The following is a 576,716-nucleotide window of genomic DNA, read 5'->3' on the forward strand; positions in this document are numbered from 1 at the left end:
TGGACAGTAGGAAAAAACACAGAAGGTAAAAAAAAAAGAAGAAGAAGATGGCAAACTGGAGAGAACTAAGAGGAGAGTGATAAGTGACATTTAAACCTAATAAAATTAAGCAATGACAGTAAAAACATTCATAAAGGGGAGTGAGAATGTATTATAAGCTGGTTTGTCCTTTTTAACTTAAATACAATCATTCATCATTCATTCATTTTCTTAACCGCTTATCCAACTACGATCGTGGGGGGGGGCTGTTTCAGGGAGAACATGCAAACTTCGCACAGAAAGGACCCGGACCGTTCCGCCTGGGGATCAAACCCAGAACCATCTTGCTGTGAGGCAACAGTGCTACCCACCTAGCCCCTAATAAATACATATTAATATTTTTATAATACATGCCTGTCCAACTAAAAAAGAGGTTTTATTTAAAAATCAGATCTTTTTACATTGACTACCCTAATAAACGCAGATTCTGTACTATGTTAGGGTCTACATTGTGACTGAGATGTTTCAGGTATACTGTTTCTGTAAAGATGAAGGCTTTTTCTCTGTAGTCCCGGAAACAAGAGCAAAGTTTAATATCAGCCTATGATTAGCCAGCACGTGGATCAACATTAGATCATGGCTTAATCTTACACTGACTTTTATTGTTATTGCAGACAGTAAGAACCCAAGTTATTTCATGTTTTATCTGGTCAACACCATTTCATTTGTTAATATACATAAAATCCTGCATTTCAGGCCTGCACAGCTTCCAAAAAAGTGGGACAGTGCAATTAAGGGCTAGTAATGAGGTAAAAAAAATTTAAATAAATAATGATGTAAAGATTTGCATATTTTCCCTCTATAGTGTATAATATCATTAAAATCATTCAAGGAATCAAGGAATCACCCTTAGACGGCACTGCACCAAGAACCGTCATTTATAAATAGCAGATTTAACCACATGGGTAAAAGATTACTTTGCCAAACCTTTGTGATGCACTGCAATACATTCACAAGTTACATTCACAAATGCAACTTAAAACTTTACTGTGCAAAAAGTAAAGCCTTACGTTAACCATTTTTAGAAGAGGTGTCAAGTTCTCTGGGCTTGGAGGCATATGGGATTAACCATCACACAGGGGAAATGTATAAAGTGGCCAGATGAATTAGTATTCCAGATCTTTTTTATAAGAAATGGACGCAGTGTGCTCCAGAGTAAAGACGAAAAGGACCATCAAGACTGTAATCAGAAACAAGTCCAAAAGCCAGGGTCTGTCATGGTATGGGGCAGTGTCTGTGCCCTTGGAACTATTTTGGAAGGCCTGAAATGCAGGAATGAATGTATATTAACAAATTAAATAAAGTTTACCAGACAAAACTTTTTTTTTGCATTTTCCATACTGTCCCAACTTTTTTTCCGATTTGGGGTTGTAGTATCAATTCACCTTGATAACCACTAAAAAGCTTCTGGCACAATCATGATACCATGATTGAGTTTTGACTACTGTCCTAAAGTTTAAATCAGATTAGTTTGTTTTAATAGGATTGAGGTAGGATTTTGGAAAGCCTCATTTTAGCTTAGCTATTCCAAAATTATTTTTAATGTGTGTTTTGGCTCATCATTATGCTAAGAGCAAGATTTAAGAATTATGTGACCATATATTCATGGACATTGGCACCAACTTTAATTTTTGGCAAATCTGTTTCCTTTCCTGGGTTTAACTTAACCCCAAAGTGTCACTTTTCATCATAAAGTTTAGATTTTTATATTGACCTTAGCAAAGAGATCACAATGACATGTACATTGTACTTTTTGATGATTATTTGTAGAGATTATTTTAGTACACTCATTTGATTAGAAATGGCTAAAGTGGCACGTGCAAAACTATGAGTCACTTTCTAAGAACTACACAAAGCTCTTAAGACAGTCCCATTAAAATCCTTGTGTCTGCATGGACATTATTGGCCAAAATCTAGCCACTGGAAGGTACACTTGTCCCAAGCCCAGATAAAATATGAGGGTTGTGTCAGGGGCATGCGGCGTAAACACTGTGCCAAGTCTGGTATGCAAACCAGATCCGCTGTGATAACCCCTAAAATATTTTGGGAATTAGGGTTTTGTTGTGTAGTGGGTTCTGTGTGAAGTGTCTGTGTGTGAAGGTGGAATTTATCTACAATCTGTGTGTCCTGTATTCAGTTTGGTGGGTACTGTGGGTGCTGTATTGCTTGCATGGGTAAGGTTCAGCCTATAGTAAAATGAATCCTCTACCATCTTCTAATCGGCCCGCATGCTACATTTAAAGCAATACATTGCTAAACATATATAGGTTTTTTATATATACTGTATATATATATATATATATATATATATATATATATATATATATATATATATATATATATATACTGTATATATATATATATATATAGCTGGACTTTTTCATTTGCAATTGAATTTGTGGAAGCATTATTCTTTTTTATTTTTGGTAACAGTAAATGAACATTTGCAAAGAAATTAAGTAATATGGCGTAATATAAGTCCCATAATAATGTATGTGTATGACACTGTCTGACCTCAACTGTAGGCATTCTCTTACTCGCACAGCAAATGAAATGGTATTGGAGATCTAGCGGCTACAAAAAAAACATTCACTTCTCCTTAACTGAAAGGGCAAACTGCCTTAAGTCAGTGCAGAGGCTAGCAGTGCGCACACACCTCTCTTTCCAAGCAAAAGACAGGAGTGAGAAAGCAAAAAGAAAAAGGCTGAGAGAAAAACTGCTATGGACTGAGGTAACTTAATTAGAAACTAAATAATGAAAGCAAGATGGAGAGAGAGGAAGGGAGAGGAAAGCAAAGCTTGAATATTGGTCACTTCAGCACTGAGAGGACTTGCTGTATGAGGAAAATGTTTTTTTTAATAATAGCCTTGTGCCTTGGAGCATAGTAAATTTTAATGACTGATAGAAAACCAATTATCGATGGAGCTATATTGCAACCAGACTGCTGACCTTTCCACAGGCACTGTGAAAAATGGCATTCAAGCAGAAATGTTGATGCATTTCCCCATTTCTCCCTCTTTTTTCCTCTGCCTCACGTTCTTACATTAAAAGAAAACACTTTCTATACACTCTTTGCATTTTTCCTCTCCCTAATGTGGGGATAATCAAATCTCAGCTTAGTTGTTCAATTTGTTCAAGTTGTTCATTTTTCTTTGTACGTTATTCTATAAAAGGCTTTTCAGACACTGGCAGACAATTTGCAAACATGTAAAATGAAAAAAAATGTTTGTAGTTTTTACATTTGATGGCCATTTCCAAGTAAAAACCTGAAATGGTAAATTATTACATCACTTTTATTTTCTTAAAATTGTCAGTACTTGCAGCCAACTGTTTAAGGGACTCAAAGAAATAGGAAGAATAGGAAGATTAGGATAAGTGGTTTTAGGTGTCATTAACATAAGACTAGGCTTTGTATTTAAAGGGTATCAGTTTAAGTATCTGCATGAAGCTGAGGTTGCAGTTAAGAAAGATGTGACTTTAATAAGATGAATTATGTGTACTTAGTAATTAAAATAAAAATATGTTTTTACATTTTTTAAATAAATTCATCTTTGTTGTTCATATTAGCTGGAGAAATGTATGGTGTTTTTATATTCCAAATGATTCCTTAAAATGTACAAAAAAAATGCTGTATATTGATGCATCCACTTTAAGGCAAACATTGTACATGATGTAATTTTTTTTTAAATTAATTATAAATCTTTACATCTAGCTTGGTTATTATCCCTCACCAAGCATTTTTCTTAATTCACAGTCAGCATCAAGGCAATCCAGTTAAGGGTGTTACATATTTACTATCTCACTCAAACCTAGAGGAAATTTTTAAGTGCATAAATACTTTATAAATAACCTGTGTGTATTCCAAGTTTTAAAATATATCAATACTTAACATCATGGTTTTAAATGCTGTTTTGATGTATTTTTAATGATCCAGAAGATTTTACAAAAAAAATTGCCGCTCAGGTGGTGCAGAAGTAAAAAACACAGTAGCACACCATAGCTGACATTTTGAACTTGTTGGTTCAAAACTCAGCTCTGCCATCTGGCTTGGCTGGGCAGCTACATGAACAACGATTGGCTTGTTGTTCATACAAGGCGGGAAGCCGGATAGGGACCTCATAACTAATGCAATTGCTAGATGATTGATGGCGCCTGCACAGAGACGAGGGATAATATGATTAGGGTGTGTCTCACCATACACTAAGCTGATCCGCATATGAACTCGTCTCGTGCAGGTGAAAAGATGCAGTCGGCTACTACACACGAGTCGGAAGGGACGTGTGTTAGTCTCGCTCACTTCAATCAGAGGTGTAATCAGCATCAGTAGAGAAGAATCATAATGCAATCGGGTAATTGGATACAACTAGACTGGGAGAAATATTGGGAAAAATGCAAACAAAAATACATTACTAAATTCAATTTATAGATTTATACATTCAATGAATAAAATAAAGATCAATTTATTTACAGCTAAAATAACTTTACCATCCATCACATTATTTATGAATTATAGTAGTTTTTTAGTAGTTTAGTATTTTATTATACAATTTCACTCAAAGGTCAGCTGCTTTCAGAAACATCAATTAAAATAATTTACTTTACTTTAATTAAGTTAATATTAAACACTGAAAATAATTATATAGACTTATAAATAGTTCTGTTATTTTATGATATAAAATAATGTTAAAAAATTCAGATTTATAAATGGTTTGCTATCAAACTAATGCATGATCATTATGGAAATGAAACAAAATCAGTTAAAAGTTTTAAAATGTTATCACAGACACAGACACTCTTTTTTACATTTCTTCTCCCTTCTACAGATACAGGTAGTAAAATGCTCAAAACTGGTTAAGGATCCAAAAGTTGAATTAAAAGTATATTACAAGTCTCATCAGTAAGGGAACTGAGATAAAACAATTTGGCAGACAGTGATCCAATTTTAGACACAAACGATTTTTCAAATGGAAAAGGTAGGTGTGTGATACAGTAATAGGGAGGGTACTGAATGCATGTTCAGCAGAGCAGAGCACATATTAGTTGGTACACCTTTAGGTCAGGAGACCAGGATCCTTGATTGATTTTGTGGTGTGCTTTGGTTCACTGTCTTGCTGGAAGATCCAAATATGTCTCGGTTTAAGCTTAATCACTGCTGGTACTTGATGGAGTCCAAAAACATGAACCAGAAAAGGTTGTTTAGTGCATCTGGATAAAAAACACCCACACAACAACAGAGATCCACCACCATGCCTCACAGTGGTAATGATGGACTACCTGCAGGACTATCTTTGTGTCTTCACCAAAAGTACCTCTGGTGTAGCCAAAACTCTATTGTTGTCTCATCTGACCAACAAACAAGACCCCACTCAAAGTTCCAGTAATAACTGTAGGAATTTTGTAGCAGTGTGACAGCAGCTTCTGGTTATGCAGGTGGCGTCTGATGTTATTAGAGAGACATTTTGACCCCAATACATTTCTAATACTTTTTGATCTTTTGCTCATGTCTGCGTCATGGTCGGGTGAGAGTACGCTGGCGTCCCTTTGTTGACTGCCGCTTCTCCCCATGTCTGAACTGTGTTTGTTGTGTTGTCTTTGTCTATAGTGTTTATGTTTTAATTTTAAGTTTTTGTTTTGGGTTTGGCGTGTTTGTTGCTGCCACGCGGCTGTTTTACTCTGCTGAACCTGGCTGTTAGCACCGCTGCTATTGTGCTCTGCTGAACCTGGCTGTTAGCACTGAGGCTATTCTACTCTGCCGATCCTGGCTGTTAGCACCGCTGCTGTCGTGCTCTGCTGAACCTGGCTGTTAGCACTGCGGCTATTCTATTCTGCTGATCCTGGCTGTTAGCACTGCGGCTATTCTACTCTGCTGATCTTGGCTGTTAGCACCGCGGCTACTCTACTCTGCTGAACCGGGCTGTTAGCTCCGTGGCTATCGTGCTCTGCTGAACCTGGCTGTTGGCACCGCTGCTATCGTGCTCTGCTGATCCTGGCTGTTAGCACCGCGGCTATTCTACTATGCTGATCCTGGCTGTTAGCACCGCGGCTATTCTACTCTACTCGGCTGTATCGGGCTGTTAGCACCGCTGCTATCGTGCTCTGCTGATCCTGGTTGTTAGCACCGCGACTATTCTACTCTCCTGAACCGGGCTGTTAGCTCCGTGGCTATCATGTTCTGCACAAATATTGTTGTTGTCATTTATCTGTTCTTTGTATTATTAATTGTTAAGCGACCTTGGGTTTTGTGAAAGGCGCTATATAAGTGTAACTTATTATTATTATTATTATTATTATTATTAATAACTGCAATTCCTTCGCTGTGATTCCTGAAGATTTATTATCCACTCAAACCATCTTTCGACACAGTCAATACAGACAATATATGACCTTTTCCAGGCAAATTCTTAATATGTCCAGTTGCTTTTTTATTATTGTCCTGCTAGTGGAAATGCACATTTTAAAATGTTTAGTCATTTCCTGATTTGTGCAGTTTAACAACCTTTTATGTATGGCACACCACTGCTGCATTGTCTGGTCTTTCAGAGAATTAGACCCGTGTGTCACCTCATATTTGTGTTCCTAATTGTTTGGATGAACTTTAAAATATTAAGTATGAATGTGAATTTATTCTAGAGGTGCCCAAGCAAGACTCTAGAAAAAAAGGCATATTACAAGAGCATGAACACTGCCTTTCATGCAACAGGATCACCAGGAAACTCTGGAAATTAAGAGACAGTCTATTTGAAAGTTACAACACAAATTCTTACTATGGAAACAAAATGGAAAACTCAGAAAACCAGCAGCGGCAAAGAACAGGGAAAGCTGCCATGCCACCCATGGACCAAACTCAATCAAGTTCCTGAAAACCAAAGCTGAAGAACACTAGCGAGACAGCTAGCAGGATATGACAAACAGGCAGTCAGGCAACGCGTACACCTTAAAAAGCTTTGTCCCTAGGTGTATTTACTAGCATTCAATGAGGTGCAGAGAATGCTTTAAATTTTATTTTAAAGAAAACTATATTTTCTGTCCACCTGCACCTGGCCAACATAAGCATGGCAAGTCAGAATGTTACAATATCCCCATCAAAATGCCAACAATTCCTTCAAACCAATCCAAAAAGAGTAGAACAGACAGACAGAAGACCTGCCATGCTCATGTAGGCCAGCAGGTAGGAAAAGCAGAAGAGTCTACTTCTCTCTGAATTAACTCTCTTGGGCATCAGCATTACTCACTACACTAGTAGTGACACTTCATAAGCGTACCTGGGACTCAACTCAGGGCTGTGTCTTCTGCCTGACTGCCTGTTTTCTCACACTAACTTTTTTTTAGCATTCTTCAGCTCTCATTTCTAGGAACTCATAAATGATAGTGGCATTCTTGTACTGTGGCTTTCCGTGTTCTTTTGCTACTGCCATTTTGTGCATTCCCCTGTCTGTTTCTCTGATAAACATTTGGGTTGTTGTTCACTGGTACTGAGTAGCTGCCAGAGTTGCACCCAAGCACTCTTTTGTTTTGTCTCATGGCTGTCCCTTTGTTTCCTGGCAATCATGTTAAATGGACTACAGCGTTTCTGCTCCTGTACTGTGGTGGCCTGTCTGTGTATCGTCCGGGTTTAGCCGCACTTTTTGTTTGGTTTTGTTTTATTTTTTTGTTTCATTTATTTATTTCCTTTCTCTTGCTAATGTAATCTATTAGCCACAGTATTTTTTCTGCTCTGGTTAAGTTTTCTTTAATTGTTCATCCTTTATTATCTCTGGCTGGGCGCCTACACAAACAACCATTGGCTTTTTGTACAAGGGAGGGTGCCGGAGGGGATTCCTCATAACTGTTGCAATTATGACCTCTGCTGGCTACTTGATGGTGGCTGAACAGGGACAAGGGAATATAGGGTGAAAAATAGGGTGTGACTCTCCGTACACAGAGCTGATCCACATATAAACCTCATATGAACCTTTTCGTCTCGTGCAGGTGAAAAGATGCAGTCGGCTACTGCACATATGTTGGAAGGTCATGTGTTAGTCACAACTCTCCTCAGTCAGAGTGGAAGTCAACATCAGTAGAAGCGTAATGCAATCGGGTTATTGGATACAAAAATGAGTATGAGCAAAAAATGAACATTTAAATGAAAAGCCATGACTTTATGTTTCATAGGGATATACTGTACTGTACATATGCTGTAAATGGCCTAATTCTCTTACTGAATGACCACTGTGAGAGAGACCAGAGAATACAGAAATCATGTGTGGCAAAAGGTTGTTGAGATACACAAAATCATGCAATGGGTAAAGAAAAAGAGCTCGATTATTGATGCCCATTTAAACTATCAGGCTAAGAATGAGAAATCTAAAGCAAATGAAGATGTAATGAATCAGCCTGAAAGAGGATGTTTGTCTATATTAACACGCACCGTGAGGAGAATGGTTAACGTGCACCGTGAGGAGAACAGTTAACATGCATCATGAGAAGAATGATTTAGGTGAGCATCAAAGCTGTGGAACTGCAGACTTGGGTCAGAAGCATGGACTTCATTAGATACTAAATCAAAAGCTGACTGCATTAGCCTGGAAGCTTAAAGTAGGCCATGGTAGGATCTTCCAGCAGGACAGTGGTCCAAAGCACACGCCAAAGTCAGCACACAAATGGTTTACTGGCGAGATAACCAAGGTTTCGCTTTGGCCATTCCAGCCCCCTGACCTAAATCCAATAGAAAACCTATGATATTATCTGAAAGAAGAGTCCACAAGCATGGACCTCAAAATCTGTTTATGAAGGGATGGTCTCAGATCTCTTGCCCTATGTTCTCCAGTCTATATAAAGGGGTATTAACAATTGTGGCACTATTTTCAGATTTAGTTCTTTAGTTCTATTTTTTCAATGATTGTATTTTTAATAAGACCACTGTTCCTTGTCTTTTATACTTAAGGACAAGTGTACAGTGTATCATGCTCCATGGTATCCCCTCTAGAGTGGCCATGTTATGTGTACTAGGGTTAAAGTTAGACCAAGTGAATGGGTGTAAAGCTAGGAGCATTGGAGGTGGCTTCAACTGTTCTACCATGGTGCAGATCCAGAAGAAAGAGTGCATCAGTGGGGTTAAAGATGGGAAGAGAGATGAGTGTGAAGCTGGAAATGGATGAAGTGCTGATAAAGTTTGCTTCATAATGCTTCATAAGTTTATCCTAGATGAAATGGTGAAGAGGGCATCCAAAAACAAGAAAGTGGTGATTGAAGCAAATTATTGGTGAAAGAATAGAGGTAGGAGGAGAAGAGGGAGGTTTATGGATGTGGTAACCACATACATGTGGTTGGTGTGACAGAGGAGAATATTCAGGACTGGGCAAGATGGAGATGAATGATCTGATGGTGAAACCCCTAATGGGAGCAGCCATATAAACAAGTATCCCAGTTTGTCCTTTGCAATACGAGCAGAGTACTGCTGTTTATGTGCATGTACAAAGTATTTCAAAATTTTGTTCTTGTTTTCTTGTATCCAGTATCATGTTCCTTGATTTCCTGGTTATAATTCTGCTTATAGTTCTTTTTCATGAACTTAATTATGTTATCCTGTTAGTGTTTTGTGTTCTTAATTCATGCTCTGTTCTTTATGTTTCCTGTTGTGTTGATCTCCCAGTCTCAATCCTTGCAGATATTATGGATTATGTTTATGGATTATGTGCAAATAAAATGATAGTCAATATATTGTGCAGTTGTGTCCTGCCTCCCTTGCTCACTCAGCATTACATACACAATGCTTAAAAAAAACTCCTAATGAAATTCCTGAATATTTTTTATTTAATGTAAGGATTTAATAATGAAGGTAAAATGGTTCCAGTCAGTATAGTTTTATAATAGTTTAGCCTACTACAAAAAAATTATACATTAGTTTTTTTCTTCTATTGATGTAGTTTTGGCCTTTAGTTTAAGTAAATTAAATGCTTACCTACTAAGTGCTTCATATGACTGCTATAACTATGTAACATAATAGACTATGTGTCTGATTTTAAAGGAACTTAAAATACACAGCAGGTTTACATCACTCATCTTTCTTTAAAGCTATCTAAATGGTTTGGCATATCCAGTTGGCATTATTTTAAGTATAATTTTAATTTTAATTATCTTTATGTCTTAAGTGATATAGTGAAATAATGAAACCATAGCCAATCTACGTTATTTATCATGTGCAGCTGTAGAGGAATTTTTTAAATATTTTTGTCTTTCAGTCCATCTAAAATGAGCTTGGGTCCAGGGAACTTGCTGCATACCTTCTCTATAGAATCAATGGCTTTCTCATTGGCTTTCTTGTTGCATAACAGGTTCTGAGATTCCATTTCTTGCTGCAGAGGTAGACTGTGTTCAGTGACAATGGTTTTCTAAAATACTTCTGAGCCCATGTGTCTATATTTATCACAGTAGCATGGATTAAGGGTCACTGTCCTTCAACAGTGGCTTTTAGCCTTGCCCTACTTACACCTACACAGTAATTTCTCTAGATTCCCAGAATCTTTTCTTTATATTATGTATGGTAGATGGTGAAAGATCTAAATAATTGCAATCATGCATTGAGAAATTTTGTATTTTAAATTATGCATTGGTTAATGCACTTGTCACCTCTCGGCTTGATTACTGTAATTCACTCCTTTATGGACTACCTGCCAAAGCCCTCCGCCCCCTTCAATGCATCCAAAATGCTGCTGCTCGAGTTCTGACTCTTTCAAAAAAATATGACCATATTACTCCTGTCCTGGCAAAACTACACTGGCTGCCCATCTCTAAACGGATTCAATATAAAATATTGGTACTTACTTTTAAAGCTCTTCATGGCTTGGCCCCGGTATATCTATCCGATCTACTTAAACACCCCACCCCCTCGTGCTGTCTTAGGTCCTCTGGCTCCAATCTCCTGGCGGTGCCCAGATTCAGGCTTTCCACTATGGGTGGCCGGTCTTTCAGCTGTGCTTCCACTTTACCTCTGGAATTCTCTTCCTCCTACTCTCCGCTCTTCTTCTTCCCTCCCTCATTTCAAATCTCTTCTTAAAACTCATCTCTTTTCTGAACATTTTTTATAGTCCCTCAGTGTGTGTGTATATATGTATATGTATGTGTATGTTTGTGTAAGTATGTGTATGTGTGTGTGTACACATATACATATGCTTCTTTTGTTTCTACTCTATTTGCCTGTGTAGAATTCTCTCTGTAAAGCATCCTTGAGCTTGGTTTAAGTGTAACCTATACCTGGCTAATAAAGGTTTAAAAGAATTAACAAATTACTAATTGTTATTTTTATAAAATTTTACAAAATGTCCCAACTTTTCTAGAAATAGGGTTTTTAGGTCAAAAGCATTTAGTTTTACATAGAATGTTTTTAATGTTCTCTCTTTATAAAAGTTATAAATATTAGTTCTAAACTTGGGGTTACTTGCTGTAGCTTTTTCACAGACAGTTCAATAAGCTTGCCTGGGGCATTTGTTGGATTTAAAGACATCCATTGCTTAGCCCAGAGCAGTGTAGAGGCATTCAGAGGCACTCAAATTCCAAAAGCACTTTCTTGTTCAAAACTAAGGAAATATGACAGTTTAAATTAAATAAATATTTTTATGATATTGCATTTTTTTTTAAATGTATATTTGTCATTTCTATCATGTGTCCTGTGTCATTGCCCGTGTTGGTTTTTTTTTCATCCTAATGTTCTCTCTGACATTAGCTAAAGTTATTACTATTGCTAATTACATATATGACCAGAAGTATGTGCACACCTTATGAGATTGTTAAACATTCTATTGCAACACCTTGGGCATTAATGTGAATTTGGCCCCACCTTTGCAGCTAATAAAACACTTATAAACATATACATTTGTAATGATAGTAATGAAAACGACTTTCTGCAGAGCTAATTCTGCTTTAAATTAAGTCTTTATCAGTTGAATGATACTGCAAATAAACCTAAAAATGAATGATGTATTTTACATTACTGCTATGTCACAGTTATTCAACCTCTATGTAATACTGATGTTCTTAAAACCTTCTGCTAGTCTGTGTGACCTAAAGTTACAGAATGATAAAACTGTTGTGACTTAATAACAATCTCAAAGCAATAGCAGTCTCATCTCATCAAAAGCCTATTGTGCTATTGTAAAAGATTTACAGGATGACCTGGTGAAGACTGGGACAAATGTCAATAATAACCATAAGAATGTCACTTAAGAAGAAGAAGAAGAACTTCATGTCACTCTTGACCAAGAAGGACAGAAAGAATCGACTAGAATACACCAGAAGAAATTTGGATAGGCCTACAGATTTCTATGACAGTTCTGTGGCGTGACGAATCAAACTGGAATTGTTTGGCGATATGGACCACTGGTTTGTCTGACAAAAGAAAGGTGAAGCTCATCACCAGCAGTGTTAATTTAGTTGACGAATGATTTTCGTCATAGTTTTCGTCAACGAACCTTTTTTTCATGACGAAAACGAGACGATGACTAAATAAAAACTACAAAAAAAGATAAAAACTATGACGAAATGAATCGACACTTTCGTCAACGAATAAAAACGAGACGAAAATGTTTGGCAGGGACGACATCCAATCAGAACTGATTTAGTTTTTTGGAAGGTAGGGACAAGTTAGAAAGAGATCCAATCATAACTACGTTATTGTATGTGAAGGGGCGGGACAAGCCGGGTAGCCATCCAATCAGTACTAATCTTTTGCAGTACCGCGGCAGAGCCGTAGATAGAGGTAGCTCTGTACCGCGGTAAGAGCACACTCGCACAAGTTTGATCTAAACCCGGGAAGACCAGACTAGCCTGTGAACTTTCTTTACTCATGGAACCAGGTTAACTCCACAATGTCAACAGGGAGAAAGATGAGAGCCGATATATGGACACATTTCTCATTTGACGTCGTGAAAAACAAGACGATGTGTAAACCATGTGGGGCGATCTCGGGTAAAAACACAACAAATCTGAAACATCTGGCACCGCTGGCAGTATAATGGCAACATAATGTCACAGCTGCTTTTATGGTACCCAGTTTTATAAAGAATGTAATATGCAATTTGTTATGAACAATGCATATATTTTTCAGGCAGAGCAGGCCTACTGGTCATTAATATTTTGTTATTGTTATGCTCAATAAGCAAGGTCAGTTAAATAAAGATGTTTGAAATAAGTTAAATCTGTTTTTGTGTGTATTGCACACTCAAACATTAATAATATTCCATAACTGGTTAAAAATGTTTCATTTTGTGTAAGTGTATATAATGACTTAAATAATTTAAGGGAAGTGATAAAAAAGCATTTACATTTTACACCCTTTATATGTATTTTAGGGCGGCACGGTGGCTAAGTGGGTTGCGCTGTCACCTCACAGCAAGAAGGTCCTGGGTTCGAACCCCAGGTGGGGCGGTCCGGGTCCTTTCTGTGTGGAGTTTGCATGTTCTCCCCGTGTCTGCGTGAGTTTCCTCCGGGTGCTCCGGTTTCCTCCCACAGTCCAAAGACGTGCAAGTGAGGTGAATTGAAGATACTAAATTTGTCCATGACTGTGTTCGATAAAAACTTGTGTAATGAATAACTACCGTTCCTGTCATGAATGTAACCAATGTGTAAAAACATGACATTAAAATTCTAATAAACAAACAAATATGTATTTTAGTCGACTGAATCGACTGTAGATTTAGTCAACTATATTCTTATGATAATTAGTCGACTAAAACTACAGTAGACTAAAACTAAAACAATTCAGATGACTAAATTATGACTAAAACTAAATTACATTTTAGTCAAAAGACTATGACTAAAACTAAATCAAAATTTGCTGTAAAAATTAACACTGATCTCCAGATTAATGCTATCCTCATGGTAGCATGATCAGTGATTATAGGGGATGTTTTTTTCTGCTGCAGGAACTGCCATTGTGGATTCACAGAAATACAATGCCTTTTGTGGTGAAATTGAGCCTTGGTGATACAATAATCTTTAGCACACTTCCAAGTCAACCAAAGCTTGGTTAATAAATCAGTCCTAGAATATGTTGGAGTGGCCTTCTCAGTGTCCAGTTCAAATCCTATAGGAAATCTTTGGTGGGATTTACAGATGGAATGAGCTGGAAGATCTTGCATGAGAACAGTGATTAGTAAAGATTCCACAAGAAATCACATATTAGAGGTTATCAGGACAAAAGGATGTTCCACCAAGTACTGAGGGCGGGTCGAAAAATAGTATACATGGAAACATTGCCAATTTTAACCAAATAGATGTTTTTTATTTTAACAATGTGAAATTATGCTAAAATTTGTTTGGGTGCTAAGACTCGTTGTACACTGATCAGCCATAACATTAAAACCACCTCCTTGTTTCTACACTCTCTGTTAATTTTATCAGCTCCACTTACCATATAGAAACACTTTGTAGTTCTACAATTACTTACTGTAGTCCATCTGTTTCTTTACATACCCTTTTAACCTATTTTCACCCTGTTCTTCAATGGTCAGGACCCCCACAGGGCCACCACAGAGCAGGTAATATTTAGGTGGTGGATCATTCTCAGCACTGCAGTGACAATGACATGGTGGTGGTGTGTTAGTGTGTGTTGTGCTGGTATGAGTGGATCAGACACAGCAGCGCTGCTGGAGTTTTTAAATATCGTGTCCACTCACTGTCCACTCTATTAGACACTCCTACCTAGTTGGTCCACCTTGTAGATGTAAAGTCAGAGACAATCACTCATTTATTTGCTGTTTGAGTTGGTCATCTTCTAGACCTTCATCGGTGGTCACAGGACGCTACCCACGGGGCGCTGTTGGCTGGATATTTTTGGTTGCTGGACTATTCTCAGTCTAGCAGTGACAGTGAGGTGTTTAAAAACTCCAGCAGTGCTGCTGTGTCTTATCCACTCATACCAGCACAACACACACTAACACACCACCACCATGTCATTGTCACTGTAGTGCTGAGAATGATCCACCACCCAAATAACAGCTGCTCTGTGGTGGTCCTGTGGGGGTCCTGACCATTGAAGAACAGCATGAAAGGGGGCTAACAACGCATGCAGAGAAACAGATGGACTACAGTCAGTAATTGTAGAACTACAAAGTGCTTCTATATGGTAAGTGGAGCTGATAAAATAGACAGTGAGTGTAGAAACAAGGAGGTGGTTTTAATGTTATGTTTGATCGGTGTAAATCACAGGGTTTAAATCGTGCCTCTGGTCACTGTCTGTGAATTCGGGTGTCACATGGGATTTTTCCAGATAACCTGATACTATCCCAGCTCCCAAATACCTGTAAGTAAGAGAATAGGTTTTACCCATTACCTCAGCTGCAGAGATGTGACCTTAGATTATGCATATACAGTATAATTTTCATTATTGTTAATTGTAGACTCCACTGGAGGGTCTGCTGAGTTTAGGAGGTTTCACTTCTGCTCACCATCTTTTAAATTTAAAGCGAGCACTGTGTTCATGTGACCAACGTTAAAACTGCATTTACACCACAACAGAGAACATTACTGCTCTACAAGCCTGTACTGTTGGATGCTGATGCATACATGCTTTATCCTTGAGCAGACACTTTTGTTCTGCATCAGCACTTTTTCCTGCCATCTCTGCCACTTTAAAAAGCCTTTAAATTCTTAGCAACATATAACTTTCCGCAGGCTACATTTATTGTGGTGGTAAGCTGCATCAGTTTGTCTTTGCTGATAAAAAGCTACCATGTCCACTCTGGAGCTCTGAGCTTTATGACGGCATAAAAAGACCACTTTACTGCAATTTATAAAAGTGCTCAGTAATTTTCAATGTCTCATTGTCCTTGTGTTCTGAATGAACCTTTTTAGGTTTTGGAAAAAATGCACTCAAACTCAAGGAAAAGAGAAATGTATCATGCCTCTTGGTAGAGGAAAAAACCACATTCAGTTAAAATGGTTGGCAGCATTCCAAGGGTCTTGGCATGACCTTTCTCAGCCTATTGTTTCCCTTAGAACTGTGCAGACACACAGTAGCCACTCACACAAAAGCCTTGTAGTTTGACGACTCACTGTACAAAACACTGGATGTTTTTTTGTTTGGATTTGTTAAAGTATTTATACCCAGCTTTTCTAATTAATACACTTCTAATTAATTTTACATGATCAGCTTTTAAATCAGACGTTGATGTTCTCAGCAATCAGTGCACATGTTACAAATGTGACTAATTACAATGCAAGCAACAATGATTTAAGCACATTGCACAGGGGCCCCAACAGTGGCAACTTGGTGGTGCTTGAGCCACCAACCCTCAGATTACTAGTCCATTTGTACCTTTAGATCTTGCATTTTAACCAATAAGCTTCCTCCTTTAGACATACTTCTGATCCATAGACCCACAAAGGTTTGTGTTTGTTTTGGAGCCGACTTTTCTTGTGCTTTTGGGTCAGTAGAGGTATAAATTCTGAAGTTTGGTCATGAAGACCTTCAGCGTTTAGTATGCACCTAATTTCAACTTTATTGTCTATGCCTAACTGTTTTTACATCCTTATTATTTGTTCTGTGGTTAGTCTTTATCATAATAATAGACCTTACATTTACAGCATTTAGCAGATGGGACAGTGGCACAGTGGGGAGCGTTGTGAGGTGACAAGAAGGGCCTGGGTTCAATTCCCTGGCCAGGTTACCCTGGCTAGGGTCATTTCTGTGTGTTCCGGTTTCCTCCAAAGACATACAGTCAGGCCAATTGAAGCTACTAAGTGTTTGTGTGTGTGTGTGCGCTGTGATGGACTGGCGACTTGTCTGGGATGAATCAGACCCACCGCAACCCTAACCAGAATAAAGTGGTGGTAAAAAAGACAATAAATAAATACGCATAAATTTAATATGCTTGACAATGCAATGAAGGGAAATTGAACATATTCAGTCCAAATAAATGTTATTGTCTAAATAATTGTTGGAAAAAGGCTGCTCAGGTGGCACAGCGGTAAAAACACACGCTGGAACCAGAACTGGGATCTCGAATACATCGTATCGAGTCTCAGCTCTGCCTGCCAGCTGGGCTGAGCAGCCACATGAACAACGATTGGCCTGTTGTTCAGATAGAGGTGGGATATTAAAAAGCCGGATAAGGACTCTCTCATAACTATGACCTCTGCTGGCTGATTGATGGTCAGGGTGTGTCTCTCCGTACACAGTGCCGATCCGCATTGCACTCGTCAAAGTGTAGGTGACAAGATGCTTACGGCTGCTGCCCACATGTCGGAGAAGGCGTGGGTTAGCTTCATTCTCCTTAATCAGAGCGGGGATCGGCATTGGTGGAGAGAAAGCATGACGCAATCGGGCAATTGGACGTGCTAAAAAAGGGAGAAAAAGTGGAGAAAATATATATATAAATATATAAAAAGATTATTGTTTAAATAAACTGAAACATTTTATTAATCACAGGGAAAATTAAAAGTGGAACACTTAAAACCTGAAATGCCACAAAGACTGGGCAAAGGCATGGCTCAAACCCTGACTGAGGGCGCTTTGATGCATCAACACTATCTGCTGTACTACAATGCTGGCCAAAACAGGAAACAAAATTAGTTTATAGCCATGGATGTGCAGAGAAAACACACAAGAAAACACACTCTGTCCACTTCTTGCTTTTTAAAAGTCTTTATGTTTGTTTTTTCTGTCCACTAAGTTATTGTGGCATGTCGTGGTGATGAGCGTGGTGATGAGCGTCAAAGTTTGCAGTTGGTCTTTTGAAAGGAATATAGGAAGAAATAAACAACGAAAACAAAGTTAGCATCTGCAGTGTGAGAAAGTCTAATCCTCAAAACTCATTTGCAATCCTACAGTGACTCTGCATAACCTTGTATCCCTGAAAAGTAGAGAAAAGCAAAAACAAAGTTTGAACAAGTTTAAAACAGTTTTAAACAGGCATCATCCACAGGATTTTGTTGTTTTTAACAATAAGCTGGACAAAGTTACCGTAGCTTGGCTTTATGATTGCAAATGTGAAAGCTTATTATTCCATAAGCAAAATTCATACAAATAAATTGTAAGAAAGAAATCTCACCCTAACCCTTACCATAAATACTTTTTTATCAATGTTGGGTAGTACATTTTTACATTCTCCATTTAAATGTGTGGGTGTGTATAGATCCATACTGAATAAACAGAGTAAAAAAAAAAAGCCTCAAAATGTTGTCAGAAAAGCCCTAAAAAACTACCTCTGTTGTTTAATTGTAGCAGGTATTTTGTTGCTCATAAAACATGTATGTGGATAGTAAAAAGGTGGTAATACAATAAGACAGTTGGTGGTGACCATGGGGCCATGATTTATGAAATTTATAAGCTTATGAAGATAAATACACCGATCAGTCATAACATTAAAACCACCTCCTGGTTTCTACACACACAGTCCATTTTATCAGCTCCACTTGTCATACAGAAGCACTTTGTAGTTCTGCAATTACTGACTGTAGTCCATCTGTTTCTCTACATACCTTTTTAGCCTGCTTTCACCCTGTTCTTCAATGGTCAGGACCCCCACAGGACCACCACAGAGCAGGTATTATTTAGGTGGTGGATCATTCTGGTGGTGGTGTGTTAGTGTGTGTTGTGCTGGTATGAGTGGATCAGACACAGCAGCGCTGCTGGAGCTGCCGTGTCCACTCACTGTCCACTCCTATCTAGTTGGTCCACCTAGATGTAAAGTCAGAGACGATCGCTCATCTATTGCTGCTGTTTGAGTTGGTCATCTTCTAGACCTTCATCAGTGGTCACAGGATGCTGCCCGTGGAGCACTGTTGGCTGGATATTTTTGTTGGTGGACTATTCTCAGTCCAGTAGTGACAGTGAGGTGTTTAAAAACTGCAGCAGCGCTGCTGTGTCTGATCCACTCATACCAGCACAACACACACTAACACACCAACACCATGTCAGTGTCACTGCAGTGCTGAGAATGATCCACCACCCAAATAATACCTGCTATGTAGTGGTCCTGTGGGGGTCCTGACCATTGAAAAACAGTGTGAAAGCAGGCTAAAAAGTATGTAGAGAAACAGATGGATGGACTACAGTAATTGTAGAACTACAAAGTGCTTCTATATGATAAGTGGCGCTGATAAAATGAACAGTGAGCATAGAAACAAGGAGGTGGTCATAATGTTATGCCTAATCGTTGTATATTTGCATTTACAATTATTTAACCCCACTGTAAAGTAGTTTAATTAGCAAAATGTACAAACTTTTTAAGCTCTTTGCAATAAACCAAATTAAAACCATTTAAATAGATCAACAGAACTAATATATTAAGTATTGTTTTAAATGTAGATTTGTCTCCAAATTTAACTCAAAATGCCACTTTTAATGACTACTACAGTTTCAGAATTATTCAACATCTTCATGACAAGCATCATTAGTACTTAGAAGAGTAACTTGCTGTTGTGACCTGCTGCAAATATTATTATTAAAAATATTATTATTATTATTATATAAGTATTATTGCAGAGAAAAATATATAAATACAGTGGGGCCAAAAAGTATTTAGTCAGCCACTGATTGTGCAAGTTCTCCTACTTAGAAAGATGAGAGAGGTCTGTAATTTTCATCATAGGTACACTTCAACTATGAGAGACAAAATGAGAAAAAAAAATCCAGGAAATCACATTGTAGGATTTTTAAAGAATTTATTTGTAAATTATGGTGGAAAATAAGTATTTGGTCAATAACAAAAGTTCAACTCAATACTTTGTAACATAACCTTTGTTGGCAATGACAGAGGTCAAACGTTTCCTGTAAGTCTTCACCAGGTTTGCACACACTGTAGCTGGTATTTTGGCCCATTCCTTCATGCAGATCTCCTCTAGAGCAGTGATGTTTTGGGGCTGTCGCTGGGCAACACGGACTCCACAAATTTTCTCTGGGGTTGAGGTCTGGAGACTGGCTAGGCCACTCCAGGACCTTGAAATGCTTTTTACGGAGCCACTCCTTCGTTGCCCGAGCAGTGTGTTTGGGATCATTGTCATGCTGGAAGACCCAGCCACGTTCCATCTTCAATGCTCTCACTGATGGAAGGAGGTTTTGGCTTAAAATCTCACGATACATGGCCCCGTTCATTCTTCCCTTAACACGGATCAGTCGTCCTGTCCTCTTTGCAGAAAAACAGCCCCAAAGCATGATGTTTCCACCACCATGCTTCACAGTAGATATGGTGTAACTCAGCATTCTTCTTCCTCCAAACACGACGAGTTGAGTTTTTACCAAAAAGTTCCATTTTGGTTTCATCTGACCACATGATATTCTCCCAATCCTCTTCTGGATCATCCATAAGCTCTCTGGCAAACTTCAGACGGGCCTGGACATGTACTGGCTTAAGCAGGGGGACACGCCTGGCACTGCAGGATTTGAGTCCCTCTCGGCGTAGTGTGTTACTGATGGTAGCCTTGTTACTTTGGCCCCAGCTCTCTGCAGGTCATTCATCAGGTCCCTCCGTGTAGATCCCCACGGGATCGAGGGAGATTATCAATGGTCTTGTATGTCTTCCATTTTCTTACAATTGCTCCCACAGTTGATTTATTCACACCAACCTGCTTGCCTATTGTAGATTCACTCTTCCCAGCCTGGTGCAGGTCTACAATTTTCTTCCTGGTGTCCTTCGACAGCTCTTTGGTCTTGGCCATGGTTGACTGTTTGAGGCTGTGGACAGGTGTCTTTTATACAGATAACGATGTCAAACCGGTGCCAATAATACAGGTAATGAGTGGAGGACAGAAGAGCTTCTTAAAGAAGAAGTTACAGGTCTGTGAGAGCAAGAAATCTTGCTTGTTTGTTATTGACCAAATACTTATTTTCCACCATAATTTACAAAAAAATTCTTTAAAAATCCTACAATGTGATTTCCTGGATTTTTTTTTTCTCATTTTGTCTCTCATAGTTGAAGTGTACCTATGATGAAAATTACAGACCTCTCTCATTTTTCTAAGTAGGAGAACTTGCACAATCAGTGGCTGACTAAATACTTTTTGGCCCCACTGTATATCATTTTGTAAAATGATATATTTATATATTTTTCTCTTAGTGCAATAATACGTATGCTGCTGTTTTTTGATAATGTCCTGTCTTTTTGTCTATGCCCTGTTATATTTAATTGTGTTGTTTTTTGTCTGTCTTCCCTTGTGTAATTTGTACTGTAATTTGTAAATTGTAACTTGTAACTGTGTAATTTGTAAAGTACTGTGACGCTGCAATTTCCTTCGGGATCAATAAAGTGTTATCTTATCTTATCTTATCTTAAATGTGATGCATAGCCAGACACTAGCTTCTGGCAGCATTCCTGAGAAATCTTAGCCTATTCCTCATGGACAATGAGCTCCAGTTTACTAATATTTTCAGGTTTACATGCTGCATCCTCCTTCTTGCAATCCTTGGTGGACTTTGAGGTATGCTTGGGATCATTGTCCTGTTGGAAGGTCAAATGAAGCCCAAGTTTTGGCTTTTCTTCTAAAATTTATTGATACTTAATTTAATAAACTTGATCCATCTTGCCATTCACACACTGCAGGTATCCAGTGTCAGAGGAAGCAAAGCCATACCAGAGCATCACCGAGTCACTGTCATGCTTTACTGTACATAGTATGCTCTTTCAATGTATGCATACTCCTGATCTATATGCCCAAAAAGATTTGTGGTGGTTTCATCAACACAGAACATAACCCAAAACTTCTGTGGCTTATTTTTATTGTTTGCCAACTTTTCTTGTGCTTTTGGGTTAGTAGAGATGTACATTCCAGAGTTTTGTCATAGAGACTTTCAGCGTTTAGTACAAAACTGTGCAAACTAAAACCTTAGTGCCTGCTGCCACCAAATCTTGCTGTACTTGCAAACTATGCTTTTAACTAAATCTCTAGAAACATTCAGTGCCTTTGCAATTCTCTTAGCCTAGTGGGTAGAGCTTTGGGCTATCAACCAGAAGATTGGGGGTTCAAATCCAGGCTCTGCTATGCAGCCACTGTTGGGTCCTTGAGCAAGGCCCTTAACCCTGTCTGCTCCAGGGGCGCCGTACGATGGCTGACCCTGCGCTCTGACCCCAGCTTCCAAACAAGCTGGGATATGGGAAGAAAGAATTTCATTGTACTGTACACCTGTATATGTATAAATGACAAATAAAGTATATCTTCTTCTTCTTCTCTTCTCTTAAGTTTTTGGATGACTCTTTTGACTTATTTGTAATATGTAATCAAACGTCACAGTCAACAAACCTCAGGCCAGTTAAGGTATCTGTGTTTTATTTTAAGCACACCTGATGCAACTAATGAAGTCCTAGTTGTGTCAGGTGTGTTTGAGACAACCCCTGATTTGCAAATGTGGGATTCTCTTAAGGTGATTAAATCATTCTGAGCTTGTAGTAGTCATTGAAATTGGCAAATTATTGCAAATGGCTAGAAGTTTGTCAATTTTGCTAATAAACCTTATAGTAAAAAGTTACTATGGGGTGGAATATTTTGATTGCAGCTCTATGATTAATCTCCACTTCCACCCATTGAGGGCGTCCAGAGGAAACGCTGTCTGCGTCGAGCTCGCAGCATTCTTAAGGACTCTTTCCACCCTGCACACAGACTGTTTGCCCTTTTGCCCTCTGGCAGGCGCTACAGGAGCCTCCGGACCAAGACCAGCAGATTGAGGAACAGCTTCTTTCCCAGAGCTGTCTTCTTACTGAACCCCCGTTAACCCCCCACATCTCTCCTTCTGGTAAAGGTTGCACTACAAACCTTTTTCTGCGTTACATATGTCTCATTTGTATATACCTCATACCTCATTTGTACATATCTCATTTGTTCATAATTTCCATCTATACTGTATTCATCTGTTTACTATGTTTTATATATACATTCCTCTATTATGTTCATAGCACCTTATCTGTATCACCTTAATCTACATAGCACCTTAATCTTAAACTGCACCTTAATCTGTATATCATGTCTATAGCAATCTATATATTTTGATTATAGTACATTCTATAATATATTCAACTATATATCTTGTTCATACCACTGCCCATATCCTGTATATAATGTATATCATAGATTCCATTTATCCTGCACTTGCTGCTTATTGCACTTCTGGTTAGATGCTAAACTGCATTTCGTTGCCTTGTACTTGTACATGTGTAATGACAATAAAGTTGAATCTAATCTAATCTAATCTACACAGTTTTGCTATTTGGATGATTATGTAGTTCAAATGTTCACTAGCTAATTGATTTAAAAAGGGATGACACCACCATTTCTTGACAGGGTTAAGTTATACCGTCATTTTGTCTGGAATAGGCTCTCCATAAACCTGTAAATGCATCCCAACTAAATGTTAATTTCTAATTGTTATGCATTATATTTTTGGCATTGAGTTTATAGCTCCCACCCTAACCTGTGTTTGAACCCTTACTGTGACAGATCATTGTGGAGGTAGACTGTGAGTTCAAACATTCAGTTTTGAACTTTTAGCATTTAAAAGTGCCTGTCTGTTTATTGGAAGACTGTAGTAGAGGCATTAAACCAAACAATCAAACTAGGCTTTACTGTCCATTTATAACATAGATGTTTCAAAAGTATTTAAGATGTTGGGCCACCACAAACCACTGGAAGAGCTTCAGTGCACATTGTAAAAGATTAAGGTACAAGGTGCTGAAACTGCAGATATAAAATACCATTGTTTTAAAAGATAGTCCCTCAAGTTGAAAATGAACCCAGTTTGCAGGATACTTAACCAAGGTAAAACTATAATATAGCAAGCTACTCAAAACAATTCTTAGAAAAAATAGAAAAGAAAGAAATACACAAGTGTCAGCCCCCTCCTCCTCACCATTAGAGTCATGCTGTCTAAGGCGGTTCCCTTGTGATGCCAGAAAAGTGCTGTATCACAGAAACCACAGAAAACTGGACCAGATCAAAACCAGCACCTGAGTTTTAAGAGAAAACCAGGGTTTCAACAAAGGAGCTGGCAAATCTATGAGGAACAAACCATGCTAAATAGAAACACTTCCACACCTCCATTAATGATCAACACGGCACAGGTGTTAAGAGAAACTGACATGTAAATCATCTATGCATTTATGTTAGCAAGCCCCTCAGCTGAGCTCCATGTCAGGTGGGTTAGTTACTATGCCATTATCATTTTGCGATGGTTGGCTGCACAGATGGGTCAGCTTTCTTCAAAGCCCTTTGTCTTGTGTCACTTGTAGCAGACTAGCTCCTGCTAATGCAATCCACAATGGGATGTTGTCAATACAGCTTATTCCTGGTCTTCTGAGTCCTTTCACAAGTTCTGTCATAACACTGCCATTAGTGTTATCATGTGGCTGCCTCATCACATGCTCAAAGTAACGTACGTGCAGGACTTTATGTGGTTTAGTAGCTATTTTTCTGTTCTGGCCATTTGTTACTCAGTGGTCATCATCTTCCGCCATGAGATTTTCATCAGTTTACTCTTCTTCCCAAATGTAAGCAGTCCACTTGTTCCAGTCTTCTACTTTCCATCATAATCTCCAGTGTCATGATTTTCATTTTTGCTGCATTTATCAGCATGTTATATTCTTTCACTGCCTTCTCAATATGACACACCAGCTCCTGTACTTCTTTTGGTGATGTGAGCAATAATACAATGTCACCAGAGTACCTGAAATTGCTCATGGTCTTTTCACCAATCCTGAATTTTCCAGCAAACCTTTCTAGCACCTTTCTCACCACTTGTTCTCCAAAGATGTTAAACAAACATGTTAAGACGTTACATTCTTGTCAGACACCCTTACTTACCCTGAACCATGCTGATGTGTGATTGGCTGTCCTGACAGCAACATGTTCTTGGCTCTTCTGTAGTTGGACCAGGTGTGAGAGAAACCCCATCTCAAGACTGGTTATATTTAATTTGTCATGCTGTACCATGTCCAATGCCATTGAAACATTGAAACATATACGCTATATTGCCAAAAGTATTCGCTCGTCTGCCTTCACACGCATATTAACTTGAGTGACATCCCATTCTTAATCCATAGGGTTAAATATGATGTTGGCCCACCCTTTGCAGCTATAACAGCTTTAACTCTTCTGAAAAAGCTTTCCACAAGGTTTAGGAGTGTGTTTATGGGCATTTTTAACCATTCTTCCAGAAGCACATTTGTGAGGTCAGACACTGATGTTGGACGAGAAGGCCTGGCTCGCTCTAATTCATCCCAAAGGTGTTCTACCGGGTTGAGGTCAGGACTCTGTGCAGGTCTCAAGTTCTTCCACACCAAACTCGCTCATCCACGTCTTTATGGACCTTGCTTTGTGCACTGGTGCGCAGTCATGTTGGAACAGGAAGGGGCCATCCCCAAACTGTTCCCACAAAGTTGTGAGCATAAAATTGTCCAAAATCTCTTGGTATGCTGAAGCATTAAGAGTTCCTTTCACTGGAACTAAGGGGCCAAGCCCAACTCCTGAAAGTCAACCCCACACCATAATCCACCCCTCCACCAAACTTTACACTTGGCACAATGCAGTCAGACAAGTACCTCCTGCCAACCCCCAAAACCCAGACTCGTCCATCGGATTGCCAGATGGAAAAGCGTGATTCGTCACTCCAAAGAACATGTCTCCACTGCTCTAGAGTCCAGTGGCGGCATGCTTTACACCACTGCATCCAACTCTTTGCATTGTGCTTGGTGATGTAAGGCTTGGATGCAGCTGCTCTGTCATGGAAACTTATTCCATGAAGCTCTCTATGCACAGGCCACATGAAGCTTGGAGGTCTGCAGCGATTGACTCTGCAGAAAGTTGGCGACCTCTGCGCACTATGCTGGAGCCTATCTCAGCTTCTCAATGGGCACAAGGCACACAGTAATTCCCTGGAAGGGGCGCCAGTCCATCACAGGGCAGACACACATACACACACACATACACACACCCATTCACCTATATGGCTATTCAATGTCTCCAATTAATCTGGCTGCATTTTTTTGGACTGTGGGAGGAAACCAGAGCTAGAGGAAACCCATGCAGACACGGGGAGAACATGCAAACTCCACACAAAAAAGGACTCGGACCGCCCCACCTGGGGATCAAACCCAGGACCTTCTTGCCAAACTAAAATTATATTTTATCTAAAATACTATATTACATACTATATATTTAATCTAAAATACTATATGATATACTATATATTATTTTAATATGAAGGTCAGCTGATAAATTAAATTAATTTGAATTTATTATAAATTAATTTGATTGTCTTGTTTAAATTTGAGGTAATAATTACTGCATGTGTACTAAAATAGTAGCAAGTTCAGGTCCATTGAACTGCAGTGATTTGGATGGCTATATCTCAGCTCAGGCATTCTAATTACTCTGTGGGAGTTTATGTTCAGCAGTGTTGGGGAGCTGGACTGAACTCTCATGCTGCAGTCAGGCATGCTCAAGGTACTACATATTTTCTTCTGAATTTATTTCATAAAATAAAGACTGGAGACAATGGCGCTAACACACTGTCTTTGGAATTCTTATTTTGAGGTGTAGTGGCTAAAAATGCTTTTCCGCGATAATAACCAGACCAGTTTGCCTTAGGAATTAAGAATACCCTTTATACTTAAGAACGTAACGCCAGCGGGAAGGCTTCAGAACAGATCTGACAAAACCTTCCCCGAGATGTTAACATTTTTGTCTTTTATACTTTCAACATGAAATGCATGGTTCCTGGTGTAGTCTCATTGGCTAATCACAAATATCCATACAATGAATATGCATTGTTCACAGGAATCACGGGACCCCCCAGGGTGAAACAGATGTAAAACTTTTGAAATGAGCTTGAAACCAGACCCCCTATGGGTGAATCCTGTTCTAGGTGTTATCTTCCAGTCGTATACTGGAATATATCTTTCCACGTTCTACCCGGTTCATCTGAGATAATTCACAATTCACCACTACCCAGTCATCGGTTTCAGGCTATGTAGGTCCCTCAGCTGGTTTGGGTAAAGCATCCTTCACCTTCTTTTTTCTGACACATGGTCCTACACATACAGTGCTGGCCAAAAGTATTGGCACCCCTGCAATTCTGTCAGATAATACTCAATTTCTTCCAGAAAATGATTGCAATTACAAATGCTTTGATATTAAAATGTTCATTTAATTTGTCTTCAATGGAAAACCACAAAAAGAATTGTCAAAAAGCCAAATTGGATATAATTCCACACCAAACATAAAAAAGGGGGTGGACAAAAGTATTGGCACCCTTTGAAAAATCATGTGATGCTTCTCTAATTTGTGTAATTAACAGCACCTGTTACTTACCTGTGGCACATAACAGGTGGTGGCAATAACTAAATCACACTTGCAGCCAGTTAAAATGGATTAAAGTTGACTCAACCTCTGTCCTGTGTCCTTGTGTGTACCACATTGAGCATGGAGAAAAGAAAGAAGACCAAAGAACTGTCTGAGGACTTGAGAAGCAAAATTGTGAGGAAGCATGGGCAATCTCAAGGCTACAAGTCCATCTCCAAAGACCTGAATGTTCCTGTGTCTACCGTGCGCAGTGTCATCAAGAAGTTTAAAGCCCATGGCACTGTGGCTAACCTCCCTAGATGTGGACGGAAAAGAAAAATTGACGAGAGATTTCAACGAAAGATTGTGCGGATGGTGGATAAAGAACCTCGACTAACATCCAAACAAGTTCAAGCTGCCCTGCAGTCCGAGGGTACAACAGTGTCAACCCGTACTATCCATCGGCGTCTGAATGAAAAGGGACTCTATGGTAGGATACCCAGGAAGACCCCACTTCTGACCCAGAGACATAAAAAAGCCAGGCTGGAGTTTGCCAAAACTTACCTGAGAAAGCCAAAAACGTTTTGGAAGAATGTTCTCTGGTCAGATGAGACAAAAGTAGAGCTTTTTGGGAAAAGGCATCAACATAGAGTTTACAGGAAAAAAAACGAGGCCTTCAAAGAAAAGAACACGGTCCCTACAGTCAAACATGGCGGAGGTTCCCTGATGTTTTGGGGTTGCTTTGCTGCCTCTGGCACTGGACTGCTTGACCGTGTGCATGGCATTATGAAGTCTGAAGACTACCAACAAATTTTGCAGCATAATGTAGGGCCCAGTGTGAGAAAGCTGGGTCTCCCTCAGAGGTCATGGGTCTTCCAGCAGGACAATGACCCAAAACACACTTCAAAAAGCACTAGAAAATGGTTTGAGAGAAAGCACTGGAGACTTCTAAAGTGGCCAGCAATGAGTCCAGACCTGAATCCCATAGAACACCTGTGGAGAGATCTCAAAATGGCAGTTTGGAGAAGGCACCCTTCAAATCTCAGGGACCTGGAGCAGTTTGCCAAAGAAGAATGGTCTAAAATTCCAGCAGGGCATTGTAAGACACTCATTGATGGTTACCGGAAGCGGTTGTTCGCAGTTATTTTGTCTAAAGGTTGTGCTACCAAGTATTAGGCTGAGGGTGCCAATACTTTTGTCCGGCCCATTTTTGGAGTTTTGTGTAAAATGATAATTGATTTGACTTTTTTTTCATTCTCTTTTGTGTTTTTTCATTGCAAGCAAAATAAATGAAGATATTAATACCAAAGCATTTGTGATTGCAATCATTTTCTGGAAGAAATTGAGTATTATCTGACAGAATTGCAGGGGTGCCAATACTTTTGGCCAGCACTGTATAGTACAGTAGAGGAATTTAGGAAGGCATGTTTGCCCTCTGTATGTATTTCTCCTGTTGGAAAGCACAAAATTGAATGTTGGTTAAATTGTAGTCCGATGTGATCTGGACCTGTAAACAAATAGTTTGTTAGTAAGCAGTGGCGGTGTGCAGCTGCTTTGTCAGCACTGTCAACTCTGGCATTGTCCTGTGAAATTGGGACAAAAACATTAACATTTACAAACAGTCATTTGTTTGGGCCATAGAACTGCATCCACAAGTTATGCAACAAGGTAATGGTGGGCAATTTTCAAAACTAGTCAAAAATCTCTCTCTCATCAAATACCATTGTGTTCAATTCCATATATGTAACTTTAGTTCATAAACATGTAAGCAGTTTTGCTTTCGCTAGTCTACAAGCTGTCATTAAAGCATGTAGTTCAGCAGCTTGAGCCAATAAATTGAATAGGAGGGACAAATGATATAAAAATATCACGTGTTAAAATTTCAGCTAAGCCCACTTGTTTCTTGTCTGTTGCAGCATCCGTGGAAGCAAATCTATCCACAAACAGCTCCAATCCAGTATTCTAATCAGGCCTAGAAAAAATAAGATTAGAATAATACAGTCATAAGGTTCACCATCTCCTGCAATTAGTGAAAAGAGTGGTGGGATTAAGCACATTAAGGCATATTAAAATAATGTTTATTTTAGGGACTACACTATAGTTTTTTATTCAATCACTGTTAAGTTGGTAAGTGAGAAGTTCTCCTTTTAGTTAAAAACAAAAACATAATTTAGCACCAACAGGGTTTAGATATGCGTAACCCTCATGATCACATGGTATAACTACAGCTCTTTTTGTAGCAGACAAAGACAAAAAGAAAGTTTACACAAAAATAAAACTACTAAGTTATCACCATGAAATTGTACAAGGACAAAAACCATGGTCCACCTTTCTTGAACAACCTTTTCAGCTTCAGGTGTCCTTTGAATATGACTACGGGCTTTTAGGTCCAATGTAACATAACAGAGCCTCAAGAACATAAAAATTAAAATATGGCACCAAAAAGAGCACAATGGCACCAAAAAAAGCACAATGGCACCAAAAAGAGCACATACTCAGAAAAGTATGTCAAGTATGTAAATATCATTTTACCCTGAAAAAAAATCATCATCCAAAAAGAGTTTTTAAAGGTGTCTGAATTTCCCATTAAAACTAAATGCAACTCAAAATTAACTATGCTTGTGCCAAGGAATGTTAAAGAAGGCCTTAGCTAGATCAAAAACCATTTGCTATCATTTGACACCTGGCTGAGAATGGTTCACAGATTTGGGATCCCAGATGCTCCAGAGATAACAAAATTTACTGCCTGTTTATTGCACTTAGGGATAAGTTTCTCTGGGGCAGCATACTTTTTTAAATTTGAAAACAATGTTAGCATTTAGCAACGAATAAAGAATGATCTGTAATCTAATTTTGGTTTGATTTGCACCGGTGCAGCCCCTTTTTCCAAATTTATGTAATATTTATCTTTCCACTGACCTATCTTTGGTGTAGTCAAAGAATGTGGCTAGTGGAATCACAGTCATTAAACACAAAACTGGCCAAACTTATTCCAAACGCGGTCAAAAACAATTATCCATGCATCGCTTCAATTTTACTGAAAAAACAGTACTGACTTCCATTCAGAAAAGGAAAAATAAAAATCTCCATCAAAAATTTGATGTACACTGGTCAATAAACCAGGAGCACTCAAAAACTTAATCTGGTCCTTTATGCAAATAAGCAGTACAATGCAAAACATTTAAGTCTAATCAGACCAGCTAAAATTCTTTCCCTAACCAAAAAAATTTAATGATTGTTTGTTTGTGTCAAAACATCAGCTACCAACTTCCATTCAGAACAATAAAGTGGACAATTTTGGCAAAATTTTACCAGCTTTAGAAGGGATCAGACCCTGTCTTTTACAGAAATAGTGATAACTCCAGGCATTGTTTCCAATTTAATTCCAAAAGGCGCACATAAGATCACACCCCATAAGATTCATAGGACAGATCGCAGAAATTAGGAACTGATGTTTAAAACTTTTTGTTACTAAACATATATGAGTAGAATGTTATGTTTTATGAATACATTAGTAGGTTGCTCCTAAGTTTATTAAAAATCTGAAATCTCTATACGCGCTATTAGCTATCCAGTAGATACCTAGGTGTATGTATCATATTTGTATAATCACAATAAAATATTGGGTGGGTGTATGACTACTCATCTGTTGATCAGGTTGCCTCTTTCTCTGGACTCCAGCCCTCAGTTGTTGTAACAAGGTATAGTTTGTGCACAGTCTTTGGCAAAATGTCCAGTTAATCCACATTTGAAAACAGGCCTTGTTGTCAATAAACTTTTGTATGTCCATCCTGTATTGTTTTACAATGTGACCTGTTCTTCCACAGGTGTAACACACAGCACTTGCGAATGATGATTTTATTTTGCCCCTGTTGTTTGGTTCAGTATCAGTACTATGGACCTTTTCCAGTTGTTCAGGATAATTCTGCACATCTCTTCGTCCTCCTGTGTGCAAGCTGCTATCTTTACTGGAAACACAGTTCTTATTCTTTCCAGTAGTCCTCTGACCACATCTCTGCTCCATAGTCGTCTATGTCACTCATCTTCTTGATTATTCTGGGGATACCTTTCCTCAGGCTGGCTAGATGTGTCATTTTATTCTTGATATAAGCAATAGTCCATAGTCTGTTAATCAAAATCATATTCGCTGGACCAAAACTCCATCTCCAGCAATTGAAGAATCACATTCACCTTTCCCGTTTTGTCTGCCCCCACTGGTGAGTTTGTCATCTGCTTCCAAAACTGCAGGCCAGAACGTGTCGCTTGTGATGATAACAGCCCCTTTGATCTCTGAATGGTAACGGGAAGGTGAAGTTTGGTTCTGTGGCACCTCAGGATAGAATGCTGGGGGTGCTGACTTCATGGCTTCTCCTGTATTTCCTCCCTCTGCTGTTGGTTCCTGGTTCTTTGTTGTTCTCCTTCTGGCAGGGCAGGAGTCCAGATGAGGTTTAACCTGTAATGTTTACTTGACACATAACTTGTCAACACTTTCTCTGTTCCTTATCATATTTTCACTTCTTTTTATACCATCTTCTCTTTTCCCTACTTGCACATTCCTTTTATTTTAATTAAATTTTAACTCTTTTAGTTGTCTTTTACTAAAACCATCTTTTTTCTTAAAACCCACTTTTCTCTACCCACCTTGCAAAATGTAAAACAGCATTTTTGTCATAGTTTTCAACATAAATATAACACTAATGTGTGTACTAGGGATGTCCCAATCCGATCTCAAAGATCGGGATCGGGGCCGATCAAGGCATTTTTTAACTGATCGGAATCGGCCCGATTATAATCCCGATCTTTTGTTTTACATCAGCATGTCCGCTGTGTGGAAATAGTTTGAATTGGAAAGTGAAACAAGTCGAACAGTGAAGTGTAATGTCTGCAATGTGAGCGTTTCACGAGGCGGTAGTAGCAGAGCTGCATTCATTACTGTACAATTTTACTGTTTATATGGTGTGTGAGTCAAGGATCACTCCGGTTTACAAAACAACATAGTGATGCACTCGTTTAATAAAGAAATAAATACACAGTATATTCACATATTGTCGGGAGCAAAACACTTTATTAACTTCTTCTGTTAGGGTACCGAATAGCGGACAGCTAGAGTCAAGCACGCTATTCCATGCACTATAGAAGCCCCAAAGGGTCAAAACACACTCACTTCGCATAGTCCATCAAACCACTGTCACAATACAAGCACTTTAAAAACTGGCTTTCCTTCATAACAAAAGAGCCTTTCCATTTTATTTTGGTATTCAGGTTTTACTGTAATGCTTTTAAGTAACTTTTTTTTCTTATATTCATGTTAAGCTGCTACACAGATTTCTGTTCATTTTTAGTGTATCACTGCATTAAACAGATTTTTTTTCTTCGAATGTAAAGTTTAAAGTAAAACTGTAATTATCTCACTCATTTTGATTGATTTTGTAAAAATACAAAACATTAAGCCAATAGCTTGGATGCAGCATTTTTCCCTACAGCACTGCAGAGCTATTCAGTTGTTAAACATATACATTGGATTAATTTGAATAACTGTAATGTACTTGAAGTGTTCACTGAGTGAACAGTATTATCTAGTTCTTATCTAGACAATATCTAGAAATTACAAGTATCGGTTTGAGACTCTGTATCGGATCGGGATCAAAATTAATAATCGGGATCGGTATCGGGAACAAAAAAACGTGATCGGGACATCCCTAGTGTGTACACATAATCTTAATTTAAACATGTATTTGTTTTTCCACAAACTTTTACCTTACTTTTACTTTTACCCATTGTACTGCTTAAGTTCACCTGGACAGATTATTTAAAAATTTTTTGTAAAATGTTAGTACAAGGACACACAATTACAACACAAACAACAAAGGCAACACTAGTATCTACAGTGTATCACAAAAGTGAGTACACCCCTCACATTTCTGCAGATATTTAAGTATATCTTTTCATGGGACAACACTGACAAAATGACACTTTGACACAATGAAAAGTAGTCTGTGTGCAGCTTATATAACAGTGTAAATTTATTCTTCCCTCAAAATAACTCAATATACAGCCATTAATGTCTAAACCACCGGCAACAAAAGTGAGTACACCCCTAAGAGACTACACCCCTAAATGTCCAAATTGAGCACTGCTTGTCATTTTCCCTCCAAAATGTCATGTGATTTGTTAGTGTTACTAGGTCTCAGGTGTGCATAGGGAGCAGGTGTGTTCCATTTAGTAGTACAGCTCTCACACTCTCTCATACTGGTCACTGAAAGTTCCAACATGGCACCTCATGGCAAAGAACTCTCTGAGGATCTTAAAAGACGAATTGTTGCGCTACATGAAGATGGCCAAGGCTACAAGAAGATTGCCAACACCCTGAAACTGAGCTGCAGCACAGTGGCCAAGATCATCCAGCGTTTTAAAAGAGCAGGGTCCACTCAGAACAGACCTCGCGTTGGTCGTCCAAAGAAGCTGAGTGCACGTGCTCAGCGTCACATCCAACTGCTGTCTTTGAAAGATAGGCGCAGGAGTGCTGTCAGCATTGCTGCAGAGATTGAAAAGGTGGGGGGTCAGCCTGTCAGTGCTCAGACCATACGCCGCACACTACATCAAATTGGTCTGCATGGCTGTCACCCCAGAAGGAAGCCTCTTCTGAAGTCTCTACACAAGAAAGCCCGCAAACAGTTTGCTGAAGACATGTCAACAAAGGACATGGATTACTGGAACCATGTCCTATAATCTGATGAGACCAAGATTAATTTGTTTGGTTCAGATGGTCTCAAGCATGTGTGGCGGCAATCAGGTGAGGAGTACAAAGATAAGTGTGTCATGCCTACAGTCAAGCATGGTGGTGGGAATGCCATGGTCTGGGGCTGCATGAGTGCAGCAGGTGTTGGGGAGTTACATTTCATTGAGGGACACATGAACTCCAATATGTACTGTGAAATACTGAAGCAGAGCATGATCCCCTCCCTCCGGAAACTGGGTCGCAGGGCAGTGTTCCAGCATGATAATGACCCCAAACACACCTCTAAGACGACCACTGCTTTATTGAAGAGGCTGAGGGTAAAGGTGATAGACTGGCCAAGCATGTCTCCAGACCTAAACCCAATAGAACATCTTTGGGGCATCCTCAAGTGGAAGGTGGAGGAGCGCAAAGTCTCGAATATCCGCCAGCTCCGTGATGTCGTCATGGAGGAGTGGAAAAGCATTCCAGTGGCAACCTGTGAAGCTCTGGTAAACTCCATGCCCAGGAGAGTTAAGGCAGTTCTGGGAAATAATGGTGGCCACACAAAATATTGACACTTCAGGAACTTTCACTAAGGGGTGTACTCACTTTTGTTGCCGGTGGTTTAGACATTAATGGCTGTATATTGAGTTATTTTGAGGGAAGAATAAATTTATACTGTTATATAAGCTGCACACAGACTACTTTTCATTGTGTCAAAGTGTCATTTTGTCAGTGTTGTCCCATGAAAAGATATACTTAAATATCTGCAGAAATGTGAGGGGTGTACTCACTTTTGTGATACACTGTAACTCCTCCTACATCTTACTTCATCAAACATACAGTATGTTGCCACATACAACACAGACACACAAACACACCAGTTCAATAAATTGTTCAGTCAAGTCACCAATCCCCTTCTCTTTTATATTTTGATTAATAGTAATAGTAATTAATAATATTAATTATATAATATTAATAATAGAGTAATCATTTAGCACTATGTAAATAATATTAATATCACACCTTTATAATTAGTATCTGGACAGTACTGTAATTTCTATGCATTAAGCTAATACCTATATATATTGATATATTCCAGAATCTTAAGGTTCATATGAACCCGGGAACCTCGTCTTAGAATCTTCGAATTCTTAAGTGAATTCGGAACCCTACACAAATTCTAGTTTGCACAGTCCAGAGAATAAATTATTCCAAAACCTTGTCTTAAAATCTTCAAATTCGAAGTGAATTTGGTACCTAAAAATAAATAAAATATTCTAAAACCTTGTCTTAGAATCTTCAAATTTGTAGTGAATTCGGTATCTGAAATAAAATAAAATAAATAAAATATTCTAAAACCTTGTCTTAGAATCTTCAAATTCGTAGTGAATTTGGTATCTGAAATAAAATAAAATAAATAAAATATTCTAAAACCTTGTCTTAGAATCTTCAAATTCGTAGTGAATTCGGTATCTGAAATAAAATAAAATAAATAAAATATTCTAAGACCTTGTCTTAGAATCTTCAAATTCAAAGTGAATTCGGTATCTGAAAAATATCTTAAGACATTGTTTTGGAATCTTCAAATTCGTAACGAATTCGGTACCTGAAATATCTCTGACTTAAACAAAACTGAGAATCAATTATTCTAAGACCTTCGAGTTAACGTGACTCGGAAACCCTTCGATACGGCGTCCCGTATCCTACCTTAAGATACAGTGTCCTGTATCTTCCTTTATATTCTAAATTCGTAAGGCAACTGTTCTTTAAATTCTCTTACTGGGGTCCAGAGGTCTCGGAGTTTACAGTAGAGCACCTGAATCGACTCAGAATCACTCACACTGAATAACGGCGGCCGCCTGTTGATAATTTAGTCCTGCAGTCTGAGATCTCTGGAAACAAAGGATATGGGCATCTCGGTGGAACCTCCAAATGTAGTGGCTAAAAATGCTTTTCCGCGATAATAACCAGACCAGTTTGCCTTAGGAATTAAGAATACCCTTTATTCTTAAGAACGTAACGCCAGCGGGAAGGCTTCAGAACAGATCTGACAAAACCTTCCCCGAGTTAACATTTTTGTCTTTTATACTTTCAACATGAAATGCATGGTTCCTGGTGTAGTCTCATTGGCTAATCACAAATATCCATACAATGAATATGCATTGTTCACAGGAATCACGGGACCCCCCAGGGTGAAACAGATGTAAAACTTTTGAAATGAGCTTAGTTGTAAATACCAGACCCTTTATGGGTGAATCCTGTTCTAGGTGTTATCTTCCAGTCGTATACTTCAGTTGTAAACCATTTGTTACTAAATGACCCCATATACATCACAAGAATTACAACAATCTAAAATAACACAAGTTAATACAAACATATACTGTATATATATACACAAATTATTATTTACATAAAATCCCACCACAGAGGCATTACTAATATCTCAGCATTAACCGTGGTTTTAATTTTACTCTGTAAATTTCCCTCTAGCGCTTTCTCTAAAATGTACATCTCTCTTTGCCTTCATTACTCGTTTCCCTTGTGTTCTGTCAACTCTCTTCTCTATTCTCATGTAGATTTCCCACTGACGCAAATGCAAATGCAACTCTTTCTGTCTTGTTTCTCCCACTCTTTCTGTCTTTTTGATTTCTCTGTATTGTCCTTTTTCAACTCATGCAGTAAGGTCATAGTGGTGTAATTTGTAGAAAAAAGCACACAGTTACACACAAAAAAGTTGTTATTAAACCCATTCACAAATCATTGTGGAAATACCTGGACTTTTTAGTTTTAAATCTCACACATTCTGCCTTAATGCTTTAATTATTCATTCACAGACAAGGCAGGAAAACATACAATGGATTGAGAAATTATTCACCCATAATGAGTAAGTGAATACATGTTTTAAGGTCTAAATCATAAAAAAATCTCATTCACAAAAGTATTCATTCACTTGATTCAATACTTTGAAGCCCAGTGGCAGCAAATACAACTAGTAGTCTCAATAGATACATCTACAAGCTTTATTCCAAAGTTGTGGAGCTTTGTAAGATAATGCTCTTCCACCAGCCGTGATCTTTTTAATTCTAGGAACTATAAGTAACCCTCCAACTTGTGAGCGAAGTGGACGTGCTGGGTTGTAGTGATCAATAAGTTCACCCAGATACTGTGGAGCCAGACCATGTAGTGCTTTATAAGTTAGTAAAAGTATTTTGTAATCAATGCGGAATTTAGTGCGGCAGCCAGTGTAGAGATGATAGAACAGGAGTAATATCATCAAAGTGCTTGCTGTTCTGCCCTAAGACTTCAATCTATGAGACCCATGAATATTGTTCCTCATGTCATTTATATGCTGTTAAGCAAACTGGCTATCAAGCAGACATCATATGTCTTTTACTGAACAGTTGCTTCCATCTTGCAAGTCTGCCATAAACATGGTTTTATGGAGTGCTGCTATGATGGTTGTCCTTCCAACAGGCTCTCCCATCTCAGCACAAGACTTTTGGAACTTTTGAGTGATGGGTTTTTTTCTTACTTCCTTGACCAAGGCCCTTCTTGTCTGCATGCCCAAATTAGCCAGACAGTCAACTCTAGGTAGGTTAAATGTTATATCAGGTTTGTTCCATTTTAAAATGATTGAGGCCACTGTGGTCCAGGGAACACATTTAAAGCTTGGATATTTTTTCTAACCCTGCCCTGATCTATTTCTTACCATCAGTTGAACACAGAGATTCACTGGCAGTTCCTTTGACTTTGTTTCCTGACAATGCAGTGTAAACTATGGGGCGTTTTAAATGTAGATTAAAACAAACTACCAAACAAACTATGTTCAATCGATTCAAACTAGAACAGGTGGACCCCAGTTACGTTGTAGTCACATTTCAAAAATAATTAGAGTAATAGGATGCATATGACCACAAAAAGTCTTTTTTTGTGTGATTTTCAGTTAATTTATTTTTGAAATACATTGAACATCTTTTCACTTTATCATGATGGGTGATTAAAGGTGATGGTTAAAATGAGAATGATATCCATTTAAAAGTCAAGGGTTTCTGAATCTTGTGTAGGTAAACCCTATGGTCAATGACTTCTGCAAAATAGACAATTAGGTAAGTACCTGTAGGTAGTAAAGATAACCAACCAAAGCAGTTCTAAAGACCTGGGTGTTTATTAGTGCACAGTGAGACAAATGTAGAATGAATAATAATAATAATTTCATTTGAATTTAAAAATTCTGTATTGTTCTAACATTTATATAAGAGTCGGGTAGAGTGGGGTCCTGCTAAGATTACATCTGAGCATCTGGGACAGTGGTAGCCTAGTGGGTAGAGCTTTGGGCTATCAATCCAAAAGTTGAGAGTTTGAATCTCAGCTTTGCCATGCAGCCACTGTTGGGCCCTTGAGCAAGGCCCTTAACTCTCTAGGCTTACAGGAACAGCAACGCCAGCAACCTCAGCTACCCCCAACTGTTGCAACAGTGGTGTGTAGGTGGGGTCTGGAACTGTCAATCAGCTGTCCAAAAAGCTGACTTCATCTCAGCTTTTGCACTTTCTCACAGCCTTGACTTCCTGGCTCTGACTGAGACGTGGATCACCACCGAGAACTCAACAACACCAGCAGCCTTATCCTCTGCCTACACCTTCTCTCATACCAGAGGATCTGGTAGGGGTGGTGGTACAGGTTTGCTTTTGACCAGGAAATGGCACTTCACTCCTGTGAATCTTTCTCACCTTAACATCTCATCCTTTGAATTTCATGCTATTACTGTTACTTTTCCAATTACCCTTCATATCATTGTCATCTACAGACCACCTGGCTCATTGGGAGACTTCATAGAAGAGCTGGATGTTCTGAGTTTTTTCCCTTCAGATGGAACTCCTTTGACTCTTCTTGGTGACTTTAATCTCCCTACAGACAAAATTCAGTCCTCCTGTCTTCTTCCTCTTCTTTCATCTTTCGACCTCCTCTTTAACCACAGCCCTCCGACACACAAAGGAGGCAATCTTCTGGACCTGGTCTTCAGCCGTCCAGCTTCTGTTCTGGACCTCACCATCACCCAACTTCACCTCTCCGACCATCACTTTGTGTCCTTCTCTCTCTATCTCCCAACTCTTTCTACTTACAACCACACTTACACCCTTAAAACATGCCCTAATCTTCACTCTCTTTCTTCCTGCTCGCTGATCTCCAACATCCTAACTTCACTACCTAACCCTGACATGCTTGCTACCCTTCCACTCAACTCCGCAACTAATACTTTACTCTCTTCTCTTTCAACATCCCTCAATCAGCTCTGTCCTCTTACCCTCAAACAAGGAAAACCTTCTCACCCTGCTCCTTGGCTTTCAGATGCATTGCGCAGCAACAGAAGAGAATTAAGGGCAACTGAGAGAAAGTGGAGGAAATCTAAGCTCTGTGTTGATCTCCACTCCTACCACAATCTGCTGTCCAGGTTCTCATCCAACGTGACTGCTGCAAAAACATCTTTTTACAAAGCCAAGCTTGAACAATCTGCTGCTGACCCACGTAAGCTTCATACTATCTTTTCTTCACTTCTGAACCCTCCTCCTCCTCCCCCATCTGCCTCTCTTACTGCTACTCACTTTGCAACATTCTTTCAAGAAAAGATTGACAAAATCAATCAATCCTTCTCTCCGACTGACCCACTTTCAACTGACCCTCAACCCACCAACACACTCACCAGCTTCACCCCACTCACCATGGATGAGGTTGCACAGCTCCTCTCATCCAGCAATCCCACTACATGCACACTCGACCCTATACCATCCACCATCCTCAAGGACATCTCACAGGACCTAATCCCCTTCATCACACCCATCATCAACAAGTCCCTGACATCAGGTGTTGTCCCTACTGCTTTTAAGAAGGCTCAGGTCATTCCCCTTCTTAAGAAACCTACACTAGACACTACAGACATTAACAACTACAGACCTGTCTCACTCCTCTCTTTTCTATCGAAAATTCTTGAACGTTCTGTCTATAACCAACTATCTGCCTTTCTTACTCAGAATGACCTCCATGATCCATACCAGTCTGGCTTCAAGGCAGCGCATTCTATGGAAACAGCACTTGTAGCTGTTACTGAGAAGCTTCATGCAGCCAAAGCAGCCAAACTGTCATCGGTCCTTATTCTTCTTGACCTCTCTGCAGCCTTCGACACAGTGAATCACAGCATTCTCTTGTCCACTCTCTCCAACCTTGGAGTAACTGGTTCGGCATGGCAATGGATGGCCTCCTACCTCGAAGGGCGCTCCTACCAAGTGTCATGGAGGGGATCCATATCTCCTCCATGCACTCTCTCAACCGATGTTCCTCAGGGCTCTGTACTTGGCCCACTTCTTTTCTCTATCTACACCCGCTCTCTGGGTAAGATCATAGCCTCCCATGGCTTCTCCTACCACTGCTATGCAGATGACACTCAGCTCATTCTGTCATTTCCTTCTGTCGCATCTCAGCATGTCTGCAAGATATCTCACAATGGATGTCAGCTCATCATCTAAAACTCAATCCCAGCAAGACAGAGATGTTGCTCATTCCCGGAGATCAGTCTCCAACCCAGGACCTAGTAATTTCTCTTGATGACTCCCAGATCAGACCATCTGATATGGTAAGAAGCCTTGGTGTTGTCCTGGATAACCAGCTGACCTTCTCTCCTTATACAGCCAACATGACAAGATCGTGCCGGTTCCTCCTCTACAACATCAGGAAGATTTGACCATTTCTCTCCAGGGAAGCTACCCAGATTCTGGTCCAATCACTTGTAATCTCACGGTTGGACTACTGCAACTCCCTCCTGGCAGGAGCTCCCATGTCCACTATTAAACCCTTGCAGCTCATTCAAAATGCAGCTGCCCGTCTGGTTTTTAACCAGCCCAAACACTGCCACATCACCTTACTGCTGCGTTCTCTTCACTGGCTTCCTGTAGCTGCACGCATTCAGTTTAAAACACTGATGCTCGCCTACAAAGCCAAAAATGGACCAGCCCCAAGCTACAGTACCTTCGCGGTCTAATCAAACCCTGCTCTGTACCACGCAACCTCCGAGCCACTAGTCTCGCTCGACTTGAGCCTCCACCCAGGACTAAAGGAAGACAAGCATCAAGGCTCTTCTCTGTTCTAGCACCCAAGTGGTGGAATGAACTTCCTCTGCCTGTCCGAACATCTGAGTCTCTTGCTGTCTTTAAAAAACGATTACAAACCCACCTTTTTACCTTTAAGCCTATCGTCACACTGCCACAGTCTTTTTATCAAATTCAACGTCTTTTTTACAGTTTGGTCTAAGCTTCAAGTAAAGCTTATTTAAACACTACTTTTTATTTATTCATTGTCTGTTTTGGCACCACCATCCATTGGGCGAAAGAGAGAAAACATGCCGGACAGGCCGACACACCGCTGTGAGACGACACCACTACCCACTGTGCTGCAACTGGGCACTACTGTACAATGGTTAATTAGATTTGGCTGCCTGCTTCACGAATATACAGTATATACAGTATTGATTGTTTAAAAAAATCCAGAATTATGGGGGAAATTAATATAAGTTTTAAACCATACAGTTCTCTGAGGGACTGAGGGACTTGAGATGCAGACCCACTTTCAGCTTAGGAGAAGACCTGGTGTAACAAACCACAAGTCCAGTCTTGTTCAGCACACTTTATCTGATCACACACAACTGAATCTCATCCCACACCTGATTACTTCCCTTCTTATCGCTCTCCCCTCCATGGAGTTAGTGCACAGCATTGTGCTTATACCATGTGCTTTTGCTTTTTTCTTCATTAATTAGATAGTAGTTTATTTAGTATAGCATATTAGCTTTAAAAAAACATGATTCCCAGGAGATATAGCTCTGCTTCCACTGCCCACTGGGGGCTCTGCTTTTCTATAAGACAGTTGCTCTGCTTGGTGACCCTTCTACCCAACTTTCTGACCTGCATTCTTGACTGATACTCCTGTCCTGAGTAATAAGAATGTTAGAACCAGACAACAGGACTTTCAAGTGGTCATTACCATGCCACTGACTGGGTTTGATGCCCTGCTGACAGTTCCAGATGGTTTCCTGACTTATTTGCTGGTTCCAGCTAGGTCCCCTGGTTCCACTGTTAGCTTAGCTTAGCCTTAGCATTGTTTGTTGTCCCTGTGTTTAGTTTAGCCTTGCTGTTAGTGTAGTTTATGTTCTTCGTTCGTTCTCTAGCTGCCGTGTCCTTTGTGTTGTCACTTGTCTCTGTATTAGCTCCTTGCACCTAAGCCACATTATTCTATAACTGCAGTAGTGGTAATGGCATTCTCTATCATTGTATGGTGGAGGGTTCATTAGCATTAAATGTTTTTGTAAATGAGTTACACCTCTTGTAAATGAGTTACACAAATACCCTACTTAAATTGTATAGTGTAAACTTTAACAGACCTTAAAAGGCAATAGCGTTTGAGGGCTTTGAAAAGCCTAATCCCAGGTGGAACAGAAAAATCTGAAAAAGCTGAAGTCACAAACTTCAAACAAACTAATCAATCATTTATGCAATCAAAATTGCATAAAATTGATTGTGGTTTTGCCAGAGTAAGAAGCTGTGGCATTACATGATGAGGCTGTTATTTCTTTGGTCTTTTATTAGCAGGGAAATGCATTGCTTAAGTACACTGTATGGACAAAAGAGTTGGGACAACTATACATTATACCTACAGGAATTTTATGACATCCCATTCTAAATCTATAGGTTTGTCCCTCCTTATTTATTTATTTATTTATTAGCTTCCACTGCTCTGGAAAGGTCTTCTACAAGATGTTTGCCCATTCATCCTGAAGAGCATTTGTGAGGTCAGACACTGCTGTTGGACAAGAGGCTCTGGCTTACAATTTCCATTCTAGTTCATCACAAAGGTGTTTGATAGGTTTAAGGTCAGGGCTCTGTGCAGGCTAATCAAGTTCTTCTACACCAAACTTACCCAAGCATGCTTTTATGGACCTTGCTTTGTGCACTAGGGCAGAGTTATGCTGGAACAAAAATAGCCTTCCCCGAAATGTCTTGGTATGCTGAAGCATTAGGATTTCCCTTTACTGAAAATGAAGTGCGTAAACCAAACTTTACAGTTGGCACAGTGAAGTCAGGCAAATAAAGTTCTCCTGGCATTCACCCAGACCCATCCATCAGACTGTCAGATACAGAAGCGTGATTCCTCACACCACAGAACACATTTCAATTGCTCCGGAGTTCAGTAGCAGAGTGCTTTACACCAATCCATCTACTGGTGTTAAATTAGACATGCAGTTGGCATTCTTACAATTAATTTGAAGTGTATCTGGTGTTTTTATCATTTACAATATGTGAACTCCCATATAGGCTGTCGGGTGATTAGTTTGCATTTTGTAAGTAATATCAAGTTGTCATATGCTCTTACACATGCAAGCTACAATTAAATTGGGGTATCAAAAGATTGTTGTGTAGAGCAATATTTTCATGTACTTCAATACTGAATGTTTTGCCTAAATTTGTGTTACCATGCATTACATACTAACTGCACCATTTTATCTCTTGGTTGTAAATAGGGAAGAACAAAGAACCAAAGAAAAAAAACTGATTTCCTAATGTTTCCCGCTGGTGTGAGTGATTAGGGTGACCTTTCTTTCATTATCTTTCAATAACTGTCTCTCTATGGAATGTGCTAATAATACACAAAGCAGCCATAAGGGAGCAGATTACAGATGAATATGTATGTCCACACTTACTCTAAATTTCCTATTAGCAAAGACATGTAGGAGCATGCACAGACACATGCAGTTTGGAAGGGACTTGAGCCACGGTAATGTTAACTAAGTAAGTAATTAGGCTGGCAGTAAGGAGAGTTACAGCTGTGTTTTGCTAAGATACGATCAGTCTTTGTTATAACAGACCTGAATTACTACATTTAAACAGAATCTTTAATACAAGTAGAATAAAGTAATAATTAAGTTTTATATATTTTAGCAGATTTGTCAACCTGTTTATGATAATAATTCAAATGTGTCTTATTCAAGAGATTTTTGAGAGAGTTTATATACAAGGACTCCAGAATAGTGGTGTGCGATACTGCAAGTAAATACAGGGCGAATATAGCCAATACTGATACTTTTTAATAATTAAGGTAGTTGCATCTTCAAATTACTAAATGTGAATGAATTTTCATGACATTTAATCATATTATAATACATACATTTTTTGTAAGTAGCTGCTCTCAGTAGGGTTGTAAATAAATTCAGTTGTTTAAAGTGGTCCGATTTCTTGTTTCTGGTGCTTTACTTACTCACAACGTTATCATCATGGCGTATCACCACGAAGCGGCTAACACATAGTTGTGTTTGCTGGGTGAATACATTTGTAAATTATTAATAGTGACCGAATACATGTGTCCTTGTTAATTTAAAATAAAAATCGATGCTATTCTGTTTACATTTATAAGCACAAAGTCAAAAGAAAAGAGCTCTCATTCACCAAAACACAGAATAAGAGCCTCACTATGCATGCTCCGATTCATGTGCGTAAGGTGCATCCGTACTTTACGTACGTATAGTTTACACTATTATTTCCATAAAATTGCCCTAATTTCTGTATCTGCAAAGCAAAGTATTCAAAAACTTACAATCTTCCAGTGCTTACCAAAGTATTGATGTCTGTTAGGATTTTAACAACATAACAACATAATGGTACCACAACAAAACACAGCAGAGCTGGAGGGGAGGAGCAAGGTGTGCATGTAAGATGTGAGAGGAGCGGAATCTGTACAGACATGGTCTCTACTTTCTGACGAAACAGGCTGAATGTAGTGGAGAAAAGGTAAAACTACAGTATCGATCCCATCACACTAGTATCGATCCGATACCAATACCAACGTTGGTATCGATAATATTATATTGATATTGGATCGATCCGCCCACCACTACTCCAGAACACTAAACTCTATCTGATGTTTTTAAAGGCATTAATACAGCTTTTTTAAAGGCAAACCTGTTAGTGTGGTCTAAAATAAGTAACTAATCATAGTTAAAGTACTTATAGTAAATCATTTCATTTTCTTTTTGTTTCTTGTTCCTGATTTTATGAAGCTATTAATGTAAACAACAACAAAAAGCTTTAAAATGAACAGGACTATGCACGCTTTGTTAAAAGCTACTGAGGTCTGTCATAAATTTCTAATTATGAATAATGTCTGACTCAGGCATGAGTCAAGAAAACACATATTTGGTTTTTGTTTGCTGTTCTTATATCCATGATGTCAGTTTAGTTTGACATTATTTCTGGTTTGAATTAGGAATCAACATGTCAGACTGTGAGCAAAAAAGTTTCTTAGGTCTGTTATTACCTCCACTCACTTTACAGTGATTAAAGTGTTTTTGTCATTACTTTACTAAGAGAGTTATTTTTAGAATTAAAAAGCAGACATTATTACTTACACTGATCAGCCATAACATTAAAACCACCTTCTTGTTTCTACACTCACTGAACTACAAAGTGCTTCTATATGGTAAGTGGAGCTGATAAAATGGCTCCACTTACCATATAGAAGCACTTTGTAGTTCTACAATTACTGACTGTAGTCCATCTGTTTCTCTACATACCTTTATGGCCTGCTTTCACCCTGTTCTCAATGGTCAGGACCCCCACAGGACCACCACAGAGTAGGTATTATTGAGGTAGTGGATCATTGTCAGCACTGCAGAGACAATGACATGGTGGTGGTGTGTTAGTGTGTCTTGTGCTGGTATGAGTGGATCAGACACAGCAGCGCTGCTGGAGTTTTTAAATACTGTGTCCACTCACTGTCCACTCTATTAGACACTTTACCTAGTTGGTCCACCCTGTAGATGTAAAGTCAGACACAATCGCTCATCTATTGCTGCTTTTTGAGTTGGTCATCTTCAAGACCACGGGGCGCTGTTGGCTGGATATTTTTGGTTGGTGGACTATTCTCAGTCCAGCAGGGACAGCATGATAGGGGGCTAACAAAGCATGCAGAGAAACACATGGACTACAGTCAGTAATTGTAGAACTACAAAGTGCTTCTATATGGTAAGTGGAGCTGACAGTGAGTGTAGAAACAAGGAGGTGGTTTTAATGTTATGGCTGATCAGTGAGGTGCCTTGACCAAACAATAACCCAGACATAGCAAAACTACAGCAGTTTATTGACATTGAAAGCTTGTTGGTGCTTTATATAATGTAAACTGTCTGATGTCATTAACTTATAACCACTGTTTTTGGTAAAGTGCACACTAGATTATTATAAATGTGAATGCAAAGAATATGGCTTTCTGATTTCTCACAATATACACTATATAGACACCCCTCCTAATAATGAATTCAGATATTTAAGCCATATGTAATGCTAACAAATGTAAAAAAAAAAATCATTTATTTAAAATAATATAAGATAAAAGAACATAAATAAGGCAATGTTTCAAAATGACTGCTGTATACACAGCCTAATGCCTGTAGCTTTACACTACTCTTTTCACAGCGGATCACTTTTACACACAGCATGATGCACACCCAAGCTCACTTACAGCAAACTCCAGAAACCTTTTGTCAGGCAGACCAGAGTAGAGCTTTTCAAATATGCCCAAACATACCAATGTGGGGTCCAAAACAAACCTGTTTAAGTGTAAAAACACCCTAAGATGCAAACCCAATACAAAAGCATTGTGTGCATACTCTACCTGATAATAACTGTTAGTTTATGCCTTGCAGTGGTTAATACACCAAAACAACTAACTAGACTTTTTGTTTTGCTAAAGTATTCTTTATTTGCCTTTTTATTCACAATAACTTTGTTTTAATGTTGGTTGATTGTTTAGGACTATCTAAAAATAAATGTATCGTACGTCTGTGCTGGTGGAAACACCTTCTAGACTCAATAAGACACCCACATCTGAAACAAGAGAAATGATAGGTAGGTCAAATGCATTTCAGCAGGCAAAACAACATAAAATTTGTGTTTTAAAAGATTGTAACCATTCATGTGGCTGGGAAGGCCTTGAAATTTGTTCAATAAAGTATTGTTAAATAACGTTAGCAGCATATATTGCAACATTATTATAAAAAGATTACTGTCAGAACAAAAATAAATCCCCCACAACTGTTAACAAGCAACACACTGTGGATGTAATGCATTAGAAGACAATTAGATTTTTCATTGCCCAGAGGTCAAGGTTTTTTTTATCTTTGTTTACTGGCTCCCAGCTGTAAATGGTCATAGAAGTGCTTATGTGATTCTGTATTTATTCTCATGGCTTTGCGTTTGTGGCATTGAACAGATATCCTGTTCTTTCTAACCCTATCAGTGAGATTTGACTTTGACTCTTCCTGCTCTTCCTCGATACTGATGCAGTTTGTCTATATATTGTGTACAGGGGCGATTTAATGCACGGGCTTACCTGGGCTTACCTGGGCTTCAGCCCAGGGGCCCCGAATAATTGAGGGCCCCGGATTGGCTGTTTTATTTTTTATTTATTTCGTTAGTTATTTTGGTTAATAAGAATGGGGAAGCTTACAAACCAATGATTTTGTAAATCATTTACACGTTATTCATGTTTCTGACTGTTGATTGGCCAGATAAACGAGCTGCTGTAATTCTGATTGGTGGTTTCAGTTAAGCAATGTGAACGTTAGAGCCAGTATGTGAGTGACATTCAGCTCAGCCAATCAGAATGCAGCACCAGGTTTATACATGTGCGTTCGGACGTTCTGCAGTTAGTTTTGTAAATGAGGCTCGCATTATGGTCCCAGCATTGAAGTTCGGGTTCTGGAACTAGGCAGTCTAAAGTGCTGTAATGCTCATTGAAGTCCTGACTAAACAGTTAAAGTGACTCTACCCTGTGGTGTGTCTTTATTTTCACACCTCCACCACCGCACAGCAAAAGACCCATGCATCCCCACCGGACAGCGGCTAGGTGAGCCGACCCTCTACAGCAGCTAGTGGCTAATGCTAGCGGTAAAGTGCCGCAATAGCGAAAGTAAAAACACGACAATATTTTCGTTAAGTAAAATATTTAAAAAAAAACTAAAAGACAATGAAATATCAGAATACATGTAATCACAATACATAGTGAGTGCACAGCAAGGCATTTTGGGAATCTGTGTAACCTGCTTAACATTACTAGACCTATATACAGTGTATCACAAAAGTGAGTACACCCCTCACATTTCTGCAGATATTTAAGTATATCTTTTCATGGGACAACACTGACAAAATGACACTTTGACACAATGAAAAGTAGTCTGTGTGCAGCTTATATAACAGTGTAAATTTATTCTTCCCTCAAAATAACTCAATATACAGCCAATAATGTCCAAACCACCGGCAACAAAAGTGAGTACACCCCTAAGAGACTACACCCCTAAATGTCCAAATTGAACACTGCTTGTCATTTTCCCTCCAAAATGTCATGTGATTTGTTAGTGTTACTAGGTCTCAGGTGTGCATAGGGAGCAGGTGTGTTCAATTTAGTAGTACAGCTCTCACACTCTCTCATACTGGTCACTGAAAGTTCCAACATGGCACCTCATGGCAAAGAACTCTCTGAGGATCTTAAAAGACGAATTGTTGCGCTACATGAAGATGGCCAAGGCTACAAGAAGATTGCCAACACCCTGAAACTGAGCTGCAGCACAGTGGCCAAGATCATCCAGCGTTTTAAAAGAGCAGGGTCCACTCAGAACAGACCTCGCGTTGGTCGTCCAAAGAAGCTGAGTGCACATGCTCAGCGTCACATCCAACTGCTGTCTTTGAAAGATAGGCGCAGGAGTACTGTCAGCATTGCTGCAGAGATTGAAAAGGTGGGGGGTCAGCCTGTCAGTGCTCAGACCATACGCCGCACACTACATCAAATTGGTCTGCATGGCTGTCACCCCAGAAGGAAGCCTCTTCTGAAGTCTCTACACAAGAAAGCCCGCAAACAGTTTGCTGAAGACATATCAACAAAGGACATGGATTACTGGAACCATGTCCTATGGTCTGATGAGACCAAGATTAATTTGTTTGGTTCAGATGGTCTCAAGCATGTGTGGCGGCAATCAGGTGAGGAGTACAAAGATAAGTGTGTCATGCCTACAGTCAAGCATGGTGGTGGGAATGCCATGGTCTGGGGCTGCATGAGTGCAGCAGGTGTTGGGGAGTTACATTTCATTGAGGGACACATAAACTCCAATATGTACTGTGAAATACTGAAGCAGAGCATGATCCCCTCCCTCCGGAAACTGGTCGCAGGGCAGTGTTCCAGCATGATAATGACCCCAAACACACCTCTAAGACGACCACTGCTTTATTGAAGAGGCTGAGGGTAAAGGTGATGGACTGGCCAAGCATGTCTCCAGACCTAAACCCAATAGAACATCTTTGGGGCATCCTCAAGCGGAAGGTGGGGGAGCGCAAAGTCTCGAATATCCGCCAGCTCCGTGATGTCGTCATGGAGGAGTGGAAAAGCATTCCAGTGGCAACCTGTGAAGCTCTGGTAAACTCCATGCTCAGGAGAGTTAAGGCAGTTCTGGGAAATAATGGTGGCCACACAAAATATTGACACTTCAGGAACTTTCACTAAGGGGTGTACTCACTTTTGTTGCCGGTGGTTTAGAGATTAATGGCTGTATATTGAGTTATTTTGAGGGAAGAATAAATTTACACTGTTATATAAGCTGCACACAGACTACTTTTCATTGTGTCAAAGTGTCATTTTGTCAGTGTTGTCCCATGAAAAGATATACTTAAATATCTGCAGAAATGTGAGGGGTGTACTCACTTTTGTGATACACTGTAGATACAGGAGGGCCCAAAATTATTTTTTGCACTGGGGCCCACGAGCTCCTAGTTATGCCACTGAACTCTGTTGTCTTGCGTTTTGTACTGATTTTATGAAAACTATACGTGGGGGCCCACAACCAGCCGTAGCCCCTGGGCCCACAGGCAGGTTAAATCGCCTCTGATTGTGTAGCATCCCATGCTGTCATTCCCACTGTCATTCCCACTGTGACAAGCAGAGAGAGGCACAGGATGACACAGATGTAGTTCCTCGGAAACTACACTTTCTTCCCTGCACTTATCAGCACTCACCGCTGTGGATGACACTTAATAAGCATGCCGTCTTTGTAAGTCTAAGCAGACTAAGCTGGCATGTCAAGGAAATAAAAGGTTGAATAAAAAGGAAACATCTTGCTGGTATGCTGGTGGGTGGCTGATGGACTGACTAGCTGGTATGCCACTCTCAACTGCCATTAATTAACTGATTAATTTGTGCTCTTTGTTTTTACAAGCCATTTTTCAGTTTTTTAAGTACTCCTTACACATCACCAAGGCTGTCTGTATTGATTGCCAGGAGACTAGACATTCATCCAATGTAATTAGTGTAAATAAATAAATAAATAGGTACTTACCTGTTGTCGGGAGATGATCCGGGTGTTGGCAGAGGTCGTGCTGGTCCGGGACTTTGATGTGCAGAGTGTACCTGAAGATAGAAAAGAACAGAATAATGAATTAAGCTAGCTGAATTATTGATTTAAGTTCTGCATATGCATTATGTATTGTGAATGAATGTGTACACTGAATGATCTGGCCATATGAATGTGATTTGTTGTCTGTGTTTAAATACTCCCGCTAATTTCTTCTGCTTCAGGATTGGCCGTCAGGTCCTAGAGGGGAGGGACTTTTTTGTTAAAGCAGGAGGAGGTGAGGAGGGAAGATGGCGAAAATTCTTATGTAGCTTTGCAACTACAGTCTTATAGTGAGACAGCTATGGTCTAAAGCTTATCACATTGGTAACAGCCTTTTAGTTGACTGAGGTCAATGGGGTTACTTATGGCAACCAGCTTTGGTTTTTATCCATCAATGCTTTTGTAAATATTTCTTGTATGTTCAAATAAAACAATAGCACTGGGACCTTGGACTTTTGAGCTTCTGTCCTTCTTGCAAGCCTCCAACACTTGGCCCAACCTACCTCACCTCCTTACACTGTGTTTCCCCTTTATTTGCTTTTGCAATTGATTTTGAAAAGGTCACTCTATCAAGAGTCTTTGTTTAAAGTGTGGTTGTTACAATATCATTTGCACACACCTCTAGTAAGGCTTATAGAGCACTCAGCAGCAATTCTCTTTCAATACACTTTAGATCCTGCATTGGCCAAGTGATGTTGTTTGTTATTTCACCTATTTGTGCGGTTTTGAGCCACAGTTTTGGTTAAATTTTGCACTTGAGTCTATCCTTTCAATTACTGAGCCACAGGGTACAAATCATTTGTGTTACAGAAAGTTCCAGCAGAGCTTGACTAAGTCAGGTTGCTCTTTAAAACCAGGATTTGTCTTTTGGAGCACATTCTGGAATAGAATTAAACAAAAGAATCCCTATCCCTGAGGTCCTTCACATGTTGGACTATGAACGTATCAAAATGTTTTGCCGTGACCACTCGCCTGCCCTATAGTAGAGTTGATATAGCACTTGATACTCTATCGCTCCTGTTTTAATCCCATATTGGGCTAGTGATTTGTTCTCAATTGATCTGTTTATTTAGTTTTGAGCCACAGTTTTGTTTATGTATTACATTTGGGTCCACATGATGTTTGCCTGGCACCTCCTACTTCTAAACAGAGGAGAAGCATCCCTGTTATAATTTGACATTTCATTTTTCATTTATTTTAAATAATACACCTGCAATTCAGACAACTACTGTTTGCTCTTTGATTATTCTAAACTTCTTGATATCACATTTTACAAAAATTTATTGGCTGAGCTTTTTTATCGCTAATATATTATGGCATCAGCTAGAAGGAAGGAAGCATCTTCGCACTTTTATCTGTGGAAGGCAGCCCTTCATTAGGTATTGCTTCTTAGTTACAAAAGCATGAGGAAAAAGACCAAATCTGACGTAGGCATATCCCTCCCACTATGCCTAAACAAGCACAGAATGGGCACACATCATCAAACACAACACACTTAACAAAAACAATAACTTGGCTGCACGGCACCATGGCATACTTGCTGGTCACCACAGTGGGGAACATATTTTTAAGTAAACCAGATATCACAGCTGGTATCCCTAGATTTTTTTAACAAAATGTATCTAAATCATGTTTCAATTGAATTTCAACTTTTTTAAGTGTTAGAAATGATAATAATGAAATCTATGACTTTCTGCTTTACAGTCTAGGTATAAGATGACAGAAAGACCATTTCTTTATTTAAATGGTGAAAATTAGGGTACACAAATAAAACAGAACAAAATTATGGTATACCTTATACATTAGACAATGGTCAGATCCAATTAAACTAGGTACACACCTGAAAATACCCTTATCAGCTAAAACAATAAATAAGACATAACAGGTCAAAATTAATTTTGTTTGTTCCATGTTGCAGTAGAAAGAGTAACATGACCCATTGTATATCTAAAAGGATTACAAAACCCAGGAGCTGTAACACCTGATTTTGGAACTATTTAAGTAAAGGATCAGTGCGGCACAGAGGCATTATCTTTACTCTGTCAGTACAGTCAGTCACTCTGTCAGTACAGTCACAGTACAGTACAGTTTTCCAGTGTGCATTTTCCTGAGATCTCTTTTAAATTTGCCTACTTGCCGATCTGTTTATCTTAGCATCCACTTCCACTTTATTTTAAGCCATCTTCCCTATTTTTGAATCTTCAGTGATTCCAATTCTCCAAACCGACTCAGAGTTATTTTCTACCCTGATGTGCTTTTTCCTATTTATGTTAATTTTTCCATTAGGACAGAGGCCTTGGAACTTCTACAGTCTTGTGTCAGTTGATTGCTGGACCAAGTAGCTGGTTGACAGTTTTAACAGGTGAGAAAATAATATCGGGGAAAAGAGTCAACACATTAGCCCTAAAATTCCCAACTTTTCTTGGAATGTGTTGCAGGCCTGAAATGCAGGAATGGAGGTATATTAACAAACAAAATTAAGTTGATCATACAAAACATGAATTATCTTGGGTTCAAACTGTCTGCAATAAAAATAAACGTAAATGTAAGAAACACAGAGTTTCAACTGTCTCAACTGTTTCTAAAGTGGGGTTGAATTTTTGATGTTGTTTGTTTTTTGTAGTCTTAGAATAAAATTCTAACATACATTTTGCTTATTTTAATCATCTTTAAATATCATTAGTATTGCATTTTGTAAGCAATTGCCTAGTGTTGTCTTGAGCCATGCAGTTATTCGCTGGGAAGTTATACTTAATAGTTCCAACTTAATATAATAAGGAAAAAAAAACTGAGATAGCATTAAGAGAGACTATTTAGACAAGCACACTCTAATTAAGTTATTTATAAATCTCCCTCTGTAACATCTAAATTTATTCAATCATTTAAGTAAAAGTGTGTTCACGCTCCTGCCAGGTTGTCCAAAGACAGCCCACATGCAATTATCCTCAAAGAAGCTGTCCTAATTACCATCATCATCTTATATATGAAAGAGACAAGATGTCTCAATAGCAAGACATCAGCGCACTAACTGCACATTAGGCCTTAGAGTGAGCTTGTATATGTTTCACAAACTAATGGCTGTAATGAAAATTACATTGTATGTATATTTAAATGTAAGGTAATGCAGCATATAACGTGTCATATTAAAACAGTATGGTTAGAAAACAAGTGGATTGAACTGGATGGCAATAAATAATGTTCTTTGTTGATTTCACCACCATACATCTTCATTAGTTGTCTTTATTTTCATGTTTTTCACATTTGTAATGTAGTCTTTCTCTCACTCAGCTGGTCTCTCATGAGAACATGGTAATGCAAGTCCACCATGACAGTAGCATCATCGCATGCTGCTTACCACGACGATCTCTGCTTCACTTTTCTCTTTGAAATGATGTCTATGCAGCCCCATAAACAAATGAGAAAGAAAATAATAAATTAGAATACATTCCAGACCTAAAACCACAAAATCTTTGTCTAATGCAGAGGTTCTTTAACTGAGGGGCGTGAGATGATTTTCTGCCTAAATGTATTTTTTACAGTAATGTTTTAACATTTAAATCTATTGCTTTTATGATTGTTCAGCAGGCTAGAGGTGCACAATAAAGAGCCTTATTCCTCCAAAATAAAAACAAAATGAACCAGATGTTTTATTACGAAGATAAAGCTGAATGCTTGAGTTGCTAGCTAGCTGAGGCAAAAAGTTGGAACTGCAGCTTCAGAAAAAGCCAATAAAAAGTTCAGAGAAGGCATCTACATTTGGATCTGTTTCTACACGAGCATCCTCAGGTGTGGCCCTGCATAAAACCACTGAGAATAAGAAAAAAAACTTACACTAAGCGTTGGCACTATCAGAAAGAATATATAAGATACGGCTTCACCTGTCAAGTCATAAATGAGCCAAAGCCCTGGTAGCTTCATATGAAGTAGCACACCTGATTACAAATCACATGTCCTTACCATTGCAACTGCAATGACAAGCACAATGCATGGTGATAAGACAGTGTGTGTGTGCACGAAATTTCTTTCCCTACACAGATTGGCTGCTTACATGTGGCCCATACACATACATAGACATAGATTTATTTATTTATTTTACAACCCCAAATCAGGAAAAGTTGGGACAGTATGGAAAACGCAAATAATAAAAAACACAGAGTTTCTTACATTTACTTTGACTTTTATTTGATTGCAGACAGTTCCAACTGTCAAACATCCATTCCTGCATTTCAGACCTGCAACACACTCCAAAAAAATTTGGGACAGTAAAGCATTTACCACTTTGTAATGTTTCCATTCCTTTTCACTTTCCTTGTTGAAAAATGCATGGACGTCCCTGGAAAGATGATCTTAGAGCATATGTTGCTCTAAGATCTCAATGTACTTTTCTGCATTAATGCTGCCATCACAGAAGTGTAAATGACCTTTGCCAAGGGCACTGACACAGCCCCATACCATGACAGACCCTGGCTTTTGGACTTGTTGCTGATAACAGTCTAGATGGTCCTTTTTGTCTTTGGTCCAGAGCACATGGCATCCATTTTTTCCAAAAAAGGTCCATCCTAGATGCCTCTGAGCCCAGAGAAATCGACGCCGCTTCTGGATGTGGTTAACATAAGGCTTCTGCCTTGCAAAGTAAAGGTTTAAGTGGTATTTGTGCATGTTACTCTGTAGTGTAGTGCTTGACAAAGGCTTGCCAAAGTAATCCCTCACCCATGTGGTTATATCAGCTATTGTTGAGTGGCGGTTCTTGATGCAGTGTCATCTCAGGGATCGAAGATCATGAGCGTTCAGCTTAAGCTTGCTCCCTTGGCCTTTACGAACTGAAATTCCTCTCGATTCCATGTATCGTTTAATGATATTATGCACTGTAAAGGGAGAAATATGCAAATCTCTTCCAATCTTTCTTTGAGGTTCATTGTTTTTAAACATTTCAATCATTTTATCACACATTTGTTGACAAACTGGAGATCCTCTGATCATCTTTGCTCCTCAAAGACTCAGCCTTTCCTGGATGCTGCTTTTGTACCAAACCATGATTACAATCACCTGTTGACATCACCTATTTAAAATCGCATCATTATTTTGTTTTTTCACCTCATTATTAGCCCTAAATTGCCCCTGTCCCAACTTTTGTGGAATGTGTTGCAGGCCTGAAATGCAGGAATGGAGGTTTATTAACAAATGAAATTAAGCTGAGCAGACAAAACATGAAATACCCTGGGTTCAAACTGTCTGCAATCAAATAAAAGTCAAAGTAAATGTAAGGAACACTGCATTTTTATTTTATTTGCATTTTTTAATTTGGGGTTGTATTATTATTTTTGCATTGCACTTTTTGTTGTTAAAATAATGCCGTATAACTGCCGAATCTTGCGCTTTCTATTATTTTGCATGATTAATGCTTGAGGGATGTTAGCCATGACAGTATGCTGCCAAATCAGCTGTGGGTGGGAAAGAAGGGGGTCACAAGACTTGACCATTCTTTTTAGCCTAAACAAAATTTGTCAGTGTTGCAAGCTGAGATGCATAATCTTGCTTATAAACACGCAGCCCTGCAAAGAAAATAGTTTTGTCATTGATTGGTCAGACACGGAATTGCAGGTTTTTTTTAATGCTACATTTACCAGATTGGCACATGGTTAGTACACATGGTTTACAGTCATGTGTGGATGCTTTAACACGCCTACAGAAAGTGTGTGCAGTCATATCACTGGACTGTTTCCAGAGTGGGGTTGTATGTGCATGCTGGGGTTTTATACAGGTTTCATACAGGGGCGGCTCGTTCATTAGGGCGATCGGGCGACGCACCACCAAAGTGGAAGAAATTTTTCTATCACATTCAACCAGTGTTAAGCTGGCTGGTGACTGTTCTGGAGTCTGTCTTGCCTCTGAATATCGTAGTCCAATCAGCGTGGAGTTGTGTTCCGTACAGTACCGCCCCTTTTGGGGCGACTCCACTCTAACTGAAAATCGCCTCAGATCACTCTCATGGACTCTCATGTTAAAGCTCTTTTTTTCGAACTGCACACACACCGGTAACCTGGTGTAGCGATAATTGGAGCTAGTGATGGGAATTATGGCTCCTTGAAGGGAGTCGGATCTTTTAAAGAGCCATTCAAAAAAATGACTCTTCGTTCTTCGGGTGGCGCTACTGGGTAAACTATAAGACAGCCCCGATGTTAATATCAGTGATGAACAATCATGCACATTTTGCTACAATGAGAGGGTAATTGATCACTTTGCTGCTTTGAAAGAGAGCAAAACTTCAATACAAGTAATGTAATTTTTAAATTGTGTATTTCCCCAATTGTATATCTTGTATTGTATCTCCCCAATTGTTTAATTGTACTTCTTTATTCATTGCACATCAGCCCCAATGCCAATCTTTATTCTGGATCTGCTGCATCTAAAATAAAATGCTATCTGATGAAATTGTTAGTGTAAAGGCTTTACTTAATTTTATGATTAATGGTAAAGCTGGTCAAGATGTTAATTATTTAAGCTTTAATTTACCCATTGACCGGGTCACCTTGGCCATCATCGCAACAATTGCCCTTCCTGAGAGATTTGGCAGGAGCCGCCACTGTATTCATATTAGTGGAAATGTAACATTTTCTTATAAATTACTTGAGCAAAATGTAAAGTAGTCCATGATGAATCCACTCTATAAGTTTGATTATGTTTATTAGGATTTTAATGTCATGTTTTACACTTTGGTTACATTCATGACAGAAACGGTAGTTACTCATTTCACAAGATTCTTCAGTTCACAAGTTTTTTATGTCAAACACAGTCATGGACAATTTAGTGTCTCCAATTCACCTCACTTGCATGTTTTTGGATTGTGGGAGGAAACCGGAGCTGCCAAAGGAAACCCACGCAGACACAGGGAGAACATGCAAACTCCACAAAGAAAGGACCCTCCCACCTGGGGATCAAACCCAGGACCTTCTTGCTGTGAGGCGACAGTGCTACCCACTGAGCCACAGTGCCGCCGCCCCCCCCCCCCCCCCACTCTATAAGTAGTTTAGTATTTAAAATTATGTGTTATAAGTATTATATTTAAATGCTGTAGAACCTGTTGTTACAATCTTATAGAAAAACACATTAAACACATATGGTTTCTAATTAGCATTTAGAATAAAGTAATACAGTAAAATCTTTCCTAATGGTTCCTGTGTGGTCGCTTAGCCTGGGGCAGACCAGTGAACAAAATCTGCTGGGAAATCGCTATTCATTACAAAAGCTTCTCTCCTAAGTGATGCTCCTGAGCGACTAATGAATGTCTAGATGGACTCCTTCATGCGGGGAGCTGGAAGGTCAAGACAATGACGAGGACATCCACAGCTGAGACTTGTAAGCTCTCCCAACACAACAGATACTTGAGCTACCCCTACTTCTGGTGGAGTTCAGGAGAGCTCTCATTGAATATGTGGGTGCAACATCTGCTAGAAAAGTAGATGGTGGTGTGTAAATGGTAACAGTGTCCTGCAAGAATTATTGGCCTGATGAGAAAGACACGAAATGAGATTCTGAAATGTGACAGTAGTTGAAGTTTTGACATCTCCCTGTTGATACATTGACTAAACAGATGGCCCTCTCCAGCTCCACGTGGACATTCTCATACCTTTCTACTGTGTCTGTGCCATTCACTGACTGATGGAACTTCTTTGTGGCCAGGAGTCCTAGGAAACACTGTAAAGGGGTAAGATCAAAAGAAGGGTGCATAAAGGAGTTCTGGGCTTCAATGTTCCATGGTTGCTTTCCACATGATATCCTCTGGGAGACTGTAATGCTAAAAGAGAAAAAGAGGAAAGACCTGGAAAAAATGTTCCTTTGGAAAATCAATCTATCACATCCAGTATGGAGATTTTACTGTCACTGTCTGTGACAAAGTCCAAGGAGAGGTGCGTCCAGGGCCTTTGAAGAACAGGATTTTCTAGGGTACCAGTGGGTAGTACCATCAAAACAAATTTTTGTACATCAAAATGAAATGTAAGCCGATTTTTAGCCTAAGAGAACTTTTTTACCAGCAGCAGATGATCAGGTAAGTCAGCATGGAATGCCGTTGAGGAGCTGTGTTAGAGTTAAAGCATGTTCAGAACCTACTTTTAGACTTTATCACAGGTTGGGCTAAAATATGAGGAATTCTAATCAATTTGTACCTTATATTGTACCAATTTGTTTATATGTATGTATTGTTTAATTCATTTAAATTATCCTCCAAACCACCCATGATGGATGGGTCCCTGCTGAGTCTGGTTCCTCTCAAGGTTTCTTCCTAGTAATTTTAAGGGAGTTTCTTGCCACTGTCTTCATAGGCTTTTGAGTAAACCAGTGCCCCTTCTTTCTTTTCACCATTCCAGTAACACTGATTTCAGTAGTATCCTCATTAAGCTGCAGGAAATTATGACACATCCAGGAATTAATGGCCTCTAGACACATTAGCAGGGTATTAATGAGGATCAGAAGCTTAGCTTTATGAGGATCAGAAGCTAAGGATATATGCAAATGTGTGTCCTTTGCATACTGATGGAAAGAGACAACATATTTATTGATTATTCTGGCCAATGATAGCACATGGAGATTAACCAGTGCTGGTCCCAGAATTAAACCTTGTGGCACTTCACATGACTGAGGGTTTCCGAGTGCAACATAATATTCACAGCAACTTAAATACGATTAAATAATGTCACCTTTTCAGTAAACTAAATGTTTTACTCATATATGAATTTTAATAATTTAGTGACAATAAATCCCCTAGGAGTAAGAAGGGTTTAAAAGGTCACCATGAGTGTAATGAGACTAAATCTGGACTTCTTATTAAAAGAACACTATTTTATTTGGAAGGACAGCATGTATCTGCTACAGAGGTCACATACAATTACTACAACTTGATGAAACAATGTGAAGAATATTTGTGTGTATATATTTTGTGTTTGTGAGTAGGAGAGTAAGACACTGATCAAAATGAAGCAGTTACTGGGGATCAATAGATAAATAAATTAACAATGAGTTTTTATTATTGTTTGTGCCCTTTCTTGTTGATACTGTATCTAGTTTTAAATATAAATCGACTGTAGTCAATTAAAATTAAAGCGTTTCCTGAGAGTGTGAAGTTATCTCAAAGAAAACCAGTTTGTGTATAATTATCCAGTTTAGATGTTTGGTTAAAGAACTACACTAGCCTAATTAAATTATTTTCATTAAGGGATCTGACATAAATCGTCTGATTTTGTATTTTGTATACAGCATAGAAGAACTGGCTTCAGGACTTTTAGTTTGGAGCCTAATAGACTGGGTTTTAATGGCCAAACAGATAACCTCAATCCAGAGAGTACCATGTACAATTTTAAACATTGGCTGAAGTGCTGGATGGTCCTTTTCATCTTTGGTCCAGAGCACATGGCATCCATTGCAAGTCTATCCCAGATTATCCTTTCTGATTTGTGTAAATTTAAACTGTATCTGCTCATCATTTATTCAACATTTTTGATTTTAGACTCTTAGACTTCTGATGAAAAGCAACAATGTGTGCCCAGGTGAACTTCTTGGTTTGAAACTCGGCGTTGTCATCGGTTGGCTGGGTGCCATCTAGCAGGCATAATTGGGAGTGCCTGCAGCAGGTGCCAATTGGCTTCCATGTCTGCTAGGGCAGGATGGCCGGACTATATGGGTGGGGTCTTCTAACGCTGTGCAAGGACCCTGATTAGCAAATAGAGGTGCCTGTGCAGAATGCAAGGGTGAAAAAGAAAGCGTCCGCTAAGGACTGTGCACGGTCGGAGGACACGTGAGCAGGAAATATACCTTCCTCAAATGCAATCAGGGATCCCCAGCAGTGGAAGACAAATTGACTACCCTAAATTGGGAGAAAAATGGGAGAAAAAGTATAAATAAATAGAAAAGCAACAGTGTAAAGGTGGGTGTACTGTTTCACTAATAGCCTCTGGGTTTACTATATGCATTCTACAATCTCCAGTAGCTGATGTGTATCATGAGACAGCACAATAAAAGCTGTAAAATGTAAATGTAGAAAACATTTATCGCCCTTTTTGTTCCCTTCAATAGAAAGCATTGATTTTTCTGGATATGGCGCTTATGTTTGTAATAAGATAGTAAGGCCAGAAAATAACAGCCATGAACTCAATTGCAACAGTTTATAAAAGGCAATGAGAAATGAATGTTTGAGAGTGAGCAGAAAAAAAAAAGTGAGGTTACTGAGAGGTTAACTTGCTTCATGCATAATTAATAAGCCTCAGTGAAGCCTTGAGCAATGAGCAAAAAGTGGTTTTGTCATATTTCACCCAAATATGTTTGACAGGTCTACAAAGAACTACATTTATGTTTCATATTTTTTTTACTGTTGACCTTGTTAATTAAATGATTATGCTTTTAAAATATGTTTTGTAAGTGTACAACATGTCAAATTTATAATAATGACCATTTTTTATATTGCCTCCAACTGTCTGTGCAGGAATTGTGTGAGGGTGGTGAGTGGAATTCCACCCCAGGACAACCCTGGGCACCACTGGGTGCTCCGTGACCATGTAGCATTCTCTTCCATCTCTAGGACAGGGAAACTGTAACTTCTCATTACACTGGAAAACAAATAACATTGAATAACAAACATCTGAGAGTTAAGCATCAGTCAGTCAATCCAGAACCACTGGTCACTGATTTCAGAGACATGTTTTTGACTTATTCAGTGTCTCATTCTCATTTAGTCTCCACCATCACAAGGATAACTTCTGAGAGTTTGGTTTGAGTTTGTACTGGTCTTCCATAACCTAAAACTTCAGCAGCTCAAACTTGGCTGACATTTCAACAATCTCACCCTGTACCACAAAGTGAGTTTATAAGACTGATCTCAAGGAAAGCAGATCTGGGGACGCCTTGGCCATCATAAATTATGACACAGCTAAACTCTAGTGCAATCTCCACTTTAACTTTTACACATAGACTCATAAGACCTTTTTTACAAAGACTGGATAAGCGGTATTATCTAATGCCTAGACCCACCCCAAGTGATGTAAGAGGTGGACAGTCAATGTAATTTCCAGACCAAGTAACACAACTAAATCAACTATCATTGATGATCTTTAATAAACAGCCCACAGATGGTCCACTCAATATACCTCGATCCTGGGTTCGATCCCCAGGTGGGGCGGTCTGGGTCTTTTCTGTGTGGAGTTTGCATGTTCTCCCCGTGTCTGCGTGTTAGTAGCCCTGTCTTGTGATATTAGTTGGCCAACAATGCCTTTTTATGACTCACTTCAAAAGTCTTTAAGCTCTTTACCCTCTAATTGTTTACTGGTCATGTCTGTCTATAGCGAGTGTATGGTTGTATTCTTGTTCGGGTGTTGCAAAAGTGGTTAAGTAGTTACATGCATTAACATGGCAAGGTAGGGAATTTCACATAATCCATAAAATTACTCACACTTGCTAATCTTATAAACAGTGGTGTATAAAGTACCTGAAGGCCATACTTGAGTAAAAGTACAAGTATATTACCAGAAATTTACTCTGATAGAAGTAAAAGTCACCTTTAAAAATATTACTTGAGTAAAAGTCTAAAAGTATCTGATGTGTAATGTACTTAAGTATCAAAAGTAATTTCTGATAATAAATATACTTAAGTATTAAAAGTAGAAGTATAAAGTAAATGCTGTTAGTATAAACTGAAGCGGTTTAGAATTTTGAAAAATATGAAGATTGTTCTTTTAAGCCTGTAAACCACCTTAACAATTAACCTATTTTCTTCCTTCCATCTGAACATGATTTGTGCCAATTCATGATTATAATCAGCTGTTGACCTTACCTATTTAAAATTACGTCATTATTTAGTTGTTGTTTTTTTACCTTATTACTAGCCCTAAATTGCCTTGTTCCAACTTTTTAAGAATGTGTTGTAGGCTTAAAATGCATGTATGTGTATGTTAAGAATTGAAATGAAGTTTATCAGACAAAACATGAAATATTTTGGGTTCATATAAGATGTCAATGTAAATGTAAGAAACGAGCCAGAATCTAAAACAGGGGTAGCAGTCCTTTCCTTCTCTATAATTTTTGCTCTTTATTGTACCTACTTACTAGGATCTCCTGGCTCTGCCTCTTGACACAGAGTCATCCATCACCACTGCAACAGTTCCTGTCAGCACCCTGAAGGTGAGAGACCACCAGGGCAGATGGAAGAGGAACAGGAGGTCTAACAAGTGTATGGTGAGAGAAAAAAAGAACTGTTACCAGAGGTAGTGTGTACATTGTGTCAAAGTCCAGCACTCTCAACCAGTTAACAGATTTACATCAATAACAGAACAGCCATCATCACGAGCTGGCAAAATAGAGTTTGCACAACTTGCCATATTTGTTTTTAATGGTTTTCAATGTTTTCACTGATTAACTTTATCATATTTTGTTTATAAAAACACATTTAGAATGTGATACCTTCAACACACTCCAAAAATTAAAGACTGATCATTTGGTGCATCCTCCTTTTATACCCAGTCATGATTCCATCACCTGTTACAAGTTAATCTGCTTATTGTGGAATGTTGTAACTTGAATATTTTCTAAAATTGTTATTTTGCCTCTGTCCCAACTTTTTTTGAGTGTGTTGCAGGCATCAATGTCTAAATGTGTTTGTATTTACAAATTGATCAGAGAAAACATTGGAAATCTTTTGTTTCTATATCAGTTAAAAAGAGATTTAAAAATATTACAAATAACAGATTAAGTGCCCAGGTGGCGCAGCGGGCTATTCCGCTAGCACACCAGCGCAGAAATTCTGAACTCCTTGGTTCGAAACTTGCCATTGCCACCAGTTGGCTGGGCGCCATCTAGCGGGCATAATTGAAAGTGCGTGCAGCAGATACAGTGTATCACAAAAGTGAGTACACCCCTCACATTTCTGCAAATATTTTATTATATCTTTTCATGGGACAACACTATAGAAATAAAACTTGGATATAACTTAGAGTAGTCAGTGTACAACTTGTATAGCAGTGTAGATTTACTGTCTTCTGAAAATAACTCAACACACAGCCATTAATGTCTAAATAGCTGGCAACATAAGTGAGTACACCCCACAGTGAACATGTCCAAATTGTGCCCAAAGTGTCAATATTTTGTGTGACCACCATTATTATCCAGCACTGCCTTAACCCTCCTGGGCATGGAATTCACCAGAGCTGCACAGGTTGCTACTGGAATCCTCTTCCACTCCTCCATGATGACATCACGGAGCTGGTGGATGTTAGACACCTTGAACTCCTCCACCTTCCACTTGAGGATGCGCCACAGGTGCTCAATTGGGTTTAGTCCATCACCTTTACCTTCAGCTTCCTCAGCAAGGCAGTTGTCATCTTGGAGGTTGTGTTTGGGGTCGTTATCCTGTTGGAAAACTGCCAGTTTTCGAAGGGAGGGGATCATGCTCTGTTTCAGAATGTCACAGTACATGTTGGAATTCATGTTTCCCTCAATGAACTGCAGCTCCCCAGTGCCAGCAACACTCATGCAGCCCAAGACCATGATGCTACCACCACCATGCTTGACTGTAGGCAAGATACAGTTGTCTTGGTACTTCTCACCAGGGCGCCGCCACACATGCTGGACACCATCTGAGCCAAACAAGTTTATCTTGGTCTCGTCAGACCACAGGGCATTCCAGTAATCCATGTTCTTGGACTGCTTGTCTTCAGCAAACTGTTTGCGGGCTTTCTTGTGCGTCAGCTTCCTTCTGGGATGACGACCATGCAGACCGAGTTGATGCAGTGTGCGGCGTATGGTCTGAGCACTGACAGGCTGACCTCCCACGTCTTCAACCTCTGCAGCAATGCTGGCAGCACTCATGTGTCTATTTTTTAAAGCCAACCTCTGGATATGACGCCGAACACGTGGACTCAACTTCTTTGGTCGACCCTGGCGAAGCCTGTTCCGAGTGGAACCTGTCCTGGAAAACCGCTGTATGACCTTGGCCACCATGCTGTAGCTCAGTTTCAGGGTGTTAGCAATCTTCTTATAGCCCAGGCCATCTTTGTGGAGAGCAACAATTCTATTTCTCACATCCTCAGAGAGTTCTTTGCCATGAGGTGCCATGTTGAATATCCAGTGGCCAGTATGAGAGAATTGTACCCAAAACACCAAATTTAACAGCCCTGCTCCCCATTTACACCTGGGACCTTGACACATGACACCAGGGAGGGACAACGACACATTTGGGCACAATTTGGACATGTTCACTGTGGGGTGTACTCACTTATGTTGCCAGCTATTTAGACATTAATGGCTGTGTGTTGAGTTATTTTCAGAAGACAGTAAATCTACACTGTTATACAAGTTGTACACTGACTACTCTAAGTTATATCCAAGTTTCATGTCTATAGTGTTGTCCCATGAAAAGATATAATGAAATATTTGCAGAAATGTGAGGGGTGTACTCACTTTTGTGATACACTGTACATCTCTGCTAGGGCAGGATGACGGTACTATGTGGGTTGGGTCTTCAAAACGCTGTGTAAGGACACTGATTAGCAGATAGAGAGGCACCTGTGCAGAATGCATGGATGAAAAAGGGTTCTGCTAAGGGCTGCACGCAGGTCGAAGGAGGCGTGAAAAGCAATATACCCACCTCGACTGCAATCAGGGATCCCCTAGCAGCAGAAGACAAATTGACTACACTAAATTGGGACAAAATGGGACAAAATGCATAAATAAAATAACTTATTCCAACTTTAAACCATTTAATTAATGTTATGAGTCAACAAAACAATAAAACAGCAAGCACTAAAAGAAGTAAACTACCAACATGCATGCTGTCACTGAGGTGGTTTGTTTTCTTATTATAATTCATTCATTTATTTATTTATTTAATTGTTTTACTAATTTATTCATCCTTATAAGGCTCTTGGTGCAAATTCTTATCTGATACATTCACAGATTTTTCTCAACCACTAACTCACTAATTCACCTACACTTAAAATCAAAGCAATATCAAAGCACTATAACTGTACACTAATTTAACTTACTATTCAGTACAGTAGTGGACTAATCCCCTGCTGGAAACATGCTGGAAACTACGGGAGCCTCAACAATGGAGCAATCACTGGAGAAATTGCATCACTAACCCACATACACTATGTAATGCTTGATGATTCTTTGGATAAGGCTATGTTCCTGGGCTACTTTATTTGTTGCTAAGAAACTACACCTTTACCCCTTGGATATTCTCAATTGCTAGGCAATCTCAAACATGGCTTTTCTATACAAAACTGAAAGTAATATGATGTCCAGCAGTTCTGTTCTTTTATATGCTGGAATTATAGGTACAGTTCTAACCTGGTATAGTGCTTACTTCACAGACAGTTTGTTAGAATTTACACAAAAAAAACAACAAAAGTGAAATATGGTGTATTTCTGGTTTATTGTTTTGTTTTGTTTTTTACTTACAGATATAAATGAGGACAATTTGAGCAATGGAGGGTCAGTAGCATTGCTTAGAAGTCCAACATTAGCAACTTGACAGTGTGTGGGGCTTGAAGCAGCAACCTATGATTACTAGTCCAGTACCTTACCACTGAGCTACCTCTGCCCAGGTAACGTTGACAGTACACAGTCAGGCATAGTTCTTAGTTCAGCCACATTTAGTTACACAAAATATCCATAGACAAAAGTATTGGGACACACTTCATAATCATCAGATTCAGGTGTTTGTCAAGTCAAGTCAATTTTATTTGTATAGTGCTTTTTACAATGAACATTGTCTAAAAGCAACTTTACAGAATCCAGGACCTACAGACCAAAAACCCCTGTTGAGCAAGCCGAGGGCAACAGTGGCAAGGAAAAACTCCCTTAAAATTTCAGGAAGAAACCTTGAGAGGACTAAGCAGGGACCCATCCTCCTTGTGTGGCCTGGAGGATAATTTGAATAAAAAGGATTTGCACAAATCAAACACAAAATTAAATTAAACTAAACGTTATAACTAGCAAAAAATAATTGGAGTTCTTCATTATTTGTCTGTGATAAAGTCTGTAGTGAGTTCTTGACATTTTTGGTGCAAACAAGCCAGGTGTCCGTCACATCTAGCAGGAGCAGCATTGTCGGCGACGTGCAGTCTTTAACCTTGGGGTAAAACAACAGAAGATGTAGTAAAAATGTGAAATCATTAAGAGTAAAATGTCAGTTTTGCAGAGAGTAGCTTTAGACTCCGGCACCTCTAATTATTACAGGGACTAAAAGGGAACTAAAAGGGAGAGCAAGCAGGTAACACAGTCATGAAGGCTTTCACAGGACATCAACGCCCACCTCCCCCACCGTCATCAAACCTGAGTGATCGGACAAGAGAGGCAGAACGACAGCAACCCCTGATCACCACAAGTTTTTATGACCAAGAACCCCCAAGCTCTGCACCTTTGTCTATATTCGGGGTGGGCAGCTCCATTCCTAGAGGTCAGAAATCAGGTGCAGCCAGAAGCCAACACACAGCGCCAGCAAATCTTTCGATTTGTTATATCCTGAAGCCTTAAATGCTTATGTAAATCTGAAATGAACACTAAGGTTATGAACAGTTATATAACAGTGGTTATTTGTGAACCCAAGTCTGCCATCTCTATAATTTTGACATTTGACTGCCTCGAGATTAAGGCTAAATCAGGGACATAAGTATCAGCCACAGGCTTAGGTGAGAGATGTAAACATGGCTGAGATATTTATTATATACTTTATTTTGTTATATGATTATGAAGATGGCAGCCCTGAACGTCACTAGTCAGGTTGTGTTCTCCCATAGGAGCTATTGCAGGGTGATTGTGGGTTAACATTTATAGTTCTACCAACAGAAATAAACAGTGTTGCTGTTATGCTTAGTGAGTTAGTACTACTACTGGTTTGAAATTTATTGCTCATCAGTAGTCCTAGTCTGGCTCTGTCAGATTCAATACTAAAACTATACAGCAAAAATGAAAGATTCTAGGATGAATAAGCTAGGGATAAGCAAACTTCTTTTTTGTATGACTGCATTACAACTGCTTTTGAAGGGAAAAAACCATTATGTTTATATAAATAATATACCTACAGTATATAGTATATATTATACTGTACATACCTTTGCTATTTGTGAATGTGCATGACCCTTGAGCCCTTAAATGGCACTTCATGAGAAACAATCAGGCTACTGCAATTGTCACTTAACAGCAGTACATTGAGAAATGCAACCTGAAGCTCTATTAGGTAAACAAAAAAGGTACATACATCACTTTTTTGCAGAAACTCCACTATTTTTAGGGCCTCAACTCATCTTAGATGGACCAAAAGACAGTAGTGCTATGGTCAGATGAGTCCACCTTTCAGCTTGTTTTGGTAAAAATGAAAATAACCATCCAGACTGTTATCAGTGCAATGTGCAAAAGCTAACATGTCATGGGTGACGTGTGAAGCTACTATTGATGCAGAGGTGTATATTGCAAACGTTTTTTCTTGGGAAGTCAATGGTTATTTCAGTAAGACAAGATCATGTCTTATTCTGCATGCAATACAACAGTGTGTTTGTAGACACAAAGTGTGTGTGCTTGATTGGCCTGCCTGCAGTCCAGATCAGTTTCCTATTGAAAATATATGGCTTAAGGCATTCAGGTGGTGCAGCAGTAAAACACACTTATTGTTTCGAATCTCAGCTCTGCCATCCGGCAGGCTGGGTGCCTACAGAACAACGATTGGCTGTTGTTCATACAGGGTGGGAGCCAGATGAGGATTCCTCATAACTGATTACAACCAATTACAACCTCTGCTGGCTGATTGATTTCGCCTGCACAGAGTCGAGGAATTGAGGAATTGCATTGATTAGGGTGTGGCTCTCCATACACATATTAACTTGCCTCGTGCAGGTAAAAAAATGCAGTCGGCTACTGCACACATGTCGGAGGGGGTGTGTGTCAGTTTCGCTCTCCTTAATCAGGGCGGAGATCGGCATCAGTAGAGAGGAAGCGTAATGTAATTGGGTAATTGGGTACGCTAAAGTCAGGAGAAAATGCATAAACAAAATAATAATAAATAAGAATAAGAATAATAATAAAGAAAAAAGAAAATGTATGGCGCATCATGAAGAGAAAAATCAGCCTTTTGTCAAGACGTGTGTGTGTGTGTGTGTGTGTGTGAGGTGAGTATGTATGTACCTATATAATTTATAATAAGCACAACACAGATTCCTGATGTTTGTTATTTTTAAATACAGTCCTAATGAGAACAAGACTATACTATACTAGACTATATTAGCATACAGCAACTATTACAATACATAATATACAGCAAAACTACAAGAATGCTTAAATAAGAAGTATTAAGAAGCTGCTACTGTTACTAAATAACTGCTTTGGAGGATGGAAGACCACAAAACAAAAGCTACACAAAGCTTCCACAAAAACTGATGAATAATTAATGTGAACATTTCTTTCTTTACACTTTAGTTAGTTTAGTTTTAGGTTTAAATCATCAGTCCTTTAAAACCTAAATAGATTTCTTACCATTTAAAAACAAACTGTATTTGTTGGTATAATTACATTTCTGTTTATTTATCCCAGGCATTATGCAAAGCCCCTTATTGGGAATTAATGGGTCCTTGATTTAAAAAAGGATTATTATTTCACCTACATGTTGTACATGACATTTACGAATTATGGCATTTATTAGCCTTCTTAGTTATTTATTTAAAATACTTAATAGGATTTTTACCCATTATGTTACATAATACCACAGTATAATGTAATCTCTTATATATGTATATCTCAAATATCCATAATGTTAAATGCTTGTGTAATCTAATAGTTTGCTCAAAGACTTATTGGACACCATGCATGAGGTTTATAGATAATCCAATAATTGCATAAGTGACAGCACATTTATGAGGCTGGCAAAATGAAATTTAAATTGGGTTTTTTAATGTACTAATACAGTAATTATCAAATGCCTAACAGGCATGGTGAGATTTCCCTGACAAACTGAATTTTAAAACATTAAAATTAAAACATGAACCATTAACAAAAGAGCTACAGTGTTGTCCACTGTTAAACACTCAAATAGAGCAAAAAAATATTTGGCATGTTTGAAGGACACAATTCTTCTTATACACTGTTAGAAAAAAAGTGGGAATTAAGCACATGTATTACTGGTATATTAAAGCAATAAGCCACGAGAGGCCGTGCATTACTGTGATTTTAGCACGGGGATGACGTTTTTGGCACGACGCGAAGCAGAGTGCCTAAAACTTCTTTCCCCGTGCTAAAATCATAACAGTAATGCACGGTCTCGAGTGGCTTATTGCTTTTTAAAACGGCGGTCAACATAAAATATAATAAATACAACAATGTTTAATTCATAAATGTATTTATTGTGTATAAACTTACAATAAAGCATTCTTCCGCGACGCAAAATAGTTCGATTAACAGTGTTGCTAGGCAACATGAGGGCGAAAATAACATTAACTTTTTCTATTCAGTGGCGTATTAATATGGAATGATGTGAGGTGGTCCTAGGTGTGCGTTTATCGGGGATTTTACAACGGCTTCGAACGCGGCTCAGCCAATCAGATTTTAGGACCGGAACTATCCGTTTTATAACTGCATATTTATGTGTTCGTATGTTTATAAGTATATGTTGTACACACAAACTTTTTTTCAGTCCTTCATAGCTTTACTGTACTGTATTGTTTTAGTTTGGATTGTACACCCAGCTATTTATATAACTTACCAGTGACTCTCTAATAAGAAATCTTCTGTTGGGTTTTTATTATTCCCATAGTCAACAATTCCCTTTTCCCCACTTTCTAATCCTAGTTATTTTTAGTTTTTTGAGGTTTTTTAGCTTCTACTATTTCCTGGCGTATAATGAGCTCTGCTCTCTTAAATTTGAAGTTTGAGCCTCTATCTGCTTTTACCTGTGTGGATGGATTTGAAATTATCCTGTGCAGTTGTGTTTTGGTAAAGCTTAAATAAACTACTGTGCACTTAATTCAACTTCCTTAGGCTTCCATTGTGTTACATTTATAAATCACAACAATTACTCAGCAAAACTCAGTCATTTCTTAGCATATGTTAAATAGAATCACTTCATAAAAAAAACCTTAAATGCAGCATATGGCCATCAGTATTTTTTGTGGCTTTTAATGTTGATTTATTTTAGATATTATAAAGCAAGGCCAATTTAATATTGTGTGGGCGCACTGCAAGCCAGTTTGGAAAGCACAGCTGAGATTTAAACAGTCAAGTTTATTGGGTCAAATAATAAACAATAATGAAGATGAATGTGTTGCACTTAGTGTGTTACACAATATATAGTACTTGTAACACAAATTTCAACAATGGCACCTACCCCACCCTCTTTTCCCACTCCTCAAGCAAGACAGAACTGAAAACCGTTGAGTATATTCTAAATACGTGTGTCCATGAAGGTCTTATGCATTATTGTTAAGGAAGGCACACATAAAAAAATTTATTTATTTATTAATAAAAAAAAAGCAAAAATAAAAAATTTTAAGTACATGATGCTGGTGTTGGTAGCGACAGTCACCCAGTAACAAGTGGCATTTATAGGTCAGTTATAGGCAAGAAAAATGCTTGGGAGTAACTTAGCAGAAGTAGGTGAATAATTGTTTCCGTTAGGATTGTCAAGGGCGTCAAGCTCGGAAAAGCATTTTAAAAAGGCATCCTAGCTGTGGTGAAAAGTTTGCACATCGGGTTTAACTGTGAGCCTTGTCAAGTCAATTTTATTTGTATAGCGCTTTTTACAATGAACATTGTCTCAAAGCATCTTTACATCATCCAGGACCTACAGACCAAAAACCCCTGTTGAGCAAGCCGAGGGCAGCAGTGGCAAGGAAAAACTTCCTTAAAATTACAGGAAGAAACCTTGAGAGGAACCAGACTTCTTGGGTGGCCTGGAGAATAATTTGAATAAATAGGATTGACACAAATCCTACAAACACAAAATTAAATTAAACTAAAAGTTTTAACTAGCACAACATAATGTGAGTTCTTCATTATTTGTCTGTGATAAAGTGAGTTCTTAACATTTTTGGTGCAAACAAGCCAGGTGTCCGTCACATCCAGCAGGAGCAGCATTGTTGGCACAGCAGTATCAACGTGCAGTCTTTAACCTCGGGGTAAAAACAGAAGATGTAGTTAAAATGTGAAATCATTAAATGTAAAATGTCAGTTTTGCAGAGAGTAGCTTTAGACTCCAGCACCCCTAATTATTACAGAATAAAAGGGAGAGCAAGCAGGTAACACAGTCATGAAGGCTTTCACAGGCTTTCATCAGCGCCCACCTCCCCCGCCGTCATCAAACCCGAGTGATTGGAAAAGAGAGGCAGAACGACAGCAACCCAACATCCCTGATCACTACAAGTTTCTATGACCAAGAACCCCCAAGCTCTGCGCCTTTGTCTATATTCGGGGTGTGCAGCTCCGGTCCCAGAGGTGAGAAATTAAGTGCAGCCAGAAGCCATCACGCAGTGCCAGCAAATCTGATGAGCACCAGACCCCAGACATCCAGGAGTAAAGCCACACACCCCTAGTTTGAAAAGACTAATCAAAAGCCTGAGTAAATAAATATGTTTTCAATCTAGACTTAAACATTGAGACTGTGTCTGAGTCCTGAACAGCCTTGTCTTTTTTAGGTAGAGAAAGCAGGTTAAATCGGCCAACCATTGGTCAAGGCGTGAAGGCATGTTTCCATTTAAGCTATATACAATGCCTGGCTAGCAGGGTGCAAAAGGCTGCGACATTGAGTTAAGAGAGTGAGGCAGCCTTAGGGGATAAGCCAAATATAGAGAGTAGGACATGGCTTGAGGGAGTGTCCATGATAATGGAGAAGCAATGAAATATGAATTGCCAAAAACAGAACAACCTAGGGCATGTCCAGGTGACATCATGAGCCAAGTGACATCTAATACATGAGGGGTCTATGTTTGGGTTAATGTTGGCTAGTTTAGGTATAGTCCAGTACATCTGGTAGACTAAAATTAGCTGTATCATGCCGTATCCAGCACATATGGAGAAATAATTGATCCTTAATAGTATGTTGGTCCATTCTTTCTGTGTGACATTTGACTGTAAGTCTGTCTCTCCCTAAGACTTAATGAAGGAGGTCGAGCAGTAGGTTGTATATTCTTCTCTGTATAAATCATGCCCTTTACAGGGATAATGATGTCCATTATGTAGTCTAGTAGGGTTTTGGGGGGCAAACAAGGAATTCTGTGTATGCTTTTTTGACAATTTTTATTTGTAGATATCTCAACATGGACATTTTCAGAAGTGGAAAGAACTGTGAATAGAAGGAAAACGCGTCTTTCATGTATAGGTCGGAAATGCTTTTGATGCCGGCCCTGTGCCAAGAGTGGAAAGCAGAGCCCTATAGAGATAGGGGGTAAAGAGGGTTCCCAATGGTTTGGGCAAGTGTACAGGGAGATAAAAACCAATTTGGACAAGTTTACAACACTACTGACACTAAGAGAGAGGACAACCTGGGAAAGTCATCTAGGTAGGATCCAGTTTTAAGTTAATTTTTTGTTTTAAAAGATCATGATATCTGAGTTTGTGATGGGGTTGGAAGATGCATGGAGTCAGACTGTAGGATATAAAGGGGAAATAATTAGCTTTTGATTATATTCAGTATGAATGATTTGTATTGTAGAGAGTTTGCTGGATTGAAAACGAAAAATGCTACGCTGTTCGCATAGATAGAATTAGATAGAAGTTCTATTCTGTGGATCTTTGCCAATAGCTTTAGCCAGTGGTTCAACTGTTAATACAAAGTGGGCAGCCCTGTCTAGTGCCTCGAATTAGAGGGAAGTACTCTAAATGTAGGTTGTTGGTATGCAGGGCAGCGAGTATAAAGTTATAAAGTCTTTTAATTTATGCAAATCTGGTCAACCTGGTCAAAAGCTTGCTCAAAAAAGCTTTGTCTAGTAAAAGCAGGATTTTGGGAGGACTGGGCACGAGTACATAATGTTTATTACCCTTCTCACAAAGAAAGAGTGTCAGCCTTTAAAGAAGCACAAACTATTAAGGTAAATTATTCTAAGAATCAGTGATTGACTGTCTGTCCAAGACCTTGGCTATTTTTTATGTCTGCACTTAGAATGCTTATCAGTGGGTCCTTGTTCTTCTTCAAGATCAAAGAGAAACTGTCCTGTCTGAGAAACAGGGTAAGAGAGCCCTTATTCAATGACCCATCTAGTAAAGCTAAGTGGGCAGGTATGATTTTGGGGGATATTTTTTGAAACATCCTATTAGAGCTTTATCACTCTGCATTGGGTGTTATTAATGTAAAAAATTTCAATCTGGTTGGTGATAGATTGAAGAAAGTTACTGTTCAAGAGAGAGGGAATTAAATCTCCACTTCTTAGAGTGAGGTGGTTTATTAAGGAAGAAGAAAGACGTTGAGAGTGCAGCATGTTCTAAAATTATAAAGCTTTCTTACAAGCAGGAGTGTATTAACCATCAGGCATTTGGTATTTATTCATTCATTGTCTGTTTTACCACCGCTTTATCTTATTCAAGGTCATGATGGCTACAGTTAACTGGGCGATAGGTAAAAAACACCCTGAAAAACTTCCTTAAAATTACAGGAAGAAACCTTGAGAGGAACCAGACTTCTTGGGTGGCCTGGAGAATAATTTGAATAAATAGGATTGACACAAATCCTACAAACACAAAATTAAATTAAATTAAAATTTTTAACTAGCACAACATAATGTGAGTTCTTCATTATTTGTCTGTGATAAAGTGAGTTCTTGACATTTTTGGTGCAAACAAGCCAGGTGTCCGTCACATCCAGCAGGAGCAGCATTGTTGGCACAGCAGTATCAACGTGCAGTCTTTAACCTCGGGGTAAAAGAACAGAAGATGTAGTTAAAATGTGAAATCATTAAATGTAAAATGTCAGTTTTGCAGAGAATAGCTTTAGACTCCCCTAATTATTACAGAATAAAAGGAAGAGCGAGCAGGTAACACAGTCATGAAGGCTTTCACAGGACATCAGCGCCCACCTCCCCTGAACAGGTCATCGCAGGGCAAACACACTTACACTTATACCAAGGGTAAATTTGTATCTCCAGTTAACCTGCGGCATGTCTTTGGACTGTGGGAGGAAACCAGAGCACCCGGAGAAAACAGGGAGAATATGCAAACTACACACAGAAAGGACCCAAAAGCTCCACCTGGTATTTGAACCCAGGACCTTCTTGCTGTAAGGCGACAGGTCTACCGACCAAGTCACTAATCCTGGCCATAAGTATCCTAAAAAGTATTTCAGGGCCTGGCTAGCGATTAAGCATGGTGGGGTAGGGTGCTGGGGTTGGTAGAGGATTGGTCTAGGTTAGGATGTGTTATCCCAGTCAGGTTTGTAGATGTTGGCTAAAATGACAAGTGTTTTATATAATATGCCTTAAACAATAATGATCTGTCTGAGGGGTCAGGATGGATGAAGTTTGATGAAAATTAGTTTTTTTTTTTATTATGATAGCTACACCCCTGTCCTTGCTGTAACATTTTGAGTGGAAGGTCTGGCCCACCCAGCCTTTGAGATGAAGTCTGTAGTCCAAGGTTTTGAAAGGGGTTTCTTGCAGAAAGATAATGTGAGGTTGTAGATTCTCCAGGTAGGATTTATTCTCTTTACAGTCCAACTTATAATATTGATTAAGCTGCTATTTATGGCAGCCCTAGGAACTGGTCAGATTGCACATTAGATTTTTGTCATTAGCATAGAATCTGATATAGCTAAATGAAAGTAAAGAAAAAAACAATAGTTGTATCTTAACAGTCTCACTTTTTACCAATAACACTTGCATCTCCCACCAATTACTGAACAATTGTTGTGGTGAGTGCTCCGTGAAATTGTTAGTAAGACAGACCACTCAGTACTTACTCAGCTGAGACCCTTCTGAACTGAAGAGTCGGTCAAAATGAAGCACAATGACAGCCGTGAAGAAAGTCTGTTTTTCCAAGTCAGTAGTAGACATTATTGCTCTACTTGGTGGTATAGGATGAGGGTGAATCACATATAAAAAAAGAGGTCGCTTGAGCAGCAGACTCTTATGGACTGTTTGAATATGGGTCAGAATGAGTCATGCTGGGTATTGGACGCAAAATCTGAGTTTAGCTTGTATTCTTCTCTGCGACGTCAGAGGTTGGCAGAGAAGCCTAGGGCAGTGGTAGCTCAGTGGTTAAGATACTAGACTAGTAATCATATGGTTGCCGGTTCAAGCCTCACCACAACCACCACCACCACTGTTGGGCCCCTGAGCAAGGTACTTAACCCTCAATTGCTTAAACTGTATCCAGCCATAATTGTAAGTCGCTTTGAATAAAAGCGTCTGCTAAAATGCTGAAAATATAAATATAAGCCTTGAAGGATAAAAACGTTTCTGTTCTGTTACAAAAGTTGGCCCTTGTCGCAGGATAGTCAAAGGCTTTTTATGTAAAGTGCAGAATTGCACAAGCATGGGTCTTGGAGGACCACCAGAAGGTCCTGGGTTTGATTTCCAGGTGAAGTGGTCCAGGTCCTTTCTCTGTGGAGTTTGTGTGTTCTCATCGAGTCTAGGGTTAGTGTGGGCTTCCTCCTGGTGCTCTGGTTTTCTCCCACAGTCCAAAGACATGCAGTCAGGTGTGTGTGTGCATGCTGTGATAGACTGGCGACCTGTCCAGGGTTTTTTCTACCTTTCACTGCAATCCTGAATAGGACAAAGTGTTGGTAAAACAGACAACGAATGAATGAATAAACCACGAAGTGGCCGTGCTTGATCAGTTGGGTGAAAATATAACAGTATACCCAGTATATAACAAATATAAGAAATGTAATAGCGCTGCACAGTGGCACAGCTGGCAGAGTAATTGACACACAGCAGGTTTCAATTTCAAGTCTCTGTCCTATTACTCCCTGTGAGGACTTTAGCATGTTCTTCAATTTCCTGTGTCGTTTCTTCAAGGTACTCCAGTTTCCTACCAAGTTCCAAAGTTGGTCTTGGACTAATGAAACAGTCATGAGACGAAATATCTGCAGAAAAAAAAGCGAAAAATCTCGCGTGTCAACACGCAGCAGAGAAATGAGCAAGATGGACAGATTTAATTCAGTTTTTGCTTTAAGTAGAATTATATTTACAACCATTTGCCATCTTGTTATGGTTATGTTGTTTGCAGCTAAGATACGTTGGGCAGAACGAGCAATGGCCCATCTAATGTGGGCTCAAATCTCCATGCCACGGTGACATTCACCTCGCATCTGGGAACGTAAACGCACTAAACAATTTTGGGAGCACATTGTGCAGAACCATTTTTCAGACGAGCTTTGGATCAAGAATTTCAGAATGTCAAAATCAGCCTTTGATGAGCTATGCACCATGATCGGGTCATCTGTAGAGCCAAAAGTTTACAGTCACCGGCCACCCGTGCCAACTGAAAAGAGGATTGCTATTGCCTTGTACAAGCTGGCCACTTGTGCGGAGTACAGGGTAGTGGGTGAGACGTTCGGCGTAACAACAGTTCACAGTAGTGTATACGCTGTATGCCAAGCAATAACATCAAAACTAATAAAACATTACGTCGTATTACCAAATGTGCAGGAGGCAGAAGAAAAAGCACAGCGTAATTATGCAGCGCACCACATACCACAGGTGTACGGTGCACTGGATGGTACACACATTCCAATCCTCCCTCCAGCAGTCGGGTACAGGGACTGTGTAAATCGAAGGGGATTGCCATCGATTGTTTTGCAGGCACTTGTGGATGACCAGTTGTTGATTCGTGATGTATGTGTTGGCTCTCCCGGCAGCGCACATGACGCAGCAGTCTTTAAAATATCACACCTTTTCAGATACTGGTGCTGGTCATAAAATTAGAATATCATGAAAAAGTTGATTTATTTCAGTAATTCCATTCAAAAAGTGAAACTTGTATATTATATTCAATCATTACACACAGACTGATATATTTCAATTTTTATTTCTTTTAATGTTGATGATTATAACTGACAACTAATGAAAAGCCCAAATTCAGTATCTCAGAAAATTAGAATATTACTTAAGATTAATACAAAAAAGGATTTTTGTATTTTGTAACTGAAAAGTATGAACATGAAAAGTATGAGCATGTACAGCACTCAATACTTAGTTGGGGCTCCTTTTGCCTGGATTACTGCAGCAATGCGGCGTGGCGTGGAGTCGATCAGTCTGTGGCACTGCTCAGGTGTTATGAGAGCCCAGGTTGCTCTGATAGTGGCCTTCAGCTCTTCTGAATTGTTGGGTCTGGCGTATCGCATCTTCCTCTTCACAATACCCCATAGATTTTCTATAGGGTTAAGGTCAGGCGAGTTTGCTGGCCAATTAAGAACAGGGATACCATGGTCCTTAAACCAGGTACTGGTAGCTTTGGCACTGTGTGCAGGTGCCAAGTCCTGTTGGAAAATGAAATCTGCATTTCCATAAAGTTGGTCAGCAGCAGGAAGCATGAAGTGCTCTAAAACTTCCTGGTAGACGGCTGCGTTGACCTTGGACCTCAGAAAACACAGTGGACCAACACCAGCAGATGACATGGCACTCCAAACCATCACTGACTGTGGAAACTTTACACTGGACCTCAAGCAACGTGGATTCTGTGCCTCTCCTCTCTTCCTCCAGACTCTGGGACCTTGATTTCCAAAGGTAATGCAAAATTTACTTTCATCAGAGAACATAACTTTGGACCACTCAGCAGTCCTTTTTGTCTTTAGCCCAGGCGAGACACTTCTGACGCTGTCTCTTGTTCAAGAGTGGCTTGACACAAGGAATGCGACAGCTGAAACCCATGTCTTGCATATGTCTGTGCGTGGTGGTTCTTGAAGCACTGACTCCAGCTGCAGTCCACTCTTTGTGAATCTCCCCCACATTTTTGAATGGGTTTTGTTTCACAATCCTCTCCAGGGTGCGGTTATCCCTATTGGTTGTACACTTTTTTCTACCACATATTTTCCTTCCCTTCACCTCTCTATTAATGTGCTTGGACACAGAGCTCTGTGAACAACCAGCCTCTTTAGCAATGACCTTTTGTGTCTTGCCCTCCTTGTGCAAGGTGTCAATGGTCGTCTTTTGGACAACTGTCAAGACAGCAGTCTTCCCCATGATTGTGTAGCCTACAGAACTAGACTGAGAGACCATTTAAAGGCCTTTGCAGGTGTTTTGAGTTAATTAGCTGATTAGAGTGTGGCACCAGGTGTCTTCAATATTGTACCTTGTCACAATATTCTAATTTTTTGAGATACTGAATTTGGGGTTTTCATTAGTTGTCAGGTATAATCATCAACATTAAAATAAATAAACATTTGAAATATATCAGTCTGTGTGTAATGAATGAATATAATATACAAGTTTCACATTTGAATGGAATTACTGAAATAAATCAACTTTTTCATGATATTCAAATTTTATGACCAGCACCAGTATATACAGTGTATCACAAAAGTGAGTACACCCCTCACATTTCTGCAGATATTTAAGTATATCTTTTCATGGGACAACACTGACAAAATGACACTTTGACACAATGAAAAGTAGTCTGTGTGCAGCTTATATAACAGTGTAAATTTATTCTTCCCTCAAAATAACTCAATATACAGCCATTAATGTCTAAACCACCGGCAACAACAGTGAGTACACCACTTAGTGAAAGTTCCTAAAGTGTCAATATTTTGTGTGGCCACCATTATTTCCCAGAACTGCCTTAACTCTCCTGGGCATGGAGTTTACCAGAGCTTCACAGGTTGCCACTGGATTGCTTTTCCACTCCTCCATGACGACATCACGGAGCTGGCGGATATTCGAGACTTTGCGCTCCTCCACCTTCCGCTTGAGGATGCCCCAAAGATGTTCTATTGGGTTTAGGTCTGGAGACATGCTTGGCCAGTTCATCACCTTTACCCTCAGCCTCTTCAATAAAGCAGTGGTCGTCTTAGAGGTGTGTTTGGGGTCATTATCATGCTGGAACACTGCCCTGCGACCCAGTTTCCAGAGGGAGGGGATCATGCTCTGCTTCAGTATTTCACAGTACATATTGGAGTTCATGTGTCCCTCAATGAAATGTAACTCCCCAACACCTGCTGCACTCATGCAGCCCCAGACCATGGCATTCCCACCACCATGCTTGACTGTAGGCATGACACACTTATCTTTGTACTCCTCACCTGATTGCCGCCACACATGCTTGAGACCATCTGAACCAAACAAATTAATCTTGGTCTCATCAGACCATAGGACATGGTTTCAGTAATCCATGTCCTTTGTTGACATGTCTTCAGCAAACTGTTTGCGGGCTTTCTTGTGTAGAGACTTCAGAAGAGGCTTCCTTCTGGGGTAACAGCCATGCAGACCAATTTGATGTAGTGTGCGGCGTATGGTCTGAGCACTGACAGGCTGACCCCCCACCTTTTCAATCTCTGCAGCAATGCTGACAGCACTCCTGCGCCTATCTTTCAAAGACAGCAGTTGGATGTGACGCTGAGCACGTGCACTCAGCTTCTTTGTCAGTGCTCAGACCATACGCCGCACACTGCATCAACTCGGTCTGCATGGTCGTCATCCCAGAAGGAATCTGACGCACAAGAAAGCCCGCAAACAGTTTGCTGAAGACAAGCAGTCCAAGAACATGGATTACTGGAATGCCCTGTGGTCTGACGAGACCAAGATAAACTTGTTTGGCTCAGATGGTGTCCAGCATGTGTGGCGGCGCCCTGGTGAGAAGTACCAAGACAACTGTATCTTGCCTACAGTCAAGCATGGTGGTGGTAGCATCATGGTCTTGGGCTGCATGAGTGTTGCTGGCACTGGGGAGCTGCAGTTCATTGAGGGAGACATGAATTCCAACATGTACTGTGACATTCTGAAACAGAGCATGATCCCCTCCCTTCGAAAACTCATGGCAGTTTTCCAACAGGATAACGACCCCAAACACAACCTCCAAGATGACAACTGCCTTGCTGAGGAAGCTGAAGGTAAAGGTGATGGACTAAACCTTGTCTAACATCCACCAGCTCCGTGATGTCATCATGGAGGAGTGGAAGAGGATTCCAGTAGCAACCTGTGCAGCTCTGGTGAATTCCATGCCCAGGAGGGTTAAGGCAGTGCTGGATAATAATGGTGATCACACAAAATATTGACACTTTGGGCACAATTTGGACATGTTCACTGTGGGGTGTACTCACTTATGTTGCCAGCTATTTAGACATTAATGGCTGTGTGTTGAGTTATTTTCAGAAGGCAGTAAATCTACACTGCTATACAAGTTGTACACTGACTACTCTAAGTTATATCCAAGTTTTATTTCTATAGTGTTGTCCCATGAAAAGATATAATAAAATATTTGCAGAAATGTGAGGGGTGTACTCACTTTTGTGATACACTGTATATATATATATGTGTGTGTGTGTGTGTCTGTGTGTGACTTAGAGCTGGAAACGTCATCGTTTATTCACAAAACCCGTTTCCATCCCCTTTTTTCGCATTTCTGCAATGCGATATTCTAACTTTTCCACCTTGTTCAAGCATGAAAACTTTTTTTGCGATATTTGGGTCTTTTTTCGAATTTTGAGCTTTTCCATCCAGGTTCTTTAATGCGCATTTTCAAAATTCGCTGGTTCAAGCCCCACAACTGCCAAGTTGTTTACTGAATGCTGAATATGTAAATATGGTTGCATGTCATTTGAAGTATAATAATGTTTTCTCACACTGTTTGTTCATGACTTGATTATCTGGCTTACCAATGCTTTATCTTGGTCAATGTCATGATGGATCTGATTCATTAGGCGAAAGGCATGAAACACCCCAGACAGGTCAGCGGTCCATCACAGAGCAGACACACACACATTCACACATTCACACTTACTCACTCATTCATTGTGTTATGTGTAAATGCTTTTTTCCAGTGGGTGACGTTTTCTATCAAGCTCACTTCTTTTTTCATGTTTTCATGTTACTGTTTGCTCTGTTGGGCTATGTTGTGCTTTGGAGCAGCAGTAAAACACACTAGCACACCAGAGCCGACATCTCAAACTCATAAGTTTGAATCTCAGCTCTGTTACCAGCAGACCGGGAGCATATATGGACCATGATTGGCTCGTCCTTCGGGTAGAGATTTCAGAAGGGGATTCCACATGACTGCAATTACGACCTTGCAATTACGATCAGTGGTGCCTGCACAGAGACCTGGGATAATGGGGATCAGTGTGTGACTCTTTGTTTTCGATAACAAACTTTATATGTACCCGCCTAGTCGCTACAGGGCACAGTGTCGGAGGTGGTGTTTGTTAATCACGGCTCTCATCGGTCATGAATAGAGGTCAGCAGCAGCAGAGAAAGTAAAATGCAATCAGGTAAGTGGATAGGACTTGATCGGGAGGCAAATTGGAAGGAAATGCATTATAAAAGAGACAAAGAGATGAAATACAAAAGAAGTCATGCAGATATAAGAAAAATGAGAATGAATTTAAAGGAAGAGAAAAATGCATGATTGCAGCTGTAAGTGAGCTAGCAGTCTATTTGCCAGAGAAAGTGCTAATTCTCCACTTTCTGTATACAGATGAATAACTTTCTCCAGTGGCACTACAAGACTGTGAAGAGAAAATGTGTTTTTGTGTTGGTGTGTGAGAGGGTTGTGTGTGTTGGAGGGGGTGTACAAAAACACCACACTGTGTAAATCCTACAGCATTTTACCACACCTTAGTGCAGGGGCAAGCCATAGTCTAGTGATTAAGGCACAGGACTAGTAATCCAAAGGTTGCTGGTTCAAGCCCCACCACTGCTAGGTTGCTGCTGTTGGGCCCTTGAGCAAGGCCCTTAACCCTCAATTGCTCAGACTGTACACTGTAATGTAAGTCGCTTTGGATAAAGGCGTCTGCTAAATGCTAAAAATGTAAATGTAAAGCCAATATTTAGTTGCTTAAGATTCAGACACTGAGGTCTTGATTAAATAAAGCCTGGTGTTGGAGGAGCCTTAGACATTATTAGAGTCAGAAAAGACTGATGTTTCGTGTCTGGGCACCGTGGTGCACTGCCTACTGATCCTATAAAGCAGCCTCTGGAAGTGGCATGTGTCCCGGACTACCGACATCACTTGGCTCTAAGTCACTGTAGCCTTCATCTAAGCTCAGTGTTAGGCTCTGATACCCCTTGTCCATTTAGCTGATTGTATTTTTGAGAGACTGAGTTCAGTCAAGATCGCTTGCCTGGCTAAGATCCATGAGAAGATAATGCTACATCTGTAACAAAGAACTGGAGCTGGGCACATCAGAAAGTGATTTAAAGTTCAAAGCTTGGAGGTTGTGATCTGGTACAGTTGGTAGAATCCTCTTTCTCAGACATAGCATAGTTTCTTACACACACTAGCCTAGTACTAAATCACACATTGTAAACACATGAACTATGTGATACAAGTATTGTGGCAGATAACCTAGCTTTAAATTTGAAGATAAAGTCTTAATATTATCTACAAAGCACCAGAGGAGCTAGGATAAATTTCCCACTATTGTAAAAGTTTTGCTACTATTAAGTAAAAAATTAAAAATAATGTCAGTTAAGACCATGATACTGAAATTCATGGGTTTTTTTTACTGAGAAAAATGTAAGATAGCTTCCTTACTTGCAGGTTTGGAAACCACATGATGTCTTATAACTGTTTTGTCTAATCTTAAATAAATCACTTAAAATAAAATTAACTATAACTTGGACTGAAATCCCACTTGTGTTCATCTGTGAATAATATAAGGTGGCATAGTTTATTAGCTAGTGGCCTGCTATTACAGAATTGCAGAAAAACATACAGGCATGTACCAACATATTATATATTCATAACTATTAATAGAGCCTGGTATTTGTAATTAGGTAACACTACTGAGTAGTCCCCAATAGTTTAGTACCTGTTAAGACCTGAATCTAATTGAAAACCTTTTGGGATGTTGTGTATCCAAGTGCATCCGATAGCACCAAGTAGAGCCCTAGACGATTCATTAGTTCACTGAAGGCCTGATCCAAGTCTGGGAGTAGATCCACCAGGAAACCATTCACTGTCTCATCAGAGGCACGTCCAGACCTTGTCAGAAAATTAGATTTGCCTGTGTTTTCTATTTTTTACTTTGATTTTTGGTGCGATTTTGAATCCAGGCTTAAACAGTTGATGATTTTACATTCCACTGAACGTTATGTCATTTTGTCCTCAACAAATTGCACAGTAAAGATCAGTAAAGATTTTCAACTTGAATTTTTCTTTTAGCGTGTGTTCTCTTAATTATTTTGAGTAGTAAATATATAAGCATACTAAATAAAAACTAATGAAAACAAACCACACAAAAGGTACCAAAACCAAGCTGATTTTTAAAAAGAAATCAGTTTTAAAGTACATCTTATGGGTATATTTTGGCTTTTAGCTACAGTGCAATCCTACTGATTAATTGTTATGGCCATAGATGTGAATTGTTTTACATATACTTAGTTAGACTGTATGGTCTTAATTATGATCAGCAGTTACATAAAACATTTTATTTACTTTGACCTCTTGTATTTATATTCTTGCTCTAATTCTACAGCAAAGTAAACACATGTCTTACAAAGGATCTTACAGCATGTACAACCCAAAATCAGAAAACATTGGGACAGTATGGAAAATGCAAATAAAATAAAAATGCAGTGTTACTTACATTTACTTTAACTTTTATTTGATTGCAGACAGGAGGAACCCAAGATATTTCATGTTTTGTATGCTTAACTTCATTTCATTTATTAATAAACATCCATTCCTGCATTTCAGGCCTGCAACACATTCCAAAAAAAGTTGGGATGGGGGCAATTTAGGGCTAGTAATGAAGTGAAAAAACTAAATGATGATGTGATTCCAAACAGGTGATTGTAATTATGGTTTGGTACAAAAGCAGCATCCGGGAAAGACAGGAAAGTCTTTGATTAGCAAAGATGGTCAGAGGATCTCCAGTTTGTCAACAAATGTGTAAGAAAAAGTACATTGAGATCATGCTGCCTTCAAGACGTCATCTTTTCCAGGGACGTCCATGCATTTTTCAACATGACAATGCAAAACCACATGCTGCACACATTACAAAGGCATGGTGACAAAGACGTGTTTGCAGGAAGAATGGGACAAAATAAAACCTGAAACACTAAATCGCTTGGTATCCTCGGTGCCAAAACATCTTTTAAGTTTAAAATATGTTTAAAAATGCTGCTAATTTCAAAATAAATGTCATAATTTTATGCACTTCAAACCTTTTCGCCCTGTATACCTGATAGCCAAATGTTCCTCCCTGCATTCTAACTTTTTTTTCTCATATAATGCTAAGAAAACAGACTAAAACCCTTTGAGGAGATAAAAACATTTTGGATGATTAAATTAAAAAGCACATAAAGAAAAAAATTATTCGTGATAATGTCACCAGGCACAGGGACCCACACTCCTCCATGATACCATCTGGTTCAGTATGAAGGAGGAACCAGCAGAACCCTAAACTCACACATACACACACAGGTCACTGGTGAGGTGGGTGCAGGTGCTTCCCATCTGTTCTTTCTTGCCTTAACCATATGAGTGTGTGTGTGTGTGTGTGCGTGTGCGTGTGCGTGTGTGTGTGTGTGTGTGTATGTATATATACAGTGTATCACAAAAGTGAGTACACCCCTCACATTTCTGCAGATATTTAAGTATATCTTTTCATGGGACAACACTGACAAAATGACACTTTGACACAATGAAAAGTAGTCTGTGTGCAGCTTATATAACAGTGTAAATTTATTCTTCCCTCAAAATAACTCAATATACAGCCATTAATGTCTAAACCACCGGCAACAAAAGTGAGTACACCCCTTAGTGAAAGTTCCTAAAGTGTCAATATTTTGTGTGGCCACCATTATTTCCCAGAACTGCCTTAACTCTCCTGGGCATGGAGTTTACCAGAGCTTCACAGGTTGCCACTGGAATGCTTTTCCACTCCTCCATGACGACATCACGGAGCTGGCGGATATTCGAGACTTTGCGCTCCTCCACCTTCCGCTTGAGGATGCCCCAAAGATGTTCTATTGGGTTTAGGTCTGGAGACATGCTTGGCCAGTTCATCACCTTTACCCTCAGCCTCTTCAATAAAGCAGTGGTCGTCTTAGAGGTGTGTTTGGGGTCATTATCATGCTGGAACACTGCCCTGCGACCCAGTTTCCAGAGGGAGGGGATCATGCTCTGCTTCAGTATTTCACAGTACATATTGGAGTTCATGTGTCCCTCAATGAAATGTAACTCCCCAACACCTGCTGCACTCATGCAGCCCCAGACCATGGCATTCCCACCACCATGCTTGACTGTAGGCATGACACACTTATCTTTGTACTCCTCACCTGATTGCCGCCACACATGCTTGAGACCATCTGAACCAAACAAATTAATCTTGGTCTCATCAGACCATAGGACATGGTTTCAGTAATCCATGTCCTTTGTTGACATGTCTTCAGCAAACTGTTTGCGGGCTTTCTTGTGTAGAGACTTCAGAAGAGGCTTCCTTCTGGGGTAACAGCCATGCAGACCAATTTGATGTAGTGTGCGGCGTATGGTCTGAGCACTGACAGGCTGACCCCCCACCTTTTCAATCTCTGCAGCAATGCTGACAGCACTCCTGCGCCTATCTTTCAAAGACAGCAGTTGGATGTGACGCTGAGCACGTGCACTCAGCTTCTTTGGACGACCAACACGAGGTCTTTTCTGAGTGGACCCTGCTCTTTTAAAACGCTGGATGATCTTGGCCACTGTGCTGCAGCTCAGTTTCAGGGTGTTGGCAATCTTCTTGTAGCCTTGGCCATCTTCATGTAGTGCAACAATTCGTCTTTTAAGATCCTCAGAGAGTTCTTTGCCATGAGGTACCATGTTGGAACTTTCAGTGACCAGTATGAGAGAGTGTGAGAGCTGTACTACTAAATTGAACACACCTGCTCCCTATGCACACCTGAGACCTAGTAACACTTACAAATCACATGACATTTTGGAGGGAAAATGAGAAGCAGTGCTCAATTTGGACATTTAGGGGTGTAGTCTCTTAGGGGTGTACTCACTTTTGTTGCCGGTGGTTTAGACATTAATGGCTGTATATTGAGTTATTTTGAGGGAAGAATAAATTTACACTGTTATATAAGCTGCACACAGACTACTTTTCATTGTGTCAAAGTGTCATTTTGTCAGTGTTGTCCCAGGAAAAGATATACTTAAATATCTGCAGAAATGTGAGGGGTGTACTCACTTTTGTGATACACTGTATATATATATATATATCTTTTCATGGGACAACACTGACAAAATGACACTTTGACACAATGAAAAGTAGTCTGTGTGCAGCTTATGTAACAGTGTAAATTTATTCTTCCCTCAAAATAACTCAATATACAGCCATTAATGTCTAAACCACCGGCAACAAAAGTGAGTACACCCCTAAGAGACTACACCCCTAAATGTCCAAATTGAGCACTGCTTGTCATTTTCCCTCCAAAATGTCATGTGACTCGTTAGTGTTACTAGGTCTCAGGTGTGCATAGGGAGCAGGTGTGTTCAATTTAGTAGTACAGCTCTCACACTCTCTCATACTGGTCACGGAAAGTTCCAACATGGCACCTCATGGCAAAGAACTCTCTGAGGATCTTAAAAGACGAATTGTTGTGCTACATGAAGATGGCCAAAGCCACAAGAAGATTGCCAACACCCTGAAACTGAGCTGCAGCACAGTGGCCAAGATCATCCAGCGTTTTAAAAGAGCAGGGTCCACTCAGAACAGACCTCACGTTGGTCGTCCAAAGAAGCTGAGTGCACATGCTCAGCGTCACATCCAACTGCTGTCTTTGAAAGATAGGCGCAGGAGTGCTGTCAGCATTGCTGCAGAGATTGAAAAGGTGGGGGGTCAGCCTGTCAGTGCTCAGACCATACGCCGCACACATCAAATTGGTCTGCATGGCTGTCACCCCAGAAGGAAGCCTCTTCTGAAGTCTCTACTCAAGAAAGCCCGCAAACAGTTTGCTGAAGACATGTCAACAAAGGACATGGATTACTGGAACCATGTCCTATGGTCTGATGAGACCAAGATTAATTTGTTTGGTTCAGATGGTCTCAAGCATGTGTGGCGGCAATCAGGTGAGGAGTACAAAGATAAGTGTGTCATGCCTACAGTCAAGCATGGTGGTGGGAATGCCATGGTCTGGGGCTGCATGAGTGCAGCAGGTGTTGGGGAGTTACATTTCATTGAGGGACACATGAACTCCAATATGTACTGTGAAATACTGAAGCAGAGCATGATCCCCTTCCTCCGGAAACTGGGTCGCAGGGCAGTGTTCCAGCATGATAATGACCCCAAACACACCTCTAAGACGACCACTGCTTTATTGAAGAGGCTGAGGGTAAAGGTGATGGACTGGCCAAGCATGTCTCCAGACCTAAACCCAATAGAACATCTTTGGGGCATCCTCAAGCGGAAGGTGGAGGAGCGCAAAGTCTCGAATATCCGCCAGCTCCGTGATGTCGTCATGGAGGAGTGGAAAAGCATTCCAGTGGCAACCTGTGAAGCTCTGGTAAACTCCATGCCCAGGAGAGTTAAGGCAGTTCTGGGAAATAATGGTGGCCACACAAAATATTGACACTTCAGGAACTTTCACTAAGGGGTGTACTCACTTTTGTTGCCGGTGGTTTAGACATTAATGGCTGTATATTGAGTTATTTTGAGGGAAGAATAAATTTACACTGTTATATAAGCTGCACACAGACTACTTTTCATTGTGTCAAAGTGTCATTTTGTCAGTGTTGTCCCATGAAAAGATATACTTAAATATCTGCAGAAATGTGAGGGGTGTACTCACTTTTGTGATACACTGTGTATATATATATATATATATATATATATATATATATATATATATATATATATATATATATATATATACCAGCACAACACACTTTTGGAGACAAATGTCAGACTAATCACTGGTAAATGGGGCCTCACTTTTCAGGCCTCATGTGGCGATCCATGTGGGCTCCACCTGCTCAGGCAGGGGTTATGGTGGTACCTTGGTTTAAAAAGCCTTCATAGTCCCAGCTCAATATCAATATAAGCCCAACATTTCCTAGCCTGATGTGGCAGTGCATGTGTGCTCCACCTGGGCAGGCTGGGGTTATGGTGGTATTCTGGTCAAGATGGCATTAGTTGTCAATGTGAGCCCCTCTGATTAATACCCCTTCATTTTGGTCTTCTTTTCCTTTGCAGATGGCTACAAACCAGCAAAAAATAAGACTTTGGCCCATAGATGAAGCTGTCCTCTACATCAAAGCAGCTGTTCAAGAAATATATGAAACTGAGGTTGCAAATGCAAGCATGCACTCTAGAAATTCCAAAAAATGCTGGGTGCAGTTTGATCTACTCCAAAAGCAAGGAAACTTTACACACAATACAGAAGTGTGGAAGGAAGGTGCCAGCCCAAACAAAGACACCAAAGAAGTTCATAGGGTCTGTCTGAAAACCTGCCTTGCTGCCTACTGCCTGCCAAGGCAGCTGCCTAAATAGAGAGGATTCTAATAAAACATCCAACAGGTTATTTAGATGCACTCCTTAAACAGTGATTAAGGCGATTACGTCAATGCAGATTTCACTTACTAATTCTTTCATGACCTCTGATGAGGTCTGTTTTACTGTAAAGAATTTTGCAGCTGAGGAAACATGTATTTAGGCAAATGGGATTAGATCAGAGTAAACATATATATATCCGGCAAAAATTAGGAGAAGTTGCCAGACTTCTCCAAGAAGTAAGACAGAGGATCCCACTGATAGGGATGGAAGAGATCATTTTTACATGTTATATTAGCTGTAAAGTTGTAAAACCCATTTGATCGCCCATTTGGCACTCAAACTGGCTCATTCACTTTAGAAACAGAAATAAAAAGTCATAATTGGTAGAAATCATGACAGGTGCCTCATGCTAGATGGAAAAAAATGCATCTCTGCATGAGCTATAGGCTCCTTAAAAAAAGTTACATTTAATCAACTATAAATACTGCCCTTTACCCAGGATGTCAATCAACTTCACCTCTGCTGATTGAAACACAAAAAGTGCTCAAGATTAGCCCACTAGTGATGCTTACTTCAGCCTAGCACAAGCAACACTCGCTCAGGATATCCTCTTCAATAGGCAGAGAGAAGGAGAGGCATCCCATATGCCTGCAACTGTATTCGCATCAAGAGACCAGACAACGCTGCATGAGCCTATAGCCATGTATCTCTCAGAGTTTAAAAGAAAGCTGTGCAATCACTTTACACATGTTGAAATTAAAGGCAAACGAGGACAAAGTCTGCCAGTCCTTTGTAAATCAACGATGCTCTCTGCTTTGGAGCTATTCTTGGAAACTGTGGAGTTCCAGCCAACAATCCATTTCTCTTTGCCCATCCAGGGGCGTGGTCTGCTATAAGAGGGAGAGATGACATTCATAAATATTCACTTAAGTCTGGTGCAAAGTTGTGTGTCTTCAAGCTGAACAAAACATAAAAAGCTGTTAAATTCTCTGAGACAAATCTAATAACAGCATTAAAAAGAACAAGCTGTCAGTGCTGATGATGATTTAAATGAATAAATGAAATGTTCTGATACCCATATGTCTTCTTTGTGTGTGTGTAAGTGTGGTGGGTGTTTACCAGCAGGCAGTAAACGCCCAGGCATAGAAACCAAAGCTTCGAGGCAGCTTAATTGCTGTGATCTATTGAAGGACATCGCTCGATCTGACCTTGATCTGAGGCATGCCTTGGACATACCAATGGTCAGCTCCAAAGGGGTCTCCCTGTGGTCCACCTCCCTGTGGTATCCCAGTATTTGCTCCTTCCTAATTTATTTTATTTTTAGATCTTCCAACAAATCACTGCAATCTTCCAGTCTAGAAAGTGTTACAAATCCATTTGTACAGTCAATCACATAATAATAATAACCACATCCACAAATGGAAAAAAAACTGGGAACAGTGGTAAACCCTCCTAGGAGTGGCCAGTTTACCAAGATTTCACCAAGAATACATAAACTGATGGCCGCTCAGGTGGCGCAGCGGTAAAATTTGCTAGCACACCAGAGCTGGGATTTTGAATACATCATATCGAATCTCAGCTCTGCCATGCGACTGGGCTGGACGGCCACATGAACTACGATTGGCTGCTGTTCAGGGTGGAATGAGCCGGACCAGGGTTCCTCATAACAATTACGACCTCTGCTGGCTGATTGATGGCGCCTGCACAGAGTTGGGGAATAATGATGATCAGGGTGTGGCTCTCCGTGCACAAGGCTGATCTGCATATGAACTCGACTCATGCAGGTGAAAAGAGGCAGTCGGTACTACACATGTCAGTTGCGAAGCTCCTCAGTCAGCAGTGGAGGGTTGTATCGGTAGAGGTGAAGCGTAACACAATCAGGGTAATTGGATATGACTAGATTAGGGGAGATCATTGGGGGGGAAATCTGAGAAAAAGAGGGAAAAAAAGACTAAACAAAGTGTAACAAAGAGAGCTAAACACAGGTTTAACTGAACACTAATGCAGGTATTTACTCATACAAGTAACATCAAATAAACACCAGAACCACAGTGATTAGGAAGAGACACATGCTAATAAGAAATATACAAAATAAAGAAGACTACACTATGCTGCACTGAATGATGGGATTGCCTTCACCACTGAGGAAGCATTGGATGCTCTCTTGTCATTCAGTCAGTTTATAGCTTCAAAATAAGGCACCTTAGTAGGCAGCATTTTAAGGTGTATAAGAATTCAGAATTCAGACCGTCTTCTTCTTGGGAGTGCGTGTATGATGACGTAAAATGCTGTCTAGGAGAGCTTACTATGACCTATGCTACTGCTACGCTAATTGCTAATGCTAATTGCTAATGCTAATGCTAATTGCTAATGCTAATTGCTAATGCTAATTGCTAATGCTAATTGCTAATGCTAATTGCTAATGCTAATTGCTAATGCTAACAGAAAGTAAAGGACAAAGCTAAGTTAGAGACTAAACACTAACAAAGAAACACAAGCTAAGCTAGACAAACAAAAAACTACTAGAAAATGATAGGAACAAAGAATCTAGGACCATGGAAAACCAGCAGAGCAAGAGCACATGGGGAAAAACACAATGCTGTACAAAGATTGAGAGATGGAGGGGGGTTTATGACAGTCCTGATGAGGAATGAGCTGCAGGTGTGGGAAATTCGACTCAGAAACTGCGACCAGTATTTCTTTTATGGGGTTCAGACCCCCTACAATGCTGACGAGCAGGATAAATTGGTTACCAAAATGAATGGATGAATGGTAACATTGGATGCCACAATGCACAAAATACAATTACATTAATAAATGTACACTGATCAGCCATAACATTAAAACCACCTCCTTGTTTCTACACTCACTGTCCATTTTATCAGCTCCACTTACCATATAGAAGCACTTTGTAGTTCTACATTTACTGACTGTAGTCCATCTGTTTCTCTAAATACCTTTTTAATCTGCTTTCACCCTGTTCTTCAATGGTCAGGACCCCCACAGGACCACCACAGAGCAGATATTATTTAGGTCTTGGATCATTCTTAGCACTGCAGTGACACTGACATGGTGGTCGTGTGTTAGTGTGTGTTGTGCTGGTATGAGCGGATCAGACACAGCTATGCTGATGGAGTGTCCACTCACTGTCCACTCTATTAGACACTTCTAGTTGGTTCACCTAGTAGATGTAAAGTCAGAGACGATCGCTCATCTATTGCTGCTGTTGGTCATCTTCTAGACCTTCATCAGTGGTCACAGGACGCTGCCTACAGGGCTGTGGCTGTTGGCTGGATATTTTTGGTTGGTGGACTATTCTCAGTCCAGCAGTGACAGTGAGGTGTTTAAAAACTTCAGCAGCATTGCTGTGTCTTATCCACTAATACCAGCACAACACACACTAACACACCACCACCCTGTCAGTGTCACTGCAGTGCTGAGAATGATCCACCACCTAAATAATACCTGCTCTGTGGTGGTCCTGACCATTGAAGAACAGCATGAAAGGGGGCTAACAAAGCATGCAAAGAAACAGATGGACTACAGTCAGTAATTGTAGAACTACGAAGTGCTTTTATATGGTAAGTGGAGCTGATAACATGGACAGTGTGTGTTGAAACAAGATGTTGGTTTTAATATTATGGCTGATCAGTGTATAATGTAATGTGTGAGTGTTGATAAATCTGGAAGTGTAGAAAAAGTAGAGCTGTTATAAATACAAGGAGTATCTATATATGAATACATATTTCTTTGGAATGTGATGTTTAGTTGTCCACATACCTCCAACCATATGGTGGTGTCACGTGGATGCACCCTTTCAGATTCCTTACTAAAACATTTTCTCTTAGTCTTAATTTTGCTTCAGCTGTAATACCTCCATCTCTCTCTCTCTCTCTCTCTCTCTCTCTCTCTCTCTCTCTCTCTCTCTCTCGCACACACATACACACTCTTTCTCTCCTTCTGGCATGCAAAAGGAAGGCAGTGAAGCACAGCACAGCAAGCTCCTGTCTGTCACAGTCACACATTTCCCATTAATGTGACAAACACAGTTGACATGCAATTTCCCCCAGTGCGCGCCTGCTTCACACAAAATAGATGACAAAGCTAGAGACCAGTTCACAGAAATCAATGTTTCTTTCTATCCTCTGGGGACAAATCTACACCCGTAACATCATCATCCACATGACTGACATCCCACCCTATACAAAGTGAGAGACTATGACAGAAAGAAAGAGGGAAGGATGAGGTGACATCTTGTCTTCTAGAGGTTGTTAGCACGCAAGAAAATGCTAACTCTTCATTAAACAAACCCAGATTTGAGTGGCCAGGATGATGTAAGAACTGCTCTGTGATTCATGACACTGTGTTACAGCTTAACAATTGACAAAGAAGCTTGAGAGTGGAAAAAATCGTTTCCAGCTGACGTGTCATAATTTACTCTCATTTACGTTAAACACACCATCATTCAAGCAGTTGTACTTTAAAGTTGTATGTGACAACCAACCTTAATGAAAGCAAAACAAATCTAGGAGTTACATCCACAGGGACAAAAATAAATAATTTTAATGAAGCTGCTTGTTTCCAAGGTTTGCTGCAGATACAGATGTTATTTTGGCACTAACATTAAATGAGCATAAAACATACAGCATAAAACCAGAAGTAAAATAATCAGCTGTTCAACCCTAATAAAACAGACAAACCTAACCTGTTTAGTGTATAGTGTACATACCGATCGAAACAGCTAACCATTCATTCATTTTCTTAACAGCTTATCCAATTAGAGTCGCGGGGGTTGGGGGTGGGGGTGCTGGAGCCTATCCCAGCTTCAAGGGGCACAAGGCACACAGTAACAGCCTGGACGGGGCGCCAGTCCATTGCAGGGCAGACACACATACACATACCCATTAACCTATAAGGCAATTCAGTGTCTTCAATTAACCTGACTGCATGTTTTTGGACTGTGGGAGGAAACCGGCGCTCCCGGAGGAAACCCACGCAGACACGGGGAGAACATGCAAACTCCGAACAGACATGACCCGGACCGCCCCACCTGGGGATCGAACCCAGGACCTGCTTGCTGTGAGGTGACAGTGCTACCCACCTAGCCACCGTGCCGCCCAACAGCTAACCAGTGACCTTTAAAATGTATTCATTGTGGTTTTATATTTGAGTTTTGTTATAAACCAAAATTATTTGGATTTTAATGTTAAAACCTTTGGATTAGTGAATTAGATTAATCATTAAATGGGATCAATCCATTGACAGGTAGTCAATTTAATGACTACTAAAATACTCACTCACTCACTTTCTTAACCGCTTATCCAATTAGGGTCGCGGGGGGTGCTGAAGCCTTTTCCAGCTTTCAATGGGCGCAAGGCACACAGTGACACCCTGGACGGGGTGCCAGTCTATCGCAGGGCAGACACACATACACACACACACATACACCCATTCACCTGTAGGGCAATTCAGTGTCTTCAATTAACCTGACTGCATGTTTTTGGACTGTGGGAGAAAACCGGAGCTCCTGGAGGAAACCCACGCAGACACAGGGAGAAAGGACCCGGACTGCCCCGCCTGGAGATCGAACCCAGGACCTTCTTGCTGTGAGGCGACAGTGCTACCCATCGAGCCACCGTGCCACCCAACAGCTAACCAGTGACCTTTAAAATTTACTCAGTGTGGTTTTATATTTGAGTTTTGTTATTAAACAAAATTATTTGGATTTTAATGTTAAAACCTTTGGATTAGTGAATTAGATTTATCATTAAATGGGATCGATCGATTGACAATCAATTCAATGACTACTAAAATACATTAATTGTAATTTTATATAGACATTTATTTAAACATTTTCTTTATTTGTGAACCTGATACAAAAGTATATCTTAATCCTTAACATCTCTCATTTTAACAACAGGAGATTATTTGCTATCTTTCTATTGCACACCCTTTGGCCATGATATGTTGACTTTATTTTCAAAGTAATTTGACTTTATTCTCATAATATAACAACTTTATTCTGTAAGTCAAGTGGCCCTAAAACTATGTTTCTACAACCCCAAATCGGAAAAAGCTGGAAAATGCAATTAAAATAAAAACGCAGTGTTCCTTACATTTACTTTGACTTTTATTTGATTGCAGACAGGATGAACCTGAGATATTTCATGTTTTATCTGCTCAACTTCATTTAATTTATTAATAAACATCCATTCCTGCATTTCAGGCTTGCAACACATTCCAAAAAAAGTTGGGACGGGGCAATTTATGGCTAGTAATGAGGTGAAAAAACTAAATAATGATGCGATTTTAAACAGGTGATGTCAACAGGTGATTGTAATCATGGTTTGGTACAAAAGCAGCATCCAGGAAAGGCCGAGTCTTTGATGAGCAAAGATGATTAGAGGATCTCCAGTTTGTCAACAAATGTGTAAGAAAATTATTGAAATGTTTAAAAACAATGTACCTCAAAGAAAGATTGGACGGGATTTGCATATTTCTCCCTCTACAGTGCATAATATCATTAAACCATTCAAGGAATCAGGAGGAATTTCAGTGCGTAAAGACCAAAGGCGCAAGCTGAAGCTAAACGCCTGTGATGTTCAATCCCTCAGACGGCACTGCATCATGAACCGCCACTCAACAATAGCTGATATAACCACATGGGCAAGGGATTACTTTGACAAACCTTTGTCAAGCACTACAATACAGAGTTACATGCACAAATGCCACTTAAAACTTTACTGTGCAAAAAAGAAGCCTTATGTTAACCATGTCTAGAAGCAGCGTCGACTTCTCGAGGCTCAGAGGCATCTAGGATGGACCATCACACAGTGGAAACATGTATTATGGTCAGATGAATCAGCATTCCAGGTCTTTTTTGGAAAAAATAGACGCCGTGTGCTCTGGACCAAAGACGAAAAGGACCATCCAGACTGTTATCAGCAACAAGTCCAAAAGCCAGGGTCTGTCATGGTATGGGGTCGTGTCAGTGCCCTTGGCAAAGGTCATTAACACTTCTGTGATGGCAGCATTAATGCAGAAAACTACATTAGACGGTTTTCCATCCACCAACTTTTTGCGAATTTTGAAAATGCGCATTAAAAAACCTGGATGGAAAAGCTCGAAATTCGAAAAAAGACCCAAATATCGCAAAAAAAGTTTTCACGCTTGAACGAGGTGGAAAAGTTAGAATATCGCATCACGGAAATGCGAAAAAAGGGGATGGAAACGGGTTTTGCGCATAAACGATGACGTTTCAAGCTCTAAGTCACACACACACACACACAGCTGTAAGTCACACACACACACACACACACACACACACACACACACACACACACACACACATATATATATATATATATATACAGGGGTTGGACAAAATAACTGAAACACCTGGTTTTAGACCACAATAATTTATTAGTATGGTGTAGGGCCTCCTTTTGCGGCCAATACAGCGTCAATTCGTCTTGGAAATGACATATACAAGTCCTGCACAGTGGTCAGAGGGATTTTAAGCCATTCTTCTTGCAGGATAGTGGCCAGGTCACTACGTGATGCTGGTGGAGGAAAACGTTTCTCCAAAACACCCCAAAGTGGCTCAATAATATTTAGATCTGGTGACTGTGCAGGCCATGGGAGATGTTCAACTTCACTTTCATGTTCATCAAACCAATCTTTCACCAGTCTTGCTGTGTGTATTGGTGCATTGTCATCCTGATACACGGCACCGCCATTGGATGCACATGGTCCTCCAGAATGGTTCGGTAGTCCTTGGCAGTGACGCGCCCATCTAGCACAAGTATTGGGCCAAGGGAATGCCATGATATGGCAGCCCAAACCATCACTGATCCACCCCCATGCTTCACTCTGGGCATGCAACAGTCTGGGTGGTACGCTTCTTTGGGCTTCTCCACACCGTAACTCTCCCGGATGTGGGGAAAACAGTAAAGGTGGACTCATCAGAGAACAATACATGTTTCACATTGTCCACAGCCCAAGATTTGCGCTCCTTGCACCATTGAAACCGACGTTTGGCATTGGCACGAGTGACCAAAGGTTTGGCTATAGCAGCCCGGCCGTGTATATTGACCCTGTGGAGCTCCCGACGGACAGTTCTGGTGGAAACAGGAGAGTTGAGGTGCACATTTAATTCTGCCCAGATTTGGGCAGCCGTGGTTTTATGTTTTTTGGATACAATCCGGGTTAGCACCCGAACATCCCTTTCAGACAGCTTCCTCTTGCGTCCACAGTTAATCCTGTTGGATGTGGTTTGTCCTTCTTGGTGGTATGCTGACATTACCCTGGATACCGTGGCTCTTGATACATCACAAAGACTTGCTGTCTTGGTCACAGATGCGCCAGCAAGACGTGCACCAACTATTTGTCCTCTTTTGAACTCTGTTATGTCACCCATAATGTTGTGTGCATTGCAATATTTTGAGCAAAACTGTGCTCTTACCCTGCTAATTGAACCTTCACACTCTGCTCTTACTGGTGCAATGTGCAATTAATGAAGATTGGCCACCAAACTGGTCCAATTTAGCCATGAAACCTCCCACACTAAAATGACAGGTGTTTCAGTTATTTTGTCCAACCCCTGTATATATATATATATATATATATATATATATATATATATATATATACAGTGTATCACAAAAGTGAGTACACCCCTCACATTTCTGCAAATATTTCATTATATCTTTTCATGGGACAACACTATAGACATGAAACTTGGATATAACTTAGAGTAGTCAGTGTACAGCTTGTATAGCAGTGTAGATTTACTGTCTTCTGAAAATAACTCAACACACAGCCATTAATGTCTAAATGGCTGGCAACATAAGTGAGTACACCCCACAGTGAACATGTCCAAATTGTGCCCAAATGTGTCGTTGTCCCTCCCTGGTGTCATGTGTCAAGGTCCCAGGTGTAAATGGGGAGCAGGGCTGTTAAATTTGGTGTTTTGGGTACAATTCTCTCATACTGGTCACTGGATATTCAACATGGCACCTCATGGCAAAGAACTCTCTGAGGATGTGAGAAATAGAATTGTTGCTCTCCACAAAGATGGCCTGGGCTATAAGAAGATTGCTAACACCCTGAAACTGAGCTACAGCATGGTGGCCAAGGTCATACAGCGGTTTTCCAGGACAGGTTCCACTCGGAACAGGCTTCGCCAGGGTCGACCAAAGAAGTTGAGTCCACGTGTTCGGTGTCATATCCAGAGGTTGGCTTTAAAAAATAGACACATGAGTGCTGCCAGCATTGCTGCAGAGGTTGAAGACGTGGGAGGTCAGCCTGTCAGTGCTCAGACCATACGCCGCACACTGCATCAACTCGGTCTGCATGGTCGTCATCCCAGAAGGAAGCTGACGCACAAGAAAGCCCGCAAACAGTTTGCTGAAGACAGGCAGTCCAAGAACATGGATTACTGGAATGCCCTGTGGTCTGACGAGACCAAGATAAACTTGTTTGGCTCAGATGGTGTCCAGCATGTGTGGCGGCGCCCTGGTGAGAAGTACCAAGACAACTGTATCTTGCCTACAGTCAAGCATGGTGGTGGTAGCATCATGGTCTTGGGCTGCATGAGTGTTGCTGGCACTGGGGAGCTGCAGTTCATTGAGGGAAACATGAATTCCAACATGTACTGTGACATTCTGAAACAGAGCATGATCCCCTCCCTTCGAAAACTGGACCTCATGGCAGTTTTCCAACAGGATAACGACCCCAAACACAACCTCCAAGATGACAACTGCCTTGCTGAGGAAGCTGAAGGTAAAGGTGATGGACTAAACCCAATTGAGCACCTGTGGCGCATCCTCAAGTGGAAGGTGGAGGAGTTCAAGGTGTCTAACATCCACCAGCTCCGTGATGTCATCATGGAGGAGTGGAAGAGGATTCCAGTAGCAACCTGTGCAGCTCTGGTGAATTCCATGCCCAGGAGGGTTAAGGCAGTGCTGGATAATAATGGTGGTCACACAAAATATTGACACTTTGGGCACAATTTGGACATGTTCACTGTGGGGTGTACTCACTTATGTTGCCAGCCATTTAGACATTAATGGCTGTGTGTTGAGTTATTTTCAGAAGACAGTAAATCTACACTGCTATACAAGCTGTACACTGACTACTCTAAGTTATATCCAAGTTTTATTTCTATAGTGTTGTCCCATGAAAAGATATAATAAAATATTTGCAGAAATGTGAGGGGTGTACTCACTTTTGTGATACACTGTATATACTGTTGTTACGTTTACGCTGAACGTCTTGCCCACTACAATAGCAATCCTCTTTTCAGTTGGCACGGGTGGCCGGTGACTGTAAACTTTTGGCTCTACAGATGACCCGATCATGGTGCATAGCTTATCAAACGCTGATTTTGACATTCTGAAATTCTTGATCCAAAGCTCGTCTGAAAAATGGTTCTGCACAATGTGCTCCCAAAATTGTTTAGTGCGTTTACATTCCCAGATGCGGGGTGAACGTTGCCGTGGCATGAAGACTTGAGCCCACATTAGATGGGCCATTGCTCGTTCTGCCCGACGTCTCTTATGTCATGTAAAGGTTTTTTCACATATTTATGGAAACGCAACATTTTCCGCTTTTTTTCTGTCGATATTTCGTAAATGTGCATTACACTTGCGAAATGTTTGGATGGAAACCCGGTTATTGAGATCTTAAAGCAACATATGCTGCCTTCAAGATGTCATCTTTTCCAGGGACGTCCATGCATTTTTCAACAAGACAATGCAAAACCACATGCTTTTTTTGGAATGTGTAGCAGGCCTGAAATGCAGGAGTGGATGTTTATTAATAAATTAAATTAAGTTGAGCAGATAAAACATGAAATATCTCAGGTTCAAACTAATAAAAGTCAAAGTAAAGACATGTCATTACAATTATCTTTTTTAAATTATCATAAATAAGTGGTCATAAATAATTACTCTGGAGTTCACACAAGAGTGAATGAAGTTAATGTGAAAACAACCAAAGATTCATACTTTTAGCAAAGGTAAAAGACAACTGCATTCGCAAGGCACTGATGCTAGAGGCACTCAAGATGGCAAGGGCGATTACACTGGTAATGCCTAGTTCACACTACCTGATTTTGCCCTGATTTTTGCTAGCTGACTGGTCACCACTAGATGTGGCAGCTCGGAGGCAACTCGGCATTCGCTCGTGGATCGAAACTCGTCTCTCAATCGCTATGTGTGAACTGTTCAACGACTTGATCTGAGCGGCTCGCTGAAGAAAAATATCGAGCATGATAAATATCTGGATATCAGTCGGGCGACTGGCAGGGGAGGAGTTGTAAAATGTGGGACAAGGGCATAATATAGTTTCTATTAGAATACATCAGCACACACATGTTTTACAGTATTTCTGACTTTATCGTTCTCTACAAAACATAATACCAACGTTGCATTGCAAAAAAATATTTATTAACCTCCAACTCACTATAGAACAATCCATGCTGTTCGCGTAGCCAAATCAACTCAGATACATTTATCGCTCGCTTATTGTTGACGTGCATTTTTGGACGTAGTATAGTTAAACCCCTCGTCACTTCTTGAGTTTGTATTCGTGACAAAACGTAGTTTGGGAGACCAGAAAGACTGAGATTTTTCCTGATGGTAGATCATGTAGTGTGACCCCCTATCACCGATCAGTCATGTAGTGTAAAATACACAACGACTGAAAAGACTCCCGAGTGCAAGAGATCCAGTCGTGTATTGTGAACTTGGCAAAAATCAGAGCAGCCACATATGCTGTGTCATATATTCTCATATATCCAATATATTGCCAAAATATATGAGACAAATGGCTTGGCAAATGTTAAAAGGGCCACTGCTTCCATTAAGGGGAAAATATCAGCAATAATAACCTGTATAACAGATGTGGAAAAATGACTGGAATTTCACAAACACAAAAACTGCAAGTCAAAGGAACAGGCCACAATGAACCCACCGGTAGCTAAAGCAGAGCTAGATGCTCTTCATGAGGAAATTGAGAACTGCAGCAGAGCCGTATCATGGTTTTTCAAGATATTTTAAGAGATACTTAACTGAAGCGGTGATTAATTTAAAGAGGGTGGAAAGTTGCTTAGAGAGCAAAATACCCAATTAATGTACCCAGCGGTCTTTTAAGTTTCGGGCTAAGTGTGGCTATAAATGTTTTAATCATCCTAAAGATGCTTTAGAATATATTTGCAAGATGAATGAATAAGTATAGATGAGCATGCTAGCAAATGCGAGCCGGACTGGGTGAGTTGTTTGTGTTTTATGTTTGAACTCTGAGTAAAAGATTATTTGGTACTGTCTGGTGAAAGACTGTTGTGTGCAGACTTATCAAATGAGACAGCGTTTATTTCCTCTTGACAGAAACTTTGTGGGTAGTGATGTCAAAGTGGCTCTTGGTGGGGCGATTTGCAGACCTCATATAATACGTATGGTATCTTCTGATCCTACTGGGATTTACTTCACTACATGGAACATTGATGGAATGGGACATCCAGTAAAAACGAAAAAATATTATGTTGCCTAAAAACAAAAAAGCATGATGTGGTATTCTTACATAAGATACATCTATTAATGAAGGAATTAAAAAATTTTCGCAATGATTGGATGGGTCAAGTATATACCAGTGCAGAAACTAGCAAAAGCAAAAAGGTGATTATTCTGGTTAGTAAACACTTGCATTTTAAACATTTGAAGTAAATTAGAAAATAAAATGTGCAAATGGTTATCGTGCTGCCAGAGACACTAGGTCATCAAATTACAGTCAAGCCGGAAAGTCTGCACACCCCTTTCACCTTCTCCACGTTTTATTAAGTTACATTTTTAGCCTCAAACATCTACACACAATCACCAATAATTAGGAAGTAAAAACGGGGTTTAGAAAATATGCAATTTTATTTTACTGACAAAAATGGTTTATTTAGGGGTTACATATCTGTACACACCCTTAGCCTAATACTTGGTTAATGCACCTTTGGCAGCAATTACAGCTTCAAGGCATCTTGGGAAAGAAGCTACTGGCTTGGCACACTTGTTTCTGGACATATTTGCCCATTCCTCTTGGACCTGTAAAGCTGCAGCAATTATTCTGTACCCTGTTTCTGAGGTCTGCAGATAATTCCTTTGACCCCATGGCTTGGAGTTTGCACTGTCAACTGTGGGACCTTATATAGGCAGGTGTTGGCAATCATGTCCAATCAATTGAATTTATCCCAGGTGGACTCCAATTAAATTGTGGAAACATCTCAAGCAGTATCAGTGAAAACAAAATGCACCTCAGCTCACTTTTGGGTGTCATATCAAAGGGTGTGCACACTTTGTACATATGTTATTTTACATTTTAATTTCCAATAAATTAGCACACATGTCTAAAACCTGCTTTCACTTTGTCACTGTGGGCTACTTTGTGCAGAATTTTGTGACAAAAAATGAACCTAATCTATTATAGAATGAGTCTGTAATGTAATAAAATGTGGAGAAGGTGAAAGTGGTGTGCAGACTTTCCGGCTTGACTGTATATTGGCAAATACATATGCCAAATGTGGACGATCCTGGTTTCTTTTCAGATTTGGAACACAAGAGGACTTATTTAGTTATGGACCTAGTCTTAGACCATAGCAAACTAAGAGGACTGAAAACATCTGGAGCACTTCTCTCACTGTGAGAGATATGCGAGCTATGCTGGGCCTGGGTGATGTATGGTGAATGCACAACCCCACAGAGGCAGAGATTACACATTCTTCTCAGCTGTTCATGTAACATACTTCAGAATTAATTTGTTTTTGGTATGAATTTGGTATTAATTTGTTTTTGGTAAGAAAAAACTGACAAAGACAAATTCATACAATTAGAAAAAGAAATAAAAACAACAAACAAAAGCTAAATAAAATATATAATCGTCTGAAAGGAGAACACTAACTCAACTAAAGAATAAATACAATCATATATTGTCTCAAGGCAGAATTTTGTGCTATTTAGAATAAGACAAAAGTATTTTGAAGCTAGAGGGAAAGCAGGGAAGCTACTTGCGAGCTACATAAAACAGTGAGAAGCGTCATCTATTATCCCAACTGTGCGGGTGTCCTCTGGCAGCCTCATGGTGGGGCCATCAGATTTTAACAGGGCTTTTAGAGACTTTTGTGAACGCTGTATACATCAGAACTAAATAGTGAGGTTGAGGAAATCTGTACATAAATGTAGAAACTGAAGTTGACAAAAAACAAAGAGATTCCCCTGTTACATGTGAGGAGACTGCAGGCATAATATGTAACTTCAACTCATTGATAAAGCACAAGGTTCAGACAGACAAACAGCAGAACTGTTTAAATGTAATGTTGACAAATTAACCCACTGCTATATACAGTATATATATATTAGGGCTGTCAAACGATTAAAATTTTTAATCGCGATTAATCTCAGAATTTCATATAGTTAATCGCGATTAATCGCATAAAAAAAATTCTGTGTAAATGTTATAGAAAACAAGGATTTTTAAGTGAAATGTTACAATTAAAATGGTGAACACATTTTATGCTAAATGTACTTCTGTTAAAAACTGCTGGGACAAGAGAAAACTGTAAGGGAGTTTTATTCACTCACATACTAGGTAGTAATACTATCCAATGGTTTGATGGACGTTTCTACACGAAGTGAGTGTGTTTTGACCCTTTGGGGCTTCCATAGTTCATGGACAACGTGCTTGACTCAGCTGTCCGGTATTCTTTACCGTAACAGAATAAGTTAATAAAGTGTTCTGCTCCCGACAACTTGTGAATATAGCGTGTATTTATTTCTTTATTATGCAAGTGCAGATGCTACGACGCTCTTTTACATTTTGTTAACAAACCGCAAATGAAAAACGGTGACATGTCCGACATTAAAACGTTTGTTCTACCAGTCAAGTCTCAACATGAACTAGAATTTGCGTTAATGGCACTATTTATCTTAATCGCGTTAAATTGAGATTGCGTTAATGCGTTATTATCGCGTTAACTTCGACAGCCCTAATATATATATATATATATATATATATATATATATATATATACATACTATATACTATATATATATGTATATATATATATATATATATATATATATATATACAGTATATATATATATATATATATATATATATATATATATATATATATACAGTGTATCACAAAAGTGAGTACACCCCTCACATTTCTGCAAATATTTCATTATATCTTTTCATGGGACAACACTATAGACATAAAACTTGGATATAACTTAGAGTAGTCAGTGTACAACTTGTATAGCAGTGTAGATTTACTGTCTTCTGAAAATAACTCAACACACAACATAAGTGAGTACACCCCACAGTGAACATGTCCAAATTGTGCCCAAAGTGTCAATATTTTGTGTGACCACCATTATTATCCAGCACTGCCTTAACCCTCCTGGGCATGGAATTCACCAGAGCTGCACAGGTTGCTACTGGAATCCTCTTCCACTCCTCCATGATGACATCACGGAGCTGGTGGATGTTAGACACCTTGAACTCCTCCACCTTCCACTTGAGGATGCGCCACAGGTGCTCAATTGGGTTTAGTCCATCACCTTTACCTTCAGTTTTCGAAGGGAGGGGATCATGCTCTGTTTCAGAATGTCACAGTACATGTTGGAATTCATGTTTCCCTCAATGAACTGCAGCTCCCCAGTGCCAGCAACACTCATGCAGCCCAAAGCCATGATGCTACCACCACCATGCTTGACTGTAGGCAAGATACAGTTGTCTTGGTACTTCTCACCAGGGCGCCGCCACACATGCTAGACACCATCTGAGCCAAACAAGTTTATCTTGGTCTCGTCAGACCACAGGGCATTCCAGTAATCCATGTTCTTGGACTGCTTGTCTTCAGCAAACTGTTTGCGGGCTTTCTTGTGCGTCAGCTTCCTTCTGGGATGACGACCATGCAGACCGAGTTGATGCAGTGTGCGGCGTATGGTCTGAGCACTGACAGGCTGACCTCCCACGTCTTCAACCTCTGCAGCAATGCTGGCAGCACTCATGTGTCTATTTTTTAAAGCCAACCTCTGGATTTGACGCCGAACACGTGGACTCAACTTCTTTGGTCGACCCTGGCGAAGCCTGTTCCGAGTGGAACCTGTCCTGGAAAACCGCTGTATGACCTTGGCCACCATGCTGTAGCTCAGTTTCAGGGTGTTAGCAATCTCCTTATAGCCCAGGCCATCTTTGTGGAGAGCAACAATTCTATTTCTCACATCCTCAGAGAGTTCTTTGCCATGAGGTGCCATGTTGAATATCCAGTGGCCAGTATGAGAGAATTGTACCCAAAACACCAAATTTAACAGCCCTGCTCCCCATTTACACCTGGGACCTTGACACATGACACCAGGGAGGGACAACGACACATTTGGGCACAATTTGGACATGTTCACTGTGGGGTGTACTCACTTATGTTGCCAGCCATTTAGACATTAATGGCTGTGTGTTGAGTTATTTTCAGAAGACAGTAAATCTACACTGCTATACAAGCTGTACACTGACTACTCTAAGTTATATCCAAGTTTCATGTCTATAGTGTTGTCCCATGAAAAGATATAATGAAATATTTGCAGAAATGTGAGGGGTGTACTCACTTTTGTGATACACTGTATATATATATATATATATATAGACCGATCAGCCATCACATTAAAACCACCTTCTTGTTTCTACACACACTGTCCATTTTATCAGCTCCACTTACCATATAGAAGCACTTTAAAGTTCTACAATTACTGACTGTAGTCCATCTGTTTCTCTGCATGCTTTGTTAGCCCCCATTCATGCTGTTTTTCAATGGTCAGGACCCCCACAGGACCACCACAGAGTAGGTATTATTTGGGTGGTGGCTCATTCTCAGCACTGCAGTGACACTGACATGGTGGTGGTGTGTTAGTGTGTGTTGTGCTGGTATGAGTGGATAAGACACAGCGGCACTGCTGGAGTTTTTAAACACCTCAATGTCACTGCTGGACTGATAATAGTCCACCAACCAAAAATTTATCCAGCCAACAGTGCCCTGTGGGCAGCCTCCTGTGACCACTGATGAAGGTCTAGAAGATGACCAACTCAAACAGCAGCAATAGATGAGCGATCGTCTCTGACTTTGCATCTACAAGGTGGACCAACTAGGTAGGAGCGTCTAATAGAGTCGACAGTGAGTGGACACGGTATTTAAAAACTCCAGCAGCACTGCTGTGTCTGATCCACTCATACCAGCACAACAAACACTAACACACCATCACCATGTCATTGTCACTGCAGTGCAGAATGAGCCACCACCTAAATAATACCTACTCTGTGGTGGTCTTGTGGGAGTCCTGACCATTAAAGAACAGGGTAAAAGCAGGCTAAAAAGGTATGTAGAGAAACTACTGGACTACAGTCAGTAATTGTAGAAATACAAAGTGCTTTTATATGGTAAGTGGAGCTGATAAAACGGACAGTGAATGTAGAAACAAGGAGGTGGTTTTAATGTTATGGCTGATCAGTGTATATGTACAACATCAAATCAGAAGAAGATTGGACAATATGAAATATGCAAATAAAAATCAAACACTGTTTCTCAAATTAACTTTGATCTTTATTTAATTGCACACAGTAAGAACACAAGATATTTCATGTTTTGTCTGGTCAACTCCATTTCATTTGTTAATATACATTCATTCCTGCATTTTAGGCCTGCAACACATAAAAAAAGGTTGTGACGGGCAATTTAGACCTAGTAATGCAAAAAAAAAAAAAAAAAAAAAAAAAAAAAAATATATATATATATATATATATACACAGTATATATATATATATATATATATATATATATATATATATATATATATATATATATATATATATACCTGTATATATATATTTTTTTTTTTTTTTTATTAATGTAAATAATAATGTATAAATAACATAAATCTAAATAATAACATAATTTGAAACAGGTGATGTCAGGTGATTGTTATCATGATTTGAAACAAGGAAACATGAAAGTCTTTCACCTAATAGCAAAGATGGGCAGAAGATCTTTAGCTTCACAAAAGCGTGAGGAAAAAAGAAGCTTTATGTTAACCATGTCTAGAAATGGTGTCGAGTTCTCTGGGTTCGGAGACATCTAGGATGAACCATTACACAGTAAAAATGTGCTCTGGACCAAAGATGAAAAGCACCATCCAGACTGTTATCAGCAAGACCAAAAGCCAGGGTCTGTCATGGTATGGGGCTGTGTCAGTGCCTTTGCAGCATTAATGCAGAAAACTACATTAAGATTTTAGAGCAACATATGCTGCCTTTAAGACGTCATCTTTTCCAGGGACGTCCATGCATTTTTCAACAAGACAATGCAAAACCACATGCTGCACACATTACAAAGGCATGGCTGCGGAAGAAGAGGGCACAAGTACTGGACTGGCCTGCCTGCAGTCCTAAACGATATAGAATATGTAAAGAATTATAATATTATTTTTTCATTCCAACTTTTTTTAGCCTGAAATACAGGAATTAATTCATGAAATGAAGTTGACCAGACATAACATGAAATATATTGGGTTCATAATGCCCGCAATTAAATAAATGGCAAAGTAAACATAAGAAACACTTCAATTTTTTTTTTTGAGTTTTCCATACTATCCCATTTTTTTCTGATTTTGGATTGTACTGTATAATGAGGCATATGAGGACGGCTGCCTCCCACTCTCTCCCAGGCTCTGATGCTAATTAAAAAAAAGGTAAAGTCCCCTGTGATTGCATAAGCTATTGACCAGTTTTGTTAATGCTAGACACCATGATATTGTATAAAGTGCTTGCAAATAGACTTGATGAGGTCATCTCCGTAATACAAAATGATCACGCAGGATTCATCCATAATTAAAATTCATCGGATAACATCAGGCGCCTTATAAGTATTATGTGGGAGGTTCTGCTATTAACTTTCCCTTTGCAGCTACACTGCTTGATGTAGAAAAATCGTTTAACCAGGTTGAGTGGGTGAGTACCTGTTTATTACTCTTGAGATTTTTTGATTTGGCAAAACATTTATTAATTGGATTAAATGCTATATAATGCAGCAGAGGCTGCAGTTCTGACAAATGGCATTGACTTGGAATATTTCAAACTTACTAGAGAAACTCATCAGCGTTCACCACTGTCACCATTATTGCTTTGTTTAGCACTTGAGATGCTGGCTACAGCAATACTCAGGTACAAAAACTTTCCTAAAGTGATGTTAAGAGATACAGTACATAAGTTAATGCTGTATGCAGATTATATTTTGCTGTTTGTTACTGAATCTGAAAAATCAGTGCCCACAGTATTTAAAAACATTTACTCCTTTTCTAAAGTATTTGGTTTTAAGATAAATTGGATATGTTCCCCACATACTAAAGATATTGTTAAGAGGACCCTGGATCCTCATTTTAAAAGGTACAGCTGACACCAGTTATTGTTCATCATTGAACAACTCGAACTCTGTTCGAATTTCAGTTCTGCTTCCTGCAGGCTGGGCGCCTACACGAACAACAATTGGCTTGTTGTTCAGGGAGAGTGCCGGAAGGGAATCCTCTTAACTGATGCAATTACGATTTCTGCTGGTTGATTGATGCTGCCTGCACAGAGACGAGGGATAATGAGGATCAGGGTGTGACTCTCTATACACAAAGCTGATCCGCATATGAACTCAACTTGTGCAGGTGAAAAGATGCAGTCGGTACTGCACACGTGTCGGAGGGGGTGTGTTTCAGTTGCAAAGCTCCTCAGTCAGCAGTGGAGGGTTGTATCGGTATAGCTGAAGCATAACGCAATTGAGAAATTGTAAACAACTAGATTAGGGGAAAAAATTGTGGGAAAATTTTGGAGAAAAAGAGAAAAAAAAACTTCAGTTTTTGTTCATCATTAAATTTGTCTATAGCAGCTGCTCAGGTGGCGCAGCGGTAAAACACGCTACTGCACACGTGTCGGAGGGGGCGTGTGACAGTCTCGTTCTTCTCGCCCTAAATCAGGAGAAAATGCATAAAAAAATAAAAATAATTTGTCGAAACTGTCATCTCGAACTCGTCAGTTCGAATCTCAGCTCTGCTACCAGCAGGCTGGGCGCCTACACGAACAACAATTGGTTTGTTGTTCAGGGAGGGTGCTAAAGGGGATTCCTCATAAATGATGCAATTACCACCTCTGCTGGCTGCTTTGTGGTCCAAACACAAAGCTGATCCGCATATGAACTTGCCTCATGCAGGTGGCTACTGCACACATGTCGGAGGGGGCGTGTGTTAGTCACGGTTCTCCTCAGTCAGGAGTGGAAGTCAACATAAGTAGAGTGGGAGCAAAATGCAGTCAGGTAATTTGATACAACTAGACTGGGATGGGAAAAGACCCTGTACACATGCTTGGGCTACTAAAACCTCTATATTATTACTATGTTTTCAGTCTGCAACACTGGTCACTACCCCCGAAAGAGCCCCACCATGGTATAACATTGAACAGTAAGTGGTGGCTCCACTCCTCCATTGCCTATCTTTTAAACTCAGGTCATATAGTTTCAGCAATCCAATCCAAATTACAACAAATTGGTTCTGTAGTTTATGGCTAAGCTCAAAGCTGTGTGTTGGTGTTTCTTATGGAAAGAGTGGGTACAAAAAGGAACATTAACATAAGTATTTTTTACACAGGTGTATCACAGGTCAATCAATCAATTGCCATTAAGTTACATGTTGTTTGTGTATTACATAAGATTTTCATAATCATAACAAACAGTAATTACTTGTTAATTCATTTATCCATGAGATGAAATGGCCTACCGTCCTGTCTGGGGTAAATTACTGCAGCATTTCTAAAATACGCTTTTCATTTACTGTAAACCATATTTAAATATTATTGTTATTTTTTGTTTGTGTTTTTGTCTTTTTTATTAATATTATTCATATTGTTGATTGTACTGGAAATCATTTGTATGATTTAATTGCAAATCAAGCATTTTTCATGATAATTTAATCGGCTAATGCATTTTTCAGGATGATTTAATCTGCTAATTAAACTTTACTGGGGTTTTAGCATTTGAATTACTCAGCATTTCTAACACTGTAAATGTGTAAAACATATTTTATGTATTATAGCATGAGCTTTTGTGGTGTAGTGGTAAAAGCCACGCTGCTGGAGTCCCGGGAGTCTAAGCTGGGCTACCAAATACACAAGGTGCACGGCTTTACATGAACCAAGTCATTGGGAAAGGGGGGTACAGTTAGTGCTGGTCCCAAGCCAGGATAAATAGGTGGGTTGCACCTAGAAGGGCATAATGGTGTAAAAAATGTGCCAACTCAAATATGAGGGCGAATAATCTGGTGTGGCAACTCCAAACAGGAGCAGCTAAAAGGAATCAATCATTCATATAAATAACAGTTGGTCTCAAAGCATATTTTCATCAGCTCTGCATATCTGGATTTCAGATGTTCTTCTTGGCAAAGCTGCTTAAGCTCTGTCACACTGGATAATGATCACTGGTGAACAGCAATTTTCTTTAGTTTTTTGTCACAGATTCTTAATTGGATTGAGGTTTGGGCTTTGGATTGGTCATCCTTTGGCAGTATGTTTAAAACTGTTGTGGTGTTGGAAAGTGAACATTTGCTGCAGTAATATTGCAAACAGTAACAGGTTTCTAGGACTGAGCACATTAATAAGTAACTCTACAGTAGTTTATGAGCCAATTATGTTACAGTGGTTCTAGTAAATAAAAAATTCTAAACTGTCGACACATCAGAAGAGCATGGGGGATAGGAAACTATAAAAGTAATAATAATCAAAGATTAATTGGTGTGACGTGTCAAACAGCTTATTTTCCAATAACAGTATGTCTTGGAGTCTTTAATTAAGCTTATACCAATAGCGTGGCACACATCTGTCTTTTTTTAAACATGTTATTTGTACAAGTTGTAGTTATATTTATTAATGTAGAACATCTGTGATACCAAAACACCGTTCTTTTTTATTCATGCAAAAACACAAAGCAAAAGAAGGTGTTCTGAAATAAAAGATTGTGAGAGCAGCACAGCTGGATAAGCAGAGCTGTGGAGATTCCAGTGTGTCTTTCAAACAGATGACCCTTTGGAACGACTGAAATGTTCCATCTCCCCTTATAGCAAGAAGGTCTTGGGTTCAATTCCCAGGTGAATCGGCCTGGGTCCTTTCTGTGTGGTGTTTGCATGTTCTTCCCGTGTCTGTGTGGGTTTCCCCTGAGAGCTCCGGTTTCCTCCCACAGTCCAAAGACATGCAGTCAGGTTAACTGGAGATACTAAAAGTTTCCCTAGGTGTGTGTATGTGTGTTCACCCTTTGATGGACCGGCGACCTGTACAGGGTGTTTCCTGCCTTTCACCTAGTGAAACAGACCCACCGCAACCCTGAATAGGATAAAGCGATGGTAAAACAGACACTGAATAAATAAAACGTAATTATTAAGCAATACTTCCATCTCCTGGTGTGTGACAGACAGTACATGTATTAGTTTCTTGGCGTTCAATACAAGTGAAAGGTCTTGGGTTAGAAGAATCAGACCCAATAAATCAGACCCACTACGACCCTGACCAGGATAAAGCAGTAGTACAACTGACAATGAATGGATGTGTTGTGGATTTGATTTTGAATGGATATAATATCTTTACACATCAGTTTATTTATTCACTTATTTACTTGTATTACCTTTCTGACCAAGGCCCTTCCATTCCAGATTCCCAGTTTGGCAAAGTGCCTCTTTTAAAATTATTGAGGCCACTGTGGTCCTGGAAATGCTTTAGATATTGTTTTAAGCCAAGGGGGTAGAACTTTGGGTCATCAATCGAAAGATAGTGTGTTCAAATCCCAACTCTGCCATGCATCCACCTCTTGGCTCCAGGAGTGCCTAACAATGGTTAAACCTGCGCTCTGACCCCCAGCTTTCAAGCAATTTGGGATAAGCAGAGAAAATTTTTCATTGCACTGTACACATGTAAACGTAAATATGATAAGTAAAAGTATTCCATATGCCCTACATTATATTATATTACTACATACCTGCCCTGATCTTTGCATTTCCACAGTTTCATCCACGTGTAAATATGAGGTTTCAGTTTTTGAATAATTACTGAATTTACAGTAATTACTGAAGGAATCATTTTTCAAAAAAAGTTGTGTCCTCATAATTAAAGTGGAACTGAAAACTGTATTTACTAATAAGAGTGATGTAGGAAGGTAGTCCAGGCAGTCTGCCTGTATGGACAGGAAAAGAAATTCATGTTTTTCTCCATCTTTTGATAGCCTTAAATGTCTTGATTTGGGAGTGACCTCAACGTTACTGTTGTCAGCCTCATTGTCATAACTAATCTGTGTATGGGTCCGATTGAATTTACCCCTTAATATTAATTTGCTACATGAACATGAACTGTAAGGTAGTGAATCAGGCAAGGTTGGGTCTCAGAGTATAGACGCATATTTAATTTAACCACCTCAAAAGTGCAAAGGTCAATGGACAGCGACTATGATTTAGATTCAGTTGTTGATGCAGATTCTGCTGAAGCAGACACAGGTGAGGAAGCTCCACCACTAGATCACCAGAGGTAGACCCACTACATCAACCAAAATCTAAAAAAAAAAAAATAATAATAAAAAATTATAATATGCCTGGTGGTTTCATCTAATTTCCTATGAGCAAAAAGACAATACATTTTGTCATTCTTGCTTAAAGAAGAATAATAATATTATAATCCAGGTCAAGGGGGTCCAAGAAAAAAAGAACCCCTGCTGTAGGGTGTACAATTCCTATACAATTTAAATTTCACGATAAATGCCATAAATGTAAATGAAATAGAAAGTGAATTTTCAAGGATAAAGCCTTCACTTCACTTAACCAATTCCGAAATTCTTTTATGATTACAAAAGTCTAACTGTGAATGCCTGGTACACTGAAACCAGAGCGGTAGAGAGAACAGAGTGGTGACACTCCCATAGGGAACCGTTGTAACGGGGGCGGGACATTTTTTTGCGCAGCTTCCGGGTTGTGGAGCTCAAAGTTCCAAACATCCCATAGAGCCCCATTCATTTCCACTACTTATCAAGCATTTTTAGCTGTACAGTGGGGCCAAAAAGTATTTAGTCAGCCACTGATTGTGCAAGTTCTCCTACTTAGAAAGATGAGAGAGGTCTGTAATTTTCATCATAGGTACACTTCAACTATGAGAGACAAAATGAGAAAAAAAATCCAGGAAATCACATTGTAGGATTTTTATAGAATTTATTTGTCATTTATGGTGGAAAATAAGTATTTGGTCACCCACAAACAAGCAAGATTTCTGGCTCTCACAGACCTGTAACTTCTTCTTTAAGAAGCTCTTCTGTCCTCCACTCGTTATCTGTATTAATGGCACCTGTTTGACCTCGTTATCTGTATAAAAGACATCTGTCCACAGCCTCAAACAGTCAGACTCCAAACTCAACCATGGCCAAGACCAAAGAGCTGTCGAAGGACACCAGGAATAAAATTGTAGACCTGCACCAGGCTGGGAAGAGTGAATCTACAATAGGCAAGCAGGTTGGTGTGAATAAATCAACTGTGGGAGCAATTGTAAGAAAATGAAAGACATACAAGACCATTGATAATCTCCCTCGATCTGGGGCCCCACGCAAGATCTCATCCCGTGGGGTCAAAATGATCATGAGAATGGTGAGCAAAAATCCCAGAACTACACGGAGGGACCTGATGAATGACCTGCAGAGAGCTGGGACCAAAGTAACAAACGCTACCATCAGTAACACACTACGCAGAGAGGGACTCAAATCCTGCAGTGCCAGGCGTGTCCCCCTGCCTAAGCCAGTACATGTCAAGGCCCGTCTGAAGTTTGCCAGAGAGCATATGGATGATCCAGAAGAGGATTGGGAGAATATCATGTGGTCAGATGAAACCAAAATGGAACTTTTTGGTAAAAACTCAACTCGTCGTGTTTGGAGGAAGAAGAATGCTGAGTTGCATCCCAAGAACACCATACCTACTGTGAAGCAAAGGGGACAGGACGACTGATCTGTGTTAAGGGAAGAATGAACGGGGCCATGTATCGTGAGATTTTAAGCCAAAACCTCCTTCCATCAGTGAGAGCATTGAAGATGGAACGTGGCTGGGTCTTCCAGCATGACAATGATCTCAAACACACCGCTCGGGCAATGAAGGAGTGGCTCCGTAAAAAGCATTTCAAGGTCCTGGAGTGGCCTAGCCAGTCTCCAGACCTCAACCCCATAGAAAATTTGTGGAGGGAGTTGAAAGTCCGTGTTGCCCAGCGACAGCCATAAAACATCACTGCTCTAGAGGAGATCTGCATGGAGGAATGGGCCAAAATACCAGCTACAGTGTGTGCAAACCTGGTGAAGACTTACAGGAAACGTTTGACCTCTGTCATTGCCAACAAAGGTTATGTTACAAAGTATTGAGTTGAACTTTTGTTATTGACCAAATACTTATTTTCCACCATAATTTACAAATAAATTCTATAAAAATCCTACAATGTGATTTCCTGGATTTTTTTTTCTCATTTTGTCTCTCATAGTTGAAGTGTACCTATGATGAAAATTACAGACCTCTCTCATCTTTCTAAGTAGGAGAACTTGCACAACCAGTGGCTGACTAAATACTTTTTGGCCCCACTGTATGTTGCTTTGTTTTAACAAAATAATGAATTTGATGTCATTAATATACTTAATACTGTTATTGTTTAGCATTTGCTCAGCACTAAATGTTACATGTTTATCTTAATTAATAGGTATAACCCAATTTAGCTTAGTCAGTGTTGTATCGTCACGAAAATATCGCTTAACAACTCAATAATATGACACGGAGGCAGAGTGGCAGTAAAACACAACTCGCTTCTTTACTTCACATTCATGGACTACAATACAGGTTAACACTGACACAGCATGGTGCGCCAAACAGGTCAAAACGCGTTTCCAATAATACATAACATATTCCTCCCCTTTTACTTTCAATGGCCTCTTAATTATTACAGCTACTGCATTACTGTCAATTTCTATCAATTATGCTAATTTGTTTTAACTTATCTTTTTGTAACAAATATCTGCAACAACAATACAATGACATAACAATATAACAGTAACAACAGTGTTTTTTCCTACACTAAGGAAAGAGGGTAGACTGCCTAATTTCCTGGGCTCAACCCTGGGGTTTATTCTGCCCCAACTCAATGGGTTTGCCTCTAAACTAAACATTCAGTCTGTCTGGAGGTCGTCTTATTTGGGATGAATAACGACGACCGATAGGCTCTGATAAGCGCCCTGCTGGTGAACTAACAGTAGTTTGTAGTTCAGGACTCGGTGTCGACGAATGCAAGTCTGACACATTCTGTTCTTTTGAAAGTTCAGGTGAGGAATCCTCAGGAGTTGATTCCGGGCAGTAGACGTCCGGAATAAAGTCATGAGTTTCCACCTGGACTAAGTCATCACTGGAATTTGTTGAGGACAGTAATTGGTCTACATGTCGTCTCCAAGTCTCATCACTCCTTGTTTGGACAGTACACGAGACTGGACCAGTTTGTGCTATACCAATGGCTGGAACCCATTTTGAACCTTTGTTATAGTTCCTAGCAAGAACATTTTCTCCTGTACAGAAGGTTCTCTGTTTGACTTTTCCTCGCCTCTCAACCTGAGCTCTTTGCTGTAACTGTACAGTTTGCTTGGTTCTAGGAGGTCTTATTAGATCAAGCCTAGTACGTAGATGTCACTTCATCATGGCGAAAGCTGGAGTTACCTTGGTCGTAGCATGAGGTGTATTTCGGTATGTTAGCAGAAATGCATTTAGACGTCGATTTAGGGATCCAGTGCCAAGGGATGAACGTAGAGCTTGTTTCATTGTCTGAACGAATCTCTCAGCTAACCCATTTGTTGCTGGATGATACGGAGCTGATCTTATGTGCTTGATTCCATTGGTATTTAAGAAAGTTTGGAATTCTTCTGATACCAATTGTGGTCCATTATCGCTAACAAGTTGTTCTGGCAACCCGAAACGACTAAAAATGGATCTAAGCTCTTCAATTGTTCTCTCCGACGTCGTACTCTTTATGACTGCAACTTCCGGCCATTTGCTGTGAGCATCTACGACAACAAGAAACATTTGATTTTCAAAAGGACCAGCAAAGTCTATATGGATTCTTTGCCATGGCTCATCTGGAAATTCCCATGGGTGTAGAGGCTCAACTTGTGGCATGTTTCTTTGTTTCTGACAGGATGAACAAGCCTTAGCTTTCTCCTCGATAGCTGCATCTAACCCTGGCCACCAGAAGTAGCTGCGGGCAATCTCCTTCATTCTTACAACACCACAGTGCCCTGAGTGTAACTCTTCTAAAATCTGGCACCTCAGACGTGGTGGTATTACAACTCTATGGCCCCATAGCAAACAACCAGATTGGACACTCAGCTCATTCCGTCTGATCAAGTAAGGCTTCAGACTTTCTGTCATTTCTCCTCTCCTTCCACAAGAGTAAATATCCAACACCTCGGACAAGACTGGATCAGTTCTTGTGAATTTTCTTACTTGTGTGCAGGTCACCGGAGTGTCTGTTACCTCTTTGAAATAGAAAATTTCAGCCTGTTGCTGTTCTGAATGCTTGATGGAAAGGGGAAGCCTTGAAAAGCCGTCTGCGTTACAGTGATGTTCAGACTGTCTATATTTAACGTTGTACTGATAAGCAGACAACAGTAAAGCCCATCGTTGCATGCGGCTGGCTGCAAGTGAAGGAATACCAGCTTGACTACCAAAAACAGCAACTAGTGGTCGATGGTCTGTTAGTAACAAAAACTTTCGTCCAAAAAGAAATTGATGAAATTTCTTTACGCCAAATACAATCGATAGTGCTTCACGCTCAATTTGTGCATAATTATTTTCAGCTTTACTCAATGTCCTTGACGCAAAAGCAATTGGTCGTTCTTCACCAGAAGGTAGGATGTGGGATATTACTGCACCCACTCCGTAAGGCGATGCGTTGCATGCTAATTGAATTGGCAATGAAGGGTTAAAATGTGTCAAAACCTCTGACTGTGTTAAAGCGGCTTTTGCTTCCTTGAAAGCCTTCTCGCCCCTGTCAGTCCATTTCCACGGCCTTGACTTGCCTAACAATTCATGCAATGGTCGCAATGTGTTTGCCAAGTTGGGTATAAACTTTGAGTAATACATCAAAAGTCCTAAAAAATATCTCAGTTGGCTCACATTTTGTGGTGATGGTGCATCCAGTACTGCTTTAACTTTTGACGGTGCTTTGTGAAGTCCAGCACTGTCGATCACATGACCCAGGTACTCTACTGATGTACGGAAGAATTCACATTTATCCTTCTTAACACGAAGGCCATACTCCTCTAGCCTCTGAAGTGTAGCATCAAGGTTTCTGAGATTATCACTGTCATCCACACCTGTGATCAGCAGGTCGTCCAGATAGCATTGTACCCCCGTCAACCCACTCAAAATTTGGTCCATCGCACGCTGAAATAAAGCAGGTGCTGACGTGATCCCAAACGGAAGTCTCTGGTACCTGTATAATCCTTTGTGCGTTACAATGGTTAGCAGTTCTTGTGATTCTGAGTCGACGTGCATTTGTAAATAAGCCTGACACAGATCTATCTTACTGAATTTCTGACCCCCAGAAAGGCCTAAAAACAGATCATCAATCAGTGGTAGTGGGTATCTTTCAGTGGTTAAGACTGGATTTACTGTAACCTTAAAATCCCCACATAGTCTAATTGAACCATCTTTCTTTAAGACTGGAACAATGGGTGTAGCCCAGTCACTCACACTCACTGGTGTTATTACTCCAGTTTCAACAAGACGCTTTAGTTCAGCTTCAACTTTAGGTTTAATAGCATATGGCACTGGTCTAGCCTTTAGAAATTTTGGCCTACAGTCTGGCTTTACTCCAAGTTTCACTGTAATGTCCTTCATACTACCCAGTTCATTTGCAAATACCTTAGCATGTTTCTTTAAAATGCTTGGAAGCGTTGCTCCATCTTTTGCAATCATGTGCAGTTCCTGCCAGTTCAGTTTGATTTTTTCAAGCCATGTGCATCCTAATAAAGCTGGATACTGACCTTCCACAATATATAGTGGCAGCTTTACTGTTTGGTTGTTTAGCTCCACCATTACTTCCACGACTCTAACTGGTACAATTTCACCAGTGTATGTTTTTAAGGCCAGCTTAGTAGCTTTAGGTCTCAGATGCTTAAGCTTCTCTTGGTAAACCACCTCTGAAACAAGTGATAATGCAGCACCTGTGTCCACTTGCATCTGTACTGGTTTTCCATCCAGCAATGGTGTCACCCAGTAGCCTTCTGCCTTTCCTGATACTGACATCACATGCAAGTATTCATCATCAAATGCACCACTTTCTTTGTCAGATGTGTGTTCCACTTGATTTATTTATTTCTTTTCAGGTTTTCTGAAACGTGCTTGTCTGTTCTCTGTGGTTTTGTTTGTGGCTGACTTTTTATTTTTGCAGGCCCATTCAATGTGACCTTTTAACCCACAACTTCTACAGTCCATGTCTTTACACCAGCATTCTTGTGCTTGATGACCACTTCTCCCACAACGGTAGCATGGTTTATTTAGTTTGGGCTTTTGTTTTTCAGTTTGTACTCTGTGTACTTGAAATGATGCACTTAACTGTTGTGCTTCTTTGGCTGCCATTTCCATGGATGTACTCACTTCAATCGCTCTTTCTAATGTTAAGTTGCCCTCAGTTAAGAGACGTTTTTGAATGGTTTCACTACGCAAACCACACACCAGCCTGTCTCTAATGGTGTCACTCAAAGTTCGTCCAAACTCGCAATGTTCGGATAACAGCTACAAACTGTGATATTGACTCCCCCTCCTCCTGATTTCGCTTATGGAATCTGAATCTTTCAGCGATAATAAGGGGTTTTGGAGAAAAATTCGTCTGTAGCGTTGCAACAATTTGTTCATAAGAGCAGTCACCAGGTTTAGCAGGCTGCACCAGGCTACGTAAAAGATTATACGTTTTACCTCCCATAACACTGAGCAAAGTGGGCACCACCACATCAGCTTTTATTCTGTTGGCCAGCACAAAGAATTCAAAACGTTCTATATACGAGCTCCACTGCTCCACAGACTCTTCAAAAGGTCCAATATGCCAAATTACACCAGCCATCCTTAGTGTGGCTCTTTTGTGTCCCAAACTAATCAGTACATGCACGTATTTCTTCTCTGCGTGTTCTCACAGACGGTGTGCTCAAACCGCTACTCACTCACTGACATGCGCAGCAGCTCCCGATGCTGTAACGTGCGTTCAAACAGTTGCACAAAACACGTTCAAAACTCCGTGTTCCGAACCATGTCTCACATAAAAGAGTTTATAAATATTCTCACTTTTATCCTCGTCGCCAGTTTCTGTTGTATCGTCACGAAAATATCGCTTAACAACTCAATAATATGACACGGAGGCAGAGTGGCAGTAAAACACAACTCGCTTCTTTACTTCACATTCATGGACTACAATACAGGTTAACACTGACACAGCATGGTGCGCCAAACAGGTCAAAACGCGTTTCCAATAATACATAACAGTCAGTTAAGCTAAATTAATGACACTAGAGTCTTTTCACCTAAAATGAGTTGATTAATCAAGAGTCTTGTTACAGAAATGATCATAAAACATTAGAGCCATAATAAATCATGCTACTTTTACTTTCATACTTAAGTACATTTGAAGGTGAATTTAGTTGAGTACTTTAGTGGAGGTAAAGAGTATTTTTACTTTTACTACTACTTTTACTGGAGTAATATTTTACCTTGGATATTTCTACTTTAACTCAACTACATGGTTTGTTTACCTTGTCCACCACTTACATTAGACAAAATGAACTAGTGCATATTCATTATGAATTCATTCATGTATTACATGCAGGAATCAATTATTAATCACTCATGAAATAAGACATGAATGAATGCTATTTCATGTACCTGTACTATAATGTCTTTGGTACGGTAGTGTGTTTATGAATCTGTTCATTCAGTGCAGGTAAACCTTATGAATCCAGCCACATGGCTTAGTGTTAAGCCAAAATGATTATTATTATTATGAATCCTCAGGAAAGTGAAAAAACTGTGTAATTTCTGTACTGTATATTGTCTCTACTTAATGATATCGCATTATGTAATGTATGCTAATATAATGTACTGTGTGTTAACAAGAACGACCATCAATCTTCCACTTTATATACCAAATTGACAATAAAGCAGATGCTGTAAATGTAAAGGCAGTTGAAAATACCCAGAAATTGTACAAATGTTTATTATTTACAGTTTAATATTTCTTTCACTTCTGCCTGTCCCATATGAGAACATGACGGCGCCGGGTTTGTTTGGAACTATTGGAGGGGTACATGAACCACGTGACCGCGTGGCGGCGAGATCAAGGAGTGTCGCAACTCTCTCTATCTACGGCTCTGACTGAATCTAGCTATTTTCACAAAGCCTGGGGTAAGTGTTACTTTCTGAGCTCTACTGCCATCATCTGGTGGAATGAAGATTTGCATGACTTGTTCAAGTACGGGCAAGAAATGGCTTGTTTATGCATTAGTGTACCTACTTTTGGTGGAATTGTTGCTAATTCTTGCTTGAGACAAGACTTTACCTGGTCAGCAGTCTGTGGTCATCATCTGATTCTCTTCTTTACGATGTGCAATACATTTTCAATAGGATAAAGATGTGGACTGCAGGCAGGCCAGTCAAGCATATGGATTTTGGGTCTACAAAGCCACTCTGTTGTAGCACAAGCAGAAAAAGTCCTGGCATTGTCTTGCTGTATTAATCATCAACACCCCAGGAAATGTGAGCTTCTAATGCTCCTAATTGCTTGGACTGTATTTGATCATAACTGTAAGTCACTTGCAATTAAACGCATTGGCTGTAAATGTAAAAATTTACCCTTGATGTTCTGTGTCTTTTACCTCATTGTGGAGTTCCACCGTTTTAGTCCCCACAGCTAGAGTTGTAATGACCTTTGAGACTTATGTACTGTTTGTTTGAAATTTAGCTATGTCCCACCATTGTTACAATAACTACATCTTTCAGATGCATTTAGTTTGTGTTAAAAAAAAATGACAACAAAAGCATGTTGATGGTCAGCCAGGGGAAATAGCTACATCAGGCTTATAATGAATGAATGAATTGATGAATTTGCATCGACTGCTTTATCCATCAGAAAACAATGGACACAAGGCAAGAACACCCTGAAAAGGGCACCAATACATTGCTGGACTTCACTCATCCCTCAGACCTAGCCAATTAAGAAAGTGCAGAATCAAGCAGAATGTGGCCTGGCTACTCTAAATGGTCCTTATGTGTATATAAGTAATTAACTGCATCCCAGTTCAGGATACAGTGGTTACTCAATGTAAGTAAATAAATAAATAAAATATTGTTACCTTTTAATTTATACACATTTTAAAGATACAATAAAGGAATACTTTTTTGGTTAGAAATACTATTTACTCAAAGCAGCAGTTTTTTTGTGCCCAGACAGCCACATCATTCAAGTGCAACAATGAAAGTGTATTCTTTTGCAAATACTATTGTGTCTTTGACACTTAAGATGAAACAGTCCTGTAATGTCTTTTATTTAAGTGGTACTAACCACAGTGACACTATATGGCCAAAAGCATTTAGACACCTGACAGTGAGCTTAGCAGGTCCCATTTCAAATACGAGTAGAGTGATCTCTATATGATCCTTTCAGCAATAACAACAATAACAATTTCTCACAAGACTGAAGTATGTCTGTTTATTTTTGTGCAGGCCACTGAAGTTTCTTTAAATCAAGCTTTTCTTAATGTCTTTATAGAGCTTGCTTTAAGCACAGGGTCATGCTGTAGGAAATGGCTTTCCCTAAACTGTTGCTGCAAAGTTGAAAGCATATCATCTCCTTTACATAACTGATTTATTACACCTTTTAGCAACATTTACCAGTTTAGTTTACACAAAAACAAGCACTTTGGTCCTTTAGATCTGAGAAATGAATCACATGAACTCTGTAATTGGTCTGAATGTGCAGTTTATAGGTCAGAACTTTCAGAGGTGAATTTGGGTCTGTGCTGGAATCCAGAATCACTAAGCTCCTCAAACTGGTCAGCTTGGCAAGTTTCAGAAATTCTGCCTCTGGAACATTGTGATGTCTAAAAGAAACATAAAAGACATAAATTATCAGATAAGACACTTATGCCATCACTGTGATTATTGCAGTAACATTTATTAGGTTTATGAACGGTTATGTTTATTTCATAAGTGTATGTTCAAAAGCAAAACAAACAAATGTGTATAGAAATATATATATATATATATATATATACAGTGTAGGGTTGGGCGGTATGACGATATTACCGTATACCGTATTCAAAAATGGTGACGGTATTCAAAAATGGTGACGGTATTTTTTAAATGTGAAGCGCCGAATTTCTGCTTCAGGTTTACCTTGAAAACTGAGACTTTAGGACATGCGCGCATCCACAGTGAGGGAGGGGTGGGAGGGGTAGGCGGTTGGAGCTCGCTGATTGGCTGTGGGGTGCTCACTGGTGATAACACAGAGAGACGAGTGAAGAGCCACACTGGCTAGCGTTAGCTGTGAGCTAACAAGTAGAAACTGAAAAACGGCTCGTCTTTTAATTTTTCAAAATCAACATTTTTTATCAGTTCAACCGGAAATGAACACAAGCGCGTGCATGCGCGGACATGTACTTATTTACTAAATATATCTTCAGTGTAAATCGAAGTGTTGAGAAAAAGGAGCAAACAGTAATAATAACGTTACGCCCAATCCGCTGTTCTGACTCTTGTCTGCCATAGATTTTCCTGCCTATGTAAGAACTATTTTTTCATAAATAAAAGCGCTATATTAAGAAAAAAGAACGTCTCACCTGTCGTGTAATGTGAATTATAAAATATATTGTCTGGCCCTTTAAGAAAGTTAAGCGTAGGGAGCGAGTGTGTAGGGAAAAGATCGGATTTGTACCGTTTCTGTGCTCGTGTTTTGCACCGAGCTTGTGTGACATGTAAAGTAGCGTTCTCGTTAACCACTCAAATGTTTGGACTTTGAATTATTTTAACATTACTTTACATCACCGTCATCGCAACATGAACATTTACATTCATATTTTTTGTTACGGTATAGAACTTAATTCTGGATTACAGGCATAACTAATCGTACACGTTCATACACTTTTAAGAAATATCTGTAACTATAAACTAAGCAGTTAACTTTTGAAATATATTGAAGTGTGTAGCCTGCTATTATTCTGTTTTGTGTGGGCAGAGAGAGATTACAATGCCAAAATGTTGTGTTAATGTTTGTGTTAAAGTGTAATTGATACACATGCATTTATACTTATGCATATTTATTATAGATCAGATAAGATAAGCAATGTTTGACGTTCAGATTGTTAAATCTTTTTATAATGAAACATTGAAATATTGTAATTACACTCAAGTGTGTACACTGTAAAGTTTGTCCGCGACATAACCCCAAGCATCCCCCCCCACCCCCCCCCCCCCCCCCCGCCGCGGTAATACCGTATACCGCGGTATTTCCTGAAGACGGTATGACGGTATGAAAATCGGCAATATCGCCCAACCCTAATACAGTGTATCACAAAAGTGAGTACACCCCTCACATTTCTGCAAATATTTCATTATATCTTTTCATGGGACAACACTATAGACATGAAACTTGGATATAACTTAGAGTAGTCAGTGTACAGCTTGTATAGCAGTGTAGATTTACTGTCTTCTGAAAATAACTCAACACACAGCCATTAATGTCTAAATGGCTGGCAACATAAGTGAGTACACCCCACAGTGAACATGTCCAAATTGTGCCCAAATGTGTCGTTGTCCCTCCCTGGTGTCATGTGTCAAGGTCCCAGGTGTAAATGGGGAGCAGGGCTGTTAAATTTGGTGTTTTGGGTACAATTCTCTCATACTGGCCACTGGATATTCAACATGGCACCTCATGGCAAAGAACTCTCTGAGGATGTGAGAAATAGAATTGTTGCTCTCCACAAAGATGGCCTGGGCTATAAGAAGATTGCTAACACCCTGAAACTGAGCTACAGCATGGTGGCCAAGGTCATACAGCGGTTTTCCAGGACAGGTTCCACTCGGAACAGGCTTCGCCAGGGTCGACCAAAGAAGTTGAGTCCACGTGTTCGGCGTCATATTCAGAGGTTGGCTTTAAAAAATAGACACATGAGTGCTGCCAGCATTGCTGCAGAGGTTGAAGACGTGGGAGGTCAGCCTGTCAGTGCTCAGACCATACGCCGCACACTGCATCAACTCGGTCTGCATGGTCGTCATCCCAGAAGGAAGCTGACGCACAAGAAAGCCCGCAAACAGTTTGCTGAAGACAAGCAGTCCAAGAACATGGATTACTAGAATGCCCTGTGGTCTGACGAGACCAAGATAAACTTGTTTGGCTCAGATGGTGTCCAGCATGTGTGGCGGCGCCCTGGTGAGAAGTACCAAGACAACTGTATCTTGCCTACAGTCAAGCATGGTGGTGGTAGCATCATGGTCTTGGGCTGCATGAGTGTTGCTGGCACTGGGGAGCTGCAGTTCATCGAGGGAAACATGAATTCCAACATGTACTGTGACATTCTGAAACAGAGCATGATCCCCTCCCTTCGAAAACTGGGCCTCATGGCAGTTTTCCAACAGGATAACGACCCCAAACACAACCTCCAAGATGACAACTGCCTTGCTGAGGAAGCTGAAGGTAAAGGTGATGGACTAAACCCAATTGAGCACCTGTGGCGCATCCTCAAGTGGAAGGTGGAGGAGTTCAAGGTGTCTAACATCCACCAGCTCTGTGATGTCATCATGGAGGAGTGGAAGAGGATTCCAGTAGCAACCTGTGCAGCTCTGGTGAATTCCATGCCCAGGAGGGTTAAGGCAGTGCTGGATAATAATGGTGGTCACACAAAATATTGACACTTTGGGCACAATTTGGACATGTTCACTGTGGGGTGTACTCACTCATGTTGCCAGCCATTTAGACATTAATGGCTGTGTGTTGAGTTATTTTCAGAAGACAGTAAATCTACACTGCTATACAAGCTGTACACTGACTACTCTAAGTTATATCCAAGTTTCATGTCTATAGTGTTGTCCCATGAAAAGATATAATGAAATATTTGCAGAAATGTGAAGGGTGTACTCACTTTTGTGATACACTGTATATATATATATTATAATTATTCATGTTATCATGTATTATAATTTATTAATTAATGACACTGACCTAACAGCCAGGCTCTGCAGCTTGGGAAAAAACTTAGGAACATTAGCAATAAGGCTTTGTCTTTCCTGAAAGCACAGGTCCAGGTGAAGGTGCTGGAGATCTGGAACTTGTAGTGCCACGTCCTGTAAAGCTTGGAGCTCTCCCATCACATGTTTGAGGGACAAGCGATGCACTGTTGCAGGCACTGATTTAGCATAGACGCCAAGCTGATATCCCACTGGAACACATACAAAAGCATGTTTTTTAAGATCTAATTTTAGTATAAAGAAAAAGTGTCCAAAAGAGTCCAGCTTTGCAAGCCTTGAATTCCCTGTCTGTATAAGGTCAATGGAATTGATTTTGTACAGTAGTCACTCCTTAACAACTGAACGTTTAATTAGTGTGTTTTTATATTTAACTTTTGTTGACACTGCAGGATCAGATGCTTTATTTAAATTTTCTGCTTAAATCTGATTGCGTTAAGATGATCATTATTTTTGTTGTTAACCGGAGAGAATTAAGCCCCCCTTGCACTTAGTTGTCTATAGGCATGAATGAACAAATTGTACTGATCCAAATCCAGTACTATTTTATATTTTATAATATCAGATAAAAACTTTCCAAGTTCTGCTTTCAGTCAAGTTTAGTCTGCTTGTAAAAATAACCCTTGATGTAGAAAAATGTTTCTCTATACTTACTTGAAATATTGAGTTCGGAGAGGACTGGAAGTGTTGATAACCATGTTTTGAGGTGGCATGGCTTTGGTTCCTGAGCCCAGCCTCTATAGTGCACAGTCAAGCATTTAAGGGAGGTAAGACCTTGCAGGCCTGTAGGAGGGAGGACAGGGTCCATGTAATTCAGCAGTTCCAGGCTGAGTAGTGACCCCATGGTGCACAGTAAATTCTCTGCAATCAAAACAAAAGAAGCACACTGACAGTTTGTTTGAGGTACTCTGGTGTACTTTTGAGCTTCCATAGGTATTGAAGAGAAACATCGACTCTTTTCTTTCTACAACTTACTAACTTAATCACATTTTTACCATAATTAAACAGCAGGACTCACTGATGTGACAATTAAAATGTGGAAAATATGCTGAGCATTCCATTCCAAAACCACAGCATAGCCGCTCAGGTGGTGCAGCGGTAAAACACATGCTAGCACACCAGAGCTGGGATCTCGAATACATCGTATCGAATCTCAGCTCTGCCATCCGGCCGTTGTTCATATAGGGTGGGGAATAAAGCCGGATAGAAACTCCTCGAAACTGATGCAACTACGACCTCTGCTGGCTGATTGATGGCGCCTGCACAGAGGCGGGGAAAGAGTGCGCTTATCAGGATGAGGCTCTCCGTACACAAGGCTGATCCGCATATGCACTTGCCTAATGTAAGTTAAAAAAATGCAGTCGGCTGCTGCCCACGTGTCAGAGGGGGCATGGGTTAGCTTCATTCTCCTTAATCAGAGCGGGTGTCGGCATTAGGGGAGAGGAAGCATGACGCAGTTGGACGCGCTAAAGTCGGAAGGAAAAAAGGGAGAAAATGCATAAACAAAACCACAGCATTTAATAGTGAGTTGTTTATTGCTTTGTGGCTATAACAGTCTCCACTCTGCTAGGCCAACGTTCTGGAGTTTTGCCTGTAAAAATCTGCACCTATTTAAGCAACAAAATCAATAAAAACAACAAGTCTCATCATCAGTTAGTCTGCCTATTGTTTATTGCATACTAACACAGCAAACTATGAAACCACTGAGGAACTGTCTGGGTCAAGCTGATTTGGCATGGCATAGAATGCATGGACCCAGACCGCCCCACCTGGGGATCGAACCCAGGACCTTCCTGCTGTGAGGCAACAGTTCTACCCACTTAGCCAAGTGCTGCCCAAATAATCATTAGTTTGCAGATAATTAAAAAGCCATTAGGGTTTTTTAAAACTAATACTCACCAGATATGTGGTTTGTTTGGGCAGGACAGAAGTAATCACTGGGTACAGGGTACTGATTTGATCCCATTTTTAAAGAGAGGTGTTGTAAATTTGGTAGGCACTGTAGAATATTATGGAGGGCTGCTGTAGAGAGGGGTGTCCTGCTCTCATGGTAGTGAAGTGATGTCAGGTTAGTGAGATGGCACACAGCATTACTGATGTCGGATCTTGGTGCACGAGTCACCTCACAGAGACAGAGATCAGACAGCAGGTGCAGTGATGTTAGTGCTGTTAGACTCGGACAGCAGCACCGACGCAGTACGAGCCGCTTCAGGTGTCTTAAATCACCGAGTGAATGAAGTGCACTACAACACACATTTACTGTGAGGGACTGAAGCCAGGGTAGCCTCGATGCCAGCTGTGCCCACTCCTTCTCATCTGCTTTTTGCACCACAACTGACTTTATCCTCCTATTACCCAGAGTCCTCCAGAAATGATTCTTTATGAAGCGGAGTTTCTCAAGGTGCACGGTGGTATTTTTCCACAAAACTGGACGATCAATAAGTCTTTTAAAAAACGTGCAGCTGGAGCGAATGCTGCATTTCTCAGAATAGGAGAGAAAGTGAAACACGTGCAGCCAGACTTCTTCTGGAAGTTCAGTCACTTCCATGATCTCCTCTTCCAGTCTGATCTTTTAATATACAGCATGTACACACCCAGCTAACACACATATACATCTTATTCTTACAATAACTGATCTTCATTCAGTTAACGCTTTTCATTTTGGCAATAGACTGTAATAAACAAAGCTCGGTATGGTTTTCTTCTCAGTGGATTTACTGACGGATGGTGAAGAACGGAGAGGCACATCGCCATCTACTGTTCTACTGTGATAAATACAAACTAATACAATTCATTTTTGCTAATGGAAATCCTTAAAACAGCCATGTGGACACCCCTCCTAATTGTTGAATTCGGGTGTTTAAGCCACACACATTGCTAAAAGGTCCTAAAAGAACATTCATTCATTAAAGCAATAAGCCACTCGAGACCGTACGTTACTGCGATTTTATCACAGGAAAGGATGTTTTGGCACGACGCAAAGCGGAGTGAATAAAAAGTCTTTCCCCGTGATAAAATCATAGCAGTAACGCACGGTCTCGAGTGGCTTATTGCTTTTATAAAATGGCGGTCAACATAAAATATAATAAAATACAACAATGTTCAATTTATAAATGTTTTTATTCACAAAAACAATTACAAAAAGCATTCTTCCGCAAAATCAGGTAGTCCGTTAACAGTGTTGCTAGGCAACATGAGGGCGAACATAACATCCGCAATAAACATTCCTCCACAAACACTATTACACTATTTCTTAGATGAAACACCCGCTTAATGATTAGGATTACTGTTTATATTAATCTGGACATTTCCATGTATAGTACATGACTTAAAATAGTGTTCAACCAAGTTTGTACTTGTTCTTTTCAGTGGCGTATTAATATGGAATGATGTGAGGTGGCCATAGGTGTGCGTATATCGGGGATTTTACAACGGCTTCAAACGCGGCTCAGCCAATCAGATTTTAGGACCGGAACTATCCTTTTTATAATAAAACAATAAGCCACGAGAGACCGTACATTACTGCAATTTTATCACGGGGAAGGTTGTTTTGGCATGACGCAAAGCGGAGTGCCTAAAATGTCTTTCCCCATGATAAAATCATAGCAGTAACGCACGGTCTCGAGTGGCTTATTGCTTTTATAAAATGGCGGTCAACATAAAATATAATAAAATACAACAATGTTCAATTTATAAATGTTTTTATTTACAAAAACACTTACAAAAAGCATTCTTCCGCGACCCCAGGTAGTTCGTTAATGTGACACCCACAAAGTGTGGTCACATTTGTGTTTATATTTTTCTTTTGATTATTCTTTTTATTTAATCAAATGTGCCATTTTACACTCTTTTTAATGCAGTTCAAGTCAAAGCCTTACTAAGGGAAGTACGCCTGTTGTTCCCTGGTATTGCCAGTAGGTGGCAGTGTAGCGCTGGTTGTGCCGTGACTAGCCATGGTAGCCTCCACTCAGTGTTGCCAACTTAGCGACTTTGTCGCTATATTTAGCGACTTTTCAGACCCCTCTAGCGACTTTTTTTCAAAAAAGCGACTAGCGACAAATCTAGCGACTTTTTCTGGTGTTATTGGAGACTTTTGGAGACTCGAACGTGAAAACACATTGTTCTGCAGTTACTGTCCTCAAGCACGGGCGGTCAGTATCACAGTCAGTGTTGCCAGATTGGGCGGGTTTCCACCAAAATGAGCGGATTTTGTAGGAAATTGGCAGGGAAAAACACACTTTGGCAGGTGGACAAAATTTGGGCTGGTTTGTAATTATTTTGGCAGCTTAAAATATAAATAAAAAAAGCTATTGCTAATGCAGGTGGGATATAAATAGGTCTTCCTTCTACCTACCTTCTCCCACCACATCCAACCCGTTGTCAAATGTTTGATTGACAGGTTATTCTTTCCAGTCCAAGACACTGTTGCCACGCCCATCAATACAGTGATTCATATGTTAGACATGTGATTTGAGTTGAATATGAAGGTAAGCAAGTCTCATATGTACGAGAGGTTGAACTTTCATTGCTTGCAAGTTTATTTTTATTTACATGCAAAGGGTTGTGTGTCCTAACAAATAATGCATTTTACAAACTTGGCAGGCTACTTTAAAGACATGCAAGCAAAAAAAAATTGTCCTTTATAATGTATAATTACTGATCTGTACATTTTAAGATATTAATTTGTAGGTCATGATGGTTTAACTGGTTTATTATTTGTGAAATGCTAAACACCATCTGCTTATCCTGTGTTTTGGGCGTTTTTTCATGCATTTTGGCTGAAAATTACTGTCGCAATCTGGCAACCCTGCCCAGAGTAGCTCAGTATTTTCTTAAAAAACAAAAACAAACCACGAATTAACAGAAGAATGTTCATTTGTAGTTCTAAACATATTTAGGGTGGTTTTTTTACCCACTTTTTGTCTTTCCCACGATGTTATTCCTCTTCTACAGCGTCAATTACATGCAAATGGATCATATGCAAATTAGGCAATGACGTCATTTAGCGACTTCTAGCGACTTTTAGGACAGCCAATAGCTACTTTCCTTACTGAGGAGTTGGCAACACTGCCTCCACTTCCCCTCTCAGACCAGAGAGGCATTCGTGAAAGCAAGCCACGGTTTCTGTCTCATGTTTTTAACCCTGTTTTTCAGGGATATTATCTGTTTATTGGTCTCAAGCTTGGGACCTGTAACAGATTTTTGGAGGCACCGCTGGGATCAGCATCGGGCTGGTGATGCTGGTCCATTAATCAACGAACCCTAAGACGAGTGTGGGTGGAGAGTCCGATCGAGTGGATGCTGACGAATCCCAGGGCTGGTGAAGTTCAAGGCAGCGTGTGAGCAGTGATCGTGGGCACCGGAGTGTGTGCAACATGGCGAGCGAAGACAAGGAGAAAAAGGGACTGGTTTGGCAGATTCGAAAGAGTCTGCACACCTTGACGACTGAGGAACTCTTTCAAATCATCAAGTCCATCACAGAGGTACCCGAATTGAAACACGTGACAGTAGAAAGAGACAACGAGGAAGGGTGCATCAATTACATCTGTACCTATATGCAGTGTAAAACTTTGCTTGACTTAGAGGATAAGGGGTTTTCACATCTGCTAATGTTGAAAGATGCTGTTGATGACCTTATTTAGTGTCGTATATCTACTGTGGTTAGTCCACCAGTGGGCTCTGAGGTTATAATTGATGTTCCAGAGCAGACCCTCATCCCACATAGTTCAAATTAGCCACACACCACCCCATTCACCTGCAAAAATAGAACATGCCACCACTGATTGGTTACCAGTGACAGCCACTAGTCTCAGCACTCACACATCTGAATACCAGCAGTTGTTGATTAGTTATGAAGAATTAGGTAGGAAGCTAGCCACATATAAAATGTCATCTGGCAGTCCTGAACTTAGTAGACAGTCACGCACAGGGCAATCTGGTAGTAGACCTCCTCCACAAACCTGAAGCGGTAGTTTCAGTCAGAGATCTGTCATTTCTACAACGTAGAGAGTTTAAGGTTCATGGGGGTCAGGTAGGCGACACCACAGCGGATATTAGCTACGGCAGTTTGTCCAAACAAATTGATGAAGGCCTTAAAGCAAACCACACTGAAAGTGAGATCATCCAAGGGGTGCTTCGCATCATAAAACCAGGACAGTTCAAGGATATGCTGATTAATAAAGCAGATTTGACTGTGGCAGAGATTAAGAGTTTTCTCCAGTCGCACTTGGGTGAAAAGAGCAGCACTGAGCTTTTCCAAGAACTCATGAGCACCAGGCAATATGAACATGAAACACCGCAGCAGTTCTTATACCGACTGATTGGGTTGAAGCAAAAAGTGATGTTTGTATCCAAGCAGGCTAACACAGACATTGAGTATGAGGCACAGAACATCCAGAATGTGTTCCTCCGTACAATTCATCAAGGCATAGCTCCCAAGTACAGCAATGTAAGAAATGAATTGAAGCCCTTGCTGTCCGATCCTACTGTCTCAGATGAGATATTGTTAAGACATATAATCAAGGCAATGAGCGACGAGAGTGAGAGGCAGCGTAGACTGGGTCAGACCCCACGTCAAAAGGTGACCGTAGCTCGCAGTGCTCAGCTTGAGTCCGTAACAGAGGCCAAAGGAGAGAGAAGTGCCAATACCATGGTTAAAAAACAAACAAAGACACTACAAGAACTGAGTGCTCAAGTTGAAGCCCTGACAAATGTCATAGAGACCATGAAACAGGCCAGATGCCCAGAGACTTTTTGTAGGTGTACAGCGAGCAAGGCCCTTCCACAACATACTGTAAGAGTTTACGGATGCCCCAAATGTACAGAACAGGGTGTCACCTGCTGCAGTCACTGTTTTGTTTGTGGGGAAGAAGGTCACAGGGCTGTAGGGTGTTTAAAGAAGCAGGCAAGAGGAGAAGGCCGTTTCCAGTCCTTGCCACAGAACAAACCACGCTTGCAGCAACAGACAGACTCAAGCCAGCTTGAGCTCAACCATGCCAGTGTCAGCTGTACAACCTCGCCCAATGTTTCCTGTATGCCCGATTCTATAGATGACAAGGTTGCTGAGTTGGTGGGTAGTAAGTGCTTGCTTAAGTGCTACATGAACGGATATGCTGCTAGTGTTCTGCTAGATACAGGAGCACAAGTGAGTATTCTGGATCGCAGTTGGAAGCAGATGTACTTGCCTGATCACACAGTTAGACCACTCAGCGAGCTTATGGGCACCAAACCTCTCAATGTGCTGGCAGTAAATGGAGATACAGTTCCCTTTGATGGCTGGGTTGAGGTCACTGTGAATTTGCCAGGCAATAGTGACCCCAACCTGTCAATACAAGTGCCATTTTTGGTGGGCAGCATGCCATTGGAACGCCCAATACTTGGATTCAATGTTATAGAGCAGCTGATAAAGGGGCAACAGAGTGGGACAAAGATCCTGGCCACGATTGCGAATCTGTTGAGTGGAGCAATGGAAATAGAAGATGACAAGGCCAACGCAATCATCAACTTTATTCAGGCAAAGAGAGCTGACAGGGTAGTCCCTGCCTTGGTGAAGGTGGGCCAGCAGGATGTTGTCATTCGTGCAGGCCAAGTAGCCCATGTCAAATGCAAGATACCAGACACCCTTCAGTCTCCAGTCTCTGTCGTGCTGTTTGAGCCAAGTCAAGGGAGCACACAGCTAGAAAAGCTGGATATGGGAGATTGAGGTCTGTCATGCAAAGAGTTCATTTGTCAATGTTCCTATACGCAATCACAATAAACATGATGTCACATTGCCCCGCCGAAGAGCACTAGGATGTGTCCAGCCCATAACAGGGATAGTGCAAACGAACCACCCAGAGCAAGCCGAACAGTTTCCTATTTCTGAGGTGAGCAGACAAAGATCCGGACTGATCCCTGCAGTTGACCAAAAAGACTTGAATCCACCCGTTGACATTAGCCACCTCACAGAGGAGCAACAAAGTATAGTGAGGGAAATGCTGTACGAGGAGTCCAGTGTTTTTGCCCGTGATGATCAGGATATGGGCTGTATCCCCAGTCTCCAGCTTTCCATTACATTAAAGGATGACATCCCCGTCCAGCGGCCGTACACATCCATCCCAAAGCCACTTCACCAGGAGGTGAAGCAGTACATCCAGGATCTCCTAGCACGTGGCTGGATAGTAAGATCTAAGTCCCCTTATTCTGCACCAGTTGTGTGTGTAAGGAAGAAAGATGGCACGCTTCGCCTGTGCATTGATTACCAGCTCCTTAATCAGAAAACAGTTCCTGATAAGCACCCTCTTCCCCGGATCCAGGATCTCCTTGATACTCTCTGTGGGTACTCATGGTTTTCAATCCTTGACCAGGGAAAAGCATACCATCAGGGATTCATGGCCGAGGGGTCACGTCACTTGACAGCCTTCATTTCACCATGGGGCCTACATGAGTGGGTGAGGATCCCGTTTGGACTTACCAACTTCCAGAGGAGTATGGAAGGAATGCTTGATGAGCTCCGGGATGAATGTTGCATTCCTTATTTAGATGACGTTCTCTGTTATGCTCGGACATTTGACGATCATGTTGGAGTCCTGAGGAAGGTCCTGAGAGCCTTGCAGAGTCATGGTGTGAAGTTGAGACACACCAAGTGCGAGCTATTTAAGCGAGAAGTCAGGTATGTAGGCCGGCTGGTATCGGCTGAAGGTGTTCGCATTGACCCCAAAGACATTGAGGCTGTTACCGCCCTGCAAGATAAGACACCTAGTACAGTTGGTGATGTCCATAGACTCCTTGGGTTCTTGAGCTACTACCGTTCATATGTACAGGACTTCTCCTGGCTCGCTGGTCCACTGTACGAGCTGCTGCATGTGAATGATGGGAAAGTAGCAGCACGACCAAGTAAGTCTAAGAAGGAAATCAAAAGAGATGCCCAGTTGCCTTCACGGACCCCAATCGAATGGACTGATGAGCACCAGCAAATCTTGGAGAGACTAATCAACACATTAGCTAACCCACCTGTGCTTGCCTACCCAGACTTCGGCATGCCATTTACACTCCACACAGATGCGTCAGAGTAAGGGCTTGGGGCGGTCCTCTACCAGCGTCAGGATGGTAGGATGAGAGTTATTGGGTATGGCTCAAGAACCCTCACTCCAGCTGAGAGGAACTACAGGCTTCATTCGGGGAAGCTTGAGTTCCTAGCTCTAAAATGGGCTGTCTGCGATAAGTTCCGGGATTATTTGTTCTATGCCTTGCATTTCACAGTCTACAGTGTATCACAAAAGTGAGTACACCCCTCACATTTCTGCAGATATTTAAGTATATCTTTTCATGGGACAACACTGACAAAATGACACTTTGACACAATGAAAAGTAGTCTGTGTGCAGCTTATATAACAGTGTAAATTTATTCTTCCCTCAAAATAACTCAATATACAGCCATTAATGTCTAAACCACCGGCAACAAAAGTGAGTACACCCCTTAGTGAAAGTTCCTGAAGCGTCAATATTTTGTGTGGCCACCATTATTTCCCAGAACTGCCTTAACTCTCCTGGGCATGGAGTTTACCAGAGCTTCACAGGTTGCCACTGGAATGCTTTTCCACTCCTCCATGACGACATCACGGAGCTGGCAGATATTCAAGACTTTGCGCTCCTCCACCTTCCGCTTGAGGATGCCCCAAAGATGTTCTATTGGGTTTAGGTCTGGAGACATGCTTGGCCAGTCCATCACCTTTACCCTCAGCCTCTTCAATAAAGCAGTGGTCGTCTTAGAGGTGTGTTTGGGGTCATTATCATGCTGGAACACTGCCCTGCGAACCAGTTTCCGGAGGGAGGGGATCATGCTCTGCTTCAGTATTTCACAGTACATATTGGAGTTCATGTGTCCCTCAATGAAATGTAACTCCGCAACACCTGCTGCACTCATGCAGCCCCAGACCATGGCATTCCCACCACCATGCTTGACTGTAGGCATGACACACTTATCTTTGTACTCCTCACCTGATTGCCGCCACACATGTTTGAGACCATCTGAACCAAACAAATTAATCTTGGTCTCATCAGACCATAGGACATGGTTCCAGTAATCCATGTCCTTTGTTGACATGTCTTCAGCAAACTGTTTGCGGGCTTTCTTGTGTAGAGACTTCAGAAGAGGCTTCTTTCTGGGGTGACAGCCATGCAGACCAATTTGATGTAGTGTGCGGCGTATGGTCTGAGCACTGACAGGCTGACCCCCCACCTTTTCAATCTCTGCAGCAATGCTGACAGCACTCCTGCGCCTATCTTTCAAAGACAGCAGTTGGATGTGACGCTGAGCACGTGCACTCAGCTTCTTTGGACGACCAACGCGAGGTCTGTTCTGAGTGGACCCTGCTCTTTTAAAACGCTGGATGATCTTGGCCACTGTGCTGCAGCTCAGTTTCAGGGTGTTGGCAATCTTCTTGTAGCCTTGGCCATCTTCATGTAGTGCAACAATTCGTCTTTTAAGATCCTCAGAGAGTTCTTTGCCATGAGGTGCCATGTTGGAACTTTCAGTGACCAGTATGAGAGAGTGTGAGAGCTGTACTACTAAATTGAACACACCTGCTCCCTATGCACACCTGAGACCTAGTAACACTAACGAGTCACATGACATTTTGGAGGGAAAATGACAAGCAGTGCTCAATTTGGACATTTAGGGGTGTAGTCTCTTAGGGGTGTACTCACTTTTGTTGCCGGTGGTTTAGACATTAATGGCTGTATATTGAGTTATTTTGAGGGAAGAATAAATTTACACTGTTATATAAGCTGCACACAGACTACTTTTCATTGTGTCAAAGTGTCATTTTGTCAGTGTTGTCCCATGAAAAGATATACTTAAATATCTGCAGAAATGTGAGGGGTGTACTCACTTTTGTGATACACTGTATTCTGACAATAATCCCTTAACTTATGTTCTGAGCACTGCTAAGTTGAACGCTGTGGGCCATAGGTGGATCGGTGAGCTGTCTGACTTTAAATTCAACATCAAATATCGACCAGGCAAAGTGAATGTGGATGCTGACACATTGTCGCGATGCCCTCTTGATATGAACAGTTATGTCACTGAGTGCACAGAAGAATTGACAAGAGAAGCTGTCAATGCAATATGGGAAGGTGGCAATGCTGCAGAGAACCAAGATGTTGCATGGATTGCAGTACTTAACCTGTCCACAGGTGACTTATCTGAACAGAGCGGCATGAATTTCCTGTCAGCAATTGACCATGATGATCTTGCAAAAGCCCAACGGTCAGACCCAGTTGTTGGCCCAGTATTAAAGCTCAAAGAAACAAGCAAAGTACTGACTAATGACATGAAGCAAGGCATGGGTGGTGCAGTCAAACGGCTGATGCATGAATGGAGCAAACTGTGCCTTGAGAATAGCCTTTTATATCGCAGAACCAGTCATAGACGGCAGTTTGTACTTCCTGCCCAGTACAAACAGATGGTCCTTAAACATCTGCATGACGACATGGGGCATGTGGGCACAGAGAGAGTCCTTAACCTGGCCAGAGAACGTTTTTATTGGCCTTTTATGAAAAGAGAAGTGGAGGCATATGTGACTAGATTGTGCCCCTGTATAAAACAAAAAAAAACAGTGACACATGTAAGAGCAGCAATGGGTAGCATCACCACCACCTCACCCTTAGCGCTTGTGTCTATTGACTTTCTCCATCTGGAGCCTAGTAAGGGTGGCTTTGAGTATGTGCTTGTCGTTGCTGATCACTTCACAAGGTTTGCGCAGGTGTATGCAACCAAGGACAAGTCCGCAAAAACTGCTGCTGAAAGAATCTTTAATGATTTTATCCCCCGATTTGGATTTCCCACCAGGTTGCACCACGATCAAGGTCGTGAGTTCGAAAATGAACTGTTCCGAACTTTGCAAAAACTAACAGGTGTGGGGCACTCAAGAACAAGTGTTTACCATCCTCAAGGCAATCCGGCTGAAAGATTCAACAGGACACTGCTACAAATGCTGAAAACACTGGAGGAGAAGGAGAAAACCCGATGGAAGGAACATCTGCTGCAAATCGTACATGCCTATAATTGCACGCGGCATGAAGCAACTGGGTATTCCCCATTCTTCCTGTTATATGGACGGCATCCACGTCTCCCAGTTGACTTCCTGTTCCGTCTGTGGGTAGATGAAGAGGCTCGAGCTCCAAAGAGTTATGCTGAGAAATGGAGAGAGAGAATGACGGAGGCTTACCGCATTGCATCTGAAAATAATAGGCGATCTAGTGCACGTGGGAAAAAGTACTATGACCAACATCTAAGGGGAGTGCTCTTACAGCCCGGTGACCGTGTGTTGGTACGAAATCTGAGTGAGAGAGGAGGGCCTGGAAAGTTAAGATCGTACTGGGAAAAGACCATTCACGTGGTAAAAGAACAAATTCATGACAGCCCTGTATACAAAGTAACACCTGAAAATGATGAGTCAAAGTCACGTATTCTACACCGAAACCTGCTGCACTTGGTTAATGACTTACTTGTAGATTTACCTCTAATCCCAGAAACACCATCTCAAAAAGGGAAGCGAAAAAGACAGACAAAGCCTGAGATTCCTAAAGAACCAACCTCAACCAGTGAAACAGATGATGAGAGGCCTACATATTGGTTGAGAATACCAATGAGAAAGGAGCAAGGTGTACCTGACCGAATACCTACCTGTGACAATCAGAGAAGTCATGTACCTACTTGCACTCAGCCAAAAACTCCAGTCCAGGGCACACCTGTGGAAAAAAATAAAAAAAGAACTGTACTTACCTGCATCCCTGATGGAAGCTCCATCTACGACAAACCTGTAAGAGAGAAAGACCTGACCCGGAGGGCGACACCTGCAGAGTAAATTGAGAGAATAGCTCTGCCTGGTGGAGAAAGTGAAGCAGAATACTCCCTGACAGACCCAAGGTTGGCAGATGATGAGAAAGAGCCTGAGCAAGTAGGTGACCCTGCAGGGGTGCAAAGTTGTCCCCCTCCTACTCTGACCCCCACCACTGACATTCAGTCTCCAGAGATTAGGAGATCTACCCGAAATAGGAGGCCAACCCTGAACTTAGGCCTCATGCACCTCCTAACACTATAGAAGCTTTTGGGGCCACACACACACCAGTTTGGGGAATCCCACCCTTTTACATTCCCCACACATACCCAACATTTCACCCCACTTCAGCTTCGCTTTACCCAGTACCTGTGTTAATGTACTAGAAGTGGGATATGTTCTAAAAACTGCATGGTTAATTATGTTTAAAGTTAAGAGCTAGAGATTTATTTGGTAATGTCAGGAGCCATTTTATTTTGTCCGAGAGCGTGTGACACCCACAAAGTGTGGTCACATTTGTGTTTATATTTTTCTTTTGATTATTCTTTTTATTTAATCAAATGTGCCATTTTACACTCTTTTTAATGCACTTCAAGTCAAAGCCTTACTAAGGGAAGTACGCCTGTTGTTCCCTGGTATTGCCAGTAGGTGGCAGTGTAGCGCTGGTTGTGCCGTGACTAGCCATGGTAGCCTCCACTTCCCCTCTCAGACCAGAGAGGCATTCGTGAAAGCAAGCCACGGTTTCTGTCTCATGTTTTTAACCCTGTTTTTCAGGGATATTATCTGTTTATTGGTCTCAAGCTTGGGACCTGTAACATTAACAGTGTTGCTAGGCAACATGAGGGTGAACATAACATTAATTTTTTCTTTTCAGTGGCGTATTAATATGGAATGATGTGAGGTGGTCATAGGTGTGCATTTATCGGGGATTTTACAACGGCTTCGAACGCGGCTCAGCCAATCAGATTTTAGGACCGGAACTATCCTTTTTATAATGTCTGTTTTACCACCGCTTTATCCAATTCAAGGTCACGATGGTCACATTTTAATTACACCTTCTGTTTTTTTAACCCAAGGTGGTTCTGACGGAAACCTGTTTACCCTCTCGAGGTTAAAGACTGAAAGTCGAGACTGCAGTGCCAACAATGCCGCTCCTACTAGATGGGATGGAAACCTGGTGTGTTTCAGAATCAGAATCTTTATTTTCTTTATATTTTAAGTACCAGGTGTACAAGGAATTTCTTTTGATGCTGGTGTCAACATATAAACATCTAATTAAATAATAGAAAGTTGTACTATATATAAACATAGAATTAAAAAAAATATTACAAAATATAACAGCAACAACAACAGTATAGCATCCGATGAAGTGTGCAATGTGTGCAATCCGATGAAGTGTTTGCACCAAAATGTCCAGAACTTACAACGGACTTTATCACAGACTGGACTGAACAATGAAGAACTCTTTTATTCTCAATTATTTTTTGCTAGTTACAACTTTCAGTTCAATTTAATTTTGTGTTTGTATGATTTGTGTAAATCCTATTTATTTAAAGTATCCTCCAGGCCACCCAAGGAGGATGGGTCCCTGCTGAGTCTGGTTTTTAAAGGAGGTTTTCCTTGCCATTGTCGCCCTCGGCTTGCTCAATAGGGATTTTTTGTCTGTTGGTCCTGGATTCTGTAAAGTTGCTTTGAGACAATGTCCATTGTAAAAAGTACTATATAAATAAATTTGACTTGCATTTGACGGGGCAAACACACATGCAGATATATAAAGTATAAAGTACCGGAAGGCCATACTTGAGTAAAAGTACAAGTATCTTACCAGAAATTTGCTTTGATAGAAGTAAAAGTCACCTTTTAGAATATTACTTGAGTAAAAGTCTAAAAGTATCTGATGTATAATGTACTTAAGTATCAAAAGTAATTTGATATTAAATGTACTTAAGTATTAAAAGTAGAAGTAAACGTAAATGCTAGTATAAATGGAAGCGGTCATTTTAAATATAAAGATTGTTTTTTTAAGCCTGTAAACCACCTTAACAATTAACCTGTTTAACCTGTTCCTTTCATCTGAACATGATTTGTGTCAATTCATGATCATAATCAACTGTTGACATCACCTGTTTGAAATCATGACATTATTTGGTTGTTTTTTTAACTTATTACTAGCCCTAAATGTTCCTGTTCCAACGTTTTTAGAATGTGAGTCGATGTAAATGTAAGAAACACTGCATCTATTTTATTTGCATTTTCTATACTGTCCCATTTTGTTATTTGGGTAGTACGTATATTTCAACAACAAAAAATAATTTTGGCATAATTAATTTAAAGCAAAACTCAAGAGAGTTTAACAAAACGTGTGGCACTTTTATTCCTTTAATGATCTGTTCAACCATTAATTTAAATCAAAATATTTGAGTAAAATAAGCTGTATTAAAATAATCTTTTTTGGGCTGTATCTACTCACTGAATGGCATGTGTTAAACTAAAAAAATATTGGTATTCTTACTTTAAGAAAACACCATTTCTAACTTGAAGCCAACAGCTGAAAAATCATTAATAATAAGTTGGATAAGTTGAGTTCTTGTTGAGATGATTAAAGGGTTAAGACGTACATGTTCCTCATGAATGTTTCCTCTGCCGGTCTAATACAGAAGTTATCTGAGGAAATATTTGTCCGTAGGTGAGTTTTTAAAAATAATGGACGTGTCTTCATGAGTTTTGCAGTCAATTAATTCCAAACAAATTTAGTAAAACTTTTTATTTGTGGTTCGAATGTAATCGTAGGTAGGTAGATATCTGAACAATGTTAATGCTAATAATGTTAAAAAACCGCTGATGCTGCAGCTTCACTTTGTTAATCATTGTTAACTTACAGGGGTTGGACAAAATAACTGAAACACCTCTCATTTTAGTGTGGGAGGTTTCATGGCTAAATTGGACCAGTCTGGTGGCCAATCTTCATTAATTGCACATTGCACCAGTAAGAGCAGAGTGTGAAGGTTCAATTAGCAGGGTAAGAGCACAGTTTTGCTCAAAATATTGCAATGCACACAACATTATGGGTGACATACCAGAGTTCAAAAGAGTTGGTGCACGTCTTGCTGGCGCATCTGTGACCAAGACAGCAAGTCTTTGTGATGTATCAAGAGCCACGGTATCCAGGGTAATGTCAGCATACCACCAAGAAGGACAAACCACATCCAACAGGATTAACTGTGGACGCAAGAGGAAGCTGTCTGAAAGGGATGTTCGGGTGCTAACCCGGATTGTATCCAAAAAACATAAAACCACGGCTGCCCAAATCACGGCAGAATTAAATGTGCACCTCAACTCTCCTGTTTCCACCAGAACTGTCCGTCGGGAGCTCCACAGGGTCAATGTACACGGCCGGGCTGCTATAGCCAAACCTTTGGTCACTCGTGCCAATGCCAAACGTCGGTTTCAATGGTGCAAGGAGCGCAAATCTTGGGCTGTGGACAATGTGAAACATGTATTGTTCTCTGATGAGTCCACCTTTACTGTTTTCCCCACATCCGGGAGAGTTACGGTGTGAAGAAGCCCCAAAGAAGCGTACCACCCAGATTGTTGCATGCCCAGAGTGAAGCATGGGGGTGGATCAGTGATGGTTTGGGCTGCCATATCATAGCATTCCCTTGGCCCAATACTTGTGCTAGATGGGCGCGTCACTGCCAAGGACTACCGAACCATTCTACAGGACCATGTGCATCCAATGGCGGTGCCATGTATCAGGATGACAATGCACCAATACACACAGCAAGACTGGTGAAAGATTGGTTTGATGAACATGAAAGTGAAGTTGAACATCTCCCATGGCCTGCACAGTCACCAGATCTAAATATTATTGAGCCACTTTGGGGTGTTTTGGAGAAGCGAGTCAGGAAACGTTTTCCTCCACCAGCATCACGTAGTGACCTGGCCACTATCCTGCCAGAAGAATGGCTTAAAATCCCTCTGACCACTGTGCAGGACTTGTATATGTCATTTCCAAGACGAATTGACGCTGTATTGGCCGCAAAAGGAGGCCCTACACCATACTAATAAATTATTGTGGTCTAAAACCAGGTGTTTCAGTTATTTTGTCCAACCCCTGTACATCAGTGTGTTGGACGGGGAGCTTCTGAAATGTCCATATTTGCGTGTCTTTGGGTGAACGACGCACTTTTAGAAAACTCCAATAGCGTTAAGAGAACGTTTGCACATGCGCATTAATGTGTTTAACCTCCGTCTAACTCACAAGCGCAGAGTCACCAAACCAGCGTGCGGTCCGTCACACATCTCACATCATTTAACTTTCATTTTGTAGTAACGAGTAACGAATTTACATACAGCGAATGTAACGGAGTAAAAGTACACAATTTCTTTAGAAAATGTAGTGGAGTAAAAGTGAAAGTTGCCGAAATTTCAAAAAACTACTTAAGTATTGTAACGAAGTATTATTACTTCGTTACTATTGTTAGGTTTTTCGGAACATAAAAAACGTAAATTCAATATGGGAAGTTTTACAGCATTTTCCCACGTGGCCCTTTGTTCAAAATGGCGCCTACCATGATCTCTTGGTAGGGTCCCTCCGAGGGGGGGAGGCGGAGCCTGGGCTTTTTAGCACATTTCATTGGCTCCACCAGCAGTGAAGGAGGAGGAGCCTAGATTAGTTTAAAAAACCGCGCGCTCAGACGCACGGGGTCTTTTTGGCTGGCGATCATCTTGATTGCAGGAGAAAAGGAACGCCGATCGGCTTAGCTCTGACATATATTCACAGATCATTTCTTTCACTTAATAAAGTGTTTTTGAAGAGTACTTTCTGGATTCTCCGACTGCTTCTTCAGAGCCTCTCGACAAAAAGATTCGTCGTAACAGATGGTAGCAGAGGACGGTTCGAAGAGGCCTGAAATAGCATCAAATTGATTTAGCTGACTGAGCTAAGACCTGGATTCTGGAAATCTTTTGTACTCACTACAAGGCGCGCCTACACAAGGTAAACAGACAATCTCTGTATAGATTAGCTGCACTTATTATTTAGCGTAGTGAGTGTGAAACTGAATCTCAGAATCCGTAAGTGTCTGATTAAATTACTAAAGTATCATTAGATAGTTTAAAACTGTGAATATATGCTGGAGCTAAAAATGTATGTTTCCTGATTGCTGAGTTTGAACCAGACCGGTCTAAATAAACTGTACAGGGCGCCATTGTGTTCGGCTGGGTCGGAGCCCGGGGCACTATCGGAGTGGAAGGAGAGTCTGTCTGTTTTGGTAGCGGGACTCACCTAATTCGATCGTTCTAAATTCTAACGAATCTGTCTGTTTTGGTAGCGGGATTCGATTAATTCGATTGTTACAAATCTTAAAAGAATCTGTCTGTTTTGGTAGCGGGATTCGATTAATAAGATTGTTCTAAATTCTAACGAATCTGTCTGTTTTGGTAGCGGGATTCGATTAATTTGATTGTTCTACATTTTAATGAGCCTGTCTGTTTTGGTAGCGGGGCTCGATTAATTTGCTTGTTCTAAATTTTAACGAGCCTGTCTGTTGGTAGCGGGGCTTGATTAATTTGCTTGTTCTAAATTTTAACGAGCCTGTCTGTTTTGGTAGCGGGGCCCGATTAATTTGATTATTCTAAATTCTAAATTCGGTTCGAAAATAGTACATCAGGAGTTTTGTTTGTCAGTAAATCTCTGTGTATATTTGTCTGCGAACCGCGGGTGAAACCGTGTGTGTGCGTTGTGTTATTTTGGTCTGACGGCCATCTTGTCTGTGTGTTACCTTTTGTTTGTCGGCCATCTTGCCCACGTGTTGTTTTCTGCCTGTCGGCCATTTTGGCTCTGGATGCGCAGCATGTTTTCTTTTGTTCGTCGGCGCCATTTTGGCTCTGGATGCGCAGCGTGGTTTCTTTTGTTCGTCGGCGCCATTTTGGCTCTGGATGCGCAGCGAGTTTTCTTTTGTTCGTCGGCGCCATTTTGGCTCTGGATGCGCAGCATGTTATTTTTTGTCCGCCGACTATTTTGGCTCTATGTGCGCAGCTTGCCGTATCTCTTGTCCATCGGCTATTTTGTCTTCATATGCCTGGGGTGAGTAAGTTGTTGTAGATAATTTTATAATTTAATTTAATTTTATAATCTTAAGATAACTATGAGTTGAGACGAAGTATATGATATGGTACCTTATTAAGTGTGTTTTAAGGTTTTAATTCTTAAACTAGGAAGGGGGGGGCACTTAGAGTAGAATTCATCCATTTGTGAAAAGTATTATCCCTCACAACTTAATCAGGGTTGTTACAGTGAATAGGGGACAGTGATAGTTCAGTGGTTAAGGTACTGGGCTAGTAAGCAGAAGGTTGCCGGTTCAAGCCCCGCCACCACCAAGTTGCTACTGTTGGGTCCCTGAGCAAGGCCCTTAACCCTGAATTGCTCATCGTGTTCAGGTCATTGTGTAAGTCGCTTTGGATAAAAGCATCTGCTAAATGCTGAAAATGTAATGTAAATGAATAAGATTAAAATTATTTGAGAGTAACACAGTGCTTGTTGATTGTGATAAGAGATTTGCTGGGTGTGTTGGTGCATGTATTGTTGAGAGATTGTTCTATTGTTTCTTTGTTCTAATGTGTGGGGGTTGTGAAGTTAGGAACACATGTCTACGTGATCCAGAAGTTTAAGGTCTTTGAAAGTACAGTAAGGTCTGTTAAGGTCTTGAAATGTCTATTAAGGTCTGGTAAGGTGTAGAAAAGTCTGTTAAGGTACAGTAAGATCTGTAAAGGTAAAGTAAGGTCTTTTAAGGTCCGTTAAGGTCTAATAAGGTCCGTTAAGGTCCAGTAAGGCCTGTTAAGGTGTAGTAATGTCTAGTATGGTCTGTAAAGGTCCAATAAGGTCTTTTAAAGTTTAAGGTCTTTGAAAGTACAGTAAGGTCTGTTAAGGTCTTGTAATGTCTATTAAGGTCTGGTAAGGTGTAGAAAAGTCAGTTAAGGTACAGTAAGGTCTGTAAAGGTAAAGTAAGGTCTTTTAAGGTCCGTTAAGGTCCAGTAAGGCCTGTTAAGGTGTAGTAATGTCCAGTAAGGTCTGTTAAGGTCTAATAATATCTTTTAAGGTCTAGTAAGGTCTTTTAAGTTCTAGTAAGGTCTGTTAAGGTCCAGTAAAGTATGTTAAGGTTTAGTAAGGTCTGTTGAGGTCCAGTAAAGTATGTTAAGGTTTAGTAAGGTCTGTTGAGGTCCAGTAAAGTATGTTAAGGTTTAGTAAGGTCTTTTAAGGTCTAGCAAGATCTGTTAAGGTCTAATACTGTCTATTGACGTCTAAAAAGGTCTGTTAAGGTCCAGTAAGGTCTGTTAAGTTCTAGAAAGGTGGAGTTTGCCAGATTGTGGGTTCATCGTGTTGCACCTTCATCCCTAATAATACTGCACCCGATGGTAGGGTGACACGAGCTTTGGAAGGATTGAGGGATTTGTCACGAGAATGGAAGGAAAATTCAGGGATAGACAATGAATGGGTCAAGTGGCTAGAAAAGATGTTTGGACCATGGAAGGGAGTTATTACGAGTTTGGTGATGTCAGTGTGTGTGAAATTGGCAATTTTAGTGGTATGTTGTTGTTGTGGTGTCCCGTGTATCAGGGTATTAATAGAAACATTTGTGGTAGAAGTAGTGAGTAGAGGAAGCAGAGGGGGGCAGGATCCACCAGTTATCCAGATGGTGTTGGCAGACTTGTCTAAGTATCATATAGATGATGAGGTGGAGGATACCCTTGAAGGTGGGCCGGAAGACCCACTTCGAGCAGCATAAGTGCTACTAACTCTGCTTAATTAAAGGTAAAACCGACCAGAGAAGATGAGGAGAGAGGACCAGCACTACTGATCATACACCGTGATGAAGGAAGGAGACTTGGAAGGACTGGCAGAGACAGACTCTGTGGGGACTGGAAGACTCACTCCAAGGGACAGAAGTGCCACCAACTGGACCTGCCTACAGGGAACAAACCACAGCAGAAAGCCCGACAAAACCGACTATGTGGAAGAAGAGTCCAGTGGAGTCAACGGAACGGAACAAGAAGATGGGGGAGGATTTAGTTAGACTAGGAGAGAAAAACATAAACATATAGTTCGCAGATACATGGACCATCTTTGAAAACACTAGTTAAGTGCAACACACATAGTTTAGCTACAAAACGCAAGGGGTTAGTTCAGAATTGTTTACGATGTATATATGTTTGGTACTCTGCTATTTTTAGGAAGGATATTCTCTGTGTTTCATCGGTTAAATGTTTGTGCCGCTGCGGAAACAGGTAAGACCGACAGGGGAGAATCCATGAGACAGTAGAAGCTATGCAGAGAAACAGGAGCTATGGCCCCTTTTGAATATCTGCAGCTCCGTCCGGTGGAGGGCAACCTGAGCGGACTTCCTGTAGAAGCTACGCACCCATTGTTTTTATTTTTCTTCTCGCTTTTGATTTCCTATTTTTAAATTGCTTTATTTTGTTTTCCTATTCTTATTTTATTTTATTTATTATTTTTTGTTTGTTTGTTTGGTTTAGGGGTAGGAGCTGTTGCGATAGGTACGGTTCCTTTAATTTGACTGGCAGCCTTTTTATTTTTAGATACCTTTTATTGTAAGAATTCAGCCCAGTGGCCATGTAAGTCAGAAGGGGTTAAATTGGGGGGGTTGCTGACTGCTATCCTTTTCTCCTGGAATCTAGAAACACCTAACCTAAAGTTAAAAGTTAATGTGAAAGCATTAAGATGCTTTCAAGGGCGGCTTGTTAGGTTTTTCGGAACATAAAAAACGTAAATTCAATATGGGAAGTTTTACAGCATTTTCCCACATGGCCCTTTGTTCAAAATGGCGCCTACCATGATCTCTTGGTAGGGTCCCTCCGAGGGGGGGAGGCGGAGCCTGGGCTTTTTAGCACATTTCATTGGCTCCACCAGCAGTGAAGGAGGAGGAGCCTAGATTAGTTTAAAAAACCGCGCGCTCAGACGCACGGGGTCTTTTTGGCTGGCGATCATCTTGATTGCAGGAGAAAAGGAACGCCGATCGGCTTAGCTCTGACATATATTCACAGATCATTTCTTTCACTTAATAAAGTGTTTTTGAAGAGTACTTTCTGGATTCTCCGACTGCTTCTTCAGAGCCTCTCGACAAAAAGATTCGTCGTAACACTATACACCACTGCCTGACTGCATGTCTTTACACTGTGGAAGGAAACCAAAGCTCCCACAGAAAACAAACGCATAACTCAGCACAGAAAGGACCCAAACTGCCCCACCTGGAGATCAAAACTAGTACCTTCTTGTTGTGAGGTGATAGTGCAACCCACTGAGCCACCGTGTCGCACCAAGTTCAGGTGTTTAAGTCACACACATTGCTAAAAGGTCTTAAAAAACATTAATTTATCCATTCATTCATTATCTGCTTAATCACAGCTTTATCCTATTCAAGGTCACGATGGCTACAATTAACTAGACTTTAGGACGGAGCACCCCCTGATGACAGGTCATCAGTCCATCACAGGGCAAACACAAACATACACATTTACACACACATTCATACCTACAGCAAATCTAGTACCTCTAGTTTACCTGACTGCATGTCTTTGGACTGTGGGAGAAAACCGAAGCTCATAGAGGAAACCCACACAGACACAGAGAGAACATGCAAACTCCACACAGAAAAGACCTAGGGCATTCTACCTAAGACCCAGGACCTTCTTTTTCTTTTTATTTATGCATTTTTTATTTATTTTATTTTTTATGCATTTTTTATTTATGCAGCTCCTCTCTCATTTTAGCATAGTCAATTTGTCTTCCGCTGCTGGGGATCCCTGATTGCATTTGAGGAGGGTATATTGCTGTTCATGCCTCCTCTGACCTTTTTGCCCATGCTTTCTGCACAGACACCTCTATCTGCTAATTATGCCTAGTTCACACTACACGATTTTTGCCCTGATTTTCGCTCGGCGACTGGTCGGCGATTGATTTTCCGGGTCGGGAGCAACTCAGCGTTCACTCGGCGATCAAAACTCGGCTCTCAGTCGCTATGTGTGAACTATCCAACAACTCGACCCGACCGGCTCGCCGACCGCTCGGCGACTGGATTGAGTTTTCTAGCATGTCAGATATCTGATCTCAGATGGGCAACTGGGAATGAGTGAATTATTAATTATTAATTAACATCCACTTTACTGCAGAACAAGCCATATACTGTTTGTGTTGCCAAATCCACTCAGATTCATTTATTTTTCCTCTTTGATTTTACGCTGCACATCAGACCACAAACACTTTGATCACTCGCTACTTGTTGACGTGCATTTTTGGACGTGGTGTCATTAAAACCCTCGTCACTTCTCACGTGTGTTTTTGTTTAAAAGAAGAAAAAAAGGAGACCAGAGAAGCTCGCCTGCGATTCCAGTTGGTGATGGATCGTGTAGTGTGAAACCCCCTATCGCCGATCAGTCGTGTAGTGTGAAATATACACCGACTGAAAGACTCCCGGGTGCAGAAGATTCAGTCGTGTAGTGTGAACTGTACAGCGACCTGACGACTTGAAAAGTCGTGTAGTGTGAACTTGGCATTAGGGTGCTTGCACAGTGTTTGAAGACCCCACCCACATAGTCTGGTCATCCCGCTCTAGCAGGCCAATTAGTGTCTGCTGCAGGCACTGCCAATTATTCCTGCTAAATGGCGCCGAGTTTTGAACCGAGGAGTTCAGAATTTCTGGTGTGCTAGCGGAATATCCTGCTGTGCCAACTGGGCACCCGATCCTTCTTGCTGCGAGTCGACAGTGCTACCCACCAAGCCACTGTGTTGCTCAAAAAGAAAACAATTAAATAAAACACATGCTTCCAATTGCATAAAATAAGGTCCATAAAGACTGATAGTTTTAATATGAAGAAATTCTAGTGGCTTGCATAGAGTCTTGCCATAACCTTCATTAAAACATTTGAGATTAATTATAATGTAGTTTGTGACCATTTTCACAGACAAGTGGGTTTAATGACCATGAATTTGGAACAGCGTGTCCAAAAAGCTCATGGTCAGCTGTCCACATATTCTTGGAAATACAGTGTATTTGTCATATAGGTATTGGAAATAATTATAATAAAAAAAACATTTATCACTGTTTGCTATTGCTGTTTTTTTATTTTACATTAGTGGAGTAGGGTGAATGCTATACACAGTTTACCAACTCTTTGCTGGAATGTTTGCTTTTTACACACATACACACAATTGTTACTGAATTGTTAATACGTTTATTTTTATTTGACAAAATTTAATAAGTGGGTCATTGGGTAGCATTGCCACCTCACAGCAAGAATGTCCTGGGTTTGATTCCCAGGTGGAGCCGTCTGGGTCCTTTCTGTGTGGAGTTTGCATGTTCTCTCCATGTGTGTGTGTGTGTGTGTGTGCTTGCCCTGTGATGGACAGTCCAGAGTATTTCCTTTTCACCCACCACAACCCTGAATACAATAAAGCAGTGGTAAAACAGACAATGAATATATGGATGAATTAAATGTGTACAAAGCTTTTTTAGGTTGACATTTTGTGGGAGAAGGCTCAGTACTTTTGTTGCACAAACCACTAAAACAAACAACAAGCTCTAAATTCAGCTCAGAGTCTTTGCATTGTGCTTGACACATTGTGCTCATCTTCTTGATTTAGAGTTCTCTCTAAAACCAAAAAGTACATTCTGTAACTAAAGAGTAAATATTAAAAGCTTTTTTATTAAAAGGTTTTAAATGAAAATGTTCTTCTTGATCTCCTTTCTTTATAGTTATTGAGTACATTTACATTTACATTTTCAGCATTTAGCAGACGCTTTTATCCAAAGCGACTTACACAATGAGCAATTAAGGATTAAGGGCCTTGCTTAGGGACCCAACAGTGGCAACTTGGTTGTGGCGGGGCTTGAACCGGGAACCTTCTGCTTACTAGTCCAGTACCTTAACCACCGAGCTATCATTGGTCCTACAGTAGCTGACTTATTGTGCTTTATTGGAGTTCTACTTAGTGTTCTTACCTCCTTAGTAAGCTGCTTTGTTTCAGCCTTGCAACCAATCAGTGTGATATTGGAAAGCAATCGCTATTGATTATTTGCCGTTTTGGGCTTAAACTCTTTTTGTTAAGTTTTTCCTAAATCACTGGCTAGCTCAGACTGTGCCAATGTTTCTGATGCTCTAAAGTGTAATATTGAATCCTGAGTTATTGGATTTTTTCCCTTTTTTCTCTGTGTTTAGTGGGGCTAATGTGCTCCTATTATTTGTCCTGATTCTATTCAGCTACTGCACTTGTGTCCAAAATCTTTAGGTGGAGAGCCTACCTACACCACCCAGTTACAGTGCAATGTGTGGTGGTTGAAACTCATCAAGCAACTGTAGCTGCTTGATGAGTGTGGGCTCCCTGGGTTTGTGAGGTGCTCGGGTAGTTTGGCAGATCCACCCCCAAGCACAGCAGAAGGGCAGGAAAGGCCCTGTCTCTTGGCAGGGGGCACCAGATTCACCCCGGGGTCCTCCCCAGCACCACTGCAGCAGGGCAGGCTCTCTCTCTCTCTCTCTCTCTCTCTCTCTCAGGGCAGCTGTAGCCTAGTGGTTAAGGTGCTAGTCCAGTAATCAGAAGGTTGCAGGTTTAAACTTCACCACTGCCAGGTTGCTGTTGGGCCCTTGAGCAAGGCCTTTAAACCTCAATTGCTTAAATTGTATAGTGTCACAGTACTGTAAGTCGCTTTGGATAAAGGCATCTGCTGAAAATTTAAATGTAGCTGTACAAGCAACAAGTACATGTACTTGTCACGGTATGGTGAGCACCTAGTAACAGAGGTGCCAGGTGTAACCCCACTCAACTGCAGGACGCTTAACCAAACAATACTGAAAATACTCAACAATAATGAAAACTTTGATTACTAAATGTTTATTTAGTACTAAATGTTTATTTATACAATACTCGACAAGTAAACATTTTGATCATAGAAAGAACAGATGACTTCAGTACTGGAGCAGAAAAACTGCACTACATGTAACGGGATTGCCATTAAATCAAAGCCGGGACAGCCTTAAGAAGTAAAAGAGCACTTGGGCAGCTAATTTCACTGGTGAGTTACAATCCAAACGCTCACAACAGGCAGCAGGCAAGGAAACAGAAAACTGGCACTGGTAAAACAACCAGCTGTCACAACACCCATGGACAAAACTTAAGACTAAAGAATGCCTTTGATAGCTAGAAAACCAGAATGTAGCTACATTTTCCAAAAAGCAACCATTTTTACAGAGCTAACAGTACAGACAGCTAAGAAGTTAAGCTATTTCACTTTTACATGTGACCGTTTAATATTAGGTAATAAATAGCGACTCTTACCACATATTGTCACACCATAGGAATTTAGTTTTGATAAATCACAATTTAAATGTCCCAGAAAAACACTGTTTAATCAATTATATGTTGTTTTTTATTGCAGATTACTGACCAATGGTCTGATGGTCTAAGCTAGGAGTTTTAAAAAGAAAGTAACATTTTTAACCATTTATTTTTTGCTTGACACATCACAGTTTTAACAGTAAGCTTGAGAAAATACAACACTTTGTTCTAGATATATATTTGTTGATCAGAACACAACCAGGTTTGTTTATTAAAAACAAAAAAACAATGGCATTACATTACAAATTGAAACTATATTTGTTTGTTTGTTTATTAGGATTTTAACGTCATGTTTCACACTTTGATAGTTACTCATTACACAAAGGTTTTCAGTTCACAAGGTTATATCAAACACAGTCATGGACAATTTAGTATCTCCAATTTACCTCACTTGCATGTTTTTGGACTGTGGGAGGTTCCAGTTTTTTTGTTTGTTTATTAGGATTTTACTGTCATGTTTTACATTCATGACAGAAACGGTAGTTACTCATTAGATTAGATTAGATTCAATTTTATTGTCATTGTGCAGAGTAAACAAGTACAAAGCCAACAAAATGCAGTAGCATCTAACCAGAAGTGCAAGATAGAGATTATTTACATTGTTAAAGTGCAGAAGTTAAAGTGCAGAAGTGACCAGATAAGTGAAATTAGGAGACATAAGTTAGAATATTAAGCAGATGATGTTGATTTTAAACAGATAATATTGATATTAAACAGATAATTTTCTGATTGCACAGTGTATAGACTAATATGTATTTACAGAGTAATGGAAGGTGACTAAAGTGGCTACATGAATGGGTAATGAATGAGAATAAATAAAGTAAAGTATGTAAGTATAGCAGATATATACAATATATACATTATTGTTGTGCTGGTGTATGTAGACAAGATTCATCAGTTCACAAGGTTATATCGAACACAGTCATGGACAAATTACACTCTAAGAAGTAATGTGTCATTTTTTCTACACAGCTACTGTGTCCTGCGGTCTGTAACACGCTTTGTGTCATTTCTGGCCCCTTTTTACACAGACACGTGTAAAGTAACTCCAATAGTTAGTCTACACATTTATGTGTAGAACTGTGAGAAAATACATTGTTTAAAAATATATATTTATTCAATTTTACTTAAATTTGTTGGATAAAATAATGGCATTCATGACTAAAAACATAGATTATTTCACATGTAAGATTAAAAATAAATTAATAAATAAAAATATGCATTAACCAATCACATTTCTCCTATCAAGTATATCTCAGTGTTTCATCGCTGATTCCCTCTTTTTGGACCATGCAAGGAAAGCAGCAGGATCCGTCCTTATACCCTTATTGGTAAGTTGCAAAAGGAACTAGTATTGAGTATGTTTTAGTAATGTTTATGTAGTTCATGTTTATCAGTGTTGTGTTGTGTGTTTTATGAAGTCAAGCAAAGCTATAAAAAGTAGGTTTTAACCCTGTGACCTGTTTTAACAATCGACTTTAATTGACAATTGACTTAAAAAGGAGGCACTGAATTACATTAATATAAACCTAAGTTTGCTTTTCTGTTCCTATTCAGTAATAAATGTTCTGTTAAACCTGACTAGTCTTTCTTTTTATTGGTATTATTTATCGTTAGCCAACTGGCTAACCGTTAATTGGACTTTTAGTTTGCTCAAAATGGCGTCAAAACAGAATGACTGGGGGATGAGGTTACCATAGCAACCCTCTGTGTTTTCAGTTCTTTTAAGGTAACTTACTTAACTGACCTATTGAGACTATGTGATTAAGTAACATTATTTAAGTTAAATCTCATTATGAGAAGCGAATTTTAATAATTTTAACATTTTTAGCTTGGTTTAGCTCAGTTCGTTTTACTGAATCGGTTCTTTTAAATCATCCGTTTAAACGAATCGAAAAAACTGAATTGATTGATTCATTAGGACTGTTAAGAGGCTGAGTGCATTCATAAGAATCGAAAGTTTGACTCCTTAATCACAGCTGCTTATTTGGCTCACATTCTCCCTTAAACAGTACAACAGTGGATGCCTGGGTGGAACGAAAACTTCAAATAATTAGTTAACTCAAATATCAGTCATAACTTGCATGAATTCAGAGAACTAATGTTATTTTTATTATTTATCCACCCTGGAAGCAAAGGTATTCACTGAAACTAATTGTTCGGAAGAATCGGTTCTTTAAATCGAATCGAATCGTTAGCAACATTGCCTAACATCATTAGCATTAAAGCTGGTAGTGGTGGATATATTTCAGGGTAAAGCAACTAATTAAATAATAAAACTCTTCCAAAATTCATCATCCGATTTAGTTTATTCTGGTAAAGGAAACATTTTAGCTTTAACTGTAGTTTTCAGGTGACTTGTTTAATAATTTGTTAAACAGCCTATGTGAATAATTAGACAGCTGATGACAAATTTGACCGCGGTCACGCCATCTGCACTTTAAAAAAAGATCGGTCACGCTATCTACACTTCATTTTTTACTGCGCGTCTAAACCGTATTATACGGTAGCCGAAGCGTTAAAGAAAGTAAAGCTGCTGTTTCAGGATTAATAAACATAATCTACCGTAGTCTGATACACGAAATCCACTATATTGAACACGAGCATTCATTCTGTTATTAATGAAATACATTTCAGATGTTTTTACTTTGAGTAAAGTGTCTATTTAATTGTGTACAGACCACTTTTTGAAGAACAATAAAATGAACAAATCAAATTGTTATCAAGTGTCACCCATACAGTCATGAAGAGCACTTACTCTAGTACTCATGGTGTGATTTTGGGACATTTTTACTGTAGAAATTTGGAGTAATGTCATAACAAACTTGAGTAAAGTGTCTTTGGTAGTGTACAGAACAATTTTTGAAGATCAATAAAATTAACAAATCAAATTGTTATCAAGTGCCACCCATACAGTCATAAAGAGCACTTACTCTAGTACTCATGGTGTGATTTGGGGACATTTTTACTGTAGGAATTTGAAATAATGGCATGGCAAACTTTAGTAAAGTGTCTATTTGGTTGAATACAGACCCCTCTTTAAAGATCAATAAAATTAACAAATCAAATTGTTATCAAGTGCCAACCATACAGTCATGAAGAACACTTACGCTAGTACTCATGGTATAATTTTGGGACATTTTTACTGTACAAATTTGAAATAATGGCATGGTAAACTTGAGTAAAGTGTCTATTTAGTAGTGTTTACACTATATTTAAAGTCCAATAAAATTAACAAATCAAATTGTTATCAAGTGCCACCCATACAGTCATAAAGAACACTTACTCTAGTACTCATGGTATGATTTTGGGACATTTTTACTATAGGAATTTGAAATAATGGCATAGCAAACTTATGTAAAATGTCAATTTGGTAGTGTTTACACTACATTTAAAGTCCAATAAAATTAACAAATCAAATTGTTATCAAGTGCCAACCATACAGTCATGAATAACACTTACTCTAGTACTCATGGTATGATTTTGGGACATTTTTACTGTAGGAATTTGGAGTAATGTGATAACAAACTTGAGTAAAGTGTCTTTTTGGTTGTGTACATACCTGTCTTTGAAGATTAATAAAATTAACAAATCAAATTGTTATCAAATGCCACCCATAAAGCCATGAAGAACACTTACTCTAGTACTCATGGTGTGATTTTGGGACATTTTTACTATAGGAATTTGAAATAATGGCATAGCAAACTTATGTAAAATGTCAATTTGGTAGTGTTTACACTACATTTAAAGTCCAATAAAATTAACAAATCAAATTGTTATCAAGTGCCAACCATACAGTCATGAATAACACTTACTCTAGTACTCATGGTATGATTTTGGGACATTTTTACTGTAGGAATTTGGAGTAATGTGATAACAAACTTGAGTAAAGTGTCTTTTTGGTTGTGTACATACCTGTCTTTGAAGATTAATAAAATTAACAAATCAAATTGTTATCAAATGCCACCCATAAAGCCATGAAGAACACTTACTCTAGTACTCATGGTGTGATTTTGGGACATTTTTACTATAGGAATTTGAAATAATGGCATAGCAAACTTATGTAAAATGTCAATTTGGCTGTGTTTACACTACATTTAAAGTCCAAAAAAATTACCAAATCAAATTGTTATCAAGTGCCAACCATACAGTCATTAAGAACACTTACTCTAGTACTGATGGTGTGATTTTGGGACGCTTTTACTGTAGGAATTTGCAGTAATATGATGACAAACTTCAGTAAAATGTCCATTCGGTTGTGATTACACTATTATTTGAGGATCAATAAAATCAACAAATCAAATTGTTATCAGATTCCACCCATACTGGCATTAATTACACTTACTCTAGTACACATGGTGTGATTTTGAGACAATTTTACTGTAGGAATTTAAAATAATGGGATGACAAACTTAAGAAAAATTTCAATTTGGTTGTGTTTACACTACATTTAAAGTCCAATAACATCAACAAATCAAATTGTTATGAAGTTCCACCCATACTGGCATTAAGAACACTTACTCTAGTACACACAGTGTAAATTTTGGACAATTTTACTGTAGGAATTTAAAATAATGGGATTACAAACATATGTAAAATGTCAATTTGGCTGTGTTTACACTACATTTAAAGTCCAATAAAAATAACAATTCAAATTGTTATGAAGTTCCACCCATACTGTCATAAAGAACACTTACTCTAGTACTTATGGTGTGATTTTGGGACGATTTTACTGTAGGAATTTAAAATAATGGGATGTCAAACTTAAGAAAAATGTCGATTTGGTTGTATTTACACTACATTTAAAGTCCAATAAAATTAACAAATCAAATTGTTATCAAGTTCCACCCATACTGTCATAAAGAACACTTACTCTAGTACTCATGGTGTGATTTTGGGACAATTTTACTGTAGGAATTTGCAGTAATATGATAACAAACTTGAGTAAAGTGTCTATTTGGTTGAATACAGACCCCTCTTTAAAAATCAATAAAATTAACAAATCAAATTGTTGTCAGGTTCCACCCATACTGGCATGAAGTACACTTACTCTAGTACACATAGTGTGATTTGGGACAATTTTACTGTAGGAATTTGAAATAATGGGATGTCAAACTTAAGAAAAATGTCGATTTGGTTGTGTTTACACTACATTTAAAGTCCAATAAAATTAACAAATCAAGTTCCACCCATACTGTCATAAAGAACACTTACTCTAGTACTCATGGTGTGATTTTGGGACAATTTTACTGTAGGAATTTAAAATAATGGGATGTCAAACTTAAGAAAAATTTCGATTTGGTTGTGTTTACACTACATTTAAAGTCCAATAAAATTAACAAATCAAGTGCCACCCATACTGTCATAAAGAACACTTACTCTAGTACTCATGGTGTGATTTTGGGACAATTTTACTGTAGGAATTTAAAATAATGGGATGTCAAACTTAAGAAAAATGTCGATTTGGTTGTGTTTACACTACATTTAAAGTCCAATAAAATTAACAATTCAAATTGTTGTCAAGTTCCACCCATACAGTCATAAAGAACACTTACTCTAGTACTCATAGTGTGATTTTGGGGCAATTTTACTGTAGGAATTTAAAATAATGGGATTACAAACTTATGTAAAATGTCGATTCGGTTGTGTTTAGATCACTATTTGAAGATCAATAAAATTAACAATTGAAATTGTTAGCAAGTTCCACCCATACTGTCATTAAGTACCCTTACTGTAGTACACATAGTGTGAGTTTGGGACAATTTTACTGTAGGAATTTGAAATAATGACATGACAAACTTAAGTAAAATGTCAATTCAGTTCAATTTACACCACATTTAAAATACAATAAAATTAACAATTCAAATTGTTATCAAGTTCCACCCATACAGTCATGAAGAACACTTACTATAGTACCCATGGTGTGATTTTGGGACAGTTTTACTGTAGGAATTTGCAGTAATATGATAACAAACTTGAGTAAAGTTTCTATTTGGTTGAATACAGACCCCTCTTTAAAGATCAATAAAATAACTAATCAAATTGTTATCAAGTTTCACCCATACTGGCATAAAGAACACTTACTCTAGTACACATAGTGTGATTTTGGGACAATTTTACTGTAGGAATTTGAAATAATGGGATGTCAAACTTAAGAAAAATGTCGATTTGGTTGTATTTACACTACATTTAAAGTCCAATAAAATTAACAATTCAAGTTATTATCAAGTTCCACCCTTGCTGTCATGAAGAACTTTTAGTCTAGTACCCATGGTGTGATTTTGGGACAATTTTACTGTAATAATTTGGAGTAATGTGATAACAAACTTGAGTAAAGTGTCTTTTTGGTTGTGTACATACCTGTCTTTGAAGATTAATAAAATTAACAAATCAAATTGTTATCAAATGCCACCCATAAAGCCATGAAGAACACTTACTCTAGTACTCATGGTGTGATTTTGGGACATTTTTACTATAGGAATTTGAAATAATGGCATAGCAAACTTATGTAAAATGTCAATTTGGCTGTGTTTACACTACATTTAAAGTCCAAAAAAATTACCAAATCAAATTGTTATCAAGTGCCAACCATACAGTCATTAAGAACACTTACTCTAGTACTGATGGTGTGATTTTGGGACGCTTTTACTGTAGGAATTTGCAGTAATATGATGACAAACTTCAGTAAAATGTCCATTCGGTTGTGATTACACTATTATTTGAGGATCAATAAAATCAACAAATCAAATTGTTATCAGATTCCACCCATACTGGCATTAATTACACTTACTCTAGTACACATGGTGTGATTTTGAGACAATTTTACTGTAGGAATTTAAAATAATGGGATGACAAACTTAAGAAAAATTTCAATTTGGTTGTGTTTACACTACATTTAAAGTCCAATAACATCAACAAATCAAATTGTTATGAAGTTCCACCCATACTGGCATTAAGAACACTTACTCTAGTACACACAGTGTAAATTTTGGACAATTTTACTGTAGGAATTTAAAATAATGGGATTACAAACATATGTAAAATGTCAATTTGGCTGTGTTTACACTACATTTAAAGTCCAATAAAAATAACAATTCAAATTGTTATGAAGTTCCACCCATACTGTCATAAAGAACACTTACTCTAGTACTTATGGTGTGATTTTGGGACGATTTTACTGTAGGAATTTAAAATAATGGGATGTCAAACTTAAGAAAAATGTCGATTTGGTTGTATTTACACTACATTTAAAGTCCAATAAAATTAACAAATCAAATTGTTATCAAGTTCCACCCATACTGTCATAAAGAACACTTACTCTAGTACTCATGGTGTGATTTTGGGACAATTTTACTGTAGGAATTTGCAGTAATATGATAACAAACTTGAGTAAAGTGTCTATTTGGTTGAATACAGACCCCTCTTTAAAAATCAATAAAATTAACAAATCAAATTGTTGTCAGGTTCCACCCATACTGGCATGAAGTACACTTACTCTAGTACACATAGTGTGATTTGGGACAATTTTACTGTAGGAATTTGAAATAATGGGATGTCAAACTTAAGAAAAATGTCGATTTGGTTGTGTTTACACTACATTTAAAGTCCAATAAAATTAACAAATCAAGTTCCACCCATACTGTCATAAAGAACACTTACTCTAGTACTCATGGTGTGATTTTGGGACAATTTTACTGTAGGAATTTAAAATAATGGGATGTCAAACTTAAGAAAAATTTCGATTTGGTTGTGTTTACACTACATTTAAAGTCCAATAAAATTAACAAATCAAGTGCCACCCATACTGTCATAAAGAACACTTACTCTAGTACTCATGGTGTGATTTTGGGACAATTTTACTGTAGGAATTTAAAATAATGGGATGTCAAACTTAAGAAAAATGTCGATTTGGTTGTGTTTACACTACATTTAAAGTCCAATAAAATTAACAATTCAAATTGTTGTCAAGTTCCACCCATACAGTCATAAAGAACACTTACTCTAGTACTCATAGTGTGATTTTGGGGCAATTTTACTGTAGGAATTTAAAATAATGGGATTACAAACTTATGTAAAATGTCGATTCGGTTGTGTTTAGATCACTATTTGAAGATCAATAAAATTAACAATTGAAATTGTTAGCAAGTTCCACCCATACTGTCATTAAGTACCCTTACTGTAGTACACATAGTGTGAGTTTGGGACAATTTTACTGTAGGAATTTGAAATAATGACATGACAAACTTAAGTAAAATGTCAATTCAGTTCAATTTACACCACATTTAAAATACAATAAAATTAACAATTCAAATTGTTATCAAGTTCCACCCATACAGTCATGAAGAACACTTACTATAGTACCCATGGTGTGATTTTGGGACAGTTTTACTGTAGGAATTTGCAGTAATATGATAACAAACTTGAGTAAAGTTTCTATTTGGTTGAATACAGACCCCTCTTTAAAGATCAATAAAATAACTAATCAAATTGTTATCAAGTTTCACCCATACTGGCATAAAGAACACTTACTCTAGTACACATAGTGTGATTTTGGGACAATTTTACTGTAGGAATTTGAAATAATGGGATGTCAAACTTAAGAAAAATGTCGATTTGGTTGTATTTACACTACATTTAAAGTCCAATAAAATTAACAATTCAAGTTATTATCAAGTTCCACCCTTGCTGTCATGAAGAACTTTTAGTCTAGTACCCATGGTGTGATTTTGGGACAATTTTACTGTAATAATTTAAAATAATGGGATTACAAACATATGTAAAATGTCAATTCAGTTGTGATTAGACCACTATTTGAGGATCAATAAAATCAACAAATCAAATTGTTATCAGGTTTCACCCATACTGTCATTAAGTACACTTACTCTAGTACACATAGTGTGAGTTTGGGGCAATTTTACTGTAGGAATTTAAAATAATAGGATGTCAAACTTAAGAAAAATGTTGATTTGGTTGTATTTACACTACATTTAAAGTCCAATAAAATTAACAAATCAAATTGTTATCAAGTGCCACCCATACAGTCATGAAGAACACTTACTCTAGTACTCATGATGTAATTTTGGAACATTTTTACAGTAGAAATTTGGAGTAATGTGATAACAAACTTGAGTAGTGTTTATTTGGTAGTGTACAGACCACGTTTTGAAGATCAATAAAAATAATAAATCAAATTGTTATCAAGTGCCACCCATACAATCATGAAGAACCCTTACTGTAGTACTCATGGTGTGATTTGGGGACATTTTTACTGTAGGAATTTGAAATAATGGCATTGCAAACTTATGTAAAATGTCAATTTGGTAGTGTTTACATTATATTTAAAGTCCAATAAAATAAACAAATCAAATTGTTATCAAGTTCCACCCATTCAGTCATAAAAACACTTACCCTAGTACACACAGTGTGATTTTGGGACATTTTTACTTTAGGAATTTGAAATAATGGCATGGCAAACTTATGTAAAGTGTCAATTCGGTTGTGTTTAGACCACTTTTTAAAAATCAATCAAATTAACAAATCAAATTGTTATCAAGTGCCACCCATACAGTCATTAAGAACATTTACTGTAGTACTCATGGTGTGATTTGGGGACATTTTTACTGTAGGAATTTAAAATAATGGCATCGCAAACTTATGTAAAATGTCAGTTCAGTTAAGTTTACACAATAAAGTCCAATAAAATTAACAAATCAAATTGTTATCAAGTGTCACCCATAGGAATTTGAAATAATGGCATGGCAAACTTATGTAAAGTGTCAATGCGGTTGTGTTTAGACCACTTTTTAAAAATCAATAAAATTAACAAATCAAATTGTTATCAAGGTCCACTCATGAACTCATGTTCATGAAGAACACTTACTCTAGTACACAGTGTGATTTTGGGACAATTTGACTGTAGAAATTTGGAGTAATGTGGTGATGAACTTGAGTAAAGTGTCTGTTTGGTTGTGTACAAAACACTTCTTGAAGATCAATAACATTAACAAATCAAATTGTTCTCAAGTGCCACCTATACTGTCATGAAGAACACTTACTCTAGTACTCATAGTGTGATTTTGGGACATTTTTACTGTAGGAATTTAAAATAATGGCATAACAAACTTTTGTAAAATGTCAATTTGGTTGTGTTTACACTATATTTAAAGTCCAATAAAATAAACAAATCAAATTGTTATCAAGTACCACTCATACAGTCATGAAGAACACTTACTCTAGTACTCATGGTGAGATTTTGGGAAAATTTTACTGTACAAATTTGAAATAATGGCATGGCAAACTTATGTAAAATGTCTATTTGGTTGTGTACAGACCAATTTTTGAAGATCAATAAAATTTTTGGGACTTTTATTGTAGGAATCTGGTTTAATGTGATGGCAAACTTATGTAAAGTGTAAAATTACACCAAAAGAACCACGATGAACACTTATTGTAGAGAAATCGGATGGCAAACCTATGTAAAGTGTCTTTTTGTGTTAACACCACATTTTGAAGTACAATTAAATAAGCAAATCAAATTATTATTAAAAGCCACCATTACATTCATAAAGAACATTTACTCTTGTATTCATGTTGTGATATTGAGACAATTTACTGTAGGAATTTAGAGTGACAGGATGGCAAATCCACATAAAGTGTATATTCGGTGTTGTTAAAACCACCTTCTGAAATCCAATTAAAAGCAAATCAAATTGTTATCAAATGAGACCACTATGATCATAAAGAGCACTTACTCTAGTAAGATCAATAAAATAAGCAAATCAAATTGTTATTAAATACCACACTTACATTCATGAAGAACACTTACACTAGTACTCATGTTGTGATTTTAAGACAATTTTACTGCTGAAATTTGGATAATGGCATCACAAATTTGCATAATTGGTCCAAAGTGTTAATTATCTGAACATGGTGATCAAGCATTAACAAATAATGAAATAATTTTAATACGACATGCTTTTAATAATATATTACTTAAAATAGTATGTGTGTAAATAATAAATAAATAATTTATTCTTGTAACAAAAAAAAGCCATTGACATTCAAGGATTAATGTAATATTGTTAGTTACTAATTACAAGTTTGCCATCCCATTATATCAAATTTCTACAGTAAAATTATCCCAAAGTCAAAACATATAAGTGCTGGACTAAGTGTACTTCATGAATCTAGAGGTCGCATTTGATAAACATTTGATTTTCTTTTTTTATTGATCTTCAAAAAGTGGTTTAAAAACAACCGAATAGACACATTACATAAGTTTGCCATTCCATTATTTTAAATTCCTACAGTTAAATTGTCCCAAAATCACACCATGAGTACTAGACTAAGTGTTCTTCATGGTCATTGGGGTGGAATTCAATAACAATTTGATTTGCTTATTTTATTGGACTTTAGAATGTGGTCTGAACACAACCAAATAGACACTTTACTCCAAATTCCTACAGTAAAATTGACTTATAAATATAATAATAGTACAAGAGTAAGTGTTCTTCATGATTAGAGTGGATTTGCTAAATGTATTGATCTTCAAATAATGGTCTTAGCACAACTGAATAGACATTTACAAGTTTGCCATTCCATTACTCCAAATTCCTACAGTTAAATTGTCTCACAATTACAACCTGTGTACTAGAGTAATTACTCTTTATTACCATAGTAGTGCCATTTGATAACAATTTGATTACATTATTTTATTGGACTTCAAAATGTGGTCTTAACACAACCGAATAAACACTTTACACAAGTTTATCATCACATTACTGCAAATTTCTACAGTAAAATTGTCCCAGAATAACGTGGTGAGTACAAAAATATATGTTCTTCATAGCTATATGGGTTGCATTTAATAATAATTCAATTTGCACATTTTATTGGACTTTAAAAATTGTCTAAACACAACCGAATTGACATTTTACTTAAGTTTTCCATTCCATTATTTTAAGTTTCTACAGTGAAAATGTCCCAAAATCACACCATGAGTACTAGAGTAAGTGTTCTTCATGACTGTATGGGTGGAACTTGATAACAATTTGATTTGTTAATTGTATTGGACTTTAAATGTGGTGTAAACTGAACTGAATTGACACTTTACATAAGTTTGCCATGCCATTATTTCAAATTTCTACAGTAAAATTGTCCCAAAATCACACCATAAGTACTAGACTAAGTGTTCTTTGTGACAGTATGGGTGGAACTTGATAACAATTTGATTTGGTAATGGTATTGATCTTCAAAATGGGGTCTGTATTCAACCAAATAGACACTTTACTGAAGTTTGTTATGACATTACTCCAAATTTCTACAGTAAAATTGTCCCAAAATGACACTGAGTACTAGAGTAAGTGTTCTTCATGACAGTATGGGTGGCACTTGATAACAATTTGATTTGTTAATGGTATTGATCTTCAAAATGGGGTCTGTATTCAACCAAATAGACACTTTACTCAAGTTTGTTATGACATTACTCCAGATTTCTACAGTAAAATTCTCCCAAAATGACACTGAGTACTAGAGTAAGTGTTCTTCATGACAGTATGGGTGGCACTTGATAACAATTTGATTTGTTAATGGTATTGATCTTCAAAATGGGGTCTGTATTCAACCAAATAGACACTTTACTCAAGTTTGTTATGACATTACTCCAGATTTCTACAGTAAAATTCTCCCAAAATGACACTGAGTACTAGAGTAAGTGTTCTTCATGACAGTATGGGTGGCACTTGATAACAATTTGATTTGTTAATTTTATTGATCTTCAAATAGTGGTCTGTACACAACCAAACAGACACTTTACTCAAGTTTATCACCACATTACTCCAAATTTCTACAGTAAAATTGTCCCAAAATCACACTGTCCTAGAGTAAGTGTTCTTCATGACTGTATGGGTGGACCTTGATAACAATTCGATTTGTTAATTTCATTGAACTTTAATTAGTGTAAACTCAACCGAATTGAAATTTCACATAAGTTTGCAATGCCATTATTTCAAATTTGTACAGTAAAAATGTCCCACAATCACACCATGAGTACTAGAGTAAGTGTTCTTCATGACACTATGGATGGAAGTTGATAACATTTTGATTTGTTAATTTTATTGGACTTTAAATGTAGTGTAAACACAACCGAATTGACATTTTACATAAGTTTGCCATGCCATTATTTCAAATTCCTACAGTAAAATTGTCCCACAATCACACTGAGTACTAGAGTAAGTGCTCTTCATGACTGTATAGGTGGAACTTGATAACAATTTGATTTGTTAATTTTATTAATCTTCAAAACGTGGTCTGTACACTACCAAATAGACACTTTACTCAAGTTTGTTATGTCATTATTTGATTATTTCAAATTCCTACAGTAAAATTGCCCCAAAATCACACTGAGTACTAGAGTAAGTGTTCTTTATGACAGTATGGGTGGAACTTGATAACAATTTGATTTGTTAATTTTATTTGACTTTAAAAGTAGTGTAAACGCAACCGAATTGACATTTTACATAAGTTTGCCATGCCATTATTTCAAATTCCTACAGTAAAAATGTCCCAAAATCACACCATAGGTACTAAACTAAGTGTTCTTCATGACCGTATGGGTGGAACTTGATAACAATTTGATTTGGTAATGGTATTGATCTTCAAAATGGGGTCTGTATTCAACCAAATAGACACTTTAATGAAGTTTGTTATGACATTACTCCAAATTTCTACAGTAAAATTGTCCCAAAATTACACTGTGTACTAGACTAAGTGCTCTTCATGACAGTATAGGTGGCACTTGATAACAATTTGATTTGTTCATTTTATTAGTCTTCAAAGTGCGGTCTGTATACAACCAAATAGACACTACTCACAGTAAAAACATATGTAATGTATTTCATTAATAACAGAATAAATGCTTGTGTTTAATGTAGTGGATTTTGTGTATCAGAATACGGTAGATTATGTTTATTAATCTGTAAACAGCAGCTCTACTCTCATTAACGCTTCGGCTACCGTAAAATACTGTTTAAACGCGCAGTAAAACTTCAAGTGCAGATAGCGCGACCGAGCTTTTTTAAAGTGCAGATGGCGTGACCGCGGTCAAATTTGGAGGAATATTAGTTGTTGGCTGATTACTCATTTGGTTGGTTGAATAATCGGAATGTTATTCAAAATACTAATTGTAAATGTTTAATTCAGTTAATATTTTGTATTGTGTACACAAGATTGAGAGAGAATCACAGCACCTTGTAATTATATTTTTTTTGTCTTTCTTTTAGGACAGAGAAACAGACGTTTTACGAGTTCTTGCAACCATCTTCAAAAATGGGAAAGAACACAAGAAACTGCATTTGAATATTTAAAAGTGTGTTTGGGCCTTTACTATTTAGCCATTTGTACTTTCAACACATTCTTAATCAATTCATTACAAAATATTGAATATTTTAATGTTTTTGTACCTTTACTGTTAAACTGTTTGTAATCTTGTTTTAATTTATTACTTATCACAAAAAATGTTATTTAAACATTTGTAATATTATACAGTAAAATAAAATGGCTACAAATTTTTACACCTGTTTCCATTTGTATTAGTCTTTATTTTACCCATTTTCTTGATTACACATAATCAACACACATTGTGTGTTGAACAACACATTGTGTGTGTTAATTATCCTGACACAGTGGGTGTGCAAAAACAGAATGACACATTTACTGTGTTTAAATCAACACAGTATGTGTCGTCCCTGAGCACACTCATCACGTGTTGAAATTCCACACAGTGTGTGTCATTTTTAACACGTCTTTTTAGAGTGTAGTGTCTCCAATTTGCATGTCTTTGGACTGTGGGAGGAAACCAGAGCTCTGGAGGAAACCAACACAGACACGGGGAGAACAACTCCACACAGAAAGGACCCGGACCGCCCCATTTGGGGATCAAACCCAGAACTAAAGGTTCCAGTTCAGCAAAATACAAAAATGCAGCTAAAAGGAAAGAGTTCATCAGGTTAATACAGGTAACACAGAAGATGTTGTTACTGCTGCAGAGGGAGTCCGTCTGGCCCATGGTGCCATCCTGCCAACTAGGGTTGCCAACCGTCCCATAAAATACGGAATCGTTCCTTATTTAGAAACTAAATGTCGCATTCCGTATTGAACTGATACAGGACACGCTTTGTTCCGTATTTTTATCAATGGGAGAGAAATGCTGCAGATTAGACTGAGACAGGCCGATATGTATGAAACAGAAGGACTGCTGGTACCATGGGAATTAGGAAGCGTTTGGTTATTATTTTATCAGCATTACAACCAGCCCCGGTTCTGGACTGCGTTGATTGGGGGGGCAATGTCCACCCCAGCGCCCCCATAGCACCGGCCCTGCATGTTTTACTTTAGTTTCGCCCTAAGCCAGATTCGAACCTAGGGTGGAAAAAAATGCAAGATACGCTCTACCCACTAGACTACTCAAACAGCGGTGTATTAAACACATTGTAATGCTGAAAAACCTGCGCACACATGGCATTTCTAAGACTAAAAGTGAACAGTACTTAAAATAATAACTCGACGCTTTCTTATTCCCACAGTAGCAGCAGAAGCCGCTCGCCCTGTTACAGGTTCAGAGATAATAAAAAAAAAAATAGCCTTTGCTTGCATTGCACTTGGGGGAGGCAGTGAGAAAACTTGGGGGAGAAGATCCCTCCATCCCCACCCTAGCACCGGCCCAGATGTTTGAGTAGCGCAGTGGGCAGAGCGCAGCGCGTATATTTTTCCACCCTAGGTTCGAATCCGGCTTAGGGCGAAACTAAAGTAACACAAGCAGGGCCGGCGCTATGGGCATTGCCCCACCAGATTTTCTCACTGCCCCCCTAAGCAACGCAGTCCAGAACCTGGGCTGCATGTCAGTGTGAAGATGGATTATGTAAAAATGTTGTTTGCACTATTGAGAAAAAATGTTACATTATGTTCTTTATGCATGTTGTTTTGCCGAAAATATGGTTCTGATTTATTATTATAAAGAATAAAAATAATAAATGTTAAACAGCCTAAATAAAACATTTAGATAATGTTCCTATGACTGTGTAAGACCTGTTCTATTTTTATAGAACCCCCCCCCCCCCCCACATATATATATTTAAAGCACTGTGGTTCAATATCAGCCATTTTCACGGTCATGATGGATGACAGAGTTCCATCCAGTGCCAATGTGTTCCTGGCTTTGGTTTTATTAAGCCCCACCATAGAAAAAAACTCTCTCTGCATCTGCATTTGAATGTGGCAGAACTAATACCAGTTTGGCAATCGTAGACAGCCTCAGAAATCTGCTCATACCAGTCACCTTTAAAAAAAATTAACCAAGGAAGCCTAATTACACGCCTACATATTTTTATTTTATATTTTGCAGTTATTAAGTTGCTCATGTCAGTGGGTGTGTACTGAGTATAGGTCTTATACAAAGAGTAGGAAAACTAAAGTGACTATAGTAACTAATGAAAGATTAAAATAAATGATAAAGATATTACCTGATGATCCTGACGGTTCTCCTCCACCTCCAGCTAGTCTACAACTATGTGCACAGACCTCACCCAGCAACAAGATTGGCTGAGAAATTCTATTTTCTGATTAGCCGGTAGGTCGCTAATTCAAGACAGCTGTATGAGCGCAGCGTAGTCTGCCTTTGACTCGTTTGTAGGATAGGATATAGTTATTTCTGTTCATCATTTCTCAGCGTGAGAAATGCCATGTGTGGCGTGTGAGATAGTTGAAATGCGTGTGTCTCATTCTCAATGCGTGAGACTTGAGAGCCCTGTATATATATATATATATATATATATATATATATATATATATATATATATATATATATATATATATATATATACACACACACCCGCTCAGGATATCTTTGTTATCTATAATTTTAACTAATTTTCTTACGAATTATTTAAATATATACAGATTTGTTATTATTATTAGTATTATTATAGCACGTTGCTTGTTCATAAAAGTACAAAATGGGGTAATTAAGTGCTTGGCTTATGTTTTATCTTGTTTATTGTAGATGATCACTTTAGAGAAAATTATAAAACATTTAAAATGACAAAAAAGAAAAGAGCAGAATGGTAACCAGTACAATGTTTCAAGACAATGATAGTGTGCATGTTGTTTAGCCAGTGATACACAAACTGAAGCTAGCAACGCCATTTCAAACACAACCAGACCTGCACTACTATTGGAGATGACGTCATGGCGGAGCGACACTAACGTTTGATTGGTGGGGAAATTCAAAAATGCTTTTGGAGCGCTGGAGGCGGGACACATCAGCTATATTTCACTTCTTTAAATATTAATTAGCGTGAACAGTTTGTATTTTTAGTTATTCAGGACTTACATTCATTTATACTGGACTACAAGTGGCTTTTAATTTAGAAAACACACAGTAGGCGAACTAGGTACTTTTATTCGCTAGTTTTGCTAGCTAACTTAATGCAGCTTGCATGGGCTGTTAGCGTTCACTGTTAGTTTTCAGCGATACTGTGTACTCATTTCGCGTCAGGAAATGTGAACAGCTAACGAACCAAACATCAAGGTAATTGTTTATTTACATTCTTGCTGAAGTGCATGCTCAAAAACCATCAAGTGTAGCCGAATTAAATGTATTAAATTAATAAATTCTGCAAAGAATAGTGGGCCACAGTAATGTGAAAGTCATAGCAAGTTATCGCAAATGTTCCAGTAAGGGTGGCACAATCATTAAGCTTGGGTGGGCAATTATTTTTTCCACATTGGTGTATTTTTAGTTTTTAGTTGTAAATAAATAATGGTAATTTAAAAGCTGACTTTTGTGTTGACTTGTGTTGTCTAGCTTACAACAAAAGTAGTTAAAAGATCTGTGGATGACTGTGAAATACTTTGTGTATATGGGTCATTCCTGGGATTGGGTGCCTTTTGGACCTTAAAACTTTTTGAAAATGAAACACTGTTTTAATTAGTTTTTCATGTTTTATTATAAAAAGGACATGTTATATTTTTCCAAACTGATATTGGTCAAGCTCAATTACACATGCACCTCATATACACTGTGACGTCCACCCTGTTACGTATTAGGTTGTAACAGGTGGACATTCTGACATAAAATTAGTCATTAGCTAAAAGTGAATTCAGACAAAATTATCTGCTTTTTAGTGTGATAATTTTTTTAAATGATCAAATTGTGTTGCTTTTTCTCATATACCCCATAACAGGGTGGATGTCATGGTTGACCATATAAGACTTTTAGGATAAAATGTGGGGGGGAAAAAACATTAAAATGAGGAGTTAGCCACTCATCTTCCACAGTTGTTTTCCCTCTAAAAAGATCATGTGAACTCCAGGAAATGATGTCAGGATGTAAAACAGCTCTTCATTTTAAGAGACAGCAGTAAGAAATAACAGGGTGGACAGCAACTTGAGGGACATGTGGGAAAAACCCTTATAATCAGCAATAAAATCTTCTTCTTCTTCCTCTGCCTTTGTCCGGTTGCGGGGTCGGCTCTTCCGCATAGATTTGGCACAATTTTTACGCCGGATGCCCTTCCTGACACAACCCTCCTTATTTATCCGGGCTTGGGACCGGCACTACAATGCACTGGTTTGTGCATTTTAGCGGCTAGGTGCATATAGTACAATTCAGTGTCTCCAATTAGCCTGGCTGCATGTTTTTGCACTGTGGGAGGAAACCCACGCAGACACAGGGAGAACATGCAAACTCCGAACAGAAAGGACCCGGACCGCCCCACCTGGGGATAGAACCCAGGACCTTCTTGCTGTGAGGCAACAGTGCTAGTAGCCACCGTGCCGCCCATAATCAGCAATAAAATGAAACTCATAAAGAAAAAACAATCCATGGTTTAGAGGGACTTAAGCAAACCTTTTAAACAGTATTGAAAGACTGAGGTATTTTCATGATTAAACCTTATATATCCATCACTAAATCAGAATAAACAGCACTGGGGACATGGGAAAACCTCTGGTATCTAAGAGATAAAAACCATATGTATACAGTAATTTTATTTTGGGGGTGGAAAACATTGTGTTTAGTATTTGAAAGAGTTAATTATTTTAGTTAGATGTTTAGAAATTGAATTGTTTAAAATCTTATTTAATAAATACATTGATTAGTCCTGGGGACACAAAAGGCATCGAATTGTAGGAATGACCCATGTATGTTTATGTATGTATATTCATACTCTGTTCAGTATCACTGTCAATTGTTTGTTTTTTCTTTTTTGCACAGCCCTAATTAAAGATCCTGCAAATGAATCCTGAAGGTTCTACGTAATTGTGTCCAGGTCCTATTTTTCATAAGCAATGAATCATTCACTGACCAAGTATCCTGTAGTTTCTCTACGCCGTGAGGTTTATTACAACACTCCGGTCAAACAGAGTGCCGTGCAGTGCAAGGGGATTCCAGCTGACCCTACTGGACGTACAGAAAGACAAAACAGACAAAATACTGCTGTGGTGTTGAATTCCACTTTACAGCAGTACTGTAATGGCTCTGAAATCAAGCCGTATTTGAACTGTGAGCTCAGTGCTATTAACCCCACTGTATCTGCTCAGAAACGAATCACTGACACACCAGCAAAAGTCTTCGCTCGGCTCAAGGCCAAAGTTCAGCAGCAAAACTTTGAGGAGCATCTTGAGGACAGGGTCTTACCCACTCAGGTAAATAATGAAAGCTTGTTTCACCCAAATGTACAGCGGATGTCAACTGATACCGTACAAGATGGACAAGATACATATGTACTCACACTTTCACCTCCCGAGTCCCCAAGGACAAATTCAGTGTCAGGAGATCCACTGCCAACATCACATGCTAATGGAGAAAAAGGAAGCAGCCACTCTGGCCCAGTTTATGGTTAGTCGCATCTTTAAACCTTCATGAAATAAGCAATCAAGCCAGCATGCTGGATGTATTTTGTTAGTAAATGAGTTAAATGACTATTACTATTTCCAGACCCGGTTGTTTTTCTTCAGAGGTTGTCCCCTGAGCGCTTTGCACAAAAGAAAGATCAGCAAATGAGAACCAGGAATTCAAACAAAGGTATGTATAGAAAAATTACAGCCTAAAACGATTTCAAAATGTTATATATTAATGCTAAAGTTACACTATTCTTTTACAAGGGCCAAACAAGCACTGATAACCAGATTTTGTATTATTGCAGTATCTTAGCAAATTACATTTTCAGTCAAAAGGCCTGGTCAATTAACTATCAGTCAATTAATTATCAATTAACTATCGGATTTCAGAATGTGTTTGTAAAATCTAGGAACTTAGATGCATTAATTTGGCAAGTGATGTTTTTAAGCTTGTACAGTGTTTACAGAATAAGCCACTGCTGGACTTTTCACACTTGATTTGTTTAAGCTTTCTCATGAGTCTCAGAGCCAAATGTGCATATTTTTCATGTTTTGTAATTGTGTTTTAACAGCATTTATTTTCCCCAGAGTGCTTGTCATCTGAAGATTCTTCTGATCAGTCAAGACAAGTAAAGCAAATTACAGCAGTCAGTCATCTTAAAAACAGAGGTGATTTCTTACCACCTTGACATCACATGTATGCAGTATACAATGTGTGTTTTTGGTGCTTAATCAGCAGGAGTTTAATCATGCTTGTCTTTGTTGATTAAAGGCCATCATGGTGTGTTTGTTGAGAGAAGTATTAGACAGGATTCAGAAGAGGATGAGGAGGCTGAAGAAGAGGAAAGTAGTAAAAAGGATGCACCTTGTAGTTTGCGCAGTGCTGCCCACAGTCATTCCGAGAGACAAGAGAGTCGAGCTGGCAGACATGGTGAGCGTTTAGAAGCTCCCATTCAGGCGCTTCCTAATCTGATGGAGGATTCTCTTCTGCAACTGTCTCCCCGCATTTCCATACCCCGAAAGCAAAAGACCAGAGCTAAGTCCACACAGCAGACCCAAGAACCTGATGAAACCCAGGAAGAATTGACCAATGTAAGTACAGTTTCATTTATGGCATTCAGCAGACTTTTATTCAAAACAACTTACCATTGAATAAAATTTAAGCAGTTGAAGATTAAGGGCCTTGTTTAAGGGCCCAACAATCACACATTGGCAGTGGTGTTGCTTAAAATGAGCAACGTTCTGATCACTAGCACTTTACCTCAACAAATAAGCTAGTACTGCCTGCATGGTAAAATTTGTTATTTGTGTTATTTTCACATTTCAGCTAAAATATACACTATCGGTCAAAAGTTTTAGAACACCCCACTTTTTCCTGTTTTTTTTTATTGAAATTTATGCCGTTTAATGTCTTATTGTACTCTGAAATGAAAGCATGGAACAAAAAAACTAATTGAAGTAAAAAAAAAAAAAAGAAATCATGGAATCAATTTATAAACCAAAATGTATTCTAAACTCTAGACTCATCAAAGTAGCCACCTTTGGCAGATATAACAGCTGAACACACTCGTGGCATACTTTCTACAATGTAAATAAAATATTCTTTAGAAAGTTCTTCCCAACTCTGTTGCAGAAGTTCCCATAAATGTGTGGCACTTGTAGGCTGCTTTGCTTTCACTTTCACTTTTCTGTCCAGTTTATCCCAAACCAGCTCGATAGGGTTTAAGTCTGGAGACTGTGCTGGCCACTCCATGTTTTCAAGCTTACCATCTTGTTATTTTTTCATAAGGTAGTTCTGGCATAGCTTGGACTCATGTTTAAGGTCATTACCTTGCTGTAGGATGAACCCCTGACCAGCTAGGCGCATACCAGAGGGTACTGCATGGTGCTGTGGAATGCTGTGGTAGCCGTTTTGGTTCAGGGTGCCTCTCACTCTGTACAAGTCACCGACCCTGGATCCAGCAAAACAGCCCCAGACCAACAGCCTTCCTCCTCCATGTTTGATAGTTGATGTCACAAAAATCCTGTGTGATGAACCGAAGATTTCATTTTGATTCATCAGTCCATAACACCTTCTTCCAGTCTTCAATAGTCTATTGGTGGTGTTTCATGGCCCACACAAGCCTCTTTTTCTTATTCTGACAACTTAGCAATAGCTTTCTTGCTGCAACTCGACCTGTCAAACCTGCAACTCGAAGTCTTCTCTTCACCGTTGAAACTGAGACTTGCTTACTACGACCACTATTAAGCTGTGCTTGAAGCTGTTGTCCTGTGAGCCGCCTTACACTTGTTTTTGTATCATGTTTAATACTCACTGAGCTTTGTAATAACTTTCTTATGGTATTGTTCACACGGAGTGCTTACTTCCTTCACATTAGTGCCAAATGATAAACTTTAAAATTGTAAGCTGTCTGTGCATCAGATCATTGGCTAAGAATATCTGCTTAAAGTGATAAAGTAGAAAACACTGCTGTGGTCATCACTATACTCCTGCAATAGGACCAGCTGGGTGCCAAAAAGCGTGCTAGCAGTATCTTAAAAGTAACTGGGAAAACAAACTGTTGACCATGCCAAAAGTAAGGGGAAAATGGGTTAATTCTGGATTTACAAGCAGATGTGATTCATTTACATCACAAACACTTGGTCTTGTACCAAGGATGTGTACATACTTTTTTTACCTACTGTAGTTTATCTGTTACTTTATGGTGTCGTATTTATTGTATTTTTTTCCTGCGTTTCAGATGGAGGGCATTTGTTTAAAAGATTGGGTCCTTAAACTGCACAGCAAGGAGCTCATTGTTGATGGTGTTCGTTTGTAAGTTCTTTTTATGATTTATAAAAATCATTCTTAAGTGCCCAGTGGAAATGTACTTCCTGGATGCATAAGGTGTTTGAATTTACACTTATGCACATTATTTAAAATACAGTTTTAGAAATACTGTCATAGATGTGCACAATATGTCGAGATTATACCAGCATTTAACCATTTTGTTTGTAATTTACTCTCATATATCCAATTTACCACAAAAAATCTGAAAGAATGTATTCATGAACATAAAATAAAGGTTTATTCTTTGGAATAGTTATGTTATTCAAGTCCTTTACTGTATTAAATGGTAAGCTATTTGAAGCATTGTAATTTTATTTTTTGGTCCATTCCATGTAATAAACCAATTTAAATTCCCCCAAGCTGTAAGAAATCTTCTGATGGACAAGAAGGCTAAAGCTAAGTCGGGAGATTGATTTGTCCATTCAAGCACTTTTAATTTAGCAATTAGGTTATAATGAATTCCATATCTATGTAATCATAAATCTCTATTAGGTGTTTAATATTTGAGTCCTAGATGTTTGTCAAACAGTTAACCACTGAAAAGAGCATTCCTAACAGATGTTGTGTCAATTCAAAATAACCCTTAAAGATTGACACAGACAACTGGAGTAATAGTAGAAGCAAAATTTACTGATCTAGCCCAGCTGGGGGCTTCCCTCGTTCATACATACATACATACATACATACATACATACATACATACATACAGACAGACAGACATACAGTGGGGCCAAAAAGTATTTAGTCAGCCACTGATTGTGCAAGTTCTCCTACTTAGAAAGATGAGAGAGGTCTGTAATTTTCATCATAGATACACTTCAACTATGAGAGACAAAATGAGAAAAAAAAAATCCAGGAAATCACATTGTAGGATTTTTAAAGAATTTATTTGTAAATTATGGTGGAAAATAAGTATTTGGTCAATAACAAAAGTTCAACTCAATACTTTGTAACATAACCTTTGTTGGCAATGACAGAGGTCAAACGTTTCCTGTAAGTCTTCACCAGGTTTGCACACACTGTAGCTGGTATTTTGGCCCATTCCTCCATGCAGATCTCCTCTAGAGCAGTGATGTTTTGGGGCTGTCGCTGGGCAACACGGACTCCACAAATTTTCTATGGGGTTGAGGTCTGGAGACTGGCTAGGCCACTCCAGGACCTTGAAATGCTTTTTACGGAGCCACTCCTTCGTTGCCCGAGCGGTGTGTTTGGGATCATTGTCATGCTGGAAGACCCAGCCACGTTCCATCTTCAATGCTCTCACTGATGGAAGGAGGTTTTGGCTTAAAATCTCACGATACATGGCCCCGTTCATTCTTCCCTTAACACGGATCAGTTGTCCTGTCCCCTTTGCAGAAAAACAGCCCCAAAGCATGATGTTTCCACCCCCATGCTTCACAGTAGGTATGGTGTTTATGGGTTTTTCTTCTTCCTCCAAACACGATGAGTTGAGTTTTTACCAAAAAGTTCCATTTTGGTTTCATCTGACCACATGATATTCTCCCAATCCTCTTCTGGATCATCCATATGCTCTCTGGCAAACTTCAGACGGGCCTGGACATGTACTGGCTTAAGCAGGGGGACACGCCTGGCACTGCAGGATTTGAGTCCCTCTCGGCGTAGTGTGTTACCGATTGTAGCCTTTGTTACTTTGGTCCCAGCTCTCTGCAGGTCATTTATCAGGTCCCTTCGTGTAGTTCTGGGATTTGTGCTCATCGTTCTCATGATCATTTTGACCCCACGGGATCGAGGGAGATTATCAATGGTCTTGTATGTCTTCCATTTTCTTACAATTGCTCCCACAGTTTATTTATTCATATCAACCTGCTTGCCTATTGTAGATTAACTCTTCCCAGCCTGGTGCAGGTCTACAGTTTTCTTCCTGGTGTCCTTCGACAGCTCTTTGGTCTTGGCCATGGTTGACTGTTTGAGGCTGTGGACAGGTGTCTTTTATACAGATAACGAGGTCAAACAGGTGCAATTAATACAGGTAACTAGTGGAGGACAGAAGAGCTTCTTAAAGAAGAAGTTACAGGTCTGTGAGAGCCAGAAATCTTACTTGTTTGTTATTGACTTATTTTCCACCATAATTTACAAATAAATTCTTTAAAAATCCTACAATGTGATTTCCTGGATTTTTTTTTTCTCATTTTGTCTCTCATAGTTGAAGTGTAGCTATGATGAAAATTACAGACCTCTCTCATCTTTCTAAGTAGGAGAACTTGCACAATCAGTGGCTGACTAAATACTTTTTGGCCCCACTGTACATACATACAACCAAGGAGGAGAAGTGGCCTCCCTGTCTTATAATTTATTACCCCCTTTACTCTCTCCTCAGGCTAACTCTGCTTTGACTCCTTACACTGAACTGCTTATCGCTAAATGTTCTGCATCGATGGCTAGATTGTTAGGAAGAAAGTGTATGTGCCTGGTACTGCATATGTATGTGTGTGTAACAGAAACTGCATGTGTGTTCGTATATGTCAAGGCCAGTATGTCTTATCTAAATCTTCGAGTAGTTACTCCTATCCCGGTTAATTGTACTAAGAAAGCAGAAACTTATGAGTTTAATGCAAATCACTAATAAAAAAATTAAATTTTCCCATCACACAGAGTATGTTAAATAAAAAAAAAGTTGTGTGTATGTGGTGAGGCACATTCACAGTTAGGGAGGCAGCTATTAAAGCACCTGTTGTTTTTATACAGGGATAACAAGGTTCCTTGGCACAGCAGCTGCATCACTGAGCGGGTTTCAAGAAAAGCAGTTCAGACTGCATCCGGTCAGATTTACATTCTGGTTGGAAAGATGTCGCACTACCACAATTCACGTAAGCAAATCAGTAGTTCTTACTTTAACTTCATTTCACTTTTAATTCTTCTGCTGATGTAACTGAAATCTTTCATTACAGCGTTTCCATCATGGTTTCAAAAGAAGTTTCTTTTTGGCTTTCCGGAAGTGTGGCGGGAGCACTTGAAAACTTTTTTGGCTGATGGGAAACGGTATGTACAAATCAAAGTTTATGTTATATTAAATATGAAAAACACGTAATAAAAACTTAATCAACTGAAATTTTTATCAATAGGTTATATTTATTTTTAAATAATTAACATTATTATAAGATTATTAGGCTGTGTAGTTTGGCTCTGTCCACATACACATAATAGTGTAAACTTGAGTGCAAAAAAGGGGTCAAAAATGACAAATGTTTGTGTGTTAAATTGTTGCTGAGTTACTGATTGTTTTCATACAATTTAACTGGGTTCTTCAATTTTTTTCCCTTTTTTATTGTGGATGGTGTGTGAAAGGCGAATAAGTGGAACAGTGACTGGCTTTATTCAAAACATAATCAATAATTTCAGTCAGACAGCCCTGGGATTGAACCTTTAAACCAGACTTCCAAAGAGACAACTTGTTCAAGTGGTGCTTCTTCTACAAATTAACCTATTCGACTACAATATGATCAGAGCATCATGCTAATCATGCAACAAGTGATTACATTCAGTATATCATTTAAATATACTTAAAAGGGGCCTGAAATATGTAAATGCAGAATTTGATTACTGGAGAAATTATCTCTACTATAATTACTAAAGCACAGTAGTATGTAGTACCTCCCCTCTCACTATCTGATATTTAAAACCTAATTGGAAGTTAAACAAATTTTATACAATATGTAAACCTTTTTTTGCTTTGGTTTGGACCAGTGCTGTGAGTTTTAACTACAGTCATTTTGATTAGTTGGCTTAGTGCAGCGGTAAAGATGAATTCAGCCAGCTTGATTTCTTTCTAATGCTTTTATCTTACTTTTATTAAAGGTCTGGTATCGATCAGAAGAGGAACAGCTCTGTACCCAGTCAACCACAAAAATGGCTTAATAAAAAACAAAATGTCAAACATTCCAAGCCTAAAGACCCTGTAACTCGTAAGTCTTTTATTTCAACAGCATTCTTTCTCTGAGACATGTTGTTAATACCTAACTATAAACAACATTTTCATGAACATAATAAAATTCTATTTGGTGCAGCTGCTTCTGTTAGGTCCACAGGCAGTGTGCAGCCTCACAGTGCTCCAGTTTCCCGAAGTGGCCGACTTATCAAACCTCCTCTGCAGTACTGGAAAGGAGGCAGGATTACTCTGGACTCTGATATGAATGTTACTGTCCATGAAGATTATGCATCAAACTCCACTTTAATTACGGTAGTCATTGCAGTTTTTAAATTTAAAATACAACAGTATGTGGTATACATACAGTGGGGCCAAAAAGTATTTAGTCAGCCACTGATTGTGCAAGTTCTCCTACTTAGAAAGATGAGAGAGGTCTGTAATTTTCATCTTAGGTACACTTCAACTATGAGAGACAAAATGAGAAAAAAAAATCCAGGAAATCACATTGTAGGATTTTTAAAGAATTTATTTGTAAATTATGGTGGAAAATAAGTATTTGGTCAATAACAAAAGTTCAGCTGAATACTTTGTAACATAACCTTTGTTGGCAATGACAGAGGTCAAACGTTTCCTGTAAGTCTTCACCAGGTTTGCACACACTGTAGCTGGTATTTTGGCCCATTCCTCCATGCAGATCTCCTCTAGAGCAGTGATGTAACTCCCTCCACAAATTTTCTATGGGGTTGAGGTCTGGAGACTGGCTAGGCCACTCCAGGACCTTGAAATGCTTTTTACGAAGCCACTCCTTCGTTGCCCGAGCGGTGTGTTTGGGATCATTGTCATGCTGGAAGACCCAGCCACGTTCCATCTTCAATACTCTCACTGATGGAAGGAGGTTTTGGCTTAAAATCTCACGATAAATGGCCCCGTTCATTCTTCCCTTAACACGGATCAGTCGTCCTGTCCCCTTTGCAGAAAAACAGCCCAAAGCATGATGTTTCCACCCCCATGCTTCACAGTAGGTATGGTGTTCTTGGGATGCAACTCAGCATTCTTCTTCCTCCAAACACAACGAGTTGAGTTTTTACCAAAAAGTTCCATTTTGGTTTCATCTGACCACATGATATTCTCCCAATCCTCTTCTGGATCATCTATATGCTCTCTGGCAAACTTCAGATGGGCCTGGACATGTACTGGCTTAAGCAGGGGGACACGCCTGGCACTGCAGGATTTGAGTCCCTCTCGGCATAGTGTGTTACTGATGGTAGCCTTTGTTACTTTGGTCCCAGCTCTCTGCAGGTCATTCATCAGGTCCGTCCGTGTAGTTCTGGGATTTTTGCTCACCGTTCTCATGATCATTTTGACCCCACGGGATGAGATCTTGCGTGGGGCCCCAGATCGAGGGAGATTATCAATGGTCTTGTATGTCTTCCATTTTCTTACAATTGCTCCCACAGTTGATTTATTCACACCAACCTGCTTGCCTATTGTAGATTCACTCTTCCCAGCCTGGTGCAGGTTTACAATTTTCTTCCTGGTGTCCTTTGACAGCTCTTTGGTCTTGGCCATGGTTGAGTTTGGAGTCTGACTGTTTGAGGCTGTGGACAGGTGTCTTTTATACAGATATGAGGTCACACAGGTGCCATTAATATAGGTAATGAGTGGAGGACAGAAGAGCTTCTTAAAGAAGTTGTTACAGGTCTGTGAGAGCCAGAAATCTTGCTTGTTTGTGGGTGACCAAATACTTATTTTCCACCATAATTTACAAATAAATTCTTTAAAAATCCTGCAATGTGATTTCCTGGATTTTTTTTTTCTCATTTTGTCTCTCATAGTTGAAGTGTACCTATGATGAAAATTACAGACCTCTCTCATCTTTCTAAGTAGGAGAACTTGCACAATCAGTGGCTGACTAAAATCAGCCATACCATTAAAACCACCTCCTTGTTTCAACAAACACATTTTATCAGCTTTTAGAAGCACTTTGTAGTTCTACAATTAGACTGTAGTCCATCTGTTTCTCTACATACTTTTTTAGCCTGCTTTCACTCTGTTCTTCAATGGTCACAGAGCAGGTCTTATTTAGGTGGTGGATCATTATCAGCACTGCAATAACATGGTGATGTGTTAATGTGTGTTGTGCTGGTATGAGTGGATCAGACACAGCAGTGCTGCTGGAGTTTTTAAATACCATGTCCACTCACTGTCCACTCTATTAGACACTCCTACCTAGTTGGTCCACCTTGTAGATGTAAAGTCAGAGACGATCGCTCATCTGTTGCTGCTGTTTGAGTTGGTCATCTTGTAGACCTTCATCAGTGGTCACAGGATGCTGCCCACGGGGCACTGTTGGCTGGATTTATTTTTGGTTTGTGGACTATTCTCAGTCCAGCAGAGACAGTGACTTGTTTAAAAACGATCCACTCATACTAGCACAACACACACTAACACACCACCACCATGTTAGTGTCACTGCAGTGCTGAGAATGATCCACCACCCAATTAACACCTGCTCTGTGTTGGTCCTGGGAGAACAACATGAAAGGGGGCTAACAAAGCATGCAGAGAAACTGATGGACTACAGTCAGTAATTGCAGAACTACAAAGTGCTCTTATATGGTAAGTGGAGCTGATAAAATGGACAGTGAGTGTAGAAACAAACAGGGGGTTTTAATGTTATGGTTGATCGGTGTGATATATATACATATGTACATATATATGTTTAATCATGTTTATAATTCTTTTCACAGCCTAAAACCGCTTTAGTAATTTCAAAATCACCAAAAAAGAAAAAAGACCAGCCTGCTGCATCCAGAAAATCTCTAGGTATGATCATACATGCTGTTTTATTAATGCATTAACAATACCTTTACATGAATGTTTAGCTAAAAGCATTATCATCTTTTTAAACTAATAAACCATTAAGACCAACATGTTTTCTGGTGAGATTAAAGTGGAGCTTTTATTTTAAGTGGTAAGGTGTATCTGGTGTAAATCTAACAGCATTCATCAGCCAGATCATAACATCCCTGTTTTAATATATAGGGGTGGAAACATCACCTTATAAAAGATTGTCAGCAGCAGGGACTAATGGTCTAATCAGGATTATTGGAGAACTTAAAGGTGCAGAGTAGATAGAAATTAAAAAATCTGCTTCTCCTCTTAGCCATAAAGCTTAAACTGCATAAGAGTTGCAAGTACTGTAAATAGTCATTTTAGTCTATAAAAGTTTGAAAACAGATGCATATAAGGCTGTGATAATAATGTGAAAAGTTTAAGACATGTTTTCTGTTTTCAGTTTTACGTTGGGTTGTAAAAAATTTTTTATTTTACATACATTACAGAAATGCAAAACAGCAGTGATGATGATATGTTGGCACCAAAAAGACGTGTCAAACAGCGTAGTAGGTCCTCTAGGCTTGAGAAAACCAGTGCATTAATAAAAGCCTCAAAGAAACATTCTCAGCCTTCTGGTCCCAGTTCTGACTCGGACCCCGAAAAAGCAGCAAAACATCTGTCCACTCAGCAGGCTCAGTCTGAGAGGACGTACTTGAGGAGAGGACGCTCCTACTCCAGAGACAGAAACTCCAGTGGCTCAAACTCTGAACTATCCAGAATTGGAGCTTGTCCACTGGCCTCTGCGATTGATCAACATGATCAGACTTCAGTTAAAGATGGTGTTTCTGCAGTCCAAGCTGCTGAGAAAAGACAGACAACACGGCTAAAACGAAAGCACCTTCTGAAAGTAATTCAGAGTGACCAGCTCTCCACTCCCTGCTCAGACTCTGATACGAATTCTCCTCGTACTAGATCCCGAGTTCAGAAAAGTGTTGACTCAGATCACCTCTTTACACCGCCTGATCCTCCAAAAAGAGGCAGGAGAAAAGCCACAGTGCAGCAGCAAACTAAAAAAGCTTCTCCAAAACCTTCTACACCAGAGACTTCACCCAGGGATTCTGACTTCCATCTGGAACAAAATCGAGGAAGAACTAAAAGAAGTCCTCACAGACAAAGAAAGATTCCACAGAAATATAACGACTACCAATTTGTCTGTGTTGGTGATGAAAGCACCGCACAGCTGACCAGAGCAAAGGTTTCAAAAAGCAAGGTTTTAAAGTCCAGACAAAAGAAAAGTTCAGGAGCTTCTGAAAGTCCATTGAATGAACTGGCCTCCCCAGATGACAAGCACCCTGAACAAACTAAAACATCAGATGATCAATCTCCTGTGCAAGAAAATTCTGTCCAGAAACCAAAGCAATCAGTGAGACGCAAAACCAACAACAAAAACAACACTGCCCAAGCTGTTAAGCACTCTGAAATTGAACAAGATGATTTTTCAGAGATCACATGGACAGAGGAGGAGCTGCAAAAACTTAATGAGTAAGTCATTCTACTTCCTGCCATGTAGTCGTCTTTTATTTTGGTTGTTTTATAAAAAAGTAACTGCAGCTTTGGTATCAGTGTCGTTTTAGTTAATAATTTGAATGGTATAGTCATAGTGCTTTTAAAAAATATATTTGCCCCCTTCCCAGTTTCTTCTGTCTTTGCATATTTGTCACATTTCAGTCCTACAGTGGTGTTCAAAAAAATAGCAGTGATTTAAAAAAAGCGAATGAAGCACAAAATCATTATAATAACTTTTATTTCCATGAATGCAAATGCACTGAAAATACTACACTTTCGATTTTAAATCAAAACATAATGTAGCCAGTTTGTGTTAATACTTTACAGAAAATTAAGAAAAATGAATATTAGGCTGTTCAAAAAAAATAGCAGTGCCAGCATTTTTCTTTAAAAACACAAAAAATGTATCTATAAACTGAAAATGTTTGAGGTTTCACTTTACTTTAAATTATTGAACTAATATTTAGTGGCATAACAATTTCCGAGAACTGTGTTGCATGGAGTCGACCAACTTCTGGCACCTCTGAACAGGTATTCCAGTCCAGGATGATTAGACTACATTCCACAGTTCTTCTGCAATTTTGGGTTTTGCCTCAAAAAAACGCGCTTCAGATGTCAGCCCACAAGTTCTGTATGGGATTGAAGTCAGGGGATTGGGCTGGCCACTCTATTACCTCAATCTTGTTTGTCTGTAACCAAGATTTTTTGGGTCATTGTCATGTTAAAACACCCATTTTAAGGACATTTCTTCTTCGACATAGGGCAACATGATCTCCTCAAGTATTCTGATATATTTAAATTGATCCATGATCCCTCGTATGTGCTAAATAGGCGTAACACCATGGTATGAAAAACATCCCCATATCATAGTTTTGTACCGCCATGCTTTACTGTCTTCACAGTGAACTTTGGCTTGAATTCAGTGCTCAAGGGGCATCAGACATACTGTCTATGGCCACTAGACCAAAAAAGTGCAATTTGATGCTTTCACCAGTCCACAAATGTTGAGCCATTTCTCTTTGGACCAGTCAGTGTGTTCCTTGGCAAATTTGAACCCGCTCAGGTCATGTCTTTTTCTTAACAACGGGACTTTGCAAGGAGTTCTTGCTGGTAAATTGGCTTCACTTAATCATCTTCTGTACTCACTGGTAACTTCAGATGTTCCTTGATCTTTCTGGAGGTGATCATTGGCTGAGTATTTGCCATTTTGGCTATTATTCGATCCAATTGAACAGTATTTTCACGCTTCCTTCCGCGTCTTTCAGGTTTTGGTTGTCACTTCAAGGCATTTGAGATCATTTTAGATGAGCAGCCTATAATTTGCTGCACTTCTCTGTATGTTTTTTCCCTCTACAATCAACTTTTTAATCAAAGTATGCTGTTCATCAGAACAATGTCTGGAACAACCCATTTTACCCAGTATTCAAAAGGAAATGTGCTATGACCAACCTGTGCAACATTTGCCACTCTCCTACCTTAAATAAGGGCCAAAATTGACACCCGTTCTTCTGCAGAATGAATGACTTCACCAATTGAACTCCTCACTGCTATTATTTTGAACAACCCCCTTTCAATCAATGCTTCAATTACTCAGAATAAGCAGCATGCATGTCCTTATTGTTGGGTTTGTTTCGTTTTCATTACTCTACTACACTTTCAAGTAAATTTTTTGCTATGTAGAAATAGCATTTCTACTAAAAACATTGATTTATCAGGTCAATGGTGTTGGACTGCTATTTTTTTGAACACCACTGTATGTGAGGAAATAAAGTAATTTCCCACTTAGCTACTAAATAAACCAGCTTAACAAAATCAGTTGGTTTTAAATTCACTAGCCACACCCAGACATGATTACTGCCAGACCTGTTAAATCTAAACATCACTTAAATACAATTTGCCTGGCAATGTGAAGCAGGCTACAAGGTTTTAAAAAGCAGCACATGATGCCACGTTCTAAACAGGTTCAAATACAGATTCAAAGGATATTCCATGGACTACTAAGTTCAAGGTACTTTATGTACAAACTTTACTTTCCTACATGTTTACATAGGTGATAAAGGTTTAGAATAAATCTTTAGCTTATTTAAATGATCATACACCGATCAGGCATAACATAAAGACCACCTCCTGGTTTCTACACTCACTGTCCATTTTATCAGCTCCACTTACCATATAAGAAGCACTTTGTAGTTCTACAATTACTGACTGTAGTACATCTGTTTCTCTGCAAGCATTTTTTAGCCTGCTTACACCATGTTCTTCAATGGTCAGGACCACCACAGTGTAGGTATTATTTAGGTGGTGGATGATTCTCAGCACTGCAGTGACACTGACATGGTGGTGGTGTGTTAGTGTGTGTTGTGCTGATATGAGTGGATCAGACACAGCAGCGCTGCTGGAGTTTTTAAATATCGTGTCCACTCACTGTCCACTCTATTAGACACTCCTACCTAGTTGGTCCACCATGTAGATGTAAAGTCAGAGACGATCACTCATCTATTGCTGCTGTTTGAGTTGGTCATCTTCTAGACCTTCATCATGGTCAGAGAATGCTGCCCACGGGGCGCTGTTGGCTGGATATATTTTTGGTTTGTGGACTATACTCAGTCCAGCAGTGACGGTGAGGTTTAAAAACTCCATCAGCATTGCTGTGTCTTATCCACTCATACCAGCACAACACACACTAACACACCACCACCATGTCAGTGTCACTGCAGTGCTGAGAGTGACCCACCATCCAAAAAATACCTGCTCTGTAGTGGTCCTGTGCAAGTCCTAACCATTGAAGAAAAGGGTGAAAGCAGGTTAAAAAAGTATGCAGAGAAACTGATGGACTACAGTCAGTAATTGTAGAACTACAAAGTGCTTCTATGTGGTAAGTGGAGCTGATAAGATGGACAGTGAGTGTAGAAACAAGGAGGTGGTCATAATGTTATGCTTAAGCGGTGTATACACCATTCCTGCCATGAATATCACAAAACATGCAAACATGGCATTAAAATAAAAATAGGTGATCATTTAAAAGCTGCATCTTGTGTTTACTCCTGTTGTATTTATCTTATGTTAAAATCAGGTGGAAGATCTAAAACATTTAAATGTGACAAATTAGCAAAAATAAGAAATCAAGAGGGGGCAAAATACTTTTTCCTCAGCATCGTACATTAAATATGAAAAATTTTTAATAAATGTATGTTTGTCATTTCAGGGCTGTGACCTCATTACCCAAGCACAAAAGCGGTTACTGGGTAAATGTTGCTTTGGTAGTTGGTACACGCTCGGCTGAAGAGTGCCAGCAACGCTACACTGCACTTTACCAAACTCGTGGAAGACCTAGAGGAAAGAAAAAGGAGAAGGCTCCTAAGATAGATGAGCCAGGTAATTTCTTTATGATGTATTGACATTGTTATTGTTATGTTGTATTTTAAAGTGGGCAAAACAAATATTCAACCACTTTTGTTATTATTATTATTATTTAACATGCTTTCGTACTGCCGTTCATATATGTGGTTGTCTGGAGGCGTTGGGTTGGGGGGTTGGGTAAAGCCCTGTGATCGTTTGGCACCTGGTTCAGGCTATTTCTGCCCTGCAACCAGTGTTTCTTGGTGAAACCAGACCCACCATAACCAGGATATTGACCAGAATATTGCATCACAGTTTGTTTACTGTGTTGCTGCTGTTCCAGCTGTTTTCAAGTCATCTTGCAAACTTTTTGAAGCAACTGCTTGACTACTTAATTTACATTTAACAGTGTGTTTTGCAATTAATGATAGTTTCCACTAGCAAATTATCTAACCAGTTGTACTAACACTGCACTGACAATTTAAAAAAAAAAAAAATTTATTTTCCCCAGCTTTCCTCATGTCCAATTATTTGATGCCATTTCACCTTTTTCTACTGCTGCAGACCTCCACTTCTGACCAATTAGAGCCGTGACTAAAACACCCCCTCTGACACCTGTGCAGTAGCCGACTGCTTTTTTTTATCCACATGAAACAGGCTCATATGGATATCCATATTGTGTGTGGAGAGTCTTGCACTGATCTCCATTATGCCCCGTCTCTGTGCAGGCACCATTGATCAGCCAGCAGAGGTTGCAGCGATTATGAGAAATCCCACCCAACATGCCAGTCTTTGTTTGTTTAGGTGCCCAAACTGCTGGTAGCAGAGCATTGATATTTTATTTTAGTAAATATTTAGAAATGTGTACACTTTGAACTGGCATTTATTACTAGTCCTGTACATTAACCACTGAGCTGTCATTGTTAAAAGACAGGAGTAAACAGTGTGGATATATGCACACCATTAACCTGATAAATCAATGTTTTTAGTAGAAGTGATATTTCTACATAGAAAAAAATGTACTTGAAAGTGTAGAAGAGTAATGAAAACAAAACAAACCCAACAATTAGGACATGCATGCCACTCATTCTGAGTAATCGAAGCATTGATTGAAAGGGGGTTGTTCCAAATAATAGCAGTGAGGAGTTCGATTGGTGAAGTCATTCATTCTGCAGAAGAACGGGTGTCAATTTTGGCCCTTATTTAAGGTAGGAGAGTGGCAAATGTTGCACAGGTTGGTCATAGCGCATTTTCTTCTGAAATACTGGGTAAAATGGGTTGTTCCAGACATTGTTCTGATGAACAATGATTTGATTAAAAAGTTGATTGTAGAGGGAAAAAACATACAGAGAAGTGCAGCAAATTATTGGCTAGAACTCCTTACAAAGTCCCGTTGTTAAGAAAAAGACGTGTCCTGAATGGGTTAACATTTGCCAAGGAACACATTGACTGTTTCGAAGAGAAATGGCTCAACATTTTGTGGACTGGTGAAAGCAAAATTGTTCTTTTTGGGTCTAGTGGCCGTGGACAGTATGTCAGACGACCCCTGAGCCCTGAATTCAAGCCAAAATACACTGTGAAGACAGTAAAGCATGGTGGTACAAAATGATGATATGGGGATGTTTTTCATAACATGGTGTTACGCCTATTTATCACATACGAGGGATCATGGATCAATTTAAATATATCAGAATACTTGAGGAGATCATGTTGCCCTATGTCGAAGAAGAAATGTCCTTAAAATGGGTGTTTCAACATGACAATGACAAAAAAAATCTTGGTTACAGACAAACAAGATTGAGGTAATAGAGTGGCCAGCCCAATACCCTGACTTCAGTCCCATAGAGAACTTGTGTTCTGATATCTGAAACGTGTTTTTTGAGGCAAAACCCAAAAATGCAGAAGAACTGGAATGTAGTCTAATCATCCTGGACTGGAATACCTGTTCAGAGGTGCCAGAGGTTGGTCGACTCCATGCAACACAGATCTCGGAAACAATTGTTATGCCACTAAATATTAGTTCAGTAATTTTAAGTAAAGTGAAACCTTAAACATCTTCAGTTTATACATGTTTGGAGTTTTTAAAGAAAAATGCTGGCACTGCTATTTTTTTGAACAGCCTAATATTCATTTTTCTTAACTTTCTGTAAAGGATTAACACAAACTGGCTAAATTTTGTTAATGTTTTGATTTAGAATTGAAAGTGTAGTATTTTCAGTGCATTGGCATTTATGGAAATAAAAGTTATTATAATGATTTTGTGTTTTATTCACTTTTTTTAAATCACTGCTATTTTTTTGAAAACTACTGCATGTTAAATAAAATTGTGGTTGAATACTTATTTGGGCCCCGCTCACCCCACCCTCACTATACATTAAACAGTGCAGCATGTCACTAACTAATCTAATTTTGTTTACAGGAAAGGAAACTGCTACAATTACTGCCAAGGTTGGAACACTCAAGAGAAAGAAACAGATGTGGGAGTTTTTAGATCACATGCCCAAAGATGACCATGATGATGTATTCACTGGTACACCAATGCGCAATAAACAAATCAAGGTTAAAGCACATTCTAAGTCTCCTTTTTATACACAGCCTAAGTGCATTCTTATGTTTTTTTTATTTTAAGACCAGTACTTTTCTAATGTTTTATATTGTCCAAAATCTGACATTTTAGTTTTATAAAATCTCTACATCAGACTTTAAGCAGAATGTAATGTAAATGTAAACGCTGATTCATTAGTTAAAGGCACATATTTAGTCACTAGACATCACATCACTTTTCTAAAATGAAATAAAAACAGGGATGTGCTGGACTATGCAAAAACCTTATTAGAACTGTTCTATTGCAGTTACCTGTATGGTCTACAAATGGAGACGAGCCAGATTTTGGCGATCTTCAAAATCCACAGACCCCGAGCTCCAGCGTCTTCTCATCAGTCAAGACTCCAAAATGTTTGCACATTACCCCAGGAATGCTGCGCTCTGTCAACAGGTAAGCTCCAGAACTAAGCTATAAGGGTCTGTTGATTAATTAATAAGAACCATGTTCATGCAAATAACAATTCATAATGTCATCTAAGAACAACATAGTCAATGAAGATTCTATAGTTTCCACTGGTACCCTGCTGGTAAACAGTACTAGTAGCAATTGTTGTTAATGTGGGCCTTGATTGTTCCCGTATGTAAATCTATTTTTTATTTATGCATTTTCTCCCATTCACTCCCAATTTAGCGTAGTCAATTTGTCTTCCGCTGCTGGGGCATACCTGATTGCAGTCGAGGTGGTTATATAGCTGCTCACGTGTCCTCTGACCCATGCGCAGCCCTTAGCGGAACCTTTTACACCTATGCACTCTGCACAGGCGCCTCTCTATCTGCCAATCGGGGTCCTTACACAGCGTTTGAAAACCCCACCCACATAGTCCGGTCATCCCACCCACATAGTCCGGTCATCCCGCCCTAGCAGAATCGTGTCTGTTGCAGGCACTGTCAATTATGCCCGCTAGATGGCGCCCAGCTGACCGGTGGCAATGCTGAGTTTTGAACCGAGGAGTTCAGAATCTTGGCGCTGGTGTGCTAGCGGAATATACTGCTGCGCCCCCGTATGTAACTCTGTCTGCTGATCCGTGTATTTGATTTTCCAGATGCCTTTCCTGATGCAACCCTTGCTATTTATACAGGTTTGGGACCAGCACCAAGAGTGCACTAGGCTAGGTTAATGACCAATTTAATTGTGTTTTAACTCATACATTAGGACAGAGGCATGTTTACTACTGTCTTATATCACCTGTCCTTTTTAATACACCTTTTAATGGGTTGAGAACTGAGGCTCAGTTTTGCAATTGGAATTTGCTTGATACAATACTTCAGCTGCTCAACAGTCTATGGTTGCTGCTCTTCTATTATTATACCTTTTTCCTTTTTTATTATTTAATGGCCTGGGTTCGAACCCCAGCTGGGGCGGTCCGGGTCCTTTCTGTGTGGAGTTTGCATGTTCTCCGTGTCTGCGTGGGTTTACCACAGTCCAAAGACATGCAAGTGAGGTGAATTGAAGATACTAAATTGTCCAAGACTGTGCTTGATGGAAACTTGTGAACTGATAAACCTTGTGTGATTAACTACCGTTCCTGTCATGAATGTAACCAAAGTGTAAAAACATGACGTTAAAATCCTAATAAACAAACAATATTATTTAATGGTATGTAAGGATGTTTTGTGTTTATCTTTGTTTCCTCAGTCACACTTGCATATATTGGTTGTTGTAAGTGCTAATAGGTTTTATTCTTTTTTTTAATAAAGGGACAACAATGATAAATATATTTACCAGCTGCAAAAGGTGAAAAGAAAGGGCAATCAGGGCAGAAAATGCAGCCCAAAGGTAGGTGTGATTTTGAACAAACTATTTAATCATTCACAGCATATCAAATATGGCTTAGTTTAACAAAAACTAAAAACTGCTTACTATTCATGTTAATTGTAATGTTCATTTTTATACTAGCAGGACAAGTTTACACCCATTCCATCAGTAAAGAAAACTAAGAAGAGATGTGTTGGTATGTAAACTGCAAAAATACACCCATTATTATCTTTACTTTCTTTTTATAAACTTAAGCTTCACATTCTTTTGTTTCTTCATGCAGCTGAAGATGATAACTTTGTGGTGTGGAACATGCTTTCTGACAAGGATGTACCCTTGACAAAAGATGATGAGGAGGAAGAAGATGATTACTTTATGGATGAATACTAAAAAAAAATTCTGTAAATATTTTTTGCATTCTTTGGGGCTGCCAAAGACTCGACTTCACCGGTTCAAGGAATTTTGTATGTTCCTTTTTATACTTTTAGGTTTTTAGTTGGGTTGCCACACACTGTCCTGTTCATTTCGTATTGATCAAATTGCACATCTGTTAACTGCCAATCTAAATGTGTTTGTAAAGAATTGTTAGTAAAACAGTTTGAGTGTGTATCAGTTTTCGAGAAATGTGTAAAGAGTAAAATTGTCAGATCTGGTAATCATTCATGGTTTGTAAATTTAAACACATTTTAAGGCATATTTACGTATAACAAAAACCAGTTTGTTTGGTTTCGTTAACACAAAGTTAATAAAATATAAAGGATTTAAACAAAGCTTGTCAACGAATAATCAGTATGACAAAATTAAAGTGCATATTATTGCTAAATATTTGAAATTTAAAAACCGTTTTCTTTCCCGAATGTGGTGCACACAATTAAGGGTGGCTTAACCTAGCAATATTTCTGATCAATAGGTCCACTACCTGATATGCTGTGTTAACACTTTTAAAAAGATGCTGTATCTGGAACCTAATACACACTGGCATTCTAGCCTTCTCTGAGAACTTAGAATTCATATGATGTTAGGCTGCTGCTAGATTTTTGTGTTGTGACAGAAAAGCAAAAACATTTTCATGCATACATTGCAAGAACCAGTTTAGTGTAAATAGTGTTATCATCCTTTTAGTTTACTGTCTGAACTTTAAAACATGTACCAGTGGCTACAGACCATCCAGATCACACCATTGTCCATTTCATACACATTATTTCATGCATCTCGAGCAACACAAGCAGTCTTTTATTCAGCTTGATTAAGTTTTGGAAAAATAAAGGTCTTTGTTAAATGTTGTAATGCATCTGTTATGGGTGTGGCTTTTGAAGGAAGACTACTACCACTATAAGCGTCTAATGTTCTCTCATTATGAATCAGGATGTTGATTAAAACTCTTTACTTCTTTGGAGAATTTGAAGATGCCTTTTTGTACAACCCAACTGCATTTAAGCTGTAAACCACATCATGCTGCTATCATTCAGCTATCTTTAGTTGAAGATAATCTGCTCTTATTGTGGCTTGCTACAAAACCATTGGTCTTTTTAATCATTTCCAGCTTGATATACACCAATCAGCCATAACATTAAAACCACCTCCTGCTTTCTACACTCACTGTCCATTTTATCAGCTCCACTTACCATATAGAATTACTTTGTAGTTCTACGTTTACTGACTGTTGTCCATCTATTTCTCTACATAGCTTTTTAGCCTGCTTTAACCCTGTTCTTCAATTGTCAGGACTCTCCCAGGACCATTACGGAGTAGGTATTATTTAGGTGGTGGATCATTCTCAGCACTGCACTGACATGGTGGTGGTGTGTTAGTGTGTGTTGTGCTGGTATGAGCGGATCAGACACAGCAGCGCTGCTGGAGTTTTTAAATACCGTGTCCACTCACTTCACTCTATTAGACACTCCTACCTAGTTGGTCCACCTTGTAGATGTAAAGTCAGAGACGATCGCTCATCTATTGCTGCTGTTTGAGTTGGTCATCTTCTAGACCTTCATCAGTGGTCACTGTTGGCTGGATATTTTTGGTTGGTGGACCACATTAACACACCACCACCATGTCACTGCAGTGCTGAGAATGATCCACCACCCAAATAATACCTACTTTGTGGTGGTCCTGACCAAAGTGCTTCTACAAGGTAAGTGGAGCTGATAAAATGGACAGCGAGTGTAAAAACAAGGAGGTGGTTTTAATGTTATGGTTGAACGTGTATTTCAATACAGTGGGGAAAATAAGTATTGAACGCATCAACATTTTTCTCAGTAAATATATTTCTGATGGGACTATTGACATGAAATTTTCACCAGATGTTGGTAACAACCCAAGTAATCCACACATATAAAGCAGTCAAAACAAATAAGTCAAAAAATTAAGTTGTGTAATAAAGTGAAATGAGACAGGGAAAAAGTATTGAACACGCTTACTGAAATTTATTTAATATTTAGTAGAAAAGCCTTTGTTGGTAATGACAGCTTCAAGACGCCTTCTGTATGGAGAAACTAGTCGCATGCATTGTTCAGGTGTGATTTTGGCCCATTCTTCCACACAAACTGTCTTCAGATCATAAAGGTTCCGGGGGCCTCTTCTATGAACTCTGATTTTCAGTTCTTTCCATAGATTTTCAATTGGATTCTAGTCAGGTGATTGACTGGGCCATTCTAGCAGCTTTATTTTCTTTCTCTGAAACCACTTAAGACAGAGGTCACTAACAGGCGGACCGCGGTCCGGATCCGGACCCAGAAGCTGTCCCATACGGACCCGGAGCTACAGCCAAAACAGAAAGTTATTATTTGAAACCTGACGGAGCGCTTCTATTTTAACCGGCGCAGCTTTTGTAGTCTTTACGGTAGCGGTTTAGCGGATGAGAAAACGCACAGCCCAATCACGTGACACCACTCAGCCAATCAAGTCTGTGCATTCCAGCCGGTAAACACTGCGACTCTACAGTGCAGACAGATGAGAGAGTTAGAGGCGAGTTACATGTGGAAAGACGGTAGAAAGAAAAAGAAAGATAGCGAACGTAGAAAAAACGAAGGGAGAGATACAGACGACTGTGCAGGAGAAAGTTGAGAAAAAGACGAGTGAGACAGGAGACAAATAGCGCTCTCCAAAAAAGAAACGTGTACAGCAAAAATACAGCATTTAATCCGTGATGGAGAGACTCATTTCTGTTCTTACTTCCCACTGGAGCACAATTTATTTTTATTTTCTCTTAATTTGATAAGAGAAAGGTTTGATAAGGTGGGGCGGTCCGGGTCCTCTCTGTGTGGAGTTTGCATGTTCTCCCCGTGTTCGCGTGGGTTTACTCCAGGTGCTCCGGTTTCCTCCCACAGTACAAAGACGTGCAAGTGAGGTGAATTGGAAACACTAAATTGTCCATGACTGTATTCGATATAAACTTGTGACCTGATGAACCTTGTGTAATGAGTAACTACCGTTCCTGTCATGATGTAACCAAAGTGTAAAACACGACGTTAAAATCCTAATAAACAAACAGACATCTGATTTGACAGTCAGTTATTGATTACATGCAGATGTTGATACAACTACTAGGCTATTTATATATAATATATATCAATATATATGTTATATATATATATATCAATTATATATAACATATATATATATATATATATAGTTAAACATTACGGACCTTTGCTTCAAGAAATTTTCTCTAACTGGACCTCTTTAAATTTTAGTTGAATACCCCTGACTTAAGAGTTTCCTTGGCTGTGTGTTTGGGATCATTGTCTTGCTGAAATGTCCACCCTCGTTTCATCTTTAGCATCCTGGTAGATGGCAGCAGATTCTTATCAAGAATGTCTCGGTACATTTCTCCATTCATCCTTTCTTCAATTACATGAAGTCTACCAGTACCATATGCTGAGAAACAGCCCCACACCATGATGTTCCCACCTCCAAACTTCACTGTTGGTATGGTTTTTTTGGGGTGATGTGCAGTGCCTTTTCTCCTCCAAACATGGTGTGTGCTATGACATCCAAAGAGTTCAATTTTGGTCTCATCTGACCAGACTATATTCTCCCAGTATTTTATAGGCTTGTCTAAATGTTGTGCAGCAAACTTTAAACGAGCTTCAACATGCTTTTCCTTCAGAAATGGAGTCTTGCGCGGTGAGCGTGCATAAAGGCCATGGCGGTTGAGTGCATTACTTACTTTTCTTTGAAACAACTGTACCTGCTAATTCCAGGTCTTTCTGAAGCTCTCCGCGAGTGGTCCTTGGCTCTTGGACAACTCTTCTGATTATTCTTTTGACTCCTCTGTCAGAAATCTTGCGAGGAGCACCTGGCCGTGGCCGGTTTATGGTGAAACTTCCACTTCCGGATAATGGCCCCAAAGGTGCTCACTGGAACATTCAGAAGTTTAGAAATACGTCTGTAACCAATACCATCAGTATGTTTTGCAACAATAAGGTTGCAAAGGTCTTGAGAGAGCTCTTTGCTTTTACCCATTACGAGATGCTTCTTGTGTGACACCTTGGTAATAAGAAACCTTTTTGTAGGCCATCAATTAGGACTAAACCAGCTGATATTAATTTGCACTGATAGGGGCAGGATTGCTTTCTAAATACTGACAGATTTCAGCTGGTGTTTTGGCTTTCCATGCCTTTTTGCACCTCCTTTTCTTCATGTGTTCAATACTTTTTCCCTGTGTCATTTCACTTTATTACACATAACTTAATTTTTTGACTTATTTGTTTTGACTGCTTTATATGTGTGGATTACTTGGGTTGTTACCAACATCTGGTGAACATTTCATGTCAATAGTCCCATTAGAAATACATTTACTGAGAAAAATGTTGATGTGTTCAATACTTATTTCCCCCGCTGTATATCAATTTCTCATTTTGATTTTTTTATCAAGGTTCTATTTAAGGGATGTTTGAATAAACCAGCTCTGGTGGTAATCAAGTGAACAAATGATCAATTACATTTGGTTGCTTTGGTAAGTTAACATTAACAATAAAATAAATCAGAAAGGGGGTCAATTCCTTAATAGCTTAATGGTCAAGACTCTTCAAGTAATCACTCCACCAGTCACTGTTAGGCATTCGAGCAAGACTCAACCCTTCTTTTGGCTTACAGTAGATGAAAAATAAGTGACCCTTTTCGTTTAACCCACCTTTCAATCAAGCTGGCAAGTGTGGATAAAAAGTTTTTTTTTTTTAATTGTACTATACATTTGTATATTACAGTGGAAGTATTTTTGCACATTTTATAATGTGAATTCGACTTGAATTTATATGATTGCTGTTTTCACTCATCAGTCCACACTTGAACACCTATTATAGACTGATTTGTTTTTAATTAAAAATCTAAACTAAATTCTATTATTCACAAACTTATTTGAAAAATTTATTTAATACTTTTGGTAACAATTACAGCTGTTAATCTTTATGTGTTCGTGTCTACAAGCTTTGTATTTCTGGATTTGTGCAGTTTTTTTCCAAATCTTTGGCTGGGCCACTTTCATTCACGACATTTGTCAGAGACTTGCCGCAGTGTTGTTTTGGCTGTGTGTTTCAGGTTATAGTCCATCAGCCCAATCTATGGTTTTCTTTAACGGTGTTTCTGTATTTAGCTGCATTCTATTGTCCCTCATTTCTTACCATTCTCTGCAATAGTTACTATTTGCAATAGCAGATTTTCTTTCATTACATACATAAACATGTAAATAGTACAATGTATTCGCATATTCTAGCTTGTATAAAAGCTGAGATTAGAATGCAGGTTCAGACATTATATGATGCAGAGATGTTAACAAGCATGTAAACCAAAGTTTAAAAGTACTGTTTCCAAGACCTTGTGGAATACATGGCCTGCACAATGTGTAGACCACTAAAGTTCCTCCACATAAAACTGGTCAAACTAGTCATGCTGGACCAGGAAAGGGTCTACTGCATACCCCAACACAAATGCCATTATCGTTCCTCACACATTGTGTATTTATATGGTAAGTATGGCTCATAAAATGGCCAAGAAATGCAATAAACTGACCAGTGAGTATTATTTCAAATGTTTTCCTTTAGTTGATCTAGACACATTTTATGTTATTGGTCAAGTCTTCTGTCTTGTCCTTTGCTTGTAAATAATTTAAGGGAAATTAATGATTTATTTATGAAATTACACTACATTTTTAGTACATAAAAAGCCAAATGTGGCGCTTTCTTATCAGGTCTCTAATTGTAGAACGTAGACTGGACGCTGCACAGCAACATAGCTTGTGAAAACCTGAAGTAGTTTGCATGTTCGTCCAGTGAATGTGCGAGTTTCAGTCACGTACTCCAGTTTCCTCCCATTTTCCAAAAACATACAGAAGGTGGATTGGCTTCATTAATGCTCTCCTTTCGTTGACTGTGCGTTAAGGTAAAAATTTCGGGGGTTCCCTTGTTTTCTCAAAGGATTCACCTCAGTCGTCCACACTGCTGTATAATGGAAATGTTCTGCCCCTGCTGGTCACGCTCTTCTTCTTTCTCAGTTTGAATAGCACTTTCTCCCACACATATCCTTACTCCTACTGTGTTTCTTATTTTTAGTTATTTATAACATGCTGTTTTAAATACGCAACTTTTCGGAGCATTTCTACCATGAACAGTAGCTGAGTCACAGTGGGTATGTTCTGTATATATTTTTTATCGATAAACCTCTGGTGAAATGTTTAATGATGCTAACAGGCTAATGTTTAGCACCGTGTATCAGACGTGTGAACGCAGGCTGTTATGTGTAAGGTTAGCACGCTGGACATGAAAAAGGAGGTTTTTAAATGTACAGTCAGAACTAAGTTCCAGGTTTGGCAAACTTGAAAGAACTCAAATAACGGATAGTTTCAAGTGTGAGTGCAAGTAGTCCTGGTAGGTGCTCAACAAATAACTTTTGGTTTCATGGAGCGCAAGCTAGCGTACTGTGTAGGTGTGTGAGGACATGGCAGCGATAAATGTTCACATTTATTCCAGCTTCCTTATTTACATACCGCTCAGGTTTCTGCCTGGATTGTTAGTTTTGTTCATGTACTTCAGCCGCACTTGTCGCTTTTTCTTTGTATTACAAATGAGGTGGACAGAGAAATAAATGTAACAGTATTGTATAAAACAGTAATTACAACAGGTGCATTTGCATTCAACTGAGACTATCTAAACAGTCTTTTTGTCTAAACACCAGCATCATATAATCAGTATGAAAAACAACTACTCATTTAAGTGAAGGTAACAATATCCTACAGACATGTCACTTAATTAAAAGTTAAAGTAGACAAGAGAAACTCAATAAACAGTTTTGAAATATCTATATATATATATATATCTATATATATCTATATATATATTATTTTAATGAACTACAAAATTACTTTAAACCCGCACATTGTAAAAAAAAAAAGAGTTATTTTATCAACCACTTCATAACACATTTGAGATTCGAACCCGGATTTCAGTGGTGGTGGATTAGCGTAAGAAAGAAAATGTGGTACACTTGATCCTAATAGTGGTACCTTGTAACTCAACGTTTCCTAAACTCAAAATATTTGAAACTCTACTCACTTTGTTGAGAAATTTGTACCCTTAAATTCAACGTTTCCCTTAAAATCGAAATCGTTGAAATTTGTAGCCTTACACTTGATGTTTACCTTGAACTCAGTGTGTGAGCGACCGCCGCTTTGTTCAGCGGTTGGCTTGAGCGGTGTGATGAAACGTCATCAAAGTGCGAATATGAGGCGAATCTGCATGTGCAATCTGCACATGTGGAATAACAGTCAAATCCACTCTGAAAGTGTCCACATGTATCTGTGTTCAGCTGGCTTTTCCTCACTGTTTCACTTTTAAACTTGTGTTATAGCTCGGGGTTATGAGAAATTGTGAGTCTAAAACGCTTAACAGTAAAAAAAAAAAAAAAACTTAACGTGGTTTAATGTATTAAAAGAACGACACAGGAACACTAAACTTTTCTTAATTATTACTGCTCATAAGTTCTCTCCACTAATGAAGTTCCTCCCCCTTTGTGTTAGTACAATAAGTCACGTTAAGTTTTAACGCATTAACAGGTTTCCCATACATACTTATGGAAAAAAAACCTTGAAACTAAACACCTTTTAAACTCAACGCCACTCCCAGAACCAACTGACGTCAAGTTTCAAGATACTACTGTAACTACAATTTACTTAAATTAAGTAATGTAAAATTGAAAACTCAAGTAGTTGGGCTACATGGATGTGGTCTGTGTACTAGGAGTAATTGGCTGTTTATGTAAAATGATAGTACTTAAGCTCAGAATCTTAGGGTAGTTGTTAAAATTTTTTTTACTAACCTCAAAAATCAGCATTTTAGAGTGTTTTTAAACTGCAGTCACCTATTTTTTTTACTTAAAATGTATAATTCTTTAATTTGGAATGTATACATACATACATACATACAGGGGTTGGACAAAATAACTGAAACACCTGTCATTTTATAGTGGGAGGTTTCATGGCTAAATTGGACCAGTCTGGTGGCCAATCTTCATTAATTGCACATTGCACCAGTAAGAGCAGAGTGTGAAGGTTCAATTAGCAGGGTAAGAGCACAGTTTTGCTCAAAATATTGCAATGCACACAACATTATGGGTGACATACCAGAGTTCAAAAGAGTTGGTGCACGTCTTGCTGGTGCATCTGTGACCAAGACAGCAAGTCTTTGTGATGTATCAAGAGCCACGGTATCCAGGGTAATGTCAGCATACCACCAAGAAGGACAAACCACATCCAACAGGATTAACTGTGGACGCAAGAGGAAGCTGTCTGAAAGGGATGTTCGGGTGCTAACCCGGATTGTATCCAAAAAACATAAAACCACGGCTGCCCAAATCACGGCAGAATTAAATGTGCACCTCAACTCTCCTGTTTCCACCAGAACTGTCCGTCGGGAGCTCCACAGGGTCAATATACACGGCCGGGCTGCTATAGCCAAACCTTTGGTCACTCGTGCCAATGCCAAACGTCGGTTTCAATGGTGCAAGGAGCGCAAATCTTGGGCTGTGGACAATGTGAAACATGTATTGTTCTCTGATGAGTCCACCTTTACTGTTTTCCCCACATCCGGGAGAGTTACGGTGGGGAGAAGCCCCAAAGAAGCATACCACCCAGACTGTTGCATGCCCAGAGTGAAGCATGGGGGTGGATCAGTGATGGTTTGGGCTGCCATATCATGGCATTCCCTTGGCCCAATACTTGTGCTAGATGGGCGCGTCACTGCCAAGGACTACCGAACCATTCTGGAGGACCATGTGCATCCAATGGTGGTGCCGTGTATCAGGATGACAATGCACCAATACACACAGCAAGACTGGTGAAAGATTGGTTTGATGAACATGAAAGTGAAGTTGAACATCTCCCATGGCCTGCACAGTCACCAGATCTAAATATTATTGAGCCACTTTGGGGTGTTTTGGAGAAGCGAGTCAGGAAACGTTTTCCTCCACCAGCATCACGTAGTGACCTGGCCACTATCCTGCAAGAAGAATGGCTTAAAATCCCTCTGACCACTGTGCAGGACTTGTATATGTCATTTCCAAGACGAATTGACGCTGTATTGGCCGCAAAAGGAGGCCCTACACCATACTAATAAATTATTGTGGTCTAAAACCAGGTGTTTCAGTTATTTTGTCCAACCCCTGTACATACACAACCAGCCTATATTGTCAACAGAAATGAACACTATTAATACAACAAACTACATAATAGCACAATAGTTTTAGGTTTTAAAAGAACATGAAAAGATGCTTTAGTTGTTGTCTTACTTGCAGGTCCATTATCACAGGGAGTTGTAGCTTTCACGTTTGAGTCTCTGAGGTGCTACCACTCAAGGAACGTGATTGGCCTTGCCTGTGGGAGAGAGAGTTGTGTAGGGTTTAATTTGATGGCAACTGCAATGTTAACTCCTGCTGTCTAGTAGGGCTGCAACGATTAGTCGACATAATCGATAACGTCGACTATAAAAATTTGTCGACGTGTAATTTCATTGTCGAAGCGTCGTTATTATTGCAACGCACTAAAGGAACTGCAGGAGGTGCAGCATCGCTTCCATGGCACAGTGGGGAGTTTATGAAGACAGAGAGGCAAAGATACAGAGACCAAAACTTTCTAAAGTATTTCAGGAGCATTTCAGCCAAAATAAACCAAAGAAACAAGCTGAATGCAGACACTGCAGAGTTGTGGTTTCACGCCAGCAACACGGTGATGCATGAGCATCTGAAACGCCAGCACCCTGCAGCCGTGATGACCAGCGTTATTCAGGACAGGTAAGGTTTTACACCGCTTCATTCTTTAACCAATGTACTGTCGGAAAACTTCCTAAGAGATCGCTATTTTTTAGGTTTGATAGCTAAGCTAACGCATTAAGTGCAATAGTTAATCAGTGATTTATTAGGAGTAATGTTATATAACTTAACATTATAGCCTAACGTTATTTTTTGCTCACGTTAATGAGAGCATTCGTTCTAAATAATAAGCGTTCTCCACTTAATGAAAGCTAGTTAGCTTAGCAGATAATTCAGTTAAGATATTTAACCTGTTATGGTTTAGTTGGCATAGCCAGTACACTATTTGTAATAAACTATGATACATAGCCTTCAGTTTGTGATCATTAATACAGCTTTCTCTTTTGCTCTTTCTATTAATAGCACTAAGCAATGGAGTGTGGATGAGAAGAGAAGAGGTTCATGCACCCCTCAAATGGCTGAGGTCCTCACAGACAGCATTCACATGTTTCTCAACCACATGTTATAAATGTTTTTGACTTCCAGAGTGATAACTTCTGAAACATAACAGCTTCTAATGCTGTCCAAAGCTTTCTTATTTAATAGATTTTTTTATTGTGATTGTGTATTAATGTTTCAAATATATTTGATTAAACTATCAAGCTTAAGTTTCAAATTCATGTTTCATGGGTCATTATTTTAATTTGATATTGGAACTTAAATAACATAACAGAGTTTTGTTATGTTAAGGCAGAGATAGAGGGTATGACATAAATAGTCGTTGACTAGTCGACTAATCGAAAAAATAATCGTCAGATTAGTTGACTACTAAAATAATCGTTAGTTGCAGCCCTACTGTCTAGTATAGTTTCTATACAGCAAGTAACAAAGATGATGTTATTTTTTGGTGTAAAGTCAACAATATAAGTGCAATAACACAACACAATCATTTATGACAATTAAAATATTAATATGACAATTAAAATGTCATAAATGTAACTGCCATAGATGGGAGCATCTTGATATTGGGCTGCTTTAAGTCACTGCATGCATCAGAAATAGTGTGATGTAACAGGACTTATTATGTAGGTGATTATCAGTATGTAGGTGACATTACCTTATTAAGACCTGAGGTAATCCATTCATATTCGTGTTAGAATGTACAGTAAACTATAGGAAGATATTAATGTCATAACTCTACCAGAAACCAGAATCCTCCTGCCAAACTGCATTATTTATAGCTGCATCGTACAGGATTACAAAGGAGGCTCTGGGAACAGTGGTGTCACACTTTATGCTGTCTTGCACACGTATCAGCCCTGATACAACACAGGTGCTCATTAACAATGCCATCATTGAAAACACTTCTAAAAGCACTTCATAAAACCCTTCAGGAGCTGGTTGTGGCTCTGGAGACCTTACATTGTGCTGGGTTTTTTTTTAGGTCTGCCTACAGTACACACATCACTGTAAAGCTTTGAATGCAAAAGGAATTCATAAGTGTTGTTGCTTTAACTTGGTCAGCTACCACAGATCGTAAGTGCAGCATTTTCTTCTGCAAAGGTGAAAAGAAAGGAAAGTGATTTACTGAAAACCTGAAATGAAAATCTAATCTTTGTGGATTCCTTTAAATTAACTCTTAGTGAAGCTGTGTCTTTGAGATATGTTGACTGTCATCTACAGGTTTCCAGTATTCTGCTTTAAAATGGTTGACTGGTGGGACTTCATCAACTGTATAAGTATCTTACCTTACTAGTAATTCTGATGTGAATAGCAGAATTTCTTTAGCATGGCACTGTGAGGCAGTGGGTAGTGTGGGTGCTCTGGGGATCTTTGTTTGAAACCTGTATTTGATTATATCAACATATTTTTGCCTGCATAGTTTTCGTCCACATACTGCATTTAGAACTTTATGAAGCTTACCTGTAATGAATCAATGAACAAGTGCTACTGGTCTGTTTATTCATTACCAGGTGCATCCATAACAGAACAAACAGTAAAAAACACCAGACCATCTGTCAAGGAGAAGAACTTATCTGAAAACGTCATAACAAACACAATAAACTTTTAGCTTATTCTGGAGAACATTCCAGCCTTTTAACCTAAAGCTCAAAAGTTCAGCTTGATTTTTACACTAATTGAAATTGTGGGGAGATCATTAAGATTATATTGACTCTGCAGTTGTGCTTTTGTTTAATTAAAACTTGCCTCAACAGTTTGATTCACAATGCTCTCTACTTGGTGTATTTTCTCATCATCAGATGAATTTGTACTCAGTTTTAAGATTTGCGATGCTCTGGCACATATATTAAAGCAATAAGCCACGAGAGGCCGTGCGTTACTGTGATTTTAGCATGGGGATGACGTTTTTGGCACGACGCGAAGCGGAGTGCCTAAAACTTCTTTCCCCGTGCTAAAATCATAGCAGTAACGCACAGTCTCGAGTGGCTTATTGCTTTTATAAAATGGCGGTCAACATAAAATACAATAAATACAACAATGTTTAATTCATAAATGTATTTATTGTGTATAAACTTACAATAAAGCATTCTTCCGCGACGCCAGGTAGTTCGATTAACATTGTTGCTAGGCAACATGAGGGCGAAAATAACATTAACTTTTTCTTTTCAGTGGCGTATTAATATGGAATGATGTGAGGTGGTCATAGGTGTGCGTTTATCGGGGATTTTACAACGGTTTCGAACGCGGCTCAGCCAATCAGATTTTAGGACCGGAACTATCCGTTTTATAACAGTATTTTTGGAGTTTGATGTTGTACAGTTTATATTTGTCAAGAATAGGTGGCAATCCAAAGCATGATCATAGGATTGGCAAAAGGCATATAGCGTAAACCTGCGGTGTAAACCATTCTGTGTGAAGCCTGACACATGATATGCAAGAATTGTGAACAGGGTCATCCACTATACCTGAGGAAGGTTCTTAATCCTCAGTTGTTTAAAAGGGCGGCACAGTGGCTCAGTGGGTAGCACTGTTGCCTCACAGCAAGAAGGTCCTGGGTTTGATCCCCAGGTTAATGGTCCAGGTTCTGTGTGGAGTTTGCATGTTCTCCCCGTGTCTGTGTGAGTTTCCTCCGGAAGCTCCGTTTTTTTCCCGCAGTACAAAGACAAGTGCAAGTGAGGTGAATTGGAGATACAAAATTGTCCATGACTGTGTTTGACATTAAACTTGTGAACTGATAAATCTTGTGTTACAAGTATCTACTGTTTCTGACATGAATGTAACCAAAGTGTGTAAAACATGACATTAAAAATGCATTTGACCGTGATTACTAAATCACCAAAAATGTCTAGGATTCAGCTTTTGTAGTTTGCGTGCGCTGTTCTTTGTGTGTTTTTGCACTGATTTCACCTTTCTCTGCCTTCTCACACTTCTCTTAAAAATGCCAAAGCACAAATGAAAATTCACAGACGAATTACAGAAAAATCTGTGTTTTGTCTCAGTAACCTTGGGCAGCAGAATGCATGACCTGCATCAGTGTCAAATAAAGGTGCCAGTTCAGCAAAACACAAAACTGCAGCTAAAGGTGAGGGAGTTCGTCAGATAAATAAACTATTTTGTGAGATCGGGTAAAACAGAAGATGTTGTTACTACTGCAGAGGGAAAGCATCACAACAGCTACAGATTAATAGACCACACGTCTGCCTTGTTAAAAGTCTTTCCCTGATTCTGAAACTGCGCGAACATTTCCAAATGTGCCTACTAAGCTAGAGGTGTGATAGTGCCACATTCTGTCGAAATAGCTCTGCTGATAACTCTTTTATTTGTTGTTATTATTGTTTAGGGCTAAACGCTGAATTGAAAGTAATACGATTATTTGACCATAAATGCATTTGTTGCATTTGTTAAAAGCATTTTTCAATAACATAGTTACAAACCCCTACTTTATACCACTTTATACTTTATACTAATTTGCCAACCCCCGCAACAACCCCCCACGCTGCCATCTTGCCAAGTGTCCTCTTTTTTGAAAATCTAAATATAGTCACTGTAGTCTAAATTAAAGTTGCTTGGGATAAAAGCTGTCTGCTGTTTCTTGGTATTATTGAGCACAAAACTTAAATAAAACACAGCGTTTTAACAGTGGAATATTTACTGTGCCAGAGATGTTTACACATGTAATTCTAGCCTGCAACTGACAAGCAACTGCTATTTGTAGCTGTTTGTATGTCCCAACACGTCCAGTCATGTTCCTGCAGGACTCTAGTGACTTTTGATTTGTGCTTTCAAAAAGCTTTTGTATTTGTATGTAGAAAAGAGCTGTGTTTGTCAAAATGTGTGTTTCAAATTATCCACAGAGCACTGGTACATACAATTGCATTAGGAAATATTCACCCCCATTAAAGTATATAAGGATTTATAAATAAGTATATAGGATTCATATAATGATTTATGTAAATAAGGATTTATAAATCTAAACAGAGCTAGATTTAAGTCTTAAGTGTTTAAATCAGTTGAATGATACAACAAATTAATGAAGAAAAGAATGATGGAGCAGATTTTTTTTTAAATTTATTTTGTATTTTGTAATTAATTTTTTGTCAACCCCTATATACCATAATATTGCTAATCTTAAAACCTTCTGCTAGTCTGTACGACCTAAAGTTTGGCTACAACATGATTAAACCATTAATAATAACCTTTCATTTGCTTCAGCAGTGATGTGTTATACAAACACTCGAATTCGATGTTGTTTGTAAATATATAACTACATTTTAATTTCTTGTAAAATGTTGAAAGAAAAAAAAAAAGAAAGAATGAAAATTAAATTCCTGGGGATTATTTTTGTGGTTGACATGGTGTTCCAGGTGGTTAGTAGGATGTTGCTTGGGAGTTGTTGTAAGTTGAAAACTAAGTTATTCTTGATGATCTCAATAAATCATGATCCAGATCATAAAAATGTAATTAGGTAATTGTCATAATTTTGATGAGCGCAGTTATAATTGAGTTGCATTTTGCATTCTAAAACAATAACAATAGGCTTTAGTAATCTCATCTTTTTGCCTGTGTGCTTCAGGAATGTCACTGTGATGGTCAGTAGCAGGAGCTTTGACTCCTCTGTGCTGGTCTGAGGTGGAGAGAAGTGAGGAAGAAAGAAGAAAGAATGGAGCAGGCACACAGCCTGTTACTGAATGAGGACATCTGCAGTCGGCTGGGGGAGCAGCAGAGGGGTGAATTTGTGTTTGAATGGTTGCGCTTTCTAAAGAAGCTGCTGCCCAACACTCAGCGAGTAAGTCATGCAACACAAATTTATTTAGCATGCTGTTTGAGAGACACCCAGTGTCTCAATCAGATACATAAAAATATCTGCATAATTCACAGTTTCTACTATAGCCATAAAAACACCTTGTAACCGATCCTAAAAAATGTAGTATAGTTTAATCACAGCTTTTAATCAATGATTGAACATTTCCACACACACAACCCATCTGACCCACCGGCTAAACATTGGTTGCCAGGTTCAGAAAAATGCTCCTAATGCAAAAGAGGGAATATACCTGCAAGCCATAAAAATACTTTTGACTTTTTTGAAGCTGATTTAACACAGACAACACTGTCTACAGTCAAGTGAGCTTTACATCCCCATGCAACAGAGAAGCCACTACTCCAAAATCAAATTCAGCTCCTTTTAACCAGAATTCTTTGCCGTCTCTGTTGGTCTCAATAAAGGTATTTAAGAGTGTGTGTGTGTGTGTGTGTGTGTGTTTGCTTACAGGCAGATGTGAAGCAGAAACAGAAGCAGCTGGTAGAGCAGCTGACAAGCATTCTGATTGGTTCTCCTGGCCCCTCAACACGCTGCCTTTTAGCTCAGTGTATAGCTTTGTTGTACAGACAGGGGGACTCACTCTCATCCAGCCTAACTGTGGATCGCTGCCATGACATTATCAAGAGCAAAGATGATTCGCCCAGCTTTCTGCCAAGCCGCCTGTGAGTGCAGTCTACCAAACATCATTTAAACATGCACACACACACACACACACACACACATATGGCTGCCTCATGACATGCCCAAAGTAACGTAACTTTGCGATATTTAATGTGGTTCAGTAGCCATCTGTTCTGGCCATCTTGGAAACTTTATCAGGGGTCATCATCTTCCTCCTTTCACTTGTTCTTAAAAGCCTGGATGTGTTTTTCTTCTTCATTCTTAAGTGTCCAGGCTTCACATCCATAGTTTTTGGGATTAATAAAGTATCTATCTGTCTGTCTGTCCGTCCGTCCGTCCATCCATCCATCTATCTATCTATCTATCTGGCCAGTGGCCAGACCAAGGTTTTCATCAATTGTAACTTTGTTGGACAATCATCGCTGGAAAATCGTCAGTCGTATGTTTGTAACAGTGTTTAGTGACTAATGACCTGTTGTATATGAAGGAGAAAAAGTCAATTTCTTCCCTTTTATCTCCTAGTCTAGTCATTTTTTAATCCCACTTGTGAATCCTCTGCCATTGCACAACCCCTGATCTTTTAAAGGAGATCACCATACGCCCCCTCCGACACATGTTCTATCTGCGGCCACTACTTATCACTTGCCAGTGTTGGGTTTCCACTGATAGCCATGCTAAACTCCCCCCCCACCACCACCAATTCACGCGGGCCCCCTGGATAGGCCTGCAGTGGAGCCTTGCATTGATTTTCAAGGGATAAGAAATACAGTGTTCTTATTATTTCCTAGTATCTAACAGCTCCAAATCAGACAAAGTTTTATTTACAATTTTATGTTTAAAAGCTCACAAAACACCGAAAAGGTGTCTTTGTGAAAGTATTTTATTTGTAATTGCTCCAGCAGCGAGGAACTCTGTTTCAGCCATTGTCTCTCACAATAGTGTGCCAAAAGTGTGTTTGTGTTGGCACCTGGCCGTCTGGTCGCACAGCTGATATTTGAACTAAACAGCTCAAGATCGCAGCACTGGTGAGCTAGCTTGTTTTACTGCTGCATCTCCCGAGCGCCTATTAATTATGTTTTTGCATGAATGTGCATCTCACCAATTTAGCTGAAGAATGTTCTTAGAAAAATGTTTTATAGTTCAAGTTTATAGGAACATGCTGCACCAAATACATCCACAGCACCGACATTTAGCCAGGCAGAAACCTCACAGCTGTCTGTACGGTTCAGTGCATTATACCAAATGTAAACTCCATCTGAAGAAAATCTATTCCTGTGTACATCATTAGCAAACGAAAGCTGTTTCTCTTTACAGGGCAGCCGTGGCATGTCTGGGAGCGATGTACGAGCAGCTTGGCCGTCTCCTCATCAACTCTTTTAAAGAAACAGTTGCAAACCTTCTAAAAGCTGTGAAAAGTGCCGAGGTAAGAGTTACACAGAATCCAAATGTATTAACCAATCTAGATACTTGCAAATAGACAGAGAAACCCATTTCTAAAACAGACAGCACTCATTTGCTAATAAGTTTTTAAACCTCTGTTCAGTTGAATACAGTAAAAACACAAGATATTTAAACTGTAATCGAATTAACTTGTTGTAACCAAGAAGTCTTGCTTTAAGTATGATATGATTGTGTGTGTGTGTGTGTGTGTGTGTGTGTGTGTGTGTGTGTGTGTGCACACAGTCTCAGGGGCGCTGTGAGATTATGCTGTGTGTAGAGAAGATCCTGAAGGGTTTGGGGGTGAGTGCGGTTCCCTGTCACAGAGACATCTACAAAGCCACTCGCTCCTGCCTTACTGACCGCTCAATGACTGTCCGCTGTGCTGCCGCAAAGGTACTGCAAGATCTGTCTACTTTTACCTTTAACGTTTATCCATATAAGTACTTAACGATGAGTGTGACGATGAGAACATCTCTGCTTCTCTGTGTGTGCTGTGTTTAGTGAATGTATAGTATAGATTATCTCCCACTCAAAATCCAAATGAATACCTGGTTACATTTACCTGTAATTAAACATTTTTGTGCCATTTACACAGGCTTTACATGGTGATTTACCGGGTTGCACACTTTTACACATGAACAACCTGGTGAATGTGATTAGACGTATAACAATACAGCATTCATCCTATCTGATAAAATTTAGGTTCAGGGTTAAACAAAAAAGCCTTAAGCCTATACCACAACATATGTCATTTTATATGTCTAACAAATATCACACTAGGATTCGGAGTTCTAATCTCTGGTGTGTACACAGACATGATTGGCTATGACTGGGGAGTAATGGCTGAACAGCTTAGCCATTGGGAGGTGCACTTGTTGGTGTGCTCTCAGTGCCGGTCCCAAGCCCAGATAAAAACAGAAGGGGTTAGGACCATCAGAAAGGGCATCCAACGTAAAGCTGTGCCAAATAAGGTATGCTGAATAGAACTATCTACTGTAGCGACCCTTAAAAATACAGGAGCAGCATATTTGGCAGTACTGATGTGATATATTTTTTTATATATCACGTCAGTACTGCGAAATATGCTAGATGCATTTTGTATTATTATTAAATTACAACATTATGTAATATAACATGGTCAGCAGAGTCTTACTTTCATTTTGGGGCATCAGGCAAACATATCTGAATCATGTTTGATAAAAAAAGAAAAGAAAACAGTATTGCACTTATCTCTATTTGCATTGTATAATATTAATTACCATTGTATCATAAAATTTTGACAGGTGATGCACATTTTAGCATTACAACATTGTTTGATAATATGCGCTGCGTGTCATGATGATGCCACATTGAATTTCTGCTCTGTGCAATTTCAGCAAAGCACCAGATTTCTCATTAAACTAATTGAAACAACCTTTTTAACCTACAGCAGTCCAACTATGATCCAGCTATGGTGGTTATCAGTTAATGAGCTAATCATTAACATCTCTCACCACACAACAGACTTGGTCACATTTGGAACATGACATATTAGGTTGTGTCTTTCATTAAAAGCTATATATACAGGCGCCCAGGTGGCACAACGGGATATTCCGCTGACGCACCAGCACCGAGTTTCTGAACTCCCGGGTTTGAGGCTCGGTGTTGCCAATGGTCAGCTGGGCACCATCTGGCGGGCATAATTGGCAGTGCCTGCAGCAGATACAAATTGGCCACCGTATCTGCAGGGTGGGGACCGGACTATATGTGGGTGGGTGGGTCTTCATATGCTGTGTAAGGACCCTGATTGGCAGAAGAGACGCCCGTGCAGGAAGCACGGACGAGAAGAGGAGGGCTGTACATGTGTGAAAAAGGCCTGGGCAGCGGCGTGCTCTCCTTGGATGCAAATCTGGAGTCTGCCAGCAGCGGAAGACAAACTGGATGTGCTAAATCGGGAGGAAAAAATGGGGAGAAAAATGCATTAAAAAAAACCCTTAAAGCCATGAAACCTCCCTCAGCATAATAAATTCAAAGTGCTTAATTCTCCGGTAAACGTGCATGTGTAAAAGGCGATTCTGTAATGTGTGTTTTAGTGCCTGTTGGAGTTGCAGAGAGAAGCTGTGTTCGTCTGGTCCACAGAGCTGGAGAACATGGCCTCACTTTGTTTCAGAGCTTTTGAAGGCTCCAACTACGACGTGCGTGTTGCTGTTTCCAAACTGCTGGGCACCCTGTTTGCTTCAGCTCTCCACCCCAGACAAGTTACGGGTAGGTTTACTGATGCCTTCTTTTACGTATTCTGCTTTGTATTGCTATTTTTACAACTCTGATATGTATAATAACTACATGTACAACAACAACAATAATAATTATAATAATAATAAAAGTATTAAAAGTGTGTTTACTGTGTTTGGCAGTAATTATGGACATAATCTTGTACTGTCAGGGACAGAAATGACCAGCAATTTATTAACTATTAGCAAGTCTAAATTATTTCATTTATATATATAAAATATAGAAATAATCATATACTGTGATAACACACTGTATACTATATAGACAAAATATTGGAGTTTGTGAATTTTTTTTGCTCCTAGATATTCAATGATCAACCATGAGTGGTATTGAAAAGTAGAAACGTTTAGGTATCATGAAAAGTTACAGAGTGGGGTCGCCGAGTGCTGAAGGGCATAGTGCATAAAAGTCATCAATGCTTTGCTGACTCATTAACTCCAAACCTCCTCTGGCATTAACATTGGCACAAAAACTGTGTGCCGGAAGCTTCATGGTATGGATTTTTATGGTTCATATGCAACTACATTATCAAGCACAATGCCAAACATTGGATAGACTGATGTAACGCACATTGCTACTTAAGTCTTGAGTAGTGGAAACATGTTCTTTGGGGTGTGGAATCACACTTTTGTATCTGACAGTCTTATGGACGAGTCTGGGTTTGGTAAATACCAGGAGGACCTTACCTGCCTTGACTGCATTGTGCCATTGTAAAGTTTGGTGGAGGAGGGAAAATGCTATGGGGTTGTGTTTTCAAAGTTGGCTGAGGCATCTTAGTTCCAGTGAAGGGAAGTTCTAATGCTTCAGCATGCCAAGACATTTTGGACAATTGTATGCTTCCAACATTGTTGGAACAGTTTGGGAAAAGTCCAAAGAATTTGTATAATTTGTAGTTTTTTAAAAGCATGTGTTTTTTTTTTTTTGTGTTTCTTTTAAAAGGGAAATTAAGGACTAACAAACAACTCATTTTTTGTCTCTATTACTGTTGCTGCAGCTCCCCAGCCAGGTTCAAAATCTAGCTCTCTAGAAGAGGTGATGGAGCTGGTGTCCAGTGGCTTTCTGCGACGTGGAGTAGGTTTTCTTCGGGCCAGCGGTGACATGCTGAAGGGCACGAGCTCAGTTAACAGTGTTGTACGCATTGGCATTACACAGGTCAGTCAGTACTTCTTAAATGTCTAAATGAGAATAGAAATCTATATAGAATGTTTGTAACAGAAAGGTGGTTTTGTTGTGGATTGCATGATACACTTTTATATTTTTAAAAGTCTTGTATTGATTAAATAGTTTATTTTTGTAAGTGATCTAATTTCTTTTAGTTCTTTTTGTTTGTCCCAGTCATTAACATTCAGCGTGTAATTGTCCAGCATTAGTGTTTGGTGTCATCTGTGATTGATTTATGAGCTCATACATGTTTGTTTATTTGCTTAGGCTTGTGTGGTGTTTATCTCTATTCTGGGACGATCGTGGCTGGAGACGCATTTCTCCACCCTGCTGCCCCTGCTGATGGATCTGGTGTGTGATGCTCGAGTCAATCAGAACCCAGCTGATGCTGTTTGTTGCCGCCGTTGCGTCTCCTTCATCCTAAGAGCCTCTGTAGGGAGTCTGCTTGGGGAGAAAGCGCAGATAGCAGCTGCAAATCAACTCTGTCTGGCCATTGGCAGACAGAAAACAGCTGTGGGTAAGTGAAGGCTGCAGACTATTTTGGTTGCTAATTTAAATTGTGCACAAGTTTTCTTCAAAAATATTACACATCAAGCTAAATCTTTGTAAAAGTTGGCTATGAACAACGCCATAACTGGAACATTTTCTTACTTATGAAATGTTTGATTTGGTTTTTACATTTACGTTTAAAAAAAAAATTTTTTTTTACATTTTTGGCATTTAGCTGATGCTTTTATCCAAAGCGGCTTACAGTTGTGACAGTATACAATCTCAAGGGCCCAACAGTGGCAACCTGGCAGTGGTGGGTCTTGAACTGGCAACCTTCTGATTACTAGTCCACTAGCAGTTTCAGAGGTGTTTCAGAGCACTGATGTACGAATCTACGCTGATGTACTAAAATCCCAGTGTTCTTATTTCTATGACTGTGGCTGCCAAATCATACATACTTTTCTGGTCTCAATTTTTTTGTCCAGCCTACCCACACACAAGTTTTAGTGAATCAATCTATTACGAATTGTATTTTTTTTTATTTCCATTGATTATTTTTTCTTTCAGCTTCCTTGATCTAATATTCAGTTACCCAGATATATCAGTCCTCATTATCCTACCCTGACTGAGAAGGGCCGGACTTAACACACGTGTGTGGTAGCCAAATGTTTCTTTTTTCTATTTTATACTCTTTGCACTCAGAAGGTCCTGGGTTTGATTCCCAGGTGGAGTAGTTTGGGTCCTTTCTGTGTGGAGTTTGCCTTAATCAGCCAAGCTGAGATTCAAACTGGATAGCTTAAGATCTCAGCTAGGTGGGCAGTTGTATTAGGCCACTGTGCCACCAGGGCACCCACTAGTTGTTTTTTAGAGCAAAAATATGCCAATTGTTCATTTCCAAAACAAACAACCGACATTTCCATTTTTTAGAAGATACTCCAGTTTTACTCTGTTCTTTTTTAATTAAACATTTCTATGTTGATATTTTTATCAACACTGGCTTTAAAGTGACTGCATGCGTTGCAGATGCAGGAGGAAACATGGAGCTACGAGCAACCAGCGCAGATATGATGACCAATCAGCACATGCTGGTGTGCATCTTGCTGGAGCTGGGCAGTTTGGTACGAGACCTGAGATCCACTGCTGCACCACTGCTGCTTGATACTAGTGTCGGTCAGTAAACCACCATGTGCAAGAGTGTACTTACTTGACTGTGCTATTTACTTAACATAATAACTTTGGGTTAAGTTAAATAAAAACAGCAACAATTACAGCAAATGTGCAGTTTTAGCTTTAGGTTTTGGGTGCAGTATTTGGGTGCAAGGTTCTAGATAGCAAGTTTTTGGACATAAGTGACAAAGCCTGAACAAAGTGACACTTCATCATTTTTTTTCTCTCTCTACCCCTTTTAGCAATGTTGGACACTGTCATCTCTGTGCTTCTGCACCCCAGCGTATCAGCACGGTTGGCAGCTGCCTGGTGCTTGCGCTGTGTTGCCCTGGCGATGCCCACTCAGTTGGTCACTTTGCTTGATCGCTGTTCAGAGAGACTTAATGCACTAAAATCGTGCCCTGAGGCCGTGGCCGGATACAGTGCTGCCATCTCGGCTTTACTGGGTGCTGTACATCAATGCCCGCTGGGAATACCACACTCCAAAGGCAAGGTAAGAAAGCGGAGACATTAGCCTCCATATGCATTCTGTCACTGGAACAGCTGGTCTCTGTTTGGTATATTGTGTTTTACATAGCTACCTTATTGTAGTAGCAATATGTGATGTTTAGAATCATTTAGAATCTGATGCCTGCAACACACTCCAAAAAGGTTTGGGACAGATAGTTCAAAAGACAGTAAAAACGTCTCCTTTAGTCACATGAGTCTGCAGTTTAGCTTGTTTGGAATTAAAACAGATGTTGAGTTCTCTGTGCCAAATATGTTCTCAGTGAAAGGTTAAGTAGCCAACATCTGTCCTAGTGAGGGGGTGAATATGGCATGTCTCCATGGCATGGTTGACTTGCATATGTGTAAAGGTACCATTGACACAGAGGCGTATATTGGAATTTTAGGGAGACACATCCTGCCATCTAGGTGAAATCTTTTCCTGGGAAGTTATAATTATTATAATTATTTTAGAACACCCCAAGCCTCATTCTGTACATGCTTCAACTGCGTGGCTTTGTAGACAGCATGTATGCGCTTGACTGGACTGCCTGCGGTCCAGATTTGTGTCCTGTTGAATTTGTATGGTGCGCCATGAAGAGGAGAATCAGACAACAGCGAATGTTGAGAAGCTGAAGTCTCCTATGTCAAATAAAGGCATTCTACTCTATTTAAATCTACAGTGAAACTTAAAAGTTTACATCTGTGTCGAGTCAGTATTTGGATGTCCATGATTCTTGTGCCTTTTATCGTGAATGAAAACATGACATCTCTATGTTTTAATGGCACTGATCAACCAGCTCTTGTTTGCATCTTTGTCCACTCTACTTGGCAGAACTGGTAGTGTTCCACTGTTGTTTTTCTGGCAGATTTTCATTATAGTATAATCAATTTAGCTTAATTGAGCCATTTCAAAACCAGTTTTAATGTGTTTTTTGGGTTATTGCTTCCACTGGCAGCAAAATATCCCCAAAGCCAAAAATAATATCAGCACCATGCTTGACAATAAATACAGCATAAACCTGTTGTATGGTTCAGTAGTATAGTAAATTAGCCTATATTATACCTTGCTATTTATTGGCTGGCAGGTGGCCATGGAGACGTTAATTTGCTCCAGGTGGAGATGCCTCTATTTTATCATGTTTTCCTCTACAAAGCTTCTCCTTTGCTACATCTGACCCCAAAACCCTCCTCCAAAAGCCTTTTGTTTGTCCATTTGATTAGCAGACAACTTTTCTTAAGCTTTAAGATGCTGACTTAGTAGGAGTTTCTTTAAGCATGGCAGCCTCTAAACCCATAGCCATGTAAAGCTTACTTGACTGTGAATATGGTGGCTTTTGACTCACATTTGAGCTTGCAAACAAATGAAACAATGGTGTCTTTGCCAACTGTACTGTGTCAATGTACTTACAAAACTGCTTTTCTGGATTTTTTTTATACATACAGTTGTTTGAAAATTGTTTCAAATGTCATTCCTGACTTTATTTTCTGAATTTAAATGTAAGGTATGCTTTACATTATCTGTACACAGCTTTCTAGACTGCTAATTATATCGCTCATTGTTGTATTGTCTAACGGGTGCAATTAAACTAACCATATTTGCATGCGCACTGAAAAGTCACCAGTTCTAGTCGATCAGTGATGACAAATTAGGAGGCTATATCACAAAGTTGAATGCCATTATAGAACCTTGTATGCCACCAAATAAATGACATTACCAATATTTCTGATTGCTAATTATTTACATAATAAAACAGGTGGTGATGTGTTTGGCTGAAGATTTTCTGCGCTCTGCTGCCCAGAACAGTCGAATTTCTACACAGAGAACACAGGGAGGCTGGCTGCTGCTTAGCGCTCTGACCACACTGGGTAATCAGACACGCAGTTAAACAAAGGACATAAATTGGTGTTGAAGCCTTGACTACAAATTTCATATCCATTAAAACATTTGTGTAGGAGCCAATGTGGTGAAACACCTCCTGCCTCGAATGCTGCTGCTGTGGAAATGCACTTTTCCTCAGTCTGTGAAGGAGCTAGAGAGTGAGCTGAGACGTGGAGACTTGTTTACATGGCAGGTGATGCTGGAGAGCCGTTCAGGAGCACTGAGTGGTAAGTTGCTTTACCTTTATTAGGAGCTCAAACTGTATTGTTTATTATTGTTTCATTGTTTATTAAATTAAATTGAATTGCTTTAAACAATAAACATATTCATGTTGCTCTCCAAATCTTCATATCAGTGTTTGTGACTATTAGCTCCTGGCATATACAGTTGCCTCTACTACAACAAGATGTTGAGGTTGAGGAGACAGCATGAAGAGCTGAGAAACAAAGAGAGCATAGCATGTTCCTCTATTCGTGTTAAAGCTCTTTGTAGTAATTTGTTGCAGGCAAAGAGGTGGCTTCAAGCGGGTCCCCTTAACCAGCCTGGGCACTGTGCATGTGGCTGAAGTTAAGGGTTAATGGGTAATCAGATATATCCATACAACAATGGCCAATCAAATTTGTGTGGCTCTGTTGAGATTTGAGCTCACTAGTTTAAACACTCGGCAGTGGTGTGCTACCATGTTTAGACCGCTGTGCCACCCGAGTGCCCCAAAGCAACTTTTACTTCTAACCATATACAAACAATTAAGCATTAAGGGCCTTGCACGAGGGCTCAATAGGTGGCAACTTGGCTGTGTTGAGGCTTGAACCAGCGAATTTCTAAGCAATATTTAGATACCTTAAATGCTGAGCTACCACTGCTCTATCAGATACCAGTTCATTAAGATATTGTCCAAGGAACTAAAGGTTAAGGCCCCAGCAATGCCAGCTGAGCGATTGTGTGGCCTAAACCATTAACTTTTCATTTAAATGTCAAGTAAAATCTGTAAAACAGGTAAAAGTAAATCAGTTTGCACTGGAGCTAAATAATGTGCTGTGCTCTTTGAGAAAGGGTGGCAATACAAAATAGACCAGTTATAGTTATAGCCTATGTTTAGTTTTCTGGTACCAAAGGGTTCTATAATTTGGGGTTTACAGTGGGGCCAAAAAGTATTTAGTCAGCCACTGATTGTGCAAGTTCTCCTACTTAGAAAGATGAGAGAGGTCTGTAATTTTCATCATAGGTACACTTCAACTATGAGAGACAAAATGAGGAAAAAAAAAAATTCCAGGAAATCACATTGTAGGATTTTTAAAGAATTTATTTGTAAATTACGGTGGAAAATAAGTATTTGGTCAATAACAAAAGTTCAGCTGAATACTTTGTAACATAACCTTTGTTGGCAATGACAATGAGGTCAAACGTTTCCTGTAAGTCTTCACCAGATTTGCACACACTGTAGCTGGTATTTTGGCCCATTCCTCCATGCAGATCTCCTCTAGAGCAGTGATGTTTTGGGGCTGTCGCTGGGCAACACGGACTTTCGAATCCCTCCACAAATTTTCTATGGGGTTGAGGTCTGGAGACTGGCTAGGCCACTCCAGGACTTTGAAATGCTTTTTACGGAGCCACTCCTTTGTTGCCCGAGCGGTGTGTTTGGGATCATTGTCATGCTGGAAGACCCAGCCACGTTCCATCTTCAATGCTCAACCTGAAGGAGGTTTTGGCTTAAAATCTCACGATACATGGCCCCGTTCATTCTTCCCTTAACACAGATCAGTCGTCCTGTCCCCTTTGCAGAAAAACTGCCCCAAAGCATGACGTTTCCACCACCATGCTTCACAGTAGGTATGGTGTTCTTGGGATGCAACTCAGCATTCTTCTTCCTCCAAACACAACGAGTTGAGTTTTTACCAAAAAATTCCATTTTGGTTTCATCTGACCACATGATATTCTCCCAATCCTCTTCTGGATCATCCATATGCTCTCTGGCAAACTTCAGACGGGCCTGGACATGTACTGGCTTAAGCAGGGGGACACGCCTGGCGCTGCAGGATTTGAGTCCCTCTCGGCATAGTGTGTTACTGATGGTAGCCTTTGTTACTTTGGTCCCAGCTCTCTGCAGGTCATTCATCAGGTCCCTCCGTGTAGTTCTGGGATTTTTGCTCACCGTTCTCATGATCATTTTGACCCCACGGGATGAGATCTTGTGTGGGGCCCCAGATCGAGGGAGATTATCAATGGTCTTGTATGTCTTCCATTTTCTTACAGTTGCTCCCACAGTTGATTTATTCACACCAACCTGCTTGCCTATTGTAGATTAACTCTTCCCAGCCTGGTGCAGGTCTACAATTTTCTTCCTGGTGTCCTCTTTGGTCTTGGCCATGGTTGAGTTTGGAGTCTGACTGTTTGAGGCTGTGGACAGGTGTCTTTTATACAGATAACGAGGTCAAACAGGTGCCATTAATACAGGTAATGAGTGGAGGACAGAAGAGCTTCTTAAAGAAGAAGTTACAGGTCTGTGAGAGCCAGAAATCTTGCTTGTTTGTGGGTGACCAAATGTGATTTCCTGGATTTTTTTTTCTCATTTTGTCTCTCATAGTTGAAGTGTACCTATGATGAAAATTACAGACCTCTCCCATCTTTCCAAGTAGGAGAACTTGCACAATCAGTGGCTGACTAAACACTTTTTGGCCCCACTGTATGAAAACTCCCTGAAACTGGTGAAATTCATATCACATGCAGGTTTTGCTGTTAGCTTTACCATCTACATTAAGCATCTGTGTATATGATTTTCTGTTAGCAATGAAGAATCTGGTGGTTCACTGTAAAGATCTTCTAACTGATGATGTCATTAGCAGACTGCTTCCTCTTCTCAACTGTGCTGTAGCTCTGCTGACTCAGTAAGTAATAAACTTTTACTTAGTTACTGATATTTTAGAAATGTCACTTGATAATGATATAATGTAATTTGGGTTTTATGCTGAGCGAGGCTGGCTGTAACTTGCACTATTTGGTGTGGACCCAGGTAATTGTGGTTTGGTCTTTGGTCCACTTAAAACGTCTTTGCAAGCAGAAATGGTTTATAGCTCACCACAAGTCTCCAAACTTTATGAGAGAATTGACAAACAATACAAAACATTTTTGCAAATAATTTAGGTCTCTTACCACATCTACAATGCACACTATTCTGAAAAGATTCAGGGAACCTGGAGAAATCAAGCACTGTGTGTCAATCAGGTGCGACCATCAGTTTATTCCATTGTTCATTATGGTGCCTGGAACTGCCGTTGTCAGGTCTCTCCACAGATGTTTAATGGGGTGTAAGTCTGGGCTTTGGCTGGGCCATTAAGGACATTCGGAGACTTGCCCCTGAAGCCACACCAGTGTGGTTTTGGCTGTATGTTTTGGGTCATTGTTGTGTTAAAAGGTGAACTGTAATCCCAATCTGAGTTTGTCTGCTTTCTGGAAGAAATTTTCTTTAACCAGTTAACCAGTCTCTCTATCCCTACCTCTGACGAGCACCCCATGGTTTGATGCTTTCTGTTTTAACTGAATGTCTAGAAACATCTCAAGGACAATTAACACACAAACAGGATGCACCTGAACACAGTTTAAAGTGGACTTTACTTTAAAGTATACCTTGATTGGTGAAAATGGCAGTTACATTAATTCAAATTAAATCCACAACACCACAGAGTGTCTGAATACTTCCTGAATCCCTAGTTTATGCCACCACATTTATTCTTGGGAACTGACTGTACCTGCATGATGCAGACTTGGGGTGTGTTTGAAAACCTAGTGAGCTGCCTTGCTGTCTTACTGTCTACAAAGGCAGCTAAATAAGTAGAGAGGATTCTAATAAGTCATCGACTTAAAAGTCAGGTTATTCAAACGCACTACTTAGACAGCGATAACATTAATTTTTGCTTACTAAGCTAACACTGTTAGCATTATGCCATTCAAACCAAGGGGATGAGGTGGCACGTGCTAGCATGTCAAATAACATCTCCCTCCGTGTACCGAAAATGGTTAAACTGTTCTTGACAAGCCCTAACTTGCAAATAGATACAGTTGTATGATTCATTTACATTTGAAAATAATTCCGTTCTTTGCTTCGCATCCTCTGCCATATTCGTTATTTTTCTGTGAGAAAAGACGTGTCATACTGAATGCTGGGATTGCCTTCACCGCTAAGAAAGCATCGGACCCTATCTTGTTCTCCACTCAAAATACTGTTGAAATTTTAAGATACCTTACTAGGGAGGATATTAAGGCATCTAGGATTTCGAATAGCCTACTTCTGGGGAGCGCGCATAGGATGGCATAAAATGCTGCCTATGTAGAGAGCGTCCTAGGTTTTCAAACACACCCATGGTCTCATAGAATATATAACACATGACTACCACTCAGAACAAAATGTAATTATTTCTATATATAAGCTGTCAGCTACACACGTTTCTTCCACACTTAGGTAGCAAACAAAAATAAGGAAGCACCAATTACAGATTAAAGATATTTGAATAAACATTAATAGAAACAAAGTTGCAGGGATTTTCCTAGGAAGACATGATGTTAGAATTGCACCATGAGTCTGCATTTTAGAAGGAATGGAATAAATGTGGAAGATATATGTCATAATCTGTTATGCACCCTCCCAAACATCTCTAAACCAGTGTTAATTTTGACAGCAAATTTTGATTTAGTTTTAGTCATAGTCTTTTGACTAAAATGTCATTTAGTTTTAGTCATAATTTAGTCATCTGAATTGTTTTAGTTTTAGTCGACTAATTATCATAAGACTTTAGTCGACTAAATCTACAGTCGATTCAGTCGACTAAAATACATATTTGTTTGTTTGTTTATTAGGATTTTAACGTCATGTTTTTACACATTGGTTACATTCATGACAGGAACGGTAGTTATTCATTACACAAGTTTATTTGATTCACAAGGTTATATCGAACACAGTCATGGACAAATTTAGTATCTTCAATTCACCTCACTTGCACGTCTTTGGACTGTGGGAGGAAACCGGAGCACCCGGAGAAAACTCACGCAGACATGAGGAGAACATGCAAACTCCACACAGAAAGGACCCGGGCCGCCCCACCTGGGGATCGAACCCAGGACATTCTTGCTGTGAGGCGACAGCGCTACCCACTTAGCCACCGTGCCGCCCTAAAATAAATATAAAGGGTGTAAAATGTAATAGCTTTTTTATCACTTCCCTTAAATTATTTAAGTCATTATATACACTTACACAAAATGAAAAATTTTTAACCAGTTATGGAATATTATTAATGTTTGAATGTGCAATACACACAAAAACAGATTTAACTTATTTCAAACAACATCTTTATTTAACTGACCTTGCTTATTGAGCATAACAATAACAAAAGATTAATGACCAGTAGGCCTGCTCTGCCTGAAACATATATGCATTGTTTATAACAAATTGCATATTACATTCTTTATAAAACTGGGTACCGTAAAAGCAGCTGTGACATTATGTTGCCATTATACTGCCAGCGGTGCCAGATGTCGTTTCAGATTTGTTGTGTTTTTACCCGAGATCGTCGCCCCACACATCGTCTTGTTTTTCATGACGTCAAATGAGAAATGTGTCCATATATCGTCTCTCATCTTTCTCCCTGTTGACATTGTGGAGTTAACCTGGTTCCATGAGTAAAGAAAGTTCACAGGCTAGTCTGGTCTTCACGGGTTTAGATCAAATCTGTGCGTGTGCTCTTACCGTGGTACCGCAAAAGATTAGTACTGATTGGATGGCTAATCGGCTTGTCCCGCCCCTCCACATACACTATAGTAGTTCTGATTGGATCTCTTTCTAACTTGTCCCTCCCTTCCACAAAACTAAATCAGTTATTGGATGTCGTCCCTGCCAAACATTTTCGTCTCGTTTTTATTCGTTGACGAAAGTGTCGATTCATTTCGTCATAGTTTTTATCCTTTTATGTAGTTTTTATTTAGTCATCGTCTCGTTTTCGTCATGAAAAAAAGGTTCGTTGACGAAAACTATGACAAAAATCATTCGTCAACGAAATTAACACTGCTCTAAACTGATACTGACTAAAGACTGGATTATTTCAAACAAGTGTGAATACATTCTAAGCCAGGCCTGGTTAATTAAGTTTTTTCTGATTAATTTTTTTATACATAATGGTATGCCATATTGTTGGTACTATTTTGACATACCATTTAGTACATACTACATAGATGGTTGATAGTATTCTAGCATGTACCACATTAACTTGGTTAATTTAACTTGGAGGGGCTATTACTTATCTACACAGGTGGTTGGTAACATTTTATTAAATAAATTACTTAATAAATAAAACAGTTTTCATCTAGGTTGGATTTATCTAACTTTAATTGCAAGCCTTAAAACATTCAGAATTAGAAATATACCATAACTAAAAATGTATTAAATGTTTTACTTCTAATTATTTATTTATTGATATGACATTTTTTATTTTGCATTCTTCTATTTAAGGTTGCCCTCTCTGGTGAAATCCTGTGGAAACCAGATCAAGAATGTTGTCACTTTATTCCGACTGAGGGTGTATGAGATCCTTGCTCTGATGCCACCCAAAACCATTGAAGGTAAGTAAGGTCTTTATTTAATCTGTTAATCTGAGGGTCATATTCAGGTTTAATGGCGAGTACAAATGCTTAATAAACTCTCATTCTGACAGTGTTGCATTATAATGTGAAGGATATAGATACATTGTGTATGGATATAATTAATTTAAACATGAAATAAGAAGAAACAGTGAGTTGATTAAGTAAATGAATAAATCATTACACTGACTTAGTGAGCCATCATGCAGAATTGGCCTCAACTAGTTATTTCAACTTCTAAAAATTGAAACTATATACATATACACAGTGGATTTAGAAAGTATTTAGTATTTATTTTTTGTACTTTAATTGTCTTATTGATTTGATTATAAATGGGTTTATGATTATAAATGAATTATAAATTGCCCTTTTACCCATAAAACTACAATTAATCAACCATAATGACAGTGGAGGATGATCGTCTAGACCTGCCATCTTTAGGTCTCTTTAATAGATGTTTGCTGGCGTTTAAGTCTGGGCTTTAAATGAACAGATTTTCTCATTACGGTACATTACTTATTGAGCTCTTTTGAAATGATTTTAAAGTCAAAATATATAATGAAGTATAATGAAACCAACAGGATGCATCTGACCACAGTTTAGAACTTATTAAATAAAAAATTTTATTTTTTTTATTTTTTTTATTTTATGTTTTTGCTTTGTCGTTATAGGTAATTAAGTGTAGCTTAATGGGTAAAAATGGCAATTACATCCATTTAAAAAGTCTATGATCTGAGTACTTTTTGAATTCACTATAAATATTTATAAATCATTTGATTGCATGCTTGGATCAGTAATCTTTTACTATTATTACTACTAAATAAGCTAGCATTGGACTGTCAGGACAAACTGCACTGATTCTGTGGTATTTACTGATTTTTTTACACAGAGAGTTTAGGGACAGTGTTAAAACAGCTGCTGAATGATCTTACTGCTCCTGAGAACACGGTGTGTAATGAGCCAAGCCTGCTGCGCCCACTGTACCACAGTTCTGACCTTTCACTACTGGGTCCAGCTGTGCACGACCTGGACCAGCACTACATCGAGGAGCAGGTCAGGTTCCAAATACTAGCGTCCTGCGTTTTTTTTTGTTGATACCATGGTTTTGTTATGCAATCCTGAGTCTGAAATGTACTTGTACTGAAAGCATGACAGTTATTATGGGTAGTGTTGCATCTGTAAGGAGCAGATTGGCAAACTATTAAGTTTATTAGTTCAAACATTTAATGTCTTAGTAATGTTTAGTAATGCAGGTCTGTTTTTGTCTTTGTTTTTTGGGGGCATAAATGTAAGTTTTCTTCAAATGTCATTTTTTGAATCTAAAACCTATTTATTTATTGTGCAATCCAGTTTTTACAGTTTTTATATTTACAAACATATGTACATGTTCTGCAGTACAAAACAAATGCTTTACATTGTTTACATACATTTATACCGATAGTAAAATTAAAGTAAAAACTGTTATTTTTAATTATATTCCTAAAATTAATTTTAAACCATGTAAGAGTTTAGAGCAGAGTTGGGTGATGACCACTTACACTGTTGCATCACACCAAGAACAGTGTGTCCTCCTTTAATCGATTAGCTAGGTCACTCTGGTGGCGCTAACTTGCTAGCACACCACTGCAGAGTGTTCAAACACTTGCAGGAAAGTCGGATGGGACCTCTTCCAGCTGCGATACGTGATCTCCATGACTGGAGGGGGATGAGGTCACATGGAGCTAAGCATGTCTCTCCGTACACGATACAGCTCTGTGTGGGAACATTTTAATTATTGTTGGTTAAACCCATCTTTTAAGTATGTCATCTACAGTTGCTCGCTTTTAACATTAGGTATTGTGACATTAGGTATTAAGTAGGGCTGTCGAAGTTAACGCGATAATAACGCATTAACGCAATCTCAATTTAACGCGATTTAAAAAATAGTGCCGTTAACGCAAATTCTATTTGGCCCTGCGAGTCATCCGTAGTTCATGTCCGTGCACCAACGTTTTAACGTCGGACTTGCCACCGTTTGTTTCATTTGCGGTTTGTTAACGTAATGTAACCGAGCATTGTAGTGATGCACTTGCTTAATAAAGAAATAAATACACGGTATATTCACAAATTGTCGGGAGCAGAACACTTTATTACTTCTTCTGTTACGGTACCGAATAGCAAACAGCTAGAGTCATACCGTTAGCCAAGCATGCTATTCCATGCACTATGGAAGGGGCTTTGCCTTTGGGGCAAAGGGTCAAAACACACTCACAATGTTTGCTGATGGAGAAATTTTAACCTACAATCTGACATTTATACGAAGTCAAGGGTCTCTGCTGGATAGTATTACTGCCTAGTATGTGAGTGAATAAAACTCCCTTACAGTTTTCTCTTGTCCCAGCAGTTTTTAACATTAGTACATTTAGCATAAAATGTGTTCACCATTTTAATTGTAACATTTCACTTAAAAATCCTTGTTTTCTATAACATTTACACAGATTTTTTTTTAATGCGATTAATCGCGATTAACTATATGAAATTCTGAGATTAATCGCGATTAAAATTTTTAATCATTTGACAGCCCTAGTATTAAGTAATGCAATAGTTTACTAAGGATCTATTAAAGGCAGGGTTTCTCAAACTTTTTTTCAAGCGATGCACATTTTGTCTTTGCCTTTTGTACGTGACCCAAGCAACACAATGCATCTTATTTTCTATACAAGATGTAACATAGAGCCTCCACAAGGGGGCGTTTGCGTACAAATTTATTTAATTATTATTATTTTTCTCTGCAGCCAGTGTTTGAAAAAAGGTATACCGTAATCCCTCGCTATATCGCGCTTAGACTTTCACGGCTTCACTTTATCACGGATTTTATATGCAAGCATATCTAAATATAAATCGGATTTCTGCGGACAAGGAGTCTTTTTATTTCTGATACATGCTTCCTCAGTTGGTTTGCCCAGAGCTGTAGAGAGAACAGAGTGGCGACACTCCCATAGGGAACCGTTGGAAAGGGGGCGGGACATTTTTTCTGCGCAGCTTCCGGGTTGTGGAGTTCCAAACAACCCATAGAGCCTCATTCATTTCCACTACTTATCAAACATTTTTAGCTGTATGTTGCTTTGTTTTAAAAAAATTATGAATTTAATGTCATTAATATACTTAATACTGTTATTGTTTAGCATTTGCTCAGCACTAAATGTTACATGTTTATCTTAATTAATAGGTATAACTGAATTTAGCTTAGTCAGTTAAGCTTAATTAATGACACTAGAGTCTTTTCACCTAAAATGAGTTGATTAATCAAGAGTCTTGTTACAGAAATGATCATAAAACATTAGAACCACAATAAATCATGCTACTTTTACTTTCATACTTAAGTACATTTGAAGGTAAATTTAGTTTAGTACTTTAGTGGAGGTAAAGAGTATTTTTACTTTTACTACTACTTTTACTGGAGTAATATTTTACCTTGGATATTTCTACTTTAACTCAACTACATGGTTTGTGTACCTTGTCCACCACTTACATTAGACAAAATGAACTAGTGCATATTCATAATGAATTCATTAATGTATTACATGTAGGAATCAATTATTAATCACTCATGAAATAAGACATGAATGAATGCTTTTTCATGTACCTGCACTATAATGTTTTTGGTACGGTAATGTGTTTATGAATCTGTTCATTCAGTGCAGGTAAACCTTATGAATGCAGCACATGACTTAGTGTTTAGCCAAAATGATTATTATTATTATGAATCCTCAGGAAAGTGAAGGGCAAAAAACAAAACATAATAAAACTTTAATCTCTGTACTGTATATTGTCTCTACTACTTAATGATATCGCATTATGTAATGTATGCTAATATAAAGTACTGTGTGTTAACAAGAACGACCTATTAACAAGTCATTATAAACATCAATCTTCCACTTTACTGTATATACCAAATTGACATTAAAGCAGATGCAGTAAATGTAAACGCAGTTGAAAATACCCAGAAATTGTACAAATGTTTATTATTTGCCGTTTAATATTTCATTTACTGCTGCCTGTCCCATTTGAGAACATGACAGCGCCAGGTTTGTTTGGAACTATTGAGGGTTACATGAACCACGTGACCGCGTAGCGGCGAGATCAAGGAGTGTCGCAACTCTCTCTATCTACGGCTCTGGGTTTGCCCAGTTGATTTCATACACGGGACGCTATTGGCGGATGGCTGAGAAGCTACCCAATCAGAGCACGCGGTTAAGTATCCTGGGTGCTGATTGGCTCAGCGAAGGAGAGAAGCGTTAGATTCTGCTTTATGCTGTATAACTGTGCGGGAAATGTTTATAAGAGTGTGGGAGGGTTTTTAAGGGCTTAAAATATATAAAAATAACCATATAAACACATGGTTTTTACTTCGCGGATTTTCACCTTTTGCGGGGGGTTCTTGAACGCAACCCCCGCGATCGAGGAGGGATTACTGTATGCAAAAGAGATAAAACATTCTATCTGTGGACAATATGGGTGCATACTAAATCACTGACTATTATAAAGTATCCACCTGCTGTTATAACCATAGATTTTTTTTTTAATTAGAAGTTTTATGCATTTTTAATGCAAGTAGCGATTTTGTCTGTATAGGCTTTTATACTAGGGAATGTTCATACCCATAGTTTTAGTTTACCTGTGTGTATTTATCCACAGCTACATGAAGGCACTATGGGAGGTGGAACATTAGAGAATGACCCCTTTACGATTTGTGAAAAAGCTGTTGAGGCACCCACACCTTTTCCTCCAGCTGCTGTTCTTCCTAGTGCAGCAGTCCAGCTTTTTGGAGTCATTTTTTCTCATTTAGATGTTCAACAGAGGTAAGGTACCCCCACCATCAGACATTTACATGATCAGGTTGGCTTGTTAGGTACCTCTTGCATTCATTAGTTCTGACTGTGATCTTACCTGAAAAACGTTCTTCCAGTAAATTCAAGTTTTTTGAAATAGTAGTTGTAGCTATAAGTACCATTCGATCCTGTTAGTGCCAAACCGGACAGGTGTGTTTGGTGATTGGTATGCTGCAATTATTTTTCTAGAGGTGCATTTGGCTTGGATTACCCTAGCAAAGTTTTTATTATGTTCTTACAGTAATACCTAATTTTAAAAACCTTTATAAAAATGTGTGGTTAGGAGTAACATTTAAAGGAACATGTTATGCACCTCTTCACAGCATGGACTAATCAGATGGTTTCTATTGACAAATCAATAAACCTTTAAGGACTATTAAAATAGTTCCTAAAGTTGTGGTGTTAATTTCAGATGATGAGTGCCTCAAAAATGTGACTAATGTGCATACATTTATATAATTCAGGGTCTTAGTGGTGCTTTATGATCTCCTTCCACAGAGCTCAGATCCTGGAGCAGTTCTCTGAGAGCGTAAAGCAGCTAAAGGGAGCTCGGCAGCAGACAGTTCACATCCATGTAACAGCTGCTTTTTGCTGTACTCTTAAGGTAAACACGCAATCAAGCACATACACACTTTGTGGATTTTATAGGACTTGGAACAGCTCATCAACCCAGAGCAAGAAATCCTGTTTTCAAGATTTTATGTGCTTTAAATAGATGAGTTTTAATGAAGCTGCTGGTGCTTTTATGTGTGTTTTGGTCATGATTTACATTCAATCCCCTCACAAGTCTGCAGTTCATATTTACCTTGTCTATGCAGGTTTTAAAGACTACTATTTAAAAAGTGCTACATTGTAAGGTTCATTAAAGATTTTGGCATGTCTGTTTGTTAAATCTAATTTATGTAGCTGTTGTGATACACCTGTTAGCGACGAGTAAGGCTAAAACACCTAAACTCAACAATTAGAAGGGGTGTCTAAATACTCTTAGCCAAAGAGTGTACATACTATGACTATGGTGACAGATGACAATTCTTGATTTGTGGACAGTTTGTGTTAATCTATCGAGATCTAGACTTCTTCACAATCATCGTGTGTATCCTACATTATTATTCACATTTATTGCTTTGTATTTATTGAAATCAAGGGTCATGTGGCCAGAACTTTTATAAAAATACTTGTTTTTCTGAATGATTGTAGGTGACCAGATCTTTAGAACAATAGGTGCATATAGTCACCTTAGGTTGTATTTTTAAGCTTTTTCAACCATATCAGTAATTTCCGCTTGCTGGTTGCACAACACCCTTGGTAGTTGATTAAGGCCAGGTCACTTGCTAGCACAAGCTTCCTTCTTGTACCAAGGACCACTGTTTTGGAATTTATGTTGCTCGTAACCAGCCGTTTTTATTTGTTAATATTGTGGTTGTAGCTCTTTATTTATTACACATTTTATTCTCATAATATCATGGTGGGAAACGGATAAATAATAAAAAATATATATTTGTACATACACATATTTTAGTAAACCATATATTATTTAATGTGGACAAGCGCTGATTCTGGATGTTTGAATTTTGCCAAAACAAATCCACAATGATTCCTTTCATACACACTCAAGTCTTCCATAGATTGTTTACATTGCTCATGCTCATTAATAATAATCAATGCAATTTCAGTTGGAAAATCTTTAAATCAGGCTGAAAGTTCAAATGAACTGTATAGGCATTGTGGGAATTCTCAGTGAAGTGTTGTGCTTTTTGTGCTGGAGCATGACCTGTTCAGACTAGTGTTGGATGTGGGTCACATTATGAAGATAACTTCAACATTTAGAAGAGGATTTAGAATTAAGTCTGGTGTAAACTGAACCTCTCTGTCTCAGCAGCGTTTGGCATTAGATCATGTGACTCTGGGTCCAGTAGAGGTACAGAAGCCTGCACTCTTTCTGCTGTTAGGGGCACTCGAGAGCTCTAACCCCCTGCTGCGCTGCGTGGCTGCTGAGGGTTTAGCCAGACTGGTTCAGGTTCTCAACGAGCCCAACTTCACAGTCTCCCTCAGTCTGATGAGCTTTGAAAAGTAAGTGTGGCTGAATACAAATAAAATTCTTTAAAAGAATGATACACATTTTGTCAGGTCTTGAAATGACACATTGTCAACCGTAAAATCTAAAACACTTTCAGTTTTGTGTCGACAGAGATTTTCGCTTGAATACACTGCCAAGGTACCAAACATGACAGTAACAAGTAGCTGCTCAAAGTAACATTAGAATAACTGGTTCAACTGGGATTTTTTGTATTTTCTGGTTTATGCATTTTTCCTTCAGTTTCCCTCCCAATCTGATCGTAATCATCTCTACTGCTGCAGACTTCCACTCCTGACCAAGGAGTCTCAATCGCCACACACCGCATCCAACACATGTGCAGTACTGAGCGCATCTTTTTACCTGCAAGAGGCAGGTTCATATGGGTATCATTTTCACATGCAGAAAGTCATGCGCCAGTCTTTATTATCCTTGGTTTTATTGTCCGGGCACCATTGATCAGCCAACAGAGACTGTAATTGCAGCAGTTATGAAAAAAACCTGTTCAGCCTTTGTCCCGTCCCTTACAGACACACAGCAAATCATGTCTGTGTAGGTGCACAACATAAAGATTTTAAGTCAGTTGATTACAGAGACAAATAATTAAACACGATCTTCATATGTTCTGAGATATGTATCGTGTTAGGGGAACTGGCAACTGTTATACTGAATGGAAAACATGGAGGATGTAAAAGGATAAATCTGTTTTTTTGCACAGAAGGGCTACATCTGTAGTCTAAGACATCTGTAGTGCGATTCAAATCAGCTATGAGTGGTTAATATTGAATTAAAATGACCCTTTTGAAAGAGAGCATTAATCGACCATTCGTCCTTTTAATCACTAGGTTGGGTTAATTATTAATATCCTCAATTTCTTCATCTGAACATAAATTATTTATAATCTGTATTGAAATTTATGTTGTAATAACACAGACATGATATAGTAAGATATTGTCCTGTATTTGTTTAATAAACTGACTGGACTAATGACAGATGGTGCTACATTATTTGCTTGACCTGACTAGACATTTCTGAATGACCTAAATGAAAGAACCTTACACTCGTGAAGCAGTAAATAAGCCTCATAAAACTCTAATGTTTATTTCTGCAGGCTGAAGGCAGCAAGGGAAGCACTTACACGAACAGGTCATGCCCTGTTACTAGGGACACTCTATCGTTACCTGGGGGGCATCAGCTCACCCCAGCACCTTGGTGCCTGTGTAGGCATTCTTTTCACACTTTCTCAAGACAGCACATCACCAGAGGTCCAGGTGAGCAGCAACATTGTTGTTGGCTAATAGTGTTCAATCAGTCAGATCTTTTGCATAGTATTGTATTATTGATACAAGTAATATTTGTATAACAGCTAAAAAGGTGGATAGAGTAGCTCATTTTTTTCTGAAATGAACGTTTTTTAAGCTGTGTGGCTTTGCTTACGTGACTGCACCTGTTGGTTTAATAGAGACATCCACTAGGGTGCAGAGCAGCGACAAACTTCCTGAATACCGACAGTGGCAAAAAAATGTCTATTAGGCTTCATGAATTTACGTACTAAGCTAGCAGTAGCATCAACATTTAAAATAAACGTGTTTAGTAAGTACAGGTACAATGCATTTATGATGCAACACTTTAATTCAGATCTGTTTTTTAACGCCATTCACACTCAAACAGATACAGAAACGCTAGCTCACATGTGCCTAAAATTAAGCACATTTAATTTTTAGAATGGTAAAATCCTGTCTTTAGTTTAAATTCGAATTTAATATACACGTGCAGATAACAAGAAATTGTAATGGGGTGGGACGGTGCCTCACTACTAAGGTGCCAGGTGTAGCCCTGCACGTGCGAGAATTGAAAACAAATTTGCACAATGCTTAACCAAGGCCACAAACACAATGTAAAGGGAACATAAAGATGTTGGCCAAAATAACAGAAACAAAGTCAAGTCAAATTTATTTGTATAGCGCTTTTTACAGTGGACATTGTCTCAAAGCAACTTTACAGAATCCAGGACTAACAGACCAAAACCCCCTGTTGAGCAAGCCAAGGGCAATAGTGGCAAGTAAAAACTCGGGGTAAAAAACAGAAAATGTAGTTAAAATGTGAATTGTTAAGAGTAAAATTTTAGTTTTGCAGAGACTTAGCAAAGTAACAAAGGAAAGCAACAAAAACATCCAGAAAGCGTAGCGTAAAAATTCAAATTGATTGTCACAATATGGCAAGCTGTTTATATTGCTGTGACAAGCCAGTTCGTGGTTCGTTGGGTCTGCTCCAGAAATAAAGCCAACCCTATTACCCTGCATAACCCTGTTACTACTGAGGCAGGTTGCTCATTCAGAGCAGTTCCATTGTGAAGCCTGAAAAGTGCCACAACACCAGCTGAAAGAAATAAAACTTTACTGGCTTCTAATGCCAGCAAAAGATCGGACCGGCCAAGCCCAGCGTCACTGCTTCAGAGAAAGGCAGGATGAGCTGGCAAGGCTGGAGGGAGAAACCATGATAAATAGAAATGCTTCCACCTGTAGAGAATTAACACTCAATACAGCACAGGTGGCTTTCAGTTAAGTGGGTTTAGCTTGCATTTGTTAAAATGATTTATGTTAAAATTCATGCTGTGCTTTGAATCACTGATCTGATGTACAAGCCAGACTTTTTTTAGCCTTTGGTTTTTGACTGATTGTGTTACATTTGCTTCCAGAATTTGTTTGCTTTTTACTGGAATCCAATTTTATCTACCTGTGCCATGTTTCCTGTGCCACTGGCTGCCACTACCTACCCCAAAGCATAATAGACATTTACATAATATTTGTGGCATTTAGTGAATGCATTCTGTAAAAATTGTAAATAAAAGCAACGTAAGCAATTGAGGTTAAGTATCTTGATCTAGTGCCCAACACTACCACTTCCCTTACAACTCAATACAGTTGGTAGGATATGAATACGAATACGAATCCTTTACTGTCATTGCACATTGTACTTGTACACTTGCACAACGAAATTGGAATACAACCACCCCCTCTCGGTGCAAGAAAAAACAGCAAACAATAAAAGTACTATATACAAATATAAATATAAAAATATAAAACAGTACTTAAACAAAACAGAAGCAGAACCGAAGCTATTGCACATGTCCTATTCGAATTAAATTAGAAGTTGCACATGTCCCATTTAAAGTGAAATAAGTGAAATTGCACAATACCCATTGAATGATGCATGTTGTGTCACATGTTTGTGTTTAACATGTTTGATGCTGTTTATAATAAATGCTGCTCCTTTCTCTCCCAAACGTATTTCTTGTGATTTCTGTCAAGAAAAGCACCTGTCTAGATATTTGTTGTGCATACTTTGGTTTCTTAACTCTGCCCAAATGCATGCCAGTAGAGCTAATCATTTTAATTTGCCCCTGTGTATAAGTGAGTGTAAATAAATGAGGAATTATGCCATGTAGTGGACAGGACAGGACTTCAACCTGGAATGTGTTTCGGATCCACCTCTGGGTTTTATTGATTAGCAGCATGTAAAATGAATAATTTGTGGAGACATTTACAAAAACTGTAAAACTGTGTGTGTGTGTGGCAGATGTGCGCCCTTCATGCATTATCCATGGTGGTGGATCAGGCAGGACCTCTATATCGCAGTCACATGGAGGCGAGTTTGACTTTGGTGCTGCGGCTGCTCCTCTCTACACCACATACGCATGCAGAAGTGCAGCAGAGTTTGGGTCGCTGTCTCAACGCCCTCATCACATCGCTGGGACCCGACCTGCAGGGTACACACATGTTTTAACTGCTCTCTTTCACTTATTTACTGAAAACATAAATAGCTAAAATGTTTATATCATGGCTAGTAAAATCCTTGTTTCTGATTGGCTAAAATGTGTGTGTTAATTACTTTTCTAACAGGACTCATCCAAAAATGATTCCATTTTAATACAATGTTCCAGTTATTCTTGGTAACTGGTAACAGTCAATACACTACAATGGACATTGTCTCAAAGCAACTTTACAGAATCCAGGACCAACAGACCAAATACCCTGTTGAGCAAGCGAAGGGCAACAGTGGCAAGGAAAAACAGTAGTCTTATATTTACATTTTGTTACTGAAGATTACTGTAATTGGCTAGCAGTAGCATCACTCTAAATGTGTGTGGCGGAGGGTGGAGACAATATAAAAGAAGTAGTGTAGTGTATTAGTGAGATTTATTAATTTAACATGGTGGTGTAGTGTTGCAGTATTGTGTAGTGTGGTGTTGTTTTGTAGTAGTTTAGTGTAGTAATGTAGCATATTAATGTACAGTTGAAGGTACTTTAGTATAGTAGTGTTCTGTGAGTTTAAAAGTCAGCTATGTAATTGGCTTCTGAGCATCTGCACATAAATGATTGGCTACATCTAAAGGGGGGATGGCCAAAGCCATGCAATGGATTGGCACCCTGTCCAGGCTATTCCTACATTCCTGCCCAGTGTCGGACCTGCTGGACTTTCCAGCTACATCTATTATACCTCTAGTCTTTTATCAGTGGACATATTCTGATCACAGATCGCTGTTGGCTTCACATTAAATGTCTTCCAAACAACACTGCTGCACCCACTACACTTACGAGTCCAACACAGACTACCCATTCATTATCATGTTATTGTTGTTGCAGTTTTAAGAATAGTCCACCAATCGAATGAAATGTGGTCAGTGGCAGTCCTGTGTGGGTCCTGTTCACATGCATGTGCACAAACACTTAGGATTGTTTCTTTTTACATGTTGTGTGTGTGTTGTGTACAGATGAAAGTGCTGGGATGTGTGCGGTGAGAAGCTCATGTTTGCTGGCCTGTACTATAATGCAGGACAATCCAGACTGTCTGGTGCAGGCTCAGGCTATTGCATGTCTCCAACAGCTGCATATGTTCTCACCCCGCCACATTGACCTAGCCAGCCTGGTGCCCAGCCTCTGTGTGAGTATACATGCAACTACACACACAAGCTCATTTATAGGGATCAGTGTTGGAGTTAAGACCCAGAACAAGACTTTCTTTTTTGTATCATGAAGCAGCTTGGCCTCTTGGTGAACTAAATGGTAGACCTCCCAAAGGTGCAGGACCAATCTGCATGCTTGTTTTTATACTTTCAGCCTTGTTCCATACCCAGATCTGTTTAGTCCCTAAGCTAGTATGTCTGAATATGCGTAACAGCAGTTACTGCAGGTACCACAGTGTGGTCCAGATATTATTTGGCCCATTGACCATTCACAGCATTTAATGCCGCTAGCATGGCAATAACACGGTAGTGTGTGTGGCACTGGCAGTGAAGCTGAAAATCTTTAAGGGAGGTGAATAGTGCTCCAACCAAAAGTATAAAGCCAACAATGTGCTTTCCACTCAAAAAGTACACTGAAATTATGTAGAAAATAGTTCTAGACTTTAACTGAAAATCTAACTGTATGTTTGCCTCTTGAAAATAATAGTGAGTGTAAACAGTATTTAAACACCACCAGCACCTGATACAAGAACAAAACACATTGCCATGGTAGGATCATTGCAATGCTGCCAATGTCCCACCATCCTATTTGTACAGAGCAGTAAATTATAGGACTACAGTCAGTATTTGTATGCAAACAAAGTGAGTCGGGGCTCTTGGATGGCACAGCAGTCTAAATCACTAACCCTACAGTATAAGTGGGTGAAAGACGAATAGGGTGTTCCAAGTACCAAAAAAATAAAATGGTTAAATTGTATAATTTTTTCATTTAATATTGTGCACAAATGTGTCACCTATGTAAATATGTATTTTTTTTTCTCAGCATTTTGCTTATTTGATAATTTAGGGTTGTTGACACACAACAAGGGCACAAAAATGTCATTCAGTGCAACGACTAATTTATGACAAAATACACACACAAGGAACAATCTTAGCCATTTCAAATTTACAAGTTTAGTATATCTCTTACAAAAGATTTAAAACCTAAGAAGAAACTGTACTTACTCTGTTTTAAATTTTCTGTGCATTGTTTGTACTCTAATGCGTCTTGGGATTTTGTTTATTTGTATACAAGATGTTTTTGCTACACATTCTATTCTATTTGAAACCTAATCAAACTCTGTTTTCTATGAAGCAGGCCTGGATTCTCTTGCATTCACATGAAAAAAATATATAATAATTACTTATTACAGTTATTTTAAGCAAATGTTTTTGTTGCACTGTATGATGATTTTATGTTGCACTGAATGACATACTCCAAATTATCCTGTTACATCAGAATATTCATGACTTAATTTGTTTTTAAGTTCTTTATTGATTAAAGTAGCAGTATTAGAATGAAAATATGCCACACCAGTGGCAAGTATGTGTTATAATATTACTACATCATGAAAAAGTAAGGCAATAAAAAACATAGCTAATGAAGCCATCATAACAACTTGTAAGGCACCAGAACAGTGTGGAATTTGTGTCATAACACGTGAAAAAGTTGCTGCAGTAAATCTAAATTCATTCAGCCATGAAAACCATTTGAAATCGCATTTTATTTCATGAACTGAACAAATGTTTTCCAGTCTTTTGTTGTTAACCTTGAGGTTCTTGCTGTACATGGCTTTGGTTCTGCGATTATGATTTTGACATCAGACTTAAGGTAGTAAATTTCATCAGGTGGATTTGGCCACACAAAGGAATTTCTGTTTAAATTTTGTAGCATGCAGCTAACTTGCACCTCATCTCCTACAGACAGCAGTACCTGCCCAACGAATGGCAGGTCATCGTACTTGACAATAACAAAATCTCAGGGACCACTTCATCAAAAACATAATTATTAATATTCATTGTAATTACTGCTCTTATTAAGGAAGAATAGAATGGAAAAAAGTGGTTTTAATATAAAAAAATAATTTTAAAACATTAAAAAGTCAGTATAACAATGTCATTGTCAATTTAGTGCAACAGCAAAATTCTGTTGCACTGAATGACTGTTGTTGTACTGAATGACAGAAATTTTACTTTAGCTCATTTTACAGTTATCCCAGTGGTTAGCAAAAGCTAACATTGACCTTAGCTCAAAGACATTTCTACACATATTCACATTTAAATGTTAATAACCTTGTTTGTTTACAAGATTAACCATAATATTAAGTTTTCTGTGTTGTACTGAATGACACTCAGTTTTGTTCTTTAATGTACTGTGTCAGTAAAAAGACATTTTTATTAAATAATGTTAAAATGCATTGACCTCGTGTGTGTGCTGAAGGGTCCCCAGGAGTCTTCTTTTGTTGTTATAATTGGTCACATGACTGCAGTAGCTTGATTGCATATTAAAATAAGGCTTTTTATTAACGTTGTACTGAATGACAACTGAAGATTGGGAAAATGGGGACTGAAAGTATCCTGAATATTATTAATATTAAAAAACACATCTGATTGAATATTATTTAATATGTCACACATGACATTTGTACAATTATGCCAAAGCAGTAAATTTTAAGTTTTACTTAAGATTAATTTGTTTTTTCTTAATGTTTTATTACTTAAAGAGGTAGGGGGACCGTTGCACTGAATGACATTTTGGGGGTTTCAAGGGTTATTTTTTCAAAAATCATACATTTTCCATAAAAATTACTTTAGCTTTCAGTAAAGATGTACAAATGGAGTAGATTGAAGGTATATCCACTTATATTAATATAATTGTATATTATTTATCAAGTGGGGACACTAAAAAGTTACGTCTCGTCTTTGACCCAAGTACACTTAAACCTAATAAATTGTACAGTGAGTGTGTATATGTATGTAAAAACACTGATGAGCCTAAACATTATAACCACCACTGCTACCAAAGAAAAAAAAATATCACTGCAAGTTTTCCAATTTTCTAATAGTCATGCTCGTCATGGTCACAGATTTTTTAAACGCTGGCATGGGAGTAGTTACACATAGAGCATTTGTTAAATTTAGCATAAATGGACAGATATAAAAACTTGATTAATCTAAATTAGAGCCATATTGTTATGGCCAGACAACTGAGAAGTATTTCCAAAACAGCAAAAGGTTTTTACAGGTGCAGTATCTATCAGCAATGCTCTGAGCAGTGAAAAATCAAGAACCGCCTAGGACGAGGAGCAGAGGGAACTATTGGGAACTTTGTCTACAAGACAAAGGCTGTGTTTCAGTTAAGCTCGTCAACACTAGCTCGTTAACATGCGTATAATTACAGTTCTAGTCACCACTGCTGTTAACTTTTGATGTTAAGAAAAACTTTGTGTATATACACATTTTTGCATAGATACATTTCTGCATGACTACAGAAATGCATATTTAATGTATTTATAGATACAGTAGATAGATATAGGTAGATATAGATATTATACATATACCGTACCAGTCAAAAGTTTGGACACACTTTTCAATTCAATTGAATGGAAAAGTGTGTCCAAACTTTTGACTGGTACTGTATACATATACATGTGTACAGTACAGTGAAATTCTTTCTTCGCATATCCTAGCATGTTTAAAAGCTGGGGTCAGAGTGCAGGGTCAGCCATCATATCACGCCCCTGAAGCAGACAGGGTTAAGGGCCTTGCTCAAAGACCCAACAGTGGCTGCATAGCACAGCCTGGATTTGAACCACCAATCTTCCGGTTGATAGCCCAAAGCTCTACCCACTAGGCTACCACTGTCCCTGGTGTGGATGGTGTGGATTATAATTTGTATTATTCCAAGTAAATAGTGGAACAGTAGTGGAGTATCGGATCCAGACTCCAGCAGGGTTGTTCTGATTGAGTTCTGAAGTTCATTTCCTTAGAGTGACACTGCTGTGTTTTTACTTTTTCATACAGGAGATCTTGTTGGATTATTCTGTGTTGGTAGGTCGCCTCAATCTCCACTACCAGACTGCAGCTTAAAGCTCTCACTCTTTGTTGGTTTCTTTCTTCACTTTTTCTGTTTGTTATTGTTTTGGCAGACTAACCTCAACAGGCAAACTTGTTTGGAGCATGAGCTGGTACTTTCACAGTCTCTCAAAGCATGGCTAATGCCAGTTTTCATTTTCAGAGCTTTGTCTTATTGTGCAGTAATTATAACTACAAGCAATTTCAGTCAGGATATCAACCTTGTATTTCTGTTCCTGAATCTGAATAGAAATGTGGACCACTGCATATTTGTTGCCTACCAATTCTGACTAATTGATTTACCAGCATGCAGTCCATTCTACAAAACACAAAGCTCAACTGATTACATATAAAGAGAACAAGTCAAGCATGAGCTTCTTTCTTGTACAGAAGCTTCTAGGCCCATGGCAGTGTAAAGCACTTTGTTCATGTGGCATCATGTGAACACACACAAACAGTCTTTTTGTTTGGGCCATCCTCCCCAGGAAGGCACTCCTTGGTAACACAGTTCAGGTTGACCCCTTGCTTAATTTATAAACAGAAAAGCAAAGGATTTGATTTTGTTTCAGTGATAGCTCAGTGGTTAAGGTACTGGACCAGTAAACACAAGGTTGCCGGTTCAAGCCCCGCCACCACCAAGTTGCCACTGTTGGGTCCCTGAGCAAGGCCCTTAACCCTCAATTGCTCATTGTGTTCAGCTCATTGTGTAAGTCGCTTTGGATAAAAGCGTCTGCTAAATGCTGAAAATGTAAATGTTTCCAACCTGGCATGCTTATTTCAGTATGATTTAGTAACTCATGTGTTGTGTGACTATTGACAAGAATGTTGCATTAAGAGCTATACACAAACCTTGGCTTTAGTCCTGCTTTCTCACTCTTTCTCTACATCTTTTCCCTCTTATCACTCTTTCACCGAACAGAAAATGGATGTTTCAGGAATGGAGGATTACAGGATTAACTGCATCTTGGCTAATAAAGAACAGCAATGCACTCACCATTTACTCACTTCAGCACTCATTGCCAGCACATGAACAGTTTTTATTTACGATGTTTCTGTATTATTAACGTTGTGTGTGTGTATGTGCAGATGAACCTGTGCAGCTCGTACCTGTCACTGCGCAGGGCAGTGGTGGCGTGTTTGCGTCAGCTAGCCCAACGTGAGGCGGTAGCGGTATCAGAATGTGCTGTAGCTCTGGTGAAGGAGCTGCCACGAAGAGACAACACACAGCTGGGTGAGGCACCATCTTATTTTCTCAAAACTCAAAAGAAGCTTTATTGGCATGACAAATAAGGACATTCGTATTGCCAAATATTCTTTATGTTTATATATGATAATGTCTTCATTGTAAATTGTCGAATTTACAAAACCATACATGTTTGTATATATTGCTGTAATTTGCAATTGTTAGTTGTTAGTTAAATATGTAAAAGAACATATGTCTCACATTTGTCTCACAGATGTCACCATTAAGGAGGTTGGTTTGGAGGGAGCTCTGTACAGCTTACTAGATCGTGAGTGCGATTCCCAGCTTTGCCAAGACATTCAAGAGACCCTCATCCATATGATAAGCTCAACCACTGAGAGCCAGCTGGCACACTGGCTCAAACTCTGCAAGGATGTGCTTTCTTCTGCCTGCTCAGGTGGGTACACCATAAACAGTTGAGAAAAGGATAATTAGTGTTTTTTTTTTTATTAAACTATATCATTGATACACCATAGAAAAGGATAAGGATAATTAGTGAAATGGATAATTCGACGAGTCGAGAAAAGGATAATTAGTGTTTCTTTTTTATTAAACTATATCATTGATACACCATAAACAGTTGAGAAAAGGATAATTAATGTTTCTTTTTTATTAAACTCTATCATTGATGGTAAAAAAAAATTAAAATTGCAAAAATATGTTTGAGCAAAATATGTTTTATATTTCTAGTGTTAACAGGTGCTGTTTACGTTGGTAAATTACTACTCTTAATACAATTGACTAAATTAGATGCCAGCGAACTAATGGCAGCAAATATAAATTAAAAAACATGTAATGTATGTTTAATGTTCTCTTTTCATTCAGATTACTTTTATTAAGTGCTGTCAGACTGATTCTGACTCCTGGCGAACATACCACTGCTGTTATTTCTGCATATTTAGGCTAAAAATTAACATACTTAGATCATTTGTCTTCTCATCCGTTGTATCATTTTCAGTTTTAAAGTGCATAAAGCAGACTAAAACAATCCAATATAATGTCTAAACAAGCTGTGAATATTCTTTGCCACTTATTGCGCATCCATATTAAAAGATCTTTAATTGATTGCCAGTGTAAAAAAAACTGTAAGCACAGGTTTTATCTTTATTTAGTTAAACTAATCAAAGTCAAGCATTTTTGATTGCAAAGAGCTTTGTCTATGCAACAGCTGTTTGCAAAGTATGCTACTTTTGCAAAGCTGATTCAAAGCTGCAAATTGGGCTACATTAGATATTCTGTGTGACTGTTAAGGTCTTACCAGTCATTTCGAATTCATCCTGCACTTGCATTCAAAGGATTTACCGTTATCCATGCAACAAAAAATGTACTCCCGTGCACAGAACTCTCAATAAATTACTGAAAGGCAGTATGTAAGTAGCTACAGGGGGACAAATGTGGACATCAGCAAATTGTTCTGGCCAGACCACATGGTTTAAGTTTCTCTGAAAGAACAAGTGGTGCTAAAGGCAACCATGGTGAGTACCCACTGACAGTGGTCAGAGGAAGGACAAGCCACAAACTGCCAACAGGTTGATGATCTGCCAAGACTTATTAGCCATAAATGCTATGGCATTTGGTACAGACAAACATAAAGGCCACTGTGGCTCAAATTGAATATCATTTTAACAGGTTTTATCATTTAACTGGTGATGAGGTGAACGTCCGAGCAACAAAAGAATGTTTACTGGTCTAAAGAAATGTGTTTTCTTTAAGGCCAGGCGTCTGTGCATCAGAACCTGTGGGAGAGATGGCACCTGAATGCACTGTAGGATAATCTATAGTTGCAATCATATTTATCCAACCCCTTTTGCAAATTAGGTTTATCAGCAAAATGTACAAACATTTAACTGTTTACAATAAACCAATCAAACAAAAACAATTTAAATAGCACAACACAAATACAAATGAAATGCTGACTAATTAATTGATTGTTCAGTGCTTTTAGCACCTACTGTTTCAGCCATTTGATTTTCTTATGAAACAGTTGAAGAGGTTAACTGAGTTTTATGATTGTTTATCTGCTTGACTCTTCACATCATGTATGATTGTGAAATCCTACATTTGTCCACTAGGACATTAAAGTAGAACTGCCTTTATTCCTTTTGATCTGTAGACTCTTTAGCAGCTGCCTCTGTGGAGACCATTCAGGAAGAGATTGCAGAAGGCTATGATGATGTTTCGTTCTTTAACTCCAAGCAAGAACACAGCGGGCCCTTTAACAACCTGCGCTGGTCCACACGCGTGTTCGCTGTCGAGTGTGTGTGTCGCATTATAGTGCAGTGTGAGAGTGGAAGCCAGGCTCACTTTGACATGGCTCTGGCTCAAGAGCAACGGCAACATGAGTCCACAGGTCAGAGATCCTCTTGCTTTTTTATTCTTTGACCTGAGTTCTTCTTTTTTTTTTTTTTTATTCAAAGGTTGTCACGTCTGTGATAATAATGCATACATGGGGGGTGGGAGGGGGTTCAAAGCAACAGAAACTGTACATGATAAAGCATTACGTTACATTAAGTGTATCTGCAAATTATGTTTGTTCACTGTTAACTATTAAGTGCATCGACTTGCCTTTGTCAGAGCTCTGATAATTACCACTTTAATATGTAAAACTTAAGTGTCCAAAGAGAAAACATTTATTTTTATAATTTTTCTTATTATTATATTTTTATAAGAGAAACATAATTTTTTAAGTCATGGCAACTTACATTATGTTTAGTGATAGCTTTGCTTAGTTCTTTAACAACCCACAAAAATGAGGCAATTTTACTGAATAAGGTGCACACTATGATGCATACACTGTTCTCAATTCCAGAATATTAATGTTAAAAATTATTTATGAAGGCACCCAGGTGACGCAGCAGGATATTCAGCTAGCACACAAGCGCCAAGATTCTGAACTCCTGATTTAAAATTCAGCGTTGCCACCGGTCAGCTGGGCACCATCTAGCAGGCATAATTGGCAATGCCTGCAGGGAGGGTTGACTGGAATATGTGGGCGGGGGCTTCAAACCCTTTGTAAAGACTGATTGGCAAATAGAGACGCCTGTACAGAGTGCATGGGTGTAAAACGGTTCCATTAAGGGCTGCACGCTGGTCGGAAGAGGTGTGAGCAGCAACATACCCTCCTTAACTGCCAAAAAATCGGAGACAAATTGACTATGCTAAATTGGGAGAAAATGGCAGAAAAACGCAAATTAAAAAATATTTTTTTACCCTTTTATGGAAAGTTTTAAAGTAAAGACGTGATTTCTTCTTTTTTAAATCCTATAAGGATTTTTTTTCTTAAAATGCTACATCACACCACAAACCATTCAGAACTAGTAAGAGTCGAATATGAATATTTCCATGTGTTCTTGTATTTTGTCCAGTCACTGTATGTTTAGAGCCAAACTGTTCTTGTTGTCCCAGACAGTAATAAATCAGCCACAGCTTTGCCTGGGACAATAAAGGGAGGGGATGTATTACTCTGGACTTTGAGTCATACAGTACCTCTAAAATAACAATGGGTCAGCAGTCGTAAGATGTCTGTGTATCATGAGGGATCTCTCAAAAAGTTAACATTTCTGACAAGCTTATCTCTGCTCTGTAGATTTTTTGGTTCTTCACCTGGCTGATTTGGTTCGCATGGCTTTCATGGCAGCTACAGATCACAGTGAGGAACTCCGGCTGGCCGGTTTACACATGCTGCTGCTAATCATCCGCAAGTTTGCCAACATCCCAGAGCCGGAGTTTCCTGGCCATGTCATTCTGGAGCAGTACCAGGCCAACGTATGTACTTTTTAGTCAGACTTTTAGTCAGACTAATTAGGGCTTTTTTCTGTTATTGAGTGGTCTCTTCTGATTTTCTGTTTTAGTTTAGTTTTATTAACTTTTTCATCTTGAACATGTACAGAATGTATCTCACAAAATGTTCATAAAGCTTATGTATTTAAATACAATAATAACACATGTAAGTGCTTAAATCTTCACATTTTGCTTTATTTGTCTATAAAATTTCCTTTAAGCCAAATAAGCCATTTTATACTGTGAGGGATACAAATATTCCACTTCTTGTTTTTGTCATTTAATGTACTTAATAAAAATATACTTTAGATAATTAATATAGAACAATGCATATATTCACATGTTCACACATCTTTTGACTTTGTACGTACAAGTATGAACAAAAAGTATGTAGACATGTTTTTTGAGTAGTATTGTGGTTCAGTTTCAGCCCATTTCTCTTACTTATGGACTTATGGTATCAAAATCTTGAGCATGACCTCCTTCTTCAGAAACCCTTTTTGAGCTATTTTGTCGGGAGTTGGGTTGTTATATTATAAGATTTAGTTTTTGTTGGTCAGTAAGACTGTTTTCTATGATCAAAAAATGATACAAATAGAAAATTGAGATAATGTAATAACCGGCACTGCCATTGTTTCAGTCGGTTGGATGTCTATATGGTCATCATTGGCTAATGTTCAAGAGGGGTTCCGAAACAGCCTAGCCATTGGGAGATGCCTTTGTCAGTGCCAGTCCTAAGCCCCCATAAAACAGGTTGCGTCAGGAGGGGTTTCAGACTCAAAAAGTGTGCCAAGTCTTGATTATGTACACTGATCAGCCATAACATTAAACCACCTCCTTGTTTCTACACTCACTGTCCATTTTATCAGCTCCACTTATCATATAAAAGCACTTTGTAGCTCTACAATTACTGACTAGTCCATCTGTTTCTCTGCATGCTTTGTTAGCCCCCTTTCATGCTGTTTTTTAATGGTCAGGATTCTCCCAGGACCACTACAGAGTAGGTATTACTTGGGTGGTAGATCATTTTCAGCACTGCAGTGACACTGACATGGTGGTGGTGTGTTAGTGTGTTAAACACCTCCCTGTCACTGCTAGACTGAGAATAGTCCACCAACCAAATATATCCAGCCAACAGCACTCCATGTGCAGCGTCCTGTGACCACTGATGAAGGTCTAGAAGATGACCGACTCAAACAGCAGCAATTGATGAGCAATCATCTCTGACTTTACATCTACAAGGTGGACCATCCAGGTAGGAGTGTCTAGGAGTGGACAGTGAGTGGACACGGTATTTAAAAACTCCAGCAGCATTGCTGTGTCTGATCCACTCATACCAGCACAACACACACTAACACACCACCACCATGTCAGTGTCACTGCAGTGCTGAGAATGATCCACCACCTGAATAATACCTGCTCTGTTGTGGTCCTAAAAAGCATTCAAAGAGAAACAGATGGACTACAGTAAGTAATTGTAGTACTACAAAGTGCTCCTATATGGTAAATGGAGCTGATAAAATGGACAGTGAATGTAGAAACAAGGAGGTGGTTTTAATGTTATGGCTGATCAGTGAATATGCACAGAAAATATGTTAAATAAAATCAAGGTTGGTTAAATACATCTTTTTATGGTGGAATGTGGAGGAGAAATTGGAAGACTAATAAATAGCAGGTGGCACACCTGTTAGCAACTACCTGAGCGCTTATTTAATCACTTCTTTCTTTTATACAGATTTTTTTGGATGCTTAAAGTATACATTTTTTTACTTTTTTAGTGCTCACACCAAAATTTTTAAACTAAAGGAAGGTGATGCATTAACTTTTTAGACAAGTCTGTTTTATAAATATTAAGGTCCAATTATCACCTCCAACCACTTGTATGGTGCATCTCTGCAGACAATAGGAACTAGCTTTACTGTATGCTACATGGCAAGTAGGATGAATTATAATCTTCTATTCTTTGTATTATTGTCTTTGTATTTTTATGAATTATTTTGCAAATATAAAAATACTGACTAAAATATGTACTGCACTAATGCTTTGTATGGTGTGAAGGTGGGAGCAGCTCTGAGGCCGGCTTTTGGTGCAGACGCCCCTCCTGATGTCACTGCAAAAGCCTGTCAGGTCTGTCTCTTTAACTCGGCTTACAAAATATTATAATTTACCCTCCAACGGTAGGCATAACAAATTTCTACAAAGCTGCATGCTGGGAAATAGCAATGAAAAGGTCAGGTATGCTAAATTATGTTTACCCGAAGCGAAATGATGTGATTAGTGTCTAAGCACACTGTGATGATTGTTTTCCACATAGTTTGAATTCCCTCGGGTTCAGCTGAAATGTTCAGTAAAGCTCTTTTACTGAGTTTTGCTTTTTCTGTTTAAAGTTGGTTTGTTGGTTCTGTCACTTTCATGCAGGTTTGCAGTGCATGGATGGCCAGCGGGGTGGTCAGTGATCTGCGTGACCTCAGGAGGGTTTACCAGCTTCTTGCGTCTTCTCTGGTAAAAGTACAGGGAGGTCGGGACATGCCCAATCCTCTTTACAACGAGAGCACTATAACCATGGAGACGCTGGCCGTGCTTAAAGCTTGGGCAGAGGTGAGACGGCGTGACTGTTATTCCCCTACCCAGAATTCTTTAGGATTAAGTGATCAGTCTGGGTGAGCTTCGAATATATAGTTAATAATTCAACGTCTTTCAGTACATAAAATTGGAATGAATAAAAAGCCTTTCATGCATCTCTATTGGGTTTGACTAGGACCCAGACCAGACCACGCTATATGTTTCATTCTGTTTATTTTTAGCCAATTTGATCATTGTCCTGTTGCATAACCCAATTTTGCTCCACCTTTAAAACAGATGACCTTACATTCTCTTCAACAGAACAGAATGCCTATATTTGTCATTTATGCATATACAAACATGTACAGTACAATTAAGTTCTTGTTTGCATATCTCAGCTTGTTGAAAGCTCTGGTCAGTACTCAGTACTGACTCTGGTCAGTACAATGGGTCAGCCATTGTATGGTGCCACTGGAGCCAAAAGGGTTAAGGGTCTCACTCAAGGGCCAAACAATGGCTGCATGGCAGAGCCAGGGTTCAAATCCACAACCTTCAGATTAGTAGGCCAAAGCTTTAACCACTGGTCCATCACTGTTCCCTCAATCTTTTGATCAAGAGTCATTGTTTGTTGATGATATCTAATTGTGTAGGTCCTAATCTCATGCTGCCAGACTTGATCTCATCACTACAAATAATAGGAAATTGCTTTACTGTATGCTACATGGCGTTGAATAAAACAGCTTGCAGTGGGTCTGGTTTGTCAGAATCACTGGGCACAATGCAACAACAGACCCCGGACAGGACGCCAATCCATCTGGGCTCTCAGCCATGGGCCATCCTCTGCCAGTCATAACTAATAATGTCTGTATGTTGGCGTCCTACAGTGATGGTAAAGTTCATAATGAGTGAGATGTGTTACAGTGCTAGCTGAAATAAACTTTTGTGCACATGTTGTAGGTGTACATTGTGGCAGTGCAGAGCAGCAGCAGACATAAGGGACAGCAAGAGCCTGAGGATGAAGCTGGAGCTTCTGGTCTGCTTAATCTGGTACAGTCTGAACTGGGCACATTGAGTCGTCTGTGGCTGGCTGCACTACAGGACCACGCGTTGCTCACACTGTCTCCAGACTACGCCAGCCGGCTGCCCACTACAGGTTTACCAACTCACTATATGGCAAATAAGAAAGAAGGATAGGAAACGGGGGTGTTCAAGCTTATGGGTGTGCGAGTGCTCGGCTGAATCCCAGGCGTCCAACATCGATTGGCTGTGTACGAGAGAGGAAGGTCGGAATGGGTTTCTCGTTGCTGTTGCAGATGTGCCTTCTGCTGGCTGGTCAGGGGGCACATGTGAGGGGTGGGAAAATCACTCAGCAGCATTTCGTGTCTCTCCATACGCAAAATGCCCTTTGAGATTCCGCCTCTGGCAGGTGAAAAGAAGCGCCCAGCAAATGGCCACATGTGGTTTCATTTCATTTTTATTAACCACATTATAGGAATCCAGTTCCATCCATCAATCAATCAATCATTAAGCGCAAGGGATGAAGACACCCTGGATAGGGTTCCAATCCATAGTGGGCTTTGGGCAAAATATGTCTGTGTAGGTGCCCGGTCGGCTGATAGCATAGTGGGCTAGCGTAATAGACTGCAGCACCACTCGAGCATACCAACAGCGTCCTGTGTTCAGAAAGTGTCTACTGATTAAAGCCTAGAGGAGGATTAAAACACAAAAAAATAGTTCTAGCATCTGTAACTATGAGTGCTAGCAACTTATGTGTTCCTAATAATAAGGCAAGTAGGTTTAATAGATTTGAAAATCACAGCAACACTGCAGCACCTTATACACTCATAACGAAACAGCACACACTCTCATGTTATTTCCAATTTTGTGTAATTGCAGTGCTGATAATGGTCCACCACCCAAGCATCATCTGGTCAGTGGGGGGTCCTATAGGGTTTATGTCAATATGGTCTATTAATATAAACTCTATATTAATCTGATACATAGTCTTTATGTATTACATAGATTTAATTAATAAAGTCACTAATAATGAACATAAACAGTGATATCAGACTATCAGTTGTGGTCAAATAATAGAGATTGTGTTTATATAATAATTTTGACATGACTAGTAAATAACACATTATTTTCTGAATGTCTCAGGTGGTACGTTTTACACCGCTGAATCAGTGGATCTGGTACGTCAGCATTACTCTAAATCCTGGGCTCCGATTCTCCATGCCACAGCACTCTGGCTCAGCAGCACCGAGTTCATCATGGCAGACGAGGGGCCGGCTAATCTCTCCAGACCTGTTACCCCTACCTCAATGGGCCAGTCCACCTCGCTTACCAGCGCCAAGTCCCCAGAGGACATCAGCATGGAGCGCCTCTACCTTATTCTTGGTGAGATCATCCAGTTCCAATATTTTTCTATTTTATTCTGTAAAGGTAACTGTACACCAAGTCCCACAAAGGAAGGATTTCTATCATGTCCCATATTATTCATACAAATAAAAAAGTATTTGGTGGCTAAAATTGTTGTTTTAATTTGGTCACTTGACCTCTAATAGATTCCAAATTAAAACTGTGCTCTCAGATTTTACATTAGAACTTTGTCATGTTTGTAGGCATTAGTGTGGAGTTCCTGTGCTCACCCCATTCCCAGAACCAAATGGAGAACATCGCCTCATGTCTTCAAGCTATGCAAGCCTTACTTGATGTGCCTTGGCCCAGGTCCAAAGTGGGAAATGATCAGGTAGTCCAGCATATACACAGTGGAGGCCAAAAGTTTGATACAAGTAAAATTGTTTCTATTCTTTTAATTTAATACACTGTTGTATTATTATTATTATTATTATTATTATTATTATAGCATAATATTTTCAGTTCTTGAGTTGACTTCTTAGAATTTCATAGTAATAGGCATGCAACCCCTTTTTGCAGTAGTTTCAGCAAGTGCATAATCTGATAATCCATATTCTCCTAGCATGATTTCACAATATTCTTTCAGCTTGTATTGTTACTGAATGCTTTTTTTTGCTCTGTCTTTAAATGCTTGGTGGGGTTTACCAATGCCAGGTCACTGTGAATGAAAGTCCATTTCCTGCTATTCTTTGGTCTTCAAGTAGTAGTTGCAAGGCTTTGAGATGTGCTTTGTGTCATTACCATATTGCAGTATAAAGACTTCTCCACAAAGATCCAAACCAGATGGTATAGAATGAAGTGGTATTGGGTGTACTTGATTCTATGTAGGTGCTCAACTCCAAAGTAGTAACACTCCCAAATTTAAATAATTTCCCTGCTATTCTTCGCTAATGTTTCTCCTGTTCTTCTCTTTACATGAACCTTTCTTTAGTGTCATAAATCCCAAACTTGGTTAGTTGTTAGCTAAAAAAACTACTTTAAAATTGTTTTAAAAATATTGTACAAACAGCGAGCACTCCAGCGCTGAGATTCTGAGCCCGAGTTCAAATCTTGGCTTTGCTACCGGTCGGCTGGGCGCCCTCTGGCTGTTTCTGCAGCAAACAGAATTGGACTCTAGTCTGCTGGGTGGGAAAAAGACTAAACTAGTAATGGGTGGGGTTATCAACACTGTGTAAGGACCTTGGTTGCTCAGGGCTCCTGTACAGAAGTGAAGGAGCACAGAGATCGGGGCGTGGCGGTCTGTATGTGAAGCTGACCCTCATGCGCATATCCACTGAAGTATGGGAGAACAAGGAGGTATTGGTGGCCTGCGCACACATCGGAGGGAGTGTGTGTCAGGCGAATATACACCCTTCTTGAACACTGTCAGGGTCTCCAGCAGTGGATTGGCTGCGCTAAATTGGGAGAAAACATTTTAAACATTTTAAAAATGTCGTAGCGCTAGATTCTGAGGGTCATGCAAATATTTCAAAATTGTAAAGTTTTGCATTGTTGTGGTATGACATTATGAACTATATGGCTCAAAAGTACAGTGTTTCCCCGAAAATAAGACATCCCCTGAAAATAAGACCTAGTAGAGGTTTTGCTGAATTGATAAATATAAGGCCTCCCCCGAAAGTAAGACCTAGCAAAGTTTTTGTTTGGACCGTACGCTGTCCCTGCTGTGCTGTACGAGTGTGCTGTGGTGAGCTCTCCCTGGTGGCCGGAAGCTGCAATACCGTCCCTGCTGTACAAGTGGCTCAGTATATACTGTATATGTACAGTATGTAATAAATGTTCTTTTTTTTTGTTCAACAATAAATGTGAATTCTTCTTCATGGAAAAATAAGACATCCCCTGAAAATAAGACCTAGCGCATCTTTGGGAGCAAAAATTAATATAAGACACTGTCTTATTTTCGGGGAAACAGGGTAAGTGGACAACTCGCCATGACCTTGTTGGACATGCTTTTTCAAAACCATGAGCATTCATATAGAGCAACCTTCCCCCTGGCAACTATATATATTTTCTGGGAAGGCTTTCAACAAGATTTTAGGGTGTGTCTGAATATTTTGGCCCATTTTGTCAATAAAGTATTTGTGAGGTCATGTACTGACATTGGTGGAGAGGGTCTAGCTTGTAATCAAGGTTCCAAAGCATTCCATGTGTTCTCTTAAGTTGAGGTGAAGACCGTTGTCAGTGATGTTTTCCCACACCAAACTAGTCTAAGTATGTCTTTATGGATCTCACTTTGTGTGTAGGGGATCATTCTTGCTGGAGCAGTAAGGGCCTTGTTCAGACTCTTCCCACAAAGTTAGAATGTTTATTTTACAAAGAGATGTGGCTAAAACACCTGAACTCGATAATAGGATAATAGGTGTTCACAACTTTTGGCTAGTAGTGTAATTCATTAAATGCATTATGCTGTATGTATCAGTATAGATTTATTGCATTATATTGCATTATTAGTTTTAATTGCTACTTATTTCTGTAAATGAAAGTAGACTCCTTCATAAATGACTACAAGCTTTTGTTCTTGCATACTAATGTGTGTGCATGTGTACAACAGTTTAGTGTCGAGCTTGTGATTTGTGTGTGTAGGTGCTGAGAGTTTAGTGTTGATCTCATGATTTGTGTGTGTAGGTGCTGAGTGTAGAGCTCCTCAGTGTTCTGCACAGGCTGATCGTGACTCGAGAGTCTCCGCAGATTCAGTTGGCTGTGCTACAGTTGGTGAAGCAGGTGGTGTGTGCTGCTCAGGAGCATGTGAAAGAGAAACGCCACAGTGCTGAGGGTATATACAATATACTTTTTGTTGATATATACTGTTTGTTGTATTATGCATAACTGTATAAATGCACACACATTTAATATATATTATATTCACTGAAGTGCCAGAAAAACTGCTACTGACGAGCCTGTGCAAAATACATAGCACTGCCACCTATGCATGTCATTGGTTGTGTCCGTCATTGAGTATATAAAGCAATAGACATCTATGGAAGAATTGCACATGATCATGATTTAAGTGACTTTCAATTGGTGTAATAGTTGGAGCTCGTGAGGTGGGTCATAGCATTTTAGCGGTAGAAGCAAAGTTTAAATTTTCACGTATGGTATTATAAGGGTGTACCACGATTACAAGAATTCTGGCAAAACCTCGCCTTACAACAGCAGTGTGCCCGTTTAAAAAACTCTGGCTAAACAGGACCAGCATCGGCTGACAAGAATCATTTCACACGATATGTCAAGTCAAATTCCTTTGTTTAGTGATTTTTACAATAGACATTGTCTCAAAGCTTTACAGAATCCAGGACCGACAGACTGTTAAGCAAGCTAATGGTGACATTGGCAAGGAAAAACTTCCTTATATTACAGGAGGAAACCTTAGATGAACCAGACTCAGCAGAGTTGCATCCCCCTTGGGTTTTTTTTTTTTTTATTATTATTATTTATTTATTTATAATATGCTTATTTATTTATTTATATATATAAATGTATTCATATATATATATATATATATATATATATATATATATATATACAGGGGTTGGACAAAATAACTGAAACACCTGGTTTTAGACCACAATAATTTATTAGTATGGTGTAGGGCCTCCTTTTGCGGCCAATACAGCGTCAATTCGTCTTGGAAATGACATATACAAGTCCTGCACAGTGGTCAGAGGGATTTTAAGCCATTCTTCTTGCAGGATAGTGGCCAGGTCACTACGTGATGCTGGTGGAGGAAAACGTTTCCTGACTCGCTTCTCCAAAACACCCCAAAGTGGCTCAATAATATTTAGATCTGGTGACTGTGCAGGCCATGGGAGATGTTCAACTTCACTTTCATGTTCATCAAACCAATCTTTCACCAGTCTTGCTGTGTGTATTGGTGCATTGTCATCCTGATACACGGCACCGCCATTGGATGCACATGGTCCTCCAGAATGGTTCGGTAGTCCTTGGCAGTGACGCGCCCATCTAGCACAAGTATTGGGCCAAGGGAATGCCATGATATGGCAGCCCAAACCATCACTGATCCACCCCCATGCTTCACTCTGGGCATGCAACAGTCTGGGTGGTACGCTTCTTTGGGGCTTCTCCACACCGTAACTCTCCCGGATGTGGGGAAAACAGTAAAGGTGGACTCATCAGAGAACAATACATGTTTCACATCAAAACCGCGTAGCTCTGCCTCCTCCCCCTCCGGTAAAAAGTGAAACTCTGTGTGATGTTTCATCTCTACAGTTCATTCAGGTTATTCTATCACATGGTTATAAACATGATTTATATTTGTGATGTTTGTAGTTTTCTAAAAAAAAACATTCGTATCTGATATTTATATGGACTAAGCGTTTACATGGACTGTTTTAATTAACACTTTTTTTTATATAGCTACAGTCAATTACTTATAGATAATGTCTGCTAACTTGACTGTTTCAGGTATTTATAGATGTTTAAATGGTAATTTAGAACAGTATTTCCCAGTATTCTTTCTGCACAAACACAGTATTAAAGGGTTTTCTTAATAGATCTATGAAATAATCATATCTGTGTTTTGATTCTTTATTGATGCCTTATATTAGATCAAAACATTATGATTGGTGCACCTGTTTTCAGTGTCAGGGTCATGAACAGGAAAAGATCCTCACTTTTGTCAGATAATGTGCTTTCTACAATGAATTTAGATTTAATAATTCTATCATATTTTATGAATGTTTTATTGGTAAACACGTTCTTGCAATAACAATGTGCATAACTGTTCAAATTTTGCTTAATTATTAGTTTGCGATTAATTGAGATAAATACATATATATTTAGGGCTGTCACACGATTAAAAATTTTAATCGAGATTAATTAAAATTTGTAATCGTGTGACAGCCCTAATATATATATATATATACAATCAGTGGCTGACTAAATACTTTTTGGCCCCACTGAATAGTATATATATAAAATTATGCTTAATTATATATTTTATTATATATGTGCAACAAACATCAGCATAAGGACTGTACAATGTTCCTTTCAAGATATGGGCTTAAGGAGCCGACACCCAACTTAAGTACCCCTGATGAATGCTCGACACAGAGCTATGCACCTCACAGCACCGCCACTGGACACTAGATGACTGGAAACAAGTAGCCTGGTCTGACTGAGTCGCGTTTCCAACTGTTTCAAGGAGATAGAAGAATCTGTGTGTGGAGAAAACCTCTATGAAGCCAACAATCCCGCACGTTATTAGGGGACTTATTAAGGTCCCGAATTCTCTTTTAAACTTTTTAGTTTAACTTTAGCTATAATGCAAGTGCACAGTAAACTTTTGGTCAGATTAGCTTTACCACTCCTAATTAGGAGCTTTATCAGGAGCAAAATTCTGCCACATCAGATATATGGACCAGGATAATCCTCTGTGGCGACCCCCAAGGCAAGTGCAGAATGGCAAAAATTGCAAGGGCAGCTAAATTATAAAGGTTTGCATTGCATTGCTTGTGTTGCTAGTTGTTTTTAGCATCTTACCTGCAGCCTCTATTCATAGCTCTGTGTTGTGTCTAATGTGCTCAGTGGATGATGGGGCAGCTGAGAAAGAGACAGTACCAGAGTTTGGCGAGGGACGGGATACGGGCGGTCTGGTTCCAGGGAAGTCTCTGGTGTTTGGAGCTCTGGAACTGTGCTTGTGCACACTGCTACGCAAAATTCCTCAGCTGAGTCCTCGTCTGGCAGGCAGCGCCAGCAGACGGGGCAGCATTGTGTCATCCTTGAGTGACAGCGACTGTACTCTCGTCACCCTGGCTTTGGAAATTCTCTCAGAACTTCCCTCCATTTGTTCACCTGAAGGTAAACATGATGCAGTGTGAAGAGTTTGACATTTTCTCTGCAATTATTTAACCTTTTCTTTTTATTCAACAATTGAAGTGGATATTACTTTCTGTTTTAATTACATTACATAACTAACATATGATGTTTTTATTATTTCAGTGATTTCATTATACTATTAACTATAATAGCCCTGCTTAGAATGAGCGATTTTAGATGCCATTTACCTATTTTTAATAGATTTATCAGTTTAGCTTCTGTTCCTCTAAAATATATTAGTCTGATCTAGATAGAGACATGTTGCCAAAAGTATTTGGACCCCTGACCGTGAGCTTGTCGGACATTGCATTTCAACAAGAGGTGTTAAAATAGAATGACCTCTCTGTGATCTATAACAGCAGCCACTTTGATTTTGAAGTTTGTCTGTGGGAATTTGTGCCCATTCAGTCAAAAGAGCATTTGTATGGCTGGGTACTGGTGTTAGTTAGGAAAGTCTCAATTGATGTTCCAGTTCATTCCAAAGCTGTTTAGTGGGGCTGGGGTCAGGGCTCCGTGCAGGCCTTTGGGTTTTTTTTTAAACCGAGCTTTTCTTTGCTTCTCTAAACTGTTGCTACAAAATTAAAAGCATATAATTTTCTTTATAACTGATTTATTACACCTGTTAGCAATATAAAACACACATTTTCAATAATTAGAATGGCTTTCCAAATACTTTTGTTCATATAGTGTAAGTATAAATGCATTTGTATTAATAGCTGGATGTAAAAATGTTGTCTTTAATAAATCTTAAAATAAAAATAATATACAAAAATTAAATAAAAAAACTTAAATAAACAAGGACTAGCTGACTACTGCTAGGATTTAGGGTTCAAATCCCCAGCTGTGCTATCGGCTGGTCGGGCGTCTACACATACAGTCATGATTGGCTATGTCTGAATCATGAAAATAAATAAATGAATTAGCAGTGATTGAATGAAATAAAATAAGTAGGTTTAAAACAACTGAAATACATCAGTGTTTTTTAAACAAACAAAGTGTGTCCTCACCATTGTTGCTTACTTCTGTTCTTTTACTTCAGGCAGTGTATCAGTGTTACCGACAGTACTCTATCTGTTGCTTGGGGTCCTGAGAGAGCTGGTGAGGGGCTATGGAGCAGCAAAAACAAGTGCACTGGTACCAGGGGCCCTTCAGGCACTACGCACCGTTCTCTTATCTCCTATGAGCAGAGCTGAGAAGAGCTGCCATGCCTGGGTCCAGCTGCTACGCTCTGCTTTAACTACACTGCTCGCCTGCTGGGATACAGGTAAAGCTACAAAAATGATATTAAACAGATGCAGTTAAACAAAGTGAAGTATGAACACCACATGTTTTATACAACAATGTAATTCTTTTAATAAAAAAAGCTATATAACACTCAAATTACTCCTCTAAAACAAGTAAGTACCATCAACGTCAATTGCTTGTCTTTTTACAGAAATTTATTTGTATTCTAATTCACATGGTGGCTTATTTTAAAGCAACTAATCCATAGCAGGTACTAGTAACAGTTCTGCTGTTCACCATATAGTTCATTTGCTTATTTAGACATGAGAAGCTCTGTAGCTACGCTACGGTTTTCTATTGTATGGTATTTAGTTTTTAGACTTAAACATTAAAGCAAATCTCGAACATCAAGGCAAAAGGTAGAAAATATAATCTAGAGTCAAACTAAAGTCACACTAAGGTCCCATTTTCCATGCTACAACCAAGTCAGTTGTTTTTCCATCTGACCACAAAACTCATGTGTCAGTTTAAAGCCTTCTTTCTTGCCTGGCAGTCTCAAAGCAAATGGCAGTTTTAGGCTTGCTTGGCTGTTGTCATTGACAGTTTTGTTGCAGTTAGCATCTTATTTATTACAGACCTTCTTTGTAGTTCTTGGATTAAATCTGACCGTCTGAAAACACTTTCTTTTAGCATAATGAAATTATATGGGATTTCTTCCTGACTATGGCGAAGAGACACATTTCCGTGTACTTACCAATGAACATTTGTGCGACTTTATTGGGACCTCATTTCTTAAATATGGCTCTCAATGTATAATTCACTTCCAGAGATCAGTGCAGAGCTTTCTAGACTTTCTTTCTGTATTGTTTGGGGCTCAGTTTAGTACACAACCAGATCACTAAGAAGTTACCAGCATTAGGCAATGAAAAGTTAGTGGCCACTTTCAAAATCAGTTTTAACATAGAAGTATGCTACAGTTATTCAATCACAGAAAACGAACATTTGCAGGAATTGCTGACCATATTTTGTTTCCAAAACAAGACAAAAATGGTTTGAGGGGGTAGATAGCCTTCAGAACCATGCAGCTAGATTATTTAGTCTGAATACAGAAACAAGGTTTAACAAACCAGTAAGAATGCATGCAAAGCCTTTATGACCAGATAATCTTATTTATTTTCGTTCAAAAATCCACTGTTACACTAGACACTTTTCAGTCCTGATGTGTACCTATGTATATTTGAATTTGGACATTTTTAAGCTGTGTTCCTGTGCCATGCACTACTGTCGCTAACTGCTGTTCTGTGTCCATTGCTGTGGTGCTGAGAGTAATAATCTCAGTTGCAGTTTGACCAATGTTAGCATGTAGGGCATGATTGACCAGTCATGGTACACAAAAAGGTGATAGAAAGCAATTGTGAACATGAAAGCAAAACCCAAATCTACCTCTAACTGATATCCAAATGCTGCCTGATTCCTGTCTTTAAAGTCAAAAACATGTAAAACATTAATAAAAATAGTCAGATCTGTGGATTTTTTGTTTTAAAAATGCATAACTATGGCCGTCAGGTGGTGCAGAGGTCTAACACGCTAGCACACCACTGTGGAGTGTTTGAACTTCTTAACAGAGCCACTGAATCAGCCTGCCATTCACACAATCACAATTGGCCTTATTTGAGAAAGGAAAGGTTGGACGGGGTCTCTTTCCACTGCTATATGTGATCTCTGAGACTGGTCTGGTGCCTGTGCGAGTGGGGAGGAGTCAATGAAAAAAAAACCAACCTCAGGGCGCTCAGGTGCTGCAGCAGTAAATTGTGCTAGCCCACTACCACTGGGATGACTGAGGCCCCATGATGGATGGCCGTTTTGTATCTTACTGTATTGCGCCGAGTGATTCCATAGCAACCCTGACCAGGATAAATTACTGAATTCACAAACAAAATAATATGCCAAGTTCTTACCTTCATTTATGGGGTGCTGTGAAGGAACAACATTCTTTAGAGGAAGCTGACGCGTCCCCTTGGCACCGCCTTTGTCTTTAAGTAGTTATTCATTCAGTCACTCAGACCAAACCCTTGCAACTAAAACAGCTGGAAGTCACATCTAGTTCTTCTGTGGTTTTGTGCTTTTGTTGCACTGTGCTATTTCAGCAGCATTTGAACCAGATTGGATGTGTTTTGTTACTCTTGTGCAGATAAGACGGAGCCTGGTGTGGATGAGATCACTTTGCTGACTGCGCTCACCATCTTCCTGCACTGTGCCAGTCTTGAGGTTACCACCATAGAACCGATAAGCACACACTGCATCAGTAAATTCCAGCTCTGCTTGGATTCTAAGGACCCCATGGTAAGCAGAAATGAATAAAATAGAAATTAATGCAACATTTCATCTGACAACAGGTAACAGCAGGGGGTGGTTGGTTCTATAGCTAGTGCAAAACATCTTTTTGACTTTCTTTTGTTAGATTTGTGTGTTGTTAATATTTGTTTCAATCATATCGTAGTTGCTGTGGGACTGGTGCCACCCAAAAACACCACCAGTGAATAGCAGCACATCTCTCACTTAGCCATTTAGTCACTTAAGGGTGATTAGAATAGCCAATCCATCTACTTCATGTCTTTGGAAGGTGAGAAAAAAAACAGAGCACCTAGTGATTATAGGCAGGGTTTGATTATAGACCCAGCTCTTTACCTCCTGCACCACTGTGCCGCAGATACTGAAAAAGCTGACGTCCTGGCGTCCACTCGGGTTCTATTTTTTGTGGTTACTAATTTGCCGTTTGATGTCATGCAGAAATTTGAGCGTATATTTACTGTCTGTGTTCATCGTCGGGCGGAGCCGTCGTAATGTGCCGGTTCTCAGTACTACTCAGTTCACCCACAGGTTAATGCAGTTGTATGCAAAATTATGCAAATCTGAATGCAAATTTTGCAGCCATCAGATGTGAAGGCAGATTTGAATTCACTCTTCTTTGCAGAAAAAAGGCTTATATTAGGTCAAAGATAAAGTTTTCTTTTAATAACTGTGCATGCAGATCATGTTTGTGCAACAACGCCGCACAGTGGAATGGTGCGTCACCACTTTCACACAATCCAGTTTTCCTGCAGCTCTGTTTCTGCTGTTTAGGGGCGTTTTGCTTTGTTACCCTGGCCAGCATATACGCAATTTAGTCTGAGAGCAAAGTCAATCCCCTAAAAATCTTGCCTCGACTTGCATTAACTGCCATTTCCTACAGTAATTTCAGACAGACAGTGAAAATTTGGAGCTGAAAGCACTTTGATATCTTTGTATTGCCTCCCTTGCTTCGTAGGCACCAATGAGATTTATTTTTAGCGTCTAGTGTATGCACTAGACTACAAGTCAGTTAGGGTCTAATGAGTTAAGTGAAGGAATGTCCAAACTTTCGCACGACACATTAACATAATGATTATTCTAGTCTGTGATATATTTGAACATGACAATGCAAACAATAGTGAAAGGTCTATCATTTAGTTCATTATAACTGCAAGTCACTTGATTAGCATGTGAGCTAGGCAGTTTGCTAATCTGAAAAAAGGCCACAATCCAAACTGCTGAAGTTTCCGGAGCCCCTGAAGGACCAAATTATTGGTTCAGATATAAACCCACTCATAACACACAATTTTGGCAGGTGACGCAACAGTTTATTATGCTTGCACACCACCAGATCCCCGTTTGAATCTCAGATGTGCTATCGACCGGCCGGGTATGATTTTACACAGGTATGATTGGTTATGTCTGAAGGATAGCGAATGACTGAAGCCCTGTGATGGATTGCAGCCCTGTCTATGGTATTCCTGTGCTGTTCCAGTGTTCCCTGGTTATATTATTATTATGGATGCTTGGGTATCACAGGGCTACATTACACTAGCCCATTAATGAAGGGATTCTAAGGAAACCAGACTCACCACAACCCTGACCAGGATAAAGCGGTGGTAAAACGTGAAAAACGTAAAAAGTTTTTAAATTATTAAATTACAATTTTGATTATTGATTTGTTAATTTTACATACAGTGTATCACAAAAGTGAGTACACCCCTCACATTTCTGCAGATATTTAAGTATATCTTTTCATGGGACAACACTGACAAAATGACACTTTGACACAATGAAAAGTAGTCTGTGTGCAGCTTATATAACAGTGTAAATTTATTCTTCCCTCAAAATAACTCAATATACAGCCATTAATGTCTAAACCACCGGCAACAAAAGTGAGTACACCCCTTAGTGAAAGTTCCTGAAGTGTCAATATTTTGTGTGGCCACCATTATTTCCCAGAACTGCCTTAACTCTCCTGGGCATGGAGTTTACCAGAGCTTCACAGGTTGCCACTGGAATGCTTTTCCACTCCTCCATGACGACATCACGGAGCTGGCGGATATTCGAGACTTTGCGCTCCTCCACCTTCCGTTTGAGGATGCCCCAAATATGTTCTATTGGGTTTAGGTCTGGAGACATGCTTGGCCAGTCCATCACCTTTACACTCAGCCTCTTCAATAAAGCAGTGTTCGTCTTAGAGGTGTGTTTGGGGTCATTATCATGCTGGAACACTGCCCTGCGACCCAGTTTCCGGAGGGAGGGGATCATGCTCTGCTTCAGTATTTCACAGTACATATTGGAGTTCATGTGTCCCTCAATGAAATGTAACTCCCCAACACCTGCTGCACTCATGCAGCCCCAGACCATGGCATTCCCACCACCATGCTTGACTGTAGGCATGACACACTTATCTTTGTACTCCTCACCTGATTGCCGCCACACATGCTTGAGACCATCTGAACCAAACAAATTAATCTTGGTCTCATCAGACCATAGGACATGGTTCCAGTAATCCATGTCCTTTGTTGACATGTCTTCAGCAAACTGTTTGCGGGCTTTCTTGTGTAGAGACTTCAGAAGAGGCTTCCTTCTGGGGTGACAGCCATGCAGACCAATTTGATGTAGTGTGCGGCGTATGGTCTGAGCACTGACAGGCTGACCCCCCACCTTTTCAATCTCTGCAGCAATGCTGACAGCACTCCTGCGCCTATCTTTCAAAGACAGCAGTTGGATGTGACGCTGAGCACGTGCACTCAGCTTCTTTGGACGACCAACGCGAGGTCTGTTCTGAGTGGACCCTGCTCTTTTAAAACGCTGGATGATCTTGGCCACTGTGCTGCAGCTCAGTTTCAGGGTGTTGGCAATCTTCTTGTAGCCTTGGCCATCTTCATGTAGCGCAACAATTCGTCTTTTAAGATCCTCAGAGAGTTCTTTGCCATGAGGTGCCATGTTGGAACTTTCAGTGACCAGTATGAGAGAGTGTGAGAGCTGTACTACTAAATTGAACACACCTGCTCCCTATGCACACCTGAGACCTAGTAAGACTAACAAATCACATTACATTTTGGAGGGAAAATGACAAGCAGTGCTCAATTTGGACATTTAGGGGTGTAGTCTCTTAGGGGTGTACTCACTTTTGTTGCCGGTGGTTTAGACATTAATGGCTGTATATTGAGTTATTTTGAGGGAAGAATAAATTTACACTGTTATATAAGCTGCACACAGACTACTTTTCATTGTGTCAAAGTGTCATTTTGTCAGTGTTGTCCCATGAAAAGATATACTTAAATATCTGCAGAAATGTGAGGGGTGTACTCACTTTTGTGATACACTGTATATGCATAGTGTGTATTGTCTAAGCCATTATTTTTTAAAGATAATGTGGCTGTGTTGTCTGGATTTTTAGGAGTTTATAATTTAATTTTTGTAACATGTCAGCAATAGAAATACAGTGTGGGCTAAAAAAATTTTTTCCTTTTTGGTCCCAGCAGTGGCCAGGTGCACTTTATTGAGGAATTTTTCAAATATAAAGTCTGTATAAAACGAATCATTGTCAATAGTAGAATTAATCTACCTACCTGCTTATGTATCTAACAACTCTTCTTTGTGCTGAATGTGTGTGTTTGCTGTCCAGGTGCTGAGCCGCTGTTACCAGTTGCTTGCGTCAGTGTTTCAGGGCCCCCCGGCGGTGGCAGAGCCATTTCTCCGGGCACTCGGTACCCCACTGGTGGCTCAGCTGCAGCAGGTGGAGAAAAACCATCCTCAGAGCGCCATCGAGCTACAAGCAGTGCAGGATGGAATTAGAGCTTTGGAGGCGTTAGTGCTCGCCGCTCCAGAGTCTCAGCGTTAGTATTTCATCACTTTCGGTTTTAGTTCAGTTGTAACGTAATACATAACGTAATTTTAATCATGGAATAATAGTGCAGATCACTGTCTTTTTTTCCACTGGTAGGATATGTAGTGGTGAATTTAATTACTCGTTGGGACAGACAAGTGGAACTAGAACTAATGCAACCATTTAGAAACTGTTAACTAGTACAAACCAGCAAGCATTAGTATTGATGAAGTGACTGTCAGCCAAAATCCTTCTCTTCTCTTTTTTTTCTTGTTTTCGGGTCGCTGGGGCAGTTTTTACCCCAGATGCCTTTCCTGACCCAACTCTCCTATTTTTATCTGGGCTTGGTACCTGAACTGAAAGTGCACAGACAAGTGCACCCAACCAATGGCTAGGTTGTTCGGCCATCCCTACACTGAGGAGTTGCTTACAACTTTTTACTTTCATTCTTCATGGAAGGCTGTCTGTTGGAATGCTTTCCCATTTATTACAAAGCATTTTTGAGGCCAGTCACAGATGCTAAGTGAGAAGGCTGGACTTGCAATCGATATACCAGGTCATCCCAAAGGTGTTCAGTGCAGCTGAGGTCAGGGCTTTTTGCAGGCCAACTAAGCAGATGAGCTTTGCTTTTTGCACGGGGCACAGTCAGACTGAAACAGGAAAATCTATTGCCTTTTTCAAAAAGTTGGAAGCATATACTGTCATTTCTGTTATAAAATGAATATATTATGAAACACCTGAACATATTAAATAGGAGAGGGTGTCCATATAGATTTTTATCTTATTGTTTATTTGCTAATAGCAAACAGTGATGAAGTTATTGAGGCAGTAAGAGTAGTCAGCAAGTAGTCTCAGTAGTAGTGGGCTAGCATAATAAATCATGACCATCTGGACATTTTGGTGGTGGTGTGTTAGTGTGTGTTGTGCTGGTATGAGAGTATCAGATACAGCAGCGCTGCTGGAGTATTTAAATACCATGTCCACTCTATTAGACTCTCCTACCTAGCTGGTCCACCTTGTAGATGTAAAGTCAGAGACGATCGCTCATCTATTGCTGCTGTTTGAGTTGGTCATCTTCTAGACCTACATCAGTGGTCACAGGACGCTGCCCATGGGGCACTGTTGGCTGGATATATTTTTGGTTGGTGGACTATTCTCAGTCCACAGTGACAGTGAGGTGTTTGAAAACACACCACCACCATGTCAGTGTCACAGCAGTGCTGAGAATGATCCACCACCCAAATAATACCTGCTCTGTAGTGGTCCTGGGAGAGTCCTGAACATTGAAGAACAGCATGAAAAGGGGCTAACAAAGCATGCAGAGAAACAGATGGACTACAGTCAGTAATTGTAGAACTACAAAGTGCTTCTATATGGTCAGTGGAGCTGTGGAGTATAGAAACAAGGAGGTGGTTTCCATGTCAAGTTTTATGCACCTCCTGTGAATGCGCCTTTACTGAAAGTGATACAGTATTTCAAGATCAAGCATCTCCACAATTATGATACAATTGTATTTCAGTGTTTTTATATAGACTTATTGTACTAAAACCACGAGCGAGGAATTTCATTAATGGATAGAACTTATGAGCAGTAATAATTAAAGGAAATTAAAGTGCTGTTCTTTTAGTACATTAATCCACGTTAAGTTTTATTATTCTTTTTTTACGATAAGCGTTTTAAACTTGGAAAAGGTGATTTTCACACTTTCTCAAAACCCCCAGCTATACTACAGATTCGTCTCAAACGCACACTTTGACGTGCTGAACAAAGCTGCTGTTAATTGCTAATTTAAATTTAATTAATATTTTTTTAAATAAAGGCTGAACACAAATGTAAGGGAAACGTCGAGTTTAAGGATACAAATTTCTCCACGAAGGGTGTTGAGTTTTGGAGATTTTAAGTTTAGGGGACATTGAGTTACAACTGTATCTATGATCTGCTTTCTGGGATATGTACAGTTTGCATATGAGCGTTTTGCATATTTTTTCTAGTGTAAATGAATATACCATCAAATTAATACTTGAGCAAGCTGATTTTGTTATATACTAACTAATACAAAAACTCTTATTTGTTGACAAGTATGTTCCAGTTATTCAGTTACAGAGAAATAACAACTGCAGAAATTATTAAAATCCCCATTCTTGTCTTTTACAACTGTATGTTAACTTTTGAACTTGGCTTAAACAGCACTTTTCATTTATATGTAGTAATCACTGATTCAACCCCCTGGTTGCCAGTGTTAGTCCCTTTAAAGAACTGAGTTGTGTCCGGAATGCTTCTCTAGCTGTTTGAAATGATAGTACATAATTAAATTCTATTATAATCGAGCTATTTTTGTATATTTTGATGCAGGTGCTCAGCTGGTGAGCGTGCTGTTACCCATCCTGATCTCATTCCTGCTGGATGAGAATACTTTGGCCTCGGCTCCTGATTCCTCTCGTTCTCTTCATGAGTCTGCTCTGAGAGACCTGATGCGTCTGGGCCCTCAGCATCCAACCGTTTTTAAAGCTTTCATGACCTCCGCACCGCACATGAAGGCCCGACTCGAGGCAGCCATAAAGGGACACCAGGGGATTGTAAGCACCAAGGCCACATCAACTCAGGTGCCCGGCAGGAACCAAGCACCGAGTATCCAACTCAAGACCAACTTCCTGTGAATGTATTGCAGTATTTTTACTTCAAGAAGTTATTTTTATAGATAGTGTTTTTTAAGATGCTAGCTGATAGTTTTAGAGGTGTAAATAACACATTAACCTCTGTGAGGTACATGAAGTTCAGGGGAGACAGGAACTAGATTATGGTACAGAGTGAAATTATTTTATTCGTCTTAAGTTTAATTTTAAAATCTAAAACATTACATTCTTTAAATACCTCAAAACACCTTCAAATATTCAATTCATTTCTATTTGTGTTAATTGTGTTCTTTCAAATCAATTCAGATTTCTAGCCCAGGATACCCAGGACTAAACAAACAGAACACTGTGGATTAATTATGTTAGCATGATGGGATAAACGGTTTTGAATACAGGTTAAGCATTTGTGACGACCAATTCTTCCTATTTGTGTTAAGACACAACCCTAAGTCCCTTCATTCCTGTATTTTCTAATCCCCAATAGAGATGATTTATCATTTTGAAAATGTACAAGAGCTCAATAATTAGCATTTTAGATTTTAATGATACGATCATAGTCCATAACTAATTTTGAGTTGCTAATTCTGAATTTTAGTTTGGCATAGAGTATACTGTATGTAATACATATGAAATGTTGTAATAATCATCACATGCTTGCAGAAAGGAGAAACATTTCAAGTCCCCTGTGACCTGGTTACAGAGTAGTTAAACTCAGACTATTCAAGCTGCAGTATGTAACTTTGGGAGATAGCAGCAATAAAATATGACCAAAACACCTTCAGCAAATTCTACTTTTGAAAGTATTACTTTAGAGTATTTACTAATTGGTACTAAGTGAATGAAGAAACACCGATCAGCAAAAACATTAAAAAACCCCTCCTTGTTTCTACACAAAGAAACACTTTGTAGTTCTACAATTACTGACTGCAGTCCATCTGTTTCTCTACATACTTTTTTAGACCTGCTTTCACCCTGTTCTTCAATGGTCAGGACCCCCACAGAGCAGGTATTACTTGGATGTTGGATCATTCTTAGCACTGCAGTGACACTGACATGGTGGTGGTGTGTTAGTGTGTGTTGTGCTGGTATGAGTAGATCAGACACAGCAGCGCTGCTGGAGTTTTAAATACCATGCCCACTCACTGTCCACTCTATTAGATACTCTTACCACTGCAGTGCTGAGAATGATCCACCACCCAAATAATACCTGCTCTGTGGTGGTCCTGACCATTGAAGAACAACATGAAAGGGGGCTAACAAAGCATGCAGAGAAACAGATTGACTACAGTCAGTAATTGTAGAACTACAAAGTCATTCTACAGTATATGGTAAGTGGAGCTGATAAAATGGACAGTGAGTGTAGAAACAAGGAGGTGGTTTTAATGTTATGGCTGATTAGTGTATGTACACAGCAGTGATGTAGAACATTACCAAAAAGGGGAGGGATGTACTCTCAGTAATTCATTTTGACTCATGTCAGTAAAATCAGGGTTCGGCTTAAACAAGCAGGTGAACCAAACGGCTTTAATAGACAAACAAAAAACAGTACTAAGGTTTGTAAATGTGATTTTGGGTAAGTATGTGAATGTAAACACAATTAAGTTTATTTATAAACCTACAGTTGATCCCTTTAACTTTTAAACAAGTTACACACTGCAGCTTTAATATCATTTACCTTTGTTTTGACTGCATAAAGACTGCAGTTCTATATCTGCTTTGTATTTCTCTACAGTTGATTGAAGTTACTGCACTAAAACACTCAATGCAACTATTGTATTTTATCCTCGAACAATTTTAATAATGCATGAAAAGCTGATTTCTTTACACAGACTTTAATGTATTTTTGCACTCGTGATCAACTATTAAGATGTAATCTGTGTAACACATGCTGACATTAAAGGTTATTTTTACTAACAATAGATCTGTGCCAAACTTCCTCCATGTCAGAATTACTGTTTTGTATGCTTTTCCTGATCTATGTTTTGCCACAATTTGATTGCAGAGATCCGTAGACAGATCCTTGGACTTCATGGCTTGTTTTTTGTTTTGTCCTGACAATACAGTATAAATATGTTCAGTCCAATCAGTTTCAACAGGTGGACTTCAGCTGAGTTCTAGTCACATCTCAAGGATGAGTAAAGCAAACAGGATGCACCTGACAACAACTTCAAGTGGTACAGTATTCAAAAGGCTTTGAATACTTTTGGGAATATTAGATTTTATTATTTTTTAAAACATTTTAACTTCATCATTATAGTGTTGATTGATGGGTAAAAATGGAAATTATAAAACGGATAGTTCCGGTCATAAAATCTGATTGGCTGAGCCGCGTTCGAAGCCGTTGTAAAATCCCCGATAAACGCACACCTATGACCACCTCACATCATTCCATATTAATACGGCACTGAAAAGAAAAAGTGAATGTTATGTTCGCCCTCATGTTGCCTAGCAACACTGTTAACGAACTACCTGGGGTCACGGAAGAATGCTTTTTGTAAGTGTTTTTGTAAATAAAAACATTTATAAATTGAACATTGTTATTATATTTTATGTTGACCGCCGTTTTATAAAAGCAATAAGCCACTCGAGACCGTGCGTTACTGCTATGATTTTATCACGGGGAAAGACGTTCCGCTTCGCGTCGTGCCAAAACAACCTTCCCCGTGATAAAATCGCAGTAACGCACGGTCTCGAGTGGCTTATTGCTTTAGTATTTCCATTTAAAATCTAATGCACAACATAATGAAGTCTAAATACTAAATTCTAAATCCACTGAATTTTTATTTACATTTTGTATACATTACAAAACCACTTAATTATTGGCACACCTAAAAATTCTTACAAAGTCAAATAAAGAAATGTTTAGTCCTTATTTTCATTTTCTCATTTTTCATTATTGAACACCAATTAGGCATAACATTATGACCACCTCCATTTTATCAGCTCCACTTACCATATAGAAGCACTTTGTAGTTCTACAATTACGGACTGTAGTCCATCTGTTTCTCTACATACTTTTTTAGCCTGCTTTCACCCTGTTCTTCAATGGTTAGGACCCCCACAGGACCATTACAGGGCAGGTATTATTTGGGCGGTGGATCATTCTCAGCACTGCAGTGACACTGACATGGTGGTGGTGTGTTAGTGTGTGTTGTGCTGGTATTAGTGGATAAGACAGCAGCGCTGCTGGAGTTTTTAAACCTCACTCTCACTGCTGGACTGAGAATAGTCCACCAACCAAAAATGTCCAGCCAACAGCACTCCGTGGGCAGCGTCCTGTGACCACTGATGAAGTCTACAAGATTACCAACTCAAACAGCAGCAATAGATGAGAGATCGTCTCTGACTTTACATCTACAAGGTGGACCAACTAGGTAGGAGTGTCTAATAGAGTGGACAGTGAGTGGACACGGTATTTAAAAACTCCAGCACTGCTAACACACCACCACCATGTCATTGTCACTGCAGTGCTGAGAATGAGCCACCACCTAAATAATACCTGCTCTGTGGTGGTCCTGTGGGGGTCCTGACCATTGAAGAACAGGGTAAAAGCAGGCTAAAAAGGTATGTAGAGAAACAGATGGACTACAGTCAGTAATTGTAGAAGTACAAAGTGAGTGTAGAAACAAGAAAATGGTCATAATGTTATTCTTGATTGGTATATATTGTATTTGTATAAACTGCTCCTGAAAATCAGTAGTGTTTGTAGAAATTCACTACTGACATTCTTACCCAGGTCTTATCAGAGGTTAAGCAGCAATGATTCATGTAATGATTCATCAGATTGCAATGAAGTGACACATGGGTTAAATTGCCCTAGTAATACATTATGTAAGATACACATAAAAAATGAGACCAAAGTGTGCGACCTTTATAAATCAGACAATAACTACAAATTAATCTAAATGCCTGAGTATGTCTACATCCACTGTTAGAGCAATAATTAGGAAAATTAAAGCAACCAGGCCTATAATAAACCTGATAGAGGATACATGTGTATTTTGTCTTAACACACTATGAAAAAAAACTGGTTACAAAGGCAAAACAAACATTCCAGGGATTACGGTTGGAGCTGTGCAGATAATGGTTAGTACTTTGAGGTCACTATGTCTTTGAATCCACAATTAGATATCACATCCATGCCAACAAAGTATTTGAAAGGCATGCCAGGAGAAATCATTTTCTTTGATCTAACCTCAGATGTAAGCGTGCGGATTTGCTTTGACTAGAACCGGTTCCTATGATCAGTTGGGACAAGGCTTTTGATAACAAACATTTGGGTGTGTCTGGTTTCAAGAGACTGGTGGTAATGTAAAAAAACTTAATCCTTACTGTTACAAAATGTTGTGAGTGTTGGTGAGGAATCTGGGATGTTTGGGAGCTGTTAGTCATAGAAATGGCCTTAAAACTTGATCTGCTGACTGACGATTCTATCACAAAGTGACGAACCATGACTCATTCTTGTTTGAAAAGACTAAGCCTTAGGTGGATGCACCTTATATACAGTACACTGATCAGCCATAACATTAAAACCACCTCCTTTTTTCTACACTCAGTCCATTTTATCAGCTCCACTTACCAGCACTTTGTAGTTCTACAATTACTGACTGTAGTCCATCTGTTTTCCTACATACTTTTTGAGCCTGCTTTCACCCTGTTCTTCAATGGTCAGGACCACCACAGAGCAGGTATTATTTAGGTGGTGGATCATTCTCAGCGCTGCAGTGACACTGACATGGTGGTGGTGTTAGTGTGTGTTGTGCTGGTATGTAAAGTCAGAGACGATCGCTTATCTATTGCTGCTGTTTGAGTTGGTCATCTTCTAGACTTTCATCAGTGGTCACAGGACACTGCCCACAGGGCACTGTTGGCTGGATATTTTTGGTTGGTGGACTATTCTCAGTCCAGCTGTGACAGTGAGGTGTTTAAAAACTCCATCAGCATTGCTGTGTCTTATCCACTCATACCAGCACAACACACACTAACACACCACCACCATGTCAGTGTCACTGCAGTGCTGAGTCCTGACCATTGAAGAACAGCATGAAAGGGGGCTAACAAAGCATGCAGAGAAACAGATGGACTACAGTCAGTATTTGTAGAACTACAAAGTGCTTCTATATGGTAAGTGGAGCTGATAAAATGGACAATGTGTGTAGAAACAAGGAGGTGGTTTTAATGTTATGGCTGATCGGTGTATGCAATCTTGATTCACTTGTTACTAGTTAAGCTGCTAATTGTGGAACCTTCCAGAACAGTATTATATAACCTTAGTCTTATTTGGCTTCTGTCTTATTTTTCTGGGTGTGTTGCAGGCGTCACTTTCTATTGTTTTTTCTTTTTGATTTAAAAAATACAATTAGGTTTGTCAATGAAAACACTAAAAATACATTCTTTGTTGTGCTATCAGCTAAATAAAAGTCTGTGCAATATAACAAATTACAGCTCTTAGTTTGTATTGCATTGTTAGAAAGTGTCCCAACTTCTCTGAAAATAGGGTTTGTAAAATGACAGGTAATATGTATCCACATTACCACTGAAGTGAAGCACCAGTGTCACAAGTCTTGATGCACACAACTATTACAGTGCTAACAGCTTGCTGTTAAGGAGGAATTTTTGCCTGCTGATTGTAGGTAAGCAAGCGAGTTGATGTTAGCAGTAAAGTCTTTGAAGTGCTGCGGCAGACACAAACAACTACAAGCAGCTGTAGCTAGGTGGTTAAGTGACAGGACTAGTAATTTGAAGTTTACCGTTTCAAGCCCCACAACTGCCAGATTGCCACTGTTTGGCCGTTAAACAAGGACCTCACCCCTCATTTTAAGTCACTTTGGAGAAAACTGACATAAAACATGACGTACGTATATATAATATGGTGCTAATAGCTCCTCCTGGTGGAATAACTTCTGCCTGTTAATGTGAAAGGTGCTTTGTGATTTGGGTGCTTTGTAGAGTATGAATTATACAGTGACAATTGGGGGAGACTCAACTTTACACTTTCAGACACCCCAAAAGTGGGCCATACAGTGGTGTTCAAAAAAAAAACAGTCCAACACCATTAACTTGATAAATCAAAGTTTTTAGTGGAAATGCTATTTCTACATAGCAAAAAATGTACTTGAAAGTGTAATAGAGTATTGAAAACAAAACAAACCCAACAATTAGGACATGCATGCCGTTCATTCTGAGTAATCGAAGCATTGATTGAAAGGGGGTTGTTCAAAATAATAGCAGTGAGGAGTTCAATTGGTGAAGTCATTCATTCTGCAGAAGAATGGGTGTCAATTTTGGCCCTTATTTAAGGTAGGAGAGTGGCAAATGTTGCACAGGTTGGTCATAGCGCATTTCCTTCTGAAATACTGGGTAAAATGGGTTGTTCCAGACATTGTTCTGATGAACAGCGTACTTTGATTAAAAAGTTGATTTTAGAGGGGAAAAAACATACAGAGAAGTGCAGCAAATGATAAGCTGCTCAGCTAAAATGATCTCAAATGCCTTAAAGTGACAACCAAAACCTGAAAGATGCAGAAGGAAGCGTGGAACTACTGTTTGAATGGATCAAAGAATAGCCAGAATGGCAAAGGTTCAGCCAGTGATCACCTCCAGAAAGATCAAGGAACATCTGAAGTTCCCAGTGAGTACAGAAGATGATTAAGTGAAGCCAATTTACCAGCAAGAACTCCTTGCAAAGTCCCGTTGTTAAGAAAAAGACATGTCCTGAAGAACACATTGACTGGTCCAAAGAGAAATGGCTCAACATTTTGTGGACTGGTGAAAGCAAAATTGTTCTTTTTGGGTCAAGTGGCCATAGACAGTATGTCAGATGACCCTCGAGCACTGAATTCGAGCCAAAGTTCACTGTGAAGACAGTAAAGCATGGTGGTACAAAACTATGATATGAGGATGTTTTTCATACCATGGTGTTACGTCTATTTATCACATACGAGGGATCATGGATCAATTTAAATATATCAGAATACTTGAGATCATCATGTTGCCCTATGTCGAAGAAGAAATGCCCTTAAAATGGGTGTTTTAACATGACAATGACCCAAAACATCTTGGTTACAGACAAACAAGATTGAGGTAATAGAGTGGCCAGCACAATCCCCTGACTTCAATCCCATAGAGAACTTGTGGGCTGATATCTGAAACACGTTTTTTTTAGGCAAAACCCAAAATTGCAGAAGAACTGTGGAATGTAGTCTAATCATCCTGGACTGGAATACCTGTTCAGAGGTGCCAGAAGTTGGTCGACTCCATGCAACACAGATCTTGGAAACAATTGTTATGCCACTAAATATTAGTTCAGTAATTTAAAGTAAAGTGAAACCTCAAACATTTTCAGTTTATAGATACATTTTTTGAGTTTTTAAAGAAAAATGCTGGCACTGCTATTTTTTTTGAACAGCCTAATATTCATTTTTCTTAACTTTCTGTAAAGGATGAACACAAACTGGCTAAATGTTGTTAATGTTTTGATTTAGAATTAAAAGTGTAGTATTTTCAGTGCATTTGCATTTATGGAAATAAAAGTTATTATAATGATTTTGTGCTTTATTCACTTTTTTAAAATCACTGCTATTTTTTTGAACACTACTGTACTATTTCTCGTCCCATCTGCCTGCCTTCACTCGCCTTATTGGTCGTGTCTTCTTTAAGGTTACAGTTTCTCAAACCAGAGAAGGCACTGTATGTTAATGTAATTAGCTATCTAGCTTGTTTAATACACTGTATTGCTTGATGAGATTTTGAATTAGATTACATTTTATAACAAAGTTTTTTTTTCTAGTGGCACTGTGATTGGTTGAACTGCTGACTCAGGTATTGGTCCCTGCAGTTATAGGTATTGAGTTTCTATAAGGTGCTGGTCCCATCACACACACACACACACTTTAACTTGCTAATGGTAAGTAGTAATTTAGAAACCAGGTTTACAAAGTGATTTACATTAATAACATAGATTAAATAATTGATTGCTGAGGGAAATTGCTTTGTCACTGCAGCATACATGTCATGTTAAGTTAAACACACACACAGAAAAGTCCTCTATACAAGAACGTTATCCTATAAACTAATACATGTGATGAAAGATATTTATAGTTTTATAGCAGCATGTCTGAAGGACCTTCTGTAACACTTTTTATTACATCACGGATTCATCAACTGAAGACCTGAAATTAGACCATCTTGTAAGTTGATAAGAGCAATGTCTGTGATAGGTTGTCTTTTGAACTATCTGTTCCAGTGAGTCCAGATTGATACCTATGGCCTATCCTGTCTGCTGTCCCAGCCTCCTATACCAACGCACCCTCAGATACTTACATATCTTCCTCAACTTCTCACCAGGATAGAGACAGATCAATTGGTGAAGTCTATTATCATCTTTTAGGTTTTGACCACGTTAATCAAGAGATAGATTGTTCTTTCCACACCACTTAACAAAGCTGTTGATAATGCCACCCAATTCCTATCTAGAAGATGGCACACCTCGTTTTGTACCTGAAGTCAGATTTATACAACTAGATTAGTAAAGGAGACAGAACTTTTCCCCTGTAGAGCTCCTGAGCTGCTTATAACCTGGTCTAGCCCAAAGCTTTGCAGACACTCAAACTAAGATCTGGATGTCAGGTAGTCAGTGATCCAGGTGATAGTAGCCATGGGTAGCTGTATCTTCTTCAGCTTTTTGTTAAGTAGAGGAGGTTGTATAGTATTGAAATCACTAGAGGTAAAATTTTGTGACCCACACTAGGCTACCTGTTCTGTCTAGGTGTTAATATTCCCTCTGCAGTAAGAACATCACGGCATCATTGACACCAACATAGCATCAGACTACTGCAGTGGCAATATCTGTTCAATGTGCAAAGTGAGTGAGTGACAAGCAGGTTCCATGAAGCTTTTCATCCCAAGACATGGTGACAGTGTTCAGTGTAACTGGACATGACACACAGAGGGGTAAGTAAGTTACAAACAAGCTCTGTGTGCTGCATTGCCTGTTAGAATTATATTACAGTTCTGGAAGTGCATCAGTAATGCGATTGGTTGATCTGATGACTCATTTAGTGCTTTCTGTGGTTAAAAACAGTAGTGCAACAGCATTGTAATTTATTGATCTTCTATCAGTTTAGAGCTTTAGCAGTGTTGTGATTGGTTAAACAGCTGTTTTAATTAGATACCCCTGTATATAGTTGTAGTAGTGGAGCTGTAAAGGCTTGAAAATTATTAGCTGTTCTCTTTTAGACAGACAGACAGACAGACAGACAGACAGATAGATAGATAGATAGATAGAAAGAACTGAAAGGAGCATTAAACTCTACTCATCACAAACCTATAATGAACAACCATAAGGAAAAGAAAAAACAATAAATAGAAAACACATTAAGGAAGGAATATACAGGGGCTTTGCTAAATACAACTACTGAGTTCAAATACTGAGTAATATACAGTATATATATACAGTGTATCACAAAAGTGAGTACACCCCTCACATTTCTGCAGATATTTAAATATATCTTTTCATGGGACAACACTGACAAAATGATACTTTGACACAATGAAAAGTAGTCTGTGTGCAGCTTATATAACAGTGTAAATTTATTCTTTCCTCAAAATAACTCAATATACAGCCATTAATGTCTAAACCACCGGCAACAAAAGTGAGTACACCCCTTAGTGAAAGTTCCTGAAGTGTCAATATTTTGTGTGGCCACCATTATTTCCCAGAACTGCCTTAACTCTCCTGGGCATGGAGTTTACCAGAGCTTCACAGGTTGCCACTGGAATGCTTTTCCACTCCTCCATGACGACATCACGGAGCTGGCGGATATTCGAGACTTTGCGCTCCTCCACCTTCCGCTTGAGGATGCCCCAAAGATGTTCTATTGGGTTTAGGTCTGGAGACATGCTTGGCCAGTCCATCACCTTTACCCTCAGCCTCTTCAATAAAGCAGTGGTTGTCTTAGAGGTGTGTTTGGGGTCATTATCATGCTGGAACACTGCCCTGCGACCCAGTTTCCGGAGGGAGGGGATCATGCTCTGCTTCAGTATTTCACAGTACATATTGTTCATGTGTCCCTCAATGAAATGTAACTCCCCAACACCTGCTGCACTCATGCAGCCCCAGACCATGGCATTCCCACCACCATGCTTGACTGTAGGCATGACACACTTATCTTTGTACTCCTCACCTGATTGCCGCCACACATGCTTGAGACCATCTGAACCAAACAAATGAATCTTGGTCTCATCAGACCATAGGACATGGTTCCAGTAATCCATGTCCTTTGTTGACATGTCTTCAGCAAACTGTTTGCGGGCTTTCTTGTGTAGAGACTTCAGAAGAGGCTTCCTTCTGGGGTGACAGCCATGCAGACCAATTTGATGTAGTGTGCGGCGTATGGTCTGAGCACTGACAGGCTGACCCCCCACCTTTTCAATCTCTGCAGCAATGCTGACAGCACTCCTGCGCCTATCTTTCAAAGACAACAGTTGGATGTGACGCTGAGCACGTGCACTCAGCTTCTTTGGACGACCAACGCGAGTCTGTTCTGAGTGGACCCTGCTCTTTTAAAACGCTGGATGATTTTGGCCACTGTGCTGCAGCTCAGTTTCAGGGTGTTGGCAATCTTCTTGTAGCCTTGGCCATCTTCATGTAGCACAACAATTCGTCTTTTAAGATCCTCAGAGAGTTCTTTGCCATGAGGTGCCATGTTGGAACTTTCAGTGACCAGTATGAGAGAGTGTGAGAGCTGTACTACTAAATTGAACACACCTGCTCCCTATGCACACCTGAGACCTAGTAACACTAACAAATCACATGACATTTTGGAGGGAAAATGACAAGCAGTGCTCAATTTGGACATTTAGGGGTGTAGTCTCTTAGGGGTGTACTCACTTTTGTTGCCGGTGGTTTAGACATTAATGGCTGTATATTGAGTTATTTTGAGGGAAGAATAAATTTACACTGTTATATAAGCTGCACACAGACTACTTTTCATTGTGTCAAAGTGTCATTTTGTCAGTGTTGTCCCATGAAAAGATATACTTAAATATCTGCAGAAATGTGAGGGGTGTACTCACTTTTGTGATACACTGTATATACAGTGTATCACAAAAGTGAGTACACCCCTCACATTTCTGCAAATATTTTATTATATCTTTTCATGGGACAACACTATAGAAATAAAACTTGGATATAACTTAGAGTAGTCAGTGTACAACTTGTATAGCAGTGTAGATTTACTGTCTTCTGAAAATAACTCAACACACAGCCATTAATGTCTAAATGGCTGGCAACATAAGTGAGTACACCCCACAGTGAACATGTCCAAATTGTGCCCAAAGTGTCAATATTTTGTGTGACCACCATTATTATCCAGCACTGCCTTAACCCTCCTGGGCATGGAATTCACCAGAGCTGCACAGGTTGCTACTGGAATCCTCTTCCACTCCTCCATGATGACATCACGGAGCTGGTGGATGTTAGACACCTTGAACTCCTCCACCTTCCACTTGAGGATGCGCCACAGGTGCTCAATTGGGTTTAGTCCATCACCTTTACCTTCAGTTTTCGAAGGGAGGGGATCATGCTCTGTTTCAGAATGTCACAGTACATGTTGGAATTCATGTTTCCCTCAATGAACTGCAGCTCCCCAGTGCCAGCAACACTCATGCAGCCCAAGACCATGATGCTACCACCACCATGCTTGACTGTAGGCAAGATACAGTTGTCTTGGTACTTCTCACCAGGGCGCCGCCACACATGCTGGACACCATCTGAGCCAAACAAGTTTATCTTGGTCTCGTCAGACCACAGGGCATTCCAGTAATCCATGTTCTTGGACTGCTTGTCTTCAGCAAACTGTTTGCGGGCTTTCTTGTGCGTCAGCTTCCTTCTGGGATGACGACCATGCAGACCGAGTTGATGCAGTGTGCGGCGTATGGTCTGAGCACTGACAGGCTGACCTCCCACGTCTTCAACCTCTGCAGCAATGCTGGCAGCACTCATGTGTCTATTTTTTAAAGCCAACCTCTGGATATGACGCCGAACACGTGGACTCAACTTCTTTGGTCGACCCTGGCGAAGCCTGTTCCGAGTGGAACCTGTCCTGGAAAACCGCTGTATGACCTTGGCCACCATGCTGTAGCTCAGTTTCAGGGTGTTAGCAATCTTCTTATAGCCCAGGCCATCTTTGTGGAGAGCAACAATTCTATTTCTCACATCCTCAGAGAGTTCTTTGACATGAGGTGCCATGTTGAATATCCAGTGGCCAGTATGAGAGAATTGTACCCAAAACACCAAATTTAACAGCCCTGCTCCCCATTTACACCTGGGACCTTGACACATGACACCAGGGAGAGACAACGACACTTTTGGGCACAATTTGGACATGTTCACTGTGGGGTGTACTCACTTATGTTGCCAGCTATTTAGACATTAATGGCTGTGTGTTGAGTTATTTTCAGAAGACAGTAAATCTACACTGCTATACAAGCTGTACACTGACTACTCTAAGTTATATCCAAGTTTCATGTCTATAGTGTTGTCCCATGAAAAGATACAATGAAATATTTGCAGAAATGTGAGGGGTGTACTCACTTTTGTGATACACTGTGTATATACAGTGTATCACAAAAGTGAGTACACCCCTCACATTTCTGCAGATATTTAAGTATATCTTTTCATGGGACAACACTGACAAAATGACACTTTGACACAATGAAAAGTAGTCTGTGTGCAGCTTATATAACAGTGTAAATTTATTCTTCCCTCAAAATAACTCAATATACAGCCATTAATGTCTAAACCACCGGCAACAAAAGTGAACACCCCTTAGTGAAAGTTCCTGAAGTGTCAATATTTTGTGTGGCCACCATTATTTCCCAGAACTGCCTTAACTCTCCTGGGCATGGAGTTTACCAGAGCTTCACAGGTTGCCACTGGAATGCTTTTCCACTCCTCCATGACGACATCACGGAGCTGGCGGATATTCGAGACTTTGCGCTCCTCCACCTTCCGCTTGAGGATGCCCCAAAGATGTTCTATTGGGTTTAGGTCTGGAGACATGCTTGGCCAGTCCATCACCTTTACCCTCAGCCTCTTCAATAAAGCAGTGGTCGTCTTAGAGGTGTGTTTGGGGTCATTATCATGCTGGAACACTGCCCTGCGAACCAGTTTCCGGAGGGAGGGGATCATGCTCTGCTTCAGTATTTCACAGTACATATTGGAGTTCATGTGTCCCTCAATGAAATGTAACTCCCCAACACCTGCTGCACTCATGCAGCCCCAGACCATGGCATTCCCACCACCATGCTTGACTGTAGGCATGACACACTTATCTTTGTACTTCTCACCTGATTGCCACCACACATGCTTGAGACCATCTGAACCAAACAAATTAATCTTGGTCTCATCAGACCATAGGACATGGTTCCAGTAATCCATGTCCTTTGTTGACATGTCTTCAGCAACTGTTTGCGGGCTTTCTTGTGTAAAGACTTCAGAAGAGGCTTCCTTCTGGGGTGACAGCCATGCAGACCAATTTGATGTAGTGTGCGGCGTATGGTCTGAGCACTGACAGGCTGACCCCCCACCTTTTCAATCTCTGCAGCAATGCTGACAGCACTCCTGCGCCTATCTTTCAAAGACAGCAGTTGGATGTGACGCTGAGCACGTGCACTCAGCTTCTTTGGACGACCAACGCGAGGTCTGTTCTGAGTGGACCCTGCTCTTTTAAAACGCTGGATGATCTTGGCCACTGTGCTGCAGCTCAGTTTCAGGGTGTTGGCAATCTTCTTGTAGCCTTGGCCATCTTCATGTAGCGCAACAATTCGTCTTTTAAGATCCTCAGAGAGTTATTTGCCATGAGGTGCCATGTTGGAACTTTCAGTGACCAGTATGAGAGAGTGTGAGAGCTGTACTACTAAATTGAACACACCTGCTCCCTATGCATACCTGAGACCTAGTAACACTAACAAATCACATGACATTTTGGAGGGAAAATGACAAGCAGTGCTCAATTTGGACATTTAGGGGTGTAGTCTCTTAGGGGTGTACTCACTTTTGTTGCCGGTGGTTTAGACATTAATGGCTGTATTTTGAGTTATTTTGAGGGAAGAATAAATGTACACTGTTATATAAGCTGCACACAGACTACTTTTCATTGTGTCAAATTTTCATTTTGTCAGTGTTGTCCCATGAAAAGATATACTTAAATATCTGCAGAAATGTGAGGGCTGTACTCACTTTTGTGATACACTGTATATATATATATATATATATATATATATATATATACACAGTGTATCACAAAAGTGAGTACACCCCTCACATTTCTGCAGATATTTAAGTATATCTTTTCATGGGACAACACTGACAAAATGACACTTTGACACAATGAAAAGTAGTCTGTGTGCAGCTTATATAACAGTGTAAATTTATTCTTCCCTCAAAATAACTCAATATACAGCCATTAATGTCTAAACCACCGGCAACAAAAGTGAGTACACCCCTTAGTGAAAGTTCCTGAAGTGTCAATATTTTGTGTGGCCACCATTATTTCCCAGAACTGCCTTAACTCTCCTGGGCATGGAGTTTACCAGAGCTTCACAGGTTGCCACTGGAATGCTTTTCCACTCCTCCATGACGACATCACGGAGCTGGCGGATATTCGAGACTTTGCGCTCCTCCACCTTCCGCTTGAGGATGCCCCAAAGATGTTCTATTGGGTTTAGGTCTGGAGACATGCTTGGCCAGTCCATCACCTTTACCCTCAGCCTCTTCAATAAAGCAGTGGTCGTCTTAGAGGTGTGTTTGGGGTCATTATCATGCTGGAACACTGCCCTGCGACCCAGTTTCCGGAGGAAGGGGATCATGCTCTGCTTCAGTATTTCACAGTACATATTGGAGTTCATGTGTCCCTCAATGAAATGTAACTCCCCAACACCTGCTGCACTCATGCAGCCCCAGACCATGGCATTCCCACCACCATGCTTGACTGTAGGCATGACACACTTATCTTTGTACTCCTCACCTGATTGCCGCCACACATGCTTGAGACTATCTGAACCAAACAAATTAATCTTGGTCTCATCAGACCATAGGACATGGTTCCAGTAATCCATGTCCTTTGTTGACATGTCTTCAGCAAACTGTTTGTGGGCTTTCTTGTGTAGAGACTTCAGAAGAGGCTTCCTTCTGGGGTGACAGCCATGCAGACCAATTTGATGTAGTGTGCGGTGTATGGTCTGAGCACTGACAGGCTGACCCCCCACCTTTTCAATCTCTGCAGCAATGCTGACAGCACTCCTGCGCCTATCTTTCAAAGACAGCAGTTGGATGTGACGCTGAGCACGTGCACTCAGCTTCTTTGGACGACCAACGCGAGGTCTGTTCTGAGTGGACCCTGCTCTTTTAAAACGCTGGATGATCTTGGCCACTGTGCTGCAGCTCAGTTTCAGGGTGTTGGCAATCTTCTTGTAGCCTTGGCCATCTTTATGTAGCGCAACAATTAGTCTTTTAAGATCCTCAGAGAGTTCTTTGCCATGAGGTGCCATGTTGGAACTTTCAGTGACCAGTATGAGAGAGTGTGAGAGCTGTACTACTAAATTGAACACACCTGCTCCCTATGCACACCTGAGACCTAGTAACACTAACGAGTCACATGACATTTTGGAGGGAAAATGACAAGCAGTGCTCAATTTGGACATTTAGGGGTGTAGTGTCTTAGGGGTGTACTCACTTTTGTTGCCGGTGGTTTAGACATTAATGGCTGTATATTGAGTTATTTTGAGGGAAGAATAAATTTACACTGTTATATAAGCTGCACACAGACTACTTTTCATTGTGTCAAAGTGTCATTTTGTCAGTGTTGTCCCATGAAAAGATATACTTAAATATCTGCAGAAATGTGAGGGGTGTACTCACTTTTGTGATACACTGTATATATATATATATATATATATATATATATATATATATATATATATATATATATATATATATATATATATATATACAGTATATATATAGTAGTTCTACAATTACTGACTGTAGTCCATCTGTTTCTCTACATACCTTTTTAGCCTGCTTTCACCCTGTTCTCAATGGTCAGGACCCCCACAGAGCAGGTATTATTTGGGTGGTGGATGATTCTCAACACTGCAGTGACACTGACATGGTGGTGGTGTGTTAGTGTGTGTTGTGCTGGTATGAGTAGATCAGACACAGCAGCGCTGATGGAGTTTTTAAATACAGTGTCCACTCACTGTCCACTCTATTAGACACTTTTACCTAGTTGGTCCATCTTGTAGATGTAAAGTCAGAGACGATCGCTCATCTGTTGCTGCTGTTTGAGTTGGCTCCATCAGCATTGCTGTGCCTGATCCACTCATACCAGCACAACACACACTAACACACTACCACAATGTCAGTGTCACTGCAGTGCTGAGAACGATCCACCACCTAAATAATATCTGCTCTGTAGTGGTCCTGGGAGTCCTGACCATTGAAGAACAGCATAAAAGGGGTGTAACAAAGCATGCAAAGAAACAGATGGACTACAGTCAGTAATTGTAGAACTACAAAGTGCTTCTATATGGTAAGTTTCTATGTAGTATATAATATTGTATGCATATATTTAAATATATAAATATATAAATATATAAATATATATAGTATATAGGAACCACAGCCCCTTATTACCTCCACTTTAATTAGACTAATGCAGCCGCGCTTTGATTGGTTGATCAGTTTGTTCAGTTTGCGCCCCCCTGTGGTTTCTTCCAGCACCGCAGCGCTGTGATTGGCTGAACAGCCGGTTTGCGTTAGCGCCTTCCAGTGGTTAGTTATAGCGGTGCAGCAGTCAGCCTCGTGATACGGAGCTTCTCCATTACAGTCTGAACAGTCATTTAGCTCCCCGCTTACTTTCACCTTCATTCGTGTGTAGAAATAGCAGGAGGGGATGAAGAATCTTTGGGTTTTTGTTTTATAGCGGCTGTATTTTCGGGTTAGTTCGACTTGCTGTTTGAATGGTGTGGATTCGCAGCAGAACGGTGAGTGCTGAAGCCGGGCAGGTTTCCTGTGAGGAGTGCTGAGTGAAGAGCTCAGGCCTCGCGCTGTTCTAGTACTGTTCACTCCTGGATTATATCACATAATAACAAGGCCGCCTTGCTTCTCCGCCGTACTTTATTTGCTGAATTATTTACATGAGTTTGACTTAGTAATAGAGATGTTTTACTATTTGGTTAAGAAATATATATTTATTTTACGTGTCGGTAAAGTGGGTTTAGGGTGATTTTTACGCCTTAGTAGCTTTGCCTAATCCTGCTTGCTAACGCTGGCTAGCTTACAGTGGCTAAGACGGTAGAAACCGAACAGTTAATCCTAATGTCCTTAAAAGTTACATTAATAAATAACGACTTTTAAAAACCTGAGGTAATTATAAAACAAGAGTCAGCGTTTCTTCTTGTGTGTTTGTTTAGCTTGTTGGCTAACACTAGCCGGTTCTGACTGGTCCGACGTCGAGTAACAATACAGGAGATATTTCTTTTGCTATCTGTTTAGCTACCTAGCTGTGTTTTGTGTATACTTACTTCCAACTGTGAATAAAATACAGACTTCTGATAAGCTCACAGGATTAGCTAGGTTTAAGGTTGGTTGGCTCGGCAGTATCAAATGACAAGCGTTTGTTGGTAGGAGTGCTAATCAGTATTGACAGTAACTTAGCTACAGTGGATTCCAATAGCTCTGTTTATTTACACACATACACATTCTTCTCCATCTCCTTATACCTAGTGCTGTGTAACCAATGGATGCTTTATGTCTAAATCAAGGTGGTAAGTAGTGAAGGTTTTATGTAGTAGTAGAAGTGCAAGGCACTTTGAGTAGTTTGAAAAGAATACAGGTAACTAGATATCCAGTTTTAGATCACCTGAGTGTTCATCACTTGTCCAAGGTTAGTAGCTACTTTGTCATTCTTGTTATTGAGGTTCTTGTTTTGGTGAGCTGCTTGTTTAACATGATGACACCAGCTGCAATTTTTGGCTCATTAAGCTAAAGGTTAAAGTGACACAACAGTTTACTTACACTGCCAGTAAAACTAGTCTAAATTCTTTGTTCGTGTCTTTGTGATTTGCCTTTTCACTATACATTTAACTTTAATTTTTAATGTTTTTAAACAGATTTGGTAATCAGATGTATTTTGATCTTACATAGATTGATGGATAGATGTATTTTTTTATCCCTAAGGGGAAATTTTGGTGCTCAATAGCAAACATCAGTCACAGTAGGAACTTAGTTTAAAAACAGCCACTCGTACATACCTCACATATTTACACACTGACATGGCACAAAAAAGAAACACGCATCCAAAGGACAGCATTATACACTGATCAGCCATAACATTAAAACCACCTCCTTGTTTCTACACTCACTGTCGGTTTTATCAGCTCCACTTACCATATTGGATCACTTTAGTTCTACAGACTGTAGTCTACATACTTATTTTAACCTCCTTTTACTCTGTTTTTCAATGGTCAGGACCACGACAGAGTAGGTATTATTTAGGTGGTGGATGATTCTCAGCACTGCTGTGACACTGACATGGTGGTGGTGTGTTAGTGTGTTTTGTGCTGGTATGAGTGGATCAGACACAGCAGCACTGCTGGAGTTTTTACACTCCTATCTAGTTGATCCACCTTGTAGATGTAAAGTCAGAGACGATTGCTCATCTATTGCTGCTGTTTGAGTTGGTCATCTTTGAGACCTTCATTAGTGGTCACAGGACGCTACCCACGGGACACTGTTGGCTGAATATTTTTGGTTGGTGGACTATTCTCAGTCCAGCAGTGACGGGGAGGTGTTTAAAAACTCCAGCAGCTCTGCTGTGTCTTATCCACTCATACCAGCACAACACACACTAACACACCACCACTATGTCAGTGTCACTGCAGTGCTGAGAATGATCCACCACCCAAATAATACCTGCTCTGTGGTGGTCCTGTGGGGGTCCTGAACATTGAAGAACAAGGTGAAAGTGGGTTAAAAAGGTATGTAGAGAAACAGATAGACTACAGTCAGTAATTGTAGAACTACAAAGTGCTTTTATATGATCAGTGGAGCTGATAAAATGGACAGTGAGTGTAGAAACAAGGAGGTGGTTTTAATGTTATGGCTAATGTACATTTAATATCAATGCTGAACGTTAACACATTAACGATGAGTGTGTCTTGGGGTATTGATTATAGACTGGTTATGCTGTATTTTACTTGTGAGGTATGTCCTCAAAGGTTTTGTCAATAATAATGGTATTATTCTAGTTTAAATTCTAAGTTAGAAATCATACATTGTAGGCTCCATTTTGTGTCTCATTCATCGACATTTTGACTTTTAACTTCAATTAAAAGTATTTTGGACAGGTTATGAGGTCATGCATGTAAGACAGGCACACACGTTAAACAAAATCTTAAATATTACATATCAGACTCTGTTTAACACATGTACCAGTCTCACATGGTGACCTTATTTGTGTGAAATATATTCAGTTGCATTTTATACAGAAAATAAGCTGAGGTGCGAATGTACATTTAATAAAAAAAGTTGCTTGAAAACATTAGATATTCTTGCTGATGTAAAGCCCTGTCAACTAATTGTTGCTACATTTGATATGATGCTTGTGCAACTCTGGTGCAACCATGTCACACACAAGCTGTTTTTAAGAGACTTGAATAGTAAAACCTCAGCAGATGTCCCTATTTCTCTAATGTACAACAAACAAGATTGCTTTCACACTTCAGGGTTTTGTGTAGATCTTAAAATCTGGTTAAAATGAGCAAATGGATACCTGCTGTACAGTTAATGTCAAAATCAAAAATGCTTTTGTATGGAATGTGTGTCATGTCAGCTATGGCTTTAAAGGCTGCCACAAGAGAAAAAGCTTGAAGGGAGCTTGCTGCTGATCACATGGACAATGAAAAAGCAATTTTGTTTTGCTCTGAAGGCTCAAAGCCCATGCATGACAGTCATGTTCCAGCAGTTTCTTATTCATGGCAGACCAACTGGACAAACAATGAAGTATTTGTTTTAATCATTCAGACATAAAAAAGGTGCAGAAATTAAGTGTGACCTTTACAAGTGTATGTAAGATTTTAGATTTAGATTTTAACTATATTTACTACTTCTAGATGAGTGAACATTAGCTTTATATTGCATAAAACATGTGATGGAAACTTGTAAGCAAACTAAGTTTGGGGCAATATACCAGGCATTTGTCATTTCAAAGTTGTGGTAAATTGTCTTTTTTTACCACATCACATACAGTAATTTATGATTTAGTGGTTCTGCTTTGAAAAGCAAACCAAATTGTAGTATCTGATTCAAACCAACTGCAGTGGCATGACAGCCCAACACTGCACATTACTTAAGGTCAGGCTACACCATACTGTCAACAAGTAAACAGTTCTTTACTTTAGAGATGTGCCGATCGGGGTTTTTGGCACCGATTCCGATCTGCGATCTCCTTTCAGGGACATCGGCCGATAGCCGATTGCGATCGGGGGGAGGGGGGGTTGGGGGGGTTTAGCAGTAAATAAAATAAAGAAACTTAAAAAGAGCCTCACAGTGAAGATAAACCGGAGCAGCGCGTGTTTGTTTGTTTGTGTGTGTGTGTGTGTGTGTGTGTGTGTGTGTGTGTGTGTGTGTGTTTGTGTGTGTGTGTTTGTGTGTGTGTGTTTGTGTGTGTGTGTTTGTGTGTGTGTGTTTGTGTGTGTGTGTGCCCTTAGAAGATACGCTTTGTTCACAGTATCGCTATAAGTGATTCATTGATTCATGAGTCGATTCATTTTTCGCCAAGCGTAAGTTTCTCTTCTCAGTTATCTCTCCGTGTTTACTGTTATTAATTAAATGTCGTGGTTTTAAATAAACACCAGCTAGTACAGAACATTCTGTGTGACTCTCTTACATTAAAAAGCTTAATTAAAAAGCTTAATTAAACTGCTATTACCACAGATCTGTAACCGACCGTCAGACTCGTTCCGTCTAAGGAGCTAAAAGTTCAGCAGATGATCCTGAACTAACGAATTTGCTAATGAATAAACTTTTGTGAATAAAACCAAGTTTTTCTTCATGTCCTTAGACTTTGCTTTGTGCACAGTAGTTCTGGAACAGGAATGGGCCTTCCCTAAACTGTTGCATTGAACAATTAATTATTATTGTTTAACCAGTTAATCATTGACATCTCCAGTGCTGTTTTTAATGTCATTAAAACAATGTCAGTCAGAGCAAACTGGATCAGTGTAACAATTGTTTTTTGCTAGACTTAATTGTAGCCCCAAAAAGCTGTTTTATAAAATCATTTTTGTGCTCCGGTTTCCTCCCACAATCCAAAGACATGCAAGTGAGGTGAATTGGAGACACTAAATTGTCCAAGACTTGATAGAAGCTTGTGAATTGATGAATCTTGTGTATTGAGTAACTACCGTTCCTGTCAGGAGTGTAACCAAAGTGTGTAAAACATGACGTTAAAATCCTAATAAACTAAACATGTTTCATTCGGTGTCATTTAGATCAAACACTTGAAGACAAGACATATTTGTATTGTCTCTGCGCCAAATTAACCAATCAAATTAAATTATTGCTGGTGATATGAAGTAGCTTTTGTTGTGATGTTGGTTATAAGTCTGGTGGAAATTGTCCAAAATCAAATTGTGTGTTCAAAGTAGAGTGCAATGTCTGTTTTTGTTGTTACTTTGTGTGGTCCACTTTTTTATTTGACACTTAAAATACTTAATAATATATTTTGGAGATGCTCTGACACAGTCGTCTGGCAGTTATTTGGCACCTGTCAGAGTTGCTCGGATCCGTACACTTGCCGATTTTTCTACTTCCAGCACATCCGTCAAGAACAGAACTGATCACTTGTCTAATATATTCCACTATTTGACACGTGCCATGAGATTGTTATTCACTTCACCTGTAGTAGTTTTGATGTTGTGCTTTATTGCAGTGTCAGTATAGTGTAATAATATAGTGTATAATCTAGACATGAAGAAATTGACAAATTAGTTGACTTTCAAAATAGGCTTAATTATTTGACTCTTTTTTAAGAGACGCAAATAAAAGTGATTAATGTTCATAACCATGGTTTTATAATGTTGTTTATAGGCCAACTTAAAAAGAATTGTAAATAATCAAACAAATCATTTAACTAAAACTTTAATTTGCCAACATCAGTCATTGTTTTTTGTTTGATTTTTAGGTTTGTATGATTGAGGTGAAGTGTTCTCATCTTTTGGAGTACACAGTTGTGTACATTATGCATTTGGTTAATGCTAGCTTACAAGTGACGACATGAAACTGCTAATGGTCATGCTGTTCTAGCTTGTTAAAATGTCACTGTGTTTAAAATGGTCTTCACATGATGTTTGAGCACATGGTGTACTTGTAAATGATAGTTTGGCAACAGATGTCTAATTAAATTAGCAGTTGGGGTTTATTTAATAATTATTATTTGTAATATAATTTAATATAATTATTACTTGCTTTATCTAGCTTGTTTAAGAGCTGTTTAACCAGGCAGGCCAGATTTCACTGAAGCAAATGCATTTGCAAATGCAAAAGAGTGAACCAGTCTCTCAAGGATGGTTATGCAGGTCAGGGCTCAGTGCGACTGTTTTACTTACTTTTGTGCCTAAATATAGACCTGTGCTGGCCTGCTGGGGAACAAAACTGTTGCACTTGTGGAAATCGTAGCACCAAACAGTGGTGGTTCATTTAAGCTTCATCACACTCACATTTTTTTCAGCTCTGCATAATGCTAACAGATTATTTTTTATCAATTGAAATGTGACCATATTTAAATTGTGTACGGTGCTCTCAGTGCATTTACATCCTTGCAGCTTGGGTTTAATGTGCACAAATTGGATCATCTCAAACTCACTATATTAATTTTATATAAATGAGTGTTTACGCTTTATAAAGTAAAACAGTGTAACGTGTTGAATATGGTGCAAATGTAGAACAGTGAGATGAACAACTGATTCAGCATTCTGGTATAAAGATACCATCTCTAGTAGGATATACTGCTAATATTAATCTAATTCCAGACATCATTAGTGTAGTTATATTATAATAAGTTTTACCCTTATACTGGGTCATGAAACGTCATAAAACGTTCTCATTATTATTTTTTAAACAAATAAAATTGCCGGTAAAGGTTAATATGCAATCAGACTCCACACTGATGTGTAACAGCTTTCCTTTTGTGACTTTTTGTTTAAGCATAGTAGTTTCGTTATTCATGATTAAAAGGAATTAAATGCATAAATTAAAGTTTTCTTTTTTGGGTTAGATCTGCATGTGTTTTTACACTGAGGGTGAGCCTTTAATTTAACTCTCGCTCTATCCCTTCAGTGTGTAGTGATCTGTAGTTTCACTCTCAATCATAATCAACCATCTTATGTTGGAGAATAATTTAAATAATTTTAACCAGCCGCATTAATCTGACTTCTTTGTCAGTAATTTCCTAACAGGTTTATCATTACCATTCCTAATTCCTGGCACATCTGAATCAGTGGTGTCAAACATGTAGCCTGAATCAGCCCATTAACCTGTGTAGAATGGCCCACATGGCAAATTTTGCTGTATAGAATTTGACCTGCTGGAGTCTCATGTACCCGTACCAAATAATAAAAATCTAGCCTATCGTTTCAAACGAGTCCCGTAGTTGGTGGCGGCTGCTTATTGCATGTACTTATTTGGCCCAGGCAAAAAAAACAAAAAAACTGAACTGTCTTTGAGCCTTAGCATTTACACCAATGTCGAATAAAAAAGTAATAAGATGACACAATTAAACAGCACATTTGATCACACATGCACCTAAATCCTTATCACTTCTATAAGCTTGAACAGTGTTTAACGCATGATCGCAGTTTGTACCTTCTACTAAATTTGCTACTTTGAGTAGATTATTGGCAATGATGGCAAAGTCTGACTGGTTAAATGTTGACTGCAGGCCTGTATGCATTATAGTCAAAATAAAAACATTTTGTAGAATTTTGCTTAACGTCATCATTTAACATCTAAATATCATGCTGATGACTAATGTAAACTACTTGTTTTTATAGACAATCTTTCATATTTCTGTTTTAATCCATGACCCATGATTATCAGTCTAATGTTAGGCTGTAATGGAGATTACCTGAGTTGATCTGGTTGTATATAATGAATGTGTGACCCATAGTGAAATTTCACAGTAGACTCACTATAAAGAAAATAAAAATCACTGCTTGTTATTGTAAATTAATCTTATGTTAACGTTCACATCTAAACTCAACATTCCCTGTTCCACCCTGACCGATTCAGACCTGCTGCTTGTTTAAAGTACCACAGCAGTTAACGTTAGAGATTTGTCTAAGAAAAAAACAGCAGCAAACATTTTATTGTTGATCAATCAATCTAAGATATTCTGGTTATCCTGCTGTTTGTATGTTAATTTTTTGTATTTAAAAAAAATTCATACGGGGAGCAATGCCTAGCTTCCTCTGACTCACACCCTGAACTCCTGCCATCGCAGAAACTGGTACTCTAGAGTGCATATTGCAGCAGCTGTGGAAAGAGACCTTTTTTAACCTTCCCTTCTTAGAACACTGCCAAATGTGTTCAAACACTTCTCAGAGGTGTGCTAGTGTGTTGGGCCGCTGCCCCACCGGATGCCCAAATTATTATTATTATTTTTTCCCCCTGATTTTCCAAAATCCTTTAATGCCCACCAAAGGTTATGGTTATGGTTAGAGATGGGTTTTTGGCACCGATTCCGATCTCCTTTCAGGGACATCGGCCGATAGCCGATTCCGATGGGGGGGGAGGGGGGGATTAGCAGTAAAAGAGCCTCACAGTAAAGATAAACCGGAGCCGTGCGTGTGTGCCTTTAGAAGATACGCTTTGTTCACAGTAACGCTTTAAGTGATTCATTGATTCATGAGTTGATTCGTTTTTATGTGAAGCGTAAGTTTCTCTTCTCAGTTATCTCTCCGTGTTTACTGTTATTAATTAAATGTCGTGGTTTTAAATAAACACCAGCTACTACAGAACATTTTGTGTGACTCTCTTACATTAAAAAGCTTCATTAAAAAGCTTAATTAAACTGCTATTACCACAGATCTGTAACCGAGTCAGACTCATTCCGTCTAAGGAGCTAAAAGTTTTCCTCGGATTGGCTCTGTAACGTTTTCTGTTCTCATCTACATCACAAGTAAGAACCGCTTACGATTTACCAAAGTGAACCAGGAGTTTATATAACGTGCTGATAGAATCGACTCAGATGTGACCGGGTTGAATTATCTTTTTAAAGTAAATATTACAATCAGCAAAATTACATCGTAAGAGCTTTCACGATGGTTTCTGTACGATGGTTGATGAATGGTGATGTGATGGTTGGTGCTTCGTAGCTCAAAGTCTGGATCAATCCACTGAGCTGTTAACTTAACATGCTCTTTATATATCACACGATCGGATCGGCTACTTTTAGGAAATATCGCCGATCGCCGATAGCATATTTTGATTAAAAATCGGCCAATACCGATTCGTAGCCGATCGATCGTCCCATCTCTAGTTAAGGTTATGGTGTTTGGTACTGTTGGATCTATATAGAAATCATTTGTGCTTGTTTTATTGTAATGAAAAATTGATGAAGTACTTTGGAATATTTTTTGATTTGGGACTGCAGGCTATATGTCAGGATTAGTGGTCAGTGTTAAAGAGAATTGTGTAGCACTCTCACCTTTTTAGACTTTAGGCTCTAATAAATGGAACAGAAAGGTTGGTATTGAGATTTAATCCTCAGTGCTCATTCACTTGCCCTTGTGCTAAGCTTCTTGTGAATAAAGATTCACATGCACACAGGAATGTTATGTCTACCTTTGACACACACTTGTAAAGGTCTAACTTGTATGTTATTGCAAAGTTCATTTACAAAAATATTTCCTTCATAAATTTTAAAAGCAATAAAGGATCAGTTGTAAACTTTTTTTCATTCTAGATAGTTTTTTTTTTTTCTCAATATTATTTATGCATTTTCTCCCATTTTGTCTACTGCTGCTGGGGGATCCCTGATTGCCGTTAAGGTGGGCATATTGCTGCTCCGACCCACGCGCAGCCCTTTGCGGAACCCTTTTTCACCTCTGCACTCTGCACAGGTATCTATCTGCCAATCAGGGTCCTTACACAGCATTTGAAGATGCCACTCGCATAGTCCGGTCATGCCGCCCTAGCAGAACCGTGTCTGCTGTAGGCACTGCCAATTATGCCCGCTAGATGGCGCCCAGCCGACCGGTGGCAACGCTGAGTTTCAAACCGAGGAGTTCAGAATCTCGGCGCTGGTGTGCCACCTGGGCGCTCGTTCTAGATAGTTGATAATCTAAAAAATATAATGTTTATTATAACTTGCATTATGTCCATTCAGAAGTGGAAAACAAATCGGTGGGTTGTGTCTACCCTGCCCAGAAGGTTTGGTAAATTAATTCATCAGTCTTTTTTTTCCTAATTGTGACTTTGTTGCTTCCTTTAAGGTGAAGACTTCATGAGCCAGCAAAAGGACCAGTGACTGCCCTTATTCTTTTCTTTTCTCTGACTGGCGGAAGCTGTGACTGGGTGTCATGGCCGACGTGGACCCAGACACTCTGCTGGAATGGCTGCAGATGGGTCAGGGCGATGAACGCGACATGCAGCTCATCGCCCTGGAGCAGCTCTGCATGCTTCTGCTCATGTCAGATAATGTGGACCGCTGCTTTGAAACGTAAATCCAGTTAATCTTATCTTTTGTGTCTTGTGTATTAACTTTAAAAGTTGAGATTATGGGGGGAAAAAATCCACTACAGGTCTTTAGTTCATGCTACCTACTGTGGCACTTGCCCCAAGTGTTAAAATCCATAATAAGTTCATTGAAGGCCTTTAGTTACATAATATTTAGAGTAGGAGTGGGCAGTCTGGCCAAAATTATGTTATGTAATATATTGCTGTAGTAAAATCTTTTAGACATTTTACACTTTTTAAATACAGACTTAGTCTCTGCCTAGTCAATTTTGGGAATACAACTTTTTGCAATCGTTTACAGTATACAGTGATTGATCTATCCTGCCTATACCAAAAGTCATATTAATATAAACATACGTTATATATGGTCAGCAGTAAAGCTGCAGAAGTAATTGTGCTATTATTTTTGTCCTACAGAATCTTAGGCTAACTCAGGTAAAACTATGATGATCTAGGGTGAAAGGGCTGTATGTGTCATACTGGTGCTGGTCATAAAATTAGAAAATCATGAAAAAGTTGATTTATTTCAGTAATTCCATTCAAAAAGTGAAACTTGTATATTATATTCATTCATTACACACAGACTGATATATTTCAAATGTTTATTTCTTTTAATGTTGATGATTATAACTGACAACTAATGAAAACCTCAAATTCAGTATCTCAGAAAATTAGAATATTGTGACAAGGTACAATATTGAACACACCTGGTGCCACACTCTAATCAGCTAATTAACTCAAAACACCTGCAAAGGCCTTTAAATGGTCTCTCAGTCTAGTTCTGTAGGCTACACAATCATGGGGAAGACTGCCGACTTGACAGTTGTCCAAAAGACGACCATTGACACCTTGCACAAGGAGGGCAAGACACAAAAGGTCATTGCTAAAGAGGCTGGCTGTTCACAGAGCTCTGTGTCCAAGCACATTAATAGAGAGGTGAAGGGAAGGAAAAGATGTGGTAGAAAAAAGTGTACAAGCAATAGGGATAACCGCACCCTGGAGAGGATTGTGAAACAAAACCCATTCAAAAATGTGGGGGAGATTCACGAAGAGTGGACTGCAGCTGGAGTCAGTGCTTCAAGAACCACCACGCACAGACGTATGCAAGACATGGATTTCAGCTGTCACATTCCTTGTGTCAAGCCACTCTTGAACAAGAGACGGCGTCAGAAGCGTCTCGCCTGGGCTAAAGACAAAAAGGACTGCCGAGTGGTCCAAAGTTATGTTCTCTGATGAAAGTAAATTTTGCATTACCTTTGGAAATCAAGGTCCCAGAGTCTGGAGGAAGAGAGGAGAGGCACAGAATCCACGTTGCTTGAGGTCCAGTGTAAAGTTTCCACAGTCAGTGATGGTTTGGAGTGCCATGTCATCTGCTGGTGTTGGTCCACTGTGTTTTCTGAGGTCCAAGGTCAACGCAGCCGTCTACCAGGAAGTTTTAGAGCACTTCATGCTTCCTGCTGCTGACCAACTTTATGGAAATGCAGATTAAATTTTCCAACAGGACTTGGCACCTGCACACAGTGCCAAAGCTACCAGTACCTGGTTTAAGGACCATGGTATCCCTGTTCTTAATTGGCCAGCAAACTCGCCTGACCTTAACCCCATAGAAAATCTATGGGGTATTGTGAAGAGGAAGATGCGATACGCCAGACCCAACAATTCAGAAGAGCTGAAGGCCACTATCAGAGCAACCTGGGCTCTCATAACACCTGAGCAGTGCCACAGACTGATGGACTCCATGCCACGCCACATTGCTGCAGTAATCCAGGCAAAAGGAGCCCCAACTAAGTATTGAGTGCTGTACATGCTCATACTTTTCATGTTCATACTTTTCAGTTGGCCAACATTTCTAAAAATCCTTTTTTTGTATTGGTCTTAAATAATATTCTAATTTTCTGAGATACTGAATTTGGGGTTTTCATTAGTTGTCAGGTATAATCATCAACATTAAAAGAAATAAACATTTGAAATATATCAGTCTGTGTGTAATGAATGAATATAATATACAAGTTTCACTTTTTGAATGGAATTACTGAAATAAATCAACTTTTTCATGATATTCTAATTTTATGACCAGCACCAGTATATGTGTACAAGTGTGCAGAGGCTACAGGGCAGAGCCACTATTCAAACTCTTAGCCCACTGATTAATAGCCCAAAGCGCTACCCACTAGGCTACGACTAAATATACATGGTTTAACCGTTTTAGAAGCAAGGCCTATTAGGATCTGTTTCTCAAGAGGATGTCTTCGGTTTGTTCATGTTTTTTTTATTCATACTTTTCATTACCATTTGCATTGTTGCCCCAGGTGTCCACCTAGAACGTTTCTTCCAGCCCTGTGTAAGATCTTCTTGGATGAAAGTGCCCCTGACAATGTTCTGGAAGTGACGGCTAGGGCCATCACGTACTACCTAGATGTATCTGCTGAGTGCACACGCAGGATTGTTGGAGTGGATGGAGCTATTAAGGCACTTTGTAACCGACTGGTGGTGGTAGAGCTCAACAATAGGACTAGCAGAGATTTGGCAGAGCAGTGTGTAAAGGTAAGTGCTACTTTCTCTACTTAGGGTAAAACAATAGCTTTGTGTTGTGGTGGGTTTTTTTTTTTTACTCCTTAGTGACACAATACTTTCTTTGTAGATGTAGAGTTGCAGTTCCCTAATGAGTCATCCTGACTTTAATTCTGCTGATCTTATTAGTCTGTATTTTCACTATAAGCTGCTGCCTTGCACTTATTTATTTCATAAAAGCTAAAGAATGAACCCATGAAATTTTGGAAACTGTCCAAGTATTTGCACCATCTAGCGGACACTTATCTGAAGCGAACTGCAATTGTGACTGATACAGTGCAAGCAATTGTTGGTGAATGACCTTGCTCCGCAGCCCAACATTTGTAACCTGGTGGTGGAAGGGGGGCTTAAACCAGCAACATATTACCTTCCCTTCCCATAATGTACCTTACTGTGTCTTTGGAACCTGACTAGACCAGTAACACTGCTAAATTGCAAACTCTGATCACTTCGGAAAATCATTGTCACTTAACACAATACACCACTGCATCAAAAAATGCAGCCTGAAACTGTATTACTTTAAGAGGACGAAAGACAGTGGAAACGTGTTCAGTGGTCAGGCAAGTCCACAGTTTAACTTGTTTTTGTGTGTGTGTGTTGGTGCCAGATGGGCTAAACCATGGGGTAAAATGAATGCTCTGTAATAGTATGATGGTAACTTGGTTAGCCTTGGCAGCACTGGTTATCTCTGGCTACATTTTCATTGAGAAATAAGATAGAAAGTAGTTAGGTTTGCATAGTTACAGATAATAATACTACTCGACTTTAAATACGACTTTAGGGATTTAGTTAACGGAAATAAATTCTTAATTCCTGCAGCTGTTTTACTATTTCTATCTTCTTAGGTGCTGGAGCTGATCTGCACACGAGAGTCTGGTGCTGTGTTTGAGGCTGGGGGACTGAACTGTGTTCTAAGTTTTATTAGAGACAGCGGTCACCTGGTGCATAAAGACACGCTTCACTCAGCCATGGCCGTAGTGTCTCGACTCTGTAGTAAGATGGAACCACAGGACTCGTCGCTGGAGACTTGTGTGGAGTCACTCTCCAGTCTGTTGAAGCATGAAGACCACCAGGTAGTGAATTCCATTATTCAAAGAACATATTTGTACATGATATCAATTCAAACAAACCAATTCCTAAAAACAATAGGATGAAAAATCATATCCCATCCATTTGGAGAATGCTGAATGCTGTTTTGCTGTTGCAGGTTTCTGATGGAGCCCTACGTTGCTTCGCATCTTTAGCTGATCGCTTTACACGTCGTGGGGTCGATCCAGCTCCACTGGCAAAGCACGGCCTGAGTGTGGAGCTGTTGTCTCGCATGGCTGCTGCCGGAGGCTCAGTCCCGGGTCCCTCCTCCACCTGCAAACCCGGCAGAGTGTCCAGCGGTGCTAATCCATCTGCTTCTGATTCCAAACTCAGCAATCAAGTGTCCACCATTGTTAGTCTGCTGTCCACACTGTGCAGGGGTTCACCGCTCGTTACTCATGTAAGCACTATCCACATTTAACCAGCATATCTATGTACAGGTTTGTACAAGCTATGTTAAAGATACAGGTGGCATCATAGTTATGAGAGGGGATTAACATGCAAAGACGAATGAAGTATGCAGTGCTGCACTGTGCAGTTCTGTGTTATTAGGTTTTGGCAAACCTAAATCTTTTGGCTTAACCCCTCTGTCTGTTCAATTTAGGACCTACTACGCTCAGAGCTTCCTGACTCTATGGAGAGTGCACTACAGGGCGATGAGCGCTGTGTGCTGGATACAATGCGCCTTGTGGATCTGCTGCTGGTGCTGCTCTTTGAAGGACGCAAGGCCTTGCCCAAATCCACAGCAGGCTCGGGTGGCCGGATTCCAGGTTTGCGGCGCCTTGACAGCTCTGGTGAGCGCTCGCATCGCCAGCTTATTGACTGTATCCGCAGTAAAGACACAGATGCACTCATCGATGCCATTGATACCGGAGGTAAGATTGTACAGTTGTTTGGATCTGGTTTTGGTCACATGTATGTGTTATTTGTTGTTTTTTAAATTTATCTATTTATTTATTTTCAAGCTTTTGAAGTGAACTTCATGGATGATGTTGGGCAGACACTTTTAAATTGGGCGTCAGCGTTTGGTACACAAGAAATGGTAAGAATTTTGTCTTTTCAATAAATAAAGTGCCCAAGCGATTTTAATTGCATAGGCTTTTCATCTTAAAGTTAATTTCCCCTCTTAGTTCAGTTAAGCAGATCAAATAGAACCTGTTTCACAGCAAGAGAGTCTTTGGGACTTGGGTATAAACCTCTTCTCTGGTCACTGTCTAAGGAGTTTTGCATGCTTATTTTATGTCTGCTTGGATTTCCTGTTGATGCCATGGTTTTCCACCTTCCAAGCACATGCAAATTAGTGGATTGGCAGCTCTAAATTGCCTCCAGTGCTGAATGACTAAGCGGTTTAGTATGTGATGCTCTGTAATGCATCAGCACCCTCTTCAGAGCATTTAAACCATGACATAGATTAAGTTAAAGCATTTACTAAAAAGGGAAGTAGTGTATTTATTATCATTTATTTTAGTAACATGTGCATCATTTGCAAAACCATAACATTTGACTGGACTTCATGCCCAATAACTGATACTTTCGATGTCCCAGATCCAAGTTGGTTTAGCTACAGTGAAAAAGCAATTCCATGAGTAAGACCACCAAAGTCACCCAAAAAATCTAAACAAGTAGGCTTTTTGACAAGCGGCCAATTTGACATACATTTTTTAAATATTAAAATTATCTTTATTTTTAAATAATTAAAATCATTTTAATAAAGGCTATTACAAATGTACAAGAATTAACTAAAATATCCAATTGTGTTCCATTTTATTCGTTTACATTTAATGCATTTACAATGTTATCCAATGTTTTACTGAATACAGTGCAGTTATTTCTGGGTTAAGGACCTTGCTCAGGGGCCCAACAGTGAAACCTAGCAGAAGTGGGGCTAGAATCAGCAAGCCTCTGAGGTGCTGGCTGAAAAATGCTGATGTTTATTATTTACATATTTTTATAATTTTTTATTAGTGGTATGTGCAAAGGTCAGGGCTAAAAACACGTGTGCAGGCTTGTCAAAATGAGGCAGCCATGCCACAGGTTGTGATTACTTTATGTCGTTAGGCTTATTGCAGTGTTATGCAGGTTAGCAAGCCAGTTACATGTCTCAAACTGTATTGTTACTGGATAATTCTGTGAGGTCTAATCTGGCTCTGGTTCTGGCTCGTGTTAGGTGGAGTTTTTGTGTGAGAGAGGTGCTGATGTGAACCGAGGCCAAAGGTCATCCTCTCTGCATTATGCAGCCTGTTTTGGACGACCTCAAGTAGCAAAGGTAACGTGAGCTGTAATTGTGTCCATGTACTAGCTCTGTTTGTTCTAGCTTTGGCGTTTGTGTACTTACAATGTTTTCCTTCTGCAGACTTTGTTGCGCCACGGAGCCAACCCTGACCTGAGAGACGAAGATGGTAAAACTCCGTTAGACAAAGCCAGGGAGAGGGGCCACAGTGAGGTTGTTGCAATCCTCCAGTCTCCTGGTGAGTTCTGCTTTTTGTTTCCGATTCAACATTTAACTCACTGGTGAGGATTTATTCCATAATATTAATGCTGGATTAATGTTTCACCCAAACCTGAATTTTAGGTAACAGACCATTAGCTCTAGTGTTACTCTTCATGGTCATGTCAGCATAAAATTTGGAAAGTGTGAAGTTACCATGAATATAAAAGTTTACACACAATTCATCTCTATGCTTGTCAGTCATGCAATGCTAGCCTTAACTCCAGGCCTGTTGACCTACAGTTACAACCTATAAGCGGCAACTTAGTGATTGTGGCATAGTAATAGTGTCTCAGCTTGGCTGTACTTGCAAAAAATAACTTGCATAACAGTAAACTGGACTTAACATTTATTACTGGTGGTATATTATGATAATCTTAGTTCAGTATTAAGAGGTCTGGAAACGGGAACTTTTGCTTTGCGTTATGTTTAATTTTCACATTATATAAAGGATTTGTGCATGCATGTGTACTTAATCATATAGTCAAGGTTTCAGATTTCTGCATATCCTTTTACTGTAGGAGACTGGATGTGTCCTGTGAACAAGGGGGATGACAAGAAAAAGAAGGATGTCAACAAGGAAGAGGAGGAGGGCAGTGAGCCAAAAGGAGACCCTGAGATGGCGCCCATTTATCTGAAGAGGCTGCTTCCAGTATTTGCACAAACTTTTCAGCACACCATGCTACCCTCAATAAGGTATTTTTGGGTGTCACTGTGTGTTTTGTGTGTACCTGTTTAACAAAGCAGGTATATGACTAGCAAGAAATAGTCCTACCTGAGCTCAGGCTTCCTCTAGCTCCTGCAGGATTTAATTCTGAGGGCTAAAGCTTAGTCCCACATTAGCACAGTCTAAACTGCCGTCAGCTGCACTTACTTTTAATCTATCAAGATGGTGCAAGCGTCTGAGTACAGTGGTATGTGGTTTGGGACAGAGCCTCTGGTTTGAAAAGGCACAGTGCAAAATGCAGTGTTAAAGCTAAATATGGTTTAGGCTTCTTATGGGGTCACACAGAGGTCTATTTCACTACCCCACCACCACTAAAATTCAGATCCGAATCTCAGCACTGCTTTCGGCCGGCCGGGCGTCTAAACAAGATGATTGGCTATGTCTAAGTGATGGATTGGCACCCTGTTCAGTATGTTACTGCTATATATATTCAGATATATGAAATGAAAATGATTTAGGGTGGCCACTTTGTTTCTTTTCAGCCCAGTTTTGATATTCACTATACCAGTTTATTAATATACACACAGGATATACTTCAACCATCAATTTTAATTCTAACCTGGCTTGATGTCATGAAACTGACTTCTAAAAACTTCATTAAAAAAGGCGAAATGTACTTTTATTGACCAAAGCACAAGCAGCTATGATTAAAATGGCTTGTAGTTGCTTGTAGCTTTGATCCGTTAAGCCATGTGACTAGTCATGAGGGAAAAAAAGAACATTGTGTAAACTGATTTCTGTTGTTTTGTGCTTTTTATGACATTGTAAAAGCATGTTATACAATATCTGCAAAAATATTTACATCTGTTCTACTCTTTATGTCTTGGCTCCAAAAAAACGGTATTGGATGATTAAGTACCATTTAGTAGCTGTGTATGTTCCTTCTTGTTAGGATAGGGAGAACATTTTAATCACATGATGTTCCTTTATATGTAATAAACAGTATATGTACTCTGTAGCAATGAATTCTGAATGTCTTGTGTATGGGATTTCGGAAGACTGTCAGGTTAACCAGAATTAAATGCTTTCTTCCACTCTAGGAAAGCAAGTTTAGCTCTGATCAGAAAGATGGTGCATTACAGTTCTGAAGTGCTGCTTAAAGAGGTGTGTGACTCAGATGCTGGACACAATCTGCCCACGGTCCTGGTGGAAATTACTGCCACAGTGCTGGATCAGGAGGTCAGTGCTAAACATGGTCCTAATCTCGCTGTCCATCTGTTATGGTTTTGACTCTCATACACAGCTACACCACTGTCCTTATTCCCATTGCTGAGTGTGTTTATATTTCCCATGAGCTGCAAATGTGCTCTGCAGTGGTCAGACATTATTAGGTAGTAGGATGTGAACTAAGGATAGTCTTTTCTCTTGATATTCACAGGATGACGACGATGGTCACTTGCTGGCTCTGCAGATTATCAGAGATCTAGTCGACAAAGGAGGAGATGTGTTCTTGGACCAGCTGGCTAGATTAGGTGTTATCAATAAGGTGTCCACTCTGGCAGGACCCACCTCAGATGATGAAAATGAAGAAGAAGCCAAGCCTGAGAAGGTAACAAACAGGTCACATTTGAAGTCAAATTGTTTAGATATTGGTCATTTATTTAATATTTTTAGCTTTATTAGATTGCAAAAGTCCATGGACCCCCTTTTATTCAGTGGCATCAGCCACACCCATTAATATGCATAAAATCATTGACGAAGCCGTCCACTTTCCGCTGGCACTTGAATGGTGGTAGTGAAGAGCTTAATGATTGTGTGGCACATTTCCAGTAATGTCTGGTCAGCTAGTGCTGTTATTTGGGAAATTTTGGTAACCATTTCACAGTCAAGTAAAGAAATCTGCATTAGGCAGCTGCCTAAAGTTGGCCATATTCCTTATTAATGTTTAGGGCTATTCATGTTGTGTACATAAGTACTTTGTCATTTTACATAAATGAAAAATTGAAACACCTATGTATATTCTTTCAGGAGGATGAACCACAGGAAGATGCCAAAGAGATCCAGCAGGGCAAGCCCTACCACTGGCGGGACTGGTCCATCATCAGAGGCAGGGACTGTCTGTATATTTGGAGTGATGCTGCTGCACTGGAGCTCTCCAATGGCAGCAATGGCTGGTTCCGCTTTATTCTGGATGGCAAATTGGCTACAATGTACTCCAGTGGCAGCCCGGAGGGAGGCTCTGACAGTTCAGGTGACTTGTTGGCTGATTGTATTTAACAGATCTTATTGAAATGTATTGTTTAATTAAGAACGAATGCCATTATTTGATCAGACAGTTTATATGTACCATTTTCCATGTTACAAAGCATAACACATGCATGTGCTGGACATTTCTTCATGGTGGTAATTAAGAGTTGTTTTACCACTGTTTAGTTTTGGCAGAACATTTTAGTTCTTGCCGCCTGCGTACATCTATATTTGAGTGTGTGAAACACTAACCGTAGCTGCTTTTTCAGAGAGCCGGAGTGAATTTCTGGAGAAGCTGCAGCGCGCCAGGAGTCAGGTCAAACCGGTGACAGCCAGCCAGCCTATCCTGTCAGCAGTGGGGCCAACAAAACTCAGTGTTGGTAACTGGTCTCTCACCTGCCTGAAAGAGGGTGAGATTGCTATCCATAACTCAGATGGTCAGCAGGCCACCATCCTGAAAGAGGATCTGCCCGGCTTTGTGTTCGAGTCCAACAGGGGCACTAAGCACTCCTTCACTGCTGAAACCTCACTTGGTAAGCAAAGGGTGGACGTGTGACAGTTTATTCGTGTAGTTTTGTATTTTTGTGAGTCAAACACTGTCTATATAACCAATCTTTGTTTAGTACTTGGGGTATGAACCAAAAACCTATAGGGTCACAATGGAAATAACACCATTGGTAGTGCACTAATTTGACATGCTGTTCAAAACGATTGCATTTAGTTTGTGACGCAGCCAAAATAATGATTACACCTAAGAGCAATTTAATAGTAGCCTGCCCATTGTTTGCATGTTTTGGGAGGTGTGAGAAAATATCGTTTCCCAGAGAGAATTCATGTAGACATAGGAAGAATATATGAAACATCTCACAGATCAGAAGCAGAGATCAGACACAGTTATACGTAATTCAAAACACCTGTTCGCAAGTCATGTTTATCGAACATCTAAACTCATCTAAACTGTAATTGTAAGATTGGCCACATCCTTTTGGCCATAAAGTTTTGTTTGTTAGCGGTTAAATAGCTGGACTGCCAACAAGTGTACTTGAGACATTTACAGTAAAATAATTTCTAAATTTTTTAGAATGTTCTCATTTTTACTCCATGATATTTGGTGGTTCTTTTTGTTTTTAACCACCTTCAATATCCTGTTGCTTGTATATTCCAGGGTCCGAGTTTGTGACTGGCTGGACTGGAAAACGAGGAAGGAAGCTCAAATCCAAATTAGAAAAGACTAAACAAAAGGTAAACGTTTTAGTTCTGGCTTACCTTGTTTACTGATCAAAAAGTGGAATCTTTTAGGTAGACTGCCAAACTTACCAGAAATGAATCTTATTGGTGGTACACACTACCCTGCACTAAATAGTACTTACTGAAGTACTAACTGGGTGGGCAATACAGACACCATCTAGCCTGAGCCTCATTATTACACAAGCGTTACAAGCATGGAAACATTATTGTACACATCTGTGGCATTATCAGTCACATAGTACAGCCTAAAGGAGGAAACAGTTAAACAAGAATCAAGCTTGCTAACTTTAGCTGGTCAGCTGTAAAAGCCAAGTTCTTGATTTTCAGTGCTTTATGTGGAGGAATCAATATCACTAGCGGTGTCTTTGTTCATGCTAATAGCAAAGTTTATTTTAATGGACAGTGTGTACTCTTTTTTTTGATAACCGCTTAGTACTGCACTTCTATGACTAGCATTTCCGAGAAATTCTCGCTATCACTTATAGACTATTACTTTATCATGTGATTATCATGTGCTACTTATTCAGTTTAAAATCAGCCGAGCATTAGCTTTAAATAAATGTTCAGCGCAGATTCACAAAGCTAGAACAAGTCCTTTTAAAAATTTGAATATATTATTAAGCCATTATTAGATCTAGGTGTAGAATGGAGATTGACCATGATAGAATTATCATATTGTAAGGTGTCCTAAGATTTACATCCCCAAATGTGCTTGTAGGTGAACTATGTAAAACAAAAGGTGGCGCCTCACTAACAGATTCTCCTCCCGCGTTCTATAGGTGAAAACAATGGCTAGAGATTTGTATGATGATCACTTTAAAGCTGTGGAGAGCATGCCCAGAGGTGTTGTGGTCACCTTGAGGAACATTGCTACTCAGTTGGAGTCTGCGTGGGAGCTGCATACCAACAGACAGGTATGAAGAGCTGTTTGCTCTGCTCAGGAATAAACCATTTATTATAGTATTTCATTAGTAGTTTACTTTTGCTTACAGTGCATTTTTCCTAGTGCCTCTTAAATGTACTTGGATGGTAATTTGGACAGTAAAATGTAATTGGTTGGTGCAAGCACAAAATGTAGTTTTATTGTTTGTCATTAAAAGGGGGTAACTTAAGTATATTGTACAAAAAATGGCAAACTCTGACTATGAGCCCTGACTTTTAGCTTGTTGAACCACCTATTGGAAAAAGCCATGTTCCCCTCATCCCTGGATTTTTAGGGTTTATGTGATGGGTGGTTTAGGCAGGAGGGTTCAGGGTACCTGTATAGAAAGACAAAAAGGGTGCTGAAACTAGTATAAAACTAGTATAGTAATAAGCCACAATTAACTGTGTAATAATTAAATACCTGTGTAATTATTAAAAACCCAATCCATTTTATTTTTATTGAAAAACACCTAGTGGGTCCACCTAAAATTTATTAGGATGGGTCAAACTTGACTATGTACACAGATGAGCCAAAATATTAGGACTGTTCTCCCAATATGCTGTCGAAACTGATTTGATCCGCCTGGACATGGACTCTACAAATCATTTGATAGTGTTTGGTCATATCTCCTACCAGGACATTAACAGCAGGTCCTTCAGCAGATGCACATGCACTTGGCCGTCCAGATGATTTTGACTTTACCTTCTTTCATTGTTCAGTGTCTATTTCTGGTGCCTATGGGTACTTTGGCTGGCCAGGTCTTTATGCTGTATTTAACACGCGTATTAAAAGCACCTACCATCAGTCCAACATTTAACAGGCATTGATATGCACATATTTGGGGATTGTCCTCATATTTTGGCTGATTGTGTGTATAATTACTTAAACATGAGAAGTGGAGTCAAATACTAGGTTGTAATGTTGTAATCATTTTGATGGACCCCTTGACATGTCAAGGTGTATTAAAATAAAAAAAATAAAATAAAAAAAAATAGATTAGTAATTCTAGATTCGTGTTATGTAGTATATTGTTTATATGAAAAAAAAAAAAAAAAAACTATTGGTATTGAGGGCTGATGAAGGTCATGTCAGACTCTGCTGTAGATATGACATGCTTTTGTTTCCTCTCTGTTGTAGTGTATTGAAGGAGAGAATACGTGGCGAGACCTGATGAAAACAGCTTTGGAAAACTTGATTGTAGTTCTCAAGGACGAAAACACAATTTCTCCCTATGAAATGTGCAGCAGTGGCCTTGTGCAAGCACTTTTTACAGTCCTTAATAATGTAAGTCATTCAGGTGTACAGAACTAGATCATATCTGTTTGCATTTATTTAACATGCCTTATGTAAACATTTGCGTTTTTCCTTTAACAGAGCATGGAACTTGACGTAAAACATGATTGTAAGCCGTTAATGGAAAGAATAAATGTTTTCAAGTCTGCTTTCAGTGAAAATGAAGATGATGAAAGGTAGGAGTAAATTATTTATTATGAATAAATAAAAATGTTTTTAAGTTTATTATTTCACACTTATGAATTTCCATTTTTAAAGTGTTTCATGTACTTGTTTTAGCCGACCAGCAGTTGCCTTAATCCGCAAACTGATAGCAGTACTGGAGTCTATAGAACGGCTACCTCTTCACTTGTACGACACACCAGGCTCAACCTATAACTTGCAGGTAAACATTCTTTTTTTTTTTAGTTTTTACTACATTTCCCCTCCTTTATCCCACAAATCTAGTCATTTTCAAACCCTGATCCTGAATCCGCTTCTGCTTGCACAACCTTTGATCTGATCAAGGGCAGTTGTAGCCTAGTGGTTAAGATACTGGACTAGTAATTCAAAGGTCACTGCTTCAAGACTCACCACTACCAGCACTACTAAGAGCAAGGCCCTTAACCCTTAAATGCTTAAACGGTATAATGTCACAGTTCTGTAAGTCGCTTTGGATAAAAACATCTGCTAAATGCCGAAAATGTAAATCAAGAAGAGTTGGATCGCCACATGCCCCTCTGACACGTCCAATCTACAGCCACTTCTTATCACCTGCCACTTGGGTTTCCTTAAATCCATATTGCAAAACCCCTCCCCCCCAAAGTTCTGGAGATACATCATCTGACCTTCCCAACCTCAAACATGGCTAATTGTGTTTGTATGGATGCCCGACCAGGTGAGTGACTTGCTGAGATTCAGATTCTCTGCAGTTATGTGCCAGCATGTTAGACCACTGTTCCTCCCAAGCAAAGAACTTCTTGCCTGGTTCTTGCTGGTGTCCAGAATATCATGGGATTTTTATCATCTGCAGTCAGCTACTGCAGTATGTATGCTGATGCAGTTGTGAATTTTGTGTTTCAGATTCTCACCAGGAGGTTGCGTTTCCGGTTGGAACGGGCTCCAGGTGAGACAGCACTGATTGATCGGACAGGCAGGATGCTGAAGATGGAACCTCTTGCTACTGTTGAGTCACTGGAGCAGTACCTGCTTAAAATGGTGGGTTTCACATTGCTCTCAATCTTACTTTGGGAATTGGCCACCCTTTGCACATTTCCGAGGAATTCATCACTCTAATATTTGTTCTTCAGGTGGCGAAGCAGTGGTATGACTTTGATCGCTCCTCTTTCATCTTTGTGAGGAAGCTGCGTGAAGGCCAAAGTTTTGTCTTCAGACACCAGCATGACTTTGATGAGAATGGCATTGTTTACTGGATTGGCACGAATGCAAAGTGAGCCTTGTTTGTTTTTTGAAGTACTGTGTACTATATGTGCTGTATCTTACTGCTATTTATTTCATGGGATTTGATGCTGATTTTAATGGGAACCTTGTTTAGGACTGCGTACGAGTGGGTAAACCCTGCTGCTTATGGCCTGGTGGTGGTGACCTCATCAGAGGGCAGGAATCTTCCCTATGGTCGTCTAGAAGACATCCTCAGCAGAGACAGCTCAGCCCTCAATTGCCACACCAATGATGATAAGAATGCATGGTTTGCTGTGGACCTAGGGCTATGGGTCATCCCCTCTGCCTACACTCTGCGCCACGCTCGCGGCTACGGTCGCTCCGCACTCCGAAACTGGGTCTTCCAGGTGTCCAAAGATGGCCAGAATTGGATGACTCTCTACACCCACGTGGATGATGGGAGCCTCAATGAGCCTGGGTAAGGGTTGTCGTTAGCAAAAAAAAATCCTTGAATAACGGAAAAGCTTACACAACCTCTTTAAGTCTGAATGTTGGTCTGTGTTTAGTTAAATTAAGGCAGTCCATTTAAAACAGGGCTGGCTTTATGCCATAGCTTGTGTTATGTATTTGGCTTGGAATCATTTGTTTGTGGCCAACATGAATGAGTTTACATTTGTGACATTTACCAAACACTGTTATGCAAAGCAGTTTAGAATATATTAATAGATTATAAAAATATAGAGCCCATCACTGTTTATGGTAAAAGTCTACATAAACTTCTTTTGTGGAAATTTTTTTTCACTTTGCCTTAACTTAACCCTGTTGGTGGGCTTTTGAGCGTAAACGTTTCATTTTACAAGATTACATGTGACCATCATAATCAGATGCAAAAAATCTGATTAAAATACATTGTATTATGTTGTGCAAATAACTGGCAGTAATGTAGAACAGTAAGACAGACACATCACGAGCAAAACCAGTTCAGCTTTCAGGATGTAGTTTTTGTAGTCATTTGTAAACCCTTCATTACAAAAACTAGATTACTGTAAATTACCTATAACAATTAAACACATGCTAAGTGCCCAAAGTACCACAAAGAACAACAAAAACTAGCTATACCACATACAGTGAATGAAATATTCAGCCAGACAGATACTCTTATCAAGTTATTAACTTAAACTGATGAATCTTGTATAATCTGGCTTACCTGTCTTGTAATGAATGTAAGTGTAGAACATGACGTTGAAATCCTAATGAATAAACATCTCTGCACACCCAGAAAAGTTATGCCCTAATGTCAGATCATATCAGAAAAATCAGTCTGATCCAGTCATGCAGCTTTCAATATTAGTGAAACTAATACTCTTTCATATGCTGTTATCGGATATGCTCTCTTTTCCCATTTAAAATCTAACACAATCATGACGGCTATGTAAATTGTTGGAAATAAGTCAGACACGGTACTGCTGACGTGTCATCATTGTAACTGATGGATTTATCCCCTTTTTTGACTTTTTGTCTTTAGTTCAACCGCCACATGGCCTTTGGACCCTTCCAAGGATGAGAAACAAGGCTGGCGACACATCCGCATCAAGCAGATGGGCAAAAACGCCAGCGGTCAAACACACTACCTCTCTCTTTCTGGACTGGAGATCTACGGCACGGTCACGGGCGTGTGTGAAGACCAGCTTGGTAAGAAATGACCAGGGCTCTGTTTAATTTAAACACGTGTTATTTGCAACAGTTGAACCAGAACAATATATGCGAATCAGATTAAGCGATGTTTATCGAGATCAGGGCTGAAACTGAACCTCTGCACCCTTTGTATCTATGCTGTGTTTTCAGGTAAAGCTGTGAAGGAGGCTGAAGCCAACCTACGTCGCCAGCGACGCCTCTTCCGATCTCAAGTAATGAAGTATATAGTGCCAGGTGCCCGGGTGGTGCGTGGTATTGACTGGAAGTGGAGGGATCAGGACGGCAATCCTCAAGGAGAGGGCACTGTGACTGGAGAGGCACATAATGGTAAGGATGAATAATTAATACTACATTCTGTTGATTTTTGTAGCCATCTAGTTTTTGCTACCCAATAGCATTAATTTGCTTAGTTATTTAAGTAATACAGTCGGCTTTGAAATTGTTGGCATCATGTCTAAAGAGTCAATTTTTTCACCGTAAATTATTGTATTGTTTTAGGGTTGTCAACAGTGATGCAGGAAAAATTCCAACCTTATATTTGAACAAAAAACCACATATGTGAATTAGCAGCACCTACATTAAGTGTTTTGTGTTTCCTTCTTTTGCTATACAAACTGTACTACAGTTTTTAGGACCTAGTGACATTAGAAAACACATATCAAGGAATCTTAGAATCCTCCTTAATGCAGAATTTTACTAAATCCTTCCAAGTTTCTTACTTCTAGATTTACATCAGCTTAACCCACAGCTTTTCAATAGATTTTAGTTGAGGAGAAAGGGATTGTGTTGGTTGTGGTCATTATACCATTAGGGTTAGTTTTGTGGTAATGGTTTCTGCTGAAAGATCCAACTTCAACCGAGTTTTGGCATCTTGGCATCTAGCTTTAATTTGAAATCACCTGGTACTTCATGTCTATAATGTTTGTGGTTAGATGATAGAAAAGACTTCAAAATAGTTTATTGGCAAGGTAGGTTTGAAGGCTTGGTAAATGCCATGCATCAATGCTGGCATGCTAGCCGAAAAATTGCAACAACGTTTCGGTCTGGGCCAGCTAGGCTGGTTGTGAGGTATGAAAAACAAAACAATGGTGCCATTAATTTTGGAGCTGACTACTGTACATTAAAATCCACCTTTTTAAAACATATATTTAAACCCAATTTGCTTTTATAACATATTAATGTGATCTGCTTTGTGCAATATGTCTAATACCTATTTTTTAACAACTTGCTTGTATACTGTAGTGTTTATGGCACCAATTTGTTGAAGGAAAACAAATTGTGAACATCAAGTGCATTTGCATGTGTTGTGGAGCTTCTTGAGGAAAATAATGATCCTGATTAAGGTGAAGGAGTTAAAGCTTCACCCGTTCTTTCACTAAGGATTTACTGATCTTTCAACCTATGTGATTAAAGCATCCAGCCTGGTCAAGAGGAGGTTTTAAAAACTTAAGTTGGTATCAACTGGGACAAATTCAAAGAGTCATGGAATCAGTTTTCTTTCTTGCTTTGGTTTCAACATCTCACTGTGCTTTCTTTTCTCTGTCTAGCGGTAAGAAGCTCTTATTTTAATACTTCACCCCAAATGGCAACTGCTATAAACGTATCAGAAAACGGTTACCCCTCTACTATTTATTTTTTATTTTCCTTGCTCTCTACTCCAGCCATCTCATGACCTGACCACCCAGTCTACTTGGCTCGGTCCCCTAGCTGCCTGCTATTACCTGCTCAGGCAAATTTTTTTGCCACAATTCTATTACACTAGCCCAGTTTTTTTTAAATGGGTCGCACAGAAAAATAATAATAATTAAAGAAATGGATTTTAACAGGCACGTAAATGCATTGTAAAAGTCATTGTTTGTGTTGCCTGGGACATGTAAAAAAAAATCATGGACTTAATGTCGATTGCTTGAAAAAGTTTAAAAATCCCTGCTCTGGCTCACCATGCTATCGGCTGGCCAGCATCTATCCAGACACATCTATAGCTATGTCTGAGGGATGGGTGTTGGCCGAAGCCATGCGATGGATTGGCGCCCTCTCAAGGGTATTTACTGCTTGGCACCCAGTGTTTCCCTGGTGGAAACGGACCTGCCCCAACCCTGACCAGGATAAAGTGCCGTCATAAAACAAAAAGAGTATCTTAATGCCGATAACCTCCCCCACACACTTCCAACCAAGTAAGGCCATAGACAGTGGAACGCCCTTTCCATCATGCTTGTTGAGGTGGGGACGTACTGCAGTATCGCGCATGGAGATCTTCGCAGTGGTGGGTTAGCACTTTAGACTTCTATGCCACCCCCACTCCAGTGAGTAGCACTGTCTCCTCACAGCAAGAAGGTCCTGGGTTCGATCCCCAGGTGGTCCGGTTCGGGTCCTTCCTGTGTGGAGTTTGCATGTTCTCCTTGTGTCTCCAGTTTCCCCCCCACAGTCCAAAGACATGCAACTGAGGTGAATTGGAGATAAAAAATTTTCCTGGACTGTGTTTGATATAACTTTGTGAACTGAAGAACCTTGTGTAATGAGTAACTACTGTTCTTGTCATGAATGTAACCAAAGTGTAAAACATGACGTTAAAATCCCAATAAACAAACAAACAAAATCCACCCCCACTACCACTGAGATATGGGTTCAAATCTCAGTTGTCCTCTCATGTCAGGCATCTACACAGACGTTATTGGCTATGGTTGGGAAGCCGAACAGTCTAGCCATTGGAAGGTGCACTGATCAGCGCCAGTTCCAAGCCCAGATAAATATAAAGATAATTGCATCAGGTGCTATATCAGGGATGCAGACCAGAATGATCTGCTATTCCGTCCACTAAAATACAGAAGCAGCCAAAAAAAGTGCTAGTGCTATGCACGACTGAGCAGGCTTGTGCTTGCTACACACTTTACATGTAAATGTCTGGCCATTTCCAGTTGTTCCCCTATTTTCATGGTACAAGCTACTATAAAAACAAAACGTCTTTGTTGAGTCCTGGGCTGAGGACTACACAACGAAGAGTTATTGATTCAGTTTGCATTTTGAAGTGGCCTGCAGCTACCAGAGCGGTAGAGAGAACAGAGTGGCGACACTCCCATAGGGAACCGTTGTAACGGGGGCGGGACATTTTTCTGCGCAGCTTCCGGGTTGTGGAGCTCAAAGTTCCAAACATCCCATAGAGCCCTATTCATTTCCACTACTTAGCAAGCATTTTTAGCTGTATGTTGCTTTGTTTTAACAAAATAATGAATTTGATGTCATTAATATACTTAATACTGTTATTGTTTAGCATTTGCTCAGCACTAAATGTTACATGTTTATCTTAATTAATAGGTATAACCGAATTTAGCTTAGTCAGTTAAGCTAAATTAATGACACTAGAGTCTTTTCACCTAAAATGAGTTGATTAATCAAGAGTCTTGTTACAGAAATGATAATAAAACATTAGCCATAATAATTCATGCTACTTTTACTTTCATACTTAAGTACATTTGAAGGTAAATACTTAAATACTTTTACTTAAGTGGAGGTAAAGAGTATTTTTACTTTTACTACTACTTTTACTGGAGTAATATTTTACCTTGGATATTTCTACTTTAACTCAACTACATGGTTTGTGTACCTTGTCCACCACTTACATTAGACAAAATGAACTAGTGCATATTAATTATGAATTCATTCATGTATTACATGTAGGAATCAATTATTAATCACTCATGAAATAAGACATGAATGAATGCTTTTTCATGTACCTGCACTATAATGTTAAAGGTATTGGTACGGTAGTGTGTTTATGAATCTGTTCATTCAGTGCAGGTAAACCTTATGAATCCAGCCACATGGCTTAGTGTTTAACCAAAATTATTATTATTATGAATCCTCAGGAAAGTGAAGGGAGATTAGTTTATGCAAAAACAAAACAAAAAAACTCTTTAATCTCTGTACTGTATATTATCTCTACTTAAAGATATCGCATTATGTAATGTATGCTAATATAATGTACTGTGTTAACAAGAACGACCTATTAACAAGTCATTATAAACATCAATCTGCCACTTCATATACCAAATTGACATTAAAGCAGATGCTGTAAATGTAAAGGCAGTTGATAATACCCAGAAATTGTACAAATGTTTATTATTTACAGTTTAATATTTCATTCACTTCTGCCTGTCCCATATGAGAACATGACGGCGCCAGGTTTGTTTGGAACTATTGGAGGGGTACATGAACCACGTGACCGCGTGGCGGCGAGATCAAGGAGTGTCGCAACTCTCTTTCTAAGGTTCTGGCAGCTACCAAGTCCAGATTCTCTCTCTGCACATTTTGTGCAGTAACAGTGAAGTCTTCTAATCACATCTATGCGTTTGTCCTGTTGCATGATGTGAAGGTGATTTCTTTAAAACAGCAGCTGCATCACCCAGTATGGGAAACTACATGGTGGATTTTTTTTTTGGTCCCAAATACACAAAGACTGGTGTAGTGAAAGAGCTTCTGAGGGCTACACAGAGAGGCATAAGCACTGTAGGATGCCTAACTCATGCTATTAGACAACTGCTTTTCTAGCTACTTTCCCACATCATTACAAACAACTGTTCTTAAGTCATTTTAAAAACCTTTAAGGCAACTCTTCACCCTCCCTCAGTTTTATTCGGGGAAATTTCTCTATCCTATTTTTACAAACATCTGCTTTGTGCTTTCAAATTCTTGTCTCCATCAATCAAGCCAAGTGCATGTTGATGTCACAATTTGCTGGGTCTTGATGTAATCTGCGTTTGATGCTCAAGTATATATATATAAAATATATATATATATATATATATATTTTTTTTTTTTTTTTTTTTTTTTTTTTTTTTTTTTCTTCTTTCTATTGGGACTTCAGCTTTCTAATTAAGAGAAACTTTTGCTTACTTGTCTATTTCCCCCCCCCTTTAAATTCCCCCAATTTTCTGTGCTTTGTGTTCTTGCTTACCTGCTTCACAATGAAAATGGTGCTAACATTTTGCCGTGTAGCATTAATATTTGGGATCTGGAATATTCAAGAAAGGGTTGTAATTTAAAGGGGGGAGAACTGATTCTAACTCTGGTGCATTGCCAACCAATTCTGCTATCTGACTACTGACTCAGTGGTGTCTTTCTCCATTCCCTTTTGCTGGGTCTCACACGTTCACATACCACCCCTCCTTCCCCTCCTCTTCCAGGCTGGATTGATGTCACCTGGGATGCTGGTGGCTCGAACTCCTACCGCATGGGTGCGGAAGGGAAATTTGACCTGAAGCTTGCGTCGGGGTACGACCCCGATTCAGCGCCATCACCCAAAACTGTCTCGTGCGCTGTTGCAGGCCCGCCGACTCCCTGGAGCAGCATGGCCAAAAACAACTGTCCGGACCGGGGTGGCCCCTCATCTGCGTCTTCCGGCCGCAAGGGAAGCAGCAGCTCGGCGTGCAGCGACATCGGCCTCGGCTCCGCACGCAGACTCGAGGGCCTGTCGGAGCAGGGAGGCCCTATTGGAGGTGGAGTCACAGGCCCTGAGGGTCAGGAGCCGCTTGTGGTGCTCTCAACAGCTGAGGGTGGCTCTGTATCCGGTGAAAGCGCTGAGCCTAAAAGCGAGTCCACGGCCATCTCGGTCGGGCCGGTGAGCGTCAGCTCCCCCGATGTCAGTTCCGTTTCAGATTCTTCAGGCAAGGCTGCAGTTTCCCAGCGGCCACTTGGTCCAAGCGTCGGCGCGCGCCTATCGGTCAGCTCCCTGCTGGCAGCTGGTGCACCCATGAGCTCCAGTGCCAGTGTGCCCAACTTGTCTTCACGTGAAGCCAGCCTTATGGAGTCGTTTGTAAGGCGTGCACCCAACATGGCTCGCACCAATGCTACCAACAACATGAACCTGAGCCGCAGCAGCAGCGACAATAATACAAACACACTGGGCCGCAACGTTGCAGCTGCTTCTGGTGAGTACGGAGGGACACTGCTGTGGTTTGTGCTGCTGTTGACAGTATTTTAATACTTTTAAATACCACAACATAACACTTGATCTGCTGAATGGAGCAGCTGATTAAACTGTAGGTAATTAAGTATGTAATAGGCTAACAAATGTGGCTTTGACCTGGCAGCTGGGGTTGCTAGTAAACAGCAACTTTCTTGGCATATGCAATTCATCTCAACTAGCCTAGTAGCTTGCCATGATGCATAATTGTAATACTTACATTTTTAACCTCATTGCACTGAATTTCTCAGCCATTATGACTAAGGGTGTTTTCACAACCATAGGCCATTTGCTCTGGTGTCACCCAATTAGGTTTTTAACCCAATGTTTTGAGTGTTTTCCCTTCACACAAGAAAAATCCAAGCGCACAAAATGACATTAAAACAAAGCATGTAAGAACTTTCACTCAACTTGTTGGTCAGATGTGCCTGAGGTAGGAGCAAGAAAGTAAATAAAAGTAAAAGCTCCTGCATTTTGGGCTGGTGCATATTTCTGTGCAATTAAACAGAAAGCAATGGCAGAGATCGCATTTGTTTATAGCTATGCTAAATATCTGGGCAATATAGAAGGCTAAACTACATCAGCAGTGGCAATTCAATTTGAGGGCATGTCTTAACTGTGAAGATTACCAAACATTTATAAGTAGTGGTAAGCATTTCAGAAAATATGGTAATAGCTAAATTATCAAGGTGTTTTAAAAAAATATATAGGTTATCATAAAGCCATAAATGATGTTATAGAATAGAGTTACTAACTGTTGAATGTTGGCTCCACTGTTGATCACACTGCCTGCACAGTGAGACTGGGCATAATGGAGATTGGTATGTGGCTTTACGCGATACAGAGCTCCATATAAACCTGCCTTCTGCAGGTAAAAAGAACCAGTTGGCTACTGCTTGTGTCTGAGGAGGCATGTGTTAGTCATGGCTCTCCTCGGTCAGGAGTGGAGGTCAGCAGCGGCAGTAGAGAAAAAACGTTTTTTACTTAATTTAAATTTGGTGTAAAAAAGAAAAAAAAAAGGGAAAATTGGATCCCTGAGCAGTTGGGGGGAGGGCAGCACATTGGCACACAGTAATGTGATTGCTGAGTTTCTGGGTTTGATCCTTGTTTTAATTACTAGATTTAACTAGATTTTAATTACTAGATTTTAAGTCAAATAAAGATCTGGAACAGAGACTTCAGAATTCAGAATATGTGTGTATTCTGAACGTGTGTGTATCAGCCAGAACATTTAAAACCACCTCCTTGTTTCTACACTCACTGTCCATTTTATCAGCTCCACTTAACATATAAGCACTTCATAGTTCTACAATTACTGACTGTAGTCCATCTGTTTCTCTACATACTTTTTTAACCTCCTTTTACTCTGTTCTTCAACGGTCAGGACCACCACAGAGCAGGTATTATTTGGGTGGTGGATCATTCTCAGCACTGCAGTGACACTGACATGGTGATGGTGTGTGTTGTGCTGGTATGAGTGGATCAGACACATCAATGCTGCTTGAGTTTTTAAACACCTTATTGTCACTGCTGGACTGAGAATAGTCCACCAACCAAAAATATCCAGCCAACAGCGCCCTGTGGGTAGCGTTCCGTGACCACTGATGAAGGTCTAGAAGATGACCAACTCAAACAGCAGCAATAGATGAGTGATCGTCTCTGACTTTACATCTACATGGTGGACCCACTAGGTAGGAGTGTCTAATAGAGTGGACAGTAAGTGGACACGGTATTTAAAAACTCCAGCAACGCTGCTTTGTCTGATCTACTCATACCAGCACAACACACACTAATACACCACCACTGCATTGTCACTGCAGTGCTGAGGATCATCTACCACCTAAATAATACCTGCTTTGTTGTGGTCCTGTGGGGGTCCTGACTATTAAAGAACAGAGTAAAAGGAGGTTAAAAAAGTATGTAGAGAAACAGATGGACTACAGTCAGTAATTGTAGAACTATAAAGTGCTTCTATATGGTAAGTGGAGCTGATAAAATGGACAGTGAGTGTAGAAACAAGGTGGTTTAATGTTATGGCTGATCAGTGTATGCATGTTCAACAATTGATCAATCAAGTGAAATCACAGCTTATTTTACCTGTACATTACACTGGCTTTGCTCATCATCATTATTATTAGTTGTATAAGCAAAGCTTACCTCATTAATCCTGATTATTTATATGACAATTACTCATCAATGTGCATGTCAACTAAGAGGCGCACTGTCATTATGTACTAGTATTAATGCCGTATCTTGCTTGTTGTTTAGATCAAGCTTTTTTAACTGATAGCGTTATTGGTTTTGTGTTTTGCTTGCAGCCTCTCCTCTTATGGGAGCGCAGAGCTTTCCTAACCTTACCACCACTGGTACCACATCAACCGTTACAATGTCCACCTCCATAGTAACCAGCAGCAATAACGTAGCCACAGCTACTACAGGTTTGTCCGTCGGCCAGTTGCTCAGTAACACGCTGACGACCAGCCTGACCTCCACGTCTAGCGAGAGTGACACAGGTCAGGAGGCTGAGTTTTCTCTCTATGGTAGGCCATGTCTGATTTATTTACCTACCAAAACTTACCTATTTCGTCCTCTTCCTCCTGCCTGCTTCACTTCATCCGTTATTCAGCTTTCTGCCAATGAGTCTTCATTTTAATGCTTTCTGATTACTAATCTCATTGCATGGTTCTGCTTTCAAATTAATATTCATGTTGGATTATTTCTTATCCTGCTTTCTTTCTCTCTCGTATTTTTTTACAGACTTCTTGGATAGCTGTCGGGCAAACACGTTGCTCGCAGAACTGGACGATGAGGAAGATTTACCTGAGCCGGACGACGATGACGACGAGAATGAGGATGACAATCAGGAGGACCAGGAGTATGAGGAAGTTTTGGTACGGTCCAGGGTCAACCTTGGTTACCACGTTCATATTCATAGGGTAAAACCTGTTGTAGTTTCAATTATAGTACAGTGCCACTCTTTAGTTGAGTTAGATTTTGTTTTCCTTTGGTGATATTCAAAAACTTCATTTCAAATGTTGGATTTGTTATTTTTAACTTCCCGGTTTATTTTTTCTTTCAAGAAATGTTTTAATAGGGTTGTTTTATATTAAATGTTGTTTTGTGTCAGCATGGTTCCTGTGCAAAGCATGCCTGTGGTGAGATAACAGCCTATATTGCATGTTAATGTGTGTGAAAGCAGCAGTGCAGTGCTTTTAAATCTGTGCTGTTAAATGCTTAACTGGCAGGAGGAAGAGGAATATGAAACCAAAGGAGGGCGACGTAGAACATGGGATGATGACTTTGTGCTGAAGCGGCAGTTCTCTGCTCTAGTACCTGCATTCGACCCTAGACCAGGCCGAACCAATGTTCAGCAAACCACTGACCTAGAGATCCCGATACCAGGTGCGCCTTTATTTCCACTGATGAATTATACATGCTGTGTTTTTATCTAAACAGCATTTACTTTCACTGCCTGTCAGTGGCTATTTCTGACTGTTCTAGTTGAAAATGTGGGTTCCAGTGAAAAGTGTATGAAAACACACCTATTGTAGTAGATCATTTACATTTCAGTGGAAATCCATAATGTGGTGCTGTCTCACATCTGTCTTTGACGGCATGCACTATTAAATAATTTCCATGATCTGTATAAACTAAATGTTCTGACAGATCATGGAAATTATTTTATAGTGAGTTTTAATGCAGTTGTTGCATCAGTACAGTGACAAAAAAGGTCGATGTTAAAACAATCTTAAATGCCTAAGATTATTTAGTAAGTAATTCCAGTTCCAAATAAATATGATCCTGTATGATTGGTCCTGTATGCTTGAACCTGATTGAGCATGTATGATTGGTCTTGATTGGCCCTGTATGCTTGGCCCTGTATGCTTGATACTGATTGAAACCTGTATGATTGGTTCTGTATGCTTAATACTGATTGAGCCTATATGATTGGTCTTGATTGGTTCTGTATGATTGGCCCTGTATGCTTGATACTCAATTGAGCCTCTGTTATTGGTTCTGTATGCTTGATCCTGATTAAGCCTGTATGATTGGTCTTGATTGGTTCAGTATGATTGGTCCTGTATGTCTGATCCTGATTGAGCCTGTATGATTGGTCTTGATTTGTTCTGTATGATTGGTCCTGTATGCTTGATACTGATTGAGCCTGTATGATTGGTCTTGATTGGTTCAGTATGATTGGTCCTGTATGATTGGTCCTGTATGCCTGATCCTGATTGAGCCTGTATGATTGGTCTTGATTGGTTCAGTATGATTGGTCCTGTATGCCTGATCCTGATTTAGCCTGTATGATTGGTCTTGATTTGTTCTGTATGATTGGTCCTGTATGCTTGATACTGATTGAGCCTCTATGATTGGTTCTGTATGATTGGTCCTGTAGGCTTGATCCTGATTGAGCCTCTATGATTGGTTCTGTATGATTGGTCCTGTAGGCTTGATCCTGATTGAGCCTCTATGATTGGTTCTGTATGATTGGTCCTGATTGAGCCTCTATGATTGGTTCTGTAGGCTTGATCCTGATTGAGCCTCTATGACTGGTTCTGTATGATTGGTCCTGTAGGCTTGATCCTGATTGAGCCTCTATGATTGGTTCTGTATGATTGGTCCTGTAGGCTTGATCCTGATTGAGCCTCTATGATTGGTTCTGTAGGCTTGATCCTGATTGAGCCTCTATGACTGGTTCTGTATGACTGGTCCTGTATGTAGGGCTGTCGCGCTAACCGCAATTTTGAAATACCGTGGTATAGACCAGCCAACCGCAGGGCATGCCAAGCAACTGCCACACCGCGATGTTCATGTTTTTTTTTTCGTTTTTTTTTTGGTTGTTGTTGCAGGGTCCATCTTGTTTTATACGATTACATTGGGGCGTAATAAATGTCAAATAAATTCATAATGAACATTAGCTAAGAGTGTCATTTTCCCGCAACCTGTTCGCATGCGTTGCTGCTGAGTGTCAGGCTTTGTGTTTTAAGATGGAAACAATCGCAACAGTAATTATAGGCAAGTTTATTAATGATCAAATTGAGTTCACACTCAATAAAATACTTGTAATTTAGACTATATTCAAACAGCCTTGGCGTACTAAAACACTTAATGACGGTTAATATGGCATTGCAGCCTGCAAATATTCTCTTGCTGGAATGATTTAAATGTATTTTTTCGTTGAATAAAAATGTATTGAAACGAATATTAACTTAAAATGTAGTATATATTGTTATGTTAATTATACCTACTAAATAGATGGTTAATAGTGGCGCGATAACCAGGCTAGATTTCCTCTGCTCTCTGAAGTCGCATGCAGGTACAGTACACGTGTGTTAGTGCAGCGAGCACACCATCAGAGAGAGATTTTAGTGCCGCGGGGGAACATCGCTACCCCACTCAGATCCTCTCTCAAACCACATCAGGTGAACATGTTGGTTTTTCTAGCGCGCATGGTAACGCAGGTTTAATGTCTTACAGACTTTATTCTTTATTCTAAACGAAAGGTTTTGTTTTATTATTATTATTATTTTTTTACCATATTTTGATTAGATGTGCATTTAAAATATTTAGCCTAAACAGTTTTTTTTTTCGTTTCACAGTGTATATCTAGCCTAGGCTAGAAGCGTAATTTAAACCTTTTTTTAATAGAGAAAAGACGTGCATTCTTATTGCGCATCCCTGCTCTGTTCTGTAGTTAAGAATAAACACGCATTTGATTTGTCTTAAAGCTGTCTCATCTTTGTCATTATAAAGCAATAATATACCGAATCATAGCCTAACAATAAAGCTTGTTTATATAGCTCTAAAATCCAGATAAATTAAGTAATTTTCAAAAACAAAAAAATGGCGATATTACCGCATACCGCGGTGTTGAACCACGCTAAATACCGCAAGGGGAAATTCTTTCACCTCGACAGCCCTACCTGTATACTTGATACTGATTGAGCATGTATGATTGGCCCTGTATGCTTGATCATGATTGAATCTGTATGATTGGTCTTGATTGAGCCTGTATGATTGGTCTTGATTTGTTCTGTATGATTGGTCCTGTATGCTTGATCCTGATTGAGCCTCTATTATTTGTTCTGTATGATTGGTCCTGTATGCTTGATACTGATTGAGCCTGTATGATTGGTCTTGATTTGTTCTGTATGATTGGTCCTGTATGCTTGATCCTGATTGAGCCTCTATTATTGGTTCTCTATTATTGGTTCTGTATGATTGGTCCTGTATGCTCGATACTGATTGAGCCTGTATGATTAGTCTTGATTTGTTCTGTATGATTGGTCCTGTATGATTGGTCCTGTGTGCTTGATCCTGATTGAGCCTCTATTATTTGTTCTGTATGATTGGTCCTGTATGCTTGATACTGATTGAGCCTGTATGATTGGTCTTGATTTGTTCTGTATGATTGGTCCTGTATGCTTGATCCTGATTGAGCCTCTATTATTGGTTCTGTATGATTGGTCCTGTATGCTCGATACTGATTGAGCCTCTATTATTGGTTCTGTATGCTTGAACCTGATTGAGCCTGTATTATTGGTCCTGTATGTTTGAACCTGGTTGAGCATGTATGATTGGCCCTGTATGCTTGATCATGATTGAATCTGTATGATTGGTCTTGATTGGTTCTGTATGATTGGTCCTGTATGCTTAATACTGATTGAGCCTATATGATTGGTCTTGATTGGTTCTGTATGATTGGTCCTGTATGCTTGATCCTGATTGAGCCTCTCTGATTGGTTCTGTATGATTGGTCCTGTATGCTTGATCCTGATTGAGCCTGTATGATTGGTCTTGATTTGTTCTGTATGATTGGTCCTGTATGCTTGATCCTGATTGAGCCTGTATGATTGGTCTTGATTTGTTCTGTATGATTGGTCCTGTATGCTTGATCCTGATTGAGCCTGTATGATTGGTCTTGATTTGTTCTGTATGATTGGTCCTGTATGCTCGATCCTGATTGAGCCTCTATTATTGGTTCTGTATGATTGGTCCTGTATGCTTGATCCTGATTGAGCATGTATGATTGGTCTTGATTGGTTCTGTATGATTGGTCCTGTATGCCTGACACTGATTGGTCTTGATTGGTCCTCTAGGATTTGGTTCTGTATGATTGGTTATGTGTAAATGTTTGTTGTGAAATACTCGATTAATAAATGCGTCACATTTCCAATTACAGATTTTTAAACAAATCAATGTTTGTTTTTAATCAAACATCATCCGCTGGACCTAAATTAAAATTCTCTTGTGTGTAGTGAGTTTATTTCTTGTTTGTTTGACTCATGAAGGTACTCCACACTCAGAAGTTCAGGAGGAGGTGGAATGCACTCCTTCTCCACACCTGGCTCTCATCCTAAAGGTGGCAGGCCTGGGAACCACCCGGGAAGTTGAACTACCTCTTACCAACTACAAGTCCACTATCTTCTACTATGTCCAAAAGCTGCTTCAGCTCTCTTGTAATGGAAGCATCAAGTCTGACAAGCTTCGACGCATTTGGGAGCCTACATACACGTCAGTCACTTATTCATTCTGTTTACCAAGCTTTCAATGCTGGCCCTTTTTTTTTTTTTTTTTTTAAAGAATCTTGTTTCTGTAGATGTACTCAGTTATGTTCTTTTTTTAATAGGATAATGTACAGAGAATTGAAGGACTCAGACAAAGAGAAAGAAAACAGCAAAATGGTAAGGATTCTTTAACCAGCCTGTTCTTCTCGCTCACACACTCTTTATCTACCAATCACTCACTCTCCTCAACTCATTGAAATCTTGCCTGTGTTTTTTTTTTGGTGCCCGACTCCAGTGCGTAAATGCCTACTAGGCTGTCTCAGTCATCACTAACGTTAACGCTAGGAGTAGTAGTTACCCTAGCTACTAATCTTGGTAATTGCACGGACCTCATGGTGGTTAAACCTATTGTAATGCATGTGTATTGAAACTTACAATCAGGAAAGACCAACATTTGGTTCTTCCTGTTGTAGGGTTGCTGGTCTGTAGAGCATGTGGAACAGTACCTTGGCACAGATGAATTACCAAAGAATGACTTGATAACCTACATGCAGAAGAATGCAGACTCGACTTTCCTGCGCCTCTGGAAATTAACCGGCACTAATAAAAGTATTAGGAAAAACAGAAATTGTTCTCAGCTCATAGCTGCATACAAGGTATAGAATGGCATCAGATGTGCATATCTATACATGCTTTTTTTCGTTCACTGTTAGTATTCGTTTCTTTTTCATTTGGTTGACTGTCACTAGTAAGACCTCTTTATTTTTTTCGTTATTTTTTTGCTCCATTTAAATGTGTAATGAAATGTATCCTCTGTTGGTGCATTTGAATGTTTTTGCTCATAAGGCATATTTCCTCTTTGTTTTTGAGAGTGCCGTGAGTTTGTTGTATAGTAGCTTGGTATCTTGGGGTAATGTGTGCAGTTTTAAAGCATAACAAACTGTAGCGAGACTGCCAGCTTGACCGTGCCCTAACTCTGAGTGTTTAAATGTTTTAGGATTTTTGTGAGAGGGGCTGCAGGTCTTCAGGACTCGGCCCGGGCTCTTTGTCAGTTACACAGAGCTGCGATATCCTGAGCAGTGCCCGCGAGCAGCCACAAGCCAAAGCCGGCTCATCCCAGAGCGCCTGTGGTGTGGAGGATGTGCTGCAGCTGCTGCGCATCCTCTTCATCATCGGAGGAGAGACAGCAGTTGGGCGCACTCTGCAGGAGGGTAAGCTGCAACTCATCATGCTTTCAAATGTAACGTTCGAATGACGTTTATGAAGAAGTGTTAAACTATAGATTTTAGAGGCATTTTAACTGTTTTATTGCAAAAACTATTCATTAAACAGCATTTGAATGACCACATTGAAACTAATCCAAAGAATTATAAATTAATAATCAAAGTTGTACACGTTGTAGCTGTTTACAGCAGTTTATGTATTAAAATAACTTTAGTGCCTCGAACTAACTGCGGGGATGAATTTGCTCTTTTTGTTTTTTTTATATATTTGCCACACTCAGATGTTCAAGATTGTAAAACTGAATGCAAACGTAACGTTTTCAACTTTCTTTCTTTTTTGTATTGGAGAAAAACTTGCCACAATTGTTGGCACCATGAATTCTGCTCTCTACTAGAATATTATCAGTCATCAGTGCATGATCTGAACCTTACTCGAGCTACATTCTCAATACATTATCCTTTTTTCTTCGTCTTTTATACAAAATATAAAGCAGTACAGAAATTTCAAGACATGCCAAGAGAATTCAACATTGTACTTATTTAGTTCAGACGGCTGTATTGCCCAGTTACTTATCACAGCTATGAGAAGTGGCATCTCTGCCTTGCTCCATGTTTAATTTCATAGAAATATGCACCAGCCCAAAAATCATGATCGGTTTCCTATATTTACTGGGAAAGGGGGTGGGGGTGTATTAGATTACTTTTTCACACGCCGAGTGGTGTTGGGTAACTTTTCTTTCTTTGCTTGAATAAAGTGGAACTTAAATCGAGTATGAGAATGAAAACAGTGTGAAGTAAAAATTTAACAAATTAGCAGCGTGGCAAATACTTTTCCATGGTACTGTACATAAATAATATTGGGATATATTCTGAGATGTGTTTATTGAAATAAACATGGGCAGCCTTTAACTGATAAATATTTTTGTTATTTGTTTAAATTGGTGATTATTAAAAAGCCATCGATTTGCATGGCAGGAAGAAATGAACACACATTATAGAATGAATGTAAAATTGTTTTATTAAAGTATCTAATGTTTGTTTTATCTGAATTATTTACACAGATGAGGATGATCTGCAGTTTAATGCCTCGCCTGAGGAATTCACCAGCAAAAAAATTACAACCAAAATTCTGCAGCAGATTGAGGTAAATATCTGACTCAGAAAAAGTAGGCTGCTTTGCGCAATTACAAATAATAGTTTGCAGGTTATTCTTTTTACTTTTTTTTTTTTTCTTAAGCCACTATCCTGGTCAGGGTTACAGTGGGTCTAGCTGGGCATGAAGACACCCTGATGTTGAAACGATTGAATGGATTGGGTGGATTGGGTTGGCTGGTGTGTGTTTGTTTTATATGTAACACTGGTTGTCAGTCACAGCTTCATAGAGACAGGATGTCAGCTTGTAAAACTGGCACCAAGGGCTGGAATATGCTTCCTCAGAAGTGCTTAGAACAGTGTGAATTACTCCTAATGTTTTGCTAAATGCTGGACTTTGCAAAGGGGTGCCTAGTTAATGGTAATGAGGTAAATACTGTATGTACTTTTGTGAGACATCCTAAAATCCTTAACATGGATTATATGTGAAAGGTCACTGGTAGATTAAACCATTATAACGGCTGCACTGTTTTAATGCGCAAAGCAATGTAAAGCTGTTTCCTTGTAATGGGGAATTAATGGGAGAAAAGTGGGGGGATTGTATGTCATAGTTTTGACAGGTCTACCAATAATTTAAACGTAACTTCACCACCAAATGCAACTACTTGTGTTAATTATGATTGATTGGCATGATATTGTGGTTCCCCAATCCTGTATATAATGCACCGGCAAACATTAGGTTTTTTAATAGAATTGTAGTACTGCATTGTACCCAGGGATTCTAGGAAAATCGGACCCACAGCGACCCTAAACAGCATAAAACAGTGGTAAAACATTACAGTGAAGAAGAAAAAAAAATATATAATTCTAGTAGTACCTACTTAAATGAAACACAGTTATCATATCTGTTCAGACACTGATCATTCTCCAAATTGTAACTCTTTTTGTGTTATGCCAATGCCCATCTCTACAGGAGCCTTTAGCCTTGGCGAGTGGAGCGCTCCCTGACTGGTGTGAACAGTTAACCAGCAAGTGTCCTTTCCTTATTCCATTTGAGACACGGCAGCTTTTCTTCACTTGCACTGCATTTGGAGCCTCCAGGTATTTCAGATCAAGCTATTTTTTTTATTTTTTTGCTAAAACATTTTGGAACATGAACTTTCAAGTTTAGCTTTTATAGGTATTTCTTTACTGACTATTACTATTAACCCTAATGTCATGGCATCTTTTATGACTGCTGCATCAACTTTATTCCCAAACAACATGCCTGAGTATTAGCACACAGTATAGTGATACTAAACTTAGGATCATAACCTTTCTTAATGAATCTAGGGTTTTGTACTACTATGTGATTGCACTTGGATTAAACCCATTAACTCTCATTAAAGCTTTTAGAAGGTTTTCTTCTGGCCTCTTTTTTTTTTTTTTCCAGTTGCTTCTTATCTGAGAGCTGCATTGTTGTTATCGTCTTAATGCTTTGAAGTGTGTTCCATTAATACACCAAAAATGAAATTGCTATTTTTTTTGTGGTGCCACCTATGAGTTGTGGTCAAATGTAACTGGAGAAGAAATGTTGTACTGATCTCTTTTTGCTTTCATTAGCATTAAAGAGTTAGCTAAGAAGTAATTTGGAAACAAAGACTTTCTTTAGTGCTACTTAATAAATCTTAGTAATTGTGTTTGGTGTTTGTGCACAGGGCAATAGTTTGGCTCCAAAACCGGAGGGAGGCAACCATGGAACGCACCCGACCATCCACCACAGTGAGGCGGGATGAGCCTGGAGAGTTCCGTGTGGGCCGGTTAAAGCACGAGCGCGTAAAAGTGCCACGCGGAGAGACAATGATGGAGTGGGCAGAGAGTGTTATGCACATCCACGCTGACCGCAAGTCTGTACTGGAGGTAAAGAGACATTTCACTGTATGAAATAGACATGTCTGCGGTTCAGTAGCAGCTTTGCCAGAGACTTTGATTCTTCTCATTTCTTACACAGTTATATATAAAATAATAAGAAGAATTAGGAGACATTTTAAATGAAGTGAGGGGCCAAAATAATGAACCCTAATAAGGAGTAAGGGCAGTTCTTTAGTTGTGCCATGTTTAACTCCTCTCACAAATGAGACTTTTTTTATTGCGTATCAGCTAGACTATGAAGCTAACATAACTCAACAATGCAGCTGTCTCTGTTCAGACGAATTCACAGCAGCCACATTAACTGTGTATAAAATGAGCCTGTGATAAATTTATTTGTAACAAGTGTTTGATTGGCCTGCACCTAGACACGCAAATTCTTATTAACCAACAATTTGTCATTTGTTTGACAATTAACCAATAACCAACAAGCTTATAGCCTCTTATTACAGTAATAAACACATCAGTCTCCTGTCATTAACATGACATAAGTAATGTAGAACAGTAAGATGAATAAACACTGTGAGCAGAACTGCACTAATCATGCAGTCAGACTCCATACTGACACCTAACAGCTTCTGTTTGTAATGTTAATGTTTAACCCTCTATTGCATGACATATGAAATAATGGAGTAAAAAAATATTTGCACCCATTTTGTTACCTTCCATAAAGCACAATTAAAAATTATAATAATAATGTAAAAAAAATAATGATAATAGGGGTAGATTTAAGTATGTTACTTTGGCACAACAATGTGCAATAATGGTAATAAATTGAAAATGTGCATTTTATTCAAAATGTATCTTTTTACTGTATAACAAATCACATTTTATGAAAGAATTGATTAAAAAAACTACATGTAAAAGACCATTTTTACTGAAAAAATAATACAGTTTGTATCAGCTGTAATTTTAGTGGTGGTTTGTTACCAAAAAGCAACAATGCGCAAAAAAGGAATATCAATTTTATTCATTCATTCTCAGTCCAGTCTTTAGGCTAGGAAATCCCACAATACATAAAACCAAATTTTTATTGTCCATATCACTGCTGTAAAGAACTGAAGAACAAACACTGGATTATTTAATATTAAAACGGAAACTATTTACAGGGGTCCAATTCATTTTTAGTCTACTGCGTGTGGAAGGAAAAGAAGCAGTTTCTGTCAGGAGTTTGACACAAAAACACATCACATTTCATGCACTTGACCTTGATTATGCCATTGCATCCAGGATATTTACACCTCCCTCTGTTTTCACTGTAGACAGACCAGTGGTCTATGCGGTCCAGACGGATTGGTGCGGGGGGTACAGGTGCAACCTGGCCTCGTCGTCTTTTCAGGTCTAGACCTGCCTCCACACTAAGAGATGGCCTTCCCCTTTTGCTGCAAACTGTGTCTTTTTTGCAGAGACAGCCTGCCACCTCAGATTTAAAATCCAACAAGCTTAACTGCTCCTTTTTTTCCACACCACAATCAATGGAATCTCTTCTGTAGAGCAGCCAAGCTTCCACCATTATCATGTCCATCATATGGAAGAAGAGGTGATGATACCACTTCTTGGATCGCACTTTGGTGCGATACAGTGCTATCAGGGAATCGAGGATATCTACTCCGCCCATGCTTTTATTGTAGATAGATACAATGTTGGGACGTACCACCTCCACCATTTCTTGGGTCTTCTTGTCCCACCTCTGGACCAATGTGGTGGGGTGGGCTGCTGCATATGTACTTAGCAAAATGACTGAACGATTATCATACCACTTCACTGCTCTCAGGTAGACTGCATCATGTTTCGTTTCCTTCTCTTCAAAGGTCCCTCTTCCTTTTTTCTTCATCGTTTTGTCATCAGTAAAGGTGCAATTTGGCAACCTTTTGGATCGCACTGTTCCAACACTATGGATCTTCATCCTCTCCAGTTGCACTTGTAGGTCAATGCTGCAGAACCAGTTGTCAAAGAACAATTTAAAGGACTGGTTGGTGGGAATGACTGAACACAGCTTCAGAACTATGTTGCCACTGGCTCCAATATCTGGCTTTCCTTCAGCTGGAGTGATGGTTCCAGTGTAGACCTCAAAGTTGTGAATCATGCCATTACTGTCAGCAAGAGTAAATATTTTATATCCCCAGCGTTTTGGTTTTTTTGGATTGTACTGTTTTAACTTGCTTTTGCCCTTGAAAGGCACAATCTTTTGTCATGGAATCCTCAATCCACTGTTGCATGTTGTTGCTTTCAAGCAACACAGCTATTTTATCAATTTACAAAATATATATTCAAAGAAAACATAATCAATGGATGAAAATGAAATCAGAACTTACCCAAAATTGTGAAAATATTTTTTAATTCTTGAAAATCTTCAGGTAAATGTCACTTTTACTCAGATTTCTGGAGCTGAAAGAATATGGCTGCTACGTGTGAGCACAGTTGAGGAAAAGAGGTTGGAAAATGGTGGGAAAAGTCATGTGATCAAATATAAGCAGACTATTGGCTTCCTTTGCTTCCAACAGTTTAAAATGGCCATTTTTTATTGGTGTATGTTTTTTTGAGATTGTGATACTGAGTGAAAATGAGTATGTTACCCTGAAGCAACGCCATGCAATAGAGGGTTAATAGTCATTTAAGATTGAAATAAAATAAATACATGAGTTTTCCTGTTGGGATTAGTGGGTGAGGGTCAGTCTTGTGTCAGTCATCTGAATTCTCACACTTCCACAATATTGTGGAATATTGGTTAACCGGTTAATCATTACCATAGCAACCTGCAGGTATACAGGCCACAGAAAAGTGTTTCCCTTATAGTAATGGGACACTGGCATACAATACATACACGCTAGATGTTCATTTAAATGATTTAATTGTAATGTAATGACCACTGTTTTGGTTGTATTGTTTATAACTCTGTAAAAAAGGAATGTCCTGCTTCTGTATAATTATTGCGCAATGCAGATGATGCACATTCAACAGTGTTTATGTGAACAGTTTGATGAGATTTAGATTTTTTTTTAACTATTTTAATTATATTGTTAGTTTCCTGCTTTATGTTGCATTTGTATTCCTTTCCCTGTGTATATATTTTTTTCAATTATTCATATTCATATTTTTCATAGTTCATATTTTTATTATAATTTAATAATTTATTAATTTATGAAAATTCTTTTCACTTCAGCTGAACTTTGGTTTTGCATTTGCTATCTACAGGTGGAGTTCCAGGGAGAAGAGGGTACTGGTTTGGGTCCTACGCTTGAGTTTTATGCCCTTGTGGCAGCAGAGTTCCAGAGAACCTCGTTGGGAATCTGGCTCTGTGACGATGACTTTCCAGATGATGAGTCACGTCAGGTCAGTAATTACTTGTATTTAGTTTTATGTTTTCTGCAGCTTAAATCCTTAGGCTGCTTTCACATGATAAGCATCTTGCACTTACTGCGACGTTTATTCCTTTCACATGATGCACAGCAAAAACACTTTCTGTTGGCTGGGTCCCTGAAGGTGCCACTTCCATGACAAGTAATTCTAGGATTAGTAAACATGGAATTTTTATCTAAAATGCAAACCCAGTCTTTACATTTCTTAGCTCACTAGTTGCCATGTTGTACTTTTAAAGTGGAATACCAGTTTTGAGAAACAGTGAGAATGAGTTTCTCTCTGCCATGTCTGTGCTTCACTTCTGTCTGTCATATAAACAATTTCTTATTGCACTTTGAAAAGGTCAGCAGAAAACTGAGTTTACTCAATGCACAGCGATGGTAGTGGTAGAGCATTAAAGAACTAAATCACAGGAGGTTTTGCAGCGTATTATGTAAACGCAGTCTTAATTGTAATCTTAAATCCCAGTGTCACTGCATCAGACATTATCTCACAATGATGGTATGTCATTGGCTTACTCATCTGATAATAAGTTCTGTAATGCAGCAACCTGATGGCTAATGAATGCAGAGCTCGTAGTAATTGTGGAGTATAGTATAAAACAGGAAGTCAACCCGGTGCGCTTGTTGACGTTTTGTTATTCTGGGTGTAAACTTGAATGGCTAGAAATGTGTTGAATATGAAAAAGTTAAATGCTCGTAAGTCACAGCTAATTCACTACAACTGACTCGCAAGCAGTCTGACTATTTACATTTTCAGCATTTAGCAGGCACTTTTATCCAAAGTGACTTACAATTATGACTGAACATAATTTTTTTTTTTTTTTTTTAAGCAATTGAGGGTTAAGGGCCTTGCTCAGGGGCCCAACAGTGGCAACTTGGTGGTGGTGGGGCTTGAACCGGCAACCTTTAGATTACTAGTCCAGTACCTTAACCACTGAGCTATCACTGCCTATATAACGGCTTTTTGCTGGATTTCTCCTGCCACTGTCTTGGTGCTTAGGGTAATGAGTGACTGGAAAGGCAAGGGGTTCTTAAATGGTAAGGAGGGCTTTCATCAGGAATCCATTAATGATACATACTTGAATAAACATTTTTCAGCATGTGGTTATCTAGAGCAGTGGTCCCCAACCACCGGGCTACGGACCAGTACCGGTCCATGGGTAATTTATTACTGGGTCAATTAGAGATCACTACAAAAACAATGAAAACACTGCTTTTTATGGGTGTTATTGTCTCCAGTCACCCCTAGGTGGGAGCAGCGTCTTGTTGCAGCAAAAAAAAGCTTATTTGCGAGTAGTATTCCATTTTAAATGCCCTGCCAGTCCGTGAAATTATATCTTATATAAAACCGGTCTGTGGTGCAAAAAAGGTTGGGGACCACTTATCTAGAGCAGTGTGTTTTATATAGTTTGTGTTTTATAGGGCAGTGGTGGCTCAAGTTATGGTATTGGACTGGTAATTAGAACATTGGCATTTCAGGGCTCTTAACCCTCGATTGCTTGAATTTTATTGGGTCACATTGTAAATTTGATTTAGAGAGATCAAGCAGGCACATTTGTTTCTGCCTTTAGCTCTTAATAGCAAGAAAATGCTCCTTTGTGTCTTGCATGTGTGTTTTGATGGTCTGTTTGTTCTGAGGGCGGCATGCACTACTACAAAGCCACGTCCATGTGTATACACATCAGGTTGGGCTGCATATGATATCCTGCCCAGAATAGCGAAAATGGCAAAGCTTTTCCTATCAACGAATTCAAGTCAGGTCAAATCTATTTGTAAAGCGTTTTTTTCAGGGTGTGTGTTGTGCACCCTGTTGAGCAAGTCAGTGGCAGCAGTAGAAAGGAAAATCAAGAAAGAAACCTTGAGAAGAACCAGGCTTAACAGGGACTTTCTTAATTCTATTGTATTTGTTTTTACCTCATGTTTTTGCTTCACATAGATTGTGGGGCGATTATTTTGGTGACTACCAAATGTAATTTAAGTTGGGGTGTTTTCTGAAAATCTGGGATTTGTTAATTCACTTTAGCCATTGTTTAACTGACAGAAATACACTGCTCAAAAAAGGAACACTTAATCATCACAGTATAACACCAAGTCAGTCCAGTTATAATGCATCATTAGAAAGCGATTGTAAATCCGCTTCACCTGCTTTGTTGCAAATGAAAGTGATGACCGATGATTCTTCTCTAGTTTTTTTTTTATTTTGCTTGTGTATCTGTCACTACTGGTAGCCTGAGGTGGGACCTGCGGCACATTTATGAGGAAGCAGGTACCATAGCCAAAAGAGCAGCAGAAGAACCAGTCACACCAACGTACATCCCACCAACAGACTTAAGACCCCTCATAAAGAGTTATGTACAAGAAAAATGGCAGGAGAACTGGGACTTACAAGAAAATAACAAACTCAGGGAAATCCAACAAAGCGTACAACCATACAAAATGAACTATACCCAGAAGAGGGGGGACCAAGTAGCCCTCACACGATGCAGAATAGGACACTCGAGACTTACACACGGACACCTACTAAAAGGAGAACAGGCCCCAAAGTGCCTTTATTGCTCAACTACCCTATCAGTGAAACATATTTTATGTGAATGCGAGGTTTTTACCCAGGACAGAAATCTATACCTGATGGGATCGGACATAAAAGACATTTTTAGAAAAACGGCTCCTTTTAAGATTTTAAAATTTCTGAAAAGCATAAAGTTAAAACATCTTTTGTAATCTCAACCTCTACTGTTTTGATGCATATGTAAACAACTATATATCTCTGTATCTTAAAACTCCTTTTCATCGTTCAACCACCTTTCTTGTAATAAGAATGTTTTAAAAACATACAAATGGCACGCCATAGAGACGGCTCTAAATACAGAGCTTATAATGGCGATAAAACACAACAACAACAGCTCTTTTAGGATAGCTATCCATACATTCCACTGCAAGAAGATCCAGTGTGTGATTTTAAGTGTTTCCTAAATTTTTTTAGGAACAATGTACAAGTTCCAATGTTTTTCCTGACCAACTTACCTAGTGGTACATGATTTTTCTGCTCATTATGAACATTAATGACTCTTTCTTAGGTTTTATCTGTCCACTCTTGGTTAATAATGTTGTTAGATATTTGATTAACATAAAGGTCACATCAACACACCCTTGAACTATAAATGTAAAAGCTGTTTGTTGTGCAGGTGGATCTGGGAGGTGGCCTGAAACCACCAGGCTATTATGTGCAGCGGTCCTGCGGCCTTTTCCCAGCACCCTTTCCTCAGGACAGTGATGAGCTGGATCGCATTGCCAAGCTCTTTCTCTTCCTGGGCATCTTCCTAGCCAAATGTATCCAGGACAACCGGTTGGTGGACCTGCCTGTCTCACGGCCCTTCTTCAAGCTGCTTTGCATGGGTGACATCAAGAGCAACATGAGCAAGCTGCTGTACGACACACGGTCCGACTCTGAGCGCCGCTTCTCTGACATCCACTCGGAGGCCTCCACCGAGGAAGAGCCCTACTCTACCGGCAGCTTTGACGAGGACTCGAAATCAGAGTTCATTTTAGACCCACCCAAACCCAAACCACCGGCCTGGTACCATGGTATTCTGACCTGGGAGGATTTTGAGCTGGTGAACCCTCACCGTGCACGATTTCTCAAAGAGATGAAGGAGCTGGCAGTAAAAAGAAGGCAGATCCTGGGCAACAAGAGCCTGTCAGAGGATGAGAAGAACACACGACTGCAGGGACTAATGCTAAAGAACCCAATGGGCTCAGGCCCGCCACTCAGCGTGGAGGATCTAGGGTAAGCAGGGAACGGCAAAATGATTTGCGGGGAAGGAGGCAGGGCTATTGTGAAGTACAGTTTGAATAAATGTGGTTTTTCTGTGTTTGTAGATTAAACTTCCAGTTCTGTCCTTCATCCAAAGTGCATGGCTTCTCAGCAGTGGATCTTAAGCCCAATGGAGAAGATGAGGTACGTCATTACACTTGCACAATTTTTTGGCACATGAGCTTATGGAAAGAAAAGATTGAATTTTGGGATACCAGCATCTTTTTTTGATTAGTTAATGTACTGTGTTACCCAACATGCAACAGCAAACATATAAAAAACTACAATATAATCAGTTTTTTTGTCATTTGCTTTTGGGCAAAAGCAATGCCAGCTGGCATTTGTCTTTTATTAGTTGAGACATGAAACATGTAGTTGTAAATGTGGTAATACATTTACACAAGCAAGTTTTTTTTTCCTAATCATACAGGGTTTCCAATCATTCATTGGCTGTAGTGTGTTTATTTTCCTTTCAGTCATTATATTGCCTCTAATCCAGACAGAAGTCGGTCTCCCAAGTTCTACAGGGCCAGATCTTGTTTTTAAACTTGCAATAGTTTATAACACCTGGTATTATTAAAGAGAGCTTTACTAAACTTTCCTTTGTACCCCCACAGATGGTGACCCTGGACAATGCAGAAGAGTACGTGGAGTTAATGTTTGACTTTTGCATGCACACTGGAATCCAAAAGCAAATGGAAGCCTTCAGAGGTATGAAGTCTTTATACTGTCCATTGTTACACAAGTGTGTGTGTGCGTGCGTGTGTGCGTGCGTGCGTGCGTGTGAGATATTTTGAAAGTAGTTATATTACCAAAACAAAAGCTATTATTTGTGTGATATGGCTATGTAACACGAGTAATGTTGTACAGATACCTTGTTGAGGCTGGTACAATCTTATTGTACTTTAGCACAATCGGCTAATGGTTTATTTTGATTAATATAGGTTGGCAGATGATCAGGGAAAAACTTGATACATCATTATCTAGGTTTGCAAACAAGTAGCAGTACAGTCGCGCAGTTTTGGGTGAAAATGGGTGAAAATGTGTTAAAATCAGGGTTAAATCAGGGGTTTTAACCTGGGAAGCACAAGCACCTGGCAACATGGACTATAATAATTGTAGTGTCTATTTTAAGAGTTTTTGCTTTCTAAATAGATTCTGGATAACTGTTCCTTAAATTTTTATTTTTTTAAATGGGTGCTGTCGTCCATTAAGTCATTACCAGTTTTAGTTTAGTTTAAATTGGGTACTTTTGAAAACAAACAAATTATTAAATAAAAGGTTTGTATGGCTATGTGTTTTGTTTCTTTTAACTAGGCAAAAAAATCCTGCTGCTAAAATCATCTGTTCAGTTAAAAAAAAAAAATCTAGTCTGATTTGCATATTTTGACCAAAAAGGTTTATATTAACCAGGGCATTCATGTCTTTACATATCTTGGTTTGAGCACAGGGGCACAGTTATGCTGGAACAGGAAAGATCCTTCCCTAAACTGTTGCTACAAAGTTTAAAGAATTTAATTTTTTTTTCTAATTGGTTACCGCATGGATTTTTTAAAAATGGTACTTAAAATACTTTAGTGTACAGATAGTGTACATGTCAATAAAAACCCTGATAAATACATTTTACAGTGATGGTGTAACTTGCTGTTTGTAAGTAAAATATTAAGAGTTTTGTGTTGGTAAAACCCTATTTAAATAACGAGTCAGCGGTATTACATACTTCTGCAGCATCCACCTCCATAGTGAACATTTAGCTCTGCTGTGTACCTAACAAACTGTCTTCTGTGTGGTCTTGGTGCAGAGGGCTTCAACAAAGTGTTCCCTATGGAGAAACTAAGTTCGTTCAGCCATAACGAAGTCCAGATGATCCTGTGTGGGAATCAGTCTCCATCCTGGACAGCTGAGGACATCGTCAACTACACAGAACCAAAACTGGGTTACACTCGGGACAGGTATGCCATTCACTCACCCTTAACAACCACTCAGCATTAAGGATTTATTTAAAACATCATCCCATTTATCATATAAACGAATCTGGTATGAGACTAAGAGCCAATCATATAATGTTGCACTGAATGCTTTTATACACATGGCCAAAAGTATGTGGACATTTGGGCATCTGTTTCCAAAACCATGTGCATTAATATAAAGTTGGTACTTGGTAATTCATCCACATTTCTGATGTTTTTTTTTAATTAATAACATCCAAACATTTAACAGACATACCATTTTACATCAGGAATATTCAAACATTTAAAAAAAAAATAAGGATTTATAACTCTAAACTTTCCTGCAGGGCTCGAAGTTAAATTAAGCCTTTAAATAAGTAAATTGAGGCAGCAAATGAACAGTTGATCAACAAATAAATGTAGTATTTTAGAGTAGCAGAATATTTTGTTAATACTAATGTCAGTTAGTTATAGTCTTAGATAATACTGCTGATCTTAAAATCTACTGTTAGTATGACCCAAAGTTGGGTTACAATAGGATTAAACTATTGGGAACGGCTCTTCATTTGCTTCAGCTGTGAGGTGTAATATAAAAACCACCCTGATATTCACGTTTAAGGTGTGTTGCAACCATCATGAAAACTAAGCAGCTGAGAGAGGGGATCGTTTCATTGCACCAAAAGAGCAATACATATAACAACATTTCCAAGACCTTGAACATTCCTAGAGACACCACTGGGAGTGGCACAGCAGCAAACCTGCCTGGCAATGGTCAAAGCCTAAAATTTCAACCAGAGGCCTTGGAAAACCTCATCAGGACAACAAACAAAAAGCTCTGTGGGACTACAAAAGACTTACAGTATTAACTAGTTGAAGGTTGGTGGGAAAATGTGGTGGTTGCCACTGACTCTTGACAGCCAAAGACTTCATGGCCAAACTTCACGATGCACACTAGTCTTGACCAAGTAGCACAGGGAGGGCAGACTGGAATGAATTGGGATAGTTCTGGTACAGTTGTATAGTGACCAGTCAAAACTTAGACCGTTTGGCTATATGAATCAGTGGTTTGTCTGGCAGAAGGAATGGTTGAATATAGTTTTTACCTTATGAATTAAATGTATTTTTACTGTTTTTGTTAACTTTCCCTTATTTGTTTTCTTCTCAGTCCTGGTTTCATGCGCTTTGTACGAGTGTTGTGTGGGATGTCTTCAGACGAGAGGAAAGCCTTCCTACAGTTCACAACAGGCTGCTCAACTCTGCCCCCTGGTGGGCTTGCCAACCTACACCCCCGTCTCACAATAGTCCGCAAGGTACGGCTACTGGTCGACGCTTTCTTTATGGTTTTATTTGTAACTATCGGACCGATTATTTTGGTTTGTTTATTACACTAACCTACCTAATGCCTCCTGCAGGTGGATGCAACCGATGCCAGCTACCCCTCAGTAAACACATGCGTGCACTACCTAAAGTTACCTGAGTATTCCTCCGAGGAGATCATGAGGGAGCGCCTCCTTGCAGCCACCATGGAAAAGGGCTTCCACCTCAACTGAGCATGCCCCCCGAACCACTGACCATCCTGTGTTCATGAAGCCTGTCGTGTTACGTTGCGGATTAAAAAAAAAAATACAAAGCCGTGCTCGCCCGTGATTTTCTCCCCCGCGTCAAGAGCCAATTCGCATCAGTAAGCGCGAGGGAAGCTGTCTGAGCTCCACTAGCTAATGAACCAGCTTAAGGTCATGTCTGCTGCCCGTGTTCCACCCCTGTTTTACACCAGTGTCGCAAGTTTAACCGGGGCAGCGCTGCACCGCATTGCTTTAAGGGCTCATGCTTCTGGTAGCAAAGGGCAGTTTCTCCTCCTGTGTTACTATTACACCGGCTCTTAGAACGCGTGTCACTTCAGCATTGCTTTTCATTTTTAATTTCCACACGTGGGCAGTCCGTTTCCCGAGACGCAGCACACAGCACCCGCTTCTATAGAGCTAACCGTAGTGTTTGGAATTTTCCAGGTTTTAAGTTTTACTAGTGCCTGCATTATTTGAGATGTTAAGGGTTTTTGTTTGTTTTCCCCAAATATTGTTTTGCTTACAGCATACAATTGTGCACATGCTTTCTTTTGAGTTTCCTTTCTTGTTTTTTTTCTCTTCCTGCTGTTCCTATGTACGATTCAATCGTTCATACCACCGCTTAAAGGATCAAAGTCCCCGAGTGCATTTGTGTCATTTTACAATAAAGCTATAGAGACAAAAACACTGGTTGTGTGCAAGGCACATTTAAAAAGAAAAAGGAAAAAAGCAAAGCTATGCTTCTTGTATTTTCTTTGTATATTATAAACGTTTATTTAACTCAAGTTGCAGTTTGAAGTAAACAAATATTTTCAAATGTGTATGCTCCAAAAATAATCATTAAAATGTTTGCAAAGTAGAAACAGTGTTGTGATCCTTCAGGTCCTTTTGCTACTTAGAATTGAGTCAAAACCGGTAAATCATTCATGTGAGCAGGCAAACAAGTTCCGTGCACGTGTTGAATAAAAAGAACTGAATAAAGATTAGGTTTGCAGAGTAAACAGTCACATGCTTTTAATCTGTTACACCATGTACTGAGCTGCATTTCCCGTCCACTGATACAGAAACAACTGACCAACAAAATGTATTTAAAAAAAGTCAGCGGTCACTTTATTGTTAGTAAACAACATGCATGTTGGATATAATAATTGAACCTGGGAGTCAGCTTTCTACCATCTTATCTAGCGCCTGCAGTGGTGCCAGTATCCGGTTCTTGTTGGTCTCTGCAACGTGGCCGTTCAGGATCATCTCGTCCAAAATGATGTGCACTTTGTCCAAATTGAACATGATCTACTTCAGTATTAAGGAATTGTCAATAATGAAGAGTATTTAATCAGTTCTGTTAGCAAAATCTTACAACAATAAATCTAGTCTAAAAGCATAGTTTTTGGAAAGATTAGTACAATTTGTTTTTAATGCCGTGTACTATGTGAGCACTGCTGTAAAAAGTATTTATCTGCTAGCTACTAAATCAACCAGTTCACCAAATTCATTTGGGATCAGTTTCACTAACCACCCCCAGACATGATTACTGCCAGACCTGTTGAATCTAAACATCACCTGAATAGAACTTGTCTGGCAATGTGAAACAGGATAGGTCTCACAAAGCAGCACAAATACAAATGTGAAACAAAGTCATTGAAATACACCAGTCTGGAAAAGTTACAAAGCCATTGCTAAGTCTCTGGGACTCTAGTGAACCACAGTGAGAGCCATTATCCACAAATAGAGAAAACTTGGAACAGTGGTGAACCCTCTGAAGTGGCCTACCAATATTTCACCAAGAATGCATGCAAGAGGTTGCAAAGGAACCCAGATAAACATCTAAAGATCGGGGGTCAGTGTACATGATTTAACAGTAAGAAAGAAACTGGGCAAAATGACATCCACACCGCAAGGGGCAAACCACTGCTGTAAACAAAGAACACCGAGGCTCGTCTCACATTTGTCAACCATCTAAACGACATCCATAACTTTTGGTATAATATTCAGTTGACCAAGTCAAAGGTGGAACTTTTTGGAAGACATTGTGACATTACATCTGGAATTAAGCTAACACTGCATTCCACCATAAGAACATCATACAAGCACTTAAACACGGTGATGGTCTGGGGCTGTTTGCTTTTGCAGGACCTGGATGACTTGTCATAAATAATGGAACCATTAATTCTGCTTTCTATTAGAAAATCCTCAAAAAATTTCTGCCTGTCAGTTTAAGACCTAAAGCTCAAGCACAGATGTGTTATGTAGAAGAAAATGATCTGAGGCACACAAGCAAGTCCACAACTAAATGGTTTAAATAAAACAAAAAGGTTTTGGAGTGAAAGAATTTGAATCACTTTGAGAATCTGGACCTTAAATAGGCAGTTTATGCTCAAAAACCTTCCAGTGTAGTCAAATAAAAACAATTATGCAAAGAAGAACATGCCAAAATTCATTCACAGTGATGTTAAAGTTATTGCATATGTTTGACTGTAGTTGTTACTGCCAATGGTGGTACACTCAGTTATCAGGCTTAGGGAAGCAATTACTTTTTCACATGGGAGATATTGTGTTCTCTTTATCTTATATAAAAATTAGCTGGAAGATCTGAAACAAATGTGACAAATGAACAAAAAAACAAGAAAAAATACTTTTGACAGCACTGTATCTACAGAGGATGGAAAAGGTTTTGTTGTTGTAATACTTATATCCAAGGTGTGCACAGCTGAAAAATACTTATGATAAAATGTTAAGCTAAGAGGGCCGGTTCATTACCTCCTGGCTGCCAGTAACATTCTATTTGTTTTTTATTAATAATAAAAGAGACATCTTGAATCAATTTGGTCATTAACATTCTCATTAGTGTGATGTAAATACAGGCAGTGGGCAAAAAAATTGTTACAACAGAGGAAAAAAGCTTGATGTGACTAGATTACAATGAAAATGCTGCACAGGTCAGTTCAGGTCAGGTTATCAACCAGATCAGCAATTTAACATGTGACATTTCAAAGCCACCACCAAAAATTTAATTAGGCCATATTAGTGGTTGCCTAATACAGGATCATTAAAACCTGGGCAATTAATTAATGCTTCAGATGAAACTATGAATAAGTTACCAAAATGACCACAGAATTGAATGAGCACTCCAACAATAGAATCGTAAGTTACAAGTTTGACGTATTAGTCAATGTTCTGCACACAAAACCTGATAAAGACCTGATAAGAGTTCAATCAGATTTTTAACATCTTGATGAATAATGAATTTTAGATGCAGTCAAAATTGTCAGTCGACAATGCCCGCCCGCAACTTAAGTACAGGTGGTAATCAGTAATAGAATGCTACCATCAGGTGGAAGTCAGAAGGTCCAATTGCCTAGGTTCAGCATAGCTCCTGTAACACCTACCAAATAGGGGTGCAATTTTACAGGCTGAAAATGCACCAAATGGTGCAAAACCCACTTTCCCAATAATCCTATACAGTATAAAGTGCTAGCATTATTAAGCAGTGGTTAAAGGAACACCAGGATGACTGTGAACTCCCTCTTTGCCCTCCCCAATGTTCAGATTTAAACATAATTGACCCTTTGTAGTATGTACACACTATTTTATCTCTCAATGAACTGGAAGATTGTTTTGGATCAGGAATGATCCGATATCCCACAACAAACCAATCAGGAACATTTTAAGATTGATTATAGCTGAATGGAGGACCTACTGCTTATCATTTCTTTTAAATAATTCTATAGTTAGTTACATGTTGCTTGTGTGCAAGAATATAGTGTGTTCAAACTGCTGTGCTGCAGCCACATTTATACTGACAGCAGAATAGTGAGGTGAGACATGGATGTCTGCAGCAGCCTAAATAAACATACTCATCACATGTTCCTGTTATTATACATGATATAGATTGTTTACTGTTTATCACACGTTAGTGTTTCCCTGACTAATCATTGTACAAGAAGCTGTGCATGCAATCTACATGGATCTTCTAGATAAGTACATCTAGTAAATCGTTTAAATAGGAATTTGAAGCACATATTACTCAACATCTGGAATAAAAACAGGCTACTATTAATTTATGAATATTGGTGCTAATTCTAAATTGATTAACATCAGTATTCCCGCAATGACTGTTACATTGGTATTTTATAATTTTCACGCACAGCAGAACAGTACCAGCTTTATAAAGGATACATCCAGTTCACTCTGAGGAAATAAGCACAGCATATTTTTAATGATTCTGTTAATTGTTTACTTAATAATTCATTAGTACTTTAAACTTTGTAACTGTTTAGCAGATTGCAAGTTGATCTTACCACTCGACTGAAATACTTGTCAAGCACTTCAACAAAGTTGTGCATGAGTTCATACACAGAGAGCTCATTCTGTGTGGGAGAGAAGAGTTATTAATGTACATTCACTGTTACATACAGGACAAAATACCAGCAATGTCTGTAATAACGATTCATGCCAAGACTCTATATTAGAATAACTCACTTCATTGTCAGTAATGCCAACTATAATAAAAAGTGCAGCATACTGCCGATACACCAGCTTGTAGTCCTTATACTCCACAAATGAGCACTGCAACAAAGACATTAAGAAAGACATTAAGCAAACATGTGATTAATAAAAAAAACACATTTCATTTTGTTTCTTCCTGCTGGGCAGGACACTGAAGCAGAAGGTCATTTCCAGTCACTCCTGGAGGAAGGAAAGACATTTTTTCACCACAGAGAACAAGCTTCTTTACAAAATGTGGAAGTGCAAGAAGTCACAGTACAGCAGAATTTGAAATGACTGTCATTTGTAACAAAATAAAAGTGAATAGTGATTTACAGTCTACAGGGATTAAGATTAAATATATTACCATGACAGGAAGTAGAAAATCATAAATAAAGACACCATTCAGTCAGACCTATGTTTACATTCATCCATTACTTATATAATGAATGAGTAAGCTTTTTTTGTGAAAGGAATAAGCATATTTCCCTCTATACCATTTCAATACTACATTTGTTAAATAAAACATGGACTGACTAGACCAAATCTGATAGGTAAGAAACAAGTGATTGATTAAGTACGTAGTTACCGCTTTATCATAATCAGGATCAGATTTCCCAGACACGGGATTAAGGGCAGGAAGCCAATTCGCCACAAGGGATTACACACTTACCTGCTGCTTAGGCCAATGTAGTGTGTTCAATCCACCTACTGGTATGTTTTGAAGGTTGGAAAAGGCTAATGTGAGGACAGTAAGGACATTCCAAACATTCGGTGACGGGGGTGAGGTTTAAACCTAGGAGCTGTGCTGCTCAGAAAATGTTCTGACAAAAGTACACCTGAGTGCACCATAAAGAGAGATATATTTCATATTTTTACCTTATGAACCTTATTGTTTTTGCTGCATAGGCCCTGGAGAGATTTAAGTGAACTGTTACATGCTTGGGTATAAAATTAAGATCCAGGAAAAGGCCTTTATAAAAAAAAAATAAAAAAAAAAAACTACTAAGGCATATGGATGGCACATCAATAAAACACACTAGTTCACCAGTTTTGAGATCTTGAGTTCTCAAGTTCAAATCTCAGCTCTGCTATTAGCCAGCTGGGTTCCTACTCGAACACATGATTAGCTGTGTGTCTGCAACAAAGAACCATGGCTGAAACAGGGTCCCTCATTACTGGTGTAAGTGGGGCCTCAGCTGACTGACAGAGGTGCCTTCAGTGGTTTCCTCCCACAGTCCAAAGACATGAAGGTAAGGTGAATTGGAGATACAAAATTGTCCACGACTGTGCTTGACATTAAACTTGTGAACTGATTAATCTTGTGTAATGAGTAACTACCTGTTCTGTCATGACTGTAACCAAAGTGTAAAACATGATGTTAAAATCCTAATAAATAAATAGTGAAAGAAAGACTAGTAGCAGAAATCATTGATTTCTTCCTTGACTGCCATGATATACGTCCCCTATTTAAAGTGTATGTAAAGTTTTAACTTATACATGATCTTAAACACAGAATAATAACTTATTACAAGTTTTTAAAATGTTTATACTTTGTTTAAAAATATGGTCTATTCTTACAAATTCCTAACAAATTCAAATGTGATTTTCTTGAATGGAAAATCCAAGGAATAACTTCAGTATGCTCCAGCAGAGCCGGAGAGAGGACACAGTCTGTTTCATTGAAAGTGAACACAGTTATTTTTATTCTTCCGCCAGGAAACAGTAAATGATTCATGTGAATGAGAGTGGTTAACTGACCTCGTCTTTACTGCGAAACAGACAAGCCTTCACCACATCTGCCTCCAGTGCAGCTCTCTTCCCAATGTCCACATGCTTGTAATACTTGGACAGGCGAGTCTGCCCCTGCTTATTTACCATCAACCAGAACTTGATCATGACAGACACTATAAAGAAATTTTACATTAATTACAGTTCAAGCTACAGAATAAAATAATTCTGTATATTTCTATTAAATGTTGATTTCAATTTAACCTTTATTCCATTTTTGCAGTAATCTAGTTATGCCAAATTGGAACTTATCTTTCTTATTGCTGCTGCCACCCCCATATCTGAAAGGGGCAAAGGCTGTCCCGAGCCCCCACTGACACACACACACACACACCTAATCGCCTGCCGGGGATGGGGTCTCACAGAGCGCAGTGTTGTGTGTGGACAGCCATGCACTGGCATCTGTGATCAGTCGCCCCCTGTGCAGGCCTCGACCGGACTTGCACCAGAGACAAGGATCCCTGTTTTAGCCATTGTCCCTCTCCGCTACAGACTCACAGCCAATCGTAAGTCTTCATGTATGCAGTTGGCCAGCTGACAGAAAAGCTGAGATTAAAACTTGAGAGCTCAAGAGCTCGAGATCTCAGCACTGGTGGGCTTGCGTGTTGTACCGCTTTGCCACCCACAGTAAAACAGCGACAGTGAAGTACAAATTCTAGATAGAACCAACCAATCTGAGAGGTCACTGTAATAGAGTGATTGTATGTGTCAATTTATGTCAACTTTTAACAAAAAGTTGGGACACTGTGTGAAATTAATAACAAAACTAAATAATTACAATTATTAATATGTAATTTGTTAATTCTCTTGAACATTTATTTGACTGACAAAAGTACAAAGAAAAAATTCAAATGTTTTCACTGACCAAAAATTGTATTTTGTAAATATAGAGAAGAAATATAGTTTCAGGCTGCATTTTTGGTGCAGCAGTGGACCGTGTTAAATTGTTTTTTAAAGTCCTCCCAAATCTATGTGGCTATATTTATCACAGTAGCATAACTGATTCTCATGGAATGCCATCTAAGAACTCAGACGTCATGCACAGTGGTTTCTGGTCTTCCCCTACATAGACTGAGATTTCTTTGAATTATCCAAATCATTCCCCAAATCATTTCATAATATTATGTATTGAAGATGGCAAAACACCTACAATTTGCCAACTTGTATTGGTTTTTTTTTTTTAACTGATTGACAATTATCTTACAAAGAGTGATGAGTTATGACCCATCTTTGCTTGTAAAGACTGAGCATTTGGGGGATCCTTTGTTTATACTCAATCATGATATCCTCACCAGTCACCAATTTACCTGCATATTATGGAATGTTTCAAAATGGTTTAGCTATACAATACAATACAAATCAAGTTGATCTGCCAAATCATTAAAAGTCCCCTTGTACCCTTGTCAGTTCAATAAATGTTCAACAAAACAAGTCATACATTCTTGTTTTAATTGCATTTAACAAAGTGTATTAACTTTGCTAGAAGAGCTGCTGAGCAGACATTAGAGTAGACAATCCACCTACTTGCATATTCAGAAGTCCACAGAAAATAATCAGATTGAAATAAGAATGTGATGCACCCACATTGTCAGTCATGCCAAACACCCCGTGTAACTGTTGCCAACTCCATGTCACTAACTTCCTTCAGATTATATGAGCCACTTGTCATTATAAAAGCAAAAATCTTTTTTTTTTTTTTTTCTAAAATTAGTAAAGCTTAGCATTCTTATAATGAGATTTTTGGTGTACACACAGACATCCACTCATGTCTTCAAACTGTAGTTTTGGGTTTATTACTTAATACCATTATGGAATTTTTATACCTAAAGCCAACCCCGAAGGTTTAGCACTGGAGTGATTAGTTCTGACGCACATAAACCTACTAGTTATAATAGCGCTAAACTTCCATCTGCTAAGCGTGAGTGACTATGTAATTTACAAGACCAGGACCATATACATCTAAATATTCCTTAGTAAACAATAAGAAAAAGTTAAATGTGCTGTTATTGTTGTTTTGGGGGGTTCCTGGCGTCTCACCCTGTATTTTAGTGCACCACATGTCGGTTTGGAAGTTTTTTATGACCCTGTGCTCGGTCCATGTTTAGACAGACGCTGGGAGAGGAGGAGAAACCCCCGCTTACGCACTCGCTCTCGATTTGGAAGTGGTGAGCGAAGGATATTTGTGCGTCCTAAACCACGTGCTGCACCACTAAATAGTGCGTTCATACAAAACGCGCAGCCGCCGCTTGTCAGTCATGTGACGCACTACTAAGGGGTCTAAGGACGTTGTCTTGGACGCGGATTGTAACGCGTTTGGAGCGTAATCCCGTCGTGCAGCGCGGCTTGGTCTCTCCCAGTCGGAGTAGGGAGCCTCACATCCTGCACATCCAGCGAGCGGAATAATGGCGGCCGGTGAGTCGGTGCGCTGACACTAAGATCTGAAGACGGTTCGGGCTGAGGACGAACCGTTTGCCTGATCGGCACGAGAGGCGGCTTTTTAAACACTACACGGTTGTCGGGAGGGAATTGTTGCTAATAATAACAGCGGACGGCCGGATAGATTGGAGCGGGACTTTTTATTTTTGTTAAAAATGGATGAACAGCCGGGCGGTGGAGAAGGAATGGCCAGTGCGAGACAGCAGCAGGGCAATAACAATAACAGCCTTAATGCTCAGTTAATCAATGCTGCAGGCGCACAGATGGCTCAGCAGCAGCAAGACGAAGCTCCAAGGCCCCAACAGTACACAATCCCGGGAATATTACACTACATCCAGCATGAGTGGGCCCGATTCGAGATGGAGAGGGCACACTGGGAAGTGGAGAGGGCCGAACTGCAGGTATCAGATGGCACACGCTTACCAGCTAGATCTGCTCATACACTAATCCGAGACCCTTTATATGTTCACGGTTAACTAACACTAACTCGTAATCATATTTGATCCCTTGGTTATTGTGAGTTAGCAGTTAAGAGCTAAACTTTTACTGCTTAGTACATAATAGTACCGATCGAAAATGAATCGACTCTTAAGTGAATAGCTCCCAAGAGTCGACTCATTCTTTTCAAAAGACACGTTAAATCAAGAACCTTTTGCACCAAGAATGGATAAAGTGACCAGAAGATTTTTATAACTGATTAAATGTCAGTCAGTGGGTCAGTCATATCATACTATGAGCATTATTTTGCAATGTCTTTATTTAAAATAAGTGTTCACATTTTATGTATACCAAGTTATAGATACCACCGTGTCGTTCCCGCAGCGTTTTACACATTTAAAAACTTTTATAACAATGAATGCAATGCAGTACGTTTTGCTTATAAGGAGGTAGGGCAAGACATTTACAATTTACGTCAAAATAGGTTATAATATCACTGTTCGAGTGAACCAGAGGAACCGACTCTTAATAGTGAGCTAAGCCAATTGTTATGACTCACTGAAACGCACAGAAATGGTCATGATTAGTGAAAGACCCAGATCGCGTGTCAAATGACTTATGTACTAGACAGCACGAATCCAGAAGTAACGATACTACTAACTGACTGGTCATTTTGACTAATATTACTGAACCGCTCGTTTTAAACTACGAGCCACGGATTCCACCCGCTAAGCACTTATCAGCCTAGCTAGCACATTATGGCATTAGCCATAACAAAGCTGCAAAACATGCTTTCTTCGTTCAGCCCAACGTACCTGTGTAGCTATAATACAATATTGTTAAATCCTTTTAGACTCGCCCGACATGCTAGCAGCAAAAAACGTTCAAAATGTGCAGCCAGCTGACTTTTCAACTCATCTCCCGGTCAGCCATTTTGTTTCTACCAATATGGCGACCCGACAGTTTAGCTCTTTATGAAGCAGGAGCTGTCCGTTATCACCCACCGCTTTTGTTCTTATTTAAATAAAAAACAGTATATAAGCATGTTGCCCTGATTTCCCTGTTTGAACTCAGTTTACTTAACACATTAGAGAAAATAAATCGCATTACATGGACAAGGTTTTCTGGTTAGCGTGTGAGTTTGTTAGCAGGGGTGCTAACAGCACGGTTGATGTCAGAGCTCTGAGGGGAGATGACTCACTATCAACCCAAATCATTTTGTAATGGATTCAGATTAACCCAGTGAGATCTAAGATCTCTTTTTTCTTGACAGCTGGCGGCTTCTAGGGATTTCAGATTTTTGTAGATGATCACATTGATGTCACTGATATGTCAAAACTTTTGAGCCGAACATCTTTATTTATTTATTTTTTTAATTTTTTTTACAATACAGGACATGTATTTGTTAAGGTTTTATTGAATCCCCAACAAATCGACGAAGCCACATTGTTTTATTTGTTTAAGTTTAACTAGGAAAAGACTGATGGTTTTAGGGGATTTACAGATAACTAGTTACTGTTACAATATGTCAATTTTAGCTAACGTGGTACTTAACACATACACTATACACCGATGAGGCATAACATTATGACCACCTCCTTGTTTCAACTCTCACTGTACATTTTATCAACTCAACTTACCATATAGAAGCACTTTGTAGTTCTACAGTTACTGACTGTAGTACATCTGTTTCTCTACATACTTTTTTTTTAGCCTGCTCTTACCCTGTTCTTCAATGGTCAGGACCACCACAGAGCAGGTATTATTTGGGTGGTGGATCATTCTCAGCACTGCAGTGACACTGACATGGTGGTGGTGTGTTAGTGTGTGTTGTAAACACCTCACTGTCTCTGCTGGACTGAGAATAGTCCACCAACCAAAAATATATCCAGCCAACAGCGCCCCGTGGGCAGCGTCCTATGACCACTGATGAAGGTCTAGAGGATGACCAACTTAAACAGCAGCAATAGATGAGCGATCGTCTCTGACTTTAAATCTACAAGGTGGACCAACTATGGGAGTGTCTAATAGAGTGGACAGTAAGTGGACACTGTATTTAAAAACTCCAGCAGCGCTGCTGTGTCTGATTCACTCATACCAGCACAACACACACTAACACACCACCACCATGTCATTGTCACTGCAGTGCTGAGAATCATCCACCACCTAAATAATACCTGCTCTGTTGTGGTCCTAAAAATTAAAGAACAGGGTGAAAGCAGGCTAAAAATTATGTAGAGAAACAGATGGACTACAGTCAGTAATTGTAGAACTACAAAGTGCTTCTATATGGTAAGTGGAGCTGATGAAATTGTCTGTGTCAAATCTTTAAAGAGATTTCTGAGTCTAAGCTTGCCAGATCTCGCACATTCACATCACTAAACATTATAGTGGATTGGATTAAAAAATGTCATATTCAGTCTGTTAAAGGTTCTGTGTTAATCGTTAAATCATCATGGTTTGCATAATGCAACATGTACGCTTATTTACAGTGTACATTGTGACCTTTTTGCATTGCATAACCTTAAAAAGAAGTTGTTTTTTTTAACTTGCTAGCCATATTATTATGTGTTGTGGTGGAGTAAGTTGTGGGTATGAGAATGTGACATCACAGGGCACCATATGCATAAGCTTATTCTCACAAATAACTTTCAAAGAAGCATCAACAAAGGCTAAAAGTGTTTAGTTTCTCTATTATAAAATGTATGTTAAGAGATGATTGTTGTGCTCATGGCATTGACTAACTTCTAATAGTAACTTCTAATCTCTAATCTTAATTATTTTATTGCACTTTATTTCCTTTTTGATAACAAAACATTAAGATTAAGATCTGTTATCTCAGGTGGAAATTGTTAAATTAGGCATCAGTCACTGTTGTTGCACAAGAAGTCTTGGCTTGCAATCAACGTTACAATTAAATCCACAAGTGTTCGATATGGTTGAGGTCAGGGCGTCTGCAGGCCACTGCGGTTCCACATCAAACACTTTAAACATACTTTGGGCCAAACATGATTGTACTGATTTAATTGTGAAATCTGGGTGTTGTTACATAATAAATATAAAACACAAATTACTCAAATCATAGCACTGTCCACCATATGATGTTTTGGGTATCAGCAAACACTAAGATTCAATGTAATAATTGTATAATTACTACTATAGATTTGTGTTCTAAGGATAAAACTAACAGCAAAACACGTGGACATTTCCATATGTGGTATTTAATTTTATTACCTAGCCAACTGATTCATGCAACCCAGCATTTGTTGGAGCAAATGTATTCAGTCTTAGTAGCTGCAGGTTTTTATACCTAATTCAGTTTGTTAAATCTACTGCTGTTTTTTGTCTTTTAAAAACACATGTGTAGCTCCGCAAAGGCTGTGATGAAATGTGGTGTTTTTAAAAACGTTATTTTTGGTAGTATTTATTTTTTCTTGCATACTGGCTTACCATGCTAGGGAAAATCTGTCTCATATTAAGGTCCCAAATAGATTTTAGTAATAAGTAAGTGAGTAGATAGTTTCTTTGTGATACTATTTAATAGATTAATGCACTGTTTGTGTGTGTTACTTGATTTTACCCTGTGTTTTTAGGTAGGCTGTGGACCCACATAGTCTCAAAGCATTTGTCAAAAATATCCATAAGACTAAATTGGCCAAAACATCTAAGAAACATGCTCACGGTGTACACAATATGCAGACATTTGTTGCAGAGTTTCTTGGACAAACCGATCCTAAAACCATAGACGTTAATATGGGGTGTTGTGAGCATTCCCTTAACAAGATTTGGAATATCAATTGTCTCTAACAGTTTGAGCTTGTTTCAGCAAACAAGCATTTGTAAGGTCAGGCTGACGTTGGACAAGCAGGCCTGGTGTTTGTCCTAGAAATGTTCAGTTGGATTGAGGTCAGGGCTCTGTGCAGGCTTCTTACACTAAACTTGTTAAACTGTGTCTTTACTGGCCATGTTTGTGCCCAGGGACACAGTCATGGCTGGATATGGGAAGCTGGGAGAATATAATTGATTTTATAAACCTGTAAGCAATGGGTCATTATGGTCATATTTGAATTTAGCACAGCAATGACTGATGACTAAGCTTCCCGTCCACATGCAACCTTGAAAAAGTAAACTGACCATGCACAGTTTATGAACCATATCTATTATTATAATACATTTCAAGCTTTTAGTATGTTTTATTCATTAGAATCAGTCAGATCTCTGCTGTTTTGCCCCACATAGGGTGCAATAACAATTGCTTTAACACACTACATAGCCTGTCTGAAGTCACTTTGGAATCATCTTGCCGTGTAAAATTAAACCAACAGATTATGTTTATTTGCCAACTGGCCAACTAAAAATATACACTGTATGTAATGGAATTGGGAGCTTGTGTGTGTCAGCGTTTTTATGTTTCTTGTGTAATCACACAACATAATATAAGGTCATATGTTGTTCAGTATGTTTTTCTGTTTATAATTCCATATTCAACTAATATTTCTACATTCATTTCAAGCTTTTTTCAACAGAAAATCTAAAACCCAAAATCCACAAATTGTCTTACTGACTGAAACACCTGTATTGGTAACTGGAATTCATGCAGGTGCTGGTTAATCTTTCCTGTACTGAAACATTTTTTAAATGCACCCCTGCTGCTGTTTTTGCTGCTTATGGATGCTTTCTCAGCATTCACATTACAAGCGCAAACATGCATTATTTATGTAATGTGCACAACAACCATTAAGAGAGGGAGAAAAACGATTAAAATGGACGTATAAGGAAAAGACTTAAGAAGTGCATCTTGGAGTACATGTAATTTCTTTCAGCATAAAATCTTCTTAAGTTTGCAATGTCATGTTGCACATAAAACAAAACAGAGCTTCTTTTTCTTCCAAATACTACACTATAGGACAAATAGTAGCTGAATTATTTCTCTATCAGTGGCGAGGTAACTATTTTAAGCTTATTGAGAATAGAAAGTTGAATGCAGTTTGAGACACAGCCCCCTAGTATAAAGGCTGAGGTATCGTCTCTCCTCTGCTTCAGGTGCATGATATGCTTAATATTATAATATTATAAACAGTATACACGGTCATCATACTTTTAGTTTCTGGTTTTGTAGTTATTTTGTAGACTTTATTTTGCTCCCACATTTTATGTCTCTGACCTCCGATTTGTTCCCATAAATACACTATATGGACAGAAGTATTGGGACACCCCTTCTAATGATTAAACTGATGTATTTCTGCCAAAACACTTATATAAAGGAAATTACACTGATTAGCCATAACATTAAAACCACCTCTTTGTTTCTACACCCACTGTCCATTTTATCAGCTCCACTTACCATAAAGAAGCACTTTGTAGTTCTACAATTACTGACTGTAGTCCATCTGTTTGTATACATATTTATTTAACCTCCTTTCATGCTGGGCCAACACAGAGCAGGTATGATTTAGGTGGTAGATCATTCTCAGCACTGCAGTGACACTGAAATGGTGGTGTGTTAATGTGTTGTGATCAGAGTTTTTAAATACGGTGTCCACTCACTGTCCACTCTATTAGACACTCCTACCTAGTTGGTCCACCTTGTAGATGTAAAGTCAGAGACGATTGCTCATCTTTTGCTGCTGTTTGAGTTGGTCATCTTCTAGATCTTCATCAGTGGTCACAGGACGCTGCCCACGGGGCACTGTTGGCTGGATATATTTTTGTTTGGTGGACTATTCTCAGTCCAGCAGGGACAGTGGGGTGTTTAAAAACTCAATCAGCGCTGCTGTGTCTTATCCACTCATACCAGCACAACACACACTAACACACCACCACCACCATGTCAGTGTCACTGCAGTGCTGAGAATGACCCACCACCTAAATAATACCTGCTCTGTGGTGGCCCAGTGGGGGTCCTGACCATTGAAGAACAGCGTGAAAGGAGGTGATCGATGTATATGCTTTCAGTTTTGCAGCAACAGTTTGGGGAAGGCCCTGTTCTGTTCCACAAATCAAGGTCTTTAAAGAAACTCCAGTGGCCTGCACAAAGCCCTGACCACAGCCTCAGTGAACAGCTGTGTAATGAACTGAAGCCATACAAATGCTCTTTTGACCAAATGGGCACAAATTCCCACAGACATAATTCTTGTGAGGAACCTTCTCAGACGCAGTGGCTGCTGTTACAGCTAAAAAGGTCACTCAGGGGTCAGGGTCTCTATTTAATACCATTTTTTAAAATGGGGATCTCTAGCAAGCTCATGCTCAGGTGTTCAAATACTTTCGGTCCTATAATGTAGTTTTTGTTGCTGTACTATTTCAGCAGTTACAACTAGAGTTAGGGTTGGGCGGTATGACGATATTACCGTATAGCGCGGTATTTAAAAATGGTGACGGTATTAAAAAATGGTGACGGTATTTTTTAAATGTGAAGCGCCGAATTTCTGCTTCAGGTTTACCTTGAAAACTGAGACTTTAGGACATGCGCGCATCCACAGTGAGGGAGGGGTGGGAGGGGTAGGCGGTTGGAGCTCGCTGATTGGCTGTGGGGTGCTCACTGGTGATAACAGAGAGACGAGTGAAGAGCCACACTGGCTAGCGTTAGCTGTGAGCTAACAAGCAGAAACTGAAAAACTTTTAATTTTTCAAAATCAAAATATTTTATCAGTTCAACCGGAAATGAACACAAGCGCGTGCATGCGCGGACATGTACTTATTTACTAAATATATCTTCAGTGTAAATCGAGCACAAGTGTTGAGAAAAAGGAGCAAACAGTAATAATAACGTTACGCCCAATCCGCTGTTCTGACTCTTGTCTGCCATAAATTTTCCTGCCTATGTAAGAACTATTTTTTCATAAATAAAAGCGCTATATTAAGAAAAAAAGAATGTCTCACCTGTCGTGTAATTTGAATTTTAAAATATATTGTCTGGCCCTTTAAGAAAGTGAAGCGCACTATAGGGCGTAGGGAGCGAGTGTGTAGGGAAAAGATCGGATTTGTACAGTTTCCGCTCTCGTGTTTTGCACTGAGCTTGTGTGACATGTAAAGTAGTGTTCTCGTTAACCACTCAAATGTTTGGACTTTGAATTATTTTAACATTATTTTACATCACCGTCATTGCAACATGAACATTTACATTCATATTTTTTGTTACGGTATAGAACTTAATTCTGGATTACAGGCATAACTAATCGTACACGTTCATACACTTTTAAGAAATATCTGTAACTATAAACTAAGCAGTTAACTTTTGAAATATATTGAAGTGTGTAGCCTGCTATTATTCTGTTTTGAATAATGCCAAAATGTTATGTGTTAATGTTTGTGTTAAAGTGTAATTGATACACATGCATTTATACTTATGCGTATTTATTATAGATCAGACAAGATAAGCAATGTTTGACGTTCAGATTGTTAAATCTTTTTATAATAAAACATTGAAATATTGTAATTACACTCGTGTGTACACTGTAAAGTTTGTCCGCGAACCCCCCCCCCCCGCGGTAATACAGTATACCGCGGTATTTCCTGAAGACGGTATGACGGTATGAAAATCGGCAATATCGCCCAACCCTAACTAGAGTGTACACATTTCTGGATTTGTGATTGGACGCTTGAATATTGTGAGAACCCTGTTTAGTGAGGGGTTGTGTAGTGTGTACTTCTTGGTAAAATCCTGATTTGTTAACAGATATTATTTTAGTTTATTTAAAGTTGTGAGATGCATTTGTCCTCAAACGTACCTTCAGAACAACTCCCAGCACTGGTTAAATGTACGTTCCTGCATGTATTACTTCGGCCATCAACACAGGGTTTGTAAAACCCCTACAAGCAGGAGTGTTTAATGTACCCAAGCTTTAGGGAGGCTGTGTTTTATGCATTTTATTTTGTACCCTTACTTAAGGCTATTAAAAGTTATGCATTTCTTTGGGATAAATACATGATCTATCTATCTGTCTAATGATGTGCAGCTCAGATATCATTATTAAGAGATTGCTTAATGCTTTTCTGTATTTTAAACAACATTTCAGAGGGCTGTCCTCCTTCTGAAGAGCAGTATTAATCTTACAAGTCACATCAGTCATGCTCCTGAGTGTTATCTGGGTTAGGTCAGGGTTTGTAGATCATCCTGGCTACATATTCTGTCCCTGTTCTGATTTTATCTGCGGCCATTGGGAGGGCAAAGGATCTGAATTGGTTTCTTTCATTCCCAAATGAACAGCTGTATGTGCAGAATTAGCATTTTTTAAATCTTAATTATGAGAGTATGGCAGTCTGTTTATGGATAAGTTGTTATTTTTAGCTGAGTGATCATCACATAAAGTTACACTTTAATTTAATCAGAGATGTGCATTAGACTCTGATTACAGACACTGACTTCTGACTTAATGGTATTCTGCATTCAGAATGTTCAAAAAGCATTATTTCTTTCCCTGAAACCTTTTGAGGGAACAAAAACAAAGTAAAGCCGGACCAGTGATGTCTTTTTGTCTGTATCATACAATACAGGAACTTGATTCCCAGGTATTAACGTGGCAGCATAACTTAGAATGTACCTACATTTATTATTTTATAAATTTTTTGTTTCTTAAAAAATAGTTCTGGTGGTTAATAATGCATTTCAAAAATTTTTTATTATAAAAGTATTTTCCCCCAAATTTGCACTTTTTTTCTATTTTATTTATGCATTTGCTCCCAATTTATCGAAGTTAATTTGTCCTCCGCTGCTGGGGGATCGCAGTCGAGGTGGATATATTGCTTCTCACGCCTTCTCCAACCCTCGCACAGCCCTTATTGGAACCCTTTTTCACCTATGCACTCTGCACAGGCGCTTCTCTATCTGCCAGTCAGGGTCCTTACACAGTGTTTGAAGACTCCACCCTCATAGTCTGATCATCCCGCCCTAGCGGAACCTTTTCTGCTGCAGGCGCTGCCAATTATGCCCGCTAGATGGTGCACAGCGGACCGATGGCAACGCCGAGTTTCGAACCGAGGAGTTCAGAATCTCTGCGCTGGTGTGCCAGCAGAATATTCTGCTGCGCCACCTGTTTGCCTTGTGATGTTGTTAATGTGCAAATATTTGGTGTGTCAGGCAAGAGGATCTTATTACTTTTTTGTTCTCCATTGTTCCCCAAATTTCCTCCCATATCCAATCACCTGTCTGCATTTTGCTTCCTTTCTACTGCTGCAGAGCTCCACTTTGTTCTCCTTGGTCAGGAGTGGAGGTCCAGTGTTTTGGTGCTTTAGAGATCTGTATCACGCATGTCACGCACCAACCTCCGTTATCCCCCGACTTTGTGCAGTCTTCATCGATCAGATGCCAGAGGTTGTAATTGCAGCAGGAATCCCCTTCTAGCAATCCCTACCTGCGGATGTGCCAATCATTGTCTGTATAGACTCGCTGCCTGCCGGTAACAGAACTGAGTTTCCGAAATATTAGCTGTGGTGTGATAGCTTGTTTTACCACAAGTGCCCCAACTTAAGATTTTTTTCAACAGTTTGAGTTTTTTACAGTTTACTTTTTAAATAGTATGCAAATAAGAGAAAAAAATTTTCCAATACCAAAGTGTCAGCAATTAGAAGTAATTCACCCATTTGATTAGCATGTGGACGTGCATGCTTGCTATTATAGTTAGTCTTTTTGTAAATGTTTACATTTTTTGCTTAATCTACTTGAACACTCTTGGGCCATTTCATTGTAGAAAGTTTATCATCTTATGTCAAGACCCAAAACTGCTAAACACCAGGTGTAGTGGTTCACCAGTTATGGGTTTTGATGAAAGGTGTTTTGATCAAGATATAATCAGAACTCAGTGACATGAATTGGCTTATTTTTGCTGACACTGCCAATAGACAGGACTTTTTTTTTTCTCTGGTTCTGCTTGACCAGAGTAAAAATGATGACAATGTATCAGTATATTAGCAATCTACTACCCTACTTGTCCTCTGGCAAACACCAATAAAACACTGAGCTCAGACACAGAATCTGCTATGCCCAGGCGCAGAGACTTGTGATTTGGAAGTACCTAGGTAGTCATACCCATTTAGTTTTGTAATAGTAAAAGGCAAACCCAGCTATTTTATCTTTGACACAACAACTTGCTCTCTTATCAAGACATCACTCAGAATATGACCATTCAAAAACATATTTTAAATAATTCCAAAAAGAATATCATGGTTTAAATAGAAGAACATGTTGTCAAAAAGGTTTCAACAGGGACCAGTCTAACTCTCAGGTTCTCAAGCAACAAAAAGTTGTATGGCCAGATTCTTAGTCGTTCATGTGATGGTGAATGATGAGTGTGATGATAAACAGGGTGGGGCAGGATACTCTGAAAAGAAAACAATGGCTAAGTAGTGAATAAATACAAATTTTGCCAATTTCTTTTAACTGATAACCAGTTGTCATTAGTCGACAGTTGTTAGTGTAAAATTCATTAGAGTTTTTTGCACTTTATATAATAACAGTGTAATGTAGTGAATATGGCAGTAATGTAGAACAATAAGACAGACATAAGTTCCCGGTTGTTGTGAATTCACTGCCACTTGCACAAAGTCCAGTCTGATCAAGGAGAGCTGGATCACTTCTTATTACCTGACATTGTTTGATTTCCACACAGAGCCATATCACATACGGAGAGACACACTATGCTCCATGTGATCCCTTCCCCCACCTTTCCCCTGTACTTACACAGGCACCCGGACCAGTCCCAGAGATTACACATTGCAGCAGCAGCTGTAAGAAACCCTGTCTGGCTTTCCCTCCCTTAAACATGGCCAATTGTGTTTATGTTGACGCCCGGCTAGGTCGTGGCTGTGCTGTCTGACACATGGTTCCTTACAGCTGTCAGATCATCTGGCTTTCCCTCCCTTAAACATGGCCAATTGTGTTTATGTAGACGCCCGGCTAGGTCGTGGCTGTGCTGTCTGACACATGGTTCCTTACAGCTGTCAGATCATGGCAGTACGCTGAGGAAGAACTAGCTCAGTAACAGCACTTAGGAGGATTTGACATTAATGAAGCAAATGCGAGCAGTAGACTGTATACTTCGAATAGATAAATGTCATCAAATGCAAGTTACGCAATTCGTCTCTTTCTGAAGTAGAAGAAGGCAAACCTCTTTAAAGTGCAAAGCTTTTTAGATTCAAGTGAGCTCATTTAGGTTATTGCATTGCATATTATGCAAACATGAAATTCTTCTTCTCTAGAATATTGTATGACAGCTTTAAGAGAAAGTCACTCAAATTACGCTGATAATGGATTTAGGCAATAAAGACCTTATAGTTTTAGCTTAAGACTGAGGCTCTGCACCTAAGATTGCTGACCTGTTTTGTACGTCTTTCCATTACTTGTTGGCCATTAATTATGCAATGTACTGTATTTATGTTGAGTTCTTAAGTGTTTGTAAGAACACCTATGTTTTTATATATCCCCAAAACTCAAAGTTGATTCTAAAACAGTTCAGTTTTCTTGCAGAGCTTATGATGTGCTAAGTACCCATGACTAAAACAAGCTTAGGCTGATGAATTGTTTTATTTATTGAAGAAAAAATGATTACCAATCACCATTTAACCCTCACTCTTGTTTATAGATCAATTACATTGTTCGTAGTAAATTTTAGCATCTCAGTGTCGTGGAATGCTGTATTAGCCATCAGCAAGATGTTCCTTTGTCTTTAAAAGTTGCATTTTCCACTCATTACTCCACTGTTTGAGCATCTTCAAAGTGGTTTTGGCAAATGTTCCTCTCAGTTGGCAATGTTTTTGCCTCGCATCTTTCCCACATATACCACTTTTGACCAGTCTTTTTCCACTGGGTAAATTAACTTGTTAAGCTTATCTGAGGCAAGCCGGGTCTGCAGTTTATTAAATTTTTCTTTATTTATTAAGAAAATCTAGATTTTAGTGAATGCATGTGCCGTGTTGCTTTACTGAGTCATATTGAATCACTTATTTATAACTAATCACAGTTAAAATCATTATGATTCGTTATTAATAAAGCATTTATACAGTATATTAAAGATTGAGTGTGTACGTCTAATCACTGTAGTTTTGATTAGCTAAAAATGATCTAAAATGATCGTATTTAGTTGATACTTGGTGGCGGTTTATTGATTGATTGGTGGTTTTTGATAGGTCTGTATGATCTGTGAATAGAAATATGTTTTTATTAAAGTGTGACTCTCCTCAAGTGAACCTTATATTACCATGGGCTTAGAAGCCGAAGTGTTTTGCTCATTCCATTCTTGGTGGAGTTGGGACAAGAATCTGTGATTTATTAATACTTGTAAACATTAAGTTATCTATCAAATTACAAAGAAATGAGAATGTTTTGGCTGTTCAATGTGATTGTATTTTGTGAATATAATTTTATAAATGTTATGGTATACTCAAGTTAGTGTTTTGAAACATTCCACAATAAGCAGGTGAATTGGTAACAGGTGAGGGTATGATGATTGGGTATAACACAGGGTCCATCCAAGGCTCAAGTCTTAGTAAAATTCTGATCGGCAGACAAAGGGGCTTCTTTTTTTTATGCATTTTCTCCCCTTATCCGCACTTTTTCCCTGCCTCTGTGCAGGCGCCATCAATCAGCCAGCAGAGGTTGGTTATGAGGAGTTCCTATCCGGCTTAATACCCCACCCCTATCTGAGCAACAGGCCAATCGTTGTTCGTGTGGCCGCTCAGCCCAGCCAGATGGCAGAGCTAAGATTCGATACGATGTATTCGAAATCCCAGCTCTGGTGCGCTAGCGTGTGTTTTTACTGCTGCACCACCTGAGCAGCCACAAAGGGGCTTCTGTAATGTAATCCTTCACATTTTGATGCAAATTGACTAGGCAGATATGAAGGATTTATTTGCTTAGATTTGTATTTGTTCAAATGTTGAAATTCAAATTATTAGTAGATTAAACAAATTAGAACTGCTTACTTTTAAAATGTTAATTTTAGAATATATTGGGCCCTCTCTGAAGGCGTAGAGGGCCCTGACATTGTATGACTATACAAACGTCAATGGAATTACTAAAAAGGAATCAAAAAGGCTCAATAAAATGGCAATACAGGATTTGTTGTACCACCAAACTAATGATCTAAGTTACAGTTTGTAATCTATAATAGATATTTTTTTAAATATAAAGTCAAGTTTAACCTTTAGCTCTCTCAGGATTCTTGAACATAAAGGAATCTTCCCAAAACACTCTGAGTCGTCATGCGTACACAGAAGTAATTTAATCAGTGCTAGATTGGGAGAGTGTTGGTCTATAAATACTCCTCCTCTGTCTTTCAGCACACACTATGACGGCTTGAGCTGCACAGCTGCTCGCTCTCAATAATGTCCTGTAGTTCTTTGAGTCCTTGGCTTTCCACTCAGCCATGTGCTGCTCAGCCTTCAGGAACTATAAAGTTATGTTCCTCATGTATGTGTGTGTTTTTTTTTTATTTTTGTTTTCCACCCTTTCTCCTAATCTAGTCGTCTCCAGTTCCCAATTGCAACTTCTCTGCTGCTTGTACCAGGTCCGCTTTGACCATGTAGCGACCCTCCGGTATGCGTTCAGCCTGATTTTTTTTAACCTGCCCGGCTCACAGAGTCTCACAGAGAGCCGCAATGCATACAGACTGTCATAGTATGCACCCTGTGAATCACCAATTGTGCAGGCGCCTCTAACAACACAGTCGATTGTGACTGTTAGATACCCAGCCAGGTTGTTAGCACAACTGGGATTTGGACTTGAGTGTTCAAGATCTCAGCAGCAGTGCGTTAGACTTTAGACTACTGTGCCACTTGAGTGGTATGTTCATGGTTTTAACTGAATCAACCATGTGATTTGGATCGTTAATTATAGTGGAATGTTTTGATATTGTCAGTTAAGTAGTGTATTTTACACTAGTTGGCCTGGAAATGAAGGGAGAAAAGATTTCTAGGGTAAGATAACAGATCTTTAATGTACAGAAAACAGATTTTTCTAATTGTAGGCCAGTTTTAATCCTTTTTAATTTGTCTTTAAAACCATGGAGATTGTATATATTACGTTTCTTTTTACACTGAGCTGTTCACACATCTGTTTACCACAATGACCGAATTACATCCAAGTCAGTATGATGTGCATTTCTCATTAATATTATATTTGGCCTAATAAGTTATTTCCCATCAGTCAGCAAAGTGCCTTCCAGTAAGGATCTCCAGGTAGTACTGTGATATAAGACTGAAAGAATGATAAGAATTGGATGTGGCTGATTTGTGTTTTTTTCTCATTCAGAGACACAGCCTGAACTACACACGCGAGACAGATGTTGCTGATTCAACCCCCACCATTGCCAAGCTGTCACTGTTGGACCCCTGAGCAAGGCCCTTAACCCTCAATTGCCTTGAATTCTATATAGTAATAATTGTAAGTCGCTTTGGATAAAATCGTCTGCAAATGACGTAAAGTTAATCATTAAATACAAGATAATGCTTAGGTGACCACACTTATGGCCATATAGTGTACATGCTTTAACAACTCTTGGTTAGTTTTGTATGTCATGGATCCAAAGCTTAATTGTTGATGAGCAAAATAAGTAATTTAAAATGAGTCATTTATTTCCAGCCAGTGATTTTGATCTACTCAGCTCTTTAAACAAGGTTTTAACTCAAAAATGCTGCTAAAATAACACACTGTGCAAAATAAACAAAAAAAAAAGAAAAAGAAAAAAATCCAGTCTCCAGTGCTAAAGTACCACTGATAGCACTTTTCCAAACATCTTTTTTCCAACATCTTTTTCATCCAGAACCGGTTCAAAATCTAATTTGCGAACCAGAACGGAGCTGGATCCGCGTTGGGGTATTAGAGGAATGCATGAAAATACTTACCCAACGTTCAGACCGACAGCAACTTTTTACCTCTTGTTTACACCGGCAGCGTCATCATCGCCTGTGGGCGTTTGGTTGTCATGGTTAAACTTATGCAAAGTAAAAAAAAGGCATGTGCCATGGCAGTACAGTGTACTTTACTGGCTAGTATCTACAGAGTGTATAGAAAAAACAAGTTCCTCGGCCACTTAGGTGTCGCAGCGGTAAAATACGCTAGCAGACCAGAGCTGGGATTTCTAATACATTGTATCGAATCTCAGCCATCCGGCTGGGCTGGGCAGGGCAGCTATATAAACAACGTTTGGCTGTTGTTCATCCAGGTAAGGGAGCTGGATAGGGACCTCATAACTGATGCAATTACGACCTCTGCTGGCTGATTGATGCCGTCTGCACAGAGTAGAGGAATAATGCTGATCAGGGTGTGGCTCTTTGAACTCGCCTCGTGCGGGTGAAAAGATGCAGTCGGGTACTGCTCACGTGTCGGAGGGGGCGTGTGTCAGTTTGCTGTCCTCAATCAGAGGTGGGGGTTAGCACCAGTAGAGAGGGATGCATAACGCTACTGGGTAAAAATTGAACGCGCTAAAAAAATTATTAAAAATGGCATTAAAAAGAAGTTTCTCACAAATCAGATTCACACTTTTTACCACAAATGCCGCAGTGTTCCTGCTAAAAATAATAAATTCGGGAGGGAAATGTATCCCTGCGCAGTGCATCACTGTCTGTGAAGTCAACATGACAAAAAACTTTTTTCTTTTCGATTGCTGCCATCCTTTTGTGGAAGTTTGACACTGTGACAATGAGTTTCTCTTTCATCTGTAGTGGAAACAATTATTTAGTACCCAAAAACAGAGCGTGCTGTTTCACAGTGTTGGAGATAATGTGCGTACCACTTTGCTCAATGCTCATTTCCAGTAGGTAATCGCTTTGCTTAACTTTGCTCAACTTTTTTGTGTCGCCAACTCTTCCCACTTTTCATCGCTAATGTTTACTTCGCCCCCTGTGGCCGAAAATTGCCATCTCTAATTGAAAATGAATGACAGCTAGTTGCTTTGAAATGTCGCATTGCTGCTTGTCTGAAATGTGGCAGCCTAATGCAGGAAAATAGAGGCCTGCATGATTGAGTTGGTCATTTTTAAGTACTGTCTTTTAGAAATGTTAATTAACCAATGACAGACCGAGAGGTCATTGTAGCTGTTGGATAAAAAGTCTTTTAAAATCACTTCACACGGTTAATTCCAGTTGAAAACGAAACTACAATCTGTACAAGTGCTAAAAGTGCTGATTTGAAATGCACCCTCACCCACTCTGTGCACAGGCACCAGCTCTGCTTGTAGCCGCATTTGGACTTTTTAATAATCTGAACCGTAAAACTTAATTATGCGTTTATTTAATTTAAATGAATGACAAAACTGTTCCATATTAAAATGACAGATGATTAAGCTGTTTTGTGTCAGTAAAGTCAGACTGCATGTTACACTCTGCACATGCAAATTTGTGTATTAATGTTTTCTTTTCCTAAAATAATGTGGATATTTTACATCATGCCCCAGTATAAATTATATAAAATTGGCATTCTGAATGCTGAACTGGTTCTGCTCAGTGTGCTCATGTTCATCTTACTGTTTTACATTACTGCAGTGTTCACTTTGTTGTTTATTAAACACTAAAATATGAAGACGTGTTGATGTGAAGCTCAGTGACGTGTTCTGTAATTTGATGGGATGCTACTTGCTCATCGGTTATCTGTTAAACCTGGACTAATGACTGTCGCACTGATAAATAACAAGATCTATTAGTATGTTTTACAAGACACACATTTATTATGTTATATTATGTATTTTTGCTGTTTGATACGAATATTTTAATGTGTTATGTGTTATGACTGTAAAACTGTTAGCACAAAGTATACATATTTAACCCTGAAGTAAATGGCAAACAGTGAGACTTTACATGGTAACTGGACTGTTGTAAATTTCTTTTTCCAGTTTCCAGTAAATTTTCCAGTTACAAAGACTAGATCGCGGTACACACTTGAATATGTTCATGAAAGGCTATTGTTTGGTTCAGACTGTAGAATTGTTTTCCTTTGAAGCTCTACAGGTAGTGGTTTTTATTTAGGAAGAGCAGTAGTCTAGTGGGTAGAGCTTTGGGCCATCAGTCGGAGGGTTGTGTGTTTGAATCTTGGCTTTGCCATGCAGTCACTGTTTTGCCCTTGAACAAGGCCCTTAACCCTCTTGGCTACAGGGGCAATGTACAATGGCTGACCCTGTGCTCTGACCCCAGCTTCCAAACATTTCAGTATACTGTACATGTGTATATGTATATATAACAAATAAAGGTATTCTATCTGCTATAGATTTTTATTATTATTATCATTAAAACAGCCCTTTAAGCCTCAATCAGGTTCCTGACACTAATAATATTTTAAACGTTGATACTGATTAAAAACAATCTATATATGTTTAAAATCATTTGGGTTTCTTGCTCAGACACAAAGCTGCTTTAGCTCCCATACACAATGTTTCACCGCTTTTTCTTAGCTGGCACCACTGCACCCTGCGATCTTCTGGGCCATGACTTGTTGGTTAGCGAGGTTTTGATTTTGGCCAGCCTGTGTCTTATTTAGATGTTTGCTCATGTTCTTGTTTAAAATGCCATTTGTTTAAAGCACACATTGCTCATAAATATCTTTCATTGGCTAAACACACAATTTAATGGATATGTACGTATATGTGTGTGTGTGTTTGCATGTGTGTAGATTTAATCTATATACAATTAATCCTGTTTGTTTCAGAAGATACCAAAGATACCATAGAGGGGTCTGGTGTACCGAACAGCCAGTTAACCTGGAAGCAAGGGCGGCAACTGCTCAGACAGTGAGTTCCCATAGCCTCATGATTTTACAGGCATTACTCTAGTTTTGCTTTATTTAAAATACACCAATCGTGTTTAGGTGACATTAAAATGTTAGCATGGGACATACAGCAGGAAAACCGTTTTCCTTTCTTTCTGGTAGAGTGGGATTGAGCTCTGATAATGACATATTCATCAATGTCCAGGAATGCAAGAGAGGATGATTGGCCTGGGGATTTTTTTCTTAATAATTACTAACCAGTCAGTCACTTGCATTTTAAAAAGTGACATTAGGGAATAAGGTTCAATAAAAGCATGTGCCAGCACTCACCCTCTTAGACTGGTAAATGTCATATTATGTCATGTAAGAATCAGCTAGTAAGTGAACAGTTGTCTGCTACATTTAAATCTTAAATACTAACTAAGCACATCAGTGAGGGGATTACTTTAACAAACTTGACTTTTTGATTTCAGATATCTTCAGGAAGTAGGTTACACAGACACGATATTGGATGTGCGATCGCAGCGAGTCCGCTCCTTATTGGGGCTCTCTGGCTCAGAGCAGAACGGCTCAGTGGAGACCAAGAACCTGGAGCAGATTCTTAATGGAGGAGAGTCTCCAGCTAAAAGGAAGGGACATGACATGAAAAGGTGCCTAAACTGATGCCCTGTTTACGTGATGAGAGACAACAGAAGCTAAAGTGGGAGGTGTTGTCTGTAACTTAGTTTGCTTGTGTTGCAGGAATCCAGGAGATGTTCTGGAGACATTTAACTTCTTAGAAAACGCTGATGACAGTGATGAAGAGGATGACGAGGAGGGAGACATAATGGAAGACCTGTCGAACAGAACTGATAAACAGAGAATAAAAAAACAAAAAATTAAGGTAAGGCAGGAAGTCTTCTGGATCCCTGGGGCCTCAAGCATATACGTGTACTACACAGCATCTCAATTAAGATCTGGGCTTTGACTTGGCCATTCCAAAACTCTCTATTTCTTTTCTTTGAGCCATTCTTTGGTGGATTTACTGGAATGTTTTGGGTCATTGTCATGTTGCGTGGTCCACCTCCGCTTCAGTTTTTGGACAGATGGTCTTACAAACTTGTGCAGTCTCTTTCTGATGGTAGATGCAAGAGCTATCTGTAGGTCTTGTAAATGATTTTCCGGACAGTGGAATGGCTGATTTCTAATTGTTTTAAGATCTTTTTAAATCCTGTCCCAGACTAATATGCATTATTATTATATATAATATATATATATATATATATATATATATATATATATATATATATATATATTATGCATTATGCAATATTCTTTCTGAAGGCCTCAGAGAGCTCTTTAGATCTCATCATGGTGATACCACTCACTCACAACAATCAAGAGCAAACCAAACTAATGTCTGAGGTTTAAATAAAACTCCAATGTCCTCTAACGATGGTGTAATCATTGCAGCTGATGTGGTGCACCTGATTCTAATTTTAGACATTTTAAGTAGTAATAAATGTGGGGGTGTCCTAACTTTTCCTCACAATAAATTTCCATTTTTGTTCATTACATTTTACAACTTGTGTTGTAATTGTAATTTTTAACATTTTGTTTGTTTAGTTATATAAGCTCCATCTCTCCATACTGTTCAAATGAAGCTCAAATGTTCATATGTTTAAATATGTTCTAAAAGACAAAGGTTCTCATGGGGTGTCCTAACTTTTTCACATGACTGAAGATATATATTGCTGCAAAGTTGGAAGCATACAATTTCCTTTCTTTAATTGATTTATTACACCTGTTAGCAAATGTTTTGGAGAAACACATAAAAAATTAGAAGTGTAGACCTAGTATTTTTGTCCATACATTGTAAGTCTGATAGGTAAAGTTGATAGATAAATTTACAGTGCTTAAACAATGGTAAACAAGGTTATTACAATTTTTACCTTATTCTGCATTGGTATGTGATGCTACCCTCTGCTGAATACTTATATACCTTTACTTATGTGCTAGTTGGCTGACACTTAACAGTGGTATAGGGGCGGAACAGTGGCTCGGTGGGTAGCACTGTTGCCTCACAGCAAGAAGGACCAGGGTTTAATTCCCAGGTGGAGCAGCCTGGGTCCTTTCTGTGTGGAGTTTGCATGTTCTCCCCGTGTCTGTGTGGGTTTCCTCTGTGTGGGTTCCCACAGTCCAAAGACATGTAAGTGAGGTGAACTGGAGATACAAAATTGTCCATGATTGTGTTTGACATTAAACTTGTGAACTGATGAGTCTCGTATAATCGAAAATTACCTGTCCTGTCATGAATGTAACCACAGTGTGTAAAACATGACATTAAAATCCTAATAAAAAAAATAACAGTGGTGTATGTTTATAGACAGGTAGTTACAGTATGATCCACCCTAAATCAGACTGAATCCAATATACTTCATTTGGGATCCTTTACCCCACATCAAAGAATGATTGAACTGGTTGTTGTTTTATAGTAAAGATGTACATATTTCATCTCTTCTCTAAGGTTAAGGTTGATAAATATTTATTGTAAGTCTGCATTCTGAGATATGAATGATATGAAATAATGAAGCCTGTACTTGTGATGTATGATTTAAATTACTCAGCTTATGTCTTGTCAGGTGGGGAACGAGGGTTTAGCATCAGACCTTCCAGAAGACGCGGACACAGAAGAAGCGCTGAAGGAGTTTGACTTCCTGGTCAACGCAGAGGACGGCGAGGGCGCCGGAGAAGCTCGCAGCTCAGGAGATGGCACTGAGTGGGGTAAGAGCATCTAACCCAGTCCATGTTACCCACACACAAGCTGCTATTTCAGGGGCCTTGTGGGAATCCTGGTGTGTGGTTTGAGTATATTTTGGGCTACAGCTTGGCATTCTTACACAGGTCATGCACGGCATCAGCGTTCCTCCAGACCTCTGCTGCTCGCCAGCTAAACTTTTATTTTGCATGATGTGACCCACTTTGGGGAATATATAGTATGGAAACAGGACCCATTTAGAATGTGTAGTTGTGGCCCATTCATATTTTAGAATGGTTTAATTTATTATGACTATAGATTTATATATGGCAGACTTTTAAGAAAACATTGGTTTTGGTTTAAAAGTAAGTGGAGAAAAAAGGTCAGGACCATACGTACCTACAACACACTCCAAAAAGAGTTGGGACAGGCAAAATAAGAGTGAAAATTTTATAGAATATTAAAGTTACAGTGTTTTGAAACATTTCGCAATAAGCAGGTCAGTTGGTAACACATGAGGGTATCATTATTGGATACAAAAGGAGGATCCGCTAAAGGCTCAGTCTTAGCAAACAAAGATCAGTGATTATACACCAGTGAGGCATAACATTATGACCACCTCCTTTTTTCTACACTCACTGTCCATTTTATTAGCTCCACTTACCTTATAGAAGCACTTGGTAGCTTTACAATTACTGACTGTAGTCCATATATTTCTCTACATTTCTCTGCTTTCACCCTGTTCTTCAATGGCCAGGACCCCCACAGGACCACTACAGAATGGGTATTATTTGGGTGGTGAGTAATTGTCAGCACTAGATTGACACTGACATGGTGGTGGTGTGTTAGTGTGTGTTGTGCTGGTATGAGTGGATCAGACACAGCAATGCTGATGGAGTTTTTAAACACCTCACTGTCACCGCTGGACTGAGAATAGTCCACCAACCAAAAATATCCAGCCAGCAGCGCCCCGTGGGCAGCGTCCTGTGACCACTGATGAAGGTCTAGAAGATGACCAACTCAAACAGCAGCAATAGATGAGCAATCATCTTAGACGACTAGATGAGCGTACATCTACAAGGTGGACCAACTAGGTAGGAGTGTCTAATAGAGTGGACAGTAAGTGGACACGGTATTTAAAAACTCCAGCAGCGCTGCTGTGTCTGATCCACTCATACCAGCACAACACACACCAACACAGCACCACCATGTCATTGTCACTGCAGTGCTGAGAATGATCCACCACCTAAATAATACCTGCTCTGTAGTGATCCTGTGGGGGTCCTGACCAGTGAAGAACAGGGTGAAAGCAGGCTAAAAGGTATGTAGAGAAATAGATGGACTATAGTCAGTAATTGTAGAACTACAAAGTGCTTCTATATAGTAAGTGGAGCTGATAAAATGGACAGTGAGTGTAGAAACAAGGAGGTGATGTTATGCCTGATTGGTGTATGTCCTAACTCTTCTGGAAAAGGGGGTTTATACTTTTATTTATTACAGTTAAATTATTTTATTGCAGATAAGTGGACATGCTTTACCCATGCCAAGTCTATATTACACCACCAGCATACATCACAAGTATATATTATTAGTGTAAACAGGTGACTATACTACACCACCAGCATAAACACGTGGTAGAAAGTGTAAAGAATGGAAAAGGAAGTGGCTAAGAAAGTTTGTCTTGATTTAAAGTGCTTTTTAATATTTAAGGTGAGCAATTCTAACATTAAAGAAATTAGTTCTACCTCAAAACAATTTTAGACTTGGTTTTGTACAAAATATGCTTTCTCTTTCCAAACTCTTCTTTTCCTCTATCCTATATTTAGCTGAACCGCTGCCGTTTCCCTCCGGAGGTGGCAAGTCCTTTATCATGGGCTCAGATGACGTTTTGGAAAGTGTTCTTGGCCTGGGGGACCTTGCTGACCTGACAGTCTCCAATGATGATGCTGATTACGGCTATGACGTGAGTGGCCAAACATGCCTTGCATGCTCCCCTTTTTTTTTATCACGAGTCACGTGAGAGTGCCATCACATAGTCCCTTGTGCAGAAAATCCAGTTTTGACGTGCGTGAAGCTTTTCAGCCTTGACCCTGGGGCTTCCCTGTGCTGTACAGATAGATGATCTTACTACTCAGACACTCTTCTAACTTGCCACGTAATTATTCATTGTGTCAGAGCAGCGAAAATATCAAAACACTTATAAACTTAGTACTCGACACAACCTGCTGCAAAAACAACCTAAAACTGAAATCTCTTAAAGGTGATTTGGCCAGAAAATGAGACTATTAGTGCACCACATAAGAAATGACTATATGTATGCTTTTATTTCATAATATTTAATTTTAATGACAATGTGTTATTTCACACCTGGTTTATTATACACCTGGTTACATTTCATATTTTGTTGATTAAATTTACCATATATACCATACTGTATATATAAAATGTGCAGTGGCGAACCATGACTCTTAAACTTTAGCCCTCTGCCAACACCACCCACAACCCCCTTCCCTCCAAAGGTCTGGAAAAAAACTACAGGCATAACTACAGTGTGTGACTTCACTATACTTCACTTCACTTGTCAGTGTGCTAAACATATCCGTGTGGAATTCACTGCTATTAACAATTCTATATCACAACCATGTCCATGCAGCAGACAAAAAACATCATGATAAAGATCATGATAATAAGGCCCGCTATTAGAGTAAAGATGTGATTGGTCAATTTTACTGTCAATTGAAATTGGTCTCTCATTATCAGGCCTTCTCAGAATTTATAGATGGCCTGATGATTTGTCCAGCACAGGGTGCTTCTTCAACCCTTTACATTCCAACATTAAAGACATTGAATTCAGTAATTCATTTTAGAGCAGTGTATCAGATTAATATTTATTTGGCCTGATGGGGTGCATCCCTACATTTAGAGACCGCTGTGGGCCAAGGCATCAAATAATTGCCAAATGAATACACCAGATATAAATCCTGATTGATAAAGTTAGAAGGGATGAAGGAGGGCAGCAACAAAAGCTCAGTCCTTGCAAGCTAAAAGAATGACTGGCATTTTTGTGAAGGTAACACTGATGCAGAGGCGTATTTTTGGATTTTAGCGAGACAAATGCTGCCATCATGGTGACATCTCTTTTTGGAAAGTCCATGATTTTCATCAAGACAATGGCAAGTCAACAACAGTGTTTGCATGCTTTAACAGGGCAGCTGTAGCCTAAGGTTAAGGTACTGGACTAGTAATCAGAAGATTAGTGGTTCAGACCCCACCACTGCCAGGTTGCCACTGTTGGGCCCTTAAGCAAGGCCCTTAACCACAATTGCTTAGACTGTATATAAGTCGCTTTGGATAAAAGCATCTGCTAAATGCTGACAATGTGAATGTAAATGCATGCTTGACTGGTCCACCAGAATCAGCTTAATTATTTTTGTAAATACACACCAATTCCTAATATAATATCTCCATCAAATCACAAAAAGTTGGGACATGGGCAATATAAGCCTGAAAAGATAAGCTAATTTTACAAAAACATCTGTTTGGAAACTTGAAGGGGAAGCAGGAGAGTGTTTAAGGTGGCAGTGGGTAGGACTGATCTAGATCCTTTCTGTGTGGAGTTTGCATGTTCTCTTCGTGTCTGTGTGGGTTTCCTCCAGGAACTCTGGTTTTCTCCCACAGTTTTAAGACATGCAGTCAGGATAACTGGAGATACTAAATTGAATGTGTGTGTTTGCTCTGTGATGGACTGGTGATGTGCCCAGAGTGTTTCATACCTTTCGCCCGGTGAGTTGTACCCACCAAGACCCTGATTATGATAAAGTGGTGGTAAAACAATGAATGAATGCAGTATGTAACAAGTGATCCTACCATGACTTGGTAAATTTTTACAAATTACCTTTTTACAATTTTACAATTTAGATGGCATCTCCTTGGCAACAAACAGAAGGCTTGTTCTAGAAAAAAGATATCTTATTCTGTTTTAAGGCATTTTTCCTCTGAAGGTCGTGAGAACTTTGTTAGATTATATTGCACCATACAGAAAAGCCCAACAAGTCAAATAACAGAGTTTCAAAAACGAGTTTCATAGTGGTTACCCACTAACATGTGCTCATGGTGGTTAAAATGCACTCTTTTCTTTACTCTTCTATTACAGCTGCCAGCCAATAAGGATGCCTTCAGGAAGACATGGAATCCGAAATACACCCTGCGCAGTCACTTTGATGGAGTGCGCGCTCTGGCTTTTCATCCTGTAGAACCAGTGCTGGTCACTGTCTCAGAAGATCACACCCTCAAGCTGTGGAACCTCCAGAAGACAGTTCCCGCCAAAAAGCAAGTGCTATTACTAGGGGTGGGGTAGATGATAATGTAACACAGAATTTAGCCTGTTTTGCTAGTTATTTATAAATGTAATTATAGTTTGAGTAGATGAACGGAAATGGCATTAATAGTCTGTACCTAGTTATATTGATGCACAGGCATGTACACTATATGGTCAAAAGTATCTGGACACCCCTTCTAATTATTAATAATGAATTAACTCCTAATTTATTGGTTTCAGCCACATACATTGCTAACAGGTGTGTTAAACCAATTACAAATTATATTCTTATCGCTTTAATGCAACAGTTTAGGTAAGGTTCTTACCTGTTCCAGGATGATTATGCTCCTGTGCACAAAGCAAGGTCTACACCGACCAGGCATAACATTGTGACCACTGACGGGTGAAGTGAATAACACTGATTATCTCTTCATCACGGCACCTGTTAGTGGGTGGGATATATTAAGCAGCAAGTGAACATTTTATTCTCAGAGTTGATGTGTTAGAAGCAGGAAAAATGGGCAAGTGTAAGGATTTGAGCCAGTTTGACAAGGGCCAAATTGTGATGGCTAGACGACTGGATTGATTTCCCTGTGGGGAGCGAAGGCTGGCCCGTGTGGTCCGATCCAGCAGATGAGCTACTGTAGCTCAGATTGCTGAAGGGTATTTGCAGGGCTGTTTTGGCAGCAAAAGGGGGACCAACACAGTATTAGGAAGGTGGTCATAATGTTATGCCTGATAAAGACATGATTTGACAAGAAACGTAGGTCTCCTGGACAATGCCTTGACCTCAAGCCCATCAAACACTTATTAAACATTCTTATAAAGAGGGTTGTAGGCAAATCTATATTTTTGTACATGGAATTGGAATGGAATTTCCAACAAGCTCATGGTCAGGTGTCCACATACTGTTAGCCATATAGTGTAGTTTAGTCAACAACAATAATTTTATTTTAACTGATGAAATAATGGATGTTAATCAAGCTAATCTACTTAATAGACCTTTTTAAACTTAGATATTAATAATGTGTATACTTTAATTGATAGTTTAACTAAGCGAAGTGTGCTAAAACACTGTTTTACACTTTGTTTTGCAGAAGTGCCTCTTTTGATGTGGAGCCCATCTACACGTTCAGAGCACATTCGTAAGTCTACTTATTCATTAATACAGTCGTGGGCAATACAAAATGGCTTCAAAATATCAAAGGAAAAGACCACTTTTACCCACTTCTGTAAAATCAGAAACATGCATCCAGAACCTGAACTCTCCTTTTTAGATGGAGAAGCCATAAAACAGGGAAAAGAGGCCAAGTTCCTTGGAATCTTACTGGACCAGAAACTAACTTTTAGATCTCAAATCAGCTACCTAAAACAAAGGTGCCAGAAACCTCTGAACATTCTCAAACTGCTCGCAAACACAAAGTGGGGAGCAAATCGAGACCTACTCCTGAACCTGCATTAGACCCTTGTCCTCTCTAGATTAGACTATGGAAGCATAGTGCAAAGTCTATATATTGAAGAACTCCCACTGCACTGGAGATGGAAGTGCCAAGCACTCTGGTACATACTCAAACTAAGAGAGAACACAAGCAACCCAGCCTTCAATACAGTCTTCAAGAGAAACCTCTCTGCAGCTTACGATCTGAAACCAAGCCAGATCAGACCTGTGGGAGAAAGACTACGGTAGGATCTAGAAAACTTTCAGAAAAGAGCAATGCTAAATGATACACAAAGGAAAACCTTTCCCCCATGGGACCTTGGAAGTCCTTGCATCTCAGAAACCTTCACAAATTTCCCCAAGCAAACTACGAGCCCTGAAATAGCACAAAGTATATTCAAGGAATTTGAGGAAAGACAAACAGGCTACTTGTTTATTTACACAGATGGGTCAAAGACACCCACTCACACCGGAGCAGCCTTTTACTCCAAGACCAAAAAACAATGCATAAATATCCCCCCACACAGCTCCATTTTTACTGCCAAAGCACAAGCAATTCTAATGGCTATAACATATTTCCAGAGATCAAGTCACCAGAAGGCTATCATATGCACAGATTCAAAGTCCTGTATTCAAGCCATCAAATCACTAAATATTGACCACCCCATCATTGAAGAAATACTGCATGAACTGAAAACACTGGAAGAATCAAACAAAATTCTGAGGTTTTGTTGGATACCAGGCCACAAGGGTATTAGGGGAAATGAGGAAGCAGATGCCATAGCCAAAAGAGCAGCAGAAGAACCAGTCACACCAATGTACATCCCACCAACAGACTTAAGACCCCTCATAAAGAGTTATGTACAAGAAAAATGGCAGGAGAACTGGGACTTACAAGAAAATAACAAACTCAGGGAAATTCAGCAAAATGTACAACCATACAAAATGAACTATACCCAGAAGAGGGGGGACCAAGTAGCCATCACACGATGCAGAATAGGACACTCGAGACTTACACACGGACACCTACTAAAAGGAGAACAGGCCCCAAAGTGCCTTCATTGCTCAACTACCCTATCAGTGAAACATATTTTATGTGAATGCGAGGTTTTTACCCAGGACAGAAATCTATACCTGATGGGATCGGACATAAAAGAATTTTTTTTTTAAACGGCTCCTTTTAAGATTTTAAAATTTCTGAAAAGCATAAAGTTAAAACATCTGTTGTAATCTCAACCTCTTCAAACACCTTTCTTAAAACATACAAATGGCATGCCATAGAGATGGCTCTAAATACAGAGCTTATAATGGCGATAAAACACAACACAACAACACAACTTATTTATTATTATTGTCTAATCTTTTTTTGATGCATTTCCCCCCAATTTTCCTTACAACCTAGTCATATACAACTGTCTGATTTGTACTTCCGCTTCTACTGCTGCAGATCTCTACTCCTGACTGAGGAGACAGAGACTCTGACACGTGAAGTAGCGAACCGCTTCTTTTTATGTGCTTTAAGCGTATTGGAGATCTGTATTGTGCACCGAGTGCCACATACTGATCTCCATTATTCCCTGTTTTATTGTGCAGCCATTAACAGAGCTTAGATTCGAACTTACGAGCTTGAAATGTCAGCACTGGTGGGCTAGCGTGATTTACCACTGCACCATCTGAGCAGCCTTACTTTCTAATCTTGCAGCGCCAACACTTTTCTCAGCTTTCTTCAAATGTGAAATGCTTTCTTCTTGTGAATGCATTCACCATCAATTATCATCAATCACCATCAGTCTTTGTAGTAGGTATGGTGCAAACAGAGCACATTTGTTTGCTAATATATTCTGTTGTTTTTCATAGTGGGCCTGTGCTCTCATTGGCGGTCACTACAAACGGGGAGCAGTGCTTTAGTGGTGGCCTGGACTCAACAATACAGTGGTGGAATATCCCAGGCTCTAATGTAGACCCTTATGACACATACGGTGAGAATGTATATATTCTATTATATGTACTGTATGGTTTAATTGTGTAGACAGAAAATGTGTTTGTTGCTGTTATCATAGGGTATCACATCATTCATGCACACCACAGTTTAGATGCCTCTTAAACTCTTGGCTGGTTCCACCAGGGGACACTGTTGGCCTAAAAATGGCTGTTAAAATTGTTGCTATACTATTATACTATATTATACTAAATTAATGTATCACATCTTTTCACTTGATAAAAACATGAGCTACATCTTACACTTTTAATATACAACCCATTGGTGAATAAGTGATATAGACTGTCATTTAAAAAATCCCCTCCACTCCTTAATGTGATTATTGTCTTCTAATAAGTATATGTCTAGCTTCTGATAATTGGCTCTGTTTAACATTGAAACATCTCCGGAGGCTGGTGAAGGTTGACCACTTTTATCTGAAAGCTCTTAAAATAAATGCCTACATCTTCAAGTTTGCAAAGAACACCTGCACTTGAAAAGAGTGCATATGACTTTTAGTTTTATGTCAGGGTGGCGCTGTGGCTCAGTGGGTAGCGCTGTCTCCTCACAGCGAGAAGTTCCTGGGTTCAATTTCCAGGTAGAGTGGTCCGGATCCTTTCTGTTTGGCGTTTGCATCTTCTTCCGGTTTTCTCTGGGTGCTCTGGTTTCCTTTTACAGTACAAAGACCATCACATCTAGTGATAGGAGAGTGCCCCTGGATCTGTGATCACTGTAAAATATCTATAACAATTGAACACATACACTGATGAGGCACAACATTATGACCACCTTCCTAATATTGTGTTGGTCCCCCTTTTGCTGCCAAAACAGCCCTGCAACTGTGATGCACTGTGTATTCTGACACCTTTCTATCAGAACCAGCATTAACTTCTTCAGCAATTTGAGCTACAGTAGCTCGTCTGTTGGATCGGACCACACGGGCCAGCTTTTGCTCCCCACGTGCATCAATGAGCCTTGGCCACCCATGACCCTGTCGCCGGTGTACCACTGTTACTTTCTTGGACCTTTTTTGATAGATACTGACCACTGCAGACCGGGAACACCCCACAAGAGCTGCAGTTTTGGAGATGCTCTGACCCAGTCGTCTAGCTATCACAATTTGGCCCTTGTCAAACTCGCTCAGATCCTTACGCTTGTTCATTTTTCCTGCTTCTAACACATCAAGTTTGAGGATAAAATTTTCACTTGCTGCCTAATATATCCCACCCACTAACAGGTGCCGTAATGAAGAGATAATCAGTGTTATTCACTTCACCTGTCAGTGGTCATAATGTTATGCCTAGTTGGTGTACTAAGAAAGTGCATAGAACAAAGAAAACTAGCTGTACTACATACAATTAATGGAATATTTAATTAAATCAAAGCAGACACTTATCAAGTTTCTAAAAAACACAAAACCGATAGAACATATTTAAAATCATCATCATAGTCAAAACTTGAAACATGAATGTAACAAGAATCAACACATCTGGTCTGACATTGAACTAGAACTGATGAATTATGTGTAATCTGGCCTCCTGTCATTAATGTAACCAAAGTGTAAAACATGATGTTACTATTCTAATAAACAAACAAACTACAAACAAAGATGTGTGTTAGATGAACTGGAGATACAAAACTGCCAGTGATGATGACGACAGTGAACTTGAACTAATGAACCATGTGTAACCTGAAACTACCTGCCCTGTCTTGAATGTAGCCAACCCCTCAAGACTTGATGATCTAATCTTTCTTAGATCCAAGTGTTCTGGCTGGCTGTTTACTGGGCCACACAGATGCGGTTTGGGGTCTGGCCTACAGCGGAATCAAGAACCGACTGCTGTCCTGCTCCGCAGATGGAACCATCAAGCTGTGGGACCCTCAAGAGAAATCACCTTGTCTCTACTCCTTCAATTCCGAGAGAGGTGAGCGATTGATCATACAAAGCTTACTGCACTATGAAAAAGGAAAAACATGAGTTTTAAGCTTTAATCATCTCAGTCCAGACCAGTAACATGCTGCATGAAGGTTTAGCTGCATCCTCTGCAAAATCGATTTCATTTCTGCCATTTATTTAGATTGTAGCATATATCATTGTTTTTCACACACTAAGTAACCCAAGTAAAAGCAACCTTTTTTCCATTTCATTATGTTTTACCACAGCTTTAACCTGGTCAGGGTTGAGTTTGGACAAGTTTCTCTGTAATTACTGGAGGGCAATGCAGTAACGCACCCCAAATATGTCATCAATCCATTGTGGGGTCTCAGCCACCCCTCACCGTCCCCGACATAGCCAATCATGTCTGTATGTTCTGTTTGTAGACGCTGACCTTCACATAGCATTTAAAGTCAAATTTATTTGTATAGGGCTTTTTAGAATAGACATTGTTTCAAAGCAACTTAACAGAACCCAGGACCAACAGACCAAAAACCCCTGTTGAACAAACCAGTGGTGACAGTGGCATGGAAAAACTCCCTTAAATTACAGGAAGAAACCTTTAGAGGAACTAGACCACTGTGGTTCCCACTAGCACCACTGGGGATGTAGACCCTGGATCCCAGCAGTATTGGGTTAGCATAATTTACCACTGCACCACTAACCTATTTATAAACGCTTTAATAAGCCACTATTCAATTTATATAGGGAACCATTCAACACCATCCTCTCCTCAAATTGACCGCAACTTAATGCTTTCTGTAATAGAATAATCAGCCCTTCACATTGCTGTGAATAAAAGCTGTTTCTGTGAAAATAGTAGTGTCACGAGCATGTTTTACTATTAACAGGAAACCGATAAAGCTGTATGCGTGTGTTGGTGTGCTGATGAGTCTGTGTTTTTATCTCGCAGAGCACGGCGTTCCCACATCGGTGGATTTTAACGGTTGTGATCCAGCATACATGGTGACTTCTTACAACACTGGCAGTGTCATCATCTATGATCTAGAGACTTCTCAGTCAGTGCTCGAGTTCCCAGTACAGAAGGACAGCAGTAAGTCATGTCTTTTAATAACACATGACTATAAGACTTCCATGTATCAGTTAGAGAATATACATATAGACTTTCTTTAAGAAAAGACACATCAGTGATTGAAGCTTAACTCCTGTGTTTGCTTTTAGCTCTGCCTTTTGGGAATCATATTAATAAAGTTGTGAGTCACCCCACACTGCCAGTTACAATCACAGCCCATGAGGACAGGCACATCAAATTCTTTGATAATAAATCAGGTAGGTCAAGTCAAGTCAACTTTATTTATATAGTGCTTTTTACAATAGACATTGTCTCAAAGCAACTTTACAAAATCCAGGTGCTGGTAGACGTTTTTTCAGTTGTCTGGTTATATTTCATTTGACTTAAAATGTTCAGCACAAGTTGATTAATTTAATAAATCTGTTATTGTGTAGTGTATTTGCCAGGCTGATCTAATATTACTGGGTGTAGTAATTCAGGTGTGTTTTTTGGATGAGGTATATTTATATATTTTGATGTGTCTTGACTCTACCCTTTAGGTAAAGTGATTCATGCAATGGTGGCTCACCTAGATGCAGTCACCAGTTTGGCAGTCGATCCTAATGGCATCTACCTGATGTCAGGAAGTAAGTACTGCTGGCTTCTTCCTCTGCTTATCTTTGTGCTCCTATATATGCATACACACACCTGGTCACACCATTTGACTTTTGCATCGCTTCTCAAAGTAAGCGTGGTCAGACTGTAAAACTGGTGGACTATTGTGGCTCAGTGAGCAACTCCTGACTAATTGTGAACCATGTCTCAACATGGGGAGCTGTAGCCTAGTGGTAAAGGTGCTGGTCCAGTAATCAGAAGGTTGCCAGTTCAAGTCCCATCACTGTCATGTGGCCACTGTTGGGCCCTTGAGCAATGCCCTTAACCCACAATTGCTTTGAAAATGTAATTTTTATTGAATAATTCGTAGTCGAGTTGGATGATATGGATGTAAACTGCTGTACGAAGCGCTTAAGCATTCTGGATCACATGTTATTTATACAAAGCACCATTACATTCAGAGGTTAACACAACATTACACTTGTGTTATTGATTGTAGACCCACATTTTAAACTGGTTGCTATGGCAAATTGTATTTTATTTATTTATGAAGGCCTGGTGTGTCCGAAGCCTTTAGAGCAGTGGTCCCCAACCACTTGGCCGCAGACTGGTACCGGTCCGTAGGTCATTTATTGCCGGGCCGCACAGAAAGAATAAATAATTAGAGATCGCTACACGAGCAATTATTGTTTCTAATCACCACTAGGTGGGAGCAGCGTCTTGTTGCATCAAAAAAAGCTCAGGATTCACTGATTTTCCATTCTATAGTTATTCTATTTTAAATTTCCCCGCCGGTACATGAAATTATATCTTATGACACCAGTCCATGGTGCAAAAAAGGTTGGGGACCGCTGCTTTAGAGGTTATATACACGAAGCAAAGAAACCTGTTTTGTTTTGGTTTTTTTTAATTGTCTAAACACCTTTCCTCTGACTTCATGTACCTCTTTAGACACAATAACCGGGTTTCCATCCAAACGTTTTGCAAGTGCAAAGCGCATTTATGAAATATCGGCAGAAAAAAAGCGGAAAATGTCGCGTTTCCATCAACTACAGTTATGCGAAAAAACCTTTACATCACGTGAGAGACGTCGGGCAGAACGAGCAATGGCCCATCTAATGTGGGCTCAAATCTCCGTGCCACGGCGGCGTTCACCCCGCATCTGGGAACGTAAACGCACTAAACAATTTTGGGAGCACATTGTGCAGAACCATTTTTCAGACGAGCTTTGGATCAAGAATTTCAGAATGCAAAAATCAGCCTTTGATGAGCTATGCACCATGATCGGGTCATCTGTAGAGCCAAAAGTTTACAGTCACCGGCCACCCGTGCCAACTGAAAAGAGGATTGCTATTGCCTTGTACAAGCTGGCCACTTGTGCGGAGTATAGGGTAGTGGGTGAGACGTTCGGCGTAACAACAGTTCACCGTAGTGTATACGCTGTATGCCAAGCAATAACATCAAAACTAATGAATCATTACGTCATATTACCAAATGCGCAGGAGGCAGAAGAAGTAGCACAGCGTAATTATGCAGCGCACCACATACCACAGGTGTACGGTGCACTGGATGGTACACACATTCCAATCCTCCCTCCAGCAGTCGGGTACAGGGACTATGTAAATCGAAAGGGATTGCCATCGATTGTTTTGCAGGCACTTGTGGATGATCAGTTGTTGATATCATGATGTATGTGTTGGCTCTCTCTGCAGTGCACATAATATACAGTATATATGCGTGTGTGTGTGTGTGACTTAGCGCTTGAAACGTCACCGTTTATTCGCAAAACCTGTTTCCATCACCTTCTTTCACATTTCGGTGATGCGATATTCTAACTTTTCCACCTCGTTCAAGCGTGAAAACTTTTTTTGCGATATTTGGTGGATGGAAAACCGTCTAGTGATGGCTCAGTGGGTTGAACTCTAGGCTATCTATCGAAAGCATGAGGGTTAAAATCTCAGCTCTGCCAAACAGTCACCAATGTGCCCTTGAGCAAGGCCCTTAACCCTCTCGGCTTCAGGGGCGCTGCAAATGACTGACCGTGAGCTGTGATCCCAGCTCCCAAACAAGGTGGGATGTGCGGAAAAAGCATTTCATTGTAATGTAGTGTAGTGAACCCAGTATCGTGAATCGTATCACATTGTAGGTAGAGTGTGTCGTTGTATATGTATATATGTATGTTATATAATGTAATGTACTGTACATAGTTGTAATGTACTATGTATATTATGACAAATAAAGGCATTCTATTCTAGTCCAAAAATACAGCTGGACAATAAAATTATGAAAGCATCTGAAAGTGCTACGCTGATGATTAATAACTCTTCACTTTGTTAAACAGGTCACGACTGTTCCATCCGCCTGTGGAACCTGGACAGCAAAACGTGTGTACAGGAAGTCACCTCTCACAGGAAGAAGTCAGACGAGTCCATATATGACGTTGCCTTTCACCCTTCTAAGGCGTTTATAGGGAGCGCCGGGGCCGACGCCCTGGCCAAAGTGTTTGTATAGACCCCATTCACCGATTTCAGAGTGAACTCACCCTCACCGTCAGACAGAGAGAGATCCAACTACTTCACTGCCTATCTGACAAGAATAGCGTTTCCTATGCTTCAGCTGAATTAACCTTCTCCGGTGCCAGCACTTTTCTGATCATGCCAAGCTGTGGACTGTCGGTTTAGTGAGGCCTGTGTGAAGCGACCACTTAGTTTGATCTTTTCCCTGAGCTGGAGTTACACCAGTGTTTTCTTTTAATTGGGTTTGAAATGTATGTATGGGTTTGCATCATGGGTTGGTATCATGTTTATCAAAAGATCATCACAGTGAGGGCAAACAAGCTGCACTAGAGGAAGTAATCTTCCTCACTGCATTGCTTTGATTATTTGCCCTCTGACCTTAATGTACCGATATAAATCAATTAAAACAACCATACCATTTAAATTCATCGACTTCACACACTAGCATTTGCTTCACGACAGTTTTGTGTGTAAAAGAAAGCTATAGTTTTTATAATCCTTTTATATGAATAAAGACTGTGGTAGCAAAAAAATTTTTAAATAAAAAGGCAGTGTGTTTCCATTCAGACATTCCATCTGAATCCAGTCTGTCCTCTTATATCACCGGACGACCTCGACACACCCTGCTTTCCCCAGGTCTACTATGTGACAGCGTTAATTGTATAATGGAAGGAAGACTGAACGGTAGTAGAAGCACAGTTGATTTTGACCTGAAAGCTCTTTAGGTATCCACATGTAAGCGGCACCCGATCACTATGTGATGTTTTTGTACATCTGACTGTAATTGAGTTTATTTATCACCGTTAGGCAACTGAGCGCTATTGGCTTATTATTTATTTCAGTATTTCGGGTAGGTCTTAGCCTCTTTTTGTATAAACATACAAAGCCTGAGCGATTGGGCTCTCAAGTTTAAAAAAAAAAGGTAAGAGCAGTCCAAAAAGAAGTAACTAGATTTTTAAATGCAGTTTCATCCTATGCTAAAAATAAGGTTGAAATTGACCTTTATTACATTTTTATAAGTTATAGGGGATCTTAGCATCTGGTGAATGACAATTGAGTTATCACTCTGTCCCTACATTTTATCCTGTAAACCATTTTATTTTCAAACCTACAGTTTATGGTGTAACTAAAACTCTTGTTTGTGTAATGCATGAATAATAAAGTATTTTTTTTCTAGTCTTCCCAAAAAGGTTCTGATCAGTTTGCAGAGTTTTGATGAGTTTTGTAAGACTTTTTTTGATTTGCAAATTTCAGATTTACAGAAGATTTTAAAGACTGTATTTCAGTAAAATCCAACTGGTGAAAAGTAATGTATATAAAATGTCTATAATAAATATTAAATGGTGTACCTGTATATGTAACCTGTCCAATGCCTTATTTCTTTAGGGGTTAGAAACTGGGTGGAAAGCAACTGCTGTGTACATTATTAAATACTTTTAAATAAAGCTTCTCCTGAAAGGTTCTTACAATTAAAGCATAATAATTATAGGTTTTTTATTTTGGGGCGGCACGATGGCTCAGTGGGTAGCACTGTGTGAGTGTGAGTAAATGTGTGTGTGTGTGTGTGTGTGTGTGTTTGCCCTGTGATGGACTGGCCTACCTTTCGCCCAGTGAATTGTACCCACCGCAACAATAAAACAGTGGTAAAACAGACATGTAATTAATAAATTTTTATTTAATGTAGGGGGTGTATAAAATAAATAGCAACTATTAAGTGTGCACGTAAAAAAACTTGTTACTTTGCATGTAATTATTTGGCTTAATGGTAAGAGTCAAGCCTGAGTACTAGGGTTTGAACAAATAAAGCAGGTGCATGGTGGTATGTAAACTAAATTGGGAGGGGGGGGTTAATAAAAGGATAAACAAATAAAAGCAGACAAAACCTGTATGGACTGTATTCCAGTGTATGAATTTCTAAGGTGCAGGCAAAATGTAAAATAATGTCTGTCTTGAGAGTAGGTTACAAAACTGCGCATACAGTATGTGCCTTATCAATAAAACCAAATACTCAACTAATAAGTTGTTAATAATAAGTTTACATAGTCTAAAATGCAGGCCCATTTTATAAACTTCAATGTTTTATTAAAAGCCATGCATGTCAGTTATTACTATTGTAGATGTAACAGGCCCATGTCAGCCTAAAGGAACGTGAGCATTAGTTTGTGTTTTGGGTCATAAGATTGCTGCATAACTTTATTAGATGATTATAATTAAAAATGTTAAGAAATAGAATTCATTGGTTAAAAAAGTTAGTCATCCAGGTCCTGACAGAGCAAGGCACCCCAACACCACTACATTTGACTGTATAATGGAATTCGGTATTTGTTTCTATCAGATATAATGTTGTTTAAAATTATTACTTGCCCATAGAACATTAATCCAAAAGGAGTTATTTAGGTGCAGAGACAATCTTTTGATACTGTAAGATATTTATTTTAATTTGTGAAGTTAGATGAGAACAAAGTAGATTTAGGACATGCTGATCTGGTCAACAGGGGGTGCTGTCATGTAATGGTGTAGAGCAACCTTCGATGACGGGTAATGGACCATTATTGACTGGCAAGTCTCTCCAACTGCAGCAGGAAAAAGTTTACTGTACTCGTGCGGCACGGTGGGTAGCACTGTCGCCTAACAGCAAGAAGGTCCTGGTTCGATCCCCAGGTGGGGCGGTCTGGGTCTTTTCTGTGTGGAGTTTGCATGTTCTCCCCGTGTCTGCGTGGGTTTCCTCTGGGTGCTCTGGTTTCCTCCCACATAATCTTGTGAACTGCTGAATCTTGTGTAATGAGTAACTACCGTTCCTGTCATGAATGTAATCAAAGTGTAAAACATGACGTTAAAATCCTAATAAACAAACAAACTGTAGTCTGAGTTTTTTAACTGACTGTTTTATATTTAACTGAAAAAGGCACCAAATGTGTGTGCATGCTTACATATTGTTTATAATACTGAATAAAAAATGAAGGCAGTTTATTATGAGCTTGCATGTTGTGCATTGGGCATCTTGGCAACATGAGAGACTGAAAGCATTTAACATAAAACATTTACCTTAAAACTTAAATTATTTAACCTAAACCATGCATTTTTCAGGCAAAATATTTATTTTTATTTATATTTTTTTAGAAACTGAAACTAAATTTTTGAAGTGAGTGTATCCTGGCCCTTAGCAATTTGAATTTGTGAAATAGAATTCATTGCTTAAAAATGTGCATCTAAATTTGTGGATTATTATGTGCTGGTCTCCAGGTATTTGTGGGGAAAGGGGGTTCAAATTAAGGAAATTACAGTACAAATTTAGAAAGGAAAAGACAAAATGGCCATGAAAGGTCCTTCCCAAAACTGTTGGCCACAAAGTAAGAAGCTTTTTGTTTATTCATATTTTTTATTTTTTCATTCAGTTTATTAATTCCCATTTTTTAATTCCTCTGCTGCGTGCACAGCTATTATAAAATAATGAATTAGTGTATGCATGTACTAGATAGGTGTACATAATTAAGAGCTCAGTAAGTGCTAAACAGCACCGATATAGTTTATCCCTGCAAAACAAAATGTATACATGTAGAAAGTGGGGTACAATAGATGATAGTACATGCTCAGGCTGTCAAGTCATTTAAAATTGTTGTATTTTGCATACATGCTTCTTAAGGCCACTTAATTTTTTTATGATTATGATCAATGCCTTTTATACTCCTTGTCTCAAGGACTGCAATGTGCTAATTTCTGGGTTTAGTTTGTTTCTGAGCTTGATTCACTAAATGGGTATTGACAAGTGCCCTTGTCAACATTTGCTATGTGATTAGTAATTTCTAATATTGTTGATTCAGTTGTACAGAGTGCCATTCTCACATCTAATGACTTCAAGGTTTCTTTAACCAAACCCATTTCTATACAGCGTATAAACCACAAAAACAAGTGCGTAAGCCAGTGCGTAAGCCAGTGTTTTCCTGGAGGCCACTGCACTGCAGAATTTAAGGCTTTTTCTTACTCCCCGCACACCTGATCCAGCTTATGGAGGGCGTGATAATTAGTTTTTATCCAGCGGCACAAAAAGAATTGTACATGTGAAGAAAGACTATAAATCAAATTAACATGGTCTATACAGATTAAAATTACTAAGTTTATTTCTTTTCTAAGCATTCAATTTGTTGGTTTTGAACAACAGAATAAACGGTTTTATGGAGTACTGCATTATATGTGCTTTGTAGATGTGAGCATTAGGTGAAGTAGTAGAGAAGAGAAAATTGTTAAAATTTCGTGCTTACAAAAAAAGAAAAAAAGATAAAGAAAAGTGTAAAAGGGCTTTTAATAGAGGACTGTAATGAAACAGACTGAAAGATTTTGGAGTCACAGAACAGTGTTCATGTCTGAGCACTGCATGGTACACCTAAATTGCTATTAAGTCACCTGGACTTCTGATGCCTGATCTTAAATTAAGATCCCTAAACATACTGTAATGCTTACATTTATAAAAGAGCGTTGAAAATGTATTGTTTGATCTTATTGTACATTTGGATTTTTTAAGTCTGTGATTTAAAACCTCTTAATAAATCCGATTGAACGGAAAAACAAAATTATCACTTATGCTGGTTGGGATCTAATGGGATATCATTAACAATAAATATAAACGTATTATGGTTAATTCATTAAATGTAGACTTGATCCATTCACACACACCACTCTTCTTCTTTTAATAAATCCACCTTTGTTGACAAAGGAAAAAACAGACCATTGTGTAAAAACACCTTGTCCTTTATTGAGAAGAAAGTAATAAATTAAACAGAAATGTACTGTACAATTACTTTGCTGCTTCTCAGATTGCAAGGCACTTAGGCATGCATATACATGTGTATACAAGAAACATGTAATAGGTGCATAAATGTGCATTATGCATCATTAAAAAACATTAATGTAGAATTAACACAATTTAATCTAAGATCTCCTATCCATAACAATGCTTCTGGTGTGACCAGGACAGACATATAACATGTGTCATTAACATACAATAAGAAAATGTAACTAAGTCAAATGTTGTGGTACTGTTATACAGTGCTTGTATTAGTGCATAATATGATATTCTTTGGTTTGGTTTACATTTAACTGATGAAACACATTCTCTTAGCTTTATCTACTAGCAATGGAATACATAACAGATCACTTTCACCTTTCACACCCACCCATTTGGTAATGACAGACATGTTCCCTTCTTGAGCTTCATCTGAATATAAATTGAAATGTATAAATAATAATAGGCTTTTGTAATTCAATAAAGCAGAACCTAGAAAACCATTGAGGCTGCATTTCTAAAGCTTTTTTTCACTGTTAAAAGCAACTAAGTTTGATGTAGTGTTACACATTCTCAGAATAAGCTGTAAAATCCTTTGCGTCAATCATACCTCCAAAAGCAAACAACAGCGCACATTATTTTTGCCAAACAAACATTATGATAAAAGGCTTGTCCCTGCAGAGCATATGCTTAGTTTCAAAAGAAAAGTATGCACTCCTTCTTATAATAATAAAAGAGAACCAAACAAGCCAGACTTATTTTTCAGCTATATTTCTTTAATTTTGTCTTATTTTTTTTACGACCAAATGTTTCTAATTAAATCCTGTAAAGTCCCTGCAGATTGCCCGTATGATGGGCTGTTCAAACTGCTCAAGGCCAGTGAACTCTCTGGTAAAGAAGGTGTGCATGTCTTTGGGCTCAGACGCCATGGCCCTCAGATCCTCCATTGGAGCCCAGGCTACACCTACAGAAAACACTGTGACGCCTGTAAAGGAGTAAGGTTTACAGGTTAGGACCCTTCTATGGACAATTTTGCCATTGGTGCTTGAAATTACATATTTCAGCTTACATGTCATATCTTACTTTATCAAAACAAAAAGGACATAAAGTGTTTTTAAACTACTTACCTGCTCTTTGAGCAGCAATGGCAGGTCCTCTGACATCATCGTAAGATTGACCATCAGTGACAATAATAAGGAATTTCCTGCCAATGGTGCGGGGCTGGAAGAGATTCTCCACAGCATACGTAATAGCATCTCCAGTGGCTGTGCCACCACTTAAGTATGGGATGTTTTCAAGGGCCCTTAAGGCTTCATCCTTTCTTGTGTGATCATTAAAGCCAAACTCCAATCTCTGGTCATAGGTAAACTGCACAGCTCCTATGCGTGACCCAACATCAGATATGTCAAAGTTGCGAGCAATGGAGGATATGAGGCTTAGCACCAGTCTGAAGTTTACATCTCCAACACTGCTGGAACCATCAATCAGGAAGCCCAAATTGACTGAGTTATAGCATGTTTTGCTGCAAAGCAACTGATCAATGGAGCAGAGCTTCTGAGCCAGAGGTTTTACAAACTTATTTGTACCAAACCAACTGGGTATGGTCATTGAGAAGAAACCATTATCTCTGCAGACTGCCTGCAGGAGACACATAAGCAAACAGTGACCATTTGGTTTACCAGAGATTAGAAATTGTTCTATTGTCTCTTACATAAAAAACTTACCTTCTTCGTGAAGTCCTGATCCTTTACCAGTCCCATCTCCTCTGGGATGGCTTTGGCCACAGATACTATAAACACATTCATACCAGATTCTCTAGCCATTACTGCTGCATCTTCCAGGTTGTCAGAGGGCCATCCATCAACAAAGGCAACAATAATTCTGGGATGGCCTCTTCGTGCTCCATATTCAGGGTTGAAGAAATTCCTTACAGCGTGGACTATTGCCTTGCCTGTTCACAGGGTAATAATTTGGTTAGCAGTCAACAAAGTATACATCAGTGTGGTTCAAATTATAGGTGGCATTTTGATTTTCATAACTGAGCAGAATTATGTACCTGTATTGGCATTGCCTCCAATGAAAGCTGTCTCTTTGAGGGCAAAAATCACATCTTTTGGCATGCTGTAGTTACCCAGGTAGAACTCGGTCTGAGGTGTCTCACTGGCAAGATGAAGACAAACATAGACAAATGTTGATTGTAGCACACAATAAATAAAGTTCTAAGAAAACAAAAATAACTCTTATTCACCTGGCTTGCACCACTCCAATATGTGGTCCATCCTTTCCAACCTTTAACATTGCTGCTAGTCTACCAATAAAGTTCTTCTGTAGGTTAAAGCGCCGATGTCCAATATGGTAACTGCTGTCCAGTAGTAGCGCTATATCCACCTGACAATCTGAAACAAGGTGACCGTTACTTTACAAAAGAGCTACTCGTCCTACTTTTAAAACAGGACAAAGTGTATCAGGGAAATAAGAATACAACAAACACACCTCTATTTTCAGTAGCTGGAGGTTTCTTTAGGTTCTTTTTGACTGTTTTTTTCACTGCAAGTTAATAAAATAGAGGAATGTGCTTTATTAATTGCAAATATAAGTAACATTTTTATATATCTGCTATATCTTGAAAACCATACCTGGTTCAGATGCAGGGAGGGCAGTGCTGCTGGTTTTACTGGCCATTTCCATAGGTGAACTAAATTTTCCTTAGAGGCAGAATAAATAATTCTTATCTACCATTTTGCTTGTGACATATTGTAATTTAATATTTAATACATTGAAATTGTTAATTGTTAAGGTTACAAGCCAAACATTTGTATACTATTAGTAGCATTAGCGTTATGCCTAAACGCACACCGTCCTACATGTTTATTAGTTGCATATTAAATAGTTTATATTTAAGCACTTGCACTAAAATACAATAAATCCTAACCACACTAAATTTCTGAATAACTAATTGAATCAATATTTTACTGTAGCATCTTCTCTGCATAATTTTGCAGAACACATTTTGCTGATAAAACAATAGGATTGTAGGTTATTTACTCATCCACATCTAAGTGCTTAGTTTTATATCTATTAAAAACACAATGGAGCAGTCTGTGCAACAACAAACATACATTTTTTTTTACATTATAAAATTATGAAATATTGCAGCTAATATTCTTAATAATAAGAAGGGGCATTATTACACTGCAATGATTTTGTGCTTTTTCAGATTATAGTCACAGTTTACAGTAATTTAAAATGTTCGAAGAAAACAAAACAAAATGTTTAGGTTGTAACTTTACAAATGAAAATCAATACAACTGTAATCCTATTAGTAAATTAAGACAATTTATAAGAAACACTCAGAGCTCGAACTTCTATGTTGTTGCCATTTACGTTATTACAAAATATCATATGTAACAAATGAACAATTCAGTGAGGTAAAGATTCGAATCACTTTAGTGTATTAACCCAAATGAACTAAGTAAATGATGAGACGAATCATTTTGTTTAAAACGAGTCGCCACCTACTCGTCACAATGAACGAATCACTCCAGCGAGACAGAGGTTGTGATTGGACTCCATGTGAGTAAGAGCTGAGGTACTGATTTCTGCCCGGCCGCTTCTGAATCTCCACAGTTCCGCCAGATATTCCTGTAATGCCACTAAAACATCAGATACATGGTAAGTAACAGGACGTTTAAAAATAAATAAATAAATAAATATCCTACATGCGAAGAGGCAGGACTGGTTTATGTGCAGCATAGTGCCCCTTCATCCCCAAAATTATTTTTTAAATATCAGCACTCCCTTAAACTTACACAGTGTAGAAGGTTTAAAAAGTGTACAAAGTAAACTATAGGATTCAAATCTCAGCTGTGCTGTTAGATGGTAAGGCATCATGATTGGCTAATGTTTGGGTGAGGAGGGAGGAGTTGGCCGGAACAGCCTAGCCATTGGCATTTCTCAGTGCACTCTTAATGCAGGTCCTGAGCCCGGATAGGATGTGTCAGGATGTCAACCAGATCCCATTTTACAAGATGCAATAATGAATAATGCTACTCCAGGTAGAACCCCTTTAGAAAACAAGCTGAATTTAAAAAGACCTTGTATATAATTCACAGGGTTTTTAGGGAACAAACAGCCCTACAGAACTGTTACCCACACCAAGAGCCCATAAAGAACCAAAAATTTTTATTGTGATAACTGACAGTACAAGGACGAGAACTGTAGTACTGCCTGATAATTAGTTCTCGATCAGGTTTGTTCTCAAGGGCCACAAATTTATTAAGATGGGGTCCAGGATAGCAAATAGTTTTAAATTCAGTGCATCAACTTGGCAGGGACCAACAAATTTGTACTAGAACCTCTGTCTTAATGGGAAACCAGTTATGTTCATTAGTCTTTAATAGCTTTTCCAATTTTTTTCATAAAATTTCAAAACTAAACAACTGTACCTGTGTAAAGCCGCACCACAGATGCTGGAGATGGAGGCGTAAACTCCAGAGCCAAACACTGACAGTTTCCAAAGGGTACAGTTAGCAGGACACAGCAGAACTGCATGAGTGGTCTGTAACTTCTCCAGGTCAATCGCACGTGTCTCGCAGCTTATGGGCACTGCATTGGCACAAGTGCCAAACACAACCAGAACATCAAATATTTAAAACTCTGCGGACTGCACTAAATCCACATAGGAATCTGCAGCCATATTACAGCCTACAGTGTAAATACATATTTAACAATACAGTTTTTTTTTATTTTACTAGTTTTTGACCAATTTCTTAAAGTTAATATTTTCTACACAAATGAAAAAGCTTTTGTTTAGTGTTATTTTACACCGTGTGTTATATAAAAATTGAACCCTGGAGACGTACCATTTAATTCAGCGCCAAAGCTGATGTGAGTCAAAACCAGAATGCCTGTGTCCAAAATAAATATCAAATGAGACACATAATGCATGTATGTTTATACTACGCAGAATTATTGTTAAAATATTTTTATGTAAAAGTGAGAAAAACATTTCCACCTACCTAAGACATAAAGAAATTCGAACCGTGTTGACATGATTAACCTGTACACAGAATCATATCAGTAAATCACTTAAAATGTACTAATTATTACATGTATTTCATGCTAAGGAATAATCTTAAGGAGCATTACATAAAAATGATAATAATATTTGTATTTAGGACAAGAAAATCCTCAGTCACATCCATTAGAGGCAACTTTTTAAAATATACATACTTAACCCTTCAGCCCAAGAGAAAGACAAAAAAAAAAAAAAAAAAAAAAAAAACACATATTCAGATATAAAATACATATGGAAATAGAAAAAAGTATATATTCTTTTAAATCATGACATCTTACAGTTTAGATATAATCTTCCAGACTCAAAATCCTCAGGAGAAAAAAGGTGTAATTCCTTCCTGGACTTCACTCCTGTGGTGTTTGAAATTTGAGGGCAAGTCGCTTAAATAATCTCCCTGAAAACCTTAGTGATTTACCGGAGACGTCACAAGAGGCGGCCCTTTCACGTCCAGTGTCTCATTTGTTAATACATCCTAAACCTTTTTAGGTTTTGGATTTTTTACAACTGAATAAATTAAGACTGTATGAGTGCTTTCCAGAACAGAGGAAAGAAATCTAAAGCTACGTTTAGATTGTATGTAATTAATTTCATGTAATTTACAAGTAGTTTATTGCAAGATGAGTGTAGTACGGTGACTCTGTTTATGTTTGTACAATTAAATTTTATTATTAAAAATGAATGAATAATACATTTTTGTTGAAGGTGTTGTGGGCTCCCAGGCACTGCATGTAGATGCCGAAGCTCCTGAATGTCTTTTATTGGAATACTTTGGTCATTAACACTGGCACAGTGGCTTGGTGGGTAGCACTGTCGCCCCACTGTCACTTCACAGCAAGAAGGTCCTTGGTTTCATTCCCAGGTGGAGTGGTATGGGTCTTTTCTGTGTGGAGTTTGCATGTTCTGCCCGTGTCTGCATGGATTTCCTTGGCGAGCCCCGGTTTCCTATTACAGTCCAATGACATGCAAGTGAGGTGAATTGGAGATACAAAATTGTCCATTACTGTGATCGATATAACCTTGTGAATTGATGAATCTTTTGTAATGAGTAATTACCGTGTGTCTGTCATGAATGTAACTGAACAGTGTAAAATATGACGTTGAAATCCAAATAAACAAACAAACATTAACACTGGGGTGGCACAGTGACTTGGTGGGTAGCACTGTCGCCTCACTGTCGCCTCACAGCAAGAAGGTCCTTTGATTTGATTCCCAGGTGGAGTGGTCCAGGTCTTCTCTGTGTGGAGTTTGCATGTTCTCCCCATGTCTGCGTGGGTTTCCTCTAGGAGCCCCGTTTTCCTCCCATAATCCAAAGTCATGCAAGTGAGGTGAATTGGAGATACAAAACGCCTGTGTTGGTGTTTGACATTGATCTTAAACTGATGAATCATGGGTAACCTGTAACTACCTGTTCTGTCATGAACAGACAAAAACAGGCTTCATAGAGTTAGCAGCATTAATTGTCCTCAAAAATAAGAACTATGGAAGTGATATTCCACCGAGAACAGAAAAGAATGTCAGAGCTAGTGGATCAAAGTTTTTACTTGATATCTTTTTTCAGTGTAAATAACCTTTCTGGAAGAACAAAAAACAAAACTGATCTCTCTCTGTAAGGCCAAATAAAACTGTAAATACAATAGTCTAGTATAGCTGTCAAATTAGCTTCTGTAGTAGCAATTGGAAAAAATCCCTCATCCCCTGAAAGGTAGTATGATCATGTGTATAAAATTGAATGAAAATATACCTCAAGAAGTCTCAGTAAACAAAGAATATTTATTGATACATACAAGCAATTTCAATCACATAAATAATTTAGAATTTAATTAAAAACATCCATCTCTCCTGACAAATGTCCATATGCATTTTTTTGCATTTTTCCCCAAATTTTTTTCTCTTCCTCTCTACTGCTGCAGACCATCACACCTGGCCGGCGAAAGCCGTGACTAACACACGCCCCCTTTGACGTGTGTAGTAGCCAACTGCATTTTTTCACCTGTGTGAGGAGAGTTCAAATGGGGCTCAGTCTTGCGCACAGAGAGTCTCGCATTAATCTACATTATCCCCCGTCTCTGTGCAGGCGCCATCAATCAGCCAGCAGAGGTCGTAATTGCATTAGTTATGATGAATCCCCACCAGCATACAACCCGACTAACAAGCCAATCATTGCTTGTGTAGATGCCCAGTTTGCCAGTAGCAGAGCTTAGATTCAATGTCAGCTCCGGTGTGCTAGCATATTTTACCACTCCATATGGATTCAGCCCTCAGGCTTAGTATCTGGTGAAACATCTTTTGCATTGATAACCTCTTATAAGCAATTTTAGTAAGTGCTAACAAGCTTGTGACTCCTCTCTTGTGGAAACTTTGCCTATACTTCTCATACAAAAGCTTCCAGCTCATTGAGGTTTAATAGCTTTTGTGCAGCAACTGCTTTCTTTAAATTTAACTAAAGATGATGTTCCACTAGCACACCAGCGACGAGATTTTGAACTCCTTGATACGGAACTCAGCGTTGCCACCTGTCGGCTGGGCGCCATCTGGCGGGCATAATTGGCAGTGCCTGCAGCAGATACTAATTGGCCACCAGGCGGACTATGTGTGGGTAGGTGGGTCTTTATATGCTGTGTAAAGGACCCTGATTGGCGGAAGAGACGTCTGTGCAGAATGCAGAGGCAAGAAGAGGTGGGTTGTGCACATGTCGGAAGAGACGTGTACATTGACATGCTCTCCTCGGATGCAATCAGGTATCCCCCAGCAGCGGAAGACACATTGAGTGCCCTAAATCGAGAGGAAAATGGGGAGAAAATGCATAAAAAAATGGGATTCTATGAGATTTTAATCTGGAGACTAAGAAGGACACTCCAGGATATCCCGGGACTCCACAACCAAGCCTAAGTTGACTTGAAGTGTGCTTGAGATCACTGACTTGCTTCAATTTCAACACAGAAGACTAAACAGTCCTCCTTAAAATGCCTTGGTCTTTCTGTGAATCCACAATGCCAGTCACACTGTCATTGTCATCTGAATGCCAGTCACACTGCAACAGAAAAACATCCTCTTATTATCATTGACCCACCTCCATTCTGGACCATGCGGATGGTATTTTAATGGTCATAAGGCTCACCTTTCTTTCGCCAGAGAAACTGCTGATCCATATATCCAAACATTTCCACTTTTGATTCAACACTCCATAGAACTGTGTCCCAGGACTCTGTTCTATCAAAATTCATAGCCAAGTCCCATAGCCAAGGAGGATGCTGCTGCGCCATAAGTTTGTAATTTTTAGACAATACTCCCAATGTTTTTTCTCTTCGAATGTTTAAGGTCTTGCAAATAAAATACTTTTTATTGTTGAGCACACAATTTATAACCTAAAAGACTTTGGAGCAATGCTTGTTTATGCAAGTGCCAGAGCAGTCTTGTGACTTTAATAGTTGTATAATCAGACTGTCATTAGACAGTTCTCAGATATAATTAGGGTGCCTAATTTCACTGACCACGTTTTTTAAAAAGCACACAAGATTTCACTGATTTTTAAAAAAATTTTTTTAATATTTTTTCCCCTTTTTCTCCCCCTTTAGCGCATCCAATTGTTCAATTTGCATCGTGCTTCCTCTCTGTCTATGCCGAACCCTGCCCTGACCAAGGAGATCGAAACTAACCCATATGCCCTCCGAAACATGAGCAGCAGCCGGATGCATTTTTGCCACCCACACATTTATGAGTTTGGCGCCACCTAGCGTTGCATGCGGAGAGACACACCCTAAGGGCACTCTTCCTCATCTCTTGTGCAGGCGCCTCTAATCAGCCGGCAGAGGTCGTTATCGCATTCTGACAGAGAGAGACCCACATCCGGTTCTTTGTCCCACCCCCCAACTGAGCAACCGGCCAGTCGTTGCTCATACAGCCACTCAGCTTCGAACCGGACCAGCAGAGCTGGTATCGAATCACTGATTTTTAAAGAAAGTGCCACATTTCACAACAGTCATTAAATACCACTCATAAATTGAATGATTTTTCCATAATGTTTGAATGCAAACCTAGAACATTCAGTGACTGTGCGAGGCTCCGTCTCAAATACAGAAATTCTCGTCTGTGTTTTAACATACTCCCCTTTAAGTCCACAGAATTGGTTGGGATTTTTCCAAACTCAGGTACCTGAGTAGTGTTTTTAGCTGCTTTACACTTCGACATCTTGGACATTTTGACTAAGTGATTGCTAACTGAATTGCTGTAGGATTGCAAGTGTAACAGACTTTTCTGTAGTGTAGTCAGTGTGCTGACAATGTTTGATGTATGTGTTTATGTATTGAGTCTCTTTGGGGATTCCATAATCAATGGAAAAGTTATCGTCTGTAGCCTGTGCTGCATCTTAAAAGAACAAGCCAGTAAAGTATTATGCCCCCGATTGTTAAAGACGCTTGGTTACACTAGGAGCGCCTCATAGTGCAAATTAATCAGTAAACGTGAGGCACTTGAATGCTAAATACAAACCGCTGAACACAAACCTTAAATTTTGAATTTCATAGGAAATTGCATGTTACACAGGAAAAAGGCTCCTTTCATGGTCCGTGATGCGATTTTCACATTATTAGATATAATAAGTTTAAACAACAACAGACCTGCAGGCATAATCTTCTTTATTTTCTTTATGCTTATGTTACTATTTTAATGCCATTTGTTTAATTTCTTATAAAGTAAACGTTTCCGAATGGAAAGGCAGCCCAGGCTGTCTGATAAAATGGTATACTGCTATTGACAATGGCATCTCTGATGTAGCTGGCAGGTACGGATTAAGTACATAGGAAGTTTTTATAAGAATGTGGTGTGTGCCTATTCTGAGAGAGTGAGATGAAGAAGGATACTTGATCCGTTTGTTATGATGTGAATAGAACAAATGCTTATTGTAATGACTGGGAACTCTTCCAGGTTCTTAATTAATTAATTCTTCGAGGCACAGAAATTTAGAGGATAAAGTGCTTTCCAACCAAAAAATTATTTGTCAGAGTTGGCATACTGCTTAGCCATTAAGACTGTGTGTGGCAGATTGTAACCATAATAAATCTAAATAAAAAACTTGGTTAATGGATGGCCATGTTACCAAGTGTAAATTGAACAATGACAAACATACTCTGCCTTATCTAATAGCACTCAGCACTGCAACAATTAGTATCCCCAGTTCCTAAACAATTAAAAAGTATAAATAATAGGAAAGGTGATGTAACACAGTGGTAAACACACCTCTGTCCAAATTTTTGAGGGTTTTGCAGGCATCAAATTCTAATAAACAAAATGATGGATCCTTGTTTCTGTTGCATTTTACAGCATGTTCCAACTTTTCCAGAACTGGGGATTGTACAACCCCAAATCAGAAAAAGTTGGGACAGTATGGAAAATGCAAATAAAATAAAAATGCAGTGTTCCTTAGATTTACTTTGACTTTTATTCGATTGCGGATAGTTTGAATCTAACATGTTTCATGTTTTGTCTGCTCAACTTCATTTCATTTGTTAATAAACATTCCTACATTTCAGGTCTGCAACACATTCCAAAAAAAGTTGGGACGGGGGCAATTTAGGGCTACTAATGAGGTGAAAAAACAGGTGATTGTAATCATGGTTTGGAACAAAAGCAGCATCCAGGAAAGGCTGAGTCTTTGATGAGCAAAGATGATCAGAGGATCTCCAGTTTGTCAACAAATGCGTGAAAAAATGATTGAAATGTTTAAAAACAGGCCAAGGGCACAACCTTAGGCTGAATGCCTGTGATCTTTGATTTCTCAGACGGCACTGCATCATGAACCGCCACTCAACAATAGCTGATATAACCACATGGGTGAGAGATTACTTTGGCAAACCTTTGTCAAGCACTACAATACAGAGTTACATGCACAAATGCCACTTAAAACTTTACTGTGCAAAAAAGAAGCCTTATGTTAACCATGTCCAGAAATGGCGTTGATCTCTTTGGGCTCTGAGGCATCTAGGATGGACCATCACACAGTGGAAACGTGTGTTGTGTTCAGATGAATCAGAATTCCAGGTCTTTATTGGAAAAAGTGGACGCTGTGTCCATGGTTGGCCTGCCTGCAGCCTTGATCTGTCCCCAATAAAGTGTGGACTTTGTCTTTGGCCAGTGATAGCTCAGTGGTTAGGGTACTGGACTAGTAAACAGAGGGTTGCCAGTTCAATCCCCGCCACCACCAAGTTGACACTGTTGGGTCCCTGAGCAAGGCCCTTAACTCTCAATTGCTCATCGTGTTCTGCTCATTGTGTAAGTCGCTTTGGATAAAAGCGTCTGCTAAATGCTGAAAATGTAAATGAAAAGGAACGGCAACATTACAAAGTGGTAAATGCTTTACTGTCCCAACTTTTTGGGAATGTGTTGCAGGCCTGAAATGCAGGAATGGATTAATAAATAAAATGAAGTTGAGCAGATAAAACATGAAATATCTCAGGTTCATCCTGTCTGCAATCAAATAAAAGTCAAAGTAAATGTAAGAAACTCTGTTTTTTATTATTTGCATTTTCCAACTTTTTTTTTGATTTGGGGTTGTACATACTTTTATATAGTTCAAAATAGTAAATAATAAAAATGAACTACTTTTTGTTTTTTACTTTAAGCATTAAAATGACAACAACAATAGATGGCTGGATGGAGAGAGAGGGTGGATTCAAAAAGTTGTACCTGTGTGTGGACGCTTGGCCAGGTCAGTAGCACTGTCTGTTATTCAAACTCAAGAGCTCGAGATCTTCGCGGTATGGATTTAATTCTAAATATATTTAACTACCTTTTTTACCCATCATTCTACAATGAATGACCCATACATTTGTGGTCAGGTGCATGCCGTTTGCTCCAGTTATCATTGATATGTGTCTAAAACTCAACTGAAGTAACATGTCAATTGAATTGATTGGACCTACAGTCCCCCTACAGTTACTGGCAGTATGTTGAGTAAAATTGGTTAGAAATATTACATTTTGGTGAATTAGCTTAATCTCACACTGGCACACCCCTAGACATTCTTAGAAACAAAATGTAACTGTATTTTTTTTATATATATTATACCTTTTTAGGTCGATCAGAGAGAACTTTCAAATAGTAATCCATGACTTCCTGTTTCATTGAGTATATGCAAGTAAAATTCTCGTAGTGATTTTTTAATCGGGAAAGACAGGAGACATTAATTAAACAAGGAAAAAGCTAATCTAACCACAAATGTAAGCACCTGAATTTTGATAAACACTACTGGGATTTAGACTGGAGGTTGTCCTCAAAATAAGTTTTCTTAAATTAAAAATGGAAAATTTCATCATTTGTTTAGTGAGAAATTAAGCTGATTCACCAAAAGGTGAATATATAATAACTAATCTTTACCAGGGCTGCCAATAATTTTAAATGGGACTGTAGTTTGAAAAGGCACACACCTGGGTCTAAAAGGGCCCACATTTAACACCGTATTTGTCAGGTCAAAAAACAAAGCATTAAATCCAAGAAACTTTTTTGGTCTTCATCATCAAATTGTGGTAAGGCATAGATCATAACAATGATATAAAGGCTATGAGTGTTCCAGGACCACAGCGGCCTCAGTAATTTGAAATGGAAGTTGCTTGGCACAACTTTAAACCTAACTAGACTTAGCCGTCCGACCAGATTGGGCATTCGTCAGAAAAGGCTTTGGGCAGGAAGGTAAAAAAACCAATAATCACTTTAAAAGAGTTATGCAGGGGAGGAAAACCTGTTGGATGTTACTTAGTTACAATTATTTAAATGATTTGTTATCAGTTAAATTAGCCTAATCCTGACCTACCTACCCATATCTAAAGCACAGTATGAGACATACAGTAATGGAAGAGCCACTGCTTTTTTTAAACAAAGGAATGCATGAACTATCAATTCACTTTATATAAATAGTGTTGGCTGTCTGATACTTCAGAGGATGTCTCATTTAAGCAACCAACTTTACCACTGCAAATATTTGCTCAGGCACCATAATACAGACTGGCGCCCAGATCTGACTGCTTGGGTGACAAATTTATTTTCTTAAAATAAAATTACATATTTCTGTGTCAAAGATGTTAACAAATGGAATATTGTATTTCACTTTAACTGTTAAACTGCAGATATTGTGTGTCTATTTATTAAACACATCTGTATGCCCTGTTGCACATAAATTAGTCAATGAAAAACCCACAGAAGAAGAAAAATAAAACTTTCCTGACATGGGAGGACAGATGTCTAAATGTGCTCCTTCTGTGCTAGAAAATCGGCTTAATGGGTGTGGAGATAATTTAGGTGTAGGTTTGATGTTTGCAGCATGCTTATGGCATCACTAGTTTTTTACTTGTAGAGTCCTCCAAGACAGATCCGCCAACTGAATTTGATGTATAACGCTATTAATAGAGCAATCATGTTGATAAAGAAGTAGGTAATGACTCTGCAATGATTCTGGGAAAGTGTTAAAGGAATATGTTTATGTAAAGTGTTTGTTCCAGTTTTGAGCCAAAATAGGTTAGAATTTCATCCTAATTCTCATATATTTATTAGAAGCCTTAACTATTCAACATGGTTTTGATAGGTTCATAAAATCTAACTGGGGCAGCATGGTGGCTCAGTGAGTAGCACTGTCGCCTCACAGCAAGAAGGTCCTGGGTTTGATCCCCAGGTGGGGTGGTCTGGGTCCTTTCTGTGTGGAGTTTGCATGTTCTCCTCGTGTCTGTGTGGGTTTCCTCCGGGTGCTCCGGTTTTCTTCCCACAGTCCAAAGACATGCAAATGATGTGAACTGGAGATACTAAATTGTCCATTACTGTGTTTGATATAACCTTGTGAACTGATGAGACTTGTGTAATGAGTAACTACCGTTCCTGTCATGAATGTAACCAAAGAGTGTAAAACATGACATTAAAATCCTAATAAACAAGCAAACACACTAATAGTAAAAACACAAAAATAAAACAAATGTTAAAAATTAAAACAGCTCTAATAGTTAGGAATTAGTATTAGTTTTGTTTATTCTGTTCTAACATTTGCAATACAGCTGGGGGGTTTGCTGGACAACCTAGCCATTGGGGGATGCACTTGTCAGTACACTCTCAGTGCTGGTCTAAGCCTGAATAAAAATATGGAGGGTTGCATCAAATGAATCTAAAGTAACATTTTACTAGCTGGTCAAAACTTTACAACAGTTGATCTAGACAGAATTGTGTCCAGTAAGGAAAAGACTTCCAGACTTGATGTGCTTTACTAAAAATGGTTAAGATGAGGCATACTTGTCACCTAATTTCATTAAGTGGCTACATTGAATGACAATCTAAAGTGAAATTTTCTCACATCTCAGACTATTACTTTTTTAATAGTCTAAACTGAGCTGCACACCATTATACTGGGCTACCAGCTGCATGCATGAAGTGGGGCTTTGAGCTGTGCTTGCTCTCGAGCAGTGAAACAGAGCCTGGAGATCCTTTTGGAACTTCCAACGTAAATGAATGGATTGTAGATACTTGCTGACTTAGCAAAAAGGCTAGCCAAGATACCACTGAGTGGGTCCAAAGCAGACCAAATGGATATAACTGTATATGGGGACCAGACCAACAGGAGGGCAGTACAGTATAGACACCTAGTAGAAAGAATTAATCCAATGAATAGGTATAATAAAGTCAAGTTGTAGGTTAGAGTTTACAGCTAAGACCATTCTGAAGTAGTCATTCTTACACACGTTATGCTACACTGCATCTTTCTCTGCTTCTTGAAGGAATCTCCTCTTCACCTGGTCTTGTGGCTAAAGTTGACTCTTCACGTAATAGAAATCTACACCGACGATGATCGGTGTATGCAATAATCTATAAAACGCATTAAATCTATTACATCACTGGATACATTAAAAATGTGTTTATTAATTATTCATAAGTACTATTTCACAGTATTTAGCCCAACCCTGCTAATTAAAATAAATTGCATAGTTTTAGTGTAGTATAATCACCACATATCTCTATGTAAATGTAAATGCCCCAGCCCAGAACTGGTGCTCCAGGCCAAAATAAGGTGAAAAACCAGACTGCAGCTATATCAAATCCAACCTTATGTTTGCTGATGTAATGAGCTATGAGACAAAACCCTTGTGTCAGCATTTTATTCTCCATTGTAAGATTTATTTAGCATTTGTACAGCCAAATATGATCTAAAGAATATACTGTATCTTCCAATAATTCAAGGTCTTAGCATTTCCAAAGATTTTAAGTTTTAAGATTACACACTAGCTATAATCTTAAATATGGTTTGTTGCTTTATTAATGCCTGATGTTTAAAGGGGCAAAAATAGTGTCATTCAAAAGGACTGGACTAAAGCCATTTTTATTCGCTCTAGCAAACCCTGAGTTCCTGTACCAAAGGATAAGAATCCAAAACTATGTGCTTTATGCTTGGCAGAGCTGTGGAATACCGTACTGAGGCTGGCACACTTTGAAGTAGCAAATTATGCTGATGCCTGACAGTGTGTTGATACTGATGAGGCCAAATAACAGGATCAAAAATCCATCCACCTGGCCAAGACACAACATCTTATGAACCACAACATTATAACAAAGCTGTAACTGGTCTACCGTGTCAACACCTGATATCCACTTTGCTGAGTAGCAAGCCAACAAGATTACTGTACACATGCCTTTTTTGGAACAGATTCCAATGATACAGCTGCTTTTTATTCCTACCTTTTTAACCCCTCAGTTTTTCAGTGGTGCATGGAAAACAGGTTCAGAATTCAAAAGCCGAACAAGCCTCCAAATTGTTTAAAAGCTTAGGGAAATTTGCAACATAAAAAAACAAATTGTAGGCAGGATACAGACTAAAGTCTTTGTTTTTTTAAACAAGCAAGACGAACACTCTACTAGACATAGGCATGCATTTTATGCTATTTAAATTAGAAAACATTTCATTCGAAAATTAATCATCAGGAGCGCTTGAATAGTTCAGCAATCTAATATGCTAGTCCACCACTGCAGAGTTTGGAGTGTCAGTGGTGTTACTGGCCTGGTGTGGCATTCAACTCTCATAATAGGGCAGGTCTGAGGGAGGGAAGGTCTGATAGTGTTTCTCTGTTTACATTGATATAGCAGCTCCTGTAGAAAATACAGTAGATTTTTTCCCACACACCTCAAAGTCTTATTTGAAGCATTATTAATGCTTAACAGTTGTGGTGTACAGTTACATTAAACAAACTGCAAGCATCTATGAGTTATGAAAAATAATAAGAAGGTATGAATAGACAATGCTAAATTGGACCCATTTCAGGTTTATAGAGACCTTTACTTGACAAGAATAAGATTAATGGCTACACATTAAGCAAACTTAGAACCGGAAAGTCTCATTCTGCCTAAGCTTTAAATTGGTAATACATTTTGGAGCTTTACTTGCTGGAGGTAAACTGACATTTTAATGATTTTACATTTGAACTACATCTTCTGTTGTTTTACCGTGAGGTGGTTCTGATGGAAACCTGTTTACCCACCCGAGGTTAAAGACTGCACGTCGAGACTGCTGTGCCGACAATGCTGCTCCTGCTAGATGTGACGGACATGGCTTGTTTGCACCAAAAATGTCAAGAACTCACTACAGACTTTATCACAGAAAAATAATGAAGAACTCCCATTATTTTTTGCTAGTTATAACTTTTAAGTTCAATTTAATTTTGTTTATGTATGATTTGTGTAAATCCTGTTTATTCAAATGATCCTTCAGGCCACTCAAAGAGGATGGGTGCCCGCTGAGTCTGGTTCATCTCAAGGTTTCTTCCTGTAATTTTAAGAGAGTTTTTCTTTGCCACTGTTGCCTTGGCTAGTTCAACAGCGGTTTTTGGTCTGTTGGTCTTGGAGTCTTTAAAGCTGCTTTAAGACAATGTCCATTGTAAAAAGCTCTATACAAATACTTTTGACTTGACTTTACATGCTTAACAGTCCCACAATTGTAGATTTTGCTTAATAACACATCACATGTTTTAATGTGAGACAGGCAGACAGGACAGTCTAGCACCTGCACTTATTATACTATTAAGTTACGCTGTTGTAATATGCATGACGTGGCTTGGCAGGTGCATAAAAAGCTTGTGTCTGGCTAGCAACATGTAAATGCTCATGGGCACTGTTTTTTCGATCAAGACATGCAGGGATTTGATCTAAATTTCTGAAACTTTTAATAATATTATGTAATGCTGATGCTGAAATTTTAAAATCCAATGCAATCATATGTTGAGAAACTCTTTATTATATATACTCTTGCATTTTTCCCATTTTTTTCCTAATCTAGTCATATGCAATTCCCTGGCTGTTAATGCTCCTTTTATATGCAAGCATGAAAGCGTTACTTGTTAACTATTCTCCTGTGGAAAGCTGCTCCAGGCCAAACTCTTTTCTTTTGTTTGCAGGCATCAAATTAGAAATAAGCTATATCTACAAAAACATGTAACATTTCATATGGTTAAACATAAAACATCTCCTTCTAAGCTGTTTCATTTAAATACATGTACAAGAAAGTGGTAACCAGGCTTTTTTTGCATGCCATAGAGCATGGTGTTATTTGCATGAATGTTTCATGCAGTACACCTGTTTGGAGGCATCTTATGTTATATAGTTAGTTTTTTTCTGTCACCCATCTGTGCCTTTAATCCCACATGCTCTTTACCCTCAAAAACATTTTAGAAGGTTCAGTATTCACTCAAGCCAGCCAAATGAAAGCTACAAGTTTTCCCAGTACAAACACTGTATGGTGAAACAACATATGAAAACAAAATCGACATTTTTTAAATGTTACATTTTATTGACACATTTATTAAATACCAGTAAATTATGACATTATAAAGCACATGGAATATAAGCAATTAGTTGTTAAAGGGACAATGACGTATAAATGGAGAGTTGGTGACTGTAGATTTGAAAGCTGGAAAAACAGAACCCCTGCCTCTCAGTCCTTCTTCTGTCTTACTTCTGACCAAGCTGAGAGAGCTGTGAAAAATATAAGGAGATAAAAAGCTCAACATCAAACATTTTACTGTAATGGTTCCTTTAAAACAATTAATGAATGAATGACTCATTTAAAAAATAGATGATAGTTTACATAATCTCCAAATAGCACAGCATGACTAAGGAAAGCAGTAAAGCAGAAAAGAGAAATGATATAACCGTATTAACCTGATCACGAAATGATGAACAGACCTGTTAGTGTGGGTAAAATTGGCAAAAATCTGTTTAAGGGGTTACAGGCTGTCTGCAGGTCTAAAGTTGATTTTTTTCCAATTCAAGGTCTCAATAAATATTAAAATGTCTTGCATTTAAAGTGACCAGGTTTCAGGCTACAATGTATTCCTCAAGTTTCACTGTTTTCTTATGTGCACAAATTTTACAGCAAACATCTGGCATTACCTTAGATGTTGAACAACACTGATCATTTGAAAAGGGCTAACTAGGTAATTTTTGCTATGTGCTTCAATACTGATAGAAGAAGTAAACTAATAGGCTATCTTAAAGTTTTAAAAGTATTACATTTATCAAGCAAATTTGCAGACACTGAAGCAAAAACTGTTTGAGATTTTTATTTGGCAGACGCTTTTATCCAAAGGCACTTACAATTATAACTGAATACAATTTGAGCTATTGAGGGTTAGGGGCCCAACAGTGGCAACTTGGCAGAGATGGGGCTTGAACCGACAACCTTCCTATTACTAAATAATCAGATAAATAATCCCTAAAATTGTCTTTTCACTCATGACCAATACATTAGTTATGATGTGTAAATGTGAGTGGTGTAGTACCTGTTTCAGGAACTGAGCTGCACTAAACAACTCGCTGCAGCCATACAGCACCCTTTTCCCCTGTTTGGCCTATAACCAGAAAATCATTATTTATAATTAGCAGCACATAAACTATAACCCCTCAGTATGACATTCAGTGCCAAAGCAAAACACATACATACCTTTGTGTAGTCGACAAGATTTTGATACTCTATGTAATTGCCACCACCAACAACAAAAACAATAGCCTGTAAAATAATATACAGATTTAAAATCACATCACATAATCACAAATCACAAATGTCTTTACAATGTCTTGTGTGACATTTGACATCAAGAGACAGAAGTTCACACACTGTAACAACCAAGACTCTTTAGTAGCTACTAAACAGCAAGGCCTCATCTTGGGCTCAGGATGGAAAGCAGAAGGCAGTTGGTTCTGCCTAATCACAGATTAACATTTAAACATTGTCAGATTACAGAGGTTTATGCCAAATAACGGCTAACATAAACAACACATTTAAACTAGGGCTGTCACACGCTTAAAATTTTTAATTGAGATTAATCGATTAAAGAACCAAATTAATCGTCTGTAAAAATAACTAAGCAAAATTTGAACAGTTATGCACATTTTTATTGCAAGAAAATGTTTACCAATAAAAAATTATGAAAAAATTATTAAATCCAAATTATCTTTAGAAAGCCAGCCAATGCCTATATAGAGTTGTTAACAGCTACCCATCTTTTAGCCAGTTATTTAAAATGACAAGTCTGTTCACATTATCTGGCAAAAGTGAGGATCTTTTTCTGTTCGTAACCCTGCCACTGAAAACAGGCACTCAGGGTACTACAATGAACCATTTCTAGATGCAACACATACAGTGCCTTGCAAAAGTATTCAGCCCCCTTGAACTTTTCAACCTTTTGCCACATTTCAGGCTTCAAACATAACGATATGAAATTGTAATTTTTTGTGAAGAATCAACAACAAGTGGGACACAATCGTGAAGTGGAACGAAATTTATTGGATATTTTAAACTTTTTTTAGAAATAAAAAACTGAAAAGTGGGGCGTGCAATATTATTCAGCCCCCTTGCGTTAATACTTTGTAGCGCCACCTTTTGCTGCGATTACAGCTGCAAGTCGCTTGGGGTATGTCTCTTATCAGTTTTGCACATCGAGAGACAGAAGTTTTTGCCCATTCTTCCTTGCAAAACAGCTCGAGCTCAGTGAGGTTGGATGGAGAGCGTTTGTGAACAGCAGTTTTCAGCTCTTTCCACAGATTCTCGATGGGATTTAGGTCTGGACTTTGACTTGGCCATTCTAACACCTGGATACGTTTATTTGTGAACCATTCCATTGTAGATTTTGCTTTATGTTTTGGATCATTGTCTTGTTGGAAGATAAATCTCCGTTCCAGTCTCAGGTCTTTTGCAGACTGCAACAGGTTTTCTTCCAGAATGGTCCTGTATTTGGCTCCATCCATCTTCCCATCAATTTTAACCATCTTCCCTGTCCCTGCTGAAGAAAAGCAGGCCAAAACCATGATGCTGCCACCACCATGTTTGACAGTGGGGATGGTGTGTTCAGGGTGATGAGCTGTGTTGCTTTTACGCCAAACATAACGTTTTGCATTGTGGCCAAAAAGTTCGATTTTGGTTTCATCTGACCAGAGCACCTTCTTCCACATGTTTGGTGTGTCTCCCAGGTGACTTTTTATAGATATCTTTGAGAAATGGCTTTCTTCTTGCCACTCTTCCATAAAGGCCAGATTTGTGCAGTGTACGACTGATTGTTGTCCTATGGACAGATTCTCCCACCTCAGCTGTAGATCTCTGCAGTTCATTCAGAGTGATCATGGGCCTCTTGGCTGCATCCCTGATCAGTCTTCTCCTTGTTTGAGCTGAAAGTTTAGAGGGACGGCCGGGTCTTGGTAGATTTGCAGTGGTCTGATACTCCTTCCATTTCAATATGATTGCTTGCACAGTGCTCCTTGAGATGTTTAAAGCTTGGGAAATCTTTTTGTATCCAAATCCGGCTTTAAACTCCTCCACAACAGTATCTCGGACCTGCCTGGTGTGTTCCTTGGTCTTCATGATGCTCTCTGCCCTTTTTAACAGAACTCTGAGACTGTCACAGAGCAGGTGCATTTATACGGAGACTTGATTACACACAGGTGGATTCTATTTATCACCATCAGTCATTTAGGTCAACATTGGATCATTCAGAGATCCTCACTGAACTTCTGGAGTGAGTTTGCTGCACTGAAAGTAAAGGGGCTGAATAATATTGCACGCCCCACTTTTTAGTTTTTTATTTCTAAAAAAAGTTTAAAATATCCAATAAATTTCGTTCTACTTCACGATTGTGTCCCACTTGTTGTTGATTCTTCACAAAAAATTACAATTTCATATCGTTATGTTTGAAGCCTGAAATGTGGCAAAAGGTTGAAAAGTTCAAGGGGGCTGAATACTTTTGCAAGGCACTGTATAACGTCTTGTAGACCCACATCGTTAACTATGTTAAAGCGTCTACAGTCCATTGCGATCCATTTAACACCAGTGTTTGTAATGTTCCCACGATGTGTACAGTCCATGGGCTTTCCATCCAAATTCCTCTGAAATAAAGTTGTCTGAGCTCATTTTGCCTGTAACGTGTATCCCTGCGCGCACATGCCTGATGAGACAAAGGTGTGCTCTGACCAAAGATTATATTGAAGCGTCAATTAATATCTGTAATTTTGTCTAGTGATGATTTCTCACGCTTTCTGAAAACAAAAATGATTATTCGAAACACCCCTACATATCGCAATATGTAGCAGCAGCAGCAGCTTGAGTAATTTGTAACTCACGACCACAAACTGGAAAAAGAGCCGTGTTATCGTTATACAGTATAAACACAATATTGCTGTGTTAAAGCAGCGCAAATTACCACAGTGATGTATGTTTAAAGTGGCACAAACACAGCCCAATAAAAATCGTTTGATAAATTTTTTTATTCTCGATTAATTTTTTTAATAGTGATTAACATTTTTACGCGTTAATTGCAATAATTAACGCAATTAACGACAGCCCTACTTTCAACAAATGATGATTTTGTTATGACTAGAAACATTTAGCAAATGTGATGCTTTCATAAACTGTCAGTGTTACCAAACAACCAAACATACAGTATGTAGTAGCTTTAATAATGTTTTGGATATACAGAGGTAAATGCTTAACCTGGTCTCTTAACCTTAAAAATATTTTTATTAATGATTGAACTTACCTCCTGAAATGGGTTCTTGTTTCTGGGAATGGAGCTGGAAAGTCAAATGAATAGGGTTATGGAATCAGCAGTGTGTGATTAAACAATGTAGAGTTTAAACAACATGTTTTGGTATTTTAATATTCTGGGAAATTATTGTGCTCACAGTAAGCACACTTGTCTGATATATGGACAAAGATATACACAGAAAATATTCAGACACAGCTACTTTTTCTCTGCACTTTCTCCAATCTAGTTGTATCCAATTAGCCGACTGCAATTGGCTTTCTCTCTACTGTTGCGAGGAGTTCCACTTCCACTCTGACCGAGGCGAGCCGTGACTAACACGCCCCCTCCGACACGTGTGCAGTAGCCAACCGCATCTTTTTAACTGCACGAGGTGGGTTCATATAGGGCTTGGTCTCGTGCATAGGGAATCACGAACCAATCTTTATTATCCCCAGTCTCTGTGCAGGCGCCATCGATCAGCCAACAGAGGCTGTTATTGCATCAGTTATGAGGAATCCCCTCCGGCATCCAATCTGTCAGACGAGCCAATTGTTGTCTGTGTAGGTGCCCTGCCTGCCTGCCTGAAATTTTGGATGTCAGCTCTGGTGTGCTAGCATGTTATACAGCTGTGCCACCTGAGTGTTTATGCTTTATGCATTATGGAGTATTTTTTTTGCAGATTGATGAGAACAAAAGTAATTTTGGGGTAAACTATGAATCAAAATGACTTCTACACTGTGAGTCAAAAAAAGGACCCCTGTACCTTTACTGGTAACTTAACTTAAAAATTATAAATTGTATGAGATTACTAGCTGAACTTCTAGCCAATCTGTGAAAGCGGTAGCTACGAAAGATGAAAGTGAAGCGGCTTTTCACCTGCATGAGTTGAGTTCATATATACCGATCAGCACTGTGCACGGAGAGCCACACCCTGATCAGTGTTATTCCTCAGCCCTGTGCAGGCGCCATCAATCAGCCAGCAGGGGTCATAATTGCACCAGTTATAAGGACCCATGATCCGTCTTGCCCCTAACCCTATGAACAACAGCCAATCGTTGTTCATGCAGCCGCCCAGCCCAGCCGGGTGGCAGAGCTGAGTCTCGATACGATGTATTCGAAATCCCAGCTCTGGTGTGCTAGCGTATTTTACCGCTGCGCCACCTGAGCGGCTCTTACAGAGGTCCCTTTTTGATGCAGTGTGAATGCACTAAAATATTCAGATATTTAATTACAGAATAACTTCAGAAAACTTGCCATCTGAGAGGACCTTACCTTTCACTGCCACGGAGCATTTTTGGATCAAAGTACCTGTAGTCATCTGTTTCCTACAAAATAACAACAGAAATATAAAGATGTGAATAAATACTAACTTGCACTGTACTGAACTTCAACTATTATTTGTCTATGGAGAATGACTCCATAGAGTTGAAAGGACAATTTTCCAAGTATAAAGCTCAGACGTTAACATTCTGGGTTTTTTTCCACTGATGAAATTAAATTCAATCCGTCTCTGGAGACTGAGGACAGTGGCTTTGCTCCCCCTCACTTATCCTCTCTATCAGCTTAAGCCAAACCTGTCTCATCTCTCACAGGACCTCAGTCAGCCTGGCCTGGCATGTCCCCTGCTCCCTCACATACTTTACCAAGAAGAAATAGTTTGCCGTCAGCTCGCTGAAAGAGGAGCACCGTGGCTGCTTCCAAATGGATAAATACTTCAAATTTTTGTACTATCAGTTTACTCTTTAGCTGGGTGATGGTTAACACTGATAATGAGAGGGGAACACAACACATAAAAGCTGGTGCTAATGTTTTAGTGGATAGTTCAGTGTCTCAAAGGCCCAGCTTTAAGGTAGGCAAAGGCAATTAGACGTTTTCGACTACATGTATCTGCATTTCAAAACAAGAGACGCATTGTATAAGACACTGTAACTTCACTAGCAGAAATAATGATAATATTGTTATATTCTATTTAAGTGTCTGGTCATGACATTGCGATTGGTACAGCAGAAGCATTTCCAGTCTGTAACCAGATCCTGTATAATTAGTCAACCGCAGCTTTTTAAAAGAAGAGAGAGCCTACAAATATTTCAGAACAAAAGTGCTTTGTGTGACATCAAGTAGAAAGCCAACTAGCAACTGGTATATACTGAAAAGGCTAAGATGCAAGCAATGTCCCAAAGCCAGAAGAGAATACAGTAGTGCAGTCAATAAATTAGCTCGGAAAGTGTCATTCTATGAGATTTCTAGAAGTATTATATGAATGGACTTTCAGAAGTCTTATTATTGGAAGGGTTTAGGACATTTGCCACATCATATCCTCTTCAACACAGTTCCACATTTATAAAAGATTAGCATCAATCACTTCCCCCCACACATGCACAGCAGTGAGAACCATTTCAAAGGCTGACTTTTCCTTTAAAACAGTCCAACAACAACTTCATCTGAACCAGTGTGCTAATGGGGAATTTCTCTACCAACACAGGGCTCATGCACAAATATGGATTGTCACCAAGCTTCGACTTCTGAGCTACTTCTAAGGAAAACATTTAGGTTTAGAGCTTGAAGGTTGCATTTTAATACGGGTTCTTTTAATCCATGGTATATTCCTACATAGGATCTTAAAATATGAATTGTATAAATATGTATAGCTTTGTATATAGAAATGGTACTGTGCAGAAGTCTTGGGCCACCATTAGATTTGGTGTTTTAGAAATGGTATAATAACCACACATAATTATTTCTTGGTCTATTTACACTGATCAGCCATAACATTAAAACCACCTCCTTGTTTCTACACTCACTGTCCATTTTATCAGCTCCACTTACCATATAGAAGCACTTTGAAGTTCTACAATTACTGACTGTAGTCCATCTGTTTCTCTGCATGCTTTGTTAGCCCCCTTTCATGCTGTTCTTCAATGGTCAGGACTCTCCCAGGACCACTACAGAGTAGTTATTATTTGGGTAATGGATCATTCTCAGCACTGCAGTGACACTGACATGGTGGTGGTGAGTTAGTGTGTGTTGTGCTGGTATGAGTGAATCAGACACAGCAGCGCTGATGGAGTTTTTAAACACCTCACTGTCACTGCTGGACTGAGAATAGTCCACCAACCAAAAATATATCCAGCCAACTGTGCCCCGTGGGCAGCGTCCTGTGACCACTAGGTAGGAGTGTCTAATAGAGTGGACAGTGAGTGGACACGGTATTTAAAAACTCCAGCAGCGCTGCTGTGTCTGATCCACTCATACCAGCACAACACACACTAACACACCACCACCATGTCAGTGACACTGCAGTGCTGAGAATGATCCACCACCCAAATAATACCTGCTCTGTGGTGGTCCTAAAAAAAGCAGGCTAAAAAAGTATGTAGAGAAACAGATGGACTACAGTCAGTAATTGTAGAACTACAAAGTGCTTCTATATGGTAAGTGGAGCTGATAAAGTGGACAGTGAGTGTAGAAACAAGGAGGTGGTTTTATTGTTATGGCTGATCGGTGTATGAGAATACAACCAGAAATACAGGAATTAAAGTAAGTATTAAAAAACAGAAAACAATCAGATAAAAACAGCTTCTATGGGGTAAAGTGGCAAGTATTTAGTGTGACTTCCCAATACACCTGAGCAATACCAGGAACAGGGCTCCCCTTAAACCTAAATAAAAAGGGTCGATTATAGCATGTTTGTGTAAGACATGCTTGAGCATTACTTATAAATGTTGTATAAGTTTAATTCATTGAAAGCTTGCTAATATGTGCAAGACCAACAATTAATCTCATCATTCCATTCAAAATGCCAAAAATCACAGAATGACAGACATAAGCATCAGCAAGGCCACTCTCAAAAGAAAAATTATTAAACAAAGATGTGCTATTCAAGCTGTTATAAAGAAATCTGAAGAATCAGGGGAGGTCAGGGACAAGGACTGGATGGCCAAAAACCTTTCAAAATCTGATGAGAAGTTTCTTCTCTGAGAGACCGGTCCAGCAAGGACCTGGCTCAGCAGCTCAATCTGGTTGACAGTTGACAGAGTAGCAAGCAAAAAAAACACTTTTACGTAAGGGGAACAGGGTGAAAAGGCTAAGATATGCTAAAGCCCACAAAGTTTGGAATGAGGATCAGTGAAAAAAAGCATTATGAAGCGATGAAACCAAGTTTGGGTCAGATCATCGACAATATGTGAGAAGAAAAGTTGGAGAGAAATGGAAGAATGAGTGCTTGCGGCCGTTTGCGGCGGGTCTGTCCTGTTTTGGGGCTGCATTTCTGCTGGTGGTGTTGGTGATGTCTGAATTGATGCTGAAATAAATGCTTAGAGGTACCGACAGATCCGGAAAGCTTCCGGAAAGCATCTGATTGGGAATGGTTTTATTTTTCAGCATGATAACAATCTCAAGCACACTGCTAATGCTGTGAAATCATATGTGGAGAGAAAAACAGCTGATATAACACTGACAGTCACAAACTGGCCTCCACAGTCCAGACCTGAATATTATAGAAGCAGTATGGGATCACCTGGACAGAGAAAGAAATAAGTCAGCCTAAATCTAAAAAGAACTTTGAACAGTACTAAAATAAGTCTGGTATAATATACTAGAAATAGATTTCAGTACAGTCTCCTCAATAGAGTTCAAGATGTGCTTAGTGCCAAGGAAGGTCACACTAAATACTGAATTTTGCCTGTAAAAGACATTTTTGTTTTTAAAATTGTGTTTTAATTTTGTGTACGTTTTCTGTATTTTCTGTTCGTATCTTAATTAAAAAAACAAAAATTAAATATAAGTAATCATTAAAACTTTGCGTAAACAACAAAGCTAGTGGTGGCCTTTGCATTTTTTATATATTTTTATATATGTACAAGTATATTGATTAATTATTCATAGTTAAAGCTGCTTTCCTTTAGCTTTAAATCAGACTTAAACAACAGTAAGGAATAATTCTAGACCAATGTAGACCTCCTCAGGTGGCACGGTGGGTAGCACTGTCACCTCACAGCAAGAAGGTCCTGGGTTTGATCCCCAGGCGGGGCTGGTTGGGTCCTTTCTGTGTGGAGTTTGCATGTTCTCTCAGTGTCTGCGTGGGTTTCCTCTAGGAGCTCCAATTTCCTCCCACAGTCCAAAAACATGCAGTCAGGTGACATTAAATTGCCCTATAGGAGAATGTGTGTGTGTATGTGTGTCTGCCCTGGCGATGGACTGGTGCCCCATCCAGGGTGTTACTGTGTGCCTTGCGCCCATTGAAAAGCTGGGATAGGCTCCAGCACCCCCCCAACCAATTAGGGTAATTGTAATATTGCTGAGCGTTTTGAGAGTGGGAATTATCTTTTCATTCAGTGTTGTGGTGTACAGCTATAAATGTCATCTCTTCCCTACACCTGCTGAGCTCATACAGCCTCATATTAACACACAACCTACACCATGTTTCACAGTTGGTTCTGTGAAGTCCTTGTGATAGTCCTGGCCAAATCTACACCAAACATGCTGAACTCCATCTGATCCAAACAGGTTAATCTTTATCTTACCAGATATTCCTCAGTTTTCTTTTAATGTTTTTTTTTTGCAAACTTTAGTCTTGCAGTTACACAAGACTCATCACTTCACAAGTTTAATGTCAAACACAGTCATGGACAATTTAGTGTCTCCAATTCACCTTTTTGTTAGCAACAGCTTTTTTCTTGGACGTTGTCCATAGAGGTTGACTTTGTGTAAAGTTCAGCATACTGTCGGAGCAGTCACAGCCAATTTCTGTGGATAAGTCTCGTGCTAAGCTGAAAGCACTGGCCCGTGTGTTTTTCAGTGCAAGATTTGTCTGATAACTGCTGCCACTGTGTTTCGGATTATGTTTGGTAGCTTATCAATGTTCTTTTATACCTGTGTTACATACACCACATAAAAGCCCACAATTGAGAAAATTCTGGTGTTAACAGCTTGTTTCGTCAAACAAACAGACAAGCACTCAAAAGCAATAAATAGTTTGGCCAGTGGTGCACCAGGGCTTAAGTATTTAGCCTTAATCAGAAATGACAGTACAGGTGTACTTACTTTTGTTCCACTTTTTCTTCTGAGCTTTTACAATGAAATTGGTCATTTGATTCTAATGTGTCTGACCTGATTGTTTTTAACTAAAACAATGGCATGCATCCTATTGTTTAAATGAATACAATGTTATTTTAAATCAATTAACATTTATACTTATTTTTGTTGTATACTGTATCATTATGCATTTATGGCAAAACCCTTGACTTTTGTACCACCCATAAATGAAACATTGACCCAGAAGTATTGTGAAATGTGCAGTAATGTACTTTTGTAGAGCAGTGGTGATCTGTGTTTTTTTTTCTTCTTTTTACATTGCTTAAAAAAGAATTAATTCTTCTCAATTGTTCTTTACTAAAAACTACATTGTTTAGTACTGATATCTCAATGCCTGGCATTCTAACTCGACGGGATGAAGCTGTGGCCGTGCCATAAAAGTTAAAGTGGGCCATCTATGTGTTTTTGGTCTATATAAGACGCCTTTATCCAAAGCGACTTACAGTACAGTGACTGTATACAGTCTGAGCAATTCTGAGGGTTGAGGGCCTTGCTCAGCAACCCAGCAGTGGTTTCTGATTGATAGTCCAGTACCTTAACCACTAGGCTACAACTGCCTAGTAACTACAATGATCAACTGTTCAGATGATAATTCAAGTCTTAATATATTACAGCCTTAATAAATGCAGTAGCATTAATAGTAATTTATACAGCATAGCCAGCTGCCTATTATGATCAATTTAGCACTTTGAGATCACATATTGAAATCAAAATGATTTAATGTTAAATACCTGGGAAAAGAAATGTCATGTTTCAACTAATAAAAGTTCTGGAAGTGTGCTAGTGTGCGTTCTTCTTTTTATTTAGCCCACAGAAAAAGAATTAATTGTACTGTAATGAAATTAGCCTTAATAATTCATGATTAGTGCATTTCTGCACTCGTCTAAGGATGAGTTTATTACTATCATTACACACATTTAAAAACCACATGTGAAAGTGACATGTTTTTTTGTGTGAGAAGAATAAAGTTTAGCTGGTAAGCAAATTTACTGTTTACATTTTAAACTTTAGTGTAGTCCAGTTGACCCCCCCTCTCCAAAAGCCAACATCTACCAACTAAACCTTTAAAAATTCCAAAAACAAAACAGCATGTAGGTCACTTTTTTAAATGTTTGCAGTACACAGCCGCTCTGCTTTGAACTACACATACTAATACTATTTGGCTGTTGTATTTGATACATACTTATGTAATAAACAAGGTTAGGACAGCGGCACAGTGGCTCAGTCTCACAGCAAGAAGGTTCTGGGTTCGATTCCCAGGTGGAGTTTAGAATGTTCTCCCCGTGTCTGCGAGGGTTTCCTCCGGGAGCTCCGGTTTCCTCCCACAGTCCAAAGACGTGCAAGTGAGGTGAATTGGCGATACAAAACTGTCCATGACTGTGTTTGACTTTAAACTTGTGAACTGATGAACCTTGTGTAACAAGTAACTACTGTTCCTGTCATGAATGTAACCAAAGTGTAAAACATGACATTAAAATCCTAATAAACAAACAAAACAAGGTTAGAAACAGCTGAGATGGAAAGAAATAGCTCACCGGATTTGATTTCATGTCCATTAAGTTGTCCAAGATCCGAGTAACTGGCAAGTTCTATATCAGAAAAAGAGATAGGATTGTTAACCAACGATTGGATAGCAGAGAGAATTCTAAATAAAACAAAATTAGAAATGTTTGTCTGTACACCAGATGATGCATACACGTAATAAACAAATACAATAATTTATTTATGTAAATTAGTCATAAAAACTGTGTGTTTCTATCCACACAGGCTGCATCTCTATCATACTATATAGTATGTTCTGATGCCACTGGTAGTGCTGTAATTAGACTTAGTTTATTAGTATCTGTTTGGGTAAACAGGGTCATCTGTTACTAGCATTCATGCACCAACCAAACTCACAAAAGATCTACTTATTTTTTAACATTTCTCCTGATTTAACAACATAAGTAAATCCTTCATCACAGGAATTATGTGCCAAACCTGCATTTCGTATCACCATGAGAAATGGTGAATTTTTGACGGATTATTACCAAATTGCAGACACTCGTTTTGCAACAGTCTCACATTATAAGACTTTTGTTAATGTAAATGTTGTCACATATCTTGACAGAAGTTAATGGCTATATACACCGACCAGGCATAGCATTATGACCACTGACAGGTGAAGTGAATAACACTGATCATTTCTTTATCACGGCACCTGTTAGTGGGTGGGATATATTAGTAAGCAAGTAAACATTTTATCCTCAAAGTTGATGTGTTAGAAGCAGGAAAAATGGACAAGCGTAAGGATTTAAGTGAGTTTGACAAGGGCCAAATTGTGATGGCTAGACGACTGGGTCAGAGCATCTCCAAAACTGCAGCTCTTGTGGGGTGTTCCCGGTCTGCAGTGGTCAGTATCTATTAAAAGTGGTCCAAGGAAGGAACAGTGATAAACGGGTGACAGGGTTATGGGCGGCCAAGGCTCACTGATGCACGTGGGGAGCGAAGGCTGGCCCGTGTGGTCTGATCCAACAAATGAGTTACTGTAGCTAATGTTGGTTCTGATAGAAAGGTGTCAGAATACACAGTGCATCACAGTTTGTTGCATATGGGGCAGCAAAAGGGGGATCAACACGATAGTAGGAAGGTGGTCATAATGTTATGCCTAATCAGTGTAAATAATTGATAAGTGAAAACTCACATGTTGTTTCAGGACTAGATTCTTCACACCTTCCATTACAAACTGTGAACCAGTGTTCATCACCCTGGAGAAGAGGCTGCAGAAAAGAAAACACACAGAGCGTCAGTTTTGTTTAAATGTATTTAAGTTATTTATTATTATTTTTTATTATTTATTATGTATTTTATAAAAGAATGTAGCTTCATACCCCATTGGTTTCACTCCACTGTTACCATAGTTGGTTGGTCCAGCAGCAATCTTTGTAAAAGCTCTATAAAATGAATTATATTAGTTACAAAGCTACAGTTCTTATTTTCACTGTGGTTATCGTGAAATTGTGATATGTTATTTTGTATGGGTTGACACTGGCAAGAACTTACTTCCACTGCTTTATGTAGTTTAAGGGGGAGAGGTCACAAGCAGCGTCAGTCAAAGCCTTTTTATATTGTTCAAGATCACTCTGCAAGAACAAATGGTCAGAGACGAGACTCAAAAAAGATATATTTATTCAACATTTTTAATCAAAAGGAAGCATCTGAAAGGATTTAACTTTAATTGTAATGATGTATTTGAGCTAAATCGCTAGTCATTAGGGCTCTGTCAGCACCCCACTGCATGAAGGATGAGCACAAACCCTCAGCTCTCCAGCAGACACTTCGGTCTGCACCACATCAGAAACGAAGCCATTTTAATTTGACCGACATCATTACTAACTCAAAAAACAAGCAACAAAAGGGCTGAGTCCACGCAAAAAATTAGCCAAAAATAATGAGCTGAGGTTCAGAGGGAGACAGATGAAAGATGTGGAAAAAGATTTCCTGTTTAAACGAAACTGTCCGTCTTATAAACACAGTATCTTCTTTTGAAGAGGACATGCTTCAGCTGCCTGCATTGATCAACATGATAGTCAAAGACAGCAGGGTTCCCCAGTCAGCATGTCTCCTCTGCTAAGGACCTGAGCCTTAAGGGTAATTCAGTGTCACCCTTGTGGAAAAAGAATCTGGATACTCTCCAGGCTGGGGTCATACACATCCCAGCTTGGTGTCTTGGCTTCCTCCACTACCTCTGGAAAGCAAAGGGAATCAACACTTCCATACTTCTGTCCGGTTAGGAATAAGACCCTGCTATGAGATGAACAATCCTGTATTATAAGGCTGCAAGAGGAATAAGACTTGGCCAAGCAACAGAGGGTGTCAGTGTTCCCTGAATCTACGCCACATGTGTCCCAAAAAGACAACAAGGTTTTTAGGCAATGTCTGAGAACTGGCATTCAGAACATAGACGTTCCAGTTTGGCTCAGTGTTTTGCTCCACATAAATATCCATTTGTCTTCTGCTATTTAAAATAAGCCACAACATTACCAAAAGTGCACCTCAGGAGAGCCTACCGTAAATTTCCATGGGTCCACACAATCTAATAGGACGTCTAGCATAGAAAGCACTGCATCTCACCTCTGAGGGAGGCTGCTGGGAAGTGATATAGTAGATTAGGAAGAGTCTCATCTTATCCTCTGGTGTTCCAGCTACCAAGAAAAAGAAAAAAATAGTCAGTGAATATTTATGTCCAGGAATAATTCAGATTTATTTACGGGAAGAGTAATCTCTAAAAACAAGCAAGAGCCAATTAAAATCCACCATATTGCAAAGTAAACTCTATAAGAACTTCACATGCTATAGTAAGTTTTTATTTCTGTCACTGTCTGCACCAGTGCAAGTCACAGAGCAAGAGGCTCATTATAGCAAGAGGACCAAATGATTAAGTTGGTAGAATCGCATTTTTTTAAGTTTATATAATTACCTGATACAACTGGATGCATTTCTTATTAATATTGTGAATTAGCACAAAGCACTCTAATAACTCAGCTAGTACACTGATCATTTATAAACCATTTAACTACAACCTTTTACCACACCAAAATGATCATTTTTGTAAAGACATTAAATCTATTAAAGAAATCATTTTAGAATGGCACTGTACCCAAACATCTCAGGATAAAGCTTTTACTAAATATGAATGAATAATCAATTGTTTAAAACAAGGCGCCCAGGTGGCGCAGCGGGATATTCCGCTAGCACACCAGCACCGAGTTTCTGAACTCCTCGGTTTGAAACTCGGTGCTGCCACCGGTCGGCTGGGTGCCATCTGGTGGGCATAATTTGTTATTTATTATTCCCCCCCCCCCTTTTTCTCCCCCTTTAGCACATCCAATTGTTCAATTTGCATCGTGCTTCCTCTCTGTCTATGCCAAACCCTGCCCTGACCGAGGAGATCGAAGCTAACCCATATCCCCTCAGAAACATGAGCAGCAGCCGGATGCATTTTTGCCACCCGCACATTGATGAGTTTGGCGCCACCTAGCGTTGCATGCGGAGAGACACACCCTAAGGGCACTTTTTCCTCATCTCTGTGCAGGCGCCTCTAATCAGCCGGTAGAGGTCGTAATCGCATTCTGGCAGAGAGAGACCCACATCCGGTTCTTTGTCCCACTCAGCTTCAAACCGGGGAGGCAGAGCTGGATTCGATACGAGGTACTAAGAATCCAGCTCTGGTTGCAGCGAGTCTTTTTTACCGCTGCGCCACCTGAGCGGCTGGCGGGCATAATTGGCAGTGCCTGCAGCAGATACTAATTGGCCACCATATCTGTAGGGTGGGAGGCCGGACTATGCGTGGGTGGATGAGTCTTCACACGCTGTGTAAGGACCCTGATTGGCGGAAGAGACGCCTGTGCAGAAAGCAGGGGTGAGAAGAGGAGGGCTGTACACGTGTCGGAAGAGGCGTGTACAGTGACATGCTCTCCTTGGATGCAATCTGGTATCTCTCAGCAGTGGAAGACAAAAATTAAGCCTCAGCAGGGTCACCAACTGGCTGTGTCTGAGGGGGGAAAGCCAGATAAGGAATCATCTTCATGCTGCTGCAACAGTTACTCCTACTGTCTGGTTAAAGCACCAGTGTAAGTGGTGGAAATACAGAGCCAAGTGTGATTCACGGCATGCCTTAAAGGTTTGCTGTAAGAGTACACAGCTGGCTCATAAATAAAAAAATTACAAAAGTGTCTCTACACATGGATGGTGAAGTTTGGCGAAGATTTAATTTTTAACCACTTGTATTACATTTTATTTGTTAGTTTGATAATGCATAAAAAACAGTTTTGCAGAAATTGAAAGATAAAGAGCTAAATTAACTCTAGCTAACCAAAGCCAAAACCTTTTCCTCCTAGAATCACTAATAGAAGAACAGAAGATAGAATGCCTTTATTTGTCATATATACTAGAGATGCATGAGTACCGATACTAGTATCGGGTATTAGCCCGATACCGCGCTCATTAACTCGTACTTGTACTCGCAAACGAGGCTCCGATACTAAACATCCGATACCTTGTGCCTAGTGCACGTTGCTGCGTTAACGCAGGGGTTTTCAACCTGTGGGACGCGAGTGCCTGACCGGGGGGCGTGACATTACGAGATTTTTTTACTTCTAAAACTAAAGCAATTCATTTTTCACCCACGGGAGACAGATTGAATTATTCTCACTGACCACGCTCACACGCACGTTTAATGTTCCGTTTGAAAAAAAAAACCCCTTCAAAATAGAGCTAACAGCGAAGATAACCGGTTACAAAAGCAGCGACCGCTGTTATAGGACGTGTTTGTGTTCAATACTCTGTTCACAGTGTCGATACAAGTGATTCAGGAGTCGACTCATTTTAAGCTTCTTTTCTCAGTCATCTCTCCGTGTTTACTGTTATAATGAATGTTGCGGTTGTAAATAAACACCAACTACTACAGAACATTTTGTGTGACTCGCTTACATTATAAAGCTCAGGCTTAATTATACTGGTTATTACCACAGAGCGGGAGCCGACTCAGAGTCGTTTACGATTTACCGAGGTGAACCACGAATGGATGTGCTGATAGAATCGGCTCAGATGGGATCGGACTGTATTATCCTTTTAAAGTAAATATTTCAATCAGCAGAATCGCATCGCATGTATGATGTGCACAACGTTAATTACGTGCGTTTATTAATGAACGTTAACGTTAGCTTGTCAGAAGCTTTCTCAATGATGTCTGTGCGGTGTTTTTTTTTTTTTTTTTTTACAATTAGTGATGGCAACCCAAGCAACTGTTCCACTGCACTATTTTACACTAAAAACTACACTATTCCATAATGCTCCAGATTGCATCATTCTAAATAGGTATCGGTATTGGCGAGTACAAAAATACATGTACTTGTACTCGTACTCGGTTGGGAAAAAATGGTATTGATGCATCCCTAATATATACATATACAGGTGTGCAGTACAACTAAATTCTTTCTTCACGTATCCCAGCTTGTTTGGAAGGGTCAAGGTCAGTGCAGGGTCAGCCATCGTACGGCGTCTCTGGAGCAGAGAGGGTTAGGGGCCTTGCTCAAGGGCCCAACCGTGGGATTGAATTTGAATTGAATTTTTATTATTCCACCGCTTTTTGTCCGGCTTTCTTCATCCGCAGTTTTCGAGATATCGACCCCGTTCCAACTCTAAATCGTCCGGCCTGTTGAGGAATGGACTGCTTGTATACAGCTTTTGGATCCGCCGCCCGTTCACCCGCCACGCCCGTTTTTACGAAAACTTTTTTCCATTGACTTCCATTCAAGTTTGAGATATCGACGTCATTCCAACTCTAAATCGTCCAGCCCATTGATGACACCTCGTCATATATAAAATTTTTGAATACGCACACACGCCCGCCACGCCCGTTTATTTGCCCCATTCTCTTCCATTCTTTTTTTGAAAGTTAGAGATATCAACACCATTCCAACTCTAAATCGTCCGGCCCGTTGATGACACCGGGACATGGATGCAATTTTTGGATACGCACACCCGCCTACCTGCCACGCCCATTTTTGACATTTCGAGATATCAACACCGTTCCAACTTTAAATCATACAGCCCGTTGATGACACTCCCGACTTAGATACAGCATTTGAATACACGCGCCCGCCCGCCCGCCGCAGCGCAATCACACTCGCATTTTCTTCAGGAAATCCACCTCTCTAGTTAAATATGTTGTTTCATTCCAAAATTTTGATTCTATACTGTTCTCTTTTTTCCCGCAAAGTGAAAAAGTACAGTCAGGGTGGAAGGAATTTTCTTATTTGGATACGAAGATTACTAAAGATAAATAGATTAGTTTGTGAAGTTGACATTAGCAAATCCTCATTACTAAAACACCGTTTTAAATTTTAAATAATTTTAATACTGATTTTTTACAGTCATGTAGTCAAGGCTTTACTGACTCCTAGTAATAAATTTAATTACAGTACCAAATACTATTTCAGACTAGACTAGTGATTCTCCACTGGTCCAGTATTGTGTGAACCAAGAAATGTCTAAAGGTACCATTGACTTATAGGCATATATTTGTCTTTTAGAGAGAGCATGTGCTACAACAGAGTGCTTTTTTGCTTGAATGGCCAGCCCGCAGTTTCTAATGAAAATGTATGGCACATCATGAAGAGGAAAATCAAGCAATGGCGAGCACGGACTGTTCAGCAGCTGAAATGTTAAGCAAGAGTGGGCAAAAATGAGGTCATGTGACTGTCTATGTCAGCAGTTTTGCATGTCTCTAGTAGTAACAGAATGCCATTTTTTGTATACTGTACACAGGAACTAATATTGTATTCAAAACAAAGAGAAGCAGTTGTTGTTTTCTGAAAAGAGGCATATGTTGTTGTATGTTGCTCACCATCAGGGTCACTGATAATATCCAGCAGAGATTTGTCCAGAGTGGACTTGCTCATAAGCTTCTCCTCATACTCAAAGTACACATCCAGCTTGCGTGACTGTGAACAAAACACAAGGTCAGTCAGTAGCCGACGACAAATAGACAGTGAATCTTGAAGAAATAAAAGTACGTACTAAGAAAATGTAATCCTATCAAGCAATAACATTTCTTTTGTAAAATATTCACCTTAATGTGGTTCAAAACTGCTGTAGCAACATTAGTGTGAAGGTCAATTAGTCTCTTTTTCTCTAGAAGCTCAGGAAGAGAACTGTTTGGATACAGGAGTATTGTGTTACCTGAGAGCACAGATGCTAAATACTAGACAGTAGAACTGTCCATCATATATTACACAACAAGGCAAAGCTAAAATAATATACACTCTTATAATAGAACACTGAATAGACACTGCATTAAGTGTGCATGATAGTGTTCTGATAGCCACTTCTCCTATAAATGATTGTAATGCTACACCTCATACAGTCTCACCTGACAGCCGAGGTAAGTTTGGCAGTGTTGTCAGACAACATGCTAATGGCTCCTTCATCTTCCCCTTCAAGGCCCTTTAGAGATAACCAAAATCCCATCAGTGATGTTTCAAAATTTAAAGATTCAGTGTACAAACCATACTGACAGCATTAGAAATTGTGTTTTTGTACCTACCATAATGCTCTTTAGATGCTTGACCTCCTCTTCTTGGCTCCTATATGCATCTAACTCTTCCTGCACTGATTCTGCTACCTCAGGAAATGGACTGAAAACAAAATAGCAATAATCTTAACTAAAGCATTTAAAGATTTGGTCCAAGTACCCTTAAAGCAAACATGCTAATAGAATCTAATTACCCGCAAAACAACTGGAACCTTTTAAAGCTATACTAGTCATCTAGTACGTCATATTCGTGATAATATTTGTTAGAGGTCATCATCCTACAATAAAACAATTATTATTGTGATCTACAGTGTTATATATATTATTATATATTATATATATTAGGGATGTCCCGATCACGTTTTTTTTTTTTCCCCGAGCCCAATACTTGTATTTTCTAGATATTGTCTAGATAAGAACTAGATTATACTGTTCACACAGTGCACACTTTAAGTACATTACAGTTATTCAAATTACTCCAATGTACATGTTTAACAACTGAATAGCTCTGCAGTGCTGTAGGAAAAAAATTGCCTGCATCCAAGCTATTGCTTAATGTTCTTTTATTTTTACAAAATAAAAGTAAACAAACAGTGCAGCATTGTAGTAGTAAAACTAGAACACTCAAAATGAAGTGAAGGTCTGAGATGTCGTTCAGTCTTGTAACACGTAAACTCGTAAAAGCTGTATGGTATGGTCCTGAAGTTTTCATACTCGGATTAAAAGTTATTGTTTTGTAAACCGGAGTGATCCTCGACTCACACACCATATAAACAGTAAAATTCTACAGTAATGAACGCAGCTCTGCTTCTACCGCCTCGTGAAACGCTCGCATTGCAGACATTACACTTCGCTGTTGGACTTGTTTCACTTTCCAATTTAAAGTATTTCCACACAGCGGACATGCTGACGTAAAACGAAAAATCGGGCTTAGGATCGGCCTTAGTAAAGCCGATACCGATCAGTTAAAAACTGCCTTGATCGGCCCCGATTCCAATCTTTGAGATCGGATCGGGACATCCCTAATATATATATATATATATATGTATATTATATATGTATATTATATATATATATATATATATATATATATATATATATATATATACAGTGTATCACAAAAGTGAGTACACCCCTCACATTTCTGCAGATATTTAAGTATATCTTTTCATGGGACAACACTGACAAAATGACACTTTGACACAATGAAAAGTAGTCTGTGTGCAGCTTATATAATAGTGTAAATTTATTCTTCCCTCAAAATAACTCAATATACAGCCATTAATGTCTAAACCACCGGCAACAAAAGTGAGTACACCCCTTAGTGAAAGTTCCTGAAGTGTCAATATTTTGTGTGGCCACCATTATTTCCCAGAACTGCCTTAACTCTCCTGGGCATGGAGTTTACCAGAGCTTCACAGGTTGCCACTGGAATGCTTTTCCACTCCTCCATGACGACATCACGGAGCTGGCGGATATTCGAGACTTTGCGCTCCTCCACCTTCCTCTTGAGGATGCCCCAAAGATGTTCTATTGGGTTTAGGTCTGGAGACATGCTTGGCCAGTCCATCACCTTTACCCTCAGCCTCTTCAATAAAGCAGTGGTCGTCTTAGAGGTGTGTTTGGGGTCATTATCATGCTGGAACACTGCCCTGCGACCCAGTTTCCGGAGGGAGGGGATCATGCTCTGCTTCAGTATTTCACAGTACATATTGGAGTTCATGTGTCCCTCAATGAAATGTAACTCCCCAACACCTGCTGCACTCATGCAGCCCCAGACCATGGCATTCCCACCACCATGCTTGACTGTAGGCATGACACACTTATCTTTGTACTCCTCACCTGATTGCCGACAAACATGCTTGAGACCATCTGAACCAAACAAATTAATCTTGGTCTCATCAGACCATAGGACATGGTTCCAGTAATCCATGTCCTTTGTTGACATGTCTTCAGCAAACTGTTTGCGGGCTTTCTTGTGTAGAGACTTCAGAAGAGGCTTCCTTCTGGGGTGACAGCCATGCAGACCAATATGATGTAGTGTGCGGCGTATGGTCTGAGCACTGACAGGCTGACCCCCCACCTTTTCAATCTCTGCAGCAATGCTGACAGCACTCCTGCGGCTATCTTTCAAAGACAGCAGTTGGATGTGACGCTGAGCACGTGCACTCAGCTTCTTTGGACGACCAACGCGAGGTCTGTTCTGAGTGGACCCTGCTCTTTTAAAACGCTGGATGATCTTGGCCACTGTGCTGCAGCTCAGTTTCAGGGTGTTGGCAATCTTCTTGTAGCCTTGGCCATCTTCACGTAGCGCAACAATTCGTCTTTTAAGATCCTCAGAGAGTTCTTTGCCATGAGGTGCCATGTTGGAACTTTCAGTGACCAGTATGAGAGAGTGTGAGAGCTGTACTACTAAATTGAACACACCTGCTCCCTATGCACACCTGAGACCTAGTAACACTAACGAGTCACATGACATTTTGGAGGGAAAATGACAAGCAGTGCTCAATTTGGACATTTAGGGGTGTAGTCTCTTAGGGGTGTACTCACTTTTGTTGCCGGTGGTTTAGACATTAATGGCTGTATGTTGAGTTATTTTGAGGGAAGAATAAATTTACACTGTTATATAAGCTGCACACAGACTACTTTTCATTGTGTCAGTGTCATTTTGTCAGTGTTGTCCCATGAAAAGATATACTTAAATATCTGCAGAAATGTGAGGGGTGTACTCACTTTTGTGATACACTGTATATATATATATATATATATATATATATATATATATATATATATATATATATACAGTGGGGGAAATAAGTATTTGATCCTCTGCTGATTTTGTAAGTTTACCCCCTTACAAAGACTTGAACAGTCTATAATTTTTATGGAAGGTTTATTTTAATAGAGAGAGACAGAATATCAACAAAAAATACAGAAAAAAAACATTAAATAAAAGTTATAAATTAATTTGCATTTAATTAAGGGAAATAAGTATTAGATCCCCTACCAACCAACAAGAATTTGGACCCCCACAGACCGGTTATGTGCCCATGAGGCACACAAATTAGTCCTGTCCCTGTATAAAAGACTCCTGTCACAGAATCAGTTTCTTCCGTTCAAATCTCTCGACCACCATGGGCAAGACCAAAGAGCTATCAAAGGACGTCAGGGACAAGATTGTAGACCTGCACAAGGCTGGAATGGGCTACAAGACCATCAGCAAGAAGCTTGGTGAGAAAGAGACCACTGTTGGTGCGATAATTCGAAAATGAAAGAAATACAAGATCACAGTCAATCACCCTCACTCTGGAGCTCCATGCAAGATCTCACCTGGTGGGGTAAGAATGATTCTGAGAAAGGTGAGGTCAGTCCAGAATTACACGGGAGGAGCTTGTCAATGATTTCAAGGGAGCTGGGAGCACAGTCACCAAGAAAACCATTAGTAACACACTTCGCCGTAATGGATTGAGATCCTGCAGTGCCCGCAAAGTCCCTTTGCTCAAGAAGGCTCATGTACAGGCCCGTCTAAAGTTTGCCAATGAACACCTGAATGATTCAGAGAAAGCTTGGGAGAATGTGATATGGTCAGATGAGACCAAAATTGAGCTCTTTGGCATCAACTCCACTCGCCGTGTTTGGAGGCAGAGAAATGCCCGGTGGGGATGGTGTTCTTGGGGTCATATCCAGCATTTCTCTGCTCCCAGCTCCCTTGAGATCATTGACAAGCTCCTCCCGTGTAATTCTGGACTGACCTCACCTTTCTCAGAATCATTCTTACCTCACCAGGTGAGATCTTGCATGGAGCTCCAGAGTGAGGGTGATTGACTGTGATCTTGTATTTCTTCCATTTTCGAATGATCGCACCAACAGTGGTCTCTTTCTCACCAAGCTTCTTGCTGATGGTCTTGTAGCCCATTCCAGCCTTGTGCAGGTCTACAATCTTGTCCCTGACAGGTCCTTTGATAGCTCTTTGGTCTTGCCCATGGTGGTCGAGAGATTTGAACGGAAGAAACTGATTCTGTGACAGGAGTCTTTTATACAGGGACAGGACTAATTTGTGTGCCTCATGGGCACAAAACCGGTCTGTGGGGGTCAGAATTCTTGCTGGTTGGTAGGGGATCAAATACTTATTTCCCTTAATTAAATACAAATTAATTTATAACTTTTATTTAATGTTTTTTTTCTGGATTTTTTGTTGATATTCTGTCTCTCTCTGTTAAAATAAACCTTCCATAAAAATTATAGACTGTTCAAGTCTTTGTAAGGGGGTAAACTTACAAAATCAGCAGGGGATCAAATACTTATTTCCCCCACTGTATATATATATATATATATATATATATATATATATATATATATACACAGTGTATCACAAAAGTGAGTACACCCCTCACATTTCTGCAGATATTTAAGTATATCTTTTCATGGGACAACACTGACAAAATGACACTTTGACACAATGAAAAGTAGTCTGTGTGCAGCTTATATAACAGTGTAAATTTATTCTTCCCTCAAAATAACTCAATATACAGCCATTAATGTCTAAACCACCGGCAACAAAAGTGAGACTACACCCCTAAATGTCCAAATTGAGCACTGCTAGTCATTTTCCCTCCAAAATGTCATGTGACTCGCTAGTGTTACTAGGTCTCGGGTGTGCATAGGGAGCAGGTGTGTTCAATTTAGTAGTACAGCTCTCACACTCTCTCATACTGGTCACTGAAAGTTCCAACATGGCACCTCATGGCAAAGAACTCTCTGAGGATCTTAAAAGACGAATTGTTGCGCTACATGAAGATGGCCAAGGCTACAAGAAGATTGCCAACACCCTGAAACTGAGCTGCAGCACAGTGGCCAAGATCATCCAGCGTTTTAAAAGAGCAGGGTCCACTCAGAACAGACCTCGCGTTGGTCGTCCAAAGAAGCTGAGTGCACGTGCTCAGCGTCACATCCAACTGCTGTCTTTGAAAGATAGGCGCAGGAGTGCTGTCAGCATTGCTGCAGAGATTGAAAAGGTGGGGGGTCAGCCTGTCAGTGCTCAGACCATACGCCGCACACTACATCAAATTGGTCTGCATGGCTGTCACCCCAGAAGGAAGCCTCTTCTGAAGTCTCTACACAAGAAAGCCCGCAAACAGTTTGCTGAAGACATGTCAACAAAGGACATGGATTACTGGAACCATGTCCTATGGTCTGATGAGACCAAGATTAATTTGTTTGGTTCAGATGGTCTCAAGCATGTGTGGCGGCAATCAGGTGAGGAGTACAAAGATAAGTGTGTCATGCCTACAGTCAAGCATGGTGGTGGGAATGCCATGGTCTGGGGCTGCATGAGTGCAGCAGGTGTTGGGGAGTTACATTTCATTGAGGGACACATGAACTCCAATATGTACTGTGAAATACTGAAGCAGAGCATGATCCCCTCCCTCCGGAAACTGGGCCGCAGGGCAGTGTTCCAGCATGATAATGACCCCAAACACACCTCTAAGACGACCACTGCTTTATTGAAGAGGCTGAGTGTAAAGGTGATGGACTGGCCAAGCATGTCTCCAGACCTAAACCCAATAGAACATCTTTGGGGCATCCTCAAGCGGAAGGTGGAGGAGCGCAAAGTCTCGAATATCCGCCAGCTCCGTGATGTCGTCATGGAGGAGTGGAAAAGCATTCCAGTGGCAACCTGTGAAGCTCTGGTAAACTCCATGCCCAGGAGAGTTAAGGCAGTTCTGGAAAATAATGGTGGCCACACAAAATATTGACACTTCAGGAACTTTCACTAAGGGGTGTACTCACTTTTGTTGCCGGTGGTTTAGACATTAATGGCTGTATATTATGTTATTTTGAGGGAAGAATAAATTTACACTGTTACATAAGCTGCACACAGACTACTTTTCATTGTGTCAAAGTGTCATTTTGTCAGTGTTGTCCCATGAAAAGATATACTTAAATTTCTGCAGAAATGTGAGGGGTGTACTCACTTTTGTGATACACTGTGTATCACAAAAGTGAGTACACCCCTCACATTTCTGCAAATATTTCATTATTTCTTTTCATGGGACAACACTATAGACATGAAACTTGGATATAACTTAGAGTAGTCAGTGTACAGCTTGTATAGCAGTGTAGATTTACTGTCTTATGAAAATAACTCAACACACAGCCATTAATGTCTAAATGGCTGGCAACATAAGTGAGTACACCCCACAGTGAACATGTCCAAATTGTGCCCAAAGTGTCAATATTTTGTGTGACCACCATTATTATCCAGCACTGCCTTAACCCTCCTGGGCATGGAATTCACCAGAGCTGCACAGGTTGCTACTGGAATCCTCTTCCACTCCTCCATGATGACATCACGGAGCTGGTGGATGTTAGACACCTTGAACTCCTCCACCTTCCACTTGAGGATGCGCCACAGGTGCTCAATTGGGTTTAGTCCATCATCTTTACCTTCAGCTTCCTCAGCAAGGCAGTTGTCATCTTGGAGGTTGTGTTTGGGGTCGTTATCCTGTTGGAAAACTGCCATGAGGCCCAGTTTTCGAAGGGAGGGGATCATGCTCTGTTTCAGAATGTCACAGTACATGTTGGAATTCATGTTTCCCTCAATGAACTGCAGCTCCCCAGTGCCAGCAACACTCATGCAGCCCAAGACCATGATGCTACCACCACCATGCTTGACTGTAGGCAAGATACAGTTGTCTTGGTACTTCTCACCAGCGTGCCGCCACACATGCTGGACACCATCTGAGCCAAACAAGTTTATCTTGGTCTCGTCAGACCACAGGACATTCCAGTAATCCATGTTCTTGGACTGCTTGTCTTCAGCAAACTGTTTGCTGGCTTTCTTGTGCGTCAGCTTCCTTCTGGGATGACGACCATGCAGACCGAGTTGATGCAGTGTGCGGCGTATGGTCTGAGCACTGACAGGCTGACCTCCCACGTCTTCAACCTCTGCAGCAATGCTGGCAGCACTCATGTGTCTATTTTTTAAAGCCAACCTCTGGATACGACGCCGAACACGTGGACTCAACTTCTTTGGTCGACCCTGGCGAAGCCTGTTCCGAGTGGAACCTGTCCTGGAAAACCGCTGTATGACCTTGGCCACCATGCTGTAGCTCAGTTTCAGGGTGTTAGCAATCTTCTTATAGCCCAGGCCATCTTTGTGGAGAGCAACAATTCTATTTCTCACATCCTCAGAGAGTTCTTTGCCATGAGGTGCCATGTTGAATATCCAGTGGCCAGTATGAGAGAATTGTACCCAAAACACCAAATTTAACAGCCCTGCTCCCCATTTACACCTGGGACCTTGACACATGACACCAGGGAGGGACAACGACACATATGGGCACAATTTGGACATGTTCACTGTGGGGTGTACTCACTTATGTTGCCAGCTATATAGACATTAATGGCTGTGTGTTGAGTTATTTTCAGAAGACAGTAAATCTACACTGCTATACAAGCTGTACACTGACTACTCTAAGTTATATCCAAGTTTCATGTCTATAGTGTTGTCCCATGAAAAGATATAATGAAATATTTGCAGAAATGTGAGGGGTGTACTCACTTTTGTGATACACTGTATATATATATATATATAATTTTTTTTTTGTTTGTTTATACATTTTCTCCCCCTTTTCTCCCTTTTTAGCGCATATGAATCTTATCTCCTACACTTTGACGAGTGCAGTGCAGCTCAGCATTGTGTACGGAGAGACACACCCTGAAAGCACTCTTTTCTCATCTCTGTGTAGGCGCCATCAATTAGCCAGCAGAGGTCGTAATTGCACCAGTCATGACAGAGAGACCCCATCCGGCTTAGTCCCGCCCATATCTGAACAACAGGCCAATCATTGTTCATGTGGCCGCTCAGCCTAGCCGGTAGGCAGAGCTAAGATTCGATAAGATCTATTCGAGATCCCAGCTCTAGTTCCAGCGTGTGTTTTTACTGCTGCACCACATGAGCAGCCCCTAATTATTCCTTTTTGAATTTTTGTCACACTTAATTGTTTAAAATTATTAATAAAATTAATAATTGGGTTAAATTAGACCCAACACACCAAGGCAAGGATTACTGCCAGCCCAGCTTTATCTAAACATGACCTTTCCAGCAATGTGAAGCACTGCTGTATTCTGGGAAATTGGGAGAAATTAGGTTACAGGACTCTGTAAGTCTGGAAAGGGCTAAAGGGTTACAAAGCCATTTCTCTTAGACTTAAGCAAACTACAGTACATGCAAATTAGAACAGCTTGGCACACTATTAAATCTTCCTAGAAGTACTTTAAAATATCAGAGTTTAAAATTCAATTCAATTTAAAAATCGGCGTGCAGAGGTCACAAGTGCACCCAGACGAACATTTAAGAAACCCCTAAGCCTTTTGGGAAAATGTTCTGTGAACTGGTGAGTCACGGCGGAACTTTTTGGAAGACATGGGTCTTATTTCATTTGACAAAGTCAACACAGTATTTTAGAATGTAAGAATCATAGCTTTGATGTACCCTATTATTATTTACATTTCATTTCTGTGGGACTAAACTATTATTGGAATGCAAGTTAAACCAAGCTACTATTTTACAACATACATGAATATACACAGATCAGGCATAACATTATGACCACCTCCTTGTTTGTACATTCACTGTCCATTTTATCAGCTCCACTTACCACATTGAAGCACTTTGTAGTTCTACAATTACTGACTGTAGTCCATCAGTTTCTCTGCATGCTTTGTTAGCCCCCTTTCATGCTGTTCTTCAATGGTCAGGACTCTCCCAGGACCACCACAGAGCAGGTATTATTTAGGTGGTGGGTCATTCTCAGCACTGCAGTGACACTGACATGGTGGTGGTGTGTCAGTGTGTGTTGTGCTGCTATGAGTGGATCAGACACAGCAGCGCTGATGGAATTTTTAAAAACCACTGTCACTGTTAGACTGAGAATAGTCCACCAACCAAAAATATATTCAGACAACAGCGTCTCTGACTTTACATCTACAAGGTATACCAACTAGGTAGGAGTGTCTAATAGAGTGGACAGTAAGTGGACACAGTATTTAAAAACTCCAGCCGCGCTGCTGTGTCTGATCCACTCATAGCAGCACAACACACACTAACACACCACCACCATGTCATTGTCACTACAGTGCTCAGAATGATAAATTATAAATGATACCTACACTGTAGTGGTCCTGTTGGGGTCCTGCCATTAAAGAACAGCATGAAAGGGGGCTAACAAAGTATGTAGAGAAACAGATGGACTACAGTCAGTAATTGTAGAACTACAAAGTGCTTCTATATGGTAAGTGGAGCTGATAAAATGGACAGTGAGTGTAGAAACAAGGAGGTGGTTTTAATGTTATTTCTGATTGGTGTACATGTTCGATAACAGCAGTCTCTCACCTTCCTTTATGTTTCTGCCAAAACTTGTCAGCGGCTGTGAGATCATAGCTCTTTTTGTTCTTTTTCTTGGGCCGTGCCCCTGCTGGGCTAGCTTCTGATCCTGAAGACTCATCCATAGTGACCCTGTTCAGATGAAGATCCTAAAACACACACGGCCAATTCCAATTATACAGTGTATCACAAAAGTGAGTACACCCCTCACATTTCTGCAAATATTTAAGTATATCTTTTTTTATGGGACAACACTGACAAAATGACACTTTGACACAATGAAAAGTAGTCTGTGTGCAGCTTATATAACAGTGTAAATTTATTCTTCCCTCAAAATAACTCAATATACAGCCATTAATGTCTAAACCACCGGCAACAAAAATGAGTACACCCCTAAGAGACTACACCCCTAAATGTCCAAATTGAGCACTGCTTGTCATTTTCCCTCCAAAATGTCATGTGACTCGTTAGTGTTACTAGGTCTCAGGTGCGCATAGGGAGCAGGTGTGTTCAATTTAGTAGTACAGCTCTCACACTCTCTCATACTGGTCACTGAAAGTTCCAACATGGCACCTCATGGCAAAGAACTGTCTGAGGATCTCAAAAGACGAATTGTTGCGCTACATGAAGATGGCCAAGGCTACAAGAAGATTGCCAACACCCTGAAACTGAGCTGCAGCACAGTGGCCAAGATCATCCAGCGTTTTAAAAGAGCAGGGTCCACTCAGAACAGACCTCGCGTTGGTCGTTCAAAGAAGCTAAGTGCACGTGCTCAGCGTCACATCCAACTGCTGTCTTTGAAAGATAGGCGCAGGAGTGCTGTCAGCATTGCTGCAGAGATTGAAAAGGTGGGGGGTCAGCCTGTCAGTGCTCAGACCATACGCCGCACACTACATCAAATTGGTCTGCATGGCTGTCACCCCAGAAGGAAGCCTCTTCTGAAGTCTCTACACAAGAAAGCCCGCAAACAGTTTGCTGAAGACATGTCAACAAAGGACATGGATTACTGGAACCATGTCCTATGGTCTGATGAGACCAAGATTAATTTGTTTGGTTCAGATGGTCTCAAGCATGTGTGGCGACAATCAGGTGAGGAGTACAAAGATAAGTGTGTCATGCCTACAGTCAAGCATGGTGGTGGGAATGCCATGGTCTGGGGCTGCATGAGTGCAGCAGGTGTTGGGGAGTTACATTTCATTGAGGGACACATGAACTCCAATATGTACTGTGAAATACTGAAGCAGAGCATGATCCCCTCCCTCCAGAAACTGGGTCGCAGGGCAGTGTTCCAGCATGATAATGACCCCAAACACACCTCTAAGACGACCACTGCTTTATTGAAGAGGCTGAGGGTAAAGGTGATGGACTGGCCAAGCATGTCTCCAGACCTAAACCCAATAGAACATCTTTGGGGCATCCTCAAGCGGAAGGTGGAGGAGCGCAAAGTCTCGAATATCCGCCAGCTCCGTGATGTCGTCATGGAGGAGTGGAAAAGCATTCCGGTGGCAACCTGTGAAGCTCTGGTAAACTCCACGCCCAGGAGAGTTAAGGCTGTTCTGGGAAATAATGGTGGCCACAAAAAATATTGACACTTCAGGAACTTTCACTAAGGGGTGTACTCACTTTTGTTGCCGGTGGTTTAGACATTAATGGCTGTATATTGAGTTATTTTGAGGGAAGAATAAATTTACACTGTTATATAAGCTGCACACAGACTACTTTTCATTGTGTCAAAGTGTCATTTTGTCAGTGTTGTCCCATGAAAAGATATACTTAAATATCTGCAGAAATGTGAGGGGTGTACTCACTTTTGTGATACACTGTACATGCTATGACAATTTAATCTGTTACACAAAACAATGCAACAAGAACTGAATATAATAATGTAGATTTAATGTCAAAATAGTGAAGTGAAGTCTGTCAAAAACAAAAATCAAAAACTGAAATCTTAGGTGCATTTGGGTAGTTTGAATCTCAGCTCTGCTAATGGTCAGATGAGCGCCTATACAGACAATGATTGGCTAGTCTGAGGGAGGAACGCTGTAGGAATTCCTCATAACTGCTGCAAGTAAGCCTTTACTGGCTGATCAACGGGGCCTGCACAAAGAGACGGGGAATAATGGGATTGGTGAGTGACTCATCATGCACGATACGGCACATGAACCCGCATATAAACCCGTCTTGTGCAGGTGAAAAAAAGAGATACTGCACATGTGTCGGAGGGGCCGTGTGTTAGCTACAGCCCCATCGGTCAGGAGTGGAGGTCTGCAGCAGTAGAGGCGAAATACAAACAGGCAACCGGATATGACTAGATTGGGAGAAAACTCGTTATTTACTCTGCTATTACAAAAGTATTCAGTCCCCTTATTCAATACATTGTAGAACCACCTTTGGCCTTCAAGGCTTGGTCTTAGTTTTAACGATGCAGTGTAAATTGTGGACCCTGACAGACCCAGGTGTGTGCTTTTCTAAAGTATGTCCAACAAAATCAAGTCTCATACATTATACATTCTAAGAATAATTCAAGGTAATAAAATATGCCTGACCACAGGTGTATACAGTTACAATCAAAAATATTCAATACCCTAAGATGATCACTTAACAACCAAGGTCTTTATAGCCGGACTCCACAATGGATGCCACTCAGCATGGAAAGGCTTGACTGGAATGGACCAGAAGTAATTTGGATAATTCTGCAGAGTGAAAACTCAAATAAAAACTGGAACTGTTTGGCCATATGGGTCAGTGGTGCAAAAAAGGCGAGGCTTATGACCAGAGAGTACTCTCCCCCAGTCAAGCCTGGAGGTGTGTCAGTGATAATGTGAGGATGTTAATCTGCTGCAGGAACTGACAATCTTGACCAGTTTACTGGCATCATGGATTAACAGAAATGTCAAGGTGTTATGAGGAGTAACGTTTTGCTTTTTGTGGTGTAATTGAACCTCGGTGATAATTTAAGTAAACTAAAGCTTGATTTAGGAATCAGTCCAGGAATATCCTGGAGTGGCCTTCTCAATTCCAAAATCTTTGTCCCACAGTAAGTAGGACTGTTTTGTACAAGAAAAATGGGTGAATATTCCATAAGAACGGTTTCAGAAGCTTGTTATCTAAATCACTTATTATAGGTTATCAAGACAAGAGAATATTCTATCAAGTACCGAGACTGGGGGTTGAATAACAGTGCATTTGGACGTTTGTCAAGGGATCTAGATATTTTGCCATTTAAACTCAAAATTATGTCAATTAATATTACAGTATACACCGATCAGCCATAACATAAAAACCCCCTTCTTGTTTTTAAACTCACTGTTCATTTTATCAGCTCCACTTACCATATAGGAGCACTTTGTAGCTCTACAGTTACTGACTGTAGTCCATCTGTTTCTCTGCATGCTTTGTTACCCCCCTTTCATGCTGTTCTTCAATGGTTAGGACCCCCACAAGACCACCACAGAGTAGGTATTATTTGGGTGTTGGATCATTCTCAGCACTGCAGTGACACTGACATGGTGGTGGTGTGTTGGTGTGCGTTGTGCTGGTATGAGTGGATCAGACACAGCAGCGCTGCTGGAGTTTTTAAATAGCGTGTCCACTCACTGTCCACTCTATTAGACACTCCTACCTAGTTGGTCCACCTTGTAGATGTAAAGTCAGAGACGATCGCTCATCTATTGCTGCTGTTTGAGTTGGTCATCTTCTAGACCTTCATCAGTGGTCACAGGACGCTGCCCACAGGGCGCTTTTGGCTGGATATATATTTGGTTGGTGGACTATTCTCAGTCCAGCAGTGACAGTGAGGTGTTTAAAAACTCCAGCAGTGCTGCTGTGTCTTATCCACTCATACCAGCACAACACACACTAACACACCACCACCATGTCAGTGTCACTGCAGTGCTGAGAATGATCCACCACCCAAATAATACCTGCTCTGTGGTGGTCCTGGGAGAGTCCTGACCACTGAAGAACAGGGTGAAAGGGTAGCAAAGCATGCAGAGAAACAGATGGACTACAGTCAGTAATTGTAGAACTACAAAGTGCTTCTATATGGTAAGTAGAGTTGATAAAATGGACAGTGAGTGTAGAAACAAGGAGGTGGTTTTAATGTTATTTGCTGACAATAAAGGCATTCATTAATTCATTCCAAAATTCATTTAATGTTTTTTTTAAATTTATTTTTTAATTTCGTTTATGAATTTTCTCCCCTTTTCCTCCCTTTTAGCACGTCCAATTTGCTCGATTGCGTCATGCTTCCTCTTCACCAATGCCGATGCCTGCTCTGATTGAGGAGAACGAAGCTAACCCACGCCCCCTCCGACATGTGGGCAGCATGCCGTATGCATTTTATCACCTGCACTTTGACGAGTGCAGTGCAGCTCAGCGTTGTGTACGGAGAAGACACACCCTGAGAGCACTCTTTTCTCATCTCTGTGCAGGCGCCATCAATCAGCCAGCAGAGGTCGTAATTGCACCAGTCATGGGAGAGAGACCCCATCCGGCTTAGTCCCGCCCAAATCTAAACAACAGGCCAATCGTTGTTCAAGTGGCCGCGCAGCCTTAGCCGGTAGGCAGAGCTGCGATTCGATACGATGTATTCGAGATCCCAGCTCTGGTGTTCTAGCGTGTGTTTTACCACTGTGCCACCTGAGCGGCCTTCATTTAATGTTTTAAGATTCAACTTGTTACTTAAATATGCTGATTCTATGGGTTCTGAAGAAAGTACTGTGTTAAATTAAAAAGAGGTAATGTACATTAAAAGAAAGTGCAAAGAAAGAAGATCATTTTCAGTTGTATTCTCAGACTTTATGCCCCAGTTTTATATATCAAGAACAAAAACAAATGCTTTTATATGTCAGGAGCAAAATCCTTTTAGCTTTAAAATAAGTTGAACCTCCCTGTCAGAGATACATTCTATTAAAGCAGAACTGTTTTCAGAAAGACTAAAAGCTTAAGCATTTATGTTCATTGGCACACAGACAAATTAGTGTTTCCACACCAAACACTTCATGAAACCTGAATCTATATCATAACTGCAAACTGCAGGGATCTTATTTTTCCATATGTTATGATTTGGAAGTAATTAAATTTTCCATTTTTAGGGGAAATTAAATTACCACACAGAAAAACTGGCAGCCTTGTCAGAACAAAATAGCACTAACAGATATGATGAGCATCCTACCATGACATGCTTACCAGGACATCATGAATTAGGGCTTGGTAGGTCCATGTGTGATGAAGTGGGGTGGCAAGGTCCACATTTCGGTCAGCAAGAACAAATAGTGGCCTCTGAACAAAATAGCACTAACAGATATGATAAGCATCCTACCATGAGCATGCTTACCAGGACATCATGAATTAGGGCTTGGTAAGTCCATGTGTGATGAAGTGGGGTGGCAAGGTCCACATTTCGGTCAGCAAGAACAAATAGTGGCCTCTGAAAACTAAGTAAGGCAGACAGAGAAACAAAGGACAAAGAGAGAGTTTGAAATAGAAAGAAAATAAAGAAGTTGATTAATCTTTTTTCCACTCGGGGCTCATAGCAATGAAAAAAAAAACATCACATTTTGGGAGAATGTTTTAAGCTTCTTAAGTGGAAACTGGGTACTCAGTGGGGATGGACTGCACTGCCAGCAGGGAAAATTATCTCTGTGTAATTTAACCTAAAACCCAAGGTACTGGTGGGCAACATGAAAAGCAAACAGGATTCATAGATTTTGTAGGGATTAAGTGTTAGAAATTAAATTAACTTAAAAGTACACTCTGAATGGTGATCTCCTTACATCCCTTTTTTAGTAAACGTATCAGTGTGTGATACCTGAACTGGCCAGTGCCCATGGTGTCTCCAGTGAACAAGCTGTTACGAGCATCTCGCAAATTCTCTCTCAGTTTCTTGTCAAGTTTCTGCAATAAGATTTACCATTTTTAATACTTACTTAATACATACAAATAATATAAACACAAAATATAGGGTGGGCCATTTATATGGATGCATCTAAATAAAATGGGAATGGTTGGTGATATTAACTTCCTGTTTGTGGCAAATTAGTATATGGGAGGGGGAAAACTTTTCAAGATGGGTGGTGACCATGGCGGCCATTTTGAAGTCGGCCATTTTGGATCCAACTTTAGTTTTTTCAATGGGAAGAGAGTCATGTGACACATCAAACTTATTGAGAATTTCACAAGAAAAACAGTGGTGTGCTTGGTTTTAACGTAACTTTATTCTTTCATGAGTTATTTACAAGCTTCTCTTTGTTTACAGCCATTGACATGTCGCAGAGGTTAACACGTGAGGAGCGGATAGAAATTGTGTTGATGTCTGGTGAACGCAGTACCCGGGTCATTGCAGCAGATTTCAATGCAAGACACCCTACGAGACCACCCATCTCCCATGCTACAGTTAGCAAACTGCTTGCCAAGTTTCGTGAAACTGGTTCAGTGTTGGATTTGCCAAAATGTGGACGCATGAAAACTGTCACTAATGAAGAAACATCAGTGGCTGTCCTAGCTTCATTCAGCAAGAGCCCACAGCGTAGCACTCGCCGCATGTCACTGGAGAGTGGCATCAGTCGAACATCCCTTCGGCGGATATTAGCTACTCACAAATGGCACCCTTACAAACTCCAGCTGCTGCAGCATCTCAACGAGGATGACCCAGATCGGCGCACTGAATTTGCAGAATGGGCAAAACAAAAATTGGAACAGGACCCTCAGTTTACACAGAACATTTTGTTCAGTGATGAGGCAAACTTTTATGTGAATGGTGAAGTTAACAAACAAAACCACCGCTATTGGTCTGACACTAACCCACATTGGATAGATCCCTCCAAGACTGTTGGAACACAAAAATTGATGGTATGGTGTGGTATATGGGGTACAAAGATAGTGGGGCCATTCTTCATCAATGGAAACCTCAAGGCCACTGGATATTTGAAATTGCTACATGATGATGTGTTTCCCTCTTTATGCACTGAAGCTGGCACGTTCCCTGAGTTTTTCCAGCAAGATGGTGCACCACCACATTATGGGTGTCAGGTCCGAGCATTCCTAGATGAACAGTTTCCTGGAAAGTGGATTGGTCGTCGTGGGCCAGTTGAATGGCCCCCAAGGTCTCCCGATCTGACCCCCTTAGACTTTTATCTTTGGGGTCATCTGAAGGCAATTGTCTATGCTGTGAAGATACGAGATGTGCAGCACCTGAAACTACGGATACTGGAAGCCTGTGCTAGCATTTCTTCTGCGGTGTTGCTATCAGTGTGTGAAGAATGGGAGAAGAGGGTTGCACTTTGAACACATTTTATAAGTGGTCAGAAACTTGTAAATAACTCATGAAAGAATAAAGTTACGTTAAAACCAAGCACACCATTGTTTTTCTTGTGAAATTTTCAATAAGTTTGATGTGTCACATGACCCTCTTCCCATTGAAAAAACTAAAGTTGGATCCAAAATGGCCGACTTCAAAATGGCCGCCATGGTCACCACCCATCTTGAAAAGTTTTCCCCCTCCCATATACTAATGTGCCACAAACAGGAAGTTAATATCACCAACCATTCCCATTTTATTTAGGTGTATCCATATAAATGGCCCACCCTGTACATTGATTCCAGTATCATTAAAAAAAACACCAATCAGCCATAACATTAAAACCACCTACTTGTTTCTACACTCACTGTCCATTTTATCAGCTCCACTTACCATATAGAAGCACTTTGTAGTTCTACAATGATTGACTGTAGTCCATCTATTTCTCTACATACTTTTTTAGCCTGCTTTCACCCTGTTCTTCAATGGTCAGGACCCCCACAGAGCAGGTATTATTTAAATGGTGGATCATTCACATGGTGGTGGTGTGTTACTGTGTCTTAAATAATACCTGCTCTGTGGTGGTCCTGACCATTGAAGAACAGGGTGAAAGCAGGCTAAAAAAAGTATGTAGAGAAACAGATGACCTACAGTCAGTAATTGTAGAACAACAAAGTACTTCTATATGGTAAGTGGAGCTGATAAAATGGACAGTGAGTGTAGAAACAAGGAGGTGGTCATAATTTGATGCCTGATCGGTGTAATGTGGAATTTTAAAGCAGTAGGATAACTTGTTAATACTATCATGCCACAATTATTCAACTCCATAATATTGCTGATCTTAAAACCTACTGCTAGTCTGGGTGACCTTAAGTTGGATCACAATATGGTTAAACCATTGGGACCTAATAATGGCCCCTAAATTGCTTTAGCTGTGACATGTTATTTTGACATGTTAACTAAGTGTTTAATTTGGATTAAAAACATATGGCACTTGCACTGCTCCTAATACTCTCAGTAACACAATTTAAGGTCAACAAGAGAATACCAGCTGCCATACTTTGAGTAATTTCAAAAGCACCAGGTAACCAACCAATATATTGTAAATAAAAAAGGTTTTCATCCTTAAAGTAAAGGTTATAAATGCAAGTACAATTAATATGCTGTTTTACAGGCATCTCTTATGTGGAAATCAAATAATACACCAGCATCAATGGTTAGATCAAAATGTTATTGGTGCTTTTGGTTTTACATAGTGGTTATTAAACTCTTAAGATAAACTGGCAGTGTTTCCTCAAACAGACTTGATACCCAACAATAATCATTTTTAATTGTACTAGCTTTAGTTCTGAGATAGTCGATACTGTGCTTATAGAACTCCATGCAAAATCAGGCTAAACAATTAAAAATATTAAGTATATAAAAAGTATATAAAAGTGCAGTTTGAAATATTTTTGAAATATTGTATACTGTACAAGGGATTTCTTTGGATACTGCACCCCCCCGCTCTCAGATATATACAGAAGATGCAGAGTGGCTACTCTAAAGTGCCCAAAGCTAAGCGTAAGTAAGTGAATGTGTAAGTATGTAATGTCCTAAGGTGGATTGTCAAGGGTGTATTCCTGCCCTGCACCAAATGTTATCCACCATGTCCCTAATGTCCCTGATCAAGATTAGAAAGTTACAAAAGAAAACAAAATCTATATAAGGTGAAAATAATAGGGGCCCCCGAAACAGAGCTTTGTGGGACACCATATTTTATGGAAAAATTCCCTACTAGTATTCCCTATTACAAATATATCTGATCCAGCTCAGAGAGAGCACTTTTATTAGCTCATTAATTGTGTTGGGAAGTAGAATAAATCTAAACAATAAAATGAGCAGTAAGTCTCTAGAACCAACACTGAAAAGCCTGATCTAAACAACACAACATAATTATTGATTATTATTTGTTATTCAGTCATTAGTTAGTCCCACAAACAGATAAAAAGTTATTGTTGAAACTGGATAGCATATTTGTAGCCTCTGCTATACTACAGAAACCATTTAACAGACCAAACTAATGAGTAATGGTTCTTACAGTCTGAAAATAGAAAATGTGTATTTCTTAGGCTGCATTCACTGTACTATAGGTGAAACATTCAGCTTACCACAGCTACCATTTCAGCTGCGTTTCCTCTTGGACATCTGATTATTGGAACAGCACCTATTGAAACAGGAAATCAGAATCAGTTGCCAAAAGGAGGGTAAATTTAGACTTTTGTGCACATCGCCCAAAGCAAACAAGAATTCTACACACAGAGGCCAGATTCTATTTGAAAAATTCAAGTTAAATGCTGAATTATAGCGCCACCCTCAAGGTGATCAGGCTCATCTTTGTGTCTGGATAGTGGAAGGGAGTGCTACCTATTTATTACAATTTGCACAGCTTTCAATTTGGTCTGCATAAATCATTTTGGGAAAGAAAAGAATAATATTATATAATACTATAAAAAAGGAAAATCCTAATAAAACCAACAGAGCTTTGTAAACTTTGTGCCCTTAAAACACTATATGGCCAAAAGTATTTGGACACCTGACAATGAGATTGTTGGCATCCCATTTCAAAAACAATTGGTATTAAAATTAAAAAACATGTGTTACAAACAATTTATCAGATCAGAAAAATATATGCAACTGACAGAAGAATAGAGGTGGGCCATTATAACCTTTAGGTGAAGAAACCCAAGGTGACAGTGAGTGCAGTTTAATTTAAGAGTACAATAAGACTGTACACAATTGAATCTGCATAAATACCATGAAAGACTGGAAATAAATATTCTAAACTGAAATAGCGCTACATGCATAAACGCAAATGTAATTTACAATGAAGATATTTACCAAGAGTAACAAAGAAGCAGAAAAGACTGTCGACAACTGTGTCCATTATAGCCTCCATATCTGTGTCCATGATATCCGGCTTGTTGATTGCTGAAAGAGAAGCAGCAGTATTGTAAGCCACTGAGACAACACCAAATCATCTGCTCACAGCTACATAAATGAGGTATAAGTTCTATATCTCGCAAAAAACTACATACATGACCAGTTCTGTTAACTGAAAAAAGTACCAAAAAACTTCTATGTTTTCTCTCACCAACATGATCAATTTTTGTAAATATAAACAAATTTGGATCTTGATGTCTGCAACACACTCAACAAACCTGACAGTTATTTTTTACCTCTTTATCACTTACTAATTCCACTTTTGCAAACAGAGGATTGTAAGTTTTGTGGATTTCTTGCCCATTAATGCATGATACGAGATGTCTGTGGTGTCTGTCGTCTAATTCTCTGCATGATACTTTATGATTTTTAATAGGAGACAGATTTAGACTGGAGTTGGCATCTAGATTCATTCATTCATTTTTTCCAAAAACAAGCTAAAAAATGGGCTCATCTGACCACAGCACACAGGCTTGGGCTTAGAGAACTCAGCATTTGTAGAATTTCAGGTTGCATTTTTTAGTGCAGGAGCAGACTGTATTGCGTAAAAATGGTTTTCTGAAGTACTCCAGAGCTATATTTATTTCAGTAGCATAAAAGTTTCTCAGGCTTGAAGCACACATTCAATAGTGCTTTCCGGCCTTGCCTTACATGAACTAAGATTTCTTCAGATTTCCTGAATCTTTCTACAGTATTATGTATGGTAGATGGTAAAATGATTTGCAATCTTATGTTGAGAATTGTTCATTTTTAACTGATTCACAATTTTCTTAGGACGTTCGGCACAAAGTGGTTAGCCATGACCCATCTTTGCTAGCAAAGACTGAGACTTGAATATTCTATTCAATTTGTCACTCTTATTTTGATCCTGTCCTAAATTATGTTTGTATTGCATGCATCAAATTTCAAATGTGTTTATATAAAAGTATTTTTTTTGTACTTTTGTCAGTTCAATAAAAGTTCAAGACAACGTCATGTTTTATTACATTCTAATGTTCAAAATGTCATACGTTTCCTGTAAATTATCTTAAACATGTAATATTAAAATAATGACTTATTAAATTATTTTACAAGCTCACTGAGAATCACATGCTTTAATACACAAATATGATAAAATATAAATTTTCCATGTCAGGATATGTATTTATGACAGATCTTTAAGCATTATTGTTGGGTTTTGGAGTTTGCAGAGAAATACTGATTACTCTTAGGTTGACTCATTGAAAGATCTTGTCATCCAAACAGCACTATTTTTATGACATGAGAAATAAATATAAACACTTATAACAGAAGAACAAAGCTGCTTGTTGTGGTTTGCACTTAGCTCACCGTGATAGGAGATCTGTTCTTTGTTTTGATTGCTGAGCACAAACATGTCATCTTCTAGTGTTATGAAGTTCAAATACTGATCAAACACCTATTAAACACAAATGAAGACTTAGTGAAATATAGTGTTAGGCCAGCTAGATTTTTTTTTTTACCTATTAACAAAAACTGTAGATTTCTGATATTTGACATTCAAAATATGAGATCAGACTAAAATCTAAGGCAAACATGACACTCTTTGCACACACTCACACACACAGTGTAGTTAAGTGTTGTCAACATAATTTGAATAAGCAAAGGTAATTGGCTGAGGGTGCTAAATAAGAATTGAACTATAACAGTAAGTAAGTAAGTAAGTAAATTTTATTTATAAAGCACTCTTAAAACAACTTACGTTGACCAAAGTGCTGTACATCGAATAAGCATACATAACACATTATATTAAAAAAAAAAAGTAAGAACCAAATAAAAATACAGAGTAAGAGACAAAATAAAACAAATACAAATAGACTAAACAATTAAAATTAACACAGCTCCTCACTGTTCAAATGCCAGCTTATAAAGGTATGTTTTTAGGAGTGATTTAAAAACAGCGGCCGAAGGTGCTTGTCGAATATTAGGAGGTAGAGTGTTCCATAGCCTCGGAGCATAAACTGCAAATGCACGATCACCTTTTAGCTTCAAACGAGCCTTAGGAACAGTCAACAAATTCTGAGTGGCTGATCTTAAAGATCGCTGTGCGGTTGCGGGAGAAAGCATACCACTGAGATAAGCCGGGGCTTGACCATTCAGCGCTTTAAAAACAAATAAAAGCACTTTAAAATGAATCCTGTGCTGAACAGGCAGCCAATGTAGTGAGGCAAGGACTGGTGTAATATGGTTTCTTTTCTTGGTATTAGTCAGTAACCTTGCTGCTGCATTCTGGACTACCTGCAAGCGCCGCAACAGAGACTGACTAATCCCAATATACAGAGAATTACAGTAGTCAATTCTTGCAGAAATGAATGCATGAATAACTTTTTCCAGGTCAGAATAGCAGAGAAAAGGCTTAATCTTCGCAATATTTCTGAGCTGGAAGAAGCTATTCCTTACCACAGAGTTGATTTGTTTATCAAATCGGAGGTCAGAGTCAAAGATAACACCAAGATTTCTCACAGATGTTTTGACACATGTAGACAAGTGACCAAGGTTATTGGAGACACTATTGATGTGATGAGGACCCCCAAAAACGATAACCTCTGACTTGCTTTCATTCAGCTGAAGAAAATTGTCAGCCATCCACCTCTTTATGTCCTCAAGACAACTGCTAAGAGATGTTAACGAGCCATTGTCATTCGGTCTAATGGGAAGATAAAGCTGTATGTCATCAGCATACAGGTGAAAGCTGACATTGTGCTTCCTAATTATTTGACCCAGTGGCAGCATATAGAGAGAAAAAAAAATGATAACAGGCAGATAAAGACTGCTTAGTCCATCTCTAGTAAAAACAAAACAAAACAAAACAAAACAAAAAAACAATATCTAATTCAGGTTTCTCAAAAGCATAATTGCACAAAGATCATTAATAGGAAATCTGGCCCAGGTTAGTTATGTTTTAGGCCAAAAATGTTAGGGTTTTTCAGCCTTTTTACAGACCTGTTTGATGCTAACCTTAAATCAAATGTTTAGCGCTATGGTTAAAATTAAAATGTGGAAGGGCACTTGGGTGGCACAGCAGTTTAATTAACTAGCCCACCACCAGTGAGGCTCAATTCTCAAGTTGAAGTCCAGGCTGGGAACTTCACAGACCCAATGGCTGTGTCTGAGGGAGCAACTCCTACTCTTACTGGCTGGTGGAGTTGCTGGCACGAATATGGATGAAGTAGTGTATGAATCTGTAATATTAATAATTACTTACTTTGGTTACTTGATTCACAGCATTTGCTGCAAGAGCTGCATTGGCTATGTCTTCAAGCTTGCTTCTGGAGATTGCAGAGATGAAGTTTAGGTAGTAAGACTCATAAAGTTGGTTCCGCAGGTCCTGGAAGTTTCAAAAGCAACAGAAATAAATCAAGTCAGTAAATGTCTTTTATATACACAAATATTTGATCCACTGATAAAGAAATGCTTATTTTCCCAATAAAGGGCTTAAGTGAAACATCCCAATGATTGGAAAATTCGGAAGATAAAATAAAATGTTTTCTCGAATTTTTAATGTTTTGGCTGAGGAAGTTTTTTTTGTATTTTGTAAATATACACTTATTTCAAATTGATACCTGAAACACACTTAAAAACAGTTGGGATGGGGCAATATAAGTGACATTGAAACATTCCACAATACAAAGGTTAACTGGTAACAAGTGAGGAAATCATGATTGAGTATAAAAAGAGGAACCACCAAAGGCTCAGGCTGTGTCCGAAATTGCATACTTCCATACTGAACAGTACGTGAAAGCAGTACGCGAGAGCGGGTAGTGTGTCCGAATACATAGTATTCATTACACAGTGCGCAAAAAGTACTCAGATGACCTACTGCATGGGTGGCCATTTTGAGTATGCAAACACAGCACACTACTGTCTGCTAATCTAGCCTATAATTTAACTGGAGCTGCAAAGGTGTTTCATGCAGAAGAAGAAAGATGGCGGAGAGTCAGAGTAAGACAAAAATTTTAAATGTTATGATTAAGTACAACCCTAAATAAAGTTATGAGTAGCTTTGTAAAGAACGACAATGAATTTTGTCTGATTTTAAAATTGTTATAACTGTGGTGATGTGATGTCATGCACTACGTTACGTTGGTAAGATGGCTGATGTAGTACGTACGAGGTCGTGTGCATACTGCACACTTGCATACTGAAAGAGCGTACTGCTTTACCGGCCGAGCAGTGCGCACTGCCTTGAATTTAGTACGTACTGTTTAAGTATGCGATTTCGGACGCAGCTACAGTCTTTATAAAAGAGTTGTCAATCAGTTTAAAAATAACATTTCTACCTTATATACAAACCTCATTTCCAGAAAAGTTAAGACACATTCTAAAATGCAACAAAAACTGAAATCTGTATTTTGTAAATTCAATTAAACCTTTATTTAACAGACAGTCAACTTATTTTTTTTTGTCAAATATAAAAAAATAGTAATTGATGGCTGCAACACACTTAAAAAATCTGGAACAGAGGCATGTTACCACTGAGTTATATTACCTTTTCTTCTAATTATACTGTTTAATGGTTTGGGAATTTAACATACTATTTATTTATTTATTTGAGTTTTCACACCATGTTTAACACATACAGTGTATCACAAAAGTGAGTACACCCCTCACATTTCTGCAAATATTTTATTATATCTTTTCATGGGACAACACTATAGACATGAAACTTGGATATAACTTAGAGTAGTCAGTGTACAACTTGTATAGCAGTGTAGATTTACTGTCTTCTGAAAATAACTCAACACACAGCCATTAATGTCTAAATGGCTGGCAACATAAGTGAGTACACCCCACAGTGAACATGTCCAAATTGTGCCCAAAGTGTCAATATTTTGTGTGACCACCATTATTATCCAGCACAGAGCTGCACAGGTTGCTACTGGAATCCTCTTCCACTCCTCCATGATGACATCACGGAGCTGGTGGATGTTAGACACCTTGAACTCCTCCACCTTCCACTTGAGGATGCGCCACAGGTGCTCAATTGGGTTTAGTCCATCACCTTTACCTTCAGCTTCCTCAGCAAGGCAGTTGTCATTTTGGAGGTTGTGTTTGGGGTCGTTATCCTGTTGGAAAACTGCCATGAGGCCCAGTTTTCGAAGGGAGGGGATCATGCTCTGTTTCAGAATGTCACAGTACATGTTGGAATTCATGTTTCCCTCAACGAACTGCAGCTCCCCAGTGCCAGCAACACTCATGCAGCCCAAGACTATGATGCTACCACCACCATGCTTGACTGTAGGCAAGATACAGTTGTCTTGGTACTTCTCACCAGGGCGCCGCCACACATGCTGGACACCATCTGAGCCAAACAAGTTTATCTTGGTCTCGTCAGACCACAGGGCATTCCAGTAATCCATGTTCTTGGACTGCTTGTCTTCAGCAAACTGTTTGCGGGCTTTCTTGTGCGTCAGCTTCCTTCTGGGATGACGACCATGCAGACCGAGTTGATGCAGTGTGCGGCGTATGGTCTGAGCACTGACAGGCTGACCTCCCACGTCTTCAACCTCTGCAGCAATGCTGGCAGCACTCATGTGTCTATTTTTTAAAGCCAACCTCTGGATATAACGCCGAACACGTGGACTCAACTTCTTTGGTCGACCCTGGCGAAGCCTGTTCCGAGTGGAACCTGTCCTGGAAAAGCGTGCTGTAGCTCAGTTTCAGGGTGTTAGCAATCTTCTTATAGCCCAGGCCATCTTTGTGGAGAGCAACAATTCTATTTCTCACATCCTCAGAGAGTTCTTTGCCATGAGGTGCCATGTTGAATATCCAGTGGCCAGTATGAGAGAATTGTACCCAAAAAACCAAATTTAACAGCCCTGCTCCCCATTTACACCTGGGACCTTGACACATGACACCAGGGAGGGACAACGACACATTTGGGCACAATTTGGACATGTTCACTGTGGGGTGTACTCACTTATGTTGCCAGCTATTTAGACATTAATGGCTGTGTGTTGAGTTATTTTCAGAAGACAGTAAATCTACACTGCTATACAAGCTGTACACTGACTACTCTAAGTTATATCCAAGTTTTATTTCTATAGTGTTGTCCCATGAAAAGATATAATGAAATATTTGCAGAAATGTGAGGGGTGTACTCACTTTTGTGATACACTGTATGTGTCATTTCATAGCAACAATAAGTATTATGTATCTGCCTACTTTATCTTGTCTTTATATTTTGGTCCGTTTTATATTTTCATTTTTATGGCTGCGAGGTAGGTTAGAACTGTTCTTGTGTTGTCTTGTGTGAATTGAACATACTAAATGTTGCAGTTTTGATACGATACATTTTTTCTTGATACGAAACTTTAGCTGCTTAACAGTCCGTGGCATCTTTCAGTCCTTCAAGCACATGCACTCTATGTCTGAAAATGTTTTCTTTGTACTTTTATCAGTTGAATAAAAGTTCAAGCAATGTAACAAAATAGTTTAGTTTTTAATGCCTTTTTAGAAAGTGTCCCAACTTTTCTGGAAATGGGGTTTGTAAATTGTTGTATTCACATGAACTGGCTAAGACCTATTGTACAGATCAGACTTTTTTTAATGTATGGATTAAGCTTTAACTCTTACTTGACATATTCTGTCTATATTCTCCTCTGTGGGCATTACAAAGTAAATTGCAGGGACATCTGGGATGGGATCTCTGTCGGAGTGCAATAATCTGGCAAGTAAAGCAAAACAACATTTCATTTTAGTGAATTAACACACACACCAACAGCTGAACAGCTATATGATACAAATCATAAAACTGCACAGTAAACATTCTTTAAGAAATAATTTCTGCTCTTAACTGCAAGAGTTGCAAAATATATTAACATATTTTATCTGAGTTTATAAATCTGAGTTTCTTACAGGTGAAGCGTGATCCCCATGTCTCTTAACTCTTTCACTGATAGAAGAGGAGAGATAATATCCTGGCCGAACCGATCGTAAATAAGGACCTAATCCAACAAACAAGCGAAAAATTACATTTTAATGCAGCCATTTCGAATAAGTTACATGACTTATGTATCTCTAATACAGTCAAGCAAGCTCCTCTACCTTCCATACTGGTTCTGCTGATGTGTTTTTTATGGGTGGTGCATTAAAGTTTAGCATTCGCTTCAAGGCCACTGAGAAAAGATAAACATAAATCATTAGTTATTGAAATTAAAAATTAAAAAACACATATAAAGTAATTAGTAGTTCCTCAGTATTACAAACTAGAATTATTGATCATGCTTTACAACAGTGGAAAATCAGAAACAGTTAATCTTTGTTAACTACCTAAAGAAATAAACCAACATAAAGAGCAGTATAAAACTAAGCTAAGGTTTAGTCACCATCTGCCTTCTTGTATTCCAGGTTCACCATCTGGAACGTGGGGCTTTATCCAGTGGGTGTACATTTTTTGACCATTTCAAAAAAATTATGACAGACACTCACTTACACTGTTAACCGCTTATCCAATTAGGGTCGTGGGGGCGGGAGTGTTGGAGCCTATCCCAGCTTTTCAATGGTCGCAAGGCACACAGTAACACCCTGGACGGAGTACCAGTCCATCACAGGGCAGACACACATACCCACACACACACTCTGGGAGGAAACCCACACAGACACAGGGGGAACATGCAAACTCTGCACAGAAAGGACCCGGACCACCCCGCCACGCCTGGGGATCGAACCCAGGACCTTCTTGCTGTGAGGCGACAGTGCTACCCACCGAGCCATCCTTATACCATGGACACAAAACACTTATTTATGTGAGCAGCCAATCAACCTGCTGCATATTTTGGGAGGTTGAATGAAAACTGCAGACACTAACTCTAAATATGTGAGTTTGTGTGTGTTGCCCTGCAATAAACTGAAAACCAATCCAAGGTGTATGTGTTCATGCCTTGTGGTCAAGTGTTTCCAAGTAGCTCTGGTCCCACCATGACCACGAACAGCATAAAGCAATTAGGCAAATACAGATAAAACACTGTAATTATGGAAACATGGGCTGGTGATTTATCCCTGACCCCTGGCTATAAAAACGTCCACCTTCCAAAATTTTATTCAGTGGTCCTTTGGTGTGTCTGCAGTGCCTTTATGATACCTAACAACAAGTGGGTACAGTCAGCAGGCCTAATTTTCTGTAGCAGAATAATACATGCCAGTAGATTCACAGATCTTTAAAACATATTTCCCAAAAATAAACCGTGAGTATGAGATACAAATCAGCGATTCTAAATCAAATCAGCATTACTCAAGCGCATGTTCAATGGAGAACGTAATAATTATTTCTACAACATAACAACATGTTTTATTATTTATATTCTTTAACATTTAGAGATAATACTTTATTTTAAATTAGTTAGCTACCTTTATAACGTAGCGCTAAAGTGAAAGTAGCAGCAGAGCTAAACTACAAGTCATAATAATAAACCATTACGGGGTGTGGATTGAATGATGACAGTAGGATAATATATATAACATATTTTCATAAATATTTAATATACACTTAAAATACACTTTTTTAAGATTGCTGAAACAAATGTGTTATGAATGTAGGAACCTAATTAGCTGGCTAGCTGTAAGTACAGTTACCCAGCCTTAATTTAATTATTTGTATTATATAGAAAGATACGCGTATAAATATAACCACTTATGGAGAAATGTAACAAACACTTAGCATTTTAACTGTTAAAAATCAGGAAGAATCAGACCTGTCTGTTTTTCCCGGATGGAGGCCGCCATCTTTACTATTTATGCAATGACAGGATGATAGGTGACGTGGCAGCTCAGCGCACTAAAACAGCGCCATCTTACGCTGCCTTCAAGTCCTGTCCGATTTAACGCTTTTAATTCATTATTCTGCCAAAATAGAATAAAACTAACAAAAAACCTTTACATTATTTAAATAATATTAAAACCACCTCCTTGTTTCTACACTCACTGTCCATTTTATCAGCTCCACTTACCATATAGAAGCACTTTGTAGTTCTACAATTACTGACTGTAGTCCATCTGTTTCTCTACATACTTTGTTAAACCCCTTTCATGCTGTTCCTCAATGGTCAGGACCCCCACAGGACCACTACAGAGCAGGTATTATTTAGGTGGTGGATCATTCTCAGTACTGCAGTGACACTGACATGGTGGTGGTGTGTTAGTGTGTGTTGTGCTGGTATGAGTAGATCAGACACAGCAATGCTGATGGAGTTTTTCAATACCGTGTCCACTCACTGTCCACTCTATTAGACACTCCTACCTAGTTGGTCCACCTTGTAGATTTAAAGTCAGAGACGATCGGCTTGAACCGGCAACCTTCTGTTTACTAGCCCAGTACCTTAACCACTGAGCTATCACTGCCCTATGTCCCCTACACCACCACCATGTCATTGCCCCTGCAGTGCTGAGAATGATCCACCACCTAAATAATACCTGCTCTGTAGTGGTCCTGGTGGTCTCTATAAGTATACAGAGAAATAGAGTAAGTATATAGAGAAACAGATGGACTACAGTCAGTAATTGTAGAATTACAAAGTGCTTCTATATGGTAAGTTGAGCTGATAAACAAGAAAGTGAGTTTAGAAACAAGGAGGTGGTTTTAATGTTATGGCTGATCAGTGTAAATTGTAACATTTTATTCTCCTTAAGGCATTTAAACAAATCTAAATAATGGGCGGCACGGTGGCGCAGCAAGTATGCCAGCATGTAGGGAATCTGCACTTTAACTTTAGCTTCAGTAACTATGGAGTTTGGTTTATTCTCAGCATTTTCATAAAATTACTTTTGGATATCCCAGCTTGTTTGAAAGCTGGGATCAGAGGACAGGGTCTGCCATTGTACAGCGGCCCTGGAGCAGACGGTTCAAGAATCTTGCTCAAGGGCCCAACAGTGTCTGCATAGATTGCATAGTCTGCATGGATTTTAACTGACAATCTACTACACACTAGGTTATCACTGTATGTAGGTAAATAGATTTTTAAATTAGAAACTTGTCCAACCAGGCTTCTGTTTTCACCTTGCAGCAGAATCTGTAATACTTTTCCTGATACAGTATTTATCTACAGTTATTCAAGATTTTAACACATAGTCCAACCATTACAAATAAATAACAAAACAGATGTCTGAATAGTCTGCATTATATAGCAGCATAAAATACTTTCACGATATGCAGAAAGTGAAAAGAATATTGAGAATGGTGCGTAGTGTAAAGCTATATGTTTTTATATTTTATTGAATTTTTTATTAACCACATTATCTTTTATAAAGTTGTGGTGGGTCTGGTTCCATCGGAAACACCGGGTACCAATGCATTGCAGGGCTTTCACCATCTCCACTCAGAAAGAGCTAATTATCATTTTAAATTAATTGAGCATAGTTTGTCACACATTTGGGTCTGTAAAGGTCCACAATTTAGACTGCATTTTTTAAACAAAAGTCCAAGGAACTGTCTGAGGATCTCTGTGATCAGATTATAAGCGTAGATCAGGACAAGGAAATACAATAACATCTAAAGTGTTGAACATTCCAGAACCACAGTGGTCTCAATAAGTTTGGCACAGCCTTGAACTTTTCTAAAGTTGGCCATTTGGCCAAATTGGGCATCCAAGCAAGAGGAAAGAGGTAAGAATGAGCTCAACAGCAATACATGTCCTGTGCAGAGATGAGAGAACCTCGTGGATGGAGAACCATCTCATGGATGCACCACATCCGTAAATCAAGCCTTTATGGGAGAGTGGCCACTGAGTAAAAGGTATCTGACAGAAAACATAGTCTCCTAAAGCAGCCTAGCCAAAGCCCTGACGCAAACCCTGTCAAACATCTGTGAAGACACCTGAAGATAACATTTCACATATGTTTGCTATCCAGTCTGATATAGCTTGAAAGCTTGATCTGCAGCCATAACTGGGGCAAAAGGGTCTGAATATCCTTGTAAATAAGATATTTCAAGTTTTGAATTTAAATTTAATAAAAAAAACAACTTGTAATAATTAGTAATTAATTCCATTTTATCAGCTCAACTTACCATGTACAAGCACTTTATAGTTCTGCAATTACTGACTAGTCCATCTGTTTCTCTGCATGCTTTGTTAGTCCCCTTTCATGCTGTTCTTCAATGGTCAGGAGTCTCCCAGGATCACCACAGAGCAGGTATTATTTAGGTGGTGAATGATTCTCAGCACTGCAGTAAGACTGACATGGTGGTGGTGTGTTAGTGTGTGTTGCGCTGGTATGAGTGGATCAGACACAGCAGCGCTGCTGGAGTTTTTAAACACCTTACTGGACTGAGAATAGTCCACCAACCAAAAATATCCAGCCAACAGCGCCCCGTGGGCAGCGTCCTGTGACCACTGATGAAGATCCAGAACATGACCAACTCAAACAGCAGCAATAGATGAGCGATCGTCTCTGACTTTACATCTACAAGGTGGACCAACTAGGTAGGAGTGTCTAATAGAGTGGACAGTAAGTGGACACGGTATTTAAAAACTCCATCAGCATTGCTGTGTCTGATCCACTCATACCAGCACAACACACATTAACACACCACCTCCATGTCATTGTCACAGCAGTGCTGAGAATGATCCACCACCTAATAATACCTGCTCTGTGGTGGTCCTGACCATTAAAAAACAGGGTGAAAGCAGGCTATAAAAGTATATAGAGAAACAGATGGACTACAGTAAATAATTGTAGAACTACAAAGTGCTTCTATATGGTATAATGTCAGTGCAGAAAATGAAGGATTGTGGAATCTAATGATGAATAGCCAATCTATTGTTGGGCCTTTCAATTTTACCAGAGGTGTTTACACTTTCGCATAGGACTGTGCACCACTAAAAACTCATCTTAGTAATTAATCAAATAAAAAGGAACATAGAAAAATACATTTATAAGTAGAATCTATACAGATTTATTGAGAATTTTTGTTAAAAAACTATTCTTCATGCATAAAACACCTTACTGTCTGAGAAACCAACCCAGAAATGTTCCACTTATTCCCTCTAACCTTCACAAAATATGGACAGTACATACTCCACTCAGATCTTACTGCAGGTCTTTTATCAGCTATTACATGCAAGAAACCTTTAATCAGCTATATTTACAAACATTTTTCAATAGTCCTCTTTTACACAAATTCAGTTCGTTGTGCAGCAAACATCTGCACATTCTGTATTGCTGTAAGAAGGAATAAAACACGGAGAGAAAAGTACAAAAAAAGTACACTTGGTACTCATTGTCCATTTTTTTACATGTACAGCTTGAGAGAAATTCTGTATTTTGTAAAACCCTTAAAAACTTAATGCCTTGTTTTAGAGGAGTCCAATGTTATATCTGAAAATATTTATAGTGTCACCCAGCAACAAGAATCCTGTTCTGTGTAAACAAGACCAGATGAAGACAGAAGTAGTTTTAGCATATAAAAAGTAATCCAGTTACATCCATGAATAAACACTGAGAGAGGAGGTCACAGGTCCTGCATCACTGACAGCTGGCACACGGCATATTCCAAGTGCTTTTTAAAGAGCTCGTAGGAAGACAGCAGAGGAAGGATCAGGTGGTTTGTTACTTTCTGGCTTTGAGGAAAGGCACAGGATGGTTCCAGGGGCATGAAGAATGATAACGAAGGGGCTGGGTTATAGCTGATGGCAGGTACCATGTCGGTGCCTGTTGCGAATATGAGTATGTCCTCTAGTGATGTTGCACATCGTCCGTCTGGGTTGGGGGAAAAGAAAAATTTGCCATGGTTTTTAAAAAGCAAGGACATTCTTTTAATGTCAAACAATGCATCTTATAATAGAGTAAATCACAATGTAAACCAGTTCTATAACAATGCTCATTACCTGCTATATCAGTAAAGTGAAACACCAATCTGCTTTAAATGCATTATGTACGCATTATTCTAGAGATGGACCGATCCGGGTTTTTGGCACCGATTCCGATCTCCTTTCAGAGACATCGGCCGATAGCCGATTCCGATCGGGGGGGTGGATTAGCAGTAAATAAACTTAAAAAGAGCCTCACAGTAAAGATAAACCGGAGCAGCGCGCGCGCGCGTGTGTGCCTTTAGAAGATACGCTTTGTTCACAGTATCGCTATAAGTGATTCATTGATTCATGAGTTGATTAGTTTTTATGTGAAGCGTAAGTTTCTCTTCTCAGTTATCTCTCCGTGTTTACTGTTATTAATTAAATGTCGTGGTTTTAAATAAACACCAACTACTACAGAACATTTTGTGTGACTCTTACATTAAAAAGCTTAATTAAACTGCTATTACTACAGATCTGTAACCGACCGTCAGACTCGTTCCGTCTAAGGAGCTAAAAGTTTTCTAAAAGTTCAGCAGATGATCCTGAACTAACGAATTTGGTAATGAATAAACTTTTGCCTCGGATTGGCTCTGTAACGTTTTCTGTTCTCATTTACATCACAAGTAAGAACCGCTTACGATTTATCAAAGTGAACCAGGAGTTTATATAACGTGCTGATAGAATCGACTCAGATGTGACCGGGTTGAATTATCTTTTTAAAGTAAATATTACAATCAGCAAAATTACATCGGAAGAGCTTTCACGATGGTTTCTGTACGATTGTTGATGAATGGTGATGTGATGGTTGGTGCTTCGTAGCTCAAAGTCTGGATCAATCCACTGAGCTGTTAACTTAACGTGATCTTTATCACACGATCGGATCGGCTACTTTTAGGAAATATCGCCGATCGCATATTTTGATTAAAAATCGGCCGATACCGATTCATAGCCGATCGATCGTCCCATCTCTACATTATTCACATGCATATTGCATCTCTTTTGTATGTTAGACTATTTTAAGATAGGTCTAGGAGTCCATGCCCAGCTAGCCTTGTAATTGTGGCCCACTTCCGGCGCAGCTCCTGTCAGCCGAGCCTGCCGCATCTGGTTCAGTGCCGGCAGCCCGTGTCGGCTCTGACTCTTTTTGAATGACTGCCCAGAATCGGGCCAAATACACTGGCCCAAATCCGGATGCCAGACCTCCGCCGACTCTCCCATAACTGGGCCGGAATAGTCCCCGAAACACTGCGATACTATTTATTTACCGTTTTCTTCTCCTTTCACATCCTCATAGATAAAATAGTAGATTTATACTACAGATTAACTACAGATTGTGCAGCAGAAAGTATTTTATTAAGATAATTGCAGCAAGTAGTATAATAATATTAATCAGACCAATTAGACCATAATAATAAATAAGACCAATTACAAAAGTGAACAATATATAATATATATATATGTATAAACAATATAAAGAAGTACAGTTTGTTTGTTTGTTTGTTTGTTTATTAGGATTTTAGGGCCAGTGATAGCTCAGTGGTTAAGGTACTGGGCTAGTAAACAGAAGGTTGCCGGTTCAAGCCCCACCACCACCAAGTTGCCACTGTTGGGTCCCTGAGCAAGGCCCTTAACCCTCAATTGCTCATCGTGTAAGTCGCTTTGGATAAAAGCGTCTGCTAAATGCTGAAAATGTAAATGTAAAACCTCATGTTTTACACTTTGATTACATTCATGACAGGAACGGTAGTTACTCATTACACAAGATTTATCAGTTCACAAGGTTATATCGAACTCAGTCATGGACAATTTAGTGTCTCCAATTCACCTCACTTGCATGTCTTTGGACTGTCTTACGCGGACATGGGGAAAACATGCAAACTCCACACAGAAAGGACCCAGACCGCCCCAACTGGGGATCGAACCCAGAACCTTTTTGCTGGATCTTGTGACCTTGGCTGATGATCTACACCGGCTGTTAGATGCTGCAGAGTAGTGTTCTTAGTTTTCACTCATGTATGAGAGGTGAATAAGCAAATGTGGCTCAGTGATGGTAGTGGACACTTGAATATCTATAACAATCTTTGGGTTATAAAATTATATACGATCAGCCATAACATCAAAACCACCTCCTTGTATGTATACTCTTTTTCTATCAGCTCCACCAACCATATAGTTTACTAACCATTTACTGACTTTCCCTATGGGATTAATAAAGTTATCTATCTATAGGTGCACTTTGTTGCTCTACAGTTCCACTGTCGTCCATCAGTTCCTCTGCATATTTTGTTAGCCCCCTTTTACCTTATTCTTCAATGGTCAGGACCTCCACAGGACCACCACACAGTAGGTATTATTTAGGTGGTGGATCATTCTCAGCACTGCAGTGACACTGACATGGTCGTGGTGTGTTAGTGTGTGTTGTGCTGGTATGAGTGGATCAGACACAGCATCGCTGCTGGAGTTTTCAAATACCATGTCCACTCACTGTCCACTTTTAAAATATACACACCTGCTTTGTTGGTCCACCTTGTGGATGTAGTCAGAGATGGGAGGTTGTCTGTTGCTTATTATTGTATTACTATTGTTGTTGTTGTTTATTGTAGCTTTTAAGTAAACGTTATCCACAGTATTCAATGAGCTTCAATTATTTAGCAGCTGTTGTCTAATGCTAGAAACTGTTAGCCTTTTAGCTAACGTTACCTGAAGTGTTTCAGTTCAGACTACCAGTTAACCTGAAACTCACTAGATAACATTACCATAAACAGTTTCCATTTCCAAATTGCTCTCTATCTTAATCCAAATCTCATTAATAGACTTTCTGCTTACTTTTTGCTTAGTAAAAAGTTGTTAAGATTAAACGTTTATTTACCTCACACAAACGAACGATTACTCCTCTTTTTTTAACGGCTCGCGTCGCACTGTTGTTATGGTGACGCTGTTCCGCCGGCGCTGAATCAGAGACTGGACGCTGGGCCACAGCCGGACAACCAGCGTCGGCGCGCACGCGTTTCTACGAGCACCAGCCAAACCCAGCTGTGGTAACAACTGGGCCGGATCTGGCTACATTGATTCTGGCCGATTCTGACACTCGGCCGACTGTGCCGATAGAAAAGTGGGAACTGGGCCAGATGATTGTGCTAGCTGGGTGATCACAAATCATCTGGAAAAAACAACAAACCTTCACATTCCTGTAGGTACTGCTTCCAATCATTCAGGGTTGCACACTCTTTTGCCTTTTGTTTCTCTTTGTTGGAGAAACAAACAGTAAAGAGTGAAAACACAGAGTCGGCCGTCATCTTTTCCACTGGGCAGCAAAACACTGGGCAGAAGATCTCTGGAGATGCTTGAACTTGATCAAACACACCTAATGTCCTGAGACCCTCACAAAATCTAAAATTAACAAAATTAATAGCAGTTAATGATATTACAAATAATCAAGAATTTAAAATGTGTAGCATTTCGCTACACATATGCCAGCTTAAGTCTTTGGACTAGCAGTTTTTGATGAGTCATTAGGCTTTACTGACGTGACAAAACAGCAAGATTAGCAAAAACATCATAAGCAGAACCAGTTCAACATCATAAATGTAGATTTGTCTTGCAAACAGTTCACTACAATTGCTAATTAAACAAGCTAATCACAAACTGACATGTCGATAAATTAAAGCTCATCAAAATAAGATGTACCTTTATACTAGAGTATAATGCAAAATATCCACATCAGCTTAGTAAAAAAAAAAAAAAAAAAAAAAAAAAAAAAAAAAAAAAATTGTTTGGGTTGAATTGGGTTGGAAGCTAAACACAGATTACTACATTTAATCTAATTTTCAGTTGTAGTAAATGTTAGCCATGTTATCACAGAACAATTAAATATAACCCAACATATTACTGTTTACCCCTAGATTCTGTCTAGTCTCTTAATACTGTTATTGCTGGCTAAGCATGGTTAATGTTTAAAGTATTAAAATTATCTTGGTGCAGAACTGTAATTAGCTAAGATCTGAATCAGCTCATTTAGGTTCTAAACATGCACTCAGCAGATTTGTTTAAAAAACTGCTGATCAGTATGATTTTATGATAAAAATACAGTGAGCAAAAATTTTTGTTGCTAACTAAACAGGTGAATTTTAAAAGCCACTATGGTCCATTAAAGAACAAAAACTATTACAAATAAATAAGTGATGCTGGAAGTACTAAAAACCTAAACATGCTAGTGTACAGTATATATGATGATTAAAAATGTCACATATACAAATAATATAGTAACCAAATCATAATAACAAAGCAATAAAGTTATGTGCCTCTTGTTCTGGTGTCTTTTTGGGGACTTAACTGGGCCATAAAAAAGACAGTTAGGTCTTGGGGTCAGTACTATACACCGACGAGGCATAACATTATGACCATTGACAGGTGAAGTGACTAACACTGATTATCTCTTCATCATGGCACAGGTTAGTGGGTGGGATATAATAGGCAGCAAGTGAACATTTTATCCTCAAAGTTGATATTAGAAGCAGGAAAACTGGGCAAGCGTAAGGATTTGAGCGAGTTTCACAAGGGCCAAATTGTGATGGCTAGACGACAGGGTCAGAGCATCTCCAAAACTGCAGCTCTTGTGGGGTGTTCCTGGTCTGCAGTGATCAGTATCTATCAAAAGTGGTCCAAGGAAGGAACATTGGTAAACTGGCGACAGGGTCATGGGCGGTCAAGGCTTATTGATGCACTTGGGGAGCGAAGGCTGGCCCGTTTGGTCCGATCTAACAGACGAGCTACTGTAGCTCAAAATGCTGAAGAAGTTAATGCTGGTTCTGATAGAAAGGTGTCAGAAAACACAGTGCATTAGAGTTTGTTGCATGTGGGGCTGCATAGCCGCATAATGTTATGCCTGTTCGGTGTATACCTACAGTGTATCACAAAAGTGAGTACACCACTCACATTTCTGCAAATATTTCATTATATCTTTTCATGGGACAACACTATAGACATGAAACTTGGATATAACTTAGAGTAGTCAGTGTACAGCTTGTATAGCAGTGTAGATTTACTGTCTTCTGAAAATAACTCAACACACAGCCATTAATGTCTAAATAGCTGGCAACATAAGTGAGTACACCCCACAGTGAACATGTCCAAATTGTGCCCAAATGTGTCGTTGTCCCTCCCTGGTGTCATGTGTCAAGGTCCCAGGTGTAAATGGGGAGCAGGGCTGTTAAATTTGGTGTTTTGGGTACAATTCTCTCATACTGGCCACTGGATATTCAACATGGCACCTCATGGCAAAGAACTCTCTGAGGATGTGAGAAATAGAATTGTTGCTCTCCACAAAGATGGCCTGGGCTATAAGAAGATTGCTCACACCCTGAAACTGAGCTACAGCATGGTGGCCAAGGTCATACAGCGGTTTTCCAGGACAGGTTCCACTCGGAACAGGCTTCGCCAGGGTCGACCAAAGAAGTTGAGTCCACGTGTTCGGCGTCATATCCAGAGGTTGGCTTTAAAAAATAGACACATGAGTGCTGCCAGCATTGCTGCAGAGGTTGAAGACGTGGGAGGTCAGCCTGTCAGTGCTCAGACCATACGCCGCACACTGCATCAACTCGGTCTGCATGGTCGTCATCCCAGAAGGAAGCTGACGCACAAGAAAGCCCGCAAACAGTTTGCTGAAGACAAGCAGTCCAAGAACATGGATTACTGGAATGCCCTGTGGTCTGACGAGACCAAGATAAACTCGTTTGGCTCAGATGGTGTCCAGCATGTGTGGCGGCGCCCTGGTGAGAAGTACCAAGACAACTGTATCTTGCCTACAGTCAAGCATGGTGGTGGTAGCATCATGGTCTTGGGCTGCATGAGTGTTGCTGGCACTGGGGAGCTGCAGTTCATTGAGGGAAACATGAATTCCAACATGTACTGTGACATTCTGAAACAGAGCATGATCCCCTCCCTTCGAAAACTTTTCCAACAGGATAACGACCCCAAACACAACCTCCAAGATGACAACTGCCTTGCTGAGGAAGCTGAAGGTAAAGGTGATGGACTAAACCCAATTGAGCACCTGTGGCGCATCCTCAAGTGGAAGGTGGAGGAGTTCAAGGTGTCTAACATCCACCAGCTCCGTGATGTCATCATGGAGGAGTGGAAGAGGATTCCAGTAGCAACCTGTGCAGCTCTGGTGAATTCCATGCCCAGGAGGGTTAAGGCAGTGCTGGATAATAATGGTGGTCACACAAAATATTGACACTTTGGGCACAATTTGGACATGTTCACTGTGGGGTGTACTCACTTATGTTGCCAGCCATTTAGACATTAATGGCTGTGTGTTGAGTTATTTTCAGAAGACAGTAAATCTACACTGCTATACAAGTTGTACACTGACTACTCTAAGTTATATCCAAGTTTCATGTCTATAGTGTTGTCCCATGAAAAGATATAATAAAATATTCGCAGAAATGTGAGGGGTGTACTCACTTTTGTGATACACTGTACATAACCAGTAGTTGTTCACCCTACAGTTTGACAGTTGTTACCAGAACATTAATAGCACTGTTTTCTATGGTCAGATGAGACCAAAATAGAGCTTTTTGGCAAACAAAAAAAACACAAGAGATGGGTTTGGATAGGATGCACAGGTAGGTCTCTACTGTGAAGCGCAGTGGTGGTGGATCTATGATGATGTGATGCTGTTTTCATCTAAAGGCTCTTGACAAATGTTTGGACAGACAGCATTATGAAGTCCAAGTACTAATTAAATGTAGGACAACCTTTCATCCCGACCACACTCATTTTACAAGGTTTCTGGTGTGAATGCAGCTTGATAGTGTTCTTTAAAATGAAACTTGACTGTCAAATAAACTCATTTGTAATATATTATTCCACTGATGTGGAATGTTCACATGCTAATATACTGTTTACAATGTTTACTTATTCATTTTGAGCAACCAACCTTTGAAGCGGCAGCTGCATTCGTACGATGAGGTAAAAATTAAGAATGTCGTCCAACAGTAACGTTTTATCTGTCAGTTTGGTGACCCGCCGCCAACAACCTGCTACTTGCAAATATTCTGATGCAGCATGCATCGCTCTCTTCAGCTCCTTCAGTGTGCCAGACTGTGCTATCTGAAACAGATTAGTCAAAACTGATGAGTGCATGATAGGATTAAATAAAAAACAGTCATTAATAGCTTAGCTATCAGCATTCCAAAAATTACACAAACATAGAGTGGCTTACTAGTCTGATCTTGTCTGTTAAAACAATATCACCCAGGTCTTCCACAGTGAACCTGTAGTCTGTTGGGTAACGGAACAGGCTGTAGTAGAGTGCAGGAGAGAAAAAGCACACAGGAGGACCTCCATGCACCAGAGACAGAGCAAGCAGACTGCCAGCTTCAAAATACAGATCGTCCCGCAAATCTGCACACAAAAGACTGGCATTAATAAAGCCACCCTGTTGTTTCGGGTCATTCTTTATCCCCTCAGATATTGTGGCTGTAGGCTTTTATATCAACTAGGTAAGAGCTACATGTGATCATTTGAAAACCAAGTCCAGCTGATTCATCAAGGGAAATCTGGTGTAGCTTGTGTCTGGATGGTTCCCTTTCTATAATATTGTGTACCAGATAAGTCCTAATCAGTGTACCTGTTTGGACACCTGGTCAAGAGCACTGCCTAGAATTCAAACTCTTGAGCTCTAGATTCCAGCAGTGGACTAGCGCATTAGACTGAGTGCCTAACTGCTAATAAAGAAGCACTAGTGACCTCAAAGAAAGGTATTTATGTGACTGAACTTCTTTGAATCAAAAGAAACAGATATTTCGTTTTTACTTTTTTACAAAACATTATGTAAATGCTGAAGTCCTAGACCAGTTTGGCAGCACGGTGGCTCAGAGGATAGCACTGTCGCCTCACAGCAAGAAGGTCCCCAGGTGGGGCGGTCCGGGTCCTTTCTGTGTGGAGTTCCGGTTTCCTCTCACAGTCCAAAGACATGCAAGTGAGGTGAATTGGAGACACTAAATTGTCCATGACTGTGTTATAATCTTGTAAACTGATGAACCTTGTGTAATGAGTAACTACTGTTGCTATCATGAATGTAACCAAAAGTGTAAAACATGACGTTAAAATCCTAATAAACAAACAAACCTAGAACCTATATTGGCATTAACAGCAGATGTCCAAATTGTACAGTGCAGTGAAACCCAGTGTTTGGACATTACTTAAACCTAACCTCTCAAATTATGAGAAATACTGATTAATTGGAAAAGACAGATATGCTTGGAGGAGTTGAAGGTAAAGAAGAAAGAGGACAGCAAGCAAAAAGATGGATGGATGGATACAATTAGAGGAGCAATAAATGAGCCATTAGGAGACCTGAAGACTCAAACAGAAGACAGAATATTTTGGAGGACTTTGTCATTAAAAATCATGCTAAAGTCAAGGAGTTTAAAAAATATCATCTATAAATAGCAAATGTTTATGTTTATTAGGATTTTAACGTCAGGAACGGTAGTTACTCAATACACAAGGTTCATCAGTTCACAAGGTTATTTTGAACACATTCATGGACAATTTTGTATCTTCAATTCACCTCACTTGCATGTCTTTAAAGTGCGGGAGGAAACCCACGCAGACACAGGGTGAACATGCAAACTTCTCACAGAAAGGACCCGGACCGCCCCACCTGGGGATCAAACCCAGGATCTTCTTGCTGTGAGGCAACAGTGCTAGCCACTGAGCCACAGTGCCGATAAATAGCAAATAATGCATGCTGTTAACATACTGTATAGACCCATAATCCTACCATGTGCATTGAGAGCCAGGTTTTTAACCCCATCAGGTCCTTCAAAGATACTGGACTTTTGTAATTCCTGCAGGAGAACACTGAGAAATCGACGCTGGTCTCCAACCCTCTGGCTGGTGTTGAGTCTGCTGAAGCTCACAGAGAGCGAGTGACAGTGGTTAAAGTCACTCTGCCGCAGAGCCTGAAGTGCAGCTTCGACCACCTCGTCATTTTTCACCAGTATTGATGTGACCTGCTGTTCTGATATCTGAGCGGCAAGACCCCGTAAGATCTCAGGGGCACTTGTTTCCATACGGCATCTGGTAAGAACCAACAAATCTGCATCAGTAAACCAATAATCTGTTAACACTGACTGTGAGGATAAAAGCTTTAGGCCAAACATGGAAAGACACCTTTTAGAGATGAGTGATGAGTGAATGTCGGTAAGACATCTTTTAAACAGTCTTTTTTTCTCCTGCCTCTCTGCTAGTGGTGATCGAACATGGTTTGGCAGCTGGGACACTATAACAAGCCCAAGACTGACTGTTAACCACAAATAAGTTCAATTCAGTTTCAGAACTGAGGATTCAGTTAGAGAAATGTTCATACGATTACAACAAATCTTTTTTATGAATCAAATCAAATATGCAGTGCATTGATGGCAGTTTGGCTGAACATACCTGTTCCTTCAACAGCACTTTTGCAGTCAGCACAACTCCAGTTGGTTTCATAAAGCTTGAGGGAAGAACATTTTCGGTGGGTTCCGCTGGAGCCACAGAACTTGCACCGAACAATTTCGAAAATCCTGTTAAACCATAGAAATCATTGTTGCATTAGACTCTTTTGAATCAGAAAATACATTTACCTTATTTAATTAGCAAGCTACAATGTCAACTGTGAATTTTCCTGCTGTGGGACTAATAAAGGATTATTTTATCTCTTATCTTAACTCTACTTAAATCAGGATTATATCAGAACAGGGATTATCCACATTAAAATGCCGGTGTAAATGCTTAATTCAAAATGCTTCTAAAATATGTCTGAGTTTGGTAGGTTTCGGCAAGTGTGAAATCAGTTCTGGAGTCCAGGTGTGGTCTCAGGTACTGATCCCTGCCCGTCATTTAATAACGAACCCTTCCTTTTACGTACCCTGATTTTGCACTGTAACTGCGACCTTTATCACAGGAACATTTAACAGCATCACAATGCTCATACACCTGCAGCAGGTCCCCAAAGGCATTTTCCTCCAGCTCCCATGATGCATCTCTAAAGAATGAAAAAAGTCCTCAGTAAAAAGTAAAGCCAAGTAGACATACATACTTGCTGTATAAAAGGAATATCAAGAAAAAAAGCTGTCTTATTTAAGATTATCAAGTCACCAACATGTACAGTGTATCACAAAAGTGAGTACACCCCTCACATTTCTGCAAATATTTCATTATATCTTTTCATGGGACGACACTATAGAAATAAAACTTGGATATAACTTAGAGTAGTCAGTGTACAGCTTGTATAGCAGTGTAGATTTACTGTCTTCTGAAAATAACTCAACACACAGCCATTAATGTCTAAATAGCTGGCAACATAAGTGAGTACACCCCACAGTGAACATGTCCAAATTGTGCCCAAATGTGTCGTTGTCCCTCCCTGGTGTCATGTGTCAAGGTCCCAGGTGTAAACGGGGAGCAGGGCTGTTAAATTTGGTGTTTTGGGTACAATTCTCTCATACTGGCCACTGGATATTCAACATGGCACCTCATGGCAAAGAACTCTCTGAGAATGTGAGAAATAGAATTGTTGCTCTCCACAAAGATGGCCTGGGCTATAAGAAGATTGCTAACACCCTGAAACTGAGCTACAGCATGGTGGCCAAGGTCATACAGCGGTTTTCCAAGACAGGTTCCACTCGGAACAGGCTTCGCCAGGGTCGACCAAAGAAGTTGAGTCCACGTGTTCGGCGTCATATCCAGAGGTTGGCTTTAAAAAATAGACACATGAGTGCTGCCAGCATTGCTGCAGAGGTTGAAGACGTGGGAGGTCAGCCCGTCAGTGCTCAGACCATACGCCACACACTGCATCAACTCGGTCTGCATGGTCGTCATCCCAGAAGGAAGCTGACGCACAAGAAAGCCCGCAAACAGTTTGCTGAAGACAAGCAGTCCAAGAACATGGATTACTGGAATGCCCTGTGGTCTGACGAGACCAAGATAAACTCGTTTGGCTCAGATGGTGTCCAGCATGTGTGGCGGCGCCCTGGTGAGAAGTACCAAGACAACTGTATCTTGCCTACAGTCAAGCATGGTGGTGGTAGCATCATGGTCTTGGGCTGCATGAGTGTTGCTGGCACTGGGGAGCTGCAGTTCATTGAGGGAAACATGAATTCCAACATGTACTGTGACATTCTGAAACAGAGCATGATCCCCTCCCTTCGAAAACTGGGCCTCATGGCACTTTTCCAACAGGATAACGACCCCAAACACAACCTCCAAGATGACAACTGCCTTGCTGAGGAAGCTGAAGGTAAAGGTGATGGACTAAACCCAATTGAGCACCTGTGGCGCATCCTCAAGTGGAAGGTGGAGGAGTTCAAGGTGTCTAACATCCACCAGCTCCGTGATGTCATCATGGAGGAGTGGAAGAGGATTCCAGTAGCAACCTGTGCAGCTCTGGTGAATTCCATGCCCAGGAGGGTTAAGGCAGTGCTGGATAATAATGGTGGTCACACAAAATATTGACACTTTGGGCACAATTTGGACATGTTCACTGTGGGGTGTACTCACTTATGTTGCCAGCCATTTAGACATTAATGGCTGTGTGTTGAGTTATTTTCAGAAGACAGTAAATCTACACTGCTATACAAGTTGAACACTGACTACTCTAAGTTATATCCAAGTTTTATTTCTATAGTGTTGTCCCATGAAAAGATATAATAAAATATTTGCAGAAATGTGAGGGGTGTACTCACTTTTGTGATACACTGTAAATGTATTACAAAATAAACTATGCTTATTATTTTATCACTGCATTTACACAAATGAATTATTAAAACCAGTAATATATAAAATGATTTATTATTTTTCAGATATTTAGCTTACAGGTGAAATTGTCTAACAGAGCAAATTTCTATCTGTCTAAACAAAATATGTCCATGACTACTTTTGGAAACTTTCCAGGTAATTTAGCTATAACCTTTGTATTTCAGAGCTGTTATAAAGACTGACCTGAGTTAAGTGCTAGAGGTTTGATGTTACAGTAATAAGTGTCACATCAACAACTAATGGGAACACTGATGGAACATATTACTTTGGATAAAAGTATTGCTCAATGCCATATGTAAGAAAGACAGTGGTTCCCAAACCAGATGGGCTAACAGACAAAATCATGGTGTTCTAGGTGACAATTAGCATGCCATAGAGACCAACTAACTTATAAGGGGGGAGTAGTGGAGTTAAAATTGGATCACTGGCCAAAGAAGAACCCCTGGTTCAAACAGTCATGTGGCATAATCTTTTTTCCTCTAAAACCAGACTATATTTCATTTGTATTTTTAAATTTAATGTTGGCCTCAATAATTAGTCTACTTAAACTCTACATCAATTGATTTGTGCATTCATTTTAAATAACTGATGCTGATTTTTCATGCCATCTCTAATAAATGTATTGTTTTTAAATAAACACTATACCTTTCTGGTATGTGTATTCCCATTCTGAGCATTTCTTGCTGGAAGTGGTCCTTGTTGTTGCATAATGTACATCTGAAGAAAAACAGGGCTGCACTGTGTGCTTGGTGCTGCAGAGAAAAAAGTTTTTTTTTAACTATGAGAAGTTCCTAATAGTCTATTAATACAAATGCAAATCAGTTTAACTTAGTTGTAGCAATACCTGAACACAATCCCTGTGAAACCAGCTTCCATGGCATGCAGGGCATTTGAGCACAGAGTAGGAAAGAACAGGCTCAATTGCCTCCAAGCAGATTGAACAGGAAAGAGGCAGAGAAGGGATAGAAGAGCAGCTCTGAGTGGGCCGATGCTTTTTACAAAAAGACCTGATGATAAGAACCAATATTAAAATACAGAGTAATGTGTGTATCATTATATAACTGATCAGCTAGTCATTATACTAATCTGCTTATTTAATTACAAAATAGAAGTAATCAGCACCAAAACTGTAAAAAGCAGAATCATAGTTAAGCCACACAAATGCCACTGAAAGCATTATACAGGTATAGTTAGATAATTTCTGGAATATTGTCATGCTGAGATAAAGGGCACAAAAGTCAGTCTGATCTTTGAAATATATAAAACATGGGAAATATTTATATATTTTTTGCCATTTTCAGTGACCACTAGTTTACTAGCAACTTTGTCCTATTACAAAATTTCTAAAATTGGCATATTTTACATTATTTAAATGTAACCAGGCCAAAACAGAAATGCATTTTTAAAAACTACATTGTCCCTGCTGTGTAAGTGCAGCCATAGCCAAATATACTTACGGAAACAAGTCAGTAAACTGATAGATAAACCCAAGTTCTATTCCACAAGGCAGGTGAACCACCTGTCTGCAGCGTTTGATAGAACATCCAACTGAGGCACCCACTTTTTTACAGCTCATACACTTCTGATGAACAAAAGGAAGAAACAGTAATGTTGTATCCATAAAAAAGAGAAACAAATACAGATATACAAAATACAATCATAGATCTGACTTATTCCTTTTCAAGCTCAAGTTAATTATGGCTAATCAACAAGGTGGTGCTGCATTTATTTAAGTAACAATACAATTTCTGAGGATATTGCAGTTGGGGGAAGTTTTATAATACTGCATCATCTGCATTTTTTACTTAATGTATTGCATAATGAAAACAGTGGTATACCAAAATGTTATATAGAAACTTAATTTGACATAATGATCTGAAGAACAAATGTAGGATTTGCATTATTGTTAATTAGGTTTTTGTTTAAAATATTTAGATGTGTTCAATAATTATTGGTAACTGATGTACTATTAAGGAAAAGTTATGAAACAGTAAGTTGTTTTTTAATAGGACATTGACTAGATGACGTTTGAACAATCAAAGCTACAAAAAAACATTGAGACGTGTGGCTACAGTTTTGTTTTCTCCCCAACATGTTACACTGAGAATATATTATCACCCAGTTACAATTCTAACACCTATTATAAAAGTTAACTGCTAACATGTCATAACCCTGATCGGTTAAAAGATACAAATTGACTTACCAGTCTGGAGGATCTGCGGATCTCATTTTTTATGTCATCAACCAAAAAGCCATGAACACCTTCATTTTCCTTTCCTCTCTGAAATATTCCACTGGACATCAGCTGCAGGATGAGAGTTGTTTAAATTTACAAAGGTGCATGCATGTTTATACTCAAAGTGAATAAAATCCTAGCTGGTTAGGTAACATCTAAAGATTCGTTACCATTTAAATATTTGAGTGTCAAAAGAATAAAAGTATGAAAGTTATAATCAATATTATTAATAATATGAATATATAAAAAGACATTTTATACAATGTGTGTTGTTTCTGGCTGCACCTAATTTCTGAACCCTAGGACCAGAGCTGCCCACCCCGCTCTCCCTTTTAGTTGCTGCTGTAATTATTAGGGGCGCCGGAGTCTCATGCTACTCTCTGCAGAACTGACATTTAACTCATAACAATTTCACATTTTAACTACATTTTCTGTTGTTTTACCCCGAGGTGGTTCTGACGAAAACCTGTTTACCCACCCAAGGTGGAATCCTGCAAGTCAAGACTGCTGTGCCAACAACGCTGCTCCTGCTACATACGACGGAAACCGGCGTGTTTGGACCAAAAACTCACTACAAGCTTTATCACAGACTGAACTGAATAATGAAGAACTCCAAACTATCCTCCAGGCCACCCAAGGAGAATGGGGGTCCCAGTCTGGTTCCTCTCATGGTTTTTTCCTGTATTTTTGCTTTGCCACTGTCGCTCTCGGCTTGCTCAACAGGGGTTTTTGGTCTGTTGGTCCTGGATGCTGTAAAGTTGCTTTGAGACAATGTCCATTGTAAAAAGCACTATACAAATAAATTTGACTTGACAAACATACAAATAAATTTGACTTGACTTGATATTCATGAAATGTGCTGGCTGACTTGAAATTATGATTAAACAAACAAGCAGCTGTCATCGTTAAAGGCACCTATTTAAAGGGCTTAATTTACACAAGCATACAGTGAGTCTGTGTGGTATGCTATACAATATAGAAAGCAAATATGTTGATAGAGTACATATCCCACAACACTGTTCTCGGGGTATTTTTGAACAATATGCTTTGTTTACAAGGTTGTTACACTCGGTAACCCAAATGTCTAATTAAAACAAAATGTTCCAACAAAATAAATGTAACACCTGAGCACATTTTGTTTTATTATTCCATTATATGATTGAGTTTGCTTTATTTTCTTTCTTATAACAAATAGGTGTTATTTAAGTTAGGAGTTTATGGGTTTAAAGTTAAATGTAGTTTATCTAGGTGTTTACATTCTGTCACTGACAACACATTCATATTTATCTGCAAGATTAAGTAAGTTTTACTTACCAGACAGAAATAGTGCACAGTGAGATTATGTTTCTCTATTGTGATCTTTTCTCCATATATATTTGGACAGTCGTCATATCTCTTACACAGAGCACAAACTACAGAAACACAAAATGAACATTAAAGCCTGATCGAACTGATACAGAACTGTAATAGCTACAGGGTTTCTTTAACCGTGTATATATATAAATAAATAAATAAAACTCACTTTGGTTGGTTGTGTCCTGCTGGATTAGAAATTCTTCACTCTTCTTTGCCTTTGACTTCATTGTCAGATTATTACTATGCTGTACTACCCTGTGTAACTGCAACACCGCTCGCTTTGATTTCTTAAATATCGTTAATATAACCAAATCGTTTCGCGTTTCTCTTTAATAAACAACACACAAATAAGCACTGTGTCACATTTCTCTGTCTAACGAACAATACTCTCGGTGTAATGTTCCAAAACCCGCTGCTACACTATCACCGATCCTCATTGTCTGAATCTGCATCACACACGCAGAATTGTTTACATTAAACGAAAACGAACCGCTAAGCTACACTGTCTACAAAATCCATTAACACAACGATCACATTAACATGTAACTAATTAAATGTCCTACTCACATAATCAAAACCGAATCTAATTCAAGTGTAAAATATTGTACCGATGCAGAACACCACCACACAACATTCAAAAATGCCCCCGTACACCAAACCCCGCCCACTGCTGCATCTGATTGGTTAGATTCAAACTCAAACATTTAAACTGGAGGATACGGTAACGTGATACAAACACGGCAACTTCCGCTTTTTCTCTAGAGGTTAGCTGTTACAACTCGGCAACAAATAACATCTTTTCTTCCGTCCAAAACACTCACAAAATACATAGCAGTGTTATTCCTATATACTAGAGTTAAATCCTTTAATATTTTATAATTGTTTACTTTAAAATTAATTTAGGAGTAGCTGGATATTTTGCTAAAACTTCCACATCACAATTATTTAACCCCTTCATAATATGTCTGATCCTACTGCTAGTCTAGGGTTGCCAACTTTCAGAACTGGAAATAAGGAACACTTTGGGTTGGCGGAAGGCATAGGGTAGGGGGTAGGCACCTATAAAAAATATAACGGTCTTACACCGTCACAGGAACATTAACAAAATGTTTTATTTAGGCTATTTAACATATATTAATTTCATTCTTTATCATAATAAATCAGAACCATATTTTAGGAAAAACAACATGCAAAAAAATTTTTTCTCAATAGTGCAAACAATATTTTTACATAATGAATATTTACACTGCAGCCCCGGTTCTGGACTGCGTTGCTTAGGGGGGGGGGCCCATAGCACCGGCCCTGCTTGTGTTACTTTAGTTTCGCCCTAAGCTGGATTCTAACCTAGGATGGAAAAATGTGCGTGATGCATTCTGCCCACTGCGCTACTCAAACAACGGAGTAATAAACAGGTTGTTATGCTGATATGCCTGCACACACACGGCGTTACTAAGACTAAAAGTGAATACTACTTAAAATAATAACCAAACACTTTCTAATTCCCATGGTAGCAGCAGTCCTTCTGTTTCATACATATCGGCCTGTCTCAGTCTAATCTGCAGCATTTCTCTCCCATTGATAAAAATACGGAACAAAGCGCGTCCTGTATCAGTTCAATACGGAACGCGACGTTTAGTTTCCAAATAAGAAACGATTCCGTATTTTACGGGACGGTTGGCAACCCTATGCTGACAAAGTTGGGTTATATGATTAAACCATTAAGAAATCAACACAGCCTTAATTTGCTTCAGCTGTGATATGTTAAAGTCTATAAACACTACCCAGAAGGTGTGTTGCAACCATGATGACAAATAAGGAGCCATCACACAAGCTGAGAATTGCAATGGGTATAAGAACATTGTCTCATACGTTCTAAACTTATGGCTTAGCAGCAAACCTGCCTGGTAGTGGGGGAAAGCACACACTTTCATCCACAGGCCTTATCAATCTCATCAAACAACAAAGAAAAAACCTTGCTTCACTGCAAAGGACTTACAGGAGGACCTGATGAAAACTGGAACAGTGGCAACACTAAAGGACGTAACAGCCAGACTTCACAGTGTATGCCACTCTTGACCAGGAAGCATAGGAAGACTAAGAATGCCTAAGAAATTTGGATAGGCCTGCAGAGTTCTGGGACACAGTTCTATAGATTGAAAAATCAATACTGGAACTGTTTGGCCATATGGATCAGTGTTTTTTTTCCATATGAAACAAAACTATCCCCATGGTCAAGCCTGGAATGTAGGAATGTTTTTTTTCTGGTAATTCATATCAACAAATTTTTGTTAGGGAATCAGTCGTTGCAAAACAAAGCCATCAAGCCTTAATGAGTTGGAAGCTTCTGCTTGAGAAGAATGGGTAAAGATTTCACAAGAGGTATTGGAAGCTTGTTAGCACTTACCAAAACTGCTTATTAGAGGTTATCAAGGCAAAATTATGTTTCACAAGTACCGAAGCTGGGGGTTACATAATAATGGACATTGACATTTAAGGAAACTAGATGTTTTTCATTTCAACTCAATATTGTGAAGTAACTGTAAGTTACTTGTATTTATAAATATGCAATATATATTTTCTCTTTCTGATTTTTTTATATTTTTATGCATTGGTATTTAAATAAATGCCTTAAAGAAGACATTCTTTACCAACATTCATGAATTTTTTAAATATACTGTACACTCATTCCTATTTTAATTCCTGCAACAAATTCCAAAATGATAAAAAAACACCAGTTTTAAATTCCACAGGTAAATGGATGAATAAGTGATAAGTGTACTGCATAAGTAAATAGTCCAGTTTACAAATGTGCTGTTGTAAAGAATTTAGGAATTTTACAATTTACAAGGCATGACATTTTTAAAAGTGACCTTTATTTTCTCAGATGACACTGCATTAAAAGCCAACGCTTCTTTAATGTATAAATATTTCCTTACATGATATGTGAATATTTGAAAAACCCATGTTAGTTCAGTTTGTCACTGCAGCTGCAAATACTCCTCAAAGTGGACATTATATATGTATTAAAAACTTCCAGAGAGAAGAAAGTCCTGAGTTTGATTCCCAGGTGGAGCAGTCTGGGTCCTTTTTTATGTGGAGTTTGCATGTTCTCCCAGTGCCTGTGTGGCTTTCCTCTGGGTACTCTGAATTCGTCCCACAGTCTGGTGAATTGTAGATACTAAATTTGCCCTGAGTGCAAATGTGTGTGTGTCTGTCTGCCCTGTGATAGACTGGCGACCTGTCTAGTGTGTTTCCTACCTTTCTCCCAGACCCACTTCTGGCTTTTTAATTTTGTGCTGGCAAGGTTGGTCTACTCTTAATCCCAGCAAACGCAATGTTTTGTATTTCCATAAATAATTTGAAAGGAGGACTTGCAAGATCACAGCTCACATTTACTGAACACATTGCTCAAGTCAATCTCAGGTAAGCATAAATTTAGAGCTGAAATTAACTAAGTGCACCGTGCCAGGAGGCAATGCAATACCTGGTCGATGCGTGGAGCGGACAGAGCAAGCCCCTCTTCTCGCTCCCAGGCCTAAAAATCCATTTAATATATGGTCCTCGGGTAGAGGATGTATCAGATATTAAACTGATAAGAACAGATACTACTTTGGAAAAATCCAAAACAGGAGTTTTATTATACAGTACAGACATCACTTATATTATCTTATATTGCCATTGCCCAACATTTGGACAGAATTATGGACAATTCAGTATATCTGAATTCATTTTAATATATTCCAATATTTTATGTTGTTTGTTTGTGCAGACCAGTTGTGCAGACCAAATTTCAAAATAAACTGGTCTATGTATGTAACAGACTCTCCTGCCATATAGAGGATGGATTGAAGTATCATGCCCACTTGCCATGTCTTTATGGGCCTGCAGGGAGCATGGAAGTGCAGATGACTAGCAGTGCCGGTTCCTTTAATCTGCATTCTCAGTGCCTCATTAAGCTCTAATTTCCTGCAGCCTGCACAGACCTTTAAATACCAGCTTCGATGGCCAGCTTAACACTGTTTCATTGCCTCACTACCCTTTTTTTCATTTCTCATGAGGCTGATACGATGGGCTTGTCCCTGACTAGCTCTTTGGTTGGGTTTTTGTAATCTTTTTTTTTTCTCTTGAGAATGTACCTTTTACTCTTTGAAGTTGATGATGAGCAAAGTGCCCTGGATGCAAGTTGCCTCTAGCAGGGTCATGGTGGCATTCCTGTGAGGTTCTGAGTGTATGGTTTGCCTTTTCACTTATTTAGTTGCTGCTAGTTTTACTGAGTTTGCTCACCTGAGAGCTAAAGTTGTCACTTGCTGGTGGATTGAGTAGTTGGCATTGGTGGCCACTATGTTGTCATTCTGTCTCCTTCATCTATACTTCTGTTTTTCAATGAGTCCATATTGATTATGCCCCTGTGGGGGGAGTATTTGACCACGTGTGTTTTCTGATGTTCTCTGCGGCAGCTAATGCTTATGTCCCTCCCTGGATTTTGGTTTGGTTCTCTTTTGCTTTAGGTATTTTTGTTTGACCACTTATTATTATAGTTATTATTTATTTATTTTTTCATGGATTTTAGCCACAGTCTTGTTCTAATTTGTTCTTGTTATACTCTGTGACTTGGTTTAATCTTATAATTTACAGGTTCAGTGTTTACCAGACACCTCTTGTGCAGACACTCTCTGCCGTTTTATTTATGTAGTTCATTTAAACTCACTAAATGATGCATGCAAACAAATGCAGGCGAGGTTAATTACAAAGGGAGATGATTTATTTTTATCAACCCCATGTTTGGTTTTGGAATGTGATGGTCGCCAAGCTCATGTTGGGGTGTCTGTATACTATAGCCATAAAATGTAATTTTATGTAGTACACAATAGCCGTCTGATCTGCTTGACATTTAATTCTAGTTACTTGTTGGCATTCTTTAGCAGTTATTGTGAATTCCTGCAAATCTACATTATTTTAATTATCATTTAATTAACAGTAACAAATTAATAAAATGCAGTTACAATATTTAAAGAGTAATCCACTCTAATAAAAAAGCAAGAACATTCAGCAGGCTGCCTGTTAGTCATTATGTGAAAGCATTTTCATTGACTCGGCCACTATTAATAAATCAGTCAGTATTGGATGTACTAAAATACAAGTGTACAGATTGTTCAGTGTCAACTTTTTTTTATTTTTTTTATTTAAATTACAGGTTATGCAACTACAAGCTTTAAGGCTGTGTCTTCTGCTGTCTTTCTCACTATATATTACATCCTGTAAAGCACCACATATTTTCAATGGAAGAGAGGTCTCGACTGTGGGAAAGTCAGTCTAGCACCTGCACTCTCTTACTATGAAGGCACTCTTAAATCAAGCAGAATGTCACATTGTTATTGACTCGGCCACTATTAATGAATCAGTCAGTATTGGATGTACAGATTGTTCAGTGTTTTTAAAATTTAGAGGTTATGCAGCTACAAGCTTTAGTGCTGTGAGTAAAAATCCAGTAGATGGCGGTAAAACCAAACCCAATTACAAGTTCCACACTACATCACAGCAGCCAGTTCTAGTTTTATCCAAAAATATGGTTGCTCTGCTTAAAAGTACTTATGAAGCATACAATTGTATTGTAAATGTATAGAATTTGTATAGAAAGGTATATGCAGTAGAGTAGTGTGACTAATTTCTAAAGGAGACAATAATATTATCTACAAACGACCATCTTCACACAACCATCAAAGCAATGTAAACCTGCAACAATATATTCTATGAGGTAGCTAAAAATAAGTAACACACAATTTACTTTCAGAACAGCTTTGGAGTGCCCTCAAGCCTTAACTGGTCTGTGTAGTGCTGGAAAATGACATATGTTGAAAGTACAAAGCTTTAGTTTATATTTGGCAGGTGCTTATATCTAAAGCAAATTCAAAGTGAGGGAGAATACAATCCAAAATTTGGTCTTTACATCATTAGCACTAAACTAGCAAGTCATTAGTAACAGTTAGTTACATCCTAGAAGTTAAATCCCAGCTACAAGAAAATTACAGGCAGTTAGACTATGGAAAAAAGGACTATGGACACTCACATATGTAATGGCCAAGTTCAGAAATTGAGTCAGTTTTGCTGTTAAAACAAATAATTAAGGCCGCTCAGGTGGCGCAGCGGTAAAACACGCTAGCACACCAGAGCTGAGCTGGGTTTAAAACTCACAACAACGATTGGCTTTTTCAACAATTACGACCTCTGCTGGCTGATTGATGGCGCCTGCACAGAGTCGAGAAATAATGCGTTGATCAGGGTGTGGCTCTTCGTACACAAAGCTGATCCACATATGAACTCACTTTGTGCACGTAAAAAAGATGCAGTCGGCTACTGCGGAGGGGGCATGTGTCAGTCACGTTCTCCTCAATCAGAAGTGGAGATCAGCATCAGTAGAGAAGAAGCGTAATGCAATAGGGTAATTGGATATGACTAGATTAGGAGGAAGCTTTGAGTGTCCAAAAAGGTGGAAATCAGATGCTGCTAAATCCGGACTATAAGCTCTCTCTCAGTCTCTCAGACACGACCAATTATTACTCCTCTCTCCCTCACTGTTTCCAACACAAATATAAAAACTTTTTGAAGATTCCTCGTATTTCAATAACATTCTAATATTCTTTCAAGAATAATTGTAATTGCAGAATATTATGCTGCTTGCCGTGACGTTTTGGCTTATTTATCTTCTGTTTAGATTTAATAGGGCTTACTGTGTAATTAATGTGTTGAAGATCAGTCTCAAAGCAGAAACAACGGTTACACAGGGAACTACATGCAATACATTGCACCACAAGCATCTTTATTGTCTCAACCCAATTAAAACTCTCCTGCTAAACAAGAAACACAAAGATACTCATCTAAAATCTGCACACATACAGGGTCACATGAAACTAGAACCCTGACAAAAATTCATAATTGCTGTGTGATGCCACCACATGATAAACACCATATCCACAGTAGGGTATAAGCAGTGCACTCTCCCCCAAACTAATTAAATTAGTGTCCTTTTTCAGAAGTGAACTGGCAAACTCTAAGTGGAAAGCTGCAAAAGTGACCAATAAATCATAAAAATACATGCAATTTTAGGGGAATTAATTTATTTAGGTGATTTAAATGATTAACCGGTTAACCAATAACCAACAAAGAAATCATTGTTTAATTAATTATGTCGGTTAATAATGTCATTCAAATTCATTTCCAACAACTGACAGAGTACTGATATATCCTACCATTAGTGCATATCCACCAGCTCATTAAGAGAAAGCGCTGCCGTTCTATTCCAAATTGCCACAGGGTCGTGAGCGCTTGAGACAAAGTTGTTAGGTGCAACCCCACACCTGCGATATTAAAGGGATGAACCCAATTGCAGGATACTTAACCAAAGCAGAACAATATTATGACTGAAAAGCCACAAAACTACATAATACTAACTAAATAAAAGAAAACTGAACCAGACAGGTGAACCCAACAAACCAGCAGCGACAGAAACACAATAAAGCTGCCACGCCACCACTGGGCAAAACTCAAGTTTAGAATGGGTTTCTCTGACCGCTACACACAGGAATGGTGCAAATGTCTATTGACTGGGCCTCCAACCAGAACTAAAGAACACCAGCAACAGGGCCACATGAAGAAGCCAGGCAGGTTGTTAAGTCAAACCTTAAGCCTGGCATATCAGCCAAAGGAACCACAAACAGGCACAGGTGCCCTAGATTGTAAGAATAATGAAATAATAAGCATCACATGCACATAATATATCAGAATGAAAGTCTCCATCAGGCTGCACACAAAGCAAAAGAGAGCTGCTGTGTTCCAGATACCATTTTATATATTAAATAGTGTGCTTCATTTGATTTTAATGCAAAATTTTCATAAACACTGTTAAGGATTTTGAGTGTGGATTGAGACACAGCAGTTCAACTTCTCAACTGATCAGTGTTTACTTATTTTTATTTATTTATTGTGATGTGTTCTTCCTGCTTTGTGTGCAGGAACATTACTGTACGTTAATAATATGTTTACTACATTACACTGTTTTTCCATTAAATAAGGTAGAAATTTAGATCCTTAAGGTAATATAGGTAATAATTTGCATCCTTAGTTCACATGTTGCTAAAATATTGGTAGACGCAATTAATAATAATTAATATTAATTTTATTAAAATTATTAATTAATATTAATAATTTTTAAATGCATTTTCTCCCCCTTTCTCACCCAACTGCGTTATGCTTCCTCTCTACTGGTGCTGACCCCTGCTCCAAATGAGGAGAGCGAACTGACACACGCCCCCTTCAACACGTGTGCAGTAGCTGACCGCATCTTTTCACCTGCATGAGGCGAGTTTATATGCAGATCAGCTTTGTGTACAAAGAGCTACACCCCGATCAATGCATTATTCCTCAAGTCTGTGCAGACGCCATCAATCAGCCAGCAGAGGTCGTAATTGCATCAGTTATGAGGTCTCTATCCGACTCTTCCCTCCCTGTATGAACAACAAGCCAATCGTTGTTTATATAGCCCCCCAGTTCAGCCGGATGGCAGAGCTGAGTTTGGAACTGACAGCTCTGGTGTGCTAGCATGTTTTACCACTGCAATAATAATAATGATGATGATAATAATAATAATAAATAGATTATTAATAAAACATTAACACTTAATTTAATGAACACTTTACTAATTAACAGCTAACTTAGTATATGATTTAATAATAATGATAATAATAATAACAATAATAATCTTTTAAAAGGCAGATGGTAGCCCTTCAAATTCAGTATTTCCTTTAGATTGGTTTGGGCATACTTACTGTATATCATCCATTTGCAAATTTATGCTCATGGTCATTTCACTTTATTTTTCAAGCATGAGACTTGAGCCATCCTATATGAAACTGCTGATAAAGATAAAAACACACAAAACAACTGATGGTGGCATTTTAAATGGTTTTATACATCGATCAGCCATAACATTAAAACCACCTCCTTGTTTCTACACTCACTGTCCATTTTATCAGCTCCACTTACCATATAGAAGCACTTTGTAGTTCTACAATTACTGACTGTAGTCCAACTGTTTTCTGCATGCTTTGTTAGCCCCCTTTCATGCTGTTCTTCAATGGTCAGGACAGGACCCACAGGACCACCACAGACCAGGTATTATTTGGGTGGTGGATCATTCTCAGCACTGCAGTGACACTGACATGGTGGTGGTGTGTTAGTGTGTGTTGTGCTGGTATGAGTGGATCAGACACAGCAATGCTGATGGAGTTTTAAAACACCTTACTGTCCCTCCTGGACTGAGAATAGTCCACCAACCAAAAGTATCCAGCTAACAGTGCCATGTGGGTAGTGTCTTGTGACCACTGATGAAAGTCTAGAAGATGACCAACTCAAACAGCAGCAGTAGATGAGCGATCGTCTCTGACTTTACATCTACAAGGTGGACCAACTAGGTAGGAGTGTCTAATAGAGTGGACAGTGAGTGGACACAGTATTTAAAAACTCCAGCAGCGTTGCTGTGTCTGTTCCACTCATACCAGCACAACACACACTAACACACCACCATCATGTCATTGTCACTGCAGTGCTGAGAATGATCCACCACCCAAATAATACGTATGTGGTGGTCCTGACCATTGAAGAACAGGGTGACAGCAGGTTAAAAAAATATGTAGAGAAACAGATGGACTACAGTCAGTAATTGTACAGAACTACAAAGTGCTTCTATATGGTAAGTGGAGCTGATAAAATGGACAGTAAGTGTAGAAACAAGGAGGTTTTAATGTTATGGCTGATCGGTGTATTGAGCTATACTTTGACATTTTTACTAGATGTTCTGCTAGATCACTCAGCAGAAATACTGTTCTTCAATGGGTTCTCAGACTGTCACATCAAAGACTTTACTGTTTGCGAAAGTGCATTAGAGCAAGTGCTGTGTTGTTTGCCTCTTTTTCCTGCTCAGACACATTCAGAGAAAACTAGATCCGCATCTCAACTTCCCTATTGTTTAACAACATTTGCAAGGGGGGGTCCTTGAATTTATCCTCAATGTAAGCTATAAGATTACAGTCTTCCAAAGACTGAAATTCCAGGGGGAGTCCAAACAACTCTGGAGATTCTTCATTCACTACTCCCTCCCCCGCCAGCGGCCAATGCTGCTCCGCACTGGCATTATGCAAGCTAATTTAGCCAATTATGCACAGGTGTGATGCTAATTCTCCTCTCGCACACTGAGCTGCTGGCAGTAAAAATAGTATAATTACACAGCTGTCCTCCTGTTTGCATCCACTGCCACTGCGACAGCTCCTGTCTCACAAAAACACTTTCTCTAAAAAGGCTGCCTGCAAAAAAATTGCCAAAACTTTTCCAACTTCTGCTGGGTTTGTTGCACCTGTCAAGAGGGGAGTATTCACAAGTAGAGATCTAAAACAGCAGGTGATATTTTGACATCAATTATTACACATTAATGTGGCTTATTGCTACACTTGTTTTTTTCATTGTGAGATAAGTTGGATACTAAAAGTGCATACTGTAGGTAATTAAAGAAAAATATTATTCCTTTACTTCCTCAACAGTAATGATCTGTTAATTTAACTGTATGTATGGAACCTGCAGTATATGTGTGACTAGAAGTCAAAGGGCAGTCAATTAAAGTTCTGCTAAACAGCAGCTCATAATGTATGGTTTTATACAAGACACATTAACTGGCAGCAATTTAGATTTTGTTTACATGTGTAGGGAAACAAGGTAACATTTATTTAACTTTTTCTAGTTAACTATAATTATTGTATCCAAAGATATAGCAAGGTAGCTGGTAAACACCTTATTTACCTTTTTTGCACGTTGCAAATCTACTCTAACATTTACATGAATAGAATAGTGGCTGTGTGACTAATATATTTGTGTAAATCTGCACTTTAAATCAAGCATTCTAGAATATATTTATAAAATGCCTTCATTAATTTTTTAGGTAGTATTTGTACAACCCCAAATCAGAAAGTTGGGACAGCATGGAAAATGCAAATAATAAAAAAAGTTTCTTGCAGACTGGATGAACCTGAGATATTTCATGCTTTGTCTGGTCAGCTTTATTTCATTTATTAATAAACATCCATTCCTGCATTTCAGACCTGCAACACATTCCAAAAAAGTTGGGACAGTAAAGAATTTACGACTTTGTAATATTGCCATTCGTTTTCAACACACTTAAAAGACGTTTTGGCATTGAGCAGACCAAGTGATTTAGTGTTTCAGCTTTTATTTTGTCTCATTCTTCCTGCAAACACGTCTTAAGACGTGCAACAGCACGGGGTCGTCGTTGTCACATTTTTCCTTTCAAAATTCTTCACACATTCTCTATTGAGGCCAGTCCAGTACCCGTACCCTCTTCTTCCACAGCCATGCCTTTGTAATGTGTGCAGCATGTGGTTTTGCATGGTCTTGTTGAAAAATGCATGGACGTCCCTGGAAAAGATGACGTCTTGAAGGCAGCATATGTTGCTCTAAGATCTCAATGTACTTTTCTGCATTAATGCTGCCATCACAGAAGTGTAAATGACCTTTACCAAGGGCACTGACACAGCCCCATACCATGACGGACCCTGGCTTTTGCACTTGTTGTTGATAACAGTCTGGATGGTCCTTTTCGTCTTTGGTCTGGGGCACACGGCGTCCATTTTTTTCAAAAAAGACCTGGAATGCTGATTCATTTTGACCACAATACACGCTTCCACTGTGATGGTCCATCCTAAATACCTCAGAGCCCACAGAAGTTAACGCCACTTCTGGACATGGTTAACATAAGGCTTCTTTTTTGCACAGTAAGTAAGTTTTAAGTGGTATTTCTGCATGTAACTCTGTATTGTAGTGCTTGACAATAAAATACTTTTTTTGGAATGTGTTGCAGGTCTGAAATGCAGGAATGGAGGTTTGTTAACAAATGAAATGAAGCAGACAAAGCATGAAACATCTTGGGTTCAAACTGTCTGCAATCAAATAAAAGTCAAAGTAAATGTAAGGAACACTGCATTTTTATTTTATTTGCATTTTTCATGCTGTCCCAACTTTTTCTGATTTAAGGTTGTAGCTTTTCTTTATTGTTACAAGATTGGCTAGAACTAGGGCTACAACTAATGATTATTTTTATAATTAATTAATCTGTCACCACTTGGGTGGTGCAGGGGTAGATTACACTACCCAACTACCACTGGGTTCCAGGGTTTGAGTCCTAAGCAGTGCTATTAGCTAGTACATACAGACATGATTGGCTATGTCTAAGTGGGGGTAGTCATGGCTTTGCGGTGTATTGGCGTCCTGTCTTGGGTGTGCTACTGCATTGTGCCAAGTAATTCAGGGAAGATCCATCACAAACCTGACCAGCAGAATAATCTGTTGATAATTTTTTTGATTATTTGGTAATTTCTTGCAGCATTATAAATAAATACATTGCACAATACCATGTTTAATTTTCTCTGATGAAGCAGAAAAGGATAAAATGGAGTACCAATGGCCACAAATGATTACAAATCCTATTATTACTCATATCTTAACACAAGTTTTTATAAATTAGCACTATTTTAAATGGATTGGTTTATTCACTCTGTTCCGGGTCCTCCTACTTCCGTGCATGTGACATGCTTTTTCTTCATGTGCTCGTGCCAATATGAAATGTTCTCATATTTTTGCTTAACTTTGGTCACCAATTTCTCATTTGTATGTAGTGCGGGGAAAACAGGTGAATCAGTAATGAAATTTGTTGTATAAAGTATGTTAATTATTCATTTTTATCTTATATGCAGCTGTAAATAGAACGACATACGATCAACCTTGGGGTAAACTCTTTCCACCACTACCACCAGCAATAGGAAGTGCAAATCAGCGTGTTTAAGTTGCAAATAAACTACACTTCTCAGGGGATACCATTCTCATCAGAGCTAATTGTTTACTCATGTACTCAACACTTTAATCACAATCTCCATCAATGTAGTCTTTACTCTTTGCTTTGACAAAGCCAAAAAGGCAGATGTCCAGTGTTGCATATCCTTGCAAGTTGTGTAAAGAAGGCTTCTCCTTTCTCAGGCTGTCTATTAATAGTCCTTGTCAGATCACTGGCTCTGTGATCTCTTGCTTTTCTCTTTTACTGTATGGACAAGCATCAGTATGCAATTGCTGGTCAACTGGTGGACCGAGTAGCTAATGTTGTTGGCTTCTGTTGCAGTTCCACCTAGTGCTCTCACCTGTACCTGCTTCAGTTAGTTTATTTTTTGTTTTTAGTCAAGTTTTCAAGTCATAGCGCTTTTTGCAATGAACATTGTCTCAAAGCAACTTTACAGAATCCAGGACCTACAGACCAAAAACCTCTGTTGAGCAAGCCAGGGGCAACAGTGGCAGGGAAAAACTCCCTTGAAATTACAGGAAGAAACCTTGAGAGGAACCAGACTCAGCAGGGGGACCCATCCTCTTTGAGTGGCCTGGAGGATAATTTAAATAAATAGGATTTACACAAATCATACATACACACAATTAAAGTAAACTAAAAGTTATAACTAGCAAAAAATAATTGGAGTTCTTCATTATTTGTCTGTGATAAAGTCCAGAGTGAGTTCTTGACATTTTTGGTGCAAACAAGCCAGGATTCAATCACATCTAGCAGGAGCAGCATTGTTGGCACAGCAGTCTCGTCTTGCAGGCTTCAAGCTTGATGTAAAGTAACAGAAGATGTAGTTAAAATGTGAAATCATTAAGAGTAAAATATCAGTTTTGCAGAGAGTAGCTTTAGACTCCGGCAGCCCTAATTGTTACAGCATAACACTGTATCACAAAAGGGAGAGCGAGCAGGTAACAAAGTCATGAAGGATTTCACAGAACATCAGTGCCCACCTCCCCCGTTGTCATCAAACCTGAGTGATTGGACAAGAGAGGCAGAACAACAGCAACCCAACATCCCTGATCACCACAAGTTTTTATGACCAAGTACCCCCAAGCTCTGCACCTTTGTCTATATTCGGGGTGGGCAGCTTTTTAATTCTAGGAACTATAAGTAACCCTGTATCTTGTGAATGAAGTACACCCAGCATTTTTTAAAATAACTGCTGGGTAGTTCACGCGGTAAATCAGTCACCGTTCTACAGCATTGTACAGTATTAAATCCCTTGGTTGATTGAAATCTTTTCTTTTTCACACTCTCTGTGTGAGGGTAGTATCAAATTCCACTTTGGGCTACAATATTTGTCCCCTGCTCCTTTTCCTGTAGTTACATTGTTACTTATTCTGTTCTGTAGGCTTCCCTTTTATTCCTGATTCTGTTCAGCCACTGCACTTGGGGGTCCAGAATCAGCTCAGTGGTGAGTCATCTGATGCTGCTTCCTTACCATCTACATTACATTTGATAAAAGATTCCATCATGTCTGTCTTACACTTTTACAATAAGTGTTATAATAAATGTTCACTTTATATTGTTATGTACTGTATATACTCACTAGCCAATTTATTAAGAACACCTACAGTATATGCTTGCCTGTTCATGCAGTTATCCAGTCAGCCAGTCATGTGGCCGATGTGCAATGATGCACATGTTCAAATTAAGAAACAAAGAAATGAAGCCAGACAGAGAGAAGTGAATGAAATCAGAAAACAGAGAAAGCCAATCAGTTTGCAGGGAAATAATCAGTAAATAAACTTTCTGTACACAATGGATGCAGGGGAGCTAAATGAAACTGACCGGGCATGAGTGGCCGTGATGCTATCGCAGACCAAGTGCTCCTTCTTAAAGCCCTAACTATCAACACAGGTCCTCCTTCCTATCAGCAAGGTACTGAGTCCCACCTTTCACCTGGCAACACTGAGCAATGCCCCATGAAGACTAGGAAGTTGTAGTCGACCTGGGAGGTTGTAGTTGGAGACATGATTATCATTCCTGAGGATTTCTGGGACCAATTTTGGGACTCCAGGGGCAAAGGCAGATCCTTAGAAGATAGCCAAACTCGTTGTCCTTATGGGAAAGATGGTCTGAAATGCCTATTCAGGTCCAGGATGTAGTAGTTGCTCTAAGGGTGTTACATGCCTTCCACGATGCCCTTTTGAGATGGGTAAGCTGCTGGGCTGAAAGGATGCCGCTATAGGCCTTTTGCATAGGGAACATGGGTGAAGGTTATCCAAATCGGAATTTGAAGGGGGACATACCTATTGATGAATTCCAGAAGTTATTGCTGCATGCTCTGCCCAGAGCAAGGATGTAGGATTAACATAGTCTTTAATGATCATAAAATATTGCAGTATTAATACCATATATCACTTATCCCTAAAATAATCACGTAACTAATGATTTACACAGAAACTCTGGCTTTGGTTTTATTTTCTGGCTCACATGCAACCCACAGTCTGAACATCATTTTTTTTTACAGCCTTTTACTGTGGCCCTCCACTGCACTCCTGCTAGCACTTTTTCAGAGGAAAAAACTCCAGCCGTTGTTTGGTGCAGAGTGCAAGAGCATGCACAGGGGAGTGCAACCTCTTCATTAAATTCTGCCACTTATGATAGGCTAAGTGAAGGTGACGTGACCCCAATGCACAGCTCTGTTCTTAAAAAGGAAAGATAGAGAGATAAAAAACACAGAATAAAGCCCTGATTATCGGACTATGTCAGAGCTGTGAACCAGTCCTGGAAATTGACAGGCGGCTCTCTCAAAAGGAGTCAAATTAAATGCTTCAGTCCCACACCACCCCACCAGTTCGTTGTTACTTTCAATATTCGAATTTCTGTAGGGAATACAGGGCGGACTCCGACCCTAGATGCAAGGCTTCCCTGGTGCACATGTGCAACAGCTTGCGATGGCTCGCCTCGTGTGGCTCTGGAAAATTGCTGTCTACACAAGCCAAATAATTCTGCCTTCTTGACCCCGGCAGTTCGGCGGAGTCTAATTATCGGCTTCGGCAGCCGGCCCGCTGGGGTCTTCGCTGTCACCCACCCCATCTCCCTCCCCCAGAATGAAAATTGAGTTGTCTGTGGAGTGATAGAATGTGGCTGCTAATCAGAATTTTTTTTTTTTAAAGACAAAGAGTGGGAACAAAAATATGAGGCACTGAGAGGGTGGAAAACTCCTTTGTCATTGTAATTTAAAGTTTTGCTGAACTCAAAAGAGTAACATTTTCAATGTATCATTTATTGGATGTTGAATTGTAATTACAGTATATTAACATATTTAACTTAAGTTAAATTAGTCATCACAGCATAAAAGCAAACATTTTAATAAAAAAAAAGCGAATGAGATACTTTGATAGTAGTTAGATAATTGTTAATTATTAGCTGGCCTGTTAGATCTGATGCAGTGTTAGATCCTATGACTAAAATAACACATTACTACCCATAACCAATAAAATTGAGTTTATTAGCAGTAATCCTCTTGCTATGTGCTTACTTATTTAGTTATGTACTGACATAACCAGCATGATACTGAAGTTATTTTATAATAATTTTATATGTTGGCAAATTTACAGTATATTGCTGGGAATATAACATACATTTAATTGAAGCTGTGACAAAAACAGGGTAGTGGCAGGCTGGTGAAATTGCTGTTAGAAGTCAAAACCAAGACAAGATCAAGAACCAGACCAGACCTGACAAAGACAAGACTAAACTTTTAATGTTTGGACATAGATAAAGCTAAGATCAAGACTGGTAACAATGTCCTGTTTGATAAAGTGTAGCTATACTACAATTAGAAGCCTAGCTACACTAAGATGATAAGTATGAATCAATATTTTCCTTTGCGCTTTTAATAGTTTAGGTTTTAATTGAATTGTAATAGCTGAACTTAAGATATGTGTTAAATGATCCAGAGTGAACTTATGTATTTATATCTGGTGGCTCTGTTGGTAGCACTGTCTCCTCACAGCAAGAAGGTCCTGGGTTCCCCAGGCGGGGCGGTCCTGGTCCTTCCTGCGCGGAGTTTGCATGTTCTCCCCGTGTCTGCGTGGGTTTCCTCCGGGGGCTCCGGTTTTCTCCCACAGTCCAAAAACATGCAGTCAGGTTAACTGGAGACACTGAATTCCCCTATATGTGAATGGGTGTATGTGTGTGTGTTTGTGTGTATATGTGTGTCTGCCCTGCGATGGACTGGCGCCCCGTCCAGGGTGTTACTGTGTGCCTTGCACCCATTGAAAAGCTGGGATAGTGAACCTAATTGGTTAAGCGGTGGTTAAGACAAAAACAGCTTTGGGACAAAAAGGCGCTCAGGTGGCACAGTAGTAAAACACAATAGCACACCAGAGCTGACATCTCAAACTCATGAGTCTGAATCTCAATTCAGATCAATTCGTCTGTTGAGTTGGATGCCGGAGGGGATTCCTCATAACTGATGCAATTACGACCACTGCTGGCTGATTGAAGGTGTCTGCACAAAGACTGGAATAATGGAATCAGTGAGTGACTTTTCATATGCGATACGGATCTCCAAATGAACCTGCTTCTGCACACCTTTCGAAGGGGGCGTGTGTTAGTCACGGCTCTCTTCGGTCACGAGTGGAGGTCTGCAACAATAGAGAGAAACCGAAATGCAATCAGGCTATAGGCTTGAGAATGAGACAAACCAAGGTCAGGGTCAAGACTGGTCTTGAGAACTTGGCTGTGATAAATATGGTTGCTTCCGAAATCACATACTGCATAGTACATAATGTATAGTAATATAAACAATGAAAACCTAATAATTGGTAGTGTAGTATTTATATGTAGTTTGCATGTAGTTTTGGACACAGACCAAAAGTACATTCTGTTTTTTAAGGCACTTTTTTAAGTTGCTTGTGATAGGGAGTCATTTAAACACCACAAATGTAAATGTTTTTAAAGGTTTGGACTAGTAAATATAAATATGGTATCATGGTCGCATAGATGCTTATGGTTGTGCTTGTGTTAAATCCCAATATCCAGTTACTGAACGATTAGCTACTCTCAGCTGCCTCAGGCTGTAAATTATTACAGCCTATAAATTGTCCACTGTCAATTTTTTTTTACTGATGTCATGTTGCCATATACCACATTACTACTAATTTACTAATGTATTAATTTCAGAGGTGAAATCCAAATTGTGTCTACCTGTGATGAACATAAATGATGTAGTTATCTGGCAGTTATCTGTCCAACCTGCTATTAGTGATGGCAGAAAAACATATCCATAGAGACATGTGACACAGGTAAAAACAGTGTATCTTAGTAAAGAGTTGGGCCATCATGAGCACCAGAACAGCTTAAATATACATTTAGTCGCTGGAACTGTACCAAAAGCATGGTACAGTATAACACCCTTCAAAGGATATTCCCTAAATTAGTGTTCAGATAATGGTGATAAAAGTGCTGACACTTTAATCTAAGCAAGAGGTGGTCAGTTAGAAGAAAATTTGGTGATATACAATTTACATCTTGAATTCACTACCATGTGGATGGGGCTTTTGTTATCCTGTAACTACTCCAATAAGGATAATAATGTTCCATTATACAGCTCAGCTAATCAGTCAATAACATTTTGTTGATTTACAAGAAGTCTTAATCCTAGGGGGAAAATTGCATTAAAGTAGGACAGCAACATGCCTCCCACCCCCAGCAGCTACACTTCTTTTTCTCTACAAATGTAATCAGGTATTTTCTTTCACTTGTGACCAATTTTTGTTCTATTTTTATTTATGCATTTTCTCCCAGTTTAGTATAGTCAATTTGTCTTCTGCTGCTGGGGGATCCCTGATTGCAGTCAAGGTGGGTATATTGCTGCTCACGTCTCTTCTGACCTGCGCACAACTGGGTAGCAGAACCGTGTCTGCTGCAGGCACTGCCAATTATGCCTTGGTGCTAGATGGTGCCCAGCCGACTGGTGGCAATGCCGAGTTTTTGACCAAGGAGTTCAGAATCTCAGCGCTGGTGTGCTAGCGGAATATCCCGCTGTGCCACTTGGGTGCTGCGACCAATTTGTGTATTTACAGATTCTGGTGTTTTTTAAAATAAGGGTGATATACAAGTGTTTATAATCCATTTTAATAATAATTCATTATTTTACTCAGGTAATGTTAATGTATTAAAACAACTTATTTTAAGTTGTCAAGTCTGACTATACAGTATTAAATAAAGTATTTTGTATTTTTTTTTCTTGTCATTTTGTGTGATATTTTCCACATGCTGTGTTACGGGAAGATAATCACTATTAATCAGTCTATTTGTTAGTTAGAGAAAAAAGATCATAGATAACTGATGACAGTACTAACTGTGTACCCTTTCATTCTTTATTTTTTAGAATTTAACGTTATGTTTTACACACTTTGGTTACATTCCTGACAGGACAGGTAGTAGTTACTTTTTACACAAGATTCATCAGTTTACATGTTTAATGTCACACACAGTCATGGACAATCTAGTATCTCCAATTCACCTCACTTGTCTTTGGACTGTGGGAGGAAACCAGAGCTCCCGGAGGAAACCCATGCAGACACAGGGCAAACTCCACACAGAAAGGACCCGGACCGCTCCACCTGGGGATCAAACCCAGGACCTTCTTGCTGTGAGGCGACAGTGCTAACAACTGAGCCACCGTGCCACCCCCTTCTTTAGTAGTCTTTGGGTCAGAGGGTTTACTCTGGGGTGGAGCCTCTTTCAGTCAGGATATCATTGACTTGTGTTTCTCACAACATCTTTTTTAAAAGCAGAGTCAAAACAAACCCACACAGACAGAAAGACTAAGCTTCACCATCACAGGACTGAGGTAGTGCTTTTAATCTCTTCCTTTTGTCACTCAGCTATGCTACCTACATCAGATCTGTGATTGTCACGGTAGTTGTCTTTTCATTTTTTCTAACTGCAAGCAGAACAGTTGATTATAAAAATATTGATGTTAATGGCTAAGACTGCAGTGTTTCCTAGATCAGTGTGTTTCAAACTTTTTTTCAAGCAACCCACGAGGCCCAGGGAACACAGAAATGCGTGTTATTCTCTCTACCTCTCTTTGTCAGTCACGTGTTTAGTTCCTGTAATGTCACCGAGGCACCATTGTGGAGGTATTGTTTTAGTCAGCATTACAGTGAAAGTAGCAGTAAAGACACTTGCATTGTTTAAGAGCTATATATATATATATATATATCCTTTACTTAGGTAATTATATTTTTGGATTAGTATTACAGCTTTATTAATATAAATGTTGCATTTTGTTGTGGTTTTTATCTAATCATACATGGCACATGAAGATCTGTTATAGTTAAAATTATGATGAACTGATGATACTGAAACTGATGACCCTTTTTGTCTTTTACTCCAAAATGCCTCTCTGTCTAGATAATGACCTACATACACTGATCAGCCATTACATTTAAACCACCTCCTTGTTTCTACACTCACTGTCCATTTTATCAGCTCCACTTACCATATAGAAGCACTTTGTAGTTCTACAATTACTGACTGTAGTCCATCTGTTTCTCTACATGCTTTGTTAGCCCCACTTTCATACTGTTCTTCAATGGTCAGGACTCTCCCAGGACCACTACAGAGCAGGTATTATTTGGGTGGTGGATCATTCTAAGCACTGCAGTGACACTGACATGGTGGTGGTGTGTTAGTGTGTGTTGTGCTGGTATGATTGGATAAGACACAGCAGCGCTGATGGAGTTTTAAAACACATCACTGTCACTGCTGGACTGAGAATAGTCCACCAACCAAAAATATCCAGCCAACAGCGCCCTGTGGGCAGCCTCCTTTGACCACTAATGAAGGTCTAGAAGATGACCAACTCAAACAGCAGCAATAGATGAGCGATCGTCTCTGACTTTACATCTACAAGGTGAACCGACTAGGTAGGAGTGTCTAATAGAGTGGACAGTGAGTGGACACAGTATTTAAAAACTCCAGCAGCGCTGCTGTGTCTAATCCACTCATACCAGCACAACACACACTAACACACCACCTCCATGTCAGTGTCACTGCAGTGCTGAGAATGATCCACCACCTAAATAATATCTGCTCTGTGTTGGTCCTGTGGGGGTCCTGAACATTGAAGAACAGCATGAAAGGGGGCTAACAAAGCATGCAGAGAAACAGATGGACTACAGTCAGTAATTGTAGAACTACAAAGTGTTTCTATATGGTAAGTGGAGCTGACAAAATGGACAGTAAGTGTAGAAACAAGTTATGGCTGATCGGTGTATTAGTTTAATATGAAATCACTTTGGCTTTTTAAAGAACCTGAAAAACATGGCTATAGTTATTCCATAAAACATCTCATCTCAACCCCTGAACCAGCAGTGAATGATGATATTTCCTCCCTTCTCTCTGACTAATTAACACAATTCCGGATTGACTTCTTTCCTGTTGCTCTTGGTTAAAAGAGAAGGAACAAGTGAAACAGGAATAACTTTTGAGGTTTTTGCCCTCGCTAAACGCTCCACATTACATTGCTTTGCTGAAATCTAATTTGAGAGAAAAATGGCAAACCAGCTGTTCTTTTGACAGCAAATCACCAAAACATGGGCTTTTTCAGCTCAACACCCCATCCAGCAGTCCACCCTCATCTGCACATCAATGGAGCCCTTCTCTTGTCTTGAAGGCTGTAATTAAAGTAGTGCATGGTGCATGGGGTAATTTACCATCCCTTTTCTGGCTCTCAGCACTAAAATCAGGTAACAGCAAATGATTGCAGTGGATGGGGAGTTCCACCCGCTTTGTGCTGGGTGTGTTTCTCTGAACGCACATTGGATGCGCTCCCATTAAATACACAAATTTATTATGCAAACAAAGAGGGTTAATTGTCCACATATTTGCATGCAGGGGGTAAATGAATTACACTGGGGGTTGAAAAATATTGTTTCATAGCAACCGTTAGAGGAAGGGTGGTGGGTGCAGGGACTGGATGATGACTGAATTGTGGGTATGCAGGAGAATCGAGATTGAATCATGGCCTCATCCATGTATTTGGGATTAAACCACAACACTATTGTGCCAGAATTTGTAAATAAGCAAAACTACTCTAGGCACTGACCGCAGTAGATGGACTACTAACATGTTAGCTGGAAATTGTAAAAGCTGTGAAAACCCGTGACTGTAGGCCAGCAGTGCACCCATCCAAACACTTTAGTGTTTAATTGGTTTAGCGAGTTAATTAATTTGGGCATGTTAGCACCTGCATGTTCCAAAAGGAGTGAAGTACTTACCGACAGCATGTTCACTACTATATTCATTTTTAATTTACATTTGGCAAGTCCATTGTCTTATATGGCTAATAATGAGCTAATTTCCTTAGCAGGGGGTTAATTAGGGTTGCCAACTGTCCCGTAAAATACGGAATCGTTCCGTATTTGGAAATTAAACGTTGCGTTTCGTATTGAACTGATACGGGACGCGCTTTGTTCCGTATTTTTATCAATGGGAAAGAAACGCTGCAGATTAGACTGTTCAATACTAGAGCTGGGCGGTTCCTGAATCACCCGGGTTAATGATTCGAATCTTTGTACTGAATCAGGAATTACGAGTCCGAAATCTCAATTAACCCGGATCCTACGAGTCCTCTGACTGGCTGCTGCTAAGTATACAAGGCGAGTGAGCCGACTCACTGGAAAGACCTCTGACTCGATTTGACTTGATTTGGCTGAACCGGCTTCACTCCAGTCTGTGAATCTAAGTAATAAGTTAAATATTACAATAAACAAGCGGTTAAACACACTGTATTATCAGTAGTAGTGGAAGAGATTAGTAATGCAGCATATTTTCTTGTAAGCAAAAGAACAAAATATAGTTATATTATTATTAAAATGCAAATGCTAACAGGCTACTTTAGTACTTTACCACTTAAGGAGTATTATAGCCACCATGGTAATTTTAAACCCTTGACCCATTAATATACCCATCTGATTGGTAGGTGATTCAACCCCCCCTCCCACATGGTCAAGATTTCACTTAAAAAAAAGTGTCAACTTGTCACTGATAAGAGAAGTGTGAGGTGCCAAGAGAATTAAGAGAGAAGGATTTATTTACAGAAGATGAGTGCATGGAAGACGTAATATTTGGATGCATTTTAATGCAATAAATCAGTCGCAATCAGAATGTCAGTACAAGTGACTTAACTGACTCGAGTGACCCAAGTAAACCGGATCACGTGACTAACCCGATTAACCCGAGTCCATAAAATGAACCGAATGTACCACCACTATAAATACTCCGCTGTTTGAGTAGCGCAGTGGGCACGCTCTTCTGCCTTAGGTTCCGGGTGAAACTAAAGTAACACAAGCAGGGCCAGTGCAACCTTAACCCACCCTACCCACCCCCCGCCCCCAAGTCAGGTAAACACCTGGCATCTCAAATTGAAAGTATTAAAAACAAGGTCCATTAAACTTTAGAGAAATTAAATGTCCACCAAGGGGATGAAGTTGGAGTGATGTACTAAACATTTTAATTTGTGTATGATCACATATCAAAGTGCATGGAACACAGTTTTTCTGCCTTTTTCTTACTTTATGCCTAGTTCACACTACATGATTTTTGCCCTGATTTTCGCTCGGCGACTGGTCGGCAGTAGATTTGCTGGCTCGGGAGCAACTCTGCGTTCACTCGGCGATCAAAACTTGGCTCTTAATCGCTAAGTGTGAACTACCCAACAACTCGATCCGACCGGCTCACCGAGCGCTCGGCGACCAGATCGAGATATCTAGCATGTCAGATATCTGAATGGGTGTTTCCCGACTGGCAATGAGTGCTATGTCGAACAGCCAATGAGAACACAAGATACAGCATGAGAAGAAATGCAGGAGAGGAGTGTAAAAGGCTGTACAGGGGCTTAATATAGTTTATATCAGAATACACAGGTGTTACACACAAGTTTTACAGTATTTCTGACCTCATCATTCTTTACAAAACACCAACATTGCATTGCAAAAATATTTATTAACCTCCAACTCACTACACAAAAACCCAAGCCAAATCCACTAAGATTCATTTATTTTTTCTCTTTGTTTTTACGTGCACAAACTTAGATCGCTCGCTACTTGTGCATTTTAGGACGTGGTATCATTAAACCTTTCGTCACATCTTGCGTGTGTTTTCGTAACAAAATGCTGCTGTTTGTCATTTTGTCTCTCAGATTTGAGAGGCATTTTCAAAGACAAGCGGTGACTCCTTATGTCTCATAAGTGAGTGAGTAAATGTTAAAGTTTGTTGTTTTCTGATAGATTTTTGACCAGTGTGTTGTCATGACTTTATTCCACATTCATGACCATAATCAAGCAGTTGGCAATATAAAGCAAGAATATAAAAAAACTCATTTATATGTATTTGTGCTCTACATAATTTCTAATGTTTTGTTGGTGAAAGTATTTTTTCTTAGAATTATGCATGGCTTGGCTGCATGCTTACAGTAATTAAAAAAGCAATTTCAGCTGACTAACCCAATGAGTGCAAAAATAGTGCATTGATTGGACAAAATTGCTAGCCATGCCAGTATTAGAAGCATAAATTAGCAATAGGCAATTACACTTGTGTTATCATAAAGTCATTATTATTGTTATTATTATTATTATTATTATTATTATTATTATTATTATTGTTCCATCTGCTTTTTCTCTTCTTTCGGTCTTCCTCTTTTGCAATTTACAAAATATCAAAACCGTTTCAACTCTAAAGTTGATAACACCATGGCTTGTTTGTTTGTTTGTTTATTAGGATTTTAATGTCATGTTTTACACTGTGGTTACATTCATGACAGGAACGGTAGTTACTCATTACACAAAGTTCATCAGTTCACACAAGGTTATATCGAACACAGTCATGGACAATTTTGTATCTCAAATTGTATCTCTGGAAACCGTACCCCCGGAGGAAACCCATGCAGACACAGGGAGAACATGCAGACTCCACACAGAAAGGACCTGGACTGCCCCACCTGGGGATCAAACCCAGGACCTTCTTGCTGTGAGGCGACAGTGCTACCCACTTAACCACGGTGCCGCCCCATGGTTTGTAAACAGATTTTTGATACATGCACGCTTTCACCTGCTATGCCATTTTAATGCCCAACTTACAGCTTTTATTTTGTCCCATTCTTCCTGCAAACACGTCCTAAGATGTGCAACAGTACAGGGTCGTCATCGTCACATTTTTCTTTTCAGAATTTCATTTCACACATTCTCTATTGGGGACAGGTCAGGTCCAGTACCCGTACCCTCTTCTTCCACAGCCATGCCTTGTGGTTATGCATTGTCTTGTTGAAAAATGCATGAACATCCCTGGAAAAGATGACATCTTGAAGGTCTCAATGTAATTTTCTGCATTAATGCTGCCATCACAGAAGTGTAAATGACCTTTGCCAAGGGCACTGACACAGCCCCATACCGTGACAGATCCTGGCTTTTGAACTCGTTGATGGTAAGAGTCTGGATGGTCCTTTTAATCTTTGGTCCAAAAAAGACCTGGAATGCTGAATCATCTGACCACAATACACGTTTCCACTGTGTGATGGTCCATCCTAGATGCCTCAGAGCTCAGTAAGTCGATGCCGCTTCTGGACATGGTTAACATAAGGCTTCTTTTTTGCACAGTAAAGTTTTAAGTGGCATTTGTGCATGTAACTCTGTATTGTAGTGCTTGACAAAGGTTTGCCAAAGTAATCCCTCACCCATGTGGTTATATCAGCTATTGTTGCGTGGCGGTTCTTGATGCAGTGCTGTCTGAGGGATGGAAGATCACGGGCGTTCAGCTTAAGCTTGCGCCCTTGGCCTTTACGCACTAAAATTCCTCCAGATTCCTTGAATGGTTTAATGATATTATGCACTGTAGAGGGAGAAATATGCAAATCCCTTCCAATCTTTCTTTGAGGTACATTGTTTTTAAACATGTCAATAATTTTCTCACGCAATTGTTGACAAACTGGAGATCCTCTGATCATCTTTGCTCATCAAAGACTTTCCTGGATGCTGCTTTTGTACCAAACCATGATTACAATCACCTGTTGACATCACCTGTTTGGGCGAACAGGCCTAAATTGCCCCCGTCCCAACTTTTTTTGGAATGTGTTGCAGGTCTGAAATGCAGGAATGGATGTATATTAATAAATGAAATGAAGTTGAGCAGATAAAACATGAAATATCTCAGGTTCATCCTGTCTGCAATCAAATAAAAGTCAAAGTAAATGTAAGGAACACTGTGTTTTTATTTTATTTGCATTTTCCATACTGTCCCAACCTTTTCTGATTTGGGGTTGTAGATAACTGATCAAAAGTAATCACACCCTCACTAAGTACTTGCTTGCACACACACAATCACCTGGGAGCAAAAATATTTGCAAAGTATTCACATCCCAACCCTATGTATACATACATACATTTACTGTACATACTAACACACTATTCTAATGCAGAGCTGCAATCACACTCACATTTTCTTCGGAAAATGCACCCCTCTTATTTGTGATTTGTATCTGTTTAATTTGATGAAGATGTTGTTACTCTGTTTATTTCATCCATTTTATTTCAATGCCTTAAGCTGTACTAAAAGATAGGAAAGGAATTACTAGAAGGTCAAGGTGGTATACTCAGCTCAACTTGTTTTGGGTTGGCACATAGATTAGTGAGTGTTATTAAATACAAGCTGCACATTTGACTAAAAGACATGATTCACTGTACAGGTTTTCTTTTCAGGCTTGGGTCTAAGGGTTTTAAAGCCATGGTTTTGCAGCCCTGAGTCCCTCTACTTGAGCTGAGGATGAACACCAGCTAAAGAAAACCTGTGGTGATAATGTTTATAATAACTAGCATATCATGGAACACTGTTTTGTCTTAGACCAAGAGAAAAAGAGCGAGATAAATGAGTACATGATTGTTTGTGTGTATTTGTGTGAGCATGTGTCATTGCATGACAGTATTTATGTGTTTCATTGTGCATTCATGCATGTATGTGTTGGTTGAAGCATTCAAAACACATTAATCAGGATCAGGCCGCAGCATGCACAAGCTGCCCTCAGTAGGTGGCACACTCGACCTGTTTGTACACTCAACCAAGTCTAACCTATTAGACTTCTATTAAAACTTATGACCTCAAGGTTCCTTTACCTGTCATGACCTTCAAACTGTTATAGACAGTTGTATCATTTAAATATGATTAGAACTATAATAAAACAAAATTATGAAATAATCTTAACAATCTGCCATATTAAGAGTTCATCATATGTTAAAATAAAAAGCATCTACAACACAGTAGTATTGAAAGCATTAAACAGCATGTTCAGAAGCAGGAATGTGTATTTGTTTGTTGTGTTTTGGGGAATATCAGTGTGACAGGTTAAAATACAAGGTCCAGAAGCATGTTGCCTAGAAACTAATGGAGAGAATAACCCAACATGCATGTGTTGGTCCTGCCGTTGGTAACCATTGGCAACAGCAAAAGATCTCTTGTTAGAAGTAATTTGATAAGATTAATCCTTTTTTATGTCATTTGAAAATTTTGTCCAATCAAAATTTATCTGGCTATTAAATGCATTCAGTTGCGACAGTGAATCAATGAATATGCAAAATATTTGCAAGCATGCTAAGGTCAAATGATTCAAATATCATGTTAAACAGCCCATAAATAAGCTACCCCGTGGCATACCCTGTGGCATTGCATGAGCTGCAGTTTGAAAGAGTGTACAGTTTATCTTAAGGTATGTTAGGATCAATCTTCGTTGGCCACATGAAACTTAGCCCAGCTGCAGCTGATACATGTTCTCAAAGATTCTCTTCTTAAACCTTCATGACAAAAGTACAAAGAAATGACTGCTGTGGCTGACCAAAAATTAAAATGTTTCCTTAAGTACTATACACTGATCAGCCATAACATTAAAACCACCTCCTTGTTTCTACACTCACTGTCCATTGTATCAGCTCCACTTACCATATAGGAGCACTTTGTAGTACTACAATTACTCACTGTAGTCCATCTATTTCTCTACATACTTTTTTAGCCTGCTTTCACCCTGTTCTTCAATGGTCAGGACCCCGACAGGACCACCACAGAGCAGGTATTATTTGGGTGGTGGATCATTCTCAGCACTGCAGTGACAATGTCATGGTGGTTGTGTGTTAGTGTGTGTTGTGCAGGTATGAGTGGATCAGACACAGCAATGCTGCTGGAGTTTTTAAATACCATGTCTACTCGCTGTCCACTCTATTAGACACTCCTATAGATGGTTCACCCTGTAGATGTAAAGTCATAGACGATCACTCATCTATTGTTGCTGTTTGAGTTGGTCATCTTCTAGACCTTCACCAGTGGTCACAGGACACTGCCCACGGGGCGCTGTTGGCTGGATAGTTTTGGTTGGTGGACTATTCTTAGTCCAGCAGTGACAGTGAGGTGTTTAAAAACTCCATCAGCATTGCTATGTCTGATCCATACCAGCACAACACACACTAACACACCACCACCATGTCAGTGTCACTGCAGTGCTGAGAATGATCCAACACTCAAATAATACCTACCCTGCAAGGGTCCTGTGGGGGTCCTGACCATTGAAGAACAAGGTGAAAGCAGGCTAAAAAAGTATGTAGAGAAACTGTAGTTCTACAATTATTGACTGTAGTCCATCTAAGTGCTTCTATATGGTAAGTGGATCTGATAAAATGGACAGTGAGTGTAGAAACAAGGGTTTTAATGTTATGGCTGATCAGTGTATATTTCTCTATATTTTTAGAGTAGCATGACAGGGTGAAAGCAGGCCAAAAACGTATGTAGAGAAACAGATGGACTACAGTCAGTAATTGTAGAACTACAAAGTGCTCCTATATGGTAAGTGGACAGTGAGTGTAGAAACAAGGAGGTGGTTTTAATGTTATGGCTGATCAGTGTATTTACAACCTCTGCAACCTAGACATTGTGATTGGTTGGTATTCTTCTTAAGTGCTGTAGAAAGAGACAAATCTTTATATCTGAGGATCTTTTCCAGTTCCTTAATTCTTGTTCTGACAAGTGCCAGTCTGTCTCGTATTTTCTAACTGCTGGATCTTATGCTGTTAGTAACTGATCCAAATAGTAAAAGCTGTCCACCACTTCCACATCTTCTCCATTACTAGTAAAATTAGTGGTCTTTCCTGATGTCATGACTTACTCTGTTCTTTAATGTTTTAAATAAGGGCCTTCTTCCTGATTTTCTCACTTTTTTCTCCCAATTTAGCGTAGCCAATTAGGTATATTTGCCTGACACATGCTCCCATCGATGCTTGTGCAGTCCACGACCTCTTTTTATTTGCCCATACTTTGGTGGATTCTTGCATGAGGCCCGTATCGCACATGGAGAATCATGGACTGATCTCTGCGTTTTTTCCGACTTCTGTACAAGTGCCTCGGACGACTAATCAGGGTCCTGCTAGGGGGCACCCAGCTGACCGGTAGCAGAGTTCAGAATCCCAGTGCATATGTGCTAGTGGAATAACTTGCTGCACAACCTGGGCGACCTGCTCTGCTAATTTTGAATGCGAGTCTATGTGGAATCTTGTTGTTTGCTATCAGACCAGTCAAAGCCCGTCCTACTTGAGACTAATTAAGGACACTTGCTTAAAATCGCATTTTATCGTATTTAAATTGAATGATGCATACCTGCATATCACAATCACTACACATTCACATTTATAGATAGATAGATTCAACTTTATTGTCATTGCTCAGTACAGGTACAAGGCAACGAGATGTAGTATAACTATATTATATAATTATAATTATATTTCATAAAACACTGCTTATCATTCTGAATTAATGTGTAATTGTATTACCTGCTAAAGCATTTTACGTTCTGCTAAGCAAAAGAGCCACTGATTAATAAGCATTTCATGATGGCTTCTGTCAGTATGGTTGGCATTTGTGTGGTAGGGAGTCTTTCAGGTGGATTAATTAGTTCTGCCAGGTTCCTGGGGTCATCATGCTGATGACTGCAGAGTTTTCCAACCTCTGCTTTGAATTCCTGTCTGGATTAATCGTCTGCTGTCCCAACTTCCAGCCTTTTATTAGGTAGTCCTGGGCTCTCACTGACAGTGGGGCGATCCGGGGTGAGTAGGCCTTTGAGCACATAGGTAATGAAGCATGCAAAAACAAAGAGTGGCCCAGTTCAACAACCCCCACCCCTCCACTATCTGTGCTTTTCCAAAATTGACATGTGTTTATAATATACCATGCTCCAGAGACAAAACAGCATGGGCCGAGGGCATGGGGATGTCTCTTACCATTGTTGACATAACAGTGTCTGTCAAACAGTGTTTCCATTAGTAGAGCTGCTTGAAAAAGCTTGTCGGGACTCCCACATTTCACACTCATCACTACTGTCACTACTGTTCCTAGTGTGGCACAGTATTTCTTTGATTGTTGCTCAAAATGCCTTGTAAAAGTTTGTCTCAAGTTCAAATGTATTCAAACAATCTTTTATAATAATAAAAATGCCTTTTTAATGCTTTAAAAAAAATAAAATAGCAAAAACTTCAACAGGGCGGGGAAGAACCTTGCCTCTGCAGCAGCAAGTGTAGCCTCATACCTCCAAGACCAGGAAGACTAAACCCAATGCAGGATGCTTAACCAAGGTGGTGCAATACTGTGGGTAAAGATCCACAAACAAAAGTGATGTGGCCCAAAATGATAAACATAAAAAATAAAAAACCAAGTGAAGAGATGAGAGTACAGATAGATAAGCACATTAGTGAAGTAGGGGGTATTGTACTCCACACGCTCTAACAGTCCTCTGTGACTCCTGGCTATAATAGCATAGCAGGTGGGCATTATTCTGCAATATGTGCCCTCTGCTGATCTCTATTGCAGATGCATTGTTACAAAATCAATATAATTGGGAATCTGCAAATTAGATTAATTTATTCAAACAAAATATCCTATAATATTTTTGGGATTCATGTTTTTATATAGGTAACGTGCACACAGCCAGCTAGCTAGGGCTGGAACTGGTCAATAGTATAAAATAAGTGTGATTTCAATATCAGGAGTTTAAATTTGCACCACTTTTAATAAAATAGAAGTTACATCTGTCAAAATATTTCATAACCATAATTGTTTACGGGTAATTGTAGCACACAGCCACTAGGTTTGTTTTTTCTTCATACAGGTAAAAAGCTCTGGACGTAGGCCGCTCAGGTGGCGCAGCGGTAAAACATACTAGCACACCAGAGCTGGGATGTCGAATACATCGTATCAAATCTCAGCTCGGCCATCCGGCTGGGCTGGGCGGCTGCATGAACAACGATTGGCTGTTGTTCATAGGGTAGGACGAGCAGGATAGGGACTACTCATAACTGAGCGAATTATGACCTCTGCTGGCTGGTTGATGGCGTCTGCAGAGAGTCGAGGAGTAATGCGATGATCAGGGTGTGGCTCTTTGTGCACAAAGCTGATCCGCATATGAACTCACCACGTGCGAGGTGAAAAGATGCAGTCGGCTACTGCGCACATGTCGGTGAAGGGGTAGTGTGACAGTCTCGCTCTGGACGTTTTGGGGAGACTTTTCATCCTCAAATAATGGTACATATTTGTGAAGCTTAGCTCAGTTACATCCCCCTAAAGATGGGACCTTCCTGAATTGTCAAAACTGCCTACTGGTTCTAAATGGTACTTCTTCACTTTGATAAAAAATATGTATTAATTTGTCTATATGTTTAAAGTAATACTATTATTAATAATAATAGTAATATTAAAAATAAAGTTTTTTTTAACCATTTATGTTTTTTCAGTTCTTATCTAATAACATTTGGTTGTCTACAGTTTTCTTCCTTGTATATTTTTTTTAAATATTTTATGTATGCATTTTCACCTCTTTTTCTCACTTTTTAGTCTAATTGCCCGATTGCATCATGCTTCGTCTCCACCAATTTTGATCCCTGCTCTAATTGAGGAGAACGAAGCTAACCCACGCCCCCTCTGACACAGCATGCCGTATGCATCTTATCACCTACATTTTGAGTGCAGTGCAGCTCAGCGTTGTGTACGGAGAGACACACCCTGAGAGCACTCTTTTCTCATCTCTGTGCAGGTGCCATCAATCAGCCAGCAGAGGTCGTAATTGCACCAGTCATGAGAGAGAGACCCCATCTGGCTTAGGCCCGCCCATATCTGAACAACAGGCCAATCGTTGTTCATGTGGCCGCTCAGCCTTAGCCGGCAAGCAGAGCTGAGATTTGATACGATGTATTCGAGATCACAGCTCTGGTTCCAGCGTGTGTTTTTACCGCTGCGCCACCTGAGAGGCCTTCTTCCTGTATTTTTAAGGGAGTTTTTTCTTGCCACTGTCATCCTTGGCTTGCTCAACAGGGGTTTTTGGTCTGTTGGTCCCAGATTCTGTAAAGTTGCTTTGAGACAATGTCCATTGTAAAAAGCACTATACAAATAAATTTGACTTGATCTAGCTGGCTCAACTTAATTTGGATAAATTAAAATTAAATTTTGTGTTACTTTAATCAGATATGCCTAATAATTGTAACTTAGGTTAAACAAAAATTTACACTGTATTTTGTTTTGTTAAGAATAATGTAAATTCATGGCACAGCTGGACTATAAACTAGGTTGCCAGATCTGCTGCATAATTTAGTAGAAATGACATTACAGGATCATGCACAGAAACTAGGGACCTTTAGTAGGCACATGGGTAAGCTTTTTGAAAACTACTACTACGACTATTGTTCTGAATTTACTCAATGTATACCAGTTTAAATCTCTGTCACTACTTACCTGTCTCTGTCCTGCAATAACTGACTAATTGATGACAGGTTGTCATAGAAACAATGTTATATTAAAACAATGTTATAATCAAGATTCTTCCACTTAAACAATAAATAGCTATAAACATCAGCAGATGTGGTGGTCAGATGGTTGGACAAATTTTGGTGTTAGAGGAAATGTTTTTGAGAAAGCACACTTTTGAACCGACCAAACAAATTCAGCCCTGTAATTTGTGGTTGATTACAAAGTCAAGCCCCAAAACAAACACATTCAAACATGACTGACTTACAGGTAAAGCAACTCCTGGCTATTCAGCTCCAGAATTTTTTCCACCCTTGGTAAAGATTGGTAAAATGAAAGTCAAACATTCTATGTGGTTATTAGGATTCATCCTAACATTTATACTGCTCATTTATAAAATTAGCAGCTATTACTAAATCAAATATTATTAAAACTAAATTAGCTACTACAAAAACATTAGACCACTGTATTGGGACTACTTGCCATGACAGTCTCTGTGTCACATCAGCGGTAATGTGCTGAACCTCTCCTGTTCTTGTTGAGCCTTTGGTTGTGGGTTGCATTGTTAAGGTGTTCGTGCTTCAGTAGCACCTGCATGCTCTGCAAAACTAGTATCTTTTATTTTCATCTTCTCAGATGTAATCACTTTTTGTTCTTTTTCCAAAGAACTCGGGCAGCTTATGCAGGACCTTTTGGCCAGAAATAATGACCCTGGACAGGCAAACCACACCATTTTGACAGGAGTCCCATAGACAAATCCATACTGGACATGGGCTGCGTCAGTGATGGCGTAGCTCTTCTGCTGCTTTTTAATTGCCACCTGGCATATACTGAGCTGTCATGCACCAGTGGACTGAGTAGCTAATGTTGTGATAACTCAATTTTAATCTATTTTCTTTTATTATATTGTTTCCTATTTAGGGTGGCACGGTGGCTAAGTGGGTAACACTGTCGTCTCACAGCAAGAATGTCCTGGGTTCGGTTCCCAGGTGGGGCGGTCCGGGTCCTTTCTGTGCGGAGTTTGCATGTTTTCCCCGTGTCTGTGTAGGTTTCCTCTGGGAGCTCCGGTTTCCTCCCACAGTCTAAAAACATGCAGTCAGGTTAATTGGAGACACTGAATTGCCCTATAGGTAAATGGGTGTGCGTGTGTGTGTGTGTGTGTGTGTATGTGTGTCTGCCCTGCAATGGACTGGCGCCCCGTCCAGGGTGTTACTGTGTGCCTTGCGCCCATTGAAAAGCTGGGATAGGCTACAGCACCCCCCCGTGACCCTGATTGGATAAGCGGTTAATAAAGTGAATGAGTGAGTGTTTCTTACTTTCCTCTATGGTCATGCGTTTCGTTGCGGGCATGTCACTGATGTTCCTGTGGGCAGAGCACATGTTTATCTGAGTGTTCCGACATATGCTGGGGAGAGCACAGACTTATGCCCACGTGGGTTAAATATTTTTTATGTTGTCTGGGTGAACATGTGGAGTGGGATACTCCCTACTCCACTAATGTGCTAGCCTACCTGTGCTATTGCCTCTCCGCTTTTGGCTGTAGACCTTTTTTTGGCCCTTTGTTTCTTTAATTATTTTCTGCTGATTACCACTTTGTTTTAGCCACAGTATTGTTCTGCACTGGCTAAGCATCATGTAAATTGTTTTTACAGGTTTGCATGTATTAAATAAATCTTACTTTTGCAAGTTTTTCTTGTGTACTTCAGACAAATGCCTAAAATTATGGCTGTGTAAAGCATACTTATATGTACATTCCATGTACATTATTTAAAAACATAAAACATCTTTAATTGTACATAAAACGTTTAATCTTAAATTATAACAAATATTTAATTTACAAACCCAAATCAGAAAAAGTTGGGACAGTATGGACAATGCAAATAAAATAAAAACACAGTGTTTCTTACATTTACTTTGACTTTTATTGAATGTCAGACAGGACGAACCTGAGATATTTCATGTTTTGTCTGCTCAACTTCATTTCATTTGTTAATAAACATCCATTCCTGCATTTCAGGCCTGCAACACATTCCAAAAAAAAGTTAGTAATGAGGTGAAAAAACTAAATTATGATGTGATTCCAAACAGGTGATTGTAATCATGGTTTGGTACAAAAGCAGCATCCAGGAAAGGTCTTTGATGAGCAAAGATGATCAGAGGATCTCTAGTTTTTCAACAAATGCATGAAAAAATGATTGAAATGTTTAAAAACAATGTACCTCAAAGAATGATTGGAAGGGACTTGCGTATTTCTCCCTCTACAGTGCATAATATCATTAAACCATTCAAGGAATCAAGAGGAATTTCAGTGCGTGAAGGCCAAGGGCGCAAGCTTAAGCTGAACGCACGTGATCTTCCATCCCTCAGATGGCACTGCATCAAGAACCACCACTCAACAATAGCTGATATAACCACATGGGTGAGGGATTACTTTGGCAAACCTTTGTCAAGCACTACAATACAGAGTTACATGCACAAATGCCACTTAAAACTTTACTGTTGAAAAATAGAAGCCTTATGTTATGTGTCTCTGCTCTTGGAGGCATCTAGGATGGACCATCACACAGTGGAAACAATTATTGTGGTCAGATGAATCAGCATTCCAGGTCTTTTTTGGAAAAAATAGACGCCGTGTGCTCCAGACCAAAGATGAAAAGGACCATCCAGACTGTTATCAGCAACAAGTCCAAAAGCCAGGGTCTGTCATGGTATGGGGCTGTGTCAGTGCCCTTGGTAAAGGTCATTTACACTTCTGTGATGGCAGCATTAATGCAGAAAAGTACATTGAGATCTTAGAGCAACATGTGCTGCCTTCAAGACGTCATCTTTTCCAGGGACGTCTATGCATTTTTCAACAAGACAATGCAAAACCACATGCTGCACACATTACAAAGGCATGGCTGCAGAGGAAAAGGGTACGGGTACTGGACTGGCCTGGCCTGTCTGCAGTCCTGACCTGACCCCAATAGAGAATGGGTGGAGAATTTTAAAACAAAAAATGTGACAACGACGACCCCGTACTGTTGCACATCTTAAGACGTGTTTGCAGGAAGAATGGGACAAAATAAAAGCTGAAACACTAAATCACTTGGTCTCCTCGGTGCCAAAACGTCTTTTAAGTGTAGTGAAAAGGAATTGCAGCATTACAAAGTGGTAAATGCTTTACTGTCCCAACTTTGTTTGGAATGTGTTGCAGGCCTGAAATGCAGGAATGGATGTTTATTAATAAATGAAATGAAGTTGAGCAGATAAAACATGAAATATCTCAGGTTCATCCTGTCTGCAATCAAATAAAAGACAAAGTAAATGTAAGAAACTCTGTGTGTTTTTTATTATTTGCATTTTCCATGCTGTCCCAATTTTTTCTGATTTGGGGTTGTAGAATATAAGTAATTGCAGGGTGGAAATGTCATTTTTTATGTCCTATATTGTCAAGAAAGGAAAGTAGCTTAGTGCGAGAGTAGAGTTGCTGTGTTTTTGCACTTGTACCCCAGGGACATAGTGTTTGTGTGGGATCATGCTAAAGTGTTGATACAGTCGGCGCTGAAACAAGCAGCCAGCACCAAGCTGACATTCACATTCTCCTCACATGGTTTCAACCCTGAAGGTAAAGAGAACGATAACATAGCTGGGGGGGCATCAAATCAAAATGTGCCTTCCATCTTTGGCTCCATGTCAAGCCTACCCTGACCTAAAGTTTGTTTACATACCAGAAAGTGACACATTCCACTCTGATTCACTTCCGGGATACGACGTATACACAGAGGTCCCCCACTCTTCCATGGTTCTGTACTGTCACTTTAATAAATAATGGTGAGAGCCGAGTGCCACATCGCGTGCAAAGGCAGCTTACCGCTCGAGCTGTGCGCTGCCTGAGCCTAATGCGGCCTGACATGTTACAGTAAAAGTACTTTATGAAATCAATATTAAATTCACAGCCTTTGACATCCTGGGCTGTGCAAGATAAAGAGGAAATAAGGCGTAGAGTAAATAGTAAATGCAGCTCGAGGAGGAGGCTGTGGGAAGACACAGGGGAGAATTAGCGCAGTCCTACTCATGTTTTAGACCAAGGTCTTGACATCGATGAAAACATTATAAAACAGCACGCAAACTCTGACAGCAAGATAAAAAAGAAAACCAAAGGAGAGTAGGCAGGTTAACCACAGAGAAAAAAAACTGTAATAAAGAGAAAACAAATGTAGTGACATACACTTTCTGTTGGGGGAGGGGGGGGGGGAGTAATTCCCAGGAAATCATTGCATCATACACCGATCAACCATAACATTAGAACAACCTCCTTGTTTCTACACTCACTGTCCATTTTATCAGCTCCACTTACCATATAGAAGCACTTTGTAGTTCTGCAATTACTGACTGTAGTCCATCTGTTTCTCTGCATGCTTTGTTAGCCCCCTTTCAAGCTGTTCTTCAATGATCAGGACTCTCCCAGGACCACTACAGATCAGGTATTATTTGGGTTGAGGATCTTTCTCAGCACTACAGTGACACTGACATGGTGGTGGTGTGTCAGTGTGTGTTGTGCTGGTATGAGTGGATCAGACACAGCAGTGCTGATGGAGTTTTTAAACACCGCACTGTCACTGCTGGACTGAGAATAGTCCACCAACCAAAAATATATCCAGCCAAACAGCAGCAATAGATGAGTGATCATCTCTGACTTTACATCTACAAGGTGGACCAACTAGGTAGGTGTGTCTAATAGAGTGGACAGTGAGTGGACATATTTAAAAACTATTTAAAAACTCCAGCAGCGATGCTGTGTCTGATCCACTCATAGCAGCACAACACACACTAACACACCACCACCATGTCAGTGTCACTGCAGTGCTGAGAATCATCCACCACCTAAATAATACCTGCTCTGTAGTGGTCCTGGGAGAGTCCTGACCAGGGACGGCTAGTTCCTTAGGGCGATCGGGCGACCCACCACCAAAGGGCGAAAGGGAAGAAAATTTTCCATTCACATTCAACCAGTGTTAAACTAGCTTTAACAGTTTGTCTTGCCTTGGAATATCGTAGTCCAATCAGCGTCGAGTTGTGTTCCGTACAGTACCGCCCCTTTTGGGGTGACTTCAGTCTGACTGAAAATTGCCCCAGATTGCTCTCATAGACTTTCATGTTAAAGCTCTTTTTTTTTAACTGCAGGCACTGCAATGCATTTTGAATGAGTTCCGGGAGGGCTCGCACTTATGTGCTTGCGTCACACGTAATCGTTCCTTATTTGGAAACTAAACGTGGTGTTCCGTATTTTTATCAATGGGAGAGAAATGCTGCAGATTAGACTGAGACAAGGCGAGATGTATGAAACAGAAAGAAACTGCTGCTACCGTGGGGATTAGAAAGCGTTTGGTTATTATTTTAAGAAGTTTTTATATTTAGTCTTAGTAACGCCGTGTGTGCGCAGGCATATCAGCATAACAACCTGTTATTCCTTAAATGTTTGAGTAGCTCAGTGGGCAGAGCGTGTATTTTGTGTATTTTTCCGCCCTAGGTTCGAATCCGGCTTAGGGCGAAAGTAAAGTAACACAAGCAGAGCCGGCACTTTTCTCACTGCCCCCTAAGCAACACAGTCCAGAACCGGGGCTGCATGTCAGTGTGAAGATGGATTATGTAAAAATATTGCGTGCACTATTGAGAAAAAATGTTACATGATGTTCTTTATGTTGTTTTGCCTAAAATATGGTTCTTATTTTCTATTATAAAGAATGAAAATAATAAATGTTAAACAGCCTAAATAAAACATTTTGATAATGTTCCTATGACTGTGTAAGACCCGTTATATTTTTTATAGGTGAAACCCTAACCGCCTACCCCCTGCTCCCACTCAGGTAAACACCATACCACCCCCCACCCTATGCCTTCCGCCAACCCGTCAGCCCAGGGTGTTCCTTATTTCCAGTTCTGAAAGTTGGCAACCCTAATTGGAGCAGCTAGCGATCTCGTCAACATCACCTCCGGATCTGCTGCAGCTAAAATAAAATGCTGATGATGACTGAATGAAATTGTTAGTGTGAAGGCTTTACTTAATTTTATGGTTAATGGTAAAGCTGGTCTCTCCCCATGTTCAAAGTTATTTGTAAGGGCAAACTGACAGATGACTTAAGATGTTAATTATTTAAGCTGTAATTTACCCACTGAACGGGTCACCTTGGCCATCATTGCAACAATTGCAACAAATTAGGTGGTAGAGACTTGATACAGTTTGTATTTACTGCATGAATTTAGTTTAAGCCTCAGTAACTATTAACATTGAATCATAAACTTCAAACAAATTATTCATCTGAGCTTAGGGCATTTTTATGGGCTAAAATAAGATACTTAAAATAATTTTTAAATATGTCACAGGTATTAACTGCTTATTCATTCGTAGTTCTCAATTATTTAATTATTTATTTATTTAAGTCATGTTTTAAGTCACATGTCAAACACAAGGCCCATGGGCCAAATCTGGCCCGCCACATCATTTTATGTGGCCTGTGAGAGCTTAAAAGAAATATGATTGTCTTAAAATACACTGTAAAATTGTACATAAATTGCATCTCCCACAACGCATGCCGATTTTGAAATGAAACTGGAGCACTCTGGTTTCCTCCCAAAGTCCAAAGACTTGCAAGTGAGGTGAATTGGAAATACAAAATTGTCCTGGACTGTGTTCAATATACCTTGTGAACTGAAGAACTTTGTGTAACGAGTAACTACCGTTCCTGTCATGAATGTAACCAAAGAATGTAAAACATGACGTGAAAATCCCAATAAAACAGATTCAACAGTGATTTCCTACCATGCCCTTCACATAATAAAATGAAAACAAAACAGTGTAACATAAATATTCTATAAACCTTTTACTCTTTTTGGCCCATCTCAACTTTGTTGCAGGCATCATATTTAAAATTTGTTTATTTTTACAGGAATTTTTACATGACAGGTCTGAAAAGAGAAAGTCTACACTTACTCTACCATTTATTTTATACCTAATCAGGCATTGATGGCACATAAACACATAAGCAGGCCTTGTTCTCTGCCCTTGGCGTTATAACAAATCAGAGCACAGTATGACTGAAAATTCAATGCACTGGTTATGACAACTCCTGTGAAGACCTTCATAACGTTAACCACCTTAAGCTCAGGATGTGATTTTCAGTCTTTACTATTTATATCCCCCTCTTTCTTTTCTTGTTTATTTATAGATTCCACAGGCAGGCATGTTAAGTGAAGCAATAGGAAGATTGCATGGATGGTAATACGCAAAGCCTTTACAGTAGGGCTTCCTTACTGTACGAGCACAGCTGAGTGACTTAGCCGGTGCAGTTTAATAGGTCAGTGCAGGGAGGAGATGTGTTGTGACAAAGATGCATGTCTGGAAAGGTCAGGGAAAAGAGAGCCTGGCAGGATGACTCCAACCACTGCTACACCTCTGATCAGAAAACTCACTAAAGTGGCTAGACTCTCATTTCTGAGAAGAAAGGTGGATATTGTCAATGTAATTGAATTTTACTTTATTCAAATTTTAAATTAGACCAGAGTACAAAATAATGTAGAAGCATATAACAGGTCTGTGCTCAAAATATTAACTGTTGTTTAATATTTAATGGCCTGTGGTCGTATGGACTGCTGCTTGTTTTTATAATTAAGACCGAACCAGCGATTTGCTTGAACCAATTAAGTATAATAATTGTGAGTACAAAGACACCTAATTCTGGAATAATACCTTAAGAAAAAAATATAATCAGTATAATAGTGCTGGTACTGGTAATTTGCTTCCCCTGGAGCTAACTTAAATTCCCATCTGGTTTGGTTAGCTAGATGTTTTACTCTAGTGAATCCAGCAGTAAATAAGGCATTATAAAAAAAACTTTATAATTATGTTCAGGTGCCACTGCATGAGTATACTTCATGAATTTTCAGCACTTTTCAGGATAAGTATTTGGTCGGCTGGCCTTATCGATTATTTAACCTCTTTCTCTTATTTCTCTTAATAATAGTGTGATAGAATTTTAGGTTGCGTTTTCTGATGCAGTGGCAGGCTTTGTTACATGACAATATTTTTTGAAGTACTCCTGAGGCCCTTTGGCTATATTAATCAAAGTAGCATGACAGGTTTTTTTATGCATTTTTCCTAATTTTCCTCAAAATGTAGTCATATCCAATTACCAGATTACATTTAGATCTTCTTCGCAACATCTTCCCTTACTGCTGCTGCCCTCCTCTCCTGACCAAAAAGAGCTGAGACTATCACATGCCCCCTCTGACATTTTTCACCGGAGGCAGGTTTATATGGAGATCCATATCACACACAGAGAGTCACACCTGGAATATCTTCCATCTATGTGCAGGTGCCATTAATCAGCCAGCAGAAATTATAATTGCAGCAGTAAGGAGGAACCACTATGACATTCCTGCCCTTGGACAAGCCAGTCATTGTCTATATTGGTGCCCAGCTGAGATGTAGCAGCTGAGATTCGATCTTGCTAGTTAAAGATGTCAGCACTGGTGTGTGAGCGTGTTTACTGATGCATGAAGCATACTGATGCAACAGTAAAACACACTGGCACACCAGCTACACCACCCGAGTGCCAAAGTAGCATAAGAGTTTCTCTTTTTTAACTGTTCGTTCAAATCCAGCACTGCCTGCATCTTGCATTCCACCATACATGCACCGTCTGGGGACAGGACATAACCCAGGAAGGAGACCTCACTTACTTAACCCTGATGTTCCATGTTGATGCACTGGAACAAAATATCATGAATGTAGACAATTTTAAACTTGTATTAAAAATCACAAAGTACCTCATTTACAGTTTTAGTTTTGTGAAAATATGGGCTCCATGCAACTGTTCTGATGCAGCTGACACCAAACAAAGGGGGTAGTTGAATTTCTTGTTGATCAGGTTCAACACTTGATAATCAATGCATGAACAAAGACCTCCAACCATCTTCTCTACAAAGAAAAATCCTGCCAATGTGGGTGATCTTGATGGTCATATAAACCCCTGCCCAGGAGTCTCCAGAATATAGTCCAACATGACCTTGGTTTCCTTCACCAAGAGGGGATAAACTCGAGCTCTTGAAAGGGTAGAGCTGATGAGAAGTTTAATAGTGCAATCCCAGGGGTGGTGAGGCAGAAGTAGAGTTGCCCCATGTTTGCTGAATACCTTTATTAAATAGTGGGACTCTTTAAGGGTGTCTCTGAAGTAAATCCATCTATGATAGGGAGGCTGCACTGAAATAAGAGGAATTGGTCCATACAGTTATTAGACCACCGTTCAGTCATACCTGTCCTAATTATAAGTTTAACCATAGAGAGCCCAATACAGTGGGGACCCCAATGGCCTCCATTAAGAGCTTGGACTGGTAAACCTGGTCAGCAGGGTGTAGTCGGAATGCTTAGTGTGGCCACCAAAAACGGGTCCTGAGTCAATTATACCTAAAACACAGTATGAGACAATATCCCAGCTTACAGTCATTTCAAATTTGTGGGAACCTGAGTGGCCCATGTCCATAGTTTCATGACTTTGGAGGAGGGTTAATCACTCCCGGTGTAGGGAGTCACTAATAGGCCTACAAGTCCTATACAGAATGCCCAACCTGAATAACAGGGTGATTTAATCACCTTTTAGTTAAACGTTATACTTAATGTATATTCAGTATACTGTTTGCTGTAGCAGTGCAATAGTGGGTATAAGTAGTGTAAGAATAATAAGTCCAGTGTGTGGATTGTGGTTTTTCGGTGTGGTGTGGAGTATTGCTGTGGACAGTATTTATTGCACTGTAGAAAGGGGTTTAAAAGAGTGGTGAATGATGGGAAAAAGCTGGCACGTATGCTCCTTTATCTCCTCCCAGAAGGCAGGAAGTTATACTTTGTGTGACTGGGGTGAGAGGAGTCTCTGTTGATGCTGCATGCTTTGCATAACCAGAACTGAGGCTCTAAGGAGATACTGTACATGGTACTTTGTTTCCTCATGAAGTAAAATCACAGTTGTGCCCTCTTACTCAAACAAGAGGTATTGCAGTGGTTGCCCAAAAACTTGATGTGAATTGAGTGTTTCTGTAGCGGTTAATTTTCAGTAATCTACAAATTAGCTACTTGGTCTTTTTAGTGTTGAAGAGAAGGTTGTTAAAGGAATACCATGCTGCTAGGTGCGGGCTGATTTGTAGTCACTCATATGGCCAACTACTGTGGTGCCATCTGCAAACCAGATGATATTGGATCTGTGCAGTTGTGGGTAAACAAGGAGAAAAGCATGGGACTCAACACACAGCCTTGTGGTCTGTTAGTAAGGAAGTTATTTTAATGTATAATGTACAACCCCAAATCAAAAACTGTTGGGACAGCATGGAAATATATTTTCTTATATTTTCTTTGACTTTTATTTGATTGCAGACAGGGTGAACCTGAGATATTTCATATTTATCTGCTTAACTTCATTTCATTTATTAATAAACATCCATTCCTGCATTTCAGGCCTGCAACACATTCCACAAAAAGTTGGGACAGTAAAGCATTTACCACTTTTTTTCTGCATTAATGCTGCCATCACAGAAGTGTAAATGACCTTTGCCAAGGGCACTGAAACAGTCCCATACCATGACAGACCCTGGCTTTTGGACTTGTTGCTGATAACAGTCTGGATGGTCTTTTTCGTCTTTGGTTTGGGGCACACGGCGTCCATTTTTTAAAGAGAAGCCCAGAGAAGTCAACGCCACTTCTGGACATGGTTAAGAATTCATTTTTGCACAGTAAAGTTTTAAGTGGCATTTGTGCATGTAACTCTGTATTGTAGTGCTTGACAAAGGTTTGCCAAAGTAATCCCGCACCCATGTGGTTATATCAGCTATTGTTGAGTGGTGGTTCTTGATGCAGTGCCATCTGAGGGATCAAAGATCACGGGCGTTCAGCTTAAGCTTGCACACTTGGCCTTTACACACGGAAATTCCTCTCGATTCCTTGAATGATTTAATGATATTATGCACCATAGAGGGAGAAATATGCAAATCCCTTCCAATCTTTCTTTGAGGTACATTAAACATTTTGATAATTTTCTCATGCATTTGTTGACAAACTATAGATCCTCTGATCATCTTTGCTTATCAAAGATTCAGCCTTTCATGGATGCTGCTTTTGTACCAAACCATGATTACAATCACCTGTTCACATCAGCTGTTTGGAATCATTATTTAGTTTTTTCATCTCATTACTAGCCCTAAATTGCCCCGTCCCAACTTTTTTTTGGAATGTGTTGCAGGCCTGAAATGCAGAAATGGAGGTGTATTAACAAATGAAATGAATTTGAGCAGATAAAACATGAAATATCCCAGGTTCATCCTGTCTGCAATCAAAAAAAAGTCAAAGTAAATGTATGGAACACTGCATTTTTATCAGCATTTTCCATACTGTACCAATTTTTTTCTGATTTGGGTTTGTACACAGTGCTAAAGTGACTTGTCCAAGATGTCTTTCTGTGATTTGATGTTCTGCCACTGATCTCCTAATCCATAGTCGTTCAACAAATAATAGAAACAGACCAACAAAAGTTAGTGTCAGCGAAAAAATATTACACTTAATTCACAAAGGAGTATTACTCCCAAATACCCCATCCCTAAGCTATTTGAAGTTATGTTATTAATAGGAACATAAATGTAAAGGTGATGTGAAGTTTTATAACTGGGTGTGTGTCTGCCATGTGATGGACTGGCTACCCGTTCATTTCATGTGTTAATATACAGTACATCCATTCCTGCATTTCAGGCCTGCAACACATTCCAAAAAGTTGGGATGGTAAAGCATTTACCACTTTGTAATGTCGGCATTCCTTCTCACAACACTTGTGAGCTGTTTTGGCACTGAGGATACCAAGTGATTTAGTGTATCAGGTATTTTTTGTCTCATTCTTCCTGCAAACGCGTCCTAAGGTGTGCAACAGTACGAGGTTGTTGCAATTATTGTTACTGTTGACATTACTGTTACTGTTACTGTTGAAAGCATCATAATTTAGTTTTTACTTCATTACTAGCCCTAAATTGGCCCTGTCCACGCTTTTTTTTTATGTGTTGCAGGCTTAAACTGTCTGCAATGAAATAAATGTCAAAGTAAATCTCAGAAACAGTGAGTCTCAACTTTTTTTGATTTGGGGTTGTACAATATGCTACATTTTAATGCTTGTTTAATAATTAAATAATAGCAGAGTCAGTTGAATTTGGTTTCCAACAGGTATCTGAATAATAAACTCAGAAACTTCACTGGATGCCAGTGTTACTCATTTTGCCCGCTACTTCTACTGCTATTAAATCCTGAAGCCACTTTTGGAGGATAAAGGCATGGCACTGTACTCACCTCATTGCTGAGTAGCCTGGATTGAGAGGCCTGAGCTTTCTGTGCCTCTCATTAACACCATACCTATGTCTCTCTCTCTCTATCTGTATCTCTCTCACTGTGTGTGTGTGTGTGTGTATGAGTGATAGACAGCTTGTTACCCTCAACCTGAGGCGCCACCTTGTTAACACGGCCCTTCGGAAAGAACCTGGCAACACATTGCACTCATTCTATTAGCCTCTCAGTTTCCTCTCTGGGAAACTGCTCAGGGCCTCCATTCAGCACTACACCCGAACAAAGGGCCTGATTCTTCTTGCCAGTAGACAGGGCCCATGGACAGCTGGGTAGGAAATGTCACATGGTGCAAGGAATGCCCATTATCAGACACCCTTATTTGTTCTCCGGGCCCTCCAAGCCTTGTCAATCTCCCTTGTTCCTTTAATTCCCTTCACTATGCACACACATCCTGATACCGAATTGACAAATTGAGCCTTGCGTCTGTGACAGAATAGAATAAATTTGAAAAAGGGGGCGGGCGGGGCGGGCTGGTGTGCATGAGGGGGGTTTGCATCGGGTCTGCTCCATTTGGCCCAATCTAATTGGTTTCGGCATCAAAGATGTCAGTCAATGTGTGGCTTTTTATGCAGCTTCTCTCTCTCTTATTATGCCAGTGGTTCCCATTATAAGAGCCATCAGTCCCTGCTGCACTGTGGGATTTTGGTGGAGGTCATAATTAGCGATTTCATTTGACAGAGTATTTTGGTCCCCATTTAACTCTTAACACCCTTGATCCATTCTTTGCATGGCTAGCTGTCTCAAACCTTGTCGATTAGTGCACCTGGTTTCTGGTCCAGGCCATCACACATTTTTATAATCTTTATATGCCATGTGTCCTTATATGGCCTCAGGGGTGGGACAATGGTGTCAAAACTATTTGTCAGTCTTGGCAACAAAGCTTGCTATATGACTGATACGTTCATGCTGTATATACTAATTGGCTAGTATATTTAAAGATGGTTAATGACAAAGTTTTAGTACTATGCACTAATACTAATCTACTAACACTAATTAACACTACATAACATTACTAAGATGCTAAAATAAATTAAGCTGTTGAACATATTTTATTAATGTTTTAAACCTAGAATTTAACCCCTGCATAAATTGTAGCAGGTTTGCCATACTAATACATCATCATTTTCTTTAGTTTAGATCAGTTACTGTCTAGTTTACACATAATTAAATTGATTATTTTACAAGCATGTTTTACAAATGTGGATTTACACCAATCAGGCATAACATTATGGCCACTCACTGTCCATTTTATTAGCTCCACTTACCATATCAGGGCCCCCACAGGACCACTACAGAGCAGGTATTATTTAGGTGGTGGATCATTCTCAGCACTGCAGTGACACTGACATGGTGGTGGTGTGTTAGTGTGAAACACTAAAAATAAAAAAAGTGGTTCTATATGGTAAGTGGAGCTGATAAAATGGACAGTGTGTGTAGAAACAAGGAGGTGGTTTTAATGTTATAGCTGATCAGTGTATATTGTGTAAGTGTAGCTCAAAAAAGCTGACTTGCACAATTCCAAAATTTCAATTATTCATCATGCTAATTAATTAGTGATGTCTGTTTTGCAAATACATCATTTTTTTTTATCATTTAGGTTAATCCAAGTTTATAAAATGCAGTCTACAAATTTATCTAATTTACTTTCGAACATGTTATTTTAAAAGCAATAAAATTCTTTTATTGTGATTTTTTTAATGGGATGGTGGTTATTCTGAGCTAATTGATTAATAGTTGGTGGACTATTCTCAGTCCAGCAGTGACAGTAAGGTGTTTAAAAACTCAATCAGCGCTGCTGTGTCTTATCCACTCATACCAGCACAACACACACTAACACACCACCACCACGTCAGTGTCACTGCAGTGCTCAGAATGATCCACCACCCAAATAATACCTACTCTGTGGTGGTCCTGGGAGTCCTGACCATTAAAGAACAGCATGAAGGGGGCTAACAGATGGACTACAGTCAGTAATTGTAGAACTACAAAGTGCTTCTATATGGTAAGTGGAGCTGATAAAATGGACAGTGAGTGTAGAAACAAGGAGGTGGTTTTATTGTTATGGCTGATCGGTGTAAATATAAACATAAAATGGAGTGCAGCAATATCATTACTGAGCGCCATCAGGTAGCACAGTGGTAAATTACACTAGCACACTACCCCTGGGATCAAGGGTTTCAATTGCCGTTGAATTGGATTGGTGTCCTGTCCAGGGTGTGTTACTACATTATGCTTATTGATTCTTTAGCTGTATTGAAAATATGAAAAATTAAAAAATTAAAATTAAAATGAAATACACTGAGCACCTTCTTCCAAAATGTAGCACCATTGGTGTGAAATCAAATCAAAGGCAATTTTAAAAGGAAACTCAAATGATACCTGACCCAAAGTAAAACTAGTAAGTATAAACACTGTATTTACTTGGTGCAAAGCTCTTCATTTTGTGGAAACCCAGATCCTCTTTTCATCCTACTCCATCCTATTTCATCCTGTTCTGTTTTTGTCAATAATGTGCTGCCACTTGGATCTACAAGACCAAAGGTTTCAGCAAAAGGCTTGTACAAACTGGATCACTGCTGCCTTTAAAATTCCATTAAAGTGACTGCAATTTAACATTCTTCCAGTCATGTGTTATAATACTGGAAGCGATGACATCCCAATAGTGTTGGATTAAGAGAGTCATGTGACGATTGTTTTCTTTAGTGCTGGGTCATAGAGTGTAATATAACCTAGCATCAATATAGCAGCTTAGTACATACTTCAGTACAGTATATCTAATTACCCAGAGACTGATACATGTAACTAAACCACAGTGTGGTAGTGTAATGTACTAACAAAACGTCTATAGTATGCCTTATTATATTACATATTTTACTTATGGTAAAGCAAGTGCATGGAAAGATTAAGTTAATCCAAATCAAGTTATGTAGCCTTCTATAGCTCTGTAAAAGTGTACCGAAGTCTGGGTTATGCATGCAAAACTAAAAAATATGGCAACCACCTAGGCATTTTGAAACCAAATATATCTAATTGCCAAATTTACCACTTAAACAATGTACATTGTCAGCACATATTTAGTCAATACATTTTATCATGGGTGATGTCACAAGGTAGGTTGATATACCAACTTTCTGTTTTTGGAACAACTTGGTATACTACATTCTATATGTTACTAATGTACAACCCCAAATCAGAAAAAGTTTGGACAGTATGAAAAATGCAAATAAAATAAAAACACAGTCTTCCTTACATTTACTTTGACTGTTATTTGATTGCAGACAGGATGAACCTGAGATATTTCATGTTTTATCTGCTCAACTTTATTCTTGAAAGGGATTTGCATATTTCTCCCTCTACAGTGCATAATATCATTAAACAATTCAAGGAATCAGGAGGAATTTTAGTGCATAAAGGCCAAGGGCGCAAGCTTAAGCTGAACGCTCGTGATCTTTGATCCCTCAGACGGCACTGCATCAAGAACTGCCACTCAACAATAGCTGATATAACCACATGGGTGAGGGATTACTTTGGCAAACCTTTGTCAAGCCCTACAATACAGAGTTACATGCACAAATGCCACTTAAAACTTTTCTGTGCAATAAAATAAGCCTTATGTTAATCATGTCATGTGTATTGTGGTCAGATGAATCAGCATTCCAGGTCTTTTTTGGAAAAAATGGCAAAAAAGACAAAAAAGACCATCCAGACTGTTATTAGCAACAAGTCCAAAAGGCAGGGTCTGTCATGGTATGGAGCAGTGTCAGGGCCCTTGGCAAAGGTCATTCACACTTTTGTGATGGCAGTATTAATGCAGAAAAGTACATTGAGATCTTAGAGCAACATATGCTGCCTTCAAGACGTCATCTTTTCCAGGGACGTCCATGCATTTTTCAACAAGACAATGTAAAACCACATGCTGCACACATTACAAAGGCATGGCTGTGAAAGAAGAGGGTATGGGTAGTGGACTGGCCTGCCTGTTGACCGGACAAAACATGAAACATCTCAGGTCCATACTGTCTGCAATTAAATAATTTTTTTTTTATTATTTGCATTTTCTATGCTGTCCCAACTTTTTCTGATTTGGGATTGTATATCTAAATCCCTGGTGGCTTGTTATTCCTTTCAGCTGCTCTCATTAGGGGTCACCACAGCAGATTATTCAAATTGAAACCGGGTGACCTCTGTGTGATCTTTTCAGTTATAACAACAGTCACTCTCCTAGAACATTTCTCACAAGATTTCTATATCCTGGATCTATAACCTCAGTCACTGGATGTAAAAAATAACCAAAAAGTTTACAAAAGACAAATGTACACACACATATTAAAAGGATACGCTTACAATGTAGTCCTAACATACAAACTCATGTTCCAATATTCTAGATCTAACAGAAATTGATTGGCAGGCTTTGCAATTCTGCATGAATTTGCCTTTGTCGCTAGAGTTGCCACCTGCTGTTGCAATGCTGCTCAAACTCGTGCCTCACACAGCTAAGCATTCACAGTGATGACGGAAAACATCAATAAATAAATAACCAAGACAAATAAATCCATAGAAACACTCATTTGACGGCTCAATGAAAGGCTTTGTGAAAGTAATATGCTGTGGATGCATTTCAAATGTAAATTACGGTATTCTGACACATTCAGCTTTCCATCTTTTCCGTCTTCAATTAGTTGCTGGTTCTACAGGCTCACAGCTGGACTTTTGTTCAGCCCTGTTTTCACCCTCTTTTCCTCACTCACTTCAATTTTTCTTCATGCTTTCTCGTTTCAGATGTTATTAATACAGCAAGCTGTGACTCGTCTGCTTGGTAGTTCTCTTGGTGGCACTTAACAGCACCCAGTCTTCCAAACACTATGATATCAATTGACTCAATCAACCTTCGCTTCCTTATTGGCCTTGTTTATGCGTCTGGCAGGGTACATTGTCTAGCATGATAAATTCATTTTTAATGTAATCTTGTCCTTATCCAGCCACAGTCAATATCTGGGCCATGTGAGGTTCATTCAGAAGTGACGTCAGAAATTTTATCAGATCTGATTTGTCTTAAAAAAACCCACTAAATAGGTGGTCAGCAAACATTTATTTAATAAAATGGTTACAAATTGTGACTTGCAATTCCATACCATAGTGTAGAATTCACCTTGTTGAAGCTTGTTCTTATAAAGCAATTTTATATGTAAGCAACTGTTTTTCTATGGTATCAAAACTACAACCCCAAATCAGAAAAAGTTGGGACAGCATGGAAAATGCAAATAATAAAAAACACAGTTTCTTACATTTACTTTGACGTTTATTTGATTTCAGACAGGATGAACCTGAGATATTTCATGTTTTATCTGCTCAACTTCATTTAATTTATTAATAAACATCCATTCCTGCATTTCAGGCCTGCAACACATTCCACAAAAAGTTGGGACGGGGGCAATTTAGGACTAGTAATGAGGTGAAAAAACTAAATAATGATGTGATTCCCAACGGGTGATGTCAACAGGTGATTGTATTCATGGTTTGGTACAAAAGCAGCATGTTATTTGCCATGGTGATGGTGGACGCTGGCGCATTTGGCTGCCGCTACCGTTACCGTATTTTACCGTATTTTACCGTATTTTATTGTATTTTTATCGTTTTTCGTTTTCATCTTTTTACACACCTTGTGGATCTATTTCTTTTATGTTACTTTTGATACTTTTATTTGTGCTTTTGATACTTTTTGTTCTTTCTACTGTACATCGCGTCTGCGGCCGGTGGTGAACGGTGGCTGAGTTTTCCTGGGATCGGCACGATGTTGAACTATTCCGTTGACCAGCTGAGGAAGTTCAACAACTGCACTACTCCATCGTGTATTTCAGTCATCAAACAGCTTGGACTCCTTCGCCGGCCTCGTTATATTCACAGGGGCTCCCGGAGAAAGCTTGTTTATCTTCGAAACGGTAACGCTATTCCATCCTTCTGGTCAGCCGTGCGCACTGTCGCTCCGCAAACACGTCATCAGAGCGCTGCTGCCTTGCACACCAGTAGCGGTGTAGTCTCCATGACAACGCTGTCCACGGAGTGGGATAGGAAACGCGGAGTGGACTTTGCAAATCTCCGTTCTCTTCCTCGTTCCTCACAGCCAACTACACAACAATACCACTTGAAAATGGCATTGCTTAATGTTCGTTCACTCAACACAAAAAGTACTGTACTCAGTGAATTTATATCTGACAGTGAACTAGACTTTTTCTGTCTCACTGAAACTTGGCATAAACCCTTGGATTATTTTATGTTAAATCAGACCACGCCAATGGGATACTCGTATATTGATGAACCTCGTATGGAAGGGCGAGGTGGTGGTGTTGCTGCAGTCTATAGGGATGATATTAAAATAACCACTTTGTCTTTTCCTGCTGCTCTTTCTTTTGAACACCTGGCTTTCAAGTTGTCAGGGCCTACTCCTCTGGTCACTGCTGTAGTTTATCGTCCGCCAAAGCCAAACGCTTCCTTTCTCTCTGATTTTTCAGATTTTTTAACCCAGCTTAGTGCCCTCTCATCCTCTGTACTGCTTATGGGTGATTTTAACATCCATATTGATGACAACAACTGTAAATTTGCCAGGGAATTTTTGGAATTGTTACAGTGTTTTAATTTCACACAACATATACATTTTCCAACTCATAAAAAAGGTCATACTCTTGACCTTGTCTGCTCTACTGGTGTCCTAGTTCATCAGCCGTCCAGCCATGACCTTACTGTCTCTGATCATTTGACAATCATCATGGACATTGAGGTCACTAGGCCCATCACTAGAGCTAAACGTAAAATATCCTTCAGGAATCTTCAATATATCTCTCCCTCTGCTTTCTCAGATTCTCTTGTTAAAAAGATGTCTGTCTGTCCTGTACTGTCTAGTAATTCATCTGACCTTGTCGATTACTATAATGACATACTCGCCTCATGTCTTGATGAGCTGGCTCCTTTGAGAACCAAATTTGTTTCATTTAGTCATTCCGCACCATGGTACACAATTGAGCTTCACCAAATGAAATCCCGTAAACGCCAGCTTGAAAGACTTTATAAGAAAACCGGTCTAACAGTACATTATCAGATTTATTCTGATTATCTTCAACATTACAAAGACGCTCTTACGGCAGCCCGATCCACTTACTATTCCGAACTCATACATGCTGGATCAACAAATCCTAAGACTCTCTTTTCCACAATAAATAAACTTCTCAAACCAGTTGACAATACTACCAATTCCTTTACAGTTGACAAGTGTAACTCTTACCTCTCATTTTTTCAAACAAAAGTTGAGAATATCCACAATTTTCTGACAGTTTCCCCTGTCATCTCTGTTTCTCCGCCTATCTCATCTCAATTTATTACCCAGCCTCTGTCTCAGTTCTCACCTGTGTCTCTTTTGGACCTATCTGAGATCTTAACAGGGATGCGAAGCTCCACTTGTGTTTTGGATCCTGCTCCATCAAAACTTGTTAAGGGTTGTTTTCCAGTTATCTCATCACTTATCACAGAGATAATCAATTCCTCTCTTAGTTCTGGCTCAGTCCCTCAATCACTCAAATTGGCTGCTGTTACTCCCATACTTAAAAAACCTGGACTTGACTCTAACATTATGAGTAACTTTCGGCCCATTTCCAATCTTCCATTTCTGTCGAAAATACTGGAACGTGTTGTTGCCTCACAGCTCAAAGATCACCTAAATTCCAATAATCTATTTGAATCATTTCAGTCTGGTTTCCGCCCCCAGCACAGCACTGAGTCAGCCCTCCTCAAAGTCACAAATGACCTTCTTCTTTCCTCAGACTCTGGACAAATTAATATTCTCGTCCTCCTTGATCTTACTGCAGCTTTTGACACCATTAATCACTCCATTCTTCTGTCCCGCCTTGAATCCTCTGTCAACATCACTGGTACTGCCCTTTTGTGGTTAAGGTCATATCTCATAAACAGACAACAGTTTGTTAATATCAACAATTGTAGTTCTGCCATTGCTCCACTGTCCCAAGGCGTTCCCCAAGGCTCAGTGTTAGGTCCCCTTTTGTTTATTCTTTATATGCTCCCCCTTGGTGACATCATACGTCGGCATGGTTTACATTTCCACTGCTATGCTGATGATATTCAGCTTTACATCTCCTCCAAATCCATTAATACTGAACTTCACTCCACTCTGACAAATTGCATCACTGAAATGAAATTGTGGATGAAAGCTAATTTCCTCAAATTAAACTGTGAAAAATCAGATATGATCATCGTAGGTCCTACAACCCTGGCAAAAACCACAAAAAATTTTCAAATTACCATTGATAATGACACTTTGTCTCCGTCTTCTAACATCCGAAATCTTGGTGTAATTTTTGATAGCAACCTCTCTTTTGACCGCCATGTAAATCACATCACCAAAACTGCTTTCTTTCATCTAAAAAACATAGCACGTCTACGTCCATCACTCTCCTTTTCTGCCGCCGAAACCTTGATTCATGCTTTTATTACATCCAGAATTGATTATTGCAATAGCATCCTTTATGGTACATCTAACAAAATCCTAAAAAAACTTCAGTATATCCAGAATTCAGCTGCTCGCCTCCTTACTCATACTCGCTCCCGTGATCATATTACACCTGTTCTACAAAAACTTCATTGGCTTCCCGTTGCTCAACGCATTCAATTCAAAATTCTTCTATTCACTCACAAAGCTCTCCATAATCAGGCCCCATCCTACCTCACCGACCTGCTCCATCAGCACATTCCCTCCCGTAGCCTTCGCTCTTCTGAGGCTAACCTACTGTCCATACCCTCTAGGACCAAGCACCGGACCTGGGGTGACAGGGCCTTTTCCATAGCTGCTCCATCTTTATGGAATGCTCTCCCCAAACACCTACGAGATTGTCCTGACCTGTCCAAATTCAAGTCACTTCTCAAAACTCATCTATTCAGAGTGGCATTTAACTTGTAACAACACAAAATAAATGCTTTTATTTTTGCTATTCTTTTTAATAGTTTTTATACTTAGATCACGACAGAAATGTGAAGTCCTAGATCCTAAAACTTGTAAAGTTTTCAGTTTCCTGATTGCATGTAAATCTGTCCTGTTTCTGTCTAATTTTAAGAAATTGTTCTATATTTGTTGTTCTCTCTCATAATTTAGCTAATTTTTAATGAACTGTCTTATGCTGCTCTCTTTGTTTTTATCTTAATTATTCTTGATGTTGATGTACTATTTTGATTTTGTACTATGATTTGTATGGTGTATGTACGTATTTGTTTTGATTATTTGTCTTATGTAAAGCGTCTTTGAGTATCTTGAAAAGCGCTATATAAATAAAATGTATTATTATTATTAAAAGCAGCATCCAGGAAAGGCTGAGTCTTTGATGAACAAAGATGATCAGAGGATCTCCGGTTTGTCAACAAATGTGTGAGAAAATGATTGAAATGTTTAAAAACAATGAACCTCAAAGAAAGATTGGAAGGGATTTGCATATTTCTCCCTCTACAGAGCATAATATAAGTAAACCATTCAAGGAATCAGGAAGAATTTCAGTGTGTAAAGGCCAAGGGTGCAAGCTTAAGCTGAACTCCTGTGATCTTTGGTCCCTCAGATGACACTGCATCAAGAACCGCCACTCAACAATAGCTGATATAGCTCCGAGAAGCCTGTCTGAAGTGGCTGGTACTGAAGGATTGCAGCACTGGGAAAATGATCAATCTTGTGTTACTGAGCAGTTCGGCACATGGCTGCCAGAGGGGACATCATAGTTAGTCCAGTGTTACCAGCTGGATTGCATCCTCCAGCCTTGCCTTGCATGAACTGTGTGGGAATGGCTAAGAGAGGACCGCACATCTCCCCCTGCTGATGAGCGAAGCCCAACTCTCCAACCAGCAGTTGCCTGCATAGGTTGAGCTGGTCTATGATCACCCAAGAAAGTTGTTCTACAGTGGGTTGGCCAGAGTTTGGAACAAATCTGACAGAAGTTCACATTTCTGACCCTGCAAGTATCCAGATGTGGCAAATAACGTACAAGTACTTTTTCACTCTACTTAAGTATTTTGATATTAGGCCAGGGGTACAGGGCAGGCTATGACTTTCTTCTCGCAAATGTCCGGTCACTTAACAAGATGGACAATGTAAATCTGTGGCTCAATACACAGATCACTGAGGGACTGCTGCACACTGGCAGTGCCAGTGGAACTAGAAGACTCCAGTAGGAGCAGGTGTGGCATCAACAATGCCAGATGCACTAACTACACTGCAATAGAGAGCTTTTGTTCACCAGACTATTGCTTAACTTAAACAAAGGCTGTTTTAGCTGCTACAGTTTTTGTTGTTGTTGTTATTATAATGGCTGTGTGCATTCCTCTGAAAGCTAATGCTAAGCTAGCACTAGCACAGCTGCATTTGGCCAACAGTAAACAACAGGATGCCCATCCTAATGGTGCCTTCAATGTAGCACGATGCAATTAGCAAATGTAACGTCCTACCAGGAGCTCAAACATTTTAGATCAAGTGTACATAAACATCAAAGATTCATACAGTTTTTGCCCAGCTTACACTTGGGATAGTCTCATCTGTTCTGGTCCTTAAATCAGCTTGCTGACCACTCAAGATCAAACCTGCAATAAAAAAAACAGTTATCAAATATAATTTACTGTTTTGACTGCACAAACTCGAACCTGTTTGCATAACATGCTACCCACACCATGCAGGTGGACCTGGAAGAGTACACATCCATGGTTTTCTACATTAAGAGCTTTGTGGATAATGTCACAGTGGGCAAGAATATAAAGATGTTTTCAAACCAGAATCCATGGATAACCATGCAATGATGCCTTTAAATCTGGGGCTATACAGCATAAAGTTCTGCCAAGTCCATCCTAAAAAAGGTATAAAACAGGCCAAACACATCTATAGACACTGTGCTGAAGCCTCCACAGTTACATCACACTTGCCAATGATCTCAACACCTTCTTTCCTTGCTTTAAAATAGGAAACAAAGTGGTGAATACAAGAATTCAAGACACGGCAAATGATCAGATTCTTAAGCTGAGCTTACATGATGTAAGGGTCAGTCCATGGATGCTGCACAACTGTTCCTGTATTCACCACTAACTCCATCATCATGTTTGCAGATGATACAATAGTGATCAGCCTACAAAGCGGAGGTGCAGAACCTGGTGAGGTGGTGCTCAGAGAATCTGTCACTCAATACCACAAAGACCAAGAAGCTGATCGTCAACTTCAGGAGGTCACGGAATAATAAGTATACTTCTATTACCATCAATGGAGACAGTGGAGAGAGTGCCCAGCTCAGAGTATCTCCCATGGTCCATTAACACAACTGCACTGGTCAAGAAAGCACAGCAACAGTTGTTTTTCCTGAGGACACTATAAAAAACTGGTCTGCCCTAACCGCTGACAGTGACTTTCATCACTGTGCCACAGAGAGCATCTCTTTATGGTATCTTAGCTGCACAGCAACTGAAAAGTAAGGTCTTCAGTTGGTCGTCTCCACCGCATCTAAGATGATGGCGTCCCCTCGTAATCCGAGGAAAGATCTCCAGTGTGATCAGAATCAGAATCAGATTTATTGGCCAAGTATGTGAATACACACAAGGAATTTGGTTCCGGCTGGTGGTATCTCTCAAGCATTGTATACCTTAAACATTAAACACAAAATATACAAACAAACTATTATATACAAGCAATATACAGATATGTAAGTTAGCAGCATGTTATAGATTTACAAAAACAGTAAAGTGCACAGCATGTAGGATGAGTACTACAAAGTGTTGTTAATTGGCAGCAGATGAATATTGTCACGCTTAAGTCTGTATTGTCAGTCATTTATTTATTTAGGAGGGAGATGGCCTTTGGGAAGAAACTGCTCTTGAATCTGGAAGTTTTAGTGTGAATGGACGTATAGCGCCTGCCAGAGGGGAGGAGTTGAATGAAGCTATGGCCAGGGTGTGAGCAGTCAGTAATAATTTTCTCTGCCCGTTTCTTGGTCCTTGAAAAGTACAAGTCCAGGAGGGAGGGCAGAGGAGCACCGATGACTTTCTCTGCTGACTTTATGAGTCTTTGCAGTCTGTTCCTGTGTTGTACTGTAGCTGCTCCAAACCAGACTGTGATGGAAGTGCACAGAACTGATTCTATTGCAGCAGTGTAGAACTGTCTTTGTAGCTCCTGTGGCAGACCCAGCTTTTGCATTTTCCGCAGGAAGAACATTCTCTGTTGGGCTTTCTTGAGAATGGAGCTGATGTTATACTCCAACTTCAGGTCCTGGGAAATGATAGTTTCCAAAAACTTGAAGGACTCCACAGTTGATACAGGACTGCTGGGTATTGTGAGTGGGAGCAGTGCTGGTGAGTGTCTCCTGAAGTCCACTGTCATCTCTACAGTCTTGAGCTTGTTAAGCTCCAGGTTGTTCTGACTGCACCAGTGCACCAGTTGGTCAATCTCTCGTTGGTAAGCAGATTCATCTCCATCGCGAATCAGACCAATGATTGTAGTATCATCCGCAAACTTCAAGAGTTTAACAGATGGGTCACTGGAGATGCAGTCATTAGTGTAGAGTGAAAAGAGCAGTGGAAAGATAACACTTCCCTGAGGAGTACCAGTACTGACTGTCCGAATGTGAGAAGTGACTTCTCCTAACTTCACCTGCGGTGTTCTGCCTGTCAAGAAGCTGGTAATCCATTGAGACATGGCAGTTTGTGAGAGTTTGTTGGAGAGAATTCCAGGGATGACAGATGCTTGGTTCTCTGTCAGTGTTTGGCTCTCTGATGGCTGGTGAGGCCAGTTCTTGAGGCAAACATTCTTGGACATTGTTCACAGGGGATTGTAAGAGTTTGCGGTTGCTGTGCTCTTTCCTTCCTCCATTGTCGTCTCGCTTCCACTTTCGCTCTTCTATTGGCTTTGAAGAGTGTAATTCCTTGTTTGACAGCTCTTCTCCACAGTGGTCTTTCTTGAGTCGGGTCTTGGGGTCAATGCCTGTAGATCTTATGGTCCATTTTAATTGGTCTTTGTAGCGTTTCCGTAGGGCACCGAGGGGTTGTTTTCCCGATTCGAGTTCACCGAACAGGATCCATTGTGGGAGTCGATCTCCTGAGATGCGAGTTATGTGGCCTATGGAGTTGATGTTTCATTATGGATGCTTCAATGCTGACAGAGGAAGATCTTTCCAGCACGGAATTATTGGTCACATAATCATCAGAGTTGATGTTGAGGATGGCTCGCAGCTTCTGTTGGTGGAACTGCTCCAGCTTCTTCTGATCTGCTTGGTAGAGGGTCCAGGTTTCACATCCATACAGAAGAGTGAATGAGATGACGGCGTTGCAGACCATAAGTTTTGTTTGATGGGTCAGATCCTTGTTACAGATGACACGGCTGGTGAGTCTTCCGAAAGCTCAATGTGCCGCTTGGATTCTGTTTTCTACGTCCTTAGATGATGTGCACTGGGTGGACAGGATGCTACGCATTCTACGGCCTTCAAGTTGATTAAGATGTTGAAGTCTGGTAAGGAAGTCCTGGGAAGCGGTTGTGCGAGGACCTTGGTCTTTGAGGCATTCACGGTCATGCCAAAGAGTGTACTGTATATGCTGCATTGAAGTTGTTGACTGATGTTTGTAGGTCTTTGACTGAGTGGGTTGGTGCAGCGTTGTCATCTGGGTATTGCATTTCGGTGACTTTGAAGGTGGAAACCAGGCTTCTCAATCTAGAGCTCTTCTTCCTCAGGAAGGCTACCAGCATCTGCAGAGATTCCACACAGCCATGTCAAAATTGGTTTGAACTCAATTTGGCATCTACACTAACACCTTCCGACTAAGAATTAGCTTTGTCACCAAAGCCATTACTGCTATTCCATCTGACCAAGAGTCCCCCATCAACCATCTATTTGTCTGCTCACGCTGTCTGCTAACACACACACACACACACACACACACACTTTTGTCCTTTGCTGTTTTGCTGTTTACAGAACCTTTGTCCTCAATCTTGCACTATCATCTTCATTTGTATGGATTAACACTTTCATTCCACTGTTTTATTTATTATGTTTGTCCACATTTTCTACCACTCTGTTTTTTTTTTTTTTCAGATCTTAACTACAATACTGTACTTGACAGCTATATTTTTGCATACAGGTTCCTTGTGGTAATCAACTCCTTTCTTACCAGAAAACAGAGATGTGTTAGTTACAAAACTAATTAGCACTAATGTCATAAAACAGCACAGACTGCCCCGGAGTGGTGGTTTGATGCCACCCTTATAGAATGCCTTAACATGTGATAAAAGTGGTAGAGAAAAAATTAAAAAAGTTGCTGGACATAGGGGGTAATCAAGGATGTGAAGGAACTGTTGACTGAATTGTTGGGCTGACTGGCTTTTCCAGAGGTTTATACCTATTCAGACATCACCAGTCCTCTACAGGACCTCAATTAAAAAGAAGAGTAAGATGTGGTTCAGTGGACAGAGCAATGCCAACAGGCTTTTACCAAAGCTAAATCCGATCTTTGTATATGTTTTCTGTTGTGTTTTCCTGACTTTTTCCTGTTTTTGGAGAGTCAAATATCTGTTAAATAGAGGTGTGGGAGCTGTTCTGAGGTACAGGAGTGCCAAGTGCTGTTCATTAGTTAAAAGATATAAATGTGAAAGAAGAGGTACAGATCCATAGGATCTGGTCACAGGAATGCCTGCTCATCAAGTGGGTGGTCCTCACCCTCATCCAGTTTTACCTACTATAATGCTCATTAATGGATCATGCCTCACTGCAGTGGCTACACCACATTAAAAATGCCAATGCACAAATTACCTTTTGGTATCTTCTGTTACAACCCTTTAAATTTGAGGTGATCGACAGACTGGGTGCACAGATGGCTGTTGCGGATTTCCACTCCTGGCAAGGAGGGTGTTATATGTGATGTTGGGGGCATGATCAAGTGTTGCAGATGAGAAGGTGGTTGGGAGGTTGTCTGGCCAGGAGAACGAGCAGGTAAGGCTTTATAAGGTACACCTGTGTGTGCTTGGTGATGCCTATTTAAACACCTGTTTTCTCTTTAGTAGAGTCACTTGGAAAGTAAGGAGATCCTTGGAAAGAAGATAGTGTAAAATCCCTAAGAGAACAAACAAGATCTTGTGATGGATTGCCATCCTGTCAGGGGGGTGTTACTGTATTACACCCATTAATGTACCTCTCTCTTCAAGTCCATCCACAGATGTAGATCAGGGCCACTGAGGGACATTCCTGTTCCAGCATTACTGTTGTGCTGGAAGGTGAACCTCCTGCCCATCTTCTATTGTCCAGCAGTGGGTGGAATGTTTTACTCAACAATCCAATTTCCCTTCAATCCTGACCAATTACTCAGTTCCTACTGAAGAGGAATAACTCCATAACATAATGTTGCTACTAGGTATGGTGCACACAGCAGAAGTCTTTCAGTATGGCACTTTTTAGGAACAGCTTCTTTCCTGCCACCCTTCCATACAGGCCAGCTTTGTAAAGCTTGTGAGATTGCTGTCATGTGCATAGACCAACCAATCTCAGCCATACAGACTTGTAAATACTTCAAAGCTGCTGTTAACCACTTGCAAGCTTTTCTGATCAATATTATCCTGGCTCCAAATTCCAGTTTGGAGGGCTGACCTGATCTTGGCAAGTTTGTTGGTGGTGCCATACACTTTCCTCTGCATTGTGATGCTCTGAATGTTTTTTGTATCCTTCTCCTAATATTTTCAATCATGGTAAATCATTGTGTTACAAAGCACTACTAGTAATGGAATCCTCAAGAAACAGCTGGTTTTATTCTGAAGTTATAAAAAACAATAAAGTTGGTAACTTGTAGGCCATTTAGCCTTGTGTGTAATCTAGAAGTTGACTGGTACATTTATGATGGTTACTCCAAGGAGCTGGTTACATTATCCAATTCATTATCCATTTCATTATTCATATTTTTATTATTTATCACTTTTAGAGTTTTTGAAAGTGTACTTTTCACTTTGATAATTAGGGTTATAATATGTAAATACGTATTATAAAAAAGTATGGTGATTTTCTCACTGTAGCATAATTCTGTGTTACTTTCACAAAACTGTTACCTACATCAAAAACTCTCACATCTTTAACTGCAATCATTTGTTTCATTTTTAGTTAGGTTTCATACTTTTACTTTTAAAACAAAAATGTAGTGTTCCTTACATTTACTTTGACTTTTATTTAATTGCAGACAGTTTGAACCCAAGATATTTCATGTTTTATCTGCTCAACTTTGTTTAATTTATTAATAAACATCCATTCCTGCATTTCAGGCCTGCAACACATTTCAAAAAAGTTGGGGCGGGGGCAATTTAGGGCTAGTAATGTAGTGAAAAAACTAAATAATGATGTGATTCCAAACAGGTGATGTCAACAGGTGATTGTTATCATGGTTTGGTACAAAAGCAGCATCCAGGAAAGGCTGAGTCTATGATGAGGATTTCCAGTGTCTCATCAAATGTGTGAGAAAATGCTTGAGATGTTTAAAAACAATGTACCTCAAAGAAAGATTGGAAAGGAATTGGCAAATTTCTCCCTCTGCAGTGCATAATATCATTAAACGATTCAAGGAATCGGAAGGAATTTCAGTGAGTAAAGACCAAGGGTGCAAGCTTAAGATGAACGCCTGTGATCTTCAATCACTCAGACGGCACTGCATCAAGAACCGTCACTCAACAATAGCTGATATAACCACATGGGCAAGGGATTACTTTGTCAAACACTACAATACAGAGTTACATGCACAAATGTCACTTAAAACTTTACTGTGCAAAAAAGAAGCCATGTCCAGAAGCGGCATCAACTTTTATGATGAACGATCACACAGTGGAAACGTGTATTGTGGTCAGATGATTCAGCATTCCAGGTCTTTGGAAAAACTGGACGCTGTGTGTTCCAGACCAAAGACAAAAAGGACCATCCAGACTGTTATCAGCTACAAGTCCAAAAGCCAGGGACGTCCATGCATTTTTTAACAAGACAATGCAAAACCACATGCTGCACACATTACAAAGGCATGGCTGTGAAAGAAGAGGGTATGGGTACTGAACTGGCCTGCCTGCAGTCCTGACCTGTCCCCAGTAGAGAGTGTGTGGGGAATTTTATAACGAACAACGATCCTGTACTGTTGCACATCTTAAGACGTGTTTGAAGGAAGAATGGGACAAAATAAAAGCTGAAACACTAAATCACTTGGTCTCCTCGGTGCCAAAACGTCTTTTAAGTGTGGTGAAAAGGAATGGCAACATTACAAAGTGGTAAATGCTTTACTGTCCCAACTTTTGTGGAATGTGTTGCAGGTCTGAAATGCAGGAATGGATGTTTATTAATAAATTAAATGAAGTTGAGCAGATAAAACATGAAATATCTCAGGTTCATCCTGTCTGACATCAAATAAAAGTCAAAGTAAATGTAAGAAACTCTGTGTTTTTTATTATTTGCATTTTTCATGCTGTCCCAACTTTTTCTAATTTGGGGTTGTATTTCATTTTTATTTCAAAGTAAATACAACTTTTTCAGATAAACTGAGAAATAATTGAGTCTAACTCTGACCCATCACTTTATTCATTTGTGTACTTTTCTTACCTTTTTGTGACTTTTTGCTCTCTACTTTTTGAGTATGGTCATTTTTCTTGGTGGGTGATTACGCATTATTTAATTAGATATCCAGAACTTTTACATACCACATGATTAACTGGTAAATACAAATTTACTCTGTATTGGTGCGTGGGCAGCGTCCTGTGACCACTGATGAAGGTCTAGAAGATGACCAACTCAAACAGCAGCAATAGATGAGCGATTGTCTCTGACTTAACATCTACAAGGTGAACCAACTAGGTAGGAGTGTCTAATAGAGTGGACAGTGAGTGGACACAGTATTTAAAAACTGTCTGATCCACTCATACCAGCACAACACACATTAACACACCACCACCATGTCATTGTCACTGCAGTGCTGAGAATTTTTCACTACCTTAATAATACCTGCTCTGTGGTGGTCCTGTGAGGGTCCTGACCATTGAGGAACAGGGTGAAAACAGGCTAAAACAGTATGTAGAGAAACAGATGGACTACAGTCAGTAATTGTAGAACTACAAAGTGCTTCTATATGGTAAGTGGAGCTGATCAAATGGACAGTGAGTATAGAAACAAGGAGGTGGTTTTAATGTTATGGCTGATCAGTGTATGTTATTATATGTTATTATATTTTTAATATATAATTTATTTTTATTAACTTTGTTATAAATTAATTTTTCCTTCTTACATTTTCACGATCCACCCATAATGGTTTTACCACCCACTTTAAGGTGGCAGCACTCCAGTGAATTTATCTTAGGCCTGCTTTTCACTGTTGTTGTTAAAAAACCTTTGTTGATTGTACTCATATTATGGTGATATTTATTAGCCAAAATATTTTTTCCATGACTTCTTGGAGGTTAATAAGCACACTGAACAATTATTGTGCTAGTTAGGAAGATCCCTACTGCAAAGTCCACTCTGTTACACCCTTCTCCCCTTGTGCTGTAACTGACCACTCGTGACATGAGGAAAAGTCAATGAGGGTGTGTTTAATAGGGTGTTGAAACATAGCCCAGGTCTGTACTCATTACCCTGATCCCAAGTATCATTCGGCTTTGAGAGGAACAGGCTGAGCCAGTTAGCTCAGTGTATTACTAATTAACATGCAAAAGTGGAGCTAGAGGGCAGGAAAACCAAACAATTGCTAGGGCCCCCTAATCAAATGAATTCTCATACAACAAATGTAAAGTTAAGTATGTCTAAAAATGTGTTCGGCCAGTATTATTGGAAGTAACCTCACATTAAATTATGGCCTGTACTTTTTGGTAAACATATATTTTTTTATTTGATGCCTGCAACACACTAAAGTTAATTAATGAATGAATATATGAATAAATAAATAAATGTGATAGCTCCATGAATAGTATGACACACTTATTAACACCCACAAAGTAATTCCCAGCAAAATTTTTATGTCTGTTGGGGTAATTTAATGACAAATAGCATTTAACAATTGACATGCACCTTTACTAACTTTGTGGGAAGTGTATTTAAATTGGACTAGATTGATAGTCAGCTGGGTTTGGTGTAAGCCCTGGAGGGCAGAAAAGTAAATTCTATCAAGATCCACTTTTCACAAAAACTCTGTATATGCATTTTTTATATATATACTGTATAGCCTATATATACAGTATATATATATAACCACCTCGTTTCTTCACTCACTGTCCATTTTTTCAGCACCACTTACCGTATAGGAGCACTTTGTAGTTCTACAATTACTGACTGTAGTCCATCTGTTTCTCTGCATGCTTTGTTAGCCCCCTTTCATGCTGTTCTTCAATGGTCAGGACCCCCACAGGACCACTACAGAGCAGGTATTATTTAGGTGGTGTGTCATTCTCAGCACTGCAGTGACACTGACATGGTGGTGGTGTGTTAGTGTGTGTTGTGCTGGTATGAGTGGATCAGACACAACAATGCTGATGGAGCTCACTGTCACTGCTGGACTGAGAATAGTCCACCAACCAAAAATATCCAGCAAACAGCACCCTGTGGGCAGCGTCCTGTGACCAGTGATGAAGGTCTAGAAGATGACCAACTCAAACAGCAGCAATAGATGAGCGATCGTCTCTGACTTTACATTTACAAGGTTGACCAGCTATGTAGGAGTGTCTAATAGAGTGGACAGTGAGTGGACACGGTATTTAAAAACTCCAGCAGCGCTACTGTGTCTGATCCACTCATACCAGCACAAGACACACTAACACACCATCACTGTCACTGCAGTGCTGAGAATGATCCACCACCTAAATAATACCTGCTAATACCTGTGGTGGTCCTGTGGGGGTCCTGACCATTAAAGAACTGGGTGAAAGCAGGCTAAAAAAGTATGTAGTGAAATATATGGACTACAGTCAGTAATTGTGTAACTATATATATATATATATATATATATATATATATATATATATATATATACACAGTACAGGCCAAAAGTTTGGACACACCTTCTCATTCCTGTGGTTTTTCTTAATTTTTTTAAAATTTTCTACATTGTAGATTAATACTAAAGACATCCAAACTATGAAGGAACACATATGGAATTATGTAGTAAACAAAAAAGTGTTAAACAAACCAGAATATGTTTTATATTTTAGATTCTTCAAAGTAGCCATCTTTTGCTTTAATGACAGATTTGCACACTCTTTGAAATTTTCTCAACCAGCTTTATTAGGTTTCCACCTGGAATGGTTTTCAATGAATGTTTGTGCCTTGTCTAGAGTGAATTTTTGGAATTTGTTGCTTTTTTAATGTGTTTGAGACCATCAGTTGGGTTGTGCAGAGGTAGAGTTGGTAAAATATAAAACATATTCTGGTTTGTTTAACACTTTTTGGTTCACTACATAATTCTTCATAGTTTGGATGTCTTCAGTATTAATCTACAATGTAGAAAATAAAAATAATCAAGAAAAAACATTGAAGAGAAGGTGTGTCCAAACTTTTGGCTGGTGTGTCCAAACTTTTGGCCTGTACTGTATATATATATATATATATATATATATATATATATATATATATATATATATATATATATACACAGCTGTGTCTATGCAAACTAAGGAATGGAGGATAGCTCTAAACAATCTTTCTAGTTTGTATAACACTGCCATGGTCTGAGTATGCAGCAGTGTCATCAGCTAGCCATGTGTCAGTGATGAGTGGCACAGTAGCTGTGCTGTTAGAGTGGGTGCCACACATGGGTACTGGTGACCTGGGTTTATTACTCGACCTAAGACACCAAATGATTTATTTTTCTTTGAGCCTTGTGGATTTCACATACTTTTTAAAAACTCTTTTTAACTGTCTATAAGTGTAAGTATGTAAGTATTTCTACATCTGTGATGATTTGGGCACTTGAAACGTGTTTTTGTGTGGCACCAGACCCACCATGTCCCGAACCAGAAAAAATGGGTTAGAAAAGATGAATGAATAAGGGGGGTCCTAAAGTTCAAGATTACTACTACAGTTAACGGTAAATTAATTAATTAATTTATTCATTTTAGCTAAATCGACATGCCTTAGGACTATATTGCAGTGTCATAGACAAGACCTGTGGGGCCACCAGAAATTTTTTATAAGGGTGCCCAGATGGGGCGGCACAACAAAACCAAAAGCCATAACTGAACATCAGGAATTGTATTTCGCTGCTGTAGTGTATAGACTAGTTGACTATATCAGTATTTATTTATTTATTTGGATTTTAACATCATGTTTTACACACTTTGGTTACATTAATGACATGACAGGTAATTACTGCTTACACAAGATTCATTAGTTCAAGTTTTTAATGTCAAACCCAGTCATGGACAATTTTGTGTCTCCAATTCACCTCACTTGCACGTCTTTGGACTGTGGGAGAAAACCGGAGCTCCTGGAGGAAACCCACACAGACACGGGAAGAACACACAGACTCCAAACAGAAAGAACTCATACCACTCCACCTGGGAATCAACCCAGGACCTTCTTGCTGTGAGGCAACAGTACTATCCACTGAGCCACTGTGCCCTCCCCTATAGCAGTATGATAGTATGAGAGAAATTACATACTGATATACACTATATTGCCAAAAGTATTCGCTCTTCTGCCTTCACATGCATATGAACTTGAGTGACATCCCATTCTTAATCCATAGGGTTTAATATGATGTCGGCCCACCCTTTGCAGCTATAACAGGTTCAACTCTTCTGGGAAGGCTTTCCACAAGATTTAGGAGTGTGTTTATGGGAATTTTTGACCATTCTTCCAGAAGCACATTTGTGAGGTCAGACACTGATGTTGGATGAAAAGGCCTGGCTCGCAGTCTCCGCTCTAATTCACCCCAAAGGTGTTCTATCGGGTTGAGGTCAGGACTCTGTGAAAGGCCAGTCAAGTTCTTCTACATCAAACTCACTCATCCATGTCTTTATGGACCTTGCTTTGTGCACTGGTGCGCAGTCATGTTGGAACAGAAAGGGGCCATCTCCAAACTGTTCCCACAAAGTTGGGAGCACGAAAATCATACCAAAATCTCTTGGTATGCTGAAGCATTAAGAGTTCCTTTCACTGGAACTAAGGGGCCAAGCCCAACTCCTGAAAAACAAGCCCATACCATAATCCCCCCTCCAAACTTTACACTTGGCACAATGCAGTCAGACAAGTACTGTTCTCTTGGCAACCGCCAAACCCAGACTCGTCCATCAGATTGCCAGACAGAGAAGTGTGATTCGTCACTCCAGAGATCACGTCTCCACTACTCTGGAGTCCAGTCTCGACGTGCTTTACACCACTGCATCCGCCGCTTTGCATTGCGCTTGGTGATGTAAGGGTTAGATGCAGCTGCTTGGCCATGGAAACCCATTCCACGAAGCTCTCTACACACTGTTCTTGAGCTAATCTGAAGGCCACATGAAGTTTGGAGGTCTGTAGCGATTGACTCTGCAGAAAGTTGGCGACCTCTGCGCACTATGTGCCTCAGCATTTGCTGACCCCGCTCTATCATTTTACGTGGCCTACCACTTCATGGCTGAGTTGCTGTCATTCCCAATCGCTTCCACTTTGTTATAATAGCACTGACAGTTGACTGTGGAATATTTATTAGCGAGGAAATTTCACGACTGGACTTGACACAGGTGGCATCTTATCACGGTACCACGCTGGAATTCACTAAGCTCCTGAGAGCGACCCGTTCTTTCACTAATGTTTGTAGAAGCAGTCTGCATGTCTAGGTGCTTGGTTTTATACACCTGTGGCCATGGAAGTGATTGGAACACCTGAATTCAATCATTTGGATGGGTGAGTGAATACTTTTGGCAATTAAGTGTATCTTTATTTTTTATGTTACAGTCATTGTCACTGATTATTTCATGTACATAGACTAATACGATAATAATACAGTTTACATGTTACTGTATTATTATTGTTTAAATGTATTTAATGCTTTAAAACTTTCCTAAGTGTAACTCTCATTCTTTTGTTTTATGTCTGGATCATAAATTGCAAGTTCGGGTGAGTCTGATCTATTTTAAAATTGCCAAATGAAGTGTTTATAATCAGAAAGGCTGTGCAGATTGATAACGACCAAATTATTCATTAGTCATTTTTGCAACAGCCTTTTGCCTCTTTCATTAGAGAACTGTTTTTGTGTTGTTTTCTGCACCTTTTGGCTGTACATGAATATCTTCTAGTCCTTTGCTGAATCTTGAAATGTGACCTCTGTGGCATAGTTTATCCTGATAATGTAAGGCGTGGTGCACAGCGCCCCCTAGCAGGTGAAACATTCTCACCCATTTTCTAACAAAGAACATCTCCAATAACTCCCAAAATTACACCTACATTATATCCATCTCTAATAAAGCACAATCCATTAACTTTGAAGAATACAAATCTAATATGATTCATCCAAAATAGTCACTAAACAAATGCATTGCTTTGTAATTTATGGCTAAAATAAAGATGTAAATTGGTACATCGTCTCCTGTGACCTGTAGATGGCAGTACGAAACAATGATAGAACTCCTGGTCTTGCTTTGAATGTGTCGACCTTGGTTTGGTCTTCTTGCGAAAACCTAATTAAACAAGAAAAAAATCATTTGAAAGCATATCCCTTGACACATTAATGTATCATCAAAATATTTTTCGCTCATTAATTTGACTTGTTTGTGGTACCACTTTCCTAATACCTTGTGTAGTTAATATGACTGGAGGAAAGGCATTTTAAATTAAAACCAAACAACACCCCATCAAGGCTGTGTCTATTTATATATTTTGGACAAATAACAACAATGGCAGTATCAAATGAAATCCGCCACATTAAGAAAGCTAATTCTGCTAATTCATCGAACAAGTTAGCATAGCGTAATACAAATGGGTGTACTAGCAACATTGTTTGCTAGATTTAGCCAGCGTCTTACTTGCATTATACCATACAATCAAGCCAGTGCTAGCAGCTTTAGGGCATAGTATATGGGTTATGTGAAGACATAAGATCCAGTCTAAAGAGAATTAGTGGCTATTGAGAAGAAAAACTGAATGAAAAAAGAAAGACTGGGTAAATTTGAAGAGCGGTGCATAAAATGCAAGCTATAAAGCTGTCATAAAGAGATGCAGGTTGTTAAAAAAGAAACAGGATGTCTGCGTAAGAACCGGCTGTCTTGCCAGGTTGAGATAGATCGATTGGTTGTGTATATAACCCTTATTATGTTCAAAGGACCAAACAGAAACACACATAGCTCCACTAAGTTAGCCTTATGTATTCTGATTTCCATCCTAAAGGTATATTTTTTTATTGACAGAGCTGTTTACACATAATTATGATTGTTACAGACTCCGAGGTGATGGCATAAGCCTTTTATTGTATGGCAGATGGAGCATTGCCATAGCAACACTGCAAAACATCCTTTCCGCTTGCTGAGCAATTTCCTAACATCTAGTAGAGACAGTGATTTCAAACCTTCAAACGTATGAGAAAGCAGACAGAACTTCGATTTCAGTGAACAGACACAACATATAATTAGGTACTGACTAACCCTTCTAGCTGTAAGCATGTGTCGTAAAAAATTCAGTTACTGAATTTCATTCATTACCCTCTCTTGTATGTCAAACGAGAACGTGTTGCCAAATTCTAATTTATTAAGGTACGCTGCATTCAAATGTAATGACTGTTTTTTTTTTTTTCAAATTTAAAGCATCCTCTCTTATTCTACTGCCATCTGTTAAGTCACAAGGGAATGGGGAAAAGTTGGGAATTAGCAAGTTTCCACATGTTGCGGGTGCAAGTGGCACAATTTTTAATTACACCTGGACTCGGCTAATCCAAAATACTTAATATAACAAATGGCAAATCAGCTCCTGCCTGACTCCCTCGATAATTGGGACTCGGTGTATTCAGAGTTTTTTTAAGCGTCTGCTCCATTAATTAGTTCCACAATGAGGCCTGCGACAATATGTTCCATATTTATTCGAGCGGATTCCCCTGGTAGCGCCGGTGAAAGGTGGGAAAGCTCAGCGACGGTGAAACTCAAGCTTCATTAGTTCAGCTCAAGGCGCAGCAGCTATTGCTCAGGGCCGAAACTACAGCTTGCTGATATTCTCATCATGCCTCGTAGATTGGCATGAACTGGTATGCTCTTGGTTCCTGATAGCTCACAGTGAAGAGGTTGAAACCTAAACTTAACTGCAGCCAATTCTACCGATGTTGTTATCATGGGTGGTAAACTGCTATAAAATGCTAGACTACAAATTCTCACAGCTTACAGTAAAGATTAAAATGTAAGGCCTTGCAGACATTCATTCCACAAAACAGTGTGTTTACATGCACAAAAAAGTCAGGGAACTGCAAGATTTTAGATACATCTCACATGCATACATTTTTACATTTTATAAGTAGTTTATTAATAGAAATACTTGATTACTTCAATTACTTAAAAAAATCAACAGTATGCTACCAACTTACAATTTACTTCCTGTAGGTACATTTCTTTCTATTTGAAGTAACTATTTAATGATGTCACTTGTTAACCAGTTATTTTGTAATATATGTTATATAGTATATTTGTTGGCAGTGTTACCAAATGTAGCTTGAAGAATTCCATGGATGGCTCGGTGGGTAGCACTGTTGCCTCACAGCAAGAAGGTCCTGGGTTCGATCCCCAGACAGTGCCGTCCGGGTCCTTTCTGTGCGGAGTTTCCTCCCACAGTCCAAGAACATGCAGCCAGGTTAACTGGAGACACTGAATCGCCCTATATTTGAATGGGTGTGTGTATGTATGTGTGTGGGTGTGTCTGCAGCAAACTGGTGTCCCGTCCAGGGTGTTACTGTGTGCCTTGCGCCCATTGAAAAGCTGGGATAGGCTCCAGCACCCCACCACGACCCTAATTGGATAAGCGGTTAAGAAAGTGAGTGAGTGAGTGAGTGAGTGAGTGAGAATTCCACAGCAGGTAAATTGGGTTACGTAAAGCGACATGGGTTCTTCAGCTCTAGGTTCCAACTACTCACTACCTGGATAGAACTTTGAATGTTTTGCCTTTGTCTACCTGAGCTGTCTTTAGGTACTCCAGATCCCACACGGTGGCTTGGTGGGTAGCACTGTCGCCTCACAGCAAGAAGGTCCTGGGTTCAATCCCCAGGCAGGGCAGTCCAGGTCCTTTATGTGTGGAGTTTGCTTGTTCTCGGCATTTCCGGCTTCTTCCTGTTAGGGGTCGCCGGTGGGATTTGGCACAGTTTTAAGCCGGATGCCCTTCCTGACACAACCCTCCCTATTTATCCGGGCTTGGGACCGGCACTACAATGCACTGGTCTGTGCATCCCAGCAGCTAGGTAACTATGGGACAATTCAGCAATTCAGTCTCCAATTAGCCTATCAGCATATCTTTGGACTGTGGGAGGAAACCGGAGCACCCGGAGGAAACCCACGCAGACACGGGGAGAACATGCAAACTCCGCACAGAAAGGACCTGGACCATCCCACCCGGGGATCGAACCCAGGACCTTCTCGCTGTGAGGCGACAGTGCTACCCACTTAGCCACCGTGCCTGGCACGCCCTTGGCTTGGCACAACCATTAAATGTCCCAAAGTTGGTTGTCCAGCTATAGAGCATATAGTAAAGAACCACATGGTCATTCTAAACGTGAAAGAACCATCTCTGCAGTACTCCATAAATCAGACCTTTATGGCAGAGTGGCAAGACAGAACCACTGTCATGAAATATGCATATGGCCTACTTGGAGTTTACTAAACAGCATGTAAAGAACTGAAAGAACAATTACTGGTGAAAAGTGGGAACTGCATATCACCTGGCTAATACCATAACTATGTCGAAACATGGTAGTTGCAACATCACGCTATGGGGGTGCTTCTTAGCAGCAAGGAGAAAGGTACTGGTAAGTATTGTGGGATGGATTAATGCAGCCACATACATAAACATACTTAAAGAAATCCTTTTCCAGAGCGCACTCGAACTTAAACTTTGATGACAGTTTACCTTTAAACAACCAAAACAAGACTGGAGTGGCTTTTGGACAAAACTCTGACCCAAATCCCAACATCCCAACAAACATCTGTGGAGAGGCCATGCAATCTGTGTTTGAGAAGATCGGCCATAAAGAATGAAGGATGAACATGCAGTGTTCATGCAGACATATCCAACAAGACTTGCAGCTGTAACTGCTGTAACTGCAAGAAGAGACTTAATAAATGTCTGAATACTTTTATAAATAACGCTGAATGCTATTTTACTGTATCATTATGTGTGATTGATAACACGCTTGTGTTTCGAGTTTCGAGTTGGAAGGAGGTCACTGAACAAACTCACAACCATACTTGACAACTCATCACACCCCCTTCATGATCTGCTAGTCAGACAGCGGAGCACTTTCAGCAACAGACTCGGACAACTCCGCTGTAACAAGGAACGGTACAGGAGATTTTTTGTACCAGCAGCGATCACGCTGTATAACACTTCACTAGTTCGGGACATCATCAAACACTGAGTTACTATCAGGATAGACTCATGGGCATGATCTAGCACTCTGTTTCTGAAGACTATATTACACATCTGTTAATATTTACTGCAATTAACACTTTACAACAGTTTAGTATATTATGTATTACATATCTCATCTAACAATATTTACTGCCAGGATACATTTACATTTTTTATATTACATACTACATTTTTTGTCTATTTATTTAATTACATAGTGTGTACAACATTACTTGTGTACTTTAATACTTTCCACTTTAATACTTGTGTACTTTAATACGTTTTGCTTTAATGTATCTTTAGCTGCTGTAATAACTGACTTTTCCTATGAGATTAATAAAGTTATCTATCTATCCATCCACCCATCCATGCATCCATCCATTAGAAGTAGTACACTGTATGGCCAAAAGTATCTGGACACCTGACCATGTGCTTGTTTGATATCTAATTAAAATAGAACAATCTCTATATGATCTTTTCATCTATAACATCTATAACAGCCACTGTCCCACTGCCTGCTGGAATTTGTATCCATTTAGTTAAAAGAGCATTTGTATGGCTGGGCACTGATTCTGATCAAGAAAGACTCAATTCCGCTAGCACACCAGCACAGAGTTTCTAAACTCCTTTGTTCGAAATTCAGTGTTGCTACCGGTCGGCTGGGTGCCATCTGGCTGGCATAATTGGCAGTGCCTGCAGCAGATACTAACTGGCCACTGTATCTGCAGGGTGGGGGGCCGGACTATGTGTGGGTGGATGGGTCTTCATACGCTGTGTAAGGACCCTGATTGGTAGAAGAGGTGCCTGTGCAGAAAGCAGGGACGAGAAGAGGAGGGCTGTACACGTGTCGGAAAAGGCGTGTACAGCGACGTGCTCTCCTTGGATGCAATCTGGTATCAGGAAGACAAAATTGATGTTCCAGTTCATTTGAAAGCTGTTCAATGAGGCTGAGGTCAGGGCTGTAATCGTAATGAGAAGAATTCTTTTAGACACCATTTACACACTGTTTAGTGCCCTGCATGTTGTTTCAGAAATGTGTTAGATTAAGGACTGATGACTGAAGTATTTCAACATGTAAGCAGTAGTAAAATCTATTAAAAATTAGATCATAAAGTGTATATGCACTAAACAATCTAATTTTTGGGCTAGGATCAAGCTAGCTTTATTAGATTTCAGGAAATCGGATAACATCCATATTTGGATTTTAGTAGTCAGAGCAGGCTGTTGGCACAAACGCTAGAATATTCAGATAACTTTGAAATTTTTATAATGATCAGATTAATAATGTGCATTCAAACTCACGTACAGATATGGATTCGTCAGGACAGGTGTCCACATTAGCCTAGCATGAACAAACATTATGTTCCAGCAGCAGAATTGCACCTCATCACAGGCAGCGTTTTCCAACTGAGCTTATATTGACCTGGGCATTAAACGTCGGCTAGTTATTGTGCTTGCTGGAGAATTTTATGACTCCAGGCCTCATGCAGGCAAGTGATTTCAAATGGTCAATCAAAGAATATATGTTTGTTCTTACTGTAGTTAAGAAATATTGTGCCCCATTTGGGTAATGTTAACAGCAGGTCAGCAAAATATTAAAAAGATTTGCCTCTAGGGAATCAAGAAGAATTGGATTTCCTACCAAACCTGAACAAAAGATGACTGCAATCTTTAAAAAATAAACTAAAGCAACATTATCACACATGGACACATATCTTACAGGTCTGGCTCTGATAACAGATCAATCTAACTCTTTCTATATTTGCAGGGGTGGGCAAAATATTATATGCTATTCCTTAGAGCTCTTAGAGTCAAGGTAAAAGGTAGTGCCATTGTCCATGTATTTATTAGAAAAAAATCCAAATGTGTTAAAGAAACAAGAATAGATGGGAACATGTGCAGTTAAAACCAGTACACAAGAAGTTTAAGACAAATATTAATATTATCCCACAGTCAAGGAGAGTATGTATATACACCGATCAGCCATATCATTAAAACCACCTCCTTGTTTCTACACTCACTGTCAATTTTATCAGCTCCACTTACCATAAAGAAGCACTTTGTAGTTCTACAATTACTGACTGTAGTCCATCTGTTACTCTTCATACTTTTTTAGCCTGCTTTCACCCTGTTCTTCAATGGTCAGGACCCCCACAGACCCACTACACTACATTACATTATTTAGGAGGTGGATCATTCTCAGCACTGCAGTGACAATGACATGGTGGTGGTGTGTTAGTGTTGTGCTGGTATGAGTGGACTCATTCCAATGAGTGGACTCATACCAGCACAACACACACTAACACACCACCACCATGTCAGTGTCACTGCAGTGCTGAGAATCATCCACCACCCAAATAATACCTACTTTGTAGTGGTCCTGACCATTGAAGAACAGGGTGAAAGGGGGCTAACAAAGCATGTAGAGAAACAGATGGACTACAGTTAGTAATTGTAGAACTGAAATATATATATATACTGTATATATATATATATATATATATATATATATATATATATATATATATATATATATATATATATATATAATGCATCATTTTATTATTTATTTATCACTGTATTGTTTTAAGCCTGTAATGTAACAATGCCTATTTTCAATGAAAGCGTCTTTGTCTACTTTATCCTTCCCCCATTCTCTACTATTACCTTTTTATTCTCTCAAACACACACACACACACACACACAAACAGTGAGACAATAATTACCCAGGTCTGCAGTACAAAGTGTCCTTCTACCTGCCAATCATGCCTACACTAATGGCCTTTCCTCCCCTCCTCTGGAGTCTCTACCTATTTTTCTTTTTTATTCATTAATTTCAGCTCACCCATTCTCTCTCATTCTTCTGGTAAGAGGATTGTACACCCACACACGAAATCTCTTTTCCCCTCCTTCGTGTGTGAGAGATAATGATTTTGAGGTACAGTTTGGGGAATGAATGGCTTTACATACTGTAAACACGTCAAAACGAGTGTCGTCTGCAGCCCACGTGTGTTTAAAACACTCTGTGAAGGAGGTGCAGTAAATTATAAGAAAGAAGGAAGATCAGAGCTACATTGTATATGAATGTATTATGACACTTATGTTTTTTTAATTTAATCTGCCAGATGTTGTAACATTTTGCCAGTGACATTCTTTTCCATCCTGAATATGACCAAACAAACTGCACCTTACAACAACACTAACTGATTTGAACATAGTGGGTGGGATATATTAGACAGCAAGTGAACATTTTATTGTCAAAGTTGATGTGTTAGAAGCAGGAAAAATGGGCAAGCATAAGGATTTGAGTGGTTTGAGTCTCAGGAACAGTGGTAAACCGGCGACAGGGTCATGGGTGGCCAAGGCTCATCGATACATGTGGGGAGTTAAGGGTGGTCCGTGTGGTCCGATATAACAGACGAGCTACTGTAACTCAAATTGCTGAAGAAGTTAATGCTGGTTCTGATAGAAAGGTGTCAGAAAACACAGTGCATCGCAGTTTGTTGCATTTGGGGCTGCATAGCTGCAGACCAGTCAGCTTGCCCATGCTGACCCCTGTCCACCGTCGAAAGAGGAAAGAGGCAAGCTGGCGGAGGTAGTGTGATGCTTTGGGCAATGTTCTGCTGGGAAACCTTGGGTCCTGCCATCCATGTGGATGTTACTTTGACACGTACCACCTACCTAAGCATTGTTGCAGACCATGTACACCCTTTCATGGAAACGGTATTCCCTGATAGCTGTGGCCTCTTTCAGCAGGATAATGATATATATATAAATATATATATATATATACAGGGGTTGGACAAAATAACTGAAACACCTGGTTTTAGACCACAATAATTTATTAGTATGGTGTAGGGCCTCCTTTTGCGGCCAGTACAGCGTCAATTCGTCTTGGAAATGACATATACAAGTCCTGCACAGTGGTCAGAGGGATTTTAAGCCATTCTTCTTGCAGGATAGTGGCCAGGTCACTACGTGATGCTGGTGGAGGAAAACGTTTCCTGACTCGCTTCTCCAAAACACCCCAAAGTGGCTCAATAATATTTAGATCTGGTGACTGTGCAGGCCATGGGAGATGTTCAACTTCACTTTCATGTTCATCAAACCAATCTTTCACCAGTCTTGCTGTGTGTATTGGTGCATTGTCATCCTGATACACGGCAACGCCATTGGATGCACATGGTTCTCCAGAATGGTTCGGTAGTCCTTGGCAGTGACGCGCCCATCTAGCACAAGTATTGGGCCAAGGGAATGCCATGATATGGCAGCCCAAACCATCACTGATCCACCCCCATGCTTCACTCTGGGCATGCAACAGTCTGGGTGGTACGCTTCTTTGGGGCTTCTCCACACCGTAACTCTCCCGGATGTGGGGAAAACAGTAAAGGTGGACTCATCAGAGAACAATACATGTTTCACATTGTCCACAGCCCAAGATTTGCGCTCCTTGCACCATTGAAACCGACGTTTGGCATTGGCACGAGTGACCGAAGGTTTGGCTATAGCAGCCCGGCCGTGTATATCGACCCTGTGGAGCTCCCGACGGACAGTTCTGGTGGAAACAGGAGAGTCGAGGTGCACATTTAATTCTGCCGTGATTTCGGCAGCCGTGGTTTTATGTTTTTTGGATACAATCCGGGTTAGCACCCGAACATCCCTTTCAGACAGCTTCCTCTTGCGTCCACAGTTAATCCTGTTGGATGTGGTTTGTCCTTCTTGGTGGTATGCTGACATTACCCTGGATACCGTGGCTCTTGATACATCACAAAGACTTGCTGTCTTGGTCACAGATGCGCCAGCAAGACGTGCACCAACAATTTGTCCTCTTTTGAACTCTGGTATGTCACCCATAATGTTGTGTGCATTGCAATATTTTGAGCAAAACTGTGCTCTTACCCTGCTAATTGAACCTTCACACTCTGCTCTTACTGGTGCAATGTGCAATTAATGAAGATTGGCCACCAGACTGGTCCAATTTAGCCATGAAACCTCCCACACTAAAATGACAGGTGTTTCAGTTATTTTGTCCAACCCCTGTATATACAGTGTATCACAAAAGTGAGTACACCCCTCACATTTCTGCAGATATTTAAGTATATCTTTTCATGGGACAACACTGACAAAATGACACTTTGACACAATGAAAAGTAGTCTGTGTGCAGCTTATATAACAGTGTAAATTTATTCTTCCCTCAAAATAACTCAATATACAGCCATTAATGTCTAAACCACCGGCAACAAAAGTGAGTACACCCCTTAGTGAAAGTTCCTGAAGTGTCAATATTTTGTGTGGCCACCATTATTTCCCAGAACTGCCTTAACTCTCCTGGGCATGGAGTTTACCAGAGCTTCACAGGTTGCCACTGGAATGCTTTTCCACTCCTCCATGACGACATCACGGAGCTGGCGGATATTCAAGACTTTGCGCTCCTCCACCTTCCGCTTGAGGATGCCCCAAAGATGTTCTATTGGGTTTAGGTCTGGAGACATGCTTGGCCAGTCCATCACCTTTACCCTCAGCCTCTTCAATAAAGCAGTGGTCGTCTTAGAGGTGTGTTTGGGGTCATTATCATGCTGGAACACTGCCCTGCGACCCAGTTTCCGGATGGAGGGGATCATGCTCTGCTTCAGTATTTCACAGTACATATTGGAGTTCATGTGTAACTCCCCAACACCTGCTGCACTCATGCAGCCCCAGACCATGGCATTCCCACCACCATGCTTGACTGTAGGCATGACACACTTATCTTTGTACTCCTCACCTGATTGCCGCCACACATGCTTGAGACCATCTGAACCAAACAAATTAATCTTGGTCTTATCAGACCATAGGACATGGTTCCAGTAATCCATGTCCTTTGTTGACATGTCTTCAGCAAACTGTTTGCGGGCTTTCTTGTGTAGAGACTTCAGAAGAGGCTTCCTTCTGGGGTGACAGCCATGCAGACCAATTTGATGTAGTGTGCGGCGTATGGTCTGAGCACTGACAGGCTGACCCCCCACCTTTTCAATCTCTGCAGCAATGCTGACAGCACTCCTGCGCCTATCTTTCAAAGACAGCAGTTGGATGTGACGCTGAGCACGTGCACTCAGCTTCTTTGGACGACCAACGCGAGGTCTGTTCTGAGTGGACCCTGCTCTTTTAAAACGCTGGATGATCTTGGCCACTGTGCTGCAGCTCAGTTTCAGGGTGTTGGCAATCTTCTTGTAGCCTTGGCCATCTTCATGTAGCGCAACAATTCGTCTTTTAAGATCCTCAGAGAGTTCTTTGCCATGAGGTGCCATGTTGGAACTTTCAGTGACCAGTATGAGAGAGTGTGAGAGCTGTACTACTAAATTGAACACACCTGCTCCCTATGCACACCTGAGACCTAGCAACACTAACAAATCACATGACATTTTGGAGGGAAAATGACAAGCAGTGCTCAATTTGGACATTTAGGGGTGTAGTCTCTTAGGGGTGTACTCACTTTTGTTGCCGGTGGTTTAGACATTAATGGCTGTATATTGAGTTATTTTGAGGGAAAAATAAATTTACACTGTTATATAAGCTGCACACAGACTACTTTTCATTGTGTCAAAGTGTCATTTTGTCAGTGTTGTCCCATGAAAAGATATAATAAAATATTTGCAGAAATGTGAGGGGTGTACTCACTTTTGTGATACACTGTATATACGTATATATACTGTATATACTGTATATATACTGTATATATATATATATACAGTATCTCTCTCTCTCTCTCTCTCTCTCTCTCTCTCTCTCTCTCTCTCTATATATATATATATATATATATATATATATATATATATATATATATATATATACTGTATATACAAACACATTGATCAGCCATAACATTAAAACCACCTCCTTGTTTCTACACTCACTGTCTATTTTTTCAGCTCCACTTACCATATAGAAGCACTTTGTAGTTATACAATTACTGACTATAGTCCATATATTTATCTTTTTAGCCTGCTTTCACCCTGTTCTTCAATGGTCAGGACCGCCACAGAGCAGGTATTATTTAGGTGGTGGATCATTCTCAGCACTGCAGTGACACTGACATGGTGGTGGTGTGTTAGTGTGCGTTGTGCTGGTATGAGAGGATCAGACACAGCAGCGCTGCTGGAGTTTTTAAACACCTCACTGTCACTGCTGGACTGAGAATAGTCCACCAACCAAAAACATCCAGCCAACAGCACTCCGTGGGCAAGCGTCATGTGACCACTGATGAAGGTCTAGAAGATGACCAACTCAAACAGCGGCAATAGATGTGATAGTGAGTGGACACGGTATTTAAAAACTCCAGCAGTGCTGCTGTGTCTTATCCACGCATACCAGCACAACACACACTAACACACCACCACCATGTCATTGTCACTGCAGTGCTGGGAATGATCCACCACCTAAATCATACCTACTCTGTGGTGGTCCTGACTATTGAAGAACAGGGTGAAAGCAGGCTGTAGAGAAACAGATGGACTACAGTTAGTAATTGTAGAACTTCAAAGTGCTTCTATATGGTAAGTACAGCTGATGAAATGGACAGTGAGTGTAGAAACAAGGAGGTGGTTTTAATGTTATGGCTGATCGGTATATATACATACATACTGTACATACTGTTTTTCAGAGAGACACATGCAGGTATCAGAGTGGTGAAGTACTTTCTTGGGAAGCTTAAGGTTGTATCGGCAAGATGATTCTGGGCCTCATTCTGTATGCATGTGTGCATGTGCTTTACTGGCCTGTCTGCAGTCTCCTATTGAAAATATATGACACATCATGAAGAGAAAAATCAGATGACGGCAACCACAGACTGTTGAGCAGCTGAAGTCTTGTATTAAGCAAGAATGAAGAAAAAAAAATCCACTTGCAAAACTGCAATAATTAGTGTCCTCAATTCCCAAACCATTAAAACATCTCATTAATAGGAAACACGATGAAACACAGTGCTAGACATGCCTCTGTCCCGACATTTTTTAATTGTGTTGCAGGCACACAGATTGTAAATACATTTATATTTACAAAATACAACAAGTTGATCAGTGAAAAAAGATACATATTTATATTTTTTTCTACTTTTTTCAATTAAATGAATATTTAAGAGAATTCTTTTTACTGCATTTTACAACATGTTTAAACTTTTCTGGAAATGGTTCGCCTGGCTCTATGAACACATCACTACTGTGCTTTGTTTATGTGCCACACCCCTCTGGGTTACGGGAGCACATGGACTTAATGTTTTTGTTTATGCTCTACACCCCGTCTGTCTCCTCCCCTGCCTTCTGATTTGCTGTCACGTGCATGATCATCACCTCTTCCCCAGTATTTAATTATTGTAATGTGTATAACTTGTGGGGGCCTTGAACCATTTTTTGAGTTATGATGGGTTTCTTAGTTGTAGTCTAGTTCCTTGTTATACTGTAGGTAAGCAATAGTATAACCGTGAGATCCTTGTACCTTGTCAATGCCTGATCTTTGTATAGTCTTACTCCTTGTCTTTGTCGTAGTTACAGTGTTGTCCTTTTCATGTTCTTGTCTTGGTTCCTCCTCAGTGTCCTTGTTAGCCGTGCGGCATGGTGGCTAGGTGGGTAGCACTGTCGCCTCACAGCAAGAAGATCCTGGGTTCGATCCTCAGGAGGGGCGGGCCGGGTCCTTTCTATGTGGAGTTTGCATGTTCTTCCCGTGTCCGCGTGACACGCTAGACTTGAGATCCATGTTTTTCTCCCCCCTAAAGACCTTCTATATGGTAAGTGGAGCTGATAAAATAAACAGTGAGTGTAGAAACAAGGGAGTGGTATTAATGTTATGGCTGATCGGTGTATGTGCATATCAGTGGCGGCTGCTGGTCTTTCAAAGAGGGGAAGCTCATTGTCGGCTTACATCATAAAATTTGTCAATTTATTTACACATAAATTCTGCCCTCTGTTCCTTTTACAAGAAAATGGCCTGAAATGGGTTGCAGTTTGTCTTTCGACTTCACTCGCAAAATCCGCGATGGGACTGAAGCTCCTAGTGATTAAGTGACTTTGAGAAGTGACGGTGTAGCGCTCAAACTAGCTGTCAATCAAAACGGGATTCAGCCTTTCCACTGATCCTCCAATCATCTTGCAGAAGCTCAGCGTCCACACCCGCCCACAGCTCCATTCACCCCAAGAGACGCTCAACGTCCGGGGGCGGGACAAAATCGAGGCATTTATCCAATGACCGGCGAGTTTCGGAGCATAAAAAAAAAAACCTCAACGCAGTCCCATAGAAGTGAATAGACGCTCAGCTTCTGCGGGCAAATGCATTGACGCTACGGGAATGTATGAGTTAAGTTAAGAAAATCGAGTCGATTTGTGATAATTAGCTGATTCTGAACGAACTCGTCTTCAAGATATATGTGTTCTAACGCATTTGTAGTCAATGAAATGTTAACACAACTGTACATATTTGACCATCTAATTTTGGACATTTTAAAGGAAGCTGAGCTTCCCTTGCAGTCTTAGAGAAATCGCCACTGGTGCATACTGTATGTATGTAGCTCAAATGAGCCTTTCCCTAATGCTCTTTTTAAATCCAACCATTATGGTATAAAAAAGAAGAGCATAAGGATTGGACTGTAGAGGACTGATGTAAGGTCATCTTCTCTAATGAGTCAGTTTTTAAGCTTGGACCAACACTGTCTCATGGTTAGACAGAGACCTGGTAAAGCCTGCAAACGACAGTCTTAACCCTAGTGTAAAATTTGGTGGTGATCTGGGTGCAGAATTCTCATTCTTGTGTAATATAATAAATAGTTTAGCTGCCACACTTGATTGAGCCTTTTGTTGATGCACAATTGAAATTGGTGCTCATCATATCATCACCTGTTATTCTGTTTACATAGATACAGTTCCAAAACAGGTGTTTTAATCATTCCACAAACTTCCCAGTCTTACATTGCCCTCATTTTAAGTTTGTTTGTGTTGCAGGCATCGTGTAGCCACTACAGTATTTAAATAGAGATCCACAGACAGTTCCTTGGACTTAATGGATTAGTTTTTGTCTTGACAATGCAGCATAAATTGGGGCCCTTTCAGACCCAGGTGTGTACGCTTGTGCAATTAATTCAAATTGCAGCAGGTGGATTCCAATTTTCCAGACACATCTCATGGATAATTACAGCAAACATGATGCACCTGACCACAATTTGGATTACAGCAAATGTTCTAAATATTTCATTTAAAGATTTCAATTTTTTTGTTGTTAATAAAATAAAAACAAAAATGTTTTTACTTTACATTTATGTATGATTAAGTAAACATTGTTGAGTAAAAATAGCATTTATAACCATTGAAAATCAAATCCACAAGACGTCAAATGGTATGAATAGTTTCGGAATCCACACTTTGCTTTCAATTAAATAAGTGCTAAAGTTTTAATTGTGTTTTACCTACTGTCCAATCTTTCTTGGAATTAGGCGTGTGGGTCATTCCTAGCATTTTGTGCCATTTGAGTCCCCATGACATAATATGGTACAACCCCAAATCAGAAAAAGTTGGGACGGCATGGAAAAAGCAAATAATAAGAAGACACAGAGTTTCTTACATTTACTTTGACTTTTATTTGATTGCAGACAGGATGAACCTGAGATATTTCACGTCTGTCAAAAAAAAGACCTGGAATGCTGATTCATCTGACCACAGTGTTTACACTGTGTGATGGTCCATCCTAGATGCCTCAGAGCCCAGAGAAGTCGACGCCGCTTCTGGACATGGTTAACATAAGGCTTCTTGCACAGTAAAGTTTTAAGTGGCATTTGTGCATGTAACTCTGTATTGTAGTGCTTGACAAAGGTTTGCCAAAGTAATCCCTCACCCATGTGGTTATATCAGCTATTGTTGAGTGGTGGTTCTTGATGCAGTGCCATCTGAGGGATGGAAGATCACAGGTGTTCAGCTTAAGCTTGCACCCTTGGCCGTTACGCACAAAAATTCCTCCTAATTCCTTGAATGGTTTAATGATATTATGCACTGTAGAGGGAGAAATATGCAAATCCCTATCAAACTTCCTTTGAGGTACATTGTTTTCTCATGCACTTGTTGACAAACTGGAGATCCTCTGATCATCTTTGCTCATCAAAGACTCAGTCTTTCCTGGATGCTGCTTTTGTACCAAACCATGATTACAATCACCTGTTGACATCACCTTTAAAATTGCATAATTATTTAGTTTTTTCACCTCACTACTAGCCCTAAATTGCCCCGTCCCAACTTTTTTTGGAATGTGTTGCTGGTCTGAAATGCAGGAATGGATGTTTATTAATAAATGAAATGAAGTTGAGCAGATAAAACATGAAAGTAAATAAAAGTCAAAGTAAATGTAAGAAACACTGTGTTTTTATTTTATTTGCATTTTCCATACTGTCCCAACTTTTTCTGATTTGGGGTTGTACATTTTGTGTAAAAATGGGCTAATACTTATTTCTAAATGCTTGTCTTACATGATTAAGCCCCATCTACCATTGTAAACAATGATGTGTTCCCAGGATTATTTAATTTAAAATAATTAGTTAATGATTTTAGCGTAAGTAGGCTAAACTGTCATGCCCCCAATCATGTTTTCTCAAATTCATTTATAAGTAATAAATGCAAATATAAGTAATAAAAATCAAACAAATTCTACATTTTTCATTATTGCTGTATAGCCTTATTTATAACATTCCTCTCCAAATGTTACTTTTGGTTATTAATACATATTTAATACTTAAAGTCTTTGAAATAAGTTGTGTCCCTGAGTCAACTGTCGGGACACGCCCCTGACTCTTTTTCTAGTCACATGATTCTCAGGAAGTAGTAGTTCCCTTTTTGGAGGGAAATCATCTACAAGAAGCAGAGTAAGCATTATTCTTTAATCATTCTTTTTTAATGTTTTAGACAGGTTCACTGATGTGGTAAAGCTTAACATGCTCACTCTGTTAATTTTGTTGTTGTAATTTTGAAAACATGGTTAATATACAGTGTATCACAAAAGTGAGTACACCCCTCACATTTCTGCAGATATTTAAGTATATCTTTTCATGGGACAACACTGACAAAATGACACTTTGACACAATGAAAAGTAGTCTGTGTGCAGCTTATATAACAGTGTAAATTTATTCTTCCCTCAAAATAACTCAATATACAGCCATTAATGTCTAAACCACCGGCAACAAAAGTGAGTACACCCCTAAGAGACTACACCCCTAAATGTCCAAATTGAGCACTGCTTGTCATTTTCCCTCCAAAATGTCATGTGACTCGTTAGTGTTACTAGGTCTCAGGTGTGCATAGGGAGCAGGTGTGTTCAATTTAGTAGTACAGCTCTCACACTCTCTGAGGATCTTAAAAGACGAATTGTTGCGCTACATGAAGATGGCCAAGGCTACAAGAAGATTGCCAACACCCTGAAACTGAGCTGCAGCACAGTGGCCAAGATCATCCAGCGTTTTAAAAGAGCAGGGTCCACTCAGAATAGACCTCGCGTTGGTCGTCCAAAAAAGCTGAGTGCACGTGCTCAGCGTCACATCCAACTGCTGTCTTTGAAAGATAGGCGCAGGAGTGCTGTCAGCATTGCTGCAGAGATTGAAAAGGTGGGGGGTCAGCCTGTCAGTGCTCAGACCATACGCCGCACACTACATCAAATTGTTCTGCATGGCTGTCACCCCAGAAGAAAGCCTCTTCTGAAGTCTCTACACAAGAAAGCCCGCAAACAGTTTGCTGAAGACATGTCAACAAAGGACATGGATTACTGGAACCATGTCCTATGGTCTGATGAGACCAAGATTAATTTGTTTGGTTCAGATGGTCTCAAGCATGTGTGGCGGCAATCAGGTGAGGAGTACAAAGATAAGTGTGTCATGCCTACAGTCAAGCATGGTGGTGGGAATGCCATGGTCTGGGGCTGCATGAGTGCAGCAGGTGTTGGGAGTTACATTTCATTGAGGGACACATGAACTCCAATATGTACTGTGAAATACTGAAGCAGAGCATGATCCCCTCCCTCCGGAAACTGGGTCGCAGGGCAGTGTTCCAGCATGATAATGACCCCAAACACACCTCTAACACGACCACTGCTTTATTGAAGAGGCTGAGGGTAAAGGTGATGGACTGGCCAAGCATGTCTCCAGACCTAAACCCAATAGAACATCTTTGGGGCATCCTCAAGCGGAAGGTGGAGGAGCGCAAAGTCTCGAATATCCGCCAGCTCCGTGATGTCGTCATGGAGGAGTGGAAAAGCATTCCAGTGGCAACCTGTGAAGCTCTGGTAAACTCCATGCCCAGGAGAGTTAAGGCAGTTCTGGGAAATAATGGTGGCCACACAAAATATTGACACTTCAGGAACTTTCACTAAGGGGTGTACTCACTTTTGTTGCCGGTGGTTTAGACATTAATGGCTGTATATTGAGTTATTTTGAGGGAAGAATAAATTTACATTGTTATATAAGCTGCACACAGACTACTTTTCATTGTGTCAAAGTGTCATTTTGTCAGTGTTGTCCCATGAAAAGATATAATTAAATATCTGCAGAAATGTGAGGGGTGTACTCACTTTTGTGATACACTGTACATGTTAAAAATCTTCATCTGTGGTTGCCATGAACTAGCCTCATGAACACATGAGCAGTAATGCTAACTTTAGCATAAAATGTCCCTCCTGTTACTGTCCTAATCATTTCACTCAAAATTTTTAAGGATACTGGGTTTCCTACAGGTCTCAGATAAGTCTTGAGGAGGATCAGAGGTGGTGCTTGGGGTGAGATCAACTGTACAAATTTACAAATGTTTTATATATATACAAACTTACACAGATCAGGCATAACATTAAAACCACCTCCTTGTTTCTACACTCACTGTCATTTTACCAGCTCCACTTATATAGAAGCACTTTGTACTTCTACAATTACTGACTGTAGTCCATCTGTTTCTCTGCATGCTTTGTTAACCCACTTTCATGCTATTCTTTAATGGTCAGGACCCCCACAGGGCCACCACAGAGCAGGTATTATTTAGGTGGTGGATCATTCTCAGCACTGCAGTGACACTGACATGGTGGTGGTGTGTTAGTGTGTGTTGTGCTGGTATGAGTGGATCAGACACAGCAGTGCTGCTGGAGTTTTTAAATACTGTGTCCACTCACTGTCCACTCTATTAGACACTCCTACCTAGTTAATCCACCTTGTAGATGTAAAGTCAGAGACGATCGCTCATCTATTGCTGCTGTTTGAGTTGCTCATCTTCTAGACCTACATCAGTGGTCACAGGACGCTACCCATGGGGCGCCGTTGGCTGGATATATTTGGTTGGTGGACTATTCTCAGTCCAGCAGTGATAGTGAGGTGTTTAAAAACTCAATCAGCGCTGCTGTGTCTTATCCACTCATACCAGCACAACACACACTAACACACAACCACCATGTCAGTGTCACTGCAGTGCTGAGAATGATCCACCACCCAAATAATACCTGCTCTGTAGTGGTCCTGTGAGAGTCCCGACCATTGAAGAACAGCATGAAAGGGTGTTAACAAAGCATGCAGAGAAACAGATGGACTACAGTCAGTAATTGTAGAACTACAAAGTGCTTCTATATAATAAGTGGAGCTGATAAAATGGACAGTGAGTGTAGAAACAAGGAGGTGATTTTAATGTTATGGTTGATCAGTGTACAGGTGCTGGTCATAAAATTAGAATATCATGAAAAAGTTGATTTATTTCAGTAATTCCATTCAAAAAGTGAAACTTGTATATTATATTCATTCATTACACACAGACTGATATATTTCAAATGTTTTTAATGTTGATGATTATAACTGACAACTAATGAAAACCCCAAATTCAGTATCTCAGAAAATTAGAATATTGTGACAAGGTACAATATTGAACACACCTGGTGCCACACTCTAATCCGCTAATTAACTCAAAAAACCTGCAAAGGCCTTTAAATGGTCTCTCAGTCTAGTTCTGTAGGCTACACAATCATGGGGAAGACTGCTGACTTGACAGTTGTCCAAAAGATGACCATTGACACCTTGCACAAGGAGGGCAAGACACAAAAGGTCATTGCTAAAGAGGCTGGACTGCAGCTGCAGTCAGTGCTTCAAGTACCACCACGCACAGACGTATGCAAGACATGGGTTTCAGCTGTCGCATTCCTTGTGTCAAGCCACTCTTGAACAAGAGACAGCGTCAGAAGCATCTCGCCTGGGCTGAAGACAAAAAGGACTGCTGAGTGGTCCAAAGTTATGTTCTCTGATGAAAGTAAATTTTGCATTACCTTTGGAAATCAAGGTCCCAGAGTCTGGAGGAAGAGAGGAGAGGCACAGAATCCACGTTGCTTGAGGTTCAGTGTAAAGTTTCCACATTCAGTGATGGTTTGGAGTGCCATGTCATCTCCTGGTGTTGGTCCACTGTGTTTTCTGAGGTCCAAGGTCAACGCAGTCATCTACCAGGAAGTTTTAGAGCACTTCATGCTTCCTGCTGCTGACCAACTTTATGGAGATGCAGATTTCATTTTCCAACAGGACTTGGCAGCTGCACACAGTGCCAAAGCTACCAGTACCTGGTTTAAGGACCATGGTATCCCTGTTCTTAATTGGCCAGCAAACTCGCCTGACCTTAACCCCATAGAAAATCTATGGGGTATTGTGAAGAGGGAGATGCGGTACGCCAGACCCAACAATTCAGAAGAGCTGAAGGCCACTATCAGAGCAACCTGGGCTCTCATAACACCTGAGCAGTGCCACAGACTGATGGACTCCATGCCACGCCGCATTGCTGCAGTAATCCAGGCAAAAGGAGCCCCAACTAAGTATTGAGTGCTGTACATGCTCATACTTTTCATGTTCATACTTTTCAGTTGGCCAACATTTCTAAAAATCCTTTTTTTGTATTGGTCTTAAGTAATATTCTAATTTTCTGAGATACTGAATTTGGGGTTTTCATTAGTTGTCAGTTATAATCATCAACATTAAAAGAAATAAACATTTGAAATATATCAGTCTGTGTGTAATGAATAAATATAATATACAAGTTTCACTTTTTGAATGGAATTACTGAAATAAATCAACTTTTTCATGATATTCTAATTTTATGACCATCACCTGTTTATTGATTTATTTAGGATGTTTAAAATCGACATGTCTTAAAAGATTGTGTACTACAATATTCATTAATTTATTTATTCATTTTCATGTTTTATCACCACTTTATCTTGGTCAGGGTTGTGGTGTGTCTGGTTTTCCTACAATCACTGGGCGTAATGCTCTAGCACCCCGAACAGTCTATTGTGGTGTAGTACAACATGATTTCAAGAAATACATTTAAGCAAATTCTATGACCGAGGCCCTGACATGAGGCTGTACCTGAACTAGAAACATTAACAGAAGATTTATTAATAAAAACCTGTGAATCACTGTTCATACACACTGATCAGCCATATTAAAAACCACCTCCACATTAAAACCACCTTCCTGTTTCTATACTCACTGTTCATTTTATCAGCTCCACTTACCATATAGAAGCACTTTGTAGTTCTACAATTACTGACTGTAGTCCATCTGTTTCTCTGCATGCTTTGTTAGCCCATGCATGCTGTTCTTCAATGGTCAGGATGCTCCCAGGGCCACCACATATGTGGAACATAAAATAAAATATATAACAATAGATAGCCTGGACTTTGAGCAGTTAATGTGCTGTATCAAGCAAAAAAAGGAAAGGAAAAAATCATTTTATATTAAATGTCTTTCATAAATGTAGCAATTTTTCACTTCGGGCAGCATTGTGGCTTTGTGAATAGCACTGTCACCTCACAGCAAGAAGGTCCCGAGTTCGATTCCTAGGTGGAGCAGTCCGGGTCCTTCCTGTGTAAAGTTTGTATCATCTCATCTCCCCATGTTTTTTTTTTTTTTTTCTGGCAGTCAGGTTAATTGGAGATAAAAAATTGCCATAGCTGTGACTGTGTGTGTGTTTGCCCTGTGATGGTGACCTGTCCAGGGTGTTTTCTACCTTCTTTCAGTGATTTGCACCCTCTGTGTCCCTGATCAGAACAAAATAGTGGTAAAACCGACAATGACTGAATGAATGAATTTTTCTAACATTTCTAACATTCCCATGTCGTAACCATTTTTAAAAGTGATGCAGCTATCAAATTCAAATGTGGGTATATAAACAAAAAACAATGATATTAAATCATTGTGAGCCATTCATGTCTGTATAGATAAACTGTTGCACCACCCAAGTGCCTCAAGTTTCAAAAGTTTTTTGACCCAATACATTGCACAATTCAGTTTTCTCTTTATGAGTACATTGTTCCAAGGGTGTCCTGATTTGTGTAAATGCTTGCATACACATTTTGATGTGCATCTCTGTGCCTCTTTTTTGGCAGAGGATTTTTGTGTGAGCTGTAGGGACCTAGATGATTGCGGTGCAGTTTATTACTTATTGTTTTTTGTGTAACTGTCATTAATGCTGCTTTAAGTAATCCTTTTAAGTTATACACCAGACTTGTGACCTAGATTTTTGCTGAATCCTTTCATTTCCTGCCATTGTTGTGTGTTAAGCAGATACGCCGAGCTTATTCGAGGAAATGCTCAGTTTATCTCGCCAGCTTTTTTGCCAGAACTTTTGATCTGTTTCTAAGAACTCTATTTCTAGTTTCTTTTTGCTTTTAGTAGTTTTGGCCATTTATGAATCTGCAGGCTGGGCAGACATGACCGTTTGAGTGAAATGGGAATGGCTGAAGCCCTTAAATAAATTCTCGCTCTCTGTCCAGTGTATTTCTGCCTTGTGCCCAGTGTTTTCCTATGGAACGTCACTCTTCATTACCCTGACCAGAAAAAGCTGTAAATAAAATAAAATGAAAAAAAAAGCCCTTTCCTTTTCGTAGCTACAGTATTGTTTCCCTCTCTATACCATCACAAAGTGCATTTTTATCCAAAGTGCATTTTAGTCAAAGGACTACAGTAATGACAGGGCTAAATAAAGATGTTGTAACCATAACACCGTTATTTTTAGTAAGTTTTCTAGTTTCTGTGTTCTCTTCAGATGTAGCTAGCTAATGTAAATATTGGCTTTTTCAGTTTTCCTCCCAATCTAGTCGTATACAATTACCCAATTGCATTATACTTCCTCTCTACTGATGCTGATCCCCACTGCTGATTGAGGAGAGCGAGATGACCCCCCCCCCCCCCCCGACACATGTGCATCTTTTCACCTGCATGAGGCGAGTTCATATGCGTATCAGCTTTGTGTACGGAGAGCCACACCCTGATCTATGCGTTATTCTTTTTTTTATGCATTTTCTCCCCATTTTCCTCCCAATTTAGCACACTCAATTTTGTCTTCCGCTGCTGAGAGATACCAGATTGCATCCGGGGAGAGCACGTCACTGTACACGCCTCTTCTGACACGTGCACAGCCCTCCTCTTCTCGCCCCTGCATTCTGCACAGGCGTCTCGGTGTTGCCAATCAGGGACCTTACACAGCGTATGAAGACCCACCCACCCACACATAGTCCGGCCCCCACCCTGCAGATACGGTGGCCAATTCAGGCACTGCCAATTATGCCCACTAGATGGCACCCAGCTGACCGGTGGCAACACCTTGTTTCAAACCGAGGAGTTCAGAAACTCTGTGCTGGTGTGCCAGCGGAATATCCCGCTGTGCCACCTGGGCACCACCCATTATTCTTTAACTCTGTACAGATGCCATCAACCAGCCAGCAGAGGTCATAAATGCATCAGTTATGAGGTCCCAGCTCCTGCTCCCACCCTGTATGAATCGTTGTTCGTGTAGCCACCTAGCCTGCTGGATGGCAGAGCTGAGTTTCAAATTGACAAGTTCGAAATGTCATCTCTGATGTGCTAGCGTGTTTTACCGCTGCACCACCTGAGCGGCTCTGTCTTCTTTTAAATGTTGTTATGTAATTTAGAATTATGTAAGCATCATGTGTTATCTTTAAATTTGGTAGTAATGCTTTTATTGAGAAAAACTATTTAACTGCTAGTTTTCGTTGGCGGTCAACAGATAGATAAAACTTTTATACAGAAAAAAAAAATTCTAGACTCACTTATATAATTAGCTAGGTGGAATTGTTATGTAGAATAGTGAGGCTAAGTAAAGGTTTCTGTAATGAGAAGGACGCGCCTCACTCTCTCTTTAATGAGACGTGTCCTTCCTTGTTACAGAAGTATTTACTTAGCTTGCTTGCAATCTTCACACACCTAGTGAAGAAGAAATTAAATCCATAATGCAGAATCTCAAGTCAAGGTAGAATCATACTGTGGCTAATTAACAATTACCTGAAAAGTGAAACGACCAATGTATAAATACAAAGTAACAAAGTAAATAACAAGACAAGAAACTGAGAAACAGGGGATAGCACAGGGATAGTAAAGAGATGCGACCTAGATAAGGTGATTTTGTGACAGGCTTACGGTCAATGTGCCCATACCAAAATCTCGAAAAGCACGGACAGAAGAACACCTTCCCTAGGTGATGCCCCTGACCACTCACACTTCCCTTGTTCTACTGTGGTGCATTTACAGGGTGAGTCTCACCCCTGGAAACTGGGACATCGAGTTGGACATTGCTCTCCCAGGACATGCCTACTGTAAGGCCAAAGACATCCATCGTCAGCGAAAACCAGAGCGAACCTTGCGGCTTCAAGAAAAAGGTTACCTTCATTAAGACGATGACAAAAAAGATAGAGAGAAGAGAATTAAGGGAATGACAGCTCATACTGCGACTCCATCCTTCCTCCACAGTAAAGCATTTACCACTTTGTAATTTTGCCATTCCTTCTCACCACACTTAAAAGAAGTTTTGGCATCGAGGAGACCAAATGATTTAGTGTTTCAGCTTTTATTTTGTCTCATTCTTCCTGCAAACACGTCTTAAGATATGCAACAGTATAGGGTCATCGTTGTCGCATTTTTCCTTTCAAAATTCTCCACGCATTCTCTATTGGGGACAGGGGAATATTAATGTTGCTCTAAGATCTCAATGTACTTTTCTGCATTAATGCTGCCATCACAGAAGTGTAATTGACCTTTGCCAAGGGCACTGACACAGCCCCATACCATGACAGACCCTGGCTTTTGGACACACGGCGTCTGTTTTTTTCCCAAAAAAGAGCTGGAGTGTTGATTTATCTGACCACAATACATGTTTCCACTGTGTGATGGTCCATCCTAGATGCCTCAGAGACCAGAGAAGTCGAGACTGGTTCTGGACATGGTTAACATAAGGCTTCTTTTTTGCACAGTAAAGGTTTAAGTGGTATTTGTGCATGTAACTCTGTATTGTAGTGCTTAACAAAGGTTTGCCAAAGTAATCCCGCACCCATGTGGTTATATCAGCTATTGTTGAGTGGTGGTTCTTGATGCAGTGCCGTCTGAGGGATCGAAGATCACAAGCGTTCAGCTTAAGCTTGCACTCTTGGCCTTTATGCACTGAAATTCCTCCCGATTCCTTGAATGGTTTAATGATATTATGCACTGTAGGGGGAGAAATATGCAAACCCCTTCCAATCTTTCTTTGAGGTACATTGTTTTTAAACATTTCAATCATTTTCTCACACATTTGTTGACAAACTGGAGATCCTCTGATCATCTTTGCTCATCAAAGATTCAGCCTTTCCTGGATGCTGCTTTTGTACCAAACCATGATTACAATCACCTGTTGACATCACCTGTTTGGAATTGCATCATTATTTAGATTTTTCACCTCACAACTAGCCCTTAGTTGCCCCCGTCCCAATTTTTTTTGGAATGTGTTGCAGTTTTGTTTACATTTACATTTACATTTTCAGCATTTAGCAGACGCTTTTATCCAAAGCGACTTACACAATGAGCTGAACACAATGAGCAATTGAGGGTTAAGAGCCTTGCTCAGGGACCCAACAGTGGCAACTTGGTGGTGGCGGGGCTTGAACCGGCAACCTTGTGTTTACTAGTCCAGTACCTTAACCACTGAGCTATCACTGGCTAACACTGGTTTTGTTGCAGACAAAACATGAAATATCTCAGGTTTATCCTGTCTGTAATCAAATAAAAGTCAATGTAAATGTAAGAAACCAAGTTTTTTTTAGTTGCATTTTTCATACTGTCCCAACTTCTTCTGATTTGGGGTTATAGAAACATTTTCTTAGAGATATTCTTCTGAGAAACCTAATGCATTTTACCAACATCTGTATGCAAAGTGAAATCGGTTACCTGCCAAAGTATTGGTGCAGGTGATCGCATGACCCTGTCTTACTACTATTTATGAATATTCCATATGAAACAGGACACGCGTTTTTGTAGAAATGAATAAATTCATGGGCATCTGGTAGAATCTGTGAAAGCATGCATGTGTGAGAAAGTGAGCCTATGTGAGAACTTGGCAGTAAACACGCTTAATGTTAATGAAAGACGTGCATCTCTGTCTTATTTACACTTCCACAGCTGTACAGATCAGTTCTGTATAAAGTGGGCTGGTGCGTGCAGTATGTAGGAAAATGTTGCTCACGCATTGCCAATGTAGCAGCACTTTATTGGTAAACAAGAAAACTCAGTTTGGTCAATAAATAATCTGTGGGCGTACTGCGTACCTTAAAAAAAGCCTCGGTGATCTCTTTAGTAGCTCCCTGCTGCGTGGTTTTAAGTGGAAAAAAAAACACAAAGCACAAATGTTTCTTAATGAGCCTCTTCTTGTGTTGGAGTGTTTTTAGACATTTTACAGCCAAATGTCTTTTGTTATTTACCGTGGCTATTTTCATCCGCTTTTGGTATTGGAGTGGTAAAATAACAGTAATTGCTGGATCGTTTGCAGGTTGTTTAGCTTGTGTACTGAGCCAGATGAGATGAGCTAATGAGCACAGCTTCCAGTGGCAATTAGTGAGGCAGTCGTGTACATCACAGATGATTTGCAATTAACTAGCTACATATTATATACTGTATGTGCCAGGAGCTCTGCTGTACCAGTTTAGGGGGTGAAGTGAGAGTATGGGGAGGGGGGTCGAAATGAATTAATCAAATCGTGAAGCAGGATTCGCTCTTCACCTCATGGAACACTTCTGGGTGTAGTCAACAAAAAGTATAAAACATATTTATTACTCATAATATTTATATATCTAAATATAACTAAACATCTATTTTAATATATATGTATATACGTACACTGATCAGCCATAACATTAAAACCACCTCCTTGTTTCTACTCTCACTGTCCATTTTATTAGCTCCACTTACCATATAGAAGCACTTTGCAGTTCTACAATTACTGACTGTAGTCCATCTGTTTCTCTGCATGCTTTGTTCAATGGTCGGGACCCCCACAGGACCACTACAGAGCAGGTATTATTTGGGTGGTGAATCAGTCTCAGCACTGCAGTGACACTGACATGGTGGTGGTGTGTTAGTGTGTGTTGTCCTGGTATGAGAGGATCAGACACATCAATGCTGATGGAGTTTTTAAACACCTCACTGTCACTGCTGGACTTAGAATAGTCCACCAACCAAAAATATCCAGCTAACAGTGCCCCGTGGGCAGCATCCTGTGATCACTGATGAAGGTCTAGAAGATGACCAACTCAAACAGCAACAACAGATGAGCAATTGTCTATGAATTTACATCTACAAGGTGGACCAACTAGGTAGGAGTGTCTAATAGAGTGGACAGTGAGTGGACACGGTATTTGAAAACTCCAGCAGCACTGCTGTGTCTGATCCACTCATACCAGCACAACACACACTAACACACCACCACCATGTCAGTGACACTGCAGTGCTGAGAATGATCCACCACCTAAATAATACCTGCTCTGTAGTGGTCCTGTGGGGGTCCTGACCATTGAAGAGCAGCATGAAAGGGGTCTAACAGAGCATGTAGAGAAACAGATGGACTACAGTCAGTAATTGTAGAACTACAAAGTGCTTCTATATGTTAAGTGGAGCTGATAAAATGGACAGTGAGTGTAGAAACAAGAGGGTGGTTTTAATGTTACGACCGATCGTGTATATTCAATATAATATTATGAATAGTTATTGTAGACATGGGGTTGTGTCAGGGTCAGTCATTGACTAACTGTATGGGATAAGCAAGAATACACAGTGGACAGGTTTCCAATTCCTCATAAAGCACACCCCAATTTACCATTCCTGTAAGGTGTTCCTAATTCTAAAAAAATAAATAATAATAATTAAATGAAATAATTGAGTAATAAACCTGAATGTATGACTGTTTACAGGAGATTTTCTTCTACCTGCATAATAAAATATTACAGGCTTTTATGTCAGTATTAAATGATTGTGTGATCCTAAGGTGGACTCAACAGCTGGTCACAAGTATTTGTCTCGCAAATCCATAAAGTGAAAAAAAGTAAAGGATTGAATTAACGTTTTGTCAACACTGAAATTCATCAGCTCCACTAAATGGGTCTCTGTGGGATTATGTTTCTTTTGAACTGCATGTAAAGAGGTGTGTATTTCTAAAAGCGAATGTTTAGTGTTAGATTAAATCCTCTAAAACTGAACTTAAGGGGGGGATAAAAATACAGCATCAAAAATAATAACGTGATTCAATTCTGATTCAGTTTTTTTGTGTAGCTTCATTTGCACAAAAAGTGTGTGTGTGTGTGTGTGTGTGTGTGTGTGTATAAAACACCTTCATAACACCTGCAAAATGTACAAGCTGATCAGCCATAACATTAAAACCACCTCCTTGTTTTTACACTCACTGTCCAATTTATCAGCTCCACTTCCCATATAGAAGCACTTTGTAGTTCTACAATTACTGACTGTAGTCCATCTGTTTCTCTATATACTTTTTTAGCCTGCTTTCACCCTGTTTTTCAATGGTCAGGACCCCCACAGTGCAGGTATTATTTAGGTGGTGGATCATTCTCAGCACTGCAGTGACAATGACATGGTGGTGGTGTGTTAGTGTGTGTTGTGCTGGTATGAGTGGATCAGACACAGCAGCGCTGCTGAAGTTTTCAAATACTGTGTCCACTCACTGTCCACTCTATTAGACACTCCTACCTAGTTGGTCCACCTTGTAGATGTAAAGTCAGAGACTATCGCTCATCTATTGCTGCTGTTTGAGTTGGTCATCTTGTAGACCTTCATCAGTGGTCACAGGAGTGCCTGATTGTTGATGGTTGATGGTTTAGCTGCTTGATGTTGGTTGGTTGGTTTAACTGGTCTTTCAGCTTATAGGATTAGAACCAAACTTTGATGAGATTTGAAGTCTGGGTAAATGTGATGAATTTTGGCTTAAATATGGGTGGCAGAGAAATTCTACTTGGACAGAATACAGAACACACTTTTAATTTTAATCTATACCTTTAAATAGAAAGCTAAAGAAACTGTAGTGGTTCAAATGAATGCAGTACCAGTGGTATAGTTAAAAAGTATGTAGCAAGTAAGCAATCAGATTCACTCGTCTGATTTTTTTAAACAATGTTCAGTTGTTATAAGCATGGATGTGAGTTTTTATGGCTAAAAAAGTCAAAAGACAAGTAGGATTTGCATTTGGATCTCAGTTGTGCACTGTTACCAACAAGAGAGCATGCAAAAAATACACCAGTGTTTTAAAACACCTCTGAAATAATTGAATCAAATGGTAAGTCTATCTCTAAATCATTTACTTTAAATAACTAGATTAATAAGTCATTCATTTATTCATTCATTGTCTGTTTGTGAATCTGCTTTATTAGGCAAAAGGCAGGAAACACCTTGGACAGGTGGCCAGTCTATCACAGTGCAGGCACACACAAACACATACAGTACACACATACACACTAGGGCAATTAAGTAACTCCGGGTTGGCCGCACTGGTTGTCTTTGGAGGAAACTGGAGTACTCGGAGGAAACCCACAAAGAAAGGACCCTGGCTGGGCCTTCTTGCTGTGAGGCGACAGCGCTACTCACTGCGCCACCTTGCCCCCCTATTTGCTGTATGGTGAAACACATTGAGGGTATTACCTCTGAAGTGGCAGCAATGGTAGATTGCTTTGGAAGCTGTTTCTAGGGTGACATCACACAGCAGCTTCTGTGATATTTGGTAAGACTGTCAGTTCCTCTGACAGACACGGCAGATGGCTATGTGTGTGTGCGTGCGCGCCTGTGTGAGTGTGGATAATACTATTGTTGTTACACTCTATGATAGCAGCAGCTTTAACACTGCTTAGCTGCCGAAATCCAAACGCCAAAGACACAAGAACACAAGGAAAAACAGAGCAACCTGCAATAGCAATCCATAATGAATTGCTTTTTGGTATAAAACAAACATTTGGAGCGTGCCTATCTCTCATCTGATTGCTCTTTTTATTCAACTATTTGCTTTCCTGAGAAATAGAAAGGTGAATATACCACATGGTTTCTAAAGGAAATGCTTCACTCCTTTCCTGAATTGCTTTGATTTACTCACTCCTGCCAATCAAACCTTTTGGCAGTAATGATTTGTGGGCTGAACAGTGCTCCAGGCCTTTACTGACGCCACCCCGTGTGCCAGTCCCTCCTTGTGCCATTTCCTCACACGTTAATTAGTTTCAGAACGAGCGTACATGACGGAATCTTTGCAGCTGTGCTCTTTATTGCTCTTCATTGCTCTCTCTCTCAAACAGCTAAGCTTACCAAGTGTTCTCTTTGATCACAGCTCTCACAGCTCTAGCATGCCAAGCATGGCACTTAGTAGCTTTGGGGCCGTGCAATACGTTTTAAAAAAAGTGACACGTCAAGCCTGGAAGGGTTCTAAAAGAGAACAACGGCAATGTCTGTAATGCAGAGGGTAAAGACGATATCACAGTGTGATTAAAAAGTTAAAACCCAAACACTGCAGCTGAGATTAGCCTCGCTACTGGGCAAAACACAGGCCCCTGCCTCAATTCACAGGGCTCTGCTTCAATTCTGCTCCAAGGGAATAGCAACAGCTTGAACAGCTCACTCAGCGTGGACCGAAAAGCTGTTGACATGTAAAGATATATCAAGAATCCATAAATGGATGGTAAATGTGGCTTGAAAGAACTGTACATCATCAATGACATTCATCAGTTCCACAATATGGATTACTAAATGGGTAAGGTCTGCACATGAGAAGGTATGTGGGTCTAAATGGATATGTCAAGTTTCCCCCAATTTTTTCCCCTAATCTAGTTGTATCCAATTACCCTGATTGCATTACGCTTCAGCTCTGTCGATACAACCCTCCGGTGCTGACTGAGGAGCTTCGCAACTGACACATGCCCCCTCCGACACGTGCGCAGTACCGACTGCATCTTTTCACCTGCACAAGGCAAGTTCATATGCGGATCAGCCTTATGCACGGAGAGCCACACTCTGATCAGCCTTATTCCTCAACTCTGCGCAGGCGCCATCAATCAGCCAGCAGAGGTCGTAATCACACCAGTTATGAGGAACCCTGGTCCAGCTCATCTTACCCTGAGCAACAGCCAATCGTTGTTCATGTGGTCGCCCAGCCGGATGGCAGAGCTGAGATTCGATACGATGTATTCAAAATCCCAGCTAGCGTGTTTTACCGCTGCACCACCTGAGCGCCGGATATGTCAGGTCCAAAGCAGACATTTGGGTTAAAAAGGCAATAATAAGGCAATAACAGTCTTTAACATAAGACGATTTCCCTTAATACACATTATAATTTTGGGTGTTTTGCTACTTATGGATGGACAATATGAGGCCGTCTAAAAAAATAAATAAATTAGTGTTTTTGTTTTTAATAATAATAATAATAATACATTTTATTTATATAGCGCTTTTTTATATGCATCCATCATGTCTCACCCAACCACAGTAACACGTTAGACATTAACATGTTGCATGTGTCTAGCTTTAATGTTCTCTATGTACTCATGTTTATACACATATGAATGACTCAGTAACTCAGTTTTATTTACAACCCCAAATCAGAAAAAGTTGGGACAGTATGGAAAATGCAAATAAAATAAAAATGCAGTGTTCCTTACATTTACTTTGACTTTTATTTGATTGCAGACAGGATTAACCTGAGATATTTCATGTTTTATCTGCTCAACTTCATTTCATTTGTTAATAAACATCCATTCCTGCATTTCAGGCCTGCAACACATTCCAAAAAAAGTTGGGATGAGGTCAATTAAGGGCTAGTAATGAGGTAAAAAAACGAAATAATGAAGTGATTCCAAACAGGTGATTGTAATCATGGTTTGGTACAAAAGAAGCATCCAGGAAAGGCTGAGTCTTTGATAAGCAAAGATGATCAGAGGATCTCCAGTTTGTCAACAAATGTGTGAGAAAATGATTGAAATGTTTAAAAACAATGTACCTCAAAGAAAGATTGGAAGGGATTTGCAAATTTCTCTCTCTACAGTGCATAATATCATTAAACCGTTTAAGGGATCGGGAGGAATTTCAGTGCGTACAGGCCAGTGCGTTTGATCCCTCACACGGCACTGCATCCAGAACCGCCACTCAACAATAGCTGATATAACCACATGGGTGAGGGATTACTTTGGCAAACCTTTGTCAAGCACTACAATACAGAGTTACATGCACAAATGCCACTTAAAACTTTACTGTGCAAAAAAAAAAGCCTTCTCTTGGCTCAGAGGCGTCTAGGATGGACAGTAAATCACACAGTAAAAACATGTATTGTGGTGAGATGAATCAGCATTCCAGGTCTTTTTTGGAAGACGAAAAGGACCATCCAGACTGTTATCAGCAACAAGTCTAAAAGCCAGGGTCTGTCATGGTATGGGGCTGTGTCAGTGCCCTTGGTAAAGGTCATTTACACTTCCGTGATGGAGTGTAGATTTTTTAGCAGATAATGCAGAAAAGTACATTGAGATCTTAGAGCAACATCTGCTGCCTTCAAGACGTCATCTTTTCCAGGGACGTCCATGCATTTTTCAACAAGACAATGCAAAACCACATGCTGCACACATTACAAAGGCATGGCTGTGGAAGAAGAGGGTACGGGTACTGGACTGGCCTGCCTGCAGTCCTGACCTGTCCCCAATAGAGAATGTGTGGAGAATTTTAAAATGAATAATGTGACAACGACGACCCCGTACTGTTGCACATCTTAAGACGTGTTTGCAGGAACAATGGGACAAAATAAAAGCTGAAACACTAAATCACTTGGTCTCCTCGGTGCCAAAACGTCTTTTAAGTGTGGTGAAAAGGAATGGCAGCATTACAAAGTGGTAAATGCTTTACTGTCCCAACTTTTTTTGGAATGTGTTGCTGGTCTGAAATGCAGGAATGGATGTTTATTAATAAATGAAATGAAGTTGAGCAGATAAAACATGAAATATCTCAGGTTCATCCTGTCTGCAATCAAATAAAAGACAAAGTAAATGAAGGAACTCTGTGTGTTTTTGTTATTTGCATTTTTCATGCTGTCTCAACTTTTTTCTGATTTGGGGTTGTAATTTTATCCCATCCCATAATATAAACTGAACCTTGAAGAACCACCTACTAACCACATATTATATGGGTGGTACCCAGTCTCAGCACTGCAAGACTATAAGAACAAAGCAAAGTAACCACATTTTTGTGTACAACATGAAAGCTGCTTTTTGGTATGTAACGGAATAATATAAATTGATGTATGCTAACAAAACTCTGATCCTGGTTTTCCATTTGTTTTGATCTTTTCTTTGTTAATAACTTTTTTTAAATATAGCCATATTCTAAGCTATTTGCCCTAAGTATTTTATTATTTTTATTTTATTTGTATTGTTTTATTTAGAGATGGGACGATCGATCGGCTATGAATCGGTTTCGGCCGATTTTTAATCAAAATATGCTATCGGCGATCGGCGATATTTCCTAAAAGTAGCCGATCCGATCGTGTGATATATAAAGATCACGTTAAGTTAACAGCTCAGTGGATTGATCCAGACTTTGAGCTACGAAGCACCAACCATCACATCACCATTCATCAACCATCGTACAGAAACCATCGTGAAAGCTCTTCATGACCTAAAATAACATCATTAACGTTGTGCATCATACATACGATGTAACTTTGCTGATTGTAATATTTACTTTAAAAAGATAATTCAACCCGGTCACATCTGAGTCGATTCTATCAGCACGTTATATAAACTCCTGGTTCACTTTGGTAAATCGTGAGCGGTTCTTACTTGTGATGTAGATGAGAACAGAAAACGTTACAGAGCCAATCCGAGGCAAAAGTTTATTCATTACCAAATTCGTTAGTTCAGGATCATCTGCTGAACTTTTAGCTCCTTAGACGGAACGAGTCTGACGGTCGGTTACAGATCTGTGGTAATAGCAATTTAATGAAGCTTTTTAATGAAGCTTTTTAATAAAGCTTTTTAATGTAAGAGAGTCACACAAAATGTTCTGTAGTAGTTGGTGTTTATTTAAAACCACGACATTTAATTAATAACAGTAAACACGGAGAGATAACTGAGAAGAGAAACTTACGCTTCGCGAAAAATGTCTCGTGAATCAATTAATCACTTATAGCGATACAGTGAACAAAGCGTCTCTTCTAAAGGCGCACACACACACACACACACACACACGCGTTGCTCCGGTTTATCTTCACTGTGAGGCTCTTTTTAAGTTTATTTATTTAAAAAAATAAAATAAATAAATATGCGATAGCCGATCGCAATCGGCTATCGGCCGATGTCCCTGAAAGGAGATCGGAGATCGGAATCGATGCCAAAAACCCCGATCGTCCCATCTCTAGTTTTATTATTATTATTATTTTATTTTTTTAATAATAATAATAATAATAATAATTAATAATAATAATTATTAATAATAGCAATAATATTATTAAGTTAAAACCCAAATGTACATCCAAGATAGATGTGCCAAAAAGTACCTGGTGAGTGCATTTGTGTAAACCCAGTGCTTAATAAACGATTGATGGTATTAAACCCGGACTGTGTTATATTTTTATCTGACAGAAAGCATGTTGCTTGTTTGCTGGCCTGAGGCTGCTCAGAGCCAAATTAGTTGCCTGTGCGTCTTGACAGGCATGTCCACACATTTCCCGTCGACATGACAAGATCTGCTAAAATGGCTATTGCATGAGGGGCTTTTGCGGATACATTTCTTCTTTTAATTGTGTAATATTAATTGGTCCTCCTAACCATGCAGAGGAGGTTAGTGTGATATCACAAGCACTCTATGTGTAATACATTTGTCATGTTTTTCAATGATTGTACTATTATTATCATCAATAGTTGAATAGTAGTTGACAGAACAAAATGCTAATTATATTGGTTGTCAGATTTGCCATGCATGGTTCCAGCATTCTGATTTAAATGTAGATTCATCCACTTGTTGTTTAATTTACTATCTGTTTTTACATTATTTTGTACACCTTAGTTTTCAGCTCTAGTAACTCTCATGACTAATGTTCCAGCAGGAAAGTTACAGTTAGTAATGCACAGGATAGAAATCCTGAATTTGATTGGTTCACGTAGATTTTTTAAAGCAAACAGAGATATTGTGACCTACGCAAACAACTTGCAAGAGAGCAGACTCCCTAAGAGGCCTTACTGAGTGCAAGTGTTCAATTTACAGGTTTGAAACTGTAGAATAATACAATCTCCTGGGAGTCTATTATCAAGTCTGTTCATCCATGCAACAGTGACCGCCATCAAGTCTAATTTAAGCCACACCCTATCGCCAATTAATCCTGGTCCCTGCTGGGGTCGGCCCCTGTGATAACGAGAGTGGCGACAACTGAGTCATTAGCAGGCCGCAGCTCCAGAACATGAGAGAGGAGCCATTAGGGGACGCGACGAATCGCCTTGAAGTCCCAACTGAGCGCTCGTTCTTGCCTCGACGGGCACTGCTTCCCTCGGTGCGCCAATTAAAGTTGTTATTGGGAGACACAAAATAATTAAAGGTGCTCTTTGTTGTTTTTTATTTGGGCAGCACTGGAGCAACCCCTGGCAGTGTTGCAATATGTTTTCTGATGTTTGCTATTCAATTTTCCAGTTAAGTATCAAAAATAAGAGCAGGGCTGTGTAATGAAGAAAAGCTTTCCTCTGTGTGATGCTGGCGTAATAGTGTCCCTTGTTTGTGTGCTATGGCTGCGGCATGGCAGAAGCGAGCTGGGAAGTGCAAACATTGCTTTTGTTAGTAAATATTCTGGTCGAAATAAGGTGTGGCAATATTTTCTTACTAGGATTTATTGTGTAAACACATATGGTGAAATTAATCATGTGAGTTTAGAGATCAGAGATTTATATTTGCCAATATGTTTGCCTTGCAGTCAGTACAAATAAGTCATCATTAAACATTTGAGAAATAGTAGGACCAAACTTTTTCATAGTAAAACATATGGCCAATAAGTAAAATAATTATTTTTAGTAACCTTATATAAATAAACACAGAGAACACAGCAGGAAAAGCAGTGATCCCATCAGCCTTGTATTTGGAAAAATAGAGTGAGAAACTGTCCTTTACTTTAATGAATATGTATGCATGTATATATATATATATATATATATATACTGATCAGCCATAACATTAAAACCACCTCCTTGTTTCTACACACACTGTCCATTTTATCATGTCATGACCCCCACAGGACCCCTACAGAGCAGGTATTATTTAGGTGGTGGATCATTCTCAGCACTGCAGTGACACTGACATGGTGATGGTGTGTTAGTGTGTGTTGTGCTGGTATGAGTGGATCAGACACAGCAATGCTGATGGAGTTTTTAAACACCTCACTGTCACTGCTGGACTGTGAATAGTCAACCAACCAAAAACATCCACCTAACAGTGCCCCAGAGTGGACAGTGAGTGGACACGATATTTAAAAACTCCAGCAGCGCTGCTGTGTCTGATCCAGTCATACCAGCACAACACACACTAACACACCACCACCATGTCAGTGTCACTGCAGTGCTGAGAATGATCCACCACCTAAATAATACCTACTCTGTGGTGGTCCTGACCATTGAAGAACAGCATGAAAGGGGGCTAACAAAGCATGCAGAGAAACAGATGGACTACAGTCAGTAATTGTAGAACTACAAAGTGCTTCTATATGGTAAGTGGAGCTGATAAAATGGACAGTGAGTGTAGAAACGAGGTGGTGGTTTTAAAGTTATGGTATACTGTATACAGTATGTATATACACTCATGTAAATAGACATATACAGTGCATAAACAGTATGTTTTTAAAAGAAAAACATATTTATTTACGTGTATGTATGTATAAATATATATAAATGTGTGTGTGTGTGTGTGTGTGTGTGTATTTCTTTTCAAATATACTGTTTATGCACTGTTTAGTTAAACTGTACACTGAGCACTGGCTTTGTGAATGCAATTTCATGGCTGAGCTGTGGAGGGCTCTATGGCCTTGTCTGTGTCACGGAAGAAATTTGTTTAGTGTTACCAAGATTTCATCAATGAATTCCCAGAGCTTTAAATTAAGTGTTCTAGTGGTGGCATACGTAACTATGTGACTGAGAAAACAACACACACAAACACACACACACACAGAGAGAGAGAGAGAGAGAGAGAGAGAGAGAGAGAGATCTCCAAAACACACACAATAATTAATTCTTAAATAATTAAGAACTGATACCTGGTGGACTCTGGAGGTACATGACAAAAAGGCTTAACTGTCATCTCAACCATATGCAAGCACTATGTGAAACTAAACAGCGCTCCTCCAGGACAATGATGCAACATAAAACAAGACCTACACATCACTACATAAAGTGCAAATGTTCAAACACGAGCAAAATACAAAAACAACAGGGTAGTAAACTTCTCACAGACAATTTACTGAAATCAATTACTGAAAGTGAGGATCAAATCCAGGTTTTGTAAATCTTCATACTGCTGAGTGGCACCTGCAGGAGCACTAATGTGCCATCCATTACAAAATACATGCAGTAAAACACACCAGCACACCAGAGCTGACATCCTGAACTTACGAGTTCGAATCTCAGCTCTACTACCACCTATACAGACAATAATTTGCTCGTCTGAGGGTTGGAATGACTGAGAGGATTTCTCATGACTGCATTTATGACCTTTGCTGGCAGACAGTGGCACTTTCACAATAAGACAGGGGATAGTGGCTATTGGTATGTACTCTCCATGCGCGATACGGATATCCATGAACCCGTCTTGTGCAGGTAAAAAAAAAGCGTCAGTTACTGCACACGTGTCAGAGGGGCCATGTGATAGTCATGGTCTTTCTCGGTCAGAAATGAAGGTCGGCAGCAGTAGAGGTGGGAAATGCACTTTTATCAAAAGTGACTTACAGCACTGTGACAATATACTGTCTAAGCAATTGAGGGTTAAGGGCCTTGCTCAAGGGCCCAATAGTGACAACTGGCAGTGAACCAGCAACCTTCTGACTACTAGTCCTGTACCTTAACCACTAGGCTACAACTGCCCTACTCCAGACATGTGAAATACATTAGGACAAAAGTGATTAGAACCCTGATTTTTACTTAAGATTTCTACTCAGTATGGCTGTTGTATAGCTTTACATACAGCATTATTATGTATGAATCATTCTATCAGTGGGTGAATAAAACACATTTGCATGCTTAGTAATGCTGTAATGAGCTGTATAAATTCAAGCGAAGACATACCATGGAATAAATGATAGAATTCGAGGGAAAATGGTGGTGTAAGATCTGTTTATGTTATCTCTTCCCCAGTAGTGCAGCTGAGTGTTAGACTGAAACACAGACTGGATGTGTTTGAGCCCTACCCCAAACACTTTACTTCACACTTCAATCATGGGACTGGCATTATAGCAAACAGTATATATACATCCCATTGTTATTTGAATTTCACCCAGCAAACTATGGTATTATAAACAAGACCTTTTTTGTAGAGTCTTCAGAGGTGTCATTACAGAAAGTGTGTTTTCACCATGGGGACTGCAAGCTATGCCAGCAAGCACAGCCATTGTATCATAAACAGAAGCGGACAAAGAGAATCTGTTCCAGGAAAGGACTGCGTTTTGTTTGTATGCTTTTAAAAACCAAATAGAAATACCATTCCTAAACGAATGTTAGACTAAAGGTAAAATTAAAATATAACCAGAAAGCAGTGCTTTAATATTTTAACTTATTAACTGTATTGAGATTTGTACAACCCCAAATCAGAAAAAGTTGGGACAGTATGGAAAATGCGAATAAAGTAAAAATGCAGATCCCCGAGCGAACGCCGAGTTGCTTCCGAGCTGCCACATCTAGCGGCGAACAGTCAGTGAGCGAAAATCAAGGCAAAAATCATGTAGTGTGAACTAGGCATAAGATGGACTGATGCAAGGTGGAAACAAGGTATGTGACCTGACAAGTCCACCTTTCAAACTGTTCTGGCAAGCTGTACCAAAGCACAGCCATTGTATTATAAACACAAAAGAAAAAGAGAATCGTCCAGAAAAGCACCACATTTTGTTCCATTGCTTTATAAACCAAATAAAAATGAAGTACAGTTACATAAAGTCCTTTTAAAATACACTGTGTGATATTACAAAATCTTCTGGAGACTTGAGGATCACACTGAATGATTTTGGTGAAGATATTTGGTGAAAAATCTTAAGTGCCTCCAATCTCTTGAAAAGAATGTAATTGCATTTTAAATCATGACTGTGGGGCTACCTTTCCATTGAGCCACAAGAATATTAGTCAGGCTTTTACAAATAGCAGGAAAACCTTGTTTGTGGTCAATATTTCAATGATAAAAAAATGTGACCTTGTGACCTGATCTGTGTTTGATGGGGTTGCCGAACTCAACAATCCATTGTTAACTTTTTGTAAAGGGGTTTTGTGATGGAAGAACAGGAGATGCCTGATTTTAAAGTGCTGACATAAATTTAGAGGCACATAATTCTATAACTAAGAGGTCCATGCCAAACAAACATAAAGCAGTCTTAAAGTTTTGTTTCTACTTTACTAAACATTACAGTTGGCTCTATGCTTTTGGATAAGTAATACTGTATTCTTCTACCATCCATTAAACCCAGAATCATCTATGTTGTTCACCACTTGAAAGAGTCCACTGTTTATGAGTTGTAGGGGGCTTTACACCACTCCAGCTGATAGCCAGCTGATTGTGCATGAAGCTCCTTGAAACCAGTTTTTTTCTCTTTTGATTAACTGGCGCTTGAGTCTGGTTCCACTGGAAAACACTTATTTGCACATTTGTTCATTTGTAATTTGCTATTGCCATTTGGACTTATGCTGAATGGACCTGGCCAGGGAAGGCAGCCGTCTAGCACATACCTCCACTAACATGGAGCCACGATAGCCTCTTTTCTTTTTTTGTTTTGTTTATGCATTTTCTTCCCTTTTTCTCCCAACTTTTAATGCATCCAATTACCCAATTACATCATGTTTCCTCTCTACTGATGCCGATCCCCGCCCTGATTGAGGAGAGCGAGACTGACACATGCCCCCCTGACGCATGTAAAGTAGCCGACTGCATCTTTTCACCTGCACGAGGCTAGTTTATACGTGGAACAGTTTTGTGTATGGAGAGCCAAACCCTGATCACCTGATCAACCCTCATCTCCATGCAGGCCCCATTAGTCAGCCAGCAGAGGTCGTAATTGCTTCAGTTATGAGAAAGCCCCAATCCAGCTCCCACCCTATATGAACAACAGCCAATCGTTGTGCATGTAGGCGCCCAGCCCAGCCAGATGGCAGAGCTGAGTTTTGAACCAACGAGTTTGATATGTCAGCTCTGGTGTGCTAGCGCTTTACCGCTGCACCACCTGAGTGCCACGATAGTATCTTTTCATTGAACATTGGGAGATTCTTACAGAACAAACACAAAGGGTCTGTTCGAAAACCTAGTAAGCTCCCTACATAGGCAGCATTTTACATCACCCTATGCGCGCTCCTGAGAAGACTGTATAAATTCTTAGATGCCTTAAAATGCTGTCTAGTAAGGTACCTTAAATTTGAATATTGAGGGAGAATTCAATGCTTTCTTAGCGGTAAAGGCAATCCCAGCATTCAGTACGGCTGTAATGAGACAAGATGAGAAGGGGGCGGACACACGCAGAGATGTAATTAACAAAATGTTTAATAATAACAACACAGGAAAGATTACAAAACAAGACAAAATAACACAATACCTAAGCTAACAATGCTAAGCTAACTAAACACATGAGAAACCTATGCTAATGCTAA

The 576,716-nt window shown here is 39.5% G+C and overlaps 10 protein-coding genes, 1 long non-coding RNA gene, 1 other non-coding gene and 1 pseudogene across 26 annotated transcripts; 4 read left to right on the forward strand and 9 right to left on the reverse strand.

The window, feature by feature from the left end:
- Positions 1–114,977: 114,977 nt before the first annotated feature.
- On the reverse strand, positions 114,978–118,478 carry LOC134325677 (uncharacterized protein K02A2.6-like; annotated as a pseudogene).
- A 3,194-nt stretch (positions 118,479–121,672) lies between these two features.
- Positions 121,673–128,064, reverse strand: im:7136021 (uncharacterized). 2 transcript variants are annotated; one of them, XM_063007704.1, is made up of 5 exons: positions 127,356–128,064; positions 126,111–126,317; positions 125,434–125,650; positions 122,613–122,710; positions 121,673–122,317 (listed from the first exon to the last, which is right to left on the reverse strand). In XM_063007704.1, exons 1-4 carry the CDS (start codon positions 128,002–128,004, stop codon positions 122,629–122,631), a joined length of 1,155 nt encoding a protein of 384 aa, XP_062863774.1. In that variant the 5' UTR covers positions 128,005–128,064; the 3' UTR covers positions 121,673–122,317; positions 122,613–122,628. The 2 variants fall into 2 exon arrangements, with proteins under 2 accessions (XP_062863774.1, XP_062863773.1); XM_063007703.1 differs by lacking the exon at positions 122,613–122,710 and having other exon boundaries at positions 121,675–122,317.
- Positions 128,065–168,254: 40,190 nt separating this feature from the next.
- On the forward strand, positions 168,255–191,799 carry mis18bp1 (MIS18 binding protein 1). Of its 4 annotated transcripts, XM_063007164.1 has the most exons (19): positions 169,144–169,269; positions 170,956–171,386; positions 171,489–171,579; positions 171,679–171,765; positions 172,170–172,250; positions 172,354–172,673; positions 174,323–174,396; positions 177,118–177,239; positions 177,321–177,411; positions 178,228–178,334; positions 178,437–178,609; positions 181,048–181,123; positions 181,642–182,677; positions 185,907–186,076; positions 188,460–188,599; positions 188,893–189,035; positions 190,343–190,421; positions 190,542–190,596; positions 190,684–191,799. In XM_063007164.1, the coding sequence occupies exons 2-19, from the start codon at positions 171,030–171,032 to the stop codon at positions 190,788–190,790; spliced, it is 3,309 nt and encodes a 1,102-aa protein (XP_062863234.1). In that variant the 5' UTR covers positions 169,144–169,269; positions 170,956–171,029; the 3' UTR covers positions 190,791–191,799. The 4 variants fall into 4 exon arrangements, with proteins under 4 accessions (XP_062863232.1, XP_062863233.1, XP_062863234.1 ...); XM_063007162.1 differs by lacking the exon at positions 169,144–169,269 and adding an exon at positions 168,255–168,309 and having other exon boundaries at positions 170,956–171,579; XM_063007163.1 differs by having other exon boundaries at positions 169,142–169,269; positions 170,956–171,579; positions 190,545–190,596.
- A 5,168-nt stretch (positions 191,800–196,967) lies between these two features.
- heatr5a (HEAT repeat containing 5a) lies at positions 196,968–264,694 on the forward strand. Its single transcript, XM_063007397.1, has 36 exons — positions 196,968–197,027; positions 205,675–205,887; positions 206,374–206,585; positions 207,859–207,967; positions 208,228–208,377; positions 210,057–210,228; positions 211,250–211,407; positions 211,684–211,933; positions 212,929–213,075; positions 213,315–213,565; positions 215,316–215,427; positions 215,515–215,667; positions 218,226–218,325; positions 221,937–222,046; positions 222,954–223,117; positions 226,742–226,905; positions 227,434–227,539; positions 228,815–229,005; positions 230,121–230,280; positions 232,589–232,778; positions 233,784–233,953; positions 238,956–239,100; positions 239,327–239,509; positions 241,226–241,462; positions 242,699–242,877; positions 244,951–245,019; positions 245,311–245,490; positions 246,412–246,607; positions 247,615–247,854; positions 248,079–248,206; positions 250,498–250,645; positions 253,417–253,689; positions 254,747–254,971; positions 257,123–257,274; positions 260,900–261,110; positions 263,453–264,694. Exons 2-36 carry the CDS (start codon positions 205,762–205,764, stop codon positions 263,755–263,757), a joined length of 6,066 nt encoding a protein of 2,021 aa, XP_062863467.1. The 5' UTR covers positions 196,968–197,027; positions 205,675–205,761; the 3' UTR covers positions 263,758–264,694.
- On the reverse strand, positions 252,820–254,950 carry LOC134325260 (uncharacterized). The gene is made up of 3 exons (XR_010014276.1): positions 254,715–254,950; positions 253,372–253,683; positions 252,820–253,046 (listed from the first exon to the last, which is right to left on the reverse strand). It is a non-coding gene; the product is annotated as an uncharacterized LOC134325260 (long non-coding RNA).
- A 15,911-nt stretch (positions 264,695–280,605) lies between the features above and the next one.
- hectd1 (HECT domain containing 1) lies at positions 280,606–335,506 on the forward strand. Of its 7 annotated transcripts, none has more exons than XM_063007302.1 (42): positions 280,606–280,782; positions 290,293–290,519; positions 292,846–293,080; positions 293,953–294,180; positions 294,315–294,596; positions 294,801–295,071; positions 295,162–295,238; positions 296,364–296,462; positions 296,550–296,664; positions 297,206–297,380; positions 298,452–298,590; positions 298,790–298,960; positions 299,380–299,602; positions 299,868–300,131; positions 300,764–300,840; positions 301,626–301,760; positions 302,909–303,055; positions 303,146–303,240; positions 303,344–303,449; positions 304,127–304,261; positions 304,354–304,493; positions 304,599–304,922; positions 305,970–306,136; positions 306,290–306,466; positions 311,320–312,063; positions 314,417–314,638; positions 314,856–315,034; positions 315,344–315,500; positions 319,394–319,616; positions 319,732–319,786; positions 320,083–320,265; positions 320,607–320,820; positions 321,894–321,976; positions 322,898–323,025; positions 323,622–323,823; positions 327,028–327,165; positions 330,380–330,981; positions 331,074–331,152; positions 331,626–331,719; positions 332,810–332,960; positions 334,123–334,267; positions 334,370–335,506. In XM_063007302.1, exons 2-42 carry the CDS (start codon positions 290,380–290,382, stop codon positions 334,505–334,507), a joined length of 7,659 nt encoding a protein of 2,552 aa, XP_062863372.1. In that variant the 5' UTR covers positions 280,606–280,782; positions 290,293–290,379; the 3' UTR covers positions 334,508–335,506. The 7 variants fall into 7 exon arrangements, with proteins under 7 accessions (XP_062863372.1, XP_062863374.1, XP_062863375.1 ...); XM_063007304.1 differs by having other exon boundaries at positions 314,856–314,989; XM_063007305.1 differs by having other exon boundaries at positions 311,461–312,063.
- A 1-nt stretch (position 335,507) lies between these two features.
- Positions 335,508–344,839, reverse strand: ap4s1 (adaptor related protein complex 4 subunit sigma 1). Of its 3 annotated transcripts, none has more exons than XM_063007311.1 (6): positions 344,780–344,839; positions 340,766–340,911; positions 338,999–339,085; positions 338,818–338,886; positions 338,696–338,707; positions 335,508–335,809 (listed from the first exon to the last, which is right to left on the reverse strand). In XM_063007311.1, the coding sequence occupies exons 2-6, from the start codon at positions 340,901–340,903 to the stop codon at positions 335,681–335,683; spliced, it is 435 nt and encodes a 144-aa protein (XP_062863381.1). In that variant the 5' UTR covers positions 340,904–340,911; positions 344,780–344,839; the 3' UTR covers positions 335,508–335,680. The 3 variants fall into 3 exon arrangements, with proteins under 3 accessions (XP_062863381.1, XP_062863380.1, XP_062863379.1); XM_063007310.1 differs by lacking the exon at positions 344,780–344,839 and adding an exon at positions 344,485–344,624; XM_063007309.1 differs by lacking the exon at positions 344,780–344,839 and adding an exon at positions 342,833–342,890.
- Positions 343,175–379,356, forward strand: strn3 (striatin, calmodulin binding protein 3). The gene is made up of 14 exons (XM_063007922.1): positions 343,175–343,702; positions 361,266–361,383; positions 361,835–362,011; positions 362,103–362,244; positions 363,983–364,124; positions 365,925–366,061; positions 368,252–368,427; positions 369,514–369,561; positions 371,712–371,833; positions 373,590–373,757; positions 374,682–374,822; positions 374,951–375,058; positions 375,341–375,427; positions 377,737–379,356. Exons 1-14 carry the CDS (start codon positions 343,387–343,389, stop codon positions 377,904–377,906), a joined length of 2,052 nt encoding a protein of 683 aa, XP_062863992.1. The 5' UTR covers positions 343,175–343,386; the 3' UTR covers positions 377,907–379,356.
- Positions 379,357–383,482: 4,126 nt separating this feature from the next.
- On the reverse strand, positions 383,483–387,743 carry coch (coagulation factor C homolog, cochlin (Limulus polyphemus)). Its single transcript, XM_063007923.1, has 11 exons — positions 387,710–387,743; positions 387,554–387,598; positions 387,137–387,296; positions 386,211–386,344; positions 385,328–385,396; positions 385,185–385,238; positions 384,940–385,087; positions 384,748–384,851; positions 384,416–384,642; positions 383,819–384,329; positions 383,483–383,676 (listed from the first exon to the last, which is right to left on the reverse strand). The coding sequence occupies exons 1-11, from the start codon at positions 387,741–387,743 to the stop codon at positions 383,504–383,506; spliced, it is 1,659 nt and encodes a 552-aa protein (XP_062863993.1). The 3' UTR covers positions 383,483–383,503.
- A 9,369-nt stretch (positions 387,744–397,112) lies between these two features.
- On the reverse strand, positions 397,113–398,319 carry opn6b (opsin 6, group member b). Its single transcript, XM_063007924.1, is given in 5 exon segments — positions 397,113–397,234; positions 397,237–397,379; positions 397,628–397,631; positions 397,743–397,862; positions 398,202–398,319. Coding segments are annotated over 5 exon segments (507 nt in total).
- A 2,226-nt stretch (positions 398,320–400,545) lies between these two features.
- Positions 400,546–448,392, reverse strand: scfd1 (sec1 family domain containing 1). 2 transcript variants are annotated; one of them, XM_063006927.1, is made up of 25 exons: positions 448,346–448,392; positions 446,700–446,770; positions 446,511–446,599; positions 446,229–446,319; positions 442,858–442,980; positions 440,964–441,051; positions 439,533–439,622; positions 438,803–438,858; positions 435,165–435,250; positions 434,691–434,790; positions 429,362–429,501; positions 419,977–420,067; positions 419,803–419,876; positions 419,503–419,584; positions 419,278–419,374; positions 415,002–415,072; positions 413,931–414,010; positions 413,759–413,821; positions 413,572–413,647; positions 412,424–412,477; positions 406,068–406,120; positions 404,808–404,841; positions 401,723–401,788; positions 401,562–401,630; positions 400,546–400,755 (listed from the first exon to the last, which is right to left on the reverse strand). In XM_063006927.1, exons 1-25 carry the CDS (start codon positions 448,374–448,376, stop codon positions 400,732–400,734), a joined length of 1,899 nt encoding a protein of 632 aa, XP_062862997.1. In that variant the 5' UTR covers positions 448,377–448,392; the 3' UTR covers positions 400,546–400,731. The 2 variants fall into 2 exon arrangements, with proteins under 2 accessions (XP_062862997.1, XP_062862998.1); XM_063006928.1 differs by lacking the exons at positions 400,546–400,755; positions 401,562–401,630; positions 401,723–401,788; positions 404,808–404,841; positions 406,068–406,120 and adding an exon at positions 409,148–409,311.
- A 3,134-nt stretch (positions 448,393–451,526) lies between these two features.
- g2e3 (G2/M-phase specific E3 ubiquitin protein ligase) lies at positions 451,527–468,329 on the reverse strand. Of its 2 annotated transcripts, none has more exons than XM_063007277.1 (14): positions 468,007–468,329; positions 467,799–467,896; positions 466,452–466,553; positions 465,706–465,830; positions 465,093–465,255; positions 464,894–465,000; positions 462,360–462,476; positions 461,891–462,015; positions 461,624–461,732; positions 461,232–461,530; positions 459,666–459,847; positions 459,381–459,553; positions 455,619–455,830; positions 451,527–452,345 (listed from the first exon to the last, which is right to left on the reverse strand). In XM_063007277.1, exons 1-14 carry the CDS (start codon positions 468,065–468,067, stop codon positions 452,098–452,100), a joined length of 2,121 nt encoding a protein of 706 aa, XP_062863347.1. In that variant the 5' UTR covers positions 468,068–468,329; the 3' UTR covers positions 451,527–452,097. The 2 variants fall into 2 exon arrangements, with proteins under 2 accessions (XP_062863347.1, XP_062863346.1); XM_063007276.1 differs by having other exon boundaries at positions 461,624–461,753.
- A 2,961-nt stretch (positions 468,330–471,290) lies between these two features.
- On the reverse strand, positions 471,291–471,478 carry LOC134325864 (U2 spliceosomal RNA). Its single transcript, XR_010014379.1, has one exon. It is a non-coding gene; the product is annotated as a U2 spliceosomal RNA (small nuclear RNA).
- Between the last annotated feature and the right edge of the window lie 105,238 nt (positions 471,479–576,716).

This window comes from Trichomycterus rosablanca, chromosome 13, assembly GCF_030014385.1.
Source record: "Trichomycterus rosablanca isolate fTriRos1 chromosome 13, fTriRos1.hap1, whole genome shotgun sequence".
NCBI classification, from domain to species: domain Eukaryota; kingdom Metazoa; phylum Chordata; class Actinopteri; order Siluriformes; family Trichomycteridae; genus Trichomycterus; species Trichomycterus rosablanca.

Excerpts from the sequence above, each read along its gene's own strand:
- coch (XM_063007923.1), bottom strand. The coding sequence starts at position 387,743 with ATGTCAACACGGTTCGAATTTCTTTATGTCTTAG. Across the intron at positions 386,345-387,136 it reads TGTGGTGCGGCTTTACACAG|TGGCATTACAGGAATATCTG; the intron begins GTACAGTTGTTT and ends CTGATGTTTTAG. Across the intron at positions 384,330-384,415 it reads ATCAGGACTTCACGAAGAAG|GCAGTCTGCAGAGATAATGG; the intron begins GTAAGTTTTTTA and ends TGTCTCCTGCAG.
- mis18bp1 (XM_063007162.1), top strand. The coding sequence starts at position 171,030 with ATGAATCATTCACTGACCAAGTATCCTGTAGTTTCTCTACGCCGTGAG. Across the intron at positions 186,077-188,459 it reads TCCTAAGATAGATGAGCCAG|GAAAGGAAACTGCTACAATT; the intron begins GTAATTTCTTTA and ends TTTTGTTTACAG. Across the intron at positions 189,036-190,342 it reads ATGCTGCGCTCTGTCAACAG|GGACAACAATGATAAATATA; the intron begins GTAAGCTCCAGA and ends TTTTTAATAAAG.
- im:7136021 (XM_063007703.1), bottom strand. The coding sequence starts at position 128,004 with ATGGAAGTGACTGAACTTCCAGAAGAAGTCTGGCTGCACGTGTTTCAC. Across the intron at positions 125,651-126,110 it reads CTCCGAACTCAATATTTCAA|TGGGATATCAGCTTGGCGTC; the intron begins GTAAGTATAGAG and ends TATGTGTTCCAG. Across the intron at positions 122,318-125,433 it reads CTGCAGAGCCTGGCTGTTAG|ACATCACAATGTTCCAGAGG; the intron begins GTCAGTGTCATT and ends TGTTTCTTTTAG.
- scfd1 (XM_063006927.1), bottom strand. The coding sequence starts at position 448,376 with ATGGCGGCCTCCATCCGGGAAAAACAGACAG. Across the intron at positions 413,648-413,758 it reads AGTGGAGTGAAACCAATGGG|CCTCTTCTCCAGGGTGATGA; the intron begins GTATGAAGCTAC and ends TCTTTTCTGCAG. Across the intron at positions 404,842-406,067 it reads ATGCTCCGTGGCAGTGAAAG|CTCCATTCCCAGAAACAAGA; the intron begins GTAAGGTCCTCT and ends TTGACTTTCCAG.
- ap4s1 (XM_063007309.1), bottom strand. The coding sequence starts at position 342,854 with ATGTGGTGCACTAAAATACAGG. Across the intron at positions 339,086-340,765 it reads TGTTTCGCAGTAAAGACGAG|TGCTCATTTGTGGAGTATAA; the intron begins GTCAGTTAACCA and ends TCTTTGTTGCAG. Across the intron at positions 338,887-338,998 it reads TTGGCATTACTGACAATGAA|AATGAGCTCTCTGTGTATGA; the intron begins GTGAGTTATTCT and ends TCTCCCACACAG.
- strn3 (XM_063007922.1), top strand. The coding sequence starts at position 343,387 with ATGGATGAACAGCCGGGCGGTGGAGAAGGAATGGCCAGTGCGAGACAG. Across the intron at positions 361,384-361,834 it reads GGGCGGCAACTGCTCAGACA|ATATCTTCAGGAAGTAGGTT; the intron begins GTGAGTTCCCAT and ends TTTTGATTTCAG. Across the intron at positions 369,562-371,711 it reads TACACGTTCAGAGCACATTC|TGGGCCTGTGCTCTCATTGG; the intron begins GTAAGTCTACTT and ends TGTTTTTCATAG.
- heatr5a (XM_063007397.1), top strand. The coding sequence starts at position 205,762 with ATGGAGCAGGCACACAGCCTGTTACTGAATGAGGACATCTGCAGTCGG. Across the intron at positions 241,463-242,698 it reads ACGGCAACATGAGTCCACAG|ATTTTTTGGTTCTTCACCTG; the intron begins GTCAGAGATCCT and ends TCTGCTCTGTAG. Across the intron at positions 247,855-248,078 it reads GCGCCTCTACCTTATTCTTG|GCATTAGTGTGGAGTTCCTG; the intron begins GTGAGATCATCC and ends TCATGTTTGTAG.
- hectd1 (XM_063007302.1), top strand. The coding sequence starts at position 290,380 with ATGGCCGACGTGGACCCAGACACTCTGCTGGAATGGCTGCAGATGGGT. Across the intron at positions 293,081-293,952 it reads TGGCAGAGCAGTGTGTAAAG|GTGCTGGAGCTGATCTGCAC; the intron begins GTAAGTGCTACT and ends CTATCTTCTTAG. Across the intron at positions 298,591-298,789 it reads CCACAGTGCTGGATCAGGAG|GATGACGACGATGGTCACTT; the intron begins GTCAGTGCTAAA and ends TGATATTCACAG.
- g2e3 (XM_063007276.1), bottom strand. The coding sequence starts at position 468,067 with ATGAAGTCAAAGGCAAAGAAGAGTGAAGAATTTCTAATCCAGCAGGAC. Across the intron at positions 465,256-465,705 it reads CAGTTTACTGACTTGTTTCC|GTCTTTTTGTAAAAAGCATC; the intron begins GTAAGTATATTT and ends TCTTATCATCAG. Across the intron at positions 465,001-465,092 it reads TTCACAGGGATTGTGTTCAG|CACCAAGCACACAGTGCAGC; the intron begins GTATTGCTACAA and ends TTTTCTCTGCAG.